This window comes from Coturnix japonica, chromosome 5, assembly GCF_054131305.1.
Source record: "Coturnix japonica strain WE chromosome 5, WE-NBRP24, whole genome shotgun sequence".
In the NCBI taxonomy this organism is placed as follows: domain Eukaryota; kingdom Metazoa; phylum Chordata; class Aves; order Galliformes; family Phasianidae; genus Coturnix; species Coturnix japonica.
Genome location: NC_140667.1, coordinates 42975981 through 43513965, shown reverse-complemented (window position 1 = coordinate 43513965; position 537985 = coordinate 42975981). Strand labels below are relative to the sequence as shown.

Genomic DNA, 537985 nt, shown 5'->3' with positions numbered 1-537985 from the left:
AACAAATGCACCAAATGTTTTACAGCATTCACTGCATGGTGGACCCCCTCTTGCTAACTCAAATATTCCCCTGACCCTGGTATATTTGTTATAAAAGCAAGAGAAAAAAGTATCAAAGCTTGTTGGGTGAACTTGCTTGTTTGGAGAAGCTGACAGAGCATAGCTGACCTTAGACATGTTGGGGAGGGTCAAGGAGCAGAACTTAATTTATTTTATGGTGTAATAAATGTTTCAGTGTATCACAGCCCTCTTGGTTGCCGCCTTGCATGGTGCTATAGGGGTCATAACAAATTTGCTGAAAAATACTGAGCTATAAAACAGTCTGGAGCCTCTTCTACTGCAACTCAAATTCTCTGATAAAGAAGTCACTCACAAAATGGAGGATGCACAAATTTGGAGATGTCATCCACATTACTCTGATGCAATCATGTGCCCCTGAGCCACTTCAGGGCGATTTCCACAGTTGCCTGGAAGGAGAGGAGACAAACACCCAAAACCTGGGGCCCAAAGATGTTTCTGTATGCTCTGAGAAAAGTCCTAAGTAAGGTCAGTGAGCTGCAGCTTGTCTAGGTAGCTTCTCAGGGTTGGCTCTATCCAGATGTTGTAGGGTTGTATAGAGCCAGGAATACTAACCAATCACAAAAATGGGAAGCAATGGGATCAGGATGCCCAGGGTGCTCATAACCACTCACAGCCTTTGCTTGCAGTGGTGGTGTGGTGGAGCCATCCAAGCTCACTGCATCTTCCTCATGCACAGCATCATTTCTGACCAATTTACAAGTTTGGAGTTTGCAGATCGAAGAGCTCCGTACAAGAGCTTTCAATTGTGTCAAGATCAGCATGGTAGAAATTGAACAGCTATTTTGTGAACCCCTTCAGCAACTTAACCATATCTTGGCCTAAATCAGTTCTCAAACAGACATCACAAAAACACTGCTGCAAAACCTGACAGCTACATGATGCAGTCCCGACTTACTGCTTCCAAGCATAGCTGTAGAGCTACAAGTATCCTTGTCTCTTGCCCTGTTGTCGACTATGGAAGCAAGTGCCCCTAGCTCACACCACAAAGCTACACAATTCAGCTTACCAATGACCTCCTGAAATAACTGCAATGATAATAATCATAATAATCATAATACTTAATAATGGTAAGTACTAACGTCTGTGGTACTAAACACTAATGAAATCTGCTCCCAGACGTTGTGTGTAATGCCAACTTGGACCAGACAGGTGCAGGGAGGGAGAGCTGAGATGAGTGGGGAAACTAAGAGTTCCTCTGGGACAAGGGGAATTTGTCTGGCTTAGTGTAAGTGAGAACATGTCCCAGGGTACCACTACTCTCTATAAATAAAGCAAGGGCATGGCACCAGAAAGAGGAGCCAGTTAAGCTAAACAGCAGAGTCGGCAGCAAAAGAAATAAAGGGCCATGAATCAATTAGAAGAAAGTTTCTAGTGAGAGAAGGGAGATCTTGGATAATAAATCACAGAATCATAGACTTCACTGAGTGTAATGGCAGCTGGAGCTAGGGATATGTGTGCCACCAACAGTCCCTTTGTGCACCATCATTGCAGGGTATACCCTCCTGAGTGTGCTCCAAAGTTGGAGGTGCCTACATCCGGCACCTCTGGTTTCTGATCTGGCTCAAGAGAAATTAAATTATGGATTTAAAAGGTGGATAAGGCACTGTGTTCAGGGAATTGGGTGAAGTGTTGCCAGATTATCTAATATCCTGGATAATCTTTTCAGCTTCCAGCAGATCACAAAGTCCCAAACAATTGACATGCCTACACTAGGAATGGAGCAAAGGGGGAGAGGCTCACCTGATGACTGTCCCCAGGGTGACTGCTGAACCCAACACTTTGTAGTACGGGTAAAGAAATAAGCTTCAGTCTGTGAAGGCTACAGTAGCAACTGGTCATGGTAAAATATGAAAGTCACTCATACTTATGTATTCAGAGTGTGTACCTGTGAGAAAGGAAGGCTAAAAGAGGACACCCAAGGCTAAACCAGGACCAAGCCCTAATACTGGAGCTCCTCTCCTAGATCAGAGTGGGAAAAGATGCTCACATGTTAGTGCTTGGCAGCCAGCTCTGTTCTCTGCAGGGACACAGCACCCTCTCTTCAATTTCTTTCCTCTTGGCAATGAGCTCTGCTGCGACACGATTGGCTTTGACCTCACTCTTTAGAAAAAGAGCCTTCTGGAACACATTTGTACTGCTTTGCTCACTGGGAGCCTACCAAGAAAACTGGCTTGCAAGTCAAAAAAGGCACACGGCAAATTTCCTTGGACTTGCAAAGAGCCAAGTTAGCATACAATAACTTTCTGTCTTAAAGCTGACCAAAATCTCAAGTTCTATCCCCTCACAGTACAGACATTCACTTACATGGTGACCCCAAACAAGAATAGAAGTGTGACAGTTTTAAGAGGTTCCCATTTAGTCAAATTAAACCATGAGACATCCTTGGGCCATGATAGAATCCACCATTACCCAGAGTCTCATCTTGCCACAGCCTTCAAGAATTATAAAGTGTGGAGAGACTCTTCAATTCAGCCAAAGACCATCATAACCAGTGGGGCTGTGGGACACTGCCACATGGGTGTAACCTGTTCTGAGAGTCTCTGACATCCTTGGAGCTGGCCAGCTTATGCTGGAAAGCATCCAAAACACATTCAGATCTCTTTCCAAACTTCTTTGTGGTGCAGTTGATGCACATTAACTGGAATGAACAGTGAGTTGTTACGTGCTGGCTTGCATAGGACAGACATGATGGATGCAGGCCTAATCTCCAGAAAGATCTACATTTATGTAGGGTTTTTAAAGCACACAGAGCATTCTGGTAAGCTCTAGATATTTAAAAGAGATGCCAGAATTACAAGCTTAACTTCAAAGCTGATGAATAAAAATAAATACCCCAAGATGTCGTTGAGGTCTACATAAGCTCTTTGCTGCCCACAGAGTTATCACTTCTCTCTCTCATCATTTAGGAAGTGCAAGGCAATAAGATCATGAAGTCAGTGCCTTTTCATGTGAGGAGAAGCAGGACAGGTGCCAAGGTGCATCCCACTTTCTGCACAAAGGAGGGAGTAACTGAGGTAGGACCAGAAATTTGCCACAGAACAAACAAGAGAGGTACATAACTGGTTATGTTACCTTTTGGAACTATGCATTAGTTCCTCAACACAGTGTATTTTTCTTCTTTGATTTTCTTACTAGTTTACTACCTTATTCTCACCATCAGTAACTGCTTTTGAGTCACTCTGTGTATAAAAACAATTTCTAAAAACAAAATATATTGATGTACAATTTTCTCAGAAGGAAGTCCCCAGATAGAAATAAGACTTGTTCCAAATTTGATCAGGCACTTTTAATCTACTGCATCCTTGGACTCCTGCCATACCTCCAATGTCAATACACCATGCTGAGGTAATTTTCCTGATGAACAGAATGACACACACTCACCTCCCCAGAGGCCTGAACATGGAGCCAAATAACAGACAAATAGCTGGGAACATCTGGGTGACCTTGGCCAACACACGTACCATACACTGAGAAGGCAGCATTTGATTTAAGAGTTATGAGCTGCTTTGATTTAAGGAGATAATGCAATTTACTGACATTCTCTGACATGAATGGGATGAAAGATTTATCCAACTTCATGGATGATGGGGATGTGAATGACATATTTGTCCTCTTCTTTCCTGGGAAAATACACAACAGTCAATCAAATCAACCGTAGCTTTATCCTGATCATTAATTTCTTACTCACTGTTTACTCACCTGTATATGGTGAAATGGCCTCTGCTTCAACAGGCATTTTGCCCTTAGGAAAGACTTCGTAACAGACCCTCTCTATACAGCTGATAAAGCATAGCTTCACCCAAGAGTATGCAGAAAAATCTGAACATCATGCAGGGCTGCCAGCCTTTCTGGCCTCATACCCCAGCACATGAGTGAGAAAAGGAAGACCTGTTCTTCTCTCCTTGGAGAATGCAGGCTGAGAGTGACCATTTCTCTTTCCTTTTCCTGAGGACCAGAGCAAGGGACTGAGCAGATGTTAATACTCTTGGTGTTATTACCCAACCATGCAGGGCACAACTGTAGGTAGCCTTGGTTTTATCTTCATTCCAGACTTGGACACTCTTTACTGGCATGAGACAAGATGCACCAACCAGAAGAAATTACTGAACTTAGATTTCTTTTTAAAAGAACTATGACCATTCACCTGCCATTAGAGACTGATCAGGCAATAGATTACATCAACTTTTGCTGGATAATATTTCCTGTCATTGAATTTCTGCTGGAATAAAATTATTTACTTCTTTGTCCAAGTCATAAAGTCAATGATGATGTAGATTAAAAGAGAACCCATTGTATTTGTTGCTGTTAACATAATTTAGAAGAGTTGAGAATAGGCTGCATCTCATTGTCTCCAATAGATTTGACACAAAGACTGTGCTCAGTGATGTTTTATAAACAGCTCATTTAAAAAAATATGAACTGCTGACAAATGAAGGTTAATATTGTGATTTTTATAATGCTTAGTTGGTTCCAAAAACAATGGCACTACTTGGGAAATTTCACTTTATGATGCAAGGTCATTTCAGTGGGTTTTTATATTCCAGCTTTCCTTTTAGATTTAAAATTAGGTTAAATGGAAATGCAAGAAAAAATCTGGTGTATTTTATTAGATTTTTTTTTTTTGGTCACTTTTGTGTTGTTGTTTTGGTTTTTTTTTAAGAAAGTTTATGCTGCATGTTCACAAACACATCAAGAATTTGCTCCTGGAATCAGACTTTAAGAAATAACAGCTAGCAGAGATGATTTTCCTAATACTTGGCTCAACTCTGGTAAGAGTAATTACACACCATGGCATGATAGTAGGAATGGGAAAAGGTTGCATAGAGGCAAAGAAAAGAGAATGCTTGGAGACTTTCAAGGCATGGCTGGATCAGGCCCCAGGAAACTTGTTCTAGCTGTGATGGCCCTATTTATTGCAGCAGAGTTGGTTGCATAGATAGCCTTCAGAGGTCCTTACCAACTCTAATGATTCTATAATTTTATGATTCTTTCAATGACAAATAGATTTTAGCCTTGATATATACAGAGATTACTGTACTTTGAATATAAAGATCTGTGCAACTTCTCAACAATTTGGTGCCAAGATTATGCATCAGTACTGTACAGTGGGGTCAGGAAGAAAACTAGTTGTATAACATTGCACAAGGAAGAAAGGCATTCAGGAGTTAGACTGGTATTCCAATAGGAAGCTTCAAACCACAAACTACCAGCAGGTCAACCTTTATGTAAGGCTTCTAAGTCTATAATCATTTTTTAAATCTGGCAACTTAAATTGTTATCAACCCAGAAGCATAAATAACGACAGCCAAGAATCATATATATTTACCAGTTTAATTCCATGTCTGATACTGTATTGAATCCTTCTCTGTTAGTGATACTAAGCAGCTCCTGAGAATTTTCTTCAGATGCAAGGGTTGCAAGAGAATGGTCTTGAATGCATAAAACTAATGTGCGTGTCTGATATACTCCTAATTCCTTTGAAGAGAGATTCTGTTGTAAGGAAATGTGTCCAAAACACTCTGGATTATTTATTTATTTATTGCCACTTTAAGAAATTCCACAAACAAGTCACCTAGATGTTATACCTGTTGGGCAAGTAGGTTCAGATGGTAATTCAGATCAAGCAGGTCAATGCATGTATGTGTTGGAGCCTGAATAATGTAAACAGCACAGTGGTGGGCATGTTACAGCTAAGGAGTGGATTAGGAGGACCTAATCACATGAGTATCAGCTGCACACACAGAGTTTCCCAGAGCTCTTCTAAGCTTTTCTGGGGCTAAATCAACCAGTTGTGTATCATATTATGCATGGGGTTGGTCTGTCCTTTTATTTATATTGACTCCATATTACCTGCTATAAATTATGAGTTTCAAATGATTAATCATCTCACTGCCTTCTGCAGTGTCCTTTCTCATGTTGCAAGACAGATGTAAATTCAGTCAACATGAGATATGCATAGAAATGTAACAAACACCTAATAAACAGTGGATGCCTACTGACATCATTCCAGTTTGGTTTTATTTTCTCAAATGCTACTCTACTCTGAAATGCACAGTGCTATGTTTACACAGGGAGTTTTTCCACATGTATATATATAGGAAAACTACTTCTCAGTCATTCCTCTTTGTCCTAAACTCTTCAGAAACACTTCTGATTCTGAGAATCCTCAGCTCATAAATCCCCCCAAGAAGATTCCTTCCAATTTCAGGGATATGTCAGGATTTGAAATGAAGACACCTACCTGTATTTACCCAATTGCATCAGCAAAACATTTCTTCTGCTGTTCTGCAGCTGCAGCAAATGCTTCGTGACAGACCGATTTTGACTCCCTGTTGTGTGCAAAGCACTGAGAGTGCAACAGGAACCTTTCCTGACTCATAGTGCTTTATGTATCAAGCTATGTGTATTTGGATAACTATTTATATTTCTCTTAATGAGAAGAGTTTGTAATGGCTTCTGCCTGTATCAACAGAAGCCAATCCACTCTGTTTTTAATTTCAACAAAATACAACTTGGTGCAATAGAAATTCAAGATGGAAGCAAATCTCCAGTTCAGTCTAACTGTGTGCATAATGCATACCTATGTTTTGTATTTCACTGATGCTCTCCTCAGATGGAGTTGTAAGCTCTATGTATAAGCATATCATCAGATCTGAGGAGAGTGGACAACACCCTCTGCAGCCCATCACAGAATCAAGGAGTGACTGAGTTCAGAAGGGACCTCAGGGTCCACATAGTCCAACCCCCAGCTCAAGTAGGGCCACTCAGAGCAGGCTGCCCAGGGCCACATCCATGGAGTTCAGGAAGTCTACATATGCACGTCAGCTACTGGGCAACTGCTGGGCATAAATCTTTGACTGGGCTGGACCAGCTTTGGCCTAGTGACCCAGGGAGCTGTTTGTATCCCACTTCTAATCCCTTGAAACTAAATCCTCTCCATGTTCAGCTCCCACATTCCCTGCTTGCTGGGCAGTAGTGCAAGCTGCCCTTGGCACTCCTAGTGCACATCAGTAAAGGTCATTTGTGGCCATCACCCATGGACAGCAATGCCTGCAACCCCAACACTTGGAAAAAAAACACCTTAACCTGCCATTATTGGTGGGGTGGGACTACATAAATGCCCAAGGACCAAAGCACAACAGCAGCTTAAGTGAAGAAAATGCATCCTACACGTCTTTACAGCTCTTATCAACAACAAGGCAACTTGGCTAAAATTCAGCTCCTTACTCCAGCCTTCATCTCTGCTGTCATGCTTGCTCTCATCTTATCTGAAAAGGTATTAAACTGATTTTCCACAGTTTATTTTTATCACATGATTGGGTTTTCCCTGGAGCTGTGATCTCAAACACAAGACAAGAACTGATCATGCTTAATTTGGAGATCTGGGTCTCCCTGCCTCATCTGTGCTGGGTGGCATTATCAACCCCTATTGTGTTTTGGGAGACTATGCACTAGGAAGACATTTCTTAATGGTGAAGGGATCTGTCCTCTTCTATGCTTAGGGTGGGAGTTTGAACTGACAGTTAACACTGCTCTTGAGGAATCAAAGACCTCTCACACTGGTGGGAAAAGAACTCCACAATTCCTCTGTAATTTATTTGCTCTCACCCTTCTTAAGATGACGTAGTCTGTAATAAGTGACTATGGGACAGTGAATACCGCTTGAAAAGAGAGCTAACACAGCAAAGGATTTTTTCTGTCTTCTTGCCTGTAGTGATGTCTCTTCCCTCAAAATACTGGTGACTTATTGCCCTGCCTGTTTACCACCTCAGCAGAGCCCAACAGCCTGCTGAATTAGGTAAGTATATAGTTATTTTTAACTGAACTGGATGCTACGTGTTTGGATGGCATGTTGCGCAAGAGCTATACACTGGTGTCATATGACATTCTGTCCAGACACTTGTCCTAAATTTAGCTCTAAATTTAACCTGAAAGAAGTAGGGCAAATAATTAAATGTCAGCCCTGCAAAACAAACCTGTTGCATTGTGATTTGAACTTAAAGGAAGCAGAAATCTCTCACGTGTGTGCAAAGCAGTCAGTGCAAGGCAGATAAATTATTTCAATGACAGTATAAAGGAGAGATAATTTTATCAGAGCTTTAAATACTGTAGTTATTGCATTTGAATTTGACCACGCTGCAAAAACAGCACTAGGTAAATAAAGATCATGGTGCAGTGTCCTTTAGCACAGTCTATTCTCGTCCTCCGGCTGCTCTCGTCTGCAAAGCAAGAAATGATTCCCTTGCTAGGTCAGCTTATGCAGGGGAGCAGGCCAAGTGTTACATGGCAGCAGTCAGTAGGGATGACATCTTGTCCCTTGCTTTGTGTTGCTGAACCTGATGGCAGTGGACACACTGCCATCATTTGTCCCAGTCCAAGCTGGAGCTCATCTTAAAGAACCAAAGCTACCCACTTCTCCTGCAGCTGTGCACTGTAGGGTCTCACTCTGCCTCCAGCCTGGTAGCCTGTCACATGAAAAGTCATAAATGAGTTCCTTGAACCTTACCATGCTAAAAGGTATGTATGTTTTGCAAGCTGCTGAATTTAGATAGGGCCATCTTCTGGTTTTCAAGGGCCTTTTATGTGTAAGAAAAGTAAAATAAATCCGGATCTGTATCTACCCTGTTCTCAGACCATTAGGAGCACAGGAGGAGATCACTACAGCAGGTCTTTTTGAATGCAGCAGTCACAGTGAAGCCATCAGTCTTCAAGGAATTAGACACTACTAGAAAAAATACATCAAAACCCATAACTGAGCAGAGGGAGACTTTGTTCTGAAATTAGTGTATGGGATAAAATAGAGAGGTAAGCTCCCATTGCATATTTCCAATTATTACTTTAAAAAAAAAAAAATGTAGAAAGCTAGTTTCTCATCAAAATCTCATTGACTCTTCCACCATTGCTGTTTCAGTCATTGTTGCTGCAGGACCTTGTTTGTGCTTCATGTTGCCATTCTTGTCCTCTTGTTGCTCTGCAAAAGCCACAGAGCAAAGGAGATGCAGCGACAAATCTGAATTTTATGGATTCTGTAAAGGTCAAGAGAAAGAGAATACTTTCATTAGGATTCTTACTAACATGCATTATAACATAAAATAAATGATATTTGCACAGCAAAGGTTAACTAAAAGATAATGTTTATGATTTCCCCCTTCCTACAAGGAACATGTTTTGTTGGTTTTTTTTTATGTAGTCTTCAGGTTGCATTCACGCTGTATTAGGATTTCAAGTTCTCTTCTGACTGATTGCTCTTTCAGTTTGAGTCAGCGGATGTGACCTTAGGATGACATTTGCAGAGAGGCAGTGACTGCGATGGCTGAGAGTTCCTCCAAAGCTCTCTGGCAGGGCAGTTTCTGGGCTGAGCCATCAAATATCTCAAATGGGGCTTGGGGCCCTAGTATGGCATGTTCCCCTTGGTGATCATATCATGTTTCTAAAGAATTGAAGGCTCTGTTTTTATTTTCTAAGACATTAAAGCTTTCTGTGAAAGGGCAGTTGTACACTGTGCAAAATTGCACCCTGATTTACAGGTGAGAGTCAGGAGCCATTGGAGTGGGTTAAATCCCTCCTGAAAAGACAGTTATGTTCTTAGTAGAGAACTCAATGCACCTAAATATTTGCATCAGTGAAATATTGAGGCAACAGAGTCAGCAAGAAATATTATATATTGTATTCCCTATTCCTGGGCATGTGTAGCACTCTGCACCTTTTCCCATACAAGTGCCTCTGGCTCCTTGTCTTTCTCAAGGTACTGTGGCCAAAGCAATCATTAGTTCTTGCAAAGGAAATTGAAATTGAAACTGTCTTCCCCTGTGGGAGTTTCTGTCTCCTTGTTATTTGAACACGGATTGTATAGCAGGAGGTATGGAGGAGCTGACTTTGCTTCTGGCATTTGCACTTAATCTTTCAGAGTTTCAAATGGAAGCACAGCATGGCAACACTGAATGAAAAACAAAGCTCTGCTTTCTGGAATATAATTGTGAAAGATATAGAAATGTGTATTCTAGGTCTGTAGTGACAATGAAATATACCCCCCAAAATACCTCACTGTCTTTCTATAGCGAAAAAGCTCAGACAAGTTATCAGGGACAAGGAAAAGTCTCAGAGTTCCTAGCACATGTATCAGTACGCTGTTCTTTATGCTGTTCTTTGGCAAGGTATTGTAGGGATTGCTTTGCTTTAAACACAAGAAAATAATGACAACAGGAACCTGATCAGGGAGCTGCTATGCAACTGTATAATGCAAGAGGTCTCCTTGGCTGGATCATATTGCACCTCATATCTGTACGTATTCCACAGTTACTACCACCACATGCTCAAGACTTTATGTATGAATGACAGGCAGAAACAAGATGGTTATCTGCTGGAACCATGCTCTCTGCCCAGGGGTTCTTACTGTCACAACTAGTCAATGTTTTCTTGATCTCCATGAGTCAAGTGTTTGAGAGCAGCAGAGTTGGTCACTGTTGGAAGTTACAGGCTAAGGATGAGAATGAGCGCTGATGTTCATTCTTACCTGCAATTTCCTCAGGCAATGCCAAAGATACTGCCAGCTTTGCACACAGAATGAGTCTGTAACAGGACTGTTCATCTCCTTGGATGGACAGATGAACTTTGCTTTTTCACCAACTTTAGTTGCTTTATTCAACTGTGTTCTAACACAAAGCAGCTCTTAGAAGAGCTGAATGGTTACTTAGGTCGACTAATGGAGGTGGGGGCTGTGCAAATATCCAAAAATATAACATATTAAATGTACTTTCCTAACCTGATTTCTGCTGTCTATTTTTAGGAAACACAAAGAATAAAGAGAACATTGTTGTTCATTTAGCCATTTTCTATTTTTAACTGGTTGTTCTTTTGTCTTCTCTCAGATTGGACTCTATTTTTTTTTATTGCTCCCTGTTTGTGAGACCCCAACTGACTCCCCCGTCAGCATGAGTTGGCTATTTCCACCATTTTCTATTTAAAGAGAAAGCAAACAGAACTATCGTGCAGTGTCTGAGTTTGAAATCTGTCCCAGAAAATGGCATGCTTTTATGTATTTATTTTTGCAGGTGATATTTTGTAATCTATTGGAATGTCTTGGGGTTAAGCTGAAAATGCAGATTCATAACCAAGTAAGTCCTAGTGGAAATATTAACAAATCTGATGCAATGCTAATAAATCATAATGATAGTCATTATTATGCCTTGGATGTGTTGTAATAAAGACACAGCGCTATTTTATTGGAAAAAATATCAACTCCCAAATGTATGATTTTGTGTCTGTATAGTACAGTAATATACTATAGACTGTATAGTAATATTTCTGTAACAATATTTCAAATTTCTATGAGGTCTTCCTCTGAGGATACCAAAGTATTTCACAGGTAGTGGTTAAATAAAGTCCTATTTGTCAATCTCTATCCATAGAAGTAGCCTCACTGGCTTCCTCTTTGTGAGAATTTCTGGACTCATCTCTGAAGTTAATGTGTTTGACTATTTCCACTCCAATAATGCAGATGAGACTCAGAGGACTTAAATGATTTACTAAAGACAAAACAGGGAGCTAATGGTACCTGAAAATAGAACTTCTGAAGCAGAGTCCTGTGATGTTATTGGAAAAGAGTCCAGCAGTATTCATAGGTGCTCCAAATACATCAAATCCCCATTGCCCACATTACTGCATTCCTCCAGCAATAGGCACTTTAATGCTGTCTGGTCTGTCCAGACTCACGCACTGAGTGAGACACGCATGAAAACAGTTCCTGCATGGTTGTTTCTCCATGCTGGAGCTTCTGTTTCACTTGTCAGCTAAATGTGGCTGTCCTTATCCATGACCTACCAGCCTGTGGCTTTTGGTTTGCTGAAACATGGAGTGGGGCTACAGTCCTGTTCCTTGCTGGGTAGGTACAAGAGATACCCAGCTGCAGCACTTGCCACTTCATGCTGTCTATCCTGTGTGTATCTCTGCACATACACAAATATCTGATGTGTCCCACAACTTGAAAGGTCTGATGTGGTTGAAGCTGAAGAAAAGCAAGTTGTGGACCACACTTTATGGTGACATAGTCATTGTTTCTTATTTGTTCCAGGACTCAGAGTATGTTTCACACAGATTCTGTAAGAGAAGAGTGCACTGGACATTACAAGTAAACCCAGGAGCATGAGAGAGGGAATTGCAGAGTGCTAGGTATGAATGGGGAACCACCTGCAGTACTCACAGCTGCTGAGACCTTGAGCCCAGTGTCTTTTTTCTAATCAAATGTCCCATACTGGAAGATTCAGGCACCCATACCTTTGCCAAGTGTGAATCTACAGTGAAGTATCAGCATTTTTCCTTGAGTTCAGTGAGTCATCACGCAGGCCACAGGGTGTGGATCTGATGAGAGCCTGCCCAAAGGCAAGCAGAAGGGTTAAATCTGGGAGATACACAATCTTGGTTTTAAGTCAAGACAATCTTAAAGTAATATCAGGTAAAAAAGTGCTATATTTTGTTTAAAAGATATAGAGGGCTGGCTGGCATGCTGTTTGGGTGTAGGAGTTTCACACACTCTTGCTGTCCTCATCCAGGACTACTTTGCCACAGTAACTGCTGGAGATGAGGGACAAACCATTTAGTGGGCAGAAGAGAGAAAGAGAATCTGTCTTGCGTCATCTTGTGCTGGAGTGTGTCAGATTAAGGATCAGCATGGAGAAGGAATGATGCTGGTCCTGAAAGGCCTTAAATGCAAATAAGAGTGGCTGGGAAGAGATCACATACGAGCAAATGGTCTTGCTAAACTGGTTTCCTTCCACATTGCTTTTGCTAAGCCTCAGGTGGGGTTGTTTACACAGTGGTGGGAAGAGTAATGCTGAGCTCAACAAGGGATTCTGAAAGGAAACAAAGCCTGTTGTGATCTAGGATTTCTTTTCTTTATATGCAATGTTTTGCCACAGGAATTAGTGAACTAGGAGATCAACTAAAAAGAATTGTTTTGATTCTGTATTCTACTGTGTTATACTTTATTCATAGTATTAGCCGGACAGATACAAAGTAACCATCCGAAATTGAGGATCATCCTCATATTTCAGCTAATCCAACAGTGTCAGCTCTCCTGTATGTGCCTGCCAGTTTCCTTGGGTTAAGGTTATCTCTTCCTTGGACAGTTTGCCTTATACAGAGCTGGGGACAATGGCTACCATTTCACAATTACAAACTCAAGCAGTCTGACAGAGGGATATCTTCCACCTTTAAATGTTTTGAGAGCAGTTCTATTCCAGTAACAAGCACTAATAAATATTTTTAGGAACAAGTTCACAGCTGCTTATGCCATCTCTGGAATTCTGAAGTATTGAATTTGTAACCTTAAAAATACATGAGCCACTGCATAACATAAGTAAATACTCACATACTGTTTGTCTCATTCATTTAACAAGTAGCAGCTAAAGTGAAAGTAAATTGAACTTCTTTTCCCCAAGTAAATAACATTCTACAGGACAACATATTTTACTTCACAATTATATGGAAATTTCTTTTATTTCTTTAGGTTCCAGAAACATGTCCATATATGGTCTACTTGTCAGGGACAATAAATAATGATGTAATAGTAAGGTCAACTTTGTGTCATTTAGCTACAGGATGCTTGATGAAGTGAAGTTCCTCGCATTAATGCAACAAAGAAGAACTTTATAATGGGTAAAAGTTTCTGCAGTGCATCTTCAAGCAGGAAATCTGAGATTCAGAACAACTTATATTTTGGCTTGTATTCGCTGATCATGGGGTGATCCAGAAATAAACTCCAGGCTTCAAAGCGAGAGTGTTTCAAAGCTGTCCTGCAGTTGATCGAAACATCCAGGCAAAGCAGGGAGATGAATACCAACAAGGATTTTCTGAATTAAGACTATATCAAGAAGATAACTCATTTCAACAAAATCGTAACTCTTTTATTTCAGAACTAAAAGGTAACACAGATATGCATGTTTTGAATTTATGTAGCATTTTCAATGTCAGTTTGCTATGTCTGTGCAAATACTTCTTCCTCTAGCAGTTCATACTGTTTGTAACTGAACACCCCAGCAAAGTCTTCCGAGTTTGTCATTTCCTTTTGTGGGTGATTTGTTGTTGCTGTTGCATTGATTTGGGTTTTTTTTTTCTCGTTCTTTCCACACAAGCTGTAAAACTCTCACTGGAGTTAAGCTGAACTGTGGCTCTGTCATTTCCTCATTTTATTTCTACTTATCAGTGGTGCTTTTATCTTTGTTACTTAGAAAACTTGCTCAGAAATGGTTGTTGTTGTTGTAATTATATTGTAAGGTATGATAGGATGCAAGGCACAGTGAAAAAAAGAAAGATGACGTAAGCAAATAATTTCTTTCAGTTATAAATTTCTGGTTGGTACAACACAAAGTTAATATTGCAGTGATTACTGCATGAATTAATGCTTTCTGAGAAGAAAAAAAAGCATGCAGGTGTATTCATTTCCAGTAAAGAATTTGCACATAGTCACAACTTCATGGCATCATAACACATGCCAGACTGATAGGTGACTTGTTTTGACAGCTGGGACCAAATGAGGGACTTGTTTGCTCAGAGGATTCCTTTGGGATGCCTGGCTTTGCTCTCCAGCACAGAGCTGTAACTTGACCGGTTTGCATAAGCTGTCGTTCAGAATGTTTTTGCCTGTTACCACAGCTGGACAGCATGAGGTGGGGTTCTTCTATTGCCCCAGCTCTGACAGATATGATGGGCACTGAAAATGTGTCTGTTTTTGAAACATCATTTGTCTTCTAGCAGTAGTTAACAAATGCACTTCAAAAATACCAGAGATTTGCTGGAAACTGTCCTGAAATGAAGCAAAAACATGAACACTTTAAATGCTGTAAACTGGTCTAGTTTCCATTGTCAGCAGAGGATCTGGCCTGAAAGATGGAGCAGTAAGGGCTGAAGTGTAGGCTTGGTTTTCTGGAAAGACTTCCAACTGTGTTTACCTTCCCTCCGTATCCTCCTGCTGCTTCCAGAAGTAAAGACAAACATAGGAGTGATACCCACAGAACGTGGGGCTCAATCGCACCTTTCTAAAGACAAAACAAGCAAACCACTCCTCTCATTTTTACAGCCTCTCAAAATCTTGCTTTTGTTTTTAGAGATGTAGTTTATCACACCCTATGCCATAAATGTTGATGTTCACTATAGAGTTACAAGTTGACTAGAGTAAATGAAGAGTGATGGTAGGCAGAGTCCCTGGCTCTGCTCCTTGATGAAGTTGTCACTCACCTGTTACCCTACTATGATGGCAAGAAGCAATTCTGATCATTCTACTGCCTGGGGTCTACTGAAGGTTTTAAGCCCAAGGAGGAAAGGTTTAGATTGGACATAAGGGAAAAGTTCTTCACAGAGAGAGTGGTGAGGTGCTGGAACAGGCTGCCCAGAGTGGCTTCATCCCTGGGGGTGTTCAAGACCTGATTGGATGGGGCCCTGGGCAACCTGGTCTAGCACCAGATCTGGAGGTTGGTGGCCCTGCATGTAGCAGGGTGGCTGGAACTTGATGATCCCTGGGGTCCCTTCCAACCCAAGGCGTTCTATGATCCTATGAAGAACAGGTAGCCTTGCTATGCTTTTCTTTAAGGAAATGCTGTCTATAGGGACCAGCTGTTCCAGGTGTTAATAGTGTCCAATAGTGTGGCCCTGCATATTCAAAGCCTGCTGTAAACCTCATTGTTTATTTATGTTGCATCAGGGATCAGAGGCCCATTCTCCCAAACACTGAATGTTGACAGAGCCTGCAGTACAAATATAACAGCACCCTAATTGTGTTTGTCTGTGGCTTTTACCACAAGGTGAGTGGCTTCAATAGTCACCCCACGAGCAGCACCTCTGGTTTCAGAGCCATGGCTGCCCAGCACCTCCTTGCTGAGCCCACTGCCCTTACCTGCACCTACTGTTGAAACTTGTATGAAACAAACCTGAGTGCTACACTTAATTAAACTCACTGAAGCCAGGAAAGCAAATTTACAAATCAGGTGGGGCTGTTGTTTGTGTTAGGAGAGCAGGGTCAGGTCCAAGGTGGAAATAATGATGAATTTAGATCCAGAAGGTCTTGTCAGACTGAGCTATTAAGTGGTTGCACAGGCAGTAATATCCTGTGATGTGTCTCTAACAAGGGAGATCACTAATGAGGCAATTCAGACCTGAAGGCAAAGTGTTAATTACTAACACAGGCTCTACAACCACAGCTTTAAAAATCAGGTTCTGCTCTTGAAGTACAAGTGATGCAATGTGCTACTCATGTGTGAAAACAGGCTCTTGGGCTGCCAGAGAAATGCAGGAGACAGCCTGACATGACACCCTCCTACAAAAAACTGGGATAGAGAAATGGTTAACCCAGCAATTAATTTCTAGATCCTTTTCCAATATTTCAAATCTGCCTTGACCATACCTTGTTTAACTGAATTGGTTCAGCCATTCATAGCAAGAAAGACTGATCTTTTTTCACACCTTTGGTAATACTGGTATTAAAGACCTGTAGCTCATTATTCTCATGTGCTTTTGTAAGGTGGTGGTTGGTAGTTCAAAGCTGTCCAAGTGGGCAGGACTGCACCAGGCGGCTGTGCCCATCCCAAGGGGAAAAGATGGTACATACATGGATGGCTGCCACAGCTCTCCTGGATCTCATCAGCTTCTAACAGAAATGAACTCACATCAGAACTCTGAGGTTTCACAGTCACCCACAAAAGCATCTCAACAGAGAATGGCTTCAAATCCAACTTGAACTGGTATGGATCAGTGTGGCCGAGGACATTCTTGGCTGTCTGTATGGGCCTGAAAGTTCCTGTGGCCCTTACATGTGACCCTGGCACTCACACCAGCTTGTGTCAGTCAGATGAGCAACACTGAAAGTTTTCTCTGTTTTGGGCCCCACAACATTCTGCCTACAGGATGAGTCAGTAGTGGGAGCTGCTGCCAGCACTGTTGTTTCCGCACTCCATAGGGCTTCTGTCAAAATATTTAGACTAGTGAGGATCACCAACACACAGGGGAGTTTCTCCCTTTCCTCTGCAAGTGGATGGGTCCCAGTTAACCTGTACAAAAGAGAGTGAAAAAGAAATGGCCCCCAAATTCAAAAATGTTCCTTTAATTTCACTGTGCCTCAGCAAGACAGGAAAGAGTAAGAGGGGGAGCAAGATGTCCAGAAATGTCCTTTATACCTAGAGCTGATGGGGTGTTAGAGGGTTACCTAATCCAGTCTGCTGCTGCTGTACATTCAGGACGCTGGTGGTGGGGCTGGAGAGGACACAGAAGAGGGATCTGCCCTAAGCTCCTCCAGTGCAGGTTCCCCTCAGAGAACAACACTTCAGCTCCTCTCTTGCCTCCTCCTAATAGTCATTGTGCACCACCTGCATTGGGAGCTTTGGATAAGGTCCTGCCCTCTTAAGTGACAGCTTAGTTGAAGTCTCTGAGTCACCATCTGGGCCAGGCCCCTACATCAGGGCACAGCAGCACTGAATGTTGCAAGCAAGCTCACTGATTCCAGCCCGTGGGTTTCACACAGCCGCAGAGCACCACTTACTAGGTAAGTATCTAGGCTGTGGGACTGTAAGCATGCTGCCCAGCATGGCAGGAGCTGAGCAAGCCAAGCAGCAGAAGAAGCTGCTGGAAAATAAGACTGTGTAATGGGTTTTGGCCAGCTGTGGGTTGGAGCATGGGCAAGGACAGGCACCAAAGCAGCTGGGGCATGGTGCAGCAGCAGCATCTGTATGGGAATTATCAGTAGTTTGATGCCTGGGCTCTGTTCCTTGGGACAGCAAGGAGTCAAAGCAGAGCTGAGATCCACTGGCAGTGGAGTAGCCTTGAGAAGTCTGGACAAAAATAAAACAAAAGGAGACAAAAATGAGTTGCAGTATTTATCTGAACTGAAAGTTCTATTTTGGCAGTTTTCATGACTGCAAAATAGATTCTTCCCTGCTGAGAGTCATAATGCTAATCCAAAATCTGCTAGGCTTCCCTTTCTTACTTCCTCTGGTGTACGCTTGGAGCCTGAGCAGTGAATGTGACAAACATCACTGTTTCTGAGGTGAAATGCTTAAATCTAAAGGTTGGACTTTCTTCTGTCTTGATTCAAGTTCTTCTAATACTTTAAACTTGGTATTTTTTTCTGTTTCTTTTTTTCTTATTTTTTAAATTTTGGTTAAAGAAATGAGTGTGAGTGTCCTCATGTACACAGCTGTGTCTGCTCCATATGGGGAGTTACCACTACCCCCAAGTATGAACTGTTATTCTTAAAGAGCCAATATTTTCCACCATGTGCCATGATATAAGCCCTAATCTCATGGGCACTGATGCCCAGAATGCTCTCAGGCATCTGAAGGAGATCCTACTACAACATCATAATGTATGCATTAACTGTGCACACTACATGGCATTAATAAATCCCTATTACTGCTGGAAAGTCAGTGGTAATTTGCCTTTTTTTGAGTCTGTTTGATGGTGAGGGTATGCAGTCATTCTGTGATTTCTGTGTGTGTTCCCTGGTGTTTTCCCCTTCTTTCCAGCTCTCAGCACCAGTTTTTAGAGGGTCTTACCGTAAGTCTTAAGACCGATGACCTTGAATTTTCCTCTGTGAACAGCAAAAAATCAGAAGTGAAACTGAGCATTGTCACACTGCGGTACTAGATGACTGAAACAGAGAAAATCACTTCAAAGAATAGCTTTGTATGTTGCTAAAGTGATCCCCAGGCAGGTTAAAAGAAATTACTGAGTTGCTTTACAGTGGCAGCAAACCTGCCCTTGCAGAAAACCTGCAGGCAGGCAAACTATGTCCCATAATTTTCTGTGATTAGAGCAAGAAGTAAAACAAAACAACAACAAAACATACACCAAAAAGATGCTCACTGGTGTTTCCCAAGATAAATTCACCTCAGAAATGTTTCTCCTTAATCTGATGAGGATTTCCTTTACCTATTTTTCTCTTGAACTGTGGTAACCAGGAGGAGTAGATAAGAACCTGCCTTGCAGCAGCTCCCTTCCCTTTTTAATCAACAAATGCATCAGGTGTTTGTACATGATAGAAAGGAGTTCTTTCACTAAGTTCATGTGCAGATTTGACTGACAGTATTCTCTACCTGGTGAAGGATCTCTGAAAGATTTATTGGTCTGTCCAATTAAGAGACAGAAATTAACAAGGAACAAGATGTTTGAATTTCTTTCATTTTCCATGTTTTGATCACCACAATTTCCTTTTACAGGACAGCAAAGAAAATACAAGACCAAAAATGGCTACAACAGCAGCAAATACCCAAAGACAAACAATAGGCTCTGAGGAATACAGTCTGTACAGCAGCCTGAGTGAGGACGAGCTGATCAACATGGCCATCCAGCAGAGCCTGGGGGAGGATCCAGTGGGCCAGGCAGCAGCCCAGGGCCACCCAAAGCCACTGGCAGGGGGTCCTGGCGAGACGGCTGCCCCCAGCAGTGCTAGCAGCCACAACCCTCCCTACTACCTCTACCCTTGGCAAAGGTGAGTGAGCAACAAATGTGCTGCCTGACAGCTTCCTCTGTCAAAACACGTGCCCTTCTAATTAGCTTTGCCAAGCAGCTCCGTGCGCTTGGTCTGAGAGTCTGTCATTAGTTTAAAAGTCAGAGCCTGCTATAAATCCAGTGAGGTCAACAATTTACACCCTCACAGTGAAATGAAAATCAGCCTGAAGCTGTCTGGTTTAAGCAATAAATTAAACAAGAAAGGGGCACTGCTGTGTGCTTCCCTGGAGTAAAGAAGCCCTTGCAGAAACCTGCAGCTCTCCTCTGCCATGCTGCTCTCCAGGCTGCAGCTTTGCCAGAGGGGGAGCACAGTGTCTGATATGGGAAAACATAGGAGAGAGGCCAAAAAACCAGTATATAAAACAGTGTGATCTGGCCACCTTTTAGATGCTGTGGAGGATGTGTTTTTTTCAAGTCCAGGTCTGGTTGCAGGCACACTGCCCCTGCCAAGCACTGCTCTAGGCATCCAGCCATGCAGGCACCATGTAGCTACATGGCTACTGTGGAAACCTGCTGCCAAAACAGGCATCCTTCTCCTTTTGTTTTTTAAAGGCTGATTGCTCAAGGGGAAGGAGGTTAGAAAAGAGAAGGAGGGCTAGAAGAGGGTAGAAAGTCTCCCCAAAATCAAGGCAGCTGCAAAAATATCCTTGTAAAGTATTTCTCTAATAAGCCTGAAGAAGATGCAGATTTGTTCCTCCTCCTTTCTTTCAACTCTGCTGTTCTTGCTCTGGGAAATGTAAGAAAATGTGAGAAGCTGAAAGTGTGCTAGCTGCAGAACGGGGATGCTTTACGGAGTGTCCTCCTGCTCCAACTGAAGTTTGTGGCTTCTCGGGGTCATTGTAGTGCATTTGCAATGATAGGTCTGCTGTGAGGACCTGGTGCTGTGCATAATAAGGACTTCCCTGGTTGTTTAATCCTGTCCTCTTCAGGAGTCCTTGCTTTTAGCACAAAACTTCATCTACTGCTCTCTGCATTCCCTGCCTTTGCCTCAGGCCAGCAGAATTTGACCTCCCAGCAGAGCCTTTGCAGCACTGTAGCTCCAGATTTGGAGTGATGCTGAGCCTTTCAGCCACTTGGGAGAGACATGTTCTCCTCTAGCACCTGCTCAGACCTACTTGCACGACACTTGGGGAGGTGATAAACGTTGTCTTGCTGCATGTCTGCTTCCTGTGTGGTGGCAGCAGGGTTAACCTCACTGTAGTCTTATATGGTCATTTGAATCCCCTGACGCTTCCTCAGAGGGCCAAAAATAATCTCAAGCTGAGAGAGCAGCTGAATCCAGCACAGAACAAGCTGTGGCCATCTGCTTTTATTCAAAGCCCCGACCGGCACGCTTTCTCTCTGTCTCTGTGGATGTGTGTCTCTGTTTCTGCTTCAACATGACCTGTTTCTCCTATTCAGAGTATTTCTCTTCATTTCATTCATGTCATCACCACTCCAGAATGGCATACAGAGGCCGTATTCAGCCACCCAACACAGGGGCAGCCTGGGCAGTCAGGCGAAGGTACGACGGCAGCCTCTGGAGCACAGCACAGCCCATGTAAGTGCCTCCCCTCCTTCCTCTGTCCCCCATCTCCCCTGCTCTCTTTTTTCCCTTCATACCTCTTCATCCCTCCAGTGAACACATCCTGGGGACTCTGGGTCATTTGGCAGCTCTGGGGAAAATTGTGAAAAACAACCATCTACCACAGTATATCAGTGAGATGAGAAAGTCCAGGCTCTCAAAGTGATGTTTTATAAATGCTGCTGAATGCTATGTCCATTTGCATGGGGGTGGCCCTATCTAGTGTCTGGGTATAGTGGAAGTGTCCAGACCATGACAGGATTATTACAGCCCTTTCCATGACAGAGTAGATACAGACACCTGCTGTACCAAAGACTTGCAGCAGCATTTCTCTGTGCCCTGAGGAGAACTCCTTCCTAACTTTTCTATCTCTCGGTTTGAAACCATTTATTCTATTAATCTTTCAAGATCCTCCATGGATGCATGTTTGCAATAACTACTGCTCTACCTGTCCTCTTCCTTCCATCTGTCTCCCCTCTCTATATTCTCCCCATCTTTCCTTTCTCTGTTGAAATTGCCCTCCCTGACACTTGTGAAAACCTCTCTGCTGGAACATGGGTGACCCCTTATCCTCATCACCTGTCACCCCACCTTGGCCCCACTAAAACTTCACCCTCTCATGAAGTGCTCTGCACTCCTGACATGCCTTATCATACTCTTCTGGGTGTGATGACTGGCAGGCTGATGCCTTCTCCTGAATCATACGATTCAACAGATCTTAATCCATAGCAAAGGTGGTACTACACTGATAAGCCATTCTTCCTCTGTGGGAGCTGGGAAGTCACAGGGGAGCATGCTGGCAAGGCAATTTTAGGGCCCTAATCTCAGAGGCAGGCAGAGCTCATAGCTGGCTTCACCTGGAGAGATGGTGCTCCTTCCTGCTGCCTGCACCTCATCAGGCTGCTGGTAAAAGGAGGAGCTTCCAAACCCTTCTGTGCTCCTCTGAACCTCTTCAGCACTCAGAACTGACCCTGCCATACATCTCTTCTGCAATGAGTATTTATGAGCTTGGCTGCTGGCCTTTGAAACTGCAGTAATTCTTTTGATTAGCCCATAAGGTTAAGATTTCATCAGAACTTCAGGCTCATTCTATCTTTTTTTTATTTTTTTTTTTTCTATTTCTGATGAAACCCAAGCAGCACAATGTGTTAGTTATTTGTTATAACTGCCAAACATGAGCCAGGCAGAAAACAAGAATTTCATATGAAGATTCATTAAACTTTCTGTACTGATCTGGAATTTGCTTGGCTACAGCATCCACAGCCTGGTCCAGCAAACCCCTCTTCTTACTTAGAAATCATTTAAGGTCAAGAATCTCAACAGAAATTTACTTCATTCAACATCTGAGGGATCAGGCAGAATAATAACTGATTCTTCACACATTTTAACCCTATCACCGATAAGAGGTGCTGTCTGCTTTCACTGAGGTCTCAGCTAATGTGACTCACCTTGCATTTGCTGTGTGCCAGCACCACCCAGGGGCTTCTGCCATACCCACCTGGCATGCAGTAACTCATTCAGAGCTGGTGAGTCCATTGTGTGCCCCAGTCACAAGGTCATGGTGAGCAACCCAGCATATGTAACATGAGCCTTTACATGGAACAACAGATGGTTTCAGCCTCCTTGTGCCAGAAATTGCTAAGGATTCCCATCTCCATTTCTCCCAGTCAAACACACCAATTGCTGATGTTGACTGACTGCAGCAAAGTGCTGGATTTCAAGCACCTGTATAAAAATTACTTATTCCTTAGAAACTAGCAATTTTAGTTGTAGTCCTCTGGCAATATGAAGATACGGCAGAGTTCCCAGGACATCAGCACTTCAGCTATCAAGAAATAAGTGGATTCCTTCTGGACAGCTGTGTCTAGGACAGCAGCTACATGCTCTAGCTATTATCTCAACAGGTACCATATTTGGTACCATCCCCCTATTCAAGTGTAGCTATTTTTGTGACTCTGCTGTCCTGAGATTGCTGCTTCCAGCTACAGAGAGAGAACAGTTAGCGCCAAGGTGTTTTTTAACCCAGGGAATGGAATCTTTCTCTATTCCTTGGCATGCTGCTCCTACAGCCTGCACTAAATGCAGAGATTGTACCAATGATGTGGTTTTTGGGGAACTCATGTGCATACTGAGCTGCCCATATTTTTCTGTCTCTGGTCTCATCCTACAATGGCATTCTAGATCTCCTGTCATAATCAAATTTTCTGGATGTTCCCACTATCTCTGTCCTTCACAACCTTCATTGTTTATTGTGTTCTGACCATGGCAGTGCTAATGCTCTTTCCGAGACACACACTTTCCACCCCAGACCACAGGCTCTCCTAGTTTTTCAGCATCCTTACATTCTCTCTCTCTGAAAATATAACCCATATAGATTTTTTTTTTAATTTTTTTTTTTTTTGCAAGTGCCCATTAGAACTGGAAGAATGCTTCTTCCCTTAGGTTATTTACAACACTGGATCTTGGTAATTTGCTGCCTCAGAATAAGGAAGCAGTGGCTGCATCCTCTTGGCACAGCAAGGCAGCCTGTTGGTTCTGGAAGGCACAGATCACCTCTGGGTCTGTGCACAATGCAAGGTGGCAAAGGAAAGGCTTGCCAGACAGAAGCCCAACTGCAGGGTGCTCATCATGCTTCACTTACATGCAGTATTCCATGCTTTTTCTAGGTTCTCACTTCTTGCTAAGTTCTCAAAAGGTTCAGAAATAGGTAACATCAAAAAAGATGTCTGTCTCAGCCAACTTCTGAAAACAGGGGAATGAGAAGTACTTCTACAACACAAGAGCAAGATTAACTAACAACTTCTTTAAGATTAAGCCACCTGCAAATCAAAACTAAAATTATCTTCAGTGATGGAAAGGGGCAATTCTCCTCTAAACTGAACTTGGTTTTGAGTTATGGTATGGAAAAGTCTTGCCACTTGGGACAGCAAATGGCATGGTGATGTAATTATCACAACCATGAACAATGTAGAGCTGGACTTACTCAGCTACAGATATCTGAAATAATAACATTTATGTCAGAGTTTAGCCACATCTTCCTTATATTCTATGGAAAGAGATTAGCACATCCAGACAGAGATTGTTCTGATCTGTTGTGAATAACCTAATTAGTGCAGATAGATAGATAAATTTCACCTCCAGAGGCCCTGTAGCTAGGTATAAATTCTTAGCGTTATATGCTGTAGGAGTTGATCGTTGTTCAAATGATAAAATGATATTACTGCAAAAGACCTCTCAGTAATGAAGGAAGTAGTAATCAGCTTTTAATGTTTTAAAGAGAACTTGACCCTGTGGTAGCAGCAATCAGGGATGGAGATGAAAAAGAGATCTGCAACATGATGAAATCAGGAAAAGACCTTTCTGAACCTAATAAGGATGGCTGGTTACCCCTCCATGAAGCTGCATACTATGGCCAAGTGGGTTGCCTACGCCTGTTGCAAAAAGGTCAGTGAAATTAAAACTAATTACAAAAGAAGGAAGAAGAATATGAGTAAGACACACAGAAGAATTAGTACCATAGCAGTTCTTGTCTGATACTATGTGTGAAGTATTATTCAGCTTCTGTGACTGCATATTAATTTCACTTTGTCTTTGAGGACAGGCTTCTAGAGGGAAGCCTCAAAAGTTAGGATATTCTAAGGTTATACAGATATTTATACAGTACTACACCATAATGTCTTTGGCTTATGATTTCTTCACAGCGTACCCTGGCACAATTGACCGGCGCACCCTCAATGAGGAGACAGCTCTCTTCCTGGCCACCAGCCGAGGCAACCTGGACTGCTTGCTTGCCCTGCTGCAGGCTGGGGCTGAACCTGACATCTCCAACAAGGCCAGAGAAACTCCCCTCTACAAAGGTGAGGTCCAGAGCTTCTAGGATAATGAGCTCCATGAGGAGAGAGCTCACAGTATTGGCCCCACCTCACTCACCTCAGGCATAGAATCATAGAATCATTCAGTTTGCAGAAAACCACTGTCCAACCATCAACCCATCACCAACTTACCACTAAACCACGTCACTCTGTGCCACATCCACACATTTCATGAACACCTTGAGGGAAGTTGGCCCTGCTGCCTCCCTGGGCAACAGCTACTATGGAACGTGCTGTCCTGCCTCTCTGTACATTGTACAACAAAAGCTAACTGTAAATGCAGCTGCTGATTTCAAGCGCATTTGATTTAGGGTGCCATATTGCTTGTGCTGTGTGAAAGGAATACCCAGAACACCCAGAATCTTTCCATAGCATGTACTATTCACTTCTCTTTTCTTCAAAACAGCCTGTGAGCGCAAGAATGCAGAGGCTGCAAGACTCCTGGTACAGTACAATGCTGATACCAACCACCGCTGCAATCGAGGATGGACTGCTCTCCATGAGGCTGTCTCCAGAAATGACCTGGAGATTATGGATATCCTAGTGAAAGGTGGTGCCAAAATTGAGTCTACAAATTCCTATGGCATCACTTCTTTATTTGTGGCAGCTGAGAGCGGGCAGTTAGAAGCTCTGAGATACCTGGCAAAATGTGGTGAGTAGACTCGTGCCATTGATACACCACTGCTTGTTTCATCCTTTATATTTCAAAGATCTCATTAGTTTTCCCTGGCTCAGCTTTTCTATCTTTGTAGATAAATATTAGCTTGTAGAGCTGCTGAAACACTCTTGGCTCCAGATGGCAGTTTGTGTAGAGTCTTTCAGAGAGAGCATGGTCTAGACACATGCACTTCTTTAGCATTTGTTTGAGGCCACCTACTTTGGGAAATAATATGGTGCTCTCTAATTGAATTGCCTTACAGCTTTCAAAACCCATATTCCTGTGCATGTGTAGTCTAAATCCATTCATAAAGGAAAACTGTAGGTGGTAAGAAATGGCAGAAGCTGAACGTTAGCCAGTTCCATCTGCTCACAAATGTGCCACTAATGGACAAGGTTAACTCTCCTCCTCTAATGAATACTGCTGAAAACAAAGTCCTATTGTATAGTTAATGGATTTACACCAAAGAGAAGCAATTTCAGATTCTCCCACGTGTATGTATTCAAACATATAGGCAGAGTGAATTTGATTCTTATTCATACTAGACCTAACTTTTACTGCTCCAGTCATGTAAATAAGGGTGCAGATTTTACTACCATTCTGTAGCACATTTTGTCCTTGCAGTGGACTAATACTTCAGTGTAGGTAAGAACTGGATCCTGCACTTGTGAAAGGAAAGCTAAATGGCAGTAAATATACAAAAAACTTACAAAGCAGCTTTTATGGTTAAGAAAGATATGAAAGACAGGGAACAACAACAACAAAAAACGTAATCTGCTGTTCAGCTAACATTGTCAAGTCCGTTCTGTATGACCATTTAGTCCATCAAATTGCCTACAATTTTAGAAATTACACAGGCACGTGATCTGTGTTTCAACTTAGGGAAATCATAATATCTGTCTAAAGTTCAATTTTGAGAAAAATACACAAGAGAAAATCCAATAAAACTGTTCAATCGTTTCAAGCCTTCTAAAACTCCTCTGAGAATACCAGAAATTATATCACTGCATTGTTTATGATGAACAGTGTTCATCATAAGAAGGGTTTCTTTTTCATTTCTTTTTCATTAAGAACATAGTCCCATGTTATGTTTCGTCACTGCAATTCTCTTGGTGCTTCCAGCTACAACATTTTCAAAGGGCCAAACACAACACAGATGTTTCATTTTGGGGTGAGAGCAAAAGGAAATATTCTCTTTGGCAGGGAGTTTTCATGATCTGATGGAAGACAGGTTCTTTTTTGGAGTTTGGAAGCAAAATTCCAGTGAACTGTCATACACATTTACATTAAGCAGCCTTTTTCAGGACAGCATAGTACATTGCATATTGCAATATATTGCAGTCAAAATCCAGTATTTCAGACCTAAAATACCTAGCACAGAAATAAAAAAGCAAGATTCCAGATTATGTGTGGTCAAAGAGTATTCTGGCTTGGTTTGCTTTTGCTTGTTTAAAAAACAAACTCCAAAAAAGCCTAGATATGTGCTAAAATTAAAATATAGTATAAATAATGTAAATTCACTTGTAGTTTGAATGTAGATATTATAAGCAATATTAATAAACCTAAATAAATATAAAATATAATCATAGTGTAAATATATAAGTACTTATGGAATTATTGTGTCTAAAGAAAAATACATGTTGAATAAAGAACAAGCCCATTTTAAAATGTTTGTCTATGAGATACAAATGAATGGAGACTGGATTCATGACTGGGAGCTGATGGCTGATACCCACTGTTTTACCCTGAAGGTATTTCTCCTTTTCTTGAGTGCATTATCACTTTATCATTTTATTTTCCCCAGCAATCTCACAGTGAGAAAATGATTGCCCATATAAACTCTCCCTCATAAAATCAACATTATGGTAAAACCCATTGGAGATTTATAAAATAACTGTATAACATTTTCATTTTGCTATGATCAGATTTTGTTCACATCATCTTTCTACATATGGTGTAGCTCTAGCATCATGGAGACTTACACGTTCATTCAGTGCATGTTGCCCCCATCTGATTCAACCCTTTGGTACTACAGCATTTTTTTCTTCCTTCCTAGGTGCTGATATAAATACTCAAGCCTGTGATAGTGCTTCTGCTCTTTATGAAGCCTGTAAAAATGGACACGTACATATTGTAGAGTTTCTTTTGTCCCAAGGAGCTGATGCTAACAAAGCCAATAAGGATGGCCTCCTACCTCTTCACATAGCAGCCAAAAAGGGAATATGCGAGTAAGTTTTAGTTTATTTTATAGTTTCACCTTTTAGGTAAAAATCTGAAGTCCTTATGGAAAGGAGAACTTCATGTCCTAGATCCAATTATGAGCACTACAAATGTGGAAGACTGCAATAAACCGAACTGAATGAGTTTGCAGGGTAGGATGAATAGGACGTGTGAGCAGAAATAAGGGGTAAAAGATCCCATTATCTTTGCCAAGATATCACCTACTACAGCTAAACAACCACACATATCTTGAAAGCGGGCTAAACAGAACTCCACAAAATATATGTGAGATGGAATGAAAAAAACATCTGTATATGAAGTTAGCACTCACTTTAAACCCCTTGCCACAGCCCACAGCTATTTTTGCAAAATATAATCATATCTCTAATTGCAGTCACTAAAGCTTTTGGTGACTATAGAGGACTCCATTACCACAATTTCTATCAAAACCCATCAAGAAATAGTTATCCAAATGCAAAGATTGTTTCTAGAAAGTCAATTTCTAGATAGTAAAGCTGTTTTTGCAAACTGCTATAAAAGATTCTCATATATTTCACAATGTCTGAGGAATTAAAACTTTTGCTGGCACTACACTTTCCTCTAGCATCTTTCATCCTAGCATTTGAGTCCATTTGGGAAGCCCAATTACACGTCTCAAATCACTTTGACAGACATAATGATATTTATTTTCTGTAATTGGAGGAGGTCTGCTTTGTGGAAGCTGTATTTTCAGGAGGTGGCTCAGTGTGAATTTATGTAAAAGGTTTATATACTTCTAGCACATAAATATCTTGCATAGACTAATATAAGCATGATTCAAATTTTTTCCCCAGGGTTTGACTTAGAAAGATGTTTTTTTTTTTAAAAAAAAAACAAACACATTCTAGATGAGAAATCTGCCAGAGACAAAACCCAGCTCCAATCGTTCACTTTCAAAAAAGTTAATCTGACAGTATAGTAAATTGATCTGCATCCAATCTGTAAATAGAACCAGTTCTCTGATTCTGTTCTTTCCCTCAGTAGATAGATAGCCCAATCTGAAAACAAATCTACATGGAAATTCAGCAATCTGAGTGCATCCCTACGTTACGACAGAACCAGCCAGCCTGATTTGGAGGTCACATCTATTATTGCCAACACTCAGCAGCATAAATGAGATGAGAATACAGCCCAAACTCTGAGTTTGTTTACTTGTAAAAGACAGAGAACTTTTTTTTCCCCAACTGCTGTGAACTGAAGTACAAGAGAAAGAAAAAAAAGAAGACTTTATCTTATAAATATTTATCTAAATGACAAAGCTATAGCCCAATTGGTTGATTATTCTTAATTCCACTGGTATTCAGTAAAATAACACCCTTCACGATGACCTCTCTTTGTATTCCTGAAGATTTAATACGTAATTCTGCTGGAATTCCACACTTCAACTTTTTGTCAGTGCACAAAGTCTCCCTGCCATCAAAAAGCCAAGAACGTGATCCCAAGGCTCAACTGTCAATTCTTGTTGCTTGGTGTTTGTTTATTTTAAACGACACCTTGTCAGTACTGACATGAAGTTCATAAAGGTCCTCTCATCAGCTTTAAGACAAGTGTAAGCTGTCATTTAACTCCTTCACCCTTGGAACTGGGGAGCTAGGAAGACTTTGTGAGGTGTAGGCAGATTTATTATGTAAATACAAGTCAATCATCTCTTAGCACATTCATATTAAGGATGCTCTGCCTCCTTCCTTTAATTTCCAACAAATAGAAATCACAAAAGCAGGTTTCAGGTGTAAGGAGAAACTCAGCAATATTGCAAAACTGCATATGAGTCTCAGCCCTGTGACAGACAACATCAGTGGCCTTGTTTGTCCAGTCTTGACTACCTTCACTTGATCTACATTCTTCCTCCCTCCAGGAAGGAAACTCTGTGGTGGTGGAGATGCCACGTTGCTGAACCAAATTGCTTTGAAGGATGAAGAAAACAGACAGATTAGACTCTGATAGAATTCCCAGCCTTTCCTCCCAGCAAAATCTGAGGAGCTGTACTGAGGTCTGGGACACTGCAAGATTTGAATATAAAGCCTCAGTGTGCCATCACTGAAGATAGGTTCAGGACCTCACCAACAGAAATGAGGCAGAACATCTTTAACTCAAACGTGAAGAGCTGACCGAGGCACATATCCTGGAGGGAAAGAACAAAACAGACTCTTAAATCTTCAAATAGTTGATCATGGGATGAGTAATGTTGGCACTTGGCATGATGTCCTCACAGTACTCTCCTCCCTTCTTACTATTTCAGCTCTTATAGAACATTTGATAATAATGGAAAGTTGCCTGCTCACAAGCACCCAACTCCTGCTCCCTGGTGAGTTGTAAGGTGCTTTAAGAGCAGTGATGCTGCTTAAAGAAAGAAAGAAAAAAAAGAGAAACAAACAAAAAAAACACTTATTTTCCTCAGACATTTGCACAATTACTTCATGCAAAAATATATATACTATATTTGTTTCAAAAATGAGAAGTACCTGAAAACATCAGCTGTCCACCATGCAAATGGGACCATAACCCTGTAAAGTGTGACACATTCAACTCTTCTTTCATCTCCTGGGAATGTCAAGACTCAGTCTTTCACGGGATCACTCAGCACATCACTGACAAAGGTTTTCTGAGGCTAGCTTACATTGTGCTTAGTTCATTATGTAAATCTAAGTTTTAGGGACATTGCAGTCAAGATGAAGATGTGCAGCATCTTAAAAGAGATGCATTCATTATGTGCTTTGCATGCTTACATGTTAGAAGAGCTCTTGTCTGCTAGATAGTCTTCTGCATAGGAGAAGTAGGAAGTGATGTGCTTAACTCACTGCTAAAGAATTGCTTTTACAGTTAGGCAGGAGGTGGATTCTGGCTTGACAGTTTTTAGTTTCATTCTATTTCTTAAGGTGCCTTATCTGTATTTTAGAATCAACCTAGTGCCTTAGCAAAAACATCTAACTCCATTAGCAGGAAATGAGAGTTTAACCTATGGGTTTGATTATGCATCTCCAGTGATGTCTATGGAGACATAAAAACACTTGTGGATTTATGATAGCTGGGGCCTTGTACATCATATATTTGAACTTCCGATTACGTAATGAGAGCAGCTCAATTTATGCTGCTGTGCTTAAGGCTGCATCACACTTTCCAATAGCAATCCCTCATTACTGGAACTTAGAACTTGGCTGGACTTTTTTTTTTTTTTTTCCTCTCCTTGGTCTAAAGTGTGGCAAACAGCCTGGGAAATATTTTTATTTCTTTTTCTCCCCTTTCCTAATTGTCATTCTGGCTCGATTTATCACTGTCAAAAGCTATGCAGAGGGACTTCAGCATGGGGCTCAACCCAGGGTAGAAAGCGAACTGTAAAATCTGACATGGGGATCTGGAAACCAAATATGTGATTTATCCCAGCTCAGTCTGAGAGGACTAGAGGCTTTTAGTCTTCTGTTCTCAAGCCTTTTGCTGTAGCTGTGACCTATGAGGCCCTTTACCACAGAGCAATCATGATGGATCCCCTGCTTTCTTATTCAGTTCCTCTGACCTGCACCAGTTCCTCCAATGCTGTCCACAGAATGATGGCAGAGGTGCAGAACACCTGGGAAATCCTGAATGGGATTCTGCCATCTGTGCTATTAATGAGTTAGAGCAGGATAGGCAAGGAGTAAGCACACTGTTTCTTCCACTGTAATTGCCCCTGTGGCTGGCATTACCTCAAACAAACGGGTGATAATTCCAAAAATCTTGCACCTCCATAAAGGAGGGGTAACACATCTCAAATTTTTGGCAGTGTAAAAGTCTTGGGAGTTGAAGATAGCTTTCAAGTTAACGCTGATTTTTCTCAGAGCAAGTCATTCCTATGCTCAAGTTAGTAGGCTCTTAAAGTTTCTACTATACAGCTAGGATTTGCAGTAAATCTGCTAGAACTCACCATTGCTTACTGACTCTCCACTCGACAGGATTGTCTCCATGCTGATTCCTGTGACTAGTCGCATCCGTGTCAAGCGCAGTGGCATCAGTCCCCTGCATTTAGCAGCTGAACGCAACAATGATGACATCTTGGAAGAGCTAATTGATGCTGGCTATGAGGTGAACACCACTCTCTCCAATGAACGGTCCTGCCTTTACGAGGACAGACGAACCACACCTCTCTATTTTGCTGTTTTTAACAACAACATCTATGCCACAGAGCTCCTGTTGCAAGCTGGAGCCAACCCCAACATTGACCTTATCAACCCACTGCTTATCTCCATACGCCACGGTTGCCTGACAACGATGAAACTGCTTCTTGACCATGGAGCAAACATTGATGCCTATATTTCAAGCCATCCTACCACATTTCCAGCTACAATCATGTTTTCAATGAAGTACCTTTCTGTGCTGAAGTATCTCCTGGATCTTGGCTGTGATGCTGTTTCCTGTTTTCAGTGTCAGTATGGCAACTGCCCACACCCTGCTTTAAATTATAGGCGGGACAGATTTAATGATCCTCAGCTGTCCAAAGAACCAACCATAACACAGGTAAGCACTCCTTAAACTATCTTTACTACTTTGGGGTACATCTCTCACACATGTATCTTGATAACTTTACATATTTCTTCTCCACCTTTCCTGCAAGAGAAGATGCCTTCTTTTTACTGAATTTATTTACATAAAATAAGGCTTTGTAAGATTCAGTGCATGTTCCAAATGCACATTCAGTGACAACATGGGCATAGGCAAAAGCTGCTGATGCCCAACCCTGAATTTCAGATGAATAATAGCCATCTTGACAGCTTTTGTTGTCAGATCCACAATACTCTTTTCCTCTGGACCTAAGGTGCCAGAACTGAAACATTTTCTTGTCAGGCAGTGTCAAATGGGCAGCAGAAACCTGTTTGTGTTATTTACCATTTAATGATTGTTTTATCTGATTATTTATCCACAAATTTAAGCTCTTAATTAAATTATAATTGTATAGTCCTTCACCTTATGAGGGTAAACTAGCAAATGTAAACATCCATTTCTAAATCTGGATAAGCAGCCCTGGAAAGAGTGCATAAATTATTACATTATCTATATGACTGTTCATAATATTAGAGGCTTTCAGAAGAGACCAGATTTAGATCCATGGTTTCATATTTTCAAAGCCAATTACACATTTTAGATGATCGTGTCTTGTGCATGTATATCTGCAGTCCATTCCAGAGCTCAGCTACTGCTTCCACTGGGCTGGAATTGGATTCTTAATTCCCTAAATGACTCTGCAGAATTGCAGGGTGCTTATTTTCTTGTGTTTTTTGTAATTTTTTTTTTTTTTTTGTGAGGGGGGTTGTGTGTGTGTGTGTGTGGGGGGGGGGGGGGGTCAATCTCTGCTTCTTGACTCCTCGAAAATATCATAAAGAAAATCTGACCTTCCAATCAAAATTTGCTGTCCTTCAACTTGCAGCAAAATGAAGACCTCAGCATGGCAGTTGTCTTTCTCTTTTGGAAAGCATTAAGGAAGCAATAAGTCAGCTCCTATTGAGCTGAGGTGTACTTTTGTTTGATTCAGAAGAAAATGTCGTTTAGACCAAATAAACAATCAGCATTAAATTGAATAACCTCTAATTATTGACACACAGTGCTGTTGGATATGGAGTAAAAGAGGGCTGAAAATCCAAGGCAAAGAGAGAGTATTTGTGTGTACCCTCTGTGATAATTCAGCCACACAAAAACAGGTATTCTTACTTAGCTAAATGCAATACTTCCCTCTGAGTCTCACGTAACCATATTTTTAATTACTAAAAAAATAGTGGATCACACACAAAACATAAGCATCACCTGAAAGGTCAGAGGCATAAGCAGCAGAAGCTTATATCTGTGCATAGAGAAACTGATGGGCCTCTATAAGTCTCTCATAGAGAGACTGTTTCTGCACAAAGAGTAGAAAAAGTGACATCTTCCCTCCAGTATTACTTTAAATTTGCTTCTTAGTGCTAGGTTTCTGGCTAACAAAAGTAAGGCTTGTCTGGGGTAGCTTCACGATATGGCTGTGGTATGGCTTGCATTCCAAGATATAAAATCATAGGAATCTTTAGCTTTTTCTACACATAAGACACACATTTTGTATTTCCCTGTATCAAATTACTTAAGGAAAATAAATCTTAGTCTCTATGCAGTAACACTATGAGCTACTGGAAGTTGGTTTGAAAAAGATACATAACTATAAATAACTACTGACTCTACTGAATTAGTGTTTCCTATGAAAGTGAATGTGGAAAAATGCTTGCTGTCTCATCACCCGGTTCCCGAATTGCGGAGCCAAAACCGTGAGCCGGGGAAATGAAGCATCTTTCTGCCACGAGAGGGCATTCAGGGGCCTGCCGAGACTTCAGGCAGCGCAGCCCTAAACCAGAGCCGCTCTGCTCCTGAGACTAACCCAAGGCCTGTTGTTACAGGGTTGCTGCCTTCTGCTTCATTTCGTTCTGTATCTTTTCCTGTAACATGTCTGAGAACATCTTTAGTCTGGAAAATATATTTTTAGATTGAGCTTTTGAACGAGGAAGAGACGGGGACTCCAGTTGGAGTCAAGAACAGTAAGATACAGTGCTTTATAACTCTGAAACTATAACAAAGTGGATTTCCTATTTGGAGGTGTAGTGCAGATCCCCAGTTTGCATGTTCTACATGCAACTGCATGGCAATGGCATAGGCACTGGAGAATGCCAGATATTTCAAACATTTCCTATGAACAATTCAGGTAGGAAACTGGATTTCCCACTGGATTTGGGGGTCCCCCCCCCCATGTAAAGTTGGAATAATAGAAGTGCATAGTTGTAATTACAGAGTAAACGGATAGCTAGAGAGTATCTAAGAAAAGACTCACCAGTGCTGAGGCTTTCAGTTGAGATGGATGCTTGCCAGTGTTGAGACTCACCACAAAAACTCCACAGAGGAGCAATCTCCAGAGGGAAATGCTACCTTAGTGGTGGTCAGCCCTTAAGTGGGTTCTGGGAGAAGTGGAGTCAAGCTGAATTACCTTCACCTGTGCTCCCACAGCTGACTCGTTGCTTGCCTCAGATGGTTAATCAGAGGTTCAGGCTGTGATCAACAGTTTCCCTTACACCCCAAAATGATTATATTTCTTTTTTCTGGGAATGCTCAAAGAAGCAAAGTCAAAGAGTAGTATGTGCTTCTGTGAATGCTTTGACCTTGAATGAAAAGACCCTACAATTTTCTGTAGTTTGATTCTTCCTAGATGTGATAATATTTTATTTCTGTATAAGAGTATCCATACAGGAGCTTAATTCATTATGAGTTAGGGCCCATACATATATGATCATATGTGATCTAATTTCATGAGCTTAAACTGAAAGAGATTCAAGCTGGTACATTATCTCTCCTGTTCAGGGTGGGCTTGGAAGGTGCCTGCAGACATTCTCAGTGACTAAGATGATATATTGTGTATTAGTGACCATCATTCAATTGTGTTTGGCCACGTGTCTGAGCTCTTATCTGCACAGAATGATTTAGTTCACCTTAACTTATCTAACTGCTCACATGTAGATAAATCCACAGGTATCTTCATCATGTGTATCGTCCTAATGGAGACAGATGAAGCTGCCTGGTATAACACATGTTTAGATTAAGTGGGAAGGCAAATCTTTTGAAATGAAGCTATGTAAAGTCAGATCATTGCTTGAGAATTTCCATAGCTCTCCATGCTAAAGCTCAGAGTGCTATGCAGCTTGCTTTGTGGGCAAGGGAGATTGTACCTGGTCCAGGCCCAGACATGGAAGATTAAACAGGGCTTTAGTAAAAAATTTTCTGAGGTGAGACTGGAAGTTGCCATTATAGTTGATAGAAGGACTACAAAAGGAGTTAGGGTTGTTGCTGTTATGATTTCTACAGGTGCATTCATCTTTCACTGACTGTTGTGAATTTGTTTTTTTCTTGAAGTTTTGTGATATGGTGTCTACTCCAGAGATAAGTCGCTGGGCTGGGCCAATTATTGATGTTCTCCTGGATTATGTGGGTAACGTCCAGCTCTGTTCCCGACTCAAGGAGCATATAGACAGCTATGAGGACTGGGCTGTCATTAAAGAAAAAGCAGGTATGGTTACTCAGAAAAGAATCTGGCACAAATATTCCCACTGTTGGATTCAAAATGTCAGTCACCATTTTGTCTTACAGTTTCCAATCTTTCTGTTGAAAACCCTGTAGGTTTTTAACCTGATCTCTGCAGAATCATGCAGTCAGTATCCATCCCCTAAACTCAGTAGGATTTTCCTGCTGAGATTGAATTACATTTTTCAGCCAGGTATTAGGCACTAGAATTTGCTGGGGTAAATACAACTTTATGATGTTGTATTTACCCCAGATGTAGAATCGCCCCCCCAAAAAAAAAACTCTTGCCAGAGCAGGAAGACTCATTTGTCTACACCTGTGATGCATGCAGATCAGTGCAAGTGGACAAGGTGACCACCTCCACAGCAGACCAGTAAGCACCAGTGGCCCTCCTGAAATATCCTCTCTCATAAGATCCAAAGACTTTCACAGATATTATCAGAATTAGTTGTCCAACATAAACTGGGAGTGTATTGCATTTATTTTCAGTGGTGAGGCTGAGTACTGTGAAGCATGTTGCTTAAATCTTCCTAGAGAGCTCACTGCTATGCTGTCATTGGATACAGCACTCTATCCTCCAGCCCCACTTCCTTCCCTATGTCATGCCTCAGAGTGAATGAGCAGACACATCACCTCACCACTGCAGACAAAGCCTCTGTTTTGACTACTCCTCCTCCCAGTCTCCTCTTACCACAGACATGGATATCCCTCCTGAGTTTAAACCCATTCAGTTTACATTTTTGACCTGCCTCTCTTTCAGAGCCTCCACGACCTCTTGCTCATCTTTGTCGTGTCAAAGTACGAAGCTTGATTGGAAGAAACCGCATTAAACTTATTGACACATTGCCTCTTCCATACAGACTGATTCGATACTTACAGCATGATTACACACAGTGACCTCAAGATTGGAAGACTTTCAGCAGCTTCCTAGAGTCATCAGCATGACAGTGGCACTCCACGAGGAATTGCTGCTGGCTTGGTCAAGTGCCTTCCAATGACTAATCAAGAAATATGCTTCTGAATTGAGAGTGAGAAGAAAAAGGAGTGAACATCTAAACATTAGGTTTTACAGGAGGAAGCACATGTGATCCACCTCAGAGCTTGGTCAGTAAAGAAAAAGAAGTGAAAGCCAAGGCTGAAAAATGAGTAGTGCTGAAGAAAGTGCCAGTAAAGGATTTTGGTGTGCCCTGGGGTCTGGTGGGGCTTAGCATCCTTGCTGTGATCACAATTCAGAAGCTGTTAGAGTCAACATATTTGGGAAAACAACCACATTTCATTCACTGACTGAGATTTTTATTTTAGTTTCTACTCTGTGTTTTGGGTTTCTGTTCAGTGTGCTGGTCTCTAATTTTCTGATAGTTTGATGCTGTCTTGCTAACAATTTTTTGGACCTTTCTCAGTTGGGTACTTGATTTCTGAACATTCAAAGCTCGGAACTTTTAACTATACTCAGATGTGCAGATTCCTTTAAAAGCTGAGGAAAGCTTTACTGAAGGAGGATGTAAGAACTGTATTTACACCTAGCAAATACAGTTCAAGTTGTATTACATAAGAAGGAAGTGAATTTGTGCTTGAGATAATTTTCTATATTTTCTGATTTTCTATTCTGGGGATTTGATAGCAACTCATATATATATATAAATATATTCTTCTCTGTAAATTAGAAGTAGTTGCACTGTACACAGTAGCTAAAGTCTGTCATGAAGCTGGTTTCTGAACAGAACAAAGCCCTAGGGGAGCATGGGCAGTGATGAGGAAGAAAGGCAAGATACATAGGGAACAGCAACACTGCTACACTAACTTTATCTATTGTTCCACTAGAGGATCTTGTCCCTATGAAACTCAGCCTCTCTTACTTCCTTGACTTCTGTGACTATAACAATACTATGACTGGAAAAAAAAAAAAAAAGAAAAAAAAAAAAGAAAAAGAAAAAGAAAAAGAAAAAGAAAAAGAAAAAGAAAAAGAAAAAGAAAAAAAAGAAAAGGTTAGTTCAAAATGATGAGACTTTGAGATTTATGAAAACCAATGCCCAGAATTTAGCCTCTAAATCTTTCTTCAGGTGCCCAAACAATGCCAAGATTCTTTTGCCAGGTGTAGTTACATTGAAAGCCAATGGGACAACTCTGGTGTAAGATTACTGAGGCAGCATAAGTCCTAGGATTTAGCCTCGAGTTTCTTGACTTTGGAAGTTAGAAGTATCTATTAGTTCTTTTGACATTGACAAAAGTTATTATCTCAGCTTCTTTGAAAATTAGGTCACCTATTTACAGCTCAGATACACAACTGATTTATGGCAGCTTAACGAGTTGCCATCTATCAGCTGAACCGCTATAATTGTCCGTGAAATTCTTTTATTGAAGTTTTTAACAAGTCACATTCCCTCACAGCTGGGGAGGCTGAGGAGCCCACGAATGGTTATTGGCAGTGACTACAGCTCACTTGACAGGTGTGACTTGCTGAACCACTGAAATTTAATGAATGCCTCAGTCCTGATCAGGCGCCTAAGTAAGGACGGAAGAGCCCAATTTTGGAATCATATATTGGCAGATCTTATTCTAGAAGCATACCCATTCTTACCTTAGGTGACAAAAGAACTGTGAAGTAGGGATTGTTTTGATTTCCCACCAGAGACCTGACAGATCTGTTTTTGTTTGTTGGCCTGCGTACTATGGAATGAGATAGAAATATAAGTAGGGAAAATGCACTGGACTGACTTTGTATGTGGTTCCACAACTTAGCATAGCACTAGAAGTGTGTTGCACACACACAGGCCTATCTGGGCACAGAAGTCCAGATTCTGTGATGGTTTTGTGTGAAATGCATTCAGCACTCATGGGATATGATGTGAGTGGAAGCAGAAATGGTCACAGCTAAGGGCACTCTGTCCATAGCTGTCCTCTTCCCAAATGCAAAAGCAGTTGAAAAAAACAACAGCTGCAGTTCTCACTGAACTGTGTTCTTCTTGCAAAGCTTTATAAAATAAGATGAAATTCCTACACTATTGAAACTCCATCACTATCAGGATCTGCCCCCTTGTCTTGCAGTGTGAACTCCACCATTCTTAAAGGAGGAATGAAGTCTCTGGAGGTACAGTGCCACCTGCCCAGTAGGGCCATTGAGCCTCTCCATGACACCAGTTAGGAGCTGGCTGACACTGCTGGTCATGTAGAGAAGAGCTGGCTAAGCAGTCCTCTGAAGAACTCCTCCAGCCTTTGTGAGTCTGTATTGCCAGTGAAGGACCTGTAATTATAATCATAGAATCACTGTATATCCCAAGTTGGACATGACTCACATGGATCAAGTCCAACTTCTAGCTCCACACAGAACCGCCCAAAAATTAGACTGTATTATTGCAAGCAATAGTTTGAGAAATGGAAAGTCATCTGTGGAATTATTGTATCCCTCCGCTTATGGGGCTGAGCAGTGAAGGTCTGGGTCTTGCTCATATTGATATAAATCAGAAGAAAAAATGTTGAAATTAAATAATTGTAATAGAACAGACTTGCAGGTGATAGATACTGTGCATGGCCTGGTGGAAACCATGCTAATGTAAGCATTCTTTTGGTGTGCAGTGTCAGCTCTGGAGACTGCTAGCTGACAGAAGGATTTGAAACCACCAACTGCAGGGATGGGATTTCATAAACCATCGCAAATAGGGAATTTACTCTGAACCAACACTGTTACATGCACCAAAGTCTCGTGAATAACAGCTTCTTTTTATATCCTTGGACAAGATGAAACTGGTTTTGGGTGGAGCAAATAGAGAAAGTCCATTTCTTCTTTCCACCAAAAGACCTTAATCTCTGCTGGAAGACTCACATCCTGGTTGCTCTCAGCTGTCTGTCCTGAGCAGCAGTCACTGACCTGATGTGAGCATACTGCAACTGAGGAGAGACGTATGTTAGAGGGAGAACCTCGTAGTTACATTATTATGCTCTTTCTGCTTGATCTTTACTGCAAACCTTCACACAGTCAGTTTACATTTATTTGCACTGAAATTGAGCCAGCTACCTCTCCTACACTCCAGTCACTGGCACAATGTTTAATGTGTGATGCTGAATCTGTACAAATCTGATGAGCATTTACTGCATCTGTCTAAAACTGTGATAAGATAAATACCCAACATCCCAAGCAAAACAGGCTTTGTAAGCAGATCAGTAGCTCCAGCTCCTTCGGAGACTATAACTTTTTGTGATATACTATAGGAATATTTCATGACCAGGTTACTGTACTTTATCCTACTGTAACATGTGCAATTCACTTTATGTTTGTGTGCACTATTTTGGTTTTTATCTTATTTTATACGAAAGATTTTCATTTACCTCTCCCTACCCATTATTTATGAAAGCTACTGTAGTTTTAAGAGTTTAAATTTGCACTGTTATAGTAAACAGCAGCTCTTGATTGTTATGTTTCCATCTTTCCAACAAAGTATGAATTAAACAATTAGATTCCAGAGGGTTATCAGCTGTCCTGAATAGCAAAATTAAACAACCAAACAGTAGAACAGACAGGAAAAGAATGAATTGATCCAAGCTTGCACAGTTAATAATTTTGATGGCAATCTCAGGGGTGAGAGAATAGTAAATATCGGTAGAGAGAGTTGTAGAGTTGTTATTCTTTGCATGCCTTTTGAAACGTCTAGAGCATCTGCATTCTATGATTTTGAATGTACTTAGCAACTGGCTTCTGATCATTCATGTTTTATTTCACTGTTGCTCCAGCTCAGAGCTCCAAGGGTCACCTCCTGCCCTGGGCTGGGGAAGGAAGCCCTATGTCACAGTGGAATGTAAGGATTTTAAAACATAATATTGGCCTGAATCAGAGGATAAATTGATAAATATAATGCTGGAGATCACTTGGGACAATCTGATTCTATTCTTTAGCTTAATTTAAAAGCAGGCTATGCTGCTACATCAAAAATGCAGCAACACATTCAAATAAACGCTTCAAAAGACTAAAAAAGCAACACAAAACGTTTAGTGCCTGAAAGGTAGAACCTTGAACTTAACTCTCTTTTCCTGAATATCTTCAGAAATAAAATTTCTCCAGAAGCTCTCCACTTTGCAAAATATTTTAATACTGATGAAATCCACAGTCTAGTGGAATCCACTTTCAGATTTCTCCCCTGGACTCCAGAAGGAACACTTGCCCACAGCAGTCTCTGCAATACCTGTTGTTCATTCCCTGAGCTTCTCTGGTCACCCACATGAAGAGCAATGCCAAGGAGGGTGCATTGCATTGGCAAGAATGAGAGAGATTCAGCATCTGGCTTCATCTGGATTACAACGGAGTTACACAGCTGCTTATGTGAGAAAATGCTTCTAATTACATGAAACATTTCCTTGCCTCCAGCTCTGCAATTTAAGGTCCATAATTCTTTGTTCACTAAAGTAAAAAAGGCTACCGTCTCCTCGTAGATTTGTTTTCCTAAAAAGACAAAAACGTGAGGACATCTTCACATCTGGATCAAAGGAAAATCTGATGCCTTGAATTCTTAGACCAGCTGTGTACCACTTTGCACCTTGCACAGAGTTGCAGGTACATGCTCTGTCTCCTTAGAAGAGCAGTCTACACATCCTCGATTGCATATATGAAGCAATGAAAGATTAACATACTACAGCCATTATTTCCATTGAAATAAACATCAGTGGGTTAAACTGAGAGGTCTGGAGAAAGAATAAACTACTTTCAGCCTGAGAGTAGTTTATATCCTAACTGCAGTTGCAGCCTGGTTACATAACAGCAAGCCCCATCAGAAGATCCAAAATTAAACTCTACGGTGGCTTAAGATGATAATTTTTTCATGACTGCAGTGTGCTTGAAAGAAGCATGGCCTGTTTTTCTCTTCATAGAGATAGTGTGATAGTGTGATAGAGCACTACACTAGTCAGGGGCCAACCAGATCAAGGCCACTTTTTGCTAAGTCCCAAGAGAAGCTCCCATTTGCTCCAGGGAGAGCAGGTTCAGGCCAAGAAAGGGCACAGATGCCCATTCTCTGTCCTCCCCCAGCTTCACAACCCCCCCCCCTCCCCCCCCCCAGCACATCTCTTGATCTCATTGATTTATTCCAGTATGAATATGCTCCAGAATATGAAGGCACACACTATTAAACCTTTCAGGTCTCACGTTCTGTGCCTTAGCAACACCTTGTCAATGGGTTTAAGACAAACTTAATTTGAACAATCACCTATTAGCTTTTACTGTACCACTTCACCAAAATAATTAAGAAAACAATAGGCAGATCATTTGTGTATTGTTCAGTCTTGTAACTGTATCTTAAAATCAGACATAAGAAAAGATCCCTGCTAAAGAGAAATGAGGGCAAGCTATTATAAACACTTCTCTATCATAATTTATGTCTTTAACATCCATTGATTTCCCAGCCTCAAAACTAAATCTGAATTACATCACCCTAAATAAGTAAAGGTTTCAGCCTTCATGTCAAACCAGCACCTGAAAATTAAACCTGCATCTACTCAGTGGGCAAAAGTAAAAACATTGCATTTGCAGAATCACCAGAATAAAATTACCTCCCTTCTTCCTTTATTTTTTCTTTCAATTCTTTTAGTATTTACACACCAGAAGAGCTTAAATCAATTCACAAATGTAGTTTCTACATTAAATACCGTCCTTCCAGTCTCTTGCACGCAAAAGGAAGTGACCTGAATATCTTGACTTCTCCGGAATTACTTAAAAGTACAAAAAACAGTTTCAGTGAGTTTAATTCATTTCATTTCAGTGCTGTGCCTGCAGGGCAACCCAGGAAGATGCTCCCACATGGACGAGGTCTCCGAGGTGTTACAATTGTGCCTGTAAATTGCCCAGAGACCTGCTTGCCATAGCTCCAACAATGTGCTTCCATAAAAGAGGTCTAATTTGCCCCACATGCCATGCCACCAGCTCCACAGGGCTTATTCCTGATTTTTACCTGCATAGGAAAAGAAGAATGGAGACTGTACAGTTACTAATTCACTCCAGCCTGTGCAGGGGACAGTGGTGTGGCCAACACCACCTCTTCCGCACACAACCTGCCCCTTGTGCCCATTGCCCAACCTGATGCTTCAACTCCCTTTAAGAGGTTATTTTGTCCAATGTCACACACTCTTTCCCTTTCCTCTGGCTAAAGGTAGCCAAAAACATTGAAAATCGGTGAGGGAATGGTGGGCTTGGTAGGGATGGGTTTCAAAACCACAGGTCTGTAGAGTTTCTGCCCTGTGCCCTCTGCCTCCTTACAGAAGGGCTGTGCCTCAGCTGGCAGCGTGGCAGTGCCCTTCCTCCACAGCCCCAGCCCTGGGAAAGGTGATGGAGGCAGCGTTCCTGGGGGCTGGTAGACAGCTGGTCCAGGGCAGGGGAAGGGGCAGCAGGTCCAGGCACCCACCCGGCCTGAGAGAACACCAGTGGGGTCTTTCTCCCCTGCATTAAGGGCAGGCTCATGGCTCTCAGGTCCAGTGGTGTCTTCACTCCTTTTGCTTTTCTTCCCCTCAAAGGGAGGAGGAGGTTCCCTGGGGACTGGTAGCCCTTCAGGGGCCGCGGGGAAGCCCCTGACTGGGAGGCTCTGTGGCGGCCGTGGCTCTTCCCAGAAGGATGCAGGAAGCTGTCGTTTTCTCATGGGCACCTGATCTGGCCTGTTGGCCTCAGGGTTTTGCTCTGGCACAGCTTGCTCCCCAGCCAGGCTCTCCTCCACCTCTGCTGCCTGCAGTACCTTCTCTGCAGCAGCCCCATTGTGGGGGCCAGGGTCAGGCACTTCAGGCTGGCAGCTGCGGGTCCTGTCCTCTGCTCCACGACGTGGGCCACATTCCGAAGGCTTGGTAGAGTGGCACCGTGGCACCCGCGAGTACTTCTGAGAAAAACGCTTCAGCTGCTTCTGCAAATATTTCCTGTGGTCCACCGACCGGCGGCAGGGAGCTGATTTATCCAGGGCTGCCTTGATGTCACTGGAGGCCAGGTTGACAAAGTTCAGCAGGGTTTTTACCTCGCTGTCCGATGCCATTTCACTGGACGTGCTGTGCAGAGTTTCCCATTAAATGTTTATAATCCGTTTCAGGCAAGCCTTGGCCAACCTGCAAGACACGGCAGGCAGACTCAGAGTGCGAAGCCTGCGTTCAAAAAGCATCAAGAACACTGCAGGAGGTGGAGAGAAGACATCAAACTTCTCAGCTAAGCACACAGGTTGTCTGTCAGCTCACCTCTGTGCAGGCAGGATGCCATGCACCTGCAGCCCCTCAGCACTGACCCGGAACAGGGATGCTCACTTAATCTCATTAGGTGAGGCATAGGTGGGGAGAAGGAGCCAAGACAGCTGCTCTCACGTCCCTGCAAGCAAGCGCGGACACTCACCCGGCGTGCTGGGGCTTTCCTGCTGGTGCTGGTAGAGAAGAGCCCCTTCGTGCTAATCTTGTTAGGCAGGTTACACACTGCCAGGCCCGACGGAGGCAGCCGGTGTGTGTGGAGGCAGTTGAGCGAGCACTTGAGCAAGCTGAATGAATATCGACTCTGCCGAGTTCGGGGCTCTCTCAGACCAATCAGGAGCCACTTTGCCAAATACAAAGCATCCCAATCAGGCATCAGCCTCCCCTTCTCACATTCTTTGCCATCACAAATTGTCACCATGGGGACAGCCACAGAAAGACAGCTAATAAATACAATCATTTCCCCGCGATTTCTACCATTCTCCCCTATCCTCTTCACCCCTACCAAGGCCTTTCTTTTTTAAAAGCACAGTCCAAAGGAAAAGCGCCGACGATGAGTTTGGAAAGTTTAGGCACCCTTTTCTCTGCGCTCCCCAAAGCTGTCTGGGGGCTGATACTGACCATGCTTCATTGGCACAGGACAATGTAATACGGGGGACCAGGCTAGCCTACTTTTAACCATTCTCCATCAGAGACTTTTTTTTTTTTAAGGGGAGGATGATGTCAGAAAAAGGTAGGAAAGGAACAAATCTCTAAAGAGATGTGCAGATATCCATGGAAAGGGAGCTTGAGCGCTCAAGAATCTTGTCTTTATGTTTGCCCCCTCAATTGAGTTACACAAAAGCTGAATTACCCATTCAAACTACCCGGACAAAAGGATGGAGTTGGATAGTACTCTTGCATCTGTAGTCAAACAGTTAGAGACTTAAATCGAGTCGTCATGATGGAGAAAGAGTTAGACAAAGCCCATAGAATTGCCATCAGCAAACATTTTCCTGTGTCATATTAGTGGGTCTCCATGACTCCCCCTGGCCTGGGGACAATAGCACAAGTTTGCACACTCGACTACTGTCACCCTGCCAACGCTGGCAAGGAGCAGAAACAGGACAATCCTTTAAGGGGAAAGCATGCCCGCTGCAGGGAAGGTAAGAAGAGAGGGAAGAAAAGGCGTGTGAAATGCTAATTGAGCTGCTTCCTTTACTGATCCACAGCTATGTGAGCCCTCCGCCTTCGTGCTGGCTTGTCCCTGAGGGGTGGCAATAACTTAATAGCACAGCAAAACTGGGAGCTGGGGGAATAGGAGAGCAGGAGGGCTGCCCTTGGTATACATGGGTGATGTGGATCTGGCTGCAGCCTGGGATCCACTGCCTCCCACAGGCAGCTCCTGCTTCCCTGCCTGCAGCACCCTGGGAACAGGAGGAGAGGGACAGTGGCAGGCTAAGCATGCCCACAGACAGGGAGAGGCTTCCAGCCCTGGAAAAGCAATCCCAGCTACCCCTCATTTTGCAAGCAAGATCTTCTTTGCTAACATAAGGCACCAAAGGTGTGAGTGCCAAGAGCTGAAAAATGCAACATTTTGCATTTTTAATCCAATTTTCTTTAGAGAAGGGCAAGATCTAGGCTGTACCACACGCTGGGCTGAGGTCTCAAGTGTTCCTATGCCAGTGTGCTCAGTGCTGCCACCCCTATTTTCATTCTATTTCTCCCAGTCCAACCCAAGCCATGTATTTTGGGGCCAGCACTCAGGTGCTGCAGATCTAGGGAGACCTTGGGCCAGGACACTGCCCAGCAAAGATGCCACAGAGCCTTTGCACTACCACATTGTGATAGCAAGGCAGAAAACCTTGAGGGCATCTCTGTGCTGTCTGTGATGGGATTATACTGGCAGAGGGAGGGGCAGCTTTGCCATTACTGCCTGAGGCACTGGGGATTCTCTCCTTCCAGTTTCTATTCCAAAAGCAGCTCCTCCTCAGGAGACCTAGTGCAGCTGACTCTCTATCATCTGCCTCGTATCATCTTGATGCATGACTATGCGCAATCTTCTCCAGTAAGATCTTCAGTGTTGGAAGTTTCCAGTCACCTGCTCAAGCATCTATTTTGGGATGCACTAGTTGGGACCTGGCCTCCCTGTGACTTGACACAGGTCTTTCTTCTGCAGCTGATGTTACAAAGGGAAGTGTTTTCTAGCACACTTAACAAGATGCACACCAAGGGTTCGCATCCCTGTTTGGAGGAACAAATTTCCTGTAGTGTTGTAACCCCTAGTGGCATGCCCAGGGGAGGAAGACGAAGGTAAACAGAGATGTGGGACAGGTGCCTGGTAGCAAAGGAGTTTCTGAGGACGTCAGTGAACCAGGTCCTCAGAGGCCTAAGAAACTCATGTCACGTACTGTAAGTCCAATATCCAATTATTGGGAATTTATAAGAAAGATATGGGATTTATGGCTAAGTGTATGGGAAACCCAGCACTCCTCCCACACCACTGAAGCTCTCTCCAAGTTCTCATCTACACCTGTGCCTTCCAGGAGGACCACTTGCCCAGGTCACAGCTCCTTGGTCACCACGTGGCAGCTTCCCATGCCCCACCACACTTGTTGCTCCAACATCCCATTCCCCTGCAGCTGGGTAACGGCCAGGAGCTGAAGAGGAATGAACCAGTGAGTGGGATTTAAGAACCAGAGCAACCCACCCTTTCAAGGTCAGACTCAGGTTGAGCTGCACAGGGTTTTCTCTAAGAGACCACCGGAGCCCTTTTGTTCCTCCCTGCTCTCTCCATGTTCATCCCAATGTACATGTGAAAGGAACAATTAACAATAGGGCACTCCTCTCTGAGGATCCAGTGCACTTTGAAGTGTCCACCAACCAAAGGCTCAAGAATGATACATCATTTTCCACTGTGAACATGTCAAACTAGTACAGCAATTGAAAAAACGTCTCCGCATGCCTTCCCAGCATGCAGACAGGGAACAGCTGGAGAGCCACTTCATATCTGACATGTCACCCCCTGACAGCTGTCTTCTTGGGAACTTTTGGCATGTGGAATTTTCTGACTCCTTTTTATAAGTGAAGCACAGGAATAAACCCATTCACTGAAAGGATGCAGTCAGACTTCTCCCAGACATGCAGAAACTGAGAATTATTTTTTCTTCCACAAAAATACCTGGGAAGTGTTTTAAAAACATTTCTCATTGTAACTGATGTCACAATTTAGCCAAATCTACCCTAAAGCCTTTTCCAGCTTATTTCTATACTCAGGGACTCATGCAACACAGATATTCCAACATCAGAATCATCCCAGGTCTGCATGAGCAGACACAGTAATGCAAACCACTAACAGGGGAGGCAATGAAGTAAGTGCATTGTTGAGATAACAGATACCCAAATCACTGCTACTACTGCAATGATCAGTAAAGCAAAGAGCAGTTCAGAGAACAACTGGGTAGCACAGAGGTGATGCAAAATCACCGTTTTGGCACTGGCTTACACAAAACTCATTTTTCTCTCCTAGTAGAGCACTTTTTCTCCATCTTAGCCTGAGTAATAAGCATTGTCACAAGGCTCATCCTGCTGTCAGTATAACTAGGCTGCATACTGCAATACCAGTATACTTCAGAGGCAGGGCTGGGTTGAAATGAGCTTCTTGCCCTCCCTGAATTGGGGCAAGTATCTGTTCGTCTGGAATATGTCTGTACACTAAGCGCTGCTCTCCTCATCTTTTTCTTATGCAAGTTAAAGCTAGGCAATCTCCATTTATACCAAAAAAAAAAAAAACCCCAAAAGTAGTAAATAGATTTTTACTTAAAAATAAGGCTTCTTCAAAATTGTCAACAAAAATTCTTTAGAAATTCACCAAAGGTTTAAATTTGTTGTGTTTCAGAGAGATGAGAAAAGGAGATGTGCTGTTAATCATATGCTAGTGGCATAAAAATGGGAGATGTTGTTGAACATCATACTGCAAGAATTGGGTGACCTTAGGAATTATTGCAATGGGAGAGAAAAGGATTTTAGGAATGCTGGGCCACACACCCCAGGGTCTGATAGCAGGAATTTCTGCTATGGGGAGAGAAATCACCATCTGCAAACGAGAAGGAAAAAACATGTGATAGGATGAAAATGAACCTCACTCCAGTCTGACCTTCCTGGACTGCAGGAGGGGTCCTGCAGCATACCAAGAGGGGACACTGACCGTATTCATGCCTCCAGCATGTTGCCCTCTGAACTCAGAGCCTGTCCCCAAATCCAAGTCCTCTAAGCTCAGCAAGTGAGGATATAGAATTTCTCCCCAGACTCAGCTGTTCTCTTTGCTTCTCACCATGTTGGAGCCAACACCTTTCCCCCAGGAGAACAGCAAATTGCTACTCCCACCAGCTTTGACTCTTCCCTCCCCAGTTTCTTCTCTTGACAACCTGCTTTGACCTGAGTGACATCCTCTCATTGCTCTCAACCCCTGATTTGCTGCACATGGGGACAGACTCTGAGCAGACCCTGAGCACTGGTGCAGGCGGGGGAGGGGGGGGGGGGGCTGTCACTGCCCCACAGCCACTGCCATTCAGGCAGATGGTGGTGGGGGCCGATGTGAATAGCTCCTGTCAGTCTCATAGAGTGAACTTTACAATTGTGCTACGTGTTGAACTGCATGTGATTAATGCCATTCTTCTTCAGGCTGCAAGCAGGACACAGCTTTTTCTTTAAGAAAATTTTCATTTTTCTGGGAAGGAAAAATAACACTATTGCAAGGTCATGGCAATAGCGTTATCTATGTGTTCTGTAATCAGATGTGATCAAAGATCACCCTGCTTTTCACTGCCACTCTTTCTGGTGAAACAGATAACGTGTAAAATTAGCCTGGTCTTGGTTTCATCCTTTTTGAGGTTTAAATCCTGCTTCCACATGCATCAAGTATGTACTGTGCAGCAACAGGGCCAAATATAGTTTCCTTTATGTAATTCTCAAATAATTACATTGATATCAGTGACAAGTTTGGTGCCAAATAATACACACAGCTTCAACAGCTTCTGTTGACAAGCACTACAAAATGATTAAAAAATACAGACATAAATATGAGCATGTGAATAGGTGAATCTCTTAAAAGCTGCAAAAAAGAAGTGCCCAGTCCTTCCTCCTTAAAGCATTAGGAATTTCAGACTGAAATGGGATCTGCAGTACATACTGCAGTGAAGAAATTGAATAACTCACAAAACTAATATTAAGTGAAGCTTCAGTGATCAGTCAGTCTCACTGGAGTTTGGGTGTTTGCTACAGCAGCTCTGGGCTCATTACTCTCACTGAAGCCAAATTCGAATTGTGCATGGATTTCTATGGGTGCTAAATTAGGTTCCCCCAGGAGTTTTCTGTTAAAAGCACAAGAGTTGGTTACTCGGAGCAGATTAGCACTCTGCTTGTCTGGAATATCACAATATTTCTGTTCATAGGGACCTGTATGTGAGTGTTGGTGGGTTGAAGCAGTTTGCTATGTGCCCTTTTTTGGGGGGCAATAGTTTACAGAAATACATTACTCTGCAGTGTTATGTGCAAAATACAGTGCTTGTTCCAGCACCCCAAGTTTAGAATGCAACATACTCAAAGCATCTTCCCAGTTATAATGGATAGAATTTAAGTTTGAGATACTGACAGAATCCCCAGGTATGAACTGGCAGAGGAATCATGCTTAGTCTAAAACCTTAACTCAGAGACACAGGACCCTTCCGCTGGGGACTGGTTTTTCTGGAAGATGGATAAGATTGTTATTTTCTGATAAATGAATCATTGTACCTCCACCATGCCCAGAGCTGGAGCTTTGATGGTGAGATTGTTAAGCCTCAGACAAAGCCACATCAAAGGTCCTCATCAGAAATTCATTTGGTAGTATGGAAGCACTGATAGGCTTTAGAAAACAGACCCTTCTGGATGAATTGACCATGAGAACGAGATGGCATGCAACCAAGTGTGCTGAAGGAGCTCAAATATGAAATTGCTGAGCTATCAACACAGAGTTCACACCAGCCTCCACCCCAAGGAACAAAGATAATTAATGGAAAAGGTAGTTGTGCAAATAACAGAATACAGTTTCCTCTGGACTGAAGACAGAATTACTTCAGAATTGCCCCAAGGACTTACACTGGCATTGATGCTGTTCACCTCCTCTGTATGTTGCATGTAAAAGAGAGTAAATAGGGGTGACGTTTGCAGATGATACAAAATCATTCATAATAATCAAAGCTAAAGCTAGCTGTTGCAGAAGGAGCTTGTAATACCAACTGACAGCAAAGTGCCAGATGAAATTCTGTATTGACAAGTGTAATGTAAGGTACTTAGGAAAAAAATAACTCTATTTATACATCTGCAGTGCTGGGCTGTGGATAGAAATACTCAAAAGATCTTGGGTAACTGAAACATAGGTATGAGCTCTCTGAAAACCTTATGCATTGCCCTGCAACAATCAGAAGATAAACTGAATAGCTGAAATTACTGAGTGACAGAACAGAGTAAAGCAGAACAGAAAACAGTAGTCAGATCACTGTTTATACTGCTTATGCACATTTGAATACAGTTGCAGTTTTGCTCTCCTTATTCAAAAGTTTATAACTTTGGAATTAGATAGGTATAAAAAAGTTAGTCATCATGGTCATAGGTCTGGAAGTGTTTTTATAATAGGAAATATTATATTAAACCTCTTCAGTTTAGAAAGAAAACAAACTGAGGGGGTATGAATTGAGTATATAAAGTCACCACTAGAATGGAGAAGGTAATGAAGAAAGGGTTAATTCCTCCAGTGCAAGAATTAGAGGTAACAAATCAAATTACCATGCACTAGGTCTAGACCATAAAGAAGGATTTTTCCATGTGATACATTAATCTGTGGGTCTTGCTGCCAAAGTATTAATTAGTTTAAAAAGGATTTAGGTAAAGTCATGCCATAGAGGACCATGATGAAGCTGAATAATTCACCTTCAACCTGTCGCTCAAGGATTTCTGATGCTGCTGATTGCCAAAAGAGAACATCAGATACAAATCAAATACAAATTCTTCCCCTGTCCTTGTGTCCTTCCCTTAATATCCACATAGGCTATCATCTGAGATGGATTAGAGAAACATTTGATTTCATTCATTAGAGCACATCTTACCATCAAGAATGGTAAAATATATTCTGGGTAAGGCTGTGAAGCATGAGGCACAGAAAGAGTACACTGGAATTGTGTGAAAAGCAAAGCCTCATTTCCTTCCACCTATTTACAAGTTTGCTTGGGGCTATTCTACATTCATAGCAATTATGTTTCAATGCTCACAAAAGAAAGTCTGAAATTCTGGAAGATTTACTTGTGATATATTTTTTAGAAGAACGATTAGGTTGCTCTAAGGGGAACTGGCGTAATTCAACGTGCCACTCGTCATGAAGACAGATGTTATCTTTTTGAGTAGATTTTGTGCTAGTTGCTGTATAATAGTTTTGGTTACTTCATCTTTTTCTCCGGCCTGACAAAATAACTACCACAGTCCAGTTCTGAGAACAGACACATGACTACTTAGCTCTGATGCCTCTCCCTATTGTGGCTGGAAATCAGTGCGGCCATTCATTTCAGTGCATATGTTTATGTGCAATTCATGCCCAAAGAGAAAAGCCAAGCCAGGGAGATACATAAATCATAGAATGATGGGTGGGAAGGGACTTTAAAGACCATCCAGTTCCCACTCCCTGACAGGGGCTTGCTGCCCCCCCACAAGACCAGGCTGCCCGGTGCCTCATCCAACCTGGTCCTGAATGCCTCGAGAGATGATGGAGCATCCACAGCTAACCTGGGCAGTGTTAGTGCCTCACCACCCTCTGAATAAAGAATTTCCTCCTAATAGCCAATCTGAATCACCCCTCTTTTAGTTAAAACCCCTTGTGCTATCACTATCAGAAAGTCAATCTCCTTCCTGTTTATAAGCTCCTTTTAGGTACTAGGTGACCATAATGAGGCCATAAAAACACAAGGAAAAAATTCTTTACTGTGAGGGGGACAGAGCACTGGGACAGGCTGCCCAGAGATATTGCAGTCTTCTCCTCTGGAGAAATTCATGAGCTACCTGGACACTCTCCTGTGCAACGTGCTGCAGGGAAACTTCTTTAGCAGGAGGTTGGACTAGATGATGCCCCAGAAGTCCCTTCCAACCCCACTACTCCATAATTCTATGATTCTGAGGTTTCTCTTAAGTCAGACAAACACCTTCCTCAGCCTCATGAGCCTTCAAATACTGCAGTGAAGTGTATGTTAGAAAAACCTTGCTTGCTTTCTGCTCCAAACAGCTCTGCTTTGATAAATGCAGCAGGATTGATCTGTGCTGTGCGTCCCTTAACTGAATTACGATGTATAATCCTCCCTGGAACAGAACATTTACATTCCCCTGACCTAGTTGAAAAAACTGCATTAATTTTAATTTATGCAAAATTCTTCCAATAGAAGAGTGAGAGGGCTGCTTGTAGCTAGAAGAGAAGGCCAACTTTTTAATCAGTATTTTTGAAGACTGCACTTCAGTGGGTGGTTTGTTCATGTAAATCCAGACAGCTTTACTACCTCCCATTTTAGCTCACAAGGGTCATGAATAAAACAAGCGGTACCTCTCCTCTTCTGATCCTTGGGTAGTGGGGCAGTGAGAGTCGTTTGGCTGTAGTGTCACTCCATTTTTCTGAAACAAACACCACAGAGGGTGGTTTATATTGCTTCAGCACTGAGAAATAGTTGGAAAGGTTTCTCATGCCAGAATTCCTTTTTAGTAAATATTGCCTGTGGGGTCTTTGGTCAGCAACATTGTTACTGCTCAATTCATCCAGCCCTGCTTTCATAGAAGGTTTTGATGAGAATTTTGAGAGTAAGGAAGTGATAGGAGTTAGCATGATATTTCCTTCCTTCAGGCTCTTTGGCTGACATCAACCTTACCAAGGCCTATAGGAAATCAAGCCAATTTGGGAGCTTTTTGTACCAGGAGAACAAAGATGTTCCAGTCATCTCTTATTTCCTCTACGAATTCCTGTACACAGGATAAACTTGTGGCAGTTCCTGTACACAGGATAAACTTGTGGCAGTTGAGCATAGGATCTCAGTGTTCATATCCAACATTTCTTACATATACCAGCAATTCAGCTGTGTCCTTGGGGACTCCTCCTTCTGCACCCGAGGCAGGACAACACCACAGGCATCTACAGGGAGCTGTATGTGACCTGAAATGCACTGACTTGAGGGGATGTTTGGATCCAGACTCTGCCAGGAGCCTGATTCCTGTAACAAAAATATTAACAGTGTTTCCAGGAGGCTGCTGCCCACCTCAAGTAATATTTTTTCTTACTTGCTGGTATCCTTAGCTTAGAGTAAAACACATTTCAGATGGAAATAACTGTAGATGTTTTGTTCATTACCAATGGAAATGCGATGGTGCATTCTCAGTAAGGCTGTGAATTTGCTTATCTGCAGCTCTTTAAGGACATGATATTGCTGGAACAGGGCAATCCCTACAGTAGGCAGCAGCTGCTCAGGGCAACATAGCATCACAAAATGCAAACTGTGACAGTAGAGAATTTGTTATTTTTTACTCAGCCAAAAATCAGCCATTTGGGACCCTACCTTATGAAACATGAAAAAGATATCATGGAAAGAAACCTTTCCTTGTTTCCTAATAAATGGATACCAGAAATATCAGGGGTGAAATATCAAGCAAATATAAATAATGACAAGCAAAGGAAACAGGAGTAATGTTGTCCAAAATAAGGCAGCACCCTATCAGCTCCCAGAACACTTGCAAAGATTTATTTGGAAGTGAAATAAGCAATATTCATTTCAAACATTAAAACCCAATCGGCAGCCTCTCAGCCTTCGATAACTCACATGCTGTCAGATCTGCTTCCAAACATAAGTACTGGTGTTTTTATGAGCTGAACTTTAGAAGATTTTCAAGACAAATGTTTCAAGAGAACTGGCTATGTAATTCTACAGCTTTCTCTAAAAATAGAAAAGAGAAATAAATAATGATAAACCAATGCACAACAATTTAACATTAGGAGGACTCTGTCAGGGGAACATTTATCAATTGTTCTCCTAGGTATGGAGGTGCTGAAAAGCATTCACCAGAGTCATTCACAAGCACAAGTAGTCAAGACTTGGTTAAAGCAGGCTTCAAATAGGAATTTTCTTCCAGCAGAATCTTTTGTTTTCTGGAGAACTTCCCATGATTTACTTATGATTGGTAGAGACTTGTTGCTAGTAACGTGTTGGTTTTTCTGTTCAACATAAATCTGTTGAATACTGTCATTCTACAATGTCACAAAGCAAAAAGGAAATGCATTCTGACAAGAGATTGTTCTGAGGTTTTGCACCCACCTGATACTTCGTGCACTCTAGTGGTGGTTGTATCCAGATACAATCTAAGAAAAGAGGCACAGATACCTGACTATTCCACACCAGATGGGACAGCTGTATGGCCACCTGTGCCACCCATAGGCCAGTTCCCTACACAGGGATTGTACCAGTGTAAACAACACACTGAACCAGGCTGAGGATTCTGCTGAATGTGCACTGAAGGAAGCTACAACAGATCTGTGAAAAGACCTATAAGCATGGCATGATCCCAAAGCATCTAGGAATAGAACAGTCCACAAAGAGTCTTTGTTGTTTAGCTTCAGGCTGGATATGAGGGAAAATTTCTTCTCAGAAAGAGTGGCAAGGCATTGGAACTGGCTGCCCAGAAAGGTAGTGGTATAATTGCCCCTGGATGCACAGAAATGTGTGGATGTAGAATGGAGGAATACAGTTAGCAGTATGGTGGGGATGGGTTGATGGTTGGACTAGGTGTTGTTAATCTTTTCCAACACTTATAATTCTATGTGCTACTATAACGCTTTAACAGGATAGAAAGTACAGTGGTAACAGCAGAGTAGCACAATCCTAGGCTGCAGCAAAGGAATACAAACACAACAACTGTGGACACAGAAACAAAGAAAGGAAGAAAAACTACCTACCTTTAGGAGACCTCAGGTGAGCTCCAGTAGTGAGCTCCAGTACCTGCTTCAGCACACCTTCACCTCCACTGCCAGCCCTTAAATGAGGTCTGAGAAGAAGTGGATCCTGGCTTCACCTCTTTTGGTCACTCAGCTGCACTGCATGTACTGAGCTCCCCTGGGCGGGCCCTGCTTTCCCACCAGGTGCTCAATCACTGGTTCAGGCCACGACTCAGCATTTCCACTGCAGCCACCTTTAGGACAAGATGTACTGAATAATACCACAGATTTCTCCACCATGTTGCAGATGAATTAGTATCTTCCTTTTTTTCTTGCTATTCTTTTAATTTATATTTATTCAAGCACACTGGTCAGAAATTCACTGGGATCAAATAAAGCTCTTTTTCCTTCTAAGAACTGTTCACTAATTATCCAGCTGTGATTTCCTGGACAGTTTTGATAGCCCAGGCTCCAATTCCTGGGTTAATTCATTTTGTGTCAGTTCGGCTGTGTCACACTGTGTCATCTTTGTTTGTTGATTGGGTGAACGAAACCTTTAAAGTGGGATGTAGCAAGTAATGAATACACTGATCATACAGTAGAGTAATTCTCAGTTTTGTGTGTGACTGACTATGCAAACAAGATTACATCCAGGCCAGTGCAGCTAGCCACCACAGCTGAATGTTGCATGCCAGCAGCACAGGCAATAAGCCGAGTTTGAAAGTATCCTTGCAGACCTATCCAAATGCTCTGAATGAAACAGTCTCTGTTTATGAAGCTTACCTCGGGAAATAAAAAGTTTAACTGCATTGTTATCTGTTTGGTTTTTATTGCTTTTAAAAGCCACTCAAATAATTTTCGAATTAACTAATATCACCAATGGAATTAGTCTAATTTTGTTATCTGAACTACTTTCCCATAAGCAACTGTTAGCAAAATAAAAAAGAGTAAAAATAAAGAAAAACAGAGGTAAAGTCTAAACAGTTGTTGTATTTTAATACATGAGCATGCCCAGCAACCACTCAGCTGCAGTACACAGAAACTTGAACATACCAGGACCTGTACAGGGTAAACTTCAGTCATGAACACCCATTTCTCCTTAATAGTAAAGGAGAAGGGAAAGTTTTCTAAAAATATCTGTAATAATCACTATTGTATGACTGAGGAACAGGGGTGAATCCAGCAGCATGTTTCACAAATATTTACTAACACTGTCTGTGACACACAGGCAGCGCTAATCACCACTACAAAAGCTGTATCTGCCTGGTGTTTAGAAACTGCAGTGAGCATTAGGGGGCTGAACACTTGTTGGCTCTGGAAAGATTGCTTGGTACTGGGAATGTTGGTTTCAGGAGGATGATTTAGATAATCCATTTCTAGGGAGGCTTGTCAGAAAAAAAGAAGTTCTTATTGCAGTGTAATTTACATGAGAGAACACCACACTTTGGTTGGATGTATCCACTTTTCCAGATAATCCCAGAATGGTCTGTGTTCAAAGGGACTTCGAAGATCAACTAGGACCAACCCCCTGCTGAGAGCAGGGTTGCCAACCACTAGATCAGAAAGTGAATAGTTTTTTTCCCTTAAGGACTACTAGACTTTACACTGTTCTTCAGATAGATAGAATCAAGGCAAAACATTGCAGAAATGTACTTTATCAGTGGAACTGATACAGACAGAAAAAGCAGGTAAGCTTTTGAACATGCAAATTGTTCTTTAGATCTAAAACAGGCATCACACTTCACACTGAATTTAATTTAGTTATATTTGATTAAACAACTGTGCTGACCAGTTAGGAGCAAAGGATGCCTGGTACCGGTGGAGAGGTGAATGGAGAGAGAGAAGACACCAGGAAGGCCTGAAGCATAGAGTAACAGCTATCACCTGAGGACATACATAATACCATTAAACTGATGTATTTTCTTTACTGGCAGTGCCTAGTGCTTAGTGGACCTGTGAATTTCTGAGGCAGATTATCTAACCTGTTGAGTGCTCAGCTGCTGGGGATGAGAAAAACAGAACAGATTCTTCACAGTGCTCTATCAAGAGGATTATATTATGTGCAGCTGGTCTATGAAGTATATCCGCGTTGTCTGACTTGTCTCTCAAACGCTGAGATTTTTATTAAAAACAAGACTGTGGGGCAGAACGAAAGACCACGTGGAATATGTGTATCCAGTATTGATTTAGCCAAGAGCTTTCTAGAAAGCTAAACACAAGCACCGAGGGAGTTCAGCTGTCTCCACAAGTCCCGGCCCCAGTACTGCTCTCCATTAGCAAGCCTCTTTTAGCTCAGCATGGAGTAATATAAAGCTTGAGCCTCTCTTTGTCAGGGCTGCTGGTCCCTCTTTCTGATCTCCCTCTGCTCTATTATACCAGGACTACTCTCTCTATGGGTCCTTCTTGTCTTCCTATTGTTATCTGCCGCAGATTGTTACAACACCTATCATCTACCACCACCTTGTTAACAGTGCCTATTTAGAGGCAGAGGGAAGTAGGATCTTTCACCCATGCGTTTATCTTGCTAATGGGAATGATCTGAAAATGAGCACAAGCAACACTCATTTAGCATGAAAAAAAAGCAACCTGGAAAGTGTCAGAGACACACAATGAATGAACTCCTCTTGCTAATGGCTGACTGGCCTTGTTATTAATAAAGATATAATGATGTTAAGCTTCTCTATTAACTCAGCAGACCGCGGCTATTGGTTACATTTCATTTCTAAGAAACAGGCTCATTTTTCAATTACGTTGTAATTCACAGTGTCTTTAAGTGCCTGGAAAATGCAAAGAGTCTGAGAGCGTCTTATACTGAGGATGCTTTAAAGTTATATTCAAACAAAAAATTCAGTACAGAAATACATTTGCTGGTTTGTGATTCAGTTCTTTCTTGTGCCAGATGAAGAGAAGGAAGATTGTATATCCTCGCACGTTGGAAAGCAAACAGACAGAACTCCTTTCCACACCCTTGTATTCATCCATTTCATTTCATGATGTTTTGATATCTGGGAGCTGGGTGTCCCAGAAGATGCTGCCTTCTCTCAGCTGGAAACCTCGTGCAAATTAGATGGTTAATGGCTGCCCAGAAGGGTGAAGCATGAAAGCAGCGAGAACAGTTGGCTCCAACTACAGCAACAAAGACAAATGTAACAGAGGTTGGCAGGACGAGAGGATTTCCCTTGCCAGCACCCTGCCTCTGTCAGTGGTCAGGGACATCAGACCACACATGATGCCTTGCTAGACCTCCTCAGCCCTCTGGGAGATGAACATACCAGGGCACTGAGGAATGCCCTCCTCTCACTGCTGCTGCTAGAGGAGGCTGCCACTGAGGCAGCTCAGCTCCTGTCAGCATGGTAGGGGCTGAGCATGGTACTGCTCAGCGTGGGTAGGGACAGAGCCTGAGGTTGGTCTCTTATACCCACCCCTCTTCGGCTTTCTTCTCCAGAGATCTGTGCCACACTACAGACATGAACAGGTCTTTCGCTGGTGTCCAGCTCATGGGATTTCTAATAGACCAGGCCCCATTTTGTGGTGTGCATGATGCCACTAAGCATCTGGACACCCACCAAAGCAAAGTGCTAGCTATGGAGAATAGCCTGTGACATTTTGTCTCCCTGATTAGCTAGAAGCAGCCTTTTGAATTTGAGTGACTGATATTCATGACCTTTTCCTCCTAGAAGTGAAGGACTGTCTTTAAAATGTATATCAGCTGCATCTGGGGATGTGCAATGAATTAAGCTGCTCTTAGAAACAGGATTTGAAAGGGCTTCTCAGGAACTTGGTCTGGGAAGAAGAATTTGTCCTGCAAAGTGGGAGAGGTTGTACACATTCAGTGTCAGAAATTATATGTGAAGGATCATGGGAAAGCAGTAGTGCTTTCCATTTTGCTTGGATGTGAGGAACAAGAATCATATCCGAGTGGTAGCACAACCTGCAGCCCAGGCTGGTGCTTGAAGAAAGAAGACTGGTTGGAGGAGATCAGCGGGGCACAAGCGTGGGTCCCACCACACTTCTGAAGCTTGAATATCTCTACCTCCATGGTCTTTCATGTTGTTTTTTGTACATTGGTGCATGGAGATAGCATATCTTCATCTAAGTTTTCAGCTATGATAAGGGAGCATACCCAACAAGATTGGGTTCTGATTCTAGTTCCTTGCCAAGATTGTTGCTGTCAGCCTTGTCAAAATCAGCAAGATAAAACTCTCTCTTAAATGATCCAAAAAACACATGCAGATACAAAAAGTAAAATAAAGCCAAGTAGTCAGACAAGATGATCATAGTAATCTAATGATCATGGTGTACCATTTAAGCTTCAAAATTATGCTCTGTAAAGTCCAATTTCCATGCAACATAAGAAAATCTGCTCATTGCTATAGCATTTTATTATTATAATCCTTATCACCAGTAAGCCCTATGCCATGGCATGTTTTTTTTTCCTATCTGTAGAGTGAATGGGAAGCCCTGAGAATTGCAGGCCCACAGCTGAGAGTTAAATTAGGTTAAGGATATTTTTACAGCTTTTGGTTTCTTTTAGCAAACCTCCTTTTTTCCTGGTTGCGTGTTACAAACTGGTGCTCTGCAGCTCTAAGTAGGCACTGTGCAAAATCTAGAGAAATTTTCTTAAGTACACGCATTAGAAACCAGTTCTGAGGCTCACCCGAGGCTGCAGTACCTACTTAGGCAGTGTTTGAAGAGCTTTCAGATCATAATGAATTCATGCATCCTCTTTCATTTAAATGCACAGAGAAATCATTTTTCTGTGCATAATCCTGAGCTCTCCTGTTTCATTTTGCACATCAGACAGGGAGGTGGCTGGGATCAGTCTGGCCCCACTCACCCTGCCTTTATGCAGGGCTCTCCCCACCAGCCCAACACCAGCTGGCATTGCAGCCCCAGCCCCAGCCCCATCCCAGCAGCAGGAGACTATGAGCTGCATCTAGGACTCTTTGCTCATCCATCCACCAACCTTATGCAAACTGAGATAAGAAGGATAGACAATTTTGCATAGATAATGACATGGCTCTTTTTCAGAAGATGGGGAAAAGCAATGACTTTTTCAAGCATGAAAGTTTGTGTGTATGCTGACAAATGCAAGTTGCCAAGATTCACTACACCTCCCCAACCACAGGGTGTTTGCCCTGCTTGCAGCACAGGGTACTCTGTAATACAGAGCTTGTCTCCCTGTTGCAGTCTGTAAATGCTGAATGGAGTTTCCCCATATGTCAGTGGCAGAATTTCACCATTACTTCTTCATATCTTATTCAGCACTCCAGCACACCTCAGCCCCTTCTTTCCAGGACCCCATCTCCAACACTCTAGCTCTGCTCCCACCTCAGTCAGTGCTTGCCAGCCACTGGCCTGGGAGCACAAGTTCCCTTTTGGGATGCTTCAGAAAAGAGAAAATGGTCTATGCAAGTTGTACTTGAGCAGGTCCAGCAGGGCTGATCAGAACCTCTGGCACTTCAACAGCTTTTTGTGACTTTGTGCAGCAGCTAATCCAGTGTAGATAACATTGCTGTGCTCTCTGCTGTGCTGGGGACATCATACTGGAAACTGACAGAAACATCACTAGAGCAGCATCAGCAGGATCTGCGCACACTGCTGTCAGCAAGGACATTTCCAGTCACATACAGCTTCCAGCTGTTTTGCTAGAGTAAGCACGATGGGTGAAACATGGAGCATGAGTCACAGAACATGCCTTCCTCCCTCATTTCATCAGCTGTAAATTGTGAGTGACAGCCAGGATTGCTAAGTGTTGAGTTTTGTGCAAGTCCACACCTGGGAGACTCTGGCTTCAGAGCATTTTGAGCAATCTAAGCCATGTTGTCTGTAGCTTGGTCTTTTTCCTTAACAACAATTATCTTCTGACAAAACCCCTTACTGGGGAGAATTTAAGCGGTTCTTCTTGAGCAAATACAAAGCTGCACGGAATAATTTCCAATGCAAAGTGCACAGAAATGACATGGGAAACAGCTATTTCATTGTTTAACTCTGCAAAATGATACATCAGGAACAGAAACAGGCGTAAAACCAGGAAAGGATTTCCCCAGACGAAAACCAAAACATATGTAGGTACTTTAGAATAAAATTGTGCAGGGGCCTGATTAATCCATAGGAGCAGTGGGACACTGACATTGCCACATTACAGATCTCAGAAGCACTGACTGAGAACAGCTTCAGTCTGTACATATTTTGTTCTGTAAAACAATGGAAAGCCACTTCACAAAAACAAGCAACCAATTTAAAGGATCGTCATTGCCTCCAGGACTGCCTGGTGTATACATTTTCAGAGAAACATGCCAGTTAAACAAGACTGCAAGGTGTTTAGGGCTGGCTTGCTCTGAACCCAGGTCAATTATTCCATTTTGGAAGCCCTGAAGCTGTACTGCAAACACTTGCTATGCGTCTCCACCCAGGACCTATTTGCATTCTCCATCTATGAGAAATTTAAACAAAACCAGTAGCAGTAGCCTTTCCAGGCCATACCCATTTCTCAAGCATGGACATTTGAAGCAAACAAAGTTAACTAATCTTCCATTCATACCGGAGAACCTGCTTCCAAAGAACTCAGGCATTTGTTTTCATTACATTCAGTAACATATTCTACCAGTGAAGGTTTTCTCCAAAGCAGTAAATTTTCATCAGATTTCTTGTTTTGAAGAAGCTGGGGGTTTTTGTTGTTTTTTTTTTTCCTTGTTAATAAACAAATAAATAAAGCAACATAGAAATAGCTATTAATCATTCAATGGAACAGCAATTACAATCTCAGTGCTGTCTTGTCCCAAGCCAACATTTGAACTAAGGTGGGGGATGCAGAGGAGAATAAATAATGAATAAATCAATTTGTTTAGCTCTGTGGCTCCACAGATTGCTGAACCTCTGGGTTCACAATGCTGCTTCAGCTCATTGCGAATATGCATTTAGCCCTGTTACTTTTCAGTGAAGCGATTGGGTGACTGAGATGAATTTTGTAACCATAGCAAATCAGCACATATTCCTGGTGACTAAAAAAGCCACAACAAGGTAAATCTGTTGTAGTCCAACATGTATTGCCTCTATTTGCTCTTGCAAGAAAGGAAAGCTCTGAACAAACTCTAAAATCCTTTTCACGGACCTGGAACTGCAGTCAGGCTGCAGCGTTACTTGAGACAAGTTAGCAAAGAACTATCAAAGCACACAAGATGAAGCACTAAGATAGCAGAGGGACCTGACATTTCAGGAGCATTCTGCTGATAATGTCTCAGTGCACACCATCAGCATGAATAAGCAGGAAAACCCCAATAACTTGTATCTTAAACCCATCCCAAGTTCAAATTGCAAGATTTATCTGTGATTTATCTGCATTTTATCAAACTATGGTAGTCAAAGACAGTATCTACCTCTAGGTATTGATTTTATGTTACCTTTTCTGCATGAATTATTATCCCTGGTATAGTAAAAGGGAGGATGAGCAGTATGAAGCAAACAACTCATCTTCAAAAACAAAAACTATGATTTTGTTTGCAGAAGCATTGTGTTATTCCTCAGCGCCTGAAGAAAATGGAATGTATTTCCCTTTGTGGAGAAGGTTTCCACTAGAATCATAGGAGAAAACTCCTAGGTTAGTCAGAGACTGCACATAAAACTGTACCTGGGCTCATATAGCATTGCAGCAGGGTTGGACAGCCCCTGGTCACTACCAGTTTCCTTTTACTTCTAATATTTTTAAGATAAGAAACCAAGATATGATATGTATGGCTGAGAGCCATTAATAAAATAAAAGAAGCCATAGAACATACAAATTTTTGTCAATCAAAAATGACGCCATCATACTGTGTAGTACCTTACCCCTCAAGAAAATCCACATAGTGGCCTCTGTAATTCACTCTAGAGGCTGATTCTCCTCTCATTCACACAGCCGTAAATCCAGATTGATTCTTATCAAGCCATAATAATTTCAGGAGTCAAAAACTCATGAAGTAACAGAAGAATTGGTCTCTGTCTGGATAGAGACTCCTCAGCTGGTCAGATCCTGCTCCTGTTGATTTAGTGGGTGTTTCCCATTAGCCAATGCAAATCACTAGTGATAAAATCTCATTAGGCCTCCAAGTGAAAGTTTGAGAGCTGACAGTCAGTTTGAAACATTAACTTGTACAATTAAAATGTAAAGTGTACTTAGAGGGATTGTTCAAGGGACAACTCTGGCCAGGCATAGAACAAAGTCAATAAAGAAGTGCCAGATGGGTACCACTCAGAAAAGGCTATTGGGCTTGTTATTAATGGAGTGTGTTGGTTCAGATACAGTAAAAAAAAAAAAAAAAAAAGACTGTCAAGAAGCCAGATAAAAATCTGAAGTTCTGAAGAAGAGTTATTGCAGGTGTCAAAGGGGTTTCTTGATTCCTCTAAGTGTCATAGCAATTTGTAAAATCTATCACCTTTAAATAGCGATTTTTTAAACAAACAAAAGAAGTATTTTTATTTCTTTAAAGATAATTAATCTTTTGTCTTTAAAGATCAACAGTTGATAGAAACCTCAGTGATCTTTTATAATTCTGAAATATGGTGAAGGTGCAGAGCTTAAATACAAAAACATGATTTATGGATGTGAAAATACTGAGTTTTGTTCTTCTGTGTGAATGCATGGCAGCAAATGACTTTATCTTGCTTTAACACACAACAGCCTTCAAGACATGGCCTTTTCCTCTCACCCTGCTATCTCCTGAGCACAGATAATAGAAGAAAAGATGCCTCTTCTGACATGACGTATTAAGATACTGGCAAAATGGGCAGAAAAAATAGGAACAGAACCAGACAGTGCGTCCAATTGGAGAGTTGGGTGACCTGACTACCATAAGGAAAGACCAACAAGAAGTCATCTGGTAAACTGAAACCCACAAAAGACATCATTTTCACCTGTGTTGAATCTTAGCAAACCAGCTCTTTTGCCAGTTTGAGGTTTTCTGTGTCTACAGAATAGTCTGGCCCTGCAGTCCGCAATTATTAATTGAGTGGTACTTCTGGACTAAATCCAGAAAGGAATGAGAAGGGCTTTTTTACCCAGTCCCTTCTGTACCTTTGAATGTCTGAAGGTTTATCCATAACTCACAGAAGTTAGGGAAGACACAGCTCTGCAGACCTCTTGTTCTTCCTCCTGTGCTAAACAATATACAAGACTGAAACGGGATCACAACCTAAAATCATAGGATCACTAAGGTTGGAAGAGACCACTAGGATTATCTAGTCCAACCATCCACCAACCACCATCATCCCACCACACACTGACTTAGAAGAGATAAGCCTTGATCATGCAAAACATGAAAGGCAGCTTTGCCTGACTATTGATTCCCTATGCTTTCTTTTCTAACATGGCTGACAGGTTTGTAGGACAGCAAGAATCTCAACTAACAGCAGCACTGCTTCAGTCAGTTGTTCTTAATAACCTTGCAAGGAAGAAAGATTTATAGACAGGCACTGAACAAGGCAAGAGGTTTCTGTCTTTTGTGTGCATGTGTGTGGTGGGGGATTGTTGCTTTTGTTTGTTTGTTTGTTTAACATAAGCATATTTCTCAGGGAAATTTACACATGTACTCCTGAGACCATTCTTTTCCACAGCATTGCAAGAATACAGTCTGTCTGGGAGTGTTTGTTGAGCATGAAGTGATAGATGCAGATGGAGTGAGAGAGGATATACATAGATCTTGCTGCTTTTCATGTTCCATTGCAGAGGAGCAGATGTACAATAGCTTGGGCTCTTAAATCATGACTTTGTAGACTGAGGACTAATCCACTCCCTTTTCAAGTTAATTATAAAACTCTTGTTCATCTACATAGGGGTTACATGTTCATTAGTGTCAAGGTTTGGTCTTCAGTGCGTTCTTGCTCCCCAAAGTCATCAGCCTGTTTCACTGTTATTAATCTATGGACATATTCTTCAAAATTACTAACCAGGTCTTTCCAAGCAACTTCTGGGCTTTGTTAAGTGTTTAAACTGTGACCTTCTGTTTCATCTACACTACAAAATCTGGCACAGTGCACTGGAAAATAAAAGGAATACAATAAAAATTGGAATTAAGGTGATAAGTCAGATGGTAGAATATATATCAAAGGAAAAAATAAGTCATGCTGAACATAGGATAGTGCTGATTTACTATTCTTTCAAACTGTACATTAAGTACTCTCTGCTTTCAGTAACACTGTGTAATTTTTTTACATCTTGACTTAATGTAGTCCCTTATATCCTTTATATGGACGCACCCTCTGTCCTCCAGAGAAATACAAATCAACACAGAGCACATCCAGGCTGATAGCTTGGATTTTACAAAGCTTTGCAGGAACTGTAAAGAAGACATCAAGACAAAATGGTCTGATATCCAAAACAGTGTCTGTACTTGAATGTGATGATGCCAAAAGACAGACATAGAGGCTTGTCAGGATTCGTCCATCAAAAAGAAACAGAGAGAAACATGAGCTCCTTTTGTTTTGTTCTTTTTCTTCTGTTATTGTTTGTTTTACAATTCACAGTAAAATGCATGGGTGATTTTGATCTCAGATATGCAACATACAGGACTTCTGAGGACCAAAACCCCCTCTCTTTGATTCTCTAGGGCATATATTCAACAGTGGATCATGTAGCCACCATCCTTAACATTAAAACATCCTGATCATCTTGTCAAAAACTTGTCCCCCTCTTGAATTCTGGAACTGCACTGAGTGGGGAGTGAACATCTACCTCTAAGACCATAAAGCATGCCCTATAACTTTAAGCACCAGCATAAAAAAAGCCTCTCAGAGACCCAGAACTGCATTAGGAGAACTTTATTATTAAGATGTTTCCAGGCTGAATTAGGCTGAAATACACTCACAAAATGTGTTGACAGGTTTCCTACAAGCAGGAACCAATTAAAAAGAAAGGCCATTTGTTTCTGTAAATGCAAATCTTATTTCTTGTTATTATTCTGTATATACAATATAGAAATTATCCTACTTTAAGAGATAGAGATGTATCCTAAATTGTGCCTGAACTTCACACTAATAAGCAACTATTTCTCCCTTTTTCTTACCTATAAGCCTTACACCGGTGTATTAAAAATAATAATACCTCTAAAATATTTGACTGTCACTTTCCTGAACAGTGATTTCTAGCAGACAGGCAGCAGACTCAAAGCATACGGCCCAGTAGTCTGGGTTTCACAAGGGCCAGCAGTGTTCAAGCTGAGAAGAATGTTTTATTTAGACTGTATCAGTACCTTTCCTGAGGAGGGGAATATAAGACAGAATGAACTGGTTCATAGGGATGCAGATGTTCCTGGACCAAGCAGTGCCCTAGAAGGCACAGGGTTCTCCAGAGGGTCATCAGGTCCCCAGTAACAACAGCAAGGAGGATCCATCCAGTGCCAGGACAAGGGTTTAATAGTATTGTACCCTGCGATGACAAAACTGGAGCACTTGAACCCACCCGCCTTCCATTAGGATGTTCTTTGCATCAGAGTCTTTTTCTGTCCTATTTTCAATTACTGCTTCATGAACAGTCATATACATACAAACATAAAACAGTGATATAGAGATTTTTCTCTAAATAAAGCTAAATTTTATATACATTTTACCAGAAGATGAAGTCCAACAATTTAGCTTCAGAGAGACAGAATGCTTAAGATAGAAGGTTGATGGAAAGTCAGGAAAGGGAAACACAACTGGAGCCTGTGAGGCTGGGAAGGGCCATAATGTCTTCTATTAATTTTCAAAGTAAAAAATATAAAAAATATATAATTGTAATAAAAGCTGGATATTTCTGTATGTATCTAACTGCAGCAGAAACAAATACGATGGCTGTGTGAAGGAGTCCTCACCAACTGTCCTTTGTGGGTAGACTTAATCTCTTTACAAAACAGAAGCAACTCAGAAAGGCCAGATCCAGGGATCTGACACCTGTTGGAAAAGAAATAATAATTAAAAATGATTTAAGTGAAGTTAAACACTTCTCTAGCACTTTCTCTATTTGCAGACTTCAAAGCACTTCACAAACCCTAACTTAAGGCAGTACCCAGAAGACCTAAACTGCTTTTCCTCTTCTCTCCACTTTACAGGTGAAAAAAAAAAAACCAAGGAGGTGAAATGTCACCCTCAGGATCACATAAAGCCTGCCTTGGAACTAGCAGCTTCTATTTTCCTGCTCATGCCAGCAGACTGGTTAACTACTGCCTAGTTAGTGTTAGTTCCACTGATTTTAGTATGACAATATTAAGAGTAACCTTTCTTTTTGCGCTGAAATGCATTTCCTGCCCCCCCCCCAATACCCATGTCTTTAATTTGTTATTTCCACCCCCTCCATAAAACACAAATACTTGTCTTTTACTTGTGTATTTTAAAGATCATGGAGAAACAGAGTCCTCTGTTCTTCAGCTAGTGATGGTCTTTAAAATCATTTTAAGGGCATAGCATGGAATGCTTCCTCTTTGTTTACGTATTTCTTCCAGAAGCAATGGAAATGCCAGCCCAGCATATTCAAAATGAAATGGGTTCAGGATTATTTCATGATGTGTCTGAACAGAGCCTGATTCAAAAGGTGCATTTCCAACACGATACATATTCCAGAGAATTGTGCGTACTTACACATGCACTATATCCACTTATATGTCAGGTGCTCTGAATGTGCCCATCTGCTCTCCACTGTGAAGGTCTCCCACCACCATTGAATGGAACTGAAATCCCTGATTCCAAATCCTGTCTTTGGCTGAAATGTGAGCTCAGGTATCCTGCCTCCTCCAGGTGTCAGCCTCCATCATTACTAGATCACCTCCCAAGTCACAGCTCCTCCTGCTCAGAAGAATCTGCACCATCTTCTGTGGGAGCTGAGGTTTTCCTTCTGCTGCAAATTCCTCCCAGTATTCTAACTGTTCTTCACTGTTGGATCTCTTTTTACAGCCTTTTTTCCTATGATTTATAATCATCACTCGCCTGGCAGGAGAGTGTACTCAAGACTTATGGAAAAAGCTGCTTTAGGACCACATGATAATAAATTCTCCTTAATTCCAAGTATGTATGAAACACAGAGCAGAGCCCACAACAAGTTTTATAGAGAGCATTAATGTCAGTAGTTTAAAGAGAATTAAAAGGAAAAAAAAAATAACACTCCATCCCTGAGAAAAAGATCCAAGTAATGCATAAGGCTAAAAGGAGCATTTCTGTTGGGAACTGCTTATGAAAGAGCTTCCAGTTCAATATAGGGAAATCACTAGGCACCACAGAAGGATTACATTGATCAAAAATAGCTTTCTGAAATATTAGGATATGATACAAGGTCTCAAGAAAGAATCACAAATGAAACAAGCCAGCAAGTTGAAATGCAGAAGAAAACCCCACATTTCATTTGCAGCAAAGATTGTTTGTGATCAAACTCTTGAATAAGGCAGATGCTACATATGGTTGTGAACATTTGGAAACTGGCTTATAGCTCTGACCCATAACAGAGTTAGATTTATTGACCACCTCCTGTGAAACCAGACAAATTCTTTTTTTCCTTTTTTTCCAGCAACATCTCCGCTTGCCTTTTGTGAAGTATCTTCTCTGTCCTTTCTGCAGTTTCCTAGATGCGATTAACCATGATGCCAGTGCTGCCCCATTGCTGCATGCAGTGCTAATAAGACGCCAGGTGAGACCACCAAGCTCCCACTGAGCTACTCAAAATAAAAATACTTAGAGAGATGCTTAATTACTCCATATGTTGTCACCTATAATTTATCATTTCAGCTCCACTTGCTCTGCTTTCTGCTCTGTTTTATTTTGAAGGGGGGCAGGGGAGGAGGGCGGGATTTCTCTCCCAGCTTTTACTGTAAGCACACAGATTTGGATGTATGATGCTTACCAGAGCACTTCAGTCCCTGTATTTTGCTATTTGTCGCATCTGGTAAAGCAGCAGACTTTTCTGCTGAGCACAGAGAGACTGAAATGATATATTCCTCAGATGTGCATGTACTGAGCAATGATATTACAGTATCCTCTTCTTCGCAAGCATTTTTCATGTCCATAAATACCCAAAAGATGAGAACGGATGCTGGGGTAAGCAGGGATTAAAATTAAACAACTATTTTCCACATAAAAGTATGTCACAATCAGTACAGACTGAAAAGCTCAAAAGCCAAATACACACACGAACACACAGCTAAGGGATGGAGCTGCTGTTCTAAATGGGCCTGAAGGCAGCACCAACTGGCCTCCCATGCTATTACCTGTCTTGTACATGCTTACTGCGCTTCTACAGAGCACAAATTAATCACAGGTAGAGATTATATGGGATTTCTTGAAGAGTTTGGGCAAATTTTAGGAGTTCATAGCAAACTATGGGACATTTTCTTTCAAAAATGATTCATCTTCTCTATTTGTCTGGAGCAATAAATGCTCATCAAATGAACACCATGCTCACAGACAATGAAACTGAGATTTCAACTATCAGAGACAACTATAAATTGAATGAAACTGAAATAGGGTAAAGCAGACTTGGAATCAGCATCTCCATCACAGGTGACACGGCCATTGGCAGAATACATTGCTGTTTCAGAATTTTGGAGTTTCTCTTTTTAATGTACATGAAATGCAGTACCTAATGTTTTCTTCTACCAGATATACTCCTTAGGACTCCTTTTCCAAAGGATATATCTCCATTTATCTTGCAGAACGTGCCTCCTAAGTCCTACAGATGATATACTCATTCCCTGTTACACACATGCACTTAGAAAGCCACTGCTATCAGATTTGCAGCACTCAGATATTGTGTTCCAAATCAGTTATGAGCAAGTTCCATTCCTGCAGTTCATTCATTTTTCTATTACAGCTAATCCAATTACCTCAGACTCTTATCTTCCTACCAGTGAGCACATGTCATCTTCCTCATGCAAGTCATCCTGTAGAAAAGTTAATGAGCATATTTATGTGAGAGAAGTCACGGACTGAAGCATTTATGGGCACAGAAGTTTATTACCTTTGTGGCATGCAAGGCAACAGATTGATGGACATGACAGACAAGTGCAATTTAAACAAAGGAAAAGGAAGCATGAATGAGTATCTGAAAAACACTAAACCCCACCCTCAGTCCACAGAGGAAATAGCACAAACAGAAACATTCTTGAAAGCAAATGGTCAGCACACTGGGGAAAGCCTTTGGGCACAAATAACCAAACCAAAGCTAAAACTTGCTTAGAAACCTGTTTTACTTAAAACCAGCTGTGAGGGAAATCAATTTTTTTTTCAACACTCAAGCTATCTGCAGAAATATGTCTGAACTGAGGCAGAGGGAGATGCTGGCAGAGGTGGGAGTGCCCACAACTTCTGCACACAGGTGCTTGCTGTAGGCTGTGCACCTCTAAAGTCTACCCAAGGAGTCTGACAGCTTTGAGCAAGGGGAAAAAATAGTCAGTTGCAGTTATTCTCTTTCTGCATCTGCACGGTGGCTAATTTTCCAATCTGGCAGCATGAGTTCAGCTACCAGATTCAAACAGTGAAATGGGATCCAATAATGGCTTGGAAAAGCTACTTGGGAAGGAGCCCGATAACTGAGTTACATTTGGGAAGATGAGGAGGGTGAGACTTGGATTAGCTGAGAGCTAATCCTGCTCCAGTGCTTCCAAAGCACACCAGAAACAGTGCAGGAGAAAATGCCCTGTGGCTCCAGAGTCACATCTCAATGGGTGCCTTGGCACTAAGCAGGGGGTTAACACACAGGAAGAAGAAAGAAGAAAAAAGTGGAAGAGAACCAGACCCAAAACAGCTCTTGGCAGCTGTAAATAGTTCTGTGTGGGATTGTCAGTGTAGCTGATGCTGGATTATTCCAGCAAAAATGAGCATTATAAGAATAAACCCTGGTGCGAAATAGGGATGGGGCAAACCAGCATCTGCTAGAACAGCTTTGTTTTGAGGCAATTCTTTTACTCAAATATAAACATTTGTTCTGTCAAGCAAGAAATCATTCAAACTGATATTCCCCACAACAGAAGGAACTGCAGGATATACCATCTTCAGGAGCCTGTTTTCTTTCTGTTAGGACACATTGCAAAGACCTTCTAAAGGACAGAGAACAGTGTTATGGAAAGCACATGACTTCTCTTGGCCAGCAAGGTTCCAAATGAAGAAGGCAATGAAGGTAGCAGGAACTTCACTGCTGTACAGTGTGTGGATCTGTATCCTGGATTTCCAGTTCACCAGACAGAGCTCTACAGCACACACACACACTGGTGCTTGCGTTTCTCACCCTTGCTGGGATTCTTTTGGGCTGCCACGCTCCCCTGACCAATTCATTTAGGGAAAACCAAACCACAGCAGCCAGGGAGCTGGGCAGATAAACAACATAATGTTTCCAAGAATTAAACTGTCCTTTGGAAAAGAAGATACTTCAAAGAAAGTGAATTGCTTATCACTTCTTCCTCAGCTCTTGCACCCTTTGATACCCTCTTGCCAGGTGCCTGCTCTGCTCCTTAAGCCCACATAAGAACACTAAGGCAGCACTGTCTGTCTTCCAGCATTTACCCATGCTCTCTTTAAGTGAAGCCCCAATATAAGCTCACCCCTCAGCAGTGCAGTAATAAGCACAAAGAAATAGTATTCAGATTAGACAGATACATAAATAGCTACTATAGCTTTGGGTAAAAGAAAGCAAAATGCTTGCACTTGTTCATAAACAGAAATGCTTCCTCTAATGACGGGTTTCCTCCCTGCTCATTACAGGCAATTGTCAACTGTTGCAGCCTACAGGTGTACCAAGCTTACTCATCACCAGCTTCACAGCAAGGTGATCCACAGCAGCTTCTGTAATTCAGGCTAAAAGTTATTAGAGCACCACAAGGCAGAAGGATTAAATGAGAATACATTGAGCACAAGAAAATATTATATGCAAATTGTGATTCATGACCGAGTCACAAAAAGTATGTATTCAAAATCTGTCATGATTTACAGTTTTAACAATACAATGCTTTGCATTTATGCAATGACTTTCATCAGAGGATCTCAAAATGCTTGAGAGGCACTGAAATGAATACAAAATAAGATGAGCCTAACAGAGGGGCTCTGGTTGTATTTCTTTCCAAACCAACAGCTGGTGGGTGGTGATACACTTTGGAGCTAAAGGACATGGGAAGTGTCATTAGAGGCATAACAGTAAAAGGAGACTGGACTTTTAAATAGGAAGAGAGAGAAATGGGGGTGGGGGGGAAAGGTGGAATAATCAACATGGGAAGTACCACATGTCAGTGTTTAATTATATCACAGGGCCTACAGGACAATACCAAACAAATACATTATTAACAGTAAAACATACTGAAAACTTCCTCACTAGTCAAATATCATTAGCGTCAGTGAAAACATCACAGGGCCTAACTGCCATCACAAAATGAAAGCCTCTCCCGCAAAAAGAGAACAGTAATCTTGCAGCGTTTTAGTTTATGCCTTTTGACAAAGGCTGAGCAGAGATGATGGAAAGCTGTGACTCTTGAAGGTAAAGGTGACTAGACTTTTATTGGACATGAACCCATGAACCATCTCTGGAGTTGAGTAAGAAAGAGCACATAAGTGTGCATGGAACAGAGTGCTGGCACCAATGTTAAGAGATTTGGCAGCAGGTGCCTTAAGTACCACCTTCCTGGAACATCCTGAGAGCTCCCAGTTTGGTGAAAGTCTGCAAGCAGACTCCGAAGTGGATATTCTCCAGCTGGAACTATGGACTACCAGAGAGCTTTTATCTTTTACCTAACACACACATTATTTGACTTAGGTTCTAACAGGGCAATAATTTGGAGTTATAGCAACACCTGTAATGTAAAAACTTACAGGCACTGTAATTTGCATTAGGCTTCATAAAGATATCCACAACAGAGGCTAAAAGTAAACTATTTCAATTAGTTTCTTTGCCTTAGAGTCACTATTTTCTAAATGCATATTTGCTCTTCCTTTATGTCTAGCTAAAAAACAAATAATAAAAAAAAAATCTATTTTTTAAGATTTTTTTAGACCTATTGTAATGGGATAATGTGATGGAAAACACAGCAATTACAACAGGGTAGCAGAGTTCCAAGCTGCAGCAAGTGAAGATAAGCCCAAGTGCAGAAACTACGGAAGCAGAAACAAAGAGAGGGAAAGAAAAAATTAAAAAAGCAAGCCACTTACCTTTGGAAGATCCCAAGTAGGCAGGGAGGGAGCTCCAGTGAGATACCCTAATGCACTCCCTTTCAACCTTTAAGTGAGGTGTGGGAGGAGGTGGATCCTGGCTTTATCCCTTCTGGTCACTCAGGCACACTTCATGCACCTGAGCTCCCCTGAGTTGTCCCTGCCTCCCCACCAGGTGTTCAGTCACTGCTTCAAGCAGTGACTTGGCATTTCTGCTACACCTGCTGCTGTGGTGGGCCTTGCTCCCAGAAAAATGTCTTCTCATATTAGAAAATAGCCGGAGTGGGCAATGGTAACCCACTGGCTACTGTCTGCCTTAGCAACACAAACATGGTTGGTGCTGAGGAAAGTAAAATGTTTTCTACTACCTTAGTTCCTAAAACCTTTTATAATGTAGGCTGATGAACTTCCATAGCAGTTTTCATCTGTGGTCTTCAAAGGCCAAGCTAGGATTTCTACAGTAGCTGGTTCTGAAAAACCTGTATGTTTGGTTCTCTTCTGTTCAAGGAAGGTGGCAAAGTTTCAGGCAATGCATGTGGGTGGACCTTTGATAGCCAGCCTGTGTCCCAAACAGCCATGTCCCCAGGCACTTCAGGACAGCACAGTCTAAGACATTATAACAACATCTCACCAGGCATGCAGGTAACCCGGCCCTGCGGACATAACAGATTTCAGTATATTTTATGCATTCCAGGATGTATTGGCACCAGCTTGGATGTCTTTTGGCTCTTTCTTTAGATAGATATGAACTACATAGGAACTAGGAAATGACAGCAGTGGCCAAACGTGCAGTCCTCATAGTGACTTCAGATACAAGATGTGAAAGACTTGCAGTGTCTTGCACCCATAAAAGCTTAGAAGCCACTGACAAACTGATGCATCTTCCTTCCCAGATGCAGAAAAAACTCACTGTTATTTTTCAGGAGAGAACTGATGTACTGGTTTTTAATTGATACCTGTACAAAGGCTGATATTACACACTAAACAGAGTCTGGGTGGGAGAAGTAGGAGCTGTTACCACTTCTGCTATTGGGACCTGACAGTGCTTGTCCCAAGGCAGAGGTTTGTTCTCAGCATGCAGATGCTGGAGAGAAACTCTCCTGTTAGCCCTAGTGCTATACAGCTGCAGCAGGTCTCAGTGGTGAGTTCTGATGCCAATGGTGTCTTTGTGATAGCCTGCTACCAGCAATGACTAATAACCTGATCAATAGCCATTGTTGTGAGACAGATGGGCCCATTACAATCAGAGACATTCAGTGTCTGGCTTTTAACTCCTAACCTTGGCCAGTATAAAATATTCACCAAAATTCTGTGTTAGACATTGGCACAACCCCATTTTTCTTTCCCTGACACTAACAAATGTCAGGCCGCAAGACTGTATACCACATCCATCTCATGACAATAGATGCCACATTTGCTGGATGTATTACTAAAGGAACAGCATAATTGATCTTTACAAAAATCCACCATGGATCTTATGGGTAATTGAAAGAAAAACAAAAATAATGGGATGTGCTTCTATCAGTGTTATGCTTCTGTCAGTGACCATCCACAGGCTGTTGCTCTTAGACCCCCCTGCACTACCAATTAATTTGCAGGTAAGGGAATGTTCCAGCACAATTGGCACAGGATTGTCACATTCAGGCTCCTCTCTGACAAGATATGGGCCTGGTGTAAAGTGGCAGGAGAGGAACTCTGGGAGGCAAAGCCCCAAGAACCATTTCCATCCTTTCCTTCACACAGCAACTTGTTGCTCAGCTCCCCACTGAATTCAGTTGCTCCCTCCCTCCATCTCATCACATTAACTGCTTCCTGGCCAAGTCATCTGCTTGGCTTCCCGTAGCAGATTTCTGTTCTTTCTACTCACTTCTAATGGAAGTAGCAATTGCCTGACAGAGTGTGAATCCTTCATATCCATGTCTCCCTACACAAATACAAGGAGAGGTGCTAAATCAAAATGGAAGGACCAATCCCACTGACCAAAATAATAAGCAGAAAGAAAACAGTGTTGAGAAACTATTTACAAATGCATTTTTCAGTTGAGTGTTGCTGATGACTTTTATGAATTATTAAATAATGTCATGCATTATTCAAGCTCTTTGTGCAGTTTATATTATCATGCAGACCCCTTAGGGCCTGGAATCAGCGAGCCAGCACGTTGTACTCTTGCTTTCTGTGTGAGCAGTATGCTCACAAATAGAGAGAACTGCTGGACTCCAGGGCTTTATTATACTCTATTGACTGCTAAGTCTCCTGCTGCCTTGTGTCTGGAGCAATCCTGCCCGAGAAGCTCTCCTTGGACTATTTCCAGATCTCACACAGCAGCACAATTAAAACGCAGCTGGTAGGAACCAGCTTTCCTCCACTGTCTTGCATCTCATCTGCTCTGAGGATTTTGTGCCGTGTTACTCAGCCTCTCATCTGAGTGCTCAGATCAAGGCATCCTCATAGTTTGGAGTCCAGACAAGAATCCAGATGGTTTGAGTGGCCACAGCCGCAAACGCTGGAAGAGACACATCTGAGACGTGAAAGCTCTTCAGAATCTGGTTCCCAATTCTTCAGACTGAGGATCATGTTTGTTAGAAATAGAGGTAAGAGGTGAGAGAGACAGGGAAGAAGGAAAAACAGTGCTCTGGGAAGTGGAACATCTTTCAAGCATTTTTAGATGAAACACCTCCAATGTACATAGAGATAATGATTTTAGTTACCAGAACAATTCAACCATACTTATAAGGTGAATAGAAACTCTTGGACTTGTAGTTTTGGGGAAAATTCTGGGGTTCACTTAAGAGACTGTCAAAAAAATACTTCAGTTTTATTTTAATTTGGTCAGTCAGAAATACTAATTAGGCAACAATAAAAGGATTAGAACAAAAGGTATGCACATTTCTACTAGCAGGGGGAATAAAAAGGAATCTGAGAGAGCTGATAGGACTTTTTTCCTTTCTTCAGCTGGAACTACTTATATTTTGTAAGCTCACTCGGTCTCATCCTTGTCCTCCATGCATTTTCACAACAGTCTATGCCATGATGGTTCTCATCTTATTTTATTCTTTATCCATAACTACCTCATGGATAGTCAAGAAATACATCTTTTGTACTAGCATGGAGTCTACAAAGAGGTACTTTGCAATGGGTTAGTAAGGTTTGGTGACTCCTTAACATCCAGCCAACCAGTTTCCAGGGGAGCAGCTACAGACCACAAAGTATTAGGGAACCACACTGGATTTCTGCAGTACAGTGGATGAGGGATTCCTCCTGGAAATGTCTAACAAATGCTGCCATTTACATTGGATCCACAAGGGAACCAAATGGAGTCCAAAGCTAAATAGGAAGGCAGTGCTTCCATGCTATCTTTTACACATTCAAATAATGACTATTTAATCTTCTGAAAAAAAGAAAAAAAGAAAAAAAAAAAAGAAAGAAAAAGAAAAAGAAAAAGAAAAAGAAAAAGAAAAAGAAAAAGAAAAAGAAAAAGAAAAAGAAAAAGAAAAAGAAAAAGAAAAAGAAAAGGAAAAAGAAAAAGAAAAAGAAAAAGAAAAAGAAAAAGAAAAAGAAAAAGAAAAAGAAAAAGAAAAAGAAAAAGAAAAAGAAAAAGAAAAAGAAAGAAGAAAAAAAAAAACAGATGAAACCTAAGCCGCAATGAATATTGAGTGCAAATCTGATATAGCACTTAAATGATTTCTGCAACCTGCAGTTCACTCAGGATGTAGGGATTTCATTATAATAGCCACAATGGACTAGCAATGTAATATCAGTAATAAGAAGTAATGGGATTGACATAGCTGGAAAAAGAACCAGTCACGTTCAGGAGCATACAAGCTCTTCCTCAATCTGAGATTTTCCTGGACACTTTTAATAACTTTTTGCATACATTTTACCTTTACATTAATTAACAAAGAACAGCGATGCTGTTAAACTCATTTTTTGGATGAAGAGAACAAACTGTGACCAGCCATCAAAAGTGAGGCAGCAGGAAGCCTGTTTAACACTGGATGTAGCATTTCACAGCTAAAAAACTGGGGGAAAAAAGCAGGCTTTCATGATGTATAGTCATAGCAGGGGGCATTTCTGGTCATGGACACAGTTCTGTGATATCCTATAATTTAAGGTGCAACAGCACAAGCTGAAGATCACTTGATGCTGTTTTCCATGTTGGCCCTACTCATCCCTCACTTAAACTGACATGGATCCATTGATTTTGTTGAAGATATTCCTGTACTACACCAACCTGTATTTTTCTAGGAAAAAAACATGACTTGAAAGTCTGATACCTTTAACTTTTAAAAACCACTTCTAGTATTCCATTAACCTTTAACTGTATATACATATAAAGAATCATCCGACTTAAAAACTGACTCTAGATGTGCTCCAATTTGGAAATCCTTTCTCACAAACAGGAATTACTGAACAACTGAAAGTTCTTCTGAAAATCAATTCTGCTATTTGTATGTGTAAATGCAATTAGAGGAGTTCTATTGCGTATGCTTTTTCCCTGTGTTCCTTAGAATGATTGAGATTATCAGGAACAACCCCCTCTGCTCCCAAAGGGTCAATGGCGGTATCTGGAGAACTGCAAATCCCTCCACTGTTTTCACTCTTGTGACCTTTCTTAATACGTGAACTCCTAAAAGCTTTTCAGTCAGTGGGGATTCCTATGTAGAGAATTAAAATCCACAAACAATACATTTGCTTTCCACTGCTGAAAGCGCTGCTTTAGATATACCCAGTGATAAAAATGTCTTTAAAAGAATAGAAACAAAAACATTTTTATTATGGTATAGCATTCAAAGTATATTGACGCTGTGCATTTAGTGGCCTGTTGATGGTATTCTAGACTGAAAACTAAGAATTAGTCAGAGAGTGCTTTCAGGCAGCAGGAGGCTCTGAAATACCAGTGCTGAAATATCTTCTGGTTATGTTCTTGCTAGTGTTTCCCCAGGTCTGAAACTCTTCTTGAATACATAGATTTGCATCCAGAAACGCCATCAGCAATTCTATTCAGCCTGACTGATCACAAAACACTTCCTTGAGAAGTGGTCCCCTTCACTTCCTCCTGGCTCCAGTAGAAATCCATCCCAACATATCTGAAGGCATAGGAACAAGTCCTACAGAACTCAGATAGGTGAATGTCTGTTGATTTCAGTGAAGTTTTGACTAATTAAAAGAGCCTTGTCCTGTGCCCTCTGAACACATGAATACATGTTGTAAACTCAATCTGTTCTGACAAAATAAACAGCCTCTTAGAGTCAATTATAACCATTACAGCTACTTAGATGAAAGGAGTGCTATAATGTGTTTGTACAGCTAATCAGTGTTGCAGCCCTTACTAATGTTTCCTGAGTAGTTACCGTATTGCAGTGTTAATCATGATTGTTCTGACAATCAGTGATTGTTCTTCAGAAAATAATAAAGCAAACAGGAGAACTACTTTGCTGTAACAACTGAACCAAAGCTGAAAGGACAAAATATAATGGCAATCATAGTGCCAACTTTTAACATTTGACTGAAATTTTTTGAGGCATTTGTCTGTATGGTCTTTTCCTGAAAACAAAATACTATATTAAAATAGCTTATGTCTGTATTTTGAGCCATGGCTCTAATAAGGTACCTTTCCTCTCCAGAGCACAGACCTGTGCTGATCCCACCAGCAAAGACCTGGCCTTGCTCTTAGATTTGTGCTGTGCGAGATCCTTGGAAGATCACATCCCATGCGAGATCCTTGGAAGATCACATCCCATTCCTGCCTCAGCCAGCAAACACTGCCTCCAAGCAGCTGGACTTGGATGTGCTGCTATAGCAGGCAGGGAACCTGGTGTAGATAATGTTAAAAATGTGTTTGAGGTAACAGCAGCTGTGGCTAGCAGTAGGATCACAACTCAAGAAACGCAGGTTCTGGTTCTGAGTTTGTACCCACAGCCAATACCCATCTCAACACTACAGCAGTGTGGCTGCTGCAGGCCAGTCACCATATTTTTCCTTGCACCAGACCCAGTGATACAAAACACTTGCTTATTAAGGAAAACATATTTCAAGCCTGTTGTTGATCCAAAGCCTGCAGTCTTGCAAGCACTGTGTCATTTATCTTCCTTCTAAGTGGGAAAATTCCTGGATGCTATTTTTTCTCCATAGAAACTACAGAATTGAAGTAAATGAAATTAATAAAAAGCACTAGTACTGAGTGAGCAAGAACAAGGCATGTACTCAGCTCTATCTTCAGGCATCCAGTCTAATGAGAAATATGTCAGGTGGTGTTTGCATGATGGGAGCCAAAGCTTGAACTTCATGTAATTTGGACCAGTAGTTTTGCTCAAGGAGCTGTTAACTACCAGCACAAAGAGGAAAGGTGCTGAGTACCTGGGCCAGAGATTGTTTCTGTGGGAACAAGCTCTGTGATGGCATCCACTTCTGTGCAAATGAGGGCAGAGCGTTGGCCCCATGTCCTCAGTCCCCTGAGTTGTCTATGGGCAGAGGGAACAACATTTAGGGCTGGGCACTTGGGCAATTGCTAAGGGCAGGAAAATCCACAGTTCTCTGACATTAAGGCATTGTAAACACTGAAAGAAAAGAAATCCGTGTTGTGTGTTTTTTTGGCATACAATGCCTAAAGCCTTATCTCTCATTCTGTCAGGAACCAAGGAGTATGTATACAGATGGTGCAATTTATTATGTTCTCTACTGTGACCAAGTGCTGAAATACCTTCAGGAAATCACCAGAAAGCCTGAAAAGCTTTGCTGCCTCTTGTGACTCCAGCTCAGTAAGACTATAATTGAATGAGCACAGTATATTAAGCACTGCATGTTACACAGTAGACTTACAGAAAAAGGATGCCATCTTTTTTCAGAATCATTACAGAAGATATATTTGCCGCACAGTTACTGCCTGCACCCAACATCATGATGTCAGTCTGGCTGTACTTGGCCTTTACAAACATATGAGAAAGGGATTTTCAAATAACTGGCCAGCCACGATGGACCAAGTTCAAGTCAGGTATCACTGTGTTGAATTCCACAGTGTTGTTCTCATTTGTAGGATGTTGCTGAGCCCAGACACTGAAAATGGTGTCTTTTGGGATTGAAATGAATGGAGATTAGGTGGCATGGAAAGAGACTTTTTTCCATGCATTGGCATATTTTCATTCCTGCTTTACTGAGCAGATTTTAATGAGTTTATGAAACCCAGTCCAGTGGGTGCAAGAAATAGAGAGAAAAAAGGTAAAATCCATATCCCAAATCCTGTTCATCTCCAAGTATGAAACATAAACCTTGAGCTCAGCACTTCATTTGAACCCACTTGTTTTAGTTCATTCAAAACACTGAAAATAGGACTGTCCCACCAGCTCAACAGCAGACACTTATGAACACCCTGGTGCATGCCCAACCAGCTGCCACGGCTACCAGTCACTGAGGTTTTAATTGCTTCAGCACAAGTAAAACCTTCTTCATCTGTCCTGCTTCCTCCCTGGAGAGCCATGATATCAGGGGGCTCCTTATCCACATCCTCGCAAGTGCTGTTATTTCCACATGCTGCATTATTGCACAGAAACACCAGCACAGGGAATCATACTCCTTGTGACATCCCACAGACACCAGGCTGGGGATACTGAGCTGACAACAGGATCACTCTAGGACGATAAAGAAATAAATTGAGAAATAAAGAAGAAATACTAATAATAATAAAAACAACAACAAAAAAGACAATTGTTTTACTTTTTTTTTTTTTTTAATTAGAGAGAAAAAAAATAAATAGATTAAAAAGCCCCACCACACACGGCTGCAGAGTGGGACCGAGGGCCGCACCACGCATTCCCCCCCACCCCGCAGCCCCGCGGTGCCCCGCGCAGCAGAGCCCGGCCGCCGACGGGAGAAGCGCTGGCGTGGAACAGCTCATCGGGCGCCGGGCGTGCAGGGACCGTTCCGTGGGATTGAAAAATCTCTGCAGCAGCAGCGCCGGCGGGCGCGGGGTCGGTGCCACCCCCGAGTCGCGCCGCTCCCCCGCCTCTCCCCGCCGGCTCCGGTCCCTTCCCCCTGCAAACTTTTCCCTCCCAACCGGGCTGAGATGTGAGCGGCGGCTCCGGAGCGCCCCGGTGGGGGGAGCCGGAGGGGCGGGCACGGAGCGGCGGGCGGGGAGGGCGGAGGCCTGGGGGAGCCGCGTCGGGCAGGGAGCTGGGTTTTCCCGACCACCCCCTTCCCCTCCCCACCCGCCCACCTCCTGCCTCCCTCCCTCTTTCCTTCCCTCCCTTTTTCCCTCCCTCTCCTCCAGAATTAAAGTTGGGACAGTCGCGCTCCGGGGATGGGTGCGAGCCAACGCCTGTGCCGCCGGCTCGCTCTGCTCCGTCCCCAGATCGCCCGGAGCCCGCTCCCCCGCCCGCCCAGGAGGGATGCTGCTCCGGGAGCTGCTGGGACTGCTCCGCTGCTGCTGGCCCTCCCTGCTGCTGCACTGTGCCCTCCACCCGCTCTGGGGCTCCGTCCAGGTAGGGCCTCCCTCAGGGGCCGGGGACGACGGGCAGAGCCCCGGGCGGCGCCGCGGAGGCGGCGGGCGGTGGTCTCCGGGCGGGGGAATCCGCGGCTCTGTTGGGCACGGCACGGCTCGGGCTGCGGGACCGAGGGGGTGAGGGAACGGCAGGGCCCGCCTCGAGCCCCGGGAGCGTCCAACTTGCTGTGGCCGGAGCGAGGCGAAGCGGAGTTTCTTGAGCGAGCGCGTTTCGGTGGCGACATGCACGGGAGGAAGATGCGGTGCTCCGGAGGGCTTATTTTTGGGAGTGTTTCGCCGTGGGGTTTTGGTGTTGGTTGCGATCTGAGGGCTCTTTGCTTAAGCCTCAAATCAAGGTTTTCCAACTCCGCCCCGGGTGTCGGTGGGTGACCTTGGTGGTGGTGTGGGGTGAGCTGGAAGGTGCCCGATGGGCAGGAGTGTGTCGGGAGGGAGAGCGCCCGTCCAGCTCGGGGAGCGGAGCAGCGGCACAGCTCGACTCAAATGCGTCACTTGGGTATTTTAAAGTTTATTTATAATATATGTCTTCAGCCGAATGACTGATGAGGCAGCTGAGTGCTGTTCAAGAACAGCACAATTGCAGTTTCTTGGTGAAAACACGGTGGAGACTCTGCATCTTTCACTCCTTGTTCTAAACTTAGTGACTCCCCGGAGATTAAACAGAGATGTTTCAGCATCTCGTGTCTGCCTGCGAGTGACAAAGAAGATCTGTGCACCTTACAGATTAAAATGAGCAGAAACACGGCAAAACCAACATCTTTCAAACTAATTCCTCCATCATAAAAATCTCAGCCAGCGCTACCCTGCTGCTGTCCTGTTCAGGTGTGCAGATTGCTGGCTGTAAGGCAAAGCTGTAGCTGCATTTTATAGGGGAAATGCAATTGTGCAAGAAGAGATGCCTCCCAAGATCCCTCTCCTGTAATCAGTCCATCAGTCAAGCAGACAAAAAAAATATATTGCATAAACATCTTAATGGTAAACTACTTAAGTGACTAGGGGCAATATTTCAATAGTACTCACATTTATAACAGTTGAAACAGTCTCTGAGAACTGCAGAAGCCAAGGGGTCCAGACTTCCCTTGCAAAGCTTTGTTGTCCAATTCTTCATCAGTGTTTGTCTATTGTCTGCTGCTCTGTGTAAGGGCAATCAGTAAGACTTCTGCTTTTTGCCCAGACACAGATGTATCCCAGGACACCCGGCAGGTACCAGAGAGAAGGATGGCGCAGAAAGCTCACCAGTGCACCAACGTGGTGGGATTGGATCTCACTCCTCTTTGAATCTCTCCCATGGTTCCCTTCCCCATGTTGAGCTGTAACCATTGCTCTTATCATCAGTCTTCCTTTGAGGATGATTGACCCAGGGATCCCAGTGTATCCCTCCTCTATCTATAGTAGCCATTGCAGTTTCTCGCTTCTCACAGCCCTTCTCTACCCATCAGCTGTGCTCTGACCTGTGTCCGTGCCTCTGGCTTCCTTCATCACGACTTGGTGCTCCTTCCTTGGGCCCTGCCTCTAGGCACTTAACGGAATCAGTCAGATACAAATCAGAAGAGCAGCATTATTACAATATGTATTCATGAATATGTATGTTTTTCTTAGCCTAATAGCCAACACGACAGGAAGGAAGGCACGATTCCGTCTGAAGTTTTAGACATAATTTAAAAAATGTATCAGTATGTGCAGTGATAAATGGTAGTGTCATGTCTTTTCTGGTTTTATAAACATGGATTTGGATTAGCTGTGATGTGAATTATGCAGAGCCTCTCTGGGATTTACATGGCGTTGTTGAGATCTCATCTCTCTAGACTGGTTCCAAGAGGCAAAGCTCTCACTACCTCAGCAGGATCTTAGAGTTCTCAGTGGCACTTCTCTTTTCAAGCTTTCCTCCCTTTTCCTGTTTCACAGTCACCAGAGGGTCACAGTCAGGATACTGTACTGATCCACTCTTCCTACCCCACTTTGTAGAGCATGCTCATGGACTGCTGCAGCCCTGCACGACTCTACTGGAGTACTGAGCTCCCCTGGCCACATGCAGATTGGATCTCCCACCCTGCACAAGGCAGGACTGGGCCCATTGCTTCTGCAGGAAGTCTTGGATTAAGCAGAAATGTGACAGATACGGACTTCCACTGAGAAACTACAAAAAGAAACCGATGTTTTCCACTTTTTGCTTGCTTTTCCCTGGGCATTTGTGGATCAGGTTTTCATTGCCATGAGTACTTAAAAACATTTGCATTTTTGCAAAGCATATTGATATCAAAGGTACCAAATGAGCTCAAGCTGACAAATAGCCAGACAAGCCACCAAGTGCCAAGGAGACATGTCCATGCTGCTTACAGCACCAGGGCTGGAGAGTGTGGCAGGAGAGTGGGGAGTGTGACCAGGGTCCAGATCCAAACTGTCTCCAGGGCTCCGAGTGGGTGCTCATTAGCAGGGCAGGCCAGAGAGGGATGGGGCTCTCTCAGTGGACCTGTTTTTCTCCTGCCAACTCCTGTAAAAGCAGCTTACTTTGAATTACAGACAGTGGTAAAGAAATATGGAGTAATTTATTTTGCCATCCTCCAGGAGGATGGAGTTTTCCCCCAAAGCTTATTTCCTAGTGATTTGTTCTGCTTACCTTTACAAGATACAGGTAATATTCTTCATTCCTTTCATAAGAAGGCTAATAGACATCAATACTGTGGGTTGTTGGTTTTTTTTTCTGGAGAACAAGCCAAATGTCTTCTTTTTTTTCCAAATCTATCTTGCTACTATTAGTTAATCTTCTTGCAGCAGTCCTTGAGCATTTCTCTGCTCCTCAAGGCCACAGCCTCAATTTATGTCTTTCCTTTTCCTGACAGATTTCAGCCAACTTACAATATTCTTGTTCTTTACTAACCCTTGAAAGCAAAATCTGTGCTCCAGTAGGTATCTTTCCATCAACTGGCCATTGTATCAAGTGAAAAGGGAAGAGAACCAAATAGGTGTCAAAGCCAATACTCTCAAATTTCGGTTCTTTCCCAAGCATTCAGAATCACTGAGGAATCTCAACAAATGATTCAGAGTGAGATATGTGGAGACGAAGCAACTCTTTTTTTCAGAAATATTATAAAAAAAAGCATACAGGAGCAGAGAGCGGTTGGACATGCATAGGGTTAATCTTGTCTGCCAAGTAATTGAGAAAAATACACACCAATTTCTGAGGACACTCTATTATCAGTCAAAGGTAGAAGAGCCTCCAGGAATTTAAAAGCAGTCAATAGTCTAAAAAAAGATTGAGCAAGCCTTTTGTTTCTGGTTGTTATTAAGTTAGGGCAATAATTCAGTGTATCTCTTCCATACCAGCACCATGTTCAGACTCATATACACAAAGCTACTTCTGGTCTGCGTATGAGGTTGGCTCCAAGACTGCTGAATGGTATTCTACCCTGGTTCTGTTCTCTTCTACTTTACTGGCTCCTGTGAGACAGTAGGGAGCCATAGGGTTTGTCAGCCAGAGAACCGAGGGAGTGATAATTGAAGCTGAGGGCTGACATTGCTGCCTGATCAGCAGTTGATGCTGGCAGAGTGATGCTGCCTTACCTACTGTGTGAGTGCTGCAGGTGCTGCCCCATGGGTCCCACCTTGGAGTGCCCAGGGTGCCCTTCCTCTGGGTGAGCAACTGGTACCCTGGTCCAGTGCACAGACAGCCCCACGGGAGCCAAAGTGGTGCAGCGAGAATAGTCTGCTGCCCGTGATCACTTATGTTAAAAATAAATGCACCTACTTAGCAGACAGATTTATTACCAGCTCTGAGGGATTATGAAGCCAAGTCACTTTGATTCATTAGAGCGTTCGGAGAGTTTGTGTAAGTTCCTGGAAGCTGTCTGGGATGGTCTCTAACCAGCCTTATACTGTTACCTGGCGGTGGAGGGAAAGTTGGAAAGCACTTGCGCTGAATTTGTCTCTCCCTATGTTTGGTAATAGATGTTGACATGCTGTTTAAACAACTGATCCTCCTGACTTGTCCCTCAGCAACGCGTAGCTCTTCCTATTCTTTTATTCTCTCTCTGTAATATTTAATCAACAAAGCCCTACCTCTATTTCCCTGAGGCCAGAGCAATGCATCTTTCTGCATTTAGAAACCTCCTACACATGTGAACATGTCCTTGGTGCAGTGATGTTGTTTTTATTGCCCACATCTCTTCTTTTGCCAGAAATACATGAAAGGCCTCTGTGCTTCACTGCACCACAAGATGGTTTCTGTCCCATAGCTGTCTGGGGAATTAAATTTTTATGTGGTTCTGTGAGTCCCAAGTGAACGTGAAGACAGGCAACAGGGCAGAAGGGGCTGTCTGAAACAGGCCAAAGAGGCTGGAGTGAGACGGTCTCCGTGTACTGCCCAACATGCCATGAAAGAGAGCTGAGTAAGAAGGGTAATATTAGGGAAAGACTATTAGGATTATAACCCTCCCAAGGCCAAGTTTACAAGGCAACAGCTGAATTTTCCTGTGATTTTCCTTAGCTTCAGTGAGTATACCATATTTTCCATCTGAGTTTGAAAAAAGTTGACTTAGAGACCCCTGAGGACCCTCCCCCTGTGGCAGAGGCTCCTTCAGTACCCCACATTCCCTTTTCAATACCCACATACTCCTTTTCATTTTGTAGCATTACATTAGGAATTTTACAGTAGCTGAATATATACCTATTTACAGTATAAATATTATTTCTGGTAAGAAAACTATGTATTAACATGTGCTCTTTGTCATGACTAGATCACAGTGCTGAATGTATGCATCCTGGCTAAATCATTGGCCAGTGCCAAGCAGTGCCTACATGTGGGTTCAGCAATGATTACACTTGGGTTCTGCAGTGCCTCTTCTTCAGCTTCATTGATAACCAATAGGAAGCTGCAAGGCACAGGCTGTGGCATTTCCATTTTGAACAAGTATTCCATGCAGTCTGTAGATGAGTAAATGGGGCTGCCTTGCCATGGTGGGAAGTGATGCATGTCTCCAAACATGAAAGGGAAGCTGGCAAAACAGGAGAGATCTCTGGCTCTTGGTTCTGCCATAAGGAAAATGAGAATAATACTGACCCTAAATGTCTTGCAATTTTTATTAGCTCTCTTTGGCTTGCAGCAACGACCCTGTGAATAATGCATGCTATTAGACGGCCATCCTAAGGAAAGAGGGCTTACGCAACCACATTGTCTGCCACTACCCGCCTGCACTCTACCCTATAATAATTCAGAAACCAGCCGGCTACAGTCAGAAGTAAAAAGGTCTTGAAGATACTATGTTAAGTAAAACATAAAGCTGAGACATTGTAGGGAAGCAACCTTGTGTCCTCGGTGAGGAACAGCAGTGGCAGGAGCTCAGTTCTCTCCAGGCGCTGAGGTGCCAGTTAGGAACTCAAGTTTGAGAAGCGTGTTGACGGAAAATCAGTTTTCCCTCTTTCTGCTGCTTGTGCCATGACTTGTTTCTCCACAGGTCACTCAGGGTGAGCCCCAGAAGTCATGCTCCAAGCCTGTAGTAGATGAAGTCCAGGAGAGCTGCCAGCAGATCTGCCAGTGCAGGCCTCCACCACCGCCACCACCGCCACCTCCTCCCCCACCACCCCCCAGGCTGCTGGTGGTGCCGGGTAAGTGGGCAGAGGGACAGGGATGCCTGGGCAGATGGGAGAGGGAAGGATGTGGGAGAGGGCACAGCGAGCTCGTTTGTCATTTTCTACTTAGCAAATGGAGGAAAAAAAATGTTCTCAGTGGAGGTGGAGATCTGGTTTCTGATCAATGAATAATACTTGGCTTCTGGAGGAAAGCCAGAGAAATTCCCTCCTTTCATTGTATTATAAATGATTCCCTGCTTTCAAATGGTTCACTAATGTCCTAGCCCTGACAAATTCTTTTCTATGCAGACTAAGCACTGTGCTTCTCCTGGATTTACATCACCTCCTGTTCTACCATATATGCAGCCTGGAGGTCTGCACAGTCCAAGACCCATTCATTTACAAGCAGGCAAAAATTCCAACATTCTGTCCAGACCAACTTGGGTGGAAAGGGTGGCACAGACAAATCCCCAAGCAGTGAGCTGACCCTGCTGGCACTGCCTGCTTCGACTCAGTGCCAAGACATGGGCTGAGCCGTGCACAGACACCTTTAGGTGCTTGCTATGTCAGCAGAACTCCTTAGCGCTGTGATATTTTTGCATATTTGTCTCTCCCTGAAAGGCTGCCTATTAATTCTTCTCCCTGCTTAGATAAAATCCCCTGGGAACAGTGTTGCAAAGTATATCTATTATCCTTCTCAGTGCTTCCCCTGAGGGAAAAGAAATCATTAGCAGCATCATTTGGCTGTTTGTCTCTATCAGCTCCATCCTCAGATGTGTGCAAGACATGAGGAAGGCTCGCGCATAGTTTTCAGCCTGGCAGAGGATGGGCAGAATTTTGCAGTGTTTTTTGCCAGCAGCAAGCTTCGTATCTGTGCCAGGCTGCAGAAATGTAAGGCGAAGGCAGAAAAAAAAGCAGTAATCTGAAACACTTGGGAAAGGAAAAACAAAGACAGCTTGAAAGGCAGGGATGAATGTTTTTAATAGCAGGAGAAATCTCTTTCAGTTTTCAGAAAAAAAACCATTGTGGATAGTAATAGTGAAAATTGCCTTTATCTTTGTCTCATAGTCATAAAATAATGTGTTTTATCCCTGTTTTCTTGCACCTGGGCTATTCATTGCCCTGAGGGCACCACTCTTACCCATATGCAGATCAGTGTCAGCATTGGTCCTGGGCATGGTGCTCAGCATTGTGGGAGGAGGGCTCTGCTCTGCTCTGCCTGGCAGGCAGCTGCTCTGCATGTATGGAACTGTCTGCTGTGAGTGGGAAGGAAATCATCCTAGGAAAAAAAAAAATCAGTCTGTCACATGCTGTAAAAAGAGGAAACAGAAATCAAACAGGCCTGCGACTGGGATAGCCTGATGCTTACTCAGGCTGGATTGCCAGGTGCTAGCCCAGCTCTAAAAATGAACTATATAAATCCAGATGACTAATATTTAAACAAGCTCTTTCATTTCAAATGCAATAAAAAAAAAAAGATTACGCATTCCTTTCACCAGCGAGCTTCAGAGTAGCAATCAAGTGCCTCATCTTGAAAGAGGCTTTAATTGTTATCTGCTGTCTAGGCGCTGTGATTTAGGCTATATGTACAGCAAGCCACATTCTTGTGAGGATGAGTGAGCCTTGTGGTTAAATATTGATGTTATGGACACCACTTTAAACAACATTTGGATAAAGCAGTAAAGGAACAAATCAAACCATTAAGTGTTGCTAGGCTTGCACTTTGTACTTTTTCAGTGATTCGAGTATTGGAAAGACCTCAGCAAAAAGCAGCAGCAGCCCAGGAGCCACAGGTTTGTTACTTTTACAAAATACAATGCCTGCACCATGAGGTAGTTTGAGAAGATTCTGCCATTGCCCTCAGAGCTTTGCCAGCCACAAAAGGCTGCAGTCTCCTATGCACAGCCCTTCACAGCTGTATTTTCAACTGCACTGAAAGTTGTTGGATGTTTACATCATCTCTACACATTGTGGTGTGAGTCTAATGATGAAAGCTAGCAAGTACATATCTCTTGCCCATCCCATTACTACACACATTGGCAGCCATCTTTGACATGTTCTTGTTGTTCTCCATCTGCTGTGGTGGAAAAACACAGAACACTCCTTCTGTATTCTCCATCAATCCCACGTCACAGCAAACACTACTTGGATGTGCAGGACAACATTATATGTGAGCAGCTGAATCTATCCCTAAAACTATTTTGCTGAGCTTGAGAACAGTTCAGGACTTTCAGGAGCAATTACATTGCATTTAGTATCTCTTTAGACATTTCAGTATTGACTGGTCCATCCAATGACAAATTCTTAACTCTGCCCCTTCCAGATATGTTTATACAAAATCTGTTAAATATTATGAGTTCCAGAATTCATGTATAATTGCTGATAAGTTCTGTGTTTATTCTGATGTATAATAAGCTAATTATTTTCACAGAAAATAAACAGAATTGCATACAACTTAGCAATCAGTCTAAATAAATGAGAAGTGGCAGAAACTTGCCAACTTGCTCGTATGGAATGTATGTGTTGTGTGTTGTTGTGCTCTGAGGAGACATATCATTCATGCAGCAGTATGAGTATGGGAATTAAATTAGATCATTTGGTCCATATATTTCCCAGCATGGATAACTGAATTACAGACTGGTGAATTTAGATAATGACTCTTCCAACCAGACTCCAGGTCCCAGGAAAGAAAACGCAAACTGGTTTTGTCTTCCTTCAGCCACAGTCAGGGGCTTCCTTTTCCCATGTTTCTAACACCTTCATACAAGACACTGACATCTCTGATGTCCCTTCCAAACCCTGTTCTTGCTTTCACTGTAGCTGCACTGCAGCTCTCATGGGACATTCTCCATGCCCTGCAGCAGCAGCATATCCATGTTAAGTAGAGGAATCCTGGTCTGCTACAGTGAATACTTTACAGTATCTAAATGAAGGCTGAGTTGGCCACACATCTCTCTGGATGCTGGTTCTTTCAGTATTGCTAGGCTGGGGTTCATTATCTCTTTCCTTACATTGGGACATACAGGTCTTCACCATGAGTTTTTCAGTTTTGAGTTTCCTAAGTTTCATCCTGGCTGCTGTTTATTGGTGTCCTGCTGAGATACTACTGCTTTGTTCAGTTTATATGAGTGTTTCTCCTTTAGAGTTTTTAAGCTGAGGATCCCTAGCCTATATTAGGAGTAGCTAGGATGCTGGGGGCTTTGCAAAAAACTAGTGAGAACTGTTGGAGAGTTGAGCCAATTATAGTTCCTCTAAGCAGTCCGGCATCCTTATGTTTCTGCAGTCTCTCTCCTTTCGCAAGTAGAAGCCTGCTTGTTAACCTATGCTTAGAAAACTGCTGGTTAATGAAGTGAAGGAAAAGCTCATGTATCTGTGAGGGGCCTAAGGCTAACAAAGATTCTCAGAACCTGGCTTTTAATTACCTGTTTCTTTTTCCCCCTCATCTGCTTTCCTCCTGGTTACCGGCTTTCAGTCAAGGCTAATGCAGGGTGGATGGAGTACTTGTTTAGGCAGAATTTCTAACTCAGCTTCGCAGACCCATGAGATGAAGCTAGTTCAAATGAAATTGACCCTTCAAAATCTCAAACACTGCAGATGTCAACCTTTAAATGCTTTGTGAGCACACGGGATTCTCCAGGGCCACTGCAAAGAAGAAAGGACTTCATTTGAAGTAGAAGCCAGGCTTTCAAAGGAGGGGAGGATTGATGGTAGACATCCAGGTAGAGACAGATACTGCAGTCAGTCTAAAGTTTAGACTGTGTAAGTTTTAAGGAAAAAAACAGTTCAGAAGTGGCTTATTAAACACGAACCAAGGAAAGGAAAAAAAGGCCAGCATGAACACATCACTTGTTGCTTGGTAACATTTGCTGTCTCTACCTATTTCCTTCATTGGGTGTGGTACTGCCATCCCCTTTCTGAGTGACAGAAGTACCAGACCAAATATTGCTTCAGTTGCAATTTAGTGGAGGAAACGTGAGCAGTACAACTGAGTCTGGATATGAACCAGTCTTTGACTAGCTGGATGTTCAAATACCTACACGGATACTGAACTTAGCAAAAGTCCTAAGCTCTCAATTGAGATAAAGCATAATCAAGCCACAGTGCAAAGCCAAAGTGAATTATATAATTGCAGAGGACTCTAATCTCCAAGCTGTAATTGTACAATTTGGTTTTTCAAGGTGAAATCTTTTATCCTGAAGATAATGTATCTAATTAATTAATTATTTGGACTGTTGAAAATGCCAAAACAAAAATGACTGACTGTAGTCAGAAAGCAACTTTTTGGCAACTGTACGAGCAGAAATATATAGCTTAATTTCAAAAAGTGTGCAGTATCCCTTCAGTGGGAGTAGGAAAGCCAAGGACGTTTGGATCTTTAAGGACAGATGATCACAATGTGTGTAGCAGGGAGGAGTCTGAAGGACAGGAACACTCTGGAACTTCTTAAACTCTGAGTAAGTTTTAAAGTAACTTATCTTAGAAGATGTCACTTGCTGGCCATGTTGCTAGAGGACTTTCATAGCAGGAACTTCTTGCAGAAATGAAATCCATATGCTTCTGGGTCATAAAAGAATAAGAAATGGCTTTACCTTAGGGTTTTCAATGATCTAAGGCTCCATATCCTGGTGATAGAGTGGGTAGAGTGACCCACAGTGGGTCAGAAAATGAGTTTAAAACTCAAACCAAGCGCTCTCTCCAAATGGGTGTTTTAAAAGGATAGCTCAAAGTAGTCCTGGTTCTTACTACATCACTTCTTATACTGCATGAGCACAGATGCAGACAGGCTTGTCTATGCAGTGCTGAAAGGACCTCTGGTCTTGGCAGACGTCTATGATTGTCTTTCAGGAGTTGAGGGGAGGTCATGATTGCAAAAGTTTCATTGAAATCCCTCTGGAGACCATGTCATGGCTTAAAACGAGGTGCTAAAGAATTTGCTGCAGGTATTTGGGTGCAGTTCTTGCATCCCGGAGAGCTCTGACTTGAGGTTTCCTTCCGTGTAGGCTTTTTGCCTCACAAGTGCTTTGCAATTTTGCAGAGAGCAGCTGTAAATATAATGGTGGCCAAAGAAATTTGTTTTCCTAACTGGAGTAAAATGCTATCCTCTATAATTCATACAACATACCTATTAGCAAAACTGAGCAATAATGGAAGAGGACTACAGTAACACCGAAAGTGCAGAGGTGCACAGACTCTTACATCAAAGAAATTATAGTAATGACAGCTACTGTGAGAGGACATTCTTCTAGTATATTGGTCTAGATTGGGATTTTAATCTGGAAGCACGGTGCTGAAACAGGGAAGCCCTTTCAGTTTTGGTAACACAGCTGTTATGCTGTGAATTACACTCCTGTGTGAGAGCTTTGTTTATAACTTACAATGCAAAACCAAATTCAGTTCTCGCCTTCTCCCAGATACACTGTCAGTTTACCAAAGGGTTGTGATTCTAAGAACTTGCAGTAGGATTTTGAGGCTTTCAAATCTGAATTGACATCCAGCCATGCAACCTGGAGACACAGATGATGGCATGTGTCAATTTGAATCCAGGTTAGCATGATGTTGACTTCACATTGCAGGTACTTCCTTCCCCAGAAGCACAGAGAACAAAATTATTAAGCTACTAAGGTAGAATTTAGTAGAATTCACCCACCTAAATCAGAAATATAATGCTTAGATTTCCTGCCGTTGAGGTTTAACACCATAATCAACTCAGTACCACACAGCCCCCCCCCCCCCCCCCCCCCCCCAATCAACCACACCAGTTTTATAGTTGATGCCGTATGATATGAAATATTCCTTTGGCCAGTTTAGGTCAGCTGTGCTGGCTCTGTCCTCTCCCAGCTCCATATGCCTCCCCCAGCCCCTTGCTTGCTGGCAGGACAGTATGAGAAGCCAGAATGTCCTTGGCTTTGTGCAGCACTGCTCAGCAACAACTAAAACATCAGTGTGTTATCAACCTTGTTCTTTTCCCAAAGCCAAAACATGATATCATACCACATACTGTGGAGAAAATCAACTCTGTCCCAGCTGAAACAAGGACACCTGCTTAGCAGTGCAGGTGCTGGTAATTCAAATACCAAAGACAGAAAGATTTCAGAATCCTGGTACCTTTTTGTATGTAGCTCAGTTATTTCTAGTGTAGGAGTAAAAACTAGAAGTTCTCATATCTGAGTCAAAACGAGAAAAACGTTCAGGGTGAGCAAATTTCTATAGCCGTAATGAAATACAATGTATGAAATAATATATATCCCAGATGCCCAGACTTAAGGCTGAAGTGACTAGGAAGCAGGTAAGACCAGAAAAGACTCATGCTAATACTTGATATGATTCTGCTGTCAATTCTGTATGTAAGGTCTCATATTGGGCTACTAACTCTCTGTATCTCCTTGTAAAATACTGATTGGATCACACTGTTATTTTCAGCTTCCATTGCCTTCCCAACTCAGAGTTTTTTCACCACAATAAATTCTGAAGTGCTTTGTCAAGGCTAATTTTTATTTAGGCAAGAGATGAATCTTCCTGCTGCTCTGGGACCTTGCAGATTTGTTTTGAATTTTTCATGCAGTAATAAATCCATGTTATGGAAAAATCCACTCTCTTGAAAACATACTCGTTCATACATTTTCCAGTATTTAAAAGTAAGAGCTTCAGGCCAGATTTTGCAGTGCAGAAATCAACGAGAGTTCTGTTATCTGTAGATTAAAAGTGTTGTCTAATTTAGAAACAAGAAACAATAGATATTAAACTCATTCTGCAGGAGAGCAATCCCTTCTGCTTTGAGATGAGTACTCCAGTAGCCTGATCCTTTATTTCTTTATTTTATTTTTTAAGCAAAAGGACTTGGCAAAACTGAAGACATTAATTCCTTGTGTGGATGGCAGTCCATTTGTACACGACTACCATTTCATTGATTAAGAAGATAACAAATATTCAGTGAAGTTACTGATGAGTCAGAGGCTGTTGAGATACAAATAATTGTAAGTTCCCATGCCCATGGCAGTCTGGAGTTGTGCCTCATCTTGACAAGCCAGAAGTAAACTCTTAATTGGCACAAGCTGTGCTGGCAGCAAAGCTAAGCAGCTGACCTTGGTAAAGCAGACCCACAGAAGAGTATGTTCTTGTAATGTTTTCATGCATTATCTTAGTTATCAATTTAGTAAATAAGTGTTGTGCTGCTTGTAAAATTACAACTTATGAGTAATCTTTCAGTCAGGATAGTAGATTGAGAAAGCAGCGGTCTGGATGTTTGAGTTCTTATCCTGAAGTGAGTAAATAGCGTCCATTAATGTAATAAAATTGTTAGTTAATAATTGATACCGCTGCCAAAAATTATCATTAATAATTGAGATAGTTTAGCACATGCAGTAATAAATTACGTCACATAAAATTCTAGCAAACTGTGATTACCTAATTGTTGTTAAAATGAATCAATTTTTCATTTTGAAGCATATCTTTTAAACAGGGCTGATATTTCATCAGTTCATTGGCAAAAAACGTTTTACTCAAAGGTCTGTTCTTTGGCAAATCAAACTGGACTTGTTGAAGATAGCCAGTGGGACAAATTCTACTGAATCATCACTGGACATTTCTGCTTCCTTCTGGATGCAGTATATAACCTATTTCACAGCCAGTATTGAAGGAAGTTACTATCAGTGGAGCAAAGGGAGGGTTTGATTTAACCCTCAGTTTGATTTAGCAAGCTGTAGGTGCATTGTTATGGAGTGACAGCCAATAGCATCTCTGCAAGAGTTTAGCTGTTCATGCAGGTCTAGATTTCTGTGTGAAGATAGAGGAAATTGCAAGCAATGACTGGTAACCAACCTGCTTTCGTTTGTGACTGTAGGCATGCCTGTCAGACATTTGGCATAGTGAAATGACCTGATCTGTTAACAAGCTGTAAATGCTATTTTAATTATTTTGAATTTTATCTGAGTGAGATGATAAGTGGAATTTATCTTATTGAGATTAAGTTTACCTCTGGTTTGGAAAGCACTTTACAGTTTAGTTACTTTTTCCTCTGATCAAGCAATCAGTTTTAGCTATATTTCACTTACGTGAAACCCAGAGGTGCTTTGGATAAGGAATCCAAGTGCACTAGGTGTGGAAATAACTGATCTCCTCAAAGAAAAATGTTAGGTGATAGTTGTAGCTCTGCCATTAATAACTGAGCCACAGAAGCGATAGAAGGAATTAACTGTTGTGTCTAACAGATCTACGTTTATATAAGTGGTGTACACTAACAGAAGTACATGCTACATAGTCAACCAGCTGTTCCCTGAAACTCAGACATAAGACTTGCAAAGTCTTTCTTTTTAAAGTGAACTCTTTAAAGCTATCTGTAGTCAAATCTCAAGTGCATGTCAATTATAGCCACTTTCCATATAGCATCTGAACACCCTACACACAAACCATTAATCTTTTAGAGATAGACATAAATCAGTGCCTTAGAAACTGCTACCACTAATATGTGAGGGAAATATCCCAAGTATTTCCTTATCTTCTACAATCTGTGCTAAGAAATTCAGCCTGCAGATGGCTGAATGTGGTTTTCTATCTGCCTTCCTTGAAGACACAAATGTTGAGATCACATCAGTTCCAAGGTGTGAGGTTTGCCCAATCTTTGCTACTGTGTGGGTTCCTGAGCTCTTTGAAAAGACAGTATCGATAAGATAATCACAACAGCAGCACTGAATTCTATTTGTATTTCACAGTCCTAGTGTCTTTGATGGCACTGCTCAAGTGAATACTGCTCAGCCTGAAGAACTTGTGCAGACCTTGTTCTTAATTAGGTCTATACATATAGAACATTATACAAAGAAAATCTGTCATTCTTGTGTGGGATTGAATCTGCCAGTCCTGAAGTATCTCATTAATCATTTTCTGGCAAAAGACTGGTCATCAGTGCAGGGGCTTAGACTTCTAAAATCATGTTTCAGCTGTTTTGATTTCAGTGTACATCATCCCTCCTTCAAAGGCCTGTTCACTGCAAGAGCTGAAAGATTAATAAGCTTTCAGAAGACTTCAGGGTGATATATCATGACCCCTGCAAAAGAGGTGTCTTGCCTCCCTGCAGGGAGCATCAACAAGAGAGTCCTGAGTGCTGCTTTCCCTCTGCCTCCAACATGCTGGTTGGATCTCAAGAAAGCATTAAACCTATCAAATACTGAGCTATCACACGTAGAACTTACTCCTGTAAACTGGATTTGAGATGGGTGTCAAGCACTGAAGATTGTTATTTTTAATGTCTATATGGCTGTTGAGCCCTGATGTGGAAATCTGCTAATATATTTTCAGGTATCAGAGCACTGAAATGGCAAAGGCAGACTCTGCACGATGAGTTTGTGTTTTCAGGCCTCTTTCCTGAATATGAGGGGATCCCACAGTTTGCTTAGGCAAGCAGCTGATCACAAGCACTGATTTTCCCTTCTGAAGGGTAGCTCATGCTCTCTGCACATCGCTTGCCACTGGAGAGCTGGGCTGTGTGTTTGTGCAATGAAGTGGATGGTACAGCACTTGCGTATGTCTGTGCCTCTCAGCAGTGCCTCTGTTCTAAAGAACTGAGAATCACTGTCTTCAGGTCATGGCTGTGCGGTTGTTGTTCTGCTCTAAACCACTGCCTCACTGATGTTTTTGCTTCACCAACAAGGTTGGTGAAGAGATCGAGGAAACGCAGCTGGTTGCTAGGGAAAAATTATTTATCCCATTACAGAATTGGGAAAGGAATAACTGTGCAAAGATAGAACTTTTTATTCCTATACCTTGGAACACTATAGAAACACTTGGGCTACTGTGACTAGAGGAGAATCTCAGGATAGGGTAAGGATCTTGCAAAATAAATAAGTAAATAAATAAATAATAATAATCACTGAACTAGGAAGGAAAGAGCTGAGGCTGAAGTCTTTAGAGGGATTTCAGTTCCCATGGGACAATATCTCAGAAAAGAGAGGTTGTATGTTAAAACACAGAAGGTTAAATCAAGTCTGGCATATCAGGCATCCAAATTAAAGCATCTAAGTGCTTAGAACCTGCAGAAATCAGGTCACCTTCTGAAATAAATTCCAGAGTACTAATTTAACACAAAACATTCAGGCGTTTGTGACCTGTTTCTTGGAGGCACTAGATACCCACAAATCTGATCAACTCCTGCATTTCAAAAATCAGACCACCAAGTACAGCAATATTTGCCTGAATGATGGCTGTCATGCAGTAGGACTTTATAGGGGTGTCATCTTGCTCTGTGCTACTCAGCTTGGTGCTTGTCCAGGTTATGGACAGCAGGGAAATGAGATGGTACCCATGAGGCTTTCCAGACTGTGCTGTTGCAAGGAGACTGCCATAGGCTTCAATTCTAATTTGCTTAGGTCAGAACTGGTAGCATGTGATTTATCAGGGTAAAAACAGTTCTGTCCTTTTGCTGAGGGAGAATCAGATGGAGAGGGAGAAGCAGCATCTCATCAGGAGACTGCTGGTTAGAAAAACATGTGACAGAGAGCAGTAGCTGACGTGTGCGCCCATTGTAAAGATAAATGCCAGAGCAGAGTGTTAACACAGAAAGTAGCTATGATGTAATCTCCTTAAAAGCTTTTTTTCCACAAGGCCTTTAAACGCAACTGCTTGTCCAGATCGTGCTTTAGAGAATAGACTCTTTCTGCATACTTGCTAACCCTATTCTCCTCCAAAGGACCTTGGCATCCGAAACCATGTTTAGCTCCTATTTGTGGGGTCACACCTCAGTTCTGGTGGGGCATGAGCCTTTCCTATTGGATGCTCTGCTGTCCACAGGTCTCTGCCACACAAAAGTTCTGGGCATAGCATTAATTTTGGGCAGAAATCTGCCTGCTTCCACTCTGATAATGCAGTTATAACTAAATCCAGTGTTTCCATCTGACTCCCAAGGAGGAGTCCAGAACGTAGGACTGGCCAGGAGTCAAAAGACATTCTGTTTTCTGGCTTTTTCAACAAGCTGTAGCTACTTTGGACAAGCTGCTTCATCTCAATGTGCTTCACTTATGCCTGAGCAACCAGTACATTTATCTGGTATTATATTTATTTTGGTACTAATGACAAATTCATTTTTCAAAGGATTCTTAAATCTGCCAGAGAAAAGCAGAGGACGTGAGACCAGTTAAGACAGCGTAACAACATGAGGATTTAGTGAAATCTACTAGAAAACCCAAATGCATCCATGTTCAATGACCTCTAAAGATCAGGTGTCAAGCACTGTACTTGGAAGTCCAACACAGCTTCTCTCTCTTTCCCTGCCTACATTCAGACTCAGCTTTTTTCCACCTGAGGTTACAGCCCTACTTCTTGCAATGAGCCATGTACCCCTCTATCACCCACGATCTCTATAAAGCTCCTGCAGAACTGCTTCTTCTATTTCTTGAGGTCCCATCCTGCAATCTATGCACAAAACTCAGCACGATTCTTGTTTTAGAGGGAAATTATTTTTAGAAAGGAGGAGAGAACTAAACAAAGAGGTGAACTGAGAGTACAGAGAAACAGCATCTGCAGTGTAAAAGCTGCAGGAAAGGGAATTTCTCCATCATTATCCCACACGTTTTTATTATAGCTGAAGTTCCCACTGCATAGTGATAACAGTATCCCCCTTAAAACTGTAGTAGGAACATATGCCCAGAGCAGCTGCGTGATATAAAGTTGTCTGCAACATAATGTGATAAACAGAAGAATCATCTGCTCCAGGAATAGCTGATTTCCACCAGTGTTATTTAACCTAACTACTTGAGGGAGGCAGTAAATCAGGACAGGCTTTCTGCTGAGCACACTACTATTGCCTAGTAGCAGCTGTTTACCCGACTAGTTCATAGCTCTCTGGAAACAGCCCTCAGTTTACAAGCAGCAGGAAAAGCACAAGCCTACAGTGAACTAAAAAAGTGGGGGGAAAATATTATGTGGAGTTTTTGTGTAGATCAAAATCCACAGCAAATTTAGGGGGATCTTATTTGGTTTAAGGCAGTCTATTCACATTTCATACAGTTGCAGCCACAATCCAGAGATGAGGATGGTGGGATAGGACATTGCTGGTGTAAAGGAGTTCTTCAGTTTTCCCTTGCTGGGCAGCATCTTCTTCTGGTGTTTGCTCTGAGGCAGCATTTCAGGAAACAGATACAACATAAAAGCTTTTTAGGTCAGTGTTTTTTGGGTGCTGACATAATCCAAACTCATTCTATGATGTTTAGGTTTATTGGAGACATACTTGTCCCAGGTTGACTTCATCTGTTATTAAAGCTGTCATCCATCTGCTGCGTTGGCCCAGTCTCTCAAAGTAATGATGGCTGCTAGCAGATCTGGCTTTCTGTGCTGACCATCCTGCACAAAGTTTACCTCTCCAGCTCTCCAAACAGCAGCACATCTCTAAGCTTGAAGAGAAAAGCCTTAAGATTCATGACTTTCTGGAAATGTTGTATTTTAGTGCATTTGCTGGATTTAATTCACTGTTTTAAGTACTGATTTAAGTACTTTAGCATAGTGCTCTTTTGGAGCTTGCTGTTTCTGCTTATGCAAGGGAAGTGAGTGAGAAGCAGTGGCAGAGCTGGAGCCACATCCTGAGTGTTGTGCCCATCAGCATCCACATTTAATATTTAAGAGTCCATGAACCATTTTGTTACCCTAAGATGGTCTGCTTGCAATATCTTCTCTGTGCCATTTCATTACATCTGTAAGACAGCTGCCTTAGCAGGGGATTGGACTAGATGTTCTCCAGAGGTCCCTTCCAGTCCATACAATGTTGTGACTCGGTGTTTTCTCCAGGGGACTGTAGCTGTCTTGAAGCATTGGGATGGGGAGGACAGACCATGGCCAAAGCCACCAGCTAGATGTGTTTGCTTATGAACATGAGGTAAAGGAGCAGCCTTATGGCTGATGGCCAAATCCAGGTTTGGATTTGGATCTGCTGAGCAGTCTGGAGGTAAAGCAGATGAGGCAATAGTTGTTTGCAGGCTGCCCCCAAAGCCACATCCAGCAACCTGCAGAGGGCCTGGCCCAGTTAGCAGGCCTGCACTGATCCCAACACTGCCACTGGCCAGTGGTTTGATGTGCTCTCTCACCTGCTCACCCTCTGGCAGCTCAGGCATTGCCTGTTAGCATTTGTAGGCAATAACTGTGAAGGGAGGTTGATGATGGGATTATATCTGGACCTGTCCAGACAGCAAAGCACATCCATTCACATCTTATAGCTTCTGTATCTTCAAAATGAACTATTTCAGACACGTGGTATCCCCAGTGCGAATGTTTGTCTTGATATATTCAGCTTGTACAAGGAATCGGAGTAACAACAGATGACCCACCACAATGCACAAACGCTTTTTGCTCTGGGAGGCAAGCACCAAGGCCCTCATCATCTGGTCAGAGTCATTTCTCTTATCCTCCTAGAAGTGTTCTCCCACAAATCCAGAAATTTCATTGGATAAAACCCAAAGAAGACAGAACCTATTCATGTTCCTGAAATCCATTTTAAAAATAACAGCTGAAGGGCTATATTTGTATCAAGGTCTAATAGTACTACAAATTTCATTAGATGGCTCTTTGTGAAAGATTTGTTTTCTCCACGCTGGCTGCCTCTCACTGTTAGCAGCCCTGGGTGCGCACAGCGTATTCCTATCACATGGGCTATCCAAACACATCTGTAACTGCTCCTACGTGACAAAATGCAGCAACCAAGCCAGGGACACTTGAGTTTACACTGACTCACAGATCTCTCCGCATTGCCCCGGGTTAGGTAACAAATCTTTCATCCAAAGAGCCCAGAGCTGCCAGAGATGCTCTGCATCCCAGTGCAATAATAGCTGTAGGAACTAGTAGCTTCACCTTGTCTAATAAATGGAGATGCCAAAGTGCAGATTAGTGAATTTATCAAAATAAGAAGGAAAATAACAGTGAAGTTGAGACTAGAACCTAATCCTGCCTAAACCAGCAGATCAGCAGGTCCCTAACATATGTGACATAACATATGGGTCAGCAGAAACATATTGCCTGCATCCACAGTTCCTTCCAATTTCCAACCAAGATTGATAAAACACTTGAAGCCCTTGGCATATGAGCCTGCCTTCAAAGCACAGTCCAGCGTGCTTCCAGGCCAGCAAAGTAGAAGAGCGTGGCTGATTCAGGCAGCCCTACAAGAGCAAGAGAAGCGCTGCAGGCATAGAGATGGCTGGGCCTAGCCTGTGGTGAATGTACAGTATTAAAAATGGGCAGATGTCTCATAAAAATGATTACACCAGCACTCTTGACCTTTCTGCAAGAACAGAAATAAAAGCAGGAGGAAAAACAATAAGCAGTTTTGATTTATCTTGAAAGCGCTCTTCCTTTTTTAGACATGAAGTCACTGTTGCTGTAGGGAGGTGAGGGGGTCACCGTCACTCTTCCACATCATGTCAGCATGCACTCACCAGCTGCCTGGGACTAAGCCTGTGGCAGGCTGACGCATTCAGACCCCAGCCAGAGACACTTCTCTAGGATGGCACGTGGGAGACGGGTCACTGCTCTCTTGTCTGTTTGTTGGCTCATCCCTGTTTTGTTCAGCTGGCTGGCAGTGATGGCCAGGGCAGGAGGGATGAGCGCTGTCTTCCTCCTCTCCCTCACTGATTCTGTGGAGGGCTGAGGGTCAGTATGGTCCCTGTGGTGGAAAGCAGCCCTTACTCCCTCTCAGCAGGCTCAGGGCTGATACTTTTTGATGCAACAGCGTTCCAATGCAAATAGCAATTAGTCTACAAGCAATACTGCAATGGAAAGTACTAACTCTCGTTAAAATAGTCAGTGGCATTTCCAAAATCTAAGCTTTATAAAGCATAACTATGAGCACTGGAGAAATCTGAGGACACATTCAAGGAGTCCAAGTCATGTTTCTATATTCTGTTGCAGACAGTACATATCATTTTTATATCATACACACAACCCCTTAACGGTGATCCAGAAAACATGACTAAAAACTGCTTCATCATTGGTTTTTGTTTGGTTGGTTTTATTTTGTTTTAAGCAGCTGAGGATAACTTTGAGAGTGACCCACTCTAAGATCTGCTAAAAAGAAAACAGATATTTCTTTATAATTTCATGGAAGTTTTTTGTTGTTGTTGTTGTTGTTGTCATTGTTTGTTTGTTTTTTTCCATTTTCCTCCTCTTATTTTTGTGTCTGGACATTCCAAGGAGCCCCTTGTAGCTGAGCTAATCTTTCCTGGTGTAATGCTATAACGCAATGGAAAGGACTGCAATAGGAGCAGGATGACAAAGCCTTCAGCTACAGCAATGAGAACAAGCCTAAATACAGCATAAGCAGAAATGAAGAAAAATAGTTGCTTACCTTCAGAAGGTCTCAGGTAGAGAGAAATCTCTAGCAAAAGATACCCTCGCTTCCACTGCCAATGCTTAAATGAGGTCTGGGAACGGGGGGGGGGGGGGGGGGGGGGGATCCTGGCTCTACCCCTTCCAGTCACTCAAATGCACTGCATGCACCTGAGCTCCCTGGGTTGGCCCTGCCTTTCCATCAGGTGCTCAATCACTGGTTCAGGCTGTGTAGCATTTCCACTACACCTGGTATGCCATTTCTGGCTAGACCTGTGTGTGTACAGATACTTCTTCACTTAGCATGAGAACTGAAGCTGCCTTAATGCTGAGACTTCAAAACAAATTTAGTCAAGGAAAGCAAGCGTGTGAGAGTTTTCTGATGCTTGAAGGGTTTGCAGGATGCCTTTACTCTCAGTGTACATTTTCATTAGTTTGTTATCTCAAAGTTGGTTCCAGCCACCCATAGTTGGTCTGAAATGGGTCTGTTGATTCATTGCGTTGATACTGTCTTTATTTAGTCTTTAGTCCTGTTTGGGATAAGGGAAAACACTGTCTGCCTAAGAGTAAACCTAACCCAATGTTTGTACTTCCTGACTTTTAAGGCCAGAAGGAAAAAAGGCATTGTGTTCATGTGGGCTTCTCAGAGGCAGAGCATTAACTTGATTTGCTTATTATTTTAAGTAAATCTTTACAGCTGGATTTGGAGTTCTTTGAGGAGAAATGAACAGTCTACCTTAAATTAAATTTTTCAGTGAAATATTTCACCAGAGTTGATAGAGTATTGTAATGTATAATTACCCTTAATGATAATAATTATCCTATTTCTAATCCAAATATATTTATCTCCATTTGTAGTGGAGTACGTTCCTGAATGGTTTACAAACTTTACCAATATCTATTCCAATATTTTGTGGGAAAGAAAGGAGTTGCTAGAAAACAAATTATCTCAGTAGCATATACAGTTAGATTTTGAGGCACACTAGACCCCTGGTTTTTAGCTCAATTCATATGTTCCATGCATACTGTATAGCTACATAGTTTCATAGCCCTAACATCAAATGCCATTCCAAACTCTAAGGTTATCATACCAGCTGTAATACATGTATTTACCAAACCAGTAATCTCTTCAGAAAATATCTGGCTAGTTTGACAAGATTTTCTTAAATCTTTGCTGTTGAGCATCAGTGACTTATTTTAATGCTTTATTAATTGAATGGAATATTCAATATTTTAGCAAGGCTTCTGTCAGGATGACAGCATGCAGATGCGTAGCTTAGGTTGCTTATCTTTAAAATGTCACAACTTTCCTACTACTTTCCACCCAGTGGTTTGTTCAGTGTGAAGAACAACACTTCAGGGTCTAGGAGAAAAAAAACATTTTCCTCACGTTGCTTTGCACTTTGAAAATCAGTTTCTCTGTTCAGCTGATCTTTAGACCAATGAAGAGAAGACAGGAATTAGTCAAATCGGATGGTGGTTATGCTCTGAGCAGCTGAAGATACTCATATGAGACCAGCACTAAATGCCAAGGAAGCAGATGTCAGCTCTTTGTAACCCCACAGTGATGATGCAGGGACTACCTTCACCTGGGGATATCCTCCTTTCCACCTGAAACAGTGCTGTGAATGACAGCAGTACATGATTCATTGTTTCTTTATCAGACAAGGGAAATGATATGATTTGGTTCTGGAAAAATATACCTTTTCTGTTTTATAATAGATTTAAAAGAGGATGCATAAAGATGGAGGCTGTCAGCGAGCAGGTCAGAGCCACTCCAGAGGTGGAGACATCAGTGCCTTCCTAATATTAACAGCCAAGTGTGGGCCTCTCCAAGGGGCACTTCTCTGTGCCTCACACCTGATATATGGGGCATCCAGGTGGGCCAAGCTCTGGTTTCTCTTACATTCAAGAGGATTAAAGCAGTTCTGCTCTTCCTCAGAGGATAATTGTGAGAAGAAATGCATTAAAGATGAATAAATGTCACAGTAATGAGGGCAGTATAAATACATACTGAGGAAGGTAGAAGCAACCACGCAACCAGAAGCTTATTGGCAAGACTGGACATTTCTAAGGAAAACAAGATTACTTAGCATTGCAATAATAAGCATAGAAATATAAAATAATTTTTAAAGCTGTATAAAACCACCAGCAACTAATAAACAGGCTTTGATGGCTTCCAGAGTTGTTTCTCATGTTTTTCTGAGTTACTGGTCTGGACCAGTGAGGAGGGGAATGGAGCTGGGTGAATTAAGGGTCATCTCCACAATGGCAGTTCTTATTTCCTGTCTTTAATAGCTACATGTAAGCTGTCAGGAGTAATTTTCACTATTCTGTTCCAAATGCATCTGTTTATTCTCCGTGTAAAAATGCTGTGATAAACCACCAAGGAGCACATGCTACTCAAACAGGTAACAGGTGTTGCTTTAGGCCATTTCTTTGCCATTTGTCACTCTCATTTGTCGTGCTGAAGAGCAACCCAACCTGGTCTCACTATCTTGTTTTACTCTATGACTAGTTTGGTTGGTCCTGCCTTGGAGGAAGAATAGGAACTAAGTATGAAGGACCCTACCAGTCCTGTTCTGTATGATTGTATCATACACATATATGCTGAATTTGATTTCAGTGGGACCATTTCAGTTTCTTGAGGCAATGTCAGGAGGGTAGAGTGATTTGGTTATTTCCTCTGCTTAACTGAAAATACAGATTCCCATTAACTGAATCATTGTTGAACTTTCTTTAGGGACACCCAGCATCTCATGATAGTTATGTGGTTGACTACACTGAGGAAAGGGTCTCTTCCCCCTCTGCAATAACCAGTGATGCTCATGGCATTGTCTACTGCTCACCATCCTTCAAGAAACAGATGGCCCAGAAAGTATGGGAAAAGGAATTTGGCCCTGGAGAAAAATATTTGAGCTAAACGCCACCGGTAGTACTTCTGATTCAAAACATTGCTTGTTTTGAGTAGCACTAAATACACAATTCTAGCCCTAAATTGAATCAGAATAATGTAATAACAATTGCTTGTTTTCATGAGTTAGCATTTCATAATGTAAACATTTCTTAACTATTGGGCAGCATAATAGGGAAGAAGCTTGACAGCCACAGTCCTTTAATAGCAATTAATAAATGCAATAAAATTCCTGTTCTTTTAAAACCTATTCCCCTTCCTTTCTCCAAGGTTACAATGATAGCAGATGTGATACTGATTGGTAGACACTGCTACTGCTCCCTTATAAACCTCTCCTAATGTGATTTGAAAGCCTGTCCTTATCAGCACGACGTCTGCTGCTGATGTACAGAAGATGACAATCTTGGAGGAGGGGAGAGGTTTCCTGCAGGTAGCAGAGCTGAGCCTTTCTCCTCTGTGCTGAACTCTGGGCCATGGACAGTATTGACACACAAGGACTTAGTCATCTGGAAACCATGACAGAAATATGTAGTACCAAACAGGGGGATTGACTGGGGGGAAAATATAAATTGTCCTAAATGTGAGGCAGCCTCTTCATATCAATCTGGGGCCCTGGCATTGTGCTGCTTTATGGGCGACTGAAATGGTTCTGACTATATTCTGCTTATATGAGAGAATTCATGTGTTTTTCCACACTCTTTATTACAGCTCCCAAGTCTACCTTCTGCCCCACTGAAGAGACCTGGTGGCCAGGCCTGGTTATTATCATTGCAGTATGCTGTGCCACACTAGTGTTCCTCTTTGTAGTTGTCATCATTTGCTACAAAGCCATAAAAAGGTAAGGCTACTGATGCTTTTAATGTGCTTAGGGCAATGTAATCCTGCAAAAGCTGATCCAAGGCTTGGCTTGGTTTGCTTCAAATGCATCCTAAGGGCAAAACACAGACTGAGGTACCCTATGGTCAGTGTGTGTTTTTATTGGAAAATTGCTTTATGTACTTTTTCCTGTCTGTGTAAAGGATGAAGTTCAATGCACAGCCACGGGCTTGAGGAGAAAAAATAGAAATGGGACAAAGTCACAATGTTTAGCTTAACATCAACTTCCCCAAAGTTGAAATGCTGCAGGATGCTGAATAATGTCAATAAGCTTTCAATTAAAAGTGCATATGTGGGATGCGAGATTTTTGGCCCAGACCCATTGCTAAGTGCAACATTTCAAATTGATGCAAGCTATTCTAACCTAAAGTGCAGGGTAATCTGTGTAATTTATCATTTGGAGACTCAACTTCTGACTTACTCTTGATTATTCTCTTATTTTTTACTCTTGTTTCAATTTACACAATCAAAATCAAAACTTCTTTTAATTTAAAAGCCCATGTGAAGCCTATGTACAATACTATGCCTAGTAACCATCTCAGCTCCTCTGCCACTGGCTTTGTGATAGATGTGTAGATGTGCTTGTTGAGAGCCCAAGCAGTTAGATAGCTTTAACGTCAGTTACACAGAGAAATGGGATGGGAGATCATCTCTCTACAAAAGGATTTCAACTTTCCAGTGGAAAAAAAAGTCAAAACTCAAAAGCTTCTATATGAAGACTCTGACTGTGAGTCCAATACGTGGATTTAGAAAAGAAAGTGCCTTGTGAGAAACTGTATTCCCATAATGGATGGAGTTTCTTTGAGGACACCCCACAACTGGGTTTTCATTGTGTTACTATTTCATACCGTAGGTATCTCAGGCAGGAACTGTACTGCAGCTGGGTCACTCGGCTCATCATAGAGAATACAATAATCTTAACTCCCATGAGATGCTACAGTGACATCTGAATCTCAGTCTGGAAAAGTGATATTTTTCCAGCTTTTGGATGTTTGAGGGATTTTTCTGAGGTGAGAAGAACGGGAAAAGAAAATAATTTTCATGAAAAAGTTATTTGTGTGCAAGGCAACTGCAAGATTTTTGATAAGCCCCAGCAGGGATATCACAGCGGTCACATTACATAGATATCACATTACACTTAAGGTTAGTCTGAAAAATGTACATGGGATTTGGAGGATAGTATATGCAAGAGCATCAAAAAAGGGAAAATTCAAACAAGAAAACAGAAATCTGTATCTACTACCTTATTAAGTTGCCATAAGTATCTTTGCTATTCTAGTACAGCTTAAATGAACAGTCAGTAGTTTTGAGGAGCTGGAAAGCTTTCACTGTGTCTACTGCACTTTAAAAAAAAATCATCCATGGAGGACTGAAACCAGAGTCCAATTGGATGGGTAACACAGCAAAATTTCTTGCTTGTAGTTCATAATCTACCCTGGTCTGTTCACAGGGGATTGGTCAAATTCCCAATGTAAAGTTGTATTTTTATTTTTTTTTTCAACAACAGCTATTGCGTTTGTCTGCTTAATGTCAGATTATGAATGATTTCTGCCAAGGCTGTAAAATATGCCGATGGGAGCAGTAACTCTTCAGGGCAACTTGAGCTTAGCAAAAAAAAAAAAAAAAAAAAAGCTCTTCAGATCTGCTCTCTGCTGCTGGTAGATGGAAAATACAGAAAAGAAATTTAATCAGACAAATCTAGAGCTGCCCGGAAAAGGCTATGGGAGTTCACATAACCAATTCTCTTGTGTCTCATGTCAGTGAAGGGTAATGCAGATGCTTGATGAAGACAACAGCTATTTGTCAGTGGTGAGAATATTAACATACAAGTCTGCAGCTTGAACTGGCAATAGGCTCAGAGAAAAGTGAAAATTCCTCTTTTATCTTACTGTTGTTATTCACAGTGTTGACAAATGTTAAGCTGAAAACTGCTCATCTGTGGGATGGATGGCTATAAAGGAAAATCTTATTAATTATATTTTTTACAGAGTAACTAGAGCATTGCTTTTTGTCAATGAGTCCTTTCTGAAACAACTGTTAAACAGATGCCTTGAAGTGCCTGGCAGCATCCTCAGTTGCTCAGGTTTCTTGATATATTGTAAAGGATATCTATTGATAAGCCCTGGGAAATAAGATAAGACACTTCACAAGGGAAGCATCTCTGCCTTCAACACAGAGTATTATCACATATTGTTGAGCAGAATTGGTTTTAGCTAGTGTGAGAAATCCTTCACTCTATTTTTTGCTGGGAGGTAGAGCTGGCTAAGGAAGGAAGGAGGATATTAATCTGAGTGACACTGAAGCAGAATTCCTCCAGTGTGCTTCTGGTCTCATGCTCTGTAGCTGTGCTCTGTCCCATCTGTTCTTACACCTCCACCACACCAGTTCTCCCCTTCAGTCCCTCCAAACCCTCATTTCTTTGCATCTCCTGGAAGCGCAATGTTTGTCATCTGACAGATCTGGCTCCCACCACCAGCGCAGCATGTTGTCTGATTGCTTATCATACTCTCATCCCCTTCAGACACTCCTCTTTCAACTGTATCTAGGTTGGGTTATAGACATGACATGGCATAACCTTTGTTGTCCATGGAAAGGTCCATGCAGTTTCTCTCTATGTAGAAATAAGAAACCAGTTGGAAGATCCCACCCCTGCCCATGCTGACTCTTTCTTAGCTCAGGATGAGGGTCACAAATGAACAGCATCACTTCCTTCTTTGTGCCAGATCAGGCATGTCTGGAGGTTACAAAGTTGACAAAGCATCATTTTCCATTTAGCTGATTGCTGATGGGGCAGCAAGGGGAACCAGGAGAGTGGCAAAGCTTGCTAAGAAGGAACTATTCACAATGTCCATCATGAACAGACTCTTGAAACCCTCTCCTGCTCAGTTTCCTCACTCTGAGACAGTTATCAAACCATTTGCCTAAATCTCACAGCTGTCATCTAGGGTCAACATTTGCTGTCTGACTAGCAGTGTAAATGCAAGAGTGGCAAGGATTATTATCTAAACACGTGCTCTGTAAAACCTTGTGTGTCACCTTCCAGAATTTCTAGACAGGAATTTTCTGCCTCTTCCTGGAAGAGCTGGGGATGGTCCACATCCTCACATTTGGAAACTCTCACTCTGATGAGAGCCTGGGGTGCAGCAGAAAATGAAAGCATCAGTAAGCATGAAAACTGGCTTGCCAGCAGCAGATGGTTCAATATCTTTTTTGGAGCCTACAGGAACTACATTTAAAATTCTCACAAGCCCATCAGCTAACAACAAAATAAACTGAAATAATAATACCAAGAAGATACTGAACACGAGCTGTTTGTGAAGTATATCTATCCATGGGCAAAACTCATACCATCAACCAACCTGAATTAAACTGTAATAAACATATGTGGTGTGTATCACCCAGTGACAAATCCTTAAGTATTATGGATTATGTATTGCAAGGAGCATAACTAGACTAACTTGATAGCTTGATTCTATATTTTTCTGCTTAATAGTCTTCCAAATGAAGTGGGATTTATTGCCTGGCCATCGACAGTATCTATATCCTACTTAGCCTAAAGCATGAGGCTCATCTTAATTAGTAGTATAGGCACTAAAGAAGTGCTGAAGAGTGAAATAATAACAATTATCTGATTGTAAGGTATAGCAAGTGTTAAATGTCTTAGCAGAAGAGTACAGGCAAGGCTTTATTTGCACAGAGCTAGAATCTGTTGTACTAATCCCTCACTTTCATAAGAATCAAATTTAAAGTGGAAAGAAAAAGTAGAAAAATGCTATTACGCTTAAGCTAAAATCTCCAGTTTCAAAGGGCCAGACCCAATTCAGCTCTCTTGTGTCTGCTTTTCTTCTAGAAGAAGACAGGGAGTACCTGTCCTTAAAGTATAATAACTCAGCTCTATTTTTATTTGATCTGTATAAAATATTTCACCTGAGTTTTCCTTTCTGTAAGATGAGCATTCAGCTTATCAAAAGTTTTTGTCACTAAGCCATTTTTTGTTATGAAGTGCAACCTTGTGAATTGCTGCTTCTTTGTATAAGATAACAAGTGAAACCAAGCCAGTCTGCTGTTATCTCCACACATCTCCCCTGGAAATATTAAATTCTCTCATATGAAATGCTCATAAGAAATGCTGAAATTCACTCCTGTGTTTTCTGATGCACAGGGGAACTAATACCAGAATACTTAAATCAGCTCTAATACTCAGAGCACTGCCAGACAAATTAAACTCTTCGGAAGATACCTACGGGGGCAGTTCTAAATTTCTGCATGTGATGCTGGTGGTCAGCATCTGCAAAGATCAGCTTTGTCAATCATTTGAAGAGATTGTGTTGTGCTACAGTGTAGCTGTACACCTGAAAACAGCAACCCGTTTTTCAGTAGAGGAACAGCTGTTCTCTTTGGTCACAATGACAGAAGGATATTTCCTCTTAATAATAATTATTATATATATATATGAATTTTCTCTTAAGAAACTCTCCCAAAGGACATTAGAAAAGAATCTAAGGGTTGGCTGGATGTGATGCACTTTGCTCAGTGTCTGTGACACCTTTTGTCTCCAGATTTCTAGAACAAGCATAACTGCAAGGCTGCCTCCTGAGCTTTTCTCAGCATACCCTTACCATGCAAGCATCTGAACCGTGGTAAGACATTAAGACTGGAGCGAAGTGGGGAGAAAAAACAGCAAAGTGGATTAATGAGAAATTTCTGATAAAACAGCTGAAATAGGGGAGAAAGGGATCAACATTTTGTAATCCTGTTTCTGCAGCTCATTTGTGTGTTGATACCTTACTATGAGAAGAGTAAGGCATTTATTTACAAGGGAAAAATAAATCTGATTGTCTATGTAAAATTAAGATATTGGAGCCATCCCTCCAGTCTCAAAGCAGAGAGCAAAGCTGAGCACCTGAGTCTCTGTGCTAGCTGATGCACAGGCTTTGCAACCAGGCAGGAGATGTTTAGGATGTTTTCCAATACATGAAAGGCCTGTATTTGGTTTCTCCAGAACATCCATATCATCTGAGATGGCCTGTGAGCCTCTCATTATGTCTAGGGTTGTGACTCATTGGTTAGGCAGCACTTTAGGACAGATCTGTCTGCTCAGCTGCACCACAGGTTTTGCTGACAAAGAGCCCTCTCGCTGTGTCAGCAAAGAAAGCAAGCTGATGATAGCAAAGTCTCACTTAACATACCTTCTACTCAATACTCTAACTTTGTCAAGCTTCAACAGGTTTGTATGTATCTTATAGCCTGAAAGTTATCATACAGGCCTAAATATGCAATTCCTTTAATAGGTAGTGAGTTCACCTTCAAACAATGATTAAACAGGAAAAAACATTGTGTTGAAATAAAATTACAGGTCATATTTATACTGTCTTAAAATTCATTGCTCAGGTGTTTTCTAAGGTACTCAACATTGACCTGTGATTTATGGACCCTGTGTACTGCAAGATCTAGTTTCGGTAGATAGAGCAGGCTTCAGGAGGTTAATTTGTTTAGAAAAATGAGACAGGTGCTTGCAAAGGATAAACATCGAGTATCCTGCAGAGACAGGAGCTATATTGAGCTATTGTGTGTGCCCTACTGGACAGACCATGGCCCTCTGTTTCTCATTTTGTACTGCTTGCACTCCCAAAAAGAAGTCCCCTTTTCTATAGCCATATGGCTATCTCTTATGAGAAGTACTGAGATAAAGCACAGCCTAGTCCAAAATCATCATTAATTGCAACAGAACAATGAGAAGACAGAAGAGTGGTCTAATCTACATGGTTGCTATAACATGGATATCTACAGCATGACTGATGACCTGCCATTTTTGTTTTCTGCTGCAGATTAGGCTAGCACATCAAATGGGCAGAAATCCTGCACTAGATAAAAGTATTTTACAGTTTCTGCCTCAGCACAACTCTGAGCTACAGATGAATTTCACCTGTGTGATGCTCACATTAATCTGGTTGCACTAGCTGAAATATTCCCAAAATGTATGTCAATGATACAGCAAATACTGGAGCTCTAAAGTGGAAGATTTGCCAATTTCAATGATTTTAAAATGACTTTTTATTACATGCTGGTTTTTTTTTGTTGTTGTTGTTTTTTTTTGAAGCTGTAGCTTCTGAAGTAATATGTATAAATATAAGATTAGGGTTTGAAATGGGTTTTTCATCTCTTCACCCACTCTTTTCACCTACTATTCTTAAAATGGACTTTAGACTCAAGACTCATACATATTCAAAACTCCACAAGGCAAAGAAATACATTTCTATTCCTTAGAAATTCATTTGACTTTTAAACTTCTGCAAGCTGACACTAAAGCTTTTGTGGTTGACCCTGCAGATTAAAAATCACAACTGTGTCTGAGACATATCTGGCACAGTGTGCTAGGACATCTATGGAAAGCTTTTGTCTGGGTTACCTGGAGTACCTGAAGGGTCTGTGTTTGTTACAGCCTGCAAAAACCCAGCAGCAGCAGCACACTGGGATGCCCAGAACAATCAGTTTTATGGAGCAGAGGAAATTGTACCCCTGGCGCTGGGATGGGAATCAGTTACTCCATCACTGTACCACGCAGAAATTCCCTCTACACTAAGTGAATCCCCTAAGAACCTGCTATGTGCTTTTATCATTCCCTGTCCCTGTCCACAGAGAATTTGCAGCACATCTGGAGTCACAGCAGTGGAGCCTGATTTCTCCATTGCTGGAACTGCTGCAGCTCCCTGTGGGCTCAGCAGACAGAGAGGATTTGCAGGCCTTCTAAAACCCAATGATTTAGGAAGAAAAAGCCAGAGAAGTATGGCCCTGATTCATCACTGTCACCCTATGTTTCTTTCCAGCTATTTCTACTGAATTTCAAGTCGTATCTAGCTGTCTCTAGCCAACTTCCTGGTTTCAGCCCTCACTGCTGGTATTTGCCCTCTTGCCACAGCGTGAAAAGAGCCAAAACAGCCAGGACTGAACCCAGCCACATGCATGAGTACCTTACCTCCAGCAGTTCCTCTGTGGGTCCAGTGCTGTCCCTGGTAGGCTCTGTCTGGACCTCATTTGCTCTGCACTGGGGCCACCACACGCTTGTCCTGCCCATGGAGCAGGAAAGCACCAGTTCTTCCCATCACTTTCATCAAAGCTGCTCACTCCCTTGGGGAAAACAGGCCTCACAGAAGGATCTGGATAAGTTACAGAGCTGGACAGTCACCAACCACATGAAGTTGAATCAACATAGAATTGCTCAGGTTGGAAAGGACCTTAAAGAACCATGACCTAATCATACCACCCTAACAACCCTTCACTGAATCATATCCCTGAGCACCACATCCAAACAGGCTTTTAGACACATCCAGGGATGGTGACTCAAACACCGCCCTGGGGAGCCCATTCCAGTGCTTAACAACCCTTCCTGTAAGGAGGTTTTTCCTGATATCCAACCTAAACTTACCCTGGTGAAACTTGAGGCTATACAAGAGGCCATACAACTTGAGGCATAACAAGAGTCACTGCCAGATTCTGCACTTACTCTGATTTCTGCTCAACCATCCTTCCTTGTCTGCACCCCAGTACTATGTATTTATAATGCTCCTGGGTTGCTAAGCAGCACTCAGCTCCCACTTTGGGAGAGCCTTGCTGCAAAGGCAAGATGCGCTGTAGGTCAGTGTGGGAGAATATAGTACTTGCTGGGTTGGTCCTGCCTGGCCACATGCTTGCCTTGTTCCTCAATTGTTTACTCAGTCAGCAGGTGCATTGTTACCCATTCCAATACCATCACGCTGGAGAACATGCTTCCAGATTGTCTGGCTTTGAGAGTTTGCTAAGTATCTATGTTGGAAGGCATTTTTGGAGATAGGAGCATCCCTGCATCTTTTACCCCAAGCTAAAGCCTGTTAGTGGAGTAAAGCACAGAGAGTCTGATCTCTTCTGTTTACAAGTCAAAAATAGGAAAATAAGGTTGTTCCTTTTCTTGCTGTTGCCTTAAAACAGTTTTGCAAAAGGGCCCCAGATAGAGGAATTGTGCAGTACCTTGTTCGGTGTCTTCGTTTGGAGGCAGTGGCACAAAACACTGTGAAAGACATTAATACACCCAAGCAGTGGTAACTGAGTGCTAATCTGGCTCTTCCCTTCAGTTGCTCTTAACCCCGAGAGCCCTGTGGTCTTCTGAATGTGGAGTCAGGCTGAACTGAATCCTTCCTTAGTTACAAATTAGCTGAATCTACTTAGCTTCTGAACTCCATAAATCGCAATCTTTGTGCATATGACTTGCTGCTTGCTCTGCCTCCATATGGACTTGCCCACTTACACATCTGGAACATGGGAAAGCTGGGGCCACTGTGTACAGTCACCTTATGGAGGGTATGTATTTTTCTCGCAAAGAGAAGGATTTGGCTTTGCAGACTTTCCTCTGTGACTGGATATATTCAGGAGCAGCTGCTTGGAAATCACTGGTTTTACTCTTAACTGGTAATAGAGGCAGATTGCCTCAAATGCGAAGTGATACAGAAAGCTGCAGGTATGTTTATTTTACAAATTTTAGCTTTCTTCCCAGCTCCTTGCATTTATTTGTCCTGTAGATAGTCTTCTATCAGAGACATTTCTGCACTAGAAAATAGGTAGAGAATTTTGTTTCACCTGCACAGAATGCACCTGTTTAAATAATTACGTGAAACTCTACCCAAATGATTATTTGAAATAGCAGTAGCCTTGCCCTTCTGTCTGGATGCTGCCTACATTTTCAAGGGATCAAATAGCAGGGTAACTATATGCAGTTAGCCATCTGCATTCAGCAAAAAATCTGGGCACAAAGTATCACAGATCAACTTTGTTTTGGGGTTGGAAAAGCCCAGTGCCTAGAATGGCAATATCTATAATTGCTTGGGTGGTAAGAGACATAACGTCCTTCAAAGACTGTGAGAGCACTGAAGAGCTTTTGCTCTCTCTTCCACCTTACAACTTCAACCCCTCATTTTTTTCCCCTGTTTATAGTCCAATTGGCTATTGGACCATACACCAACTACAAGCCAGTTTGCAGACATAGGATGCAGTTCCTGCAGCTTTCCCTCCTCCACTTCCCATATAAATACCCTTTTGTAAGGGCAACTTCTACCCAGGAGCTCAGCTAAGTAATAGCTCATAACTGATTTTACTGGCCAGCATACCTGATAAAGCAATTAGGCTGCTCTCATGTTTTGTTCAACATATATGTTTAGATGCCTTGACTATATAAAAAAAACAAGGTTTTAATCAGGATTGATATAGGGGGCATTTAAATAGCACATTTCTTCAGATTTTCTTAATGTTCGTTAAGCAATTTGAGGACAGAAAGTACACAACAGTGATAAATGTTGTTCAGTCTGTACCAGAAAGACTGGAGAGCGTTGGGAACTAAAAGAAGATCTCAAGTAACAATTTCTGTTTTGTTTCCAATTGTCTCCATTGGAGGGAGTGAACAGCTGCGTGGTGCTTAGCTGCCTGCCATGTTAAACCACAACCAATTCCTACCCATAGAGTAAAAAATAATTCAAGAATAGTAGTATATAGTGGAGATAATACAAGAATGGCAGTATAATAGATAGCCAGAGGTTATCTATAGGAGAAACTCACCAATTTGGAGGTCTTCAATCTAGATAGAAAATGCTGAGGCTGGTCACCCAAACTCCACAAAAGAGTGATCTCCAAAAGAGATACTGCTGTCATGGTGGTCAGCCCTTAAATGAAGTCTAGGAGAGATGGAGTCAGGCTCCACCACTTCTGGGAGCACAGCTGAATTACCTTCACCTGTGCTCCCACAGCTGACCTGACACTTGCCTCAGATGGTTAATCAGAGGTTCAGGCTGTGATTACCAGTTTCCTATGCACTACCGTACATGTATCAGTCTCCTTCTTGAACCTGTGTCACTTCCACTCACTCCTCCTTGTTTCCTCCTCCAGCAGTCCCAGTTCAAACCTCTGTTCTTCCGAGGACAGCAAACTTATCTGCATCTCCAGTTTAAATTTACCCCTGTCTGCTTCCTATTTCTCCTTTTAAACAGCCTTTTTCCTTTCTGTTATTCCCTGAAACCATTCCCATCCTCTTTTTTTTCATTAGATTAAATTGTTCAAGCAATTTTATTGTCTTCCATAAGAGGTTAGAACAGAAATTTGAGCTGGCTTCTCTCTTTAATTATAGACTTGCTAAGGCAAATCCTACCTAACACAACAGTTACCTACAATCTCAGTTAGGAGGACACTACATATGTACCAGCAATGCAAGACTGTTTCTGTGTTGCTTGGCTGTGGCCTTGGCCATACTTCAGATGTTTCTTGGCTTTGTTAAAAGTAAGGTGCCTTTATTTCATGCTTTAAATGTCTCTTCCTTTTTTTTTTTTTTTCTTTTTTTTTTTTCCATTTAGTGGCTTTTTGCCAAGCTGAAAGGTCAGCTGCATGAGCTCATTGTTTCACATTAGGCCCATTCATCTTATTTCCTTTTGTCATCAAAACACATCGATTATGTATTTCAGAGTGAGAATACCCAGTGGATAACGTCAGCTGTCATATCTCACTAGTCAATAAAACCTTTTAAAGATCATTATAATGAGTACAGAGGATGGGATGTAATACGAGGGGTCACTGAAAGTACTTTTATCAGTTACCTCAGTCAATTGTCCAGTAGTAAAGATGCTTCTTATGATAGGCTTTGTATGAGTGATAAGTAAGGAGCATAATTCTAAAGCTGGTTTAACTGAAGGCTGAGTATTAATCCAGTTGCATCACCATAGGCTCCCAGAGCCAGATCTTCCTTTGGAACATTAGAATAAATCCTGCTCAAGTCCACCAAAGCCTGTGGAATTACTCTGACTTTGCCCTGGTGAAAATAAATTAAGAGTGAACTCCACATCTTAAATTTCATGTGTGACTCGGCAATCTACTGCATTTACTTGAGGTCTGAAGAAGCCAAATTCTCCTATCAGATGCATTCCCACTGTCTACAGTAGGCTGGGGTAGGTGCATTTCTGCAGCAGGAGCCCTGCCCACTGCATTTTTATTTTTTTCCAAGAGCTCAGGGGGCCTCTAAGTGCTGATGAATGGCTGCAGAGCAGCTCCATATGGAAATATTTTTTGCTGTGAGAAGCACTCAGCAAAGACTAGACATTCAATCTCTGCACAGCAAGGGGGATTTGACTGTCACCCAAACACCCCAAAGTGGAAATTGCCCACATGCCTTCAGGTCCCGCTTAAGTATACTCCAGACATTGGTCAGCTAAATGTAGCTGTGAGGGAAAGTCATAAATTGCAGGCTTTAAAATTCTCATATGAACACTCAGAAAAGAAGAAATTTTGCTTAGGAGACATTATCTTAGGGCTAGATCAAAGCCTGTTGATGCAACATGATTTGCAGTGCTGTGAAAGAGATTCTTCCGTTTTGCACATCCGTTCTAGCAAATGCACTTGTACGGATCTTCTCTCCATCTCCATGTAGGAGATTAACTGAGTAACTTGTCCAGATGGAGCTGTTTTTCATTACAGTTGTAAATCATTTGCATTGTACCTGGAAAGTAATTGAGCCAGTAACATCTTCCTACAAGTAATAGTGTGCTGCTTGTTTTGTGGACAGACTGATGGTCCATGTATGTCTAATTGAATAGAGAAAATCTAAAGTTTCAAAGATTTTTCTTCTTTAGGACTTCTTTGGTTTCTACCTTTACAATGTCATATAAATAATATCCAGACTGAACTTTTCTGATCTCTCTGAGACAGTCAGAGGAAGTCAGAATATGACTCCCTTTCTATAGGCTTGAAAACCATCTCAGAGAAGTGACCTTCCTTTTTACTTCAAAGCATGAGCTGTGTGTATGTCTGGTCCATCGCACCAGGCTGGCCAGCCTAGATTGGTTGTGAGGCAGGGCTGCTGGTGAGCAGCTGCACACAAGCTTTCTAGATTTGACAGATGTCTCCCATAAATCAACTTTCTATAGTGCACTGAGCCTCTCTAACAGGGGTTCTGCTCACAAACCAGTCTTAGAAAGCAAGCTTGCTTCTCCCAGCTGTTGTTATTATGGGAACAGATTCATCTCTGGTGGCTGATGCCCAACATGAATCAAGCTGCTGTTTGATGAACACCTACAGTGCTGAGATGTAAACACCCTTCATTCACTTTCTTTGCATTCTTATAAAAATTCTGGTTATTGAGAGAGATGGTCCAGTAACTGAATAATACATTTTAACATTTGTTCTTCCATGTCCATGTCTGCTAAATGAGGATATTTCTGAAGAATGACTGTAGCCCACACATCATCTTCTCTTGGGTTCCAGCAGCAAAGTGTGTGAAAATACACGTATCAGATATCTACCCCATTTCTTGGAAAAATTTGTAACCCAGAAGGATACTGCTGCTATTGGATCACTGCATGTACCTAGACAGCATGGGTAATTCATTTGTACACTTGAGGATAGAGCAATCCTGTAAAGCAAATAAGTGTGTTGATGATATCGAATTTTACTGAAAAACATTCATTTTTCTGTGTTGATAGGTAATGAAATATTCATTCTTGTGGAGAGCAGCTTTGAAGCTGTAGCATGTACAAGCACAGGAAGGGCTCTGGAATCACTGTGGGGCTTGTGGTAGAACAGGTCTGCAGCTATTTATCTTTCTTTATTGTACATTTTAAGTACAATTTACAGTTTTGTACCACTGTTCAGAAAAGAGCAGACTTGCACTGTGGTCATCTGGGCACTGGGCATCTCCTCAAACAATGTACAGCAGGGAAGGCATAGTGCCTGACTGCATTTTTAAAGAGAAAACTGTTGCTCTATTCCCATTTTGTAGGAAGCAGAATAGACATTTCCTTCAGTAAATCCCAAGTGAAGGTAGGTATCTCCTGGCAGTGCTGAGCTGAGTATCAGAGCTCTGGCAGGATGTGAATTTATCAATGTTTTTAAAATGTTTTTATCAAAAAAGTCATATATATATATTTTTTTTATTGTTTAAGAATGAGCAAAAAAAATAAAGATAAACCCTCCCATGCTACTCTGCCACAAATACTGTATTACAAAAATAGACTTACATCTATGCTAAATTTACATCAGTAGTAAAAGCTGGCAGGAGGGTGTTATTCAAACATACCAGCTGAGTTTTGTGATTAGACATCATCAAGTGCCAAAAAATGTCTTCCTGTCCTGGTGTCAGCTGAGATAGTGTTCATTTTCTTTATAAAGGCTGGTATGTTTTGAATTTGTCTTTTGCATTTAGGATTTCAGTTGTAGTGAACATTGTTTACACAAAGTGAAGGATATTTCAGCTTCTCATGGAGCCCTGCCAGCAAAGGGGCTGCAGGAAGCACAAGGAGTTGAGAAGTGACAGAACTTGGGACAACTGGCCCAAGGGATATTCTATACTATATGGTGAAATACTGAACAGTAAGACAGGGAGGAGCTGGCCATGGCGAGATGGCTGCTGTTAAGCAGGGACTGGTCAGCAGTCAGCAGGTGGTGAGCAGTTGTGTTGTGCATCACATGTTCTCTATATTGTTATTACTGTTATCCCTTCCTTTTCTTTCCTACTAAACTGCATTTATCTCAGCCCGTAAGTTTTTACCTTTTCCCAGTTCTCTCTCCAGTCCCACTGAGGAGGATCTTTTCTAAAGTCAGAGCATACAAATCCTGTTTGAATGTGCATTGTTACGTTGAACTGTACACAGGACTGCAGAGAGCTGCCATAAGCCAATATGATTTTTTTTTCTTTTTCAAACAAAATGTATCATGTTATGTTACCAGAACCTCATCAGAAATTGAAGCTTAGCATGTGAAATGCTCTAGTAAATGGCTATTTGATGATTTCTTGATTTTAGGACTCTTGCAAATTAATGCATACATGGTGGAGAGGTCATTATGGACTCAGATGCATCATTTCAGGCGTGTATTACAGAGTTGAAGTTATCTTTCATTCACAGTTGTTTTGCATGAAGAGTGCAACGATTTGCTTGCTAAAGCAAATGTGTAGCAAATCACACTGCAAAGCAATGCAAAGCACTTAGCAAGCAGCCTGTTTCACCTGCCACCAAGTACGTATGTCAGGTATGAATAGTTCCCTGCTCTTTCCCTCACTAATTTGACTCATCTGTTCTTACCAGTGAAGAGCAACCCTGGAACAGAACTGGAAAAGTACAGGGCCACAGCATTTCAAATAAAAGGGATCTTGAAGTATTACATGTAGGAAGATCACGTATAACTTTACTTATCAGGCAGAAAATAGAGTAATAGGGTTCTCCTTGGCATGTAAAAGGAGAACTTATGTACTTGGATCTTGTGTACTTTTGGGGGAAAAAGAAATAGTGACACACAGAGTTAGACACAAAAAGAGCTAGTACCCTAATGCAAAAAGGTGGTTTAAAATTCACAATACACTAAAAAGTCTTTCATTATCTAAATGCATGAGTCAATTTTAATCAATGTGATAAATGCATAAAGCACTGTCAAGCCCATGATTTAAATAGCGTAACTGAGGCAAGTGGGACCCCAAATCTATATCTGTCATGCATTTGGAAATAAATTGAGGGAGTTAAGCAGAGCAGTCTGCAAGCCTGAACTTCAGTTCTGCCAAGAATAACTAAGTGACTCAAATTGCCATTTCATTGAGCCCCAAGGTAGTTGCTGTGTTTCACTCACACTAACCCTGAGCAGCTGGTAAGGCAGATGAGGATGTGGGAGCTGCAGAGAACCAGCAGAACCCTGATTAAAATCTGCATTCCACTGTTTTCAGGCTCTGAACAAATAATTTTGAGTGAATTCCATTGCAAGCAGTACAATATCAAGGGCAGCTTCTCCAGCAGGCTCTTCAGAGAGGTCTTGCTGTCAGAGGGGAGTCTCTGAATCACTCAGCTCCATGCTAGGGAAGTGAAAGAGCAAACAGCTGCTCCTGAGCAAGAAAAACAGAAGCTAGAAGAGGGCAGAAGGGGAAAAGGGCAGTTTCAGAAGGACTGAGGTGTCCATTCCTGAAATCACCTCTAGGAAAAAAAAAAAAGAAAAAAAAAAAGAAAAAAAAAAAGTAGATAAACGTGAAAGGAAGATATTTCCTGAAGAAAGAAGTCTAGATAGGGAAAGCAAGTAGAGCTGGAAGGGTACAGAAACACTTAAGACAATAAGATAAAGAAAGAAGGAGACAGAGCTGATAGTGGCCAAAATGCCTTCATTGTTTGAATGTTCATAAAGCCAACTGTCATGTTTGGAACAGGAAAATAAAATGAATTTTGAAAACAAAAGACAAGTTTAAAAAGAGCCACAGCATTTTGCTTGCCCATGAGGAAATGGGGGAAATGCTGCCATCAGATTCTCCTTTTCTCTGGAGTGTGATGGGGTGGAGGCTGCTTTACAATGGCATGATAAGTAGAGTCACAGGAGCTTTTTCCAAAACCAGTCAGGCACAGCATGCTAACAGTTGAAATGGAGCTCAACAAAGTTCTTAGGTTCCTCTTCCCTTCCATTTTCACTCTCTAACTGCTGGACTGATTGCTAATTTTAACAAGCCTTAACCCTCACCAGCTAAAGAGGGGAGTAAGACATCACAGTCAAATGTATTTTCTGCAAGATTACAAGAGAAACAAACTTATCTTCCTGTAATAATTCTCAATGTACCTTTCACTAATGCTTTTATCTGCTAAAATTAAATATTGTTAACTATTTTTTATCAATTGTTGTTTGCTTTGTTAAATGATGCTAAGAATAATAACAGGAAATGTTATATTTTATGTATCTCTCTTTTTGCCCTTACAAGCACCTTACACTCAAGGCACAAACGTGTGAAATATCTTTTTGGAAAGCACAAAGCTTTTGCCTCCTGCTGTGCATGAAGCTTTGGCTTTAAATAAAGGCTACACCATTTCTGAGCAAAGAAATGGTGAGGGAAACATTTACGTGAATTAACATTGTTACAGGACTTTTGCTCATGGTGCCAATGGTCACTAGCTTCAACATTTACATGGAGTTCTCTGAGACTGTAAACTAGGTTTCCTTCACAGGCAGTGCAGAGAAACAAGGACGCCCTGAGCATAATCTGGCTAATTTTGGGCATCCACTGCAGCTGATCTTAATCTTGTTTTAAAAGTACCTCTTTCTATTCACTGATGGTGAAGGAAGTCTCTGGGGTGATCACCACAGATGCACGTATCTACACCTACTCGCAGGAGTTCTCTTCTGAACTGCAGTTTTTATGATGACTGTTGAGTGGCTGAACTGGTGAGTGACCTGGGTCCTCTATGGACACAACTGGCCATCAGCACAGTTTTAATGGTGTAGCACTTGGAGGAGAAAGGCCAATGCAGAGCCTGTGCCTCCATTCCCAGGATGAAGGTAGTGAAGAGCTGGCAGGTTGCAATGAGGAGACAATCAGCCCTGTGTGTGGCTTAGGAACAGACCCCTCACCTTCCGGGTGAATCATCAGGCTTAACAAAATTTAACTGCTGATTTGACCTCTGTTCAGAAAGTGAAAATAGAAAGGAAAAAGTCAGCGTTTTAACACCCCTTTTAATGTCCTTGCTTTTCTGTATTGAAAAATAAGATGTTTATTTCTGTCCTTTCTTTTCCTCTCACCCTACCTACACATCACCGAATCTTGGATCACCTAAGGAAACCCATGAGGAAAGAAGAGAATGGAACCAGTCGGGCTGAATATGCAATGACCTCCTCCCAGAACAACAAAACAGTTGATAACAATGCCGTCGTATAATCCCTGAGATCCTACTGACTCTCAGGAGGTGGTAAACTTTTAAAGCACAGCATGGAATATGCAAGGTGGGTGAAATAAGGCAGCGAAAGGAGCTCTGTGGCCAAGGACTTCATTTCAGAAATAGCGCACGTATCAGTGATTCAGAAGAGAAAAGCAGACTGCTCTTCAGGCTTGCTGCTTCTCCAAGGGACGTAGATCCAAGCTGCCCAGAGAAAAGGCATCACAAAGCATTGCATGCTGCATCTTGTGAAAGCAACATCATGATGCCTCCTGTTTCTTCTTCCCCCAGTTCTTAGTCTGAATAGAGCACTCCCAAAAAGCTCCTTAAATAGGGTCATCAGAGGAAAAAGTGATCTGCTGGAGTGACAGCAGCTTATTTTAAATGAGCCTGAGGATCAACGGTGGAGCTGTCACCTACATACTTCTCCAGCCTGAGCTGTGTTTTCACCTAGGACCTCACAGCTTTGTACGCTTATACTTTGTTCATTCTTACCATTCTTATTATTTCATTTAAAAAAAAAAAGAAAAAAAAGAAAAAAAAAAAGAAGAAGAAGAAGATGAAGAAGAAGAAAAACAAAGGTAAAAAAATCTATTAAGCCATCAAGGAACCAAAAATTGCATGGAACTGTGACTTAAATTTGTCTGTGGTCTGGTGACTATGCAATTTCCATGGCTGAAGACTTTTCAGGCAAAAGAAAAAGCATTAATGTAGTCATTAGCTTTGCTAATGAGGGACAGGATCAATAGGTGCTTTGAAAATTATTACTTTGTAATCAGCTTCCGTTTTTTGCATCATGTTTCTTTTTTTAAAAAAAAACAAACAAAAAACTTCTTTTTTGGTGAAAGTCTACACATTTCTCTGTGTTTGTTTCATGCTGATTTGCCAGGGAAACCCCTACAGGAAAGTTTTTGTTTACATCCTGGAGTATTTGGGTGGGATTGTGTTGAAAGGATGAGCAGCCCCTTGAAGTCCTCTTCATTCATTGGTGAGTGTTGCTTCCTGAAAGCGTTGAGTATCCTGAACTGATCTGATCCACTGAGGATGTTGTAGGTCTGGCTTGGAGAACCATTTCTGAGGGCCTGGTAAGCTGGCTGTGTTCACATTAATTCAGTCTCCACCTATCCTGGCAGAGACTGCCAATTGTGCCAAATTCAGTGTAATAGCTTAATGTTGTACTTTCCATGGCATAGATTACTGACTACTTAAAGCAAAGCTGAATCCACCCAAATTCATTTCATGTATGACCTCAGGTTAGAATCAGTAAGCAACACTTGGGATAAAGGCAGTTGAGCTGCTGGTCTTTCTCTATCTCCTGAAGACTTTCCTTTGTGTCCCATCACCACACATATGGCATCATTTACCTCTGTGCTGAAAGTAACAACACGGTGATTCTATCCTGCTTCTTGTCTGGACCTCAAGCACCGACTCCATTTGGTTTCCATGTCTGCGAGTAACTCCTGGGCACCAACTCAGTCTTGCTCTGGGACATGTCTGTTCCCCAGCTGTCACTTCTGTCATTAATGCAACACACTTATATTTTCAGTTTGACATAGGATGTGCCTGAACTGCAGAAACCAGATTTTGAACACATTCCTGTTTGCGTCCAGTCTACCTCTAGGATGTAGTTTGGCCTAGAGGGAGACAAGGTTCTGAACACCTTCCCTGAATAACCTCCAGGGTGTTCAAATCAGCATTTTCAGATCACGCCCACCTCTAATATTCTATTACCTATTAACCAGTAGAGTATATGTAAATATAAGCATCTTTCTAATGATAAAATGAATTGCTGCTATATACCACCATTGAGGAATTTGTGGCGTTATTCATTTAGCTTTATGGCCTGTCACCACTACTTAAAGGTTTAGCTACATAAAATTATTTTCTAAAAGCTAGACTTTCTTGAGAAGTGAATGCAATTATAAAAGTTAAAGGGAATAAGTAACCCTTTGCCCAAGAGTACAATCACTACCTTCCATATTTACATTGTGTGCTTGCACAACATACAGCGATATGCTCTTACATCCAAAGTGAGATTAAAATGACAGAATTTGCATTTTGAGTCTAGTATCCTAAATGTTGATTGCCTAAAGCACTTAGCCCCTAAATACTATAATAAAAATATCACAAGTATATTTCTAGAATATTTTTTAAGCTATAACATTTATTTTGTTGTAGTTACCAATATTTGCCTTTTTTTACTCCAGTTCTTTCTGCCTAAATGTGATACAGTGTGAGACTGTTTGCAAGTTTAGCTGAGAGTAGAAGTGTAAATGCAGATGAGTTTAGCATGAAACAGGCTCAGGATTAGCACTTTCTCCTAAGGGTTCTTGATTTTTTTTGTTTCCTACTAAAGCTTTAAAGGCACGTTCTGTAAAGCCAAAATCACAAAAGGGATTTGTAGCTCATTATGTTCATCAAAATGTGTCTGTTTCTACAAGAACAAGTCTAAAGAGGTGATCAGTGGATACTGTCTTATTTTCAGTGATGTCAGTGGTAAAATGGCCTCGCTGACAGAAAATCCTGATGCATGAGCAATCAGGAGCAAACCTCTCACAGGCCCCGGAGGTCTTCTCAGTGGAACACAAATGTTCAAGCCTGGTGTGGAGCAGGGAGGCAGCACATTTCAAGGAGCCACACATGGGGACTGGCATCTATTTTCAACTCTGCCATTTATCTGCTGTTTACTAGCAAGTAATTTTGCCTCTCTGTGCCTCAATTTACCCATCTGTATAATTGAGATAAAATAGTTAACACCTCCGTGGCAGTATTTTGAGAGATGTGTATGTATCTTACTTGCACAGGCAGAGTTATAATGCTATTATATTTAACACGCTGGTATTAAATAAATGTGTTTGGGAATATCATTACATAATATTTGTACTGCCCAAAGCACTTCATAAATAAACATTCCTTCATGTGTTTTCTTAGTCTATTGGCCACAGAAGAGCAGTAGCAGACAAGCTGGGAGCTGCTTCTCCCTGCTTCTCTAGTCATTTGCTCTCAGCACTTACACACAGCTGCATGGCTGGGAGAAATAGAAAATTCCATATGGGACAGTTTTGCCTGTAGAGTCCTGAGCACCTAGATGCAGTTGACTACAATGCATCAAAGGTGATCTGAAGGTGATCTTCAGAAGGTCTCTTGGAAAAGTATGCTGGAATCAGATTTAAGTCTTCAGAAAAGACAAGCCAGAAAGGCAGCGTCTCTGGGGAATGAGTTTTAAAGTTTTCTTATGTGGTTTAAGGGTCTGTCTAATTTTCTACAGTCTATTTGGAAAGCTTTTCTGAAACTGCTTTCTATTCTTCCTTATTGAACCATCATTAAATACAAAAGGAAGTAAACGTCTGGATGGATAAGGACTCGACTAAGCAGAGACTCTGGATCTGGGGAACTGGCAGTTCAAAATACAGCTTCACAAGCACCGCAAGTTTACTTTTAGGTACAGAAAGGTCCTGCATAGCTCCATTCACAAAATAGGCAGATCCTCAGCAGTTACAAAGATGGCCTGTTTCTAGGCAAAAGCATAGTGCTCTACTCTGAACCCTCTGGCCACCAACAGATAGCCTTGCAAAATAGAAAACCACTTCGTTCAGTCTGAGGGAGAGAATTAACATTTCTTTTTAAGTACCAACACAAGCATAGACAGCACTTTAAGGGCCTGAGCTACAAAGCATTGAGTTTGCTCAGCACTCAGCAAGAAGGTGAAGCTGACATGTTCATGTTTTGCAGGAAGCCTCAGCCCTGCAGCCCTCCCTGGCTCATACCCACCACAGGGCTGTGACCAGGAATGCGTCTCCACCTTGCACAGATGTTGCAAAAACAGACATAGAAGGAAAGAGGAGAGTTCTACCAAGTTTAAGATATAAATATGTTGATATATATCTAGATAGAGACCTAATTGTCCAGTCTTGCATGCCATATGGTCATGCATAGCATGTGAAGCGAGCGTGGCCCTGCTTCTCCAACCAGGTAATGGCCATAGATGCTGCCAAGCAATGGAGAATCAGGCCTGTGGTAGATATGTATTTACAATGCTCCCTGCATCTGTACAAACAAAAATGTATTATTTTAAACTGCAAAATAGTGTGTTTGAATCAATGCATGAATGTAAATACTCTAAGATCTGCCTTCTTGACTGTGTACCACATGTACAGATGAAAACAAATATTATTTATAGGAAATCTGTATCGGTGGTTAAATAACTAAAGAGAAAAAAAAATAAATCAGAATTAATGTTGTCATGTTTCTCAAACAAGCCATTAATGTATATTTAGTATTTAAGGATATTGCTCAACAAGTATGTTCCGTACCAAAAACTGTGTTGCAAATACAGATTGTGCAGTACCCTATTTTAAAAAGGCACCATAATTAATTTTATTTTAAATAAAAATGTACTTGTAAAAAGTTTCCTGTGTCCTGTGGGTTGTGTAGCTGAGAGCTGGGACACGATGAAGAGAAATGCTGCAGGGAGAAATGACTGTGGTGCTTCTTTCGGCACTTCTTTTACTGCTGAATTTACCCTGTTCATTCAAACGTGCTCTCTGCTCTGGCTTCAGCACAGCTTGTGGCTGTTGACGTCTGGTTGGGTTCTGGTGCATCTCATCCAACCCTGAGTTTCAGTCCCAGTTCTGTGCACTGCTGCAAGATTTTAGCCTTGTCCATTTCTTACCCTCACCCCACACTGGGGTTCTTGCTTGTTCAAACAACAATAGTCCCTGAAATAACTCCCCAGGCACCTTCAAGTTCCTGAACAAGATCATCTGTATGCAGGCCTTCATGGGGTGATTTTTATTCCAAGCCTGGAGTCATCTTGGTTAGCTTTAATTCACTAGATGGGATTTCCTCATGGAACAAAGATTTGTCTGCCTAATTCCTAGAGATCAATAGATTTCACTGGTCCCTTTCACATCCCCGTTTACAGGATCTCTTGAACAAACCCCAAACCAACACAAATATAAAGAAGAGCAATAACCACTATGCTATGTACTGTAATATCTGGGAGACTTAATTATTAGCTGTGTTTTGTGAAAGAAGTCCCCCATATTAGAATTTCCATGTGACCACAGGAAAAGAAAATACCCCTAGAAGACATTTGTCTCTGCTTCAGACATCAAAGATGCCAGTTCAACATCCACACTTCCAGCCTGTAGCAGAGAAAGAAGCACCTCACTATGAAGAGGAGACTTCCACAACAAGGAGAGACTGCTTGGAGTCATTGGTAGAGCACAGACCTAGAGAAATTCAAGTGAGGACCCTCAAGTCCTAGTAACAATAAAAATATCAATGAAGAATCCACTGCCATTTGACTGTATACTTTAGTCCTGGTGAAATGGTTGTATAAACCAAACCATGAGCCCACTAAAAAACAATCAAAACACTGGTGCTCTTTGGTGAACTACCAGAGTATTTGGTGCAAATCTGATTAGACAGCAACAGTACATGAGAGCACCAAACCAAAAAAAAACTGAAGGTGTTCTGATCACTGCTGAAAATATTACTAAATAGGAGACACAGTGAGTAACTCGCCTTGCTGTGAAGCCTGGTGTTGTCTGGTGTGCTCTTCCTTCACTGCCCCATCACTGGGAACCAGCATTATGATACCAAGAGGGTAATTAAGTTACTAGGTTTTAATACTATTTGGAAAGGGAGCAAGAGAAGAATAATGAGGGAGATGCGGTGTATTATGTGATTTGGTAATATACAATCATTATCATTTCAATGATTTCATCTGATCACATGCATTGCCAAGGTCTACATCATTTTAATAGATGTTCAGTACAATTACTTTCAAATAACAACTTTCTTTGTTTCTGAAAGAGGCCCTGATTTGGCCATGTTTGATTAACATGGGTGTTGTCTTTGCCCACCAAAGCTACCAGATGTTTAAAAATCCTGATGTGTTGGTCTTGGGTTATTAATGTGTCAGCATTCTTTTTAGCTATTTGTTTTCCATCAAAAATACTCCCTCCAAGCTGATCTTCCATTAAATAAAGATTTTATGTAAGCTTCGCTATCCTTTCATGACTAATAGATCCTCAACCAGTCTTATAGCACAGAAACAATTATCTAATTGCAATCTTAGAGAGGAGTTGCCTTTGAAAATGACCTGAATCTAAATCTTTTTTTTAGCATTCAGGAAAAAAAAAAAAATAAAGTACTGGGAATATTAATACTGAGATTCCTGGCATATTCTGAACTTGTTTTATTTTTGCTCAGAATTAAAACAAAAGCACTCATTGCCACATTTAAACACTTGTCATGTTGCTCGTGCCTTGCATCATAGCACAATTTGGCATAACCGTGCAGATTAGCAATTCTTCCAATTACTTTGAGCATCTGAGTAGAGTTGTCATAGCATCCTCCTGCTTCAGTCCATCCTGCCAGGAGCATCTATACATTCTGTAAGCCCCAGCAAGCATTCCTTACTTGGACACAGAGCAAGGCAAAAATGCCTGGGTAAGGCATCCAACCCCCAAAGTGTTTTTCTAGGGAGAGGGAGGGATGGTTCAGCTATTGCGCACAGGATGCAGCACCAGCACCCCTTGGTTCTGCCACTACGGTCACTGAACAAGTTAAGGTATAGCAACACACAGCTGAGGTTAGGGGAGGTCCCCTCCCTCCTCACTGTATATCATAAAATGCCATAAGTGTATTACAGCCATGAAAGATGCAGTGTTGCACTGACCTGAGCTTGTGATCAGCCTCCCATGCTGCTGGAGAGGTGGCTGGACAGGATGAATGTAGTCCTTGGAGACCAGCTCTGCTTCCCTCAATGATTTACAAAAGAAAATCCTACACAGGCTTTAGTTTCTGTCTCACTGTATAGATGGCAAAGCTACAACAAGCTGATTTTATAATAAGCACTGGCTAGGTACATCAAGTCCTCTTTCTGGTCTGTTGGTTTCCTTAATCTATGAGCATCCATAAAAACATGTAAGCAGTATATATACTGGTCTCCCTGAAAGTACTTTCTATTGTATATCACAGTGGCTGAAAGGAAGTTTCTTTGTAAATAGCAGCTGGCTAGTTTTCCTTCCAATGCATTGATATAAATTTCTTGAACCGGGTTTTGTGAGGCACTAAAAGAACTTTGAGACAGAACATGAATAAATTTCCCACTAAGTTCAGCATCACTTCCCCCTGCACACGCACACAGAAATGCTTTCAGTATTTACAGTTTCATTTAACACAGCCATAGTCGGAAGCAGAAAAGAAAACATAAAGAAAAGCAGCAGTATGGCAGACACATCCAAGTGAGTGAGCCTGTGAGCCAGAGACAGCTTTCCTATTTTGATTTGTAATTTGAGGATAATTCAATTAGACATTTCAAGCAATTTAAACATTCATGCATTGTCCAGCACCAAAGCATGAACTGTTCAGCAGCAAACTAGACCTGACAACCTTAGCAAACCAAGTACAAATCTCAGCGTTTCAAATGAAAAGACCTCACCTAATTGATGCCTACCGGAAAATTAAAAAAAAAAACACAAAAAACGAGAGTGCAAGGAGGGTGTGGGGGGTGAGAAAACTACAAATGGCAGAATGAGGCATATATCCCGATCAGGGACTTCACACCTCATTAGCAGTCATTTGCTTAACAGAATATTTCAAGGCCTGTGCGTTCCTCTTAGAGAGAGATTAAAATCTGAATGCACCTGATCACCCATCTGCTCCTCTCCAAAGATGGTTTAACAACAGACAGTTAGGAGCAGAACGGAAGGGACCTGCAGCTGCTTATTGCAGCCCGAGCCCTCCTGCCAGTGTTTTGCCACACTATCAACCAACGCCAGCCTCCCAGCACTGTGCCCACACAGCAGGAGAAGCCCTACCTGGACAAGCTTGTGGACATGGAAGGAAAAAGTCAGACAGCAGGAGTCACTGTCCCTACATCTTTTTCTGCCCAGCACGTATTGCGCAGCAATTTCCACAGCACCACAAATGAAGCCTGCCCAAGGGCAGAGGCTGAGCCCATTACCTGTCACCCTGCCCTGATCTGCCCGCTGAGCATAAGCAGCTGAGTCCCTGCTGGAGGAAATGATGACTGAGTGATGTTAAAGCACGACGTATTTGAATTTTAGAGGGTGTTTAAAACAAGAATGATTCGAAGTCTTATTTGCTTAATGTGTTGTTCCTTATGACCTCTCATGTCAGGGGAAAGAAAGTTGTTTTTTCCAGAACAAACTGCACTGAAAGCGGCAGGTCACATTCGCCTATAGTCTGGCTGCCTGACAGGCTGACTGTTTTTGATGGACACAGATTTGGGCTGCCCAAAATCGCTCTTTTCATTAACAACATTTGGAGGCAGGCTAAGATAATAGCATGACTCATCAAGAAAAACTTCTCAGTCAGATACATGCCTTTGGTGTACTTTCAATGGCTTCTCAGACCATTTCCAAAGAAGAAAAAAAGCTTTTTGCAAAGGTATTGTGCCTCTTCCCTCTTCATTTTAATCACTGTGTATTCAAAGTATACTAAATAGTCTTGACAGACATTTACTCCTTAAAGAGAATAGAGGTCCTGCAGAGAGATCTTGACAAGATGCAGGGCTGGGCAGTTACCAGCAGCATGAAGAGCAGTATGAGTTGAGTTTCTACACGTGGAAGTGGAAAGCTGTGGATATACCTGCAGACTGGGGGAGACTTGAGAGCAACCCTGCAGGAAGGATCAGGATGTTCCAGCTGATGGTAAGTTGAACATGAGCCATCAGTGTGCCTTTGCAGCCACAGGGCCAAGTTATAACCCTTTGGAAACTCCTGCTTTCCATTCTCTACAGGGCATTTGAGCTGACTGGGTAAGTCTTCTGACAAGTCTGCCTGCAGTGAAGATGTCCCATCTGTGATACTCAGGCTAAAATTAGGGCACTGGGTTTCATTCATTTATTGTCTGAGAATAAATTAAGTGAATATCTTAAAACAAAATCAAGGACAGAATTGAACAAAACTAATTCGAATCACTTGTTCTAAAAACTTTTGTTTTGAGGGATCAAAACCATTTGCAAATTCAGTTCAAAATGATCAATAATTTTACTCTTAAAATTCTTGTGGTAGTTCAAATGGGAATGGGGAAGTGGATACTCTGAAATGGCAAAACATTTATTTTGGACATTAAATATGTCACAGACTCAGACCCAGCAGACAGACTGACAATTCCAACTCCAAGTTGCCTGTCCCTATCAGACAAATTTATCTCATTTCCAAAGCAGAGGCTGGATTTATTCTTCTCACCCTCTCCTCACTGTCTACTCTGTCTAAACAAATCACTGAATGTGATTTCTACCTCATTTCCTATTAATGCATATATCCAAAGAACTAGCCACCAGTAAAAAAATAAAATGTATTATTGCTGTGGTCTCCCTGTTTGGATATAGTCTTCCTGCACATTCAGACAAGAGTTGAGATGATGAATGCATCTTTTAAATCACTGTTGGTGCCAGCAGAATAAAATGCCAGCAGTGGTCAAAACCAGCTTGCAAAGCAAAACAGAGGTTTGCCCACAATGACTGTTCTATTCTGACTTTAAGAGACGGATAAGAACAGACCATAGCAGAATAAAGTGATCACTTAGCAGTAAAAGATGAGCTCTGCGGGAGAGTCTCTTGCTGAAGAATCTCCCTACCTGTTGCCTTAGGAACATGTTTGTCGTTTTTCCTAACTTCTAATGGTGCATGTCTGAAGTTAATGATAATATCTAACTTGTCTAGAATCTTATCACCGCTGGAGAAATACGGCACCACCAGATGGCAACCCAGAAATGAGCACCCAAGCTTGGAGGGCGGAACAGCCCCAGGCTGCCGGGGATGCAGGGACGACTGCTGCGATGCTAGACATGGCTCCCAGGGTCTAAATTTAACCAGGAGAGCAGACATTGCTGCATGATAGTATAACAGCAGGGGGTTATCAACAAATTGGAAGCTGTCAGGCATTCCCATCCTAGTGAAAAACAGTGCAAAATTAAGTAATAATAATAATCCACAATCAGAGCAGGGATATTACATTCAAAACTGAATACATCTGCACAAATGTCTAAAGTAAATCCCACCTCATTCTTGAAAATACAGTGGATTAATTAATTCCAAACATGACTTCAGAAAATTTGAAGAAAATTATCATGTGTATGTGCATGCATGTGTATGTGCGCACATGCGTGCAATGTAATTCATTCTGAGTAGACAAACGAAGGTTAATCTGAAATAATAGTTGCTAAGTAGACAATGCCTTTGAGGTCACTTGAGCAATTTGGCCAGGCACCCTTAGAATGGGACAACAGGAAAACCAGTGGCACATCCTACTCCTTCCCAGCTAGCACCAGCACATGCCTTGATGACAGCTACAGGACTGCTAGCATCTCAGCTTCACCCAAAAGGGGATCTCACAGGGGCCTGGAGAGTACACAGGAAAGGAACCCAGGGCTTTCTGGCAATATTTTCTCTCCAGTGTTGAAGAGAACCTGGAAATACAAGTAACAAACATATTAAGACAAGAACTCAGAAACAAAAGCAGATTTTCTTTTGAGGAGTGCTAAGGAAAGCTGCAGTGGTCATAGGACACTTCTTTCAAATCCACTTTTCCATCTGTTTTTGAGCAGTTTCTCATACCAAGACAAAACTCAAAAGCATTAGCGAGGAAGTGAATGCCCTTTGAACTGTCTCTCCCCTAAGGCTCAGCTTTGCATCATCTGTCTGGGCTGACAGGTCACACACCACCAAAAAGGACCAACTCATCCTTTTTGATGGCTACAGTCTGTCATTGTCCCTTGCATTCAGCACACATGGCAAAGACGTGCCCTTCTCTGAGGGAACCAAGCAGCTGAAAGGAACGTGACACTTCATCAGCTTGGGAAAGCTTGGAAACAACCAGCATTGCATTTATATTTGCGGGGTTTCAAGCATTTTCTGTCTGGATTTTCATTTAATCAGCAGAAGACAAAAATATAAATAATCCTTAAAAAGAATGTAGAATATATGAGCTATCAGCCCACCTTGGCCAAACTTTTCAAGCTCACAAGCCCCATTTACTCCAGGAAAATATGCCTTCATTCCAGGAGTGTTCCTGGTGATGTTATTTGTAGCATAAGCAGAATTTTATAGAAAAACTGTTGCTGAATTCTTTTTCAAACCTGGTCACTGCTCTTTTCACTACATGAACAACTGATCAAGGCCTGCTCCAGGCCAACTCAATCAAGCGTTATTATCTCTAAAGTTCTCCTGAAGAACTATTGTAATTTAAATCCCTTCTTTGGACTTTATTAATTTCCAACTGTAGCTGAATTAAGACAATCATCTGTAAATAATGTTTATGCACAATAAGACATCTTCACCTGAGGCTGAAAACCCTTGATGCTAGATTGGAGAGGGGGATTGCAACTAAAACAACATTGAAAGTACAAAACCCAGGGGGGTGATGCTGGCTGATAGCAATTAATGATCTGCTGCTGCTGACAGATCTAAAGAACTGAAGAGGAAAAGTGGTCTTACGTGGTTAATGCTTTTTATAGAGTGATGCACTACTTGCGCTGATTTAAGTGCCTGGACTCCCATGGACTTACACAGTGTAGGATCTGGCTGCTAGAGGGGTCATTTTCAAGTTTTCAAGAACAAAGAGAGTGTGGCTACATTTCACACCGAGTTCTGGGTTTTGAAGTAGTAGCTTAACAGTAGCTAAGAGGTGCTTGACAAAACCTAAGTAGAGAACATTTGTCTGCAAATTTATTTGCAGAAAAGGAACACATTTTGAAATTACACCAGAGATGAAAACAGCTATTCCATATTATGATTTGCACGCTTTATCCCATACTTAGTAGGGCAGGAGACAAACCGATGAGGTGCACAACTGATGAGATACTTATTTGCGGGAAGGGGGAGAAGAAAACCATTTTCCTGTGTGTCATATACTAGTGATGACCAAATATAAATTAGGCAAGATATTTTAATGTTCAGGGATAACCCACATTCTGCATTTGTTGTGATGATTCATAACAATGAACTTGACCCAAAAAATGCTGCAGAAGCTCTCAGTGTTATTAATAATAACCATTATTCAGAAATTTCCCAGATGGAATCCTTCACCTTCTTTTCTGCACCCATTCTTGTGTCCATTATTTAGCATGTGCATTTTATTCTCTTCAAATTAAATGCAATTTTGCAGAAGATGCCATTATTCATTCACATATTTGACTCAGCAGAGCTGAGCAGCAGGCATCCCTCTCAGAGCCAGAGCTCCAGCTCTATTGTGAAGCTCTATGCACTGAGCATGGCCAGCCGTAATGGAAGTCACAGCTCTTGTAATGAACTGAAGGGGAAAATAGTCAGGTTTCTATAGGACCCACAATGCAGATTATTTCTTGTCTGGATTTATAGTAAAGGATGAACACAAGGCCAACATAAGCATTCTTAGTACAGCTTTTAGGAAATCCATCTTACAAGCCTGATAAATGAAACAGGCAGTGGTTGAAACCTAGAAAATTCTGCAGCTTGTATCCCTAGCATAAGAAGGTTGTGGACTCAATAGAGCTGATCCAGAGATGAGTCACAAAGATGATCAGAAGGTTGGAGCACTTCTCTTACGATGAAAGACTGAGAGGGCTGGGATTGATCAGACTGGAAATGAGAACGCACTATATTAGATATAAGGAAGGTTACACTAGATACAAGGAAGACATTCTTTATTCTAGGGGTAGTGAGGCACTGAAACAGGTTGCCCAGAGAAGCTATGGATGTCCCATCCCTGGAAGTCTCCAAGGCCAGGTTGGATGGGGCAACCTGGTTCAGTGAGAGATGTGCCTTCCCATGGCAGGGAGTTGGATCAGATGATCTTTAAAACTCCCTTTCAGTCCAAACTATTCTATGATTCTATATTACCATGATGCATAGCACATTTTTTTATTTTTATTTTTTTAAAAACCAGAAATAAGATACTGGGAAGAAGGTCTGACATACTGGTAATTATAAAGTTCCAATAAAAAAAAGAGTCAGCCAAGAACAGAAACACTGTAGTCTTTCCCTACTTGTTGACTGTGTGTTGCAAACTGTCTCTCTTGTAGAATTACACTATTTCAGGCAAAATAGAGTGGCTACCAGAAACCTGCTCTGTTGTTAGCAATGAGGCGAGATCTCCACCTGGTAAATAGTCACATAGTCCCACTGGATTTGAAGAACTTCAGTTTTATCAAAAGCAAAGAAATATCCCTTTTCCTTCCTTTGCCAAGCAACCAGACAGAGGGTGGCCGCCCTGTGAGCCAACATTGTGCCTGGCTGCCTTCCCCACATGCGCTGGCTGTGGCTGCTTCTGCACAGCACTGCTAGATCTGCCTGAAGCTTGAGGATGGTTTCCAGCCTCCCTGAGCATTTCATTACCTTATCTCCATTATTTAGACAAATACAGAACACTTCTCCAGACAGGTTGAAGGGCGCCAGTTTATCTGCATTAATATAATAACAACCTTTATCCACAGTACCCAGCTTCTCCTTGAAACTCAGTCACTATCCAATGAATGCAGTAAATAGCAGGATTTGCATGCAACAGTACTAGATGCACTGCACTCCACATTTGATTCTGTTCTGCTTTGTTTCCATTCTTTGTTTTTTGTTTTGCTTTTCTGAGATCACCTTGCCATTTTCCATCTTAGCTTGTATTGTTAAATAACCAGTTTGAACAGCACTCATGAGCTAGTTAATGAGTTTTGTTCTACACACTCAGAGGTGTTAAACTTTAAAGCATTTACCTGGCTGAGCAGGGGGAAAACGGTAGTTGTGGTGTTTTGTGGCCATGTAACGTTAATAGCAACTATTACCTCTGTCCATGAAACACAGTCATGGTCTGGATATCTTAGGGGCTAAGCATGATACACTGTAACTATACTGAAGGAAAGAGAAACCTGTAACAGTTACTTTATGCTACAATTTATACCGAACTATGTTACAGGAAATCATTGAAGTGATAGAGAGTTTGGGGGACAAAGACTTATTTTACATGTTGGGCTTTTTTGTTTGTTTGTTTGTTTTTGTTTGTTTGTTTAAGGATCATTTATTAGTATTTCAAATGCCAGGTTCTTAAAAACATTTAGAGAAAAACGAAGCTTATTCTCAAGCTTTATATAATTAAAAAAAATAAATAAATAAGAAGACTTCTCAGAAACATAATCCTATAAATGTAGCTGTATGTGCAAATAGCATTTCAAATACCTTTTCTAGGGGCTCTGACTTGGATAAGAAATGTTTTTTACGCTATCTAGAATCCTTAGCAAGAGTAGTAAAAGGCAGGAAACTTACCTATAATAATGAGTCTTTATTTTCTTACTGGACTACTGGAAAAAAGATTTATTCAGGGTTTCCTTGTCCAAACCTGTTAGGACTGGAAGACTTTTGTTATTTTTTTCCTAGCTGGGGGGAAATTTCCTAAACCAGAAGGAACATGCCTCAGAGTAATATTTCAAACAGAAAATTATCTTCCCTGAAGATCTGGAATATGATTTTGCTATATTTATCAGTTTTATAACAGATAAAGGTCAAAATGTGAACTTATCCAGCAAATTCAGCAAAGCCTCTTATGCTTCATCTGGGAATAAAAGTAAACTTGCATCTACTGCTTTAATATTGGTGGGTCTTGCTTTTCTCTTTCGTATGAAAATACTCTGTGGAAGATTTGAAGTACCAAGACAAAACAGGGTCTGAAAAATCAGATTCAAATGAGCAGGTGATAAATGTAAAGTTCGAAAATTAAATTTAAAAAGAAATGGAAAAAAAAGGAAAAATTATGCAGAGGCACTTCTCTAGAGAGAGCCAAATCCATTAAGCTAATCCATTAAGCAGCTGACATTCTGACCCATCATTTCTTCTTCATTTAGGATCTTTCATCTTTCATCCTTTATGCAAGTGGATCTCTCATTACTTTTATCTAAACAAATCCAAGTACACTGGCATTCTTCTGCAAACAATTTGTGGATAAAAATTCTCTAAACAGTCACAGCCTTAAGTTTGAACAGTGTGACCCATGAGATAAATTCTGTTTTCTCTTTTCTTCTGAGCCATTGACCTAGACTTTATAAACAACTTCCTCGACTCTTCTTCCACAATTAATTTCCATCCAAAAGAATTTTCCTTTCTAAAATTTGATTTTGAAATAAAACAAGGAGGTGGATGGCAGGATACTTTGGTGCACATCCCTTTTCTGTCACGTACTTCTTGTAAGACATGAGAGAGGCAAAGCCAGATCCACAGAAAACCTCTGACATAGCCCGGACCTCAAAAAATGTGCCACCACTTCAGGGCCTGTCAGCCTCTTCCCTGTCTCAGAGAAGTTTCTGAGACTAAAAGCCTAAAAGTCTTCAAATTGTGACAGGAAAAGTGAATGCATTTCACAGGGTCCCAATAGTCTCCCTATGCCAGGATCAGACAAGTGGAGACCACTCACAGATAACCTGGAGCTTCCTCATGATCTCTGGCAAAGTTTCTGGGCCAGGTCTGCTGTCGCAGAAAAGGCTCTCAGCCCTCCAGGGGCTTTTGCAGGCAAAGCAGGAGCATGGTTCTTCGTGCCTCGAGGGGCTGCATTCTTACATATTTCCTACTCATTGAGCTCTTCAGAAAGCAAATGACCAAGCTCAGCTTTTAACAATTTAGTTTTCTGACTGTTTTTTTGGAATTGATGAAGAAGTTGTCTGTTTTGGACTGAGCGATTGTCTCTTAACTGTTACCCAAGAAATACACTTGCAAGTGTGGCTCCCTGTGACATTTTCGCTAAGCTAATCAGTTCCAGCTGGTAAAGCCTAATAAAAGTTACTCCTTTGCTATGCAGGGCCTGAGGTCTTTCTGCTAAGGAAAGGAAGGATGAAAATTGAATTTTGGAAGAAGTTTTCTGTAGGATCATAACTTAATTCAACCTTTAACCCTTGATATTTCATACATATTAAAAATAAGAACATGAACACCTCTACTTTTATTAACAATAATTGTAATTATTTAAAAAAAAAAAAAAAAAAAAGATTTACTTACATGTCTGGGGAAAAAAACAAACAAACACTTGGACTGCCACTACAGGAAAATTCTGCCATTCCTCATACCTTCAATGCATTCTGCTAACCCAGTACTTAGTGTTCTTTACCAATAAATGTAATCGTATAGCATTGGATTTTGGGAGCTTTTTTGGACATCCTTGGCACAGAAGCAAGAGCTTAACAGACTCTTCTTGCATCACAGGTAAGTATTCAGGATGTGATAAAAAAAAAAAAATAAGGATAATAGTGATAATAGTGATTTTATTACCACCTTTTTACCAGCAGTTTCCAGTTTTGGAAGTGCTAAAAGCCCTTGTTTAGTACAGCAACTCTGGCATCCTTAGAGAGGGGTCAGTGATGAATTTCCAAAGCAAGAAAAAACTTTATTAGCTCAACTGAGGTAGCAAAACTTAAGGACTAAAGTATTCATTTTCTCACTGCTACTTTGCACAGCTCCTTGCTCAGTCTTGTTTCAGAATTTTCTGCTCTGTGAACATATTTTCTAGGTGTACAAGGAGATACTTCAGGCACATGAATTCACTAAGGAGATGAGATACACACTACATAACTAGCGTGGTACACTAAAAACAATGTACCATTTAAATAGTACACTATACTGACAGGATTCAACTTTCAGAAACTTAAAAGTCATTTCTCTAGAGAAAATCTAAAGTATTCCAACAGCCTGTCAGGGTACTGCCCAACTCTTCCTCCTTCTGCCTTTTTATTGCCAGTCCCTTTCATTCCCAGTGTTTGTTTAAATTTAAGAACGTCTCTTTGCTTCTTAACAGGAAGAAGAATTTCATCTCAGAAATGTTTATTGGTCATTGCCAACAATGCATAATTTGTTTTTTGCTCATTAAGGACTTGCCAGCAAAACTTCACCTTTTTCCTGTATATTGCTTCAGTTCTTCCATTTGGCATTTTGGCAGCCTATTAACACTAGTGAAGTATAGTTATGAAAGCATATTAAGTTGCTCTTCTTAGACTACAATCAGTCTGATATGAAGTACTGTAAAGTCCAATCTGGACTTCCAGTTTACTTCTAAATATCAAAACATGACACAACCTATGAAAGTTCAATAAATTAAACTCTTTCTTTTTGGAAGTGAATGTAGTGTCAAAGTATATACATTTGCAAACATGACTCTCCACGATGGCAAGGAAGATCAGAGAATTTGAAGATAAATTAATTTAATTACGTAGACATTATGTATTTTATTCCAAATATTTTGTTCCTAAGCATTAGTTTAGAGGGGATTTTAACTTGGCTAATCCAATATAGAGCAGAAAGTTGGAATAAAAACAGCAACCATTACTGCAAGTCCTCTTGTGTCCCTTGCAGAAAGCAGCCTGTCCTATCATTAGCTTTTATGCTTTCAAAAACAACCTTTCCTTCTCATCCACTGCTGACATTTCCCAAATGAACCACCTCCATCAATAGCAATATTTTAGCAAACAATTGTTCTTCCCTGCTTATCCAGTGAACCTAATCAACCTGCTGGGGAGAGTTGAATTATTAGAGATATAAGACTGATTGAAATTAGTGATTCCCAACACTTGATCCCAGTGTGAGAAAACAAGCCTTTGCATATTTAAGTACTAAGTTATCTCAAGCAAGTATGCAACAATAATGACCCAACATATGCGTTGTTCTGTTAGTGACTCATGAATTACTGGAAGTTTTGGTAAATCAGTTGAATCACAGAATCATAGAATTACCCAGGTTGGAAAAGACCTTGAAGATCATCAAGTCCAACCGCAGCCTAACCATAGTACCCTAGAATGAATGCTGATCCCAAGTTTGTTTAAATTTGTTATCCCAAATCTCAGTATATCTCTGAGGTATATCTCAGTATATGAAACATGTCATAATGTTTGCAACTTCTCAGATTTTTTTAGGAAAGATTTCAAGGCTCTACCCCCAACCACCTGCATCCCACAGGAAGAAGTCTCAAATAAGCCTTTGCATATTTGGCCAAGATACATTTTGTAGGCCTTTGTTGCCACAGCAGATGCCTGGAGAAAAACTCTAAAAACACAAGCACCTCAGAGTCACCCTGTATCAGGAGTTTGTCATGGCAAAAGGAAAAGGATCATGGAAATTGAGAAAGATAGATGGCCTTCAGATCAAGCTCAGCACCACTATATCAGTCAGGGATGGAAGGAGCTCAAATTGTCCCAAAGAATGATTAGATCCATCAGACAAGGCTCCAGCAAAAGTACTGCAGACTATAAAGTTCTGCTGGAGCAGTACTAGAGCTACTGATTGCAGGTACTTTGATACAGATGTGCCCGCTATCCAAAAGCAGGCATGTGTACTTGTGATCATATCATTCTTGTTTAAAAACAAAAATAATTAAAAATAAAATCATGGATTCCTTGTTATTTCGCCATAGCTTCACTTTCTGGGAATACCCTTCCATATGGTTCCTCACTCCCACAGTGCAGATGGTGAAAATCTACTGCTGAGACATGAAAACAGTGGAGAACCATCTCCAATCACCCTAGTTTCTCCAAGCACTGCCTTAGTTCACCAGAGATTGTAATGAAGCCATTAGGCCTACCAAAGGAGAAAAGAGCTATTTAAAGTAGATCTAGCGCCAGAACTGGACTGAAATGGAATTTTCCACATTGTTTATATGAGAGATCAGGCTGAAACTGAGCCACGCTGCTGCAGAATTACCAAGGACCCAATTATGACTCTTCTCCCTTCAGTCCTGTAAAGCTTCATTTCTGATTATGCAGTCAGCAATAAAGAAGTGGATGTTTATCTAAAACTCTTTCAGTTCTTTCCATTCCCTTGTGCTCCTTGTCAGTTTGCTCTTGGACTGTAAGCCAATATATTGTGTAACCACCCTGGAAGCATATCCTGGACGTCAAAGGAAGACCTTCACACAACACAGATTCAGCCTTTATCTTTCAGAGCTATGATGCCACAAAAAAAGCGGCAAAGCATTGGTAAAATAACAAGAAGCAGCAACAAGGCTGTCAGCTCAGCACACTGCCTCTCCCTTTCCTGGGCTATCACAGTGCTTAAGCACTCTGAAGGTTACATCTCTGCCAGTTTTATATATTGACCTTGATGTCCTGTCCCTTACAATATTCTTTAAAATCCATCATCTCAAACTAAGTTAGGAAATCTAATTAGTAACAGAGACAACGAATAACAAGCTTAAGGGGAGGGAGGAGAGAACTTTCTTGCAGGTGGCCAGCTCTTAGCTGAATAATTCTCTGTGCAATGGTCATGCTTCAAAAATTTAATTCTCTGTAATTTCATTTAGGATGGGGAAAACAAAACAAAATGAGCAAAGTGATATAGGATTTCATTTATATTCTGACAGGTACGTTCATCTAAAGTTTACCTATAATAGCTGCAGTTACTGTACCTTTCTTCCAAAGAATTTAATGGTGTGAAACAAGTGGCAATAAAAAAAGAAAAACAGGACCTACTTGGCATTGTTATTTGCTATTTTTATACTGGATAAAAAGAAGCCTCTCTGCATCAGGCTGATTGTATTAATCTGAGATTCCTACAGTCCTTCAGACTTGATTGCTTTTTGATTTTTGCTTAGTGTAAGTGGTGATAAAAAGCTGAAATTATAATTCCTATTTAGAAGACAAAGAGGTTCCATGGTGTGTGGCACATTCTGGTGCTTTAATTAAAAAGTTGCACTGAAAAGCTTTGCTGCTTCTGCAGAACTCTGCTTGGAGCACAAAAAGGGCATTATTTGCAGGCAGATATTGGGGACTGGCCTTACAGCTGTTCTGAGCTACAGTCGTGTTGTTGCTTCACCATACTAAGGAGGAAAAGCAGATATCAAACTTGAAATATTCATTTTAACTAGAAAGCAAAAGTAAAAACCAGTCCTCTCAATGATAGAAATACATTTTCTTTTATGGAGTTCTTGAAATGTGATCATCTCCATTGAAGCTCCTTAAGAGAGATTTTCAACAAAAGAATACTCCTCAAAAACAAACAAAGAAACAAACAAAAACAACACCACCAACTTAAGCATCAAGCAATAATTGAAAGCCTTTAGCCCAGTACTACAATGATTTTCAAGTGCCATCTCCTTTTGAAATGACTGCTCAGAAACCTCTAGGCTCAAGGTTTTTATTCCCTGTGGGCAAGCATCACTGTACAAACACAAGCCACTATTCTTTTATAGAGACAGCAATAGCTGATGGATTAATATCGTATGCAATGCTCTGAGCTATCCATAGTCCCTTGGGATTCAATTTGGACGTAAAAAGAAATCAATAGTCATCACTGCTTCTTTCAATTTTTCATATGACCACAGCACTGAGAATTAATATTTTCCTGAGTTAAATAACTGTAAACTGAGGCTACAGGGGGCACACAAGATTTGGGTTCACTTGACTATCACGTGAGAGCTCAGGTAAGATGCTCAGGTAAGAAGATAAGAGCAGCTGAAGTGATTTCATTTACTCAAAGATAATTAACTAATGAGGGTTGTAATTGTGTTTCTAGAAGTTATGCCCTTAGGGCCAGGAAAAATCAGCATGCAGCATATGCAGGCCCCTCTTGACCAAAGTAAGTAATGCTTTCCAAAGGAGGGCTTCAGACTTGAAAGATTGTTCCTAAACCAGTGTGTAGCATGTGATCGACCCTGCCAGTACCTTTTGGAAGGAACCAGCCGCCCCCATCTTCTACTCAAGCACATGTGCTCCTGGCGCCCAGCGGTGCCTTCAGACATTTATTCTGCATTTGCAGGGCTGCCAGTGGTAGCCTACAGAAGTTTGAAGCAAAGCATCTTCAGCAGCCCTAATGTTTGGTTTCAGCTTTACTGCAGGTGTTTTGTGATTCAAAAAGAACAGACCAGTAACCCACTGCAGTTACTTCTGCATGTAGGTGGGTGAATCAGATGAATAACAGGACAATAAAGACCAGTTAAGACTAACTCAGTTAATAGAGCTGATTTGCTAATTAGATCACATTTTGTGAATCAGTTGCAATTCACATGTGGCAGAAATATTAACAAATATTAAATGTTTACAATGTAACATAGGATAATATTGCTGCTGAAGTGGTTCTGAAGAAGTTGGTTGCTACACAAAAGTGTTTCTCTTTAAGGACTGGAGATGTATATGTTTGAGTTTCATAAAATCCTTGGGGTGGGAAGCATATTTTCTTCCTGGCTTGTACAGCTTTCATCATCCTGACAACTCCCAGTGGAGCATAAATTCTCTCTGGAAATGAGCAGAGAGAACTTTCTCATTAGAATCCACATGTAGATTCAATTAGACTGAGGCATTGTGGGTCTGCTGCAATCAAGTCATAGAAACATAAGATTACCAAACATCTTGAGTTGGAAGGGACCCATAAGGATCACTGAGTTCAGTTTCTGGCCCCATGCAGGATCACCCAAAAATCTGACCCCTCTCAGGGCCTGGAAACGTATCTGAGCTATTTATATCAAGTGACATACACTTAAGGAAGATAAGCATCTGATATTTGAGCCAGCTCAGTGTAATCACAGTGGAGATTGCTATGCCAGTGCTATTATATTAAATGTTTTTGGAAGGCTTAAAATGCTTTGGTCAGGTATAATTAATATGATCTCCTGAACAAAAGTAGAGCTGCAGCTTATGGAATACCAGCTATCCCATGATGAGTTCTATTGTCTGTGTGATCAGAGCAAACTGAAGATGCAAGATGAACATGGGGGAACAAATATGCTGCTCCAGAAAAATAAAATAAAATAGAATAAAATAAAATAGAATAAAATAAAATAAAATAAAATAAAATAAAATAGTTGTTCACTTGGTTGTGCAATAATTGCAAAAAGTGGGGTTCAATATTTAATATTTATATTTATAGAGTTCAGAACATGGCTGCATTACTCTAGCACTTTCATTTGGCACCTCACTGGAACCAGCTAACACTGGAAACTTATGTCTTGTTTCTTCACAGTATCAGTCTGTTCCTTGTGAGCTTTAAATGCTCTTTTTGATCCTAAACAGGTATATTACCTCTCTCTGCAGATTCCAATGAACCTCGGGCAGTTTATACCTGCTTTGAATCTAACTAATTAACATAATTTGCACAGAGCCTTCTCAGTAGTGCAAAATGGGTAACTTTTTTAATGATTTATCTATGTATTTTTATATATTCTGTTTTACTGATGTTTCCCTGAATGGCAAGGATCCATGGGTTTAGAAGAGCTTTTGTAAAGAACTTTATTGCAATGAATCTTATTTCACATGAAAGCAAAGGAGCTGTCAGAAAAGCAAGCCTACCTAAAGAAAGGATTTCCTATAAACTTTGTATTGTGTGTGTTTAACTTCACAGTTGTGTTACTGCACCCTTTTAAAAGGATCTAAAACAGTGAAACAGCCCTAATAGTTCTGTTGCCCAGCTGCTGAATTATACATAGTGAAAACTGACCCAGCGTTGCATTATGTCTATCAAATGTGAAACCTCCCAGCTCACAGTCACGGCTTGTCAGGTTTGATGGAAACTGGTTAAATGCAGTGTCAGAGTGGGTTACCTGAGGCTGCTCACAGTAAGGATACTCCTCAGTAAGTTGGCAGTCTTGTAGTACCTATCAAGTCCTGCAAAATGCTGGAAAGTGACTGAGTATGTAGGCTTCTAGTTATTGAGTCCTGGCTTCTCTTTTCCCACGGTAATGCTGTGTAAACACAAACAAGAAACCAGTACCCTTCCCAAGTTGGCACCACTCTCAGTGTCCTGCTACAGAGCTGTGATGCACTGGCTGTAGACAGTGAGATCTAACAGCTGCCCCATTCCTGCTGCAGGACTGCACACCACTGCAGCTCACTGGGCACAGCAGGCCTGCACAAGGCCTTCAGTTGCCTGACCAAAGGCAATGGAGTATTTCAGAGTTACAAATCAGCACACTTCCTACATGATCATAGTAGTCTTTTCCAACCTGAATGACTCTACGATTCTAGATTTGCATCAAGACAAACAAATAGCATGTCAGCTTTAAGTCAACTGCACTGCTGTTGCCTTCACCTGCTATTAGATCTGAATGAAGTCTGTACCACTAACTGAATACTCATCGTGCACTTGAGATTCAGATCCCACAGAAAGAAGACACACTCTGGCCCTGCCAAAGAGCCACGTTAAAAAACAACAACAAAAGGTGTGAACAAAGCTCTCCTTGATCTGTGTGTACACAGCGAGCAGCAGAGGAATCTTTGCTTCAGAGTCTTTTCCCAGGACTCACTAACAAGGACAAAACAGCACTGGGCTCTGGCTTGAAAAAAGGCTGTGCAGATCAGAGGTCAGAGACATCTCTGGGCCCAGAACATTCATCAGACCTAGAGTACATTGAGTCCTATCGCATCAAGAGAAACCAAGCCAGAAAAGTGACTGTGTTTGTAGGGCCTCTGATCCTACTACAGTTCTAATACGAAGTCACAGAAATATTGCACACAAGATAAGGCATGTGTGTGGAATATCTAATTGATATATAACTTATCTAATTGATGAAGCTTTCTGTTTGCACAGTCCTGTGCGTACATCAGTGACTTCCTTAATGAGCTGCAGAGAGCCTGCCCAGCAGTGTGAGGCATTCAGTGCAGAAGTTAACCTCTCTTTCAGGACAGAGAGTTATGTAATTTACCCATACATTGCACCGCAGACTATGTGGGTTTTACCGCCATTTCATCCCAAGTGCCCTGTGTTGTTGAAACTTTCACAGTTCAATGAACAGTAAATTGATTCTTTTACTAGGTCAGCCCTGCTAACAGGCAGTGATTTAAGCTGCTTATCACAACATATGACTAAGTAGTGCTTCTAAACTACAGCTCTTCATGACAGAGGGAGGTTAGGCTCTGCTCCAATGGCCTGGCTCCTGGCCTCTGGTATTTGGTAGCATTTGTATGGAGCGCCAAATGTTATTTACTTCCTAATCTGCCTACAAAATACAAAGAAATGCTGCTCTGGGCTATTTCAGAGAGAGAATATGAATGACTCACTCGAGTTTTATCTTGGCCTCAAGTTCTGTCAATATATGTTTTATTGTTCTTTAGAAAACAATTAATGCAGATTTCTGTGTATCTTAAGAATTCTACAGCTCATTTAGTGATTTTCATGAGGTGTTAAACCACACACATCCAGCAAAGCCAAGTTATTTGTTGTTATTAGTCAGCATAATCCTTCATCAGAAACTCCTCCAGGCTATATTCTCTATGCTAGAGCAGTTGCTCAATTCATATTTACAGTCACATATGACAACAGCTCTGCAAGAACTGTATAAACCCCTAAATCCTATGCTCATCTATGGAAGTTGGTTCTGTGTCTAGATCTTTTCTCAAAAATCTGGGTTAAAACCAGACCTGAATTCCTACAGAGTCTGTACAAAATCTGTTATGGACCTTGATTCAGCATATCTGGCTTAGCTTGTGTTTAATTTAAGCATATATCCACCATTATATTTGTGTTCTTTCCATGTTTTGCCATTCTAAATACTAGACACTTAGAGACAGATTTTGCTATGCAGGGAGAACATTCATACCATGTTGCCTACATTAATTATCCATTGAGGTGCCTGTTTGTGGCATCTACTATCCAGAAGTGACTTTTGAAGATAAACTTCTTTACCACAAATGAAATGCTTTCATCCTTTAAGTCTCCACAAACCCACTGTGCCCACCCAATATAACATCCTTTCTCATACCCAGGGCCCTCATGTTCTCTCCCACACTTTGCTGTCTTTCAGATTCACCGGGCTACACAAGCAGTGCAGAAATCCCTCACCTGCACATCATACTTTCAGGGAACCAATCACATTTCCATTTCATTAATATCACACCAGAATCCACCACAGAAGAACTCAGGCCCTATTTGTGTGTTAGCCCAGCAAAGATATCTTCAATACTGTAAATGAGCAAGAACAAGATACAGTCCAGGAGAGGAAGGAGTCAAACGCATTGAAACCAAAATCCACAGCTCCATTTTGCCTGAAGGCCAAAGTTAACAACAGTAACTACAGGTGTGCCCCAGTGGTCAATACTCTCACAAGTCCTGTTTAACATCTTCATTAATGATCTTGCTTATGGGGCAAAGCTGCAAGGAATGGCTGATATGCCAGAGGGCTGTGATGCATCCAGAGAGACCTCAGTCAGGTAAGGGAAGTGGGCTGACAGGAACCTCATAAAGTTCAGCAAGGGGAAGTGCAAAATCCTGCACCCAGAGAGGAACAATTTTCTCCTCATGGCCAGTAAAAAGCTGGAGAAAAAACTGCTCTTTCCCTCACTGTTACAACTGTGAACATTTGGAAAGAAGTCTTTCCATATCAATGTACGCAAATCTGTGCAATCTCAATTCAGCATGACAAGAATCTACACCTAAAACATATGCATTTATTTTCTGGTGGATCGCTTAATAATCTTCAAATAAAGACAGAAATATTTTGAAATGCTCAAAACCTCTGCTTAGTCAGACGCAAGTCAAAAACAAGCAAAACTTGCTGCAACAAAACTGCTTACAATGAATCTACTCTACTTTATTCTGATAAACTCTACTGAAAACACTAGTAGGTATCTTTCGAGCAATCTAGCATATCCTTACAATCTTTTGTCTTGGTGGATTTCTCTTGTTTTGGTTTTGTTGGTTTATAAGTATAATGATCATTTAAAGACATATCTCCGTTTCTACTTCTGTCTTTCCTCAGCATCATTACAGAGGAAAGCTAGACTCTCCACAATAACTAAAACATATTCAGACAGTTCCTTACAAGTGTGCATCTCTACAAAATCTAGGAGGAAAAATCTTACTTCTTAGAGTGGTAATTAAGTCCAGGAATTTAATAGCACTCAAAAACACAATGTAAATGTGTGTTTGCTATTCTTCTTGTTGGAGCATTATTAGTAATAAATACAGAAAATACAACTCTGATTGCGCAGATTTAATTACAAGGAGTGGTAAATCATGATGCTCTTAAGATCTGAGGCAAAATTCACTGTATTTATTGAATCTTCTTAAATTTCAATAGGCTTTGGCTGAGTCTCTTTATGATATTAAAACCCACTTGTTATTAAACATTGTGTTCAACGCAACAGTATGCAAATGGTGCAATTTGTTAATATTGTTATGCAAATGTTCAGGTCCAACCATGCTCTTCTTGAAGTCTCGAAATACAATTTCCGTAGACATCAATCAGAATAAGTCTGAGTTATCCATTTTTAATTGCACCGTATACAAGTGTTACAGAATAATACAATACAGTATTCACAAAAATCAGAGGCTTATATGAAACCTACAAAGAGCAGCACAGCATCGATGAAGTAAAAGCAATATTCCAAAAAATATTAAATGAGGCTTGGCAGATTTGGAAAACAGCTTTAAAGAAAAGAAAAAGACAAATGAATTGGCATGGTTTAACAATCTAATTTCTAAGTGCACTTTTTAATAACTCTCCTTAAAAGCTGTTGTTTTCCCAGATGATGATGAAAAGCCTCATTAGAACAACACTGTTTTGTAGTGACAGGTTTTATTGCATTGCCAGCTGTGAATGTGAAAAAAAAAAGAAAAAAAAAGAGATCTCCCCAAATAATTATAAAGGTTCCTAAAAAGCCAGTTCTCCTTTTTATCATCAAAAAATAGCAACATAGCACTTCCATGTGTTTGTGAATACCCACGATTCTAGTTTTAAAAAAAATAGAAGTTAAAGAAAGGTGATTTTTGTATTAGCTTCAAAAATAACGTAAAGAAACATTTATTAACGAGATATTTCAGTGATCATAGAGATATGTACAATGAGATAGATTTGAGTCCAATCCTGCAAAATACACATTTGTGAATGCGGACTTGAATACCGATTGATCCTGCTCCTTTGAGTATAAATGATTAATATAACTAAGAACTGGCAGGATCAGATTTTTAGCTTCACATAAACTTTTCCACAATCTGTTCTAGGCTAAAAAGTATAGATACAGTATATACTCTGTATACTGATTTTTACAAAAGGTGTTCTACAGCTCTAACTCCATTATTGCTAGACTAAAAATTAACATTTGGATCAATTTATCTGAATCATAGAGGATAAAATTGAGATGCAGCTTCTGATGATTGAATTTCTACTTGAGCCATTTTAAACTGGGTACACTGCAACCATTTGCGGAGCACTGACGAGCTGTTGTTCATTTGTCCTGACCCCTGTAAGATCCTTAGGCTGTGATGGTTGACATTGCTCTGGATGGCTTGGAGGCGTAGCTGGAGTCCAGCAGACAAATGCTGTTGAAATAATGCAAAATACTTTGTTTATCACCTTCAATATATGCATTAGTACTGTACTTATTGTCATCAAGTGTTGCTGTTGGTCGGGGAAAGCTCCTGCACTACCCAATGACATGTTCCTTCTTCCACATCCTGCACTGCAGTGTTGCCATGAATGACAAATGTGCCTACAGATCACTAAGACTCCAAGTCCTGATCTGTTACAGGATTTGCAACCCCAGAACAAAAAAATCACAGCTTGGGGAACAACAACTTCATTAAAAAATAAAAGGCTAGGCTGCAGAACCCAATAAGAAGTATTTTAAAAGGGAAAGGGAGAGCAGGACTGAGCACAGGGCACGTATCTTAGCTGATGATGCTAAGATACCCAAGACCTTCTGAAGTGCTGAGCTATCCAGTGCACCTGGATGTGTCAAAATGACCTATTTTCAGAGAGTTTGGATACCAAGTCTAGTAACCCTTCTTCCAGAATTTAAAGAAATACACAAGATAAGAAGGACAAGTGATGAGAAACAACTTACCTTAAGATTTGACTGTATCATTGGTAACCACATTGGTATTAGCTGCAAGAAGAGACGTATTTTGTTATTATACAAGTGACTGGAGACATGCTGTAGTAACTGTGAGACAAAGAAAGGTACATCTAACTCAGTTTCCAAAATGGTTATTTTTCAGTGATGCATGTTTTGTCACAGATAACTCTCTGAGGTTAAGAAGGTTGTAGGTTTGTTTGTAGGTTGATGAAGGACTAGTAGCATCTATTGATGTCTTGTTTAGGGATTGCCTTAGACAATGACGAGAGTGCAAAATTAAAATAAAAAAATAAAAAGTTAATGGAAATCACTTTTCTTCCTGTGAGGGCATATCTGTATGTGTAGGTGAGCAAAAACAGAATGAATATAGTATGTATTCCACACTGTGAAGTATCCATCAAGAATTGAAAAAACAGGATGTTCCTATAAGGGGCAGATACTTAAATAGCAACCAGCACTTCATAAGCCACTAGGTCACTGTCACTGCTTCATCGTAGAATGTGACCTGTATGCTTGGAAGCACAGATATACTCTCCTAACTATGTAGAAATGTTGATATTTGTTTCAGTTTCCTGCTCCTCAGAGAACTCCTATTTCTGAGTAAATATAACATGACAATCTTCTAGAAGACAGAAAGGCCCTTCTAACAGAAGTATTTGTGTTTTCTAATATTAATTTAACCACCAAGATTATTGTTCTAAAATGTTCCTTCTTAATGGCATCCTAATTTGCAATGTACCAATTACACTACCAGGAGCTGCAAGTTAAACCTAATCACTATTGACAACATTAGATAAAGTGTTGTTTGCCTTGTGCAAGGGATGATAATTGTTTCAATTTCAGTGCTATTTTGCTGGAGAATCATATGCAGATCTGTCAGGACCAATTATTTAACCTACCAAATAAAGGACCTCAGCATTTACAGACAGATGAATGCCAAAACAGCTGGAAAGTAGCCAGATGCAGTAGGTGTGGGAATTCTCTATGTCATTCTGTGGACTCCCACACTAAATGAAGTGCCTAGTAACATCTAGTGCCCCCAAGTCCAGATGTGATTCTTGGAGAGGCGGGAACAGGAAACGTATAGTGAAAATCCATGTTCCGTGTCCTACTGCCATTAACAAATATAACTGAAATTTCACCCAGAATTAGTGACTTCACTGTGAAATTTGCCAGTAGAGACAGAATTGGTGTCAGAGGTATATCAAGCAAGGAAAGAAGGCAGGCAGAAAACACAGGGAAGGGAATTTTCCTCAGGGCCAAGGTACCTCCCTTTGCATCCAAACCAACCGACTGGTCATCTTTTAGAATCAGCTGAAAACAATAAGCACTTCTCATCACTGCTTTGGTACAAGATGAACTAGATATCTAAAATAGATAAAGATGAGTCATGGCCTAAAAATATGTATTTATATCCATTGACTAAAAAGGGTAGTCAAGGAAACTAGCTCATATTGATATTTATGCCATAGAAGTCTAAGGTTAGATAAGATTAATGTCATCCAGCACCACTTCCATCTTCCAGAATATGGACACATGGAGGAAAACTAACATTCTGCTTCAGACGCAAGAAAGTAAACCCTCCACTCCTACAGCTGCCACTTAGATAAATGAGAGAAGAAGAAATTTTTATTGAAGCACTTAAGCTTTATGACCTAATTCCCAGCCAGTCTTTTCTACACAAAGGAATAATACATAAAGCTGGCTAGAAAAAAACAGCTGGAAGAACAGACTGCTGTCACTGTCGATTTTTGGAATTGATATTTTCAACACATTGATTCCAGTGCAAGTTCTGACAGAAGCCAGGCTGGAGAGTAGATCAGTTACTGTGCTTTTCTGGCTCCTCAGCTCTGCCCATTTTGAAGGAAAAAAATAAACATAATGATTGAAATATTTTCACAGGAAATAAACTTTGTTTTCCTCACCAGATCAGTCAAAATGTTTAAAATCAAATCCAAAAACCATCCTCTAAGAAAACAGGAAATCACTTAAAGACCATAGAAAGCAATCAAAGATATGTCTCTGCTAAATTCAGAATGAGCTTAATGAGTTTAATAGCAGAGGTCAACACATCTGGAGGATGTATCTGGAAGAGGAATCCTCACTGAACCAATGCAAAGGAGGAGATAAAGGAATGCTTATAACCAGCAACAAAGACAGCACTTCTTTCAGTGAGAGAGAGATGAATTTTTCATGTCTTCCATTTATTTCTCAAATTTTAAGACAGATTTTCAGAAGATGTCCATTTAGGGCCTGTCATCATCCAAAACCTTCTCATTGTGATGCGTTGGAAATGTGTTGAATCACACATAATTACATAATGATTTCATTAGCAAGAAGTTTTTGCAGCACCTGGATTCTTCAGATGGAATAAAAGATGCTGCAGTAGACAAAGTGTGAATGACAAACTATCAGGATTGTGCTCAGTTCCAAGAGGAATTACTATATTTGCTGAAAGAATGTTGGGAAAAAACTAGGATAAATACTCACACAATTAATTAGTTCTGAAAAAGTTGGAAACAGGGGCTACAATCCTAACATACTATTATGTCTGTGTATGGTTTCTTCATGACTGCATTTTAGGATTAAGTAAATAGGATTTGGCCATCCAGACTCTTCCTTCCACCTCCCATCCACTGAGCATGAAAGAAAGCACATTAACTGGATTTCATAAGCTTATGAGCTTGATTTTGCAGTAACAAAACTTGATTTAACCTGATTTAGCATATTGTTGAAATGTAACCCTCTGTAAGTGTATATTTGAATTCTGAGGGGAATTTAGCCCCAAAAGCATCTCTTTTGACAGCTTTAAAGCTGTTCTTCCATTTTCTTTGAAGACATATCCTTGTCAAATTCTGGACATCCTAGACTGCCCCCAGCTCCTCTAGGGACAGTGACAATTACTTTGATGTCCCTACAGTGACGGAACTTTTGTGATGAATTGAGACATTACTGACAGTAAATCTGTATTTTCACAATGAATGTGAATATTTTCAGGTCAGTTAACATCAAATCCTTTCATTTTAGTTACTATATTTTCAATTCCTCCTTCACCATAAAAGATGGGAGTAAAACATTAGTGCTAAGTTTCCTTTATGGCAACTGAAGAACTACATTAACCAGCATATATCAGCCATGTTCAGAGTGCATCTAACGACTTGGTTTGTTATAATTTTTTGTTTGGGGGGGGGGGGGGGGGGAAACACCTTCAGAATAATGTGATGGCAAAACAGTGGGAAAAAACTAAAAAAAGGCTAGTATAGTTGATTCATGCTTGTGCAACTACCCCAAATGTTTTGCAAGCTATTCTGACCTGATCTGAATAGTTCAGAAAATGCTCAGGAGCCTGACTGCTGATTTCAAAAGTAGTTTTACATTAATGAAGCATGCCTCATTTGACTTCTTTAATCAAAAAAAGCCTGTGGCACATCCATTAGAAAGATTTACTATCAAACAATATTTGACTAAGAAAGACAACCAGGCTTTTAATACACTACTGTGGAATAAGGCTTTGTTATCAACCTTTAAGAATTTGAGAACTGATCAGTGAGGTGATCTCCAAAGGATCTGTGATTATTTAGGATTACAGAATTGCTGAAAATTCAGACAGAACCTAGAGGTTCTTGTAAGACCAGAGATACTAGTTGAGATCATTAGGTGAATAAGACCATTGCAACAACTGAAGGAGGAAGTAGATCACTAGTCAATTTCAAAATATCAGGTGAATATGGATTTTAAATTAGAGTCTGGTCTCACTGGAGATTATATTTTTTGTTATGCTCTACTAGATTTTATTTCTTCACTAATGTTCAAATTCTACTTTTGTTGCTGTTTTTAAGAGCTGCAGGTACCATTCTCTAGTAACCACAATTGATATACAACATCCTTGACTAAATGTGCATACTGTGGTATACCTACCTTTACAAAGATAGTAGAGTTGCATTCCTGCAAAGCCTCCATTAAACTAATCACATGCAGGCATACCATTTCCACCATCTTGCAAGAAAAGAAACAACAAAAAAAGAATTTAAGAATTAAAACAAATCAATAACCAGTATTGTACAATCATACACTGAACAAACGCTAAATAAACCTTCTTTGGTTTGCTTGGCAGTTATACTGAATCACTAGATGCGTATTTAGTAAATACACCTACGATAATATGTACATATAAGGCACACTTCTCCTTATTTAGTTTTCCCAATGCAGCAACATCTGTCAGATGTTTCAGACTTTGATGAATTTTAACTTCTATCACACATCAAAACAAGCTGTCTTCAGCTTTCTTCATTTCAGACAACATAAATCCTTTTACTTGCCTTTGCTGTGTAGTTCTCATCAATCAAGGTGTCAAAAATTGATATTTTTATTTACTAAATCCTTTGAAAATTAACATAGTCACATAAAACATTTTTTTTCTACTATCAGAAGACAATTTATTGTTCTGAACTGGCAGCTAATCCATAATTCTTCCATTTTGTATGATTAATTATGACAGATGAAGATATTATTTATTTGCTGGTAGACAACATTTCATGTTTTATATTATATAAATTCATAAGTTCAAGAAAAACACCTTGAGTCAACAGTATTTACAGTGCCTGCATAAACTACGTGTAAATTCCCCTGACAATAATAAACTAATGTAGTCTTTTTTATCTTCAAAGCGCTTTACACAAACATGAATTAACCTCACAACACCCACATGAGATGAGCAAGTATTGTTAACACATGTCACAGAGCAAGAGCCAAGGCAAATACTTTAATAATTGGCACTGAAGCCACACAATGAGACGCTTTGAGAATAAAGATTGGAACTTGAGGCTTCCAGGTCACATCCTTGTCCTAAAGTTTGACGTTTTCCCTTGTGTCTGACTAAACAACTGGCTAGTAAGTTGCACTATGTACAGCTCCCACTGAGTGGCTGGAGTATCATTTAAAGACAATTTCAGACGTCCCTTGCCTCTTGATATGGAGGAGACACAAGGAAAGAGTGCCAAAGACACTCCAAATACAACCTACGCTCCTATGCAATTACAAAGCTCCAAAGGTGGTGTGAAAGATTCCCTTCAAAGAGAAGGGGGAAATGCACTAAATAACCCCCCTTTTTAAGAAGGGGAGGAAAAAAAGCAGCAAAAGAAATAATAAAGAATGAAAACTCAGAGCATCTTGCATAGAGGATGAGGCCATCTATAAAGAATCTTTCTCACCTACTTACTAGTTATCTTCTCATTAAAGTCAGTCCATCATTAACATACAGTAATGGTACCACTCTCGTCATGTCTTTCTGGAAAGTGGCTAACAATACATCTTGCCCATCATAAACAAGCTCTCAACCCTAAACCTGCATGCGTAGAGAATCATCAGTCAGTGGGAAGGAGAGGTATGAATCGGTATGGGCTATGAATAGTGAAGCATCAGCACTGTGTTTTATTCACCATTGTCTGGTAAAAAACAAACAAACAAACAAACAAAAAAAACCTGAAAAGGATATTCACAGAATTATTCTAAAACACTCAGTTGCCTGTGTGAGGCAGAGAAAAATGAAGCAATAGGACCAGTGGGAAGAGCAGGGATATATAAAATGAGACTTGAAGCAGAGACCCCTCAACCCAACAAGCAGTGACTAGCCCTGGATCACCACACCTCTGTTTCAGGCTGATCTTGGCTATACCCTATCTCAGGCCCACCGCAAGGTTAAACCAATACTAACTAGCTTTCTCTTTAATTTCTCAAAGCATCAGTGTTGCTTTAAAAGTTATTCAGAGACTGTTGTATTCCACTGAAATGTGGAAACAAATCCAAGCCCCATCCAAGCTTAACCTATACAAATCTGTGCACAGCATCTGACTCACCACTTTGTTATGCGCCATCAGCTGTAGGATGCTAGGTGTCACTCGGCTCCAGAACTCCAGGGCTGTAAGGATTGCTGTAAAACTAAATTCATTCTGATTCTGGACGGTTGGAGCTACTGCTGTTTGTTCACAATACACTGTCCAGAGCTGAGCAAATATAAATGCATGGAAGAGGGAGCACATGTGCAGAACAGATGTCTGTAGAAATAGAAGACAATGCTTATAGAAAAAAAGTGTATTGGAGTATAATGCAGAGGCTTTCCCCAAAGTACCCCCTCTCATGCACTGCACTGTGCAGTCTTGCCCTTAACTTTCCTGAATGTTTCTCTTCAATTAGGAACTAATCATGTTGTAGTAATATCTATGGACTAACAACCGCATTTGCACAACCCCATTCAGTCTTAGTGTACAACATTAAGGTCAGTCCCTCTAAAGAAAAGGTTAGTTTTGCAGAACAGGTACTAAAGACTAGTACTGAGACTCTTGCTGTAAAATTCCTACCATCTATGGGAAGCCGGGAGCACCAATCACATACATCTATTAGTCTGACCTACAAGGAAGAGTATCACACAAAATACATCATCACACAACTGCTATCTATTTCTCTCTTGCTGGGACGCAGATGCTCACAGTCCAGGAAAGTAAGTTCTGTGAAGCTAACAGAGAATTCATCTTGTGGACTCAAACATGACTTTGCTAATAAATGTTATATATTGCAATGTATGAGGCTCCAGGAGTCCTGAACATTAACTACTCCCTTAAAAGAATGATGTTACTGGTCAGAAATGATTTCTCAGTTGTATAGTGCAACAGTGATCCATGCTTTCTGGCAGTATGACCACCTCAAATATTGCAGTGGTTGCTTGGTAACAGGAAAGAGGTAATTGACTGAAGAGAAAAGACAAGAAAAAAAAGGAAAAAGAAAAAAAAGCCAGGAGATATGAATGGGAAGCACCAGTGCATTGGCTGGGTGAGGGGAAACAAAGGGGGATTTTAAGTACTAGAAGTAAGCATAATCCTCCTGCTTCTGTAGTTAATAAAATCCTGGTTGGTATAAGTGTACTGTTATATCTGTATTTAGCTACTGTCACAAATTGCTTATGATTTGCAATAACTCTCTTGCCAATAGCTTCTTTAGAAACAAAAAGTTGTACTTGAACCATCACTGTTGGTAATTAATTTTTGATCACAGCAACATTAATAGGTTATACAATACAATCTTATGTACGCCTACATAAGAACTAGCAACTCTGCAGAGATTTGCTACAGAGATGTTTATTGCTAAAGATTCACTTTAGAATTGAGTTTGTCCTTCCCCTCTCTTGTACTGAGCTATTCTGAAAAAGTTAAAATCTCTTTAACTTATTTGTAATGATTTTATCACCAGTTTTCTATACATGAAGAGCTAAGTAAGCAAGAGAAACTGTTGAGATTTCTTTCCCTAGATGTCAGATTTTAATGTTTTAGACCTCCTTTTTACTTCAGAATAAATAAACATCGCTATGTTGGCCTGCTTTAATCCGGGGGAATCTTTTCTCTAATATAAAAAAGGCAGAGAGTTCTTAAACTTTCAAAATAGCATAATTGGATTACTTCAGAAATAGTCTGTGGGATTCTGTGCTGGAAGTACAAGTCATTTTAAATAGGATACTAGTTTACATTACATAGATTTGATAATATTTGTGGAATTTAAAATTTCATATCATGATCAAAATACAACTTAGTGATAAATATTTTCAAGAGTAAGGCCAGTATACACCACATCTCCTCTTAAAATGCAGAATCCCTTACCTTCGATTGCTCTGGAAACCCAATCAGAATAACAATAAGGTGGTCAGCAATTTGTGAACCTGCATCCAGTGGAATAGGCATGCAAGATGATGGAGAATTTGGACAGACAACATTGTGTGTCAGTGACCCCAGGAGTAGCCAGGACAGCAAACGAATATGTGAAACACATTCTATGAATTCTTTGGGCCTGTCAAGAAAGAGCGGATTTTATAATGCTGCAAAGTTTTCTACTTCTTCTCCAAAACAAAGAATCTCTTTAAACACTTTGCAGATGCAGTCTTAAGTGTTCTGGAGCCACAAATAATTGGTACAGCTTACAGGAAGTCTAGAACCACACAGAACTTAGTGGATTTGACATAACCTTGAACAAGTCCAACTGAGCATAACTGGAGTGGCCTAAGGAGTGGTCTCAATAAAAGTATAAAACATGCACTGATTCACCTGGTCCACACACAGTGATTATTTACACAGAAATCATCAGATGAGGATTGCCCAAATAGAAGTGCTTCCCCTTGTGTCCCAGGACAGCACACAGCTGACAAGGCCATGACAAGGTATTCTTCATTCCACAGCTAGCTCTGAGACACAGGTGCTCTGCCCTGCCTTACTTTTGCTGTGTTCCACTTCTCCATACATTAACTCCAAGTGGAGTTCATTTCTTTTTTTCCTTTGTCTCCCCCTGGACATTAGGACAGCATTCTTCTGTGGGCAGACTGTGCTTCTTCGTGACTTATTCATCCACCATCTAGAGAAAAGCTTAACTATGAAGCTCCGTGCTTAATCTAAGAAAGAATAGTATTTTCTGGAGTCATCTTGGCTATATCCCTCCTGTGAAACAGTCCAAACTACACACCCATTTGAACACATAGGCATGGGAAAATAAATATTTTAGATCAACAAATCACTACATTGTAGGCCACTCACTACTCTCACTCATTTATAAATTGAAGTCATTGTCAAGGACTCATAGAAACAAAGGTACATTCCATTAATGTACATTTTTGTTCAGGCTGATAAAATGTTCATCCTCAAATACATACAGGGTCTCACGGGAAGTCCACATCTTCAACTCAGAATATAAAATATATTTTTACAAATGAGAAACTGTAGCCCAGAGAGTTTCTTATTCTCCTTATTTAAAACCCGTGTATGTTCTATATGCAGGACTGGAGAGCAAACAGCTGAGTTCTTAGAAGCCCAGGCAGAACGCCTGAGACAAAGCTGGGACTGGGATATAGATTCATTAAAATACAGTCCAGTGAGCTACACTCAAAGCATCTCACTTGTTAGCATTGAAAGACAAAGGACAGCGCTTTGCTCTTCTTTATAAAGATAAGAAGTTGCACATCAGTATGATGAGCTTCTCAGATAAGGATCAGGGAGATACTGATGAGCATTTTCATTGATCCATGACCACCAGTCCCAACTATGCATCCTAACTATTCAACCTAACAACACAGAATTCTGTGGAGACTTCTAATTCATGTTGTGTTCCTTTTTGTGGAAAAGCATTCTCACCCTTGTTGCATTGCTGAAGGAGGATGGTAAAGCCAAGGCAAATATCGGATCACAGCTTTGTTGTCTCTGTGGTTTCCTCGTGTGATTTCCATAGCAGTGATTTGAGCTAAACCAACTTTCAGATGACCACCAAACGTGTCTTCATGCAGTGGCTGAGAACAAGTCTTCATATGACTCTGCAAAGCAAAGATCTTATTTCCTACCTGAAAAGAGTTTCAGGTTCCTGTTTCACTTCCCTTCATTCTTTCTTGAGGTCTCTGTCTTGTGTCTAAAACTACAGAATATAACTTAGAAATGAGATTTAAAATGTTCTCCAATCTCTGTATTAGTAAGAGTATTACGATGCAGCTTTCTTCAAGGAGGCCATGTTCTCAAGAGCCTATGCAAAAGGTTAATTGTACAAAATGTCTAAGCATCTGTTACACCAAAAACTCAAAGCTGGTAAGTGCAAACTAATAGTTGCACATCCAGACAATTTAACTAAATATAATAATCCGGCCATTCAAAAGAGTAGCATCCTGGGTAGGAAATGCCTTCTTTGCACAACAGAACTGTGCAATCCTGTTTCCATGTACAGAAATAAGCCTCCTCTCCTTCACCAATGATATGACCGTGCTGCTCAAGGAATTTGCTACTAATGCCTTTAAGCCCTGGAAGTACAAGGGCTAAACCTTTTACCAAGACACTGGCATATATTTCTTCCTGGAAGAATAACTTATTATGCTGTTTTGACAGCTGCAAGGAATGCTTCACTGGTGCTCCTCAAGATAATTCTTATTTTGAACTGAGCTAACTTTGCATTACCTACTGTCTCTGGACTAACAGAACACATGCAGAACATATGTGTATATATATGTTTTGCATAAGAAAAAAAGGCTATCAATAATTAAATTATTATAAAAGAATAAAAATCAGTGATCAATAATATTCTATAACAGGATCTTACTCCCAGCAACTTATACTCTCAGAATCAAAGACACTGGAAATTAATTAATAACACGAACTATTTGTTTGCTGAATTTTTATAGGATAGTATTTAATAATCTTTCCTCAATTTTAATTTTTTTCTTCTGAAAAACGTCACACAACAATTGAAACTTTGAAAGCTGAAAATTTGAAAAGTTGAGATGATTCAACTTTTGCTGCTGAAATTTTACTAGTCATATAAGTCCTATGATATTCACTATGGCAATTGGTTAGTCCAGATACGCTTGATAGTCATAGTACAATACACATTTGTAGTAAGAAACCGTACAGCTTGGTAGGAACACCAGTGTTAACAAATTCCAGGCAACAAAATTAATTATATTTAATCAGCTTAAAAGAGAGTAAATCAAGATGTCGTGAATTTGTTTAAAATTCTGACTATTTCTAACCTTGAAATATATGCAGTATTTACCCAACAATGCTGGAAGCACACAGTAAGTTACTAGAATTACTAGTACTAGAATTTGAAAGCGAAAAGCCCGACTTCTCAAATTCATTATGTTAAATAAGAACTGTATTTTAAAGACAGACAAAGTTTATTCTTCAAAATGAATAGAATTACTACCATTTTTGTCTCTGTTATGTTTTTGGTAGAGACCTGTATTACACGGACTCAGACAACATGGACTCAAACAAATGCAACATGAAGTTTTGATAAGTTGGTTCTGATTTCATTTTAAATGCCACAGCATACACATATGCTGTGGTTTAATAGAAAAATATATAAGTGACAAGGTGAGTAAAGTTTTAGTTCATGTCCCAGTTATATCTAGGAATAACAAATGCACTAAATAAATAGACCTACCAAGCATAAGAAATTATCAGCTCAGACTCAAACTTTGCAAAAGCACAAATGGAAAAAATCTTCCCACAGAAACTTTCTACACAGAAAAGAGGATAATCAGCAAGTATCTGCAAATGAATTTTTCCCATCCTATGTTTCCATGGAAGTGGCCAATAAGATGTATCACTTTCTCATTTATGATTTATTTGCCAATCTCTTTTGAAAGTAGTTCTGAACTGGAAGAGAAATGGGTGAATAATATTAAAGGATACAGTCAGAAGGCAATTCAATTCAGTTTAAAATGATTAATTATTTTGTACTTTGAAGTAAATTTCTACTCCAGCTACTGTACAAAAGGCTGCCTCTCCCACTGAAGATGTTCTTTTAAATCACTATGGGATTCAAGGCATAGGGCCAATGGGGTAAGAACATACAAAAAAAAGGTACTTTGTCCAGTAAAACAAGGTTACTGTGGGTTTCAAGAGATGGGATTTTCAATTTCACAGGAATTCTTACTCTTTTGTGGTATTATTATCCTGCAAAATATTGTCCCCTCCAGGGCACAGTGTATAGTGGAGAGGACAAAGGGAAAGTGAGCAAGTGAGCATGTGAGATAAATACAAATAAATTAAAACAAAAACAAAGAAAAAAACAAAACAAAACAAGCCAGTCTTCCTCAAAGGCCTACAATGGTTCCTTTCAGACAGGTTAATTATGGAGAGCATATTTATAACAACAAAAACTCCACATAAATTTTATATATGCCCATAACCAACCTTCAGTTTGGTTAAGGTATGCATGTCTGCAATGAAGTCCAGCACTTCCCCAACATACTGCCTCATGCACTCCATTGCTGCTGTTCCGCACTGGAACATAAAAGAAACAAGTTTAAGTACCAGCTTTAAAATAAGTCTGTGTTTTTGTCTTTGCTTCCTGTGCACCTCAACACAGGTTTGTTTTTGTCTATTTCAAATTCTTTACTTTTTAACTGAATTATTTTAATTAGAAATAGGCATTCTTTAATGTTTTTCTTCACTGTAATTTGTTCTCCTATCTGATGATATTATCAAAAGATAGCCCAGTCAGTGTAGCTTCTTTGTGCATCGTAAAATGCTCTTTATCTGTGGCAGCAATGAAAGATTAACTAATGAAACTTTCAATAATATCATTGCCATACAGCTCCTGAAATTTACAGTGGTCCAGAATCAAAGTCTGAAGAGTTTGATGAGAGTTTCACAGCTCAGTTCTTCAAGCAGCTGAGCACCTCTGCAAGTGAAACCAATCAGATGCAATTGCAGAAAACAAAATTCAGTCAGAGATACAGATGCTCTTATGTTCACATGAATCACAATGGAAAAACAGGGTAAACGATTGGCTTTGTTTATTTTCTCTGTAAGCATCATTGAAATGAACATCACTGAAATTTGTTAGGTTTTTTTTGTTTGTTGGGGTTGGTTTTTTTGTTTGTTGGTAGATTGGCTGGTTGGTTGGTTTTTTAACTAACCTGGGATATTCCCGTAGTAGTTATACAGCACTCCAGCTAGTTGTAATTTTGAAAGGAAGATGCAAGGGAGAGAAGTAATAAATCCAATTCCTATGAACTATTTCTATTTGACCATAAAGGTGTAAGCACTGAGAAGTAATCTGTGCTAGAGCAAGGAAAGCCCCAAAGGGAAAACAAAGGTATTCAACGTGGCACTGTATTCCCACATTATTATTCCCTGTATTCCCATATTGTATTCCCACAGCACAAAGTTTCGCAGTCCCTTACCCAGAACAATGAAAAATGCCAGTTTGGCCTTTGGCTAGTACAAGACATGCCCAAGATGTGCACAGTACTCAGTGTAACAAAGCTGTCAGATTAAATAAAGGTTTCCAAATCAGAGAACCCTGGAGAAAATCTTCCAGAAGATAATATGGCTGACCCACAAGGTATCATGTAATGTTCATACTTTAATCATCAAAGGTGAAGATGATTCTAGCTGAATTCCAGGGGAACTAGAAACATTCAACATTCCTCAAAATCACGTCTTTATAATTGCCTCAGTTTTAGGGTCCAAGTGACTTTAGAGGATATAAGGATGAAATCATTAAATTCAGTATCTTTCTTCTTACAGTAGCAAAGAAAACAAACAAACAAAAAAAAAACAACCTGTTGCACCCCACATCATTGGCTCAGGACAAAATACTGCAAAATGTTATAGAGGGGGGAAATATTGTTCTTTGACCTTTATTTAATCATCTGCACTTTGAAACACAGAAGCTGGATGCACAAATGAATAAGAATTAGTTTTGACCACAAATTTATTAAGCCATAATTGAACTTTAGTGACTGAAATTTGAAAAACACTTAGCATTCTATTTTTAAGCAATTCGTTCAGATGGTTCTCATTTTCCTAAGTTAATATCAAGCTACCTGATGTTGAATTATACCACTTTCTGTTTTTTCAAATGCTATGCCCATCAGTTCCCTTGACAGAATAACAAACAGTGAAGAGTGGTCTCTGTCAGCCCTGTCAGCATATCCTCCAACCAGTTTATGTGGAGCACTGAATAGCAGAATTATAAAAGATAAGAATTATAAAAGACCCAGACCTCTGAATAATAATGTTCCATTACAAAAAATTTCCCTCTGAGTTTCTGTTTCATTCAAGCAGTGAGCTACTTGGTTCTTTAAATTTTTTTTCTGAAGCTTTCACTTTCCTATCAGGCTTTTTTACAGTAATGTCAGTCTACTTACTTAAACGTAAATTAAGACATTCAATTAGGAGGAAAGGAAAGGCATTATTAAAGATCTACTTGAGCACAGGCTCCAGCTAAAGTTAGACATGTGACAGAAGATCACTAGCAAGAGCAAGGGAATCAGCATCATGTCCAAACTTTACAGCATTAACAAAAAGGAAGAAGCCTATGAGCTACTGAATGCAACACACCTTGCCAACCACAGAAGAAATGAAAAGGAAAGAACATTCAGATGAAGCGTAATGAGCTGATAAGACATAATTTTAACAACGAAAACTCAAAGATGGATTTTGATTCAGTACTTACTCCAGGCAGAGAGGCAATCATCTGTTTATGCAAGATTGTTGATTCAGCTAGTTTAGTTCCAGCATCTGCACAGACAAACTAAGAAAAAATTAAAGATGAGTTATTCTTGAATTATTTATGGAGGATCCTGAAGACTCCATAGCTTTATTAAGATCATTTTAGATCTCCTCTTGCTTATATTTGTTGTAATTTGCCTGTAGAGTTCTCTTCCTTTATAATCAATTTTGCTTGTTCACCATTATAAATGAATAATTTTAAAGGAAAAATCTAACTTTAATGTGCTTCATTAACACACACATGCCGGACAGAATCAATTTAAAGAATATTATATAATATCAAATCCCTCTTTATAATCATAAGGAGGTATCTTTGCCATTCCCTGGATACAGCTCCCTTTTTTCATCCCAGATTAAAACAAAATAGAGGAAAATAAGGCAGAATGCCACATTCTTTACTATGACACTACAGTGCTTTTACTGAAGTTCTACAATGATGAATTATATGAACAGTTTTCAAACTGAGAACACATTGGTACAACATATGATAACTTTTGCATAATAAAAGCAAAAAATACTCTCAAAAACAGGCTGTTTCTGAGACAAGACCAACATCATTCTGTTACATTAGACTATCTCTACTTGGCCGAATTATGCTTTTACTTCCCTTGCTTTCTTTTCTCTATTCTTTTTTTTTTTTTTTTTTAATTTCAAATCCCGTGCCCCAAAATCTTTTTTGTCTACACCACTCATACATTAGATCCACTAATATAGTTATTTAATCTTTATGCTTCAATAACACATTTGGCAACCTACAGATGATTTACTCTTGCCTAAAACTCTCATGCTAATCTCTACTTGCACTTGAGCAACTTTTGACTATTGTGATGCAAAAAGATAAGGAACGGACAAATAATTACCACATCTCTTCTTACCATTGTCTGATAAGGTACATATGGAGCATAGTGTTTAGGTGGGAATGTCTTCTGAATGAAGTGAATTAACTGTATAACATAATTATCTACATTGTACTACACTTATAATCAGAGCTACAAAAATATATATATTCCTAATAATGTATAATGTATTAGGTACATGACTGCTCCAGTCAGTAATTAGCAGACCAGATCTTCACATAAATTGGAATCACTAGAATTACAGTAGCTGAAGAACTGGACAGAAATATGAGTAACCTAAACAAAACAGGTCAAGTGTACTGAACTTTAGAGGATGACTGAACAAGCAAATTCTAATAAGACTAATATAATTCTAAGTCAATAGAAATCCTGAAGATATACACTGATGAAATGTGAGTAGGAGAAAGGTACTGGGAAACAAAACACTGCACGAAGAAGCAGTTCCTATGGAAACCCATGGAACTGCAGCATGTAGATGGTGGCTTTAATTTGCTAGGACAAATAGAGGAGACAAACTTTTTTGACCATTAGCAACCAGGATATCTATTTGGGATTGGGATACGCTGGTTAAAATTCTCATACTTTGTAAAATGGGATACAGTTGTGCTCATTTTTGCACAGATGTCAACAATTACACTGAAGACACCATATAATCTGGAATAAATGTGGGTGTCAAACATACATTCCTAGAAGCTCTTTTGTCAGACAGCCTACAAGTGATCTATCATTAAAATAAAACACTTTTAGTTCCTTTATTTTGAACATTTTACTTGAATCTCAGTGTTCTGTATGCACTGTCTGTATAGAACCTTGTATGAAGGCTAACAAGTTAATGGAGAAGGCACTATGTTGAAAATGGAAACCATTTTCATTTGGTTCTGTATTACCTTTGGTACAGTTTTAAGTCCACAAAACTATATGAATTAAATAAACATTGTGGCTTGTGAAGGGCTTGAAGAATATGCCCTATGAGGAGAGAATGAAGGAACTGGGGCTGTTTAGTCTGGGGAACAGGTGGCTGAGAGAAGACCTTACTGCTCTCTTCCAATACCTGAAAAGTACATACAGTGAGAGTGGGGTTGTATCTTCTCACTGGTGATGGGACAAGGGGAAATCGCCTCAAGTAGTTCCAGGGTAAGTTTAAGTTGGATATCAGGAAAAACTTCTTTACAGAAAAGGTTGTTGAGCACTGGAATGGACTCCCCACAGAGGTGGCTGAATCATCATCCCTGGATGTGTTTAAAAACTGTTTGGATGTGGTGCTCAGGGACATGATTTAGTGGAGGGTTGTTAGTTAAGGTAGTATGGTTAGGTCATAGTTGGACTTGATCTTTAAGGTCTTTTCCAACCTGAGCAATTCTATGATTCTACTCTGTCATCCTCCAAGACAGACAGCCACAGGACAAAGCTATATAGTGGAGCAGTGCAACAAAGACTGACTTCTTTTGTAATCTAGGAGAAGTCAGTCAAGTCAACAAACACTAATGCACACGGTATCGAGCTGCAATTCTGCACCACTAAGACAGAAAGCAGTTAGTGGTTAAGTTATTGGAATTGGTCTAGGTTGGGACTCAAAATAGAAGTCTGTGATTAACAATTAAAAAAGCAAACTGCCAGAGCCTGAAACGTATGTATTTCAAAAAAATGCTGACATTGCTGGTACTTTCAGTAACCATGTTGGACTTGTAAACTCTTTTTGCTGGATTTGGGCTGAGATAAAATCCAGATGAGAATAACATGAGGTAGATCTCCTGTACCTGGACCAACAGCAATAGATTCATGTCTGGTAATGGTGATTTTAACTTCAGTGCCTGCAGTAACTCCAATATGACGCTGCGCGTCAAGTAGAATTTGTCCCTTTCCTGCAAAAGAAGAACAAAGTACTATGAATGTTCTGAAATTCACTGGCACTCACCAGTAAACTAAAGCAATACTTTTCATCTAAATTCAAAAATATAAAAGCTATAGAAGTGTAGTTTTTGTTACTATCTTACAAAATTCCACATTTTTGAAATTCTAAAGTTCTTATCAATGAGAATAATTTTTGCTGTAGAAGAATTTAATATTTCATACATGACAGGTATTATAAGACAGTCAGATAGCAAAGGCAAGCAGGGTAGATATCACTGCTTACTTCCTTATAGACAGGAAAAGGCAAGTAGTAAGGATTGGCACAGCAAAACAAAACTGGCAATAGTCTTTAGCACCATTCTCTCACTAAACTTGCCAGAGGTATTCTAGATTTTATCATATATATTTTTGTTGTCATTGCCCATTAAAATAAGGTTGTATGCGGTAAGACAGTTTTAACACTGATTTTCATTCATTAGGCTAGCAGTACTTTTCCACTTACACAATAAATACCATTTTGGCTACAGCTGCTACAACAGAAACATTTTAAAACACATGGTGAAAAATCAGCCAATGGAAATTAGAACACAGAAGCCTAAGAATAGAGCAGTAGAGCTGAAACAGCAAGGCGGTTCAAGAGATAAGAGCAGTTTGTTGCGTATCTTACTTTGACATTCTCTTACTTCATAAGATAAGATAAAAATGTGAAACAAATCCATAGCCTATTAGTGACCTCCACAACTCAAAACCTTTGATCAGCAAAGAGACACTGAGCTCTCTTTCAAGTGGAATATAAAAAAATATAAAAATACTTTCTAATAAAGAGTGTTCCAAAATGTGTTTATGATTTTAAGTTTATTAGCTTTTGTCTTCTTTATCTCAAGCACCTGCCTGCTCACTTGAGTAAGTTAAACTTCTAACTTTTCATTTAGGAAGGGCCTCAGTTCCTCTGTGTCATTTGCAAAATGGAATAACACTCTTTTCTTCTTCAAGGAAAGATTGTAAGGTTTAGTATGTGAAGCTCATTTCCAGCTGCATGCAGTAGCAAATGCAAATTAAAATGAAAGGAGGTGGAGGATACGAGTAGCTGGACGACTGAGCTTTCATTAGTGCAGACCGAGAAGCCAGTCACCACTGTTCCTCAGAAAGATGATGTCACCACACTGTATTTGGATAATACAAAGCCAATCAAGTGCCTCCCACAGCATCCACATGTCTTTCAATGAAAACAGATTTTAAATATCAGCCTTTGATTTGGAAAAAGACACTAAAACAGCAGAACGGTATGCCTGTCATGGAGATTATGATGCCAGCCTGTGAATGAAAGACCTGACTTCAAGTTCCTGTATTGCCCTAAACAAGTAGAACTTTAATTTTCAACCTCAGTTCTTCCAAAATTTCAACAGTAAAACCTTACTGTGTACAGTTTAGTGGAATACTGCATTTACTTAAGAGTATATTAGTAACAACAGTATGTAACATTAAGTTTAGAATGAAGCTTCAGTAGCTGTGTGAGATAAGAAAGCCAAAAAGTATCCCTAAGAGACCTGAGAGGAAAACTGAAGATGAGATGATAACAATAAAAAAAGAGATACTACGCTCAACTGAGAGTTCCAAAAGCATTGGAAAAAAAACAAAACAAAACAAAAAACAAATTGCTGAGCTGGAACAGAATCTCAGACGAGAACATATATCAGACTGATGTGAGTCTTCAGACTCAAAGATACCGAGATATTTCTGCCATGATGTATTAGGAAACTGCTGATGATTAAGAAACAAAAAAGATCTGGACTGGTCAGGAGTATTGCTCTCTTCAAAGTACATGTTGAAGTGGTCTGCTACTAGAGGAGACTAAATTCCTTCATAGTACAGCTGGAAGTTGTTCTGTGAAGTTTTGTTTGAGTCGGTAAAAACTAACAATTAATTCTAAACAATTGTAATGCTCACAAATTATTTTCCTTCTGCAACTGGATTCTACATGGTACTTTATCACAAACAGCACTATTTGGTTACAGAACGTCCACTGCAGAGAAACAGAGAGTGCAACTAACTTGTTTTTTTCTAAAAATATTCATTAATTTGTTATTTCTAATGTAAAACCACGGCACGTTTTCACCAATAACTTGGATAATGTACCATGAGGTTCCACTAAATTAAGCATTCTGTGGACAAAACTTTCAGGAGAACATTCACTAATGATTCCACTTATGGGTCACCAGGTTGCATGAAACTAAATCAAGAAGGAGCTTTTACCAAGTGTTATAATCCTAGCTTACTGCATGCAATCAAGATACAATACAGTTATAGAATACTGAACCAGGGAGCATGCAAGAAAAACACTAGGTTGTTTAATATCATGTTTTAATAAAATTCTATTTAAATAACTGAAACTGCAGAGGCAGTGTGAGGGGAGTGAAACACTTCCTGTATTTCGCTGTTTGTTTTAGAAGGCATACATAAAATTGCCTCATCACATCTCAGACCTTTCTTTTCTACACAGCTTAGAGCTATGCACACCAAATGAGATAACTAATACAGAATAAAATAGGATCCTAATTGGTGGAGTCTTTTGCTTTAATAGCAGTCTGTTGCCTCCCCTCACAGCTTGGCTCTCAAGTGGTACTATCAGGAATGTTTTGCACAAAGCATGTGGCTAAATCTATGCACTAGGAAATATATGATTATACAGACTGTCATGCATGAATACCAAATGTCATCTCTAAGAGCTGAAAATTTTCAAATGCTATGAAATAACATCAAAACTTCTTTTCTGACCAATGCTTTCAGTTGGTTCCCTTTATCTATACTGGGAATGTGTAATTCAGTATTATTAATAGGCGCAGCATCATTATCGCTACTTGATTAGCCAAAGTACATTAAAACCTGTTGACATGTCTGAAACTTGACACTGATTTAATCTTCACTTACAAATATCCTACTTGATGGCAGCAGGGCTTTGTCTGTCCTATTTTCAGTGGTCTCTAATGGAAGATATAGTCTCATGGTTACCTTAGTGAAGGCTCGGTAGCACAAACCACACAGCTCCACCAGGTAGGCCAGAGTGAAGACAGCATTCTGAATGACAAAACTTAGTAACTTTGAAAAAGGCTCCAGGAGACTCTGCAATGACATGATTTAGGGCATTTAATAACTGGTTGCTCAGCAAAACAAAAAGCATTCCAGATCAGAAATATCTGAATGGAACACCATCATTACCATTAGTACAGAAATAATTTTGCTGTGATTTACACTGCTTCAGTCAAATGGCTGTTCTATCAACCAAATGACTTCATGCTTGTAAAAAAAGTCGGAAGAACAAGAATTTTAAAGTTTCTTCTCTAATACAGTGTTTATGAGACATTCTACAGTGTTTATGCAGGAAAACCTTGCTGATCTCAGAGGAACTGTACTAGTGAGAACTGCAGAATTGGCCTCTGAGGAAGTTCATTCCCATCTTTTTTTTTAGTGGAGACTATCAGATCTTTAAGATATACACTCACACCCACAAAGGAATGCAATCCCATCCAAACTTCATTGTAACTTGGATTCCAAAGCTCTTAGCATTCTCCACCGAGTATCAGATTGCACAATTTTATGCTTACGTACAATGTTTTCCTAGCTAGTTGATAAGAACACAATTGCAGAATAATACAGGTTGGTTGAACATGAGGCAACAGAGTGTTCTTGAAACTTACCCTGGTGGCACTAGTGGTGGGTATCTTCAGCAAGCAAATCATTATCCTTAAACTAGAATCTAAAGAACACTGTGGATATTTTGAAGGGGGAAAAAAATGTTAGTATCTTTCTGTATACATCTCTTAGTGGTGGCAGCTATTAATAAGCTACAAGTGAAGTCTGAAAAATGATCCCTGATCACTGATTTTTAGTTACTTTGCCTCAATTTACCTATTTATGAACATAGAATCATACTCCCTCAATGGTAACATACTACCTCGAGTCTCAAGAGAACTTCACAGAAGTGCTGGTTTTAGAAAGTTACATTTACCTTCTGTATTACAAAAATCTCCTTGAAATATATTACCATTGTAATGAAAATGGATTTAAAAGCAGAGTGAAGTAGCACCATCTACCTCAATTCTGTGATTGTCCTGGACTACGATGTTTTCCTGTACAATGAGATAGTGCTGCACCCCATGATATTAGAATAAGTTCTGGCAATAGCTGCTCCAGAGACCTCACTAAATATGTTCCCTAAGGTGTAACTGATTTTTCTTCTGTGTAAATCACACAGGTTGCAACAGCGAATGGGAATTTTGAAGATCTGTCTTTTGTCTCACCTTGTCCCAGGTGCAAACATCTAGAAGAACAAAGAGTCACATATGACCCTGGAGGAAGGAACAGGTGATTGTTTTACTTGTACCACTATTGATACTTCCCATGAATAAAGGGAAATCATAGTAAGCACACGATCTAAATGGACAGAACCAAGGAATTTAATGTTTCATATAGCTTGAGAGTGACACAATTTAAAAGATAAGTCACAAAGCTAGATGTTGGATCCTTCAGCTCACATTCATCAACATGACTTTGCACAGAAGAAATTATTTCTTGGTCCATTCATGCTGTGAGAAATTAAGTACACGGAAAGTGTAAAGGGAAAAAGTAACTAACAAAGAGTGAAAGAGTACTCTCTACTCAGAGTTGTTATTGTTTCTTGTAGAAGAAATATTATTAGATAGATTGGGAGCACAATAAATTTAGTCCTCTGTAAATGTTAGTTGCATCATTAGAAAATGTTCTCAACTCTGGTTCTCATCCATAGCTTTCTCACTGTTTCTGTACATCCGGACCAATGGTATTAAAGCTCATTTCAAATGTCGATATCATACCTTAAGTGGCAAAACACAAGGGAGTTTGGTAAGGAAGGTCTGAAACTGATTACTAATTGTAGTCCAAAGGTTGCTGGGAGAATCCATTGGCAAGGCTTCCATAAAGGTAGCAATATTTTCCAAACAGCGTAGCATCGCACCCCCTGCTGGTAAATTCTTTTTGTTATTTAAACCCTGGGAAACAAAATGACAACTATAAACAAATGGAAACACAAAAACATGTCTGCTTAAACAGTATTTGGAATTTCAAATTTAATTTTCAATTTTCATATTTACTTACATCTTGTATAGTACTAATGATAAAATGTTGTCTGAAGAATTTGACCTGAGTATGTTAAGTCAAGTTTGTCTCCTAAATTACTGACCAAGAGATTTCAAAAGCTTAAGACGCTGAACTTTGAGAGAAAATTTTATACACAAGGTCCTAACTCATATGCTGCTTATATTGTCATGGCAGGAAAGTATTAACCAGTAGCTTGTCCATATTTTCCTTTGGCTAATTTTAAAGAAGACATTAATATTCAGTAAGCAATGCTCAATTTTTTGGCTCATGTACTAAGGACAGGACTGGAAATATGTAAATTGTTTTAAAGTTCTGTCAGAATCTTTGTTTGAAGGAACCCCCCCCACACCCCCCCCCAATGTTCTTGAAACAGCAGGAGGAGAATGGGAGTGACTAGTACTAGTGGGATGCTAAAAGTTACAATAGAAACAAGCCAAGAGCACAGAAGGAAGTTGGTGAAAAGCAGGCAAAACATCTTTGGATTATTTAGTGAAAGTGTCATCAGACACAGATGGGAAGGCCAGTATAGGAGGATAAATATTTCTGAAAAACCAGAAATAGTGCTGGGAAAGAGATGGTCTAAGCTGCTAAGGAGTAAGACGGCTCCAAGAGCTGGTCTGTGGAAAAGAAAAACAAATAAAAGCTATCAGTGAGAATAAAACTCAGAAGAAACATGGTGAGGATCCTGCTTCCAGTAAAACAAACAATCAAACAAAAATTCACATTGCTTCTTGTGATACAAGTTTGAACTCCTAATCCATGAGGAGAGGAAGAGTTTGATAATGCCTAATAAAGCCAGCTATATTAATAGAGAGGAAAAGCCAACATACCTCTAATAGCTGACTCAGAGCAGCGATAGAACTCAGTTCACTGAAGTCCATAAGGGATGTGGCTAAGGTCCGTAAGAAACTTCCATCTGAAATTGAAATTATATTTTTTCACTGGATGTTCATAAGGGAGTAATTGTAGGGGTCAGAAACGTACTTTGGTGCTGTAGTTCACCTTTAATATTGCTCTGGAAGAGCTGGGGGAAGATGCCATTGGGAGCCAGCTGATGGAACACACAGCGGAGGAACTGCTTGGCCACACCTGCAGCATTTCCTGGGATCATCATGCTGAAACGAAAGGAAGGAACAGAAAGTAGAGAAGTAGTCTTGCAGATGAAACACTAGTTTAACCTGAAAACATAGTGATAATAAGACCCTATTTTTTAAATTACAAAAGTGTTTAGTTATGAGAAAGACATAAGCAGAACTTTCCTGACTCAAAACAATAATTAATTATACTTTAGTAACTCAGGCCAACTATTCAGAGATGGAATAGTTGTGTACACATCGCTAAAGTATTTGTCTCAAAAGTAACTGCATTTTTCCTTACTCTCCACATATTTTTGCTTGTCAGTTTGTCAGGATTTGGAATACAATCCTGCTCTCACCTTGTGGATTTCAGTGGCACAGATTCTTGGTTTTATCATAAAACACATGAGAAATAGGTAAACGTGCACATTACAATATTAATTTAACTCTGGCAGTATCCTTCAGGAGCTTAAATACTTCCTAATCTCTCACAAATTGGATGGTTTTGTTAAAAAAAAACCCAACATGTTATCTATTTATTCATAAACTGCACTTCTTAGCACTTTTTGCAGATTTTCAAAATGAATTTATCCTATTCAGCATCTTTTTTAAGTGATGAAACATCATTAGAAGGGGTTCTCTATGGCTGAGGATGATTCACTTCACCTCACTTCACTGAATACATAAAGACAGTTTATCAAGACAAATACTGAGCAAACACTGAACAAGCAAGAACAATCTGCACTGAAACCCTGGAAATCAAGAGGCATCTTTAAATGAATCTAATTAAATTCGAATCTGAATATTACTTTTGCTACATATGAACACAAGTTCCAGTTCATCTTCAGAAGACAAAAAATATTTGAATGAAATGAAAAGGATGAGTTTTTCCTCTTACTTAGAAACTTAAAAAGGAGAAGAGAGAGAGATGAGGGAGAGAGAGAGTGAGTAAGGAGAGACAGGAAAGACAGGAGGAGAGAGAGGAGTTAGAAAGGTTACATTTAATTGTTTTCATGGCCAGGGAGGACAATACTTTAAATTCATTGCTTGATTTTGGATAAAGTATCTTTTGCTACTATACCTTTCTGCTTGATTAGAGAAACTGGTACTTGATGCCAACCTGCAATAAAAATAACAGTAATTGAAGCTCATATGCTTTTATGCTTTTTTGTGCTCCATTTTGAATAAAGTCAGTAGATTATCTAGTTAAATAATAATAATAATGATAAAAGTTTTATAGAATATTTAAAATGCTATCAGAAATATCTCCTGAAGTGCTCTTAAATTCACACAAATCATTCTGGAACAACATCTAAACTCTAACCAGTTCTGCAATGTCACAAACACTTCCCAGACTTGAAGAAAATTCTACTTTCCTTCCTGTTCCAGAATGATGGTAATGAAGTGAAAACTGCTGTCACATACATATCTAGAACAATTACTAATCTAAAAGGATGTGGCAAAGAATAAACTTTGCCAGAAGCTGAGTACTGGTTGAATTGTTTCAGACTAACACAGCAGCATAGACTGAGCCAGACTTCTCCATGTAGCAATCTGAAGTGAGGCTTCCGGAATAAATGAAGCATCAGTTTACCTTAAAGTACACGCAGATTTCTGCAGAATTTGGTGGCACTACTCATATACCAATACACATCACAGCTATTCCCAAAAATCTACTGAATGTTCAAAAACAAAAGTATAACAGTTTTCCTCAGAAGGAAATCAAAGTCCTATGCAAAGTTTCTCCCCTCCACCTGAATACTATAATGCACGCATGTGGAAGAGGAGTGTTGTTTTTATTTGTTTGTTTTACAATAAACAAAACATTTAGATTCTAATTTCCAAATGGAAAAACATCATGAGACATGAACTACATTAAATACTTGGGAACATCTAAAGCTTTTTCAAAATTAACAGCTTGTGTGTGTTTATCACTACCACTCTAAATATTATTTGAACAAACTCTCATCACCATCTCACTTATTACCTCATTACTTACGTTCAATGCAATTCCTTTCTAGATAGCCACTTACTGCACTTAGAATTTGCCAGAAAAGGCAGCTAGTAGGAACAACATGGGACTTTTACCAAAAATACTCCATGCTGCATGCCATCTGCTGCTTTAAAAACTCAGCTTCCTCCAAAGATGCAGCATTCCTTCTTCAAAGCATAGAAAAAGTTAAACCACTCAGCCCTCATCCCTGTTAATTTATCTTCCAGTTGATTCACTGTCTACGGCTTCTTAATGAGTGTTAGCTCTGTATTTACAAGAATCACACAGAATGGAAATCATCTGCCTAGATTAGAAATTTTGCATTCACCGGAGTTCATTAGCAGTGATTAATGAAAATGAAGGGCTTAATAGTAGCTTTGTTCAAATGGAAGCAGGAGATGGGGAGGCAGGGCTGTAAAGAGCCATATGCTTGCATAAGTCAGTCAAGCAACTTCAGACACTGAAAGTAATGTGGAGAGGAGAGCCATGCCATTTCTGCATGCATAGTGCTGCTCAGAAGTTTGTTCTGAACCACGTAGAATGCATCACTCCCACATCTTAGGCAACAAGTTGTGGAAGCAGCTGATGCAGCAATGACAAGTGCTACAATATAATGGTGCACTTGAGTTATCCAGTGCATACTAGGTAAAAGTCACAACAGAAAAACAGCAGAGACACCAAACATTTAAGACATTATCAAAGATAACCTGATTGAGCAGCTGGTTAGGAAGCCAATGTGCAAATCTTTAGATTTAATAAGCAAACAAAATATGGTTGAGGAACCTGAAATGTTCTTCAAGTAGGCAGAACCAGATGCTATATATAGCTTCACATAATGAAGTTTACGTAACCTCAATTGCAGGCACAAAATTTTTTCAATCATATAGAAACGAGGTCAGTCCTGAATTTACCTTCCAACAGACTGCATGATGTCCAACAGTAGAGGAGCAGCCAAGTCTGGACTAAGGTGAATGAAGGTTGAGAGCACAACAATTGCAAGGCCTAGTGTTTCTTCATCATATTCTTCAAGAATTGCTCCACAATCATGGCATCTGCAAGGAACAGTAAAACAGACATTGAGAAATTCAAAACAATGCATGCAGACTTATTTATATCTTTTAAAAGTACTAAAATTTAGTACTTTCTTTTCAGAATTCCTTTAGTAAAAATGTAATTGTGATCTAAAATTTCCTTAAGTCCGTAGCTTTCAAATATTAATAAAGGTTTCCACTAGCTGCTCTGGCTGTTTCTACACTGACAAAGGAAGATCACAATGTAAGTCTAAGTTTTGAATCCTACATCCTCCAATGCTTAGCTACTTCTCTCACTCTGTATTGGACTGCTTCAGTTTGCTAGCTTATCTCAGCCCAGTAGGATTGTTTGCTCAGTTTGATCAATCAGTTGCTAATGACTCCAACAGATTGTGATACTTTAACCTAACTGAATCGTACAGGCAATTTTCTGGACTTTGTCACTAAACAGAAGGAAAATATGCCAACAAAGTAATGAAAATCAAGCTCGACTGGTCTACATGTTATTAGGTGTTGATGCTAGAGCTTTGGAGAATTGACCAAAGGATGTGTCAAATACAATCCTAACTCTGGGGATCCTTCACTGTGTCACACTGTAAGGTCTGCTTCCAGTCACAGCCTGCTCAGTGGCCTTAACCAGTGATCATCCAGGTAGATCTGTCTACTGGACTGATCACAGTCAGCAACTTACGGTTTTTATTCATAGTTTTTCAGTAATTCAGCACATAGCTTCCCCTTCATGTACATACAGCAGCCTGAACTGTAATCTCACCAGTGCAAGCTCACGGATAACCCACTGAGTCAGAAACACATCTTATGGGCAGCGTTTTGAAATTTTTTAACTTAGAGTAAAATACATTAATTAATTCAAAAAATATACCATACAGTTAAGAGACTGAAAGTAAACTTTATTTCTGTTACGTATATTTATATTTAATTTGATCTATATGAGGCTTAATATATATATTATAGTTTTTTGGAAGAAGCAGAAAATGAACTTACTTGTCAGTCATCACAGTGGGCTGGTCATCAGCAAATTCTTCTGGTGCAGGTACAAACATACTGACTATACTGGGCGCAGATAACAAGCTAGATTTTGTGGCACCTTTAGGCAATAAGGAACAATAAAAACAGAAAAGCAAAAGAAAATCACTAAGCAGAATCCCAAACAGCATTGAACTGACGATCAGGCTCGTAAGGAAGAGCCATACTGCGCACAGAAGAAATATGTATGTCAACAAAAGGATATAGCACGTTCCTCTAATTAACTATAACTATCAATTAAAAACAGATATATCCTTGAAAAAAAAGATAACAAAGAAAACAAATCCTGGGAAGTGCAGGTATTGGTGTAACTATTCATGTTCAGGAAGAGAGGATAATTCTACAGGTCGTATTAGACTGGAAGAAGATTTGCTTCCTTCCCTCATACTTTCAGGGAATCACCTTCTCACCATTCTTAATGACGCAAAGAAGTAAAAAAAGTTTGTATACCTGACCACCGTGCCATCAGCTTATTCACAACATCCCTAACAGAGGCATGAGGGAAAAATCAAACAAGGGACAGTTGGAAGAAATAATTTATAAGAACTTGAGAAACACTGAAAGCATTGGACAGCCGTTAATTAGAAATGCTTTCCACTGAAATTCTTCACAAGCATCTTCATTCTTCAAAACTTAGTTTTCCAGCTGGGAGCCTAGAGGTAGCATAACTTTGCCAATATATGAGGTTCCTTTAGCACTAGGGAAATTGTGCACAGCTGTTTTCAGACAGATGCTTACTTAAAATGAAAAGTTGTGTATAATGGAAAATTCAAACTTTTCTTGTTTACATTCTTTTTTCCAGAATTAGACCAGTACAAGGTAGCCTGAGAGTCTAACCAGTATGATAGTCTTCCCCCTCAATCCCTTTGTTTCCATTAAGCATTAATGATAAGCAGGAAAGAAAAAAGAAAAGAAAAAAAGCAGAGGTGGTAGGACTCCATCTACTCTAGTTGCAAAGAAAACCTCAGGATGGTGAATGCAATGTTAACAGGCACATGGATAAGCCATCAGAAACTTCTATCAAAGTTATGGTGATAAACAAGCCATATTATTTATCTTAGATGCACTTAAGGTGGTAATTTAAGTATTGTTGGTAGTTTTTCTCCAGGACACCAAGATAAAAAGATTTAATTCTTACAGAAAAATATCTTATGTTGTTGCTTTGTATAGCTGGCGTGATAAGAGACTGCATTACAACTGTTCCCATAAAGTTCAGCTCCATTAATGAATCCAGGGAACTCAGCTGACAGACACCATCACATCCTGTATAAGCTGCCCCAAAGGCATTTCGTTCCAAAGATCCATCTATGACAAACATACCTTTTAATCAACTTTTAGAAAAGTATCTATGCCGTTTTACTCTGAATTCAATCACGTGTTATTATACCATCTTTGTTTCTGGTTCCTTCAATCTGCAGATTTAAATTTAACATTAACATTAGCATGTTCTGACAATATTTAACTATGGAGGTGGCTTCTCCATGGATGCTAAGTTCAGAAAGAATTTCTGACAAGATAATCCCAGCTATTACAGGAAAATCAAATGTAATAGCACCTCTCTGGCAAAATAAGAAGCTCAGAAGCTTCCACAATATTTGAACTCAAAATATGAGTGTTGAGTTTTGGTTTCACAAGAAGATGACATTTTACTCAGAAAAAAATATTTCTTTACATACAGAATTCTCTACTTCATAATTGTTCCCTGAGACTTATTTGGATGAAAACAGACACTCCAGGAAGTCCAGAATACTCTCCATAAATGTAGGACATCATCCAGAACATAAGAAATAGAAGTAGATTTTCCATATATTTCTATCCTATTACTTTCCCCTTCACAAACAAATCAAGATCTCTTTACCATGACTTTGGAAGTTCATTGTCATCTTCTCCAGACAGAAGACCCATTGCAGCATGCAATAGCTGTCATAATGCAGGACAAGATATGCAAGACAGTTGAGGGCTTTAAGATAGTTGAATGGAACACAGAATTCACTGTTATTTGGTACTAATGAGTCTAGTCATCTTTGAAGAGAGATTAGGTCAACTGGACACTGAACTAACCTCTGATTCTTAGTGGTGGTCCCTCCAAGTCAGGGTTTAGGCAAACAGGAACATTGCATAGCCGCTTTCCATGCTGTATCTGCTCTGTGAATAAATACAGAACTTTAGTCTCCATCAGTATGAATCCAGTATGTCACCAGCACAACAAGATATAAAAAGTTAAACCAAGAGAAAGACAAATAAAACAGCTTGGGGGGGGGGAGGAAGGAAAAAAAAAAAAGTTAAGTTTTAAGCATACAAAGAGCAAAAGAAAAAGGGAGGAAGAGAGAAATAAAAGTCCACAAAGGAAAAATGACAGATTACAGAACACCAGTGAAGGCATTTTTGAGAAATCTGACTAAACAAGAAATTTAGAGCTAACTGTAAAGATTCAACAAGGTATAGAATATAAGAGCCACAATAAGAGAAAATTAATGTTTAGAAATACCATAGAGTAGAAATTCATGTATAGCTTATTCTGACAGATGCTAGGCATGCAATGATTTTAATGTACAGATAACAAGCTTGAAAAAGAAAGTTTTGAAATAAGAAATGAGAAGCATGGTACCTACCCGTGTTTAAAAAAATAGAAAGCATGCATGGACCAAGCTTGCATCAGATACTTTTGCATTATAACAGTTGTTACACTTGAGCGTAATGACTCGCAAAACTGTAGTGTGACACTGAAACGACTAACAGTCAAATGACCATTTGTCCTGAAAAAAAAATTAATCTGTCTAAATAGTATTTTTACTCTAAAGCTAGCAGTGGAAAAAGGAGACTGAGAGATGCAAAGGTTTCTGGAAGAAAACATTTTACTTAGTATTTCCATGACTGTAGGCCTTTAGTTATTATGAATATTCCACAGAAAAGTAGCAGATGTTATGAAGAAATCTATTGGACTTGGAACAAGGTTAACAAGATGGAGCTCCTATGTGGTTTTGAGTATCGACCTGTTCTTCTGAAACATAGGCTAAATACTTCTCACAGAAGGACAGTAATAACTTTTTAATCTCTAAAAACCTATCTGAAAATGGAAGTTATACCAACTAAGTCTCTTTAATAAACAAACTTTCTTGCTGATACAACCATTGCCATTGCTATTATTGACAAACTCTGAGCAAGCTACTCAACAGACTGGACTACCAGAAAGGGAAGACCTGAGGTATACGCTATACCTTTAGCCATGTTTCAGATACAAGATTTAGGTTGATGGAAGTGGAGGCTGAAGACTGAATATAAAGCAAAACCTCAAACACAACTGTCCAGAACTGGTAGACATTCATTCAACATGCCGGATTCCACAAGACATTTTAAGCATTCTTTTCTCTGGACACATATGGACCTGCTCATAAATTCCTAAGAAGCATAATTCCATAATGTCACTAACACCAAGATGGGCAATTAGTTATCAAGTCTCTAATACGAAATACAATTAATTCATTGTTTAGTGACATCTACTGCAAATCTGAGCACAATCTGAATCTGAAAAAAAAAAACAAAAAAAAAACCAAAAACTCTTCACATGAAAAATAAGGAAATAATGTGCATATTTCCATTTTCATTGTCTGCTTTATTTTCAACCTGGGTGGTGAAAAGGTCAGTAAATGGAAAAACAAACTTCGGGTGTTCAGCATGAGCTGGCAGAAACTTATTTACAGGGAAATGAAACTGGATAGTATAGCGTGCAAATCCTTAGTAATCCACTATAAACATATATGCAAATTAATGATTCCATGCACCAAGGATGAAATTCTATACTTAATGAAATCAACAGCAGTACTTCAAGATGGGTTTCCAGTATGCAAAATTATGGGGACACCACTGTACCAGAGAGGCTACATCCCAAATATCCCAAATCATATCAAGTGAGAATCTGCTATTATGCAGTTCCTCTTTAGACTTGAGACTGATTATTTACCTGCAGAGGCAGAATGAAAACACCTACTTTTCTATTGGATTCATACAGAAAGTAATTGGTTTAAGGAAATAAAAATAAGGAACAATAAACGCAGCTCACCAGTATCCCAAGTGCTGATATTGTGGGGAGCACTAGACTGGTGTTCCAGCTGCCTCTTCATTAGCTGGTTCATTGTCAGAGCTCCCAAAGAGCCTCTTTTCATTTGTCTGAACTGAGCTGCAAGTCAGAAATGCAAAAGGATTTCAAGGGCTCAAACAACATGTAAAACTACGCTTATTTCCTGAACTTACACGCCAGTATGAGGTAAATAGTGATAGGACACAAACTGCTCGCTCAAGGATCCTGCTTGAATCAATATGCACTTTTCACACAGGTACACAGGGTAAAATTATGGCCAAATGACACATCATAAATGACTTGGATGTAGGATCTTATCTAATGTGCCAATTATCAGTGCCTTTTTGTCACCAAATAACACAAGTTTTTCAAAATACTTGGTATCTCTGCAGCGTAAGATACCACCCCAAGTTCCCATGCAGATAGGTGATAAACTCACTGTGTACTGAGAAAGGAAACACAGTTCTCCTCTCAATAAAGTGTGGAGGACTACTGTATGTAAGCTCTCCGCTGGGGAAAAAGAAAACCTGCTCTGCTAACTACGTTCCACCAGCATTCTTCATGCAGAGGTTTCCTAAATACTTGTCACTCAGACATAATACTTGCACATTCTTCTGAAATGTGAAGCCAGCGTGCTTTTGAAAATGGGCCTATTTCATAACCACGCTTCCTTACAAGGAGCAAGAAGCCTTTGCCATTTCCTTATGTGACCATTTATAATACTTACTTAAATGAGTATTACTTCATTCTTACGTGGATTTGCCTCACTGGACAACACATCCAGAAATAATAATAATAATAATAATAATAATAATAATAATAATAATAATAATAATAATAATAATAATAATCCACACTTGTGGACATACTATTTAAGACTTTTCTGGTCATGTATCTTCTGAGTGCTTAAATGGAGGAAGAAATAAACGATATAATATTCCTGACTTTCTTACTTCCCTCCATTCATAAGAAAAATCACATGGAAGAACCATAATACTTCCATTCTGCCAGCTGAATGCAAGCAGTAAAGTATATTTCCAGCACTGAAATCAAATTCATCCTTCACAGTATGAAGACAGAGACTACGACTGAACAAACTAGGCCTACACACATCTCCATGCAGGAAAGCTTTACAAACATTGCTATAAGCATACGTTAAAATGCCTTCTTCAGGAAGGCTCAACAGCAATTGAAGGTAACAAGGCTCAACAACAATTCAAGATCTTCTAATGATTTTTTTTCATTTGTACCTGTGTTCCACGTTGTTTCAAAACAATGCTTTAAAAAACAGGATGTACCTTAAAAACAAAAACAAAAAACTAACTCCTGCCTTATGTGTTAATAAGAACAAAGATAACTTCAGTGGAAATTTGCAGGCAAAATATTTTACCAGGTAAAGTATTTTAAGCTTTACTTTTTACTTTTTATCCTTTCAATGTATCAGAGAGCTTTTAATTTGGTATTTCTGTTACAAGTACAGTCTCCTGCCGCACTGCTGCAAAGCAGCCCTTGTATAACTGCATTTCTGGAATGGAACCAGGGCAGGACATTATTATGTGTCTCCCTTTTTAAGTTATATTGCAGCTGTTTTTCAGAAAAGTATGAAAAAAAACCCATAATTTTCATCAGTTTCAGGGCAAGAATTTTAAGTAGTCGCTTTATCACTTTATCAAGTACAGAATTTCCTAATGAAAGAACAGCAATTAATGTTAGAACTGACAAGGCTGCTTGGAGTGCAGATGACTGCCAAATTTTAGAAAATTATCTCTCTGAATTTTCTTAACAGCTTTTGTAGTTAGAATTAAATGTTCGTGCACATTTCCCATCATCAGGCTGCTATTAAGCAGGTTTGGATTTCTACTTTTATTTACCTGATCTCTCATGTACAACAATGATTTCAATTATCAGGAATTAAAAAAGAAAATCCAAAAATGTAAAACCCAAGACTGTCAGCCTTTGAACCATGTTGGAGCCAGTCTGACTGCTGTGGACCAGCATGTGACATTTCCAGTCCATCACTGACTGGTGATACAGGGTGGGATTCATGATCAGGTGAAAACACAGGAAACCTGTGAATCATGAGGGCATAAATAACTTCCATATATATTATTTGCTGAGTCTTTCATCTGAAGACACATAGCTAGTGATCTGATCAATCGCTTTGCTGAGGAATTCTCTCCCCAAGAAGTCCAAAGGCAGTATCTTCCTATCGCAATTAATGACATGCTTTCTGTGACCTAACACTTGTTGAACAAGTAACATTATCTGTTTGTGTTACGATGTGCCCTGTGAGCACAATCCTGGTCAGCATTTGTTATGCGAAGCACTATAAAGGCACATAGTAAAAGGCCAAAAATACTTCAATTGAAATATACAAGGGACACAGTGGATGTACCCATGCTCCATTGTACAGCTGGAAGCTGAGGCAAACAGATAGAAGTAAATTGTTGAGAGTAGTTGAGCTATAACATCTACAAACTCCTTCAGTACATGAGAGTGAATTCTATCTGGCCTCATGGACTTAATAAGTTATGCTTAAATGTTGAGCTGATACAGCTGCTCCCTTACAATTCCTGTGACCAGAAATGGGAAAGTCAGTGCTCCCCTAATTATGTTTCTCCAATTCTGAGGTTCGGGCAGCTCAAGTTAAATACTGAAGTAATAAAAGGCATTAAGCCTCCACCCTTTACTTCTCCTTACTTTTTAGGTGCCCTCCTCCTGCTCTTTCAATGTGATACACTTGAAAAAGCCTTTTTTGTTGTCTGACACTACAGTAGACAGTATCAACTCAAACTGAGGTTTGGTATTTCACATTTTTTTCCTGCAGATGCAAACTACAGCTCTGTACTCTTTCTGTGAAGCAAGGCCTTTACAGTTTATTTCCAGGCAGAGTTCCCTGTTCAGTCAGGCCAGGCTTCTGCCCCACTTACTTGATTTTGCCATACAAAGGGATTGAGCACAAAGTATTGTGGTTCAAAAGTACACCCCCCCACCACCCCGGGCTCTCTCCAACCGCCCTCTCTTTTTTGCACCTGCTGCTGCTGCCTCTGTTGCTGCTGCAACTACCAGGGCATCCTGCAGCTTCCTGCCATTTTGAACTACTCAGTATGATACAGATACTACTCCACATTTCATGTATTGGAATTTACAGAAACACAGAGCACTCACTAAAACCAGACAGAGATAAGTCTTAATCGGTGGCTATTTAGCTGCTTTTCTGATTGACTTCTATGTCATTAGGTGGAAGACAAGTGTGCAGTTCTACAAAATGCTCATCACTCAAGATGCTTTTGGCAAAACCAGAGAGGAAACTGCTGTTCCAAGAGCTAATCCAGCATGCTACAATACCATCATCCTGTAATAAGGCTGATACTTTGATCTAGCAGCTCACTGGTACCAAAGCAGATCATCGTTTCCCCTCCCTTTTCTACTATCCATAGATGCTGTCCCATCAATCTTCAGATGTCTTAGTTAACATTACCTAGTTGGACACACCGTTCTGGATCTTGTTAGATTATTCCAAGATGCCTCCACCTTCCACTGTTAACTACACCTACCCTACTAAGCCATGTGACAAAAACTTTTTAAATCAACCTTGCTCACTTTCCCCTGAGATGAGTAAAGGACTCTCAAATGAGAACTTAATGCATTTCAGCTGAGTGGCTGTAAAAGCATTTTACAAAAATCGCAAGAGTTTTGTTGTGTGGTGGTTATTTTTTTCCCTAAGGTAAAACAGTAAATATGATGAAGACCACAGTAATAGTCCTGTGAAGCTCTAATACTCTGCTCTGTGCACAGAGAGTTGACAGTGTTTTTTCTCTCGCTGTAAAATAAGTATTAAGCTTCAGTGAAATTCTGCTTTTATCTGCTACCTCACTTATATCAGGAAAACCACATCTGACAAATTTGGCAGCTCACAACAGAAAATCTTGTGGTTACTCACTGCTAATGTCCTCAACATAGATTTAACCAATCTAATGATGTCCAGCACAGCCATGTTTCCAAAAATCAATAAAACTCAGAGGGAGGTATTTGCCATATATGATATTTATCTGATGTATAAATACAACAAAAATTCTTGAATCTTTTTGAACAACAAAAATTCTTGAATCGGGGATGCACTTACTTGATATGGAAGAGTGACTACTTGTCTCTGGGACACCTGCTTCAAGGGTTGGTGCAGAAGATGATTCTCTTGGCATTTCCAGAGTTGAAAGTCCTTTGGCAGCAGGATCTACATACAGAGATTGTACTTAAACTGTCAGTGTTTATAATTGATAAATATTTTCCATCTGCTTTCATGCTGGATGTCTTTTCCACATTTTTTCAATCATCCATTTACCATCTGGCATCCACAGCAGTTCTAAAAGGACTCAGCAGTAATGTTTATAGATGCACAGGGATCTATTACTTAAAATTGCTTTTTTAAGGAGATTTGTACCTACAGCCATTTAGAGCTCACAACAAGTGTGCATAGAGTTTGATTTTGATCCCACTTAAAAATTGATTAACAGGACCACCAACATGTAAACATTTATCTATGCTGTAATGAGGCTCAGGCAGGAAATTCTGTATCCTACAATTGTGTAGTTGAAGAAACAATCACCATTTGCACATTTAATTCAGATATCACTTTTGTCAGAAGCCCTTCTAACACATATGGATGTATAACAGGCTGACAGAGCTCAAATAAGGCTTTGAACTTACAATCACTGTATTATGATGGTGATACTAAGCCTACTTAAACTAATTACAACACATATGTTCTCAAATAAATTAATTAGTAAGGCTAAACAAAGGAAAACAGACGCATGAGACACATTAAACTACTCAAGTAACTAAATTACCTAGTTATGCAAACTGACTGTAACGTAAGTGAGCATTTAATGAGTCATTATGACTGGTTTATGCTCCCTTTGGATGACAAATGTAGATGCCTGCCATCAAATGACTATTGTATATGCTAAAATCCCAGCTTCCAGGTGGTATTTCAGAACGGGGACAGTCCTTTCAAGATGTTTCAAGGATGTTTTTTTTTTAGGGAATTCATGAAAACTTACTAGTGGTCATCACTATTAAATTAAAAAATATAAAATTGAATCTAAATGCTTTTAATGACCATTCTTCTCAGAGAACCTATGTGAAAGGTTCAAAAGCACTTGGCTCTCTTTTGTTTTTACAGAACTTCAGCTGTTCATCAGCTTATTGGTTCCACAAATGGAACATTCAGCCTCGAACAAAGGTAACAGCACAGTTACGATCACATTCAATGATTTCTCCTTGTAGAACTGGAATATCATAAATCATAATTGGAAATTATACCATGGTTCCCTCTGAAGTAACTGAGAAATAAGTGAGGTCAAGCATACACAAGTATTACTATTCTCTTCAAAGAACTGAGGCCTGGAGGAGTTTCTGATTTTATAATTAATTTATGTTTTTATAAAGACTGATAAAAATCCAATCACTTAAAAATCCTTAAAAGAAATAGCCACAGAAGAGGCAGCAGAATACATTTTTAACTCTGTTCTTGACACTTTTGGTTGAAATCCGAACAGTTTAATTGTACTTTCTCTCTACCTGAAGAACTTAGGAACAAAACCCTATACTGAAATGATCTGGAAAAAACTAAGGATGCATGGGAGTACTCCATAGTTTTCCACATGCTAGCACTTCAAATCTGTAATAACTGCAAGCCTTGTGAACTTTATGTATATTGAACTAGAGTATAAAAACAAAGCATGAATGTCTTTGGTACTGAATGCTATCTGTAGTTAATTCCATGTGCTCTTAGCTCTGCTAAGTTTTCCATTTTGCTTTCCACTGTCTTACATCTGCAGAAGAAATAAGAGACAAAAGTCACTCTATATAGAGAAGGATCAGCATAATATGGTCTAGATTAACAGGATAAAAGGCACAGAAGAATGACAATTTTACTGACTGCTCACATAAAGAAGTCATGGAGTTCCTCTCCCTATCTTTGATATGAGGGGCAGTGTTTTTGTCATTGAGCTCCAACTTCCTTTTCACATGGGCTCTCCCCTGGACATGGATGATACCCGCAGGGCTAGTACATTCCTTGTGAAAAACAAACACTGAGCTAGTTCAGATTGCACCAAATTAAATATCTCTGTATACCTATCTGTTGCAAAAACCTTCACAATACACACCATTAAGACAGCAGTTGACCTCACCTGCTTCCTTCTGCTCTCCCAGTTTGTCAAGGATGTTAAAGGAAATGTCCAGGTATTCTCTCTGAATAGCACTCACAGCAATCTTCCTCTGCTTCCTCTGACGGGGGACAATCTGAATCTTAAATTCTGATTCCTCAGTCTCCTCTTCTTGTTTTTGCTCTGTGTTTTGTTCAGTATCAGACTCCGGATTGTTACCAAGTTTATCACTTTCGGTTTGATTTTCAGAATCCTCGGGAACTTTAATGAGAACTGTTTTAACACTGGGACTTGGAATTGCTCCACTAGGCCTAATTTCCTCCACACTGAGTTCAGAGTTATCATCAAGGGACATTTCTGGAAGGGCAAATGACTTCTGCAGCAGGTCTCTTTTCTGTTTCAGTGTTAGGGAGTTCCCACAGGATACATCATGAAGTTCTTCAGGTTTACCTACATCCAAAGAGTTCTTCATATCTTTGGGAGAAGTAGAAAGGATGTCCTCTATTCCCGCTGAAGTGCTGTTGCTTGTATCCTTAGAACTGAAGTCTTTGGAACAATCTTCAATGCTGAACTGGACCAGAGGAGTTGTACTGAGGCTGAGCGCAGAAACGTTGATGGGTGTTGAGGGAGATGACACAGTGGTTTTGCCAGAGATCTCATCATTTAACTGGTTTGTTGTTTCTTCTTCATCACTCTCCACTATTCTTAGAGGAGGAAGTGGTTCAAATACTAAAGAGTCACTGTCTGAAGTGGAAAGAACTGAATGCTTTTCAGGACCTGATGTAGAGTCAGAGGACAAATCTATCAGATCTAAATCTTCTTTGGGACCAGTGGGTTTAACTGGAGAGTCCACCTTCACTTCAAAGGTTTCCATGCAGTTTAACCTAACTTCTGGTATGACAGGTCTTCTTGTTTCCTGGAAACTCTCTGCAGGAGGAGGATTTTCTTGTATTTCTATATTTTCAGCTTTAGTAGAAGAATTCTGCCGAGATCGTCCATAATCACTCTGCCTGTGTATCGCGTAAGCAGCAGGGACAGGTGGTTTTTCTAAGTCACATCGATCTATGCAGGACTTCCTGCGATGCTCATCTAATGTAAACAACAGGGAGTCTGCATTCCCTATATCAAGAGATTTTTGTTTTAGAGAGCGGAGTTTTTTTTTCTGAATGCTTTCTTCTCTCACACAGCGTAGAATACTGTCTTGTAAGGCCCCCGTCTCTCTATATTCAGCCAGCTCTATTTCACCTGATTAAAACAGAGAGAGCTAATACTACCTTAGTTGGAAACTTCTGCAAGATATCTTCATCTCACAATTCACTGGCATTTCAAATACAAAACCAGTATTCATCAAAACCCTCTAAAATTTGTTTTCACCTCAGAGACACATCGTATAGATTTTTACAAATTAAAAGAGATTAACAAAACAACTACCAAAAAAACCCCTACGTATAAATAAAAGAGTTTATCCACATTCTGTTTATCCTGGATAGGTGCAACCTGCAGGCAGACTGCTTTACCTTATGCATTGGATAGAAGATTACACAATCAAGGAATTTATAAGGGCATTTGGTATGGCTGTGTTAGTCATAAAAGGTAAAGGAAGAAATTAGCTACACAGACCATTTTGAAGAGGTTTCAAAAGAACTTTGGATTACAGCATTGTGGACATGCAGTGCAATAAAGACTGCAAAGAAAGGTGATAATTTGAAACTAAGAGTGGGAAATTGTATTTCTACATGAGTAAGATGAGAAAAAAATCATACTTCTCTGAGCATTCATCTCAACTGGTTGATATTTCACCATTTTGCTGCCACCAATTCTTTTCAGTCTTGCAAAGAACGTTTGAGATTCTTTATTGCAAGGTCCAGTTGGTGTATCATGAATGTCAGACTCATCAAAAACACTGTCTTCCTCTGCTGGACAAAGGAAAAATAATCTTAACAAAGTGTAATTCCTTGACTGAAAAGCTGTCAATGAGATAAAGCCTCAGCTAAGCTTTCAATTAAACTTGAAGAGTTATCTGAATTTTGGGGAAAAAAAGAAAGACCAAACACCTACAGAAAATAGCTAGAGCCTCCCCATTCTTGTTACATCATGAATTCAAGTTAAAAAGAACAGAGATAAATGGAAAATGGGTTACCTAATAACAGCACTGATCCATTAGATGAAAGAAAACAATAACTTTACACACTGACTTGAGTAAATAACTGTCCACACTGCTCAGTGAGAAACTGTAAACTACAGGAGATGGGAATTAGTACGACTGCAAGGTCTGTAATAAATAAATAGGAAAGTGAAAAAGAAAAAAGAACAATAATCTTGAATGGTGGGTAATAGTAATAGAATGAAATCTAAAAATATGAACTATGAAAATATTGATCTGAGTAGTAATAGTGAAACATTGTGGTTGAATATGAGAACCTGTGGTTGGAAATAGCAGACTCCAAGGGATGAACCAGTCTTCTGCCTTTAGACGTAAGTATCATACATGTTTGCATCTGAGCTTCTCAACTTTAGCCCCATTTACATGGAGGAAGAAAACAGACTTTGAGTTCACTTCCACTTTTAAACCTCTACTATTTGGTACTATACCATGTTATTATAAAGTAGTTTTAATACACGGTTTTTAACATTTGCTTTAAGATGAGATGTTACGCACTCCAGAAGGGGCTGCTTTTTATCTTATCCAACTGGATTCTTGATTCTAGACCACTAGAGCATGTATGTGTGTGTATATATATACATATGCTTGGTCAGATAAATTGTACTTTCTATATCTGAATATAGCAATAATGCAGTGAAGGGTGGATGCAACTCTTATATATGTGTACAATTAGTTAAAATGCTCGTTAAAAAAGCCAAAGACTACCTAGGTGTGGTGAGTGAACTACTCAGCCTAAGGCATCCTCTCTCCAAGATAAAAGTTAGACTGCTGCGCTATGCTTAGTCTATAAAGGAACAGTGAATTTATTTATGTTGCTATAGAGGGCTGTAGGGTGTCAGATAAATAAGACCTTGTACTTAATTCTGAGAATTATGCTCTACATTTTAGACCACATCTGCCCATTACTACAACATCTGTGATACTTCATGGATTAAACAAATGACTATCAAATAAATGGAAGTGTTTCAAGTACCTTTTTCCTTTTCACTGTATCGGCTTATGTTACTGTTGTCACTATACAAAGGACCAGCAGTTGCATGGGGCTTGCAGCTGTGATACTGAGCATTGAGGGTATTGACTGTGATATGGATTAGGTGAAGTACAATCTTGCTGATTTCACAGTCTCTGTAGGGGTACTGTTCAGTGAAAGAGAAAAACTTCAGCTTAAATCTCAACTTTTCTCCACGGATAAACATTTAGGCAGTAAAACAGAAAAATGACAAGAATATTGTGAAGCTTGGATGTACCATTCATTTTTAGTGTTTCCACTTCCTTGAGTGCTCTGTAAAGCTGCAAGAACTTTGTTAAGCATAACAAAAGTATTCACAACAACGTTTCAGTGTGTAAATATCCTATATTTTAACAACAATCAGAAAAAGCATCACTTAACTAAAGAATAAAAGCTAATAAGCTAACTGCCTATTTAAATTCTAAAAAAACCTAAATATTATATATGACCTTTCTAATTAGCTTTTCAGTCTGTACATAGCATTTTACAGTTTTCAAACCCATATTTTTCCTTCACAGTTAACTATGGGAAAGACAATACAGACAGCGGGAATAACAGGTCAGATAGCACAGTTGAAAGCCTAACTACTTTGGGCTCTGAAATTAAATACAAAGAGTAAGCAAATCAGAGGTGTTCTTTGCAATTCCTTTCGTTTGCAGTACAGTTAGGTGTTCCATGTAATAAATTTCACTTTTAAGCATGAATTCTAAGATAAACAGCACCTCTTTGGGACCACTCACCTTGTAGAGAATGACAAGTAAAGCCTTTAACCACATCTGCCGAATGTGAGGTTTGAGGGACCAGAGGGAGCAACGAGGAGGCTGCTGAAAGTAATGCCTTAGCTGAGGACAGGTGCAGTATTTCAACACCTGCACCACCAAAGGAAGAAGGTGTTTTCCCAGGTTGATGTTGTAGTCCATCACCTGAAAAGAATAACAACACAGGGGTTAACTCATCAAAATCAGCTTGTGGGACATTTCAGTATGGAGAAGAGAAGGCTGAGAGGGGATCTCATCGCTGTTTATATGTGTGCATATGCATGAAGTGCAGGAGTTGAGTTGATGGGGCCAGACTCTTTTTGGTGGTAAGCAACAGTAGAGCAAAGGGCAACAGTCACAAACTGTAACACAGGAAGTTCCACATTAACGCAAGGAAGAAATTCTTCTGTAGCAATGGAGCACTAGAACAGGCTGTCCAGAAAGGTTGTGGAGTCTCCTTCTCTGAAGATATTTGAAACCTGCCTGGATGCCTATCTGTGCGACCTGCTGTGTAATTTTTCTTTAAAGCTGTATGTCCAGAAATCAGTAGTTGAATTTCAAGGACCCACAAAATCCTTGTCTCTGACACTGACAAAGGATGGTCATTGTACCGGATGGTACAATGCAAACAAATCTGGCACATCCCCTAAGATCTTTCACCTTCCTGCAGTTTAAGTGGATTTGGTGCTTTAAGAGGGTGCTTGTCCATCTAAATAGACACAAATCTTTCTTCTACATCATCCATTTCCTTCAAGTCTTCATTTTTTGGTTTTGCTTTTATTACAAGAAAGGGATGGGCCCAATTTACTAACACAAACCTCAAATCTCAAGTTTCCACTTGAACAAGATGAATAAAGTTTAGTCCCTACAAAATTCTCTAGTTTGATGTGTAGCTGCCTCAAATTTTACTGTTACGTGCATGGACTTAAACAGATGAATACTACATCTATCTTTGTATGGTTACCCTGTAGAACAGATGACATATAATCACCAAATATGGTTCTTCCCTGCAGCGTGCCTTGTCCTCTCAGGATGACATACAATTATATAACACAGTTAGGAAAAAATCATCCATACAAGGAAGACAGAGCTCAGCCTTAACTCAGCACATAATGTAATGCAGATGTGTCTTAACTGAGCAGATCCATTTTTTAAGATGTCACAGGAAGGTCTGGAATAAATAACATTGCAAACACTGAGCAGAACTCAGCCTGGGATGCAGAGCCTGACACGGCATAGCTAGGCTCTACCTCTGCTGTAATTCCCCCCTGAACACAACTGTACAACATTGCCACCATGTGGGGCAATACTGAACTGGCTTCAAAAAACAACTCTGCTAGAGAGAGAAAGAGATACATGCTTTCAAGGATAAGACCGGAAAGCAGCCGTAGGGAACAAAAACAGTGATCTAACTTGCCACTGCCAGACATTCAGTAAATCACAGCAAGCCCGAAACTACTTTTACACACTCCAGCTTTAAAATGTACAGGTGAGGGATTATTCATTAACAATACACAGCAGCGATGCCCCAAGACAAGGGATCAGGATGCATTTGCTGCTACACAGTATGCATTAAAACCTTCTATTTTGCCTATGAAACACCATCTGATGATGCTTCACCACAAAGAATACTCTGAAAGCATGAAACATTTTTCATCCTAGGATCACAAACTGCTCTATCAGTAAGAATCAAACCTTAGAAGAGCATTGTGGGGTAAGAAATTATAGCTCTCTTTACTTTGAATATGAAGAAAGAAAGCATTATTTTGGTACAAATGCAGCTGTGCTACCACCATTTCAACAGCAGGCAAAGAGAAATAACAGAAAAAGACAGTAAGTGCCTTCACCTACTTGTGCTATTCCAGCAATAAAGGCATTAAAGCAGGTGGAAACACGCATTTTTTGTGGTGCAATCATGAAGCATCCTTCCTGCTGATCATAACCAAGCAGGACATACAGATGGCGCTTGACTGTGTTGAAAGCCTTAGCACTGCTAATGTCCGACTCAGCACTGCTTTCATCCTTTGCCATGAACTTCATTAGCACTGTGATCAGCTGGTGAACAGTCTGGTGATCGATCCCAGCATCTTCTGGCAGTAAGTCTTTTATTGTATTATCATTCTCTGGGGAGGGTTGTCCTATCAATAAAAGAGAATCATCTGTATCAGTTACTGCATAAAAGCTGCAAAAAGGGATATACAAAGTAGACCACAAATTTCTTCCAACGTTAATTGTTCCATTTCCACGTAGATGAGGTCACAAGAGAAAGGTGTGCATTTCTGAGGGCACTGCCACACTGCTGCCTCAGTATCATAGAAAAAATAGAACCACCAAGTTTGGAAATGATCACCAAGATCATCCAGTCCAACCACCAACAGCACAATAATACCTACCATGCACACCAAATTCCATTTCTCAGCTTTTCCATGTTTAACAGAGCTGTTTATCTTCCCATCATAGAATCACAGAATGACTTGGGTCAGAAGGGACCTTAAAGACTATCTAGTTCCCATTCCTGCCATGGGCGTGCTGGTCACCTACTAGATTAGATGGCCTGGGTTCCTTTTTGTGCCTCTCTGCCAAGCTGAGTATTATCATACCTTTTCATTGATGTTCATTAAGAGAGAATAAAATCCCATGGCCACCACATTCTCAGCACATTCTCTCTCACTATTTTTAGTTTGTTCTGTAAACACTGTTAACAACTAAAGTTTTTGCTGAAATGTATCAAATGTATTTTCTGAGTTGTGCTTAAAAGTCTAACAATGAATAATAGTGATAAAGAAGCTGGTAAGAAGCAGAATTAAAAGATAATCTATTTGTACTCATTTAATGAATAAATCCTGTCAATTATTGGAAATAGCCCTTATTGCAAGAACTGTTTAAATTGAAGCTTCTAGGACAGAACCGACAAGCAAGATTAACTCAAAGTATGATACCGTATTTGGAATATACAAAGATTAGTTCTAGATCTAGGGGGAAAAAAAGGATGGGTATAAAGACTAGTACATTCAAGTGGTATACAAAAAAATAAATGCTTTTCTATAACAGATGTACAGACTGTATTTAGGAGTTGATTCATTCCTCAGAAGATACGCTCAGTACTGCCAATGCAAAGTGTTAAAAACCATGAGTCAAACCTTCGAAAAACAAAATTAAGATTTCAGAGGATTTATGAACACCAGGCAGGAGCAGAGGGACGGCCATTTGTCTTCTAGTTTCAAAGGCATCTGTAATAAGCTTGAATTACATTATCAGATTTGTTTTTACTACCTACATGCAATGCTTTATATATACCTTTTGGTGAAAACCAAATTTGCAGCTCAGGTCAGGTGAGCCCGGGAATCAAAAGCTGAAAGTCTGGAATAACAAACCATATTTAACAAAATCACAACAGCTAACAGTACCTATTGTGAGAATGACACTTCTAATGCGACAAGTCTCTTTAAGCCCAGCCTATAGTAGGTAAATTGTATCATTAAATGAGCAACATATCTCTCCTCTACACCTGTGATTTCATTTGCCCCTTCTATGAGTCTGTGACAATCCACACACACATTCTGTAATGAACTGGTTGATTTCTAAGTCTCACTGGGCTAATAGTAGTACAACCAGTGCTAATTTTGAGATTCTCCCAGTCCATTACACAGCTCTTGGTCAGCAGCCACAGTGGCAAGATTCTCCTGTTTAACTGGTCACCCAACTGGTAAGGTGATCATTTCTGATTCTGAAGTGGTGTTGGTTGGAAAGATTGCAAGTTCTGAAGAATTAATGTGAAAGGATATAAATTTGCTTCCAATTGGTCAGTCAGAGCAAGAATTGCCAGTAAATCATAACTCTTTAAAGACTATTTACTTACTTGGACCCTGCTGAACTGACTATTCAGTGTGTGCCTGACAGAAGGGCAACATCTTCACAAAGAAGATATCAGTAAATATAATGGATTTACAATGTCTGTAAGTATACAGCAGAGAAAAGAGTAATAACTACAATCAAAAGCACTCTTCTGTCCTCTCTTTAAAATACAGAAGTCAAAGATCAGGCTGAACACACATAACCCATAGGGCCATCATACTAAAGATATACTTGTTTTCAGGGGCAATGAAACCAGAGTATGAGGCACTGGTGGCAACAGATGATTGCTTCTGAACAGCCTTCCTCCAGCCCTAGAGTACTGAGTGTGACAAAGGGCTGTTTTCGGTGCAAATCTAGAACAAAAGAAGAAATTACACCCTTTGGAAATACACTGTGCCTTTTAGATAGCTTACAACTTGCACGAGGTTTTCTCAGGAGCCAGCAAGAAAGCCAGCATTCATTTTCCTGTTTCATCAAAGCACTCATTTAAAACCCACCTGGTGTTTGCTCTGGTGTTCCGCCAAGTGCTGGAGCAGACTGCTCGTGTCTGGTCAAGCTCACAGCTTAAAAAGGTAACAAACAACAAACAAACAAACAACAACAACCAAAAAAAAACATAACAGTTAAGTAAGTAGTATTCATGTCTTAAGCTTCAGCATGCATTCAGTGTTAGCATATTTATGTTCATTTGCTCATGCAGTATTGGCAAGGCAATGAGTGTCGCCACTTGAAATGTTACTCCTGAGCTCAACAGATTTTGTACACCACGTTCTGTAACTCTAGTTCTCTCCATCATTCAGTTTTTCTGGTGGAAGTGTCATCACACAGGAACACCTGTGCAGGATCAGAAACCGGTCAAGAAGGATTACGTAAGAGTCCCAAAATACAGTGCTGCCTGGTTTGAAGAAAATAAAACACATAGCACTTCACTAACACCCAAGTTTGAACATTTTGTCTGTTCCTAATTATATGGGTATGAGCAATGCAGGAGGTCCAATCTGAATATAAGACAAATCCATCTTTGAAAATTCTCTAGAAGAGTATGTTCAAGCTTCAGTTTTGCTTGGAAAAATATCTGTACATTGCTTCATAGAGGCTTAAGATTTTCTATCACCTAGGCCCTCCTATGCAAGCTGGCTGGAAGAATGTGTTGCATGGATATGATTCTTTTATTTTATTCACAAAGGAATTCTGAAGGCATCTAATAGTATATTTGATTCATTGACAGTTGTTTTTAAAATTCCTGAGCATATGCTGCATACATTGATGGGCAATTACAATTAATAAATTAGTAACAACTGAGTTTTTCAATAAATGTATCCATTTTAGACAAAATCACTGTGTATTAACCACATCTGAAAATTAAGATGCATCCACAAACTAGTTTTGGAGCGTTATTTTTTCTGTTATCTTAAACAGAGCATAGATATAATGTTTGTCAATATTCCTCGTCAAACTCACTAATAATATCTGAATACTGCCCAAATTGATCAGAAACCTAGTTTTGCTATCCTATTTGGATAGATATTGACAACTCTGTTGTGTACCCAACAATAGGATACCACCCTAAGGGAGACGAAAACATAAACAGATACTCAACGAATTTTGGTGGTTAAGGTTTCTGGAAGGGAGAGCGCTCTCTTTGACTCCACTGGTCCCTTCACACTGTCCCTCAGGGAACGCACACTCTTCTGACGATTACGTGCGAAACGAGCCCTCTTGATCTTCCACATTGCTGCATCACTGAGGTTGGCGACATTTGTCCGGACAGCAGTGATAGCTTTGCAAATGCAATTGACCAAGTTAGGATTCATTCCACAGCATGGTGAGGCCCTAGTGCTGCCAAGTGCCAAATGCAACTGGGCCCCCAGTCCCACTGAAGTCAAGAAAGATTCATATGGGTTCAAGGGGTCCATCTGCAAGGAACTCATTTGCATGCTCTCATTCTGAAACCCATAAAACCCCAAAGAGTTTAACTGTGTTTAAAAGTAATTATGTCCCTTCTTTTTTCTTTCAGAGATTGGGAAAAGACTCTTGGACCAAAAATCTAAATTTCAGGCTAAAGGAATATGAGGAGCTCCCTATTTAAAATGGCAGAAATCTCCTAAGTATGGATCACATTTTAGTGCAGTCTTACCAAATGTGGTATACAGTTTTTCCTCAGACTAATCTCGTGTTCTGCCTACACCTATCATCCTGGATAGTTTCTCCAAAATTCCGTGAGGGTAATTATGCTCTTATAGTCTTATTATCAGCAGCACCATTGCATGTCTGAATGAAGTCACTAACTTTTCTATACTTACATCTATTGTGCATTCAAACACAGAGGTTTATTATGTAAGTGACTAAATCCAGTGACCCCATCTCTTGCACCACTTATGTCTTTCAGAAGACAGAGAGAGGCTCAAGAGAATCTTAAAAAAATATGTTTTAAGTCCACATCTGCAGCTAGAGAAGATAGAAACTAGTGCTGAGATTCTCTTCTCAGGCCTCAGCCTCCTACTTTGCATCAAGCTACTCACATACAAAGATAAAAAATACTTCTGCAATTCTACCTATGTTCATTACATGAATGCAGTAGCAGCACCGGGGCTTTTTTAGGCCTTCATGCAAGTGGAGGAGAAGGCATTAGGCTGTTAAGGGACACATGCTGTCCAAACAGCTGTTCCCAACCTCCTTCAGGCAAATCAGATGGAAAAAGACGTGCCTCACAGTCCACCACATGATTAAGGAAGTTTTCAATTATTCAACATACTAAACAGTAATGCATGAATTATTTTTAGCTCCCACCAGTGAATGGAGAGAGGCAAATAATGTATAGACAGGACAAATATTTACAAACAGTTGTGTTTATCAGTTCGCAAACAGCTAACCAAGCACTGTCTGAGAGTTCATGTACTTCCTGTGCTGTGCCTCAATGCATTATTTATTGTTAAGGACCATGCAACTCCTACAGCTATCCCTGTACAGACAATTAAAGAACAGTGTCAGGCATGACGTAGGCCTTTGAGATTAGCATGCTGTTAGCATAAAAACATGCACAGAAGAACTCAATGGGATAATGCAGTTTGCAGTTGAGTGGCCATAGAAACAGACCATGTTTAAAAAATTGCCAAGACTGGCAATCAAATCCTAGTGAGAATAAAATACGAATCCCAAAGGTACAATGAAATGTAGCCTTGGCTATATTGAGGCAGTCAAAAAGTGCTCACTTTGAATTATTCTCTTCTAGCCTAAAAGATTATTTAAGTTTCAGATAGCTTAGACAAGTGAGGCCCACACCTCTCTTAGACCCTTCCAAGTAGCTGAAATTCCAGAAGCTCATAAAAGCTGGTCAGATTGATTTGGACTCTGCTTACTTGTTGGGAAAGGGAATTCTTTGTTGCAGTCCAGATGAAGCTGTGCTTCCAGAGACAAGGTCTCAAAGCGATTCACAAAGAACTCCCAGCTCAAAGCTGGAATATCCGCTTTTAGAAAATGAAGTAGCAAAAGCTTACTGAGAATTGTGGGCCTGTCCTTGACAACTGTGTCAAACTGGAAATCAAGGCAGAGACAAAGACCCTAAGGAGGAAAAAAAACAACAACAACAAAACAGTACTGAGATGTGAAGACCATAAGCATATATATATATATATATTTTTATTTTTTTTTTTAAATTATTTTTAAAGCAATAGGAGGTCAAGACACTTTATTTCTGACAATTTGTATAGGATAAAGGCTTAGTTCCTTTTTTGCTACTCCTTTAAATGACAACTAATGTATCAACTTTCAATGGAAGTGTTAGGTAGGTATGGAGATAAACAAATTATATTTAGAAAGGAGAAGTTTCAAATGTTTTGAGGAATACAAAAACATGGGCAAATGTTCTGCCCTACTACACATTTGATTCAAAAACGCATGGTTTGTTTGAAGAAGTACAAGCAATGACTCTGACACTGTACACCTGAAGCACTCCGAACACTGGGTCAAAATCCAGATTTTGTTTGAATGCATTTTTCCATATAATGAAACTACCTGTAAAGCTGGTCTCTTGATGGTGTCAAGTAATAACCCAGCTCTTGTAGCTACTGCTGGATTGACATCTTCCACAGCAGTCAGGAAACAGCAGAATGCATGAGCCAAAGAATACTTCAGTAGGTGGTTTTTCGTCACAGAGTGGATATCCAAAAATCTGCACAATACTGCCACCTTCTCCACTGTAGCAGCCCCCAGAGAAAGAAAATAGGAATATTAACTTAGGCAATGGTTTCTTTATGTCTTTTGTGTTCTGATTAATACACCTGTCCTAGAAATAAGCACATTCTAGAAAGTTACAACAAAAAATAGCTGGGTTATTGTAATTTTGGTTTTGTTTTGATTTTCCTGAATGCCTTGTGTTCTCGCTTATTCTAGTGCCATTGTTTTGCACCAAACTATCTCCCAAGCTCTTCAAACCAGCAAAAAGATAATCTTCCATTACATGTCTCTTCAGTTAAAGCAGAAAAAGCTCTACCTCTTCAGGAAAGAAACAAAGATCAAACAGTATTTTTTCCAGGCATACCTGCTTCAAACCTCATCTTCCAATCTTTGCTGTTGAAATTGCTGTTTATAATTGTCCAGAAAATGTCAGCTCCATGAGGAAGTGAAAGTGCATGAAGAACAAGTGGGACTGCCAGGGAAGAAAGCTGAGAGAACTCAGACTTCACAACTCCCCATAAGCTGGAAAGTCCAAAAATATGAAGATTGTTTATAGGAGATTTCTCTTGACATCTTTTCTTTGAAATGTCCACACTGTATTGTTAGTGGGAATGCACTTTTCATTAGAATCTCTATAAGTTGTCATAGACCTTCATGTGAACTCTACTTATTGCTTATATGTGAATAGATCTGCTTGGAAGTCTTCAACATTTTTTCTTGAAAATCCAGGTCTAGATATTCCTTATGTTGAAATACCTGAGATTTAACAAAACTTTAACTTATTCAAGGCACAACAGCCAAGGAATGATCTTTGCTGTAAACCAGCAGGAACACATGAGCCATGTGAACTGTCCTGCCGTCATGAATCATGTGCGTCCACAAATAACTGAGCTGTAAAATTCTTTCTGCAAAAAATTATATTTTTTGATAAGGTTTTCCTTGTAAAAAGCCTTCTTGTGATAAAATAAAAAAAGAAATAACTCTGAAATTAAGTGAATTGTACACTCCATTTTAAATCAATTTGGGCCATCAGTATGAGAGTTGTAATACTTAGACTACACGCCCTGATTTCAACAGTGGGTTGGGTGGTCTCATATATGGTCCCTACACAACACTTCGTTCTCTTCTTGTTGAAATGTTTCACTACCACTTTTATAGTGTTGTTATGGCCTGAAGGAGGACTCAGACAACCACTGAAATTTGAATCCTTTCTCTCTTTAAGTATAGCATGTCAAACAGATAAAGTATAGTGAACTGAGCAACACCAGAACTTGCTTCCAAGCAGATGCAGGGCAATATGAAATGCTTACCAATGTTTTATTATATTCCAATACTTTCCCATTTCTCTTGGAGAAAATACAAACAAACAAAAAACCCACTTAAAATCAGTTTTCTTTGTCTTTTGCCCAGCTGCATGTTCACCTCTGATACAACTAAAGATATTCAAGTACATATGGAACTGGACAATGCAGGATATCTTGGTTCTACATGCAGTCTCATAAGGGCACATTAATAGAATATTTACACAGCTTCTTAATCTTTCCACAGTTCTCTAACACACTTCTTAAATTCTCCCTATTAAACCTGCGAATTCTTTACAGTCACAATGAATGTACATTTGGGAATCAAATAAGTATGAAGATAAAATGTGTGATAAAAGCCTACCTTGAAATCAACATGTGATCTTGAATATAAGCAAGAAATTGTGGATGGTCCTTTTTTGCTATATACAGGCATTCTCCATGAAGACAAAGAATCTTCAGACAGTTCAGCATGTTAAAAAGAATGTCTGGTTCTTCAAATCTTGACATTTCCTGTGTAAGCAGATGCACTACTCTCAACACAGCAAAACCACTTAAGTGAAAATTCAAGCTAAACAACAAGTAAATAATTTTACCTGCAGTATAGTGTATATGAGCTTCAAGGTAACGGGAAGTTGCTGATAACAAAATTTTCTTTCTGTATCATTCTTTATCACTGTTAAAAATGTAAGTTACATAAACTGTTGTTAAAGTACTCTCATTTTTGGATTCAAAGTGAAACTTAAGAATGTTAAAATAATCAGAAGCAAATTAATTCTTGCAATAGTAACACTGACATCAGTAAAGTTACAGCTGCACAGAATTTGGTCTCCACTGTTTCTGTTACTTGGTATTTTCACAAAGCCAAGATCTCTTCCAACAGTTTTTGAGTCAGAAACACCTACTACTAACACAATACAGTATTCTGTTGATATGCTGAAAGAATTAAATATATGAGAAGGAAAGTGACTATGTATTGTTGTTCCTGAAAAACTGCTTCAAAACCTTGTATTCTGTATGAACAAAATATTTCTTTCAAGGCCTAATGTAAATACTCAGTCTTCTCACCAAACCTACCAGTATTTTCCGTGGTCTCTGTGTGATTCCCTGGGTTTTCTCCATGTTTTGGTGCTGATTTGTCTTCCTCTTCTCCTTCAGTTCCTATAATAAACTCAGGTCTAGTATACAGAAGACTATCCTCAAGGTTATCTGTGGGCTCCTTTAAGAACATAATAAGTTAAATTCATTTCTTGATATTTCTTCTAAATACATTAGGCCATATCTTGCTGTTATTAACATTTTGTGTGGATAAGCTGAGCCCAAATGAGGCAGAAATTGTCTAGCTTACATATAAACTTGAGTATTCAAATTATCTGCACATCTAAAATCCTGCATCAGGAACTGCATTCTGACAATAAGATAATGTTTCAGACATGGATTTAAGTGATCACACTTAATGGCTGCATACTGGAGCTGAGGAGTATCCCCAGGCCTCTGGATCCACCAAATGTGTCTTCTATTCTGAGCATTTTCAACAATCAAGCAAGAATTAATCATTTGAAAGTATCTACTGTTAGCCTTTAAAGGAAGATGGAAAGTACTAAGTATTAATGTCTCCTATTTAATTTAAAACAGTATCATAGGAATGTACTTCCAAAGTGGGTAGCATTGACAAGGAGAAGAGTTCACACTGAAGGAATAGTGCATCTTCCCTGTGTCCTCTGAATAAATTCAACCTTAGGAGATTTTAAGTTCAGTGGCATTTTTGCTTTAACTTCCTGAATGTTCCACACCAAAGGTCAGTGCAGCTTTGATCCCTTATGCACAATGTAATGAGCATAACGAAGAAGAGTTTCAGCATACCCTCTTGTACTTACCACTAGCCTGATTTCTTCTTTAGGAGCAAGCTGTTCCAGCAGCTCAAAACCCAGCTGGTAACACAGAATGCTGGACTGACACAGACCACATTCAACTGCTTTTTCATCTTTCTGACATGTGTGAGAACCACCCCAGGGTGCCTGGAACACATTGTTTATGATGGATATTATATCTTTTGAAATGCTATTCTCTAAGCCCAGGGTGACACCATCATCCTGTAGTTCCATCTGAAAAAGTGACAAGAGTAAGGATTTAAAATTTCTTTAGAAACCGCAGCACTAAATGCTCTTTTGAAGGTAAATAACTCAGAACAGTTGGATCTGAATTCTCAATGTATAACTTTAGCTAACCAAAAATTATTCATCTAATCTAAGCGTGTCAACAAACTTCTTCCAGCCTGTAGAAAAAGCATATCTCCAAAGGAAAGCTCATTTTACTCATATGAGATATCCAACATAATGTCGATGTGTCTACCTTCTTTTCATTGACCATGAACCCTTACCTCTTATATGGGTAAAGGCACATGAAAGCTGTAGTAAAATTTATATGCCTTATATTTTGTCATAGTCCCTCATCAGAAAGAGTCTTGATACAGGATTAGAGAGAAAAAAAAGTAACTACAGAACTTCAGTGTCCCTTAATATGGATATTTTTCTTCCACGAGTACCTGCTTCAAGATGAGGTCGAACATCAAAATGAAGCAATTAAGATTCATTTCATCATCCTCACAGTCAAAGTCAATTGCCTTTCCACTAGGATGCCCAAAGTTCTTGAAGGGACTGTGAAAAGGACTACGTATAGGACTTCGAAATGGGCTCTGGAAGGGGCTTGGGAAAGGACTCAGCATGTTGTGCTGAACTCTGCGCCCAGGATCAGAAGCAACGCTTACCTGAAAACATATAAAGTAAACATGCTCACATGAATACTAAGCATTTAAACAATCTTATTCTAAATGAGACTGGGGAAAATGTCAAGAATTTTAACAGCATTACTATTCCTTTTGGTAGCTTTTATTTATTTTTTAACCTGCATCATCATAAACAAAACAGAAAATTGGTGCAAGTAATAAAGCAGCCATCACGTTACAATGGCCTGCCCCATGATTCAGGGATATCAGCTTCAATAGCAGGAAGCTAAGAGAGGATATCAAGACAACAGCATAACTATGGCAATACCAAGAATATGGGTAGCTGTAAATGAAATAGGCATAAGAACAGTAAGATGTGCATTTCTGTATGAACTTGTGTTCACAGCACCATAGGCCCCTTTCAACGATTTCCTTTACAGAAATTTCTACATTTCTTGGAGGGGGAAAAATACAGGCCAAAATATATATATACATATATGTTCTGTCATCCCCCCAAAACATCCTATCCCATCAAACTTATATGAGAATAAAAAAAAAATTCACTCTGGGTGACCAGCTGTCCATAGAAAACATTGGTAACAGACATTAAAACCAAATGGAAAGAAGGAAAACAGTTGGAAAAGATAGCATGACAAACTCTCAAAAAATATCTGAGTTCTCTGATGAAAAACTGCAGTTATTCCCTACCTGCATTATCTTTACACTGAACATGTGCCAGACAGGTATTAACTGAAGAAGTCACGTCAATTTTCTTTCACTCTCAAAATTTGTATTGGAGTTCCAAACAAATGTTGACATACTGAAAAATGGCTTTAACTCTTCACGTGTTCTATTAACATAACAGTTCTAAGCAGTAAGTAAATAAATAAATAAACCATGCAGGAGAAATAACCATTACCCTCCGAGCTGCAACATTTCCTGCCAGTTCACTGACTCTAGATTTTCTTTGATTTGCTAATTCCTTCACAGAATTAACTCCATCAGAAAACATGCTGATCAGTAACTGAAGAGGAACAACAATGTCAAGTTCAGATAACACCTGAGGAAAGACAATGAGTAAAAAAACAAAAAAAAAAAAAAAAAAAACACAACAACATAAGTTTCAAGATTGTTTCAAGATTGAACAAAAATACCAGCTACTCTATAAGCATATTTACCACATGATCCTCAAATCCGCAAGTTGCATGCATTTATTTTTGGAATACAGTGAAGTGAGCTGTGAATTTAGGTTTTTATTCAAATCAAGGCAAAACAAGTATATTCAAAAAAAATGCCAAAAAAAGTATGTTTTCAAAATATTTGATCACATGGCGCTTGGTGAACATTGAGATCAGTTTTATGCACAGAATGGTTATGTGAAGCTGTTCCACAAAATATTTCTGCGAAGCATAAATAGTAAATAGTTATTCATACAAGTATTTTTAATATCTTGATTATGACCTAAATTAGAATTCCTGTATTTATTCTAAGAATTCAGACACACTGCCTATAGATGCCAGTATACTGACAGAATTGGTTACCTGCATATCGCTGTGGGAATATCATCACCTACTTTGTCACCTAGTGTGAGTTCATCTGAACTTGTCATAACTGTTACTAGGAGGAAGACAAATCTACAAGAATCATACTTTACTTGAAAATTCTGGATACATGATTACTCAGGTAAAATGGCCTTTGCTGACTTATTAAAAGAAGACACTTACATGCAGCCAAAGCAATGCTTGCTCTTGCACAGAGGCTGGATACCCAGTGAATCGACAGCTGATGAAGCCAAACATCTCTTCCATGGAGAAAGGCAGAGGGCAAAGTTCAATGTCAAACATTTTGCTGAAATGTAGGACAAAAGTAGAGCATAACTGAGTTATTATGACATGTTGTCATGGCAAGGTATAACAGAAGACCAGTAAGGCAATCTCACAATTGGCACTTGTGATGCTTCTCGAATTTTACTGTCATCCTCATTCTCCAGGGGAGTTGAGCTACACTGCTGATGCCACCCATTCTGAATGAGTCTTATCATAGAATAATTGACCACGTAGTTCTAACTCCCCTGTTGTGGGTAGGTTTGCCACCCTCTACACTAGGATCAGGCTGCCTGTGGCCCCATCCAGCCTGGCCTTGAACACCTCCATAACTTCTTTGGGCATGCTGTTCTAGTGCCTCAGCACAGTGAATTTAGTGATGCACTTTAAGAATCTGCATCATATATTATGACCAGTTTGATTTCACTATTCAGTGCATAGAAAAATTTCTCATCTCAACACTCCACCATTTCCTATTCTCACTAAACATGTTTCATCAGTTTGTACAAATATAAATAATATTAATATACTAATAAAGTTAGTGTCAGAGCCAGACAATGTGAAATTTTGCTGTCAATGGCATACAGCTAATATACAATTACGACTCCAACAGTCACCATTCTTATTCTGGTACTTTCTTTGTTCAACAGCAGTAGATAGCAGTTAAATCAACATAAATCAAATATTTTTCAGTGCCAGCTTTACTAATCCTCAACCAGGAGGAAAATGAAGCTTTTTCCACCATGCTATAGGAAGTCACTGAAAGTGTGCTTTGCTCAACAAAGCTGATTCAAGGATACAAAGAGCAATAAAACGAAACTTTCCCAAAGGTTAAGTGCTCTTGACTAAATATAATTCATGAAAAATTCAGAAGTATTCACTCACTACTGTCTACTGCACAAAGGAAAGCAGGCTGAAAGACTTCTTCATTCATTTCCAACATTTTATTTCACTGATATCCCTCAACAATCAACATATCTAATAATAAAATGGTTTCTACAAATGTCTACATACCTTAATACTTCCCGGAATTCTTTCAATTGATTATCAGGCACTTCTGTCCTTATAGCTTCCAACCACTCTGGCATTATACATTCCCACACTGCCTGGTTTATTACATTGTATGGAATCAAGCAAAGGATTCGATTCAGGCCTTCTTTTAACTGGGTCACAGCACTACACGATTTGTCCCAGTATCCACCAACCTGTGGGTATTTTCAGGAATTATACTGATGACCATTACTTCTAGTCCCATATAACTCCATTATATTGGTCCAGCACAAGCACCAATCTGCTCAGTGTATTGGAGCCAAGAAATCATGAGAGATATTCATGAGCATCCATCAGCCCCAACTTAGAATTCAGCCATGGTGACTGAATTGCTTTTTTCTCACTCATTTGAGCCATAGTTTCTGTCTCTCAAGGACTGTCCAAGATTTAGAATAATTGTGCTCACTTCCAGTTCAGGCACAGAATATCCCACTGATTACATTTCTCAATGAAGAACATATTTGTTTGCTCAAACTTATATCTTCAATTACTTGCTCTGGGCCACCAGCTACAGTGCAGAATCTTTATTTTGGAAATCTTGGTCTAAACCAGATCTTTGGCTCTTTAGATTTTTATTTACTTGTTTTGCTTTTATTTATTTGACTGAAACTTCTGTGTTATGGGAGGCAAAAGCATACATCCAAGTAAATAAATAATTTGTCTATGGAAACTAATTATTCTAACTGACCTCAGCTCACAACTGCTGTTCCTTAATTGTCCTAGAGATGCCTGCTGTTTTGGCAGCAACTAATGGTACTCTCAGCCAGCAAAATATTTTTAACTCTATCATCACAGCTAATTTCATGGCTGTTTTTTCTTATTGTTCTAGTGAACCCTTGCAACTCTGTTAAGCTGCTAAACTCTTTCTCAGCATTGCAGTGGGGTTTACAGAAGTTTGAAAAGAGCTGGACCCAAGACAAGGTCCAAGAAGATCCAAGAAAAAAGTCCACAACAGACTACAGCATAAGGTTCAACCCTTCCTTTCCTCTTTAACCTCAAAGCCCAGATCTCTTCATTTCTAACACCCAGTAAATTCATTCACCTCTCACATTCCCTCAGCTGCCCTCCAATCCTCTCACAGTCAAGGTCTACCTTCAAAGAGATGGTTCATAGTTATATACAAGGTGGTGTGCACATGTATAGCAAATTCTAAATATAAGGTTATGAAAAATCCACAGATGCACGTCATACCTGATGGTATAGTGTATCAAGTCCAGATGACACTTCCTACACTAACCACTAAATTGTAGGAATTAAAATGAACTCATCCATCTGACGTTATACATAGGAAGATCATAAAATAAAAGTCATCTCCAAAGTTTACAAAAGAATGAGTACAGCCAGCAGTGATAAATGCAGAAAAAGTCTGCCTTACACCCCTCACAAACATAAAATTCCTATTTTAATCCTGATGTTTCATTTTCTATAGATGAATATTCATGTGTCTAATTTTGATGCCTGCCTTCAACTACTCATTAAGGCAAGTTCTGTTTCATAATTAAAGGGCAGAAAGTGAGGAAGGCTCCTTCAGGGAGTTATTCAAGCAAGGGGTCTCACTGATGCCCCCCTAGTGACCTTGCAGATAAGTCTCTCTCTAGCCATTAACAATAATGCAAACCATGGCAGATGAGTCTCCTGAGTCAAGTGAGAAACGTAACAGCAAAGCAGACTAGTAAAGAAGGTCGTACCTGAAAGCTGGCAAGTGACACCTTATTTCTGTAATGTATGCTTTAACACATAATGAAGACATGCAGCTATTGAAAATGCACAGTATCTTTCAATCTCTATAATATTCTTTCACTTTGTCCTCATATTGCTGTAAATTATTCCCCATTTCTGGCAAAGTAGAACTTGAAAAGGAAGAGGAAAAAATCCTGAACTCTACTAGTCCTTTAACAATGGGATTTCTTCTTTTCTGATAGGGTTGAATGGGAAATAGTCTTTATCCAGTTTACTTTAATGTCTGTGGCAACTAAATAAACCTTCAGATGAATTATTCTTACCCTGGCAAACTCCATTGGTTTAGGAAGGAGGCACATAACCATGACATCAAACCGGACGTCACAAACTGTCTTCAACCACTTGGTAACAAACTGGGGTTTGAGCTTTTCAACCAGGCTACCAACTTCATCATCCATCATGTAAGCTGTAGAGTGAAACCACTGGAATACCATGCTAACCAGCCTTGCTAAACTCTCTGTGGGTGTATTCTCACTGGGAGTGCAAAGGCTCACCTGCAAGATAGAAATACAAAGTTTATCACCTTTCATTGTAGAAATGAAAGTATTTGTCTACTGTATTTTGCATATTCTCAGAGATAAATGGATGCAGAATAAATATAAGGCAACCCAGATGATCAGTTTTGAATTTGGCACAGGTTATATTTCCACAACCAGAAAATAACAATAAGAGAAAAAGAGTAAGCATTTTTTTTCTCTTTTTTAACACTGAAAAGAATCAAAACAATGCTGTGACAAACTGAAACATTCTGTTTTGAGCATTAAAATCATTTCTCTTTTCGAAAGGTAATCTAATGTCCAATAAAATATATGACTCAAATGTAAATATATAGAACATAGAAATTAAAAAGATTAAACCAAACCAAGAGGGTTTTTTTTCCCTCTAAACTTTCTTTTATTTTATAAACAATGTTTGCACTGTAAGCCTACGCCTTCAGAAATAAAAGAACAAGAACTTCTTACCAAGAACCAGATACCAAATTGGCTTAGGAGGCGTTGATCGTGTTTGTCATCATCTTTATTATCAAAGTCTGTGTTGTCCAGGGAGTGATGGGAAGAGGAAAGACCCATCTGCCTCCTGCGGTTGAGTTCATGCTCCCTCTGCTCAGCATGGAACTCCGCTTCTTTCAGCAAGCTATAAAACAAGTTTGCAAGCAGTGAAGACAGCTTTCCTGCACTGGATACAGATATCTGATAAACAGTGATTAGAGATTAAGGCATCTGATGTCAACATTTTCCCAGAGACAGTAATAAAATAAAATTTAGTTCTAGGATTCAAGGCTGAGTTCTTCTGTGAGGACAACACTCACAGTTGATTGGTACTGAACCAAAGCAACAGGAGTTCAGTACCCATGAGTTATGCAGGCAGTGTTTACACAAAAGCTTGATCCTGCTTTATATATAGATGCTGTATAAGTACAATATTACCTGATCACAGCTTCTACAGTACACACAAGCTCCTCTGCCCCACACTCCCGTGTATTGATAGGGGGTGGTGAGGTCTGGTAAAGATGGGTTTCTGCTGCTGCCCCAACTTCACTGCTGTGATGATTTGAATGGCATCTTTTGCAATAGCGCACTGGCCTGTTGCCATGGCGACCACAGCATCCCGCTGAGAAGCATGTAACCACAGCTCTTCTGACATGTGAACTACAGTTCTGGAAGATAAAAAGAATCTTATTAGGCCATAAGTATAAGGCAGCGGAACTGAAAACTGTGATGAGAGTCCATACTGGAGAGCTGGCTCAAGTGTTGGTTGTTTGCCAATTTCTATGCACAAGAACAGACATGTACAAACTCCTGATGCCAAGTGTTACTGTGCTTTCAAGAACATGAGCTCAGGTCTGGACTTAAATGTCACAGTTGCTCTTCTTTTGGAGCAGGACAAACCAACATTTAAGTCATCAGCTTGGAGAAATCTCTAAAACTTACAGTAGTTCTCTTAACCCTTGTTTATACTTCAAAACATCCCTTCAAGATTTACATGTAGCAAACTAACACATTCTTAGGTATGTAATCGATGATGCCACATCAGTTTCTCTATGCGTGAATCTGGCTTATCATATGTAGTTGTCCAAACCCCTGAGGTGTGCACTACCTTCATTTTTGCACTCTGGTAATCCAGCCAAGAGAAAAGCTTTATTTATCACGCAAGATCTAGCATATGTTATATATTTTATCCTTCATTACTAAACTGTTATTAAAACACACTAGCTGGTAGGTTTTGCAAGCAGATTCTTTTTGTCAGCAATTTTTTAGACCACTGAATACTATCAGTCCATATATTTAAATCAATTCACTTTTTACAGGTCCAATTTAAGATTAATCTGGAACTTCTGGAAAACAAGAAGATATAAAACACTCAAGATAAGAAATAATAATAATATTTGCCTTTATTTACTTCATAAGCAGATATAGAATAAAAAATCCACTCAATTGCATAATGAGATTGCCTTGCCCATTACATCTTGAATAAAAGCCTACAACTCCAGTCAAATATCAACTGTTCAAACAAAAAGAAATCTTGCTTCTAAATCATTCCCATCTCCAACAGATGCATTCATGGACAAACTGTGAAAACTTGGAATGGTACCAAAAAGGATGCACCACACACTAATGGAATGACATTACATACAACACCAAATCATGCCTCATCACAGAAATGACTTCATCTTACCTTCTTCTGACATATAGCAGAAATTTCAGCTGTAAGGGGAAGGCATACAAAACATCAACACAGAATGATGATTCTTCTGATATAATATGGCAACCATGGGAAAATGGAATAGCTGCAAGGAACTCTCTGAGGCTAAACTTGTGCTTCCAGATACTACTTGAATCTCTAAGTCTGTCGGATTTGTGGAGGTAGGACACTGAATACATGTGTTTACTAGCTGTTTCTACACGGAAGTGAAATAATAGAGTGCTGCACTCCTATCCACTTTGCCTCATAGGAGGATTTGCAACAGAAGGCCTGTTGGTATACTAATGCAACTGGTACACTATGGGAGGCTGGGCTCATACAATTACATTGTCTGCAAAAGCTGGTAGTATTAGTGAATTTGGATTAGCAGTGTAGATGCAGCCTCTATATCCACGATCCCTAACTCCACAGAGAAATATTTGCAGATTCAACCTGTAAGCAGAACCTTTCAGTCTTTCACCCCGTTATCTGATTCAGAGGCTTCTGAATCCCTGACTCCCTTCAAATAAACAAACAAAAAAATAAACAATCTCTTAAAATAAATGATACATTTTGTCACCTGTGTTAGATTGTAACTGTAAGGAAACAGCAAGAAAAATATCCACAGGCAAAGAATTTCCAATCTGCTGGACAAAGGGAAAGGGAATTTTGTCCTTGAAACAGTATTTTAGAGGATATGCGATTGTCCTTGTAAACTCAGGAAAGTTTACGCAGTCCACCAATAAGCTTAGCCTGCTTTCTGGGTGATAGTAGAATACCACACGTATTCTTTGACCAACAGACCACAACTGGATTGATGAACAGATCATTGAAAAATATGTCCATTTCTGAAGTTCTTTACAGCTTCCTGTTCCTGAATAGATTTTCAGAAGCTTTTAAAGCTTTAAAATCAGAGCCAGGTTATCAGAAGAACGAGCTCCTCTTCTTGGCCAAAATACATTTTAAAAACTTGGCTTCAATAATATATGCTTAGAGAATTTAAAATCTGTTCAATTACCTCTGTTTCCTCACAAATAAAGAGCTGCATATAATTTCAAGTATTAAGTAGTTAATGCTCTATAGTACTTGAAAGACATTTAGCAGCATGAAGTACAAGCTACTTTAAAATCCTACAATACTTTTTAAAAATAGAAGGCAGCACTTTAAGTAACACAGTATGCAGAAAAAAATAAACATAGGGTTGTACAATTATAACTAGTTTGTACCTACCCTTAAAATGCCTCTTACCTTGTGGTAGAAGAACATCAATCAACCATTCACTGTGATCCCTATAAAAATTGTATATCTAATTAGATTTCCATTTCTTTATGTATGTATGCATTTATTTTTGCACTGAGAAAAGTTATCTAAATTAATGTGGAAGCATTGACATTAGTCTGAAGCAGTGTTTTTACAAGTACAGTTTCTTAAACGGCAGGCTGCTTGATTTTGCCTCTCTTTGCTGTCCCTGACTTACTGCAAATCACTGCTCTGATAATGGTACATCATGTTCAAAGCTTTCAAAAAATTACTTATAAGTCACTGATTTATCAAATGAAAAAAGTGTGTGCTCTGGAAGTCTGAAGGCTAAGACGTGACAGCAAGATAAGAGCGACAGGCAGATATGGAAAAACATTGTACTAGCACCGCTTACTGTGAGTCTCCTCAGAAGCTATGGGTCTACGAAATCAAATTATTTTGACCTGAAGCTTTAAATCAATGCCTTAAAAACTGAGATGGCTTCTACAAGATTTAATTGCTTTTTCTGGCAGCTGGTGTGATATAAAGTGGCTGTTAAACTGAGAACAAAACAAAAACATGGAGCTTCTGAACTAACTGTAACTTTGTCTGTTTGAAGTAACGATTGGAAGTCATTAATAGATAAAGCACCAAAAAAACAATTTAAAAATCAATTTTAAAAAACTGAGGCGAATGAGGTTAATTCCTCTCAAGATATATTCTTTTAATGTACTGGACAAACCTGGATGAGTTTCAATTTCAAACCTTGCTGCTTCTCAGTACATATTAGAGAACAATCTGAAATATATGCTACTCTGCAAAAGATCTTTCATTGTAATATCCTGCTTTAATAACATTCAGAGGATGAGGAGAAAAAAAAGTTTCCTAAGAAAAAGCTTGTAAGTTAGTAAGGTTCCCCAGCCACAGTCAATATATACCACGCTCTAGTCATTCAATGATCTTAACTTCAAAACTCACTACTGACCCATTTAAATGCAAGTGCAAATCATTTGGGTAAGTTTCTGTAATCCTTGTTCACTGTGTTGCATTGTGCTCTCTATACTTCAAGAGATAACTATACGAATTATATGCTAATCATACAGGAAAAGAAAAAGCATAACAGTCTTCTATAACAGATTCTTCTGAACTATGGAGTTTAACTGACCATGCCTGATCATTTTCCATCTCTCAGTATACCTACCCTGCAATTCTCTGGCTGCATTCTTCACAAAGATATAGGGGAGGTGGTTTATCACCCAAAGCCACAGACAAGGATGGGTCAATGCACATCTGAAACACGGGGAAGGAAAATAATTAACTCATCTGTCCACGAAAGTTCACTGAGAAAATGTTCAATGTGTTAATGCAGAGACAACCTGTACAGCACAGCCTTGATAACTGTTGAGAACTTTAAGTATTCCCAAAGATGGTACTAAGGATCTGGCAGTCAAAGATCTTAAAGTATTTCTAACAAAGACAGGAACGTATCTGAAAATGAGAGTCTATGGGAAAAGAACAATTTGTGTTCCAATATGAGAATTTTCATTCTCTGAAAGACAGGTACATTTTGTGTTACACATTCACATTCATTAACTTTGCATAGTCACAACAGACTTTTTGTTTCTTCCAAACAGTCACTGAGAGAATTGCTTAGGACAAGGTAATGTAAAAGTTTATTTACACAAACACATATGTTCAGGAAAATATTTATAAGCCAGCTTAGAATTTGATGCAGTGCTTTGTAACTATTCTAATGTTACTTGTTAAGACTTGTCTGACAGTTATTGGAGGAAATATTCCATCTTGCTTTAGGCATTCTGACATAACATTCACAAAGCTCTAAATCCTTCAGTCTTGAAAGGTTTTTCTATTCTCTTAGCTACCCAGCGGCTCTTAGTCACCTAAACATCACCACGCCCTATAGCTGGGGCAAAGTGCAACCTCCCCCACCTCCAGATAGTCAGGTTTGACCTCTGACAAAATAGCAGTACCTTCACAGCTGGTTTGTTAATTGCATTGTGGCATTCAATATGCTGGCAGTGAATAGGATTCCAGGCTGCAAAACCAAAATACACCAGATTAATAAACAGACAGAAGTTATTTATTTTCTTTGTGTCTAGTGATATCAATAAAATCCAAGATCCTCTTGGATAAGTACTATATAAATATGAAAGAAGTGATTCCTCAGGTAGACTAATGACTACAATAAATGACCTATGAAGAAAAGGAAAAAGAAAGACATGGATGTTCCCTTTGTAGATCCTTCCCATTTTCACTAGGTTTTGAATTAATTAATAATTCTTCCCCCTCCCCCCCAGTACATTCAAAAAACATTCATAAGCTAAATGAAAACATTGCTGTAACACTGGAGAAACACTCTAGCCACAGAAGGAGCCTTAGTTTTGCAATGACAAGAAGTAAACAAAAGGTGGGTTCAAGCAATATCAGTTGGATGCTTTATGGAATGCCTTCATGTCAAAGTACCATGCAACTGAAGAAGATGCACAGCTCACTGTGGGATACAGTAACAGAAAAGTTACATAGAAAAAAAACCACTCCAGTCTGCCCCATGTTAGTAAGAAGTCAGATTGAATACTGTGCTGCATTTTTAAATCTGGTTGCATAAGAGAAGTGATACAGAGGAGTACAATAAGAATTCTTAAAAAAAAAAAAAAACAAAAACACAAAAAACAAGGCAAATGTTTAAAAGAATCTCACAAATAACTGTAAGAAACTTTGAATATGAACTTGAGTTGGTCTAGATGGTTTTCTATCCTTCATTTTTATTATGTAAATTGTTGCATTTTGTCATACGCTCCTGTATGACAAGGATTATTTTCACTCCACTGTCAACCTTGAGCACTTACCCATTATACTGACCACACCAGACACCACCAAGCTTTTTTGACAATAACAACCAGATAAACAACCTTAGCAAAAGCAGTATTGATAGCAGCTGGTACATCAAAGCAACCAAAGCAGTAATTGAAAGAAACGTAAGCCAGAAGCACTGTGAGGCCAAGAAAGCAGTTTCACAGACCATTTGAAATGCTGTACTTATTTCTCTTCCTGTTCCCTTTAGTTAGTATTTGGAGTAACACCACATAATCACTAGCCATGATAATTATTTTTTTTAATTTTTCATAAGATCTTTTCCAAATGCAGACATTGTGATATTGTATATACCAATGAAAGCACCAACTCACCAAACAAAAGGATTTCAAAATACATCTTAGAACTGCAAACATGCAATGAACACACTGCTGACTATTCACTTCATTTTGGCTTACACAAAAATAGCTGCACTGACCTGTGTACTGCAGTCCTCTGTACTCACTGATTGCCCCAGGGGGTTTTAAATTAGGCCAATAGTGAAATAACATTTGTACTGCTGGAGGTTTAACTTGAGATGGTCCATAGGCTATGACATATAGCAAATCCTAAGGAAAGAAATATATATTGAGCAAGATAAAAAATACAATTTCACATTTACTATTCGTTTTCACAAATACACTTGAACACATAAAATATGTACATTTAATGCCCTGCCAATTATTTTCTTTGATCTCTTACAAGTAGATTAGATAACTTAAAAAATATGCCTAGAGCTGGCTTCTGAGTTTGGTCAGATTATCCAACAGCTGTGATCCCTCCCAAATGGCATACTAACACACAGCAAATGAAGCCTTTGTCTATTCTTGTGGCAAAGAGGTGTCATATAGCTAAATAACTGGATCCAGATCAAATTTGAGCTAAGATGATATTTACAGAGTCCTTGGAAGAGTTAACTACTACAGAAACTGATAAGATCAGTAGTACTCCACAGAGTATATAACATCACAAACTTACTTTCCATACTTCTTGTTTATATTTCATGAGGCATTCCAGTAACTGACAGTGATACACTGAGAGAGAAAAGACAGTATAGATGTAAAACAAAAATGGAAACTTATGTTACAGAAGTGATATAATTAACCGATTTCTTTTGCCTTTTCTACATTTAATTTAATTGTCTTTTATTTTAAAAGCCTCGCCAAAGGATTATTGCCCTGAAAGTTATCATAAAATAACAGACTTTAAATATTACTAGCTTTTTTCTGTGAAGCAATGCAGTAAGATAATGAGCCCTATGAGGGTACTCATGGAGATCATTTTTTAAGACATCTTGCTTAGGAATACCTGTTAATTCACTTAAAGTTTGTTTCTCTGGCACTATATAAAGCTGTAAATGGGTGTTTTGTCATTTACTGTGAGACAGAAACAACACATGACAGCACATAATTCCTTTGTATACCAAAGAGCATAGAAACCATATTAAACACAAAGCCAAAGGAACCCCTTAACATTTGTCAGACTTCCCCAAAACCGCAGAGGCAATTTTTTTTCTAATGGATAGAACATGAACTCACATGCAGAACTGTAACACTTTAGCAAAAAAGTTGCACAAGTTTACTGTTTTTATTCACCACTCAGCTGCATTAGTGTGATGCAACAATTCTTATGTGCAGTGTGAAGTTCCTCCTCACATACACCACCTTGCCAGTTAAGTGTATGTACAAAACAGGAGATAGATAGGTTATTAGCATGAAATATGACAGCTTTCTCAGGTAAAATTTTGTTTTGGTTGTGTGACTGTACTGAATTAACTGGGGCTGTGTCACAGTGAGAGAGAATTGTATTTAAGCTTAGATACTTCCAATTACAACTGAATAAGAGCTCTGTTCTGTGCCTGTAGCCATCATTATCTGTCTACTTTAAGAAATAGTATCAGTTGTCATCTTGGATGGATACAAATCATAACAAAAACCAAACTTTATTATAAAATACAATACTATAAATTAACACTGTTTCCTGATGTCAAGCTAAAGTAGAACAGTCTCTCATCCCAGACCCAAACCTATTTCTTCATCACATTGAGATCTCGTATCTGCATGATGGTGACTTGAAGCATGATGCTCAGAAATGCCAGTTTTGACTAAAATTGCTAATTTTTCATCCTGTATTGGATAGTAAGATAGATTTTTTTTTCTATCACCTGAGCTTCTTTGTTCACACTTGAGACAGAATTTCATGACTCACATACCAAGTTGCACATTTACACATACCTGGGTTTGACGTGTATTGCATTGCAATCATTAACATTGATGATGCAGATAGATTGACATGAGCTGGAACACCTTCCCTTTTTGAGGAGCCCACTTAAAAAAAAAAAAAAAAAGGATTAAAAAAAAAAAAGGATTAAAAAAAATCAGCATATAACAAGGAAATTAGCATATTATTCTGATTTCAACTCATACAAATAATATAAATAAAAGTAAAAAACCCTAAGGTATCACATCATTAAAAAAAACAAAAAACAAAAAACATTTTATATTAGTGGGGGTTAATCCCCTGGAAGAGAGAGATGACTCTCTAAATAAATATTTTTAAAAGAATCTCACAAATAACTGTAAGAAACTTTCAATATGAACTTGAGTTGAGTTGAGAAATATAGAATCATTTCACAGAGCATGTATCTGTCCTCCTAGATCAGTAATATTTCTTTCTCAGAGCTGCAATGACCAAAGACAGTGATCTTCTCAGGCATTCTCCTTCAGAATCCACAGACTGATCAGAACAGAGTCAGTCCTATGGTCACACACACCTGGGACTCAGGTTGTAGGTAAGGCAAGGATGAAGTAGAAAGCAAGGAATCAAGGAGAATGGAAAGCTTACTTTTGGTATGCAATGGCAAAGCTGTGAGATTGGTGGAGGCTGACTGGTGGTATATGGCACAACGTACTTCTCAGGGACTACACAACATGATTATGGCTATATACCACAGTGTGATCTATGGTAAAGACAAACGGTAGCAATGCAGTGAAGCCAAGGTGATGTAATTTTGACCTCACATATGAAGTAGCTAGAGTTCCTTCTAATCTCCTGCTGTACATTCACTATCAGATAGTAGACTTGGAATAACTGCAGAGTGAAGGTGCTCATTTGCAGAACTACATCATGGCAATATATCTTCTAAGGCACCCACCTACACAACAGGAGATGTGCATTTTCTCTGTTCATGTTCTACAGTTCATTTCCAAGCCTGTTTGTCAGGACCAAGACACTAAGTATTTGGGATAGAACCTAATCATTGTTCTGTGAGATACTTTCATCCCTCCCATCTGGCTCTTCAGCTGCTCGTGCCATCTCTTGTACCCTCCCTTTCAGTTTGACTCAGAGCTGAGGACCAGGAAAAAGAAAGGTTCTATGCTTGCCTTGCAAAGGAACAGATCACTCCCAGTGGAGAAAGCCTAGGACACTACTTTGAAGAGCACATAACTGGTAAAGGAAGGGAAAACAGAATAATGTGCTATCTCCCCATATGCCCCAACATTAATGTGCAACAGAGAGCTAAAACATTCCTTTTTGAATGTCATCCGCACAGAGTACAGAATTGCATATATGCAAGAAAGCCAAGGGTTTGGCTCCATCAGTTCTTTTGGAGAACAGTTTTAGAGATTTGAAGACAGGGTGGGATATGTTACCTAAGTACATCAGCTGTTCATTAACAGATAACATCAGTAGAGGAAATAAAAGTTTAATATAACATTCTGCTCTTAACCCAAAGAGGAAATTTTTTCCAAGAGCACTGACTGAAAATAGTTAGGCGTAAATTTCAACAAAATCTGTACTGTACTTCTTTCCTTGTTCTAAGAGGAATTTTCACACTTGTCACTGACATCAGTGTAGATCTTTATACAAATAATAATAATAATAATAATACTAATAATAATAATAATAATAATAATAATAATAATAATAATAATAATAATAATTTAAAAGAAAAAAGTCCTGCTTTTTCCATAAAGGCCTGCAACACAAATAAGGGAGAGATATTCTCAGAATCACAGGATGGTTGATTTTGGACAAGATGATCCACAGAGGTTCTTTCCAACTCCTGCTCAAATAAAGGTCAGCTAGAGCAGGTACTCAGGATGTTGTCCAGTTGTGTTTTGAGAATCTGGTCAACTCCACAGGGAAACAACTGCTGGTTAAAACTGATTTTTAACATTAAACCTAATATTTTTGTTTGCAGAAAATGGTTAAAATTCTCTCTAAATCAAGGTTTTAGGTACAAAGACAAGTACACAATTCAGAACTCAAGGACTCACAACCTACAGGAATTCTGAAATTAGGTAATCATGTCATACCTTCAGGGGAGAAAATGAAACTCCACACTCCCCATCCCATCTGCCCCCCAAAAAAGGCAGCCATTATCAAATTCTGACTTAAAACTTAGAGATAGAAGACATTATGTGTGCAGCTCTTTAGTACAGTAATTAAAATGACAGGAAGAGATGGAGGGAGAAAACTGGAAATTCTTCATGGTATCATTACATTGAAAAGATTCATTACTGTACATCCACGTTCAGTGCAGATTCAAAAATCATATACGCATATTGATATTGCATACATCATTTAGCAGCATTCTGCCTGTTAACTGTAATCAAGAAAATAATCAATAATAAAATTATAGAATTATTTTCATCTATGAGCAGTCTTTTTATATACATACAGTATTGCATAACAATTCTATGGCATAACTGGCTCTCACAGACTGATATTGTATCAGTGTACTATTTTCTGAACCATAACAATACCAGAATAAATTCTACTTACAGATAGCCATAGGCAGAAAAGATGTGCTGAGATATTCTATAATATCCTTGTGCAGAAATGGTGGAAAGGTAGCTAATGTTGAAATCATTGTATAAGGTAAAGTACTCAAAATATCATCATTGAGAAAAGGAAGCAAGCATGTAGTAGTGTAAAAAATTGATTGCCCAAGATCTGTTGAATAAAATGAAATAAATACAGAATCATTACGTTGGAAAATAATTACAACTTACTTAATTACTTCTTGATTTATGAATCCGTCTAAAGTTTGCATTTCAAACTTTAATTCAAGTTTTTTCCCTTTAAGTATTTCATAATTAATTACTTAATTATCATGGTCACAAATAATCACTCATAATTGAAGCCCCTCCTAAAACAGAAGAAAACAGCTGTTCAGCTGTATCCAGAACAGTTTGGAGGGAATACAAATACAGTAAAACTAACACGCCTACATAAAGCGGCCTGCATTTAAGCAGAAGTGTTATTTCAGATTTGATAGGTACTTAGGTTTGAAAAAGCCCCCTTTTGCAAAAAGCTTCTCAAATTATCTGCCAACAAAATCAGACTTTGATCTTAATTATCTTTATGACAACTGCAAATTGCTTCCCACACAAAGGCTCAGGGGAGCATCACTGCATTTTGCAAACAATATGTGATTAAACAGAGAGTCTTGTTTCCATTGGAAGCCATTGAGACCAAGAACACCCAAGGCTTCAGAAGAATAAGATAATTATAAATTTATGAGTTTCCAGACTAATTCTAATTAATACAATGTTTTGGAAGATATACTTAAGAAATTGCAACATTTCAAGATCTAAACAGAGGAGATATGTTATTGTATATGTGGGAACTGTGACATCTTCCAAATGAGGAACTGACCAGTAACCCTCCAAGAATCCAATGAACTCCAGGTCTGAACCTGTGTGGTCACTACAAAATATCATAAGGCATTATCTCTGCAGGAAAGGGATTTCTTCTGTTACTGACTCCATTAACCTTAATTGTATTACACAGATCTCTAAACTCATCTGTACTCCTAGGATGATTTGAGTGCTCAGAGAAGTCTGCACTTCATTTTTGTGTATGCAGTAAGCCTTCTGTGGAAAGCCTAGACTTGTAATGGTAGAGCACGTTTTGCTCTTGCAATACATATTTACATATTGACAGTTTGCTATTGTCTGACATGATCACATCTGAGGACCATCTAATGTACCTGTTGTACTTACCCAACCAGCATGGATTGTTCAGAGTTAAAAAACAAAAAAGCACATTTCTTTTTGACAAATGCTATGTTGAGGGAAAAAAATAATTAAGTTCTATCACAAAAATTTGATTCTCAATACACAGAAGCACAGGAAATAATAGGTGAAGTCCCCTTGCCTCACAGAAGTCAACCATATTATTTCTGGCACATGTTTATCTAATTTGGCTTTAGTAATGTCAGGACATTTTCACTCCCTCATCTGTCAATTCTTCTTAGTGTTTAACCATACACATAACGAAAAGGTGTTGGATTTCTGTTTTGTTTTTGAAATTTCTTCTGCTGGAATATAAGCCAAATACTTCTAATCCTTCTCCCAGGTAACCATAAATACAGTTTATTTCTCCTTGCAGCAATCTTTAAACAATCTTTACATGTTTATAATCACAATTCCCCTCCATTTTCTTTAAGCCAAAAATATTTTGGTTTTTCCTTTCTGTCCACACTTTCTAGACTTCACATTATTCTTGTTTCTTTTTCCTGGAGAATCTTCCCGAATAGTTTGTGCATTTCTTAGGACCAGATGAATAAATCTGAAAATTTTACTCCAGCTGCTACCTTGCTAGAGATATTAGAATGAAAAATTAAATAAAATGCTTTGGATGTCTAATAAAAGGTGTTTACACATTGCCAGTATTAGTATATTAATGAGTCAGTCAGCGTCTGATCTGCTGTAACACTTTGTGCAGTATGACTTTCAAGCCAATATTTCTCATTTGATTTCTCATATGCAAATATAGTATTTTACTTTTGACTTTGAAGAGGTTTCAAAACAAACTGCAATTTACCAAGATTATTTTGAATTAGAAATTGTTCACATAAGGGACACTACTTTTACTACCTTGATATCCCCTGTAAATCAAAATGCTTTTTCATTGCTGTCAGCCCAGTAAAATTAAAATATTTAAAAACACTACACGCAACACAGGCTCCTGTAAGGTTCACACTTGGTGTATCCAAAGCACTCCCTCTCCTGGTGTGCTTTTCCTCATTCAAGTGACAACTATATGTCCCAGACTGCCCATGTCAAGTAACACAGCAGTGACAGTCTGAATAAGGACAGAAAACTTCACCAGAAGAACCATTGTGCCATCATAAAACAAAATCATGTTTGTTTGTTCTTTAGAAGACTCCATTGGTTTTTAATTATCACCATGTTATCTACTTAGAAAAATACTGTTTTGATAATTAACTTCAATTTCTGGAAAAATGGTAAAGTCATCAAGCCTATAATTTGCTAATAGTCCCCTTTTTCCAAGATCCCAGTGCAGTAATCATTGAATCAAGACATGCTGCTGCCAACTCAGAAGTAATTTAGCATTTAGCAGAAGCAGCTTTCCTGCTAAAGAGTTTAGCAGTGAATCAGACTGATGACAGTACTCCCTGTACTGAACTACATAAGTTCATCATGATATAATACACCCTGGTACCATGGTGAAAATTAATTTCTGGCTTGTGCAACATAAGGAAAATGCTGGGTTCCAAAACCACATTATGGGAAGCCACAGATTAGCAAGACAGATATGCAGTACTTGAGGGAAAAAGAAAAAAGAAAAAAGAAAAAGAAACAATAAAAATACACCACAGTCACAAAACCCTTGAGATGAAGTAGTTCAAAACCTAAGAAAACACCGCTTTTCAGTAAGTCAGATGGAAATATTGGCATCTTTTTAATCTGGAATATTTTAAAGCCATCTCCATTGTCATCGTTTTTCTTCAATCAAATGTATACTATGTTCTGTGCAGAGATGGACTTTCACCAAAACACTAAATCTGCATATTCCTCCACTTCAAAAAGAGAAGCCTGAAGACATCCCTACAGATTCATATTCAGGTTCCAGATATTTTTAGACACATTTGTATTACTTTAGTTCCATACTACCAGCATTTCACTGAAAACCAGACAAGTTCAGAATTCAAACCCAAATCCATGGTTCACGAAACAAAATATCTTTTATTTCAGAAAGCAAACCAAACACTTTGATATAAGTACATCCCAGTAGATATGACATCCAGATCCAGATCAGTTTAGGCCCATCTCTTCTATTGCATATAAGCATCATTCATGGATTCACGGCACTGAAGTTAAGTGTACTGGAAGGGTTCAAGGGCCTGCTTACCATGTTGACCATGTTGTAGCAATGGAACTAGATCCAGCAGTGTCACCAGTGTCACGTAAAGTCCTTGATAGTCCAAAGATGGGTAGTCTGATAACTGAGCATCACGACTTTGCTGGCCACGTTCTGATGGAGCATCTCGCAGGACGCTGTAAAGGAGGGAGCGAGTAACAGTAGGGTTGATGGAACTGACCTGTGGTCTTAGAGATGGGGTGAGTGGGAATGGCACAGGAAAAAGACACATGGTCATGGGCACTGTCAAATTGGAGGCATCTTGATTCTCCTTCTTCCCTGTGCGGGACAAAATGCTGTTGGGGGGACAAAGAAAAAAAAGAGACAACAAAGACACAAAGAACAGCACATTACATTGAAATGACACTATAAAACAAATAATAAAACACCAGATACATCCCACATAAGATGCAATTGCTCCCAAAACCAGTTTATCTACAAATCTAGTAACCATTGATTTTCATGCTCCAAGACACAAGAATTAAAATTGACAGCTACGAACATTTTCATTGCATCTCATGTGTTATCTGGTTCATAAGGAGCAAAAATATAAAAATGCATGTTTCAGTGCCCTACCCATGTTTCACAGTTAAGAAAAATTCTAGGTATTAATAATGTTTGCTATGGAAAAATAGCTGTGTCAAAACAGATCGGTATTTTACTCCAAGATTTTGAGAGGTTATTGGATTTTACTCCCCTCTAGGAAATCATTTGAAACAACTGACTGAAAACATGTAAAATATAGGTGTGGCACTTGCAGAAACATGTTTTAGCAAAGAATAAACATGTGTGTTTGTTAAGACAGTCTTAAAAATCACATGTTTATTGCATTAAAATAATGTCTATGTATTTTATGATACTGTTTCATGACCACTCAGTCAGTATCATTTGAGATAATGAAGTTTAAACAGGCACATGGATTTAGAAATAATATAATATTTCTAAAATGTTAACTAAACTACATTTGGAAAAGTTATAAAATAATATATAGTAGATGGTCTTTAGCATATGTTGCGAGCTAATGATAATGGTTGTTCATGTTTTCTTAACTTTGATCATGTTTAAGGAGGAAACATTTTACTTTACGAATACAAATGTTCCTTGGGTAAATAGTTACCTTCAAAATCTAAGTGCTAAGCAAGCAAGACCAATAATGTAACTGCAGATCAGACAGTATGTTACCATACATTCCTCCTGCTACTTACGTTATTTATTCAACAAAACTCACTATAAACTAAAGGAGAGATAATTTCAAGAAAATAAAAAAGGATTTAGTGGGAATCAAAATAGAAGCTATATGTCAACCACCTCATTGATGTAGTTTTACGAATGTTGTAAACATGTTAACCTAATTTTCTAAAAAGAAAGATAAAAAGCTACTTTAGATATAAATTGTCACTTAAGCAGTGCTACATTTTAGTTCTCAGGCAATGATAGGGCTATCTCAGTCTTTGTATGTGCCTAGAAAATATAATACACCTTTTAAATATATTGAACCACACACAGTTTTTGATGTTTTGCTGATTTCTTTAGGCATATTTTGCACCTCTCAGCAATCAGGATTCCCAAAAACAATTCCTGATGGTTTAACTCCACCTCCAAAGTCAGCATTAAAACTTAACTTATAAAAGACAAGAGAGTAGCATCAAAATTCCCACTGACTTATGAAGAGCAGAATTACGCCAAGAGGGAGACTTCTGAAAGTCTCCATTATCTTTAACAGAAGAGACATCCCTACCATATAACCACCTTAGCACAGATGCATCTGTGTCAATGTAAAAACTCACACAAATAAGCTGAACTCATGCAAAGGTGCTTATAAGAAGAGATGCCATTCATTCGCTATATATGTAAAACACTTCCACAGTTACAGTTGTATGCCAAGTGGCTACTACCAGGCAGGTCTCACACCACACTTGCAGCCAGACATCGCAGGCATATTGTCTATTTTAATAAACTACTTTTTTACTACTATGCCCTATATATTTGTTAGATTAATTTGATTTCTGTTACCCAATGTCCAGTACAAGAAAAGTATTGACTGCCATGAAAATGTTTATAAAATTGTATCAGAAAAATCACTAGGATCTAGTATGACTTCAAAAACAAATTATTAAGAGTGCTGGTTCCTTATTTCCTATTGACTTTTAATTTTCTTGGTGCTTATTTGCTGTATTCTACAGCTCTCGTTTATAGACATGAAGGTACTAAATTATACTCTACCTCTGTCTACTAGAAGATGATACCAATTTTCCATCCCTGAACTTGTCAACACATCACTTCAATCACAGTTGCTTCCAGAAAGTGTAGTACTCTATTACTTCATCCTTGCTTTGAAAAGTGTAAGGCAGTGATGGAGAGTTTGCACTACAGACTTCTTTTTTTTTTTTGATGTGAAGCTATGGCCAACTGACTGGAAACCAAGACGCACAGTCTTATATATTGACTGGGTCATCATTCTGTTAACTCCAGGAACAGAAATTAGATCATATATGAAAAATAGATCTAATCATGTCAAATTTAGGTGGGGGGAAAAAAACACAAAACACCCGAAACTATCAGATCCAGATTTGTGCCTGATGAGAATGTTACAATGGCAATAAATCAGAGTCAAAAATGAAAATCTGTGAAGTCTTCTAAGACTAAGATAGAATTGTTGCAGTTTGTTCCTGTTTCTGCTCATAGCACATACTGAGAACAGGGACTGCCAGCAGATCATAACTCCATACTGAACCTGCTCCATGACATGCAAGGAAACTGTCAGGCTTCCTTCAAGAAGGATGAGGATTTGTACACCTCTGCTGCAAATCTAGCTCAAAATTATTGTCTTTCAGGAAACATTTCCTAAGATGTCTGAGGGATTTGCATCTCACCAAGGCAGCAAAACAAGTGTGATTATTAATTAGCCACTAGGCATTTGTAACTATTCCTTATGAAATACATTTTACTTAGAAACATGCACGGAGACTTTTCTCCGAGAAAATGTGGAAGAGTAAGTTGATCTGCAAGATGTTTAAACCTTAAGATCATTCCTCAAATGAGAGTTAAAATACTGAAAATGAGCAGGGCATGAAACAAATTCATGCGGTAATGTAAGGAAATGCTTTTGTCCAAAGAGGAAAATTAAGGAAGAACTAAATGAATCAATATGCTATGCATTGTGTATGGTGACTTTATGTGATGTTTGTTCATAGAAAAAAGGAATTGAATTTTTTTAGCCATTCCACATCTGCTCCCCCCACCCCTGAGCTTGTGCTATATTGAAGCTATATACAGCGCAAAGGAGCAAACTAATCCCTTGTGCAATAACTAGCAGAATGACACCAGATATGAATGTGATCCAAAACAGTAGGCATACCCCCACTGAAAGCACATTCAATGTGCCCATACTATGGGAAGGTAAAAAATATAAGTAGTAAAAACTACACTTGTAAAACACAATCATAATACGGAATTTCTGTGACTAAGCACCTTTCCTTCTTGATTCCTTTGACTACATGTTTATCAATAAAAGTTTGTCCTGAAAATCAGCTGCAGAAAGAATACACATCAAAGTAGAAAATATTTTTAAAGTTCTTTTTAAAATAGATGACCCCAACCAATTTGCTCCGCAAGACAAAACAAATCTCCAGAAACCAGTGGACATTTCTGCTGTTTGATCAGTACTCTTTCTGCAGCGTGAATTCATTTCATATGTTCCATCTCAAGCTAAAAAGGTTATTCTCCATCACATATTTCTAACACTGAAGTTAAACCTTACACAAGGGAGTAACAGTGTAGGAGACAGAAAGGAGACTCGGCACACAGAGAAATTTTTGATCAGACTGTTCAGAAAGACAAGTTCTTAACCAGTCTGTTTAGTTTCAGGATAAATCTTAGAGATCTGCATACAGTGGGTGGGAGTTTCCTCCTTTCCATCTGCCACACTAAACACAGGGTATGTTCTGTTTTGCTTCTTTAGCCAGCTTTTATCTTAGAATAAGCAAGCATATACACTTATACCAGTTCAACCACAGCACACAGGTTCTCACCACAGTTCAGATTTCCCAGTTATAAGGATTTGACCAGACTGAGCATCAGAATTCAGGCTACTTAATAAATTTATATCCAAGTCCTGGCTGAAATTTCTGGCATCCCTCTACCTCTGAGGTTGATCAGATCCAGCATTGGTAAGGACAAAGCCATTTGGGAATAATGTAGATCTATGTTTTTCATATCAGTTTCACTTCTGCCTCATGAGGTAAGCATCAACAACAGGATTTTGGTTCAGTCCCATTCCAAGCACAAAATAAAGAAATAGAGTTGCTCAGTTGTGCTGTTGCTATTCTAATTCTAAACTATTCCCATAACTGGTAATTGTAAAGCTTCTTCAGTAAGCCCAGAAACCTCCCTGCCCATGGAGTACAAAGCATTTGTTGCAGAGGACATGCAGTTGTACTGCTCAGGAAGATTAAGACAGCAGGTGGTATATTTTCTCTAAGAAGAAGTTTTTAAATTCATTCTGTTCCAGAACTTTTGCCCCAGAAAGAAATGGATCTCACTGTAGCACTTGGTAGTTACAGCTGAGAAACAAGATATAAAACATTCAGAGTAAAGCTGTTAAAGCAAGAGATTTAGACTTGAAGGCTCACAGCATTTAAGTAGAGGCACTATAGTTAAGAGCCTTCTTCAAACATGACCTAAATGTGTTTGTTGTGTGAAACAAACCGTCAAAACATTCTGATGTTGGAACAAAGTCCTATTTCAGAGGTATTCTCAATGACTTTTTGAATCTTTTTTATTTTTTATTATTATTTTGTTACTGCTGCTGTGTTATAAGACAAAATTCCCTTACTGATCTTTTAAAAAGCCCTACTGGTTGCCTCACTTCTTTTTTCAGCACTTTAAATGCTGAGGGAAACACATTTCACAGCGGTTAAACAATTCCAGTCTTGAGATTTTCAGCTAACAGAAGGGCTGGGTTTCTTTGTTTCTGTTTGGTGGTTTTGTTGCTGCTTTTTTGTTTGTTTTTAAAGAGTGAAATACGTGTTCCGCTGATAAGAAGTAATTCTGTCTACGTATCTTTCCTTCTCATAGGTTTACAATCAGGGTCATGAATCCTGTTATGTTCCATGGGTTTTGAATGACTGTTAGAATAAACTAATATTCTTTCAAGTTAAATTCATGCTTCTCCACTTATTTGCATCATCTGGTTATGTGTACAAATATGCAGTTAACTGTAATAAATGACTGTTTCCTCAGGACATAAGACAAATGGCTGTATTTTCAGACTAGTTTCTGACAGCAAGGAGAAACATCCCAGGTACAAATTCAGGAAGCTATACACTAACATTATTTTATTTATATATGAAAACTAATGCCAATCAAAACCTGGGCAGATAAAAATCCAATCCTCACCATCAAATGCCATTTTAAATCGATTTGAAAATATGGAACCACTAGGTAGCACCATGGAATCAAGCAGGATATGCATGTCATTCCTGATTAAGCCCTACAACTTTTTACATCTTTTTAAAAAGATAAGAGGTAATGTTTCCTATTCAAAATGCATTCTGTATTTGTATGGTATTTTGCACCACATATTGTCACTAAATGGTGAATCAAACTAGATCAAACTAACAGGTCAGAGTAATCCTGATCTCTTGCTGCTGACATCCAAATCCAGATCTGTATACCAACTTCACAGCAATTCATAATGTTATGAGGGACTGAACCAGAACCCAATCTGAACTATGTCACAGACTCTAGTCCTGTTTGCCTGGCTCATTGCTCTACCATCCCAAAGCACCAGGGTTGTCAAGTAGGTCATGAGCGTCCACTTCTAAAGCTCTGCAGGTCACTAGATCCTTTCTTCATGGGTTCAGTATGTTTGCACATTCACCTAAGACTTAGAAGGGCCAAGTAAATGTGTAAACAACCAAGTTTATTTTAGAATCAGCCACTCAATAAGCAGCTTAACTGGGCAAATTGGGCAACAGCCACTGAAGAGATTAATTTATACCATCCTTTTCTTAAATTATGCTCTGACTCTTTCTGGTAGAGCACCAACCCATTAAATCCCACAAACAATTCAAAGTCAGTGAATACCCCCTACAATACTTCAGCAATTATTTTTTACTTCTTCAAGAGCACTAGTTAAAACTTACCTCAATAACGTCTGAGAAAAGTACTTCAGAGTATTTGCAATGTCAGTCCCAGAGGGCACAGGGTAAATGTTGTGGAGAACCCGGTTGTGGTATTCTTGAAGGTAACGGATTTTGGAAGCAACTACATAAAAGACAAAAAACAGACACAGAAAGTTTCATTCAGCTTTTTGCAGATGTTGAGGAAATCGCCTCTGCTCCTACCACAACTGATTTTTATATTTTTTTTTTGTCATTAATTTAAGAATTAAGCCATTAAAAAGGTTTTTTTCACTCTTTTTACTGAATAAATTGAACATTACCATGCATGAGCGCTAAGGGGAAGACAAGAAAGGCAGCGAGTCTGCTCCTGCTTCATATTGCCTTTGTGCTAGCAAATGGGGGGGGTAATTGAAAAAGAGCAGTTATCTGTGTCTTCAAAAAATCTCAGGATTCATTTATAATAAATGAGACACTGGATAACAGGAGGTTTATGTGAGGTGACATTTCTATAGCCAAAAGGAGAAATACAAGCTAATACAGAGAGCTGGTATTATTTACTTAATGTTACAAATATACGCTATGCAATGAACTACAGATACTAAAAGAGCTGTGCTGTTTCTTTAAGTGTCTTAAGAAATTTGATCAAGCAGATGAGAGCATTTCAAAGAGTAGAAGAAGCTCTACACCTTCTTTGAGATTGGTTGTTTTAGAAATAGCGCTCTTAGTATCTAACCAAGCTCCATGTTCAGTATTGGAAGAAAAATGATCCACTATAGCTACCGAGTTGCGCACTGCCTATGTGAGGCCAGCCTCATGCAGGTATAATCAAGGATGGTCTGGGCACGTTTTGCTCTATTCAGTCTGACCATCTCTACAGAGGAACCCAGTCTGCCAACCCTCAATTGCCCAAACCATAGAATTCTCAGAGTTGGAAGGGACCTTTAAAGGTCATCTAGTCCAACTCCGCAGCAATGAACAGGGACATCCACATGTAGAACAAGCTGTGTAGAGCCTGGTCCAGCCTGACCTTGAATGTGGCTGCCATGGCTTTCAAGCTACTGCAGGGGAGATCCAGGCTGGACATTAGGAGGTATTACTTCTCAGAAAGGGTGGTCAGGCACTGGAATGGACTGACCAGGGAGGTGGTGGAGTCATCAACCCTGGGGGTGTTCAAGGAAAGACTGGATGTTGTGTTGAGGGACACGGTTTAGTGGGAGCTATTGGTAATAGGTGAACAGTTGGACTGGATGATCTTTTAGGTCTTTTCCAACCTTGGTGATTCTATGATTCTATGATTCAGATATCTGTAAATGAAATTAATTAATGAAATGCCAAAAATTATGGAACATCTTCCGACAATTACTTCCTTTCAGTAGCGGGTATATATATTTTTTCTATTAATCAGCGCAGTCTTGCAATTATATAAGCTGAAATAACAGAACACTTTATTTAGATTTTCTAAATACTTAACATAGCTCTAGACTCAAGGTTTTGGCCTCACCTCACAGAGCTGCCCAGAACGCTGACCATTTCAGTACAGCATCCCAGAACACTGACACCCTTCTAAAAGAAAGTCCCAGAGCAAAGGTTTATAAGCCCTGAAGATAGTGAAATGTGTGAATTACCTGAGCGTCCAGAGATACAATTCAAAATATGATGTCACTCTGTGGAAATACTTTCTTTGCCCCTCTCATGGGGTCATCATATAAAACAAATTCAAAGTAAAAATGGAAAGGAAATATTTCATGGTATTTTGCTGGGTATCTCTTTATTATCTGCACCAACCTAACTAAACTTCCTAGCTTCCTCATAAGCACTTACTGAATTGAGTGAAACTATTAAGAGCTTTTAAATATGGTTTTGGTTGTTCCACTACCCTGGAAAATACTGTGAGAATCAGGCTTTCCCGGGACATTACTTACCACAACTAAATGCCAGTTAGTGTAACTCAAGGTGAAAAAGAACCAACTCTTTTTTGATACAAAAGCATACCTTGGGCATGCTGTGGTGGTGGGTCAAGTAATGAAACCCACTGTCAGTATCCCCTCGTATGAGATATGAAATGCAAGCGGTCACAAAAAGAGAAGCTTCTCAAGATGATTTCCCAGATTGCCACCATTTTACCTGCTTTCCATACAACCTGCCAAAGTGCTGAGGGGGTGGCCATGCATTCATGTTTAGACCAGTGCCTTGTTGCTCTTTCCAACTGGTCACTCCGTTTCCACATTTGTTGGGTTTTTTTTTCCCGTTGTTTCTTGGTAAATTCAGATTCAGTATAACTCCTCCTTGAGACATTCTGGTTCTCACTTGTCTGTCCATGAGGGCAGAAGCAACAGCAGCCACAGTTGGAGTCTGAAGGTTTGCCTGATAATTACGCATGCACATCAATATAATCCTTGTCAGACACCATCACCATTGGTCAAAAATTGCAGGTGAGTGGATCTTTAAGTTATGTAGAGAAAAAGACATTTGGTAATGCCATAATAACTAAACAGGGGAGCAGCCTTTGTAAACAAGATACATCCAGTAAGTCGGAATGCACAGGATATGTCTGCTAACTGAACAGAGTGCGCTGATGTGCCGTGAAAAAGTGTCAGGAAGAGGAAATATCTGCAAACTGGAGCCCAAGTAAATCTTTAAAGAAAAATAACATGGACACAGTAGAGCAGTCTCCCAAATTGTACAGGGGATGAAAAGGAAAGACAGATAAGGAAAAAATATATATATGGAAGAGAAGCTCAAGCAGAGAAGACCAAAAAGAATTAGGAATGGGGAAACTGAGGAGGCAAAACAGAAAAGAGGGAAAATGCTGAAGACAGTGGCAGGATAAGGAACAGCAGACATTCTTCTACAGGCCAGTGTGAAGGACAGTGTATGAGAAGGAAACTTGGGTGGGAGGAAGGCAGAAAGAACAGAGCAGCATGGATCTGAGCACTGCACACTCAAGGCCTGAGGTATGGTCAGAGCATTGCCTTTCTATACACAAGGCCAGAAACACAGCCCCACAGTAATAAATTTGCATCCACATAATATTTTAATAGGGGCATCATCCATTACTGTGAATAAGCGGCAAACCCTAAAGGAAAAGTTACAAGTAATCACTTCCCTAAAGTAGTTCAGCATAGGCTTATCAGAACAAGGACTCTTGCCAGTGACCTGAGAAGCCAACAGGATGCAGAGGACAGCAATGAACCTCTGAGCCATTAGATCGCATCGCGTAGTTATGGCAGTCATCAATCCAGCCTGCTGCTCTAACACCGGCAGAGAAGGTAGCCTTGATGCGGGTGACCATCCCGACAGCGCTGCTGTTTTTCCCTCCGCCTCTCGCAGCGCTCCGGCAGAACAGCAGCTGCCGTCAGCATCCACACACTCGCGGCCCAGCTGCAGCCGTCCCAGCCACCATGTCACCTGGCAGCTCCCCGCACACAGCCATCATGGTGGCTGGCACATCACCGGCTGCCACGAGAAGCTGCGGGCAGAGCTGACGGCAGCCGAGGGTCCTGCAGGGCGTGGAGGAACGCGGCAAGGCAGCGATGCCGCCGTACCTTCAGCCCAAAGGTGCGTGCCACCAGCAAAAGCGGCACCGTGCTTCCATCACACAGCGACGGCAGCATCACGGCAGCAAAGCCAGGAGCACCAACCGGGCGGCACGGCGCCGGGATCGATGCCGGAGAGGCCCGATGCCCGCTCCATCCCTTCCACCCCAGCGCCCAGCGAGGACGGACGCGTTGCGTCCCCAGGAAGGCCGCCTCGCCATCAGTACCACCGCAACGGCGGAGGCAGAAAGAGCCAGAAAGGAGGCGGCCCCCCTCCATAGACCACCCCTCCCGCTGCCCGTTGCCGGGATGCCCTACAACGCGGGGTGAGCGCTGCCCCGCCGGGATGCCCCGCAGCGAGAAGACAGCCCCCGGGACCCCGCTCCCATCGGACTGCACCCGGCCGCGCCGCCCGGCCCCGCCACTCACACTGCTCCGCCTTGGTGGACATGCTGCCGGCGGGGCGGCCCCAAGCGCCCACCCCAGCAGCGGGGACGGCGCAACGCCCCGTCTCGGCGCGACACCACGCTGGGGATGGAGCCGCTGCCGCAGGGATGCGGGCCGGGAGCGGCGGCGGCGGGCGGAGACGGGGCGGGAACGGAGAGAGCTCTTAAAGGGAACCTGCCTGGAACCGCCTCGCTGTCCGGCTCCGGGGGGATGCACCGAGGTCCTGGAGGCCCCAAGAAGGTGGTGGTGCTCCCCAGTGGGGCTCTGGGGGTGTTTGGGGGCTGCCTTGGGGCCACAGGCAGCAGCTGCTCATCATCAGAGTGTCATAGAGCCCTTGAGGTCAGAAAGACCACCAAGATCATTTAGCCCAACCATCACACTGACCCATGCTGTGACCACTCTAAACCATGTCCCTCAGTACCACATATGTACCTTTCTTGAACTCCATCACCTCCCTGGGCAGCCTGTGCCGATACCTTACCATTCTTTCAGAGAAGAAAGGCTTCTCTGTATCCAGCCTGACCCTCCCCAGGCGCAACCTAATGCCTCTCACCTTATCTCTGTTGCCTGGGAGAAGAGTCTGACCCCCACATGCTAAATAAACGAGCTGCACTGCAGACACATCTGTATTTTCTAACCAAATCCTGTTCCACAGTCCTTCCAGATTCACAGTGCATTTTTTCTTCTTATTTCTTATTAGCAATGCCTGTAGGTTCCTGCCATGGGAAAATATGGAATGGCTTGGGTTGGAAGAGACCTTAAAGATCATCCAATTCCAACCCCTGCTGCGGGCAGGGACATCATAACATCATAATTAAAGTAGCACTTACAGAAGTGGAGAAGGAAACAAATACATATTTATCATTTTCCAGGAAAATAAAAATAATAATTAAATAAATGAGGGTATTTGAAATAATAATTACCATTTTTCAGGGTGAGAAATACACATAATTCAGTGGGCACACAAATTCATGGATGTGTGTTCATCCAACTCCAGTTTAAACAGCTGAGGGTGGTAAACAGATCAAGAACCCTGCAGTCCCTGGCTGTATCCAGTAGTTTAGTTTCAGAAGATTGCTTGGCACAGGGGACCTGTGTTTTGCAGGAGTCTGCAGGTACCATAAGGCAGGCGTCTGGATCCTGACAAGTAATACTGTTTCAATATAATCTCCCCAAAGGGCTGAGCTGGATGAGGTGGCGTACAGCAGCCAAAGAGAGCAGTGCCAGGTAGCTGGAGGAGTATAGGTGCATGTTCTGGTTCATCATTCAAGCAGTGCATCCCGGTTCCTGCTGCCCAGATTGGAGAGTGATGCACATCCTGTGACAGGAAGGGTGGCAAAGGGACAGATGCTGTTCCCTGATATTTAACAGGTTGGCTTTTCTTTTTTCTTTTTTTTTTTCCTCATTGATCTTCTAAAAATACTGAATGTGCAAGTTTTTTTCCAACACTGCTCAGAGCTCTTAATGCCTTTTCTTGAGGCCATCTCAGCCTTCATGTAGTCCTTCCCACATTCCTGTTATTGCAAGCCCCCAAGAGAGAGAAGCCAATTTTAACCACTACCTGTGGCTGCTATGGACATATAGTAGAACTGGATGGCAGCTGAAGGACGTGAGTTAATTGGGAAAGGATGGCTCTGGCTGCTTGAGTGGTACTTCACCAAAGCAAAAAGTTCTGTTCTTCTCCCACATGTGCTTTGCTCTTTCCTCCTGCTGAGCTCACTGCAAGATCTGTATGTTGCTACCTGGGCAGCAGAGGTGAGGCAGAGATTGCTTACACTTCATTCTTTCATTAGACACTGATGTGTGATATCAGATCCTGCTGAAGTCAATGAGACTTTTTCCATTTATTTATTGTAATGAAGTGCCTGAGGAGGTCACATGGAACTGCAAGCCTCCCTTCCCCAAGTCTTAACCTCGCCAAACAAAACATCAGTGAGGAAAATGGAGGCTTTCAGAATATAGGCTTTCAGACCTCACAGAAATAGGCTGTTGAAGTCAGACTTCATCTTTATCTTGAATTTCTGTCTGTTGTTGCAACAGATCATGCTAAAGTGTTCTACCACTCATTACAGAACAATAGGGATCTCTTCACTGAGAGGAACTGAGCTCCCATGGGTATCCCTTAAAATATACCGAGTGTTCACATACCAGCGATGAGCCTCCTGAAACATTCAGCTTGATAAAGCAGGAGTACACTGAGAAAATATGAATTCCATTCTTCATATAAAATATTTCTTTGACTTAAGTGCCTGAATATTGGAGGCTTGCCTGCATTTACTCAGCAAGACCCTATACAGTCCAGCATGTATCTCGGGTATATGAGAACAGGTTTATTGCTCATGAGTCCTTGTACATGCCTAAGCCATGCCTAAGCTCCGTAGTGTATTTGGTTTTCCAGGATTGTTTGCCCGTTATTTTTCCAAGGACCAAGGTAAGGCTGTAGCCCTACGATTTCCTAGATACTTGTGTTTGCCCTTCTTGAATTAGGAGTGACATTTGCTTTCTTCCACTTCCACTTCCACTTCTCAGGGCTCTCCCCCAGTTCCCTTGTACTTTTAAAGACAATCAAAAGCAGTCTCACAATGACAGCGGCCACTCTCAGCACTTGGGCATGCATTCCTTTAGTCCTCATGGTCTTATGTATGTCTGACTTGTTTAAATCTTGTCTGACTTGTTCCCTAATCTGATTCCCTCCATCTTACGAGTGAGTCCTTTGTTCTAGAATTTCTGGCCTCACGTCCCTGGATTCCCTATCAGAAAAGGCTAAAGTGAAGAAGATACTGAGTATTTCAGCCTTTTTCACATCCTTCATCACCAGATTCCCCTACCCCATTTTTCTTAGCCTTCTTTTTACCAAATCCCTCTGATTGTCCTTTATTTTCCCTCTCCAGATTCAGATTCAGCTCCTGGTAAGCTCTACTTTTCCTAACTCCATCCATCTCTTCACACTCAGACATTCCTGCACACTGTTTCTCTATTCCTTACAGGTCTTATTCCTTACCCCTGCTCTCACCTCTTATACACTTCCTTTTTACATTTGGCTTTTGTCAGAAACACGTCTTTCATCCACACAAGCCTCCACTGACCTACGTTTGACTTCACTTTAGGAGGGACTGTTTTTGAGCGTGAAGGAGGTAATTGCTGAAAATCAGCCATCTGGATGTCTGGATATTAAGGTGACACAGTATATTTGAGAGAGCTACAAAATACGCCTACCTCTTACAGAGGAAATAGGTATAATCCACTAACCTAGGAGGCTTAATCTTCATGTTTCCTTCTACTGTGCCTTTTGTAGGGTAAGGCAGGTAAGATTTGGGATAGATCCCCATCCATTAATTACTGCTTTTGTGGATTTTGCTGGTTTTGTGACTTTGTTTTCCATAACAGCGTGAATTGCAATGGCAATGTAATTCAGGAAAAAAATAGTGTGTAATGTTTAAAATAATGCAAAATAAAATACCATATGAAGTCTTCCAGACATGAACTGCCTCTGAACAAAGACCTAAAGTCTTTTGGTTTTAACCACTGAGGTTAAACAATCTATTATTGAAAAGGTAATCCTTGTGAAAAATATGAAACTGTAAGCTCTCCTACCATCAACTGCATGCAGAAAATTTCTTAAGTTGTTCATAAATTAGAGTAGATGAATACATATATAAAAATACATCTATTTATGCATCTATCTATGTGTATGTTTATATACATTTACATGTTTGTAAACAGATACGATCACTGTTACCATCTGTTAATACATTCCCATGATGTTTTCCTTAAAGGCTCGGGGTCTTGAGTCCAGGAATTACATCAATCTCCATTTGAATTCTAAGCAAGAAGTAGTTCTCACCTATCACATTTAGAAACTCGGAGTATAAGCATTGTTCAAAACAAATGAGCATTTAAAATTGAAGGGAAGAATTATAATGTTTCACAAGCTTTATCAAACAACACAAAACAAAACAAAACTTTCAGTTTAATTTATTGAAAGCCAGTATCCCAATTTTTGGGTGTTTGCTCACCAGTTCTGACATGGGGTCATCATGAACTGCATTGTGATGGGGTTATTAAGGCCCACAGGGAAAAGCAGGGGATGTCTCAGTCTCTTGCTTTAATCACTACAGGCCACTGAATTGAAGTCTCTGTCATGAAATGGAGGAGAGGAGGGAGAAGAATCTGACTGATAAGCCAGTAGCAATCCCAATAACAGAAGCAAAACGTAACAACTTCACTGGAGCAGAGACAGGAGAGGATGAGCTTCTTTGGCCTTAAGGGCTTTTCAACACCATGCATGCTGCTCTCTGTTTCCAGCACTACCCCCAGGTTAACCCAGCCCAGATGCCAGGTGCTGGTATGGAACAGGAGGCCCTGAAAAGGTTCTCCCCCCATCAGATTCAAACAGCAGATGGAGTCCCTCAGGCTCAGACATGTGCATTTGACAGCAAGAGTTAGACCACATTAAATTTAATTTGTCCCTAAATCTTTGCTCTCTGTAAGCATTAATCTTCATGAATGATGGTAAAACAGATAATCGCTAGAGGAAAAAGTCTATCTGGGATTAAACTGAACCATTAGGCTCAAGTTAGACATGCTACATTACGTATGCCGGTTGACGGAGGATGATTTCTGGAGCTGTTCCTCAAGGCTCAGACACCTGGGCTAGCTGACATCAGCCAGAACACAGTAAATGGGACAGGCACCTCTTCTCCTTCACAGAAAATCATGTCTATGAACAAAAGCAAGAGGGTTTGTGCATCACCTCTGAATTCAGTCTTATTGACAGCTTGTCTTGTGCTCCTTCGATGTTGAGAACTGATTTCTTCCTAGGAGAAGAATATCCAGCCCTAGCCTCTGTGCTTAGACTTAAGAATACAAGGAAAACTGCCTATCTTTTTTGCAGTGTTACTGACATAGGAAATATTCAACCAGAGCTCCTGCTGCGGTAGAGCAGGAATGTAGCTGCTCCAAGGAGGAAGCTGTAGAGTAGAAGGAAAGAAAACAGCAGTAGGATAGAAATTAGGATAGGACAGGATAGGATAATAGATGTTGGCAGCCATGGCAGAAGTGACTGTGATGTGTTCAGAGGCTTGGGTGAAGCCACCAACACGTATCAGTTATGCCATCTGGCATGTGACAAGCGCATTTCAGTCATCACTGACTTGGGCTGATTTAAAGTGAGAGTAGTAAAGAGCTCTGGGCTTCACTATTTCCACTGTGATCCCAACAGGGTAGCCAGCTTGTGATGCTAATGTTTGTTCTTTCCCTCCCAAGTACAGAATAATTATTACTTTAGGGGGAAAATTATCATTAAGAAATACAGTGGTTGGTTGGTTGGTTGGTTGTTTTAAAGCATATTTAATTTTCTTCTTATTCTGAGAATTACTTCAATTAACTATATGGATGTTAGATTAGTCTGTATCTGTCACTGTAAAAACAATCTAATAAATGTCCTCAATTTCTCTTCTAGAGTAATCTCATTAGCCTCTAAATGAACAAAATACTTAATTTGTTGCCATAGCAGTGAAATTTAGAGAAATAAGTGGTGAACTGCATGGAGAACCAGAACAAACCTGATAAGCACCTACCAGGACTACTTAAAAGAATTAGAGATTGTCTTTACTAACTTTAAGAAGCAAGGTGAAATTTGTACCACCCTGGTTGAACTAAATGTTTCTCCAAAGGGAGGATGGTTGGACTAGATGATCTTATAGGTCCTTTCCAACCTTGTGATTCTATGATCTGCAATCCCACACTAGTGCAGAATTATCTACATTAACTACCTGCATGGCTAAAGTGAAAATACATTGTAGTGTTAGGAATTAGAAAGACAAGCATCAAAAAATCACCTTAAACCTATCAAGGCATCCTGGTCCAAAGGATAAGACAACAACATGGAAGACAAGGAACTTAGAGCACAGTTTTTATTTTGCTTTGGTATTTCTGAACTTAGGTAAAAACTTTTGGGAAAAGGCTCTGCTGTGCAAAGCCAGTGATAAATAACTGAAAATAATAATAATAATAATAATAATAATAATAATAATAATAATAATAATAATAATAATAATAATAATAATAATAATAATAAAAAATGGTGTGAGGTTTTCCAGGAAGAAAATGAAGGAAAAATACGTGATATTGAACACTACTGTGATCACTGTCATTTTGCTGCTTTGGGTCCCTCTGTATCACGTTTGTGATCCATGCCATAGTGCAAGTCTTAGCCCAGTGACAACTAGTGTTGACTTACCTTGCCTATGTCCATAAAGGCTGGCTTCCCAGCCAGTTTCAAGTCAGCTCGGTAGCGTCTCCTCCAGATGATGATGCCAAATTGGCTTGTTCCAAAAAGGACCCCAGAAGTTACATACAGTGAACTGAAGGGAGGATTAACAGAGGCAGGAGCCTTGATGTGAAACAAGAATTTAACTAAATTGACATATTAGGGGCACCCTTAGAGCAGCCTTTAAGAAAGCTGCTGCACTTTAGATAGGAATGTCTATATTTTTTAAATCTGTAGGCCCTTAAAATACTCAAGTGGACATGCTGTGCAATCTATGAAGCATGTTAACATCTACTGACTGTTGGATAATATACTCTAGCTACTTTTTGCAGACCCAGTGAGTCTGAATACCACCAATTCTCTTAATAGTGAGTTCATGCAGAGTATCCATTCCTGAGAAGAGGCAATATGGTGGCTGAGAAGCATCATGGTCACTCCTCTTTCTACTTATTCAGATCTATAATGAGTGTTTGAAATAAATATGTAATGTGACATATAACTATTACCGTGAGCCAAATATTCCAAAGTTTAATTCAATACAAACCCATTTGTCTTAGTAGAAATTACCTTTGTTATGCTCCTATGGAAGGACAGGTTTCAGTGGCTGATTTATTTGCATGTATGCATTACCTATGTGCCTACTTGTAGCAAGTTGAAAGCTAACATTGGTACCACTGTAAGAAATGCAAGCCCTTGTTGTAGATACATGATGAGAAACAAAGCAGGGACTCTTCCTCCAACAGACTGCTTGCACCTACACCCAGCCTCCTGCACCAACCTAACCTCCTCCATTAGGGACAACATGATCTTGGACAAGCACTTTATGCTTGGTACTCTCCATTGGTATTATTACAGGAGTGTGACTCTGGCCTTTCTTTACATAGCTCTCTGCTTATGCCTGCTTACAAAGCACAGCACCATTGGCAGAGGCCTGAGTTAGCAGGGAGTCCCAGCACTGTGATTTGAAATCCATCAGCATTTGAAGCCCATTAGTGAAGAAACATGCATCAAATAAGCATTATTTTTAAATACCTCTAAAATATATTTTAAAATAGCATATATACATAAAATATATTTTAAAATATATGCCACATTGCTTTTAGGGAAAAATGCTTGAAATGGACTGAAATTCTGGGAAGAAAAAAATAAGTATTTACTAAGAATATTTATATTTCAAGCAGTTCTGCAGGTAAGGAGCTTCTAAAAATCATTCCTGCTTCAGTATAAATATTCCTACGTACTTATACTGCCAGATGTGATACGCTGGATGACCTTTTTATCACATCTCATCTAGTGCAATTCTCCATGCGTCACACACACTCATTACTCATTACAACCAAGCAAACTCACTATTCATTACCATAATAAAAAGAGACAAGTACAGCAGCTGAAAGATGATGTGTCTTACTGATTTATTTAGCTATTACCAGGTGAGACATGGATGACAAAATTGGGTGCAGGACAAGCAGGCACACTGAAATGTTCAGAATGCTTTCTTACAAAAGGTTCTGCAGAACAGCCTAATTGATGTCAGTGGATATATTCACAGCATGCAAGAGCAGTGTTTCACAGAGCATCTCTCCCAGCTTCACTTCAGTTACTGGCATGGATCTTTCTCTGGATAGGCCCCTATCCAAAACTCATTAAAATCTGTAGGAAAGTTTCCAAATGCATAACTGGGCCTCAGATCAAGATGCTGGAATCACAAAGCTACAGGTTTGGATGGGGGGGGAGGAAAGACACCACTTTCATATTCTGTTATACTTCAGGCATTGCAAAAGATTAACATCATACATTCTTTTTTGCAAAGCAGGCACGAAACCATTATTCCTTTATAATACAACATGACATAACAGATACTATTTATTATGCTTATTTGAAACATGGTCTAGATTTCCAAGTATTTATCATTTTAATCATTTTAAACAGCAAACATGGCAAAATCTTTCAAATATCAGAAATTTAAATGAACAGTTCAAAAATATATCCCTGCTTTTGACAATTGTTACTAACAGAATAATCTTTATCCTGGCAGCAAATTAAATTGGGTAGAGGACACCAAAAGAATGCATCTAAAGGGCAGAGGTTCAATAAAATTGTCGTAAACTCTTAAAGCTTTTGTTTCAGATGAGTCTAAATGAAAGTTCTATAAACATCATTCCTTTGTATTTTCTCTCATCTGTTCAGCAGAAGAATGGACCCACCACTACTTTGTCTCAGGGCACCTTTTACATCAGGATTAACATCTACAACATCTGCAACTTGAACTCATTTTTCAGTCAATTTGTTTAAAACTGGCCCTCAAGTCCCCGTATGCTTCTCTTCAAGAGATTCCAAGTCAGGTGTATTACGGCTTACCGCAGCTTCTAGATCTTAATTTTTCCCTGAAAAAAAGGGATGCTTTTTGTTCCATCCTATAGCTTGGAAGGTGGCACAGAATCCATCCAGCTGGTCCGAGAACTGCCAGTGAGAATGCTGAGAATCCAATGATTGTCTCCTAAATGAAAGTGAATACAGTAAAATAATGCTAAACAAACGGGAGTTTTTCCAGGGTAAGCATCCCATTGCCAACCAAATTATGGGATACTGTTGAACTTCTGCATCTACATTTCCACAAATGTGATGACTGCAGTGGAAAAATAATCCACAGGGGATTATTTTGCATGTTTGAACTAGAAGCTTAATAATCCATGTCAGCTGAAAAAAAAACAAGTTTTAGTCCACGCCATGCACAAGCACACATACACAAGGCACATTTGAAAGCACTCAAATGAGGTGGCAGATCTCCCATTTTCCTACAGAGTTGGTGCATTTTGTGCCTACTTATTGGGCTTTTAATGCAGATAGTCTTGATAACTATGCTTGATAGTTCCTGTAGCATAGCTTCCTACCAGTCATGTATAAGAGCTCTGGGCACCTACTAACATGGGAAGATTATATAGTAGAGCAGAGAGTTGCTGCTGAAGATTTAGTAATTAATTAAATGTCTTCTATAGTCTCAGGGTACTGCTGGAGAGTATAATCAAGGCTCATAAAGAGAATCATAGTTTTGGTTGGAAGGGACCTTAAAGGTCATCTAGTCCAAATCCACTGCAATGAGTAGGAACACCTGCAGCTAGAGAGCTGTATATGAGCTCTCCACAGAGATGGGATTTTGCCATATGTCTATCTGTAGAATGCTGTGAGAGCATCCCTGTTCTCCCAGAATGGACCGTGCTGTCCAGGAGGTGGTGAGAGGAGATATTCTGTGAGTGCAGAGAAGTCCCTGGGAAGATTCTGGGTTTCTAGTAAGGGTGTGGGGCAGGTCTGAAGAAACCTTTGTTGTATACATAGAAAAGAGCAGCAAGAGGAAGTTCTTTGGAAAAGACTGAGCCTTAGCTCAAGCTATGCATGAAGAAAGAAGTGAGGGCACAAGGAACTTACCACCAGTCCCACTTTCCCCTCCGGTGGAGAGCTATGGATGCTGCGGCCACTCCAGCGTGCAGGCCTGAGGCGGAAGAGCAGGGATGTGTGGTACATTGCCCGGACCATTGCTTTATCCCAGAAAGCAGTGTGAGGAATCCTGGGCAGGAAGCAACTAGTGATGTGAGAAGTTTCACAGTCCTTTCCTATTTTCTACTGCTCAAAGCCTGTTGGATGCTGAGTAGTGTTCAGTCCTGCTTGACAGTCAAGCCCGTTTATTTTTAAGTTGGATGCATAAAGCACCAACATAAGCCAGACTACAGCAGGCAGCAGCTGCCCTGGGGTCAGCAGTAGCAGTGTGTGTGTGCTGCTGAGTGGGAGGGAAACACTCCGGATCATGCAGGCACCTCCTACAGCTCAGTGATGGGGAGGTGTCTGCCTGCTGCTACACAAAATGGGGAGAAATGTTGGTCCTCATATCCATCGTCCCTTTCCCCATAGTCACCGAGATTAACTGCACATCAAGCCATATGCTCTGAAATTCCCATGTGCCCACACTTGTCATTCGTTTACCACCTTCAGTCTGACCAACAAAGACTGCTCCCTGTCCCTACTACAGAGCACATTATCTTCCTCCACATCCTACCCAAAATGCTGCTGATCCAGGTGCACTGAGCAGCCAAGCAGCCTGCTAGGCTACCAGGATTCTATAGCAGGGAAACATCACCTGCTTGCATGAAGCCACCTGCCCAGGCCTGACACCAAGGCAGTGTGTGTGACAGTGGGAAGTAGCAGAGAAGCAGTGCCACCAGCATTACTCACAGGGGCTGCTTGAGAAGTGGCTGTGCAGATACATGCCCGCTCTGTGCTCAGTCATGGTTGTGGCAAGCTGAGCTGTCAGCCAGAACCAGATCTGTACTAATTTGGCAACTCAGCTTGCAGCTGGAGCTGGTGTATAACTGGTCAGCTTTCACCAGCAGCAATCAGGCATTCAGCAGTCTAAGCACATCTGTGTAAAATGTGTTTCTTTTACACACAGAGGCTGAGAGGCACGAAAGCAAATAACTCTCCTCTCTGCTACAGTGGACCATTTGTATTCCAACTATTTTTTATAGATGAAATCTGTCTCCTGCATGCAGACAGGAAAATTTTCATTCAGTTTAATAAAGATGCAGTGCATTAGATTCTCTATTCATTTGACTAAATACGTTTTATTAATTTCTCCTGTTCTTCCTCTTGCCTTCAGTTTTCCTGGAGCATCTCCCCTATGAGGAGAAACTAAGCAGACTGGGTCTGTTTAGCCTTGAGAAAAGAAGGCTGAGAGGGGATTTGATCCAGGTTTATAAATACCCGAGGTGTGGGGGCCATAGTGGCAAGGCTGGTCTCTTTTCAGTAGTGCATGGGGACAGGACTAGGGGTAATGGGATGAAAGTACAGCATAGGAAGTTCCGCATGAATGTGCGGAAGAACTTCTTTACAGTGAGGGTGATGGAGCATTGGAACAGGCTGCCCATGGGGGTGGTGGAGTCTCCTTCTCTGGAGATATTCAAGACCCGCCTGGACGCCTACCTGTGTGACATGGTGTAGGGAGCCTGCTTTGGCAGGGGGGTTGGACTCAATGATCTCTAGAGGTCCCTTCCAACCCCTACAATTCTGTGATTCTGTGATTCCAAAGCTTGCAGCAGACAACTGTCATCCTTCGCCAGGTTTTCACCATAATATATCCTCCAAGCTCACTTCCAAGGCAGCCAGAAGCGCGGTGGTGGTGGTGAAAGCCTCAGCTTGAGTTTTTTGACAACATGCAGAATGTGTTAGGAAGGTGTGAAGAGCAAAGAGTTGTCAGTCTACACAAACAAACAACACTGGCTCCCTGATTGAGCAGACATGGCTGGTGTGAATATTATCAGTTCTGGGGTTTTGTTATCTAGGTACATTTTCTTGTTCAAGTTTTATGGAGGAAGAGACAAAAGGTTTTATTCCTGTTAATCCTGCCCATTCACTAAGTGTCTTTCCTGAGCAAAACAAGTAGAGAATTTTCTATAAATAAATATCTGAGAGGCATGTGTAAAGTAGTTAGGGAGCAAAAGACCAAGTCAACAGCCGTGGCAATATCAGACAAACATGCAATAAATAGCCCAAATCAATCAAAACTCCTAAGACATTTCCTCTAACATGAAGAGGTTGTGCTAGGTATACACTCTCAACTTTTTTTAAATAGCAGTTGTCAGGTTCTTCTGCTTGCTTGGGGTTCATATTTTCTACATGGAAAGTGCACTCCTCTCTAGCTGTGATAAGAATCTATATAAACTGAGATTCTCCTTTCATCTTCCAGCTATCTACCTGCACAAACCTCACCAGAATTACTTGACCCTACCAAACTTGGCAATTGTCTTCCAGATCTCTGCAGGTTTGCTAGAAGATGAGACATCCTATTTTTCTATCTAACCTTCAGACTGCTCAGCTGTAGAGTCCAAGCCAATCTTGCCACTATCATAGACCTCTGTGCACCATAGCACCGCATCCTGGCAGTTACAGCCAGCCTGTATGTTTTTACATAACAGTGAATAGCATTTATCAGGCTTTCCCTAAAAAATACTCAGCTGTTCTTGTCTCAGCACTGACCTTTCTCCTTTTCATCTAGGTCTCATTGGCTGCATACTGCTCCAGGCTCACTGTAATCCTGCTTGCATTGCCAGAGCTCCATATAGCATATACATGCAGCTTCTGAACTCTAGTTTGTAAAGCTTTTTGCCATTCTTAAGTTTGTTATTTCTACCTTCAGGAGCAGAAGGACTTCCAGGCTCTTCTGACTGGCTCAGATTACTCAGCAGCCCTCTTCTTCTCTACAACCTTAAAAAATCCCTATTATTCTGGTCCCACAGGACAGCTCCTTGCTCCTTCCATATTTTAAAAATATTTGCTCTTTAGACTGCAACCATCGGGATCATTCAATTTGGAGTTAATGAGGTTCCTTCTTTCATGTTCACTAACCAGGATCATTTCCTGACATGTAGCTGGGAGGTCAAAGCACAGGTGGTACTATCCCCATCAGTGTGCCACAAAAGTGCTTCCCCACAAGACACCCACAGTACAGCACTAACACTCTGGTGCTGTAGTTCATTTTCTCCCTCCTCTGCTACTGGGAAAGCTACAGATAACTGCATAAAGCTGTTTGAACAGTTTTACGTCAGTGTGAAGCCCTGTGTTTATTTTATTGAAAAAACTGAAGCAGGTGTGCAGGATGTTAATGCTTATTTGTATTTTCCACTGCACTCAGTTTCAGAATATCATTTGAGGGAAGAAAACCTGCTGCACAGAGAATTTATAACTGCCTTGCACACTGAAACTGAAATCCTTATTTTAAAGAGAATGAAGATTTATTATTGCTTGCAGGAAATCATGACACAATCGGATCAGATAGATTCCCCAACCTTGGAGGTGAACCCTATGAAAGAGGCAGAAAATGGATCATTCTGAGCTAAAATCAGCACCACTGCCTCCCAGTCTGTCCCTTCTCCCTGCCCTGCTACATTGCATGGGCAATCACATCACTGTAGCATGCAATCACAACATGTTGCTACCCCTTTCAACAGGTAAAGTGCCTTATTAGACTGGGTGCAGAATTACAACCCATGTTGAAATTTAACTGGAAAAGTAGTCTTCAGGACTTCTTATCACCAATCGGCAGGACAGCAGGTTTGTCACTCCTTGCAAAATATAATGAGGAATGACCTCATTGGAGAGAGATTTCTTAATATCCATTATAGTTTTAGGTTGGTTTTTGTTTATTTTTGGTTTATCTATCTTTAGTAAGATTCTCCCAAATAAAATCCCTCCTACTGTATTTGAAAGCCTATTTCTGTCTTAGCTGTTTCACAGATGAAAACATTTCAATTGCTCTGAACTAGTTCCTGAACTACTGCTGTGACAATATATTAAAGATGCTTCAAAAAACCAATGAATTCAAAATAGGTGTTTTACAGCAACGTAGATTTAGAACAGTTGTACTCATGGTGAGTTTTCATCAGTAAAAACTGATTAAATGATGAAACTTAAAACATCCAATTTTAAATAGAAGGAATCGTAATTATGTTGGTGGGATTTTTGGTGTTTTTTGTTTGCTTGCTTTAATTTGATTAAATGAGAAAAATTACAGCAGGGCTGAATTCTAAAGCTGCAGCTTTCTTACTGCGAGATTTGTAAGTGGAACAAAATCAATCCTATTTCTACCACTAAGTCACATCATAACATCTGACCTCGATAAAATCTAATTCATCTGATACTTATAAATGTGTCTGCTGCCAACAATATTCTATTTTTTCCATAAACTGCAGATCAGTAAAAATAAGAATAAAAATATAGAGGAGCGGGTGTTGATTTTCCTCTTAGTTACTTCTTCAAATACAGAACAACAAATGCTCCAGTTTGCAAATAGGAACTATTCTGAAGTTTATTTCTAGGCAAGATTCAACCTAGATGCATTTTTTCATGAATTCATGATCTTTTCATTCCGAGATTCACTGAAACTCGTGTTTAATCTACAGAGGCTCTTAGAAGGATGTCTGGGAAAAATGCTGGAAGTGTTTTTAGGAATGCAGCAATGTTACTTGGCCACACTGACTGCCAAACTACCTAAGCATAGAATCATAGAAAGATAGACTCATCAAGGTTGGAAAAGTCCTCTAAGGTTATCCAGTCCAACCATCAGCTTATCACCAGTATTTCTCACTGAATCATGTCCTTCAGTACAGCATCTACATGTTTCTTGAGCACCCCCAGCGTCTGTGACTCCACCACCTCCCTGGGCAGCCCATTCCAGCACCTGATTGCTCTTTCAGAGAAGTATTTCCTAACATCCAACCTAAATCTCCCCTGTTGCAACTTGAGGGCATAATGTCACTGCACATGGATCACCTGGATCTCTTTGAGCCACAACCTGGGCTTTTCAGTACTGATACTGCCACCTGGGGTCTGCAGAGCCAAGGCTCATTCCAGATTTTAACTAGAAGAGCTCATTAAATTTGGTTGTTCCCTGCAGTTCATTAAATTTGGTTGTTCTCTGCAGTTCTGTTTTGAATTTTTGACAAAACAGTGTTGATGATATACCAGTATTTCAGTTGTTGCTGAGCAGTGCTTACACAGGATCAAGGCCTACAGAGTCCCATCAGGAAATCATGTCCCTTGGTGCCTCATCCACTCATCCCTTGAATACCTTCAGGCACAGCAACTGCACCACTTTCATGGGCACACTGCTCCAATGCTTCATCATCACCATCATCATCATTAGCTTTTCATACTGTCTTTGTTTAATAATCCTAAGGTAATTTTTTGCTTACACAGCTTTGCTTTCCTTGCAACTTAAACCCCTGATGATTTTTGGTCTTCAAGACACATTTCCCACTGTAGATGGCACTAAATCATTGCACAGCAAAAAGCAGACTCATGCTTACCTAAATCTGTTTTGTTATATGTTTTTCCCTCCCTAGTAAGTAGCATGAAAAGCAACATAAACCTTCCTGCAACCAGGGACGGAAATACTCTCTGCCATGCTTTTTCTGACATACAGTACACAACATGTTTGTTCCGGGAGGTCAAATCATACAGTCATCTGAAGGAAAAGCTGGAATGCAAAGATCTCTTGATGTCTGGTATTCCTCCCACTGCCTTGGCACACCCGAATGCCAGCAAAATCCCAGTTCAAAGTCTGATCCTAGGAATGATCTGGTGCAGTAAGTCTGCTCTCAGAGGCACTGAAGAACTGGCAGGCAGTTTCACAGGCAGGAGTGTGAATGTGGCTTCTGGGTCAGCACAGAGGTAATTACAGCAAATGCTGCTCTGTTTCTGGCTGTAGCTTTTTCATTAAAAGAAACTACTTTTGAAGAAGGCTGAAAATTCAGTAAGCTCTTCCACCAGATATTCCTGTACACACTAAGGACCCAAACTGTCTGCTACCTCTCTTTATTATCACAAAGTTATCCAATATATTGCTAAAACTGGGAGAAACAATTCTTCAAAAGCATTGAAATTCCGCTGGAAAAATATTCTACTTTTAATAAAGGACCTTCATTTCAATCAGGGCATTTATCATATATCTACCAGTCAGTGACTACATTCCATCTTTTTCAGAGGAACAAAAGCAGTTTTTCATCACCAAAATTTCAAGATTTTATATATATTGCATTTAGCTTTTATCTCCTATTTAAATGGAGATGAGACTCCTCCACTTTTCTGTAGGGAGCTGTAAGAGAGCTAAGTGCTATTTATATTTTTTCCCTTGGAATCTGATGAATAAGCAGATGATGGTCTGGAGCCTCAGCCGGTATGAGCTGACATCGTACAACTGAAGACAGTGGCACTGGGCCAACACAGACAGAGGGAGGAGACAGCCAATTGGTATGACTGCTCAACAAACTGTATTTTGGACAAGAGAATCCCTATGGCTGGTAGTCATTAGTCAGAGGCATTTTTTCAAAAGTAAGCAAGGCTTAATACTCTTATTTGTCCAATTTGGATAAAAGTGCTCTTCTTGCTTTTAAAATATTGCACTTACTGTTTCTTTTTTTCCATCAGATCCCCCACAACACATAACTTTTTGGCTTATTCTTCTGTTGCAAATAGGCATCACAAAGTAATTACCACACTCAATTCTGGGGATTGATGCTATTCTAAGACCCAGCACAGAGCCAGGTCACCAATTTTTCTAGGTGATCTTTAGCATTTTTGTCTTCTTCCTGCAATGCTCATTTTAATGTCCAAAGTTTGGTCACTAAGAATTACAGACTGAAGGTGAATTCTGCCCATAGGAATGTAATGACACAGCCCCAATCCCTGCTAACCACCTACAACACGCCTCCTTTGTGCAGCAAAGAAATGCAATGCCTAACCCTAGACCGATCTCCCCAGGTTTAATTCAGCAGGGTCTGAACCACCAAGAGATATTATGTCACATTAAATACTATCTATACATATATCATATACATATATCTATACTAATAAAATAATGCTTTGGAAAGTGAAGAGACAATCAGACACCAGAAAAACTACCAGAAACTGACATCAGTTCCTTTCTGTTCTTCAGTAAATGGTGGAGCCACTGTCCCAAGAGAACCTGAGAGGCCTATCAATATCTATCCCAAAACACCACTTGCAACAGCTGCTTGAAGAAAAGATTAGCTCTAAGCAAAGCCAGTCTCATCATCTGGTGCATCAGGATCCCTTTTTTGTTTGTTCATTTTTCTTTAGAACAAGAAAGGCTGAGGCAATAATAAATGTACCTGTGATAGGAAAAATGAAGAGGAATGAGGAAACTGACACATGCAGCACAGAAAGCAATACCAGCATACCATGGCTGATATATAACAAAGGTCAGTTTTAAGGAGGGATTTGAAAATAGTCATTTGCACGGATCTCCTCCCATGTACATAGGATGGCTTAAGGCAGAGGATGAAAGTGTTTGAGAGAAAACAAAGATCAGCATGCACTGAATGTTAACTTCAAAGGCAAAAGTGAGGTGGAGTCAAAAGCTTGAAACATTAGCAGAACCAGATTTTCAAGAAATTATTAATTTAAACAACAGTGAGGTTCTATCAATTTAAGTTTGCTGCATTCAGGGTAGACTTTATCTGTTAGATCTGTACTTATACCATATATCCAAAAGAACTTGAATTCTTTCAGTCAACATAGAACTACATCTGACACAACTTAGAACTATTTAAAAGGGGCTTCCAAGGCAGAAACCTCATTAAGTAATTGCTGTAGCTCCCGCTAACCTGAATGGTTTGCATAGGACATACGCATACCCCATATTCTATGTACACAGGCATGCCAGTAGAGCAAATTCTAATCCATGGCTGTGGCAACCTGGTGGTACAGTTTCTCATAGCCAGGATTCATCCTATGAAGACAATAGGACATTGCTACAGCAAAAAAAAAGTACATAACCTTCTCAGATCTCATCTTTATATTGAAAAATGGCAACAGATTGAAAAGTGCCAATATTTGTGTGGTATTCTATTTATTTTTTCCCCTTTTTCTCTCCCAAGAGGAAACTTTGCTCCCACTTTTGATGTTAGCTTGGGTCTCACAGTAGGAGTCATCAGTCTTCATGAGCTATTAATTGTTAATGAAAACCTGTTAATAACATTTTGTCTATTCTTACATGGCTCAGTGGAATTATAGATCTCTCTAGCAACATCAGCATCACTACTGTCCTATAACAAAACACTGGCCAGTAGCAGCTGTGGGACAATCACAGTCAGAGGTCTTCTGAAGCAAAAATCCTCATCCAATGTCTCATAGCTTTCTTGCATAGTTTTGGAGTACCTCAGGACAGGAATTCCTAATTAATTTATTTTCCTTCTCAAATTCTCCTTCAAAAAGGCAGCATAATGAGGAAAGCAGGCCAGCTGCAGTTGCGTGCAGAAGCATCATCAGCTGGGGTGAGTTAGCCACTCTTCTAAGATGCCAGATGCTTTTGAGTTTGGAGAACTAGGTTCTAGGCAGCAAGCAAGGATTTAGCACTGATGGTGAAGGAAGGATAACTGCAATCCTCAAAAGATGACAGACACACAACAACCAGGGAGGAAACAAAAAGTGGTAGTGACTTCTCCTCCACTGGTCAGACCCACACTGTCCTGTTGTGTCCCAGTCTCCCAAGAGAAGTGCTTTCAAACTCTTGGAAAGAGAAGGCAGATCCTTGCCAGTTCACTGGTTGTTTCCTCATGCTCTTCAACCATGAGTGCCGAGGGTAGTGCTAGGAGAAAGTCTGAATGGATAGATACAATTGCAAAGTGCAAAGAGCAAGGGTGAGGCAGCAGAGGATTCAGCTCATAGTCATTTTTCTTTTTCCAGTTATGAATTCAGGTCAAGGAAGTGAGAGATACATCTTGGATGTGTATTCATCTGTGTAAATTGTAGCTGCAGAGGGACTTTGGTTCTCTAAGAACTGGAACAATTTTCTACAAGCTATTGGATAAGTGTTCTGTTAATCTTGGACAGAATGGGAGACAGTGCCTTTGCTTTGGTTAAAGTATCAGAAGGAGGATGGTCCAGTGAGTTAATTCCCTTAACACTCCAAATATTCATACATTAATGCAAGAGGTGGAGGAAATAAATGATAAACCGTAGGAATCTTAAATACAATAATTGACTTACAGCTCAATTAGCACAGCTGAGAGTTACTGTGTTACCAGAATGCTAATATACAGGCAATGATCAAGAAGGAAAAATGGACAAGAGTGGTGTCACAGGGACACTAAGCAGGAAAGATTGTGGTAACAAAGCTTCTTGAGAGCAACTACCAGAATTGCCAAAGCTCCACATTTGGAAATAACAGAGACTTTGCCATCTGTACATATAGTAGACAAAAAAGATACTGAACAGATTGTCCAGCTAAGTCTTGGAATGCACTAGTGATGTGTTTATTGAGAATACAGCTAGAAGGGAGCTCATTCTTCCATTTAATTCCAGGAAACAGGAAGGAACCAGTTGAGAATGTAGAGGGGAAAGGTGGATGAGGCTATGAAATAAGTGTTCCTGTTTTTCACGAAGGAAAGGAAGAACAGTAAAATGAAGTTAATTAATTCTGCTTTCCCAAAGTCCAACCAACTCAGGGATCCCATGGAAAATATGCCTAAGAGGAAAAGGAATCTCAGAAAATTGGTACCTTTTCAGAGGAACAGTATGAATGGCACAGTAGCAAAATAGAGCAAGACAGGGAGATACATGTAACAAGAAGGCAACTTGCCTCAGCCACAGGCAATTCAGCATAAAGAAGAAGAAATACAAACAAATAGCAAAGGACAGAAGACAGTGTGAGAGATGCAGTAAACAAAAAGTAATGATGGCCAATATTACACTGCTGGAGAAAAATGTGTTGAGATTTAAACACAAATGCATCGTCTGTAAAGTACTTGAAGGAATCACCACCAGTACATGGTAATGGTAACACTTGTGCTACAGTGCGGCTTTCAGTTCGGGAATCTACTTGAAGAATGGTGTGAACTAAACAGGAAGACAACAAAAATATGTGAGGAGAATGATCAAGAACTAAAGAACACATCCACAGTGAATGAATCCATCATCAACACTGAAGAAATCAGGATTGTTTCACATAAAAAAAGAACTGAGGCAGAAGGTGACTGTCTTCCAAGACTCACCCCATGAAAGGTGGTGCAGAGACTGAGGGAATAATCCGTCCCCCTGTGCTCTCTGCTGACAGAACAATGAGTAGTAAATCTAAATTACAGAAAGGGAGATTTAGACGTGGCACTAGGAAAATTCTGCTGTTTGTGAGCAATCCTTCAGAGTGTGCTACTCTCCTTAGGAAGGACTGGAGTTCTCCATCACAGTGACTGCTTCTTTCAGGGCTGTCTCTCCTGAGCACTAACTACTTTTCCTGTTGATCTCACTTGATATGCCAAAGCCTTCCAGCATCTGAAGGTGTTGTTAGTGCTGCCTTTTCACCGATGATGACAGATTGTTTCAGTTTGTTTCTAACAGTACATTTTTTTTCATAAACCAGACTCTCTGTCTTGTCCAGACAAAGCACAGCTTGACGCTACCTTCACAATCCAGGTTTTGTTGCTAAGGCAGTAGAAAAAGCAGTAATAATAACTTTGCAACATTGGTCCATCATTGATCAAACAAGATCTCAGGAGGGCTATATCAACTGGAATCCAAAGAACAGACTTTACATACATGTCATCATTTCTTCCATATTGTATGATGTATTCTCAGTGCTCATCTAATATCATCCTTACAAGCATGAACTTCCTTCAATTAGTTTACCAATATGTTAAGCACAGATTCCAGCCTGTGCTATATATTCAGCTGATGCTGTATAACTTCAAAAGCTGCACCTAGATTCCCATGATTATTTATTTTTAACATAGGCAACCACATTATATGCCATCCAGATCCAACTGGGTCATTGCAGGGTCCAACCAGATTTATAGGCTTATAGGAGAGACCTGTTCTGGGTATAAGTCAGGGCTGTACATAAGAAAAAAAGTGTTGTCCACATGTTGACTTTTGCTCAGCACATTGCAGAACTTGGAAGCTGCAGGTGGCACAAGGCATCATCTGCAGCCAAAGCAAGCAATTGAGTTCATCTGCAGTGGGTTAGGTTTGGCATCTTTCTCTCCACTGACAAACTGCAAAGAGCATTATCACACGAACACAGGAGTCTGATGTCATGTCTTCTCCTCGTGTCTCTTCAGAGCCCTGTGCTATACCCTTATTTTCTGCCACCTGCCCCAGAGAGGCCCTATTTACCACCTCTGTCACAATGATAGTTTGGATGCCACTATTTCACCTCATCAAACTCACCAGGCTTCTTAGAAGTGCAGGGTGGCTCTGTACCCCCTAGCAAATCTTTTATGAGAGAGGCTGTAGGATGATATATCATGAGCAATGTGTGTGAGTATGGTGAATACCCTACTAGCAAATTTTAAAGTAGGTATTGATGAATGTTCAGATAGTAAGAAGGAAAACAGAAAAAGAATAAAATTAAAGAGCTAGTAATAATCCACATCTATATATTTGTAGAATCTCATCATTCATCACTGACAAAAAGGAAGCTTGCTTAGCATAATAAGCATCAATTTCCAATCTATTCTTCAGCCCTTGAGGATGTAGTTACAGTGAATTATACAGCAATAAACAGATAGCAGTAAAATTATTGTAACCTTTTCTTTAGCTTTGATTTACTGCCCTGAGCACCATAAAATTGAAATTGGTGTAGAAACACTGGAAAAAGTAATGATAAATTGGACCTTAAGGACTTGATCTGTAAAACTCAGTAGTTACACTTCAGATGGTCGTGAATAAAAAGGTGTTGCTTTCAGAAAAACAAAATTGCATTCTCAAATAACACAGCTGGCAATTCTCTGTTAGGCAATCAGCTATAACTTCTGCAGTGTGGGGTGTGACCCCAGCTATCACTGAACATTATGCACATCCAGTTCTCTCAGTGGTTTGCAAGAGCATTTCTGTACACTGTACAATGATACCTTACAGTTCATTTGCAAACTCTCTAGAGCATGTACTGGAACTTGAGTTTGGCTTGCCATTCAGCTTTGTGGGACCCTAGATTTGATTAGGGCATCCACACAACACAGCAATACAAATACATCATTAATAATGATAATCAGTAGACATGCACATTTGGAATGAAAAGAGAATGAAGCATCCAAAAGTCTAAGAAATGAACCACGGACGAGAAATGAATCAGTGGAAATGAACTATTTTTTTTGCCAACTGTTTCCTCTTCAGTAAACTCTGACAAATATCCAGGGGGTATTTCAAAGCTTGAGCTTCTCCTAGTGCAAATGAAGAGTAAATGAACCACAACAGACATTTGGGTTGCTTTTATTTTTAACAAGTGGTGGCATATAATCAATTTTTCCAACCAACATACTTGATTTTGGAGATAAAATGTAATGTGCACATACAGTGATTTCCATCACCAACTATTTCACAGAAGACCTTGCAAAAGAATGAATAAAGCATTACATCATCTAAAATGAGCGGAGGGACTGAGAACCGTTGCGTAGCTCAGACAGTACCTAAATCTCTGCTTTGTTTGTTTAAAGAGAAGATGCCATTTCACAATATCTAAGGCATGCATGAGGCTTTGCTTATTAGGACATTAAGAAATTATATTAAATCAGACAAAATGAACATCTCTCAGTCACAAAGAAAACTGAAGATCAATTTACTTCTGAAAGCACTGTATGAAGATTACAATTATGTGATCGGGGAGGTGATGTGTGTTCAATATGCACATGCTCTGGGGGTGTATGTCAGGTGGTGTGAAACTCTTACGCTCTCATCTCAGAAAACATATTTACCTGCAAATAAAACCAGTTAGCTTCCATTTCCCACTCTTCCACAGCAAGATTTTGATCTCAGTGTTTTACAGTCTGACTCCAAGATCCCACATGGCAGAGGGATCTGATCAGCTTACTTTTGGCCTGCTTCACAGCTGCCTACTGCACGAGACCACATAGTCCTCCAGAGACAGACACTGCACTGCAGGCAAGGGGTGACCTCAGTGCTTTAAAAAGTCTGGAGCAAAAGCAGGAGGTGGCCTTCCTCACTTCCAACCTGCCAGATGTCACCCCAACCTGTTAACCAACACACCATTTGTTGCTGAGATATAAGCAAAGAAGCTTACTTTAGCAAGGATAATCACTGCAGAGCAAGGTCTTGGCACTCTAATCTAACAAGCCATTTTGACTACATTCTGCTGTTTTGGGTTTTGGTTTGTTTGTTTGTTTTTATATATTAGAATAATAAAAAATGCCAACAAAGCAAGCATTCAGCCTGCAAGTTTTCTTTTCCTTCCCTTCTCATTTTCACTGTTTGTAAGATTATGTGCCAGGCTTGCTATAAGGAAAAATGGATTCTTGTTTTTATCTAGTTATAGATCTAATAGTCCATATCACCTGAAAACCAAGCTGGTATATTGCTGAGGGTATATTCTCTCAGTCTAAAGGCTTTGTGACCTGAATTTTACTATCCTAACTTCCATTAGTTCTTACTTCTGTTCTGATCTCAGTAAAACCCTGTGAAAGTTGTAACAAAGATATTATAAATAATGGATAATTTTGAGAAGCATTGTCTCACAGATGGAAGTTAGCAATTCCACATGTCCTAAAACTACTGCAGTTTAGTTTCATATAGATCTGTGTCTCTCAGTTGTTTTCTTTGAAGGTTAAAACAAATGAAGACTTTTCTGTAGTTGTAGCATTTATAAGGACCCAAATGAGAAATTGATCAACAAGCACTAAAACTATATATATGCACAGAAAAGCATACGATCATATGCCACATTTCTACAGGAATCCAACCAGTGCAGAATAGAGCTACATTAAGCACTGAGTAATGTGGTATTCAGTACTGTGGTACCAAACAGCAGGAAATGGGAAAGTGGGTTAGGGCAGGCTTAAGAAAAAGAATTGAAGAGGAGAAGGCTGTAGCAGGCAATAGCTGGAAGAAACTGAGCCCTGCCTGCCAGTGAATCTGATTAGCTCTTCAGACAACAATGGCAACCACAGACAAGTTGGCTTTTAATGTACTGGATATAGTCTCCTCTGAACATCTACAAGCATAACATTCAGAGTGTGAATTTTATCAAATTGGTACTCTAAAAAATCCCCAGCTCCCTCCAGTACTGTGAATATAGAGAAGCCAAAAGCTGTGTATCTCAGATGCTAGTGTATCAGATAACATATAATTAACTAAGATGGTTAAACAACCAAGGAAAGCAAGATAATAACCACTGGCCCAACTAACTGTTTCTCCTCCACTTTTGGAATGGAATCCAGTCAGAGAACAGTCTACAGAATGGCCAAATGTATCAGAAGTTGTTTTTTTATTTAGTTTCTTGGTAAGCCATTTGGTAGCCTGGAATGTTATGCAAAGTGGTAGTTAGAGAGGTCTGCTGCATTTAGGAAAGCTAATTACAGAGTGGTTGGAGGACAGAGAGATGCCAACTGGGAGGAAGGTTCCACTTCAAAAATGGAAGACCAGTAAAGGCAGGAGGGCATGTAATCAGTCAGAGCTCGCTCTTATCAACCAAGAATGATCATAGATGTAGCTTCCAGCTTGCTGCATGTTATCAGCCATGAGAATCAATCACATTTTTTACCTGTACGTGAAATTGTTATCTCAGACCCTCTCGTATACAGATGTATGGTACTGAGTAGATCTAGAGAACAAAAGTGGTTCGATTTACTCGAGCGGTTTCTTTGGCATTTATTACTAGTCACTTTCTCTGATTCAGAAAACAGTGATCTTACAGGAAGAGTGGTTGGTATGTTTTGAACACAATGGTCCACATGCACCTTTATATCAATCAAGTGTAGCAATAGTAGCATTACTGCCTGTGGTGGAGAAAAGCTACAAACCCTTTCACTACTAACACTTAGTGTCACTCGGGTGTGTAAAATGCTAATTCACAATGCTGGAAGGAAGAAGGAAGAGGGTTGGAGCTTCATGGTCCTTGAGGTCCCCTCCAACACAGGCCATTCAGTGATTCTGTGAAGAGGGAAAACAGTGCACGCTTATTTCTGGGTTATTATAAGCTTAAGCATGAAAAATCAAGCTGGAATCTGTGGCCTGCCTGCCCTTAATGAGCTCCCAGCAGTTTGGAAGCACGAGGAGCAAAGCTCACACTTGATATAAGCAGCTTAAGGAAGGCTTGAGGACAAAGAACGTGTGCTGATAAAGCACCCGCACTGGTGTACCTGCGTACAACCATGAAACCTGCCACACAATCCAAGCTACACCTGTACGCATGCCCCAGACGTACCATCCCCATCAGCAGACAGTACCACGGGCCATCATTGCTCTCCCTTTCACACCACAGCTAAACTCAACACCCTCCGCCATCACAGCTCCACCCACTTGCTCCCACCCCTACCGCGGACCACGTGACCCGGACTCCGCAGCGCTGCCGCGCATGCGCCGTTCCCGCTCCCCCTGCCCGGCCGAGGCAGGGGCTGTGAATCAAAATGGCGGCGGCCGGAGCGGGGCCGGGAGGGAGCGGGTGGCGCTGAGCGGGGAGGATGGCGGCCGCCAACGGCTGCCGGAGGTGAGGTGTAAGGCGGGCAGGGAGGAGGGCCGAGCTCGGTGTCACGGTGCGTGAAGGGAGGGGGGTGAGATCGCCGAGCACCCTCCGCCGGGGCTCACGGGGCTCCCGGGGCCGGGACGTAGCGCCGCGCTCCGGCCACGGTCTGTGTACCCCTGGGGCTGCTCGTCGCGCTGTGCGGGCCCGGGGGGTCCCCGCCGTGCGGGGAGCGGCCCTGCCCGTAGCTGGGAGAGCGGGGCGGGCTCGGCCCGGGGGTAGCACTGGGCTGGAGCGCGAGGGTCCGGCCCTAAGGCCGCTCCTGAGCTGCTCTGCTGTCGCCGTGGGGGTGCGGAGCTGGGTCGGGCAGCAGCCGTGCCACAGCGGACCCCAGACTGTGCCGGAGTTTCCCTAGTGCTGCTCCCGGCTCAGCTCGTCGCTCACGGGCAGGTTTGGGGAGCGCACCGCGTCCCTCTGTTGTTTCTGAGGGAACTTGCAGGGCTCTGTATGCTGTGCCTCTGGAATATTCCTGCTGCGAGTGGGATACGGTCCTGTGTCGGTTCGTGCTTCTGCTTGCTCGCCTGCAATATCCCTTCGGAGGCCACCCGGTGAAAGAGGACACACAAGTGAAGTGTTAGCGTGAAATACAGCGGAAAGGTCACGGAGTGTTCATTCAGGCCATGATTTATGCGTTTACTTCGTGTGAGAATTTAGCCCCAGTGTTGTATGAGGTTCTGCTCCAAACTGGTGTAACATAATACACACATCTGATGTGTTTGGCGGATGCACTGTTGAGATGCGGTCACCTCAGGTTTTACCACATACTGCATGCTGTGCTTTCTTGTAGAATTGGGGAGAATAAAAATAGAATCTTGGATGTAGAAACTTCAGTGCTTGTAACTTTGTTGAGGCTCTGAGCAGCTCAATGACTTAAAGCTTCACCTGCACTGTCTGAAAGATATAGAGGAGGACTGTTCTTCTGAGTCTTCTATGTTGCTTCATATGTAAACCTTAGCCTACCTTCTCCATTTCTCTGTCATTATGCTGCTTTTTGTGAGGAGGGGGATTCCTGTTTAGATCCCTCTCTACTTGAGCCTTTTGATTTTAAGAAAGCAGGACAAATGTTTTCCTTCTTCCTGCTCTCCTCTTGGGTGCAGAACCAAGTGTTTCTCATTTAGTAGCATGCAGGCTCTGTTGACTGTATAGTTTAAAATGAAGATAACGTACTGTGAAGGTATGGCTTGTGATGTTCTCCCCATTCACAGAATAACTTCATGTTGTCTTCGTTGATCAACCACAATGTAAGTGACCCATGTAAGAACTTGTTACTTTGCTGCACCAAGTTACTTTGTATAAACTTTGTATCAGTTCGTGCTTACATGTTAATCTTGGTGAATAAGGCTTGTGTCTTCAGTTACGGTATTAAGCTGCCAGTTGCTGCCTGTTTTTGTTCAGATTAGTTAGACTTCCACAGCTGAACTGCATTCAGGTGATCACAGAAATAGAGGTGGATGTTTCACATCAGATGTACAGCTGGTATTTGTTTCTCTTTGTAGGTTCAGGGGGAAGAAAGTATTGAATCCTTTGTGTTCTGGCTCAGCTGCACTAACCATTGTTTTTCTTGCTTTCAGCCTTAGCCAGTGTATGAATGGGGTTGATTCTCTGATCTAATTTTGTGTGTTTAAGCATAAAAGGAGCACAGACACGAGTCATCTTGATTAGCTTTTTGTGGCATTATTGTAACTGCTGGTTTCTTAATCCTTTTCTCCTAATAACGTGAGGGGAGTTTTCTTCATAGTTCTAGATCACTTGCTGAGTCACAGATACAGTAGTGTTGTAATGCTTATAGTTGGCATTGACTTACTTACAAAGAGTCATACATGAAAGAATTATTTTTATAAGTGCTCCTGGAAGACTTGTATGGACTTGCAATTTCTTTTTTTACTTTTTTTTCCCCTTCGTTTTTTAAGCTTGTCTGGGATGCTCAGAACTTTTCATTATGGAGGCGAGTTTCTCGTTCTTTAAGTATAATAGAATATGCTGTCTTTGCAGCCAACTGTTTGAATACAATGCAGTGGAACTGTCAGAGCTTGATGAATGGACTAACAAAATAGGGAGCTTGGCTTTGAAAGAGGCTTTTCAAGTTGCTGCATAGCTGGTATCAGGTTTACACCTGTCACTGTTGGTAACTAACCCAGTAGCTTGGACAATGTCTTCCTCTGTCCTCCTTTGCTGTTTGCAGTGGTCACTTGTACGTGGTCCTGTGTGTGGCTGTAGCAGGATAAGCAATGCTAGCTAACCTTGCTGCTGTAGTAGCCTGTGGTCTTGATATACTGGACCACATATAAGGAAAAGCAGATGTGCTCTGATAGCCTCACAGTGATGACAGAGGTAATTGTGGCTGCCTTGCGGAATCAAAAAGACATAACATCCAGCATGGAATAATGTGAACTGCATGCAGTCCATCTTCCGAAGAAGAATTAAGTGTTCTTACTACTAATCAAAATCTGAGTGCTCTTGTGGCAAATCCTGATAGCAAACTGCTAGGTTCAGTCTTAATTGTTCTTTTTGCATTTCTGAGCACATTTACATTAATTTTTATATCTGTTACTAGATCACTGACTTGTAACACTTTCTCAAACAACAGGACTGGGAAACCTGTTATACAGATTTCTAGTGCAGGCTGGGAATCCTTGTTCAGATCTAAGTTTCCAGTGAGTCATATAATTACTATATCTGTGTTTCATTACCGAAGCTCTTTCAAGAATGAGGCTTATCAGTGTATCTTTGCATAGAAGCAACTATGGATTTTTAGAGCACTATCTCCTTTATTGCTACCAATGTGCTTAAACTATAGTATGAATGGACTGCAGATGCAGAGTTCGGTGATCTTAAGTTATTGTGCCTCTTCAATCTGTCCTGCACGTCTCCCAAGCAGGATGCCAATTGTGATGATGCCTTCTGCATAATGAACGAGTGCTAGAGGATCTGAAGTGTGTTTTATGTAGACCATGTCAGCCTTGTCTTGGTGTGAGTAGAAATGGGCAAGAAGAAAAATGGATAGGAAGGAGTTGAATGCCAGTGGTGGGATGTACAAGATATTTTGTAGCTTACTGCCTGAAGTTCCATGCAGCTTTAGCACCATTTTCAACATGTTATTTCCCGTCTTTTGGTCTGTTGTTTCTGCTTCTTGTTTATTTCCAGTGTTCCAGCATGAGGTGGTCATGTCAGAGATTTTACCTGCAGCCAAAGTGATCTGAATGCTCTCAATTTCTTGGGACTAGAGCAGAACACTCTCTTGCTTTATTGGGGTACATGTGAGGTTCTCAATGCATGTTTAGTTCAAACACTTGCCCACAGCTGCTTTTTCCTTTTGCCTTCAGTCTCTTCAGCTGCATTGGTGAAGCTGTTTGCATTGCTTCATTCTGAAACTAATATCTGAAGAATAAATGACTAAAACACAAAACAGCTTTAGATAAGGCCCTAGGTCTGGGGCATCATATTTCTGTGGAAATGTGCTGTGCTTCCATGTAATAGAGGCAAGGCCAGGTAGTTAACATGGCAGTGAGTCGGTGCCTCAAGCATGTTGGGTTGAAGTACGTGTGTAACTAGATAGTTAGGTTTCAATCCAATTTGATTACTTCATTGTGTGCAACTGCTGTAGAGCGTTACGCCAAGCTGTACTAACTGTTACTTTAACAACTTGTAGAACTTGTGAGCTTTCTGATCACTTTTCAGCCTGCTGAAGTTTTTCTGATGTCTGTAGATTTAAATTATTTCTCTAAATGGAAAACAGGAATTACTATGTTTTACCAGAGTGGTACAACATCCAAGGTATTTTAACAGCGGTCAATCCTGATTAGGTAGAAACAGCTTTTAGTACAATGAGTGTGGAGGGGGAAATTGGATGGGTAGCAGTCAAGGGTAATGTTTTTACAGATTGGTTTCTTAAGTTTCAGAAGTATCTTCAGGAGATCTTGTTTTGTTTTTCAAATGTGACGTTCAAACACTAGCTGTTATCCGTGTGCCTGTTTGGTTGTGAAGTCCTGTTTGATCCTTGTGCACAGATTTTGTCTGGGTTCTCCCTTTATTTTCTGCGTAGTGTTCAAACTTCACTGTTCAGTTGTTCCTGTATATGAAGGATTGGATATTTTATCTTCCGTTCTTTGCTTTTCTTAGCTGTAGTGGACTGATAACACTGTATGATATTATGAACAGTAGAATATATTTTTTAATCTCTCGAGAATCTCTTTCTAGTGCTGCTGGTAGTACCAGATCTTTAACTGCCCTGTTTTATATGGGCTTACTTGAGGATACTGACTTGAGGCTTTTAAGATGAATCTCCCCTTCCTGATGTTCTTCATCATTTCAAGTCTTAATCATCTTCCATTGGGAAGTGCTTTAGGCACAGATCAAGCTGCTTAAGAACATGTGAGATCCCTCTCTAACTTGGAAGCCTTGTCCAAAGTCTGTTAAAACTGTTGTGCTGTAAAGCCATTTCATGCTTCTACTGATGGGAACTGCGACAAAAGTGAAAAGGTTTACTTGAAACAATTTAATGACTATTGCTTGATGTTTTAGTTACGCTTTTTGTGAGAGGACTCCTTTTTTACAGTCCAGTGCTGAGATTTGAATTCAAGTTTGGAATACAGGGACCAAGAGTATCTGTGTCTTGTGAAAGCATCATAGCATAGTTAAGTTGCACCTCTTTAAGTACGGGTCAGTCTTTTATGAGTGACTTGGTAGATTGCTTTGCAATAGGAAAAAATTGGAATGCTGCTTTGCTTATCATTTGCTACCCAAAGTGTCTGTACTGTTGTGAAATATGTAAAATGCTTCAGCAATGGGTAGGTTATTCTAATTGCTTTAACAATAATCAGTATAATTGATTAAAGTTTCTTTTCATATTATTTTCCTGACACTAAAATTGAGAGCTGCCTGGGGGCTGAAGTAAAAGCCTTTTAAATTAATAGATCTGATCAGAAACCAGTTAGCACAAGCCCAGAAAATATCACCTACCTGATTCTTCATACCCTTTTGATTCTCTCCTTCTTTTTGTTTTTCTTGATGATTCTTGATGTGGATAGGTGATAAAACTGGTTCCTTGACTGCTGGAACTAAAGAACTAGGCTTACTGTCGCTTTCATGCTCTTTGACTTTGTTGAAGAAGATGCAAGCCCTCTTTGAAGCCTTCCTGCTGCTGTGATTATAGTGCTGATCTGTGTAGATTCTGTAGTGTTTAATAGGAGTCTGTGCTGAAGCTTTTTATACAACTGGAGGCGTTTAGAGGATTTCTCATCTACCCAGATATTTGCTTTCTTAAAATATGTAGAAGGCTGACTACTTCAGGACATGCTTGTGATATTTAGCTGAATGACCAGGGCATTTATATATATATATATATAAATATATATATATATATGGTTTAGGGGTTTCCTGTAGGTATGGTGAAGGGGAGGACGGTTGGACTAGATGATCTTATAGGTCCTTTCCAACCTTGTGATTCTATGATTCTATGATTTCACTGGAACAGGTTGCCCAAGGAGGTTGTGGATGCCCCATCCTTGGGGGCATTCAAGGCCAGGCTGGATGTGGCTCTGGGCAGCCTGGTCTGGTGGTTGGCGACCCTGCACGTAGCAGAGGCATATAAACTGAATGATCTTTGAGGTCCTTTTCAACCCAGGCCATTCTATGATTTCCTCTTGAAGAAGGGAGGGATGTGGACATACACAAAGTGAGATTTTCTATTTTTCATTAAGAAAAAAAAGGCTAATCACATACAGAGTTGTGTTAAAGGTTGATGTCTTGTACCTTAGTCTACCCTGTAATCTCAGTTTCAGATGTCTGAAGAGGTGAAATAAATACCCCTCTGCCCACATTCTAGAGATTCTTCAAATTTATAGATCAGTGGATTTTTTTTTTAAGTCATAGTAGTGGCTGCAGTTGAAAGAAATCAATTTCCTTGCACTTTCATTTTAAGTTGAAGATGCCTTTTTCAGTTTGTTATAAGCTATTTGTAGGAAGATTTTTAAAATGGGTTTATTGTGCTTCAGGCACTGGCTTGACAGAAAAACGGCGAGTTGACAAAATGTACATTGAAGGTTTGTGTTATTCAGTGTAATTATGGCCATGATATTGAACGAGGAGGAATCTAAGCTGTGTTAGTATTCCTTACCTCTTGAAAGGCTATAGTTGGTACTGGTGAACTGAATGAATTTACCACAGTGTCTACAAATGAGTTGTTGAGTGCTACGGCAAGGCTTTCCCCCTTCTGTTCCCCCCAAGCCCATGTGTAATAAATAACTCTGTCCCTTCTGTAGTTTATTTGTGCATGATTTGAGTATTTAGCTTATCTCAGTTTTGGGTAGGAATGCATTTGTTGCCTTAGCAGAGCTGGGATGTGAGATTCTAACTTTTTAAAATCAAATGGGAAGTTAAAGAGACAATTTTATCTCTTTTGGAAACATAACATGGTTTGGATCAGGCGGTGTACCTGCTGCTTCCTGATCGTTAAATCTCTCTATGTTTTAGTCCTTTATTGAATGCTTTTGGAAACATGCATTTGGACTTGAAATACCAAAATAACTTCTTAGTATACTAGGGCTGTTGTACGGTACAAGATTATCCTGTCTGTAATGGTGCTTTGTAGCTGAGGATGCGATTTTGGAGGCTTAGTAATTCATAGTGAAGTGACTCAGATATGTTTCTGCACTGGATCAAAACAGCTGCTTCTTTAAGTAATTGAATCTAAACTTAAAAAAAGAAAATTAAATTCTTGCTGTAACTTGGGCTCCTTATTAAGTTGCTTTTCAGGCTTAAACTACAAGGTTTCTGTAAACAGTAATACTCAGAAGTATAGCCCTAAATCAGGCTTTCCAAAAGACATGTCTGTACTGCTTAGGGCTTTTCCACTTAAAGGAAAGTGCTGATTGTTTTGCCTTGCTGCATGTTTATCAAGATTGTTTCGTTTCTTTGAGAATATCCAAAGTAATTCTGTTACTGTGTAAGTTACTTATTTCATTATTGGCTCAAAAGTTACCAGTCTAGAGTAACAGGCTTGTGATGATGTACTTCTCCATCACCATTAGGGATCTTTCCATTTTTGCTCAGCTTTCTTCCTCCTCTCATTCTGATTTACTTCAGCTCCCAACTTTATTTTTCTGAAGAGCTAACTTAGCAGATAGCACCTTATGACTAGGTTTTATCTTCATCAAGGCTGAACTGTATTAAGCCCTTGGTGATTCTCAGCAGTCTTGAGAACAATTATTTAAACAGCTTGTGAATTTGCTTTTCATCTGTGTTTTAGTTTTGGAAGAAAATGTAACTTGCTTTTTCTTCCCCTCTCTATATAGGTCTATCTGTATATATGTGTGTGTGTGTGCGCAAGATACGTATGTTGATGGTTAGAATGGTCTTACTTGGAAGTAAGACTGCTTTTTTTCCCTCTGGGATTATTGAAGATTTTCATATACCGATGAAGTCTTCAAATATGGGAAGAATTGAAGAAGGTTTGAGAAGTGTAACATGCACTGGCAAAGGCACTTCTTCCTGTACTTCTTACTCTGAATCTGCCGGAATAGTAGCATCAAGGAAAGATGAATGAACATTCTCATAAAGTGAGATGAAGAATAAAAGGTTGTTTTAATGAAATACTTCCTCTAATGAGTGCAAACCAGCAGTTTTGCTTTTACTCTATAATTTCTAATTGATGCTTTAGGAGGATCTTACTTTTGTGATCTCTTAAGGCAGCTGAAAAGTTTAATTTTTATGAAAGGAGAGAGAAAAGTTAAGGCATATCAACAGTGTGCTCAAAGGGCAACCTTCTATAACTGCCATCTTAATGTCTGTACCTGTGAGGCACGTGTAGCTACTGCTGTATTCATTCAATAAAACTGAGTAAATGAATGGTGCATCGCTCCTTTAGACTCTTCTGTAGAACCTGAATGTTCATGTCACAAGATAAAAAGCAAATGCTTTAGAAATGCAGAGAGAGCTTCTCCTTTTTGCCAAGAGGAAAATGTGAAGAAAGATCCAGCTTAATTGCGGCTTAACTGCTAGATTGGTTTTCTGGCCAAGCCTTTCCTTCTTTAATTGATGGCTTTTACAATAGTGAAAGTTGCATTTGAAATATGTTATTGTATCTGATGAGAACAAACATCAGATTTTGAAGGTATTTAGTTCTGGCTGTGGTGGTGTAGAATTGAAGTGTATGTACTAACGGGGTGATGTAACTCTTTTTTTGAGGATTTTGATAGTTTCTGGTCATACCTGATGTTTTTTGAGGAGAGGTGCTGTAGTGCTACTGTCTGTCTTGCCCTGTGCGCTCTTATGTTTATGTACTGGATGTCTGTTTTCAAACAGACCTTTGAAGTGTTTGGTATCAGTTGTTATTATATAAATGTTATGTGTTGAAGTCAGTGTGGCTTTTAAATTTGCCCTTGATAGAAAAGCCCAACCAAAATCTTTCAAGCATGTAAGTTTTTCAATAACTGCTTAAAGTCTTACATATAGTGATAACTGATTTGTACAAATAAGTGTGACATCACCACTTAAGTTGTGTTTTGGTACTTCAAAAATATATATCTAGGGAGGGGAAAAAAGAAAGGAAAATAACTTGTGGGTTTGACTTGGAATATCAGACTTCCTCAAAGCATCATTGATCTATAAGCAGCTGACAAGCTCTCGGATGAACTGTACACAGTATTTATATAGTAATTAACTCATCTTTATATTGCTGCCTGCTTCATTGTGTAGCCTAGACCTGGAAGAGGCAGCCATGTGTTGTTAAGAAATGGGAGTAGAGGTAGCATGTAACACCAAAACCTGAGCCTTGGGAACAGTAGGGGAGAGTTCTGACCCTGCAGCGGGGTCAGGTGAGTCACTTGTAGCTGCTGAGCCTTAGGTCAGAGAATTAAATCAATGGCTGTGAGGACAGAGCTTTGCATAGCTGTGAGGCAGCATAATAGCAATTGTCTGCTCCTTCTGTATTGATAGCCACGTCTTGTTACAGTTGTGGTTGACTATCAGACAGACCTGTAGAACCTTTATTTATTTATTTTTCATTACCTGAAATAGTTGTGTGACGGATCAGCCATCTGAAATAACTTGTTCTGGGATCAGGTAAGCCCCATTTGAAGGGAAGCAGGAAAACTGCTTGACTGGAGCAGAAAGATGAAGGGAAGTATGGCTCCTTGTTGCTTGACTTTGGTGGCAATGCTGGATCATGTAGGTGTCAAGATCTGGTGGGCAGGGGGACCTTGAAAAATAGCTGCCCTGTCTTCCTCAATGGGACATCTTCAGTGATGGTTGCTACCTTGAAGGGCTATTAAGCACAGCCTAGCTGAGAAGAACAAAGTACAGATCAAAGGAGAGGTGGTGGTTCAACCTGGCTTGATGATCAACATTTTATAAGTGAAGCACTTCCATGGTGAGTCTTGGCAGTAGTCAGCACTGCATACCTCACTGTTTTCTGCTAGCTCTGCCCTCGGTTTGCAGACAACTTGAGGGAAATCTTTTCTCCTTCTAATTTCTTAAGAGCTATGTAGCTTAAAAAAAGAAAAAAGTGTTCTTGTAAGTGCTTTCATTAAGATGTTTAAATTTAGAGTGGCAGATGACTGAATGGGGACAAGTGGCAGAGCTGTACTTGAAGGGCAGAGCTACTTGCAGCTGCAGCAGAGGATCACAAACAAACATGGTCCTGACAGATCCCTGCTGTGGGTTATGTTGCTTTAAAAACGTTTGCCTGGATGAGAAGGAGACAGCTCTGCTGTAGGAGTGAGTGCATGGGACTGGGAATGCTTATTTTTGATGGTTGTGCCAATGGACTGTTAGTCAAACTGTATGTTGTGTTTGGCTATGGGAAGCAGGAAGCCTTCTGATTACTTCTTGCTCTGCTCACCTCCTGTGATGGCATTTGGATCGTTCAGGAAACTGTTACAGGGAACTAGCCATGCTGGGGAGGAGAACCCTGTAGGAGAGATTTCTCTTATTTAGTTGTTGACAAAATGGAGCTTCATGAAGATGGCAATAGTAGCTGAGGTGAGCGCTGCTGAAGAAATGTGTGGGGAACCACAGTGTCAGTGAACCACCTTATTTTTGTGTGTATCATCTTGTGTGTTTTATATGGAGAATGAGGCTGTTTTGGCCAAATCTGATACCTGTGACTTACTGTAGAAACTCTACTTAAGCTGCAGTTGAAGTGGCAGTTTTACAACCTTGCTTTAATTCTTTCCTGAACAAGGAAAAATCAGCACTTTTTAAATAAAGCACCTTATGCATGCCATCAAATGGACTAGACTCAATTACTTCTTGAGTTGTTTACCAGGTTCTTGCGTTCCACCTTTCAGCTTTTGTATTGTAAATAAGTGAATCCATTAGTCCCTAAAAGCATAAGGAATGGTGTTAGCAATTGGTGCTACAAGCCTCTGTTATATCATAAAGCAAAAGCTGCACAGGGGAAGCGTGCTGCTGTGTAAGAACAAAAATATACGCAGGAAGGATGGCTTTCTAAGCAAAGTAATGAGTATATATTAAGACAAATGTAGGGGAAATTGTTTTGAATACACAGCAATATTGTCAGTGGCTTTTTTGGTCACAGGAGAAAAACTGCAGTGGAAGTGCTTGAGATTCAGTCACCAAATATCTCCTAAAGGCATGTGCAGAAAGGAGTATGAAAATGCAGGAACACTGAAGTAGTGAGGAATGATGTTGTTAATGGTTATAAGCAGCAGAAATAGCACAAGAAGAAACTGTAACTGGTACAGTGGCTGGTCAATAGGATCATGTGTTGATTGCAGCCAAAATAAGACTATAGAGGCAGTCTGTGAACTGACTTAGGAATGGAGTCTGCTCACATTGAAAGGACAACTGGTATGTGGGTCCAGGATTTTCAGTCTCTTTTGTGATGCTGGAGTTATTGTTTGGCAAACCCCAGGTAGTGTCATTGCTGGAGGCTTCTGTTTCTGGTAATGCTGTGGGATTTAATGAGGGAACTTAGGCTGTGATCAAAAGAATGCTGGTTTTGAATGCAAAATGAAAATGACAAATTGTAAAAAAGACAGGTGCTGCTTGCTTGTTTTACCAAAGCAGATTGAAGCAAAGCATAGTGTTTCAGATGGCCTTGTTAGTAACCTTGTTGTACTCTCAGAGGAATTGTACTGATTGTGAACTGTGAGTTGGATTTACAGGCAATGTTGTGTACAGGAAGCTCCCAGATGCTCATTCAGAGTGAATGACTCTGTGAAATAACTGGGCTTGGAAAAGAGGGAAAACATCTTCAGTAGGAGGAGACTGTAAGGTATATCCCGCTGAGATGGTACTAGATGTGAGGCAGCAGTGCTAAAATCTGGAGCCGGATCTTCCATATGGTTGGAATTCGAGCCAAGATTTCCCTGTCTTAGTAGACTTGCTAATTTAAAACAGCATCTTGTGTTCTAAGTGGGTCACAGCTCGAGCAAGAGGAGAAATGAATGGAGCAAGGATCTTTATGGGGAAGTCTCAAAGAACAATAGAATAGAACCAGGTAAATTGTGAGAACTGTACAGGTTACCTGCTGTTCCTCAACAATCCTGTCGACAGATGGGCTACTTGAATAAAAACAGTTCTCAGTACAGTGCCTAAAGACTTTTACCTTTGTTCTGCTGCTGCCTTTTCTGTGGAGGAAGAAGTCTCTCCCAAAGTAGGTGACTGAGGATACCTTTCATGTGTGCTGCTGCTCTAAAGGATGGGCAGCTGGAAGTTGCTGCCTGGCAAGGTAACTGAATGCTGTTTAGAACTTGGCTAGATGCAGTAAAGCTTAGTCTGTTTACTTCTCTTTAAAAAATAAAACAGTTGTTCACAATACGTATTTTGAAAGTCTCTTAGATTCCTCAAAATGTAACATGATGTTATGTCAAAGTAACATGCAATTATTTGAGATGGGGCTAAAATGAATTCTTCTAATTTTCTCTGTAAATAGGCATGTTTTTATCTAATTACTCTGTTCAGTGATATTGATAAAGATCCTTTGAATGGGATCTTTGATTTTTATCTTTATTCTGGTCTGAATTGCGCTAATGTGCCTTTCAAGTGAATTTCTAGAAGAAGGAAGTCTTTTTAAGAATACAAACAGTTCTTTTACTTCAAGAGACTGTAAGCAAGTTCTTGCTGATTTTGCTAAAAGAAGTGTTTTGAATTGAACTTCTGGAATGTCAGGGGAGCCTGCAGTGAGAGCATCATCAGTCAGAACAGGCTTCCAGCCAACTGGTAGGTGCTTGTAACCGACTGGAAGGACCAGTGATGTATAGAGATCATAAATATAACAAATATTTCAGTTGCTCAGGAGGAATTTCCTGTTACATGTGGTTTCCTACTACTGTGATCTGGCTAGTCTGTTGATGTTGTTTCAAGTGCTGGAACATCTTTGATATCCCTTTGAATGCATTGTGTTGATGTCCAATATCTCTTTGGGTCTGTTCATGGTCTGAACTGTTGCTACCTGTAGGTGATGTAACTTAATTGCTTCTGGGATGTGCCTCTGAATAGCTTTGCTGATCGTAAAAAGTCTACTTTGAACACTGTAAAGATAAGCCATCTGTTCAGTACTTTTTTTCTGTATTTGCGACTGCTAACATGCTTCTCAGTTTTCTTTGTTTTCTAAGATGTGCACATCTCCAAGGCTACATGCCTTTAAATTTTATTTGGATATAATTATTTTATCTTGTGCTCCCATTCCCCAGAAGACATGCTGAAAAGTAGCACAGGTTATATTATTTTTTTTTCTAAAGCTCAACAATATGAGTCTGAATATGTCAAGAAATAAAAGGCTAGGACTCTAGGACTGCTTCTCCTTAATGGACATGCATAGTCCATAACAAGTGCTTTATAGTTCATGCTCAGCTTTAATAAAGGGCTCTTTGTGGTAGCTGGAACACATGATTTGATACAGAGAGCATCCAATGCAGTTGCTTTTGCAATCTAGTTATATTTGCTTTTTCTTGCCCAGCAAGAAATCTTAACACAGCAGAATCTTTCAGATGTGTTATCTGCATCTCACTGTTATCTGTATGTTTTGTGTAACGGTAAAGGTTGATTGCTTGACTAGTTTGAAAATAAATATCAAATAGGATTCTGTATGGATTTTCATGTGCGTCAGACTATGGACAACTAGTCCTTCAGCAGCTCAATTGGTCAAAATTACTGTTGACTGCTTTTTCAGCAGTTAAGGAGGTGGAAGGCAGTAGTGAGAATAAGCTGTGATCACTTTGGAGCCATAGTGCACAATATGCTTCTAAGTTGGATTTGTTTGAGTCCAAGATACAAAATACTGTAGGGAAGAATTCCACCATCCAGGTGTCTCTGTGCAGGACATGATTAGATTTGAAAGGAGGCACAAGAAATTTCAGCTTATGTGAATTAGTGGAATGACTGACAGTAGTGCCTATTTTGCTGAAATGCATTGCTTTCCTTCACTGAAACCCAGTATGTTTGGTTTTTCTTCTTACTTACAAATTTATGATGTACATATTTATCATGTGTATATGTGTGTTTTTACATTTACACAGCTTCATCGCTATTTTTACATCATCCTATATTTTATAAAATTAAGTTGTGTATTTTAAGTTTAGTGGGTTGAATTCATTCTGTATGACATATTCCTGGGTGTACTGTGTGACAGTGCTCTTGTGATAAGCCTTTACATAAAATTGCTTTATGTACTGGATATTTTAGGAGCTGGTGTTGTAAACTCAGGCACTGGATGTCTAACAGTATCAGACTGTTCTATTTCTTGATTGTGATCATTGTCCGTCTTTTGCGTAGAGTTAGTAGAAGAAGATATAAGGTATTAACTTCAAACCTGAGACTTATTTGCATATATTGAATGTTTGGCAGTCAAAACAAAACCTTTTTTCCTTTATGTTCAACTCCTCGACTCTTTACCATGCTAGGAAGAAAATGTTAACTTTTTTTTCGTCCATCTAATGGATGAGTTATCACACCACAGCTGAACACTGAAGCAGGAAATAGAATGGCAGTGGCATTGTTCCAGGACTCCATCCGAATGAACCAGGTCCAATTTTAGCTGAGAAAAGGGAAGCTGTTGAGCTATATACCCAGCATACCCAGGATACCGGCCCTTATTTGTAACAGTTGCAATTGGAACTGAAAGGTTACTCTTAAATCCACAAGGATTGTACTAAATACTACTAATTCCACATAGAAATGACTGTAAATCGTACACAACATAATCTGTGTGGGTATATAAATCAGCTGGGGGAGTTGCTGCTCTGATGAAGTCATTTTCTGTGTGGTTTTCCTTAAATCAGTGGGAATTTTCGTTTACAGAGAAGAGGTCTGCATCTGAATGAGCATCAGCGTTCTAGAATAACTGGCTTATTTCTGTACAGGAGGGAGGAGAGAAATGTTGACTGAGACTGAAGCGATCCTGCAGCTTGTGTTTGCAAAGATTTGCTGATGTGTTGTTGTCCATTTTGTGTATGTTCTGGTGCCAACTTCACACTGAGCAATCTTACTATGCCAGAAAGGCATTTTTATTTTTCTCGACACGTGAACTGAATCTGCTTAGAGACAAAGTCAAAAGTACCAAGTTGTACGCAATTGGCACCTAAGTAGATACTTTCTGCTTTGGCAAGCCTGTGGTTGGTCTGCAGTTGTCAATAAACAATGCTGGTAGAACTGCTGTATTGCTGGGATTGTCTTCTGCCTTTATGAAATTCAGATAGCACTAAAGGGCTAGAACTTTGTGTGGCAGACCTGGACTATAAGCCCTTTCACAGTAGGGATTCTGCCCATACCTCATGTCTAGTGCGAGGCATTGTGGTTCTGTTTTGAAAGTACCTGCTGACCACAGAAATACCATGTGGCCTGCTCCTGGGAATGTCAATCTTAGGCAGCAGGTAGTTGGAAATAGTCTACCCTCTTGTACTTGATAATACATCACTCCAATGTCAGTATCTCATCCAAAACTTTCCTCTTTGTGTAAACAAACCTGAAGTCCCATGGTGCTTGTTTTGAGCCCACCCCATGCTTACAGCAATCTACAACCTCTCCTGGCCTGTCACTTTCTGCTCCTCACAATCTTTTCTGCATACTGCATCTGTCTGAGATGCCAGGTGGGCTTCTATCTAGCATCATATCTCACCTCTCCAGCAGAATGAAAACTTCCACTTCTGAGCTCGTGCCAGGTATAAATGAATTATTAAGGAAGGGAGAGGAGATGAGATGCAACTTCCTTGAAACACTGCTCTTGCGTGGAGTGTGGCTTTGTGGTTTGGCAAACTGGAGGTGCATGGAGAAAACTAGTAGTGTACGGGAGGTGTGGCTATACCTATATGTATATATCCAGTTGATTGAAAGGTGCTTTTCAGTGATAGTTTTTACTTCTATAGTTATCAGTGTTTTATCACAGTTAATATAAGAAATTAGAAAGTGCTTGTTTGTATGTGTGACGCAAGTCCGTGCTCAAGTTACTTCAGCATTGACTTCCTACAATGCTTTGAATTGCCTAATAAAAGAATAGTTGAAATCTAGATAATGGGTAAATGATTACTTTTACTATTATATACCTATTTCTTAGGCACAAGTTCTGACCAGAAAAGTAGAACTGAAAGAAATATATGTGGCCAGTGTGCACAAAATGTCTATCTTGGCATAGTTCAAGGAGCTAGCTCAGTCTAGACTATCTCCTGCTTTGAAATCTCGTTAGCTGAAAGCTTGATAGCAATCCTGCTCTTAGTTGTGTTCTATCACACTGAATTGTCAGTCATTTGGAAATTACAGAATTCAGGAGAAGCATATCTTTGAATTCAGCTTTTTGTTGGAAGGATTAAATAATCATTAAAATAAAGCCACGTTTTGGATGTGCTGGAGGCTGAGTTTGTTTCATCTCGAATGTGTAATATTAAAACAAACTTCTTGGTTTTGTTTTTCAGAAATAAAGGAACAAAATGCTGGATCTGGGTCTGAAGACTTATAAAGGATTATGGGATTATACACTGAAGAGCCAGCAGGCGGAATGCCTGAGTGACTGAAGAAAATGGGTGCTAATGCATCTAACTACCCTCACTCATGTTCCCCAAGGGTAGGGGGAAATTCACAGGCACAACAGACATTCATAGGTAACTTCTCAGTTATCTTGTTGCTTATCTAAATGGATTGCTGGGCTGTATATGTACTGTATTTGAATTTCTTGCAGTGATACTATGCTGTTCTTATTTTCTAGGTCATCAGCTTGTATCTGCTGAAGCTCATTAGTGCATGAAATTTGGTACTGTCCAATATCTGTTTGACCTACGTAGGCAATAAGTTGATCTGCCCGTTGCTAGTAAACAGGTGTCAGATTATTTATAAATAAGTGCTTATAGATAATTCAGTCATAGAGGGAAGACTAACAAGTTCAGAGAGCAATTGCTGTCTGTAATCGTTTCCTGTGATTTTGCATTCTTACTCAGATGTTCTATACAATGTTCTCTAAGCACAGAGTGGTCCTGATCCTCAGTACTCACTGTAGTATTGGTAATGTTTGTGGGGAGAGAGGAGATGCCTTGTTACCAGAAAGGTTCCTCTAGTAATAAACCTGCTAAAATAACTGGCAATCTTGAAGACAGCTTTTTCTCCCCTTCTCCTGTTTGTGGAAGTTGGGGTGAGCAGAGGAGTGTTGCTTATTTTCCTGGCTGCCTTATTTACAAGGAAGGGTGTTCTGCTTAACTGGAATGTTCTCAAAGTGTGCACTTAAGAAATTGGTTACTAATTCCAGTCATAACTGGGGCAGGTACCGGCTTTATATGCTGTTTGGTCTAGCACAAAAAGACTTCAGAGTAGATCTAAGTATTGTCATGATATAAATAATAAATAGTTATATAGTGCCTTCTTTTAGATTCATCACATCAGAAGACATAATCTTTTTTTTAAAAAAAGAAAACAAAAACCCATCCTGACAGCCTGAAGAATGATCTGTAAATAACATAAATACTTTATAAACCCTTTTCTCCTTTATGCCTTGCCTTGCAACAGTGAATCAGTTCTTAATAATATGCAGTGACTCTTCTTAATCGCTACTTGAAGGAACAGTGACATCCTTAGCAGAGAGAAATTTACTTTGTAGTTTTCGTTTTGTTTTATCATCTCTGCCTTTGTGTCACTACTAACTTTTAGAGATTTGAGTAGAGGACAGAACACAAACTATTTTATTTCATATGAAAACTTCTGCTCTGGGCAAAAAACTGCCGATGTGTACTGGTGCTGTGTCAAGGAAGGACTTAAGGCTTTATGTATCTTTGGTGTATCGTAACTGAGAGTAGTAAAATATTTGTCCCAGTTTGTACATACATTATATCTAAAATCACAGCCAAGTCTATAGTCGAAGTTTTGATCTGCCTTTATATTGAAGATCTGCAGGTCTAAGCAGCTCTTAAGAGGGGAAAGTTCCAAAGGCTTTGTTAAATTTCATAGCAAATTTGTCCGTTTGTACATGGGAGCTTTGGTAATGCTTCTCAGTATTAAACCCCAGGTAGAAACCTATTATTTAGTATTTTACAAATGAATTTCTCAGTAAGTAACAGATCTATAGGACTTAAGCCTTTTTTTTTTAATAAAGGTTTAAGTGCATGTCATTGTTTCCTCTTAAGCAGTAACAAATGAGGGTTCTGATTTATTGAAATAATAAAACAAAAATTCTTCATGGAAATCTTCTGATGTTACGGTGGCATTTCTGCACATGTACTAGCAGAGTAACTGCTCTTTGTGTAACATTGGCAAGTATTCCATTGCCCTGCTTTGTGGTCATTGGCTTTTTCTTGAATCTTGTTTGAATAGCTGGTTTGCTGTAGCTCTCAATAGAAAATATTTTTGTCCTGAAATTCATGGCTGAGATTTTAATCACTTGTGAGAATAACCATGCTTTTTCTCTACATGAACTTTTTCAAATTCTTCTCTATGTAGAAAGCACTAGATCTGCTTACTGCCCAAAAGCAGAACTGGAAATACAAGAATTGGTTTTGTAAGAGCTCCATAAAGTGCATTAATTAGTTGCCTTAGAATCACAGATTCATATACTCAACAAGTTTGGAAAAGGCCTCCAAGATCATCCAGTTCAACCATTCACTTATCACCCACTAAGCCATGTCCTTCAGCACAGCATTTAAATGTTTATTGAACACATCCAGGGATGGTGACACCACCACCTCCCTGGGCAGCGTATTCCAGCATCTGACTACTCTCTCGGAGAAGTATTTCCTAACATCCAACTGAATCTCCCCTGGCACAACTTTAAGCCATAATTATTTCTGGGAACTCTACTTAGACCTGTGGGTTTGTTTTAGTTATGCTGCTTCACCATTAAAGTTGTACCATGCTGCAATATAAATGTAGGATGAACACTGAAAGCATGGAACTGATCTGACAGAACATGGTATTTTGACTTCCTAAGTTCATCAAATGACTGCTAAATTTGGTTGCTGACTATTAAGAGGAGATGAATCAAAAATAATGAAGTGTTCATAATGAAAAAGTATTTTAGTTTTAGCAAAAGCTTACTAGTTAATCTCTTGCTGTTTGTCTACAGCTTTCGGATTTCACACCATTTTCTAGGGCAGTACATCTGTTCAAGATGTTAAAAACTAATTATAGAGCTGTATTTAAAAATAAATGTGTTGGCATGTGAAGGATTAGGCAAATCCTGTTATTCATTGTCAAATGCCCAGTAAGTTTCTTTGCGAGTCATCTGTTTCTTATAAGTATTATCTGTTCAATACTAAGCATTTAATATATTGCTACCTTCTATTATAGTAGTGGGGAGTAAATTTTTACTTCCTAATTCAAATCCTGCCTTCTGAAGGAATACAGGTAGGCCAAGAAGATTCACAGCTTTCTTTGAGTGATACTGAATCACCAGCTATTGAAGTACTGGAAGGACTGTGCTGATGCATCTCTTCTTTGGCTTCTGTCAGAAAGCAGCTGTGCGACAGCTGTATTAGCAGAGGTGCTTTTTCTAATTGTAGGGGTTAGTAGTGCTGTTTGCAGTAATTCTGAAGTGAAATCCTGAGTGTATCCTGGAGTATGCGAAAGTTTGGTACTGTAGCATCTTGTGGTGATTCAAGTATAAGTAATACTTGATGACAGCCTTCATGGAGGAGAAATTGAGACTTCTGGTGTCCTAGTTCTTGTTCAGAACGTAAGGGAATATTGTATGTGCTCAGATTCACCGTTGAAATCTAAAATACTTCATAATGAGACATTTCTCAGAACGGGATCATTACAGAATGTTCAAAGTATAGTTACATTTCTATTATGAAATGTAATCCATATTTATTTATTTTTTTTCAGTGGAGCAGAAATTCTAGGCTCATCTCAACAGGAAACTGATTCTCCTCATTTCTATTGTAATATTTAGTATATCATTTGGGGGGAGTTTTTATGGTGGATTTTGCAGTATGATCTTCATCAAAGTAGTACCAAGTTACGGGTATAGTCATTTCAATTGATTTGAATGTCTTGAAATGTCAGTATTTAATGACATTTTGTTTAATTGAGCAAAACTTAATGTAGCATGACTAAAATGGTCTTTCCTCAGAGGCACAAAAGCTTCTTTCCCAAACTTTCACTAATAAATGAATTGTAAATCTATTGCATTGGGATGATCTTGGGGAGTTTTTCTTAAATTGGTTTAAAAGCCAGTGTAGCTTACTTGAAGTTGTTGAGGCTTAAGTAAAAAGACGATCTACAGAAATCTTAAATTGCTAGATTTTCCATGTTCTCAAATACAACTTTGAATTGCTCCTGTTTTATTCTGACTTCGTGAAATCATCTGAAATAATGTGGTAACTAAGAGCATCGTATATACTTTAACAGACTGACCCGTATTATCACTGAAGGTAGCATCATATCGGGGTCTGACTGAAACAAATGGATCGGAGAGAAGTGGCTGGAAGATTCAGAAAACCACACAAACTGTGTGGTGCTTGGATGTTCTTTAATCTTAAAAACTTGAAAAAGTGAACAAATTGTTCACGTTTATTAGAAGAAAGCAAAACAAAAACTATTGACTGTTCCCAACAGAACATTTGACAAATATATTTCCAATCAGAAGCAATTACGGTGTTGTTTATACCATTTGCAAATTCTTGTTTTCTTACATTGTCTGGAATTTGGTTTGTTCTTTTTTTATCCCTGTAAAGTCTGAGTCTTCCACCATCTGGTTCAAGAGAAAATTCTGGAAATTAAAGGAGCAAATGGCCCTTTAATGAGTCACGCTTCTGTTTAAACTGCAGATTTTTAACTACTTTAAAAATTCACTTTTAGTAACATGCTGTTGTATGTGCTGCCAGCATTGAAGCATCAGCAAAGGTTCTTCTAGTAGAACAGATCAGATGTGTGATGCAGATAATATTGGGGGGAATCTATTTTTCTTTACATGTTTGGTTCACAACATAATTTACTCATAAATGAGCACTGAGGAAGAATTTAAGAGCTTTTTTTTAATCACGTAATGCTTCATTCAAAGCAAATCTTTGATAAAGTTTAAGTGTTCCATATTGTCTTAAATGGAGCTCAAATGCAAACTGGCACAAACTGACAACTGTTCTGTAAAAGGAGCCCATTTTATGTTTTAACTTTCAGCATTACTTGATGATACACAGGATTTCTATTTATTTGTTAAAATTTGGGCTTTACAAACTTTGTAATATTATGAGCACAGTTCTTTCTTCCTACTTTGAGAAGTGTGTGTGTGCCACATAACTGTATTAGTTGGCTTTTCTAATTGAGAAAATCATAACAGAAGTTTTAATAATAGCTTGCTTGGTAACTTCAATAATAAACATCAACTTTTTGATCATAAAAATAAACTCAGGCTTTAAAATAAAATTGTTCGAACCATCTGATGTGAGGAGAAGGAAAAAACTGCATAACTTTCAGAGACCCTGATGAACTGTTTGGGTACGACAGACCTTTCTTTTAAATTCAAAGATTAAATGTGTTTTATTTTCCTCTTTTTCTTTCAGGAACATCATCCTATTCTCATCAAGGTTATGGCTGTGAATCAAAGCTCTATAGCCTTGACCATAGCCATGAGAAACCTCAAGACAAGAAAAAGAAAACCTCTGGCCTTGCCACCCTCAAAAAGAAATTCATTAAGCGTCGAAAATCCAGCCGATCTGCTGATCATGCCAAGCAGATGAGAGAGCTCCTCTCAGGCTGGGATGTCAGAGATGTTAATGCGTTAGTAGAAGAATATGAAGGGACATCTGCCTTAAAGGAACTGTACCTACAAGCTAATTTGGCAAGACCTGAAGCCAGGACGCTACAGAAAGACATGGCTGAACTTTATCAGTACAAATATTGTACCGACGTGGACTTAATATTTCAAGAAACTTGTTTTCCTGTGCATCGTGCGATATTAGCAGCAAGATGTCCGTTTTTCAAGACGCTCCTTTCTTCCTCGCCAGAATATGGGGCAGAAATAATAATGGACATTAACACAGCTGGCATAGATATGCCCATGTTTTCAGCTTTGTTACACTACCTTTATACAGGAGAGTTTGGCATGGAGGATTCAAGATTCCAGAACGTCGATATTCTTGTGCAGCTTAGTGAAGAGTTTGGAACGCCTAATTCATTAGATGTTGACATGCGTGCGCTGTTTGATTACATGTGCTATTACGATGTGGTTCTTAGCTTTTCCTCCAACTCTGACTTAGTTGAAACTTTTGGTGGAAGTCAGAACTGCCTGGAAGAAGAGCTCAGAGCTCACAAAGCTATTATTTCATCACGATCGCCGTTTTTTCGTCACTTGCTGCAGAGGAGGATACGGACTGGTGAAGAAATCACAGACCGAACTCTACGAACTCCAACTAGAATTATATTGGATGAATCTATCATACCAAAAAAATACGCTAAGGTCATCTTGAACTGTATGTATACAGATGTGGTGGACCTCTCAGTTTTGCACTCAAGCCCTTCAGTGGGCAGCTTAAGTGAAGTTCAGGCTCTTGTTGCAGGAAAACTAAACATGACTAGGGCTGAAGAAGCTATGGAGCTTTACCACATAGCACTGTTTTTGGAGTTTAACATGCTTGCACAAGGTAGGTAGTACTATCCTTTCTATAGAATAACTGATGCTATTAAGAGCAATTTTTATCTTACAGTTCACAGAATCGTACACTGGTCTGGATTGGAAGGGACCTTAATAATCATCTAGTTCCAGCTCACTTGCTAAGGGCAAAGATGCTGTAGTCTTCTTTAATTAACATTTAAATAAGGAAGTATAAATAGAAGCCAACTGTGGGATCCAGGGGTGTTTCTGACCTGAGTGCAAATGCACCTCTATTAACGTGTTGCTTCCATGCTGGAATTCTACACGTTTGATAGCTTTATTGTAGAATGTGGAGAAGGGAGGGGTGCTGTTGCTGCAGGGTGGGAAAAGCTGGATTTCTTTTGAGCATCTCAATTAGCAGAATTAGTGATGCCTGTTCTTGTTGAATGGTTCAAACGCTCTTCCTCCAGTAGCTTACCCTGCCACCTGATCAGCAGTAGCTGTCATCTGTGGTGTTTGTCTTCACAAAGAATTAAGAAGGCTTGAACACAGTGTGTAAAATGCTGACGTCTTAATCTGCAGTTATTCAGTCTTTCACAGTGTGTGTATTCCTTTCTGAAGATAAGACCCTTTACTGTATTTGTGGTTTAAAAAAAATACAGAATCATCAGTTTTCTTTTTGAAAGCAATTAGTTTAAGTCTTGCATTCTAACTAATTTGCCTTGTAAGTATGCATAATGAGTCTCACTGCCAATGGCTGGCAACATAGTTGAAGAAAAGAAAATCTTCCCATCTGTAAGTTGGAAATAATACATCTGTATTTTTCAGGGACAGAAGAAATGCAGTGTGAGGACTTTTAACTATATTGAATGTCATTATTGAAGTATGATATTTATTTCAAATATATACAGCAAGTCTTGACATTTCTGATCTTTATCAGCTGTTATTTACAGTTCCTTTTCTGAGGCTAAATGAGATGTGAGGCAGAGGATACAAGAGATCCTTGTTAAGGAAAGGAATTTTTTAGCATTGATACCAAGTGATCTTGCGTATTGGCAAGCTGTAAATTTAAATTATTACTAATGTAAATTTTGTCAAAGGAGATACACCAAGCCTGCAGTCTTGCTGATTGAAGGTGATGTTGTAAGATTTAACTACTACTACTGCAGCTCTTGATAAGTTGATTTCTGCATGTAAGGGCTGATTGAGTCATAGAGGCTGCAAAGCACTGGCTGGTGAGCTGTTGCATCCTGTGGTGGCAGGAGCTTTGCTCTTTCACCTGTTGGTATTCAGACAACTTAACAGATATAATATATGTAATGGGATGCTGCAGTTGCTTCTGACTTCCCTTGGTGGTAGGGAATGATAGTTTTACGTCTGAGGTGAGAAACTGAGAATGGAATTCACTGAGATAACAGTGGGATTTGCTTGAGCTAGTTTAAGGAAATAACTTCTTACAGTAGATGTGTAAATCTGTAACTTTTAGCTGTTGAATACTGCAAACTATCAAACAGGCTTCAGTAAAAGAAAAAGCTTAAGGAGGAGATAAACAGAAAACAGCAGGTATTAACACTGCGGAAATGGATGAGACTCTGTTACTTCAGCCTATCAATGGGTTTTCCTAAGAGCTTTATCAAACTGAATTATAGAAGATGTGGGAAGCTAATCAGTAACTGTTGTGTATTCCCTACAGGCTGGTGTTAGGAAACTAATTTTCATATGATGCTGCAACTTGAAATAATCCTACTGAAATAAAACTGTCAGGAAACAGAGGAGATTTGTTCTGAGGTATCCTGCCACAGGAATGAGAATGAGGAGTTTTTAAACTCAATCTTTGTTGTTGTTTGCCTAGAAACTTAGTATTTAAGTCAAGTGCAGAAGTGTTAAACGGTTTTACTCTAGTGGAAATAATGTTAGATCCATTCCTATACAATATATGAGTTCATACTACTTGAGAGGAGGGTAATTCATAGATCAACTGAAAGCAAGAAAGAAAAGTGAGTTGAAATGGAATGTGTTATAAATGTACGGTTTCTCAGTATCTGATTATTTTGGTGCATGCACTTATGCAAGTGCTAAAAGGATTATTGTGCTGACAGAATGCTGATGAGAGAATTAAACTGAATGAAACCTACACTGAGACTCTGAGTAGTTACGCAGTGTTTCGTAAGTGAACAGTGTGTAATTCTCTCCCTCAGACTGGAAATCTAAAGTGGAGCAACTGAGAAATTGGAAAGTGTTCTGAACAAGCAGCTTAACTTCTCTCAAAACATCAGTGTGTCTTAAGTCAGTACTCTTCATTAAAGCATGATAGGTCGCTGCTGCTTTAAAATACATTGTATGAGTCAGTGCTTACAAGGTGTTCACTTTTTCTAGCTGAAAGGCTTTTCCTCACCCTAAGGGATGCTGGTGCAGCTGCATTAGCACCCACCGGTAGTTGGATCTTGGTAAGTGTATGACAGTAGGGAGTGGGAGACTTGTCCATTGGGGAAGAAGTGCAGTAAAAGTGGGGAAGGATCAAAACTTACTATATTACACAACAGTAGGAAATTTGGGCCATTTTCCCTGCCCATCCACCCCTGCAGTCACTGCAGTTCCATTTGTTAACTTGAACTAATTAGAATGTTACAGGTGAGTGCTGTGTTAGCTAGGTGCAAGAAAAGGCAGAGAACAGTTTGTAGGAAATCTGTATATGTTAGTGAAGTCGATTTCCGGTAGTTTCGTACTTCATTTGCTGTGATCATTGATATTGAAAAGTAAAGAACTGCTATTATAGTCTTGTAATAAAAATTTAAAGGAAGCTTATTTGATCGGGAAAAACTGAATGCCTGCACTTGGCTAGCAAGTCACTGATAGCAATTTTAAGCGGTCCCTCCTTTCTTATTTCAGTATATATTCTAGCATCTTGTTCTCCTTTAATGGTTGTAATACTTAATGTGAGCTAGATGAATCTTCAGTAGTGTCCCTTTTATTCCCAGGTTTGATAGCTAGCATACTTGGTGCTAGAAGCTGTAACTCAGATGTATGACTTCTAGAAGAGGCGAAATTGTTGTAGTTAGTGAGCAGGCAGTTCTCATGAAATCTTATCTTGGTTCTCTGGTAGTGCTTTTCTACTCTATGCTTCAGGCATCCAGTTTGACCCAAGGTCTGTCACCAGTCTGATTGGTTGGCTTTTGCAGTAGCTAATTTAATAAAAAGTCTTTAGTTTCTTTAGATTTCTACATGCTCTCTAGCTCAAATTTTTGATTTGGCTCACTCAAGCCAGCCAATTCCAAATGTGCTAAAGCTTGTCTCCCTGGTTTCCTGGAAAATATTTAGGTCTCAATATACGCAAGTCTGGATGCTCTTTACAGCTCACTTTACTCACTTTGACCCAGTTTTGGCTGAAAGCTTGTAGTTGAGTATTAGGTGTAGTTGATGTATTTTAAACTTCTGATCAACTATTTTTTTTAAGTGATTTTAGATTAATTTGTCTGCAGAGTAACTTTGTAAGTTATCTAAATGTCATTTTTCATCAGTTTTAGCATACGATTCAACTTTGACTCTACGTGAAATCTTCTTGCTCCTAACAGCAATAAAGCTGCATTTTAATAGTTTCCCTGTGATTAAGTCAGTGACAATTTGGTTATGTGCTAAGAATCTTCACTGTCCAAGCAAAGCAAGATTGTTTAAAATTTGCTTTGGCTTCAACTTGACGTAATGATGAGTTTAAACAAGTCATTTATCTTGCAGAAGAAAGTGGAAATGAACTGATGTGAATAGATGAACTAATCAGCAAGGATATTTCATTTATAGATCTGATCTTAGCAAAATCCATTTGTACCCAGTAACCCAGAAACTGTTACTAAAGGTTCTGTAGTGTTTAACTATAAAAAAGCAGAGCTCTTTACTGCTTTTGTGTGGAGGCTGTGAGCATTAAAGCCTTTTCCAGGATGCTCAATCACATCCCTCAGGAGAACGTTGCTGTTCTGCCTGTTTTATTTCTTCTTTTCTCTCTTCTTGCTACCTTGCTGCTCTCAGAGACTGTACTGGTGATTGTTCCAATGCACTGCCGCACAAGACCAAGTGTAAAATCACTTATCCCTTCCTCTTCAGTAGCGCCATATTAAAACTTGATCAGTTCCCTAATTCTGTTTGCTGTGCATTGTGAGAACAATCTCCCCTTCTGCCTTTACTGTGCTGCCACATCAATTGCAGATTCAGGGAAGTTTGACTCAAGTATCTTAATCTGTACTGAACGTATGCATCTTGGCCCTGTTGCTTACTGTCATGGCTAAGTCCTGTTGAGGTGGTGGCACAGTATGGCTTTTTTGTTGCAGATTCTTGTAGCAGTAGTCTTGCCTGGGAAATGGGAGAAAATTCCAGAAAGTTTTTTAAATTAAAACAAAGTAAAAAAAATAACATGAATCCAGGCTTTTAACTATGCATTTCCTTCCTTTTATTTTTAGATATTTTCTTTATCCTTGACAGGAGTGAGAATAAACTTTAAAATAAAGTCATATTCAGTAGCGCATGGTCTTTGATCTAGAGGCAGATATCATCTGACATCAAAAGTACCCTTGATCTCAGCAGGACTGAAATCCTGGAGCACCAGGAAGCCCACAGTAACAGTATTAAATACACACAAATGTATTGTGGGAAGATTAGAGCAAGCGTGTCAGTTATCATGGTGCAATATGAATTCTCAAAGGGTCTAGTCTGGCACTTTAAACTATAAAAGAAATTGGGTGTAATTAAGTATATATTAACATAAATCTGACCTATTACTTCCTTAACATGATTTACTTGTGCTCAAGTCTGAAATTACTACTTGGGTTTTGTGTTAAGAAAATGAAGATGGGAGAGATCAGGAAGTGGAAACAGTCCTTCTTACAGTGTCATGTGCTAGGGCTATATGTAAAGATAAGGAATTTTACGCAGTAGTGCAGTCAGTTGCAGTTGGGCATGTAATTGTCACGTTGCAAACAATTTTGTGCAGAGAAACAGGTTTGATCACCTGTTTCCCATCTTTTGTTTCAGTCACCTGTTTTCTGGGAAGTATGCAGCTGAAACACTGACTGTTAATGGCTGGTAGCAGCCCTGCTGAACATCAGCTCTTTCTTCCCCTGCCATTCATTGTTCCCATGTTAAGTTTCTCTCTCCACTTTATTGGCTGAGTTGGCAGCTTTTGCTTCTGTCCCACGATTATTTTCTGCTTAAGCTGGTCTAGCTAAGCTGCCCACTGCTGAATGTGCTGCTTAAGGAATGCTGACGCTGAGTCCAGGGCCATTATCCACTGATGACTGCCAAAGATGTAAATGCAGATTTCGAGCTTCCTAAATCCGTGTGTTGTGCTTATGGTAGAAGCAGGAGAGGGGATTTATTTGCACTGTTTGGGAGAGAAAACATTAGAAAGCATTTTGCTCTGAATTTTAAATGCCTTAAATGCATAGGAAACATCTTAAATTTCTGGCTGAGCTTATAACTTCAGAAACCCTTTTGTTGATGTCTCAGATGACTTGACAGCCACATAGTTCAACAGCAACGTTAGAAAATATTTTGAAGTTACACAAGTAGCATTATTCTCATCTGCTGTAGAATTTATTTCAAACAGCTGTGTCACGGGTTACTTAGATTTACCTATGCCCGTGACAGGGGAAGCCACCCCGTGGGCCCCCCTCCCGGGGCCCGGAAAGGAGGGGGAAAAAGGGAGTGGGATAAAACAGCGACAATCTAAGGAGGAAAAACTTATTTTACTAAATATGATACCAAAATACAAGATAACACAATATAATATAATTGAGGCTAACAAATTGAACGAAACAGAGAGAGAGAGTCCCCGAAAACCGAGAGGCCTACTGTGAACTCTAGGCGACACGGCTGGAACGCTTCCCACTCTCCGAGAAGTTCGAGAGAAGAAGGAGGGCACTCCAGCCTGGGAACGAGATTATACAGCGTCCTGGTCCCGTGACTTATCATTAACCCTGTTGTTCTCTGGGATATGTAGTCTTCTTCTGTGGACTGCACATTCAATAGAAGTATCCATACTTTACATGATGTTATGATGTGGAATACTGATACTGATAGCAAAATTACAAAACCATGACATTCCACCCCTTATTCTACATTATTACATCATGGTAAATATATATATACATATATATACACGTATGTAAAATTATGATAGCTAAACAGTAGAATTACATGTAACATAACTAAATGTACAACTATAATAACTAAAATACACTACACATGCAAACATATATACATATAAATACATAAAATTATTGACTGCACTCCCCCAGCATCAAATTCCCTTGTGGCACACATTGAACATCCCCATCCTTCTGCATTACCCACCAAGTGCACCCAGGTCCCTGGGCAAAGACAGTTCCACGGATAGGTTTGCCCTTTCCAGAAGCTGGAAGGACCCAAACAGCTTTTCCCAACATGTTCTTTACATGTACAACAGGGACCTTATCTCCTTCTACAGTGTGTAGGGGGCTAGATTGACTAGGACCATCACGATTGACAGATCCTCTAGTATTCACCAACCAAGTGGCTTCTGCCAGATTCTTCTCCCAGTGTTTAAATGTTCCGCCACCCATTGCTTTCAACATAGTTTTCAACAACCCATTATATCGTTCAATTTTACCAGAAGCTGGTGCATGGTAGGGAATATGATAAATCCACTCAATGCCATGATCTTTGGCCCAAGTATTTATAAGGGAATTTTTAAAATGTGTCCCATTATCAGATTCAATTCTTTCTGGGGTGCCATGTCGCCACAGGACTTGTTTCTCAAGACCTAATATGGTGTTTCGAGCAGTAGCATGGGGTACTGCGTATGTTTCAAGCCACCCAGTGGTTGCCTCTACCATGGTGAGTACATAACACTTACCACTGCGAGATCGTGGCAAGGTGATATAATCAACCTGCCACGCCTCCCCATATTTATACTTTTGCCACCGCCCTTCCTCCCAGAGAGGTTTCATCCTTTTGGCTTGTTTAATTATGGCACATGTTTCACAATCATGAATAATCTGCGCAATAGCGTCCATGGTTAAGTCCACCCCTCGGTCTCTGGCCCACTTATATGTCGCGTCTCTTCCTTGATGACCTGAGGTCTCATGAGCCCATCGAGCTAGAAATAATTCACCCTTATTCTGCCAGTCCAAGTCAATTTGAGCCACCTCAATTTTGGCAGCTTTATCTACCTGATGGTTGTTTTGTTGTTCTTCAGTAGCCCGACTTTTGGGCACATGTGCATCCACATGACGCACCTTTACAACCATATTCTTTGTTCGGGCAGCAATGTCCTTCCATAATTCAGCGGCCCAAACAGATTTACCCTTCCGTTGCCAGTTGTTTTGTTCCCACCTCTGTAACCACCCCCATAAGGCATTTGCCACCATCCATGAGTCAGTATAAAGATACAGCATTGGCCACCTCTCCCGTTCAGCAACATCTAAGGCCAGCTGGACAGCTTTTACCTCTGCAAACTGACTTGATTCTCCCTTACCTTCGGTGGCCTCTGCAACCTGTCGTGTGGGGCTCCACACAGCAGCTTTCCATTTGCGATGCTTCCCTACAATGCGACATGATCCGTCTGTGAATAGGGCATATTTCTTTTCATTTTCTGGTAATTCGTTGTATGGTGGGGCCTCTTTAGCACGTGATACCTCTTCTGCTGGTGATGTTCCAAACCTTTTATCTTCAGGCCAGTCCATGATTACCTCTAGGATTCCTGGACGATTGAGGTTTCCCATTCGCGCTCGCTGTGTAATCAGCGTAATCCACTTGCTCCAGGTGACATCGGTAGCATGATGAGTGGAGGGAACCTGTCCTTTGAACATCCAGTTCAGCACTGGCAGTCGAGGTGCCAAAAGGAGCTGTGTTTCAGTCCCGACTACTTCGGAAGCAGCCCGAACCCCCTCATACGCGGCTAAGATCTCCTTCTCAGTTGGAGTGTAGCACTCTTCAGACCCCTTATATGATCGACTCCAGAATCCCAGGGGTCGGCCTCGGGTCTCTCCTGAGGCTCTTTGCCACAAACTCCAAGTGGGGCCTTTCTCTCCAGCAGCAGTATAGAGGATGTTCTTTACATCCTGTCCAGTCCGTACTGGCCCCAGAGCTACAGCTCGGGCTATCTCTTGTTTAATCTGTTCAAAAGCCTGCTGCTGCTCAGGGCCCCATGCAAAATCGTTCTTCTTCCGCGTCACCTGATAAAGGGGGCTTACAATGAGGCTGTAGTTTGGAATGTGCATCCTCCAAAAGCCCACTGCACCCAGGAAAGATTGTGTCTCTTTCTTGCTAGTTGGTGGAGACATGGCAGTGATTTTGTCGATCACATCTGTTGGGATGTGACGACGTCCATCCTGCCACTTTATACCTAAGAACTGAATTTCCTGGGCAGGTCCTTTTACTTTGCTTCGCTTAATAGCAAAGCCAGCTTGTAGAAGAATTTGGATGATCTGCTCTCCTTTTGTGAAAACCTCTTCTGCTGTATCACCCCACACAACAATGTCATCAATGTACTGCAGGTGTTCAGGAGCACCACCTTGTTCCAGTACAGTTTGGACCAACCCATGGCAAATGGTTGGGCTGTGTTTCCACCCCTGGGGCAAACGGTTCCAAGTATACTGAATGCCCCTCCAGGTGAAGGCAAACTGTGGCTTACATTCTGCAGCCAAAGGAATAGAGAAGAAGGCATTGGCAATGTCAATGGTGGCATACCATTTGGCTGCTTTTGACTCCAGCTCGTACTGGAGTTCCAACATGTCCGGCACAGCAGCGCTCAATGGGGGTGTGACCTCATTCAGGCCACGGTAGTCTACTGTCAGCCTCCATTCTCCACTGGCTTTACGCACTGGCCATATGGGACTGTTAAAAGGTGAGTGAGTTTTACTGATCACTCCCTGATTCTCCAACTGGCGAATCAAATCATGAATGGGGAGCAAGGAATCCCTGTTGGTGCGATACTGCCGTCTGTGCACTGTCTTTGTAGCAATCGGTACCTGCTGCTCTTTTACTCGTAGCAGCCCCACAACAGACGGGTCCTCTGACAGGCCAGGCAAAACAGACAGCTGCTTAATGTTGTCCATATCTACAGCAGCTATCCCAAAGGCCCATCGATACCCCTTAGGATCCTTGAAATGCCCCCTTCTGAGGTAATCAATACCCAGTATACATGGAGCCCCTGGGCCAGTCACAATAGGATGTTTTTGCCAGTCTTTGCCAGTGAGGCTTATTTCAGCCTCCAGCACAGTCAATTCTTGAGAGCCCCCAGTCACTCCAGAAATATGGATTGATTCTGTCCCTTCATGACTAGAGGGCATTAGGGTGCACTGTGCACCGGTATCCACCAGGGCCTTATATTCCTGTGGTTCTGATGTGCCAGGCCATCGAATCCACACAGTCCAATAAACTCTATTATCCCTTTCCCTCCCCTGACTGAGGGCAGGGCCCCTCTATTGGTTACCTGTGATGACTGGAGCAACTCCACTGGTGGTTGGTATGTCTAGCAGTTCTTTCACCCGTGCTCGTAGTGCAGAAGTGGGCTGATCATGCCACTTCCTCATGTCTTCTCCACGGTCACGTAGGTAGCGCCACATGGAAACACGCGGTGCAATCGTACTGTTGTTCTTTGCTCGAGCTGGGAAGCGTGTGCGTTTAACAGCTGAGACTTTTGATGATGCAGGTGGGGAGTAGGACTGGACTAGTTTGATCAGATCCTTCATTAGACCTGGTGGCCCGTACGAGGATTGACCTTCATCAGTTGTTTCTGATACTATTACGGGATCATCATTACGATTAGTTGATGGAAACAATTTCTTGCACATTTCATCTACTCGGTTTTCTAGCCGTGAGATGGCAGAAACTGCGGCATGCAGTTGGGGGAGCTGCTGATCGGTGGTTCGAAGCATTATAATCAGCTCAACAACTCGGGGCCATCTGTCCACGAATCCTTTAGATCCTGATACCAATGACTGTGCAATTCTCTCTGGTGCTGTACTTGTGATTTTCTGCCACATGTCAGGATCGGCCCTCACTCTCTCAGGGTCAAGTTCGCTTGGATCAGGGCTGTACAACATTTTCGCCATGGCCAATTCCCTCAGGCGCTGAATACCTTTTTGGACGGTATTCCAACTATCAAATTTAGGCTTCAAAGCATCCTTATAGGGGTACCTTTCTCTCACGGCTTCTAACAGCCGCAACCAGAGAGTGGCAGCTCCATCCGAACATCTGCTAATCCCTCTGTCGATACCTGCATCTTGGGCAATGCTTCCTAGTTGGCGAGCTTCATTACCATCTAGAGACAAGCTGTTGGCCCCGTTGTCCCAGCAGCGAAGCAACCAAGCAAGGATACCTTCATCTTGACGCCGTGTGAACTCCTTTCTTGAGCCTTGGATTTCAGTCAGCTTCAGAGGTCGACAATAGGTGATTTCCTCCTCATCATCAGTCTCTTCTTCATGCCTCTTGGTTTTTGCCTTTGCTTTTTTCGGTACTGCTCCATGCCCGGCACCTGGGTCTTCTGCAGCCCCCCCCTGTGCTTCTCCTTCTTTTCGTTCTAGACGCGTGGACACCCGTTTCCATTTCTTGCCTTCCACAGGGGCAACTGATATTGCTACTGATGCCTCCTGTGACTGATCAGAATTAACTTGGGCTTGAATCTCAGATCGGAAACTCTCTCTCTCCAGAATAGTATGATACAAAGCACGGTATGCATAAGCCAAACCCCACATAAGGTTTACCTCCTTAGATCTCTGACCCAAATACTCACTTAATTTCTTAGGGTCCCTTAGGTGTTCAAGAGTGAAATCCCATGACACTGCGGGTCCCCATGCTTCTAAGACTTTTCCTAAACCTTTCCATATTCCCTGCCAGTCATCATTCTCTGGTTCTGGAGGAGACTTCCGCATAGAACGAATGCATAGGAACATATATGCATTCATTAATAGTGATAACATGGATGCAAGTATGAACCCTATCTCAGTTATTGAAAGGCGTGTGGAAATCTGAGAGTACAACCTAAATAAAAAGGGTTTTTTTAGCCTGTACAATGAATTAAACATGGTGGTGTTTGTAAAATTGCCTGTTCCATCTGGAATGCAAGTACTTGTAAGATTCGCAATTCCATCTGGGATGCAAGTGTTTGTAAGATTCACAATTCCATCTGGGATGTAGGTGCCAAAATTCTGACCATACCACATCTCATAAAAGTACCAGGCAGGTGTCTCCATCAGTATCCACCTTATTAGGCTATATACCTGCACAATTCCACAACACCAAATTATGGTGTTAATAGTTGACCAATACTTTAAGAAGATCATAATTGCTTTCAATCCCTTAAACAGAGCAACTGGGATGAAGAGTGGATTCATAGCTGGCAGGCTCTGTAAAAGTCAGAGCTAGCTAGCTTTGCTCTAAGGGAGAAAGAAATCCCTTTGTTTTCTACACAAAAGTTAGATAGCAGTGCTGAGAATGTACAGCAGCCCTTAATGTTGACAATTTGTCTGGTATTTCAAGGTCACGTTCTCAGTGAGCAGCTACGAAAAGATAACACTCCCCTAACGAAGCTCTTTAAGAGTAAAGAGAGAGTTGTTCTAAAAGCTAAAAAGCTCTATGCCCGCATCCTCCACCAAAAAATCTGTCACGGGTTACTTAGATTTACCTATGCCCGTGACAGGGGAAGCCACCCCGTGGGCCCCCCTCCCGGGGCCCGGAAAGGAGGGGGAAAAAGGGAGTGGGATAAAACAGCGACAATCTAAGGAGGAAAAACTTATTTTACTAAATATGATACCAAAATACAAGATAACACAATATAATATAATTGAGGCTAACAAATTGAACGAAACAGAGAGAGAGAGTCCCCGAAAACCGAGAGGCCTACTGTGAACTCTAGGCGACACGGCTGGAACGCTTCCCACTCTCCGAGAAGTTCGAGAGAAGAAGGAGGGCACTCCAGCCTGGGAACGAGATTATACAGCGTCCTGGTCCCGTGACTTATCATTAACCCTGTTGTTCTCTGGGATATGTAGTCTTCTTCTGTGGACTGCACATTCAATAGAAGTATCCATACTTTACATGATGTTATGATGTGGAATACTGATACTGATAGCAAAATTACAAAACCATGACAAGCTGACAATATGCTATATTAAAATTTACACAATTTATTGAATTTTCATAGAGCAAAGATGGGTATCATGGCACAAAATGCTGCCTAACTCCATTTGTGTTTTGTTACTGCTTTAATGATCTGAAGTGATTTGAAGTCCTGTCGGCTCTGTAATGAACTCAGCAAATAACAATGCTGTGTGCATTAGCGGATCTGTAATAGGTGTATTTTGAATTCAGCTTCCCAAAGATGGAACGTGCAAATGTTTTAAATTATTTTGTGTTTAGAAAAATCAGTGGAAGGATTTAAGTAGTTTGAAAGAGGTGCTGAGTATACTTCAGAATTGTTCGACTGCTTGTGTCCTTAGACTCCTTGATGTCCAGTGTTGCTTCAGTTTTCTCTCCTGCACAACACTTTTTTCACCTCTGAGAAGCTGAAACTTACTTGTGTCAGTGTCTGAAAGTGAGAGGGGATAAAATGCACCTGCAAGGCTTGGCATTGGGTAATATTCTTACCATATGCTTTTGAAGGAGGGCTAGAGGTTTCTAGCTGCTCTGAGTTTTAGTGCTCTGCTTCAAACTGAAAAATCTAAAATGAGTTGAAAGTAATCAACTGGCAAAGGCAACCTGCTGAAACTATCTTGTTTTGTAACTACTAGACTAAACAATGGGTCCACAGTGCAATTATGGTTAAGTGCAGGTTGTTACACTGCTGCTTATGTGGGATAATAGTAAGGGCAGGAAACTACAAGTTTTTAACCTATCTAACTTTGCACCAGAAACTTGGTTAGAACTGCAAGGATGGTTGTGGATGAAAAATGCTTCTCTGCAGCTCTTAAATATGTGGTTGTCCAGACTAGTTGTATATCGTGACTTTAAACTGTTTTCTGCATGCTAGCAGATTCAAAAGCACAGATCCCTGGTGCCAGCATAGTCTCTTCTAATGTGACAAAACTGAGAAACTATTTAATAGTCTCTAGACCCTCTTTCATTATCAAGATGAATTCTTATATCTATTTTTCATGGTGTGGTATGCATGAGTTTAAGGGGAAAGGTCTCCACCACAAAATGACTTACAAAACTGTTAGCTTTAATTAGTAATTCTTTGTTTAATCCTGCTTTTGCGAACTGCTGAGGGCACTCAATTTGTTTTTTTCAGTGGGTTTGTCAACTGCCTTGGCAAGATCCAGGCTACTGGTTAATATTGTGAACGTGGGCTCGAGCTGTTTCTGTTTGCAAGGGCTGTAGAACATATGAGAGGGAACTGGAGAAACGGGACTTGTTTGCAGGCAGGACCTAAAGCTATTGGCATCCAGCATAAAGAGGGTGCGAAAGAGACTCAATTGTCCAAAATGTGATAAAGTCATCTTTCATTGCTCCAGACTGCCAGCAGGATCTTTGAAATGTGCTGATGGTCAGAAAAGCTTGTGGTAGAGCACTTGGGGACATTGCTGATAGATCTTGGAACAGCAGTTCCTGCCTGAAAGTTATAAAACAGTGCTCATAGGAAAAAAATACTCTATTCCGCTATAGGGAACAGTACTGTGACTATTAGTTGGCTTTTTTGCCAAGTGACTGAATCTTAAAGCAAGAAAGCCTTTAGCCAAGGAAAAAGAGATTGTATTCCTTCCATAGCCAAAATTGAGTTGTCCTAATTTATTTAGATGTGCAGAAAAACACTTTTCTATTACCTCATGTGTGCTTCAGAAGAAATACTTATATCCACTGTTCTAACATGTTGATAGAAGTACTTAGTACTGTTCCATTTACTAGCTATCCTAAATGAGCTTTTCATCTGATGTCGTTCTGCTGGTAGTTATACAGTAAGACTTCTCATAAGAACAGGTTCTATAAATCAGTAGAACTTAGATCTTCAGAGCTGCCTTTCCATGGATACGTAGCTTTCTCTCTTTGCAACAGGAACAGCTGTCCTAAAATAAACACTGGATAAACAAATGACATGAAAGACCTTGGGATAAGGCTCTCTGTGCTTACAGTTTGTATTTTCTTGTCTGTTTTCAGTGAATTAATCTACATAGTGCCTTTGGAATGGAATGATCCTTAGATGTAATAATCAGAATTCAGGGGATGTAATCAGCTGCTGAAAGCAGGTTGTATGCAAGCAGAATAATTGGAATGAGCAAGAAGTTGGGATGGGATTTTAGCAGGTCGAGGCACAACAAGTGGCCTTTCAAACAACTCTGTGTTTCTTATTTAGGGAAGGTAGCTTCTATTTGCAGCATACTGTAACTGATGGTAAGGGCTAATTCTGCATTATTTCAGTAACTGTGTTTCATTTTATGTCCTTTGGAGTGGGGGGAAAAGACAAATGGAGAGTCTAATGTGGAATTAATAGCACAATGCTACTTTTAATACGTCTTCTGCAAGCATATATGCTTCTGTTAAAGGATTTCTTGGTGGCTCCATTGATGCACATGGTCTTATCTAAGGCATATTAGGCGCATAGAAGTACAGATCATTCAAATGCTTGTTGAGGAAAGCTTTTTGGTTATAAACTTGGCTAAATTATATTACTGTTGGGGGATAGCGTTGTCATAAATGTACTTGGGAAATAAATAAAAACTGCAAGTAGTTCAAAATCTGTAGCACCAAGAGTGTCTGTTTGGTCTTTGTGTTGACAACTGTTAATGTTGCTACACTAAATGCTTTCTTCATCCAAATCCTTGGTAAGGAGATACAGTTCTGTAAACAAATCAGTTTTTTGGTGTTTTTTTTTTCCTGTCTGCTACAGGTATATTAAAAATGATAGCATATAAGAAGTAAAATGTGAGCATTCTGCTGTTAGCCATGCAGGGACCTCTTGTGGGCATGAGTACAGCTATAATTTTGTGTCTGTAGTGGATAGAGACTGGAATGTCTAATTGTACAGTAGAACTTTTCTCAAATTGCATCTTTATAGTGCAAATACAACTCACATTGTATGAGTATGCAAGCCAGATGTAGAAATGAAATCAGCACTGCGGTAAAGTCTGTGAGCAGGGTAATCCCAGCTCCCTGTGTTTTCAGCCCTCTTGCAGTGTCTCCTCTTAGTCCTTCTGAATCTATTCCACCTTTTTTCAGAATGGAAAATACCTTGTCCTTTTCTTCAGAAGACACGTGCTCTGCAAAAGAATATAAATTCTAATGCAGAGCACCTGCACCTCTCACACTTTCTCTCTTGTTCCATATCTGAAGAGATGTTCTCTGTCCTGGCACCCTTCTGGCTTTGCAGGCTGGGACGATGGCCTAGAGCAGTTGCTCTCTGCTTCCTGACTCTGCTGCTAGTCAGAAAACTACGCTTTGCTGCCCTCGTGCTGTGCTGAAGAGCTGAGTATAAACAGTGCCTCACAGCTCTTGCTTCTGATCCTCTGCACCATCTATCTCAGAGTCCACATGAAAAGTGACATGAGCTAAAATCCCACCTGTGTTAGGGCTTTTGTGCCTTTTGTGAATATGCTGTAAATATGCTGAATTTTGGCACTTCAGGATCTAAGTGTCTCAATAACTGCTATATTGATTTGTATTGTTTTGCTTTTGTTTCCTAGGCTGTGAAGATATTATTGCTGAGAGCATCTCTCTAGACACCTTAATTGCCATTTTGAAGTGGAGTTCTCAGCCATACGGTTCGAAGTGGGTTCATCGTCAAGCACTGCATTTCCTCTGTGAGGAGTTTACCCAGGTCATGACTTCAGATGTCTTCTATGAACTAAGCAAGGACCACCTGCTTACAGCTATTCAGTCTGACTATTTACAGGTAACCTGCAGCTCAGAATATAGCTAGTTCTGCTTGAAGCAGGATATGTTGTGCTACTGCCAGAAGCACTTGTGGGTAGCCTGTCTTAGAATGTAGTCAAAAGCTTGTATGTAAGCACTACTTTTAAAGAGGTAAAAAAAATAAAATCAAAGTAGTGAATAAGAAACCTATTTTATTCTTGGCTTGTAATGCAACCCAAGCTGATGGTATGTGCTGTTACTTAAAGGCTTAGTAATAGCTTAGAAACAGATGCATATTATCTTAAATAAACCTTTTGTAAACTTAACATTTGCTTGTATTTTCAAGTGTTTTATAAAAAAAAAAACAAACAGTAATTATGTAGTGGTAATGCTTATACTGCTGCAGTGCATATCCTAGCTAGAGGCAGTGTAAGCTGTTGAATTCAGAAGGTTTTAATTTTTTTAGTGGAGAGACAAAAATATCTTATCTGACAGGCATTGTGGAATCAATTTATGTTTGTTCTTTTTGCTTTGTGACGTTCCCTCAGTGAGTGTGGGTTTAGGGAGGGGGAACCATACTGACTAATTGAAACCTTGTGGGTTTTTTTGCTGCCACCTCTTTGGTGAGTGTATCTTTAATGATGACTACCAAATATAGCATAAACAATATTGGGCTCTTTAAGTTCTATCTGTCCCAGTGTTGCTTTTTAAGGTACAAAGTGTTGTTTAAAATGATTTGTTAGGAAACTTAAATTTTTGTCTGTATATGAGTTTTTCCCCCTACAGTTGTTCTTTGACTAGTATGTGCTTGAGGTCATCATGTAGTTGATGTAGTTACTGTAACTTCTCAGGCTGTGCAGGTACTGAGTTTGTAACATTAAACGAAAGATCTGAACAATGCCTGGTGTTGGAATTGCCCCTTTAATTCTATCATTTGGATGTAATACTTACTTTTCTTCTTCTAGGATTCAGTAAGTAACCTAAATGTAGAATCAGGCTGGTGATATATCAGTAGTGCTCCTTAAAATATTTGGAGCGAGCAATATTAGCAGACATAAAATAAAACGCTTATTTTGCTGCAGTTGTTTCTTTTTAGCTGTTAAAGGTTTGTGTATGTGTGTCATTTTAAATTAATCACATGCAGATTGCTGACTTTCTTTTTTCTACCAGGCAAGTGAACAAGATATTCTAAAATATCTAATTAAATGGGGAGAACACCAGTTGATGAAGAGAATAGCAGATCGAGGTGAGGATACTTTTTAGCCATGTGCTGTCTAACCAAATAAGCCATAATGTTTCAAAGACCTTCATCTGGGTAATCTGTGATCTAAGACTTTGAATCTAAGGAATCTTCGCTGCTCATACTGTGGTTAAAACTAGATGAGAACTAGAATCTTTAGGAGAGGGAAAAATGGCTATCCTCTAGAGCAAATAAGCATAGATGTTCTGTAGGAGCTTAAGTTGTTTAGACTCAAGAAGAAAGGGCTTAGGGTAAATCTTAGCAATGTCTAGAATGCCTGAATACAGTAAGAAAATGCAGTCAAGCTCGTTTCTTTGCCTCTTATCCTTTCAGTGGGTACCATGAGGCATTAATTCTGTTTGATTGTTTGTGTTGTTTTTTTTTTATGGCACACAGTCGTATGATGCAGCGAGTTGCCCAGAGAAGTTACAGGGTCTCTGTCCTTGGAGATAATAAAAACCTGACAGGTTATAAGCAATCTGTCCTACCCAACCTGAGAAGGAATGGGGAATAAAATGGTTGCGACTTAATGATTTTTGAAATCTACTGTTACTGCTTGCAGTACAACTGTTTTGTCAAGGTTGCTCGTTTGGAGTAGTTGTGCAGCTTCCTGATCTGTGATGATCGTTAATAGCTCGTTCTGTTTCCTGGGGTCATTGGATAATGTGATGTACAAAAGCAGAAATAAAAGTTCTGCCAAATTCTGTCAGACAGGGCCCAAATTTAGTCCCGTAGTTTTGTCTGAGTGTAAGGTACTTGAAACAGTGAATATGGTTTTATCAGTCAAATATTGGAAAGCACTAAAAATGCAGCCTGGACTTGAGCTCCCTGTACTGAATGGGGAACGTTTGACAAGTTTCCTCACAGGCTGAAGTTAGTCAAGTTCAGGTTGGGCACAATACTTAATATACAGGTGAAAGTAAGTAGTTACTTAGGGAAGGAAGATCCCAGAATGTCATATGGTGTTATTATGCTGTCTTCAGGAAGATATACCACTCCTGGTGTATGAGCTTGAGAGCAATTTGAGAGGTTGTGATGTAGCAGTTAATAGTGTTTTTCCTTTGAGGCTTGAGTAATTTATCCCAGCAGTCTCTTCAGGCCTTAATTTGTAGAAAATTGGTTTTTGAAACCTGGTGGGGAAGAAGAAAGGTGATGCAGAAGAGAGTCACTGGAGGGAACTGCAGCAAGGCATAAACATTTTTATAGCATAGCTCTAGGTAAAGCTTTATGAACTTGCAACAGACACTACTCCTGTGTTCCTTCCTGGCTTATGCTTTGAACGTGACAGCTGTACAAATGGCCAGTGGTCATATAACCTGATCTTGAACCTGCTGATGCTTTGTATCGAATTTTTATGTGTAAACTACTTTTGGGGAACAATACTGAGAAATGCTGTGTTTTCTGAATTTTCTGTATCTTCCTATGAGCCACATAATTTATGATTTTTTTTTATGTAAATGTATTTTTCCTATAAAATAACTAATTTTTTATTCTTTTCATACAGAGCCTAATTTACTGAGTGGTACTGCTCACAGTGTGAACAAAAGAGGTGTGAAAAGGAGAGATCTTGACATTGAGGAGCTGAGAGAGATCCTATCTCCACTTTTACCTTTTGTCCGCATAGAGCACATCTTACCCATGAGTAGTGAAGTACTGAGCGATGCAGTAAGTCAGTCATCTCGTACAAGTGTTATCTCTGATTTCTTTGTGTTTTGGATTCTACAGGGATCTGTGCAAGGTTACATGGCTTTTAAAGAATTTTTTGTACTTCAAATCTGTCAGGAAACTGAAAAACAAAATGGTGTAGGGGGTCAGTGTAAGAAATACATTGCTTTCAATTTCTTCCCATATATACTTAGTATTTAATCAAACGTTAAATTTTGTCTTCGTTCTTCAAGATGAAGAGAGGCCTGATTAGTACTCCTCCTTCAGACATGCTACCAACATCAGAAGGTGGAAAGTCAAATGCCTGGCTGCGACAAAAAAATGCTGGAATTTATGTGCGGCCGAGACTGTTCTCACCGTATGTGGAGGAGGCCAAGGTAATAACCATTAACATTTGGCTATTGTTACACTGAAGTCATCAGGGGGTTCTGTAAACAGGGAAAAAGGAATGGTGTGTTTTGTCTCTCTTTGCATGTACTGGCCTAAAGTACTAACATTTTCAATTTAACAAGACTTACAAGTTTGATCATCAGGCTCAAGTCTCTAGAACTGATCAGAAAAATTTCAACAAAATTTTTTTTTGTCGAAATTGAAATGTTTGCGAGACAGATCTTGATGAAATTCCACCGGAAACAAAGCAACGTTCTGAGGGAAACCTCCCTGGTTTCCAGCCAGTTTGCCGGCCCAGCTCCTCGGCAGCCCACCTGGCAGGCGGATGGCAAGGTGAGAGCCTGAGAGTCCCAGTCTGCAGCTATTCAGCAACCTTGGTGCCAGGTCTTTCAGGCTCCCCAGCTCCCACTAGAGCTGGGTGGAGAACCTCTGTTCCACTGGGCACAGGACTCCAATAATTTGTCATTTGAATCAGAATTCTTTCAGTCCTGTACAAAGTGGAATAAATATCCTGTGTCCAACTTGACTACAGTCCTTTGTGTCTCATTCACGCAGTAGTTTCCTTATTCAGTATCTTATATGAGGACTGTAAAACTGAAGAGCCCATGCCATATCCTGTTTGACAGAATGGGACCCTTATGGATGTCTAGCTAATTATTTGAAGCAATTCCATCTTGGGTCATGAGCTTATGAGTCCCAGCTCTGCAGGTGACTGCCAGACAATAGGGTAGCTGTGCACATCCGTATTGCCTAGAAACTCTGAACACTGCTCTCTAATTCAGATCTTTCACCCTGTGTTTAAGACAGAAAATACCTTCTAAAGTCTGAGTGGTGACATCCTCTTTGAGGCGAGAAAGAACTATTTTGCATTTTGAGCACAGATGAGAGAGCACCGGGTGACACTAAGGGAATAGGGGATAAATAGCCAGTTAAAAACTTAGCTTTGTACCTTGGATTGTTAAAACTAACAAAAATGTGTTTAAAAGTGTATAATAAACATTGACGCTCAGCTTTCAAGTGTGTGTAATGGGAATGCTTTAGCAATAATCTTAAAGCTTTTTCTACGTGGTTTATTTTTTTTGGTCAGGAGTCCAACTTGTTTCTGTTAGTATTGTGCTGTGCTGTTATTTTTAATAGAAGCAAAATTAGTTGTTTAACCTTCGAGGAATAATTCTTGTTTACTACCTGGTAACTATTCTTATTCGTTTTGATTATTGGGAGGTGCAAAAGCTGCAGATAAGTGACTTCTAAATTATTTCCTTCTGCTGGCCTTATTTTTGAAGAATGAGAAAGTTAAATAAAAGTCTTAATCAAAGATGTGCATAAATCCCTTTTGTCTTGTTTAAAATATGAGGGAAACACATCTCATTTTCAAGGTACTGTCTTTCAGTGGTATGGAGCTGAGAACCGTAACTGTTTGAGCATCTAGATTTGCCACGAGAAGAATACTTTCATTCTGACAAATTCAAATTAAACAAAGCAATTTTCCCCAACATTATTTGCCTGTTAGCTTTGAAAGGCCAATGCTAATAATGACTGGAAACTAGAGTAGAAAATGGCATGGATGTGTTGCATACTATTTTGGACCTGCTTTAGGTGTGGCCTTGGAGCTGTGCTTGCAACAGCTCTAGGTGGCCTTGAGGCAGTGCTTACGGAAGGTCCTGGTGGATGTGTACAATGCCTTCATGAGGGCTCTGATGGCTGTCGTTGCAGTCAGTACTGGATGAGATGATGGTGGAACAGACCGATCTCGTTCGTTTGCGGATGGTCCGAATGTCCAATGTGCCAGATACCCTTTACATGGTAAACAACGCAGTGCCGCAGTGCTGTCATATGATTACCCACCAGCAAGTTAGTACTAACCAGTCCAGTCCTCCTTCAGTCATAGCCAATGAAATCCCAGGTAAGAATGCTAGATCACTGATGACTCTGCTTGATCTCCTGTGAGTGGTTGGGGGCTTTGGAGCAGGGGAAAATGAATGTGTGAATACTGCAATCTCCCCAGGGAGGAGTACTTCGTAGTTTGTTTCTTCCTACCCAGCAATAGTGTGTTCTGCTTTGATCTACTCTGAGACTATTTATTATGCCATCCATCTACAATTTGTAAGAAGATGAGTTACTGGAAGGAGTAGTACTTTAACCTGCTGTAACTGAGTGCTTTGAAAAACCTTGGACTAGTTAAATTTACTGTAGAATCTTTGCTGGACCCTGGCTCTCTGCTCTCAGAGTGGTTAGTTATTAGATTTGTACCAATCCTCCAAGATGGGTAAGATCCAGAAGGGTGGGAAATGGAAAAATATATTCTAAATATCTTCTACAAATCAGAAAGGTAGATGGGCCATAGCTTGTAGAACAGTCAACTTGACTCAGTTATCCAGGAAAAATATTGAAGTAGCTGCTCAGAACGCATTTTCTGTTGGTTTACCGAATCTACTTGAAAGCTTGAGTCAAATCAATGTAATTCATTCTGCAACAGAGTACATTTCTTAGGTGGAAGTAGGTACTTTAGTTTGCTTGGTGTTGATGCTCACAGCGTAGCCAGAGTCAGTGTGACGTACAGTCGTTTATGTATTTGGTCTTTTGGTGTCAAACTAAAAGAGTTTATCAAGTGAGATTGCCTAAGTATATTTCTGTGTGTGGTTAGTAACTTAAAATGCATTTTCAACTGTGACCCACCAGTTGAATGGGAAGATGTGATTTGGACAAGGTTTTGCTGGATCTTGGTTTCTGGAGAAACTGACAAAGGAAATGGGATCTCAAAGGTCTCCAGTATTTTGCAGAAGTTCTCGTGGTTGGAAAAAATCTGACTCTTGGGGGGAGTGATGCATCTTGGCCAATTGGAAACTCCACTGCAGCTTGATTCTATACAATGTAATACTTAGGATTTATTGTCAACCCTTAGAGTATAGATGTAAGCTATGAGCCCAGCCAGAAGCTGGAGCACTGATATTGTCACGTAACTGCCTGCTTTACTTTGTTCTGTAATTATGTGAAAGATTTGATTATTTTGCCAGTTCTTTGAGGCAGAAAGGATAGATGAGAGCCAGTTTGAGGAGATTAAGGCATGTCCCAGACCCTTAACTTGTACAGGAGTCTGTCCTTGAAGCACAGATACTGCACAGGAGCTCTTGAAGGGAGAACCAGGCGTCATCAGCTCTGTCTCAAATGCTGCTTAGACTGGGTTCTGGGAACATGAGCTGCTTTGCAGTTTAGGTATTCTCAGTCTGTTGCTTGCATCTTGCTTGTGCTGTCGCTGATTGACTTTATTTGCCTAAAAGACACTGATAGCTTGTCTTGGTACTTCTGTTGCAATGCTACTCTGAGTTCAATCTCTGCTGAAGGTTGAACAGGTTCTACATGTAATTGCCATTTTCAGCTTGAATTAGGAATCCTACACCCAAGTTATATTTTTGTGTATATATATAACATTCCTTCTATATGTTTCACATGAATAATAGTGAAAAAAACAAAACAAAAACACAATAAACCACCACTAATAATAACAAAAAAAGCATAAACAAAACCTCCTGGGTTATCATTTTTAATGATAAACGTAAATGATTTTTATGCTCAGTAATATGGAGAACTAATTAAACTTCTCTACAATCCTTATTAATTTGTTTTTCAGTGTTTGTAAATGTTGGGTGTAACTAACATCTGATTGCCAAGCTGGGATTTTTAAGAACAATTAAGGTGTATGGAGCATAATGTAAAAGATATATTTGTGAGCCATGAAGACTAGATAGAATCGATGCCATTTTCCTAGTACAGGAACTCAGTTTGGAAGAGAAAAAGTAAAGTTGCACTGCTTAGATTTGTTTCATGCACAATGTGAAATTGGGAACAGTTGTAGTTCTGCAGTGTTGAGTTTTTTCCTTCTGTGTAGCACAGATGTCTTTTCACACTGTTCTTGCTGCCTCGTCTGCTTAGTTTTTGAGTTTTCACTATGGACATGTGGTCATGGTACTACATAACCCCTGTAAAGCTGGTGACAGGTCAGATGCCAGGACTTATATATTCAGAGGTTTGGACTTGTTCTTTCCTGATAGGCACATTTTTTTTTCCGAAGGACAGCAAGACCACAAAGAAATACAGTTTGTCATCAAACAGCAGTGAAGAGTGGCATGAGAAACTTTTGCAACAGCATAAATTCCCCCCAAATTATATATGATTTCCTTTTGGAAAGGTTTTGTTTAATGATTTCAATATGGCTGCATAAAGCAACACCATCTAATGGGTTTATGTTGGCATTGTTTATGTAATTACTTTTTTCAGACACTCTTTCTGTAGTTGCATACTGATATTATGGTCTTGTGATTACAGAATTCCACTAGAAGTATAAAGTGTGTGCCAAAAAAAATCAATGAATTCTTGGCCTGTAGTATTCATGAGGGAGCAGTCAGTTGTTATTTAAGATATCCTGCCCCTACTCAAATCATAACATTCCTGCATCATAAGGGTAAAAAGAAGGCTATATTTGTGGTTCACCCTAGCAGAAGCTGGAAAAATGATGTACGTTTTGTGTGATGTATGCCTATTCAGTAATGGTGTTCCAAGGAGTGTGTGAGTTGAGCTGTGGTTGGAGGAATGTTTTTCTTTAAAAAGGAAAAGAAAAAAAAAGGAAAAAAAAGACAAGCTTAGTCATCCTAGCGTTAGATTTTCCTTCACAATTAAACTTAACCATCGTAATTAACTTGGTGTCTCACAGTTTTAAAAGTAATCTGTTATCCCCAATTCTATTCTCCGCTGTCCCACCAGTTCCCAATTTGCTTGTTGTAAAAGAGATGATCAAACGGCTGCAGGAGCTTCGTCACACTGAGCAGGTGCAGAGAGCGTACGCTCTCAATTGCGGAGAGGGTGCCACAGTCAGCTATGAGATTCAGATTCGTGTGCTGCGGGAATTTGGACTTTCTGATGCTGCTGCTGAACTTCTGCAGGTATGGAAAGTTGCCGTGGTAAGATCAGAAATTGTTGGATTCAGGTTTTCTTCTGACTGAGTTGACTTGAATGTGTAATCTGCAGTAAGAGCTGATTCGTGTGTGTGGACAACATCTTGATGCTTTAAAATGAGTCCAACTTTAGAGCCACCCAGGTGCAAATTACAGTGAGACTGTAATGTGAGACAGTGAGATTTCATACATGTATAGATGAAATCTATTAATATTTTTTTCAAACGTTGTTGCCATTCAGACTGTTCCTACTGCCACAGATACTGAAAGCAAAGTCAAATCTCATATTTAAAGTAGATTAAGATTAAAGGGTTGTTTTTAAGTAGGGTAAAGCAGTGTTAACATACACTGCCTAGGCCTTCAAGGAAGCACCAAGAGTACTTGGCTTGTTTATGTCTTTTTAACTGAAGGCTCTGAAAAGCTATTTTCTAGGGAAAGACTGGCTTGGCATTCTTCTCCTTGTTTGGAACTAGGTGATGAAACATTACAAACTTTTGGTTTATTGCTCTGCTTCCAGATACTTGGCAAACAGTTTATGATAGCTTTAGCACACAAGTGGTGATGTTCACATGCGAGTGGCTTGCTGCTCCTTCCTGAGCTTTTGTATTTGTCTTTTGTCCTTTGTTTTTATAAACTTGAATCATTAAGGTGTGAATAAAATAACTTTCTAAAAAGAATGGTGTGATTTATCTGTGTAAATAGTGTATAATCAGAGTGAACGATATGAACAGCTTACATTCAAGAGGCAGTTCTTGAGGCTAGTCAGAGCATGACTAGTGGATTAGATTGATCTCTTCTGGAATCAGAGAAAACAGCTTAAGTGATTCAGTAGATCTGCATAGACTGTGTCAGAAGTGGGGAAATGAAAGTGCTGCTTATTTTTGTTGCTGTTAAGCAAGTTGCAGCTGTTAGTCAGCTTTTTCATGTAGCAAATCTGATGCCACTTGCCTTTCCTAACGATAATAATCCATGGTAACTTTAATTGCCTTGAGCTGTGAGGTTTCCTGTTGCAAAATACTTGGTACAGCACTAGTAGATTGAGTTGCTGTTTTCTGGATGGCTTCCCGCTTCTGTCACTGATGTTTTTCTTCCTTTGCAGAATCCTCACAAATTCTTTCCTGATGAGCGGTTTGGGGACGAAAGCCCTCTCCTGACTATGAGACAGTCCGGACGATGTCGTGTGAACAGTACTCCCACTGCAGAAACCCTGTTTACAGAACTGGACTCTTTTGTGGCCTTCCATCCACCATTGCCCCCTCCTCCACCTCCATACCACCCACCAGCAACTCCTATTCACAACCAGTTCAAAGTGGGCTGGAAACAAAGGGTGCCAAGTCAACATCCCTCCCGGTCCTTTTCTTACCCATGTAACCATTCACTGTTCCATTCCCGAACAGCTCCCAAAGCTGCACCTCCTGTCTACTTGCCCAGTGTGAAAGCAGCTCCCCCTGATTGCACTAACACTACAGGCCTGGGGAGACAAACTGTGGCTGCAGCAGCAGCAGTGATGGCAGCTGAGAAACAAGTAGTAAGTATTATATTTTCTCCTCCCTGTCTCTGGTAGTTGTAAGTAGTAGTTCAAAGTAGCTTGTTGAGAGGAGGTGGAAAGAATTCGTATGGTGTTGTCACTTGGCTTAGTCAAAACAGCAGCATCTCTGGTGGTGAGGAGACTTCTCTGTCAAAACCAGTTTAAGTCTTCTGCATCCAAAGGGTATGGTGGCATCTGTGGAAGACTGAATGCTCCAAGGGCAGGGAGTGATTTTTGGAGGGTCGAATAGGACTCGTAAAGTTTCTGAAATAACAGTTTGCTCCATGTGAACTTCTGTAGAGGACTGTGTGTTGTAATTCAGTGGTAGAAATAGCGAGAACGTTTTGGCTATTCACAGGTAAGCAGCCCCAAACTAAACAGGTGCGTATAAAGGAAATCTGTGGAGATTGTGAAGGATTTGCATACATAGAAAGCATTTTTAAAATGAGCAGGCAAGCAGAAATTGGTAACTGTGGACATGGAGAAGTTCTGTTAGAGCATAACTAAACTAAATACTATAATACTGTAATACTATATTTCTGCTGCTACCTTTTTGTGAACCATTTTCTTTTTCTTTTCCAGTGCACTCAGCCCTTGCTAAACGAACTGATGCCAGATATTGCAATGGGGGTGTCAGCCATGTCTTTAAAAGACAGAAGACTGCCAGAGCTTACTGTTGATACAGAGTTAAGCCAGACAGTTACAGAGGTAGGGCCTGGTCCACCCCAGCACATTTCATGTATTCAGAGCAGACACATGCCTACGTCACGAAAGAAACATGCAATAGAGCAAAAAATTGATGCTCGAGAAAATCAGCAGGAATATCCTGACTTCTATGACTTCTCTAATGCTGCATGCAGACCTTCCACTCCAGCACCAAACAGGCACAGTCCTTTGCCTTCACAAGGCATGTATTATGGCCCAGATTTGTATAGCCACAATAAGGCATCACCAAGTGGCTTAAAGCCAGCTTATCTACCTTCCCAGATATCTCCTAAAAAGCAAGAGGATTCTAGGAGGGAATACCTGATCTCCCAGGATGGGCATCAACACAGACAAAAGAATGAGCCAATACACCTCGATGTCTTAGAGCAACCTCCCCAGCGACTGGACTTGGCGTTGGCTACCCAGGAAAGTGCTGGTAATGGCCCAGTTCACATCAGGGGAAGAACAAAAATGGAAACTGATTTAACCTATGGGCTAACCTCCAACAGACCTTCTCACTCTGCATACGCCTCTGAAATGCAAGAAGAGAGAGTCAATAGGAGAATGGCAGATGATGAGCCATTGGAGCACGGGACACAGAGAAGTGCAGATTTGGAAAGGGAAGATGCAGTAAGCAGAGGAAGGAGGTCTCCAAACAAACCAGACTTCCTGTATAAAAAATCTGCCCTATGAAAGCAACCTCCACTATTTCTCTGTGCCTAAGAGTTGTAAACTTCCCATTCTTTGCAACTTTTGGCCTGACTTCTGTCAGACAAATTCATTCATGCCAGCAGATGAATTCAGTCTCATCCTTTTATTTTGTACATACATTGCTTTATTAGAGATGGCATGCTATCAGATTTTAATGCTGCTTCTGGTTTTATTTTGTGGGAAACCTTCTTTTGTTTTTTTCTTAGCACATTTAATTAAGCCTTTAAAAAAAACAACAACAACTGGTACCTTTTTCTACAACCTGGTAGCCTTTTGCACCTGTACATCTATTTTAGTGTATTAGTTTTGTACTAATCTGTTAAACTTTGTCACATTTAAAGGACTGTATTTTCATACTTTTTGCATTTTCCCTTTCACCTGCCACTTCCCTATGTGCACCGAGTTGCACATTATGAAATGTATTTTCTTATGAGATAGCAACAACGTGTTTATTTTTTAATTATAGGAATTCCAAAGAACAGCACATGGAAACACTACGTTTTTAGTTAGATTGTTTTTTGTTTTTTTTCTCTTTAGATCTGAAATCTTCCTGATTTTTATGACTACAGCAAGAATCCAGTTTTGTTTGAAAGGTTCTGGCAGCTGGTCTTACCGTATAGCTGATCAATACGTGAGACTTCAGGTATCCAAGGGGATATTTAGGAGTCTAAATTCCAGTAAAATTCACCAGGATCTGTCTGATTCTGTTTGCTTAATTGCAGAGAATTCAGTGATCACCCAAAAGCACTTATTATCCAGACTAGAGTTGTTCATTTGACCATGTGGAAGTGAATCTAGAAATACTGTAAAAGGGAGAGTAATAACTTTTTCTTCCAGCTGCTCCCTACCTGTGAGTGAGGAGAGGAGTTGAGGATTCACACTAAATCCTGGTGTGTCAGTAAGTCAAGGCTTAGAATCCTGTGCTGTTGCCTGAATAGTAACTCTCCAGTTAAGAGGGTTCTGTGTCCACTGGAGGTGCTGAGGTGACTGCTCATTGCCTTGCTTTCTCCTGCCTATGATTTTAAACAAGGGCTTCACTCTTAGAGACATCGTTCAGAGTTCCTTATCTGATTTGAAGTATTGCTGACTTGTAATCACCACTGTTCTGCTGGGAAAAAGAAATCAAAGTGAAGAGTAACTGCTCCAGCATTAAGTGTGTGAAGTTTTAGCACTCTTAAGTTATATTTCTCATCCCCCTTACCTTGCTTTTTTAAAGAACAGAAATGAGATTCATCTCATGCCATCATATAAAGAAGGAGGGATTTGGGGCTGGCTCCCTACTACTGGGTTGAGATTCACCACTGCAACTGTGTGACAGTTGTAGTTAAGTGTATTCTCCTTAGTAGTTACTGTTTAGTTCTTACCACAGCTTCATTGCGTGTAGGGTAGGGATCTGATGCCACTGCAGTGTAGTGATTACTGGTAATGGCCTGATTGGTGTGAGGTTTATTATTTTATCTTATTTTTTTTAATGCATCTTCTATGACGAGGAATTTCCCATTAGCTGAAAACTTCCCAAGTTATGACCTAATAACTACATCAAGGTTAATCAAGGTTAGGCTGTTTCCTGCTAATGAGCTCAAAATGCTTAATACTATTCAGAGAAATCTTGTTGCAGATTTACTTTTAGATGATGGCAGGTTTTCTCACACATCTTGTTTTATTACAGCTTGAGAGGCTTTCCAGCCACAAAACAGTTTTATACATTGAATACCACATTCCAGAATTACCAGATAGCTTCTAGAGAAATGAAGATGTGGGGTTTTGAGCCAATAAATCCTAATGCCTCCTCTATATTATACCTTCTGCTTCTATGGAAGCTCTGCAGATGCTCTTTCTGAGGCACAGCCCTGAAAGGCACAGCGTAGGGTTGGAGGAGAAACAAAACTGAACTGTGTGGATCGTGTAAGTGTTTTGTGGGTGAGGGGAGATGGTTTTTTTCCTCCATTAGCCTCTTTTAAACCATTTTTAACCACAGTAGAAATGAGTCCTGACCTCAACACCAGTGCATATTACCTCTGTGGGGCTGCCATGTAGAATGCTGTTAAATGTCAAAGGTGCTGGGGGGAGCAGTGCTCCCGTGCTTAAGGACTGAGGTTCATGGGATTGATTCAGAAGACTGAGCACAGCACTGTCTTACTTTGTAGCTCTAACCAGGCACTTTGCTCTCGTGCTCCTGAGCGTTAGAAGCATTAACTTTCATCACATAAGAGAACCTGAAACTCACTGCATGTGCATCATATGTATGTTGGTAGCTTGACTGCTAAAACATCACAGTAAGCTTTCTGAGGACAGCTGTCCCGAATAGCTTATTTTTACCTAGAATTCTTTTGAAAGAAACTACTTCAATCCATAGCAGTTTGTGGCACTGTGTGTCTGGGCTGAGGAGAGGCTGAAATCTAGACTTAGCTCCTGAGCTTGAAATCAGTGGGTGCATGGCTGATACAGACTGAGAAGTTTTAAGGATATGATGTGATGGAAGTAATAGATTAGTTTGGCTTTGGAATCAGCTGTGAGAAATGCCTTTCTGGAGTGGAGGACAGGTCTGCATTTTAGAATACAAAACTGCTTCTGAAGTCTCAGAAGCTTAGCAGTGTTAAGGATAGAATAAAGTATTTAAAAGCAGGTGCAGAAAAAAAGGCAAGTCCTTTGGAGGCCAAAAAGACAATCAGGCCAAAAAAGACAATCTGTTTTCATTTGTATATTTTGAGTTAGGAAGATGGTTGCAGCTAATGGTGGCTGCTCTTCAGATGAAAAGGATTTGTCCAATGACTGGAATTGTTTTTTGTAGTCCAGGGTGGGATTTCCTGCCTAGTTGGTTGTGGGGGAAGGGGAGCAGACCATCTTAGTTCTTCATGGAAGCACCAATCAGAAGCTCATTTTCCTGTACTTTGCTCACAGAACACACACATACCTATGCTACCTGCTACTCGTTGTTCTCTTTCTACTGAAACTTTGGTGCAAAAGCTCCTTGTTTACATGAAGCACTTTCTGATTAGGCTGGAAATTAACGTGTTTTCCTCCTACAAATCTGGTGGAGATTGTGGATTAGTGACTACATGTTGCTTTAGGATAGAGGTGTGAACGTTAAGCTTTCTTAGATGAGGATGATTTGTGTTCCTTATTCTGCTAAACAGAGAGCTCAGACTTTCATGTAGTGAGCAACATGCAAAAACTTTTTTCCCCCTTTCCTCGACTCCCTTCTTGTTTTCCTTAATATATGGACAAATAACTTAATTCCTGAAACAGATTCTTCCTTTGAAATGTTTTATTGTTACTGTAGTTGCGTGTTAATAACTGCTATGTTGATAGGCAGTTTCTTGTTGTATTTTTCATTTCTGAAAGCGAAGGTTGTGGGCCACCTTTACTTGTAAGCCTCAGTTTTGGGTCCCAGAACGTCCCAAACATTTGTCTTCATGCGTTTCTTTGGTTTGGGGTTTCCTGAAAGCATACACGTGCTGTTTGAGGCACTGTTGTTTCTTCTAATAATTATATGCTTCTATGGTAGAGGTGGTGCTGAGCTCTGCTAAAAGCAGGGGAACAGCTGAGATAAAACTGTAAAACCATATTTGGGTTTTCTGTGATTCTCTGTATTCTGGGGGCAGCCTTTGCCTTCTGCAGCCTCACAGTTCTGTTGTCCTCGTGTTGTTACTGGTATAAAGTCAAGTGCCTTCAATGCTAAAGGCTCAGAAAAACTTTCTTAAACTGACTTCATGTCCTATGCAAGTGTTTTTTTCTACAACCTGCATAACCAGTACTTTGTAAAACTTGTTTACGCTTCAATTGTACATAGTGTTTTTTAAGGAAAAAAAAAATAGTATTTTTATTTAGGTACCTCCGAACTTGAATTCTAGTCTTGTGTGATACATTGTAAAACAATACATTTCTCTTTTGAGTACCATTACAGTTGTAAAAAGGTTTTCACTGGTTCTATTTTTCTACTGTTGCTGAGAAGCATGTAACACTGACTTTATCCTACGTATAGTTGGCATTTCAAATAAATGGCTTGTATAGAACGTGCCTGTGTGGCTTCTTAATGTTGGGCACCGCTTTGGCAGGACGCTGCTGAGTGGTAGGTAGCTGGACTTAAACCTTGTTTTAGAAGATGTTTGTTTTCTCGGAGCCAGAGACTAATTAAATACACAGCATTCTTTCCTTGAACTGCAGTTATCCCATGTCGGCTGGATCTTCATTGAATCTGTTTCTCAGGAACAACTGTCACTGCTTCAAAGAGATGACAAGTTTTAGCAGCGTGTCATCCAGCAGGTGAAAACACTGACTACACTCTCTTTGATGTACAACGGTGACATACTTTGGGTTAAGTCCTGCCATAAGAGGAATAAGGGGGTAAGACAGGAGGTGGAGGCAGGGAGGAAAAGTACTGTGTGATCTCTGATACTAATTGACATCTTCCTCCCCCTCCTCAGCCATGAAGATGAGTTTTAGGAGCAACTTCCTAAACTTGCATTTCATCATTGCAGGCTTTTATGTTCACAACAGCAGCTCAGCTTCACAGCAGACCTCAAGGACAGCATTTTGGAAGGACATGCACCTGGATTAAGAGTCTGAAAGTGGAATTGTCTGCACCCAAGTAGCTGATGAGCATTTCAGGTACCCTATGCTAACTTAGTGTAGGCTGATGCCAAAAACAGGCAACACATGGCTTCAATCTTGAGCTTGTGTGAAACTAGAGCTGTAGTATCTCATTGTTCTGGAACTCAGAAAGTTCAGGAGCTGAACTTGCTTTAATTTCTTGAGCACAGTAGATGTTGGGACTGTGTTATGCTGTAGTACTACCTGGGCTGTGGTAGCTGTTGCTGTGTTTTGCTTTGAAATATATATGCTAGAGGGAGAATTGCAAATGGTTCTAAATGCAGGGTTTCAGTTCAGGGTGATCTGAACTCATGAGATGAAACCGAGGACAGCACTTGCCTCTGTCCTTCTGCCCCTACTGCTGTTTAACAGATGACATGTAAAAAAGCAGCAGACAGTCTCACTGCTGCTTTCTCCTGCTTAGAAACATGTGGCCCCACACAGAGAGCTGGGTCAGAACTGGAAGCAAAGCTCTAAGAGCATCAAGTTTGGCTTGGCCCAAGCTGACTCAGCCTCCCACAGTGGTCTCGGCCATATGGTTGACACAACCATCCTAGTGGTGTTTGGGTTGTGGGTGAACGTGGAACACGAGAGCTGTGTTTCAAAAAACAAGCCCATGCAGACAGAAGAGTTAGTTAATTTTTCCATACTTTAATGAGATACGCAGTTACAAGTCCTGTAACAGCTGCTACAAAAAAAAAAAGCACATACAATACTCAGGGTTAAATTTAAAAGCAACTATCATTTCGCATGAAAACAAACTCATTAACTGAGCCTTTGTTAGAACTCTAGCTTATGTAAATGAAATGGTCAAAAACAATAGGGCAAATGGTAAATGTCTGATCTTCTTCTAAAAAGTCTCATTACCGAGGAAGCAGAATAGTACCCCAAACAAGTCTCCCAACTGCAGAAAGCGAGTTAAAAATGAGAGCTCTCCTAAAGCAGGATTTTGGTTTCGTGAGTACAGAAAAGCCCTATGGCAGCCTCAAAATAAGTTATGAAAAAGCAAAACTTAATTGCAGTCAACTAAATCCTTAAAAAGTCAGCAAAGCATCTCCTGTTCCTTGATTATCACAGTGATTACAGAAAGATCATCCCCCTTACGCTGTACAAAACACCCGGATGCCGCTGTGTCTCCAGGAGCAATTGAATGTAGCGGAATTCTTAAAATCAAAGCTCTTTAGAAGTGCTCTGACAACATCCCCCCCCTCCCAACTTATTCTGCCATCTAGTACCTCTTCCTCAATAGTTTATATTTTAGTGAGCGGATAAAATCTGTGACACATCATTGTGTGTAAAACATCACTGTACAATATTAGAACAAGATTCTGAGTTTATAAAAATGGATACAACGTTCTGCTGCATCAAGACTGACTCATGATTCCTCACTTCTCCCCGGCTTAAGGAGTACCTCCACAGCACTCAGTGTGTAGAAGTACAGTGCTGCTTAATTCACATGATCTGAACCAAGTTCTAGAATGCAGTTTCACCAACCATGATCAAAACCAATAGACATCATAACTCAGGCATGTTTTACTTTATAAGGAGACATGGCCTCCCCGTGTGTAGTAAACAGAGCTTATTTTGTGCAGGGAGCATCTGCTAGAATCACCACAATCAGAAGAGATAATACCGGGCCTTTCAGAGCAGGAAAGCAATGCCCTTCAGTCTTGAACAACACAGAGTGCATACGATGCCCACGTTCTAGGATGCTGTCGAGCTATAGGCGCTAAAAGAAAAATACGTCAAAGGAGAAGAGGAATAAACAGCGGCACAACGTTCTTTCACCACACGATCCTCCTTGAGATGAGGCCAGCTTTCAAAGAACATCAATGATGAAATCCATATAAATGCAGTGTACCTGTTAAGAACACATTATGTGCTACAAAGAAAGGAAATGAGACAAAATGAAGGTGGAGGCAGTTACTTGATTGGTTGGATTTTGATGAGAAGCCAAGTACTAAAAATGTCTCTTCTGTCACATTGTTTTCCCAGTCGTCCTTTCAGCCTCAAAGCTTCTAACTGCAGTAGTACTGCATCCTGTCAGTCCGTCGTCTTTTCCGTGACTGAAATTCCTCGAAGAAGTGCTGAATGTCTTCTCTTTTCACAACCTTGGGGATACAACAGGAAACCCAAGTTGTGGTTCAGTATTTCAATTAAACAATCCTTTTTCTTACAAGCATTCCATTAGGTAATGATCAAAGCTTTTAGAAATCCCTGATACGGCTGTAGTGAAACAGCTTTCTTGTCTTACCCAATGGAAATGATTAATGCCCAAATTCTACTTTAAGAGAAGACAAAGAGGGAAGTGAGGTTTCCCAGATGTAAAAAGCACAAATGTATAACAACTTGCTCAAGAAAAGGAACCTGCAAGGTTATTGTAAGACTCCTATTATTGTCAGCAATGTTTAAAAAAATAAGATAGTTAAGTTCTAATTGAATCAGGACTGTCCGGTCTCTACTGCGTTAACCAGCAACTGCATGAAACAGAAGGAAACCACTACAGTGTAGCACAGCAGTATCTCAAATCTTTCAATGCCATTTTAGAGCACCATTTCTGGCACACAGTTCTTCAAGTTCTGCAAGCTGCAGCTTACCGTTCCCTCATCTGCAAATCTCCTGAGATAGTCAGTCAGTTCTGTCTTTAGGTCATTGTATTCTGGGTGGAGAAGGGAACAAAACAAGATACACAGAGTTAGTTCACGGCTGGTTCAGTGTGTGGCAGCCTGCTGCACTTCCTCTGTCATTAGATTTACTTGTGAAATCTAGACTTGAACTGGGCTATAAATTATAGCAATCATCAAAGAATGAAACAAGTTTGGGTAAACAAGAGCTGCCTGATTACTGATCTGTTCAGGTGGCCTTCAGAGAAATGGGCTGGAATTCAGCATACTGTGTAGAACAGACCCTGAGAACCAGCCTTCACCCCAGCTTCACAGTGATGGGCACCAAGACATGGCCAAAACAACAGAATAAGTAAGGGAAATGAAGCCAGAAAGCAGAATTATGAACATCTAAAAATTAGATCATGTCAGAAGACATCATCACTACCCTACCGAAGATATTTAACAGTGAAGTTTCCATGCCATCTAATTCCTTAATGTCAGTTATAACCACGACCCGGATAGGACAGACTTTTCTATAGCTACACTGAGGTTTGCAATCTGTCATAGTCTTCTACGTGTTGATTTCAGACTACTTTTAAAGTAAACTGCAAGTTCTGATACCACCTAAAATGCTAAAGCAGGTGATAAAAATGAATACTTTTATATTTACCACAGATGAGTTCTACTTGCTGGACTCTGTTCATGCTGTTAAGGGTGTCCATTAAAGGGTCTCTTTTGTCTGTTTCCTGATCGCTGGTGCCTTTGTTTTCATAAGCCAAGACAGTGTCACATTCATCTGTCAGGAACTGGACTTCGAGCTCTGAATACATTTTCTGGAGAATAATGTCAAATTGGATTTTTACATTACAAAACTTCTCATACATTGATGCTCCCCCCTACACCTTTTTTATTCAGTATCACAAATAACACTGATAAGAATAAAAACTAAGTTCCGTATCATGCATTTTGGCCATTTCCCCATGCTGACTTCCAAAACAAGACTGCCTTGGGGTTGCAAAGGAAGTACAGATGTTTAGAAGCTTATCCACACTGCATTAGTTCCACAGGGTCTGGTGTGTTTATGACATGGGCAGGGATTTTGTGTTTATAATACAGTGTAAGGACACTCAGTCTTCTATCTACAAGCTTCTTTTCAAAGCCACTTCCTGCCTCTCCCAACTTCGGTGATTACAATGAAAGCAGAATACGTACCAAGCAGTCTTCACAAGTGCATAATTTGCTTCTCCAGTTTGATGGCCAAAAGGTGGCGGTATCTTTTTTTGAAACCCCCTTGCTTTGGAGCTCTTTCAGCTTGCAGCCTGATTCTTCACTCTTAACACCTACCTGAATTGAAAAAGATTACTCAGTGCTCTGCGATTTCAAACACACACCGTTCTGTTCTTTCCAATACACCATTTTCCTTGTACCAGACTTTTGGTTTTGACACAATTTTGTCCATGCAAGGGCTATGATGTAGGTTAGAAGTTTCCCCCTGGACGTACAACTGTTCTTCAGAACCTTAAAGCATTAGCCAGAGGAGTTAAGGAAATCTGAGCTGGATTGTCATGGAAATACAATTACAATGCATAACACTGCTGTACTGTAGCAAACTCAGAAGATGCCTCGTAGTAAAGGCAAAAAGGCTGAGCGGATCAGATGCATCTACCCTAAAAGCAAAAAAATCTTGCACCCTAATCTCACCTACTTTTACAGGCAAGTTCTGTAGCCTGGGCTGTGACCCACTGAGACTACGGCTGTAGTGTCAGGAGCTAAAGGGGAACATAGCAATTAGATAGAAAACATTCACCTATTCACTGATCCTCTAAAGGAAGAGGTGAGTTTTGCTTCATGTACCACGAGTATGAAGACATACAGGACAGAAAAGGCAGCACAATTTACCTCTGGACAAGCAGACCCAGAACTAGTGGATGGTTCATTAATCTGCTCCGTTTGCTTTTCCTCCTTTATTTCTTGGTGTTCTGCTCTACTTTCTTTTTTTATTTCTTTCTTCTGCTCCTCAGTTTCCTCAACATTCAGGACAACCCCTTCATCTTCAAGTGAATTCGCTTTGGTCAAAGCAGGAACTAGAAGATAAACAAGCACAGAGGTGAAAATAATAGTAGTGACTTTCTGTTATGATATTTCAGATAGGTCTGCACTGAAATGTTTCTCCTTCTCCTTAAATGTTGTCACACATAAAAAATAGAAAAACAGAAACTCAGGTAAGCTTGCCTGGAGTCCTTAAAATTTCCATTGAAATTCCCAGAAAGATGAGTTCCTCGATATAAATATTAACATTCGTCTGTATATATGCTAGCAAATCTTTGAGGGAATAAATAAAATAGTGAACCCTCCAGACCCTCCTACCCTCATTGGACCCGTCCAAAGAATAGCACTTCTCCAAGCCCTTAAATAGCGTAATGTCATTAATCAACAAAGCAGAAGAAAGACTCATCAAATATCGTCTCAATGCTCTTAATTTTCTTCACCTGCGTACTGTGCAGCATAGGCCCACAGGAAATGGCAGTGCTTCATGCAGGCTTGACAAACCATTTCATGGAAGTCTCCGCTGTCCGGGGGTACCGCACCGAGGTGCTGTTGAAAAGAAACAAACGTGCAGCAGTTGAATGTTCAATGCAAAGTAAAAGATTCAGCTTTAGATGAAGTAAAACAACAACTGCCAACACGTTTTCAGCACAAGCATACACTGTCCCAGTAATTCTGCAACAAGCGTCAACGTAACAAAGACTGGAAAGAGCTTATCAAACGTCAGGAGAAAAAAAAATACACCATTCTATCTTTGCTTATGTGCCTCTGCTGACAGTCCCGTGTGCCTACGTTCTAAATGGAGCTTAACAAGATGCCTACCACACACTTTAAGCACCTGAGTGCTTCCCTGTATGTCTTCTAAGTCTTCCTGTCATTCACACAGTGGAATTGAGAAGAATGACATCCCAAACCTCTCCATAAACCACCAAGAAATGGTTAAGCCATTAAAAGCACCACCTGCCTTCTTCTGAAAAGCATCCCTACAAAGCTCCCAGCATGCAGCATAATATTCTTAATAGGCACATCTATAAAAAAGAATGCCATGGTTTAACATCTACAGGAACTTTAATTGAAGCCAATCATCCTTTTTTATTTCCCCCTTTGATCCCGTAACTTCAAAGGTTTTACTTTCTAACAACCCAGTATGGAATTTCACTTATGCCCCTGAAGGGAGAAGAGGCTGAAGGAAGCCCCGATGCTCACACATGAAGTGGGACACTCAGCCAAGCGCTTCGCTGCTGCTGACAGACCTTCCTGAAGCTTGTAATCAGGACCCAACAGCGCCATTTGTTCCTTGCTATTTCAAGTAGCTACGGTTTAAAAGCGTTCTTCTGACTGACCTACTCAGGCAGGTGATGGAATGTCTCAGCAAGAACCGTCTTATCACTGATTCTAATGATTAGAACTTTCTAATTAAGGAGAATGATAGAGAAATCACTGTTTTATTCTAAAGGAGGAACCCTGAAATCAGCAGTGCTCTTGCTAATGTTTTCAGACTGGAGGGAAGGGCAGTGCAAGATTTAATATCCCCCTACATTAAATGAAACACCCCAGAATATACATAATAATCTTCTAAGAATTACAGCAAAACATCCCAAGTAAAAATTAACATATGGACTTACCTGACGCTAATTTATTTCTATGCAAATGGCAATTCTGCTACTTATAGTTTCCTTACCCTTCCATGGAACCAGTCTTCACACACGATGCACTGGATCATTTCATCTTGGATCTGGATGGACAGTCACTTTATTAGCATTAACATCAACCTTCAGAATCTTCCCCAAGCCTCACACTACAGCCCTGTGCACAACAAACTGCGTTTCCATCCTCACCCACCCACAGTGAGCCGCCATTAATGAGCAGTTATAGTCGGTTCACTTCCCTCAAGTTAAACAGCGTGTGTAATTTGTCACACTGACAAGCCGATGGAATTCCTAGTTACTATTACAGAACTCGTTTTCCCAGTAGAGCAAGGCATTCTCACACAAAAGAGCTGAAAGAAGTTAACACAGTGAGTGTTGGTATCTTTCTTCCAGCGAGTAGAAATGCATGAGCAGGCATGACAGGTGACATCTGATTTGCGTAAGAAATCCACAATCCTGGCTTAATCATCCACAATACAGTGTAATACAAACCAATTTGTTACAGAACGGTTATTAATGACTTCTTTAAAGACACTTCTACACTTAGGAAAGATGAGTTTATATTATCCTTTTTCCTACTTAAAAAGACATATGTCTTCCTTACTCCCTGACTTCTCTGAGTGCCAACAGAAGTGTGTGTATGTAAACCCAGTTCTGTATTCACGCTGAAGGCCAATGCTGCTGTCATGGGAGACTCCTCAGGGCAGAGCCCTGTCACAGTGCTGCTGCAGGCAGGAGGGAGCAGAGTCTGCTCTCCCTTAACACATCTGTTTGTTCCACGCCTCGAGTGGTTCTCAAGATAATGAGAAACACATCCTCCATAGGAGCTGTGCAGCTTTATAAGGAGGAAGCAGATAGCTGCAACGGCATTCCATCCCAGTGCTGGTTTGCCTTCCTCGTCCGTCTTTAAGGTATAAACATATTCTACCACTAGAAAACCACGAGAATGGAATCACTTTATACCACACATCACAACCAAAATTGATACAGGACAGAAAGGTTCATAAAGTGGGATCATCCCCCTGGTGCATCTCAAGGACCGCCCCGTGCACATTCTGCTTGAATGGCAGCTATGTAGGCTCACTGCTGGAGTTTGTATTCCATACCTCATCTTCAGGATCAGGGTAAGGTCTTTTGCAAATACAGTACAAGCCATAGAAATTGTCGTTGTACTTATTTCCTGAATTCACTTTGCCCTTTTCCTAGAAGGAAAGGAAACACTGTTTCAGTATACAATGCAGTGAAAAACCAGACAGAACAGCTGCACAGCCTGGAATAATCCCCATTCCTCTTCAGCTTTACTTCCTAAAATCAATCATCACGCACACAGCTTGAACATCTAAACATCACCCAGACACCTGTGCCGTGCAGTGAGCAGAACACAGAGCACATAAGGAATGCAAGAGATTGCTCTGAGTCAGACAGGCTGGTGGGTCTCACTGCCAGGTAAGCCCATCTCAAAACAGCTGATATGTGGCCAGGGGACCTCAGAACTGCACAGAGTTGCAGCCTAACGCTGCCATATGATGTTACTGCCAATGTTTTGTGCCACAACTCTGAGAAGGAAAGAGGAGACAATGTGAACACCCACCCTCCACAATGTCAGCTGCGTTCTCATATGGATGTTGATGGATTCTAAAATGCTACAACTGATTTTGGACTGATTTCACACCAAGTAAGGAAGGAAGAGCCACACAACCCACTTCATTCACTCAGAGTAACAGTGACACCTCAGGACTGTCACAGGTCTCTGTAGAAATCACCTGCTGTCAGCCCTTGGCTTACAAGCTATGGCTCTGCCCCATTTCCACCAGACCAAACAGGGCATACAAACCCACTGCTGCTTCTATGTTGTGTGTTATTGCCCTGGAAGCAACAGCACTTCTCTCTCACTGCCTCCCTGAAAGGTCACCAACTGCTGGACTACCTGAAGGCAGCACTATGGACGCACAGAGTTCTTCACAGCCAGCCTAGACCCAGTCAGACTCACAGCTGCAGGCTCACATTTGTGGCCTCATGCTGGCTGCAGGCACAGGCAGAGGGCAGGGAGATGTCCCTGCTGCTCTCTGCACAGTGTTCGGCCCCGGGGTCTTCCAGCAGCACTGCAGCTCTCCCACTCACCCAACGTGCTGCCATGTGCCAGCACCACGGCTGGAAGGAGGGCACTGACCAACTCCAAACTCACCGGGAGCAACTTGCACTGCAGGTTCTTGAACTTGCTGTTCCCGCAGTCACAGCGGAAGTTCCTGAAAACAACACAGCGTCACAGAACGGTTTGGGTTGGAAGGAACATCAAACCCCCCCAGTTCCCACCCCATGCCATGGGCTGGCTGCCCCCAGCAGGTCAGAGCCCAGCATCCCATCCAACCAACCCTGAGCGCCTCCAGGGATGTGGCACCCACAGCTCTCTGTGCCTCAGCGCCCTCTGAGTGAAGAATTCCTGCCGAACACCTTAATCTACATCTCCCCTTTGAGTTTAGCGCCACTCCCCTTTGTCCTCTCACTATCACACCGCGCAAAGAGTCGCTCCCCAACCCCAACCCCCCCCCAATCCGTTCGCATATCGCCCCGCAGCCCCGGCCGGTACCTCTTGGTGTAGAGCTCGAGGAGGCTGTGTGAGCTGTGGCACTCGTAGCTGCACGCCAGGCAGATGCCGGCGGGCTCAGCTCCGGGCGGCGTGCAGGTGCTGCAGGCGTACAGAGCCTGGCGCTTCACCGCACCCTGCGGGGACACCGAGCGGTAACGAGCGGCCGGCACCGGAGTAACCGGCACCGGGACGGGCTGTGAGGGAAAGAAGGGGGTCCGAGGGAAGGGGGTGTGAGGGAAGGGGGTCCCGCTCCCGGCCCCGCCCGCACCTGTGAGTAGCTGCACCGCTCGTGGTCGCTGCCGCCCAGCACGGCCCGCGCCTCCTTCTCCAGCTCCTCGTTCTCGGCCAGCACCTCCGCCAGGGACACCACGGGCTCCTCAGCCGCCCCCACGCCGCCGCCGCCCCCCGGCCCGGCTCCCTCCTCCTCCTCCGCCGCCGCCGCCATGGCCGCGGTCAGACGCCGAGGCGGGAAGCGCCGGGCGGCGCCACCACGACGGAAGCGGAACCGGGCGGCGGGAGCGCGCGTCACAAGGCCGAGGCGCGTGCCCGCGGCGCGTCCCTCGCTGCCGCCATGGAGCTGGTGGCGGAGCTGCGCTCGGGCGGCAGCACGCGGGCGGTGCGGGTGCGGTGCACGGCGGAGGCGGGCGGGGAGCTGAGGGCGTTGCGGCGCGGGCTGGGGGAGCTGCAGGAGCGCGTGGCCGAGCTGCTCGCTCCGCTCGTGCTGGAGCAGCAGCGGCGCGGAGCCACGGGCGGAGATACGGGAACCGGTGAGTGGAGGCGGCCGGGGGCGGCGGAGAGCGGGGATGGAGGCACGAGCTGAGCGCTGCGTGTCGTGTCCGCAGGTGACGGCCTGGAGGAGGGAGAGGAGGAGGAGGAGGAGGAGGATGACAACGACGAAGAAGACGACGAGGAGGAGAACGGCGTGACCGCGGGGCAGGACGAGATCCCCCCAACGAAGCGGACCAGGGTGCAGCCGCCGTGAGCGCAGCGCGTGGGTCCGCGTTACGCCGCGCCGGGCGCTGTGCGGGATCACGGCGCGGAATAAAGCGGGGAGGCCAACGGCGGGGTCCGGCACTGCCGCTGTCCGACATATTGCCGCTGTCGGTCATTGCTGCTGTCCGTCAGTCATTGCCGTGTCGGTCACTGCCGCTGTCCGGCGCTCCCGGCCGTGAGAGCGTTTCCTGCACGCGTTCGGTGCTTCTTCGAACAGGCTGAGATGGTGGTGACACCCAGCTGTTCTCTGCTGTTAGAGCTCGGTGGTTCAAACAGCTCTAAATCCACTTTAGAGTGTAAATCTTCTATGTTTAAAAAAAAGCTTAAGGTCGTAACCGTGGTATTTATTAGGCATGTGGGTGGTTTTGTGAGGGAACAAAGGAAAAGCTCACAGTTCTGTTTTGCTGCCAGGAGAAACATTCTCTGTAAGAAATATGTTTTACTGCAGCTCACTTGAAGGGCTGCAGCCGTACTATATGCCCTCCACTGGGGCTGCTCTCCCACAAGAAGAGGTGATGTGGCCCAGCAGCAGTTACAGAGCACGGCAGAGGTTTGACTGTGATGTGAAGGTGCTCAGGAGAAGGCAAGGCAGGTAGGGATGCTGCCAGCCAGGCTGCCCAGGAGCAGAGCTCAAGCAGTGTGAATAGGCTTCATCTTGTGACACGGACACAATAAAAGTGTGCAGAACAAGTGGAACACTGCCTGTTTTCACAGCTTCTACATGAGAAAGCAGAAGTCTGAGCCAAATCTTCTTGATTAAAGAAGTGCTTTTCCACCTCTAAGTGAAGTTGTGGCAATTCATCTTCTCTGTCCGCTCAGTGATAAGGCTGGTATGAAAAGTTCTGCTATAAGCAAGTCTCACATCTTTTAGTAACGCTGCTGCTACAGATTTGTGCTGTCATTCACAATTAGGAACTAATTCAGAGGCGGTTATGACACTATCTAAAAATCTTCACTGTAATCAGCTTTAGTTTTACTATCTCTTTTACATGTATAAACAACCTAATCAAACTTCCTTCCTTCCCCATCGGCTGCTATCCCTATGCACTAATAGGTTATACCTTACACTAATAGGTTATACCCTACACTAACAGGTTATAGCCTTAAGAGTTGACTGCTCCTTCCCACCTTAAGCTCAAATCCCTACAGATGCAGCGTTGGCTTGCACTGGTTCCCACGTCTTTCTGCCATTAGCTGTACAGCTCATGCATTCAGGCAGCTATAAACACAAACCACCATCTGTAAGACCACCACAGGCAGCACGTGCTCCATATCCAGGCCACATGGTTCTCACTTCTTCCATTTTCCATGGTGCTTCCTCTTATATTGTTCTCCTCCAAATGATGACATTATAGCAATTTCTCAGCTGAAAAACAGCATTGAATAAAAAAAAATCCAGCCAGACATCACAGAAGCAGAGAAAGGACAAAGGAATTGGAGTCATCCAACCAGCCCAACCAAGGAGTCGGGACACAGAGAACATAAAGATGACACAATCAGCTGCATCCACACTGTAAGGGATGGACAGGACAGCAATGAGCAGTAGCCAGTGGCTGCCAGCGCTGCTATTAAAGAACAAAGGTACACAATAAAACACCATTATAATATCTCTGTGTTATCAGACTTCTGTTTATAAACATTGAAAAGTTTTTTATTTCATAGATAAATAAGACGGTGATCTTTAGAGTTAAGAAACAACACAACTTAAAAGCTCTGACTCCAAAAGATAGGAGCAGTCAGAGTTTATACTTTATTCTTACTCCAGCATATTGAGATGGCAGCTTCCCCCTTTTCATATTGCACTTTGAACTTAAAACCCTCTTGTAAAGGCTACATCGTGTTTTTAGGTCCTAGCACCCCTGCTGGCAGCTGAGCCCACAGTCTACAAGTATCTCCAAATGCAACCAAAGTTTAAGGTGCTGTAACTACCACCCTTGAACACAGCAACACATTCTTTCCAAAGCAGGAAACAGGTGATATGTCTGAGATTCCCTTACAGCTGTCAGAACTGGATTAAGCATTTGTGATGGTCAGGTACTGACAATTACGTACAATCAAATAAAAAACGACAATTGAGAAGTTCAGTGCATAACTGTTCTGGGCCTGCAGAAGTCCATATAATGCAATGTTTTCACAATCAGAAGGTTACCTCCATCATGGCTCAAAAATACAGTTAGTCTAAGAAGAAACAGACACACAAAAGAAGAGATTTGGCATCATTGAAAACACACAGTCCCAGTAGTCAGAAATAAAGGCTTCACTGAAATAGCACTGAAAAACAAGGTGAAATTATGGTAAGAAATGGCAATGGAATTTCGGCATGATTGAAGCAAATCACGTTTCTTTCAAGAACAAGACGAGTGATCTTACTCAGAATCCTGGAAGAAAGATACTATTTGTCCTACGTGAGGCTTAGAGCATTCCCCAGCTTGGTGATAGGAAACTATCACAAACGTAAAGTCTTCGTAGCACATCAGTACTCACTGAATATGTTTTTGCATGTCTGGACAGACATTAGAACAGTAGAAAAATTCCCATCGTTTGTAATGTTACCAAAGGAGATTTCTAAAGGAAGAAGGAAACACAAAGTTTTGCGCCTCTTATAATATCCCAACACCGGCACAAGCTGCTTTGGACACTGCAGGGAAGAAGCTTAAAGCACCGCCAGGTCTGTGCCCCTCCTCACTGCTACAATGTGATTCTATGACGTGCTATTCTGGCCAATGGAGAAAAAAAATACCTCAGAGAAGAAAAACAGATATCTATTTTTTTCTCTTCAGTGATTTGCACATGCTTTATTCTTCACTTCCTGCATTTCCTACATGTGTTATAAAAAATCATTAAAAACCAGCACTGATGTAGATATGAATTACTTCTTGAAAAGCAAAAGCAAAAACCTGTTCTGAGTGCAACTTCTATCGTCACCTTCTGACCTTCTTCCTTTATCACAGAAGCATTAATTCTCTTGTCATTGATTTTACTCCAGGAAAAACAAAAGGACGTTGTTGCTTTTTTTTCCCCTTCCTCTTTTTGCACAGAGGAGCAAAGTCACACAGTAGGAACTTTTTTCCCCAAGAATGTGTCGGGTGGAGTGAAGCAGTTTTGCATCATTAAGGCAAAATGAGGAATACTTCCATCACGTGTCACATAGGACTCCCCAACTCAAGTCATTCTGATAGACCAAGACTTTAAAAACCTCTGGAATTACTTTTTGTTGGGTTTTTTTAATAGAAAACAGTCACTGTTCATTGCTTAACAGTTGGAAAGAAAAGGTTCTTTCCAACCTTCGCTCAGAACTTCAGTCTTGTGATTAAATCAGACATATCGATCGCTTCAAAGCAGCTACGGAAACTAGAAATGGAGTTAAGTGTCAATCAGCTGTAATCTACTGATCTGATTAGAGGCCTTCACAAATGTTTGATGACGATTGCAAATGACAGCCAAGCAGATAGGAATGATGCAATAGCCAACAGTTTTGGGGTCGGCTCTCGTACAGGAATAGAGGAACAAGAACATCTGTAAATACGGTATTAAAAAGATGATAGTCCACAGCCAAAAAGGCAAGGAGAGCAGTCGTGCTTTTAAGGAGTGCGTCCATGTGGTTCCTTCCTGTGGTTCCTTGGGGTGCTGCTGAATGTGCTCCAGTGCCAGTTTATTGTAAGTCTCATTGATTTCAAAGACGTAATAAAAAGCTGCAGCGCTTGCTAGCAAGTACAGCCCCACTCCAATCCAGCCCATCCTCTGGCGGAAGTTCATCATTCTCCATGCTCTGCACCTGTAACAGAACGAAAAGCAGAAATTCAGTACGGTTTGGAGACCGCACAGTTCTGACTAATTTAGGTTCTAAGAGGCTCAACTCAAGCAATGGGTTAACAAAACCCATGTCATGAATAGGGGAAGTCACTTACCCCATCTGCTCTCGGTGCCTTTAGCCACAGGGTGAGACAATCATAGAATCATAGAATTACCCGGGTTGGAAAAGACCTTGAAGATCATCAAGTCCAACCGCAGCCTAACCAGACCCCTAACTCTAACAACCCTCCACTAAATCATATCCCTGAGCACCACATCCAAACGGCTCTCTATGAGTTCAGACACATCAGAGAACTTAAGAAGATCCTAGCACAAATACCCATGCATCCAACTAGTGACACCAACAATGCTGCTTGTTTGCACTGCTCCAACACCACTGACTTCCCAAGGGTATCCTCAGTCCTGACGTGCCAGAACCTGAACAGGGCAGCAATGGAGAAATCCTCCTGTCCCTGACGCTGCTACACATAAGGAGCAGCCAAACAGGCAGTCAAACACCAGAGATAACCACTGTGTCTGTAGCATTATATAGCTGTACCTGCAGCATTTATTGTCTAAATCATATTCGCTATACACCATGCTATACACCGCTCCGGTGCCACAACCACGGAGCTACGGGACCCCCCCAGCTCTCGTTCCTCCCCGTGGCTGTGAACAGACCAGGCCTCCTCCAAGGGGGGCGGGCAGGCCCGGCCACAGCCCACAACCTCCCCCACACAGCGGCGGGGCGACGGTACCCTCAGCACGCCGCTCGCCGTCCTTCCCCGCCGAGTCCCGCCGTCCCGGAGCCAAAGCGCCCCCCTACCTTCCTCCAGCGGAGAAGAAGGGAGTGGGAGAAGAAAAAGGCTGGCGGCAGGCGGCCCGCTCCCTTCAGCCCGCCCCGCCGCGCCGTGAGGCGGAAGGACCCGCCGATCCGCGCCGCCGCCGCCGGCCCGATGCCATCGCCACCCGGAACGGCGACACTTCCGGCATGAAGGAACCGATTCCGGTTCTGTCCCGACTGCATCCGGGACGTGGATGGCGGAGCGTGCCCCTGGGCGGCCGTTGGCTGGCGGCCATCTTGGCGGGAGCCCGTGGCCCTGTGTGGTGTGATTGACCTCGCCCAAAATGGCGGCTTGGGCTCATGGTGGCCCCTCAGTTACCTCATGTGCTCCGAGCACCTCTTAGCCGCGTTAGCCAGGAGCGCTGCACCAAAGAAAGTACCGATGGAGATAACTGTAGTGCAGAACAATCTAGTGCCATACATGGATGTGACTATACAGTGTGTCTATACACAAAACCCGCTGCTTGTGGGTTACTGTTGTATTAAATCACTCGAAAAATGCCACAGGAAAAATATCTTCGACAATCTGAGATTGCAAATAGCTACTGTGTGTGTTGGTAACAGCACAGCCTTTCCCTCTGTGTTTTGAGGAAAATGGATCCTTTTCTGCCTTTTTTTTTTGGCATGCCCCGTGGTATCTCTCATAGGAATGGAAGTTTATCCTCCGTGTCTTGCCTAACAAAGACAGAAAATCATCTAAACCAGCCCCTAAATCATTGGGCCAGGTCTGCGTGGTGCAATGATTTCCATCACAGCACTGTTTGGAAGGTCTGTGCAGGACATTGCAGCTTTGAATTCACTAACACTTAGCACACATTTCCTATGCTGGGACTGGGGTCTGAGGAAGTGCTTGTGAGGCTGCATATAAAGCTACTGGAAAATGAAGTTTATTGTGGTTTGTCATGCTATTCTTGGTGTTAAAATGCTGGAAACTCGGCTCTATTCAGAATAGCTGGCGACTAAATGCACAGTGTTGCAGCTGCCATTGCAACAACAACAACAAAATACATCTGAGAACCCTCAGCAATTAAGAGAAGTTCTCAGGCACGTTCTTCGCTGCTTATTTAACGGGAGGCTCCGAGTCTCTAGGCTCGCTCCGAGGGCCACTAGATGGCGTGACATCACAGATAAAAGCGGCTTCTCACTCAGTTTTGTACGCACGTTTAGTTAAGTGAGGATTTTCTACTTTTTTTTTCCATAATTTTTAAAGTTATAAACTGTAATTTTAGTTCTGATTAATAACGTTGTAGACATGAGCAACTACATACCATTGGGACGCTGTTTTTCATTAACTTTCTTACAGGTAGCGACATCCCTGCTGATCCACAATGAAAGAGTTTTCCAGGTGGCTCTGACCTTCTCTGTATGTATGGCTTTCTTCCTGGTGTTACAGGCAGTGACGGAGAACTGAACAGCTATGGCATCCTCTTTCCTTAAAAGTGCTGGTGGTGAAGAGAACAATTCATATTCTCCATATCAAAATGATACGTGCATAGTGAGACTCACGTGGTTGATATTCAGGCTGTAAACAAGAGGAGAAGCTATAGAGGCCTGCTGAATCAAAAGGAATTAACTTTTAATGGTCAAGCCTGGAAGTAGAAAGTTTGTTTTTAAACAGTATTTAATTATACATTAAAAATAATAATAATAAAATCTCAGTTTTTACAGTCTTGATAATAACTCTCATGCTAAAACAGGTATAGAAAAACTAAGTTTATTGAAGGTAAATAAAAAAGCATCGGGAAGCATCAAGGACTGGCTGATTCATAAAAGTCAGGAGCCAAATGTATAACAAAGCCAATACATCAGGGCCTTGCTGCCAGAGTACCTCAGTGAAGCAAGCAGGGCAGGCTGGGTTCAGCCAAGGGTCTGGGTCACCCAGCAAGCAATGAAGTGGGTCTGAGGTTAAGCTGGGAAGGCAGCCACTGGTTAGCCTCAGGTCCACTGAGGATAACTGCAGTGAAACATAGTGATTACCAGGCAGATCACTACTGATTTAAAAAAAAAAAATGAGGTTAAGTTTGAAGGTTAGGCTGTGGGTCAAGACTGAGATGAAGAGGGCCTAGGTCTAGGCACAGCCAGGGCTAAGCTAGAGACTGATACTCCTACAACTTATCTTATATATAGATTAAAGGCCAAGGGCTCAGCTTAAATAGGGCTCCTGAGCTCTTAACTTGGGTCAGTGAGGCTTGTTGGGGGCTGTTAAAGCCTGTTAGTTCACTCAGGACTCTGACAAATTATTTAGGACAAATGAGGACTGATGGAAAGAAAACAGAAGAGTTGGTTATAATATTTGCATCCAAATGGGCTTTCATACTTAAACTGAGGCCTTCACTGGGCTTTCATAGGTAGGGTCACATTAGTGACAAGAAATACTTTTTTCTCAAGAAGTCATCTACCTTTTACTTTGTGGGACACTGATTTTTGATTCATTAAAACGAAGTCTAAGCCAAACTTTTCATTAGAGATCTGTGATCCCTGTGGAACCCAGTTATGTTGGGTGTTTAAAGAGAAAACTGGTGTGAGCCTACGTGCTGGTCTTTGGAGATCCTGCATAACCTTAGCCAAGTAGGCAAGGCTAGTTTTAGAGTAGGTCTAAGCTGCTGAAAGTGAGGGATAAAGCGCAGAACTCCTTCGAAATACACACTTTTATGTAACAAAAAGAGTTAGTGCTGTGTTTGTAAATACAGAATTAAAGGTTTTTATAGCGAATTTTGGGTAATGTACACATACACACACAAAATAAGGCTGCATCCTGGTAAAAGAGAACACTTTCAGGTTTTTCTAATTCTCAAAGCAGTATTTACTGTACTCATATGAAGTTCTGTCTGTGAGTGAATGAATGCCAAGTGCTTTTGCAGTTTGTAGAGTATTTGTTGTCTATTATGTGTAGCTGTATTGGATTTCAAAGCATCCCGTTGTGTTGCAGTAACTTGTTTTGATCAGTTACGCTGTCGTTTGTTCAGAGACAGAAATCGACTTATCTCAGTTTCAGTATTATGTGGCTTATTTCATGTTTTATGAACCTTTATTTTTTAGTTTATGGCTTTTATATCTTTTGCAAGTATGACAGTCTTCCGATTATTATTATTCTTGAGTGGTTATTTTGCCTTTATTGTAGTCTTTCTTTGAACTTCTCTGTTGGAAACATCTGTTTTCATACCGGGTGTAGCACATTTTGGAAGCATGTAAGACTTGTGGATAAGCTGCCATTTTTGTATTTTATTCTCATTTTGAAGTCAAATATTATATTTGCTTGTTTTGGCTACATTGTTCATATCAAGCACAGATCTTCAGTGAACTGTATATAATCCACAGTGATCCTTCCCCGCTTCAAATTTCTTCCTATACTTTGAAATGCTGGGACCTTCATTCTCTGTCCCTGAAATTCTTTGTTTGCAGCAGACACATCTAAGTAAAGCTTCAGGCAATCCTATTGTCCAGGTTCTCTGGAATACCAGACATACTTCATTCTTGGTTTTCCTACAGTTATTCTACAAATACTTACCACTGAACTCTGAAGGTCTGATATTTGCAAGTAGAAGACCAGTATCATTTTCCCAGTCATCCACAGAAAACATTAATCAAATGCATTAGAGACTATTACCCCTTGTCAGAATGTCTCTAAAGAATTGTGCCTTTTGTGAAGAAGTGCCTTCGCCTTTTAGAACTTTTAGACTTGATTATAGTGATAATCTCTGATACGATGTTTGCTTTTACCTTCTATTTTCTGCTGTTATGAAGCGTCTTGAAAGTTTAGCAAGAACTGACAAAACATAGGAAAATAATACCTATCAGAGGCAGCTGGTGACTGAGTATTTATCTCTATGGCAGTTATTCAAGCAGAGGACAAATGCAGTTCACACAGAAGCAATGCAGGTATAGGTCTTACAGCTGTGTTGGTATGATCTGGCCTTGTATTGATTTAGTAGGAATGAGAGGTAACCTGCAGAATTTTGGTCAGAACAGTTCTCGGTTAGAAACTACATTTCAGCAAAAGCATTATTCATTGCAGCCTATTGATGTTAATTACATCTCCACAAATATTACTCTATAAAAATTCACTTCCAAGACTGCTATTAAACTGCTGAGAAATCAGAATCAGCCCGTCAGTGATTTCAGCAAGGGTCTGCTCATGCTGCCAGGAGGGAACGGTTATTGAATTCCCATGCTGAGTTTGCTGCTGCCAACAGGTTTGTTCATGTAAACAAGTTAACTGAAAATTCACCCATGTTAGGAAGAAAAACAGATTTGAAACCAGGAGTCTGGCAGACTAAAAATGCCAGTCTCTGCATTTGGCCTAAAAGAGTCACTTCTCAACTATAATTGGGAAAAATACAAGTTGAAAAAAATAATCATTTCCTCTAAAGGTCACTTCTTGAAAGCGTGCACCATCCTTCCTCCTTTTTTCATGCACACATTCAAAGGTAAACATCTGACCACTTGAGGGAGTGACAGCACTATCCTCGTTAAAAGAGGTTGCAATTACACTCTTCCCCCCAATACTTCTAGTAATTATGCTTATTATCCTTCTCCCCCCCCCCCCCCCTTTTTCTTCTGTTGTGCTTTAGTGCAGGGTATCAGTAATATAGCATGAGTTTGATGAGATTTGTCTTCTCTGAGATTCCCAGTTCCCAGGCTGTGCCTGTCCTGCTTAGACTGGACTATAGACAGCAGGAAGTATCTATACTTAGATTCTTGTGAAGCATAACTTTTGTCACTAAACTAACATTAGGCCGCATTAGTCCTTTTCCCACATTCAAATTTTGTTCACAAGAATCCCAGCTTTTTTGCATAGATCAAGATATAAGTTTGGGGGGTTGTTGGGAGGATATTCTTTGAGACTTATTGAATCTAAGCTTTCATTTAAAAAAATAACAGTTTAGGTTGTTTGGGTATTGTTACAATAGGAACGATTAACGCAGTGGAAGTGTGATACAAGAGTGAAACAGCAAATGGAGCAGCATGGATGGAATAGTATTTCAATGGAAAATGAAAGGTGTTCACCTGTCTCCAAAGATACAGGCTCATTAAAAAAACTGCACAAAGGAGGGATCTCCAAGCAGAGATCCTTCCCTAGTGGCAGTCAGCCCTTACATGGGGTGTAGGAGAGGTTCAGCCTGGCTGCATCCCTTCCAGTCACACAGCTGAATTGCCTTCACCTGTGCTCCTAGGGCTGACCAGGTCCTTTCCCCAGGTGCTCAATCAGTGGTTCAGGCCATGACTCAACGGTTCCCATGCTGGCATAAATAATAGAAAGTATTGTGTTGGGCACCTGAGAGTGACTGGTGCTTCAAAATGTTATAGTCTGGTTTATTAATGCTGTTTATTTAGTCTATCCCAAAGTGATAGCTCTTTCGGTAAGAAATTCTATGTGTCAGCTGCCTGTTCAGCTCTGCCTGAGAAGAGCAATTTCCTTTACAGTTCCTCTGTGATTTGGTTCCTTCAGTATTCCGTCATAGCCTTAAGAGGAAAAAAAATCTTGACCTGGATGAATAACAGATTTGTCCAAGGAAACAGAAAGTGTCAGAGGGAGGCTGAATGACAAACGTTACCTCACGGTTAGTTGTACTGCTGGACCTGCAGAGCACCTCATTACTCATTCTAGTGCACACTGACAGCAGGCAGCCCAGCTGAAAGGCGATGCCCTGCCAGCATCTGGAAGGGCTTTTATATAAATTTAATCAGCTGCAAGTAAACTGAGGGCTGCTGTTGTTGTGGACTTCTGCAGAGGATAAATGCCAGTTCACTGTAGTTGAGCAGATCCTTATGTAAGACAGCCTTTAAGTACTTACCTTGGCGTTTAACTGAATTTGTCATTTTGTGAAGCACATGCGAGAGGCCTGCAACAGAAATCCTGAGTCAGGCACACGATGCCAATTGAATGGAGGTGTCAGCAACAATAGGCAATTACTCTAAAGGGAGAATTTCATTAATGTATTCGTTAGTTAATGTGTGTATTTCATGTAACAAAAACATTCAGCAGTATTTGAAAATCTTTAAAACAAAAAGGTATGATGTATTTGTTTTTATTTTCCTTATTTTGCAGAGTTTGTAAGCTGCTGTTCCTATACTTATTTGAAATCAAATTTCAGACTGCAGTGTCTACATCAGCTTCATCATAAAGCTCCGGGTGAATATTTAAATATGTCTGCACACGAATTACAACATTTATGGGCATTCTTACAGAGGTAATATATCTGTTTTTCCTCACAAATATGTGTTCTGTTTGCCTTATATCAAAAGAACATAAACACAACTGGGACAACATGAAGGTAATTACAAGATAAAGTAATATGCTTGCAAGAGACATTAATATGTCTAACTGCAACCAAAGCAACACCTTCTCCACATTAAGAAGTATTTAGCTTAAATTAATTATCTCACTGAATGTGTGTTTCTTCACTGCTTTGTGTAATAGAATGCACAATGCCTACCTTGGAAAGGATGCCTCTAAATAGTGCAGAGCTTGTTTGTGTTATGTTCATAGTGTTCTGAGTAATTGTTCCCAGCCAAAGGGTTTCACCAGCAAATTGCTGTAATGCAGCACAGTGCAATAATTATGTTGTTTCAGTGCACTGTGATACAAACTAAAACCTATTCTAAATTGCATGTTGGAAGAGAGTGCTTCCAATCTTGAGGTTTTTTACCTTTCATTCTTTTACTGTCTCTCACTTACCAGTCAGCCAGTGAAGTTGTTTTGCTTTCATACATGTTTTCAGAGTGTTCCTGATGATATTTCTGGAAAAGCAGTCCCATATACAGCAGATAACAGTCTGATAACCGCCATGATAACGTGTAGAGGTGGAAGATGAGAATAAAGTCAAACAGCCTGATATTTCAGAGGCTTCACATGTTGAAAATGCTTAGAAACTTGCTCAAGAAACACTGTGCTAGTGGAAGAGGACAGCCATGCTAAGCTGGGATGATTAAAAAGGACAGAAGAGCATAATGTATTGATGACACTTCTTTGGAAATCTGCACAGGTGTGACTCCAAAGCACAGACATTAGCCAAAGACAAGAGCTTTGTCACTGTAGGAATGTCTGATACCTAGAATCTCTGTTCTCCAGATATGTGAACTGATGAAAAATCAGTCCTTTGAGACTGTTGTCACCAAAGCAGAAATTAATAACAAACAAGAGTTCAGCTTTAAACTCTTGTGAAACTGAGTATTTAGGATCCATTGATGGGATCTAAATGCTTACCATAGCATTCATCAAGCATCATTCTCTTCTGCTTCATCCAGATGTTGGGTTCATCATCTATAGAAGAGGTTATGGTTATACAAATCATTGTCAGTCCATCTGGCAGCTCCACAAACTTTATTGCAGAGTAGCCAAAAATTAACCTGAAACCACAATCAGTTTTACTCTGAAGAGATCTTAGTTAACTTCAGTATCCTAAATTATGAAATTGTTTTTTAGAGAGAACTCTTAAGCCCATGTAGCTGTAAAATGACTCTAGCATGTGATTGTGAAATTGTGAAAATATGGGAAAGCATTTTAGTGAAGGCTGAGGAAGAGAATACTCTTCGTGTAAAGAAGAAGCCAAAGAAGGGGACGACTGTCAGAGCAAAACAGGTACCACTCCTGCCTCCAGTGCAGATTAAGTAGGAAGTGAATCAGCACACCACTGGTTCTGGAGGATGATAGTTGTGATCTGAAGAACTTGTAGGCATCCAAAGGAAGCCACTTTGGGTTAAATCTGATGCTGTTTTTAAAGCATTTCCGAATCTTGCTGATAAAGACTGAGTTTGCTCCATGAGGGCCTTGCAGGCAAAAATGAGGGTTGTCTTTCCATGACATTGTCATATGATGGAGATACTACGAAATGGATTTGTTTTGTCTGGTTTTGTTTGTTTGTTTTTCAAATATACTCCCTTTAATTAACTTTGGACTGGTATTGACATGAGCTTTGGAAATGTTTTTCTGTATCATTTTTGCACTAGTAAGCCTACACATTCTGGTCACTTCTGAAAATACAAAAATCGCTGCTCTGTTCATATCTCCTGATGGAAACATGCAGAATCAGAAAGCACAATGGTTCTGTGGGACTTACGGCCTCTGAACTTTTAGTGAACTGTAAGGAAGCACTTAAACAAAACAGGAAAAGTTTCCTCAATCTTTGAAGGCCTGAGGATAAGATTTAAGTGCAAGTGATGGTGTGGTTCTGCAGGCAACATCAGGCTTTATCTTTCCTGTATTCTCTGTTATAGCAGCTTAAAAGGTTCAACCATACTCAGAAATGACTTGTGGAAGTGGAGGACCACTGGCATGAGAATATGTATTTTAGATCATCTGAACCAATGTGTTATTAACCCGAGAAAAGGACAGAAACATATGGAATAATAGTGGTAGGACACATGTACGTTGAGATCCCTCTATACTTAGGAGTTCTATATCCTACACAGTCAGCATTTATTGTTTTGTTGGAAAGACAAGCCAAACCAAGACCTATAACTCTGGCAGAGAAAACCCCAGTACAGCCTAAACTGTATCTAAGCCGCATTCCATATTTAAGGTACTGTCAAGAAGATATCCAAATCCTTCAGAGAACAGTCTCATGGATTAATTACACACACAGTTTGAATGATTTTGAGTATCAGTTGAGTAAATCTTTCCATGTATTTGTAGCTGAAGAGTGAAAGAGTTTGCATAGGCATTATTTCCATAAAACTCTCGCATGTCAGAAGACAAAAGGGCTTCAGCAATATATGACGGTGCAGTCTGTACCCACACTTGGGATTTGACTAACAAACATAATTCAGTTCAAAAAGGCTACTCCAGCTGACATAATTACAGTGGTACAGGATTGCTTCATCTTTTGCATCTTGGCTGCATGCTTTTGTGGTCTCACATTCTTTATTTACTGATGCTATGCTTTCCCTAACTTGTGATGTCAAATATGTTTGTTGCATGCAAAGTGTTACAAGGGAAGAGACCAGCCTTGGCAGCCAGACCTTGTCTGACTTCCCTTCAGATTGCACATTCATCGCTGCTTAAATTAGCCAAACTCTTGAGCTGGACATAAAGCAAGAGATATTGCTTGTAATGGTGGTTTTATTGCAGTTTCAAAACAAAACAAAAATAAGACCCCAACCCAAACACCAGTTGTTCTTTTTTCTTTACTGGAACAGAAGAGCTTGCTGGGCTACCACTGTAACAGGTAGGAACCTCAGCAAGCAGCATTCTGCTCAGGCTGCTCAGGCATCTCTGAATGGTATCGCATTGGCCCTCACAGATAGATAGGCCAACTCCCAGGCAACCTTTTAGTGCCTGTTTTCAGAATGTTTCTGAGATCTTGTGGCTGAATTCCCTCTTCTTTCTACAAGATGCCAGAAACAGCCATGAATCTCAGTCAGTTTTCCTTCTTTTCTTGATGAAATTGAAGTACTGCAGTATAAACTGCACAGGTTGATTGGGGAATAAGGGACTAATTGTGGGTGAGCACTGGGACTTTCACCATCCTCTGCTTCTTCAGTAAGATGGACTGCTGTCATTCAAGGCAACTGTGTGCTTTCTCTTCCTGGCCTCCTTTCAGCCCCTTTGCTGCCTTTTGCCACTATAAACAGGTAGGAAGCAGAACTAGATGGGGGAATCTGTTTATTTTGGATTAAGGTCAAAATATTTTTGTCTACTTTTTGAGTTTGCTCTAATCTAATCAGTTCCCAGCTCCCTGCTCCCCTCTGTCGTAAAGGAGGGAATGGTAGAAGGTGAGAACAAATGGTTCTTTCTGGAGGGACTGATTCTCTCAACAGCAACACCTGATTTAGTTGGCTGTAAATGACAGTTTGATTTCCAGCTAGCACAGCTCAACCTGCGCTATCACTGCACACAATGGGCCATTCAGAGAACAGGAGCTGGGCTCTAACAGCCACTAGAGGGGCCTCACTTCTCTGGCCGGCTGAAAAGGAACTCGGCATAGTCTGAAGTTTTGTGTTGATGGGAGTTAGCTTATGTGGCTTGAATACAAAAACCAGAAGTGAGCTTTTATCCCTCATTACTGACTTCGACTTGTTTGTCCTTTAAAAGCTGCTGGTCCAAAGTACTTCGGAGGTTTCCAGACAACAGCTGAGCTTCTATAGTGTTTTACCCCAAGTCAGGCAAAAGATCAACCAGGAACAGGAGAAGCTTTGCTTCCCTCTACTGAATCCCTGGATGAGAAGTCATATCTGGCCCTTTTGTGAGTCTTGTGATACATGTGGCAAAGACCTGAGGAAATGGCATTTCACCAGGTTTTCATTCATTTCTCTCCAGCTCTGCTGATGAATAGTCCCAGTGCTGAGCAGCACCAGGGCCATCTCAAAGCCAGAGAAGCTGCAGCACAGTGTGTATAGGGGATTTTCATGCTCCCTTCTGCCTGCAGCCACATTCCAACAATGCCATGTTAGCACACTTATTCCAAATTGAACACCCATGGAATTTCAGTATCTTATACCATGTGGCAATTGCATCTGGGTCCCTGAATTTGTTGGAAATAATAGGAGACAACGTATTAGAGGTTCCACCTCAACAAGGTTAACAGACCTGCTTTGACCTGCAGCGGGAGATGAGATGAAGATAGTTGTGACTGCTGGAGGGCTTGAGATCTCAATCAGCCCTCACCCCTTTAATTAGCATGAAGCTGCTCAGGAGTTGCAGCTTAAAGCATTGGGCCATAGAAAGTCACAGGAATAATCAGCCTGCAACTGATCAGGAATTGGGTAAACGCTGCCCTGGGGGCTTTGGGTGATCGCAGATTTGGCACTGCCTAAACTGGCTCTGCAGCATAAGCAGAAAATTATAAGGTATTTGGCAACATCAGGCAGCAAGATGCAGTACAGCGTCTCACCAAGCTGAAATGTATTTCTCACACGTGAGATTGTTAAAGGGTTAAATTGAAAGAATAAAAAACAAAACAACAAAACAACATCTCTTAAAAGGAGGGAGCTGACAGTTCTCTTTGCCCGGTGTTCCGGAGCCGCCCCGTCCGCACAGCTCCGGGCACATCACCCACAGCGCTGCCCTGCATCTCAGCTCGGGGCTGCGGGCACGGCAGGGCCGCTGGGAGGGGATCGGATCAACGCTACCCCAGAGAGGGAGAGGCGAAGCGACAGAGCCCCGGGGCTGTGTGTTATGCCGGAGTGAGAAACAAAGACGGGAAAACGGTACTTGTGCGGTGAGCCCCTCAGTGGTGCAGGCGGGGATGTGCTTCACCCGAGCCCAAGCGAAGGAGCTGCAGAGCCCCGAGAAGGGAACGTAGGGCGCTGCTGCCGGCTGCTCCCTTCGGCAATCAGCAGGAACACACAGCTGCTGTCGAAACTAAGGAGTGAGTTCTTACAGACACTTCCAAGCGCTGATAAAGGCAGTCGCTTGGTTTTGCCGTGAAAACTTCTATTTACCGGAACTTTCCCCCCCCCCCCCCTCCCCGCAAGAGATGTTCACCTTTCTCCCGAACAACCATTGCAGGAGCTTTAAGAGAACTCTCTTTTCCGGAACGCAACAGCACCATCAGCACGGCCTCTACCGTGCCCCGACTCAGGCAGCTCTGCCCGCAGCCGTAGCGCCCGGCAGCCGCACCCCGCACGGAGCCGGGATCAGACGCTGCGCCTTTACGGCGGCGGCGCGGCCCATGCGGGAGGTGGAGGCAGAGCTGCGGGCGGGGCGGCCGCTGCGGGTGTGTCCTGCGCTCGCCCACCCCTGTGCCGTGGGCTGGGCGGACGGGGAGGAGGGGACGGGCCGGAGGAGGAGGAGGAAGCGGAGGCGGCCGCGGGTAGCGGGCAAATGGGGAGCTGAGCGGCTGCAGCAGGACCGCGCAGCAGCAGCAGCAGCAGCGGCAGCGGGAGCAGCAGGAGCAGCCGGCGGCGGGTCCGTGCTGCTGGGGGTGCGCCGGGAGCGGGCGCGGGGCGCGCAGCGGGAGAGCGGAGCGGGCTGGGCTGGGGCTGCGGGGCTGGCAGCGGGCTGCGCTGGGGCTGCGCTGGGGCTGCGGCTCCCCGTGCAGCACCGCGCTGCACCCCGTGAGGCCGGGCCTGCCGGGCTGCGGCCGGCTCAGCGCGGCGCGGATCGCCGTCTGATTTCTTTCCTTTCTATGTTTCGTTTTTAAAGCCGTTGCTCCGCAGACGCCGAGCGCCAACAGCGGCCGGGCTGCCCCGGGCCGATCCGCCCCGCGAGCGGGCGCCCGCCGCCTCCCGGAGAGGCACCATGCAGACCTTCCTCAAGGGGAAGCGGGTGGGCTACTGGCTGAGCGAGAAGAAGATCAGGAAGCTCAATTTCCAGGCCTTCGCCGAGCTGTGCCGGTAAGGAGGCGGCGTGGCCTGCGCCCGCCCCGGCGTTCCGTGCGGGGTCCCCGCAGCCCGGCGGGCGGGGCCGGTGCCCGCGCGAGGCTCGTCCGGCCGTACCGGGGCTCACCTGGGCGGCGGGCGGGGTGCGCGGCGCCGCTGGGCGCCTGCAGAGCGCGGCGAGACTCGAGGCTGGTCGGGAATAACTTGCCTTCGTGTCGTGTTCGGTTACGTAAAGCAGCGTCTGAACCCAGAACGGGAACCCGGACTCGGAGGTGATGATGGAGCCGTGTCCGTGTTCTTTGCTCCCGAGGCGGTTTGATAGGCTGCCATTAGGTGTTATCGGGGTAGTTTAGAGATTGTAAATGCACTGTATCGCACAGTCAACTTTATTGTTTAATTGTGAATGTAAACTTTATATAAGTCCAGGGTCTCATGACACATGCAGGAGACTGAGTAACAGCTCCTTATTTCTTGCAATTACCACTATTATGTTTAGGATACAGAATAAACTTTGATAGTGTTTGAACTTCGAAAGTACTGTACGTAATCCTTGTTCCTATAGTTCCTGCAGAGCCTGTTGAAGCCTTGCAGAACACATTTTATGAAACTTTACGTATGCTTTATTGAAGTACGTCACGCTGAAACCAGCAATCCCAGTGTACCAGTATCACTGCTGGCAGCACTGGCTGTAAGGAGGAAGGAGGCAGGGAAAAAAAAGGACAGAAAACTATTTAGAGAAAGCAGCAAGAAGCCCTTACATCAGCTGGAGTTCTTGACATTCTCTATTTGTGCTGTCAAACTTCAGCAGGACTACCACCATCTTTCAAAGTATAGAAACAGCCACGAGCTCTGCTTTAATTTCTGTTAAGATTTCACAGGCTTCTCAAGCAAAATACCTCCAGGTGAACGATGATGAGTTTTGTCTGTCTAAGAGATACTTCTGTTTATTTGTTTTGTGTAGCTCAAAACAAAATACACTTTAATAACTGCAAGGCACGTGTCGTATTCAGGGCTGATGTTTGGAGTAGTTTGGTTCTCGTTTCTGTTATTTGCCTCATTTTTCACTAGTTCACAAATGCCTCGCACTTGTCTTTCGTAACATAGATAAACAATTTCTCTGTGTACTGTATATACTTATGAGCTGTTCTTAATCCAGGTAGTACTATGAAAATAGAGTTTTCTCTCTTGCTCTTCCATAATTTTGTAATGAAGATTAGGCTGCCTGCCTCCCCCTGTGCAAGTGAAGTTTGCTTTGAATAGCGTCAGCAGAGGTTGGATGGATACATCCATTCAGTCATGCCTTGATTATTTGTTCTTAGAAGACATATAGTGCTGGCCTATTTGTAGAAGTGAGGTTTAAATATCAGTGCAGCTGCTGAAGGCAGTTGCTTGCAAGTCTTGGAGGCTCTGTTTTCCATCCTGGTAACTTTTATTGATACTGGTGGTAGGCTACGTTTGTTTAGGCAAAGACTCCAAGTGTTTAATGCATAATATCTATTAGATTGCCTGTGTACTTCTATGATTCTGTTGCTGCAAGAAAAGTAGTGCCAAGCTCAACATACATCCTACCAGGAATATTGTGTACGGTAGGAAATAAGGCAGGCATACTCATTCCTGCACGGTGATTCATGTGTTAGAGTGGACTATGTGTCTGTCTGTCCACCTTATGTATTTTATGGTGGCTGTTACTTGGAATTTATTTCCCTGTTGCCTAGGGATATACTTTCTGGATGTCTAAAAAGTTCAGTTTTGTTTGTATGGTTTTGCAGCGAAGCCGTTATGTAACCCAGGAAAGTAACAGAAGACGCCTAATGAACTGAAGCGTGCTGGTTTTAGACCTGGAGTATTGTTTGGATAAGAAAAATCTTAAATTCCTCGCTGCCTGCCAGTGCAGCCAGTACCGGTGTAAGGCATCGGTCCCATAGAGGGATCAGAGACAGGCATTGCCTGAGTCTTGCATTCACAAAATGTATCAAAGACTTTAAAGCTCCCTTGCACTGTGGTCCCCTCCCTGTGGCACAATGCAGTCCTGCCTTCAGGGATCACAGCAGCTTCTCAGCTGTAGACCAAGGAGGTGAGAACAGTGGCTGTGTGTATCTGCCTCCACATTCATAGCACAGACAGCTGTTCTCAAATTATGTTCCACTGGAACTCTGATGCTTCCACAGCCCCAGGGCTGTGCTCTGAGAGTGGCTGGATGGAGGACGTAGCCTTGCCTGTGAGAGGCCTGGTGGGGTCATGCCTTTGGTTCTGGTTTCTGCTTCCCACGTCAGTTTTCGGTTCCACCTGCTAACTGCTTTCTTCATGCCCATGCAGAAAGGATCCTATGTTCCATTGTGCACAGTGGTGTTGTTTCAGCAGGGAGCACTGTGCCCCTGTTGGCCTTGTCAGTATGAGGATGTTCCCTTAAGAGCTACAGCATAGTACTGAGCTCCTGTATGTGGAGAAGAGCACTTAGTGCAGGCTTCTTATTGCCTCCTCCAATTTGTTACTCAGGAGATTATATTAAAGAAGCTGCGGTCAAGCTGACTTATACTTTTGTGTGAGCGCTGTTGGGTCACCATGCCTTGTATTGAGGTCAGCATCACCTGCGTGCTAGTGTATGTGCTGCATCTGTATGGCCAGGGCCTGCAGTGTGTGCTTTCCTTGGGGTCATGGTGTTGAGCTCCCTCAAGGTGTGGCTCAGGTACAGAGCTTTAGGTAACCACTACTGGTAAAATATCAGTATTTGCTAAACATCTGTGATCCTGCTAAAGAGTCAGATAGGGTTTCTAGGAACTGCTAACTGATAAGAGAATAAGACTATTTTCTGCCTGTAAAATATGCGTAGATGTACTTCCAGGCCTCTTTGGTGTTATGAGTCTCGTTCATGTAGTATACAGAAGGGCAGCAGTACAGAAAAGTGCCTCTATCAGCTCAAAAAATGAGTTGAGTGTGTTAGGCACCAGCTCAGATTAGCGAGGTGTGGCTGTTTACAAGTGGCTGTTGTCTCTCTAAAAGCCAATTCTAAATGCTGTTTCCTTGATGGTAGTTCTGCATGTCATCAGTTAATATTGCCTCTTTGGGAGTCATGAAGATACGAGGCAATAAGGTTATGGTTGTGTGAGTAAGTTACAATGATAAAAGGTGAAATACCCTAGAGGGAATAATTCAAAGTCATCCCATTATTCATAATCTCCTTCTCGGTTATAGTGGGTAAAAAACCATTAGCTAGTGCAACTCATAAGTTCGCATGGTAGTGTGGTAGCTTTTCCATGTAACTGTTTAGAAACTGTGTCATTTTATCCTTTTTATAGCATGCAGAAAGTGTTGAGCAAAGGAATTGAAAAGTTGCCTGAGGCTGTAATTTGTCACGATGCATTCTGCAGTTTGACAGACAGCAAAACTATGCTTGTTCATCTTAATGTCCACTTTATTTACGGTCAGATTTTATTGCACTGTGTTTTTCCCACATGAGATTGGAAGCCCAAGAGCAACAATTTCTCAAGGAATCCTAGAAATTCTGAGAAGCAGATTCTGCCTATCAAAGGGAGTAATGCAAGCAAAATAGTACAGAATGTCTTATGGTGAACATTTGTTGCCTTGGTCTTGAGTGAGCAAATCCAGTTATCATCCTTCCTTAAGAAATTGTCCATGATTGCATTCATTAACGCACATGAATATAAGGCTGCTTGATCTGGTTTTAGTTCCTAGGTATTACCTGCTGCTGAAATCTGCTCTGGAACTTGAGCACGACTTCTTGAGCCACTGTCTGCATCAGCTCAGTGGTTCCTGGTGTGCTTGTCTTTGTGCATGTATCTCCTGTTAGGGCATGTGCCACCTATGCTGAAGGCTGTGTGGCTATGACAAGTCAAACTTCGATCAGTACTGTAAGTCTCCATGGCTCACTTGTTCTCCTCTAGACTCTGTAATTTAGTCCCTTGTTTCTTGTGGTCTGTTCACAAGAACCTAAGCGTGAGTTTTAAGGTACATTTAAGAATAATGCTGGTCTGGAGACTTTAATCTGTTTCTTTATTGACACTGAAGTATATGTCTATATACATATATATGTATGTGTGTGTATATATATATATATATATATACACGTATGTAGAATTTGGGGGATTTCATTTAATCCCAGTTTGCCACAACCATCTAAATATAGCTTCTGTTGAATATCTGGCTTGTGCCAGTTAACTTTTACATTTTATTTTACGGCTTTTAAGTCTGTGTGTGCATTGGTCAATAGCTCCCATTGTTGGTTGTGTTAGTCTGAAATGCTATATAATGAGAAGTAACTGGGGCAGACTGGATCAGAAGTTTCCTTTGACATGAGCTCTAACAAAAAATTGCAACTATTGAAATGGTAGAAATGATAACAAGCCCTGAAAATGTGTTGAAGACAGTGGCAAAAAAGTTTTGAATTCCTTAGAGGAAAAGCTGCTCTATTTCTGAGCTGCTGCTCCTTCTTCCTATACCCTGTATATGTGCACACTTCGTATTCCAGAAGCAGGTGCACGTGTGTTTTCTTGATCTCCAGAAGCAATGTCTGACATGCATCCTTCTCATAAAAGCATCCCGTGTTATGTGTGCAGAATTGTGCCATGGGAACATGGAGCCTGGCCATGCAGAAGCAACTGCAACAATCACCACTTTCATGGTGACTGTTCCCTGATCTGACAATCATTTACCTTGCGTTAAGGAAGTCTGTGTCTTCCCTGCAGTACATCCCTGTACCACCGCCTGTTAGAGCTGGTAGGCAGCAAGGAACAGTACCAGCCTTGGTCAAGTGGCAGCTCTTTAGAGAAAGATCTGGATTCTGCTGCCCATCACAGACTGAATGCAAACTGACACTGCTGCCAAAAATGAAAGTCATGTTGGGGTACATAAGCTGTAAGGTGGCCTGCCAGGCACGTAGCGTATCCACTCTGTGCCGTGCAGATAAGGCTGCTGCTCACTCTGCTTTTGGTCAGGAGCTCTGTGTTTCAGGGGAGAGGCAGGTCAGCTGGTATGTGACCAAAGGAAAGCAGTGGGAGGCAGCGGAGGTCTTGAAAATAGTGTTATTCAACATGAGGAACTGGATAAATCTTTGAATGCTTTAAGAAGCTGTTGTAGGAAAAAAAACCAAAACAGTAGTTCTGTGATTGTCTAGATAGGGAGTGGATTTTGTTGCTCAAAGCTTCTAAGAATGGTTAGGCAGACGTGCCAGGAATGACATGGGGCTGTGGTCCCATTTGAAGGCAGAGTTGCTGACCTCTCCTGATATCAGTGCTGCTTTGTTCAATCTGTAGTAATTCAGAAAGTTCTGTGTGTTCATTAAATAGTCCGCAGTCCCTTTAATGCTTCAGGAGTCGTGTCTTGGGACGCCTAGGCAATGTCTAAACACAAGCAGCTTTTTCAGATATGGGGACTCAATATGCGGGGGGTTTCAGAGCTGCCTGCTGGAAGTGTTTGCTCTGCCTCAGAGTACTGCATTTGTGAAGCATCCATGATACTGGCCAGATAATGCGTTAATTATCTCAACATTTGACACCTTTTCATGAGGTGACATTCCTGAATATGTTCCAAGGAAACAGGGCATGTGAAAGACACTAAAATGAGTGTGATAATAGGTAATGTAAGCACCTGCACTGGGCATGTCTCTGCTGTAGTGTGTGGAACAAATGCTCTCCTGTATGGTTATCTTTGTTTTTTTTCTTCTCATTTCTGAATTCAGTGTTCAGTCCTTGAAACAATGGTTTGTTTTGTACTGATGGAATTCAGCTCTCTTCAGAAGGAGTTGTGCTCTTTATGTGATCAAGGAGGAAACTGCTGATGTTCCCATGCTGTTCTAACACTGCATAAATGCTAGCTAGCGTTCTGTTCCCTCTGCAGACAGAAATCACCACTGGAGGACAGCTGCATATTTTAAGAATGCCTTTCAAAATGATTGACTTTCATCTGAGGCAATCGTTTAGTTCCAAGTGAAACTTCTTTAGTTGTCCTTTTTCCTCCTAACTAGAGTGCTTGGGCTGGCTATCTTACCTGCGGTGTGATTGCCTCTGCTAAAAATGGTCACAGGATTCCTAGGAAGTCTGCTCCTTCCTGTAGTCAGGTTGTGGTGAATGACTGTGAGTTTACTGAGGTCACTCCAAGGGACCTGCTCTGTCCCAAGGGAGAAGTTCATGTTTCTGGATTTAACTGTGCTTTTAGGAAAGCAATTAGCAGAACCAGGCACTGGACTTGGAAGCAAGCTGAGTGCATGTTGAGCTGTTTAATGTCATCTTCTTGGATGCTGGTTGGCAAAGGTTTATAATGCGTCTTGTTTTGTTGTGTCACTCACTGCTGAGTCATGCTTGCTTACTTGGAAGGGCTTGAAGTCTGTCCTTCCTCAAAAAGAACAGAATAATTTTCTTTCTTCATTGCACTTCTCACAGGCTTTTTTTCCCCCTCCCTGCCAACAAGCCATTTTCAGCCTTTTTGCTCTGTAATGCCTCTGTTCTATGTATTCAGTTTGCGTCTCCGGGCATTGCCTTGTGAAACTGGTTTCTTCAGAGCGCAGCACACAAAATACTTGAAGGAGACATGTCTGTAGCAGAAGACAAAATGACAAACCTTGACCTTTGAAGCTGGGATGCTCCTGGCAGTTTTTCTGAAGGCTCATGTTTGCCCTGTTGTACTGCTTTTCTGCATGCTCTTTGACGGAATCTTTTCTGAATACTGGTTCTTGGAGAGACCTGGATTGCACTCTGCTTTAGCTGTGAGCAACACTGTTCTCCTTTTCTTTGGCTTCCTGTAATTCCTCCCTTCGATGTTAGGTATGGATAGCACGCACGCAGGAGGAAATAGTTCACAGGGTTCTATAGGAACAAGGTGTCCCATGTTGTATGGTGTGGTGCTTAGTAAAGACTTTTGCTGCCTAGCCTTGATAAAGTTATCTGCGTATTGGGGTAACTGGTTAATAGCTGATAGAACAAATGATGGCTGGGGTGATTAATGGTGCTGGAAGGAAGTGATATCATACAGGTCCATTTGCGATGTGCCACTCCTTCCCCATCTGTGCTGGTGTGGCCTTCATTTCTCCCCGCCACTCCTAAATTACTTTAGTGGTTACGAGAACTGAGGTAATGACTAGGCTTATTTTTATCTTGTCAGCTAAGTTTCATTACAAGGGCGGAAAGTGTCATCATTTCATAGAATGCCTTGGGTTAGAAGGGACCTTAAAGCCCGCTCACTTTCAACTGTGCACTGTGGGCTGGCTGCCACCCACCAGACCAGGCTGCCCAGAGCCCCATCCCATCTAGTCCTGAACATCTCCAGGGATGGGGCATCTGCAGCTGAGCATAGGGGGCCAATCCTCTTCCTTTCCCTGCAGCCACTTGGACTTTTGGGTTGCAAGCACACACTGCTGGCTCATGTTATATTCTTGGTACCCAGCACCGTAGATCCTTCTCCTCCTTTCTGCTCTCAATCCACTCCTCACTCAGCCTGTATGTGTGCTCAGGATGGCCCTGACCAGGTGCAGGACCTTTCACTTGGACTTGAACTTCATGCGGTATAGGTGGGCTGTGAAGCATTGACTCTTTTAGCATTACACTGTGTTCTAATGAGTCAAGTAGTGACCACCTAAATCCAATGGTATGTTAATTATTACACCTGTATTATGATGAAAATCTTGTAACTTCCTTGTAGTTTAAAAAAGCAAACATACAGCAGAACACCACAAAAATTAAATACAACTAAGCGTTGGCCTTTTGCTCCATCTGTGCCTTGTACAGCTGAATGTAGATATGGCATTCAGGTCTGACCTCAGCTATTCCATCATGTGACAAACCCTGTCTCATATCGAGGGCCTTGTCCCTCTGCCTGCCCTCACAGTGCCTGGCACCGCAGCCTGAAGCACTGGGGTTAGCAGAGGGTAATAGCATTGCAGCTCTGGTGTGGGCTGGTCCCTATCTTGTGATGTTTCCATCGCATATGACTTTGCCACTGGTGTCCTTTGTGAAACGGGCTGGGTGAACCACGTCATCAGAGACCCTCTGGTGTGACAGAGCTGTATGAAGCCTGGCATTTAGATGTGCTTGCTAGATGGAGGGTAGGAAGAGGAGGACAGAGGGAGCTTGTTTCTGAGGCTGCCTGTGGTGCAGCTCTTGTATTGCCAAGAAAGAGAGAGCTTAATTCACATGAGTTGTCAATCTGGTGGTTTTCAAGTGCTGAAAGAAAACTTGGTTAAAAGTGCACATAAGTGTATGGGTGGGAGGAAAGCAAAAGAGAAACTAAGAAGGTCTGCTATTTTAATGAAAGGATGGTGGCCAAAAAAACCCCAATAGTACTTGTAGTTGTTGACCTGCCCTGTATCTGTCAGGAGAGGGGAGAAGTATTATTGTCAGCATGAAGGGCTGGAGCATCAGGCACCGTGCAAAGAGTCTGTGGTGAAAAAGTATAAAACAGAGCAGCACCTTTTGTCACTCACAAAGTTTTTCTGATTCACAACTTCTGCTACCATTTAAAGTTGGTGGAGAGACAGAGTCTTTTGCTTCACCTTCAGCAGATCCTGGTTGTTTGGCCCGCAAGTAGGTGCTGAGACTGCTGAAGGAAAACAGATGTGTTTGCAAGTGCATAGGTACTGGGTGGGGTTGTATTCTGATGTTAGGGTTTGACATCTTGCTGTTACTTTTCCTTCTATTCAAAGGAATGGATCAAAGTGTACGTTGCAGTGAATTTGAAGAGAATGGGGTTTTTTGATGTTTTCCTTGGCCTCCATAGGACCAAAAATCTAGCATGCTTTGAAGGATAGAAAGTACAGACTTGTTGATAGTCAGAAGGTTCCATTTTCTTTTCCTTTCTTTTTCTGGTACTGCTTTAGGCCCTCGGTTCTCAGAAGCTGAGATAATTTGTTCTTAATTTATATATATATATATTTTCAGTTGAGTAGAGAGAATTTTTGGTCACAGACTTATCACCAAGCTTGAATTGGTTTTGTTTGTGGCTGTGTTTCAAGAGCTCTAGCTAGTTCACCTTCTGCTTCCTTTGGTAATGCAGCATGATCATAGCTCTGCTCTTCATGTATGCTCTGAGGCAGCGATCTTCCACACTCTTTGTTTCTAAGCAATGGACCAACTTGCTTGCAAATGTCACTTTACCTCAAGATAGAAGTGAATCAGAATTTTCCTTTGTGCATTAGTAACAATGGGTCTTACTGTTGTCTGGTCAGCTGCTGTGCTTTAACTGTGAAACTTGTTGAGATGGGATGCGAGTGGTCCTGTGAGTCGGCGAAGAGTCTGCTCTTGGAAGTCCAAACTGATGCTGGAAGGAGCCAGGAGTGTTTGAATGGAAGAACAGAAGGCTGTTTGGGGAGTTTGTCTCTTTTGCTGAACTAAAATAAACTCGGGTGTGCAGTAGAGAATTTCTGGGTGCAGCTGTCACTTCTCCATGTACTGTGCAAACCACCAGCTTTTCTATAGTGAAACCTTTTTTCTCATTATTGCACTGTTGTGCTACTGTGTTGGGCAGTTTCCTGATCAGCACAGTACTGCATCTTAGCTCACAGTAGGTATTATCTGGGAGGGGGCTGGCACAGCATGTTTGTAATGTGATATGATCTCTTTGTTTTGAGTAATCTGTTAATATGTAATGCTTAATCCCATTCCTTTTTGTCAGCTTTTCCCTCCAGTATTGTCACAATAGTGATAATAGAGCTGTAGCTCTAGTTATAAGAGGTGACTGAAGAAAACCAATGTTTCGGGATGTTTCTTTTATGTCTCTGGCTATAAAGCACAGAAGCTCTGACCACGTTGAAGGCAGGAGTCTGGGCAGGTTGGACATGAGTCTGATGGTCTTTGGCTGTTTGTATGTTAATAGAGAGTTCTGGGATTATCCTTTGCTCCTTGAGTTTCTCTTATTTTTCCTTCAGAGGATAAAAATGTCTGAAGAACCAGACAGCAAAGTTTTCTTCTTAAAAAATGGAATATAAATTGTTTCTAAAAGCACTGAACGTGGTTAGAGCATTTGCTACACTTGATGTGTATTTTTCGAAACCATTCCTTTGTCTATCAGCTTTTGTACCAGTGGTCCGTGGCAAAGTGTGCTTCTTCCCTACCCCCTACTTCAAGTTACAGGAACTGCCATCAGCAGACTTAATTAAAATGCTTCTTTAGGCTGATATGCCCAAAAGCTCCTATTCCAGTTCTCCTGATCCCAGTGAGAGCTGAAGGAGTTTGCAGATCTTGGCCTAATCCAGCATCTCCTGAATCTCAGTAGTTGAATTCCCTGGGGACTGGATATACCTGCTGTTTCATTTCTTTTAAATTGAAAAGTGGGGAGTTAGGAACTAAAACAAGTTCTTACCGGTGGCACAAGTTCAGTGTGAAACCTGCAGTCAACAGCATGCGGACCTCTGCTGGTTTGTTCTTCCTTTGTTGCAGGAGAAATACTGAGAGCAGGTGCTTAAGGGTTGTAATGGCTCGATAATGGTAATTGAAGACCAATAATCTGAATTAGTTAGGTAGTAATTAAAACGTACTACTGTAGTGTTATTGGAAGTGTTTTGAATGCCTCCCTGACTCACAAATATCTCCTAGAATAATTTGAAAAGGTTTTGTAGGACCCTTTCTTGTAGCGACTGATAATTGGGTGTTAAAGCTCCCCCATAAGAACAGATTTTTAGTGTGCTTGTTGCTAATGGTGTAGTGAAAGCTTAACATGAAATGTTTATTTGTGCAAAATGCATGAAGTCCTTGTAAAATCTCCTTGTTCCATCTCATCTCCCTCTAAATCAAAGTAGATTCCTAATTTCCGGATACTAATTCAAACAAGGTGGAGCAGACTAGCAGCACTGCTGACATTACAGTGAAGGAAGGTCTGGGCTGGAAAATATTTTTAGTAAATATTATTTACTCTTTAAAGCAGTAATGTTTGTGTTGGAGTGTTTTCAGCAGCCAGTTTGGCTTCAAGGAAATAATTGTTGGAGCTGTCCTTAAGAAAACAGGGATGAGAGTTCGTCTTTGGACCTCCTTTTGAAGAAATAAGAACTATTATAGGGTTAACCCCTCCACCCCCATCTTCTGTATGTCTTCAAATGCAAAAATTCTTTCCCTGGCTTTTTTCCTTCCTCCCAACAGCTTCAGGAAATGAAATTGTTTATTCAAACCGTCTCATGTCTGTGCTGGATGGCTACCTTAGCTCAGGAGCTCACAGACATTCCTGTGAGGCAAATCCCCACAACCTGAGAGGTGGCTCTTTTCCTGCTGTACTGTATGTGTATGGTTTGACTGCCAGAGGGCTTTGAAACATGCCGCCCAGACAGCTTTGAAATATGAAGTCTGACTTTACATAGATGAGCTGCAAGCAATTGAAATATTTGAATTCACTCAAATCCAAGAGAGACAAGAGAAGAGTCTCTTGAACTGAGCATTGGTCTTGCAATCACCATAGGGTTTATCTCTGAACTACACTTAATTGTATCTCAGGCTAGTAAGAGGTTTTCCTCATATGTACTTTTTCCACCTGTCAAATGAAGTTATAGTAAAAACCTATCACAGCGTTGATGTGTGGATGAACCGGTAGCAATTTGCTATGGAATTGTTAGGTCTCAAAGGAGATTTAAAGTATTTCTTCCTTTGTCTTGATATTTACTAGCAGCTCTTCATTTGTTTCTATCTGCTCCAAAGCACCATTTGAAATAAAAAAAAAAACACCTGAGGCATTAACATTTGACAATTCTCATTGATGACTTTTATAGAAGCAGCCTTGCACATAGTTATTAGGGATTCCATCATGCTTTTCAAATTTTAGCTCTTAATTTTTCTTATGTCTCAAACCTTTTTAACTAGTAAATGCTTGTAGTTCACCATTTACATGTTCAGTGATCACCTGGATTTTGCCAAGTCAGGCTTTAGTCATCTTGCACCAACTTTCCTAACCAAGTCACTTTAGTATATGGTGAAAATGAAGCACTTTGAAAGCATAGAGGAGTTGTGAGGCCACATATCAATCCTTTTCCCCAGACAGTAGGAGTGCTGAGGGCTGTTCTCATGCTGGACTTGTTCTACCTGGATAAAAGAAGGTTCTGGAGGGGGCCTCATTACAGCCTTCCAGTCCTTGAGGGGAGATTATAAGGAGGATGGAAAACGTGCTTTCACTGTTAGACCACGGAAGAAGTCAAAGGGGAATAGCTTTAAACTAAAAGAGAGATTTAAGATGAGATGCTGCAGGGAAAGTTTTCCCTTAGAGGGGAGGGTAGTGGGGCACTGGCATAGCTGCCCAGAGGAGCTGTGGTGCCCCATCCCTGGAAGCACTCAAGGCCACGTTGGATGGGGCCCTGGGCAGCCTGAGTTCATGGAGGGGGGAACCAACCCACAGCAGGGGGTGGGAACTGGGTGGGCTTTGATATCCTTTCCAACCCAAAGCCATTTTCCCTTGTGGGGGTACCCGAGTTTCTAGAAGGTCTCCTTAACCCTGTGAATGCAGCATGCGGCTGCTGTTTTCCAAGCATTCACAGCAGCTCATGAGACACAGGAAGAAATGAAAGCTCTGACAGCTATGAGTGATTGTGAGCCCAACACTAAATCTGCTCAAGCTAACAGGAGTTAATTTACATGACAAAATGATTATCAAACACAGGAAGTTTGGGGGGAAGAAAAGCCCTCTCATAAAGTATGAGTCTTTAATAGCACTTTATCTTAAAAAGGTGTTGTGTAACTTATTCATCTCACTGCAATCTGGAAAAAAAAAAAAAATGCTTCTCAGAAGTGATTCATTTTCTTTCACATCTCCAGGGTTGTTTTCAGTGGCTCATTCTTCAGGAAGTTTCTTCTTCTTTGTGTTTATTATACACAGTTTTACTTGAAATAAACATCTGAAAGACTGGAATGATTGGCTGAAGCTTTTATTGGATGGTAGCAGCCTGGTTTTGTGCTTATTTCAAAATGAAAAGATGAGGTGCCTGGCAGCCTTTTTTTCTAGAGGAACTACTGTTCAGCATTGTACCGAGAAACTATTTTTTTTCCCATCTAAACGAAGCTCAGAATCTCCTAGGAGATTTGAAGACTGCATATTTATTGTTTCAGAAATAGAATAGTTTGTTACATCTTCAAAAGTGGTGCCTGAGCAGTAAGATGGCGTCTCTGGGAAGGGACTGGCAGGCAGCACCAGGAGCAGGCCAGAGCTGGCAGGGACCTATGAGTGTCCCAGCTGGATGCTCCCAGGTGGAAGCAAGGGAGGCTATGCATTTGCTTTAGGTATAGCTTGGTATTTTAATGTGGGCTCAGCTTTACACGTGCTACCTCATCTACAGGACTGAAACCAGTTTCCAGACGGACAGTCGTCTGCTTTAGAACAGGGCTCTGTAGCTTCTGTTGTTTGGTAGTGTCGGTTCTTAGGAAATCTGTTAAGCTAGTTAGTCAAAAATACCTTAGAAAACCTTTGTGTGGTATCACTACTGGAAAGTACCTGTCATCTGTGGCATGTTTATGTAAGGTGGTGTGTGGCAAGTGGAAGAGTCGATAGATATAATACCACTGCTACTAAGATTTTAATGTGTGTGTGGGAGGAGCAGTTTCCTAGCAGGCTCTTTTCCAGGCAACTCTGGTTAATCTCTCTGTACAGGTATTAGATGATTTGCAGTTATTTTGCTTTCATTGTCATGGAATCAACAACAGAGAAAGATTGCCCTTATCCCAGAATAAAGCAGCACTGCACTGGCATGGCTCTGCTTGACTGGCTGTTCTGATAAGGAACTCCAGTGAGAGATGGCAAAAATCAGAGGATTTAGCATTTAGTTCTGCCTCATGGAAGCTGTTTGCTTCCTGTGGAATCCAAGCCTGCAGTGTTAATCCTAAAGCTGCAGACCTGTGCCATACATCTCAGGATAGCGCCCTAAGGAAGAGCTTACACAGCAACTCTGCAAAACCAGAGTGAGAAACAGTAGCACTGAGTGAGGTGTCTGTAAAACATCATCCATGACTTCTGTTGCCTGTGTTCTCCTAGCACGTTCACCATCAGTGCGGGGGTCTGGTGCTTGGCAGTGTCTGTTCCATACCTGCTGCTAGAGAAGAGCCAGGGCTGGGTATAAGGCACAGCACGAGGGTTGTATTGCTGCAGATGGGTAAAGGCACTAGATAATGCTTTGAGGAAATCCTAGTGCCCAGCCAGTGGAGGGAGAAAAAGAAGTAAGAAGAAATTTGTTCTCTAATATTGTACTCTCTGTGTAGTTCTGTCTCTTGTGCAAAGGTAGTTGTAATGGCAAGCTGAGCACACACGTTGTGTTCAGAAGCGCCTGTGTGTAGTTTGTTGGGGCAGGGTGCAAGGCTGTGTGAGTTACAGCCTTAGTTACAGTGAAACACTTTGCTGACAAATGTTTGGAGGAGAAAAATAATAATCTGTTTTTAACGCTATCAAAGCCTTGGGTGGGTTTGTTTGTTTGTTTACGTAAGGTTTTATTCAGTCCTTCTCAGTCATAGCCTTAAATGGCCAAAAATACAGCTCTAGGCTTTTCTTTCATTTCCCAATTGTTTGTGTTCAGGCTCTTTTTTTTTTCTTGGGCAAGAGAGAGAAGTAATTACTCACCAGAAAAAGTCTGTTTGAAAAATCCTGGTCATGATCCTGGCGTTTTTAGAGGGGGAGCATCACAGTGAAAAAACAGTGCAAGAAAGTCACGAAGAAATGGACTGTTCAGTTTTTGTTGCTGTTAACTGTGATGACTTCTTTTTTTGAGGACGGAGAAGGTTTTGAAGAGGAACCTTTCTTTTGAAAGAGAATAATTTCTGCTTTTCAGATTGGGCCTATACACCTTGCAGCTTTCTGTGGCGTCTTGGCATTGTGCTGGCTGAGTACAAAGCCATGCAGGTCCAAGGGGCAGAGAGCATCAGCCCCACACCCTTGTGCTGTCAGCAGGCAAACTGAGCATTAAGTGAAGCTGAGTGTGGAGTGACTTTGTCCTTGTGAAACACAGCTGGCTGGAGGGCTGACATACAAGGAGTCATGATAGTGTGCTGGCTGGGAAAAAGGCTGCTACAGGTAGATGTGCTGGTGGGGTATAAGAGCAGACAGCCAAGCGGGGATTTTCTTTTGCCTTCAAAAACAGGAATTCTTGAAAACACTCTGACCAAATGATGTTTTTATTTGCTAAGAGATTGAGAGGTACATGTATGCATTTTTCTCTGTAAAGAAGTCCTAATCTTATGTGGCTCAGTTGTACTCTCTAGCTGTTACTTGATTTATCTGAAGTGAGAGCAAATGGGATGAATGAAAATCACTTTGCTCAGTGGGTGTAGTTCTTCAAGGACCTACCAAAGACATTTTCAACATTGCCTGAAGATACTGTGTGACGTGAACTTTATTTTCTATATAATGGTTCTTCAAGTCCTTGTGCACATTTCAGAATCACAGCAATTTGAGACCTTTCCACTAGTTCCTTTCTTCTGTGCTGACTGTATCTCCAGTTAACCTGTGAAGTACTTCTGGAGATCTGTGAGCTGGATCCTGTGTCAAACATCCAGGCCCTAATAAGAGAAGCTGGGCAGTTAGCTGTGTGTACATGATGATGACATGTAGAAACCAACCAGCAGGAGGAGGGTGAACATTGCTTTCTCCTTGCCTTGTGTTGCACAGTCACCTCTTGTCTTGAAATCTCACTGTGTGGTATAGCATAATTGTTGGAGTTCCTTATCTTTCATGTCTACAAGCAAAAGAAGTGAGCAACAGAAAATGAATACGCTTGTCCAAGGGAAATTTGTTCTGTGATCCTATTTAATCAAACATGTAATCAACATTTAATCAGCAACTTGCATTTTTCCTTCTAATTAGTTGCTGCCATTTGTTGGGATTGAAGAGTGAGTTTCAGGGCGGAGCTGGACAGAAATAACCCAAAGGAAAACAACTGGCTGTTCTGTGCCTTTGTGTCTGCCTGTGCAGCTCCTGCTCAGAGGCTGCATCAGCTGTTGGTGTCTGCCTCCTTTGCAATGAGAAGGACAATAGTAATTTGGTGGATTAGAATAGAAATTTATATATATGTATGTATATATATAAAATTATTATTTTTGAAAGAGATTTTGATTCTTAAACTCATTGGCATGTTGTAATGGCACCAGCATTGCAATGGCAGATACTGGGGAGCCCAGATAATTCCATAGAGGGAAACATATGTGAAAGATGCCATTGAACTGCTGGCCTCAGGCTGTTCTTCTGAAAGAGTAAATGAGAGTGTGAGTTACAGAGCTCCTGCAGGGTTTTGCTTGTTGGGGCAGCTTCTGGAAAACCTGGGGAGGCCCAAGGCATTGCCTTACTCTCAGCTGTGCAGGGCTCCCAACAGGGCCAGGTCTGGGCTGCAGTGAAGTCCAACTGGAACAGGTAATAGCATTCTGGAGGTTAAAAAACATATATATATATAAAACAAACAAACAAACAAAAAACCTCAACAAGGGCACGATTAATTAAAGTTCTGTATGTATGTTTTGTGTGGGACAGATCAACAGCAAGAAGTTCTATGGAAAGAGAGAGGTGTGGGGATGTGTGGTATGAGCAATGTGTCTAAGCCCAAGGAATGGTGCTGAAGGTCACCTGCTGGTAGAGGGGCTGAAGCTGGCTGAGAGGAATGGCTTGGTTCAGCAAGAAGAATGCTCTAAATTTCTTGAAAGCAAGCAGGATTTCTGTTGAAGAACTTCCTTACTCTATAATGCATTTTTGCATGGTGGGTGGATATGCATTTTGTCTAACAGCTTGCATTGCAAACAGGTAGTAGCTGTTCTTTGAGACTGAAGCAAATGAGAAAATGGGTGTTCTGGCAGAACTCTGCATATGCTGCTGCTCAAAGCAAGAAGCCCGTGGACTGAAAGAAATAGGGAGAACTTTAATCTTACTATAGCAACAAAGTTCAGTGTAATCTAAAGTAGATAAAATGTCTGACAAAATAGATGCATATGCAGTATCCACACAGATGTGCATTTCTGAAGTGGTTCAGACACCGCGATGGAATTTTCTCCAGCTGGGGTGGAGGTTTCTTGGAGATCCTGTTCTGTCTTTTTCAGGTGCAGAAACTATCTTGAGTGATGGAGGCTTTGTTTTAATGTCTCATCTCTGCTCCAGCCTCAGATTTACTCTCTCTGACTTAAACTGTTCTGTACAGAAGGATCCTATATCCCTCACTGCACAAAGCTTGTGGTATATTTCTGTGAATCCTCCTGATTAGACTGCCTTGATACTAAAACATTGAGGGCAGTATGTTGTTCCATATGTTGGATTTCTTTCTGCTGTCTAGCAATACTAGCAGAAAACTATTTTTCCCTCCTGAGGGAAAAAGCTATTTATTCCCACATCAGCCATTAGTAGTACTATATATGCAATATAATTAAAATAATTCCTTAACTATCTCTCAGTTTAGATCTTTTTTCCTTATGAGAAGCATCATACTCAATTACTGCATGTTGCTCACATTTTGATTTCCAGAATCATGTGTAATTTGTGTAGAGCACCAAGATGATTTTCTGCAGCGCTGTCAAATGCTCCATCCTCTTTCTTCTCAGGGAATTTGGCTGCATGTCAATAAACAGAATGTTTTAAACAGTGTGGTCATCACTTCTTGGAAGCCAAACTTTCGTTTTATTGCAGGCCTTCCTAATGAAGCTTCCAAATACAGTAAAATCATTTCTGTGATCTATGTTGATGTAAACTATCAGAGGAGTACGTTGCAGGGGAAGGAAATTCCATGTATTGGTACTGGCATCTGAATATGTTGAAGTGAAGAAAAGCAATCCAATTTGCTTTTAATTTGTACCATGGGCTTTCTGCTGAACACCTTTTTCTTCTCATAAAGGGAACTAGACAGCAGGATTGCACTTTCCGCATTCCAGTTGGATTTCTGTCTGCTGATGACATGGTTCCTACAGTATTCAGAGGGTGCAGGTTGGGGGATGGTGCACAGCAAATAAGGGTGAACCCCGGTTTCATATAATACTGAACTTGTGGAACTGTTTTTTAGCCAGTTATTAATTTTTTGCTTAAATGCTTCTCTTTAAAATAGTAGCTGCTTTCAGAAATAGCCCAAACAGAAGGCTCAAGTATGAAATGCATGTCAAAGGCAGCAAGCAAACCAGGAACTGAATGGGTGAGTTATTTGAGTCTAAACAGGTGCTGAGCTAAGAGTGGAAAGACTTCTAGGAACATTTCTTGCATTCATCATTTTCTGTAGGCCCTCTCCCTTGATATCCAGATGTTCATCAGGTGAGAAGCCAGTTTGGTATCAGTGACGGTAACTTCTGGGTGGAGAGTCCTCTCGTCAGCTATAGCTGAGTCAATGCCTATCTCTGGTTCCATACGTGAAGAAGAAAGGTGGTCACTTGGTGAACGTAGGAGATGAGGAATCACAAGTACTCTCAGAGCTAATGGCGCTTGAGGAAGATGTGATATCTGGCTTGCAGTGTGCTAAAACATTGGGGCCATCCGTTGTGCAAAAACAAAAAGAAGTTGCAATCAGGATTCTGTGGTGAGCAGACGTGCTAACTTAACTGTCATGTTTGTATGACAAAGTTTTGCATGCAGGAAAAAGCCCCAGGCACCTATATATCTTACTTGAAGCCTTGCTGGAAATGAATAAACGTATTTTTGCATGGCAGGTTGCTGATTTTAAATAAATCTCTAATATCTGCCAAAAATACCCAGTCTCTTTCAGAGATCCGAGTGGAAAAAAGCTTGCATTACACCTTTCTCATGTATGTCTCAGTGCATGTCTGGTCTCTGTAAAACTGCAGAAGGTTTATTCAGGGCTGTTTGCCAATGTCTTCAGAAGCTGCAGTGGAAGTTCAGCGTTGGATTTCAGGATTAATGGAATAAAAGCTGTTTCAGTATGAAAGCTTGCCTGGCAGAGACGTGTCCATTGCTCAGTGCCCTGTGTTCGTAGCAGGGTGGGGATGCATTTGTTCTCCCATGTGGTATGTAGGGCCAGCCGGGTCTGGTCTTGCTATCCGTGCTGACTGTATGGAGAGCATGGGAAGCTGCTTGGAATGCAAGCTCCAGGCCCAAATTTCCGGAAGGCTAACAGGCTGCTTTTGTTCGGGTAGGAGTTAAGAATCCAGATAAGACTTGTGGAAGCAAGCAGGTAGCAGTAGTTTGCTGGAGAGGTGGAGAATGGAATAGAAAGAGCTGTGTGGAAGCAGCCCCTGATTTACGTCTGCTCTAAGTACCTTCTTTTTTACCTTGTTTTTTAAGAAACTCAGCAGTTCTTTGCCTTGATTAGTGTGTGAGAATTTAACAGACATTCTTGTATGGGGTTTTTAAGTTTGGTTTGCTGTGTATTACATTTTTTGTAGACAGGCATTGTAAGAAGGAGATTTCCACACCTCACACCTGGATGCTCTTAATTCAGAGGATTATGGCAAAAATTCATCTTCAAGTGCTGCACTATTAGAAAAAGTGCCTCCAACTGATGTTAATAGGCTGAGCATCAACTCTGTGGGAGAGCCATAAGCTCTCTGCAAACCTTTCAGGGGCTCAATTGAGAGACACTGTGGTTGTGGATGGGCTTTGCTGTTGGGGCTGATTGGTGTAACAGTAGTAGCTCTCTGGGTTGATAGAGTTGGATGCTTTTCAGATGTGCTGCCCAGGGGGATTCTGCTCTAGGTAAGATAAACTGTGGATAATGGTTCTAGTAAATGAGTGTTCCTAATGCAGTTTGTTTTCCTGGATGTGTTTGCTAGGTAGCTGTGTGCAGGCTCCCATGGTAAGGTTGTTAAAGATGACTGCAGTAGATGCCTAGAACTGAGAGAAGCCCTGCGAGGGTCAGACTCCTGGCAGACAATTAGCAGATGCTTTCAGAAAGTCAGGGGAAAGACAGATGGGGCAGTCAGAATTATTATGTGACAATGGTGCATAAGTTGAAAACTGTTAATGAAACAACTTTGTGGGTGTCTTCATGTGTGTTATGATTGTGTAGTGTCCATATGCAAGGAAGAGTGCATGCTGTCTCTATTTAAACCTTATCTTGCCTTATAAAAGCCTCGGAAGCCTTCAGTGTATTTGTTAACCAAAACATGGAAGACAACTGTTTTAATAAAGAGACGTTGACAGCTGTTAAAATTCTCAGAGAAAGCTGCTTATAAAATATGTATGCAGGTTTTACCAGCCTTGGTGTACACGAGTTAAAAATTAAAAACTATATTGAAAAGAAAGTCATTTTATGTTGCGTCACACTGAATAGTGAGGCAGAAGCCTTAAGGAAGGTGTCTGAGCATAAAGTTAGAAAGAATAGAAAGAACCATGCAAATATAGGAATTCTAGCTATCACTGGTGGCAGGATTGCTGACTTTCTATAAATTTAGTGCTCTTTGTTTCACTTTACAGTTTGTGACTGACCATCCTACCTTGTTCACTTTCTTAGAACGGCATTGTTCTGTCAATCCTTTTAAATCTCATTTTACACAGTGGTGTAGAGGTACATTGTGCTTTTCCAGCACATCGTGTGTGCTTTTACTTGCAAGGAAAAATGTGATGGAACAAGTTTCTCAGAGTGGCCAGTGAGGGAGCATTTTAATGATCTGTGTTGTTTGGGATATATAGACCCATTGCTTTGAGTGCTGGCGAGGCCTTGGTGAAGTTAAATGTAGAAGGTGAACTCCTGTCATTTGAAAAACTGAAAAATCACCTGTGTATTGGATCCTCAGCTGCTGCAAATGAGAAATGGCAGGACCAGTTACCATTAGCTTTCAGTCTAGAGCAGTTCTAGCAGTGTTACCCTGACTCGACACTGATGAAGCCTTCATCAGGTTGATGCGAGTCTTCCTTTTGGTTTTAGTGAAGGTGTCTTTTCCTGGCGAGCCTTTTAGAATGGTTTTAGTTACTTCTGTTGTACTAGGAAAGTTGAGGAGACACTAATGGCTGTCTTCCTACTCCAGTATAATAGCTGTTAAGGAGCTTGAAATAGCTTTTCCTGCATTTTGACAGTATCTGGAAATTCAGATGTAAACAAATCACCTTTCGGCTAATGCACCTTTTTGCCCTTGGAAAAATGGAAGATAAATACTATGTCTGTACTCGGTAGCAATATTGTCTTCTGCCTTGGGATTCTATCTACTCTTTCCGTGGCTCTTTCAGTCATCACAGGTGCCTTGTGATCTTAGAAAGACTATTGAAAGGGATGGGTCAAGTGTTTGCTTTTTGCAGAGGGTCACATTAACACTAGGGTGACTGGGATCATGGGGAGACAAAGGGAGCCTGGCACAGGGAGGGCATAGTGCTTTTTGCAGCACTTAAAGAGGCAGGCAGTTTATTGAAGCCAAAGGGTGGTGCTGGAACAACTTAGTGTGCAAATCTGAAGGACTGTGACCTTTGGGGAACTATATCTTGTAATGGAAGATACAGTGCCAAGGCAGCTTGGTTTGAAGATGATTTTTAATAAGTTTATGAGAGAGCATGTGGTGTGGCTGCTTGCCATGGGTGGAAACTCAATCTGATAAGGTCTGAAGGTCTCACTGATGTTGTGTGCCTATGGTTGAAAGCTAAACCCTGCGTAATTGCTCATAATTGCCACCAGGTACTAAATATGCCTTTGAATGTCTGGTAGGATGAATAGGTCATTGTCTTAAGTCATTTTTCTGCGCAGCTGTTAATCGTTCCTTCTTCCCGTGATTGCGCCTCTTTCTTTTTTTTTTTCCCTCTTTATTACTGTGGTTTTGTGCCCCTCCTGGGAAAACAGTGAGTATGGACTCAAGGAACCTGAGATCACTAAGTTCCAAGAACGTCGTGTAGAGATCAGCACCACTGGAGTGTCTCAAATGTCTAGTTTAAAAAGATGATAGAAGAAAACAGATCCTTTTGAGTTTGTATTACTGGAATATAGGCTTAACATTTAGTGACTTCAGGTAGTTTATTCCCTTTCACACCTTTCAGAGTGTCTGGTTTCTTTCTTTTGTGGCTTTCTCCTCCTTGCAGTTTCAGTCATTGAAGTCTTGATGTTGGATACTTCAGTTTGTCATTGGTCTGGCAGGATGGCAGGTTAGAGGGCTTCTAGCTGGCTCTTTTCTGGGAGGTGCCTTTGTTGTGGTGGGAATTAAGGTGTGTGGAAGCATTCTGGTGCCTCAGGTAATGCCAGAGTGATGTTGCTGCCTGTCCTGCCAGAAAGCTCTTATTTTCTTATCCATTTCCCGGTACCTTGTTCTGGTACGGTGCTCAAAGGAGTAGTTTTATAGCTATAGTGGGGATGATATAATGCTTTGAAGATGTGGAGCAGATTAGATGGCTCTCCCAGCTGTCATGTGGGATGGCTGCATGAAAATTGCTTGCCGTGTTGTAGTGTCCAATGTACAAGGTCTGTTCCCCATTCGATGTGATTCTATGTGGTTATAAAAAGAAGGATGAAATGCACATACGTGGCTTTCCCCCAGAGGTCTCATTTCTTCAGCTTATCTGAAGAGCACTTAAAGCATACAGCACTATCTGTGACTACCTATTTATAAGGATATACCTGATTGCCCTTCTTTGAATCTATAATGCTTCACAGAGATACAGAATGCCAAGGATTCCTCCCATCCCAAATATCAACTTCTGACTAATTCCCGTCCTAAATCTTTCAAAAATACTGATGGAAGAAGAGAAAAACCTTTCTAAAAGGAAAAGCTGGATTTCTATTAGCAAAATTACCTCTGATTCATTCCCTGCTTAATAGATTGGGTGCAAAGCAAAACCAGAATTCTTATGTTACTTCCAAATCTTGTAGCTCTTCAGGTGCCTTCAGCTAACTTCAGTGTGACCCATGACTGTAAGCCTGTGTGTCCCAGCAGCATGTACTCCTGTGCAGCTGCTGTCTGGTTGCTTCTCTTATAGGCAGTAATGTACATCCATCAGTGAGGGAAGGTAATAAAAGCATGGAACCTCAAAATATTCCCTGGCAGAAATGCAGGGTGCCCTGCTGATGGAAAAACTCGTGCAAATTAGCTGAGCTCGCCTTTGTGCTTGGAAGAGAAAAACAGGATGTCTGTGAGGCTGCGGGTGGCCGGTGTTTGCTGATTTTTGCACTTTGCTTTGGTATTTTTTGTAGGGTGCCATCCTCAGGGCCTGATAATTTCAGGTGGAAAATCTGACTGGATGCTGTTTTTACTCTGGTTCATTAATATTTATGCAAATCCCTTGGAAAGCAAAAAATGCTTTTATGTTTTATGTCAAAACAATATGTTATTATTTGCTACTTTTCTAAGTGGGACCTTCTGGGGGTGAAACATCCTCGTATCTGAGAAAATGAACTTCACTGCATGCATTAATAACTGCTTGGGCTATTAAAGCAGGTATCATGATTGCTTTTTTGTTCTCAAATTGTAAATTGCTTGCCATTTTTCAATCTGTCACTCAGACCAGACAGCAGAAAATACGCTACTAAATTTAACCCTGGCTGTAATGTTTGACATTATATATAGTAATTTTTTTAACTGTCATTCTCTATGGTATTTTAGTCCAAGATGTTAAATTGGGGGTGAATTAGTTCAAACTGTTCACTTTGAATGTTAAAGGAAGCAAACAACCAAAACTGTTCCACTTAGTCTGAGTGTATGGTAGAAGATCAGTTCTAAAACTCCACTGCCCTTCCTCAGGCAGGATCTGACTTCTGTGGTTTCTTGTCTCCTGGGTTTAAGTGTCAGTAGTTCTAATATTTCAGATAACCGAAGGGGAAAGTCCCCCATTGAGAAATGGAAGAGCCAGCGCTGCAAGCCAACCTTGCTGATCTCTTCCTCCTTCCCATAGCCATTAAGTGTGTGACAGGGTCTTCAGCACCAGATGCTTGTCGCTGTTTGTGTGTTAAACAAAAGTTGTAGGCTGGCTTCTACCTTCTGCTGATGCAGTACAGTCACTTTCTGTAAATCCCAGTAAATATGCAGAGTCCATTTTGGGGGTCATTCTAGAAAACCTTTAGGCCAATTCCTTCTCCAGTAGCTTTGGCAACCAGCTTTCAAGCATTTTTCTTCTTTAAAGTGGGACAAAACTTATTCATTGTGTGTAGGCATGGCAAAAAATGCAGCCTTTTCCATCAGAGGCCGTCCTTCAAGGAGCTCTGGAGTAGTCCTTGCTGAAACCTGGTGTATTTTTATGGCAGTTTTAAGTTGCTCTGTTTTACTCCAGAGCAGACACAGCAAAAATGTAACTGGTTTGGTTATTTTAAGTCTTAGCTTACAGTACTTGGAATGTACGAGTGGGCTGCAGCGCTCATTTACACATACACACAAAAAGCACACAACACTTCCTACCTTGTATTTCGTGTTTATCTCCCTGAGCTGTGTGAAGTTATTGTTTCAGCAATTTGGCTATTAACTCTTTCTCTACAAGAGTCTTTTTCTTCCCAGAGCATAATTGGAATGCATCTGGCTGGCCTCAGGTGCCATTCTGCAGCAATGCTTCCCGCACTCTAATGGCAACACATCAATCACCCACCATTTACAGGCAACTGTTATTTGCAAGAGGGCTTTGAAATTCTCTGTAAGAGGTGCTTGGTTTCATTTTCTTTTTAATTTCCTTGCTGAGCAACGATGAGCTCTGTTGTGACTGTGCAGTGCACGCAGGCTGCTTTTCAGCCAGAGAAACTCCAGGCATGTGAAGGGAAAAATTTATGTCATAGATGCTGATGGATTGCCTGTCCCTTTGGGCATCTTTGTAATGGCCTTCCAAAAGAAAGACTTACTGTATTGGGGATAAAACTGGAAGAGCCATTGTGCATTCAGCAGTAGCCAACAGTTGTGACTGTGTGCAGCAATATAGGTACTCATAGATAGGAGGGTGCTGGGACAGTCAGGCAGCACTGCTCTGTGACCTCTCCAGCAAGGGTCTTTAATTTTCATGTATGAGGTTAGTGGGAGTGAGAAAAAGAGATTCCAGTTGTGTTCTTGATGAGGCTTTTGATTCTTAAACTAAATTCCTTATGTCCTCAAAGTGAGGAGAGGTTCATAATGTATTTAAATAGCCCTCATGTAGTGGGAAAGTGGCATGGAATAGGAATGACTGGGCTTTGTGCCAGATACTTAGTTCTGCTCTCCAGACTAAAGCAGAAATGGTTTGTTTTCCTTGATAACTTGTCAAATGCAGTGACTGAACATTGCTGGGCTGCGTGTACCTGAATCTCAATTCTTACACTAGTGGAGTGGATTGGACTGAACTGGCTTTGCTAGTTTTAGTTCTGAGCTTTTTGATGTATGATGGGAATTGAGGTGCTCTCTCCCTTGCATCACCTGCTTCCCACCTCTGCCCACAGGGCAGCTGTATGGGGCCCAGCAGGAGACCTGCTCAGTGCATGTCCCATGTCCATGCTGAGGCCACGGTTTAGAAACTGCCAAAGTGCTTCGTAGGCAGAATAGAACTGAACAGATGCTTTACTGAGTGTCAGTTAGCAAATTCAGGTTTTTAGCATTTGCGTTCTAGTACGAAGCAACCTTATACCATCAATGTTTGCTGTGTGTTTTTCCCACATTCAAACAATAACCTTTTTGTTTTGTTTTTTTCTTTTTCAGGAAAAGAGGAGTGGAAGTTGTACAGGTGAGTGAAAACTACTCAGTTACTTTTCTTTTTTTCTTCACTTCTCTGCTATCAATACTGGTTGTGGGAAAAGAAGTGGGTCCCATTTGGCCAACTATGTATCAAGCCCATCTAGTACAGGTGTCAAAGTGAAAGTGCAGACAAGGTTGGCTTTTTCCTGTCTCTATTAAATAATAAGATTTGATTAGGTGATATTAGTCTGTGCTTACATTATTTAAAGATGGTCAGATTTAGCAGATACAGGAGCTGGCCTTTGAAACAGTTATGGTAGTAGTGTTTTTACAGCCAAGGGAGCAGAGAAGCAGTACTGAAGAGTTCAACTGTCAACCTATCATCACCATGCCCACTAATCCATGTCTCTTAATGCCACATCTCTGCATTTCTTGAGCACCTACAGGGATGGTGACTGCACCTCCTGGGAACACAACCTGTTCCAATGCCTCACTATTCTTTTTGAGATTAATTTTTTCCTAACATAACAAACTGAATGTCCCCTGGTGCAACTTGAGACCATTCCCTCTTGTCCTGTTATTTCTTATGTCCTAGTTGCAGCAACAAACCTGCCTCAGTAGAGGAAAAGTGGGTATTATTAACTGATAATTGATGCTGCTCTTATGTCCTTGTGACTCAACACCAACAAGGAGTAGGAACTCTTCAAAAGAAGAAAAAATAAATCCATATGATTCTAAATCTTGTCAATAAAGGCTTTTAAAAAATTACAAGTTAGCCTTGGAGAATGTCTTTCTAGTAGGTCTGGTTATCTGTGAACTGCATGGTATTATGAGCAAAGAAGGCACGTATTTTAGTGGCTGAATTTAGACTTAATTCTAGTACCCTTTCACCACTACAGCAGCATCTTCCTTGCTTGTGCCTCCTATTGCTCAGAGCTAAGAAGCAGCTTCTTTTATAAGTTCTGTTAGAGTATCTCTGGATTGATAAGTACAACCAACGTATACAGAGTACATCCTCAACAAGCAGCACAAGAAGAAAGCTAGCTTGTATTTGTGTCATTCTTTGGTTTACAATCCACTGTCTGCATTTGTTGTACGTGCCTAGTTCCTGCTGTGTGCACTTAAGCTGTGACTGTATGAAATGAATTAAATGATCCTATGATTAGATAAACAGAGAACAGATTCTGTTTTACCTTTTGGGCTAAAGTTGCTGTCTTTCAACGTGTTACTTGAGTCTTTGATGTATCAATGCATGCAGGATGCACAAATGCATTTAGATATTTAGGTTGTTTTGCTGATGTTTATGTAACTCAATGGCTAGTCATTAGATATTCACAAAATAATTGGAAAGAATTTGTTTATTTAAAGAGCATTTGGGAAACATTTAGACAGAACTAGGCAGGACTTCGCAGAGTTACTTAAATGGTTTCAAATTCTACAGCATTGTCAAGATGCCACAATAACCTGTATTGGGAATCTGTGCCCCAGGGGCGTACCTGGAATATTGATGCCTGATGCTCTGCTAGAGCTGGATGGATGGCCATGTGTTATCACTGCTGGCCTGCATGTTGCCTTGTACATGCTAATGCATGTACTTGTAGTAGCAGGGGATATCTCAGACATCTGCTCTTTGCTTGCTTGTTATTCCTAGAAAGCTTGGCTTTTGTCACCTTGCACTGCCTGTTCCTCTAGCCCTGCTTTTAGGTAGAGAATATCTTGGTACTGATCTGCCGGACAAAGTTTATCTGACAGGGAATGTTGTTTGCCTGTGTTGAGCAGCAGGGTTTCTTTCACTTGCTTCTCCTTTAAAGAACCTGCTCTGGTGTGAGCAGTCTCAAGAGAAACCAGCTCTACGCATGGTAAAAGACAAGCAACTTGAAACCCAAAATACTGATTATGTTTTTCTCTTTTCATAAATTCCTTTTTTTTTTTTTTTTCCTGAATGCATACATGCTTTCCAGTTAAAAGTAGCAAGTCGGAAGGTAAGGTTGTTCCATTTTTAAGATGGGAACTGAAAAACAAACAAAACAAAAAAGGACTGAAGGCCGTATGCAAGCTCTACAGGAATGCTGTTGCTCTTCCAGCCCCAGTTGGCAGCTGTGCTGACAGGGCTGCATGGAACAGGGCACAGCTCAGATGTCTGAGGAGGAGGTGTGGGTGCTCAGACCCTGAATTATTCCCTGTCATCCTGATTTGTTTTTTTCTTATCAGCTCCCCCAGCCTCTTGCAGTAACAGCCACTTGAGGAGGTAGTCAGCTGTGATGATGCCTTGCATGGTAACATGTACCCAGAGCCTCAGTAGTACCATGGCCTGTAGGCCACTGGGCAGGCAGCAGCTTGGCGCTGGCTACTAGGCTGCCAGGGCACTAAGTGCTTCTACAAAAGCCTTTCTTAACTTCTGTCATCACTGTTTCAGGGGGAAAACTTACCTAGTTATGCAATGATTGGCTAATTAGGCATTAACCATAGTAAATAAATCTTTTCTATTAATGGAATCTAGCAAATATGGGTTTTGAACAGTTTCTGAAACATAAACCCGTTTCTGAACTTTTTTTTTTTAAAGCTTGGTTTTGTTCAGTTTCACCCCTCAAAATTATTATAGTGCCAAATTTAGATTTGCATACTGTCAGCTTTTCTTCAGCCAGTAGAGTATTCTATTCCTTATGACTGTGCATTGGTGAGGAAAAGAAAGAACTTCTCCATATACCTTATTTTTTCAGGAAAAAATCTGTTTGGCTTAGTTTGAAGAATGTAAGATTGAAAACATGTGCAGTGAAGTGGAAATCATCACAAGTACCTCTGATGGGGACATGCATTTATTTTTGTTTCACAAGCTATGCAAATCCAGGATAATTAGCCACAGCCCTTTGGCTTCTGACAAATTGCCAGTTCCGTCTTTGTGTGACAGAGTTTGGAGCCTTCATATTTCTCGGGACTTCAAAGCCCTTTTGAGCACATCCACGCCCAGGCTTTCCTAGAGCTCTAGCTCACTTTTTTTTTCTTTCAGATTTTATAATAGTTAAGATTTCCTATTTTCCGTGTGTATTTTTGGTTCTGACGAGCACTAATGCTCTCCTTTATCTTGGAGAGATGTTCTAGTTGGTTGGCTATAAAAGTGGGATTAGTCATTGTATCTCAAGCTGCACATTTTTTAATAGCAGTGGGATACGGAGGACAACATGTTTTTCAGTGTGGAACAGCTGATTGTAGTAGTTACAATGGTCTAGTCTGCTGTTTTGTTTTTCCTCTTTTTCCCTTCAGCCCTCTGGGAATTGAGATATTTGAAATCTTTTACTTTTGAGAAAACAAAACTGTCCTTTGGGCTGTGGGTTTTACTGATGACAGCAAAGGAGAATTGAGGGTTCCTTCCCCCCTTCCTAAATCTTCAATCAAAGTGAAATACCAATGGCAAGAGTTTCCACTAATTGTTGCCAGGGAACAGTTGTTTTCTTGAAATGCAGAGAGGTTTATTTTCACATGAAGTATTAATGGAATCAGCTCGGAACAGCAGCATTCTAACAAGAAGAGAGCTTATAAAGTATATATCCAACAGCATATACAGAAAGATGTGACTGGAAAGGTTCCAAAGCAAGCAGGTTTATTGAGATGTTGGAGAGCTGGCCCTGTAGCACAGGGAGATGAAAGTTTTATTTTTACATGCATGCCAGCCCCTCGTTGCAGTGCATGTTCCCCTCAGTATGGCAGTCAGCTTTGTCTGTATTGCATTTTTGGAAACGATGCTGTGAAAACCCTCCAACCCTGCTTAGTCTGGATTGTCTGGGTGCTTTGTGTGCTCTGGGAGGTGAGGGCAGCTGGGTAAAGTCTTGAGAAGATTAGAACAGAAGCACACAGTGATACTACTTAGCATTTCGAAAGCCTCAAAGTCTTTAAAAAATAAGAAGATTCAATAATAAGCAAAAGTTGTAGCTTTGTACCCCAGGAATAGTGGGACTGTGGAAAAACAAATGCCAGGCCTCTGATTCTTCTCAGAAAGGGAGATCCTACTACTGGAGACCATCTTGGTACCTAAAGAGCCTCTGTGTCCAGCAGAAATGGAGCACAGGTTCCAGAACAGAGGGATGGCTTTGGCACGTTGGTACCTATTGCATCAGCAGTTGGTCAGGGAGGTACAGCGTGGCCCTTTCTGGTCCAGTGGGGAAGAAGAATAAATATATATGTGGTGGGGCAGGGAAGGGAGAGAAAGCAACAGAACGTTTCCATCATGTGGATTGAACAGATTAAATAAATAAGCACTTACTTTGTCTAATTTTTAAGAATTAAGTCAATAAAAATACTGTTAGATCTTTATTCTTTGGGGGTGAATGTGAGATCTGAGAGAAGGTGTTTGTGGCTCAGAGATGCACAGTCTCTTACAGACTGCTTGAATTGCTTTCTTTTGACTTTGATTCCCACCAACTTTGGGTGAGGTGTGGACTCTGAAGTTACTTGCCAGGATTTCTTGTGTCAGTGAAAACATTAGTAAGATTTAGAAGTCTGTAGTGAGTAGCCTCTAAGTGTGAGCTTGTGCTGCTTTGGCCTGTGAAGCCTTCTCTGCTAAACTCCATCTCCTGGATATGTCATTATGAAGTGGTGATGCCTACCAGTGCTGAAGGCTGGGAGCTGGGATGCTTTGGTTGGAAGTCTAGTCGCTCTGGAAGCTCTGCAAAAGGTTTCTCTGACTATAATGGGACTGAGATTTCAGTGGGGAGATACCCTGCTTATTGCAGGTACTTTGAGCACTCTTAAAAAGTCTATCTCTGCTTTCTAGTGAAGATATCTTTCCATTTACTGGAATGCCACTTAAGTTGCTTTGAGATACCTGAATTGAGCAGATGTAGAGTAAAATGAGTGTGTAAAGGAGAATAATCATGGGTACTGGCACAGCAGCAGTTTCACAGGAAGAATACAATCAAAACAGTGAAGTGTGGGGAAGTCTTTTACTATTGGCGCTTCCTTTCTTCAGCTTCTGCAAAAACTACTTCTTTGATCTTAGCTGTGATCTGAGATGTTTGCATCTGAAGATCCATTTTATTGCATGCTTGTTCTGTCTTGTAGTGCTTCACAGTTAAATAAGATTGAATGATGAGTCAATGGAACATGGTATTTAAAGACAGCAAGCCTAAAGTTTCTTAACTTTTGCTGTGTGCTGGCATATTAATGGAAAGCTCTTGTATATTTCTTGGTAAGTTATTTTTAATCACTGTCTTCATAGATTTTGAGAGGGTTTGCTACTGATCAAAAGCAGTGCAGTTAATTGCTTAGGGTGGGAGTTCCTGAGACTGATGAGGAGGGAAGAGAACCAATAGAAATACAGATGATTATAAACATAATTTCTCTAAAATGAAGTGGAAGTGTGTAATCCAAAATGTTTCTTCTTAACATGATGTCACATCTATAGAAAATTTGAGAGGATCTTTCTGTTTGTTTGCATCTCTCTTATCTCACATTGCTTGTCAAATAGGAGATGGCTGCTTCAGTTTCCTAAATGAGATGAGTGGTGTTCTCTGTTGGCTATTGCAGGAGCAAGGGTGGTCCAGCAATTATTAATAAATGGATTGAAATATTCATTGGATATCTCAGGAGGGATGATCAGTCCTAAGTGGTCCCATTAGTAAGTGGTGTAAATAGGGCCCTTCTTTTTGAACAGCTCTTTCTGAAGACAGGATTCAGGTCTGGAGTTAACTTTCCTTTCAGTGACTCTGGAGGGAGCTTGGAGACAGAAGCCTCCTTCTCATATCAGGTTTGCAGGAATTTGTATCTATTGCTCAGTTTCACATCAGGGATGATACTGTTAGAATATCTGAAGATGTGCTGCTGACAAAGTACGGGGTCTACACTACTCCTGCTAACTCTTCCATAAAGTTGTATTGTTTTGTTCCTAGGAGGCTTAGTTTCCAGGTGCCTTCTGATTCCAGTTGTGCTTTTAAGCAGAATGAACCCAAGCCTGTGTTCAGTCTGTAGAATACATCCAGGACTTGTCCTGTTCCCTTGGCTGTTATTTTAGGATCTGAGCCACCTCACTCAGTTTCACTGATCACAACCTTTCAACGTAAGGTTGCTTCAGTAATTTAGAGTATTCTCATTTAGTTTCCCAAGAGGTATGATTCCCTGAATCAGAGGGCTTTTGTATCTAAGTTGCTATATGCATTACGTGGATCTCATGTCCTTGTTAGATGAGTATTTGCTCTAACGTGGGCAATTACTTCAGTAGTTAGTGAAGAATTTTTATTTTAAATAAAACTTCCTTGCCCAAATGCATACTAGTTATTTACAGTGTTTTGACAGAGTCATCTGAAAATGGGAATGGAAAAGATGCCATTAGGGCTGAGCTAAGAGACTGAGATGTAAGGGAAACAACTGTTGCAGAGGAGTTTCTGCCTGAATTTGCAAACAGAGAAAAGCTTTTCAGATTTGTTTTCATAGTAAATTGTTGATTGGAGCCAAAAGCTTCCTTTACTCAAAGGTCTAAGTGCATCTGAAAATGTTTTCTTGCACAAGAATCTTCATTGCTCAACACTGCTGTCTTGTAGCCTTAGCAGCATGGAATTCCTGTGTTAGGGTTGCTCACTGCCTTTATGATCTCAAAGATTGGAGGGTGAGCTAACTGCTGTTCATAGAGAATTTATGTTGATTGCAGAGGGATCGTTTTACTTTAGGCGAGCTTGGAAAATGTTCGTTCTTATGACCTAGTTGAGCTTATCTTGTAATATCCCTTCCTTTATGGAAATGTCCTTAAGTGGTTAAAAAAAGAGCAGCAGCTATAAAGGGGAAAGCAGAAGTTTTTCTTTTGAAGCTGAAAAGAAGTTTTTCTTTTGAACTGTGGGTACAAAGCAGTTTGAAACAGAGGCGAAGCAGATTAGATGTTCTGAAGCCTGCTGCGGTGAATTCGTGCCATTCAAGCCCTTAATGGCTGACTTAGTGAACTAAGTGACCAAAAAGCAGCTAGAGAGAGCATTGGCTCCTTTCTGGTAGCAGGTCCATCCTCAGGCTCCTGCTGTCTCACTTGCAGCCAAAAGGGCAGACTGGAGCTCCAGCAGGTCCCAGCAGCAATGCTCCTGTGCCAGCTGCAGTCTCCTGGTATCTCTGTCCTATGTGGCTTCCAGTGCCTGCAGGGGTAGGAGACCAGCCTCAGCTCTGGGTCTTTCCCAGCAGATGTGCTTAGTGCCCAGGTTCTCTTCTGCTTGTTTTTGCTAGATGCTGCAACTGCTTATCCTAGATATTATTGGCAGCTAGGTTTCTTCTAAACTAATTTAGGCTGCTCATACGATTAGGTCAGTGCATCTTTTTGAATGAGTCTATAGCAGTGCTGAATATTCCCAATTTTTGAGGATTGCTTTTTATGACCACAGTCAAATATTCTTATGAAGTCTTAACTCTTTTTACGGAGTATATGTGTTGCAAGTGTGCTGACGGTTTTGCTTTGTGTAAGGAATTGCAGTGTAAATGTATGTGTATGCAAATAGTCTGTCCATGGAGATGCTGTCTTGAAGATGTCCTTTATTAATGCCCTGACATATCTGTCTGTAGCCAAGTTTTAATGCAGTATTACCATCACATTAATATTTAAAAGAAGAGCTATTAGAGCGTTCACTTCAGTTCCAGTGGATAAGCTTACAAAGTATTATTGGCGGTGATTGTGAATTTGAATTTCTTCTGAATTTTCGTAAGGTTGATGTGGTGCAACTTTATTCATTGAATCTATTAGGGTTGTTTACTCTTTTGCCTGAAGAATTTTGTGTGTTTGCAGAGGATCACTTAGCAACAGCCTATGGCATGGTGAAGTTGCCTCTGGCATGCTCGTGTTAGTATGGTGAGCCTTAAAACAATACGGGAACACCCAGAAACAACAAGTAAATAGAAGTTTACAGCAAAACAAAGCAGGTTGCGTACTGAAGAGCTCCATGTTTCCATGGGGCAGTGTCTGTAAAGTTCTTTACTTTTTGGTCTTTGTTTACATTGCTGTCATCCTGATGCAATGATGGGTCTCTGCTTCCACAGATGTTCATGTCAGTTCTGCAGATGTTGTAATGGAGCATCTCCTGAGTATTTACAAAGGAAGCTACTCTTTGATATTAAAGTAGCTCAAACTTTAATCTGTTAAATATTAACTAGTCCTTCACCTACTTATAGCTGAGGAATAGAAGTTCCCAAGTCTTGGATTTCTGCACATATCAGGTCATTTATTACTGTGAATTGGTACAAACAAGTTGCTTGACGTAAATGATGTAGCTTGCTTTACTTCCCAGTAAATGACTGGGAGATGAAAGCTGAATGCAAGCAGAAAACACTTTTTCAGAAACTGTTCCCAGGCTCTGAGGTGTGGACACAATACAAAGTAAATGCCCCACATCTGTGTTTGTCAGGAAACAGTAACTTGACAGGAATATAGCTGACATTGTGTTTATGGACCTTGGTTTGAGTGGCCTGTAGCATGTGAGAGAAATGCTGAGTGTTAAAAGACATGCTTTTATATACCTATGTGTGTATCTATCTGTATGAACATAGACATGTTTTCCTTCTGATGTGAATTTAGGCTGAAGAAATTCTACCATTTCTTGCCTTGTTGAAGAGTAATTTATACTGAAGAGTTTACATTTATGTCTAGTGATCCCTGAGTTGTTTTTTTTTTAAGAGTTTGGGTATGAACATAAGCTTTGATAGAGAAGGTGAGTTTTGGGTGGAATTCAGTTTGTTGATCATCACATTCCTGCAGTCCCTCTAGTTCTTTGCCCTGTGACCTCAAATTCAGCCTTTTCAAGGCAGAGAAAAAGGCAGGGTACATTACTGTTTTCTTTGGAAAACAGTCTTATGAAATTTGCTTTTGTAGCACGGAAGGTATGAAGACACGGTACTGAGAATGAGCAGTGATGTTCTTAGCTAAAAAGGGAGGTAAACTTAACAAAGGATATCATCTTTCATCGACTGCTAACTCATTCTGCTTAAGGTAACTTTGTGAGTTGGGAATGTGCAGCAAGAGAGTTGAATCCTCTGTCAATCTGCAAAATGAAAACAGTTTCTGTAACGTATTTTAAGCCTTGGGAATCTGAGGTCTGTGGGTGTAGCATACTTTGCTGTTTTGAAGGTTGTAATGCTACTCACTCTGTTCATAACGCTACAGGTGTTGAAAATCGTACTTCACTGGTCTGTCAAGGTCATGGGTTTATCTAAGATAAACCAGCCATAAGGAGCTGGGGCAAGCTATGCCTTTACACATGCCGGCTGTTTTGGGCAAGGTTATCGCACAGTTTGTTTAACCTGGCAGCGGAGGTTAAACAAAACCTGTCTTGGTTGTGTTGTTCTGTGCACTGCAGAAAGGGACTATCTAAAGTTGTGCTGACCTTTCTGCAGGTCTTTGCAGCAGCCGGTGATTTGAAGAACCTGTGTTTGATGGAAATGACAAGCTATGAACTAAGTGGTTGTGGTTAGAGCTTTCACTTAAGTGCTCTTATTGCACTTGTTTACATATAGAAACAAATAGCATGTGTTCCTGCTATTTCAGTCTAGTTTTTGGAGCTCTGTAGCAGACTTACCTCTCCTGTCTGACTTCTGTGTTGATCAGTGAACCACTGTATACTTGAATATCTAATGTCTCGTGTGTTTATCCTTTCACCTATTTCAAAAGCTATGCATTTGATTAAGAAAGGTGTGTAAAAGGATAGATGCTATACCAGCTAACTCTAAAACGAAAGACCATTAAAATCATCTTTGTGTATATGCTCTGTTAAGACTAACACTGAAAACACCAGATGATACTTTTTAATGTGTTATAGTTCTGGAATAAGATACTCAAAACATAGCAATAGCATGTCTACAAAAATGTTTGAGTTTCTTAATCTCCATATTGGAAGCATGTATTTATGTCAAGGATATTTACGACTCGCTACTCATTGCTTGCATGTAATCTCTTTTTGAATTTTGCTGGCTTATTTAAGTTTTGAATGTGGGACTTGACTTCCTTTTGACTGAGTGCTTCTGCAGCGCACAGAAGCAGGGTAAGCCCAAAGGACAGATTCTGAAGGGTAAATTTCAAACTTGAAGCCACTCTTCACACTGGCTCCGCATTCGTCTTTGTTTCCCTTCACGGATGTCTCTGCTGGGGTGTTCAGAACAGGCTGTACAGAAGGACATGTCTTTGGGGCCTGCCCTGTGCTTGTTCTTGCTGGAGGCAAGCCAGCTCTTCATTTTGAGGTTGCAAAACCGTGGTGGTGTTGCAGGGGACAGGCTTTGTTTCTCAGCTGGACTTAACAACAAGGTTCCTGAGCTCCGTGCCATGCTGGAAAGCCGCAGCATCCCTGGGAGAGCCAGGTTACAACTGTGTTACTACAGGTCAGGCATATCACTGCCTGTATGTGACCACAAACCTACTCAAAAGCTGCTAATTCATGCAGGTGTCGTTGTTGAATTGGGAACAATCCTCCAGCATGTAGGGATTGTCCTCTCCTGCTCCTTGCTGGATGGGTTTTAGCTCATTCTGCTGTGTTTCTGCAGAACCTTGTTTCCTGGGGTAGGCAGACAGAGAGCTCAGCACCCCGTTTGTTACCTGGGCTGGAAGCTGGAGTACTTGGTGGTAACAGACAGTGGAAGAGCATGCTAATGTTTGTTGTAGCATTGCAGCCATCAGTCTTCTTACAGAATGTCGAATGCGAGGCCACTACTGAGTATCAGACCTAAGCAGGATGGGGACCAGCTGCAGTGTCTGCCAGCCCCAGATTTTCATGATGTTTCCGTAGATTCTGGATATGGCTTAGAGGGAATGGCTGAGCTATAACATTTGTCAGCAATGCAGTGGAAATGATAGATTCTGATCAGGGGAAAATAGTCATTTAGAATTATTCCTTTACCTCAGGTTAGCTTCCCAGTTAGCTGAAGCTAATCAACATGGAATTATTTTTCTTATTTTTATTATTTCTGCAAAGTTAAGTGTTTTGACAGGTCACCGGTTATGCTGGAGCTCTTGGTGAGGGGAGGTTCTGTGGTTTGTGCCATAGGACAGGTCAGATGTTGTACTGGACCGTTATCTAATCTGAAAGTCTGGGAGTTAAATTGCAAAATAACAAGCCTGTATTTTGAAGGTGCCGACTGCTGCCATTAAGGTGCATGGAAAATGCCGAATGGTCTGGCTGTTTCCTTTGGGTGTAAATATGAATGCAGAATGCAGACGGCCTTTCTGAACAATCTTATGTGGGAGTCCTGTCATTTGTCTCATCACCCCTAAATGTTCGCTGGAAATCTTTCTGAATGAATTCCAAATGCCAGCAAGTTTTCTGACTGTCATGAAGTTCACTGCTTCTATTGGGATTTCTCTATTCGTTAATGATATGAGCAGGGATGGGAGACTCCTGCTCAGGCACCTCTCAGATCCTTGTACTGACGCTATCTCCTGGTGTCTTTTGTGAAGTCAGGTTTAACATTTTCACTCACCAATGGTGGGTTGTTGCTTAGTTTAGTATTGCCAGCAGTGATTGGGCCAGTGGTGTGAGCAAGGCTGAAATGTTAATTCCAAGCAAGACCTATGTAGATCAGCCTGTCCGCATGTTCTGTGCTGGAAGAGGCAGCTTTATGCAGGACCTGGGGTAGTGCCTATGTGGGATAGCTGGAAAAGCAGTGTTATCTCTTAGGGGTGTTAACAGTAGCATCTTTTCCACCCAAACTGGTAAATATGAAGAGCATAAGATACATAATTATAGTGTTGATCTGGACTTAAGTCAGTGTCACTCTGTCCTTTTTGCTGCTGTTAATTTCCCTAGGAAGATCAAGGCTGACGTTAAGTGTGTCTGCAGTGCGTGACTGTGTGTAGTAGACAGAGCAGCTCCAGCCATGGCTTTGAGAATACCATGCATTTTCTCCAAAACTCTGAGAACTTTCTGATTCTGAAATAGCAGCCTAAAGTCACAAGCTTGGTATGTGTAACATAAAGAAAGACTGGGAAAGAAAAGTTTTATTACCAGGAAAACAGAGGCCACCCCTCCTGCAGGCACAGGATGAAGCAGAGAAACTTTTATGTTCCCTGGTTAAAAATAAATAATTGCTACTGTGCTGTCATCACCTTTGTGTAGTTGGTTGTTAACTTATGTGTAGTTCTCATAGGTCAATTAGAGATTGAAGTAAAGAAATGTAATTTATAGGATGAGCTGGAAATGAATTGCTGTTGGGTCTTCATTTTTCCCATCATGTTAGCTGGGAACATCTCCCTAGAAGGAGACAGCTTAAAGGCACCAGTGTTTCATAACCTATTTTTAATACTTGAAAGTTACTTGAAGCACTTATTTAAGACATTTATTTTAGGCAGAAAAGAAAACAACTAAGTTCTCCTGTATATATTCTTAATATTTGCTGGGTGAATCTTCATTTTTGCTCCTTGACAGGCTCTGTATTTCTGTCTTCTGTTCATCTCGTGATGAGGGAGGACTTGGAAACTTTACCAGGAAGACAAGGCAGAATGTGCTGTCACCTCCTTTCCTGCAGTTCTTGCCTTTTAATCTCTATCATAAAGCTATTATCAAACAGGAGGGCATTAGGACAAATTGTCTATTATAAGCTTTAATTTATCATTCTGCAAATGCAAGGCTGGGAATGGAAGTGCACCTTGCAGTGCTTTGCTTCCAGGTAGAGTGAAGTGAAGAGCTCTGGAGGAAGCATGTGCTGGGAAAGCCAGGCCCTCAATATGGTGAAGAGATGGAGAAGTTTCCTTGAGGTATCTGTCTGCCTGGTTTATCTGTGGGTCCTGCTGTTCTCACTGAAGGCAGCAAGCAACTGGCTAAGGGAAGCAAAGCAAAACCAGGTGTTTAAGTTAGTTTGTGGTGGGTGTTCTGAGCAGTTATACTTGTTCCTGTTCCCAAGTGGGAAGCTTTGGATAACTTGCATAATTTCTGTGGGCCTTACTTTGGCCAACAGGCGGTGTTGTTCTGGGCTTCATCGGGGATTTAGGAGACTGGAACTGATCAAAAGGGTTTTAAGGTCCTTGGTGTTGTAGGGAAGCACTTCTCCCAACAGAACTAATGCATAGTTGTATTGTTTGTGTTCTGTAGCTTGCAGCGTCCCTTTGCATGGTAAGAGCTTGTTTTCCCTGGTTGTTTAGTCATTTTGCCCTATTGCTTTGGTGAGGATAGGGGTGTGAGCACCATGGGGCTGCTGTGGCAGTGACCACGGGACACCTTGGATTCATTGGAGGTGACCAAAAGGGGCTGCAGAAGAGGAGGAAGAGGAAGGTGATGTGCTGTGGAGAGTAAACTACAGTGATGTGGTTTTCTTTTGTGTTTGTGTTTTTGTTGTTGTCATCGCCGTTTTTCTTGGCATAGAAAAGACAGTGAGATATCTTACATGGATACATATATTTTGTTGAGTTTAATCATAGAAGAAATTCCTGCTGTATATCACTTGACAAATATAGTCATACTCAGCATATTTCATCTGTTCCTCAACTTTGCTTATGCAGGCAGTAAAGCATTTAAAATTGCCACCGTTGGCAGGAAGGCCAAAGGTTGACCCTACCCACGGTGCAGTGCTCATTACCAGTGCACTTTGGAGATGACTGGGCTGGGTGCTTTTCTGGGGTTATCCTGGGTTATGGGATGTGTAGAGGAGGGCAGGGCAGTAAAGATTAGAGGTTTCAATGATGCTGTTGAGCCTTAAAGTCTGATTGTCATTTACTGATTGTGGTAATAAATATGACAGAGCATCCCATTCACAACCTACCTTTGTCTCTTGTAGCATCTTTATGAGGTGTGGATGCCAGTGGTGTAGAAATGCAACACTGAATGTGCTATGGAAGCGTACATTCTTTACCTTGCTGCCTGCTGAGCCAGTGTGCCCTGTATGTTCTTATCAGGCAGCAAAGAACATGGGCTGTATTTGCACAGGGCGTTCCTGCCTGCACTGGGAGCCTGGTTGGAGTCGAAGTGCACATGCCATAGAGACTAGGAACATGCCAGGAATCAGGTGGTACTTTATGTTTCTGGACTGAAGGGAGCAGCTCTGTTCCTTTCATGAAATGGACTGGACTTCTGAAAAAAAAAATCCTTGTTGTTGGTAGTTGATACAAGGAAGTGCCTGGAACCACGGCATACATCACAACACACAGCACTTCACCAAGATAAGTTTCATTTGGTATGTCCCTTTGTAAATAGCTGTAGGTCACAGCTAACACAGCAGTTGCTCAGCAGTATGTTGCTGCAGGGCAGCTGCTGCTCTGATCTCAAGCTGTTGCTGTATGTTGCTGTATTCAAATGTGCTGCTTTTGTTTGTGCTGAGTTTTGGAAGTGCTTGTTACACCTCAGAGCAGGTGGAATGTTCCAGTTGCAGCTTGAGTGACACATCTGTATTAAGCTATGCGTATCAGTATCCCAAGACACTGTCTGGGCTCCTACCTTGCTTGTGGACGTGGCAGTCTCTACAGAATGGATTAAATCATTTTCAGAGCAGGAGAGGACCCAGTTGTGAAAAGGCCCACGTAGAGCTTTGCCACTTAGTTGAACTGGGGTGGGAGTTCTATAGGTGCTGAGAAACCAGCACTACATTTCCCCATAGTGCAGGATTCTCTCCTGTAATTTTTTTTTTCCTATTGTTCAGTGTATGGGCTTTTTTTTGGTTGTTCTTTTAAAGTTCCTAAGATCAATCTTTCTTCAGTTCCTATGGGGGCTTACTCCAGAATCTAAATGCTTTGCTGCCAAGAAGTCTTCTTGATAATCAGCTTATATGTTTCCTTTCTCCTTTTCATCACATAAGTCCTAATTAATCCTTCTTGGATACTTCTCATCTCAGGCATTCTCTCTTTCTAGGGCATGGCACCTTTCAGATGTCAGGGCTTCTTTACGTATCACAAGCTTATTGTGGGTGGAAGTTTGGTTACTCTGCAGCTAGCTGGCCTCAGCATTGTTGATGAGCTGTAAATCCACGGACTTTATCTTATGGTAACTTGATTTATTGTTGTAAGCTTACAGTTTTAAACTAACCACCCAGGAGACTGATAGCGTTTAGCTGTGACTTGGGAACCTAGAGTTGTATGTTGCCTTGGGTCTTTCAGCTGTTTAGCTTTTCTTTTGTGGGAATTGAACCTGGTTTTTGTTGCTGGTTGCCATGTGCCTTCCAGCGTTGTGCTCTTTTCCTGGCAGTATTGAAAAGCACAGAAGACATTGTTTCCATTCCATGTCATTAGGGTGATATCATGTATTGATTTAATGGTGCTTTAGGGACTATAATTTACTTTATATTAAGCCTGTTTTAATACAGAAGTTTTTTTCTCCCTTCCCTCCCATTTGCACTTTGAGAAGCCTTTTCTAGTTGAGCTCCCACAACTTGTAGCCAAAGAGCTTCCTGTAATGCTGCTCCTTGCATGTTTGCACAGAGGTCTGTTTTTAAGACACATGTGCTTCTGCTCTCACTTAGTATATTCGTATTGAAACACTCACCTGCTGAGCGAACAGTGGTTAAAAAAAAGAAAAGCAACAGTTTTTGGCTTTATGGAGCATTTGTGCTTTGCAGGTTCAGTGCTGAAAAGAATTGTGTGTTTTTATTCTGGTCTTATACTGTGATACCTTTCTCTAAAACGCAGATTTTGCTGCAGAGTAGGTTTACAGGTATTATAAGAAAATTAGTTTTAGAGCAGGAATTGGGACAAAATAAAATAAGAAAAGCCTCTAGGTGGGTTTTTTCTTTTTTTTCTTTTTTTTTTTTTTCTTTTTTTTTTTTTCCTGCTATGCTATGTAATGCTTGAGACAGTATTTGAAATTCTCATTCCGGTGTGTGAAATTGCCCTGCAGACTCTTAGAAGCATTTCAAAGGGTACACAGTTAGTCCTAGGAAAATACTCATTTCCACAAAATACCTTTTTGGCGACTCTCTTGTTCTGGGTTCTGCCCTCAGGGGGTTTCTTTGTGGGTTTTCCATGCTTATTCAGACGAAGCCTTTTCCATGTCAATTCATTTGCACTCTCAAGTAAATTTTGGAGAACTGTGTTGGCAGATTTTTTTTGGCATCCTTAATTTTACTGCTCCTCCTAAAGAATGCTTAGCCCACTCTGAAAAGGTTCTCAAATGGCATTAATCTTTTATTCTTATGTACTACGTTTCCCCTGGGAGTCATCCTCAAACTGTGGCATAGTGCCGCTTTATCCCCTGAGTGGCATCCCCAGTTGCTGCTTGCCTTTGGCAAAGAAGACAAATGTTTGTTGTATTTTGGAACCCAGACAGGTCTTCTGTATCTCTGCTAGGTCAGTATTGTTGTGTTTTATGTACGATATAGTAGAGTTGGAGTAACACTTTCTTTTTAAGTCTTTCTATCTCCCATCTCCTCCCACTGATCTGTTGTTGAAGGAGTGGTCTTGCTAAAGAGAGACAGACCAGTGTGCAGGTTGGAGGCCTGAGGATGACATACTTGGAGCTGTTTTTCCTTCTCCACATTTGACATTTTATAGTTATTAAGAGGACAATGTCTAAGCTTATGTACTGATTTCTGAAATGACTTCTGTCTTCAGCTAAACTACTGCTATCAGAAGAGAAAGTTTATTGACTTCAAATCGTTGCGCTCAAATTTCACTTAGAATTTAGAGAATTCTAGTCTTCCGTATTACATCCCTTTGATATTTGCTTCAAATCACACACCTTATTAAAATCAATTGCTTCTCTGGTTTTTCTGTTCACCTTTAACCCATGTCTGCAACGCTGGCATCAGCTGTGTGAGTGCAAAGGTCTGTCCTCCTCCCTGCAAAAGTCTCACCATCCCACACACACCTGACATCTCCTTCCTTGCAGGGGTTGTTATGCCAGGTGCCAAGGGCCATGTGAGCAAAGGGATTGCTGCCTTGGATCTCCTTAGTCAGCCCTCATTCAGCAGTGTGTGAGAAACAACATGGCTGAGCTAGGGTATGATTAGCAGATAGCCAACACGTTTTCTTAGGGAACTGGGAATGCCCGTTGGCCATCTTCTTTGCCATACATTAGTGGTTTTTCTGTGTTGGAGCTTGAAAAGGCACATTCGGTCAGTGTAATTTGAATGTTACTTGGAGGATGTGAAAACTTGAGCAGTTGAAATAACTGGAGGAAAATATGTAATAAGGAAAAAATGGAATGTCAAAACTCGAGATCAATCAATATTGAAATGAGTTTCCTTTTTAAATTACACAACTGAAAATGTCATGTTGCCATAAATATGCAAAATGTAGTTATAAGTAAGTCTGTAGTTGCTATGTCTTTCCAGCTCAGAAGAATGACTGCAGGTGACTGCATAGAGATAGGAAGGGGACTTTTAAAAAGCACTCTGGTTACCTAAACAATAGGAATAACTGCCTCTACCAGCCTGATCTTTTAGAATGCATTTTTCACTTCTGAGTTGCCCTTATAGCATTAATTTAAATCTGTGCTTTCACAATAGCTTGAACTCAGATTTGGAAGACGGTCTGTACACCCATGGGAGGACTGACCCCTGCCAGCCCTAAAGCCCCCTTGTCTCCTCCTTTCCCCAAGTTGCTTGCTTGCTTGCTCCCCCCAGCAGGAGAGGAAGGAGAATCAAAAAGGCAAAAGTGAAGAAAGAAATCTCATGGGTAGTTTACTGAGTGAGGGAGAAAAGGATTCAAAAAGATGCATAAAGATGTGAAAGGAATTGTGCATCACCAGCAGAGCAATGCCCAGCCTCTCTCTGAGCAATTTTGGAACAACTTTCCCCCATTTTATCACATACCAGGACTTTAAATGGCAAGCAGCATCCCCTCTGCAGTAGCTAGAGTATCAGTGTGGTACCAGAGCTGCTTTGGTCACCAGTGTAATGCATTAATATGCAGGCTGTTGTAGAGAAGTCTGACTCTGCCCCAGCCAAACCCACAACAGTCAGTCCCAAACAGTCATGTCTTTCACAAATCAGTTCCCACTGTTGTGCTTAAGTAGTGATGTTTGGTGGACTCTGGAATCTCAGAGCTGAAGGATGCTCCCAGTGCCTACAGCCACGGCTTGGAGAACACCTCCATTGTTCCTGGTTTGTGTGTTTTCCTGAGGACTCGGCTTGGAGTTCAGCAATTCAACACACGCATGTGGATCCGGCAGCACTTCCTGTTTTGTGGCAGCATGATTTTCATTGCATTGAAGGTCTCATACTCATTAAAGCTTGCTCACCACCGCGGTTGTGCATCAAGTGACAAAGGCAGGAGGAAAGTCTACCTCTGCTGTGTAGGTCTCAGCCTTGAATTGAAGAGGTACAATAACTCGGGATGCAATAAGTGTAAATTACTATTTTTGCTTGTTTTCCCAGCACGGTCCATTAAAATCCTCATTAAGTGCATTTTCCCTGATGTTTTATGAAGCATACCCCTATGTAAATCTTGCCATAAATGAAAATAGAAAGCTTGTTCACTTCTTTATTTTTAATAAGTAAAGTGTTTATTCATTTGGAAATTTAAATTTGGCCTGGGAGTTTCACATACACTTGTGCCCAAAGGGTTTCAGGATATTTTGCTTAGATGAACATTGGAGACCAGACAAACAGTCCTTCAGGAAACACATTTCTTATGACAGGCTCTTTTTCAGTTAGACATGAAGGTGTCTGGGTGTACAAGTGGTGTTATCTGTGAAATGTGTGGTCTCAGTTTTTCCTGCTCAGACAACTAGGAGGTAACAGCTTGTGCCATTGTGCTTGGCTCTTGTGCATGGGAAAGGAACAGGAGGAGCTGGTGTTGGTGTTTTGGGCAAAAGGGCCAGTGTCTGTGAGCGATTCTGAGTATGAAGCTGTGTCTGTTAGCTGCACTATAAGGGTTCCAGCATCCCTTACCTCCCCAAAGTGTAGGCACTTCCTCCAGGCACTGAGGGACTGCACAGGTGGGAATAGGGCAGGGGGAAATGCATGAAGCCCAGCTCGAGTTTTGAGTATCAGAAGTTGGCTTGGAGTGGCAATGTGTGGAGACTTCTTTGGCGTATCATAAGACATATCATATGTTAACTAGTTCATAGGGAAGAAGAGAAAGAAAACATGTATGAATATGTGAAATACGTTTATGCATGTTTTTTTACTATGAACAATGTCGTAATCTCTAACTTCAGGTGAGATGCCATTCTGCTCACCTAGCTCCTGTTAATCTTACTCTGCCTGTAGCAGTTTAGGCTCTTTGATGACCATCTGGAAGCCGTGTAGCCACATCAATATAGGTTCAGTGTTGCACCAGTGTGTATTTCTCTGTGGGATTAATTAACCTTATTCTGAATATAAGGAGAGCAGCAAGCATGGAAGTACATAGAAGGCTTTAATTTAGCCAGGAGTTAATATGTGCAGAGGAACAACAGTTTGTCTCTTTATGTTGCCTGCATGGAATCAGTACTTGGTATATCCAGAGCTCAGGGGCTTTGCTGCCATTGCTGATGGTCTTGGGATCTGAATGCTTATCTATGGTGGGTCCAGCAGATGGAGTCAGGCAGCCCTCTGGATAAATGGCAGGGGAACGCAGGCTTGTGGGACCCAGTGGTTCAAAGCCCTTGTTGTGCTTTGGCAGCCAGTCTGGTGGGCACCTCACAAATATGACAAGGGGAAAAAGCATCCCTGCAGAATTTGCTTGGTGAGACAAGGGACAGCAGATAGGTTATGGAGGGTAAGGAAGCAGTACAGGATAGTCTTGGTTATCATCATGGACCTTTTATTTTGTCTGTTTCTGAAATAGGGACTTTATGCAACTTCAGCAGAAGTTTTGTAGTCAGCATGGCGAAGCAGGAAGCGGAAGAAAGAATATGAAGTCTAATAATGATAGAGTTCTGTGAATGCCTATAAAGAACTTCTCAGAAGTGGAAGTGAATGAGAGGTGGGAGACGATAAGCTTGAGAGTATTGAAAGTGAGAACAGGAGGGCTTCCCTTTGATCTAGGAGAGATAAGACACAAAAGAAATCTGCAAGATCTGGATTGCAAAAGAGCCTGAGAAAACGGATGTCTTCTGAATTGTGGTTCTGGCAACTGGGTGGTAATATTTAGAGAACAACTAAAGGTGGGAACTTGGAGAGAGCTGGAACAGGAGTAAAAGTATAAGTGAGCCAGAAGTAGAAAGCAGAAACTATTATTATGAGCTTAAGGTTCAACTACAATGAAAAACAGGGCTGAGGTAAGAAAAAACATATCAGCAGAGATGGGGGGTGTCTGAGAGTGAGAGGCCAGGGGGGAATGGGAGTGAGGCTGAGCCCTGCCTGTTGGCTGCAGAATGGATCCTGCCTGGGGGAAAGTACTGGAGAAGAGATGCCAGAATGATATCAGTAGGGGAAGAAAGTGAAAACCAGTGAAACATCATCAGTTCTGATTGACTAGAGGAAGGTAGGAATTTGTTAGGGTGGCTTGACAGACACTTGGTTTTGACCATCAAGATAAGTGGCTTAGGATGAGAGCATGCATGCAGACGTGTTTTGATAGCTAAGTTATCACAAGAGACCTTTAATAATTTTATCTGGTATCCTCTGTCATGAGACAGAGACATAAGCTATACACATGGGCCTTTCATGCTCTAGCACTGTTATTATATTTTTACTATTCTCTTCCCATATTTGTCTGTTAAAAATGCTAGAGCTTGGATTTAGCATCTATTGAAGGGATGCCAGCAATTAATAGAATTTTCTGAGGATGATTTACCTTTTGCTGTGACATAAACATCTGAGACTCCTGTAAAAACAGTTGAGTGAAGAATAAGAAGTACAAATTCAGATGTTCTTTTTTAGCCCATTTAATTACCACCACATTCACTATCTTCCCTGAATAGGAAGTCATTTTCCTGTTCATCTGAGCCTTTCAAACAGTGAAAGGGAAAAAGAAAATGAATAGTAGGGGGCGGGCAGTGTCATTTTAAAGCTTTGACAATTGGATTGGCACCTGAAACTGTCATTAACTAATTAAAATTAAACTGTGACCTAATTTCATGTGGTTGATTTACCTTTAAGTCAAAGCACCCGTTGTAAGGAGGAAAAAAACAAAACCTGCTGCGTCCTTGTAGAAGTCTAGTGGGGCCTTCTCCATCTGCTGGGGAAGACTTCAAGATGTGTGTGGAGAGAACTTGGGATTATGGAGGGTGCCAGTCTTCTTTTATGGCTAGATGAAAAAGTGCCTCTTCACCTCCTTCCCCTGAATGATGGTTTCTGATGGTCTTTTTTTTTCTCTTGCTCATTTGTAATGGAAGTGAAATGTGAGGCTGAGTGAATAATTTGAAGCTTGAGGCTTCTCCATTTGATCTCCAGTTCTGCACCTCTTTCTCCTTTTGTTCCTAGAAGAATCTTTATGGCGCTCCTGGACCATATGTGTTCCTGGGTAGCAGATGTGTCATATTGCGTGCCCCAGAACACAAACTCAGATAATAAAGTGCATCAGCATTTAAGTACAGGAGTACTGTTTATGTTTGGTAAGCATTTTCTTACCAGAAAGTGAGTAACACTCTAAGAATCTGCATTAGCCTGAGTACTCCTACGCAGTTATAAGTCCTGTGACCATGGGAAAAAGTGTGGAAGAGAGTTTCTAGACTCTTGAGATGAGTTCTCCCCTCCCCAGCCCCCAAGAGATAAGTATTATACACACGCATATGTATTTTAATGCTTGGTTGAATTCTCAAGCAGTTAGTTTCATTTTCAGTTTTTATGTCTGGACACAAATGACCTTTTCTGTGTGCAGTTGTTCCATTTGGGGTCTCAGTAACACCTTGTATTTTAACTTACCTTTTACAAAGCTCATCCAGTGTACACACTTCTGATCTTGGTAGAATTGTATTTATCTTTGCCACTGACCTATGTCAGCAATGATGCTCACATCTTGCCCTGAGAAAAGGGCAGATTGTTTGTTTGTTTTAATCATTAGCCCAACTACGTGCAGCTTTTCATTCTGCATTTAGTCCTGTTGTACCATTTGTCCTTTTTTTTTGTTTAATTCACCTTTCTGCATTATGCTTCTCTCTGAGTGTTGGTGTCACTTACACTTCTGGGTAATTATTAAGGTCTGTCAGTAATCTACTTATTGTGCTTAAGGCCACTAATGAAGGTATTAAATAAAATGGTCACAAGACCAGCGCCCAAAGAATGCCAAGGGTGCATGCTTTCAGCGTGCAAGCAGTTTTCATCTTGTATTTAGCTCCCCTTTCACCTTCCTGTTCTTCTGTTTGTCCTTATCTTTCCCTAGCTTGCCTAATGGGATTCTTCACTGTAGTCTGAGAGATGAGCTTTGCTGAATTTTCTGTCTACGGGATTGGTGGTCATACAGCGAGGGATCCCTGAACTATCTTTTGTAGATCTGTGTCATGTTTCACCATGTTTGTTTCCTTAATTTTATTTATTTACCTCTGAAGATGTGATTATTTTCTGACATCTTCTCATGTGTTGAGAAGCTTATGTAGTACTAGGTCAGCTGCCTAGTCCATAACAGTCATTTTTCCCCTCCTCCTCTTTCCCAAATATTTAACAGTTGGGAAGCATTCTGTAATGGATACAGTTATTTGGAACCCTTCTATTGCCATCCTGTGATTTCATATGCCATGCTTCAGTTAATTGGATTTTGTTTTCTAGAGTGTTGCTTTTTATTATTATTTGTAAGCATCCAATTATAGAAGAGATGCCTTCCCCTGACCTCAGCATGTTGTGCTCTTCAGAGGCAGCTGACATCTGTGCCATTCAGCCAGGCTTCTCTGGTCAGACATATTTCAGGCACGATTCCTCATCCTAGAATAGGAATCTAAAGCAAGCTAGGTGAATTTTAAACCTCAAGGTATTTGACCACTTTTAGAAGCTTAAAATATAGTTATTGACTCTTTAAACTTAGGTGAGATGATCTCACTCCCTGACTTCTGGTTTTGATAGGTGGTACCCATTGGTATCTCAACCAGTCTTTGCTGCTGCCTTTGCTCCCAGTTAGCGTCGTTATTCTTGCTGAAAATGGAAGTAAAATATCAATAAAATTTGGTGCTATTCCTGTTTCTAATGTAAACCTTCGCTTACTGAACAGGGGTTCTGTAATTTTGTTACTTTCTTAATGTATTTCCTAAACTTTACTATTTCATATGTATGTAGGAAACGTTAAGCCTCTTTTACGTTCACATCCTTGAGCTTTTCACAGCTCAGCTGTCTTTGCTAATTACTTCCTTTAGTTTATCAATTTGTCATGCTGAGATCATGAAAAATGCTGGGCTATACACCCTTTTTATCCTGTAATTTAAGCTTACCCAGCTGGATTGAGTATTTCTATTAGTTATTCCTGCTCAGGAATACCCTCGCAACTAGTGTTTGTACTCCTGAGTCTTGTGAGCAAATGTCTCCTGGTTATACAGTTTTGTTTCCTATTTAATATCTGGCTGTGGCTAAATAATACTATGAGACTGTCAAACCTTCTCAGCAGTGGTGCAGCAGTACTTGTTGTCAAGTACTTAATGGAAATTTGCCCCCAAATGTTCTGTGCGTGTTGGTGGTTCTCCATACATTGTGCATACTCAGTTTGAAAACTCTGAGGCTGCTTTATCTTTGTTAACATATGATTATGTTCATTTCAAAATGCAGTTAAATTCTTCATTAGAAGGAACAGTTCCATCATGTTGTCTCACTGGGAGCCATGGTCTCAAGCTGAAGTAATGGTTTGTAATTGAAAAGCAACTTCATTCTCCCATAAATAATATTCTCTAGAACAGGATGAATGGGAATATTGCAATTTCTTCCTGGTCTCTCTTCTGATTTCTGCTCCTGAAGCTTAGTATATGATGAAGATCTCTCCTTATTTAAACATAGCCTTACCTATTTTTATTTTCCCTTCAGACACTCTCTTAAAGCTGCTTTTTATCCCTGTTGTATTTCAGTGTACTTTCTCCACCTTTGTTTTGTGCTGTTGTGTTAACATTTTCTAAGCACACAGTACTCATAAGCAATGTTCCAGAGTGTGTTTGGATGAAGGAGCACACTTTGACAGTAATGTGTTTCAATTTTGTTTCATTTATTTCCAGAACAGATCCTAATTTCCTTGGGCAGGGGGCAATAACAAGCATGAGGACTTTCTACCCTGCCTGTTAATGCTCTCACCGCATGTGGTTAAACTCTTTAAACACAACAGAAACACAAATAAGTTCAGTGATATGATGAGGTGGCTGGATTAAGCGTGTGCTGGTTGATCCCTGTGTTCACCTTCAACTCTGCATCATCCAGAGCCTTTTTAGGGTGGAAAATGCCCCCAGAAAACCAGATGCTTTAGTGCTCATTATCCACAGAAGAGGCTGACAGAAGCCTGGCTGTGTGTCATGCTTACCAGCTGGGAGCTTTGTTTAGAGGAAGATCACAGCAGACACTGGTGATCTCCCAGAGATGCAGCTCTGCACCCAGGAGCACCTTCTGTTGGTGCTGGAATTGTCCTGAAGCTGAGCCTGAGCTGTGTGGTATGAGTCCAGATCTGGGTTTCTTCAGCCCTAAGGGTAAGGGATGGTAGCCATGCTTCCTGGTGTATGTTTCTATGCGGATCAGCTTTTCTACTTAATAATCTCACTGCCAAAAGGAGGGAAGTTATGCAGTGCTTGTTTACATGGGTCCAAGAGAAACATTCAGAAGTACGCTTTTCCTTCGTTTTAACTTTGTATCCAGTAGTTACTAAAAAAGTAAAATAAATATTTGCAGTGATGTCCAATCTTGATGTTTTGAATGTTTATCCAGCGCTATAATTAAGCACTAAAAGCTTCAGAGAGCTGCCCCCGCAGCCCTCCCCTTGCTTATTCAGGCTGTGCTGCCTGCGGGGCTGCAGTATTTTCTGTGTTCTGGGTTAACTTGGGCATTCACTGAGGATGGCATTTCCCTTCCATTCCTTCTGCAGTGCCTGCTCTCCCACATGATTGATTAATAGAGCTGTCAGCTCAGTAATGGGACTAGAGCTGACCCAGTTCACTGAAGGAAACATTAAAAACCTTCCTTGTGATGTCTTTCTGGATGTCATTTACCATTTCAGAAGTTTTAAGTTTAGGAAGGAAACTCAATGTTTTCTGAATCACTTTATAACTTTCCCATACCTTCTTCTTCCATCGGGATCTCCTATAGAGTCTTTTAATCAGCTCTATGTGAACAACATTTTTTTTTTTTACAGCTATAGAAAAAGAAGCAAACCAGTCCTAACAGCAGGTTATACCTACTGTGAATTCTACTCAGGATCTTGGTTTTTTATAACTTACTTTTCTTCTTGGAGCACTAATCCCCCTGTGTCACACATTTTCTGTTCAACTTTTCTCCTCTGCTAATCTCTGGATTTGTTCTGCTGCCCTTCCTAATCCACAAGGGTATTTATGACCTCAGAAGAAACCCTTGGCAAGAGGCTTTTTCTCTTTTTTTTTGGATTTGAGTAACATTGATTATTCTTCCTGCAGTGCTGAAAATCAACAGTTGCCTTTCAGACCATCCGTGGACAGTGCTGAGCTGCTTAACCACTTGCTGTCTAAAGTCTGCCTACTGTAGCTCTGTCCTAATGGGACATGAGCTTGCAGTGTAGTATTGTGCTCAGAAGCAGCTCTTTCTGCATCTTTGCAAGTTCACTTTCTGCAAGTGCCAAAATATCGTATCTAAAAGGAGGAGAATAAGCCAAGCCAAGGTTTATTTTCCTTTCTTGATATATTATTTTTTTTCTTTGCAGGGCTCCAAATAAAATCCAATATAGTTACAAAGATACATACTTGGTTAAAAACAAAATGGAAAAAAAAATACACTTTTCTGGAAAGCAAACTTGTACTGGGAAGAGCTTTATCCATAGACCAAGCGTGGTATTTCTTCTTCTGCTAGATGCTGAAGGGATGAACACTGGTGCTAATAGGGACAAACATTGGTGCTAATAGGAGAGTATTGCTCAGCTGAGGTTCATAGAGCAGGGTCAGAGCATTGAGGAGGGAGAAAGGATTCACTTTTCCCAGTGTTCTGCAGGCTGAGGAGGAGCCATGACTCTGTCACTTGTATTGTACAGCCCAGGGCAGCACTTGCTGGCCACTTGCCCCTGTGTGAAGGATGCCAAGGAATCTGCAGTGAGGAGATGCTGTTATCCTGGTGAGCTGAGTGACTGCCTTGAATCACAGAATCATAGGATGCCTTGGGTTGAAAGAGACCTTAAAGACCGTTCAGTTCCAACCCTCTAGCATGGTCAGAGACATCTTGTGCTAGATCAGGCTACCCAGGGTCCCAGCCAGGCTGGCTTTGGATGTGTTAGTATTGTTGATTTGATCTAGAATGCAGCTTCTTTTTTCCTAGTCTTCCCTGAGCCCATACCTGTCTCCAGGGCAGCGGCAGTGTCTGTCTCCTGGAAACATGCCGAGTGCTTGCACCTCCTCTCTGGCAACTTGTTCCAAACAGAATGCAAAGGAACCAGTTCTGGCATCAGTGACAGAAAATGCAGAGAAACCATCTGTTAAACCTGGAATCTTCTCCTTTGGTATTAGCATTTTAGTATCTGAGAAAATGAGAACCCAGCAGGGTTTGTAGCTTACTCTACACTGCTCCTCACCTTCAGGTGCATCCTGCTGCTTGGGATGGAGCTGGCAGCTGGGGCTGTGAACAGCATGTCTCAATGTGGGGGCCGCTGCCCTTTCCTTTTGGGGTACTCTTAGCTGGGTTGAGTAGCTGCAGGCAGCCTGCAGAGTTAACATTCTAAGGTGTTGGAAAGGTAAGCTCTGCAACGGGTCTTCAGCTTCCTTGGTTCTGAGAAGACTAACAAAAAGGTGTGGTATTTTCAAACTAAGTTTCCTTCCTGCTTATGAAAGTTCCTCTCTGCTGTGGCAGCTGCTGTTGGTGCTGTTGACAGCTCTGCTGTCAGAGTGAGAGGCAGCAGGAGAGCTGGGGAAGTTCCTCACTGCAGCATTTCCTGTCCAAGATTGCCACTGTAGCATGGTGCTCAGGTTCACAGCACTGGAGAAAGATGGTGAGGAACAGAGAAAACAGATCCTGCTAGAGAGCTTTTGGCTTGTTCTCTGCAGCCTTTGATAGCTGGGATTGCGTTTGTCCTGTGCACTGGGCAGGAGCTGGCGGTTCTGCCTTAGAGGTTTGTGCTCGCTGTTCTCTGGCCCCAGATGCAGCAGTAAGCACTGTGCAGGGACAGCAGAGGTCATTTCCTTGTTTGGCCAGAGAGAGGAGGAGGAACTCTTAAATATTTAAAAGTTTTAATATTTATTTAGTTTGGATATGTAAATATTTGTGGAGGTGCAGAAAGCCTGTATATCGGTGGCAATACCTGTTCTTCATCTTCCAGATAACACAACAAACATCTTTCCTCATCATGATGTTTGTGCTTTGTCACCTTCCATGGGCTTTGGTGTGGAGTCCCACAGACCAGCTGTCCCTGTGTTGCCACACAGCCTGTGAGAGTGACATCATGGCAGAAATGCACAGACATGTCCCTGATTTCTAGCCCAGCGCCTTTCAAAACAGAAGCACTTTATCTCCTGTAATCAGACCATCCTATGTATTCTCATTGCTTTAACTTCTCACAAGGAAAAACAGTGAACTTGACACTACTGATTTTTTGTTTCCTCCTTTCCCTCTCCAAAATTCTTATGATATTTTTAGAGGCTTTCATCTTTGAGATTTTGGGGGAGAGAACAGCAGACTGATAGATCAGCTGTCAGTTTTCAACTTCCTGAAGTCTTGGCTTTCCAACTCATGACAGTTTTTCAGCCTGACTTGTGCATCACTAGTGTGCAGGAAAAGGAAAGAATGGGTTTGAAGGCTTTGTTGTACAAGTGTTCTGATGTACATTATGATAATACATGGAGTAGAAAGTTACCTCAGCAGAAGAAGGTGATCACTAGCCTCAAGGTGTACATTTGGTGGAGTTTAAGAGGCTGAATTAAGTTTGAAATAAATGCTACATGTTTTGGGAACAGTGCAGTGTTAGCAGAATATCTGAATATCAGGCTACAGAAGATGGTATAGAAAACTCCATCTACAGCCCAGGAGTCAGGAAGCGGAGAGGTCACGTCAGGCTGGTGCAGTATATCTGGTTCACAGCAGAATTCAGTGCCAGGAAATGGCTAGATAACCACACAGAGACTTTTGAACTCTGGTTTCTGAAAGTGTCTTGCAGAACATTGATAGATCTCTGTGAGAAGGGGGAGAAAATTCAATGATTTTTTTGCCTTTTGTTGCATTTAATTAAACTTTCTTGTACTTGGAATAAAGTCATGATTTGGTCTTCTGTGCCTACTGAGAAGGCTCAAAACAAACCTAATATCTCTAGTGATTTCTCCTTATCTTCATTCACCTTCTTCAAGTGAAATTTCCATGAGTTTATTTTCCCCTCTGCAACAAATCAGGTTGCTGCAGAGGAATACCTGTAGCTTTTCCAAGCAGGATGTCAAATAAAAACCAAACCAAAGCCAGAACTTAGTGCAGCATTCTGGTGAGTTTGTTTGCCATTTGGAGTCTGGGAACATAATGCTTAAATAAGATACTTTATTTTTGAATAGAAATATACTAAAAGAAAAGATGAAGTTAAGTGGAAATGGAGAAATGTGTTGTAAATTCCCCAGGGATGCAGCAGGGGACACATCTTGTTTTCAGTTTGGAGAGCAGGACGGTATTAAGTCTTCATTTCATTCGAATGATAATGAAAAAGTTATTCTTACAAAAGAGCTTTTAAAAAGTTATCCTGTGAACCAGATCCCGAAATACAGTTGATAGTGGCATGGACTGGAAATTCTGAGTCAAATAAAGGGTACTTGCTTCTTTTTAATCATTTAGATTAATGTTTCGGTTTCATGTTTTGTTTTTGTTGAACCCGATGTTTGCAGTTAGTTTGTTTGTTTGACAATGAGGGAATGCAGTCCGCTTTTTTTCACTTGGACCTAGTTTTATTTTTAAATTCTACTTCTGCAAGTGCATGTTTGCTGGACTGCACTTAGGACCACTGGAGATCAGTGGCGTGCTGTCAGGCATCCATCCCATCCCCATAGTATAAATGGCCTGCCACGGTTCCAGAGAAAAACAACCCCAAAACTTTAAACAAACTGTGCTTAATGGAAATAAACTTTTTTTTTTCTGTTTTTCTTTTTTTGCTGTACTGTGTAATGATTTAGGAAAATGGCTGTGTGCTTGGAGTGGGAAGAGAGGAGCAGAGATGGAACTGTGTGTGCATAACTTGCTTGTTGGTGGATGCTTTGGGGAGACTATGGGGGGGAACTATAAAGTTTCTGTAGCACAGAGTGCTTGTTAGCTCCCAGCCAGCCTTTCAGTTGGAAGGTGAGCAGACTAATGATGAGGACATATATCTTGTGGTTGCTTTCTTCCCTATATGGATTTGTAAGATCTGGAAAGTAGCATGCCTTGTATCTGCTATTTTCCAGCGATAACTTTGATATAGTTTTGATACTGTCTTTCATATCTTTCACCTGATCTCTGCTGGGTTTTGGTGGTAAGTAACAATGGCACAAAACCAATACTCAGCCCAAGTTTTTTCCTAATTCTGTTTTATGAAAAAGCAGAGTAGGTAATACAGACCATAGTGTACTTTGCAGAAGAAAGCGCACCATGGGCATAGTTTCTGTTTCTATTTTTTCATAGTGGTGCAGATAAATCTTTGCTCTCACTTCTGTTGCTATGGCGTTAGTTCTGTTCGAAAACAAACCTTTGGGTAATCATGTCAAATGCAAAGATGTTTGGAGAGAGAGAGATGCTGAAAGAGAGGGGAAGTAGGAGGGCTCAAATTCCAGCTGATGACGAACAATGAATCAGTGTTTGTCTCAGCAGAGGGCCAGCAGAAATTTTGCACTCTACTTTCACTGACTTGTGATTGGGTCCAATACTCCACTTGAAAAGGCCCCTTTTTTTCCCTTCCAAGGTTGGTTTGTTTTTTGTTTTATTTTGTGTTGTTTTTTTTCCTTCCCTTTTTCTTTAACTTCTTTATCCTTGGTATATAAAAGGAAGGTGGAATGCTTCCAAATTCTGCGCGGCTCAGAAATATTTGCTTTCCACAGAGCAGCCCAGAACACAGAGAACTTGTTCTTACAAACAGTTTGATCCTCCAATCCACAAAATGCTGGATCAAATTTTGAAGGTTTGCGTGGCTGAAATGTACCTGCTGCCCTTGCTGAGCCACTTAAGCATTCATTGAACGGCCCAGGAGCAGCTGCTCAAGCGTGCTGCCATTCCTGGATTGTTTTATTCACAAAGCAGGAGGCAGAGAGCTGTTATGGGGCCCTTTTAAACACTTTCTGGTTTGCCTGTGCAAATCTTGATAGGTGTATTTTGTTTATGCGCTCAGAATAATGTGCCCATTGGTTTTAGCTGGCACAATCGTTGCAAGGAAGTTATCTTGCCCAGATGTCTCGTGTTTCTGGGAAACACTGTGCTGAAAATGCCTGCATGTGCCTTGAAGGCTGCTTCTATTCCCGGGTCAAGGCTGAAAGAGAGGACTGTTTTCTTGTATTTTAATGTTTTTTTGCAGATTGAGCTGCAACTGCCATAAGAACGTGGTGGGGTAACCAAACTTCAATGCTTAACTCGCTTCTCACTGTTTTTCAAAGTGGAAGTCTTGAAAATGGATTAATTCATTTCTTTTTTTTTAATTTATTTTTTTTTTTAGTCTTGGCAACTGGGAACCTTCTGACCCAGTTAAATGGATCCATTGTTTCACCGTGTCCTTCCAGATGTGATAGATGAAAAATAAAAGCTCAGGAAAAGTAGTTGGGTCATCTGACATTTCTTTTAAGGCTATTATCTAATTTTCTGGGACTGTTCTTGCAATAGATCCTCTCCTTCCCCATCCTTAGCTAAGCTGCATTTCACTTCATTTTGTCTTGATTCTGCAGACACTTCTGTCTGCATTCAGTTGTCTTTCTGCACTACTCAGTGGAATTGAAATACAGGTTCAGCACAGCCACCCTCTTGCAGGCTGCTCACCCTCAGCTCATGGCCCACTAAGCATCCCCATTGGCTCTGTTTGTCCTTGCCTGTATGTCACCTTTGCATATGGGGAGCCTCTGCTGCTCACATGAAAGAGGAGGCTGTTGCTCTCCTCTGAAGATGTGCCTTATTTTCTAGTTGCATTAGGATCTATGTGAGTACTTCAAAGATGGTACCAGAGTCTCAGCCTGTAGCTGGCAGCAGTAGCAGATTGTATTATGCAAGCAGAAATGGGCTGTGTTGGAAAGAACAGTTGTCATGTCCCAGTTTGACTCCATTTATTTTGCTCAAGCCTAGCCCCGGTCAGAGTGCCTGTAGAGGAAAACCAGTACAACTGTACAGGGGTCAGTGAGATTAGCAACTAGCTTATAATTATAAGGCTACAAAGTTTCTATTGCTTTCGTTTTACTTGTGGTTGTACTCTGTCCATCCTGTCTCGTTGCCTTCCTCAAATCATGGTATGGGAAAGCATGTAAGGCAAAGTCCAAGGCAATGAGGTGGTGAAGACCAAGCTCAGTGCTCCTCAAACACTGTCTTGGTTCTGGGGACCCAGCCCTGTGACACACTGCCACTAATGTTGTGTCAGCCACGCTGTCTGGAGCTGAGTTTCTGCTGACCCCATCCTCAGTGTGTTTCCCCTACCAGCATTTATTTTCCTTTTATTACTGGTGATAATTTTTGTTGGGTTAATATTTTTGCATTGCATATACATGTAAGTACAGGGAGGACAGCAAAGAAGGAAATACTGTCTCAAGGAGGAGAAGAAGCACAGAAAGACATTTGGAGGAGGGGTGCTTGGCAACAATTTCACTGCCTTATCATGGAATTAGGTGTACACTGCTGAGAAATAGATATCTGAGTAAAGCTTCCTGGCAGCCAATGAAATGTCAGTTTTCAGGGATTTGGATAACATGTCAAAATAAAGGTAGTGTGTTAAGCAAATGCCTGGTGTGATGGCAGCACCTTGGGCAGTGAGCCCCACATCCTCCATATACTAAGAATACATCTTCCATATACAGATACATATACTGGTACTGAGAAGTTTTCTCTTGTTTTTTTTTCCAGCTTGATCTCACCAAACCCATTGAAGACCAGGGCCCCTTGGACGTGATCATACATAAACTGACAGATGTCATCCTTGAAGCAGACCAGAATGACAGCCAGTCACTGGAGTTGGTACAGAGGTTCCAGGTATGTGGTTCTTCCGTAGCCCTTCTGCATTTCAAGCAAGAGGATGGTCTTGATGCAGCAACTTCAATCTGTTCTCTGTGCGGTTGGTGATGTTTGGTGAAAAGAGGTCTCTGGCACACTGCTGCCCAGCACTAGAGTACAGAAAAGACCATTTTGTCAGTCTAAAATGAACTTTCACCTCTGTTTGTATTCTGCATGATAAGTTTAATAACAACTGGTTTCCCACCAAATGTTCAAATATTATTTCAAGAACACTAGTGTAGTCAACAAAGAACAGGTGCTTCCTTTATATCTCTGTCTCTCTATGACAGAAGGTACTAAAATAATTTGACCCAATCCTGTCCATTCTTCCCGCTTATTGGAATGCTAAATTCTGTAACATCAAGGCTAGTTTCTGTATTTTCATCCTCTGATAGCATCCTGATTTGCTTTTTTTTCCTTATTTTTTTCTTCCAAGTTAACATTTTTAAGTCAGAAATCTGCAGGGCACAGTGGGACAGAGGACTGTTTTCCCAGTTAATTCATGTCATAGTTTGAATGATGCTGCGTTTATCATTTTAAAAGGTGATGTTTCTGATGGATAGTTTTGATCAAAGCCGCCACGTTCTTTTTCACAGAGAAGTTGAGTAAGATATTTCCTGAAATTTATGAAACGTGCCTATGTCAGGTGGAAAAAACAATTCAGACAAATTCTGCAGTTTTCACAACTTTGCTGTCTTGAGAAATCACATGCTGTTCTTAATGGAGAAAATATTCTCTTTGTTTAGTTAGAAAACAACTCTGCTTCCTCCCACCTGTCTGTTTTTCAGCCTCACACAGGAGATACAGTTTGACTTTGTGAGTCTGGCCCTCTGATAACAGCTCTCTGAGGAATATATGACTATTCATCACTGAGTACTTAGGGCACCCACATCCCTCAGCACTTGAAATTTCAAATGCCCAAAGTAGGATATGAAGAGGTGAACTTCAGGGACCTTCTGCTAAAGCTCACAGTCTTTCCCTCTTTCCTACATTAACTAATTTGCCTTCATAATAGGCACATTGTGTTGATGGGGAAAAATATTGCCCAAAGAGGGAAAAGGACTCGTGTATTGAGTTGCTCACAGCTGTGTAAAACTTGAGATTCCTGATTCCCGATCCTTACTTTGTTGGTTGCATTCCTGAAGGTCTCAGTTTGAGCAGGGCTCAGAGAGCTCATCTCTGTGTAATGCTGTGCTGCCTCCTTTGTCCCCTGCAGAACATGTTGAGAGGGAATTCATGAAAGCATTTGAGAACTGAGTGTAGCAATACAATTAGTATCTGAAACACGTTTCTTTTATTACTGAGCAAGAAATCATCAGTGGTTATTGAATATTTTTATAAGAATTTTATCTAGTCAATTTACTGTATTTAATTACTGAAGGTCATAAAATGTTCCTTTTTCAAATATCTAAGTGGGGTATTAAGAAGCACTGCGAAGTATGGAGGACATATTTTCCTAAAGCTGCAGTTAACCACCCATGTGAAGTTCAGTATGAAATGGGGCAGAGCACTTCACAACAGGAGCCTTGGCTGAGAACTTAGTGGGTTCTTTTTGGTGTGGCAGCTGCTGCACGAATGGAATGCTATTAGAGGTAAAATGACCCACTAAAGCCAAATGCCTTGTCCTGAGAAATTTCTTAAAGTAATCACAATGTACCTTGGTGTTATTCTGTGTATCTTTTTTAGTACTTAAATTAGTCTGTTATTTTTGTGTAGGTTAAGTATTGAAGCCTTGTTTTTAAACCTGCTTCAGTTAGAAAATCTCAGTGAAAATGTTTTTTTAATCTAATGAGTCTGTGGGATAGATTCTGAGATTGGTGAGAGATAAGTGCTATATATTTATGTTTATTCTTTGGTTCAGAGACTTATTGCATCTTTTTTGATGTGATAAGTACCCTGTGGATAGAGAGTATTGTCTTGTACCAGTCTCCTCTACAGGTGATTTGTGTTCATGCATTAAGGGCTCCTCTAACCTTTCATCTTCATTTCATATCACTGGTGATGATGATGTTAGTCTCTTTTGGACACTTTGCCTAATTCCAATTTAGCATTGCTGTGCTTGCAATGGCAAGTTTTGGCTAAGCATGCTCTAGAATGGCTGCTGGCTGCTGCAGGGTTGCAGTAAGAAACTAGCATTGTTCTTACAAACTGCTTGGATACAGCTGGCCTTCAAGGGCTTCAAAGTTAGCAATATTAAATTTAACCACAAATGACAATAATAAAAAAGCCAAGAATGTTAGAGCAGAACTTGATGTTCTTTCTTCTGTTTCTGTCATTAGTCCTTGGTTGTTCAGTAAACAGTTATCTAGTGTATTTATTTTTTGAGAATGCCATCTTCCTGCAAAGAAGAATAATGTAATACCTGGAGAATTAGAAAGGAATTCTGGGATGTATGTTCAGTCCACAGTTTCATTGTGTGATCTAGATCATCTCATTAGCTTCCCTAAGTTATAAATTAAAGAAAATGTTATTAACTCCTTCTTGAGATTAATGAAGAGCTGATAGTGCGAATAATGTGTTCCCTTATTGCTGAACTTGATCTGACTAAATCAATCTAAAATTCGATATGCTAATTATCCTGCTATGGAACATAAATTTAACATTGAGATGAAACCTGGCATTTGGCTTATTAGTGGCTCTGTGAAGCGGTCTTTCAGGAAGTGGAAAGCAAGAGCTCCTTGACCACAGAAGGAGGAGCAGTCTGCCAGGCTGCATTTCTGACCTTTGGATGAATAAATTGTTTCAGAGCTGTACTGTAGAAGCCTTGACCATCTCTTCTGCAAAAGCTTAGGAGGAAGCTGGGTCTGTGTGCCTGCTCTCTGTGGGCTGTGACAGACACTTGCAGTCTGGTGCTGAATGCTAGCAGACTGGGAAGCCTCTTTGCATGCCAGTTTTATCTGCTGTTTAATAACTGTTCTCAATTGCATCGTAAAAAATTATTGTTACAGCAGACTCTCAAAATGGTGAGGAGGAGTTGTCTGCTGCTTATAATGGTCTTTTAACTGGAGAAGACCTTTTGGACTGAGCCTTCTGAGGTCTTTGTGCTATTTGGATGTGGTCTGGACTACAGCTCCTCCTGAGAGCATTGGCAGCTGCTTAGTGATCTCCTCTAAAGCCAAAATGAAGACCATGTGCAGCACCTAGTGATTTGTGTGAAGGACCAACAGAGAAATTTTTCCATTTGCTTCTCAAGATACATCAGCCCTTACTTTAGAGAATGTGGAGTCTCCTTTCCTACCCGCAACAACACTGGGCTGAGCTGATTGGATATGATTTATTTGTCATATAATAAAAAAAAACCAAACAAACAAAAAAATCACAAAGCATCATAACATTTAAGTCCATGGCATTTCCTTCTTGACCAGAGGAACATGAGAGAGAAGTCAGGTGTGAAGGGTACCCAAGGCACCCTTTCACTTGCTGCTGTTCTAGTTCCTGTCATCCTGGTAAGAAAGAGAAGCAAGCAAATCCAATTCCTGCTCCCTAAATACAGCTTAAGGCTTTGAAAGTCAAATATGTTTGGCTGGTATAAGCCACTGCTGACTAGGAAAGTTTGTTAAGCTCTGATTTTAGCAAAATACACTCTGAATAGCTAGCTGCCTGTCATAGCTATACAGGGGCTTGTGTACCTTTATTCATTGCAGCTCCTTCTGTCTGTTCCATTCAAATTGATGGCCTTAAGTGATGGGAAATCAATAGAATTGTTAATTTGTCTTTCAGAGCTTTTTTGAGCAGTTTCTCTTTGCATCAGCCTTCTTGAAAAGATGCCACAAATAGTTTTATTCCTAGGCCTGTGCAGTCAGGTTGATGAAAATTGAAAACGTTCCTTATTCTGCACTTCATCCTCCCCACCCCCACCTATGTTTAACTTATGGATCTCCTACTCTGAAGCTGTCTAGGAAGAGTTCTGCTGGCTCTTCTCGGCTTGGGACTGGGATGAAGGGAAATAAGGGAAATGTTTTGGAAGGTGAAAAATTAGGCTTTGTTCATGCTGCACTGATTGCTTTCATCAGATTTCTCACTTTCAGAAAGGTGATTTGGGTCCATATTCATGGAGATGAGGAGGTGATGCTGTGGGTTTCTTTGTGTTTTTTGGTATATTTTTTTCTTCTTAACATACTGTCCCATTCTGTTCCTAATTACCAGCTTTATACTCTGAAAATACGTACAAGTTTAAAATTTCTTTTTACACTTTCTGCTGAAAAGGGCAAGTAAAAGATCAAAGGAAATATTCAAAGCTCAGTAGTTTTTTCCTTACTGGTGGGACAGGATAAGACACAATAGTTAAAATAATCTATTTGCACGTGAATTCACAGGCCAGTGCCTGTGTTCTTCCCGTTTGAAAAGCGGTCTCTCTTATACTGGTGTTGGAAGAGCCTTATAATAAGGCAAAATTAACTAAAAATCTCTCATCCAAGAGCCGACTGGAGTGGGAAAGCTTCCTGAGGATAGGTATTTGCAAGATAAAGCTGTGGGGAATTCTTGATGGAGAACCAGGAATGCTGAGAGCTCAGAAATTTGCCTTCAGTTGTAGCACAAATAGAAGAAGAACAGATGAAGTGTCTGCCCACTGCTCAGCGCTGCCACCAGCATCCTTCCCAACCACTGCAGGGATCTCATAGGTTTAAAAAGACAGACACTTTTGGGATCGGTATTTGCTGAAGCTCTACCTTGCCTATATCTTTCCTTCTGGAAGGTGTCCATGCACAGAGGGCACCACAGCCCAAGACAACAGAAAGGGCTTTTATATTTTAAGTCTGAATCTGATTCAAGGTCATTAGATGAATTATGTTTCTGTCTCTACATGTTTTCCTCTTGGAAAAAAATCCATTTGTTGTTATAAGCAGTTATCTCCATGTTTCTATACACAGGAAAACACAAATCCAAACACTATCACTGTTTCATTTGCTGACATTTTTATATGCAGGTTTTGTTTAACATTAAACAAAGGGTCATTGAAGTTTTATTACTTAGTAATAAAGTCAAGTCAATGAGTCAGTGAGTATTTCTTATCATCTGATGACCTAATATTTGCAGTAGATACTGTATCAACTTTCTGTTAAAATATTAAAATTCTTTTTAGGAGTTACCTTTTTGGGTAAAATGACAATCTGTTGTATTCTGGTCTGTGTGTTTGCTTCTCAAGAAGGGCTTTTAAATAGCTGGTTATATCAAGAGCTATTTAATAGGAACATGAAATACTTTGTGTCCCTTTGATTTCAAGTTTCACTGCTGGCCTTCTGCCAGTAGCAGTGCTGGTATAGGGCATTACTGAATACCAAGCCTGGAATACAAACAAAGGAAGATCTGCTAAAAGTCCTGTTTTTTTCTTGTTTGCATTTATTGTATCAAAGATTAGAAAGAGGAAAACATAAACATTGTCTGGGTCAAGCTGAACTGCAGCGCAGGGACGGAGACTTTTAAAAGTACTGCAGGAAAGTCTAAATATCCAACAGATTGGTGTCTGGGTTGTTGAAGTCTGAAGTTGGATACCAGTCGTTGGTAAATCCGACAAAGGAAAGCATGGAATTGTTTTGTTGGAATGACAAAGGAGAATTGAATGGTGAAGGTTGGTAGGTTGTGCTCTCCTGAAGGCTGTCTTTTGGATTCAGGCATCCTCCTTTTGTAGCTGTTCCATTTTCAAGTTCATATTTGTAATAGCTCATCCATTTTTTTTTCTCAGTAAGGGAAGGTTGTATTCAGTCTCCTGTGTGCATTTGAAGGGGTTGTCTTCTTAACACTCTAAAGTCCCACAGGCTCTAAATGGCTTCTGGGAAACCCCCCGTGCTTGGTGGTTATTTTGTGTTTGCCTTGCAAAGCTCTTGGAGTCTCAATGAGGCAGCAAGATGAGCAGTCAGTCACTGGAAAGTCAGCTGAGATGCTTATTGCTATTGAAGCCTTGCCTGGTGTAGAATTGCCTCAGGATCAGACCTTCGTTCCTGTTATACTTCATTATGCTGAGTCAAGCTTAGTTCTTGGATCATCTTCTAATATGATTTAGAGCTATTATCGTTATAAATGAAGTGCCTTGGAGTTCCTTATGGAAAGCATTGAAAAAACAGAGCTCCTTCTAGAAATACATTGACTAATTTGAGCCAAACTAGTGCGGACTGTACCTGAGTGCAGAACAGTAAGAGTAGTCATTAACAGCAAGAGACCATCAGGTAGATTTGGAAGCTGCACAAGGAATGGAGAGAGCCAAAAATAATTTCCTCCTTGTAGGGCAGTGAAGGAGGTGGAAGCCAAAGGGAGGAGGAATGTATGTGTGTGGTGAGTGATCAGTACATACAGAGTGGGCCTAGATGGACATATGCTCAACATGGAACTAGCATGGTCAGGGTGGAGGGGCTGTCACCACGTTACTTAAGGAAGAACTGATGCACCATGAGAAGCAGTGGATGTGTGGTACTTGCAGGAGCACTTACCATGTGCTGATATGAACAAATTTAAATAAGTGAATGGAAATGTGAAATGGCTTTTGGAAGTTGGATTAAAGACAGGCAGATGCTACTTTGGAGGTGTTTGTCCTAGTTTGAATGAAGACAGATTCTTGTTTACCCATTTACTTTAATTCCAGCCCTTATCAACCAGCTCTCAACACAGCATTCAGAACAGCTAGAGGACAGTTTTAATAGCAGCATTAGGGATCCCAAATGTAGTTCTGAGCTTAGCTCAGGCAGTTGTGATGTTCATGTGTAGTAATTCAGTGCAGGACTGACCCCAAGATAGCAGTGTGTCATCTTTCTTCTTCTAATTGCTTTTCTCTGCCCTGCTCACAGCTGTTACTGTGGCACTTTGCCACGGGCTCATTTCTGAGCTGATGGGGCTGCAGCACAGGTTTCACCACTGATGGTGAGTCCACAGGAGGAATGTGCCATCCTGAAGCAGTTAGCTGTCACATTTATTTCTGTTTCAAATGTCAGCATCAGTCTGTCTCGTCACATTGCCAGTATCTGTCTGCCTCCTGTAAAAGAAAGGTTGGATGTTGACTGAGGTTTTAAACTTTGTTCTCTTTCCCATCTCACTATTTTCCACGCTCTTCAGCCAACCTAATGCCTTTTTTTTTTATTTCTTCATATTTGTTTTGCAGGAGTATATTGATGCTCATCCAGAAACCATTATCCTGGACCCGCTTCCAGCTATTCGTACACTTCTGGACCGATCCAAGTCTTATGAGCTCATTCGACAAATAGAGGCATACATGCAAGGTAGGCCAGTCACCTGCTGTCCCAGAAGGCTTTCTGTTGTGATGTGTAGGGAAGGAAGCAGCTGGCTTCTGGAGACTGGCTGTGAGGTTTCCAGTAGAGGCTTTGGGCCCGTCTTAATTCACTCTCTCCGTGGGAGCACAAACACTGAAGGATTGTGGTGGCATGGCATTGCACTCTGGACCCCAATGCTCATCTCTTTCAAAGCATGTGAAGGAGGTTTTCCGTCTGGTTAAAAATATGATATGGGCTTAAAGGGGACTGTTTTTACTACAGTGCTCACAGAAATCTTCAGAAAAATGTTTTCTTTCTGTGTGTGTTGGTAAGTTGAGATGTCTCTACAAACTTAACAGCCTGACATAAGAATCCCGAGGCTTGAACTGGGAGATTTGTGGAAGAAGAAAAACATGTTTTTAAAGAACTGAAAAAAATTAAGTTGTTAATAGAGCTAAAATGCTTGAGAAATGCTGGAAGCGTGTTGCACAGATTAATTGCTAGGAAGAAGCATAAATGCCCTGCTGGTGTTGGCTTGCTACCTGACATACAGTTGCCTTTAATTGGACTGGATTGGATTGAATTCCTGTATTTGGAAGTCCTGCTTCTTAAATTTGAATAATTCTAATATCTTTCTGTGTTAACTGTTTCGTTCCCTTTTTACTTCTTTTATTGCCATTTTCTTGGCTTTTCTGAGTAGTTTTTGAGAAGCTTTAGAAGTAAAGCTGTTCCTTACATTAGCTGACTACATTGCAGGGAAATCGCATTTTTGAACTATGTCCTAATGTGGCATTATTGCAGTTTTCTTTATGATTGTGTTATTACTATTTCATGGGCGTAAAGAAACTCATCAAGTTGCATTATTATAATTTGGGGTTTTATTGACATAATGTTTGCATCTGACCTACCTGGCCCCATCAGAAGTGTCTATAGGAGCCTCACAAATATATAAAATGTAGACTAATAGAAGCTGTCTCCAGTATGCTTTACAAGAAAATGTTCAATTAGTTTAAAAGGATTTTGGTTTGAAGTGATTATTGTTGTATGTTAATGGGAATGAGTTACTGAGGGAAATCTGTGCTATGAAGATGCGGTTGTTTTTTGTTTTTCTTTTTTCCTAGCAGAGAGATTCAGGGTGGTTTTGTTGCTTATTTGTTTTTTTCCTTAAATTGTTATCAATATTATTGTTCTTCTTTTCTCTATGGTAATATCATGCTCAGGAGAGCATTCTGTTTCAGCAAGGAGTTTGTACGTATTTCAGCCTCCACTGGTCAAACTGAGAGAGGAAAAAGAAAAGAGAGGGAAAACTACAAAGGAAGAAGAAGGAAAAAAGTCGATTTTTATTCGGTTAAAAATGACAGCTTCCAAGAGAAGCTGTTAATAAAATTGAGGAATGAGGCAGGAAAAAGCCTCACCTGTTTTCACAGGCTGTTCTAGTGTTAGGTGAGCTGTGCCCCCAGATCTCCCAGATACAGCTCAGCTTATTTCTTTCTCATCAACAGAAAGATTATGGTACAGACCTTGAACCACCTTTGTGTTTAGCAGGGAAAAATCTCAAAAGAGCTGAATAACTGGCTGACTTCTTGTTCTGGCCCAAGCAGACCAGCTTCTGTATTCCCACATGTAATCATTTGCAGTAAGGGAGACCAAAATAGCTGCATCCCTCTAGACAATGTGGTGGGATTTTTCCCCTCCTAATTTTCACCTGCTAAACTGTGTTTTCTGCTCTGCAGCTGTCATGAAATATCCCAAGGCAGTGAGCACTTAGGAAGCTCAAACAAGAAGTAATACATCTGTAAATAGCATGAGGTCTTTAAAGTCAACCTCTTTAAACAGAGGTTTACACCAGTTAAAGGGAGGATGAACACATGTTCTGGTCACTTGCCTGCATCTTCAGAGATGTCGGATGTTGCTGAGGTGACCATGTTCTGTAGCAGTAGGGCCTGGTATTAGAATAAACAGCTTGATTGTGTAGGTAATTATCATTCAGATATCCAGGTTAATGCCTTTTAATGGTGAATTCTCCATATGGCATGATAAAAGGAATCGCTCTATGAAGTGCCTAAAACTGGCACCTGGACATTGTTAAGCTTTCTGATAGTCCTGCAGGATGCTCTTTATGAAGCCAACCATGAGTTAAACATGAACTTCCAGAGCTGACAGTGTAAGCACTCAGTCCTTACAGGAATATGGGGTTCACAGAGTCATGAAGGTTGGAAAGGACTTTTGAAAATTGCCTAATCCATCCCCCTGCTCAGAGCAGGATCCTCAGGTTCCTTCTGAGCATCCTTCTGCATGCTGTGTATTTGCACAGATGGAGGCTGCATGGCCCTTCTGGGCGACCTACTCCAGGATTACCTTGAACCAAGCACACTAGCATGTAGCTAACAGGGGGTAAAGTGACTTGCAGAAATCCCTTTTTTTTTTTTTCAGTTCAGATAGTAGTATCTCCTTTGGAAGGAAATGGAGCACTCTTCTAAAAATACGCATTCATTTGTGTACAGCTATTTTAGCATTAGTTTTCGTGGTTTCTTTTTTGGAAGAAATAGCCTGATCAGGGCTGAGACTTCCTCCTTTTTTCCTGTTCTCTCTTATTTTGAGTGCAGGGTCAGAGAGAGTCATTCTGAAACCTTCACTTCTAAGTCCTTTGAAAAAAGTTTGCATTCTCTCCTTGTGTCCTACATAGCTGGCAGGTCTATCTTGAAATAAATCACTGAAGAGACTTTTGGTATGGCAGCTGAGTTCTCTTGGCAGTTACATTGCTTTGTTTACTTATCTGTGAAGAATGGCTTCTGATATCAAAGTGCTCCAGAACAGATTCTGTAATGTCTGGTGAAAGATTAGGGACGTTATTTAACAGAAATTTCACTTTTGCAGGGTAGCATGTGGTGGGAGCTGGGTCAGCCTTTTTGAAGCTTCTGTCTCATGAAAGATAACTAGATTCTCTGATGTGGTGTTGAAAAGCTGTAGTCTTACAGCCTCAGAGTTCAAGATCTGACTTTTTAAATCACACTTATAGGTGATAGCAGATAATCACTGTGAGTTGGCTTGGCAACGAAGCCTTTTTATTTTGAAGATGAAAAGCTTTTAACATTCCTGATACATATTACACATAATAATCTAAACAAAAGGCATTAAGATCAAAACTGTGACCCATGTGCTACACTAGGTGTTCTGTCTAGTGCCACGATCTGGGACTCCAGGTTTTCTGCTGGCATGATCTGGGGACCCTTGTGCATCTCCTCCTGACCACATCTGCCTATCTTTTCCCTATCAGTGTCATGTTTTTCTATGCAGAAACCTCTTTTCCAAATATACATGCATATGACTCTTCCATACTTAGTCTGTGATGCCAAGCAACATGTGATGTGTGTTATCCAAAATCATGGGCTGTTGATGAGGAGAAAACTGGGTTCTTGTAGGTCAGCAGCAAAGCAAGTAGAAAGCAACTTTCCATTTTGGAAGTCATGGGGGATGAATACATCTGGAGTGGTGCATACTCAGAACTTCTCAAAATTAGGCCACCCAGTTAAAGTGCCTGAAAATAGCTTTATGTACATAGTTCTGTGTGTTCACCTTTGGAAACTCTGGTCACTGTAGTCTGTGGCCTACTTTAGTTAGTAATTTTGGTTGGACAGGAGGGAGTTAGAATATTCACGTAGGTCAACTTCAGGAACTTTCCTCTATATTTGAAGCTCATAGTAAGTTGAAATGGAATATCTGTTTTTAATCCAGAGGTGCTAAATCACCCACCTGAAACTCACTTGTTTGTTTGGAAACATCACTGAAGCCTCTGAGTTGAGGGCTGATGTTAGCTACTGCGATAACCATGTTCAGGAAGCAAAAATCTTCCTTGTTGATTTTCTCCCAAGAGCACGTGCAAACTGATGTTCATCACCTCACTCCGAGGGTGGTACGTGTTCATGCACTGTGTTTTAATTTGTCTGAAAATTAGAGTACAAGTGTGGAGGGAAGTAATTGGAATGAAATTAATATTCTCTGAAAGAACCTTTTCCAAAGAGCCTCAGCGCACAGCAGCAACGTGTGTGACAGCACTGTGTACTCTGGCTGTCAGCACTTTTGTTACATCTCAGCCCTGCTGCACCAAACTGGAAAGACACTGGGACTTTTGACCCAAGGAGGTGTCAGCTGACATCTTTCTCATAAAAGCTCATTCTTTCATGTCGGAGGTGGTTGACAGGGACAGGGGCATGTTGGTGTTAAAATAAACAAGGCCTGACTTTGAAATTTAAAGTGGACAGCTGCTTCCAAAGAATTAATCCTATCCTGAGATGTAGCAGGAAGAGAAAGGGAAGCGAGAAAGGGAAGCCACAAAGGGAACCTGAAATCTCATCTCTTGTACGGTTGCTTGCTGTTGCTGAGGTAGAAAGAGCAAGAACAAGAGTCAGAAGGAAGAGTGGTAGTGTTAGAAGAGGTTGTTGCATCCTGTTGTAGCCTGTTTGCTGGGCAGGGTACACTTAGAGTATGTCTTAGAACCAGTGATGTTTGTAAAGATATAAGCAACATGTTCAATTGAAGCTCTGTACACCAGGAATGAACCACTGATTCTTAAATCAGAGTGAAATAGACAGAATAGTAGAAATTGTACATATCCCAAATGACATGGGTTGGCCAAGTTGCTCTGGCTGCCTTCAAGTCTTCTGGTCTGCTGGAGTCCTTTGAAGTTGTCAGCTGAAGTTTGGTGAGGTGGATTCTGCATTTAGACAACTTTCCATTAAAAAAATCACTCCTTTGAGAGCTGACATTAAGTAAACTGAAACAAGTGCAACACGGAGACCAAAGACAGAGAGATAAACAAACTGCTTCCAGTGTGGCAAGCCAAATGTCCCATACCAGCGCTGTTCCAGGGCATTTATTAACCAGTCTGCAAAAGGCAGATGAACACAGGGTTGAAAATTTTTCAGATAAATCCAAATTGCTTAATTTTTTCCAAGAAGTGGGAGACGAGAATATCAAATGGGTCTAACAAAAGTTAAGTGGAGAGTCAGTGTGATGATAGATCAAATTTATTGCAGTCTCTTGGGCCCATAAAGAAATAATATGAACTGTCACACATTGTTAACTTCTAAATTGACTCGCTGCTCAGGAAAGACCTCAGCATCAAAGTGGATACTCACTGGAAACTTCTGCCCCCCTCTGCTTCAGTGGTCAAAGAGAACACGCCAGCAGAACCAAACAAAAATCTTACGGTGGACAAAAATAGCATTAAAGATACTGAGCATACAGTTATGGAAACAAAGTACTTTATCAACACAAAAGTCTGTTTTCAGTTCTCCTTCCTTGAATACAAAAATATGTGTTGGAAATAATACAAATGCTGGGGAAAGAGGCGTGGTCAGGGCCAAGAGATAGCCATGCAAGGGGAGACAGAGATGAAGCCGGGGCTGTCAAAGATGGAATAGAACCTGAGCAAACAAACTATGAATAAATAAAAAAGGAGAAATGTTCTCCTTTTTCCTACCATGTCATGATTCGGTTCCACAGAATATCTGTGCAAAACATTAACTGTGAGTATAGCTGGATTGAAAATGATGGGAAATGTTCACAGTTGTGTTTAGAAGACTTACGAACCATTGTGCTTTGAACTGCATGGTAATGACTGGTAGGTGCTAGGGAGTAATTCAATTTATAAACTCTGAATTCCACAACTTGAGATATATTCAGAGCCAATATATTCACACATTTCCTCTGGTCTGAAGCCCACTGCTGAAGAGCAGAAACTGAGATTACATGGTGTCAGCTTGACCTGTGGTCTCATGTGGTTTGATAATTCCTGTCTTCTGCTTCTTGCCTCCCATAAAGTAAGAGTGCCTGAAACCATGCTGATGATTAAAAACATTTCTTAGTTCGACATATATTTTAAACCTAGTACAAGCAGTAGTATTTTAACACTCTTACTGCCTTGTGAATAAAGTCTGAGGATTTCTGTTACTTAGTCTTGGGATTTTAAATGGAAAATTCAGTTACAGCCTTATCTGCTAAATTGTTATTTCTTCAGAAAAACAGCTTGATGATGTTTTCATGATTGTTTTTCCTTCTGTAGTCCACACTAAGCTCTGTGGAGTGTGGCAGAATGTGTGCAGAGGCAGAACTGTGGCACAGCTGAGAAGACACTCATAATATACACCAGGAACTCAACATCACTGAACACCCTTGAAGGAGTTTGTAGATTACTTCTTTTCTACTGGGGGATCAAAGAGATCTTCCTCCAGGTCACAGCTGTGCTTTGCCTGGGACAGGTCATTGCTTACAATGCTGGGACCTTTCAATGACTTTCAAAACATCTCGTTTAATTTTTTCCCTAGCACAATCATGAAGAAAATTGAGAAGCTGCAAAATGCACCTCCCATGTAAGCATGAGAATGAACAAACAGGTAGCACTCCACAAGTCTCACCCTCCTAGTTGCCTTAAGAAGCCTGGTCCAACATCAGAATAGCTGCTGCTTTTTGCCCACGCTGCGGCACAGCTGCCAGCTTATTTCACGTCTCCTGTGCTAAGGAGGGAAGTGAGATTTCAGCTGTTACTGAGCTTGTTAGCTTCAGATGCGGCATTGGGATTCCTGTGTGGGGGAGTGTTCATGTTCCAGCTCCTTCTTTACCAGCTTGAGGATGCTATGGGGGTGTTTGCTCTGTCAGACTGAGTCTCATTGAGCCACCAGCAGTGAAATCCACCCTGCAGAGATGCCAAATGTCAGCAGCACAGACATCTACCCACCTCTAATGAAGCTTACTGATGAATAGTTAGCTTTGTGACAGCCTGTGTGCAGCGTTGTCATCAAGGCACGTATTAAGGGAATCTCTGAACCTGCATGGCAATTTTGGGAATTGTAAGCGAGTGCATGAAGTTTTGTTGCAGCCAAATCTGTGAGATACCTGAGTTGTTAGAATAGTCCTGTTTGACTCACCCAGTTCGATGCTTCTGAAGAAATGCCATAAATAGAGCCCTGGGGCCTGGAGCCAGCTGTTCTTGATCTCTGCTATTGAGATCCAGGGCTTTGTGTGCAATCCTACTTACTCTTGATGCCTAAGATGCCAAACTTCCTTGTTTGCCAAGGAGCACCTTCTGAGAGTTAGTCAGCACTTGGGAAGCCTTTCAGCGCACTATTTGAACACGGGGAGGAGAAGGTAAGCACGATAAGGGTTTTGGTCACTGGACTGCTGTAGCACTCAGACAGACTAGTGGAGGAGTTGCGATTTGGGATGCTGTGAGGGAGCTGTAGTCTGTCTGCACCTGTTCGTGTGGGCATGGTGCAGCAGGAGCAAATATTTCTTCCCTGGCAGAGAAATCTGTGGAATGAGTTTGTCACTTGCTTCACAAGGGCGAGGCAGTTGAGTGATGCATTCCTGAATCAGCAGGTTCCTTTTGCCCTGTGGCATTAGTTAGGCAACCGCATATTAAATCTACAGCTATAAATTGTATAATTTGCATAAGATATTAGGCAGAGCAGCACAATGGGAGAGATGCTAATTGCTGATTTGGGAATCCTTACAAGAATTTGCTAGGAGATGAACTGCAGTTACTTCAGAATCAGGCAGTTAGTGCTGGTCTTCTAGAAGGAGAAAAGTGTATCTTATGAACTGATTTCTTGTCCTGCGTAGTTCACTGATGCAATTGCTGTTCCTGGGGGCAATGCTTTTGCTCCCATGCAAGAAACTATTTTTTAAAAACCCAAAACTACACATACAAACAACAACAAAGCATTTGATTTTGGTAGAAAACAGATACAGTTCAGGAGATGCACTTCCAGTAAGCAAGCTAACCAGTTCAAGTGCAATTTCCTTGTGTTTTTCTGCAGGGAAATGAGTTGTTCTATTATAAACTCCTTGCACTGTGTGGGTTTGGTCTAGGTTATCTTGCAGTTAAGCTAGATAGCAGTTGGGTTTTTGTTTGGGTGTTTTTTGCTGCCTTTGCAGCATGATTAGAAAATTTAATTGTTGAAATAATGAATTTTGACTAAGAATTTTCTAATCAGTCTTTAGGCTCCCACTTAGTTAAACTGTTAAATCTTAAAAAATGTGTTTATCTGGGTAGTAGAAGAGTTTAGGGGCTACAGAATGCTGCATTAGCTGGTTTTGCATTGAGTGTTGTGTCTTCCAACACCTTCCACAATGTTTGTATGCATTCCTGTTTTAAGAATTATTTATGAAATACTGGCAGTTCTGCAAACTTGGTGTTTCCTCTCAAGGTCTTGTACTGTGGGAAAGTGACTATCTTAGGTACCAGAGCTGATGGTGAGTGCTTCTGTTTTTCAGCATTTTGAAATGAAATAATTTTAGAAGAAAGCATATCTATTTCATTTGCGCTGAAAAAAAATACTCATTTATGGTTAAGCTAGAAGTAGTGATGGAAGGGGTCAGCATTTTCGAGATTCTAGAGTTTGGAGAAGAAAAAAAGAAAGGAAAATCTCCTCTCTTTCCCTTTCCTTCCTCATTCTGTAATCTTAGCCCAAGAGTCCTTGGGAGAAAGGTGATGTGTTTTGAACACCTTTGAGGAGAGGGCAAAGGAGCTTTGCTTTATGTTTCATGGCAAAGCATCTTGCTTCAGACCTATGATGGAAGTGTGGGCCCTATTGTAAGCATTTTGACATGTCCTTTGCTTTGAACTTAGCCATTAAAGACCTACTATAGCAGTAATCTAGTTATATAGTTAGATTTTTGTCCAAATCACATTTAAAATGGTTTTGGCTACATTAGGTGTGTTGCATTTCGATCCTATCAGCAAAAGACAGCTCTAATGTGGATGTTCTTACATAACTTCCTGTGTGGGAAGAAGGATAAACTGTACTAGAATAAAGCACCTTTCCAATCTGTATAACTACATCAGTGCAGGTGTTGGTGCAGAGTAACCTTTCCAGGTGGTAATTGCACCTCTGGCAGCAGTTTCTCTACAAGTGCATGCTTGCCTGGAGCCAAGATCATGCAGTGCTTCGCCTCTTTACTCCTGTCTTCTCTTCAGGCTGATTATTTTCAGAGGTATTTTGTGAATTAAAGACTCTGTGAAACAGGCTGAAGACATGTAGCCATCGAGTGGTTGGAGAAGCTTTTAAAATTGTTACCTATTAAATATCTAACCAAATAGCTGAAACAATAGCATTGCCTATGCCAAAATGGCATATTTTGCTCCTTGCAGGCAACTGGGTGGAGAATCTTAGGTGGCTGATTTGTGAAGTTTTGTTTACCTGGACTGGCTTTGTGACCAGCTGCAGCAGCTACGTATGCTATTTTTGCAGCTCTGGTTTACCTGTGTTCTTACCCAGTGATATGCCACCAGTTCACACGAGCCAACACAGGCAGTTGTTGGGCCAAGCAGTGGGTTGGATTGGGCAATTAATCCATTTTTTGTAACCTGCCCATGTCTCCTCGGTCATTATTTTATTTTTACTCTGGGTTGGTTCCCTGGTGTGTTTTCCATCATGGCCTCACAAATAGGTGTTCCATTACAGCACAGTGGCAATATGTCAGGGCTTGAAAGCAAAAGCAAGCAAGTGGGGGGTCTGTGTTTGTGGAGTCTCAGTGAATGCAAGAGTAAATACAAGCAGAATTGCTGCTGAGCCCTTCTTAATGGTCAAGCTGGGAGAAGTCGCAGAAAGACAAGGGGAGCTGAGGGAAAAGAGTACAGAGGTAAATGAAACAGCTTACACAAGTGGTACATATGTGCTGAGGAGGCTTCTTCCTTCCCCATAAATTACAAAGAAGGAAGAACAAGACAGATTATACATACCAAAGTGTCCCTTTTTTAATTCTTCCTGTAAGGAAATTTGACGTTCTAGATTAGCTCAGTATCCTTGCTTATTAACAAATGCAACATATCCAGACTTACCAAGTCCTGTCCTGCAACTTGGGGGTGCTTCATCAGGCAGTTCATTTTGAAAACATTAAGGTGAACCAGTGCAAAGAGCAAACAGGTTCCCCTTCAACCTTATTTCACTTGCAGGGTGGCTCAAGAGTCCGAATAGTGAAATAGTTAAGAACCCCTTAACCTCCAGATTGATTCACAGTCAGTTTCACATACAAGAGAAGTATCATCTTAAGAGCATAAAGTTTATCTTCACTGGCTATTTTACCTTTTGTTGGAGCCTTGAATTTTAGCAGAAAAAAAGTGAAACAGCTGATAGAGGCAGAGCTGGGGTTCAAAGTACATCAGGTAATTACTGGATGGCAGTAACATCTAAATAAGCACACACATCTCTGAATCTGGAGCTGTTGTCTTATCTTCACAATTTAACCTTTAATTTACCAGAAGAATTTTATCTTTAGAAAAAGAAGTTCATTGTTCATTGTTAACCTTAATCCCAAAATCATGTTTACTGTTTACTTCAATTTTAGGAATTTGAACGAGTTCTAAGAGAAGATATACCCCTTAAACCTGAATATACCTATTTATCTTTGTATTTCTTAACCAATTCTTAGTAAATCGCATCAAATCATTAGTGCTTGTTTAGTTACAATGAAAGTAAAAGATTGACTGAAAACTGAAGAGTTCAACTGCGTTTCATGTTGAATTTAATGTGTTTAGTCATATGCAGCTGGTTTTGATCCATTTTCCTTCTGCACTGTCATGCACACTTTCTTTTTGTGCAAGGATAATTTATTTTAATAACTTTCCATACCTGGTACAAGAAGATTCATTTTACCTTTTGGAAAATTCACATGCACTGAATGTGTTTTGGGCTTTCTTTTTAATTTGAAGCCTAAACATTAAATGAACTTTCTCTTCTTGTGTTTTTTGACTGTTTTTTTCATGTTGTTTTTGTTGTTTTAAAACAACAAACAATAGAACAAAATATTTACAAGGTGTTTTCTGATTTAAGCACATTGGTTTTGTGCTCCAGTGTCATGTGGCTTTTACACTGTGTGTGCAATGCATTGCAAGTGCAAGGTTTTGATGCAGGCTGGAGGGCACGTGGTGTGAATCTAGGAATTTCACCATCATTGGTTCCATTAGAGCAAGGGCAACACGTCAGGTAGGAAGGTTGTTAAAGATAAATCCATAGAAGAATTATACTGTTCTGGGACTTGCAAAGCTGGATCCTGTTCCAGGCTTTTCCAACAGCGTCTAAGTAGATTTTCATCCCTCCAGTTCTTTCTTTCTTGGTTTCACACCTCTACCCTTCAGTGGTCCCATTTGTTTAGCTTGAGGCTTTTTCAGGGCAGGTACTGCCTCTTGTCATGGATTTAGTGCAGTCCTCAAAATATCAGCTTCCTACTGCAATGCAAATAATCCTGTCAAGTTAGAAGATGATAGGAAACCTTCCACAATGTCCGTGTAGCTTTTAATTATTCCTATGTACAGAAGAGACACTTTGCAACAGCCATCGTTGAAAACTGAATTCTGCACTATGATCTGGTTTCTTTAAACATTCAGGTTTTGTCATTATTTTGAAGCCTGTGGTATCTGATGCTAAAAATACACTGTGCTGAGCTTCCCACGTGTAGGTAGTTACATAAATCTTGCCATAAATAATGCTTGTTCACCGGATTGTTATAGAAATGTCTCGACATGTAGTTCATAAGGGATTTGCTCAGAACAAACCAAAATTGAGTAGAAAAACACAGATTAGAATATGAGCGTTCCAAGACCTATTTATATCCTTCTCTCTTTTATAGCATCATTTCAGTCATTTTGCAGTCTGTTTTTGCCCTTTCTCCAGTATACGGGCAAATCTAAAGAGGGCTATGGAGAGTCCTCCTTAGTTCTTCAGTCGGCTGTGAAATGCTTATGGGCTACTGGTGCACCTTTAATATTGTTCGCCTAAGCTAAATATCTTAATTGTTCTGTTAGCACAAGCATAGAGTTGAGTGCTTTAATCCTTCATGGTTTGGTTTTCACTGCGATGATTGTGTAAGTTTTGGGGAAAAAAATGTAACTAGGAGGGGAAAAGTAGATGGTTATAAGGTGGAATTCCTTGGGGAATTCCAAAGTCTGTGCTGCATGTAATCTTTTGAATTGAGGTATCTTGACTAAAACATAGCAATATTGAGGTCACAGGTCCATGTGCATTTGAGCTTTAAAAAAACACACAGAGAAAGTAAAAGATTTGTGCAGGAGGGGGATTTCTCTGGACACCGGGTAATTATGAACAATAATTACTAGAATATGAAATCTTCTGTTTAGGTATTATTGCTTCAAAGCACAGATGCAGAGCTCACAGCAGTTAAGAAAACTGCAGTGCATAGAACAGCAGTGCTGGAGTGCAGCTGGGGGCAGGGGGAGAACCATCTCCCATGTATGGTGGTGGGATTTAGTGTTTTTTAGTCCTTCTGTCCCCAAAAAGGCCAGCCAGTCTGCTTTCTGAGGCCCTTGTGCAGCCCTAGTTATGCTGGAGCACTGGAATGAGAAGGAATTTTTAGAAGCAGAGTAACTGCGATGTTAATTTTAAAGGTTTCCCTTTTTGTTGGTGGATCCTCAGTCTCACTTCTGCATTACCTGTGAGGTGAGAACTGTGGCGCGTAGCTCAGCTTTGGACTACTAAAAGAGGTACTTTACTGTATTACAAAATAGCAAATGAGAGATGAATGGAGTTATTCAGAGCATCCTGTTTCACCCTCAGCAGTTCTCATGCAGCTGATTTGATCTTAAGTAACATTTGTGGGTCAGCTCTGAGAGTTCATTGCTTTTAATTGTAGAATGATGTTGCAGAAGGATTTCAGTTTTCTGACCTTTTGTTCTTTCTCTGACAGTTGCCTGCATTTTTTTTTTCATTCTGGGTGCATCATTATGAAAGTGAGATTAAAAGGATTTCGGGATGATACTCATGGATTCCCTCCAAAAGGAAGTGGGGAACATGAGGGAATGAAGGCAGATTTGTAGTAATAGGAAACTCAGGATGCATAATGGAGGTTGCATTAATAATGAGAATAGATTGCTGGTCATAGGATCATCAAGGTTGGAACAGTCATAGCACTCAGTTTCTCTGTCTGTATAAAATACCAGAACGATGAAGGAAGACACTAAGAGCAAATGAGCAGCTTTTGATTGTTTACTCTCAGGTATCAGCACTGCAGGAGGCAGCTCTTCTCATACTGCAGCTCTCTTCTCACCCTGGTAAGAAGGAAAACATAATTACAGAACTTCTGCCCTCATTCAATGAAGACGAGCATCAAGCAAGGTTATTTGTTAGAGAATCTGAAGCCACCTGATTCCAGGTCATACACGTGTATCAGACTAGGGCATGAGTTCCACTGGAGAGTGCTTATGATTAGAAAAAAACCCACAAACATGAAGTGTATTACGTGAGTGCAAGTACTTTATGCATATGACAGATCTGGGGGCAGAGCTTGACAGACACTGTTTGTCTTCTGAGTGTGTGGAAATCTGTGTACGTTCATGTCACAAGTGAGCCTGAGTTCCTGACTGTCATCACTTTTCCTTTTGAGCTGGGGAGGAGGAAGTCAATGCAGTTTATGTTCTTTTAAGAGAAGCTCTTTCTGTGAAGATGAATGAGGGTGTGTAGATGACAGTGGGACTGCTTCTCTGGGCTCTTTTGAGCATTCAGGCATCATCCACACTAGGTGCTATGGCCATCACCACGTGAGGTTTTCTGACAGATTTCTGTGTTGTCGCCTAGATTCCAAGTAGACTCTGAGTAACCACAGTGTTCATATCCTTCTGTGTAGCAGTAGGTCTGTAGTAGTCTGTTATGCACAGCGTGTAATGCTTAGTGTGCTGATTCTTTGGCTGTTCATATAGTGATGTTTGTCTCACCATTTCAGAACACTTAACAATCACAGGCAAGAGCAAGGATAGGAGGTACTATTTGGGTTTCAGCAGTGTTTTGTTTTCCCTTCTTCATTCATCAGTATCTCCAGACTTCTCGTGTCCTGTTTTGGTCTCTAGGGAACTTCCTATGCAGTTAGCCTGAAGCTAGATGAAAAACTAGAGTGTTTTAAGGGGTGTAAATGCCATAGGAGACCTGATGGGACTGCAGCTACCGCTCTGCCTCCACATCTGTTTCTTCAGTGTTAAATTAAGGCCAGTGTCAGTGCAGGGTTTTGTTGACTGTTGACAGAGGAGGGGTGGTGGATGCTCAGTATGGGTTGCCATTCGAGCTATATTAGATTATATTTATATTAAATTTAATAAACAAGCTGGGTTGTGAGTGTGAGGAAATTCGCACAGTGAACCACTTCTCTTGCTCTCACTCTCCTTTTCTGCCTCACTAGCTAATCCTTCTAAGTATGTACTTGTTGGCTTTCAAGTTTGATCAGATTGTGAGAAGCAGCCTCTTGGAAGAAGGGATCAGAGGAAGATTAACAGTGCTGCAGACTTGGTGTTTGCCACTCCAGCCATGCGGTTTAACTTTCTCCTTTATAATGATTGTTATTGGGGTTAAATAAATGTTACAGTTTTGAAAAACGATCCAGGAGAAGAGAGAATGCTTTGTAGTCTGAAACAAAACATGTCTTCAGGACTGGTCAACATATCAAGAATTTTAGATAGCATGATAATTAAAATTAATGAGAATTTAATGTAATAATCTTTACGCTGTAGGAAAAATTGTTTGCACAGAATGAAATGCTTCGTATGTTCAAGTCAAAGTCTGATGGCTGAGTTGACCAGAGAACTGATACTTCTGACATACGATTTATCTGTTAATTTTCTATTTCATTTACCCCTTGAGACCTCTGTGGCTGATGGCTGGCTGAGATGATATTGGGACAGATGTGCCATTTGTTGTAAGATTTACTCAAGTCTTTTTGACCTTTAATGGTGCAGAGTAATGATGCTTTTAGTGAAGGATTTTCTGTAGTGGGGAAATGTCCATCTACCAAATTCCCACCATCACCCTGCAATTTTAATGAGGTTGGAGAAATCAGCTTGCTTTGATCTTCGGCTTCCTGAAACATTACTCTTAGACGGAGCAGGCAAAGCCTAAAGCAGCAGCAGCCGCCCTCAGTTTCCAGGATGCAGAGCGTGCTGTGTGTCACATTGCAGGGGCAGGTTATTTCTGTGTCATGGTTAAATCTAGCCTTGAGCATTGCACATTGCAGGAGAAACATAATTTTCTTCCAGGCCTTATCTTTTTCTTGGTAATGAGGTAGCTCTCATTGCCAGGCACGTGTTAGCTCACAGTCATAACAGCCTCTGAATTTACAGCTGCTTTTCAAGGTAAAAGAAGGAAGATAAGTTATGGAAGTGATTTAAGCAGATCTGGTTCATTTCACAGTGCAGTGGGCTGGAGATGCCTGTGTAATCAGCTGAGCACATCTCCACTGGGAGAGGGGGGAGAAGGTGAAAGAAGGCTGCGTGGAGTTGCTCTAGGATTCAAAACCAGCATCTGAGCAGCCTCCTGAGCCTCAAACCAAATGGATCTGCAAAGCCAACCAACAACAATCTAGCTACAGAATCCGGTTCTTAATTTAAAATTTAACTTAAATTGTATCTTACTTCTAGTTATATATTATTTCCAATATTCCTAATTGGAATTTATGAGCAGAATATGTATGACATGGTGTTTTCCTCCTTTCTTTATATGAACCAAGTGTTGTTTTTGTTTATTTGTTTTGGGGTGGGGGAGGTGCAAGGTGCATTTAGGGGTGGGATAGGTTAAACTGATTCCTTGCATGTATTGCACTTAAATGTTGTTCCCTGCATACAACTCTTTGAGAATTGGTATCTAGGTACAGTTGTGGATGAGTGTCAGTCTGACCAGCACTGCCAGATGGAGCAGGGCCTGCAGTAGTTTTTGGGAGAATGAATCTTCTCCCTCCTTCGAAAACGAGGGAGGATTTACAATCTGAGTTAACAGTGTAGGTGTTACAGAACACCTCTTTGATGGCGACTTCTGACCAATTTTCTAAATTGCACAGATGGAATGTAGTGTGTTTAATGCACTGTAACTGTGTAAACACAGCTTCTCTTCTTAGTTAAAACTGCTGAAATGTGTTTCCTCCTGAACTAAGCAAACTTCGGTAGAGAGGTAACATCTGAGTGTTTCATAATCTTTTTAGATTGATTTTTAGTTCATAGTGACTAGGCTTGTTGTCTTACTGTACTTCCATAATAAAGGTAGGGACTCTGTTCAGAGGTAGAGACTGCGTTCAAAATCTGATCTTCATCTGTGAGTATAGTATTTTCTTCTATGACTTTTTAAAACCAAGTATGTTTTTGTTTTCTTTCATACCATGGCTGTTCTAGCCTTGTAAGGGCTATATAATAGCCTGAGATATTAGAACAACAGAACTAGCTTGCCGGAGATCCCAAAGCTTAGAAAAGTGTGGTTTTTTTCCCCAATCTTGTGCAATAAATACAAAATCAATCTGGATGTTTTTGTTGCTCTGTCTCTCCTAAGGAGTCATAAATCTTTGCAAGCAAAGTCAAAAGTTTCCTGAGAGAAACACGTGCTGTGTTAATGTGCACAATAGTGGCCAGACCTTTTCTTTTCTACTCTCAGTACAGTAGCTTCACTGGGCAAAGGATTTGATTGAACTGAAAAAGAGAGCTCCAAACTTGTTGAAGCAGCTGAGAGGAGGATACAGTGCAGGCCTGTATGAAAGCAGAATGTCGATGATGAGTGGGAACAGCAGTATGTTGCTTCTTATCGTAAATGTGAAATCAGTAGGTGGTAAACTTAAAAAGTAAAATAAAATAATCCGATACCACATAGCTAAATGCAAACTTGGTGCCACAGGATGCTGTGAATGTCGATTTTTGTGGGTTCAGAACAACAATTAGATTAGCAGCAGAAAAACAGTGAGCAGATAAACTGTTTAATTTCTTAAAGTCTCTAAATGACAGCTGTGATGTTTTGGAAAACATCACTGTAAGCTTTCTGTGTTTTTATGCCATTCCCTAGATGTTTTCCACTAGCTTTTGTCTCTGCAAATGTGTCCTGTGACAGTGAAGCATCATAGAATGGTTTGGTTTGTAAGGGACCTTAAAGATCATCTAGGGCCATCGCCCTGCCCTGCGCAGGGTTGCCCAGTCTAGTGGTTGGCGATCCTGTCTGTGGCAGTGGGGTTGAAACTGGGTGATCATTGTGGTCCTTTTCAACCCGGGCCATTCTGTGATTCTATGATGATTCCTTCTGCTTGGTTATACTTTAGTCAAATGGGTATCGAAATAAAAAGCTGACATATCTTAAGATTTCTCTGATGAGTATCTGAAACAAAATGCAGGTGAAGTTGTTTCAAAGGTATGGGTACCTCCAGGCTGAAGCTGCTGGCTGAGCTCTGTGGGATTCTGCCCATGAAGCTTTGGTGTGGAAGACCCCACCATGTGCTGAGAAGCAGCTTTGAACTGCTCCTGAGCCTAAAGAGGTCTGAAATTTGGCTGACTGCATTTTAACCCCAGATTTTGGCAGCCTTATATAACACAGAACATGATGAACAGACTCATGCCACAGAATGCGAGCACTTTTGAAAGCAGACGCGAGGGTTAAAAATAAAATGAAATTACAGTTTTCAGTGTTTGGGTTTTTTTTGCTTTTTTTGAAGGAAGGTGAATTAAAATGAACAGAGAGCCTCATGTATGTGATCATGACCTGTAAAAATGAAAATCCTTTAAAAATACTGAGTTGGTTATTAGAAAAATACATTATTAAATGTGGGCACCGAGGCTTCTCTGGGATTTTCTGCTTAGTAGGAGAAACAGAAAGTGGAGAGCAAAGGGTAGGAGCTTCATTCACATCTAACTGCAAACTGCTGCAAGTGAAGAAAAGAAAATCGCCTATTGGCAATGATGTCTCTGGAATGCCTTATATTTCAATCTGCTGCGTGAACATCTATCCCACTATCTTTCTCTCACATAGAAAATGAATCTATTCTTGTCTGTGGGAGACTCACAAAGTATTTGTGGGGGTAGAGCTTTAAAAATACACCAGTATTACAGAAAATAGCATCAGTGTGTTGGCCAGCTGACAGGAATATATTTACAGAATATTCTGTTACTCAGGCAGGCTTAAGAAACAGGCATTGAGGGGAGAACATTCATTTCAATAAGGGAACTTACTATTGGCAGAAGAAACATAATTTCTGTTTCATGGTATAGAGAGTAGGGGTCATCCTGCAGATTTAAAAGCAGTCAGTTAGCAGCTAGTTCAGCCTCAGGAAGAAAGACCATGAGTGGAGTATAACACATGGAGTAGAGGAGGAGGTTGCATTTCAAAAGATAGTGAGCATGGCTCTCAGCCATTATCAGCCTGGCATAGAGGTGCCCTCAGCTTTATGTTCACCAGCACTAGCCGCAGCAGTAGCATCATTCTCAGGATTGCACTTTCCTCCTATGGTGCAGGTAAGTAAGATTCAGTCCCCACAATGTAGGAGGATTGATCACCTGGTACCTTCAGTGATGGAGCTGCCTTGGCTTCCCAAGCTGGTTTCCCCAGTGGAATGTTCATGTCCCGTCATGGATAACCTACAGTTGAAGTAAGTGTGAATATCCCAGGTGTCCTGTCTTGTCCTGAAGCATCAGTAGATGCTTGCTGTCTTCCCCAGCCTCATATCAGCTCCATAAAATGGTGGGTGGATGGGGAAGGCTTGTTGGAAAGGAGGGGGTCTCTCTGTTCAGGGGATTTCTTCATTGATGAGTCTTGGAGCCAATGCTTACTTTCCCTTAGTCCCCAGGAAAGGCAAGCCTGTGTCTTTGTACTCCAAGTAGGACTACAGAGGGAAATTAGAGTTCAGATCTACAGGTTGTATTCAGTTGCTGCTGCCTTCAGTAATGATGGCAATCAGTGCTCTACACTGAGTGGCACCTCTGTGAACTCTCATGTAGAGGGAGCAGCGGTGGGAGTCCTGTTAAACTTCATCTCTGCTCATACCTGCCTGCTCCCACCTGGGAGCTGAGCTGTTGCTTTCTGATGGATGAAGTACACAGGGTGTCTGCTCTGCGCAGTGCAGCGAAAACAGCCTGTGAAAGTAAATGTCATGAATGTGTGAAATGAAGTTGCAGCAGTGACAGATCTTTTGTGTGAGTGAGGCAGGCTTACAGCTGCGTGCTCTTTGTTGAAGCCCCAATTCAGTGTTGCCTCAGTCATGGCTGTGTGGCATTTTCAGAAGCAGTGACAGAGCCTACGCACAGCCAGCATCTCGGTCGTGTCCTTTGCAGCATTACCAAACCCACAATCTTCTTTTGTTTACAAGAAGCTTGGCACGTTCTCCGCATTGAGTAAAATGCTGAATCTCCTGACAGTTTCCTGCCTTGTACTCCCCTATAGGCTGTGCAGACAATCCTCAGTAACCTAAAGAGACTACTATTAAGAGCTTGACGAAAAAGACTGAAATGTTGATGTTCCGTTCTCGAAGACAGGAAAATATTGGCATCTGCTGTGATTCTCTCTTTCTGTGCTCTGATTTGTTTCTACTTTCTCAGTTCAGCAGTGCAGTCAGTTTCTCTTCCTACGCAGATGCCATGAGGAAGGCTCGTTGCATTTCCTCCTGTTGTTGTGCTGGGACTCTGGGCTTCCCAAGTACAAGCGCCTTGTCAGGCTGCTGCTTCATATGCTCCCGCCTGGTGCCAAGTTTTATGTCTCCTCTGACTCCTATTACGTGTTGGAAACAGAATATTCCCCCTGCTCTTGGAGGGAGAATCCCCCTCGAGCTGACTGTACGTTGTCATTTGGCACAGTGTGAATGAGTTTCTGGAATTGTCTGTACAAGTCTCATGTGTCCAACTACAGTGTTTGGCTGCTGTGGTCAGGGCATAAATGTGACTAATAGTCAGGCTGTCTGGAACAGAGCAGAGACTGGTACTGCCCGGGTTTGTGCCCCTGTAGGGTGCTAATGTATGCTTGTTTAGAATACATAGAATTCCTTTCCTAGTGTTTTTCCATTTGTTCTGAGCTGAATTTAGCAGCACTGAAAAGCAGCAGCATCCTCTATGTTAAATCCTAGAGAGAAGATTCTGATGTCACGTTTCAAAGGCTGTTCCTTGTGAGGTAGAAATGCATTGGTGCTGCTTTTTAGTGCGCCATTGGCTTGTACGGCATCCTGACTGCATCAGCCTGATAGTTTCACATGCCCTTTTCCACAGTAATGGGAAGAAATAGAAATTACCCAGAAAAGCTGTATACGCTTGGTTTTGCTGTTTCCCACATGGCACATGGGTTTTTGCTAATGAATGGCGCCAGTGCTGGCCTCAGGGAAGAGGAAGAAAAGCTGAAATGGTCTTGTCAGGGCAAATCCGTGGTCTCAGAAGTCTGGTGTTTGCATAATCTCATCTTCACAAATACGAACTGAAGTCAAAGAGCAGCCTTCCTGCTCCAGAAGTGATGTTTTGTACAGTACGTGTCAGGCTTGTTTCCGAAGTGCTCTGAGCATGGATGTGCAGATCCTTGTATCTGAGAATGCAAGAGCTGAGCGTGTTTGTATGCCCACATCGTGCTGGTGACAGTTACAATTACGTAAATCATCTGCTGGCACAAAGACCAAAAAGCCACTGTATGGTAATCACAGCAGTTCAAGAACATGAAGTGAAAACCTAACAAATGAGCATGGCTTGAGCTTCCAGAAACAGAAAGAAATCTTACATAAGGCATACAGCATTGATTCTTTGTTGTGCATCTTCGTACTTCTTAGTATTACTCAGGATCACATTCTGCATTTTTTAATGAACTAACATTCGTTACCTAAACTACTTATTCAATGTGCTGGTCGTGGCTTTATTAACATCTCCACTGCACTTTTTTTTTTTACTTCAATATTTGTTTCCATCCTCTGTATTTAACTGCCTCAACAAACACTGTTCAGCTGTTGCACAGTGAGTGGCCTAGGACTGGGAAGCTCTTGGTTCAGATGGCAGTCACACACAAAAGATGAGTTCCATCCCTGTCTTGGAATCTTCTGTAGGGGAATCCTCTCAGCATTTTGTCTCTTATTTTGTGCCTGTAGAATGGAGTGGTGATGAGCAGCGCCTTTGTAAAAAGGGGGGAATCTCCAAATGAGAGGCGCTGTGTGAAAACTTGGTAGAAATGCTGTTACATTCTGATCCTGACCTGGTTCTGAATCCTTTTGTTACTCCGCTCTACTTAATGAAGGTCCGCTTCAGTATCCCTAACAGTAACATGGAAGTCCTGTTGGGTAGTCCAGGGATGTTGAGAGAGTCTTTGATGTATGTGAAACTTTTCCTGTGTTTTGAAGCTTATACAAATGAAACGTATATAGAAGAAGATAGAAGCCTGCATTTTCTATGAGCATTCTTTCATGTGCATTTTAGCTGGCTGAAATGTTTCATCTTAGTATTTATTTACTGTAATTGCCATCTGAAAAAAAAGGTGTGTATATATATATATATGTATATGTATATATATATATATATATATAAAATCATTGTAAATACAAGCTAACTCTTTTCATTTGATCGGAGTCAGATTAGCAAAGTCTTGAATGAAAGACATGATTGCATCTCTCAGAAATCTACTAATTGCCATGGAAGTATTTAGCTTTCCCAGAGCTACAGACACGTTCGGCATTTTGGAAATGCTGTTGCCATGAATGTCTCTCTTATCACTCCGACTTTGTTCTCACATTCTCAGTCTGTCAGAAAGAAAATGACTTCCCAGATTCCTGAAGCCTGGAAAATGGTCATTAAATACATGAGACAAAAAGGAAATAGCATGTCTACTAAATCAAAGATGTTTTATACAAATCATGATGGGTCATGCTGAGAGATGTCTACTTTGTTGAGCTTAGCAATGGTTTCCCTCCTTGAAAATTAGCCAAGAATTTAGCTCTTTCCATAACTTTCTAATCCACCTACACAGCAGAGTTGAGATCCTGTAACTGGCATGTTGTAGAAATCCAGTATTTTTCAGACCGGATAGTCCTTAATGCTTCTCTGATTACAATATAATGAAGAGTAGAGTTTAGCTTGTGATTTTACTTATCCTGTTAGTAACTCATAAATTCTTTTGTGCAGGATGTGTTCTGTGTAGAGCGCAGAATTTCAGCACGCTTTTCTTGCCACCTACGAAAATGTAGGTGGGAAGACAGTCGAGTGTGAATTAATTCTTTGCTTCTCAATGAAGTGCATTCCCTGAAGACAAGGGATATTTCTTTTCCTTTGGAAGAGAATCTGGTGAAAACTGGGAGTTGACACTGAAAAGAAATGCAACTTTCCTCTTCACTGATCAATGCTGCACAGTACGGTGGTGTTTCCTAAATGAATGTCAGTGTGGCTCAAGACATCTTCTGTTGGGTCCTTCTCTAGATCACTATCGTGCATCCTGACAGTGGGTGTTATGGAAGGGGAAACCTTTGCCTGTTCATTATAAACTCTTAGTGGTTCCAGCCCCCTTTGTAAGGATTAGTTAATCATAGAATAGCTTGAGTTTGAAAGGACCTCAAAGGTCATCCAGTTCCACCCCCCAGCCACTGGCATGATTGCCAATCACTAGATCAAGTACTAGATCAGGCTGCCCAGGGCCTCATCCATCCTGGCCTTGAACACTTCCAGTAACAGGGTATCCACAGCCTCTATGAGCAGCCTGTTAATGGATGGATATGAGATAGGTTGTCCTTTTAGGAGTCTGTGTCCCCCTTATTTATCAATGTAGGTGTAGGACTTCTAGGGAATAATGGGTAGTTAGCCACGAGATGAAAAGCTTCGCACACTCACTCAGCGTTCTTCAGTGTTTTACCATTTTACACTGACTGTTTTTTAGCTCAGTTTTCTTTGATTCCTTCCTGATACTTAAGGCTTCTTCCTCTTGAGGTATTATCAGTCTTTTTTGTATATACTTATTTGAGAAGGCTTATATACTTTAGACATTTCCTTACATCTTTCAAATTGTTTGATTGAAGAGGAGAAATGTGAAAGAGATCCAGCAATCCAGGGAAGGGGAAGAAAGTGAATTTGTAAGCTTGAGTTCTGGCAGAGCTGGCTTGAGGAAAGGCCTGGTTTTAGAGCAAACTCTGAAAGAGTTTATCCTTAAGAAAGTGATTAAAAAAGGTGGCAGTGTAGATAGGTAGGGGAAGGTTAGGAATGGCAAAGGGTGTGAGCCGTCAGTCAGAAGAGCAGATGAGGCACTGGAGTGAAGTGTCCTGAGACTGTGGGAAAGAGGGAACAGGCTGAAGGTCCCCTGTGAGGTCAGATAAGCACAGTATGAGGAGAGTTTTTTACCAGAAGGACCCCTGGGTTGAGAGATGTTGAATTCTTTGCTGCATTCCTAACAACAAGGAGAACTGGAGGATGATAGTGAAGAAGAGGCAATTATATGTAGAAAACAGTAGTTTTTCAATAGTATTGTAATCTGTAAAGTAAGAGTACTTCCCATAAGCCTTGAATTCTGGCTTGAATTTGATTTTATGCGTCACAGAGATAGCTCTTATATCAAGCCTTAAATGGATAAACCAGTTTCAAATGTGTGTATGCTTCAGTATGTTTGGTCCTTATGTCAGCAGATGGGAACTACTTGCCGAAGCTGGTACAACTCCTCCACCCTAATGCTGTACAAAGATACATAGAAAAAAGTCCATACAAATCAGTTATGCAGGAGGTGGAATGCAGGATTAATATGTTATAAGCAAAAAATTCATTAAGCAGCAGCAAGCCTGTGCCGAGGAGCCCAAGATGAAACTGCAGAGACATACTTACACTCAGATGGAATGGGGCAATATTTTCATTCTCTTTTAAACAAGTAAGATTGAACTAATAAGATTATTTGTAGTTAATCATTGCTGAAGTGGAGGATGTGATTCAGGAGACTGTTTGTCCTGACTAGCATTGCTGGATATAAACTGAGCAAATCAGCCACAAGCTCGTTGTCATTCCTGGGCTTTATTTCAGGGTGTTTTTGCATAAGGATATCTCCTCCACTCTTGCTGTTGTGATTCTTTGATGGAAGGTGATGGCAGGTTCATGAATTTTGGCTTCATTTAGTAACTGAGACCAGAGAAGAGTATATGTTTCTTTGTGTATTCAGAGTATACAGGGCAGCATAGTTTAGTAAAAGGCAGAAATACACGTTTCAGTGTCTGCATTCTTCTGCTGTCACTGGCTTAGCTAGATGTGACTGTGATTAGTCTCAAATTATTGAACACATAAGGTAAATAATGGCCCATGAAAACAAAATGGCTCCTGGGGTAGCTACAAGAAGAACTTCGATCTTTGCCTTCCAATAGCTTCACTTAGTTGCACAGTGTTTTGGTCATCTGTGATGCAGTGCATGAATGCTGCAGTGTCTACCCAGAGCATTTTGCAGTTACTTAGAAAAAGAAGAGTGCAAGGCCATCTGAGGACTTCTTAAAGGAAGAAATTAACACAGTGTAAACAGAGTGGTGTGTGTTCATTCTTCTGCTATATAGTTATACTAACATAATTATAACAGAAAAACATGCACCAACAAAACTTTCCCATGTAGAGAAGTCTTTGCTTTTTTTTTTTTTCTTTCTGGTGTTAAATAAAAATAGCTGTAGCTTGTTTGTTTAAAGTTATTTCTTCTTGGTGGGTTCAAAGTGGGCCCTGTCCACTCCACTTAGGAGAAGCCATCAAGTCGCAGCTGTGCCTAACAGCCTTTGGATGTGAGCCATGTTCCAGCTGTGCCCATGGCAGGCAAGTGCAGAACTGGACCTTCTGAGATGAAAACCAGCGTTCTGTTAGGAAGATTATGTTGTTTTTTTTAAGCGGCTCAGAATTGCCTACAGCCTCTTCTTCAAATGTTATAGATTCAAAAATGCAGAATATTGATTTGGTTGTTCCTTCCACCCCACAAAGTGAACCATGAGCATTGTAGGAGATCAACATTCATCATGTTTGCTAATCTGAACAAAGACACTGTGAGAACAGGAAGTTACCTTTTGGTCTCATGTAGATTTAGGGTTTGAGTCATTTGCGTATGTTGTTGATTTACTTGGGTTTCTCCATCCTTGTTTAAAGATATATTTGTCTCAGACTAAACAGTTATTTCGCATGTTGTTACTGAAATACTACATTGTTTTCCTTCATTTAATGATGCAGTGAGGAAACCATCACTAGCACGCACTTTTGTTCTGGGAAGCTGCTTTGCATAATGAAATACAAGTGAAAACAGTGGTCACTATGTCTCTGAAAAATCCTTTTGGCCTCACAGCCCCGAGGTGGCCCCAGGTTGTTAGGTTTGAGCTAGATCTGCAAAATGACTGGTGATGCTCTGCTCAGTTGCTGTCAGCCTTGCTCACTAATACAGTGATAGTGATATGCTTCTCCAATTGGTGTTATCTCAACATCTTGTTGTGTTCTATAGATGTGCATATAAGCTCTTGCACTGCATGGTGTGCTCATACACACGTGAGATGGTGAGGCAGTAAGGACTAAGTAGTTGTTCACATTTTCACCTTAGATTTCTGAGTGTGACTAGCATCCTGCTGCTGCTCTGCTGTGAACTGAATTTCTTACACACGTCAATTGACTGTGAGGTTCCTTGCTGCCGCTACCTGCTCAGACACATGAGGGCCCTTGTTCTAATGCCTTTCCTTCAAGTTCCAAGGTGTACTGTGTAACAAAGTATGTGCATAAAATCTGATGCTCCCTGGCCATGTTCAAGCAGTGTGTGGTTATACTGGTGAGTGCAGACCGCCATCTGCTGCTCTCACCCACCATCTAGGTGAGTGGTTTACAGACCAGTATCCCACCAGCTCCTGTCCTGGATGTATGTAGTTTGAGGATGGGAATTTGGGTTGGAAATGGTTTTGTACTATTCTTAAGTTTCTTGGCTCAGTATTTGGGTGGAGGAAGCTTGAAATAAGCTGCACTGAACCATCAGTGCAAGTGGTATTTCTTGTAATTGGACACTGGCTCTTAGTTCTGAGACACATTTATCATTCCACATACTAAAGTAGTACGTGTTGGAAAGAGTGCTAAATTCAGAGACTTTTCTTGCTTCAGAATGGCAGTCAGTACTGTAACTAGGCTATTTGGGTAAGTATGTGAAACACAACAAATAGACATCACTGCTTAGAGACAGTTGAGTGGCCTTCAAATGGGGTTCAGGCGTTCACGTAGAACCTTATATTTTCATTTTGAAATAGAGCAGGCTTACGGTGTGGATTTGCCTTGTCTGTCTTCAGGAAATCCCTTTAGGGTTTCACAGATATCAGTATTCCAAAGCTGGGGTTCTGAGCAGGATATTATTGGGATAAAAATGCAGATTAATTCTTCTTTGAGCTTGCCAAATAATCCAGTTCATTTTCTTTTTCTTGTTGAGGAAAATGGCTTACATTCTTCCCATATCACTAGAAACATTCCAGCCTGTAAAATGATCTCCTGACTTTTTGGTACAGCTTCATCACTATACAGAATAAATCTTAACAGTTTCAGCGTAGGTGGTTCTAGCAGGTTTTCTCTAAACTTTGTTATGATTTTTGGTTAAGATTGTTCTTTACACAGCACCTTAGAAGCACCAGGAGGTTATATCCTTCTTCTGGAAAGTGGGTCCATTTATCCCGTTTTTGTGTAGCCACGTGTGCCCAAGTGAATTCATGAGAGCCTCTGCATGTGCTGCTACTGAGAAACCTGAAAAGCAGGAGGAGGAGGAAGCCTGTAGGTAGTCCACTTGTGGTTAATCCTCCTACTTTGCTGGAAAAAGGCTTTAATTCTGGGGTACAGTAAGAATGTAGTATAGCCAAAGTGCTGAATTTTACAAGCACCTGAAATAATGTATTTTAAAAATAGAGGGGAGAGAGGGGAAGCATAGAAGAGTTGTGCTGTCTCAGTTCAAATGCAAAGCTTTCTGTCCCTTGTGTTTGCATGGTGGTGGGTAACTGCTCTTACCCACTGAAATATTAGGTAATTTGGTGATCAACACACATCTCCCAGTTGTTCCTCTGATCTGTCTCCTTAATGGGATGAGATAATTTTTCACCTCTGAACTTGTTGCATTTCCGTGAGCTCACACTGCTGGCAGTGCCAGTGAGTGAGTTTCACAATACGTCTGTTTTAACTTAAGGCAAGTCTGTAGCTGCACTGGTGTGCTTCCAAATACCCTTGAGGCTTAATCACAATGAGTAAGCTGAATGTTTGCAAATTGCTTATTTCAACCTAACTGCCCAAGAAAGGCGAATTCCTTTCTTGGAAATCAGAAAGGACCACCCTTTTTAGTGAGGAAACTGGGCATAAGATGAAAATCTAGATTTAAAAGATTGGAGAGAACACCATGCAGATCATAGCTTTGCGAAATGGTTATCTGTGAAGAAGGGCTCAGCAGGGGAACCTGGGGGAACATCCATCAGATTGCCTTTACTTTGACTTTCTCCTTTATATAAACTTCTGTCGTTGCTCTCTAATGTAAGCCAAATTCATTATTTTCAAAAGCTGTAACTAGAACTCCTAAACTGCATGTGAATGGCAGGTTCCTTGGGAGTCTTTGAATACTTGTTTATATTCAGTTATGAGATTTCCTCACTTGGCCCAAATGCTTCAAAATCACCAGTTTATTAGACATGAAGACTGTTGCTTCTGCATATGTTCCATTTACCATAGTCAGTGCACAATTCCTTGTATTTAAAGCACTGGCAAAGTTAGCATCATGCCCCCAAAGGTAATTTTGCTCTGCCCTCTTGTGTCTTTGGAATATGCTGCTAAGAACACTCCGGATACAGCTGTTTCATTATAAGAATTGGAATTTTCCCCCTCCAGACTTAAAATCACAGAATGACCCGGGTTGGAAGGGACCTCAAGGATTATGTAAAAGTAAAAGGCTTAATCCCATGATTATCTGGCTATAATTTGATTCTTCAGTGACACTTATGAATCAATGTATATTTGAGCTAAATCTGCTCTGCCAATATTTCACATAAACATAAATTTCTGACGGGAGGCAAAAACAACTATTTATTTTTATAGAAGCTTAAGCATCTTCAAGTCACAGAACCAACTGTTCTATTAGAGATTGTCTTTTCACACTAAAATGGGAAGTTCCGAATTTGATAAGGTCTGCTGTAGATCTTTTAAATAGCGTAAAGCTTAACATTTGCTCTTTGAGCATTTGGTGGTAATTGATCTAAGCCATTCCTGTTTTTGACACAGGTGTTGTCCTAGTTATCTTAATGAGCATTTACAGCAGAGACCAGCACTTTTCAAGAGCAGTTTTGTCATTTTTCTGTAGGAAGTTATGTGTGATGTGGAGATTGTGCCCCTCATTTCTTCAGGAAACAACTGATCGCCTTTCCAGCCTCAGAGAGAAATTCAAGAGTGCTCTATTTGTAGTTTCATAGTTTCATAGTTTCATAGTTTTGTGCGGGTTGGAAGGGACCTTAGAGATCATCGAGTCCAACCCCCCGGGATTCGAGCCTCTGTGTAGCAGAGCGGCACTTCTACCACTTGCACCACAGGGGATTCGAACCCAGGGCCTCTGGTGTTGCAAAGTGGCGTCTTTAACCACTGCGCCACCGGAGGCACACCGGTTCCTAAACAGAATTAGGGGTCACACTTTTCCAGTATCTCTCTCAGGATTTTGGTTGCTGATGTTCAAACTGAAGCTTTAAACAGTTAGTTTGTTCAGCAGGTGTAATGGCCTTGGCATCAAAAGTTCTTTTCCTTTAAACTCACCTTAATGTAACTTCTTAAGTCATCCCAGCCCCACAGAGAGGCAAAACCTTCTTCCTCTTTGCAAATAGGAACTCTGAGATAAGATGTGGCTGGTGGTCATGGTCTCATGGCATAGGATTTCTGGTGTTGACTGTAAGTATCTATTCTTCAGTGTGTGTCCCTGCATTAGGTAGATGATGAATTTTACTAGGCTGAGAAAATTACAACGTAGGAACATGTGTTGAGACTGTGAATCTGAAGTTTAATAGGTAATGGCACCCTCAAGGTTCACTTCTAGCCACGGGTTTTGAGCTATTCTTGCAGACAATCTGTGAGCCTGAACTGTTCTTTTTTAAAATCCTTTTCTTGGGGAAAGGAAATGCGCTTTTTAATTCATGAATGCATAACAATCGACCTTCAGTTCATTTTTTGTTGTTTTAGGTCTCCAAAGTTGCAAATACCACAGAAATCTGAATAGGAAAATATTTAATGGTTTGTCTTGTTCTTATAGTTTAGGCTTTTTTTGCAGCTGCCTATGTGTCAGTACTTCATAACCATTTATAGTACAAGGACCATTGATCCTCATTGAATACCATCCAGGGTCTGCCTTGTATGGTGCTGTCACGGTGGTTTCCATTTGTTATCACATAAGGTTTGGTTAAACTGAGAACATTACTCTTATTGGCCCTTTATTTGATTTATCTACTTGCTGCATGGCAGTGTGTATTCAGCGCTGGACTTCTCATACCTTCAGAAATGGCAGTTAATAAAGTTTAACATAGAGAAGAAATGGGGATGGGATGGGGAAGAAATGTAGAAAGTTCAAAAGAAAGAAGGGAGGAAGCCATCTGAGATCATGTAATCACAAAGAGAGAAGAGTATAAGGAATATGTAGAAAGCAGAACACTACAAACTATGTACCAAGTCGTACCATAAATTTAAGGACAAACATAGCAGGAGGGATACAGTGATATTTTGACCTTACATTTAAATACGATGTGTTGTTTCTAACAACAAAAAAAAAACGCTACAGATGTTTTTGGTATTTGTCTGAAGCAAGAGCTGAACTGTGCCAAGTCTGAGCAGCCCTTCCTCATTGCTGTCAGGTTGGTAGCTGTGAGTTGACATGGCCTACCTGTAGGGCCAAGTTTCCAAGGGTAGGTCTCTGACAGACCACCGGGTACTTGGAGAAAATGAAGAAATATAACTTTGTAACCGTGCCCTACAAAAGTATGTAGCCTCTTTTATCACTGCACTCCTCTAACACGTGGAGATTTTCCTTTCTGATATCTTTGTTCACTAAAGGCCGTGTGAAGATGGGGCTGATAACGATAGTTATCTGCTGGTTGTGTGACTCGAAGCATGCACCCACTGTGAGGAGGAAGTTCCTGAGTTTTGCTTTCCAATCTGAACTGGAGAGTATAGAAATCGTGTTTGTAACAGTCTCCTGAGAACTAAGGGCACTTGTGCATCACCAAAGATGGAAGACGCGGTAGCCTTTTCCAAAGAGTCCAGGTCAACACAGAGTTGGTGGTATGGCCAGACTTTCGTCTTTCATTCTCACCTCTAGACTGTTGTGCTCATTTGTTTGTATGTTTATTGTTTCCTTTTTAACAATGGTTCCCTATGGTGACTGGTCACTACTGGCTTGGGAAGAGGCAACAGCAGCATCTTGCACCCAACTTGTGCTCTGTAGGATTTTGCTGTAGCTGCTGTCTGCTGTGAGAGGTGAAGGGAAAGTTATATGTGCCTGTGGCTATTTGCTGCATCACATGGAGCGTATGGTGTAATTTTGTGCTGGTTAAACCCAGTTTTGAGATTGAGCCTCAGACGTAGAATTGTATGCCTATCCTGAACCTCAGGGCAGAAAAGGTGTAGTGAGACTGTGCTCACTTTGATAGTAGGAGCTCAGTGATGTAAGAAAGCTTCAGAGTTTGTTTGCCACCTTTGGAAGGAAGTAAGGATCATCACTGACTGATGGAGAACTTCTATAAACTGACAGCCACCTTCAGAACTGCAGTTAAACTCAGAGCGGCACTTCTAGCTGTAGGCTGTATTGAAATCTTGGGTTGGTGTTGTTTGTCCTCAGGTCTAGCTGTGAATTAATGGTTTGTTCTAGCAGCTTTAGTGAGATAGAATTGCCTTCTTGGTGGAGAAAATGCCATTGCTGTGCAAATTCTGCAGGAGCACTTTGAGATGCTAAGAGTCTTCTCTGATAATTTTTGTTGAGCCAGGTGGTCTTTTCTAAGTGCAGTGTCAAAGAGATTACTGTTTGTCCCTTCCTTCATCTCCCCATGCAAGTGTCATGTAATCGGCAGGAGCACTGAAACCTCCCTGTCTCCGATTGCTGTTTGCAGGGGAGAGCAATGGAGGGAGGTGAGATGAAACCATACGTCCCTCTTCGTTTACGCTCCGAAGGCAAAGTTATTTGTGAGCCGTAAGCATATGGGTGGGAGAGCTGCCAAGGCAAAGTTGCTCCCAAGTATCTGTAAACTAAATCTGATTCCTTAAATTCATCCAACTAAGGAACTTTATTTCACTCTGGCAAAGGCTTGTAAATATTGCAGTACCTGTCACTTTTGGATGCTGCTTTCTGTTTTCATAGCAGCAAACTGAAAACTTTGAAGTCTGGGATGTTTTGTTTAAGTTTCTAAAGGTTGACCTCAAAGCATCGATGTTTCTGCTCCTTTCAGGATGTATGAAAATAGTCTTTTCAGAGAAAAATTCTCGTGGCAACAGTATTGCTAATGGCTAGAGTTCTCATATGTTCTCAGAGCACTGAAGCAGCTATTGAGATCTGTATATCAAAGTATAAAAAGTTCTGCATCTCTTTTATTTTCAGTGTTGCTGTTTCCCCTTCTGTATGAGAGAAAATACATAAATGTATACTTAAAATGAAATGAAAAGCATTAATCCTGACAGCGCTTATTAAGTAGCTTCTAAATATGCAGTACTCTGAGAGTATATAGTTGATTTTAGCTGGGATTTTAATTTACATCTACTTCCTAAATTCTGCATAGCATAGCCTCCACCTGTTTGGGTTCTCTGTGCTCACTGGGATTGATGTTGATGTTAGTAGGGCATGTTTTTGCTTATTTTCAAGAAAAAATGCTGGCCAATACAAACGTGTGACTTGAGTTTGCTGGGTATAGTTGTTTCCATCAGGTATAAAGGTTTCACATGGTGTCCCTTGAAATAAGTCCTATAAATGAGTTTTGGCAAGCCCATTCTAAACTGTGGTTCCATATTATCAGCTGGCTTGAGTTATGACTCATTTGTGACTCCAAAGTCAATCTGTCCATAGTTAAAACTCAGTGGACACAGTATTTTAAGACTGTCCCTTTTGAGGAGCTAATTTAGGTGGTTCCTCTTGTCATGCATTGCTTTCATGACAGAGATGTCTCAATCAACAGTGAGATGTATTGCATGTCTCTCACCTTGCCTGAAATACATCCACACTGGAATCTGCTGCGTGAGTGGCACTCCAGTAATCCCTGCTTTGAGAGACTGCCTGCTCCCACCACGCTTGCTAACCATACAGGCTTCTGTAAAATGCTAAAAGCTAACATCCGTATGTCTTTTTACTTCATTGGCTACAGCTTGTGCAGTCATGTATTTCTGAGTGAGTAATGGTTTTTGCCTACCTACTAGAGAAAATGTAGGCCTTATATATTTCCATCTTAGTGTGTCCAAAAATTGGCCTTGTATCTTCTGAAATGTTTCTAGAATTGCAAATTCATGTTTGGCTGGTAGTCATTCTGATGCTTTAATATCAACTGGTAAAGCGTAGCTGTCTATCAAGAGCCTGTAAATACGCAGCTGAGAAGCTAAAGCCCTGGTGTTAATTTGGGCTCTTTTTGTCTTGCAGATGAGAGAATCTGTTCACCACCCTTTATGGAGCTGACAAGTGCCTGTGGAGAAGATACCTTGCAGCTTATAGAGAAGAATGGATTGGCATTCCCATTCAGTATGTATATGGATTTTTAGTTGGTGCTTAAGTTAGGTTTGGAATATTGCACAGGCTCCCCAAGAACATCGTGGCCAACGTTGCAGGAGAGTGTTTCATTGCCAGGGTGTACAGGCTGTTGAAACCTTCAGATGCTCTAAAGCAGTTTTCCACCACTCCTCCCTTTCCATGGTTCAAGCTGCAAATTATAATTTTGGGGAGTGGAAGAAAGAGTATGAAATGTATACCACAAGCTCCAAGGGCCTACAGTCTCAAATAGCTGCTGTGATCTTGTGCTTTTTAGCAGGTTTTGTTGTAGGGCTTGTGCTTTAATTTATTCCTTAATTTGATTGTTTCTGGTATTAAGTGAGCTGAATTGGTTAGTTGATGTTTGTTCCCTTGGTGTTTGCCTCATTTGTTAGGTTCAGAGGTAAAGTTGTGTGGAAAAAACATCTTTTGCCCTCGCTGCCATTGCTCTCCTAAAGGAGATAGGTCTCTTGAAATTAAACTGGAAAGCGGGAATTTAGAGCCCACTGAATGGCTTTGACACCCCTTCCTCACCCCATGTACACTGTCTTCTCTATACAGGCTGGCTAGTGATGGTCCTGTATTGTATCAAGCAGCATAACCTGTGTACACGCAGAGGGTGGTGACGCACCAGAACAGGTTGCCCAGAGATGTGGATGCCCCATCCCTGAAGGCATTCGAGGCCAGACTGGATGTGGCTCTGGGCAGCCTGGTCTGGTGGCTGGCAACCCTGCCCATGGCAGGGAGGTTGAAACTGGATGATCATTATGGTCCTTTTCAACCCAGGCCATTCTATGATTCTTTGTATTCAGAAGGCCTGAGTCAGTCCCTGTAAGTGATGATAAAATAAAAAAAAAATAAAGAAATAATGAGTGACATCGTGGGAATGCTTTTTCCAGATTCTTTTATTTAATTTCTTTTCCTAAATTATGCTGCTTTCCTGAGTGTGTGTCTGTAAGACATCATGCACCACTTTCCAAAATGTCCAATTATAACTTATTTTGGACTCTAGTGCGGGTCATCTACTTTTCATATCTGCCTGTTCTCTTGCCTGGAAGGTTTATTCTTCCAGCAGCCCCCAAAGAAGTCTTGTCCCATCCATCTCCTCACTACATGCAAGTTTTATCTCCTCTGACTAGCATAAAATCATCTTTGCACATCATGTGGCTCCCAGGATCTTCAGCTCTTTCCTGGTTTCATAGCAGCAGGAGCAGATAAGGAATATGGAAAAGAAACTGCTGAGCTCTCTCTGCTTCTTGGTCTCCCTCCATGATTTCCTGTGAAAAAATATGCTGTGTCTTTGTTTGGTTCAGACCATTTTGTCTCCAGCCCTTCCCCAGGAAGAGGGAAGCAAGAAAAGCAGTTGGTTTCCAATGTAACCCAGCTCCCTTGTTTTCAGGACAGCGGGTTTTTTGTGCTACATGTAAATTTTTACAGCCTCAGGCAAAACTACAAATGTTGGTAAAGTCAATGTAAAGTAGCCCTCTGAGTGGGCAGGGTGGCAGTTCCAATGGCGGCACTAACTCTTGAGCTTTCCACCTCTGTCTCACCCTACAAATGACCAATGTTTGCACCTCAGTTCCAGGAGGTGGGTGAGAGAGCAGAGGTTGGAGCAAGCAAAGCTTTGCAGTGACTGAGGATGCTGTTCAAGCAGTGGCTGTCAGTGTTATCTGGTACAGTCAATGCCTCCAGTGACTGTAAGTGTGGGTGGGTATGGATCTGTAAGGGTTTTGTGTGTCCTGTCTCAGTGGTGCTTTTTTCTTCTTTTTAATTTAGTTTGTAAAACCAGAGTGGCCCATGGAACCAACTCTCATGAGGTGAGTTAAAAACTCTTGTAGCTCTGCTTCCACTCCCCTTGCTGTTTGGTGCTTTCTGATTCCTTAGGAGGGCAGAATGAGGGCTATGCCCAAACCACTCACCTTCCCACACATCTTATTGGGTTTAGTAACACCAGTATTTTTTATGTGTATCTGACAGACAGCCAAATCTGTTTTCAACCTCCTGACATAAAAGCTTGTTATAGCAGTTTCAAGCTACACCCATCCTACAGCCCATTTAAGGGCTGACTACCACTGGGGAAGGATCTCTTTCTGGAGATCCCTCCTTTTTGGAGTTTTCTACCTAGATCCTCAGATACAGGTAAACATTTCTTCCTTGATTGTTTCTTTTTCACCATGATAATCTTTCTGACTATAACACCCATAAAGTACTGTCCTAACTGTTCTGCTTGTCCAACTGTGCACTTGCTTCCAACAGTTTGTAGTCAGACTCTGTCTGCAAGGCATCTCCTTTGTCAGCCTCTCATCTGGCTGGAGGTTACACAACGATGTGGGGGTTTCTGCCCTACTATGCTTCCCCTCCAAAACATACATAATACTGGTGAGAAATGGTTTTGTGCTGCAGATGAAGCAGAGAGGTGAATAAAGGCTGGCCGTTTCCTATTGGAACTACAGGAATAGCAAATAGTGTCTGTTTCCAGGCATGTTCAGTTGAAATAATGTGGTTGAAGCTGTGGGAAGAACAGAACTGGTACCATTATCTGCTTTTCCACATTCCCGTAAGGCAATTGCAGTTAAAACGGTTCTGTATTCCTGGAAGGAGTGCATTCTCTGTGAGCTTAGCTTCCTCTAAATTTAGGCAAGTTGAGTCCTGATTTAATTCTTTTCCATTTGTGCTTCTTGCCTTCCTGCATACCACAGCTCAGTTTTGAGAATCCTGTCCTCCCTGCTGGCTCCAAGAACGCCTGGCTTCCTTTGTTAGCAACATGGTCACGGTTCCAGGTTTCCCAGCTGCTCCTTAAATGTGCAGTATGTTGCTGCAGCATCTCTGGGAAGTGAAGGCCTTAAAGTAAAATGCCAGTCTAGATGAACAGAGTGCCTACAGCTGAACTTTTGAATAGACAAGGCTTTTAAAAACGTAGCTAGATTTTTCATTAAAGCTTAGTTTGGATCATTTTACAGGCATGGCAGGCAGATCTGTTAGTTTGCTGGAGCAGCTGCTATAAATTTTTGCTGTCATTCTTGAGAGCACTTGGGACTGGATCATTAATGAATTTAAGACTCAGTTCTCTGTTGGTTTTTCTGTGTAGAGTTCCTCTGCAAGTGCAACCTGGAACGTACGAAGCTTTCAGGGCCTGTCCAATTAGGCTTTGACTTGTGCTTCCCAGGTGAATATTTCCTTTATACAGTGCAGGCATACCATTGCCTCTGCCAGAATTACATTTTCTGAGCAAAAATTAGGCTGAAATATAAGCTGTGTTTTATCACATGAACTTATGGTTAGAGCCAAAAAAGGTCCCCTGGAAAGAAGCCTGAAGTCCAGCATGGCATTTTACATATTTAGTAGTGGTAGTCACTTTTGAAATTGTTGTGTTCTCAGGAGTGATCCAAAAGTATATTTATAATCAGAGAGGAGCTATCTTGTAAATGTTATTTTATGGGCAGTAATGGCAACAGAAGTGTAGGATAAATAGTCTGTTTACGATACAGCCTGTCTAGAAGATAGTAGGTATAGAAGAAATAAATTGTTACATGTTTTATTAATGGCTCCTCCTTTGGCTTTTGGTAATTTACTTAATTTGCTATAGAGATATTCCCACTGCAAAATTGACACTGAAACTAGGATGCAATCTGGCCAGAAATCTGCTTTTCTTCATAAGATGACTATTCAGAAAGATCAAGTATTGGCTAACAGGGACAGCTGAAGGTACAGGCTTGAATCTGGGCTTGGTGCCAGCCCTGTCTGGCAAGACTTCACATTTTGCTGTGAAAACACAAACTAGTTAGGTCAGGTGCTGTTAGTATTCATGTCCCACAGTTCCACATGGCTTCTGTACTGCAAATTGCATCAGCCAGCTCAGCACTGGAACCCCACTTCACCAGTACTACTTCTGTTAGAAACTGAACAGAGATGATGCCTAAAGGTTCTCCTTCCCAGCTGCTGGTAGGTCAGAACATAACTGTCCTTTGGTAAAGCTGCTGTAAGACATCAGAGAAAAGAACCATGGTTCTTGCCACCAGTGAAAGGCAAATGATGACAGTGCTGTGAATCATCTTGATGGACAGTGCTGCTGGTTAGGATAGGTTTTTTGCAGGTTATCACCAGTCATAAGTTCAGTCTGTGTGTCAACCAGCTGGCATCTGGTGTAATAGAGACAGCGTAAGAGTATCATCTGCACGTAGGCATTGAATGCTTAGAAAATGTTAATCTCCTGAGTCATTGTGCTTATATACAGACGGTTCTGTGATCCTGTGGTCTACCAGATCAGGAGCAAAGCAGAATATTAAATGGGTAAAGACAAAAAAAAATCTCAGACTTTTAACTATAAAAAGTGTAGTCATTACATCACTTACCATGCCTGTGTTTTTGATTAATAAAACCTATTAAATTACTATTTTTAATACAGGAACAGAGGTGTTATTAAGAATTCTGTATGTCAGTACAGTGTGCAGAAGTGAGTAGCTGATCACGTATAATATAAAGTAGAAGTGAAAGAGCATAAAGCAGAAAAGTTTCTTTGTAAAATCCTTCCAATTACTATGACTTCAGTAAGATACAGCTAGTGTCAGAAGGTACAAAAACTGACTGGAAGCATATGGTGAGATAACTCATTTACACCATGCTGAGGCAAGAAGCTCCAGTATTATTCTGTACCTTTCTGTGGACTTGTTGTGGGACCCACAGGAAGTCTCTTAACCTCTCTGGGCTGTTTTACATACCAAGTAAATGATTAGGCCGAAAGAGGACAGGGAGAAAACATGATGAAAAGCTCAATTTTTAGAATTTAGAATAATGGATCAAAACTGAAAATCATTGGCCCCAAATTCTCTGACAGTAAGAGATACTGGGTGCTGGAGAAAGTTATCTGATGATGTGGGTGAAACTCCATTGCTTATGACAATGCAACTGTACTGACCCAAACCACAGGAAATACAGCTGCAGAGTAAAACTTGTATTGTTATTACACAGGCCTACGCCTTTACGCTTCTATTATTCTCATGATAGAAGCTTGTGTTTGTATGGACTTTGTTGGCTGTAATGGTCAAATATTTTATCTCTTTTTTTTTCTTCTAAAGCCTTGTGATTCCAGTAGCATGTGTAATAGAAGTGAATGAATGAAATTGTGAGGAGCTGAGAATAAAATTTTCAGTGAAAACTGAAAGCTGTGCTGCCAGCTGTGTCTGAAGAGTTGTGTGTCAGTGAGATGGAATGAAGTAGGACTAGCTGCTGAGAAGGGAACAATCCACACTTAGTGAATGGATACCCACCAGTAGATGTTCCCCCTCAACACTTGTTGGTGAATATAAAGTTATTGAAAGACTTGTGCACAACTCTGTGTTTTCAGATGGCGATCATCTTCAACCAGGAGGGTCTGAAAGCTGTCCGCCCCCCTTGCGTCATCCAGAGCTTCATCAACCACAACGCTGTGCTGTATAAAGTGTTTGTAGTTGGGGAATCCTACACAGTGGTGAAAAGACCATCTTTAAAGAATTTCTCTGCTGGAATCTCAGGTATATAATGCTCTTTTACAAGGAAGTGATCGTTCTTAGAGCCTTAGCAACAAACAGCTCAAAGGAAGCTCAAAAAAATCTTCGAGAAAGTTGATTAAATGAAGACATCTGTTTCTTATATGTTATTTCTTCTGTATTATTTCAGTAAGAAGGAGGATAACTCAAATGCTCTGGAATATATATGAATGACATTTATATAGTAAATATTTATGCAACAATAAGCAGTGTCTTACCTGTTAGAAACAGTGTTTTGTGTAGTGTGCAAGCGTGGAGACAGAGAAATTCTCTGTTTTCCTAGTAAGGTCACATCATTTGTTCCGGAGTTTGTTTATAAATGTGCTTTGGAGAGGATTTCCTGGATTACATGGCTTCAGAACTTCCTTTCCCTATTTTTACCTCGATTATATATGTGTGTTTAAATTAAAAATCACTTGTGCTTACCCCGAAATATGAGGCCCATTGTTGTAAAACCCTGGTGCAAGTGTCCTTTGTTTTGTGGATACCGGCTGTTGGAGAACAGGAAGAATGGTCTTGTCAATAAGAACAGTGATCCTCCTCTAAGTCACTAGAGAGCAGTCACGTGAAAGGTTCTCATTAGAAGATTCTAAAACTTTCTGTATGGAAAAAAAATTCCTTCCTCTTGTTGGGCCTGAGATCTCCATTCTGTGGGGCATCAGAAGCAAGAAGGAATTAGCAAGGCATGGATCTCTCTATCAGCGAGCAGAAGGATGAACACAGACAGGGTCCTTTTAGGCAAAGATGTGTCTTTTTCGGGCTGTGCCACACTAAGTGTACACAGGGTGTGAAGGTGCTTGGTGCTCCCTGGAGCTCATGGTGGATGGAGTCCTGCAAACAGAAAAATCCAGCAGGTAGCAGGAGTGAAAGGGATCAAGCTGAAGGAAATGGACAAACAAGTGCCAATTTCCTGTGACTTTTTGTGATTTCTGCTGATCTTAATGTATCAATGTGTGCTCACCATTGTTTCTACACACAAGGACATTGTTAGTTGATGTGGAGTTCAGTAGTATCCTGGTAAAAGACCTTGTCTGTAGGTATGTATGGCAGTAGGTCAGATGTATTTACTTTTGGGTGTGCTGTGTGTCCTGATCAAATGAAACAGGCTGTGTTCATATAAAATACTGTGACTGGCTGTGGTTTTGCTGGAAGATAGTATGTTAAGGCATCTTTTTTAAACTGCTTTTGCTAATATCTCATCCATTAGTGTAAAACCCTGAAGTTGTCTGGAAGCTTATATAAAATAAGTTGGGTGGGCAGGTTAGGATAGGTGTCTGGCCTTCTTTCCACTATCAGTAGAATTCCAAGGGGGCCAGGCTACAAGTACCTACCTAACAGGTCTGACGGTTGCGAGGCACTCCCTGGAACTGACTGTCTGAAAGTACAGGATCTTTCTGAATGGGAGGAAGAGCAAGGAAGAGTACATAGTGGTCTCAGACTTTAGAGTGGATTTAAGTTTGCTTTTCACAGTTCTCCCATCTTTATCATGCACGGCCCTGTGGCTGCTCTTAAATGTCATGTCAGAGGCCAGCATGCCTTCTGATTTGAGCAGTCACACTGAATGTATCAAAGTGATAGAAATTAACTTCATTATTAATTGATTCTGTTTGATATATGAATCAAAGCTAGTTTTATTAACGTCTCATAGTTTTGTTTAACTGAGGGCTGAAGTCTGGAAACCACAGTTGTCCTGGGCCATGTTTTGTTGCCTGTGCTCATGTCCAAGCTGTGGGCAGGAGCACTCTTCAGGGCAGATGGTGCAGGGAACTACCTAGAATTGATCAAGAGTGGATTCCCTGGGCTGCAGTGCCATCTGCTGTTCCTTGCACTCATCCTTTGGAAATTAAAATCCTCTGTACAGTTATTTATAACCTTCTTTTAATTCCAGACAGAGAATCGATATTCTTCAATAGCCACAATGTCTCAAAGCCAGAATCATCATCTGTCTTAACAGCGGTAAGTATACTTGTTCTTTTTCCTCTAGCATAACTGGAAAATTGTCCAGTCCTTTCATATTAAAGTGCTGGTAGCTAGCAGCTCTCCTTAAGTTGTCTGCTTCCATGTTGCTGGCTGAGGTCTGTTCAGTATAATGAACCAGCATGGCTGTGTGTCCCTCTGGTATTCCTTACTAAGCTCTGGTGAGGAAGCACTGATCAGCAGGTCTGTCTGCTACACACCAGGCCTGAACTCCCCAAAGCCAGTGTAGACAAAGGGAAGAAGAGACTTCTGAATACAAATATCTGCCCCTTCCCTGTCTGGAGAGTTTCATAAGCATAAATCCTCCTCAGTTCTGTGAGGAGAGACAAACGGTGACAATTCAGACAAATTGCATTGGACGGAGTCATAGAGGATTATTAGCTGGCTGCGGTGCAGGTTTGGCTGAGCTGCAACCAAAGGGCCATTTCTGGGTGTCTTCTGAATCCATGTCTGGGGGTCTTCTGAGTCCAGTCATGCAAGCAGCTGGCACAGATTAATGCTTACATTACCAGACCTTTTAATAAGCTTTATACATATGAATCCAAATAAAGCTTCAGGTACTCACCTGCTGTGAAAGTCACTTTGCGGGACTGAGTCCTTTAAATCTGCGTCTTCAGGTTCTTTTCCATTTCTTGAGCTCTATTTGGGAACAGTTCTGTAGTCAGCAGTGTTTAATTTAAATTGTGTGCAAGACTGATGCACGTGTAAAATTTTAAAGCTGTAACTGTGCTAGTCATAAATCCCTTTGTGGGTAAATTTAAGTTTATGTAGAGAATATGCTCTTGTGAATTACCTGCCACCTCTCTCATACATATACATATTCCATGCACGCTTCTGCAAGCATACCAGTGTGCTTCTGCTGCATAACCTCTGGTTTAAAACGTGAAAAAATTACATCTTCCAGTCATAAATAATCTAAATTATTCTTGATAATACACGTCTGTAGAATAACTTACAGATGAAAATTCATGTGAAAGCTACCCCCTTTGAATTAGCTGCTGCCTTGAAGATACCAGCAGTCGTGCTGTATAGTTCAGATGAAACTAGCAGGTACAAGTCTGTCTTATCAGCCCCTCAACACAGGCAGGCCATAATCTACGCTGTTATAACAGAAGTATATCCAGAACAGCTGCAGCACAGGGTTAAATTGGCTGAATTTATTTTTCTAAGGTAAAGATTTAGTACTTAAAATTTATTCCTACACTGTTGTGTATTTTAAGGAACTACACCAACATGAAACAAAGAACCAGGTGCCTTAGAGTAGGTGAACTTCTGCTGTGTGTGGGATCCTGAATAAGAAGCTCCTGTTGTTTCTCTTTCATGCTACCAGTTCTCTGCAGTTTGGTGGATATGAGTCCTGGAAATGAAATTTAATGTTTGCACTTAAAAGACTGTTTCAGACTGTTAGTAATGTGTCCTTTTCCTCTATAGCTGGATAAAATCGAAGGAGTGTTTGAGCGGCCAGATGATGATGTCATCCGGGAAATCTCCAAGGCACTGCGGCAAGCTCTGGGAGTTTCCCTCTTTGGAATCGATATCATCATTAACAATCAGACCGGGCAGCATGCAGTCATTGATATAAATGCATTCCCAGGTGAGAAAGTCCTTTCCAGTCATGCTGTGCAGAAGCCATGAAGTGTGTACTTAGTGTGAAGTTTTGCTGCCGACGTCTCATATAATTATTTCTCAGGTGGGGAAAGGGAGAGCGACATGCAGAATTGTACTGAAATCAGAAAGTGTTTAATCTAGCAAGGACAAAACCCTAATGTAGATATGGAATGTGCTACTGAAGCAGTAGCTTTTAGGAGATAGAGTCAAAATTTAGTGGCTGGTGTAATGTGGCTTTCATGGTGTTGCTCAGGAACTGAAGCACAGGGCTGTGTGCTGGGGCTTGAACTTCCTGGGTCTGTCTTTCATTCTGAAAATGAAGAGAGAAATAATAAATTCTATTTTAAGAGATCCTCCAAGATTATTTTTTTCCAGACTCTGTACCATTAGAAGTGTTAAGGGGGCGGAAGGAGCAAACTGTTCCCTTGAAAATCTCTTCCTGTGCAGATTGATTCCCCCATGGAAAGGTGTCTTGGGCACAAAAGCAACAACAGCAAGAATCTAAGGAAGATAATAAGATCACATTTGTGGAGGAGTTGCTATAAAGTTTTAAATATCCTTGAAGGCTATCATAAATGGATCGTGGATAAGGAATACAGCAATAGAATGCAAGTGTGAAAATCTGTCCACCTCTTTAGTGCACCATATGCCTTGGAAGCAGCCAGACAAAATCCTCAACCACTGAAATTGTCAGGAGTTACAAGTGTGTGTAACAGGAGACAGTAATGCTCTGTCACCCGTGCTAGATTTAGTAACCTAACATAGGAAAGGATTAAATAATCTCTGAAACTGTTTTACATGCAGTTTTTCTCTTTGGAAATATTGTATCATTACCTGAATAGTCTTGTCTTTTTTCAGAGACATTGCCAGGCTGTTACATAGTTTGTTTAGCCTATGGTTGAATTTTCAGTGTGACTGAGGTATCTTTACAACTAGAAGCTTTGCCCTAAGTCACCAATCTTCTTAATCTTTCTGTCCAAATCCTCAATCCCGGTGCTGCCCAGTTGTGCCTCACCTGTCTGTGACGGCTTCCTCTTAAACCACCAGGCCTGCTATTCACAGGTCGCTTTGTTGCTTGGTTCTACCATATGGTGTTGATTCATTCTGCAAATCCATGATAACTGTCTTCTGCCAAGAGCAGTGAAACAACCTAAATCAGATGTCAGAGCAAAGTAAGTTTTATGAACAGGTTCATATTTCAGACACTGGATGTTGAAATCAGTGGTTCAAGACATCTCTTTGCAATCCTGCATTTTGCACTGTTTTTCATTCTGTACTTTTCGGTGACTTTTTTATTTGCAGGTATTGTTTCAAATTTGACGCTTTGTACAGACCAAACTACTTAATTTCTTGAAACATTGGGAAGTCCAGACAGGGCAACAGCTTGTGGCAAATTTAGCAACTTAAAGAGACATGAAATCTCCTTGTAGTGGCATCACCTTGCAGAACTTGCCTGCAGTTTTGTGCTCTGCTTTATGTCTATCCTAAGGCAACAGTTTCTGATATTCAGAGCAAGTCCTGCATTTCAGTCTGCACAGTAATTGGTCTTTGAATAGGCATCAACTGAATAATCTTTTCAAGATGCTTGAGAGCACAGGAAAGCTTCTTGCGCACAGTTGAACATTTTATCACACATGGGATTTTTTTTGGATAATGACCATGTGAGTAGTGAACATAGTTACCAGCTTTATCACCGTGGTGTTGAAAACTACTTGGATAAAGTTTAGAGGACAACAGCAGAGACCAAACATACAGAAGAGAGAAGGCTGGAGGTAAACGAGGCAATATTCAAACCTGTAAAAGACAGCAGTACTGAGAGAGATGAGCTGATCTTAAAGCTGCTGAGATCATAGGAGAAGTAATGGGGTAACATTCAACAGAAGAAAATTTACGTCTCGTCCCTGTTGCTCAAAAGCACATTCAGTCCAGGCAGATGCATTTCCCTCCATGGGCCAATTTGATTCAAAGATGAGCAGCTGCAAGGGTATCAGTGGAGCCAACTCTATGCTAACAAGAAGCTGAAATCCAGCACTGCTCAAAGGAGTCCCTGACGGGCTGTGTCAGCAGTGGGTTCAAACCACTCAATTCCTGGATGGGGTTTTCCCTCACTTCTTTTCCTCTAGTTGTCCTGTCCTGGAAGGATTGCAGTAGAGCCAAATGGAAGCCAAATTAGACACTTTGGGGACCTGAAGTACTGCTGCTTAGTGGGAAGGGATAGGAAGAGGTGTCTTTTCAGTGGTATTTACTCTTTCATGGAGCTCAAGCTGCACCTTGGGGCCAGGCCTGACCAAAGTCCTGTCCAGCTGCCCAAAGGCTTGGCTTCTTTGTCCATTTGTCTTTCATGTCTACCCAGCTTGGAGCTCACTTGACCTTGCCACTCCATGGTTATCATGTTGAGATTAATTTAACATTAGGATTTAGAGCAGATGTACCTGGAGGAGGAGGCTATTTGTTATCTGCTTCATTTAGCATTAGCGGCACTTTGGAAAGATGTTAAAGATAAATGTCTAGAAGCCCTATTGTGTCTCCTGTTATATAGAAAACTGTCTGGGCTATATTTAGCTGTGGTTACCAGCTGAGATATTTAACTGTAGGTCTGTCACGTAGCATGTGGGTTTTATGTTTGTCTGACCTCAGGTAACAGAAAAGAGGCTCCATGCAGCCTGCTGTTGCATCACAGCAGCTGATCTCAGCAAGCCTGAGCAGCAGCCTTTCAGCAGGTTGTGTGAGCTCTTATGTGGTAACTGGGAGGTAAGGCACTGGGTCTGGGCACATGGTTTGTGTGTGTGAGCACATTGCCACAGATACAGGCTGTGGACAATCCAGTTCTCTTTCCTCTGGTGAAGATGAAGAAAACCAGAGTATGCGCCAGCTGAAGGAAAGTTTGCTAAAAATCTGGAGGGTAACATCAGTAATGCTGGCTTAAATGTGCTTGTGGGCACTTAGTGGCTCTGCAAAGCTCAAGGAGACAGGGTGATTGTTTTCTGTGGATTTCCTGGGTGAATTTCTTGGGTCTTCTGACTGCTTGCCTGTGTAACGTAAGCCCTGACTTTGTTACCATTGATTTCTGAAGCTACAATTTAGGTTACCCTTCTTGATGCCTTGTTGTCACAATAGTGATGATGTCCCACAGTTGTCTTTTAGAAAGATGTTCAGCAGCAGCCAGGGAACAGGAAGAGCCAATATTGACACTTTGCAGCCATCCCCATCTTGTGGATCAGGACCTGAGACACGCTGGTCCTCTTCCTCCCTTCCCTGTATTTTTTAATACATACTTTTTTTTGCTGTATGAACTTTATTCTCAATGACCAAGCAGAATTATTTGGGCATTTCCATGCAGTGTGCAGTGGGCTGGCACAGAGAGAAGGTTATCTGAAATGTATAGCTTCCTTACACTGTAACATCTGCTGATTTCAGGATTCTGTAACTGGCCATTTTATTCCTATTAAATATTTAAAGCAACTTACTTTGTGAGTTTACCATGTGCCTTCAGACAAGGCTGGTTTGTTTTCAGCAAGCAGACATAAAACCATCTAGGGTCTATGGGTCTCCTCTCGAATATTAAAGCTGTTACTATGGAGATGGCTTATTCCCAGGGAGCCAGGAGGACTCTGAGTAGATTTGAAGGCTAATCCCATGTCTTTTACATAAGCAAGAAAGCATAACAGGCACCTCTATCAGAGAGGTGGAGATCTTGTTCTGGCTCCCATGGCCGACTGCAAGAGCCTCAGTTGTCCCTGGCTGATGGGGGGTATAATGTGGGTGACTGGCCACTGGAAGGTTTTAAATAGCTGATTTGTTCGGTGAATTTGTGTAAGGGTCTTAGAGACAGGAAAACTGGGAGCTGTTTGTTGTCACTCAAACCAGTAGAGATATGAGACCTGTTTGGGAGTACCCAAGAGAATTGTGAGCGAGTGCAGTAAAATCCAAAGCAGTGTGGCAGCCTACATAAGAGTTAGCTAATGTGTGGGTTATAAATACCCCACAAAACCACCACATTTATCTCAAGGTTGAACTGTCCTCTTACCCTGTGTTTTTCAGGAAGCTGGTTTCTTATTGCCAAAGAAATTTGGCTTTCACAGGAGAAGGGAGATTCAAATGGAGTTATTTATGGTTCTTCTGGCCTTCTGTCATGTCATTAAAAGTGTTCTAAAATGTGCATTTATTTGTGGTCTGCAGTTCTGCTCTTGTGCTGATCTGTGTGAATGTGTGCTATTCATGTGGAACTTCTAAACTGCCATTTATTGCTTTAGTCCCCTGTATTAATATTAGGTCACCTTTAAATACTTTTATAGGTATTCAGAAACAATCAGCCTAGCACATTTAATACATTGAATGTCACATCACCTCCAAATACTAAATCAAATTGATACCAATTTCAGCTATTGCAGTAGTAGCTAAGTTCCATTTCAAGACCTTATATAGATGTGTCGCGTCTGATTCAATTTTAAAATGAATATAATAATAAAATTGTGTCTATACCAGAGTGTTTAAAATAAACCAAGAACTCTGTACACCTGCTGCCACAAAAGTATGTAGTATCTCCTGGACTGTCTGTTTTAGCCAAGACATTTGTTGTTAAACTCTGCAGTACGGATTGTCTGGAATCTCTTAACAGAACTATGCAGAAAGGTGGTTTTAGTGCTGACCCCAAATCCCACTGTTTCTACCTAATGCTGTATCATTTAAATATATTTAGTCTCCTTGGCTTTGTTTTTAGGCGTTGTTCATAGCAGGGAACACATTTTGGGTGCTAAGTTAGGTTAGATTAGACAAGCACCACACTGCTTCTTCCAGTCAGACTCTGCCTTTCTGTAGGGGGCAGGGCCTGCTGTGCTCTTCTCTGGGGTCCCCCTAACTGAAAGGTTGCTGGGAAATTGTAGAGGGTACAGACCCTCAAGGAATCTGTGCTTTAGAGCAAGTGTCTGTAGTAAGTCCTAGCAATGGAATGCAGAAAATTGATGCTAGAATACAGCTTGTAACTTAGGAGAAAGGCTGGACTTGGAAGCAAATGATAGGGTATACCTAAAATTATAAGTATACATATGTATGTGGGAGGAAAAGGAAGCAGAAAATCTGAGAAGTGATCTAGTGCCTCTTATTGAACTATTTGGACAGAAGTATTTTAGCAGCAAGGGTCTCTGTTCCCTTTTATGCTATCCTGCTTGTGCTTTCAGTCACAGTGGCATCATGGAAAAAAGCTTTTTATTGTCAATGGCAGGGTGAGGACAGACTACGAAATAAAGTAGAAGAACCATTCAAAGAACATTTCGAAACTACTCAGCTACATTTTCTTCCTCTTTCTTTGTTTTTCCCCTTTTCAGGTTATGAGGGCGTTTCCGAGTTTTTCACAGATCTCCTGAACCACATCGCCGCTGTCCTGCAGGGTCAGGCACCTGAAGTGACCCAGCTAAACCGCAGCAAGCTCCTGGCTGAGCAGACCGGCGGGATCATGGACGAGCGGATATGCTGCGCGAGTACGGGCTGTCGCAGCGTCATGGGAAAAGACTCCTCCTGGATTGTGGACAGCGAGACCAACAGCTCAGTAAAACTGCAACACCAGAGACTAGGCTGCAACTCAGCAGTGTCCCCCAGCTTCCAGCAGCACTGCGTCGCCACGTTGGCCACAAAAGCTTCCTCCCAGTAACTTACCAATGCCATGGACTGAGGAAAAAGCAGCAGGGATACAAATTGTGGTCCCAGAAGCAGATCAGGCTGTAATAGTACAATTATAAAAACAAAACAAACAAACAAAAAAAAAAAAAAAGAAAGAAAGAAAGAAAAGAAAAGAAAAAAAAACAAAAAACCACAATACAAAAAAAAAAAGCAAAATAACCATTTAAAAACAAAACACCTTCCATTTGATTTAACCTGATTTGCTGATGAAATGGTCCGAAAAGAGGAGGGTGAGAAAGTGATTCAGCTCCACTTCATCAGATTCCAATTGTAAATCTATAGTGAGTTTACACACACGCGTGGGATTTAACACTAGACCTTTCATTGTGGGAGGGTTGCTCTTTTGTTTCTATTGTTCTTTGTAATCACTGGTGACCAGCATTTTAAAGTCGGACCTCGTGGTATCAAGGAGATAATAATGTTGAAATGGAATGTATGAATGTAACAGTGCTAGAGATTTTTGCCTAAAATCCTCCCATTCCTTTTTCCAGGTAGGCCATTGCAAAAGACAACTTCAGTATCGCTAAACCAAATCTCTTGTAGCATTGTCAGGGTGTTGACAGAGAGCTTATTGTGAGCCGCAGCTCTTTGATGGGACCGAGCATGCTGGTTGTTAAGGGCTCAGTACCAAGCAGCCACCCCAGTTCCTGCTTCACAGCTTTACCCCAGGCCTCCTTGCTTTAGTCACCAGCAGCTTCTGGCTACACTTGCCGACAGCAAAATGCATCTGATCCAGGCAGACTAGAGGCTGAAAAAGGGGTACAGGTTGTTAAGTTGAGTGATTTAGTTGATGAAATAACATTCTTTCCATCATCTTCTAGAAGAGCAGCTCATCTCTGAGCAGAGAAATTAATTCTCCTTACCTTGCACTTGTGAGGATTCTGGGACAGCTCTGCTGAAAGGCTGCCAACCAGAGCCGGGCATCCTGCTTACAGCAGTACACCTGGTCTAGGTGTAACGCAGTTGCTGCCTTCCACAGATCCACGGTGCTGCACTTTCTTTTTTCCTTTGCAAATGATATGTAAGCAGAATGAGTACCTTTGTGTGACAGCGGCGTGCGGCAGTTCTGTCTAGCGTATCTTACTGTGAGCTGCCAGGTGGGCAGGTGAGGTTGTTTGCAGTGGTGCTTCATACTATTTGTAAGTGAGCGCAGCCATGTTCTGTCTCTTGAGATGTGCAGTAAACCTGCAGTGTTCACCTGCTGCTGCATCTTCTAGCATGGCAGCATCTTCTGCTGTTGAGCATTCCTGCAGCTTTTGCCAATTCTGAACACTAAACTGGAAGTACCCAAGTCTATCAGTGCTGAGAACATAGACACTATTATGGTTCACTGAGTGGCCTTCTCTTTCCCTAAAATATATTTAAGAGGCATGGAGGTAAGAAAATGTCCTTAGTTCAGCTCCTAGCTTGCAGGTATGGTAGTCTTTCTATGGTGGGTATTCAAAAAGCAGCCATCACTGCAGTATTTAATGCCATTTTATTAGTATCCTGCATTAGATTGAGAGGAAATGCATTACCACTTAAAAAGAAATGATCTAGAGCTTAAAGCTTGGGCACACCATGGAGAGAGCAGTAAACTGTAGAAAGTGCCACCATCCTGACCTGATGGTAGCAGTCCTGGAGGAGAGGGCATTGTGTTGCAGTTGTTCTGTGCAAGCTCATTTTTCTCTGGGAGAGATTGGGTTTGTTTGCCAAGTGCCATCGTAGAGAAATTTCTGTAGCTGGGTTTGCGTTTCTGAGGACAGTCTGCAATGAGAGAGGAGGACCTTGTGAGCGTGGTAGAATTCCAGGGCACATCAATACAGCCAGCTTCCTATCCTGTTGCAGACCAGCCCCAAGCTGGGCTCTCTTTGCAATCCCTGTATGCTTCAAGGCTGCTGATCCCCACATTGAGTGCAGCTTGCAGGTCTGGGTCATAGTGGTGTGAGTGAGTCAGATGTACATAGGTGTGGGTTTATACGAGTATTCAAGATAGACCAAACCTTTCATAAAGCCGTGACTGAAATAAAATTGACATCTACAGTTTGGGATTTGTATTTGTTTGTTGAAAATAAAAAGTGTTTTTATGTTATGTGTGTAACAAAAGATACCCTCAGGAAGGAATTTGCCAGTGCTTATTTTTGTATGGTACTTTCGTGTAACCAACTGGTGGAGTGTTTGTAGACTTTTGCCTTTTGCTCCCTTTATTATGGCTTGGGGTTGTTTTGTTTTGATTTGTTTTGCTTTAATTTGGTGGTGGGATAGAAGCGATGATGTTAAAGCTGAGTTAGTAACTGAAGACCTTTCAAACGAAGTATGTTTACATGAATCTGAGTGTCGGATCCAATTGAAATGTCTGTATGCTGTTTCCTAGTTAGAACATCAAATGAGAGTTTTATTTTCCTGGCTGCCTTCTGAATTTTGGTTGGCCTATTTTGCACTGCTTTATTTCTCCAAAATAAACTACTGAAATATAATTGTGCATTTTAAACTTGTTTACAAATGATTGTTAAAAGTTTATTTTGTAATTCTCTGAAGGCTTACAGAAATGCTATATTTAAATATTACTCCAGACCTTGGCTGTAACTAAAGAAGAAGTTTAGGTCGTTGGTGTGATCAGCGACGTTTTTTCCCATAGTCTGTAATTTATTTCTTATTTATCAAATGTATCTGTATCACTTTAATTTACCAGGTGCAGATATGCAAGTACCTGTTTGTGATGTGGCATTACAATAGAGTTCTCTCATAAATTACCACGCGATTGCTGTATTGCTATATTTCCTTGCAGAAATTATTGTTGTGGCTCATATATTAGAGTGCCGCCCAATCTCACAGGCCATTTAGGAGACCGGTTTTTGAAAGCCAAACCTGTAAATTACCAAGTGTCCAGACATACAGTTACATTGGAGCACACATATGTTATTAAGCCTGTGCTAAAGTGCTTTTCTGAATTGCTGCCTCATTTGGTAAGTCTAGGATAGCTTTGATTTATGATAAGCTTCACAGTAATTTAGTTCTTGTTCTGTAGTCTTTTCCTTTTATTTTTCTTGTGTGTTTTAAAGTAAGGAAATGCAGTAATATTAGACCATACCATAATACCCTTGCTCTTAAAATTGCGGACAATCTGGGGGAGATTTTCCATAATGTCTTGTTTGAATTCTGTTATTGTGGGTTAGAAAATTATTGCTATGTTTTCAGAGGCACAGCTATTGCTGCTGTGTTGATTGGAGCAATTAAGTTAAAATGACGTGGTCACCAGTTTGCTTCTTACGGATCTGCTTCTGTTCTGCTTCACTGTTTTCAGTCCATAAGAACACCATTAGCTTGGCTGGAATCTCCTGCAGGTTTTGTGTCAGCGTGATGGAGGAGATTTGACTGTGATTTCTGCTATAATTATGTAGCTGACTTCAGTAGATGAAGATTATCCCCTGTTGAAGAGAACTTGAATGGTATTAGTAGTGCACTTAATGCAAAACCATCCCCATCATCCTCTCCCTTTTACTGACGTTGCCATGTTACATTGGGTTTGCAGTGACTGCATCAGGACATTTGGGTCATACAGAAAACCCAGTGTAGAAGTGCAGCCTGACCACATGTGCCAGCACTGACACTCTTAGCCTGCAGCTCTTCTGCCTTTGGTAAGCACGTGTCTGGCTCTTCCAGACCTGTTCAGACCATTGGAATGAGACATTTGCTGAGAGATCTTCATTTGGAACACATCAGTGTTTGTGCAGAGGAGTCTGCAACAAGTCAAATAAGAACCATCAGCTTCATTTGCTGTCCTCATAGATGGGTACAAACCAAGAGCCGGGCCCTGGGACAGGAGGGAAGTACAGTGGATGGCTCAAGCTGAGGCTGATGTTCCTCAGCCAGCTGTGGGCTGTGCCCAGTCAAGGAGCGACTGCATGGAGCAGTGCATGGATCGGAGTGGCAGGGCACAAACACTGACTGCAGGTGGCCAAAGGTGCTTGAATTGACTGACCAAAAAAAAAAGAACAAAACAAAGGAAAAAGGAAACTCCTGTTTCCATCCAACAAAAAGAAACCCCAGGCTTAGCAGCAGTTCAGCTAACGTGGGTTCCCCAAAGTCTTGGTGTGGCAGCAGTGACCACGGGTCAGGCTTTTTCACACTCGCTTGCAGCCTTACCTTCCAGAGTGGTGCAGAGAATCTTAGGATTGGGTTTGTTAGTGAATAGAATCCGTTTTGAGTTTGTAGCCATCTCCCCATGTGCGTACTGCAGGAGTTCATTTGCATTACTTTGCTAATTTTCTTTTCCTCCCTCCTTCTGGTCAGAGATGTATTGATTTCTGTACTCAGTATACAATTACTTTATGGTGTTGCAGCTGTGTGTTTCGTAATAGCAGGATGTGAAAATGCTTTGTGTAGATTAAGATATTTCCTTTAATATAATCTCCTCCCGCTTTCATGTGTGACACGCGTTGCTGATTTTATTTGTAATATTGCTTTAATACCTATCTCAGAGGAATGTAACCTCCAGAAAAGTACTTTCCACATCTTCACTACCTTTCCTTTCCTTTCCTTTCCCTATTCACTCTGTGTGGACCCAAGCCATCAAAAGTTGAGCTTTTGACGGAGTGGGTTTCACGTCCTCTGTGGATGCTGTTATGTTTACATGGCCACACTAATTGCTAAAGTCTGTCGAAGTTTGAGAGGATCTGGGTGCAGATGAAAGTGTTAGGATAGTAAATCCTCGGGAACACAGGCATGATAGCATCTGTAGCAAGCACAGGCTCCAGGTGTTCTTGCTTTGTGTACAGGGAACTCTTGGAGACTGGTTCATCCCTAGTGGTAGTGCAGTTTCCCTGTGGAAGAAAAAAATCACCATAAGAAAATATACTCTGATGAAGAAGAGGGATGAGAAGAGGTAGGTGAGGATTGGGGATAAAGTCGTGGTCAGGGGCCACTGTGATACCATTGGGCCAGGAGTTGGCTCTGTTATTTTTTTATAGCAATCTTGGGAGACGTTCTCTCCCTGCATTTCTCACCCTGAATCCACTGGGGCTGATGCCAGCAGTTGTCTGTGAGCCATGAGCTCAGTAGGCAGTGGCCTTGTCCAGCGTGCCTGGAGTTTGCAGGGGGCTCCTGAGCATTATAAGTTGATTGATGGCCTGGAAATCTCTCAACACTCTAGAAATAGCTGGAACAGTGAATGGAGTTGGTGAAATTCAGGTCTTCCTCTTCCATCCTTTTTAAAGAAACCCACTTTTTATTTCCTCCTTCATTCTTTACACAATAGTTTTTAGATATAAATTATTTTAACATTTTTTTGTGTGTGTGTGAAAAAAGTCATATATACATATATAAAGTTATTAAAAGGCTGAGTATATGTTGAGTATAAAATAGTGACTTCTTTGTTTCAGGTGTTAGCAGCCCCTAAACATGAGTTGTTTATCCTCTTGTAAAGTCAGTGCTGTAAAAAATAAATAAATAAAAGCTGTATTAGGTGTATCCTTTATTATTTATTTCTCAATGCAGTACATGATACGGCTTGTGTATACCTTTGTGAGAGCCATCTACTGAGATGCAGTCATTCTTAAAATCAAGTAACAGTAGTTCCTTGGGATCCCAGCAGTTCTGAGACAAGTGGCCCTTCACGTGTGGGTCATGTTGGATATTGTCCTTTCACATGCCAGCTGTGCTCCCCACTTCAGCATGGCTGAGGCCCGGGGACCATTCATTGTGCCAGGTTTAAGTCTGTCAATATGTGTGTTCAGATCCGACTGTGCAGTGTTGACACGTGCATCTTGTGATTTGCTTCAGCCCTCTTCACTATGATTTCTGAAACGGGATTCCCATTTTGTACTTAAATTTGTCTAGAATGATTTAAAAAAAAAAAACACCTTAAAAAGTCATGGTTTACTGTAAACAACAACAACAACAACAAAAAAAAAAACAAATATTTGCTATTTGGCATCTTCAGTTGCATGACTGATCGGATCTGACAATGGAGATGGTGCTTTCATCTAACAGCAGTGATTTCAATGGTAATATATTGTTTTTCTTTCTTTTGCCAAGCACCTGTGATGGACAATGTTTTGGTTTCAACAGTAAAGCAATATGCAGTAGGTATTGTGGCATTCTCTCTGTACTTGTTTTGAAGACGGAGCTGTCCCTTTCCAACACATAATGAAAATAAATGCCTTATAACAAATTTTACTTTGCCTTCTCTTTATGAGTGGGTAGGGCAGTGATGGGAGTAGCTCACTGTGGGAAGCTTCCTCAGTGTCATTGTTACTTTGGACTTTATTGAACCAGCTCTGCTAGTGAACATGGCTGGTGTAGAATCATAGAATGGCTTAGGTTGAAGGGGACCTTAAAAATCATCTAGTCCCCACCACTTGCCACCAGCTCAGGCAGCGCTGGCCTTGTACACCTCCCAAGATGGGGCACCCACAGCTCTCTGGGCAGTCTATGGCAGCACTTCACTGCCCTCCGAGTAAAGAATTTATTTCTAACATTTAACCTATATCTCCCCTCTTGTAGTTTAAAGCCATTCCCCTTTTCCTATCAAGGTTCAGTTGGTTTGGCTTTAATTTGTAAGACTACTGGGAAGTTGGCTGTTTATATAATGACTGCATAGCACATCTAGGTATCACTGGGATTCAGGCTGTTGCTGTGCTTAGGGATTTATTCCTAGTGCTGCCTTCTGGACTGATCCTGATGGCAAAATGTTGATTACTCAAAACCTAGTAGGGTTTTTAACCAGGACTGTGTTTTGTCTAGTGCAAGAGATGGTAGATGTCTCACCCAGCAGTATTAAGTTTTGCTAAGCAACAGGCAGGTTCAGCCTGTGTTCATGTAAACACCGCCTGCGGAGCAGTGCTCTGTGTCATCTCCAAGGACAGAGCTGCTGCTGGTTGGCAGCTAGTATCTACCAGCTGATCAGGTGCCCTGCTCAGCCCTGAACTCTGTCCTTCCCTTTGAAGAAAGTCTATGGTTCCCAAGCATTTCCTGAGCAGACATTTAGGAGCCAACCAGCTTGCCCAGCCCTCCAGCTGATACCCTGCCTAAGGACATGGCTACTCCTGCAGCAGTGCCTGAGGGGATGGAAGGGGCAGGATGGTGCTTCCAGGCCGCACCTCCTGATTCTCCCCATGACTCCCATTTATGAACTTCTTACTGAAACCCACTCGCAGTGCCTGAATAACTTGACATTCTCATGTGTTCACCCATCATCGAGGCTCCTCAGCCCCCTCCTCAGGTGCATGGAGCCATTCAAGTGCAGTGGTGAGGATGGGAGGGCCACTGGGGTGTGTGGTGGTGAGGGGACGCAGCCCACTGACACCGAAGCTGGCAAAGAAAGCAAGGAGCCCACCATGGTTTTATTTTTCCTTAGATAATTTTTTTATATAGAATATATTACAGTCAGAGCTCTCAGCTTTTAATCAAAAGGTAACAAGTTATTGCAGTTTTACCCAGTGAATCTACCGGTGGGAAGAGAACCTCCTAGAGAGCTCTCCTGTCTTAAAAAACAGAAAGGGGTGCTGGGGAAGCTGGGAGGGTGGAAATAAAAATAAAGAAAAGAGAGAAAATACAGGTGTAGGTCACACTTCTTGGCTACAGTGGCCCAATGGGGCACGTGGACACCCGTAGGGGACAGAGTTGCGTGGGGGCAAGAAGCGGTGATGGGCACAACACTACTGCGAGGGAGGCGGGCCTGGCACCCATGGGGCCAGCGTCCAAGGCGCGGTGCTTCTGCTCATCGTACTTGGCGTGAGACCAGGAAAGGAGACCATGGTGGAGAGCAGCTGTGGCAGCCTTCAGCCCCGTCTCAGCTCATGCAGCTTGTGGGCCACACGCTCCAGCTCTGCCTCGATGGCGGCCAGGCTCTCCAGCTCCTGGTCCTGCAATGAGAGCAGAAGTGAGGCAACAGGGAGCAGATAGAGGTGGGAAGTGTGGCTGGAGCCATGCCACCTGCCTGCTGCAATGGGGAGATGTGGGAGTGTTGCCTCCGTCCCTGCCAGCACATATGGAGATGTTTGTCCCAGAGCACTGTAGTGCCCATTCCCAGCCCCTGTGTTCAGCCCTCTGTGGCTCATATTAACAGGAGCTGGGCTTCAACATCAAAGAAACAAAAACAGTTGCTCCTGTCTTCCAGGGGACATGCTGAGCTGTTGCATAACATCACATGAGGCACGAGGGAATGAAGCATTTTCAGACAGCCTCACATCCCTTGCAGACATTTCTACTCTTAACACCTGCTTTCCCACCACTGTTGTCCCTGGTTTGCCTCCCCAGGAGGTGCAATGCTGCTCATCCTACACCTGAGCTTGGGACAGACTTGACTATGCTGTGTCTTGAAGGGGATTAGAGACACAAAACACACAGCAAGGCTAGTCACTGTATCCAGCACAGGCCAGCACAATCCTCTTGTCACATTTTTAAAGCTCTCTAAGGGCAAGGAATATTTTTGCATTAATTACTAAATCTAGGAAAGACAGCATAGATGAGTGGAAACCTCAATAATACCTAGGTCTGGAAAACAGGAAGATCACCAAACTCCTTATCTTAACTCACAGAGAACCAATACAGACTGCATAACACTAAGGCATCATCCTCATCTCCCTTTAGCACAGTTTGGATTCCCAAGCAATAATCAGACAGGACTTATTCTTAAGCCTATGTACACCAACCTCTGTTCTCCTGTTAGCACTGCCTTCCTCATCCTTCTTTTCTTCAGGCATGGGAGCAAGCGGAAATCCTTCACTGCTCTCCTCCTTTGAGTGATGCTTCCATGACCTTCTCACATCTTCCTCTGGGCTACTGAAGTCATACTTGTGGGACCTGAATGTCATTTTCATGGATCTGTCTGGGTCTTCTCCGCTATCATTTTCTTCCATGCGCTTCTTTGATGTCAGCTGCTTGGCCAGCTCATCCATTTTGTTCCACCTCTTGGAGTCTTCCCACTCCCTGGAGGACTCGTCCTCCATTTCCTCACTTTTGGCATCCCTGGACTGGAAGGTGTCATCCTCTGCCTGCATTCCCTCATCCTCCAGGCGATGCCTTCCTCGTCTCAGTACACGCGGCTGCTCTTCCTCCTCTTCAGAGCTCTGCTCATCTTTGCCAAATCCCAAAGCATCGTCATTACCTGAAAGAGCATAACACACAAAAGTGAGCATGAGTTTTAACCTGGCTGGGCTCCACCTTTGAACCAAGACTTCAGAGGAGATGCGAGGTGACATAGTCCCCCTATTCCCAGGATTCTGGGATACCCACTCTCAAGTCACTGTCTCAGTAATGAGGACTGGAGACAGCAGTCAAAATCACAGAGGATGTTCAAGGAAAGGCAAGGAATTGTCTCCTGGTGACAAGTGAGCAGCACACAGCAAGGCAGCTGCAGTGTCTGTGCTACTGCCATGCATATCCCGTGGGTCAGGTGCTTAGGGGTTCTGGGTGACTGTCACTGGGGGTATTTCTGTAAACCTGGTAAACACCTGCCTGAACTTTTTAGGGTCTAAAGCCTCTTATCAGCTTGTCTCAGCACTCTCATCTCACTCTGGATAGGTAACAGCACAATCATCCAAGATACATACCATCATCTTCCTGCATCTCCTCAGCCTCTCCGTCCTCCTCAGCCAAATCAAGTAACCTCTCTGCTTCAGTAGGGTCCTCTTCTCCAGGAGCATCTTCTCCATCGTCCTCCTGCTCCACATGCTCCTCTGCTGTCTCCTCATTGCTCTGCCCCTGCCTGGATGACTGCTCTCTCTCCTCGAGCTCCAGGCTGTTCCTGGGGCCTCTGCGCTGCTCCTCTCCTTCCCCTCGCTGCTGTTGCTCATCCTCACCCAGATCTTTGTCAACATGGTTGTCCAAAGCTTCTTCTCCCTGGGCATCCTCTGCATCTTTGATCTCGTTACTCTCTGCTTCATCCTGGTCATCCTTCTCACCATCCTGCAGCCTGGACTCCCTCACCTCCAGGCTATTTTTTCCTTCTTCTCTCACATCTTCCTTTTGCTGGCTTTTCTGTGCTGCCAGCTCAGCCAGGGATGCTGTGGGCTGCTCCTCCTCAGAGCGCTGTTGTGCCACATCTGCAGAGAGGAATGAGAAGCAACATCTCTTGAGAGGTCATCTCACAAACAGGGGAGTCTGGGTGAAAAACCATCACACCCCTCATAGGCATCTCCTCCTCCCAATACAATAGCTTCTTCCTGTGGCTCTGCATGCCTCCAAATGAGCCAAATGTAGCCTGTTCAGGACTATAGTATTATGTGGACTGTCTGTCCACATCTTGAGCTCAAATTTCACTGCAGGGACCATAACCTAATGTCATTCAAAGAAGGCTGTAAAACAGACCCACCTTGCTATTGCATCTCTTTCATGACAGAGTTTCCCTGACCATAACTCATCCTAAGCACTAAGTATGGAGGGGATCACTATCAGGTTGGTAGCCTGAACATCTGTCATGGTTTTGTAATGTTGTACATGATGTTATGATGTGGAATATTGACAGCAGCATTACAAAACCATGACAACATCACTAGTTACTACAGCTCAGAAGCGCCACATTGTTTCATCTGGTAAATCAGACCAAAGCAAACACAGTGTTGCTGGTGCATGTGACACCCAAGGAGACGGGCCTGGATGAGGAGCAGATGGACACACCAAGGCTGTCAGAAAGAACATCCTTGTTTACAGCCTGCCTGGATTCCCCAGCAGGAGGCTGACACTGACCTCTTTGCTTGTTCTCATCATTCTGACTTTCAAGGACTTCAGAAAGTTCATCTTCAAAGCCGCTGTTTTTCTTTTGCTGCTGAGTTCTCTCACTGGCACCTGCATTGGGTAACAAAAAAGTAGCAAAAAGCAGCACCTTCTGTACTTTCAGCAAGTACAGACAGCAAAATAGCCGTGCTCTTTACAGTTCTATGTGTATTTTCTGCAATGGGCATATCTGCCAAAGGGGAGCTGTAAGATGGGGGATGCATGAACCAACTGTGATAATGAAGCCATCATCAAAAACATTAACTGCAGGAACAAAAAGGTCTCTGTGAAAACAGAGAGGCAATGTTGCTAGGAAATCAGAAATATTGATGGAGAACTAGGGAATAAAAGATGCTGAGGTGCAGCACACTGAGGCCAACAAAATACTTAAGCATTGGAGTAATGAAGGATAATAACTGCCTTCTTCCAGATGCTGCCCACACACCTGAGGTGAGCACTGGGAGTCCCTGTGCCCTCTCACCTGATGATGGGATCCTCCTCTATCAGTGCTGGCTTCACAAAGGCATCTGAAGACAGTTTTGAGTTGAAAGACAGAGTGTGGGACCACTATGCAGTTGTCCTGGCAAGCAGTGCTTCCCTGGCAGCCACATTCTACTGGAATCTGCATACTCAGCAAGCCATGAATAGCCCAGCTCACAGCCTGCTTCTACAACTCAACTCAAAAGTCAGAGGCACCAGTGCTAGCTCAGGTATCTCCAGTCTTATAGGAGGCAGGGCTGCAGGGTGTGGGCTCTTCAGACTGATTAGGAACAGCTGAAGCTAGCACAGAGGAGAGCAAGGAAGGAACCTTAGTTTTTCCCCTCAGGTTTCCACTCTCAGTCACTGATCTCTTGGTGAGGTGTAAGGTGGAATAATACAAAGAAGATAACAGATATTCAAAAGGTTATTTATGAGGAAAAGCTCACCGATATGGATGCCTTCGCTGGGAAATTCTGAGGTGATCTCCACCAAGGAGCAGTCTCCAAGAGATGCTGCCTTAGTGGTGGTCAGCCCTTAAATGAGGTCTAGAAGAGGTGGAGTCAGGCTCCACACCTTCTGGGAGCACAGCTAAATTACTCTCACCTGTGCTCCCACAGCTGACCTGACACTTGCCTCAGCTGATTAATCAGATGTTCAGGCTGTGATTACCTGCTTCCCATACATGAGGTATCATTACAAAATGGTGTGAGGGGTTCAAGTCAAGGAAAGAGCAGAACAAGCTGGAGCTCCATGGTGTTGCATAGTGTGGATGGCAATTGAGCACACTCTGCACAACCTGGTCTGCCTGAACAGCAATGCAGTGCACAGAAGAGGGTCAGATTTCTTTCTTCTGGATCATCAGAGCACCTCTGGAGCCCAACTGGGTCACTATCTGCTGTCCCCACACAACAGGATTTAGGCAAGGACCAAATAAATCATTGCTTTGGGAGCTGCACGGAGCTCTCTCCTAACCCTGACATGCATTTTCCCTCTCATTACTCCCTGCTGCCTCTGTGGCTTCCCTACTCTCTAGGCAATCTGGTGGTAGTGTCTCCCAGCCATCTCTGGCTGCTGTGCTACCAGGGAGTAGGGCACAAGGATGCCCTGGCAAGGCAGGTCTGCCAGCTGGGTAACCTATGCAGAAGGAGAAGGCAGGCAAGCAGCTGCAGCCTCAGCTGGACAACCTGGCTGGGAACCCCAGCGGCTTTGAATGTGCCTCACCTGTAGCCTGCAATCCTGTGCTGGGGACATGTGAATAGTTTTTCTCCCACCCCAAAATGTATATGCTGTATAGGAAAACTGTATGTAGCCACTAACTTACACTGCAGGTTATTTAAGTCATCAGATACATAATAGAGTTATTGTAAGAAAAGTTTCCCTACACTTGCAGCATTCACTGGAAATCCTGGAGCTCTGTTCCTTATGACACATTTTTATGCTGTTAAATTTATGTCAAATAAAACTACAAGAACCCTGCAAGGAGCTACAACTGATGAAATACATCTTCCCAAACAACTGTAGTAAAACTGTACCTTGAGCAGCAATTTCCTGAAGTTCCTTCAGTAAATTTTGGTGGCGAAGGATAGAAATGATTCGTTCATCTGCAATAGGAGAGACTTGGTACAGAATGTGGTCAAAGACAACTTTCCACCACCCTTAGAAAATACAAAAGTACTCCAAATTCCATCATTCTCCTCATTTGCTCTTTCCTGTCCCCTGGCCTGATTTGCTGCCTCATCTCTCTGCTCTGTGCCTGGCAGGAAGGAGGCTCAGTGGGGTGGCCATGGGGAAGGTGAAATTGCTGGGGACCACTTGACAGGTGCCAGAGCATGTCAGACTGGGCCATGGGGAGCAAGACCCTGCTACTCTCTGTTCCTAATCCCCTCTTGCTGATACCCAGAACTAAATTAACATCTGTACCTCCTCTGAGTGTCTCTAGGCATTCCTCACTGATCGGCAGTGGGTCTGGCTTTGATAAAGTATCCGAGATGACCTCCACAATGCACTTCATCACCTAGAAAGGGACAAAATAGGAACAAAATCACTGCTTCTTTGATTTTATTTTTTCTTAAATCAATCTGTTATCTAGGCTGAAATGCAGCAGATGATGGCACAGATACTTTCTGCCTTTCTGATGGAGACAGAACGGAATGTTCAGTTCCTGTTTCACCTAACACAAGAACAGAAGGTACTGCCCTAAACTGAGAAATGAGCGAATGACACATGGCAATTGGAAGAGCTACTTTGACACAGCTGAGGATCTCATGACTTCAGCCCACCCCATAGGTTGCACACAAGGGTTGATTAAAAAGATACTCAATAGATGCATACTGAACTCAATATCATCATTTTTAAAGTCAGTGTGCCAGTTTGTACCTCATAAAAGGACTCAGTGGGAGGCCATAGAGGGCAACAAGTGTCCATTACTCTTATTCAAGCCCTGAGGAGGCCATTCTGCTTAGACTGCAGCCAGGCACAGTGGGTGAGGAAAGTCAAATCATACTCTCAGATGCAGTTGAAAAATACTGCTCTAAAGGTCTAGAGAAGGGCAACCCACTCTGGAGGAGTTCTTGACTTCCTGGATGAACTCATCTATTATAGACTGGAAGAGCTGAACATGGAGTCAGGTCATCTAAAGGCAAGGAAGTTTCCATACATTTGCTACTGCCTGAGGCAGCTTTCCAGACTGGACAAACACTGGGTCTGCCCTCTGCAGAACCCTTTTCTGAGGGTATAATTAGAAGGCATCATTCTCATCACCTCTACTCAGCCCTCGCTCTTCACACAAGCAGCCACCTAATGGCTGGGGTAGCTGATAGTTTATGCAGGCGACCCTAAGGGCCTTCACCTCCCTCACAAGGTGCCATTCTCAGAAGAGCAGAGCTCTGTAGCTGCAGTAATTAGACACCAGCCAGCAATTCCCAGTCAGCTACAATGTCACTCATTCAAGCAATTGGATATATTTATTGACCAGCTGGAATGGGCAAATTTTCACCCTGTGTAAGGAGAGAATTCTGCTTTCACAGGATACAGACAGGAAATCTTGAACTCTTTATCTATTTGTACTTTTTGAGGGGATTTATTGCTGAATTTACAGTGCTGCAGGAAAGACAGAACAAAAAGAAAGAAGAGAAATTTCTCTGGTATCATTCTCTGATACCACAAGGAGGCCATTAATATTGATTTTAGATGACCTAGTGACAATTCAATCCACCATTAAATAGAAGGAAAAAAAAAACCCAACAGATTCTGATACTTCCTTTCTGCATTTCTCAACATTTGGGGCCTTTTTTTTCCTTTTTTTTTCTCTTTCTCTCTCTCTTTTTTTTTCCCCCCTCTTTTTTTTTCAGTATTTGATGCAGCTCCTGAAGTGGGCAGTTTCTCATCATTACCTATCAGAACCTGGTCCAATGAAACACCCTGTACGAGCTTCCTGAAGATTTCTCAAATGACTTCAGGTCATCATCAGAGCACAAAGAAAAGTAACAACCACCACGGAAATAATGCAACAATGAAATGGAGAATGCAGTTATCCCAGCACTTCCCAGAACTTTCTGTAAGATCAAATCTTGCAGAGTAAGGTTTCAAAAGGTCACGGTAGAACAACCTACAACAGGAAATGAAGGGAAGCCTTTCCAAAATCAAGGAATGGCTTAGGCTGGAGGGGATCTTAAAGATCATCCAGCTCTCACTCCCTGCCATGGGCTGGCTGCCCCCTACCAAATACGGTTGCCTAGGGCCCTATCCAACCTGGCTTTCAATGCTTCCAGGGATGTAGCACCATAACTTCTCTGGGCAGCCAGTGCCAGGGCCTCACCACCCTTTGAGTAAAGAATTTCCACCTAACATCTAACCTACATCTCCTGTCTTTTAGTTTAAAGCAATTCCCCTTGTCTCATCTCTATCTGACCAAGTAGAAACAAAACAAAACAAACAAAACCAGTCCTCCCTCTCGCTTGTAAGCTCACTTAAAATTTAAAAGATTTAACTAATCCAGCACAGAAATTCAGACTAAAATTTTCCCATAGTTGTCCTCTAGCTGTGAGCATGTAACTAAATCCTTAAGACTTTGTCACACTGTCCCTGCACAGAAATTTTCATAGGAACACAGCCTTACTAGGAAAGACCTCACCACATTTAAACTATGCACAGGCCCTTTCTGAAATATATGCTTACAGGTGAGAAATACTGCCTTCTGAATGTAAGGGTAGGCATACATCTACACAGAGATATGGTAACTGCTGTGGTCATGTGCAGTTCCCTTTGGTGCAAGGAAAGCCTATCTATTCTCTGAGTTTTCTCTCAGCTCAAACTCGTTTCAGTGCAGTACCCAAATTGAGGACAGGCTTGGGAGATAATTCTTCCTTGGGGGAAGATTTCCATGGAGTTGTGTTAGTTTTTGCAAAAAGTAAATGTAGCTTACTAGGACTTGCCAGGTTTTACAGATAAAGCATATTGTGGAATGGATCTCTCAAGGAAAATTGTGGAATTAATAGATTTTCCCCATGGAATGCCCAATGAGCATCCTGCTCTGGCCCATCGCACTTTAAGGGGCAAGCATCTGCCTGAGCCTCCTTTCTCAGTGTACAGCCTGAAGCAGGCACCCAATGGCTCAGCCCCAGGAAGGGCTAAGCAGGCTAAAGGACTTAGCTGAGCAACAGCTCTTCATGCCCAGGTGCATCTGACAGGAGATGAGGAGGAGTTTCTCATGGCACTCACTCTGTAAATAACAGTGACCGGAGACCATACTATAGAATATGTGTCTGAGAGTGACACAAGTGTGCTCTCTACTATTGCTGCCTGGGGAAAATCCCTGTGCAGATTGAAGATTTCAGGAAACAAAGAGGTTCAGGAAGCAGAGGGGAAAGGGTTGGTGTTTGCTTTTTGTATTTTGATTCCAGTAGAAGTCTTAATTTGGGCAGTAAAGAAATCAACTCATCTGAAAAAATACAGGTATTGTAACATCAGGAAGGAGATGGGAGGATTTTGCTGCAGATCAACACAGGCAAACACAGATATCCAAACTTCCAGCTGCCAAAAGCCAGTTGTGAGTGCACATACGTGTGAAGTACATCAGAGAGATGCATGGAGGTAGGCACAAGGGCCTATAAAAGAAGGCTGAAAAGGTCAGTCAAGTCACACACAGCTTGTATCCATCCTGACAGAATGAGAAGTAGCTGAGGACAGATTAGCACTCAGAGAGTATCCAGTTGCCTATTTTTCAGGCACATAGAGAAGTAACACACCACATGCGTACAAAGGCAGACAGATGTATACACGCCCCCAAACACACACAGTCCCATTCCTGAATCATATCTCCCCCCTACTCTCCCCTGAGTCACCTCCTGTTGGAAGCTTTGAAAAGCTGAAAGTAGGAGGACCAGAAAGGGTCATACCCAACCTCCATGCCCAACCTCATTGTGCCCGAGTACCCAAAAGTGGAATTGCAAAGGGTAAATACTGAAAGGGAGGCAGACGGGGAGGACAGATCCTGATATGGGGATTTCTCATGCATATCTCCCCAGCTGTCACTACCTACAGGGTGTTTCAGTAGGAGCAGCCAAGAATAAGCCAGGTAAGTGGATGTTAAATATCACATCCTTCAGCTTTGATCCCCTTTTCCACTACAGGTTTATTCTTACCTTAGTGTCCCCTTTATTCATTTCATTTGTCACAGGAAGGGAGATAGCTGCAAAATGAGGAGAGAGCAAAAAGAAAGAGCTTGTTATTCTCTGCCTCTGGTAGACAAGCATAGAAATCCTATCCTGCTAAAAACTGGAGTGCAGGAGGTGGGAATCTGGCCCTCGTTGAAGTGGTCCCTAGGTGTGCATGCTGTGCCTCCCCCCCCACACATGATGGAAGGGAAGGGAAGGGAAGGGAAGGGAAGGGAAGGGAAGGGAAGGGAAGGGAAGGGAAGGGAAGGGAAGGGAAGGGAAGGGAAGGGAAGGGAGCCTGGTGGCTCTAGACTGGGGACTAGCCGGGCACGGCGCGGCCCCCGGGCAGTGACCTTGCGGCAGCCGCTGTCCGCGGTGCTGAAGCGGCCTCAGCCGTCGCTGTCCGAGGTGCTCCAGGAGCGCGGTAGGGACGCAGCCGGGGTGGGGGCGGCTCTGCCCGCAGTGCTGCGGGATCCCGGAACGGGGGAGGGGTCGAGGAGCTCGCTCAGCCCCACTTACCTGGCACAGCCAGCAGCAGGACGGCGAGAAGTCTCGGGCTCATGGTGCTGGCGGGGTGCGGGGAAGGAGATCGGCAAAGCTTTAGTCTGGCCCTGGTTTGGGGGATTCGGTGAGGTCCTGGAGGGAGATCAGCACTGTGCGTGTCTGCGCCAGTGTCCTGGCTGAAGATCCTAGACGGAGCACTGCAGCAACCGGCTCATTTATATATGTCAGCCCCTCGGAAATGGCGTCAGGAGGAAGCCACCTCCCCCTCTTTCCCTCCTCCCCTCTCACATAGCCTGCCCACCAACACCTACCACCTGCCGAGTACGGAAGGAAGAGCCACACTCCAGGACCCGAAACAGCCACCCTGATTCCTCCGGCTACCTGGGAAAAATGTTCCAGCAGCAAGATGTCAAGTTCGAGTTGCTCCATCTTCTTTACACACAGCAGGAGCAGGATGATTATGAATATATACCAGTAGCCCCAAGTAAGAAAGCCACTTTTTATATCCCAGCCAGCATAGCAATCTGTAGGTGGATTTGCCCACTAGGGGTGCTCTTGCCTTCCACTGACCTCAGAGAAAGCCTAGACGAATAGCTTAGAATAGATGTTGATATTTTTATGTGGCTGATAGACACCTCCGCAAAAGGTAGGAGTACCCATGAGACTGGTCAGTAGCCAGAGAACTGGTCACCATAAAGCCATTTTGCCAATGGAGATGACAGGCCCCAGCTATCTGATGAAAGATTCATTAAGAAGCAGGATAACAATGCGGTAAATAGCAAAAGTTGTTGAGGTTGTCGTTCAGCTACTGTAATTCTGCAAGCAAAATTTTAATATGCTGATATCATTTGTTTAGTAGTTCACAACAAACTATAACATCACACTATACCCTCACTGCTGAGCACTGCAAAGTTGGAATAACCAATATTACTTGACCACAGGACAAAGGAGGCAGAGGAAGTAAAGAACTGGACAATCTGATAGTCACAAGCATTACCATGTCCTTGACAAAATGGCTGTTTATTCTTTGGATGTGATATCTATCAGAGCTGCCCTCTGAATCTCTTTTGAAAGTATCTGCAATGTTTCTTTAGGTCAGAGGTTTATCCCCACACATGTGCACCGCTGACACTCAGTGTCACTGTTATGCAAGGGGATTATTATCCCTACAGCAATTTCAGAGGCCACAAAAGTCCAAGACTTATATTAGAAAATCAAATTCAGAAAAGTGCACTGCTCTGTTACACTCACTGGAGAGTCCTTATACTCAAAGAGGAGGTGAGAACGTACTTGTTCTAAGATGTCGAAAGCTCTTCTATGAGACCAGAGAGTATACGGATTTCCAGTATGCCATAGAGATGTGTTCCCAATTGTACGCTTAAATGTCCACTAATGTCCTCTAATATCTGATCTATGCCTCAAAAGACAGATTTGGATTAAAAAAACCCACTCACATGTTTTCAAAGTTCTCCTTGACTGTTGCATTTTCTACTTAACAGCAGAGAAAAGCTGTCAATAAATCAATCTTCTGAACAAAATTTAGTGGGTGATGTTGATTGACGGTTATATGTTTATAAGACCATGAATGAACATCCATGACAGTTCTTGTTGTATGGGGAACCTGAATCCTCCAGGAACAACAGACATCCTTTCTGTGTGTGTGAGTGTTTATTTGTATGCTTGGATTTATCAATTTATTTATTATTTATTGTCTTATTTAATGACCTGTTACTCCTTCAGGCATTTTAGTCTCTTATTATAAAATACTGAACATTATTAAGCTTGTTCATTCCTATGTATTTCTAACAGAGAAACAGATTGATCTGTTTATCAGGCTATATTTACCTAGTCAATATTTACTTCTCTTTACACATAAACGTTGATCTTATTAGGATGATAAATGATCTCAGTTCTAACTCAGTTGCTTATACAAAGCCTTTTTTTCCCCAAGGCCCTGTTTTTGAGAAATATAGTAGAACATGCAGTGTTTGTGACTATATGTATTTTTCTCTCTCCAGCTTTGATCTTGCATCCTTTAAGTCCATTTTAATGGAGAAACTAAATATTTTCCAGGTATGGCATGAGTTCTTCCACTGTAGTAGCATGCTGGATATTAATTTTTCTATTTATTGCCCCCAGGTAATGGATATGAAACTGTTAATCCAGCAATCAGTACTTCTGCTATTGGAATTTGTCTCATTAGGCACAGCTATATTAGGAACAGTCAAAGTAAAACATGTCAGGGAAAGATTTATGTCAAAGAGCAAATGTGATCAAATAAAAAATTGGAAGGTATTCTGCCACTCAGAGAAAGGCAATGCCAGATACAGACTTCAAGAGAAGAGCAAGTCTGAATGTCTGAAATAGTTTGTTTTTCAGTATATGGAGAAAAGGAGTAGGTCCTTAGTGGATGACAGTGATGATGGTAGGCATTTCTGGCCAATTGCTGTCTCATAAAAAGAGCTGTTTAAGTCTGTAGAGAGAAAATAAGCTATTTTCCCTGTAGCTGTCTGATTTCTAGTGCATGATGTGTGTTGAGAATATGGCGAGCTATATGCCATTAGCTTCCTACAGTCACAATGTAATATGTGCAGTTAGGCCAGGTGATGAGTTCTTGTGGTAGAAAAAGGATGTTTACTTTACTTACCTGAAAGCTGATTTGAGAAGGCAATGCCTGAATGAAGGAAGTAGACAACCAGTGCTACTGAATAACCCATGCTATGGGCTGAGCAAACATCAGGGCAATCCAAAAAGCCATATTGTTGTATGAACACCTCCATATGAAAAATATCATTTGGCTCAAACACTATTCTCAGTCAACACATAAAGCAACCTATTTCCCCCATAATTTAGGAAATAAAGCCAAAGGATCTGGATTATGGCTCTGAGCTACTTTGAAAGCTTAATTCTCCAATTTCTTGGCTGAAACTGGAATAAGAATTCACCCTTCTCTGGTAGTGGAAGTACTGACACCACATTTCAGGCTGCCGTGATTTTACAAATCTGGAAACTGAGGCAGGGAAAGAGTAAAAGTTTTGTTTTCGCAAAGATATCAAAGATAACTTTTTAGTTTGAAGCCAAGGCACAGCTTTTACCTGCACTGGTACCAAACAGGCCACTAAGCAAAAAATTAAAAATTACATTTTTGCATATGAAATCAGTTGACAACAGACTAAAAACATGAATGTAATCTCACTAACAAAGTAGGAGCAAGGCCTATTCAAAACTCCAAATCTCACCTTCTGCTTTACATTAGTCAACTATACTCACCCCTCATTTTCCTGACACAAACCACTCTTGTCTGCCTGTAAATAGAAACAAGCTTCAAAGCTCAGACTGCTGTAGAGAATATCCATCTACACTGGTAAAAAATACTCCTCTCCTCTTTTCCAGGTCAGAGGCAAACTGATGTTGATTTATTTTGATTTTCTTCATCTAGACTTTGACTGCACCAACCTCAACTTAATTGATTTTCCTCTTCAGAGTTTGACTTGCACACAATCAGCAAAGCCCAACGATGTGCTCAAAGCCGACAGTGCTCTGCCTATCTGTTTCCATCTTTGCCTGGCATGCACAGCTTTCACTGGGGCAGATGAATTATGTTCCATATTGGGAGAAGAGACTTCTCCATAGAAATCAGAGAATACCATCTGGGCACCCTTACAAAGAGCTTATATTTCAATATAGTTTTTCTTAACACCATTCAAACACCAGCCTGGAAAAAGTCATACTCCCCCAGTGCTTTGGTCAGTGTATCCAACACTTACAGCAAGACCTTGCTTATTCCTGTAAGCCCAACCAAATCAGTAAGAAAAGCTGCAAATGGGGGTTCTCCCCAGGCAAAATAATCTCCAACAGCCTCCTCAGGAAATTACCAATTATTCCATGGATATGATTTTATTTGACTTGTGACAATGAAATCTTTGTCATGCTAATGTAAATATTAAGTAACCCCAAACAATTTTTCTAGTTCTAGAATGGTCTTTAACAGTTTTATGAGAAGGCCACTGATATTACTCAATGTTTACCTATCCCCAGAGTAAGAGACAGATAGTCCTATTTATTGCCCTCAGGCACTGACAGAGTTTATGAGAGTTAGTGATGCCAAAAAGGCACCACTAATTAATTAAGGGGCTTGATTTTCTATTTATTTGTTTGTTTACTTAAAATAAAAGGGAAAAACTATTCTTTAAATGGAAAATATGGAATTACAGGCTTGGAAATGAAAAAATTACATAGATAGACTTAGCAATTTTTTCCTCATTTTTAACCATAAAATCATATGAAAAGAAAAATAAAAAACACCAACAACAAACCACAGTGATTCAAGACTTTGTACCTGCACTGCTCTCCAGGGAGTCCACAAACTGACCATATTGCCCCCATAGTACCTTCAGCTCCCAGCCAACACATGGACCCACAGTCAGCACTGGCATCATCCTAGATTATGTACATTAAAAGACTATCTGGTGTATTTTTCATGTATTTCATGTATTAATCATGTTTCACTTTCTGCCTTTAAACATCTTTTCCTTTGTTCGTGAAGTTTCCCAAGGCTTTCATGGGCATCTACAAACTTCTCTTGCTCATCTCCTTTCCAAGAGAAACAATCTCTGTATTCTGATTCTTCACACAGCTCCTTCAAATTGGGCTACCATCCAGTGAGTCCTACATACAAACTACCTACAGCATGGGTAGCGTAGAGAAGAGATGCAGCTGTGTCCTGCTTTCCTGGGCATTTTCAGTCTTTACTCACTTTTGTCACAGAAACTCTGAAGGGGATACCTGAAAGACTTGTTTTCATTTCAGCACTCACTGTACACAGGTGCCTCATGAGTCTATATGCCTTCAAGATAGATTTATTCCCTTGTATAAAGGCATCATGGAGTGATCAAGGAGGGATTCTGGCACTCAGACATGGCAACAGTAGGGCAGTAGCACAGCATAGTCTCAGCATACATAACGAAAGCCTGCATGTGGCAAGGAAAAGCTCCTACTGTTGCTCCATTCTCCTTGCTGGCCCCTTTTACCCTTTTCTCCCTCTCTTCATTCTGCTCAGCCTGAGCAGGGCTGTGATCACCCTTTGCATCACAGATGGCTCTTCCCTCAGATGTTCTGCTGATAAGGCAGTTTTTGAACACCAAATTGCAAGTTAACACCAGATAATGAATGTTCTTTCTACAGGCAAAGCAAACCTTTTCCTGCTGTACTAAACAGAGAACAGGAGGAGGTAACCCTTTAGGTATTAAATTGCCTGAAAGCATCAGCACAGAGCTTGAGGAACAGACAGAGAATCTTAAATTGCTGCTACTGCTTTTCCTCACCACTCAGGAGCTCTGGTTTCCTTCCTCACCAGCACTTTGGCTTCCTGGGGGAACAAGGCTGCAGTGCCTGTCCTTGGGGGAGCAGTGACTGTCTGTCATGTAACAATGGACAACCACGTGCTGGGTTTGGGATTCTGTCACTGCCCTCCTGTAGATCCCCTCTCCCTTTGTGCTAAGCTGAGTTCAGACTCAGTTTCTGCCTCTAACTGCTGATGGGAAGGTTTCAGGTCAAACCACACTTTCTGCTTCACTGGGAAGTAAAAGCAGGGGAGGGAAAGAAGGGAGGGAAGGAAGGAAGGCAAAGAAAGAAAGAAAAGCCTGGCCATGCTATTCTCTCTGATTTTAGTGTTTTATTTTGCTTTGGTTTGCTGAAACAATGTCTGCTGAATCTCAATAGCTTTTTGTTTCATGGAGGCAGCTAGATAACCACAAACACTGCATAATCTTTGTATGTGTTTCATGCTGTGTAAGAAGCAATAGCTGCTGTGCAACCTCACCAGAGCAGAAATGGAAGGCAGAGAAGATAAATGAGCACACTCACTTTACATTTAAACCTGCAGTGAGTACATGACTTTCTGCACTGAGGGGAATGTTGCAGCTGTGTTCATGCAGTGAACCACTGGGTATATAAGGAACACATTCATTAACTACATTTCTAAACAGATCATTAATTTAAAACCGGAATCCAAACATACACAGGTCAATAGGAACACTCCTCCACATTTCAGTGAGTTGGGGCTGAGTCCTGCACCTAGCACTGGGGCTACTGCCGCGTGTAGGCAGTGCTGGCCTCACCACTGAACATCTGAAGGTGTCAGGCAGCCTGAGATTCTGCAAGGAGAGGAGTTTGGGGAGCATGTCCCAGACACAGGTTTGATTAAAGAGCACAGCGTGACCTCCCAGAGCTTTCAGGCCATGTCCCCACATATTTGCCTTTGGGAGACTGATAACAAAGGATTACATGCATCAGTTATCAACAAATGAGATTTCTTATTAATGAATACTGCTGCTATACCCACCTGGGTGTGGGAGGATCATTTTCTCCTGTGTTCTCCCTTCACTTTTGGTGTATAGCCCTTCTGTCACCAGTTTTCTTCTTGCAGCAGGGAATATCTCAGCAGTTTTCATGAGAAAGGCAATTTCCTTCCATTGTTTTCTTTTGTGATAAGGACATTCCTGCAATAATATAAATCTAAACTATAATTTACAACAGCTACAATTTTCTCCATCTATGGCAGATGTAAAAGCAGGACACCCTGAGGGACCTGAGTGTCTGTCACAGAGGTGCCATTACTCACTTCTGCTCTGCTGCATACAGAGGTAGCATCTGCTGTAGCTCATGGTCTCTTAAAAAAGCCTAAACAAGAATCTCCTTCTTCATGACAGGAAACATAGCAAACCAGCAAAGGCTTGTTAAGGTGCTTACAGTGAGAGCGGGGTTGGTCTCTTCTCACTGGTGACAGGACGAGGGGAAACGGCCTCAAGTTGTGCCAGGGTAAGTTTAAGATGGATATCAGGAAAAACTTCTTTAAAGAAAGGGTTGTTAAGCACTGGAATGGGCTCACCAGGGATGTGGTTGAGTCACCATCCTTGGATGTGTTTAAGAACCATTTGGATGTAGAGCTCAGGGACATGATTTAGCAGAGGGCTGTTAGTTAGGGTAGTATGGTTACACTGTGGTTGGACTTGATGATCTTTAAGGTCTTTTCCAACCTGAGTGATTCTATGAAAGCACATCTGTCTAGGAATGCTTCCATGATATTGCAGATTTATTTTGGCTTACCGCCACTGTCCATGTCTGTGTTCCCTTTCCCCTGCTACTAGTGATGGGGATGATGTTTGTTGTCCACCACAGAGACTTTGGAGCACTGAAATACCCATCAGCTGATGCTAATAACTGATATTTTAGAAGTCAGAGCAGGGGCACAACAATATACATAAACAGGATCTGACTTGCTTTGAATTTCTTACAAAGTGTGCAGAAATAACCACAAGCCTAACTTGGACAAAGGATCAGAGGGTCTGCAGGATCCCATCTCCCAAGAGAAACTCTGCTCTCTCCTCGAGAAGACACTGTCAGTCCATTTTACAGGATGTTTGATCTATGCAAATTATTTATGTCATTTTTTTTGTGATATTTTTAACAGATAGCAGGATTGGAATGGAGCACTTCCTAAACTTAATATGCATAAGAATGCATATTTCAAACTCTTTGATCTGAAAACAACTTTGGTTGTTCTGCTTTGCAGAACTGTTTTTCCATATTTCAATCAGCTCTATTTATAACTGCCCTGAAGTCCATTTCTACCACCATCAACCAGTATGTTTATAGCCACCTGCACCACAGGCTACTCATGTTTTTAACATGCTTATTGCATCTATTGATGGTTCATTAGCTCTTTATAAAGAGCAGGTACAGAGCCACAACAACAGCCAGAGAAAGAAAACAGGTGTTCAGCCTTGACCTTCCCACCCTTGCTCACACACTCCTGATTATAACAAGACCTTTATTTTACTATTTCTTTTCATTTCACTTATAACTTTTACATCTAAGTGTTTCAAATCATCAACATTCTGGGGTTTATTCCTTGACAGAGAAATCATTTTTAATATCCCAGGAGCATTTTCATTGATTGGAACTGTAGAGGGGTCCCTTGGAAATCCTTACTATAAAAGGGGAACCGAGGCACAGAACTGCCTGCTCTGCTCATGAGATACAATCAGAAAAACCAGAAGCCCTGATTGCCCTTGCACTGGGCCCCAAGCACAGTGCAATTAGAACAGCTGCTTGCATTCTGTGGTTAAGGAAAGCTCCCAGGGGCCAGAATATTGCTGTTTGATTGGAAGAGCACTCAATTGCCTAATGAAGCTGTTATCTTCTATTTAGCCAGAGATGAGAAAAGGAAATCTTTATGTATCACTCCTATGCATCAAAAAAAAAGCTAATCAGAGAAGTCAGACCCTCAAGGGTACAATAAAACCACCATGGAACAAGGCAGTGGAGCAGTATAAGTGAGCAAGAGCCTCAGCTCAGCTATACCAGCTGCTGGGTTTGCCCAGCCCAGAGGCAGCCCCTCCTCCATGTCCCTCTCTGCCTATTCCTCAAGAGAAGGTACTTCCCCACTTGAAGGGTCTTGTTTTGTAATTTTCATCACCCATATTGAAAGTATTGCCTTACCTCCAGAAATGACCTGCTAATGCACTTACCACTGTTGACAAGATAATAAATAACCAGATGCTTTATGTTCTACTTAATTTTCTTTCTTGTGAGACTCTCTGTGAGGACCTCACATTCACTTCTGAATTCCACAGGACTCACATCTACTTTGGGATCACCTGGGCACAAACTCTTCACTCTGGCAGGACCAATGGTCTTGGCTTCACAACCTTCAGATACATCACAGAATCACAGACATGCTTATGCTGGAAGGGATCTTAAAGAGCACCCAGTTCCACCTCCCTGCTGTGTGCAGGGTTGCTGACCACCAGATCAGGCTGCCTAGGGCCCCATCCAACCTGGTCTTAAACACATGAGGTGTTTCTTCAAGAACAAACAGGGCTGGTTCCTTCCCACTAGGATGACCTTGCACAGAGTTCCTGTTCTTACTGACGTCCTGAGGTGACACGGCCATTTTTCCTGTATGGATTAGTCTGAAACTTTCCTCTGGATCATTAGAGCTGAATGATGAGTTTGTACTCACAGGAAAGTTCATTCTGCTGTCGATGAGTGCTTGCAGTTTACAGTACCTGAGACAGTGATAAATGGATGCTTAAAATAAAGAACTTCCCAAGACAGCCACTCTTCCAGCAGCAAAGCCTCCATTTTACAGAAACTAAGTTTTATGAAGTATTTTTTAAATTCCCCAGTATCACTCTCATTGTGCTTATCTTAATTTTATACCTTCAATATATAATAATGTTTTAGCTTTGAACTGGAATTGAGGAGGGACAATGTTTCATAGGAGAAGACTGTTGAAATAGACAATAAGGAGGACTGGCTGATGTTTCCCCTTGGGCACCCACACACGGCGATGCTGGGTAGAACCACTCAAACCTCTCTGTTCCTTTCGGTAATGCCCATTGCCTATGCCTTTTTTTCTCCACTCCAAAATATCCCAGCTGGCATCTTTATTTGCCTCATCCCTGCTATCCATCCGCTTTTCTTTAAAACCACTGACCCAATTCTTTAATTTTAATTCCAGAGGGCTTAATTGCATCCTGCATTTACCCTGCACACCATTTCTCCACAGCACTTTGCCAATATCAGAAAAGATTCACCTGGTGTAAAGTGCAGCTTGGGTGTGCAGCTTTACCCACCTGTTTGCTCCAGGTATCTTTTCTCATCTACAGACAGGTGAGTACAGTGACCCAACCTGGCTCATCCAGGCCTTTGTAAGGGATTTGTATGAAACAGGGACACAGATGAGGATTTCTTGAGCTCACAATTATTAGTCCTCTCCAGGAGGCACCCCTGAACTCTGTCTGTCATCCATTCTGACAAACAGCCACCCCTGCTTAGTATGTCATAGAATCACAGGATCATTAAGGTCAGGAAAGACCTTAAAGACCACTAGCTATCACCTAGATCATTCTCCTATGCCTTCCTGCTGAGCAGTTTGCAGTGAACCAAGGCCAGAGAGTAGGGCATATCTATGATTTCTATGATCTTCCTGATGTTGGTCCTTATCATCATGAAGATTTCACACTGGAAATTTTTGCCAGATACATTCCAGATGTTCCCCATCTCCCACACTGATCACGAGGCCCAATTCATTTTATGCAATTTAGTCTGTATTTGCCTCTGGTTACATTGCTTGAATTGCAAATTTTAAAGAAACCTTGCAGTCAGTCTGCTGTCCTAGTTCCCTCTACAGCCTTTGCAATAGCTACTAGTATCACTGGAGCTGTGCAGCACAACAGAACAAAAGCTCTTTTCCCCTAGTGACAGCCAGGGATGGGGAGGACCTACTAAACTCATCTTGCCATTGTGAGAAAATTGGCTTTGATTTCCTACTGAACCACAGTGCTCATTTTCCCCTTCCAGAAGGCACTTGCCAGAAGAGGTACTGGGCTGCAGCAGGAGAAAATCCATGTGCAGGGATCAGACAGCACGTTGCACAGTTTGGCTCAAACCAGCACTAACTGCTGGCTGCAGGTCAGATAACGCATGTGCCAAAATGGGAAAGGCATTTCAGCTTGTGATAAAACATTAGGGACCTGAATCCTACACTCAGCTTTGCTATTTCTTTTCATATCTAACAGTTCGGATTATTCCTTGGAATAAATGCTGCTGGTATACCCATGTCATTGGGGGTTGTTCTGGGATGCAAGCCCCAAGTAAGCATTGATTATTCATATTCCACAATCTAGTTTAAATGGATTCATCATACTGTGTTTTGGAAAAGAGAGCATGCAAACACCTGAACAGCTTCAGTGGTGATTTTGGCACAATGAGCAATTGAGGGAACACACTTCAGCCAGGCAGGCTTGGTGCATGCCAACATCCCTCTGCAATCAGAGGAGCTTTTCCTGCTAGGAACCAGCAGGAGCCAGCTCCCGTGGAGAAGAGAGAGGAATGCCTAAAATTTTAACTAACTGCTCCATCTCCTGCTGCTTGTGCAGCCTCACTGATCTAAGCAAAGCTCCTCACTACAGCAGAACTCCAGCTCTGCTTGTGAAACAGAAGCTCTGCGTGCCCTGGAAAGGATCCTGAGCTGCAGTAGACAGCAAAGCACCCCTGGGGCACAAGCAGCTCTGCTAGGGGACTGTAGGTGAGAATGCAGCCCTCCAGCTCCCAGACATGAGGATAGAGGCAGCACAAAGGGAGCTTGGAGCACATCAGTACCTCACAGCTTTGCCACCACAGCCAGCCATCTGCTCTGGGTTTATTAAAAGTGATGTGCTCTGCTGGGAGGATCAGGAAGCATCTGCTGGTGCATTTACATTTAAATCCTCACAGCAATCTCATCCTTTTTTAATTAATCAAGCCCACTTTTTTTTTTTTTTTTTTTTTTTTGGTGAAGCCACACAGATAAACATTTCTTCTGTAAATGTAAATGCTAATGCCACTAAATAGCTAATACACAGAAAAACAATTTAGCTCAAGTAGCAGCATCTATCTCAGGATTTAAGAGAGCTGTTCTGACAGAGATCATGCCTGTTTAAATGGATCACCGTCTAAACCTGGCTTACGCTGCATCGCAGTTTCGCTGCTGCAGAATTGCTAATCAGTGGCTCAGAGGCAAGAGGGAGCCTGAAGCAAGGAGCTGTTGTGCTGTGGGTGCACAGCTGTGAGGGCTGGAGGGTGGGGGGAGGACCCAAGATCCCCCCCAGCAGAGTGTCTGGATGATACAGAGTGAGCATTAGTCCTGTTTGGTTGGCAGGAGATCCACAAGTCACTGCTGTTTTATATGGCAGGTGGTGATCACAGACCCCCTCTGCAGATGGAGCTCCAGCTTTTCCCAGAGGACAGTGTGTGTCCAGCTCTTCACTAGTAGATACAGCCCCCATGGTATGGGGGGGGACACAGCCAAGCTCCAGTCTGTGGTTCAAGGGGCCAACCCATACTGCTGCCCTGTTTCTCCCATAACACTTACTTCTTTCCAGGCTGAGATCCATGGTACTGACAATTAGTCCACAGCTAAGAACTTGTCTGCAGCCAGTATTCATAACGTCTCCCCAGCCAGGCCATGCAAGCAATCTAGGAGGTTTGCTGTGCAGCAAGAGGGATCGACCTTCCCCACAGCCCTACAAAAGGGATCAATAATGTCAATGGCAATACTGAAGGCACTGAAAAAGCAGGGGGGCTCAACAGCTAGAAGAGCCTTGGGGCTGTGGGAGTGAATTGGTGCTCCCAACAAACTTCTTTTCAAAACATGCAAATATATGATTGGGACACATATAGAATGAGGGGAGACAACACAAATTTCCTCTGCAATGAATAGGGACACCTACAGCTCAGTCAGGTTGCTCAGAGCCCAGACCAGCCTGACCTTGAACGTGACTAAGGACAAAGCATTGCCCACTTCTCTTGGCAACCCATTCCACTACTTCACTACTCCTATCATAAGAAAACATTTGCCTTATATCCAATCTAATTCTTGCCTGGAGTCAGGCTGTACATATAGAACTCAGCCCTTGTCCTCCATCAGCACCTGGTGCAGTTACCTGAGCCAGTCTGCTGCAGGCCCACAAGGGAGCCACATCTTGCTTTTTTTCTTCCTGTTATTGAGGATGGCTATTTCTGTAGTTACATTCTTTAATTGTGAACATCCTTAACTAAACTGCAAGGCTGCAGACCAGAGACTGAGCAAACAGCATCTGGGGAACTGGTGGCTGTTGGCCTGATGAGGACTTCAGAGAAATAAATTTGTGCATGAAGCAATGTTCAGCAATTACAGGGCTGGAAACAGAGTTAGTGGCAGAGATAGTGTTTTAATGAGCAACAGGTCCTGCCGGGTGCAGACCAGACAACAGAGATTTGCAGATAAGAATAACCATCACACCGTGTCCTTCATGCCTCTCTAGAAGGGACTCACTGCACACACCACATTTGGGTTGAACAAATTGTGCTGTGAGCAGCAGGGTCAACAAACCTGAGGTCTAACAGACCCCTCCAACAGCCCTATCTCAGTGTCCCAAACTTGCTAGTGATTGGCCCCAGTGTTTCTACCACTGCAAAGCCAAGCAGCAGCAGCAGCACAGCTCAGCCCTAACCTGTCCCCTGCAGCCTGTGTCCAAAATGCTCAGAAAGACCCAGAGTGGTGTTCGTGTGTTGAGGACCTACCCAAAGGAGTTTTCTAGAATTGCTTTCTGTGGTACTTGTGTCTGCAGTGTCACAGTGTGCAGGGGGAAGCCCTCTTGGCACATCAAACCCATATCTCCTTGGTAAGACAACTCATAGCACTGGGAAACACACAGCCTGCTATACTCCTGCTTTTATTACCTCGTCTCTTTCATAATCCCCTTCTTGTGGTCATGCTTATTCTCACTTTATTTAATAAACATAGGTTTCCTTAAGTCAATATTATTTATTTGAGTTTATCCAGCAGTGTGTATTTAAAGTCATTTATGTATCAAAATAAGGTGGTAAGGATGGATTGCTTTTTGATCAAAGGGATTTGGCTTTGAGCTTCTTTGTAAATTCAGCAGAGGATGGAATCATTCAATAGTTATATTAAGCAAAAGCACTATAGGGCTAAATCCCTTGTTTGGAGGAAACTTCAGAGCAGATGTCTGGATTCCTTCTGTCTCCCTGATGATCCCTTCCTGAGGACTCTTTCCATGCTGATTCCCATCACAATAAGCAAAAGAGCTGTGTGAAGTGAATGGGGCACCAGAAATCATGTTTTCTCAGAAGGAAGCAGTTGGTAAGAGCAGAAGTGCCTGAGAAATGCCACACTGGTTAACCAGACTGCCTGTCTCCACCAGGGAGGTCAGACTTCAGGGGCCATACTCACTCCTCAAAGCCTCTCAGGATGCATTATGGACATACACAGATTCATTGCTCTCCTGCCCTTTACCCAGCCTGCAGGTGACTATTAAACCATTTTTATTTTTACAAACCCTGACAGTTATTAAAGAAGAAGCAAAAATCCACCTGTGTTTGCGCCGGTAGCTGCAGTGCCTGTGTGTGGACAATGCTGACAAGCCCATTTGGGTTCACCTGTGAAGGTGCTGGGCATTTGCTTGAGCATTTTTACCCTCATGACATACAGGTAAGAAAAGGCAGGAGAAGTATCCTCAGCTCATTGTGGCTATTGAACATACCTTGGATTAAAAGGCAGAGACCTTCCATTTCTTCCTAACAAATGACATCTGCAGGAACCGGCACCTTCCTTCAAAGGATGGGAGGAGATTAAGTGCTGTGGAATAAAAAGAAGATACAATCTTTGTGTAACAGGGACATTCTTGTAGTATCACGGAGTTCAAAGCTGAGGGACAGCGCTGGCTTCACCTTCCAATTAATGACCTCTGAATAATTAGCAGAATAATCTTTTCAGAAATGCTCCAATGGCAGTGCCTCTGATTGTCAGATAAGCAGAGTCCTGGAGAGGGAAAGTTGGCAGTGATGAACAGTGGGCTGAGAGAGCAGCAAGGGCACGGGCAGTCATTAAGCCTGAGAACATTCATCAGCCCATTCAAAGCTCCAGCAAGTCAGAGCTGTATCACAGTACAGGCTAATTGAAGAAAATAATTTATTAGGAGAGTGAGCAGAGATCATTAAACACTGCAGTTTTACTCTTGCAAATGGTGAAACAACGGTTTTCCCTTGACAGTTTTTCTACTGTTAAATCCTGGGTTCCTTCTCCTTTCCCCAAGCTTTGACCTCTGTGTGGGAATTCATCCTCCCATAGTGATGATGTGCCCTCTCCCTCACACCCAACCTCTTTTACCTGTCATTCCAGCGCTGGTTCTTACTCTTCAAAAAGAATTTATTTCAGGACTGGTAACTGAAGAGATACTTGGAGGTACCAGGCAGGACTGAGTTTAATGGAATTTTGAATGTAGTCACCAAGACATAATTTCTTTAAGCTATGCCTAAAAGCAAATGATGAAAGTATCACCACATCACTGTGGTCAGAGGCTGCAGGCATATGGGATTTTTACTGCCTTTGCAGCCTGGTGTGTAAGCAAATCTTGAGGAAAAAACACCCAGTACAGCTGTGGGGATCAGAGGAAGGTGAAAGACTCACCTTTAAGCTGACCTTTAAGCTCTCCCATTGACACCATCATGCACTCAGGTTAATAGCACACAGCTGCAGCCTGCTTTTAGTACAGCTGACTCAAAGAAGCACCAGGCTGAAGGGATCTCCTGAAGATCATGGAACCTGCCTGTGGTTTCAGGGTGGATCAGGAACAGTGGGGTCTTCCTGCTGGAAGAATGTTCCTGCTGCCCCTGGCAACCACACGGCTACTGGACAGGTGAAAGTCCCCTTGTAGGACCCTAAATTCAAAGGACCTTGTCTGAAAGCTTAGCTATCCTTGTGCTGCGAAAGATGCAGCTTTCTCCCAACATCCATTTCATTTTCTTCAGCTGAGGATGTCTGGCAGTGAATATAGAGAACAGCTGATAACAACCTGCTCCCCAGTTTATTTGTTTTTTTCCACAGTAAATAAACTGAATGTCTCCTTAAACTCATGTTTTCTTTCCCCACCTTTTTCTCCTTCAAGTTGCTGTGTACCAGATCACTTTCCATCTCTCCTATCTTCTACAAAGCGGGCTCCTAAGACTGAACACAGCAACTCCAGGTGAAGCCTCACAATATCAGCATAGCTGCCACTATACCTTACAGAGAATCAAATGGAAGACATCAGCAAAGAAGCTCCCAGCTCAGCCAGCCTGGCAGCCTGCAACCACCCCTAGGTCCCTGCCTTAAGCTTCCCATTTTCATCCTGAACTCAGTAAGGACTTCCTGACATTTGCACATCTGTTGGAAAGACATTTCAAAATTTCATCCTATGATACAGGCATTCTTCTAGTTTCCTAGTGTTCTTATGGGTAGTTTATAACTTTTTTGAATGATTAGACTGTCTTGAAAATGTCTTGCAAGCCCTGTTAGCTTGGCTTACTACAGATATCTCATAACTGCTCTTCCTTCTCCATCATCCAAGCTGTTCTTTCACAGCCTGGGCAGATGTGGGCTGAGCGCACTTCCCCTTGGTCTCACCACTCAGGCTCATCTTTCACTATTCCAACTCAGCAGGTAGCTGGGCTCTGCTCTCATGGCAAAACCCAGAACATCTCCCTGGTGCACAATTGAGTACATTTTGTAGGAAACTGCCCAAAGTCTTCCTAGAATTAAGTCTGTGTCCACTGGGCCAAATAATTAAAATTGGAATGGACCGACATGATTTGCTCTTGACAAAATCCTGCAGTGTGTTTCATATCAGCTGACTAATATGTGGCCAACTATAGATTGATGTCTTAATGATTTGTTCCAGAGATCTTTCCAGGAATCAGAGTTAGGCATATTGATTTAAATTCCTTGGCTTTCCCTGCAGGACAGGTAATAAGTGTTCCTCTGTTATTTCCCTCCTGCCCCTCTTCTTCCATAGCTACCCAAAAGCAATAACAGCTCAGGAATGGCTTTGGATGGGTTCTTAAGACCTTACAGGTGAATTTTGTTTGATTCTGCAGGCTGGAACATGTCAGAACTATCTAAATATTCCTTAAGCTCTCCTTTCCTTATTCCGCTCCAGGTCTTCAATCCCCTTGTTATGTTTCAATTGTGTTTAACATCTGGTTATAATTATCCTTTCTGGGAAGTCTGAAGCAGAAAATGACAGCAAATGTTTCAGCCTCTGCTGGATCATTCTCTCTCCAGCATACAACCTTCTCCTCTGGGGTATTTTCTTTTTCTTAACAGACCATGTAACCACTAACCCCTTCCCCACAGCCTCCTCATATCTCCTGTCAGGACTTAGGAAAGGTGAGATGTTAATGTTGTTCATTAGAAATCCCATTATTGTATAAATCTGACAAATTCAGGAAAAAACCAAAAAGGTCTGAGGGTCCCCCCCTGCTAATGCACCTCATTTCCATGTCCATAGTCTCAGAGATGTATATAAATATTTTTTAGGCAAGGTGGGAAGCAGACAAGACAATGTGACTTGAGCTACATTCATGCACACTATGCCATTTACTTGTACGCCATGCAAGGGCCATCTAGAGCACCAACAGCAATCTGGAATGTGGGAGTGGAGGTAAGTAGAATGAATAAGTCACTGGACTTAGAAAATGTTGACACTTAGAAGCCTGCATGGCATATTAATTGTGCAATATCTCTTTTATCTGGACCATGTACCTCTGATCACAAAGTGTGGTGTGTGTGCCTGAGGTTAAAAGCAGTCATTCCAGGGAGCTGGGCAGGTGTGCGAGCAATCTTCCTGAAACAGGCGTGTACCAGAAATCTTTTTCAGTACACATCTACTTTAATTATTTTGCTCACTGTATACACAGTAATACCAGCAAACTAAACGGACTATGTAATTAAATCTTCTGTTTTATGAGCATCTCTGTAATTAATTGGGGTGCGAAAAGATAGATAGGAACTTCATTGGTTTTCAGAACAGAGTCACTTGAATTAAGCCACCTTTTGCAGCTTGCACAGGGCATGTTAGCCCAATAAGCCTTTCAAATCCAATAGCTACTGTATGCTTACAGTCAAGCAAACACAAAAAGAATAATTTTGAGAAACTAGGGCAAAGCTGTAACTACAGTTTGATGTGCACATCCCAGCCATATCCAATCACACTCTACCACAGCCAAAGCCAACTACAGCAGCAGCTGCAATGTGTTTTCTGCCTCCTGGTTGACATGAGGTGGCATTCCTGCTTGAGGAAGTCATCACCAGTCTAGGTGTTTCAGCACTAAAACTATGCTCTAGGAGACAAACTGTGTTCCTTCTTGTGCCTTTCAGAGGAGAGGTTAAAATAGGGATACCCACAATTAAGACAGTTGGGCAATCAGAGCTGCCACCAGCTCCTGTGGCACACTGCATTGACCTCCATGTTCTTATGCAAGATTCGCTGTGAGTGAGCAGCCAGAGCTACCACTGCCACACCAAATCTCCCACCAACACCGAGTGCCCGCTCTGCAGAGGACACTCACACTTTGTTCTCCAGAAGACGTTCTGTAACTATATCTGGCTACAGCCCTCCCTGAGCCACACTGCGTGTTGCTGGTGATACAGCAGCAAGAAGGAATAAGGTGTTTCAAAAAGCATATCCTAATTAATATTTTAATGCTCCTTTTCCCTAGCACCAGCCTCATTAGATCTTGTGTGCGTGAGATATTTGTTCAGGCAGGTATTGTGCTGCTAATCATGAAGACGGGCTTGTTGCCTGGATACTTCACTCAAGACACAATGTCACGACTACAAACGCAGAACTGAAAATCAAGTCACTCCTTAATCTTCCAGATTATCTCAGGGTGCTGATCCCTGCACTGCAGGGAACTGTATTTCTTGAGCAACACAGAAGGGTTTGCTACACGTGATGTATCTGAATGAGAGATTCAGGTCATATTTTAGATTTATCATTCTGAAATTGCCTTTCCTAATTTCTCTGAAGTTTGAAATGTGTCTATTTGTCTCCTTGCTACCTTCTGAAATGGAAAAAGTTCTCCTGTAGAGGTGGCATAATGAAGTTGTGTTCAGGCAGTTACCATGGCTTTGCACACAACTAGGCAGCTTGCACAAGTTCCCCATGAAAGGAAGACTCTATGCCCCAACCCCTGTCCTGCAGCGGTGGAAACTAAGAGAGGTTTCCATCCAAACTGGGCCTCCATTGATCCTATTTATACATCCAGACCCACCGGTTTTTAGGTATTATAGGGGCTAAATGTGAATGGAATTAAAATATGTGGGCTCAACAAGGAAAACCTCAGACTACACTGTACCTTCACAGTTAGGCCTTTAGAGGACAGACCCCTCTCCACCTGCTCAGTGCTGTTATTTAGCGAGATGCTTTTCCTAAAAAGGTTGTTCAGCTCCCACAATCCATAGGACAAGGAGAAGTTGCCAGCAAACCATTTAAATAGCCTTGGTAGACTAGCTAGTACTTTTCTATAAAGTCCTGCCATTTCCTTTTACAGATGTATGAAACCTCGCTGAAGCCATTACCCCTGTAATGGACTTAGTGCTTACAGCTGCTATAGTCATTTCTCCATAATTAAATGCTATGGACAGTGATGACCTTCATCTCCCTCAGGGAATGTTCCACGAATACGCACTTGAGTGCCCAGGGGAGGTGAGATCACCACCCGGGTTGCTGTTTAGGAAGAGTCAGCCAGTGGATAATATGGCACTAATAAGCAGCAAACTTCAAATCAGAGTATGTTGCTCCAGAAAGTGGTTCAGGACAACATTAAGGGCAAATTTTCTTGTGTAATTTTGGATTGGGCCAGACACAGGGGAGATTTTCTTGCTAAAACATAGACGCGCTCTGGAAGGGGAAGGGCAGTGGCCATCCTTTGGGATTTGGGAAGCTCAGTCTTTGATGTCTGCCTGACTCTTTGGCACTTTGGAAGAGCAGACACTAAAAAAACAAGCATCTCGGGAAAGGCACTTATAAATTATGCCCACAGACTGACCTTTGGATGGGGCCTCTCAGCTTCTCCATGTAGCCAACAGGGAATAACATCTCAGCTCTTCTCCTGACTCAGCTGCCAATTTGCAGAATGAGGCTGGGCAAGTAACTTAATTTCCTTTTATTTGTACCTGTATCTAGCACCCTCCTGTGCCTATGAATAAATGGATATGTCAATACACAGACATATGTCCCCTGCATTTCAATATAATGCAGTTTAATATTTGATTTTTTAAACATAATAGGATTCAATTTTTAGAATGAATAAAATGCAGGGTGGTATCTGTGCTTGGTGTCCTTGCAGAACACTGGTGTCCTAATGCTTAATTCATGTTTGCAGAATAAAACAAAAGGCAGAGGCTGAAAAATGAAAACTTCCAACCAATGAAGACTTGTGCTGAAGAGGCTCTGTAGTGGCCATGCTCTACTGGGACAGCTCAGCTGTTACATCAGCAGATACATCCTGGTATTGCTTCAGAGGACTCCCCTGTGCCAGCAGGAAGGGAAGAATCTGCATCCAGCCCCAGAGAGCCACAAACCTCAGGGGCAGCACTGGCCAAGACTGAGCATTTGTCAGAAGACAAAAGATCAACCCCATTGCTGGGTGACCCCAGACCACTACATGGGGTCTTGTCCCTGCAGGGATTAAGCTGATTCAGGCTTGATTTCAACAAGGTAAAGCCAACACCCTTCTGATGAAACCTGGCTGCACATGGAATTAGCAGCAGCCCTGGAGCAACATTAGAAGGACAGAGCAAATGGGAGTGTGCTTAATTAAAGTTGACAGCCATAATGGCACTGCCTGTAATAGTATCAGGAGATTATCATTTACAGGACAGTGCTACAGGCTCTGTGATATCCCTGCCAGGGCGTCACCCTTATGCCAGCTCTGTCAGGACAGATCTTAATTTCTGCTTATTAATGTTGCTCATCACATGTTTACAGAGAAGTGAAAACAACTTTTTCCTTCCTGGTCTCCAACTCCAGTTGCACATTGTACTGTGCAAACAGCAGTTATCAAGAGATCCAAGTTATGGTTTATATGCTTGTTCTTTAATAACAAATGAATGAATGAAGGTTAGAGGAAAGAGCTTAGCAGGGAGGTCAGGGAACGTCTCCTCCCCTCTTCTGATTTTTAGATTGCATTATTTAATTGAGTGGTGGTTTGCAGCAGCTCAGCTTAGAAAATGAAAGAAAACCCAGTGCTCATTAGAAAGTCTCCCTGTGAGACAACACTTCCAGACTTCAGCTTCTCCTCACTGGGCTTCCCCCTGAAGTCAGCGCTTCTGTTGACCTCTCTGGATCTGGCTCCATAATTTTCTTGCTAGGGATCAGTGATGTGTGCAGCATCACTCACCTGGCTTGACAGGAAAATCAAACGGAGCTGCTGCTGTTTTACAGGAGCTGAGAGCAGCTCTCCTTCATTTTGTTACGTTTCTCCTCCTTTTCTAAAAAAGCCCTGGGATCTTAATTACGGCAACATTTCCTGCTGTAATTAGAGCACTCTGATTGAGTAGGGTAATGATGTGCATGAATTAACACTGACATGGACTTACAATGCCAGTCAATATCCTGACATCCCTTGAAGTAAGTATATTTTAAAGCTGGTCCCAGCAGAATTCAGTATATGTGTACTGCAGCCAGATGGGTCCAAAACCTGCCCCTGCAGCATGGAGAATTTGAATGAGAAAAAGGAAATTCAAGAGATTCTCAGAAGAAGAAGTTAATAACCATCAAACTGGGCTTGGCACTTCCATGGAAATGCAAACACGAGGAGCTTCTTCTTTCTTAGGTGATGTTGTGGTTTCCCAAAATAAATGACTTATGACACTGTGAGAAAAATCTAGACAGTCCCAATGATCAGAGCTAACAGAAAAGCCTCGGTAGCAACCTCTGTCTGCTGGAGGCAAATAACAAGTGTCACCCTAATAAAGGGCAGAGGACTGGATTGGAGAAAGTGGCTCTACCTCACCTCAGACTGTGCCTAAATGCATATATCCACATCTGTGCATCCAGGAAACACTAACAAGAGCCCAGGAACAAACTGCAGAGAAGTCAAAATCCTTGTAGGGAAAAAAATGTGAATATCAGAGCGCTATGTTAAAGAACAGAACTGGTAAAAGTGACCTGATTTTAACCAGGATCAAAATATCAGGATAAAATCCTTCCTGTCACAGTGAGTAAACCTGTTTGAGATGGAATCATACCCACAAGAAATGGGGGACATCGGCTGTTTGTATGAATGCATTGATAATATCTCAAAAGTATCCAAAGCATCAGTTGGTCTGTGGGATTCAAGAGACCCTTAAAACTTACATCACCTTTTTGTAACCCGATCCAGACACAAGCAATGCAACTGTCTCTGACGTTATCAGTGGGTTTGGAAAGACAAGCTGTGAGCACCGCAGGCTGCTGCATTCAGCTTGTGCAGCAGTAGTGACAACACCTGCAGTGCTGCAGCTGAGCTCGTTACTGCAGCCTCAGCAAAGAGAAGTCAGGAAGGCTTTGTAGGATCAGGCAGGAAGGAGGTCCCTGGGTGGAGGGCTTCTTAGAAGGTGGCTGGGACCCTTCTGCTGGAGAAACTCCTGTCCTGTGCTTTGGACACACTGATGCTGTGGGGGGCAGGACCTGTGCACAGTGGCAAAGCCACAGGATGTGTTATAGAGACACCCAGTTCTGTCCTTAGCTCCTTCCTTAATAGATCAATACAGTGTTTAAAAAGCTTTTTCCTTTTATTTGAGGAATTGCAGCTGGGATCTGTGACATCATTTGCCCGCAGGGACCACAATCCTTTCTGAAATCCGCTTCAGTGATGTTAATATTGCCCGGAGCCCATGTTTTTAACAGGCAGCCTTGATCCTGGGTACCTCCCTTTCTGGACACTGTGTCCAGGAACTGTTAGGTACAAAGAGGAGTCACCAGGCCAGAGAAGGTGAGCAGGGAACTTGCGCTGCTCAATAGCAGTAATACGTTGTGCACTTTATCTGGGCAAATTAGCAAATTAACTTTGATTTATGTGTTTTCCCCAACAACATGGGCAATGAGACTCTTCACTCTTGTCTTGTGCATGTGGAAGGAATTTCATTAGGGTGTTCTTCTTACCAGAGCTCCTGCATCTAAGATGTGAAAAGTCACTTCAGATAGTCTGAAGTACCCACAGAAGGGCTGAACCCCACACCACCATTCACAAGCAGACCTCAGACTGCTGCAGGGCTACTGTTAGTGCAGTGCTATTAGGAGGAACTGCTGAACCCATGCCCACTGAGACCCACATTTTTAATCCCTTTGGCAGACGTGTTAACTCAGTGAGGGACCTGCTGCAAGGCAGAGTGCTGGTCTGTGTGGGGATATGCAGCGATTCTGGTGGGCTGCTGGTCACTCAGGTTCTGTCAGAGCTGTGCTGGGGTCACTGCCCTCTGTCCTATTTGTGGCTGAGCTATTAGCTCACTAATGAGATCATGCCTATGACAGTGGGTTTTCTTCTTTGCTTTAGCATTCCAGTTCTTGCTTCTGAAGATCAAAAGTGGATCCCCAGCCATATAAAGCCATGCATTAGTGCTGCGGTCCCCTGATAGCACAGCTGTATCCTTTGCCCTCACCCTTCCACCACTTCCACTCCTGGGGCCCTCTGGCTTTGTTCATCTACAGGATTGTCTACAAAATGTTGCCAGTCCTGCAGGCATCTGTTACACAGGCTCTCAACTCAGTAAGGAGGAAGTTTGGAAAAGAAAATGTGCTTTCAACTTTCCTACGTTCCTGTATGAGCTCCAATGAACCCAGAAGTTGCCTGAGAGCCAGTGGGATGGTAGGAGGTAAAGGATTAAAAGTTCAGCCTTAAATGAGACTGTTAAATGTGTCTCAGAGAAGCAGCTCTTCAAAAAATTATGTAGCTCCCCACATTGGCTTGGGCAAACCATCCTTATTCAGTTCAAAGCACCTGCCAGATTAAATGGAGCGCTTTAGAATTAATTTCAAGCCAGAATAGATAGCAGCAATCAGCAGTAACAAGTGCTTGACAGTCCTTCAGGATATTAAAACTCAGATTCTCAGGAAAGCAGTGCTCCAGAACACCAGCTGCCATCGCTGCACCTTCAGAGGAGGCAAAAGAGAAGGTCTGATCTCTGTAAATGCATAATAACCTCATGATGATCAAGTACACAAAGAAAGAAACATCTTCTTACCGGGGAATTTTGCATCAAAGCACAGAAAGTCACGTCCCTTCTCTGCCTCATTTGTACTGCCAAACCTCAGGTTAGACATAGCTTCCTTTTAAGAGGCCACACATTAGGGGCCAGGGTTAACTGTAACAAGGGGATTAGAAAGCCCTGTTGTCCTGGCACCAAGACAGCTCATGGATAATGCTAAAACAGAGCCAGGACATGGGGTGAGTAGTCCAGGAGTAATCCTTCCTGTAAGCTCTGGGTAAATATATTGGTAAATAGAAGCATCCTGGTTTTATTAGCTTTGTGAAATTACTGCTCTATAGAACTGCCCTTGGGATGGTGTGGGAAATCAGCAACACGTCTGCTGTGGTTGCTTGTGTTCTATCAATACACAGACACATAACCAAGGTGTTCATTTATAAAGAAATGACCTTAAAGAGGCTCTGCAAAGGCTAAACCAACAGGGGATGATTTGATTATTTACTATTTTATCTTATTATTGTGTTTTTTATTTCTACAAACTTGCAGACCCCAGGAAAACCTGAAAGGACCATTCAGCTTTCTGGCCATCACTGGGTCAGGTCACTCTGCTCTTCCTGGGCAGCCAGCCAGCCCTATCTAGCACCACTATATTCCTTTCCTCTTTCTAATATTGAAATACAGAATTAATTTACCTGACTCCGAACACTTAGTGTTGAAGCTGAGCAGGAGGAGCTCAGATGAGGCAGCACTTCAGGATGTGGAAGGGGCCGCAATCAGAAACCTGGGTTTGTGGTCAGCACAGCAGAGGAGGTGGAAGGAACTGCAAACTGCTCAGAGCTGGCAGGCACTGGAGATTGATGTCCAGCTTGGGCCAAAGTTTCAAAGCAAAACAGTACAGTACAAATGGTACCTATGGATGGGTGCCTATGGATGACTTTGGCTAGAGCTGAATCACCATGCTACAGGTGAGACACCCTCCTAACTCTTTCCCCTTATCCCTCCACAACGAGCATAATTTTCTTTGCTGATAACTCATTGTCCTCCCAAAGAATCTGTAATGCCAAGGCAATTTTGACTGTTTTATTAGTCACTATATTCAAAGAAACAGTCTGTTCTAAGGCACTAAACTGTCAAGAAGGCAGAAAAATTCAACAAAACAGTAGCAGTTGGTAATGCAAGCACCTAAATTTCCTGTCTGTGTCTTGACAAAGCCACTGATTGAGTCATGTTTCCTGACATATTAATAAAATGGTTCAGCGCGTGGGAAAGGGGGAGCTGCTGGTGTTTGTTCCTGCAGAGGAAAAACAGAGAAGAACCTTGGAGTCCACAGAATTTTCCAAGCCCGTTCCTCTTTGCTTATTTAAGGGCTTTGTTTTTATAAATAAAGGGGAGTTTACAGAGATAGGAAGACAATAAAAGCCACTGCCATTTCCTTGCTTGTTAGCTCTGTATAAAGGTGACGGGCTAAACAAAATCATCCATGTCCTCATAATATTCCCAGTTCGATTGCTTGCAAATAAAGCAGTTTAATAAAGGCTCAGATATACAAACGCCACATGGCCATATTGACAGGAGCGAGGGAAAGAAGAACACAGTAATCATGTTAGCTCTATCCCTCAGATTAATTAGCTAGATAAAACGCGCATTTACCTCATTCTAGACAGAAAAATATCAATTACCTACCAGCAATTTAGACAGGCATGCTACTCCTAAAAGCCAGACCCAGCTGATCCTAATTCACCAGGAAAGATGAACCCTGCAGCCTTGCAAAGGACAAGCTCCTCCTTCTCCACAACACCGGGTCACCTTTGTTCATCTCCAGAACACAGGGAGCTGGTTCAGGAGGCAATGGATCCCTGTTACTGCCCCTCACAGACCCAAGTATTTTTGCAGAGAACTCAGCATACCCACAGTTAAGAAAGCCATATAGTCATAGTCATATATAACTGATACAAGAGATCACACAGCTCTGCTGCCTTTCTGAAGTAAAGGCTGATTTAGTTCCTGTTTGAGCAGCTTCTGGCCATCTGAATGTCATAAAGTTCAAAATCATGTCCCACCAAGTCAGCAGGGCCCAGAGGTTTAGGAGGTACTACTTGGGAAAGCCTCAGTCTGCACATCCATCTCACAGAAACTGATACGCAGTTTAAGCTAAGCTGGCTTTGCTGTACCAGGAGATTTTGAACATCAGATTGAACAGCTGGGAAAATACTCAGCTCTGCTGTTGGCTGTTGGTTTCATCTGCTGCATCTGTGGAAGTAGGGAGAGGAGGGGAAGGAAAAAGCGTGCAGAGCTGCGGCAGTAGGAGGGAAACATGAGGGATGCTGCCAGGAGATGGCATGCTGACAGACAGGGGTCTCTGGCAGCACCCACATACTGCTGTATTTCATAATTAGAAAATAGAGTATGTTTTCTAATTACAAATTAAACATTAATTGGGAACTGTTATGCTTTCTTGCCACTAAAGATATGAAAACAAATGCTTTCAAAAAGCTTCTTAATTTAGTAAATATAGTAATTCAGGATTTAATTACTGCTTGAATTTGCATACAAATAATCTATATTCCATATTTCTGTAAGACACTGGTGTTGAGTTGATAACTTTCTTATAAGCTCTTGAGAAAACAAGTGCATTAGCATAAAAGCGGAGAAGGTGCTGTCTGTGATGAGGTTCCTCTTCAGCATGAGTCCTAAACCAGATTCCTTTACCTCATGAAAACAAACCAAACCAAGCCATAAAACCAACATTCATTCTAACTCAGTCCTATGAACACATATTTTTTCTTTATCATGTCAAATATTTTGCTGCAATTGATCAGTCACAGCATTGGTGCCTATAGGAAAAGAGAACCTTTGCTCACCTTTCTCAAGCATACCTGCTTGGCTTTGCAGAACAGCTGGTGCCCATCACCTGCTGTAGCAGAGTTCAGATTCCTGCTTGCTTGTGTATAGACTCCTGCTTCCTTTTGCATAGGAAGTTCTGCACAAATGTGCACAAGAACTTCTTCATGGTGAGGGTGACGGAGCACTGGAACAGGCTGCCCAGGGGGGTTGTGGAGTCTCCTTCTATGGAGATATTCAAGACCCACCTGGACACCTACCTGTGCGACCTGGTGTAGGGAACCTGCTTTGGCAGGGGGGTATCTGTGCTCCCAGCCTGAGATTTTTCCTCACTTTCATTCATTTATGCTGACCAGAAATGAGTAAATTAGTGACTGTGCAAGTCTGATTCCCCCCTTGTTACCTACAGTCAGTAAAGTCCCTTCCTTTCTGCAGGGTCTCAGTAACACATGTGCGACCTAAGACAGCAATCCAAGGCAGGGATCAGGTCTACGCAGTCATGGTGGGTTAAGCGCACCGTAACATGATAGCCCCCCTAAGTAAGACTCGGTGCTTGGGATATCCTTCCATCACTTAAGACGTAGGCTAACGGAAGCTCCTTGCTCATGCCAAAGCCATCTGTTAGTGCAGGCAGCCTCCTGACACCATTAGGAGCAGCTGCTGGCTGCCAGCCTTACATCACCTCTGACCCAGTGCCCCAGCGTGCTCAGCACAGCCAGCAGGTGACACTGGGGACAGGCTTTAATCCCAGGCAGGAATTGCATCTTACCCTTTGACTTAAAATCTGACGTTTATATACAGGTAGGTTCCATGACAGGATCTTGTATGTTCTTATACTGCACCACACGCAGCTCATTAAAATGAATTATAGGGGAAATATCAGCAAATATCACAGGGGGTAGGGACACCTTCTGAAAATTCTCTGTTTTATTAATCCATCAAAACACTCCAGTTTCTCTGCAGGACCTGAATCAGGCATTTTTCCTCTGTAACATTTCCATAGGAGACACTATGACAGGCTCTATGTACAGGACCAAGGCTCAAGTCATGTGAGAGCTGTACTGTCCTCACCAGTACATCATGACCTTGTACTGTGGTACTACTATAGCAAGAATGGATAGTTAAGGATGCCACTGCCTAATGATGGAACTATTACAGTAGGTTTGGATTGAGCTTATGGGTTTTATAATATAGATTTGATGAGGTGTGTTCATTATCACATTGGAAATGTTTAGACATGAGAATTGTTTGATATTATACAAAAAAAAAAAAAAATCACAGAAATAGTTTAATTAAGTATCTAAAGTTACAGAAAATAAATATTTCAGTGAATATAAGATCTGATTAAGACATATAGCAATAAGAGGTATACAAGAAAATGTAGTTAAAATACATACATCCCAAGTGGGAAAGGAAACACCATTTTTCCTGAAGGGTTTGAACCTTCTGTCTTCAACTCACCGCTTGTCTCTCTCTGATAAAGCTCCATTACCAACATTCAAAAAGGCAGCCCCACCAACCAGCTGATAGGAAAACATCTGTTGCACTAAAAGTACAAAGCTAAGAAGAATCTATACTACTTTATTTTCCAATGTATTTACAAAAAGATATTGCACCGATCCAGGCATCTTTTTTGTTCAGTTTAACAAGTGAAGGAAAAGCCTATTTACAAAGTTAGAAACAGAAGTGCAAAGTAAGACCGAAAGAAAAGCAGAAAGAATGAAGTTTATTTAATTGCTAAGTACAGTCTGCTACCTGACCATAGCCCACGGCCTGCATTACCTGAAGTACTTGTACCTTGTTTATCTGTAACTTCAGAAAGCCTTGCATTTCTCTATAGATGCCAGATAATCTTTTACACTAACCATGAGAAGGTTTATGTAAAATGTAAAGGCTAAACTTAGCTTACCTTAATATCTTTATTTCACCAGCAAAGGGATGCTCGTTTAGGTAAATTGGTAAAGCTACATAGTATTACATGTGTATTTAAAAAGTAGTGATAAATCAGGCATGATGGTTTTCATTCTTTGTAAACACCTTGAGGAAGTCTGTCAGTATATCTGGACTGATTATCCTAAATACACCTCCAGTCCAAATTACACGAGCACAGCACAAAGTCGTGTCTCAGTCTATCTGCCACTGGGGCTATCGTGATGCATTTCTGGGGTATAAGTAAGGAGAACAATCATGACCCAAAGATGAAGCAATGCCTGGAAAAAGAGAATTAAGAGTTAACTTAGCACACGCAATTGTTGTTTATGGCAATGCAAGCATGTCAATGTAAGTGGGAAAGAAATATGTATGAAAAATACTTAAGCAAAACAGTTCTACTGTTTTTACTTCTAATAACTAATTCTTATATGCTTAAAGAAATGCTGAGGCAGACTCTGAACAAGCCATTCACAGAATGCTAAATTAGATTTCACACAAACAGCAAAACTAATTGTACAGAATCCAGGCTTCTTTATGCCCTCTACCTTTTTTCACCTGTGCATGCCCTGCAAAAACTTCAGCTGTTCCTCCTGGTACACAGCCCAGCCCAGCCCACGGACACCACATTACATGACCTGTCCAGTCAGATAAGCTGATACTCCTGTGCCTGTGCCACCTGGCTGACATAAGACAGAGTAAAACTCAGAGTTCTACTTTCCTTCTCCCTACCACATACACAGTATAGTGACATTTTATAAACACCACAGAAATGTTAATCATCATTCAAACTTCACTGAAATTACACAGTTAGAATACATTGTGTAACAAGAGAGATAACTAACAATACCTATGGCACATATCCTTGAAAAATAAGAACCAAAACCTAAACATTAAAATTACAGCCCTTGTAACCAAGATTCCAGTTTTACAAAGGCCCAACATACGGCTCCTGTGCAACCATTACTGAGTAGCTCAGGCAGTAAAATTCTTCAGTACCTCAGTACAAAGCATTTCATTCACAGATTCTGAAGTCTAAGTCATGAGTAGGAAGAAAGAGAGAAGTCAGTAATTAAACTGCCCTGTTCCTTCCAGTACTTAATAGGCTGGAAGAAGAAATCGCAGGGGAAACTTGTCATTACCTTTATTTACATGCATCTCTCTGCCTTACTGAAATAGTGACAGCTGTTCTTAGAGACGCTGTTCAGAAAATTCCTTGTGTGTTCTCAAGCAACTCATCCTGTTTCATTTCAAAGACTTTATAAACATTTTTAGTCAGGGCAGACTGAGCATCTACTTTGCTACAGTTCATTTCAACTAACAGACATCCACCCTCTAGTGGTAAAGAAAGGGATCTCATTTTCATAATTGTTTTGTTTTCTCAATTTTTATCACCCACTGTGGTAGGTTTCTATTATTTGAATTTTAGCTAAAATAAATCATTTTTTCAGCTACTACAGTAGCACAATCGTGAATCACTGAACAAAAGTGGAGGGCCAAATATTAAGAACATCCATAAAAGAAGTCAACTTTCCAACATCGGTGCACACAGGTCATGATATTATTTTCAATTCTCACTCCACTTTCAATGCTCTTTTAAAAGGTAGTTACATCCCTGTCCTTAAGAGTTCCATAGTAGGAATTCACGAGAAAAAATTATTCCAGAATGTTGTTCTGAAAACACTATTTAGTCTACTAAAAAACCCCAAGTTGTTAATTACACAGTACATTTAAGATATGCTTCATAAACTGGCAACAGAAATCTTGAATTATAATCTTAAAGAAATCTTGCTTACCATATAAATTATGACAAAGATTCTGGCTATAGGATACCGCCTTAGAAAGATTCCCAGACGAATGCTACACAAGAGAAAAACAAAATGCACAAGTCAACAATAAGCAGTAAGTTCTTCTTCCTCTCATTCTAATTAATCACAAACTCAAACTCTACGCTTGTTTCTGACCTGAATTTTACTTTGTATTATAGAATCACTCAGGATGGAAAAGATCTCAAAGATCATCAAGTCCAACTGCAGCCTAACCATGTAACCATATAACCATATATTCATGAGTGAGAAAATTCAGAACGCAGACTATTAAAACTCTTCTCCTAAACCAGAAAATGCATTTTCTTGTCACGTTCTTACCTAAATTGATCTATGCTACTAGCAGCTTTGCGAACTCTCCCATACATTCCTGCTATGTTGGTATCCACATCACTGAAAAGGACAGGAACATTACGCATACGAGCACCTGTTTGAAGGGAAGAAACAACACCAAAAGAAAAAGTCATTAGTGTAAAACCACTTGGAGTTGCCGAGTTACCCAAAAAGAGAGATTTATTTCCACCTGTGACAAGATTTGTAAATAAGACTGTTCCAATAGTGCCACAATATTAAGAATTAAACTGGCTTCATTAAGGTTACTTATCATTCACAAAGAAGAGTTTTTATTCAACTGTTTTTTATATAGATTGCTACTGAAAAAGTCTCTGCTATAAGCACCAGATTTTCACACTTCTCTTTTACCTCTATGAACTCAGATCTTCAGAGAAAAGCATTAGAAAATACAGAAACCTGCACTGCAGAAAGGAGATCTTTTAATGTTATCATTCCTTATTTACCTTCAGTGCCATCGATTCCTGTCATGTTAATGGAAGGCCCATTAGAACTACTGCCTTGGAAAGCCTTCAGCTGATGCTCGAGCCGTTCCAGTTGATAGACAAGTGAGTTTTTCTCTGTGCTCAGGCTCTCTAACATGGTCTGCTTCTGAATGAGTGTTTCTGTCAGCTGATGAAGGCGATTCTCTAATTCAGTTTGACTACTACTACTAAGAGCTTTGTTTGTGAGCTAGAAGACAAAGCAAAGGAAAAAATGAGAACATGTTCAAAATCTGACCAACGTGACATGTTACAAAAGTGGTATGCTCCCAAAATCTAAGCCCCCAAGAACATGTTATCACATTCACAGGACTTCTATGGGATAATAATATCCAAACCATCACTGGTGAGTCCAATGAAGGAGAAAATCAATTTCAAGGGTTGTTAAAACAAGACTTTTCATGGGGGGAATAAAAAGCTGTTTAAAAATGTATTTGTATGTTTTCCACTTCTAATGTTATGAACATTTCCATGTGAACATAAGTTCCAGCATTGTTTTCATAAGTGAATGTAATGCCTAATTTCATACAAATACAGTACCTGATTTCTGAGCTTCTGAATTTCTTCCTCTCTGTCTTTTATTCTGCTTTGCAAAGTATTCTTTGTTCGATATAATTCTTCCTCAGTATAACGGAGTTCCTATGAAACACATCATAATCAAAGATCTCATTTTCATATTTAAGTAAATACTTCCAAAGACATTCTCTTATCTAAAATTACAGATAAGAACAAGTATGTCTACTCCTATTTAAAGACCCATCATACTTATCTTTTAAATTACAACTGCCTCCAAATCACTGCACCACTTCAGCTATCAGCTGCTACAGAAGACAGCTGATCGTACTTTTCCTTTAAGCCATCAGATATACACCAGATATACAATAAATAACCTCTACTTATTTTCCAACATCAGCCTCACAAACTTTTCAGCAAGTTAGAGCAATTCTCCAATAGAACAGACCACTGCTGCATTAAGTAGCAATACAAACAATTACTTTAAAAGCACCCATATACATGTCATCAAAAGGAATATCATTTTCTATAGCAACCAGCTTCACCCCACTTCTTCTATACATAGCATTAAATTAAAATATACCCATCAGAAGGGCAGGAGTAACGTGATATAATCTACCATCTGCTTTCATATAACCATCAACTATCTATCAAAAGCAGACATCAACTTCTGCCTTTTAATTATTTCAAGCTGCTAGCATCTCATTCAAATGTAACTTTTGAAAGGACAGTTAATCCTACAAGATAAACTGTTCCTAGCAAATACAGCACACTCACCTGCTTTCCTCATTAATACTCTTTACATGAACTTTTTTATTTTTAAAGGACATATTAATAGGCTGCAAAACATTGGTCTGATCTACATAATATTTTGTTTGTTAACACAAAACACAAGAGTGAGGGTTTTTTCCTCTCTTCCTAGCACAGAACAGTGTAAAAAGATGATACAACCTGACTAAATTCACTAGTACTATTTCATTAACAATTTGCCTTACACAGTAGTTTGGAATCCTACATAGAATTTGATCACAGCAAATACAATTGTAACCTTTATAATTAAGTTCCTTGACATAAATCCAAGTTACTACCACATCCCTGTTGCTGGGTTGTCCCCCTGCTCAATAAAATTTAAGATCATTATCAATTTTGGTCGCTCTCTAGAGTCTTGTTTATTCTTTAAAAAAAGCTGAGATCTCTATTTAATCAGGATTACTGCTTAGTACTGGTTGCACTTCTGCCTTACGGCATTCACTAGGATTCGGGAAATTTCCCTGGAGTACTAGAAGAAAAAAACCCTCAAATACCATGTAAGCCACTCTCTCATTAAGTCAAATGCTTTACTGAAGACAACAAATAGGCCCAAAACAAGACCCATCAGCTTTCAAGCATTCTTTACCTGCTTCTGCCGTTCTAGTTCAGCTTCTGCCTCCTGCTTGGCCATTTTATGTGCTGCTATTTGCTCTTGTAGGTCTTGAAGCTGTTCTCTCACTGACTCAGCTTCACTTACCTGCTGAGTCTCCATATCCTGAAATGAACAGAAATGTTACCATTTCACTAACATTCAAACAATACTGCAATCTGTCATCAGTGAGCGCAGAAAGTGTTGCTTCTCCAAATTCGATTTCAAGAAAAAAGAAAATGAGAGTAAATTAAAGACATCTGCTCATTTGATATAAAATATTATTATAATATCAATAAGATATATGCATTTAGTAAACACGAGAAGACTTCAAGTGATCTCTTTTTCACTTCTGCTGTTTAGATGCTAAAATTGTGTAAAGCAGGCTTGTGCACAGCTGCTGGGTTGAGCCAATTATGCCACAGCTGATTCAGATTTCAGTTGCTTCAAGGATTAGTAGCAGCTCTTGCAGAAGATATAGGTGAAATCTACAGACATAACCAGGCTTGTTTAGAAAGAATTACTTATTTCAAAACAAGTACATAATAGAGTGGGAAAAGAAATTGGTATCGATAATACTCCTCCCACTACCAGGACAGAGAATATGAGAAGAAAATGGTTATCTATAAGCATTTACCCCACAGCTGAGAAAAAGCTGGCTTGGTTTTAATACTTGTTCAAATGAACATTAGAAGTGACAGCCCTAAAGCACACACAGAAAACAGTCTTTTGTGCATGGCTAACTACATGTAGGTGTGCACATAACCATAGCTACCTGCAGCTCTGTTCTCATCTGCTGTATTTGTCCCATTAGCTTTTGTATTTCTTCTCTTTGAGTGTCACGCTCGTGCCTCAGTTCCTCCAGTTCCATTGTGCTTGCAGTCTGGCTATCCAGACCTTCAATACCAGAGCCTTCTTTTAGGCTGTTTATCAGCTTTTCTTTAGACTGAAATAATAAATCAAAATGTTATTGCCAGTACTATTTCACAAGTGCTCACATAAAACACATCAAGAAATTGCTCTAAATTTCCTATGCAGATTTACTGTAAATAACTGCATTATCTGTTCTTTCAGACAAGTCAAAAATAACTCTACAAAATGGAAAATGCTTCCCCAATAATAATTTCTCAAATTTTCCGTACGTCATGAGACGGGATGTACTGAAAGTCTGTGTTATCAGAGGACGAGTAAAGCTTTACTCTTTAGAATTGTGTGGAATGTTAAACATGTCAAAGATAAAAATTCTGCCTTTCCAGTTAATGTAATAGAATACAGACACTGAAGACTAAGATTTAGTCCAGCCTTTCTCCTGTCAACAAAGGCAAATAAAAGCCCAAATCAGCAAAATCTTTTCTGGGAAACAGAATAAACACACACAACTTATTAGAACACATAAAAACACCTTCTTTGGTGTTTTTACACAAGTATCCGCTATACTTCAGACTCAAGCAGAATAAAGCAATTTTCTTGACACAAGAACACTGGGTGCAGACAAACTATAGATTACATTTGTATTCATCTGCCTAAGATCAGACTCAGGGACTGGTGACACAGCAACAGATGTTATAAAATAAGCGCAGTGGTTCACTTGGATTTTTAAGTTCAGGACCTTAATAGTGATGCTGTTCTAAATCAGCATCACTATTGATTCACCCCAAAACATATTACAGATAAAATGGAAAAAAAAAACAAACAGATTAAATTACTTGAAGAATAACATCCTGAAAAAATAAAATAAAATAAAATAAAATAAAATAAAATAAAATAAAATAAAATAAAATAAAATAAAATAAAGCATACAAATCAAACTGAATTCCTTTCAACAAATACTTACTTGGAGTATGCGAGTAGCTTTTTGTTTATAGTCCGCCAGTTCCTGTTTTGCAGATTCTAGCTGGTTTTTAGTTACTTTGACTTGGTGCTGAAGCTCATCAGCTCGCTTTTTCTCATCTAAATACCTTCTTTCTGCAACCGTTACCCCTTCTGCCAAATTCTGACGTTCTGCTTCCATTTTACTCAGACGTGCCGCAAACTCATTCTATTAGCAATAAAAAAAAAACAATATTTGGTGTTTAAACACAATCACAACTTTAACCTAGAAATAAGAAAGAGAATTTAAAAGCAACTACATTTGAAGTATCACTTCATACCGACTGTGTCCAACTTGTACATGCATGAGTGCTGTGTGGAAAGAAATTCTGCTAGCCTGAGAAAGTACTATATGAGCACACAGTAAAAATATGCATTTCTTTGCCACCAGAAGTAGATCTTACCATTTACACATATTTGGTAAACAAAAAGCAAGCTATCCCTCAGCAAAAATAAATAAATCAATCATAAAGATATTTTTGTTTTGAAGAGAAACGAGAAAAGAAAAAGAGTAAGGATTTTCACAGATGTTAGTACACATAATAAAGGCCAAGCTAAATGAGGAATGTATCAAGTCTCTAGCAATATATGCTTCCACATTCACATCACAGAAGGGACCACCCAGTAAAACATTCTTAAGATTACATATTAAAATTGTAGGGGCAGGCAGTGAACAATATGGCATGGAAAATCAAATTGACTGCTAATTTAAAGTACGTTTTCACATAAAAGAAATAGTGAAAAAAAACAAACAAACAAAAAAACAAAAAAACAAAAAAAACCCCACCTTCCTCTTCAGAATCAATTCTCAAAAAAATTTAATCATAAAGCTTTCAAAATAGCACATAAGAAGTAAACTAGTATCACAAGGATACTCAGTGGAGCAGAAGGCACATCTTTCCACGCTTAGTACCCTGAACAGGAACTAGTCAAGGGGAAGACAGAGCAGTTAGAACCTCACAGATTTGATCTCACAAGCAGCCAAACTCCTCCATAGTCTTCCCATCTAACCTGCATTTGTTTGTAACTTTCTTGCTCTCGCTTCAGCGTGGAGTCTGCATCACGCAGCCTATCCTGAAGGGTTTGAAGGGCTTGATTTTGCAAACTGCTCCCTTCACTGTGGTCTTGTATTATTCTGAAAGAGTGATATACATATTAATTGAAATAAAAAATCCAGTATGATTTTAAGGCACAAATATGACTACCATTAGCAACAGCCTTGAAAATGTACCCAGTGAATTAGTGAACCTGGCTGCCTAATAATTCATCCAGTCCCAGTCTGGAATATTCAATATCAGATTCATGTTACCAGCAAAAAGACAAAGAAGCCTCTACATCTGAGGATAAGCAAATGTAATTTTCAAGACAGAATCACTTCTTCAGATCTTAAGCTTCAAGCCTCTGACAAAAACATAAATATACTGTATGCAATTGTTTCAATAATCAGGTGATAATCGCTCTTATTCATTTGCCCAGTTTCTACTTCCAGCTGTGATATAACGAGCTCAGAGCAAACTTCAACGTTCATATTTTAAATTTTGATAACATCTCCCCACATTAGTTCATTCAATTTTACCATTAAAGAGACTAAACTACACAGAGTTTTCCAGCTTACTGCTATTTGCAAAGTAGTGAAGTCTGAAATTAAGGAAGTACCGTGATTTTTCACTCTGCAATGCTTCCAAAGCTTCTGTCCGAGAACTTAAGAGCTGATCAGCTTCTTGCAATCGTACTTTGAGCACAGCCAGCTGGGAGTCCTTGGCACCAACAGCTTCTGTCAGATCATCAACTTGAGCTCGAAGTTCTCTGACTATCCTGTCATTCTTTGAATGGTCAACATTCCACTTCTCTACTCTTTCCCGGGATTTGTTCAGTTCTACAAAGTAAAATGTTTATTTGAAGTTTTTAAAAACAGATCATGACCAGGTTTTTTAAATGCTCAGGATGTGCACGCCACATTTCCTAAAGGAAGAGATCAAATACAACCAAGTTGAAGCAATTCTGAAACTTTAGGATGTTACTTTTTGGTACAATACCAGACTTTGGCTGTCAGATCATGAATGACTAAAAAAACAATGATCTCAGAACACGTTTTCATTCTGTCTTGCAGCTGACAATCTGTCTTAATCCTTGCAGTGAACTACTGCTGAATAGCCCTGTCTGAGCAAACCTTTGGCAACCTCCATAGAAAGCATCTGATTCAACACTACATGACAATAAGATCAACCTAAATAAAAGCAGACAATTACTATGTTAAAATGTTGCCTAAATATTTACTGAGACCTTGTTTTTAATCAAAGTTCACATGCCAAACTTCAATGGAGAATAAATTCTGCAGCTTATAGAGTTACTTTAAAAAAAAATAACAAAAAAGCAGTCCCTCAGTTATGTGCCTAACTGAGGTCCTTTGCCAGGTATTTTATTGTTTGGTTTTATATTCACACCTGCTATATGTCATTTCGTGTAGCCTTGAATAAAAAGCTACTGTAGACATACAAAAATACTCAATCTGAAATTTTTACCAGCCATCAGCTACAGACAGAAAGCAGCCAGGTTTCAAGCTCTTAAAGGCATTTATTCGTAACTATTTTGCAAGGAACTTTAGAAGGCAGAAAAAAAATAATTTCACACTTAATATTTGCTAGTATTAAGATCTAAGTGTCGGAACTAACTCAACTACATCACTTTCATCAACATGTGTGTTATTTTTGTAGTTGAAAAAGACTTCCCATTTCTCTCAGCTCATTATTTTGAAAACCAAGAATCATTTTGCCTAAGTCACACATGCAGATTTATCTAGGAAGTTTTTATTATAAATATACACTAACACAGTAATAGCATTGCTTCCCAGTTTACCAGTATTTTCACAGTATGTTACCAGTTTAGGTTCCGAACTACGATACCTTCCTGTGTTTCTTTGGATCTCTGAATTAATGAAGCCATTTCTTGATTTAAAGATTGCACTTCATTCCGCAACAGCTGATTCTCTAGACGAAGGTTGGACAGCTCATGTGATTTTACATCATCATTAGCTGAAAGGCCAGGATTAGTTACTGCACTTAGTGATGAATCCTTCGTGCCATCCACTTGTGTTCCCAGTCCAGAATCTGAGCTGTCTGGAGTTTCTGTACAGAGAAATACAAGTTAGAACTGATCTAACCATTTGTAGGTCTGTATCAGTGGTTGAATGCACTTAATCTAATTTTTAAAAGTCAAAATAGCTTATATATATATTAGCTTATATATATTTATATATATTATTATATATAATAGCTTATATATATTAGAATATAGCATATTTTTGTGTCAAACCTAAATAAGTTATTTGGCCACAGAGCTGTATGTTTTAGCTACCTTTATGTAAAAGAGTGTTTCAGGAACCTTCAGTTGAAGCATCATCTTACTGATGATTCTGCATCAGTAACAATTCTCTCAAAACATGCTTTTAATATTCACTTTTAAAAAGCAATATAGGAATTTCTGATGAAGTCTGAACAGAAGTCACTTGAAGGGGGAAACCTACAGCCCTTCCTCAGCACACACATTGTACTGGATTAGTGTTCTGAAATTAATGCAGCCACTCTAGCAGTGTTGATTGCTATGTGCAGGCAGCTGGAGGATTTGTACCAGTATTAACAGAAAGCAACACAGCACACAGTGAACAACCAAGCAAGCAATGCAAAAACATTCCTTCTGAATTCACTGTGCCCCAGATCGACAACTGTTGAAAATCCACAGGGACAGACTACAGCAAATTCAATGCCAGACCGCAGTTTAGCTGTCACAACACCATTTTCTTCGCTCTGTGATTATCAATCCACTCCACCTTCCTAGCTGCCACTGCAACAGGTTTCATGAGCCACAGCTCATCAAGGAGATGGGGCAGAGTGGGAATTCCTCACAGCATACAACAAGTTATCACAGTGATTGAAAAACGTATTCCATGTTTTCTCCAGTCCCTTTCCTATTGAAACATTTTTAAGAAGTATTCCTTCCTTCCTTTTAATTCATTTACATACTTTTGAAATTATCAATCTATCTTCATTCCTTTGTCTGGAAAACTTGAGAGTCTAATGAAGCTAATAAAGCAAAAAATATCAACTTATAGCAGATTGTATCCAATGTAACATAATACTATAACATTCATTACTTTTGTCTGTAACTAATGGACTATAATCTGTTTCAACAGTTGTTATGCAGGACATAGGCATGACTGATAATACAACTGACTTTGAAACTAGTGTGCTCAAACTCTACACGTTAATCATGTGCTTCCTCACTTAGCAGCTCCAAGATGCAAACTCCACTGAAAAATAAAACGTACCACACTGAGCAAAATAACTGTTCCCCAGGCATCAGCTATCAAGGTACAACATACTATATACCAAGCTCTGAACCACTTGATCTAGCTGTGGATGTCTCTGTTCATTGCAGGTGAGTTGGACTAGATGACCTTTAAAGGTCCCTTCCAACTCTGAGGATTCTACAAGTCAAAAACTGGCACAGTGCTCTACATGCAAACAATACTCTAGCTACACTATTAGAAATACAACTATTTGCTTCAATTTTATAGACAAAACAATAGTAAAGACTGGAGAGCCAGACAGAGAATAAAAGTTTCTAACAGTTTCATTCTCCTTAGCAGACACTTGAGTTTTTAACCACTTGGCCTGGAAACTATTTCAGGTATCTGCAGCAATGCACTACTTCTGGCAAAAACTGAACTCTGCCTATCTCACTTTCTCATGCCTGCAGCTCAAGAGAAGCATATCCATCTTCCTACCATCCAAGCCAAAAAAGTTTGACAGCTCTCCCATCTTTGACAGCACAGCAGAGAGAAGCTCACACTGTACCAGGCAGGGCATTGGGTAACAGCTAGAACCATTTACCAGCTGTAACAAAAGTCACTTGCTCCCATATGTGACATCATAACAGGCAACAACCCCAGGCAAGGGAACAAATGCAGCAGTGCCAGAACCAACACTTCCAAGTGGGGATGCATGGGTGCTGATGCAGCATCAGACCACGACTAAGGCGGGATGAGTTGAGCAGTAGCAGTGAAGCAGATAAAGAACACAAAGGATATAAATATCAAGTGATATAACCTGCCAAATTACTGTAGTATCTAACATTATTCTAGTGATGAAAAATACTTCACACATGCGATATACTGCTGCCACCAGATCTTTCATGAAGTGCCAAAAAATCCTTTACCTAGCCTTACACTAGACATACAGGGGTGTAAAATATCTCTAGATTCAATATTATTAAACTACCATTGCTTTTGCTCCTGACAGAATTATCTTCAGTAGCCACTGCACTCTGTGTACCAGTAGATATAGAACTAATGCTTGAAGTCCGAGAGTGATTTTGAACAGGTGTCTTGCTCTTCTCTCTTTTAGAGTCCATCCTTGCATTAGGCTCTTTCTCAGAACTGTTGAGAAAATCAAACAGCAACTCATCATCGGGTTCAGACTTTTTTCTCCTCACAAAATGTGAGGAAGCTCTGGACGTGGAAACACTTTCTACTGAAGAAGCAACTTCTGAATTTGTTCTACGCGCTGGTTTTACATTTGCTGTTCCTGCTAAGATTGTAGCTTTTTGGTTTTTAATGTTATCAGCTGCTGAGGAGATGTAGGCTGCTTTGGATGATGTCTGATATTTCAGTTCTCTGGCATGCGGGGACAATTCAGAATATTCACTGGCAGAGTCCAAGTTCTTGCTATCAAAAACTGCATTGCTTGCTGTGTCTTTTTTGTTCAGAGCCGATGCAGCTCCTTGATCAACTCTGTTGAGAAGATCCTCTGCCTTTCCAGCCAGATCAGCAAGCCAAGACATGATAAACGTCTGCTGATGAGCTCTACATCAAAATTTCAGGAACATATGCTGCAAAAGAGAATAATTTCAAGTCAGACAGGCATTGAGAAGGCAAGAAGTGTGGGTTACTGAAAAACTGCTGCATTCATCTATTATTGCCGTAACTATGTTAACACTTTTTTCCTACCAGCTTTGTATTTTGTTCTTTTTATGACGGATGGATATAAACCAATTTAGTTTCTTAAGATAATATACAAAAGCACATGGCTTTGCCATTAAACCATGTCTGTTCCTAGCAGGTGCTGATGCAACCCGTAAGCCGACCTGCAGCGGTAATAGAAGATAAAGTCTATTTGCAACTGACAACAATCACAGTGGAGGAGGAAAACGTGTCAACCAACATATTACAGGAATAGATGGATGTGCGATCTCTCATATGCCTGACCTGCAGCTTCCATCAGGTAGGTCAGAGGAAGGATCTTCCCTCAGAACTAACTGCTGCCCTGAGGTGCCGCTATGACAGCACAGGGGGACGAGGAGCACCTCCCCGGCACTCATAGCCCACGACAGGGCCCCTTCACCCAGAGCCGGCCTGCGGAGGGCCCAACCCGGATCCAGAACGGCGCAGCGGCCGTGAGATCCCGCCCAGGCCCCCACTCCCACCCGGCAGCCTTCAGGAGCTGCGGAGGCCTCAGCACAGCCCGGCCTCACCTCCTCCCAGCGCCAGGAACCCCCCAGCCCGAGCAGAGCGGCAGCCGGAGCCCACTTCACAACACACGGCAAAGCCCGGCCCGGCACTGCCCGGCACTGCGCACCTTCCGGTAGACGTGGCCGCCTTCCGGGCCGCTCCGCACGCATGCCCGCTATGGGGGTAGGGCCGGGCCGGGATTGCAACGGGCGGGGATTGCAACGTGTTTCTGCGCTGTGCTGGCAGGGGGAGCTGCAGCCCCGCTGTGCGAGCGGTCAGGCTGTTACATGCAGCCAGGTGTCCTCTAGCTTTCCTTGGCCAAGTTGATGCTGTGTAGGAGAGCGCTTGACTGGTGGCATCACCTGATTCTCGAAGGCAGCTTAAAACACCAAAGAACGCGGAACCAGTAGGATATAAACCCCCCCGCTCTGCCAGCACAATAAATGCAAATAACTGTGTTCTTCCATCCTCCTGATCGCACAAAACTCTTCCCAGAAGCCTCATGCCCAGACCCACCCTCGTCCCCCTGCAGCAGCCTTTCCCGTATCCTCTTGCAGTAGTCTTTCCCACGTTTATCCTGTGTGATAACACCCATATGACCCCGTTTCTGCTGAGCTTCCTTGAAAGATGCTGTGCAAGCAGTGCTGGCTCTTATTTGGATAACAGACATAAGGTTGTCTCAATTATTTTCTTTGAAGATAAAGTTTACACTGGGTATTGTGACTAAGCTTAGAGGGGACAAGAGGTGAGGTCAGCTCAAGGGCTTCCCTTCTCCTTGTTCAGATGTATAAGAGAATCTTAGGGCTCCCACTGGTAAAGAAATAACCTAAGCACTAAGTCCTTGTAATTTCCCAGTCTTCAGCTTCCTTTTCATTGGGAGACTTTTCTATGGTTTCTGTGTCTGGCATTGAAGTAATTTTTAGATAGTTTCAGTTTTTATTATTGGGTAAGTAGAAAAGTACACGTAACCCACAGGGTTGTTTCATTCATCTGTAACTTATTGCATTCATTAGCTAAAAGGGGAAGTGAAGCCCAAGGCATCTGTTTTGAGTGTTTAGCATGTGATGGTGTGTGAAGAAAACAAAAACTGATGATGATGATGATGATGATGATGATGATGATTATTATTATTATTTTGTGGAAAGCCAGATAACTGGTAGGTCAGTTAAGGCAAACATTAGAGAAGCCTATCTCAAGAATAGAGCTCATGTCACATTCAGAAGAGTAAGAATAGATTTTCCTTCACAATTGCTCCAGTCCTGTGTATAATACGGCAAATTCCTTAAACATGATGAGTTTACATTTATTTACGTTTAACAAGTAGGTTAAGGTTTTAATAAGTAAGTTATGCTCTAAGGGACAGTTTTTACAGTAATTGTCTATCATTTCAAGGTGAAACCGTTTGGTGGAGGTCAGATTTACACACAAGATCCTTCATGTTCTTTTCCATATACATATCAGATGGGGAGATAGTTTGATCAATTCCCATAAGTCACATTGCCCATTGGAGTAGTTGGGGACTAAAACAAAGGCATCTGGCCCTAAAAGTAGTTTTTATTTTTCCCATCTTTTCTTCTTGACAGGATAGTGCAAGGCCTTGGAAAAACATACTTAAGCTGCACTTACAGCTCCTGCTGTTTCAGATTCCTCTCTGTTGAAGACTTGTTCTTGTCCTGAGGTTCAGGAATATCCTCTGTTTTACAGAAGATTCCCTACATTTTATCATGATAATCTTTCCATATGGAATCCACAAGGTGTGGGAAGGTTATGTAGAGTTACATAGGACAAAGGTTCCAAAATGTTCATCGGCAGATATGAATTATCAATTTTCATTAAGCTTCATTAGGATATAAACTGAAGGAGGAGATTATCTGCCCTGCTGCCTATTCAGAATGTACAGAGCTCAGTTTTGAGAGTTAATAGAAAATCCATCCTGCCTCATGACAGATTAAGCAACACTGTGGAAGCAATAAACCAAATCAGTTCACAACCTTTAAGTTCTACATCATGTGACTCAGTATGCTGGATATAATCACTGTTTCCATTTAATGTGCATTTATTACCTCTTCAGATACTACTTAGAAAAAAGGATTTCAGGCCCCAGCAGAAGGCATGTTATCCTAAAGTAGGAGGGAATAAAAAACTGTAAAGTATCTTCTGTTCACATTCTATTTAAAACTCTGTCAAACAAATGCCTTGTTTTTCAGTGTCAACAACTGATTCTAAGCATCCTGTGCCTGCTAGGCTGAGTGATGAGATTGAGTGTTTAATTGTCACAGTGTCCTGTTACATTATTAGACAACTATCTATCTGGCACAGAGCCTTTGTTTCATCCAGGATATAGAAAATATACCAAATATCAAAGATTGGGGGAAAAAATTGATAATCACTGCATGAGTTGCCATTCAGCCTTTCATTAATTCTCAAAGTGGCCTCATGTCATTGTCCACTTAAAGGCATCTTTGAATAAAATGGGATGAGCGCTCTCATAAGTCTATGTATCAGTCATCTGTGGATTTCCACGACTGTATGGGCAGAGAAATCAAAAACTGCAGGAAGAGCTAAGGTGGAAAGTCACTGCTCCTTACTGGAAAAACATGCTGAATCCCTTCCTGCAGTGTTCGCACTACCTTATTTCCTTTTTCTCCATATGCAAATAACAGGGGTAATTTATTATTCTTCAAATGAGGAACAAAGCCAGCCCTCTAGACAGACACTGAGAGAATCATCAGAGTTAGAAGACCAAAAGTCATTTAAAAAGCAGAAGCTTTTAGAATATGAAGTCTGGAGAGTTTGAGGATTTTGGAGGTTTATTTACATTCAGCCTTTCTTAATTCGAGTTCATTATTTGTTGAAAAGAACCCAGAATACTCATAACTCTGCTAGGTTGGTACTCAACTTTCCCTACCAAGAGCATGAAAATCAACATAGAGAATGAAAAATCAGTAACAGTTCTCTTAATACTTTTTTTGACAAATGAAAATACACACAAACATTCCACAATACAAACATTCAAAGGAATGTAACCCTGTCTACCTCTATTACATCTGGCTTTTCTCACAGTTACTAATTCAATATTGAAGACATTTCTCCTTTTTCTTTCTCTGTCTCAGTAAAGATATATTTTCCACTTTTGACAGTAAAACAGTGGAGGACAAGTTTGAAAGGTCTTATTTGTCCTGGAGATGTCCAACTTAGCATGGAGCTTGTCTCTAGGAAGTTTTTTACTGAGAAATCTTTATCTTCTGTGTGCATACTGTCGCTCCTGAGGATGTAAACTCAGCAACTTTGGTGCAGTATAATGTCCTTAGATCTTCATAACAACTTGTGACTGAAATGGCAATGAGAAGTTTTGTAAAGGCTTGAAGAGGTGAGCCTGACATCAAATTCAGCAGGCTGCCAGCACAAAAGGCAAGTGCATGTGATGGTGTGAGCACTGAGTGGAAGGTCTTCAGTGGGCCAGTTTGGCAATTCCCTGTCTACAGGATGAAGTACATGGAGAAATCTTGCAGCTGCAGATGTGTAGATCAATTAGGCCAGGCTGGATCTGATACAGTGGAAAAGGTATTTTAACCAGCAGAGAGAGAAAAGGGCATTTGTCCTGAACAAGGCAATAGTCAAATGTTTGGAATCTGAGTGCAGATGTCCATAATGATACTGCAAACACATCACATAATTAGACATTACTGGTACATGGGAAAAAAAAAAACATTATCAAGGAGATGCATGCACTGATGTTTAGGAAGTCAGATACAAGGATTCCCACGGCTGCCTGAGATGAAGACAGAAGACAATATAGGTCAAGCTTAGAGAACCCTATTTTGGGTAAATAGACTTCATCACTGACATTTGTTTACGCAGATGTCAGTGGATATTTTATAGGTATGAAAATGCCAGAATTAGGACAAAGTACTCGCAGTAAGTAATAGCATTAAGCTTATAGCTGGTCATTCCACAGTTTTTAAATCAGCACTGTTTCTCTGAAAGCCTGCTGTCAGCAAAGATATGTTAGCAACCTTTTAACCTCTAGTCTTTCCTTTTTCCCTCCCCCATGTTTGTTTTCTCTGGTACGCACTGTTCTTCTTTTGAATTTCCTGGTCATGAGGCTAGCACCTCAAACCTACTTTATTTTATCCTAAATGCTTGTTTTTGGTGGTTTTTCAGTCCCCAGAGCAATCCACTTAAAACATGGCTGCAGAGGTAGAAAGGTAAACCAGCTGCAGAAGAGATGCATAAAGGGATATAATTAGTTTTTGTGTTTTCTGTAGGATATAAGTTCTGCTTATCACAAGAAACTGTTTTCCACTCTCTAATCTACACATACCTGTTGCATTTTAAGACTACTATTTCTTATTGTCTCCTGGAGATGTGAAAATATTATCTTCCTCTTGTTACGCATCAGAAACATGTTAGAGTGGCTCTCCTGGACCTATGCTTGTCTATACTAAGTTGCCTCAGGTCTTTCATTGTTTTCTCCTAAGTGATCCTTCTGAAACCTCTTTTTGCTCTCCTCCACACAACAGTGCACTTAATTATTTATTGACACAATATCCACAAAACCTCACCAGGATCCACTCAGGGCCGTGTTCACTGTTTTTCTGTGATGCTGTCTCAAGTCTTTCCCCTCTACCTGGCAATCTATTTCCAAAGAAAATACAGGGGAACAGTACCTTGAGCACTGACAAGTTTATTTAAATCTGTCACAGTCATTGAAGGAAGCAAGTGTGAAGCTATAGGGATAAGGCTTCCTCTCAATCCCTTTCAAAATGCTTATGTATATATTCCCACAGTGATGTCAGTGAAATAAACTGCTGAATCCCTCTGGCTCCTTGACATGCTTAATCTTGGTTTATCTCCACGATACACACTTGCCATAATCTATCTTTCTTTCAGAACTAAGATCGCTTCGTGTAAGTCTCTTAGAATGTACCTCCCAAAACGAAGACAACATCTGTTTGTTTTTGTCTTGACAGCTAAGATTGCCTCCGTGTAAATCTACTGGTTTTGCTAAAATGCAACTAAATTTTCTCTCTTTTCAAACATCTGGGTTAACCATGATGTTTGCTTTTACAAGTCAGCTAATCATGCGCCACTGCCAGTCTGCCAAATCTAATCTGATTGTTGGAGAAGATTTTGAAAGACTGGGCTCAGTGCATTGTTTCCTTAACCGTAAATGTCTCTCACTCCTTGTCTTACATAATGGCTATTTTTTTCCTGATTTTTTTTTCCCTGCCAACAGTGAGTTAATGCAACTACAAAGAATGAGCAATTTGTAAAATATCCTCAAAATATCATCACTTTCTCCCCTTTATTTCCCAGATTCTCCCATATAGGATTCATTCAAAAATTTCTGGTGTTGATTTTCCCAAGAAATAAAAAAAATTCCTTAGAAAATTCCAGAAAGAGTTTATGAAATGTAATTGTTCAGGCATATTCTGGTTCATTAGTTGTTATTTAAGAATCACGTGCTCACATTCACTTACTGGTTTGCACCCTGTGCATCTGGCTCACTGCTTCATGACCTACATACGTGTGCTCCATTCACCGGTGCAGTCCATTTCCTCCCAGCTAAAACTGTCTTAATTATTCATTCAAAAATACAGTCTTGCTGTATTCAGATTCTGTTAAATGAGAAATAACAGACACAGGCCAGAATGGTTTCCTGCACCACAGTTTTATAAATGTATTTTGCAGTGGATTAAAAGCAAAACCAATGATAGTTCAGTCCTGCTTTTGTCAGCTGCAATACTAGTGGCACCATCAATGCACGAGTTTGCACATCTCCAGACTTTTGGCAGAAATCTGGAAAACTTCTTCTGGGGAAAGCTGTGCTTTCCAGGCACTACTATTACCATGCCAGCTATTTAACCAGCCTATTTAATGCAGGCTGTAGGAAAAAAATCCCATCAGAGCACTCCTAGCAAAACAGAATCAGAGCTGAACTAGACTCAGTGACTGTGCAGCAGCCTTGTGGTCTGTAGGACTTTCCACCCGTGGTTGGTTAAAATCTCAAAGTTAAGAAAGCAGCCGCCTTATCTGCAGTTGTTTAAGTTTCACGTGTGGGATTATGTTGCTCTCACTTGGTCAACACTTTCAGAATTCGCTAGCGTCTCAGTTCTCATTTGTGTTGTGTGGCTTTGGTGGGTTGGTGGGAATACATGCAAGATAGTCGCAGTCTTGTTAATAGGTGAAGGCTACTTTTGCTTTCTAGAGCTGTCAGAGCAAGAGGTAAAAAGTTTCATAAATACATTATGTTTTTACCTATGTACATGCTTTTCTCTTTCAAAAATTTTGATGTATGTTCATTCATATAGCAATAAAATGTTTGTGTGACCAAAAATTTCTTTCTTTCTCTTCCTTCTTTCCTTCCTTCTTTTCCTTCTTTCCTCCCTCTATTCCTCTCTCTGTTCCTCCCTCCATTACTCCCGCGTGCTCACCTCGCACCCAGCTGTGACAAACAACTTGAAAGCAAACACCTTTGCACTCAGCTATGGGCCAGCAATGCTTTTAACTGATGCAGACAGCTCTTAGGACCAGAGGATGACACTCCAAGCACAACCATGTTGTTACTAAACTCAAATTAGACAGAGGGGAAAGAGAAGTTTAGGGATGCTGGATACACATCAGGGTGGGCTTTGTCAGTTCAGAGGCCACATCAGAGCCATCCAAAACCATAAAGCCACATCTCTGGGACACGCTTCTAGACACATAACGATGATTTAACAGCACTGATCTTTCACATTTATTATCATAAATAATCGTTTATTATCGTAAATAATCATTTATTATCACAAATAATCATTTATTATCATTTATTATCACAAATAATCGTTTATTATCATTTATTATCATAAGCAGAGCTGAGATATGCAGATGAAGGCAGACTCAGAATCCCGTGTAGTGCAGTCCATCTTTCACCCAACACTCGGGATTGATGCTGATCCATCAGTTTCTCGCTCAATTTCCCGCTGACCTTTAGACGCGCTCCTTCCCTCCCTAAGGCCCCCGCTCCTCGTCCCTCCCCGAAGCAAACGGCGGACTACAATTCCCACCGTGCTTTGCGCGCAACGCATCGCTACCTTTAGAGCGCGGCGGTGCGCGGTGCACGCCGGGACACGTAGTGCAGCGTGGTGCCACTTCGGCCGCTCCTCCTCGGGGCCGCGATTGGACGGGCCCGGTCCCTGCCCGCAGTGACCCGCGGCCGTCTCGGCCCGCACGGAGCTCGGCTCAATCACAGGCTCCGGGGCAGCGCGGTAAGGTGGGCCGGGGTCGCGTTGTCGCCGTGCGGGTGGGGAGGCGGCCGGGAGGGGAGCGGCTGAGTGCTCCGAACGATTCCATGTTTGCTGGGCAGGAATGTTCACTCTCATCTGCGTGATTCCTCCCCGCCCCACTCCACATTACCACGCAGTGTGATAAATAGCGAACATTGGGGCGTCGTCTCAGCGCTGTTTGTTTCTGACTGCAAAATGTGACTCCTTCGGGATGTGCCAAGGCTTTACTTTAGTCAGATGTGCAAGAGAGTGGCAGAGGCTGTTTCACTCAGGCCTTCAGATCTGCCGAATTAGCATCTGGTATTTCCGAAGTGCCTAAAAAATACCCTACGAGGGGTCCGGGAGGCTGTCTCCATCCTGGGAGGCTTAAGGGCTCCCTTGAGCTGGCTGTGCTGCTGGGAATGATGAACCCGCGATGGATTCTGACTTACTTCTCAATACCTCGATATGGCATTTAAAAGTGTTTAACATAGTTCTGAGTGAATGTAATGATGAATTTGTGCTTTCTCACCAGCACTGACTTCCACATCTCCTGGAGATATGCTAAGTTATTTCACTGCAAGCATCAGTTCTTATCAAATGAAGCTGTTTCGTAAAGTATTTACTCGTGACCCTTGTAAACAGCTGTATTGTGACAAAGCCCCTTATCTCTATCTCCTTCAGAATGTGGCTTATCAGAGGCTGTGGTCGCAAGGACTTCTGCTTTTTGCTGTAGAGGTGTATACAGAAAAGCAGACCCGTTCTGCAGGGCTTGGCCACGGCTGTGGTGCTGTACCAGGCAGCAGTTGCAGGGGTTGCTATAATCTCCAGTGGAAAATGCTTTCCTCAACGCAGACTTCTTTCCTTAGCATGACCTGGGATCTGAGATTTTTCGTTCAGTTTTCCTAAGGAAATGAAGGGCAGACACGGGGAGCAGGCTGCTGGCTGGAGGAGTGGCTCTGGCAGATGTGCTGTAAGCTCCTGTCTCTCAACAGGTCGGAGGTGTGCAGTGGGAAATGGTTACAGGAGCTTGGGAAGAGAATGCAGGAGCTGGGAGTTGGGCAGATTGCTCTGGCAAGGGCTGCCTGGCCTGTCCTGGCTCCTTACAGGGGCTGAGCAAACTGTGTGCTGTGGTTCTGTGAGTGCAGGGTCGTGTGTTGTATCTGTGAGGTGCCTTTTTCCTGACGTGGTCTCCAAAGCAAAGTTAGTTCTTCTGCTAGAAAAAAACAGGAAGGGCTGATGAAATCATCCCCTGTTGTGTGGGGGTCAGCCAGAGCTCTACAATGATTTTGTGCGTGCGCTGGGGGATGGCACGTGATGTGTTTTATTCCTTGCACTCAGAAAAAGCTGTTTACGCATCTATGGTAAGCTGGTCAGCTGGTTCCTAAATGTGACCTGAAGACATGACATGTGATGGGAGCTTTCTCTGCTAGACTCTGGGTCAAGCACTCTTACAACACCCCAGAATGCCACCTTTCAAGTTGCTGCCTGAGCAATCAAAGGCTTTCTTTAAAACAAAAAGAAATATGTACTTATTTTATTCTGGTGTTTGGAAACAAGCAATGAAAGACTTGTTCCTGCTGCTCGTGTGTTTAATGGTTAAGCCAATTGTAAAAGCTGCTCAGGGAACCTTGGGGAACTGAGCTTTTATTAATTGTGGCTAATTAGGGCACCAAGGTTTTCCTTTCTGATGTTACTTGGATTTAATTATAGTAGAGGAAAAAGATAAGTGGGATTATATGTCATCAGAGAATATGAAAGGTGAATTTTATCAAATCTGAATAACCTGTACCAAAACATGTGGCTTTCTAATAACATAGTGCAAACCTTTCTTGGCTTCTTTTTTCCTTCACTTCTGTGTCATTCCTGACTTAATCTCAGCAGAGATGAGAAATTGTAGGGTCCAAATGTCCCTGTACCACATGGAGGGACAGCCTGAAGGTCTTGCTAACTTGGCCTTCATTCGTTCCTGCTCGGACCCTATAGCTCCTGTGCCATGGCAGTGGCTTTTCCATGTGCTTGATGAGCTGTGCCCTGAGTTAGCTGTCCTGCTGTGCTGCCCAGGGAGCAGCTGGCAGCAGCACAGCTTCTATTGATACATAATGAATTGGAGTTAATGATTTAAGAACTTAGAAGCATCATGTGAAAGGATCTCCAATAATTATAGAATCACAAGGTTGGAAAGGACCTACAAGGAGTGTTATTCCATGGCATATGGGAGCACTTCATGTTTGGTTCTGTCTTTCCCTCTGTTCTGGAGTTCACTGGTGTGGTAATAACTCTTCCTGCAGAAAGCAGTGTGCTAACATGACTTCCTTCACTTTGTGCTAGCTTCACTAAAAAGGGGAAAAGAAAGAAAGCCCAAAAACCTCTTTCAAAAACATTTACAATCTTTCTTTCCTGTAACTGCCTGCATGACCTAGCCTTGATGCCAAGATCTAGTCTTAGAAATAGCCATACCGTGTAGTGCTATGAGTACTCACCATACATGACCTAGTCGCAAGTCGGTTATGTCTGTTTCAGTCTAAGTTAAGAGCATGGATGTTTCTGGCCGTGTGGAACTGAGACCAACTTAGATGCTTGATAGCTCTTTGGCATAGTGGCAGCTGTGACATTTTACCTTCTGATCGTGCAGTGTGCTTTGGGAGTTTCCAATTTTGTTCCAGACGAAGCTATGCTAAATAGACTGCTTCACTCTTAGTGTACCTCTTATATATGTATCAATGGAGATTAGCCTCCAAAATGTTTTAACTGGTAAAATCCCCCTCTTAAGAGCATGCAGCTCTTCTCTGGCTCTGTTTTTCTGAATTCGTGTTCGCAGTCTCAGATCTAATTCTGTTTCTATGCAACTTGTGCAAACACTTAACCATAGTGCAAAATAGATGAAAGTACCTCTCTTTCATGTGGTACTGGTTTGCACTCCGCCAGCATAGGCTGCACAAATAAATAGCACAAGGTACTCACAGCCTGTTTCCTACCAGCCCCAGCTGTGTCGCATGCAGATCAGCAGCACGCTGGGCTTTTCCCCTTGCTGGTCCTGTGGGTATAGAGAGCTCTTGTGGTGCTGTGACCTTGCAGCTCCTGAGCAATGCCCTGCATCTGTACATCTTTGTGCTTGCATCACCAGGGGTTAAACTTGATGGTAACGGGCTCATTGCCAGCAAGTGGAACCAGAGGGCTACACGAGCAGAAACCAAGAGAACAGTGTTACTCTGAAAAAGTTTAGTGTGAAATATTTGACAATGATGCTTGTTCTCTATTTGAAAACTTATTCACTGCCAGCTACTACAGAACAAAATAACCAGAGGGAGCTGAAAGACTTGGTTGTCCTGCTCAGAACTGCTTTCAGTTACATTTGAAAGCTGACAGAAAAGTATTGTAACTAGTGGCAGCTTGGTGCTAAGGGAAGATATGACCAGAAATTGTACAAAAATTAGAATACACAAACAGTCCACAAGCAAGAAGGGCTTCTAGTTGTGATGCTGCTGGTGGTTACTTTTGTTTTGGTTTACTTTTCTTTGGCTTATGTCCTCTGATCTGCTTCTCTCAAACCTCTTCATTTGGGATTTTTTCTCTGTCCCATCTGCAGAATAAATAAAGAGGAAAGATGATACTGGAAGCAGCTGTGCTGCTGAGCTGCACTCTGGGCATCAGTACATTCCCCCTGGAAGAGCCTGAAGATGGAGGCAAGCACTGGGTGGTGATCGTTGCAGGTTCCAATGGCTGGTACAACTATCGCCACCAGGTAAGGACCCACATGCTGACACCACTCTCCACAAAATGCCTGCTCTGGGACTGGCAGGGAGATGGCAGCTGCCTAGACTAGTACAAATGGGTCAAATGGGCAAGTGCTTCTGCTTCTGGGCTTCCAGGAGCATGTGGAGTGTTGTAAAAGAATAGCAACAAGGCAGCCTGGCCTTGTCTTGTTATTCTCACCCAATAATTACCCTTCATAGTTCTTCTTATTGATTTTTTTTTGTTTACAGCTTCATCCAGTCTTTCATCCTTTCAAAAGCTGTCATTAGCATTAGGAGCTGTGTTCTGTCTCTAGTCACACTTGTGTATTTTGAGAGACCTGTATCATTTAGGCTAGATAGCTTATTGCCACACTAGAAAGTCTGACTCCAACTTAAAGATGAGTAAGTGACGTCTAGAACCTTATTTTTGAGAGACGTGCATCTTTATGTCTGTTTTTCTTCTAAGCTTGCTTGAAATTTCCTTTCTCCTCTGTGACTGAAGAACTCAGCTAAAGCTGTATATACACAATATGTTTTCTGGGTTTTATAGAATGGAGGACAAGGGTTCTTTTAAGCTTTTTGCTGGCTGTATTCTGCATGGTCTCAGACTTGTGCTGCTACAAGAAGAATACAGTGCTCTGGGGTGCAGGGCTGAAAGAGTAGAAAAGGAAACAGGAACTCCAGTGCTGTCACCACTGGCGTGAGGGCGAGTGTCAGAACAGATGGGACAGTGACTTAACTCTGATTAAATTCAGGACTTTTGTAATTAGTGGTCAGGAGACTGCAGCATTTTTTCCCTTTGGGGAATTCTTGGGCAATCCCTTAAACAGATTCATCATCATTTAAACACAGTCCTTGCTCAAACCTCGGAATGTTTTCTCGCTTCTCTGGAGAACACAGTCCATTTTATTCTGACCTGGGTATTTGTATGTATTTAACTGTTAGAAAAATCTTTTACTAGACTGTTACCGGTTTTGACACACTAGAGTACAAAACCAGCATTTTAGAATATAGGCTGCATTAAATAGATGGGGTACATCTATCAAATTGACTTTCTGAACTCAAAACCTGTTGGTGCTAATCATTTTTAATGCAGCTGCCTGTACAAGCTAGATAGACCTTATCTTACCTATTTGTTGCAACTGGGAAAGAAACAAGTCTGTGTGTTGCGTGCACTGGGCTTCGTGTTTATGCCTCTCTTCCCCTTCAGCTTGCAATCAGTTCGCTGCGTTCAGTGCAGTGATGAGATTAAAGTTAAGTGAACCAGCCCGACAACGTTGTTGCATTTGAGGAAGAACCTGTTGGAGACAAATGCTGGCTTACAGCTTGGACAGACTGGTTTTGGGGGTTGTGCCAGCTTGTTGCACTGTAACAATCATTTGATAACTGGAGGTGGAATTTAGTGTGAAGGGATGAGATTTTTAAGAGTTGAAATTTAGACAGAAAACGATTACAAAAATACAAGCGTTGTATTTGATCACTATGCTTCCTTGGCATGTCTAAGTGTAAAATTATTCCAGAGTTGGGCTTTGGTTGCTGGTATTGCTGTGTAACTGTTCTCTCTGGCTCTCTTCCACTAAGAGAAATTAATACCGCAACATTCAGTATTTAAATAAAATTTCTTTTTCAACCTGCAGTTTGTGATAATTCCTTTTCTACTGTTGATCAGGCATAGAGCTTTTAACCTTTCTGTTGGTAGGTCTTCAGTAGTAAGTTTATCTACCGGGTATAAGGGACCAATGAGGAACACAAGATGCCCACCAAGTTTTGTGTCTGATGATAAGTCGGAATTTCACATTTACATTTCAGGTGTGGTCGCACTTAGCAGACAGTTAAGTACCTTTTCGAGATACTTAACTGTCTGCTAAGTAACCCTTCCAATGTTGCTAAGAGCGGTTTTTCTTTTTCAAACTCCTTCAATTTGAAGAGAATGCCAACTAACAGCAAAGCATCTGCAGTGTCAGATACTGCTTTTAAATCCTAGAAACCTGTATTTTAACCTCTCCTGGCTTTCAGAGTAGAACCAGCATTTGGGAAAAAAGAAATGTTAGCAATCCTGTCAAAGTTATGAAATCGATATTATAAGTCTGTGTGCAGGATCCTTCAGAAAGAGATTGCGCTTTCGCTTATCTGTTCTGAGTGAGACAGTATACCTTTAGTCTGTTAGAAAAGATTTAATTCCCACAGGATCCAGGCTGTCAGAAGCCTCTACTGTCTTGTTTAGCTGCCTCTCGGGGCGCACCTCCATGGAGGAAAGATGAATACTGGGACACCCAGTAGCTAACTCGTGGAAAATGCAGCATGTACATGCTGCTAAGTGTAATTCGACAAGGGGGTGCCTCAAGTATCAGTCATTTAAGAAAGCTTAATTCCAGCAAAGCTATCTGAACAATAGACTGATTTCTAGGAGAGTTGTAAAGAGGAGGTAGGGCACTAACAGACTTCAGGAGTCATTACAGACTTCTAGAAATGTTATGCTGCCTGACTGCCATACTTTGCAGATGTTAGTGCTCCCTTATTTCCAATTGTGGATGCAGAAGTGCTGCGCTAAGTGGCTTGCTCATCAGGTGCAGTGGAACATCAATAGGACTTAAACTTCCAGCTCTGTGCTTCATCCATCATGGAAATTGTTCCATGGTGAACATACAATTTTCAGTAGAATAATATCTATAATAATAACAGAAACTAAGCAGTGCTACGGGATTTAATTCTTCGTTATTCTTCTTTCCAAAGGAGAAATTGCAGAAGAAAATCAATTGCAATTCTGTGCACTTCCCTGCCACTGTCCCTTTTCTTCCTCAGAACCTCTCTGATCGAGCTTGTGTAAAAATAAACTTGCAGATGTGAATCTTCCTGCGGGTCATTACTCAACGTGCCATTTGCTCATTAACATTCAGGGTGCTATTTCCTAAGTGCCCCTTGTGATAACCCTTTGTAACCTGAGACCAGGCAGACACATTGCCTGGGTTTTGGTTGCCCAATTCAGCTCTTTGGGGTACAGGTAATAAATAAGGCCACGTATTTGTATTACGCCTAATGTTTTTGTTGCTTTGTATTCTGTCCATACACAGAACAGCCTGTCTGCTCTCTGTTGCCTTCCACAGTTGGTATCAGAAGTTGTTCCTTTGACTATGCAAACATAAAAGGAAGGAGCAAAGATCACATCCTCAAACATATCCCTAATGTCACTCCTGAAAGCCTGTAGAGAAATTAGTCTGTCATTGTACACTGTACAGATCATCAGTATCAAGTTTGTAAAGACTGTGCAGACTCTGTGAACTGAAGTTTGCACCTGTAACCTCAATGAATCTGAAACTCCTAAGACTTCAGCTATCAGTGGTCGGGATCCACATTAAGAAGTGAAAACCTCAAATGTAGGCAAATAAAGGAGAAAAACCCATTGTTTGCATTTATCTGCACTTGAGATTCAGACATTGCAGGCACTTGTTTTCTGTCTGATGCCTAAAGTGAGATGGTTACCAAATTAAGATGATCAAAACTTTTCTCTTTCAGCTATCTAATCAAGCTCCTAAAAAATGTTAAGTGTTTTGAATAATACTCAGCCCAATGTGATGGGCTTACTGATATTGCAATACTAACCTACATATCTCCTTGTGCTTGGTGCCTCTCAATTCTTGAGCAGTTTTACTGATATCTTAGTATTTCTTATTAGAGTTGCTTGCTCACACTATCCGTGTACACTATCTTCTCTGCTCCTCAACAGTTATTCTGACTTCTGCAACTGTGCCAGCAACTCCAACCTAAAGCTGGTTTCACAGGCAGATCAAGAAAACAGGCCATTACTCTCTGAATACTCCAAAAGCCATAAACGAACATTACTGATACTGTACAATGTTGAGTCTTAGTAAAGGTGAAACATATACCAGAGAAGAAAAATAACTTTTAAAAAACCTGACAATATGAAAATGCTGAAAATTAAAACATTTAAATCTGTGTGCATGGGTCTGTTTGCAGTCATTGTTTTCAGTCTTACAGTTAGTGAGCTTTATAGGCCAGGTATTAAACATTTCCTAAGTTCTTAATAAAGTTGTATTTTTTGACTGAATGACTGCTGCACGCTTCAGAAAGGGAATGAAACATGGCTGACATTTCAGACATAGTCTTCTGCCATGCTTATGTATTAGAGTTCATTATTATTTTGGCCATAAAATTTCTGTATACCTTTGGCAGAAGCAGTGCCATTTTGCAGAGGCTGACACTTTGTTACACATGCTTTTTAGCCATGGGGCTGGCAGTCATGAGACTAGAAGTATCTCATTGCACAGAAGTTGGTGGTTTTTTGTTTTTTTTTCATTTAGGAAATATTTATGTATGTACATACCACAAAACAACTTGGTTTTTCCATAAAGAAAAAAAAAGCAGGCTACGTGAAAGCTGTGTCAACTCAGATGTTTAAACAGCCCTGCTGGCATTTCTTGTTTTCATCCAAGGAAAGGAAGGAGATTCCACCTGACTGGCATGCTTTCAAAATACAGGAGTTAATTATTAAAGTGGATTTGAGCTCAGATATTCCTTAGGAATTTGCTGATGTAACAGCAGGCTTGGACTTAACGTGGGGATACAAAGTCTGAACTGTTCCATTAACAGTTTCCATTACAGCTGGCACCTGTGCGCTGTTGAGCAGTAGCAGCTATATAATAGGACTTTCTCATCTTTGCCTTTCAGGACAGAGCCACTCCTAGCCACACCAAATCATGATCACAAAAGGCATGACTTGCTTTAAGTGAAGATTTTATGCAGAAAATGTGCATAGAGCTCATATCATGTACTGAATCAACAAGAATGATACCAACAGGGGACCTGGAACAATATTAGCTCTTTTAGAGTAGTTTACGTGTTTAGCTACGCTACAGAAATATTTCTGTGAGAAGCAAAGCTCTAGCTATGATACTTATATACACTTACTGATAACAGGAAGTACTGTAGATTCACAAATGCTCCCTATTCTAGCAGCAGGCTGTTTCTATTCTGGTTTTATAGAGGTTGTTTTTCAGTAAATGAGAGGGGAGAAGAAGAGCATGTGATCAGCATCAAAGGTGGCCGGTCTGGTTAGGTAACTACACATACAAAAAAACATTTCCTCAAAGCTATTCTACTTAAGATAAGGGAATTTTAGCAGCAAAACATGTTTTTGCTACAATACTCTATGTTGGTAATATCACTGTACTACCAGCAGACACACCTTCTCATAGCAAAAGTCTTAAAAGGTGAGGCCAAAATCCAAACAGGCATAAATTAAGGTTGATGGGAATTGATCAAATTGGTCTGTTTCCACCTACACTGAATACTTTGATGCATTTAAATGTGCCATCAAGATCTGTGTAAGACAAGATACATTGAGCAAACAGTCAATCAATACAATGAAGAGCAGACAAAAAAGAAAGCTGATAGCATGCAATTACAAAGCTGAACTAATTTGAGGTACCTTGGTATTGACTCAAAGCACCTCAGAAAGTCTCTGCAGGCCAACTACATTGCCTACAGACACTTGTTGGTTGAATGTGTTGATACTCTATCACTGTAACATGCCTGAGCATTTCCTTGTGTTGCTTGACTGTAGCTGTGTCTATCAGCCTAGCAGAAGACATGTACTGTGTCTTAAGGGTGAGACCTATGACCCATCTGCTCATGAGTTCACATAGAGATGCCTGATAGGTGTTTTCTACTACTTTTGCCTGGGTTGCTTCTGAAAACCAAATACCTATTTAGCCCAGTCTGCACTCAGCTGTTTTGCATTGTGTGCAGTACCACTTATAACTTTGGTTATAAATGCAGCAGCTCCCGTAATTCTGTACAAGGAAATGGAGAACTGTAAACAGTGGAGGGAGCTTGAGACGGGAGGGAGAGAGCCTACCCTGACTTGTGTTGTAGGAAGTAAAACTGCCTTAGTAAGGATAGTTTAACACTCAGAGTTAGTCATGTAGGAAGATTTTCCCCTGGGAGGGAGAGTTCATTGGTACTGAATTTGCCTCACCCTTTATAGTCTTGCACAACTACCCTGTTTTCAGCCACATAAGATGGAAGTGGCAGGATTTTACAGAGTCCTTTAAATTAAACTAGTGGAAGTCAGTAATGCATCTAAGTAAACTAAACTTCTGGAGGTCCACTTAAGTTGCTTTAGTTGGGTGTGTAAATTAGTAAATGAGTTAGCAGAAGTAAGTTTTAAATCTTATTTCAAACTTTGCATGTGAAGTTTGAAATTGTTTTTAGGTGAAATTTTTCCTGTTAAATCTGCACATTTTTTCATGCATCTGATATAGTTGTGGAGTTAAAGCGTAGTTGTTAATAACTCATTCAGTCATTTACAGACTGCAAGTCTAAAAGAAAAGAATGATTATGTGCTTTCATACTTTACTGTAATATTGCTTCAATATTATATGTAACAACAGTATTATATGCAATAGTGTTGTTATTTCTCTGCCATCAGAAGGCGGTTCTGTAAAGAAAATCTGCTTATTCATATCCTGCATGTGTCTGGAAAATAGCTTGAATAGAAATTCTGTAATTCAGGTTCCTATGGAAATCCGTTTCCTTGCACTGAATATACTTTAGTGCTACTCTACAAGAAACATACAATTAAGGCGGCATTATTATTTAATCAAAATTCTCATGTAGTAAAACAAAATAAATTAAAAAAAAGTCCTTGCAGAGTTGATATTAGTAAGCTGTACTTGTTTCAGCCAAGGGTATTTTTTGCTGCTTAGTCATGCAGGCTTGTTGCAGAACTAATTGGAATTGGTGGAAATCCAACTCTTTGTTCCTCTGCTTAGCGCACTTTGGATCTGTCTGTGGGCAAGTTTTTCACTTACATTTCCTTGCACAACACAGAACATTGTTGGGGACCTTTTGTTAAACTTTGTTATCTTTATTAATTTGCAAATAACTTCTAGATTGTGTTTGAATAGAAATGTTAAAGAGATTTTAATTCTAATCTTAATTATTACTGCAACTGCTCCTAGTAAGAGAAAGTCAATTCTGGATTACATCTGTGCATTTCAGTCTTCTAGCAACCCTCAATCTCTTTACATTTGAAATGAAAATACTAGGATGGAGCTTCTTTTGAAAAACAGTGTGGTCTTACGTCCACAAAGCTATTTTTCTTGTTCTCAAGCGTGAAGTCTCCATTAAAGCTAATAATGAAAACCTACATTATTACAGGCAGATGTGTGCCACGCATACCAGATTGTACACCGAAATGGAATTCCAGATGAACAGATAATCGTCATGATGTATGATGACATTGCTGACAATGATGAGTAAGTAGTGAATGTGCACTGGTAACAAACTATGTTTTCTACAAATACGCCATAGTCAATAATATATTTTGAGTTTGTAGTAGTTTTGTAAGAGCTTTTAAGATCGCCTGAGATACGTAGAGAAGTTTTATCCATTGGCACTGTAAGTCTGCTTTGGGATATGCACATGAGCTTTTCTAAGCATTGCTCCATATCTCAAATCTGTTACAACACTGAGGACTTCAGAGCTCCTTGTCAGTTCATCACGGTTAGAAAAGCAAGGCCCTTACCTCCCAGACATAACAGTTTACAGCAGATAACCCAGAAACACAAATGTAGGGAATCTCAACATCATTTCAAAAAAAGCCTATGAATCACATATCAAATGGATTAATTTCCAGAAAGTGCACTGAACAGAGAAATGTACCTGACCCATCCTTGATCACTGCTTGTATAGCATAGCATTCTTTTCTATGTGAAACTGTTCACTTTTACAGCCTGTAATTCTGAGACAACTTCAGCAGAAGTCAGCAGACACGACATGCGTAGCATCGGTGGGAGCAGAGAGTAAAAGGAATTAAAGGAAGGAGTGAAAGAAGAGAGATAATAGTATAACAGACAACCTACCTATATGCTCAGGGTAATCTACATGATCTGTGGTAGGATACTCTGAGTGTAAGGGCACCTAAGCTGAACACATGAAGTGACTGAAATGTAAAGGCCTTTGTATTCTGTGATCACTTAAGAATACATGGTACTACTGTTCGTACTCTCTCAAAGGCAGGGTGGCCAGTCAGGACATTTTAAATTGTTTCCTAGTTGTTCTGTGGTTGTTGTATGGTACAAATCTAATTCTTTGTATTTGTATTGCTTTCAACTTTCAGAAATCCAACAAAAGGCATTGTCATCAATAGACCTAATGGAACAGATGTGTACGCTGGAGTGCCCAAGGACTATACAAAAGAGGTAGGAATGAAATGCAACTTCAGGGAAACTAAGTTTCAGTTTTAACCAGTGTTGTGGATAAATACTTCTAATCTGTACTTTACACATGCAGATGCACATAGTACAAAGCTGCCAGCTTATTCACCTGCATGGTTTAGCACAAAGCTCATTGTTCATAAGGTGAATGTAAACACTAGATGCTTAGAGGTGAAGTAGTGGTTATAAAAGTAAATCCTCACGCTGTCTTGCATACAAAAATGTTTTAGCTCAATCTGAAGAACAGCTGTGCAAGTCTGTTTCATTAAATCAGAACTGTAATGCAATCACTTAGTGATTTCATGATTTGGTATCTGAGTGAGTCATCAGTGGCTAATATGGTCTACACATGCATCCTTACAGTTGCACTGTTAGGTTCAAGACTGGAAACCATCCTTGAAGCTAAAATTAACAGTAGATGATTTCTTTGGGGATTTTTTAAAATTCCAGATGATACCAATATATAGTTTAACAGTTAGATACAGAAATAATTTTGTAATGCAATGGCAAGGACCTGGCTATATGGCTGAAGAGATGGGTGAAAGTTGGCAAAGGCAGGGGTTTTTAATTTGGCTTCACCTCCAAAGCATAAATCTCAAGAAACTATAACCATTCAGTTCCATAGTAGCAGTAAGACTACTTTATCCCTGGAAATCTAAGTAGGAACAAAGATAGTGAATTCCAATGATAACTATACAGAATAAGTCCTCATTCTAATATAAGAATATAACATTATGAATTTGGCTTGCATTCTTCTTTTGAACTGCTGAAGTATCAGAAAACAAATTGCTTTCAGAATATGAACAATACAGGAAACTGAGGAAATGTTGTTCTTGAATATCAGTGGCCAGCTAAACTTGCCACCCATAAATGAGTTATGGTTTTCAGGAGCCATCTTAATAAATATATATATTACAATATATGATATATATTATATATGTGTGTATATATATATATACATATATATATATATATATAATTTTTTACTTAAATCCTTTTAAATTTTTAGGATGTTACTCCAAAGAATTTCCTTGCTGTCCTCAGAGGGGATGCAGAAGCAGTGAAGGGGGTGGGATCAGGGAAAGTATTGAAAAGGTAAGAGAAATCTCATTTAGAAAATAATTGCATGTATTGCAGAGCCATAGTAAGGACTGGAGGGAGGAAAGGAGCAATGTTCTTTTCATCATCCCTGTTTTTGTTTCACATAGGTAGGACTTGCTTTCTACTGCACTAGAAAGTACAGTGTACTACTGTACATCAGTACTGATTTCAAAGGAGAAGAGAGTAAACTAGAGCTGATATTTTACTGATAGTGAGTCAAGATGAGACAAATTCTTGAAAACAGCGTCAATTGTATTAAGGCATATGTCAATTAAACTCTTAGTTGTTATTGTCTTTTTTTTGGAAGTAGATGTATAAAAAGAGAATTCCATTAACGTTTGGAGACCTTTGAAGAGAGTTTGCTAGGACTTGGTTTGACATACGCAAACAGTTTTATCAATGAAGTGGTAAGAGATGGCAGTCAGCAGCAGTGGGGTAGAGATAGGTTCAGCAGCTCATCAGCTGAAAGAATTGCATGCTTAATCACATCCTTGGCAGATGCAGTGAAACAAAAGTCTTTCTCCAGCATTGGGAAAAATAAAACCCATGAAGGAGAAGGACAATATTTGAATAATCTACTGCTCTTAGTTGTTTATATTTCCTCCTAAAGAAGCAAGATAGAAAATAATATATGCAGGTCATATAGGCAAAAGTTAATAAATTACTGTACAGGTGCTAGATTGTTCTTTTCTAGTAGCTGGAATGAGCCAAGCAATGAATATAAAGCATTCTTTAGCCTATTGAAAAAGTGTACTTCAGAACACACCTTACTTGTAAAATCTTGACATTATAAGTCACATAAAGGAGTGGTTATGCAGAGGGCCAAAGGCACTTAACTACTGAGGAGGACAGCTTGAACCCTAATAAAAAAAGAAAGCGGCCAAGAGTAGCAGACAAATATGTCCTAGCCTCTTTCATTAGGCTTTGTTGTGTGAATTTCAGTCAGTGCCCTCACTTTTGCTCTTGGGTGGGACAAGAACTCAATTATTTTTCTGCTCAAAAGTCTTTTAGATTGTCTTCTAAGTTGTTACCTAACCTATTGGCCAGACAGAAACCTTGCCTTGGAATTCCTTCCAGTCTGTTCATATATTTTATTTGAAATTGTCCCTGAACAGATTAAAAGCAAAATCCCTTTGGAGATCTGGCTGTTAGAGCAACACCTTAGTATCAGCCAAACATTATCTATTAGATAAGAGAGCAATAAAAATCTGCTGCAAACTTCAGGGAGTTAGCACTTATGAGCATACAATGCTCAACCAACTGTGGAGCCATGTAGTAGAAACAACTTACCTAGCATAAGGAGTTTTTATATAGATCACGTCTTCATGAGACATGGGCTGGTACCGATTTGGCTATGTACAGCTATACAGATCACAACAAGGTAGTACGTAAACATACAAAGGATCTTATTTAAAAAAGAAAAATGCTGTGGTTTATCACATATTACTGGTGCCTCACTATAACGTAGTTACAAAAGGAATCCGTTTTTACCAGAACACTACAAATCTCCCCACAGTATAACAGATTTCTTAGACAGGCAAAACAGCTGTACTCCTATCAACTACCACACCCAGCCTAAACAGCAATTGTCCCCATGCTTGAAGGACTAGCCATATATACCTGATCTTATTTCTCTTCCAAATGCTCATCTCTTCTCAAAAGCACTCAAAGTAGTATGCTAGAAAGATTACTACCAAGAGCATGAGGTGTTTCAGATGCTTTATTTTCACATGTTGGAGTGCCTTGGTATTGTGCTTCAGATGATGTTTGTTGTAGTGAAGATTAGGTTGGAGTGATTAAAAATAATGACTTTAAATTTTCTCTTTACAGTGGTCCCAAGGATCATGTATTTGTTTATTTCACTGACCATGGAGCTCCAGGACTTCTAGCTTTTCCTGACGATGATGTAAGCAATTGGGGGGATTACTTTAGTGTTTTTCATTAAAAAAACCCTATCTTTTTAGTGACATGCTAAACTATTAAATAATACATCCAAAACTCTAAAGTATTCGCTGCATTGCGGTATTAAGGACTGGAGGGAGAAAACAAGCAACGTTCTCTTCATCATCAGTGTTTTTGTTTCACGTAGTTAAGACTTGCTTTCTAGTGCACTACATGAATCATGTATCATTTAGCATCATTAGCCGTCTTTTCCAATGGTAAATACTAGAACATTGTGTTTCAGATGTGTTTCCAAGACACTGGATATATTAAAGGTGAAGTGATACACATATTCATAAGTTAGTAGTTGTTCCTAATAAACAAGTTGCATGTCTTTTGAACATCAGTGATTTTAACAGAAGCCTTCTTATTTTACAGCTTCATGTGAAGGACTTGAACAAGACCATTTGGTACATGTATCATCACAAAAAGTACCAGAAGGTAAACAAGTATGTTAGAAACTGTATGATTAAAAGAACAGCTGCTATGGAAGATAAGTTAATTGCATCTTTCCATTGTGATTGTTTAACCTTTTAGTTTAGTTTTCGTTTAGATTCCTCCCCCCTGCCAAAAAAAAAAAAAAAAAATCTATTTCCTTTTTTTGTTTCATTTTGTAGTGTTACAAATCGGTTTTGTTTCAGGGTTATCAGTTCAGTTTAACTACAGCTGAAAAGTACCAATGGACTTTTCTCAGTTTCCCTGTGGAATTTATTGAAGTCTGATTTATTTTATAGATGGTGTTTTACATTGAAGCATGCGAGTCTGGATCTATGATGAATCATCTGGCTGATAATATCAATGGTGAGCAATCAGTTAACTTAATGGACTTAGATTTCTCAACCTGACATAGGTAAGACCTAAACAGATACTGTGTAAGGGACAGATTCAAGTACCATGTGCATCCCTAGAAAGGATTAGAGAAAGTAACATTTTCCATTTATGGAAAGTTCCATTAAAAACATTTCCAGAATCCTATAAAAAGCATGTAGGCTTTTGGTTTCTTGCAAATGAGAAGTTGAAAAACTTTTCTTCACACCACTTAGAAGTAAATGATAGCCGAAATCCTTAGGTAGATATATCACATGAAGCAAAGTACTCAGTCATGGAGTAAACGGGGTGTTAAACACAAAAACACCACCACTACCACCACAACAACAACAAAAAAGACTTTCCCTTTGTCTTACAGTTTATGCAACAACTGCTGCCAACCCCAGGGAGTCATCTTATGCCTGTTACTATGATGATGAAAGGCAGACTTATCTTGGTGACTGGTACAGTGTGAATTGGATGGAAGATTCAGATATGGTGGGTTACTAGATAAGACTGCTTACATTTCTATGCATGAATATCACTAAGTTGATGAAAGTATTTAACTGCTATTCAGAACCTCATAATCTTTGGGCAACTGAATTTATTTCAGAAACGTATCTTTTTTATTAGTGAGATTAGAAACCAACCAGTTTCTAGTTTCAAGGTCACATCACCTTAGTTTACTATCTGAGACAACGTATCTGAATTTGTTAAATCTGTCAGCTCAAGAGGTTTCATCTGTGCATCAGATATCCTTGAACACTGAACCATGTTCAAAACCATGACATGTGGTTAACCCGTTCATTAGCATAATGCAAAATGGTAATAGTGAAACAAGTCTGGATTCTTACGCTAGTCTCCTCCCTGCTTGCCCATTTGCTGGGGATTAAGACGTCACTAAAAACAATTTGGGAATATCCTGGCAAATCTTCATTTCCATTTTTTACTTCTGTGGGTTTCAAAGGTTTCATAGCTCCTAACCTCTACTTCCTTCTACAAACTGGTAGCCACAGCCTTTTCCAGGTTTCAACCTATTTTTATAGTAGCTGAGTTTAAGCAGCTGTGATTACATGGAAGTTTCGTTATGCAGGAGGATCTGAGAAAAGAAACGCTGCACAAGCAGTTTCAGCTGGTGAAGAAGCGCACCAACACCAGCCATGTGATGCAGTATGGAAACAAAGTAGGTATTTGAGTGGGCTTCCTGGTCAGATATATCTTAAAACCTTTTCTTCCCTATCCATTGTTTCCCTTTAAAACAAACAGGAGTCAGGTAAAGTTCATTTAAAAGTGAAACTGTTCATCATAACACAAAAAAACTCCATGACATCAATCAAGTATAATACAAATAGTTACCACTTCTAGGCACGTGAATATTGACCTAATGTTATGGAAGTGCATTGTTCCCTTGAATGAGAGGGGCTAAGAGATGACGTGTCATTTATAATAGTCCTGTTATTCAATGTGTTGATAGGAACACCTTGACTAATTGTTATAAAAAGAATAGGTATTTTAACCTTATAGACCTTTCTACCTCTGATATTTGGAAATAGAAGTTCCAAGATGTTTGGCAGCTTTGATCTTATAAATAGATAATCAGAAACAAAAGTATTTACAAACCTATGAACTCCTTTTCTACTAGAGTGACTTTAGAGAATTGGATTTGCACAGCAAAGCATTCAACTGGAAGTGCTTGACGGCTTATTTATTTACTTTCTAACTTTCAGAGCATCTCCTCTATGAAAGTGATGCAGTTTCAGGGCACGGGGAAGAAAGCTGTCCCTATTTCTCTGCCACCTGTAGAACGCCACGACCTGACTCCTAGTCCTGATGTGCCTCTCGCTATCATGAAACGAAAGCTGATGGCTACCAATGATATGTATGAGGCTAAGAAGATTGCTGCAGAGATGAAAGCACACCTGGAGGTATACAAAACAAAATACAAACAAACCCAACCAACAATAAAACCACACTATATGTCAGGTCAGATTGCTGTGCATAGTAAGAAGTCACGCTCCTGAACCAATGGGATTGTTACCAGATTTTACAGATTTTAACAAAATTAGTCTACAGACTGCTAGCTGATGGCTTAATGTTCCTTTAAAACTTAGAGATTTACTTCCAGAGGCATTTAAAGTAGTGATTATAAAGATAGAGGTAAGCAAATGCAAAAATCAGCATCACACCTTTTCCCACATCAAGTAGCTTCTACAGTAGTAGAATAATAACCACTCTTCTGGCAGAACACCAGAGGGAAAACAAGTTATTTTGTGCACCAGGAGTCTCTTCCTAGTTTTCATTTGAGTCTTAAAGTCTAAAATACTGTACCAAAAATAGGAAGCAAAACTGGTTCCCTTAAAGATTTCAAGAGCTGAGGGCCAAGAGAGATTTAAAGAAAAATTCCATTAAAAGTCTTTAAATTAACATTAAGAAAAAAGCATATTTTAAAGCTTTGTTTTATGTGCAGGCTAAAGAATATATCCAGGAATCCATGCGGAAGATCATCACCTTAATAACAGGATCAACAGAACTGACTAACCAGATTCTGTCAGACAGGCTGACCATCAGCAATTACGACTGCTATCAGGCAGCGGCGAACCACTTCAAAACTCATTGTTTCAACTGGCACTCTCCCTTGGTAAGATAAGCATTAGATATAATCTGATACATGTACCAGTAGCACCACAAGCTCAGAGTCACTGTCAAAATCAGCTTTTATAAGAAAGCTAGTGGCTGTGGATGTCCTGCCTCCCTGGAGGTGTTTAAGGCCAGGCTGGATGGGGCTGTGAACAGCCTGGTCCTGAGGGAGATACCCTTGCCTATAGCAGGGGGGTCAGAACTAAGTGAACTTAAATGTCCCTTCCAACCAAAGTCTACGATTCTGTGAACATTTATTGATTTTAACAGAAGTCAATGGAATTATCTGCCAGTTAGACAAGATATAAGCACTATTAGCAAATCAAAAGCAGAGGTGCTCTTTCAACTGGAGCTTGATAAGTGAACCTTGCCTATGGGCTAGTGTGCAGCAACTGCTGAATTTACCAAATGAACTTCTAAGAACAAAGTACACAGAAGGAAGATCCATTTAGCCTAGCATTAGATTATTCAGACCAGCAAATAAGTGCCTTGAATAATAATATGTTAAGAACATATTTGAAGTATTGCCACAACTTAGTTTGCATTAAAAAAATACCTGCTATTCATCCTTGAAATTATTAAAAATGTTTATTTCAGTATGAGTATGCGCTGAGACAACTGTATGCTTTGGTCAATGTCTGTGAAGGAAGCTACTCCATTGACAGGTAAGGAGGTTCCCACATACTCTACATAGTTTTGTCTGTGGCTAAAATACAACAAAAGGGGAGCTAGTAGGACGATGAAGCCTAATACTACAAGCATCTCAGTTGTTCTCCTGTGTTGACCATTTTGTTAAGTAAAGTTCCAACTCTAAGGCTATACATGCAAATTCTAGAAAACACATCCTGTTTAGTCTCTCCCACTCATAAGAATCCAGTTCTCCAAGTCCTTAATTTACTTGTTGGTAAAATTAAAGCCTGACAGAGGATCCCACTGCACAGCATAGCTTCAAAACAGCACGACACATCGGTGTTACAGGACAGACATGTTGTTCTGTAACTTCTGTATAACGTCACACTGAAGCAAAGTTAGGAATTGCTTTGTTTTCTCCTCTGTGCCCTCAGCTGCTGACTCAGACCACAGCACTTCTGTGTTCTCATCCATAAGCACGCGGCAGGAAAACAGGGAAACAAGAGTCCAGGCTGAAGTGTGGTCAGGGCAAGGAAGTGTTGCTTTGGAATTCTGGCTTATGAGGGTGTAGCTCGTGGGAGAGGGTGGGATCAAACCTTGTGAGACACACAAGCAGAAGGGCAAGAAAGGACTAACTAGTAGCTTAGGCAGAGTAAACATGCAACTCAGATGGTGAATAGCTGCTTTGCGTACTTCTTGCGGCATCCACTACAGTCAGTTTGGAAAACCTTTTGAGAAGAACAAACCTGAACATTTTCTTACTGTTCTCTATTGCAGAATATTCTTGGCCATGGATCAAGTGTGCCGTGGGTATTGATGGAAACAGTAGTCTACTGTAACCCGTACTGCAAGTGATAATTTTTCTTAACTGAAATAATCCAGACTTGATGTGCATGCAACATGAACAGTCAACCACTGTACTGAAGCTGTGCTAGGAGCTGCAGCACCCGCCCTGCAGCCTTACATCACTTGCCAGCGCTGCCCCCCATTCCCACCTGCCAACAGCCCAATGGTTTGACAGAACCATTTCATCAGACCACATGGAGCTTTCAAGATGGGAGTCTCTGGGTGAACACTACATACCATCAACAGTGATTCTAAATCTATGCTAAATTTAAACATTGACTCAAATTCTGGAAAAGAAAAATTATAGCATTGCTAACCATTACTTTTTTCTTTTTTTTTAAACGATAATGAATGCTACTGCAGTGACTAACTTGCAGATTGGTTGAAGAGTAAAGAAACCAAAGTTTGTTTTTTAAGCTTTAACTCCTTAACAGTTTAAAGAAGCAAGTTGTTGTGTTCAAGTAATATCAGAAGTTAACAGCACAGTTCAAGTGTGAACAGTAAAAACCTTTTTGGGTAGAAAACACTGTTTTCCAAAGAAAAAAAAATACAAGTATCTACTGCTATAAATTTAGCACCAGTATCCTATAATCAAACAATTGTGTACACACAAATGTGTGGGAAGTCACAGAGTTCAGGAATTATCTGTGAATAAAGTTGATAGTTTCATCAACATACTGGGCAACATGGTGTCTCATTTCTTGAAATGAATTGAGAGCAAATTCCTTTATGACAGTGCGTCAAGTTGTTGTTTAACCTCCATAAAGCTTTTATAAAACAGCCTGTATCAAACAATACCAACAACAAAAAAGAAATGCAAAACTCCCACGTCACATTTAAAGGCACATTCCTTAGAGGCAATTCAATAAACAACAAGCAGGGAAGCAAATTAGA

The 537985-nt window shown here is 41.1% G+C and overlaps 12 protein-coding genes and 2 long non-coding RNA genes across 39 annotated transcripts; 7 read left to right on the top strand and 7 right to left on the bottom strand.

Annotated features, from left to right (window-relative positions):
* The first annotated feature begins 13659 nt into the window (after positions 1 to 13659).
* On the top strand, positions 13660 to 40839 carry ASB2 (ankyrin repeat and SOCS box containing 2). Of its 2 annotated transcripts, XM_015865390.3 has the most exons (10): positions 13660 to 14000; positions 19281 to 19552; positions 21014 to 21112; positions 24414 to 24580; positions 24838 to 24993; positions 25415 to 25660; positions 27723 to 27894; positions 31852 to 32413; positions 35813 to 35966; positions 36741 to 40839. In XM_015865390.3, the coding sequence occupies exons 2-10, from the start codon at positions 19308 to 19310 to the stop codon at positions 36875 to 36877; spliced, it is 1938 nt and encodes a 645-aa protein (XP_015720876.2). In that variant the 5' UTR covers positions 13660 to 14000; positions 19281 to 19307; the 3' UTR covers positions 36878 to 40839. The 2 variants fall into 2 exon arrangements, with proteins under 2 accessions (XP_015720876.2, XP_015720877.2); XM_015865391.3 differs by lacking the exon at positions 21014 to 21112 and having other exon boundaries at positions 13866 to 14000.
* Positions 40840 to 42505: 1666 nt separating this feature from the next.
* FAM181A (family with sequence similarity 181 member A) lies at positions 42506 to 44479 on the bottom strand. Of its 2 annotated transcripts, none has more exons than XM_032445011.2 (2): positions 44171 to 44479; positions 42506 to 44044 (listed from the first exon to the last, which is right to left on the bottom strand). In XM_032445011.2, the coding sequence occupies exon 2, from the start codon at positions 43972 to 43974 to the stop codon at positions 43105 to 43107; it is 870 nt and encodes a 289-aa protein (XP_032300902.1). In that variant the 5' UTR covers positions 43975 to 44044; positions 44171 to 44479; the 3' UTR covers positions 42506 to 43104. The 2 variants fall into 2 exon arrangements, with proteins under 2 accessions (XP_032300902.1, XP_015720879.1); XM_015865393.3 differs by having other exon boundaries at positions 44322 to 44479.
* Positions 44480 to 81375: 36896 nt separating this feature from the next.
* Positions 81376 to 127491, top strand: PRIMA1 (proline rich membrane anchor 1). 6 transcript variants are annotated; one of them, XR_004307368.2, is made up of 5 exons: positions 81530 to 81742; positions 87210 to 87360; positions 106241 to 106370; positions 120214 to 120439; positions 122987 to 127491. XR_004307368.2 is itself a non-coding variant. In XM_015865352.3 (4 exons), the coding sequence occupies exons 1-4, from the start codon at positions 81650 to 81652 to the stop codon at positions 123084 to 123086; spliced, it is 474 nt and encodes a 157-aa protein (XP_015720838.1). In that variant the 5' UTR covers positions 81530 to 81649; the 3' UTR covers positions 123087 to 127491. The 6 variants fall into 6 exon arrangements, 2 of the variants coding, with proteins under 2 accessions (XP_085405528.1, XP_015720838.1); XR_004307371.2 differs by having other exon boundaries at positions 120316 to 120426; positions 122987 to 123642; XR_004307370.2 differs by having other exon boundaries at positions 120316 to 120439; positions 122987 to 123642.
* Positions 127492 to 149014: 21523 nt separating this feature from the next.
* Positions 149015 to 233929, bottom strand: UNC79 (unc-79 subunit of NALCN channel complex). 13 transcript variants are annotated; one of them, XM_015865404.3, is made up of 52 exons: positions 233771 to 233929; positions 229827 to 229947; positions 223672 to 223817; positions 220294 to 220464; positions 217740 to 217832; positions 216484 to 216539; positions 215945 to 216074; positions 214626 to 214690; positions 213836 to 213924; positions 212644 to 212684; positions 211390 to 211418; positions 210141 to 210370; positions 209676 to 209847; positions 208977 to 209207; positions 206938 to 207128; positions 205825 to 205948; positions 205020 to 205160; positions 203921 to 204142; positions 203253 to 203480; positions 202453 to 202594; positions 201972 to 202051; positions 201740 to 201888; positions 200439 to 200596; positions 199913 to 200094; positions 199258 to 199459; positions 197499 to 197678; positions 196396 to 196461; positions 193895 to 194181; positions 192026 to 192208; positions 191250 to 191412; positions 189876 to 190028; positions 188137 to 189357; positions 186069 to 186176; positions 181925 to 182041; positions 179926 to 180009; positions 177823 to 177925; positions 176701 to 176841; positions 174878 to 174916; positions 173723 to 173835; positions 173551 to 173636; positions 172438 to 172611; positions 171283 to 171351; positions 170597 to 170707; positions 167494 to 167598; positions 164824 to 164901; positions 162552 to 162641; positions 160005 to 160180; positions 158487 to 158673; positions 156696 to 156893; positions 154759 to 154836; positions 150829 to 150870; positions 149015 to 150304 (listed from the first exon to the last, which is right to left on the bottom strand). In XM_015865404.3, exons 1-52 carry the CDS (start codon positions 233790 to 233792, stop codon positions 150104 to 150106), a joined length of 7968 nt encoding a protein of 2655 aa, XP_015720890.2. In that variant the 5' UTR covers positions 233793 to 233929; the 3' UTR covers positions 149015 to 150103. The 13 variants fall into 13 exon arrangements, with proteins under 13 accessions (XP_015720890.2, XP_015720885.2, XP_015720889.2 ...); XM_015865399.3 differs by having other exon boundaries at positions 223672 to 223976; positions 233771 to 233927; XM_015865403.3 differs by having other exon boundaries at positions 188137 to 189231; positions 223672 to 223976; positions 233771 to 233927.
* A 24996-nt stretch (positions 233930 to 258925) lies between these two features.
* BTBD7 (BTB domain containing 7) lies at positions 258926 to 312076 on the top strand. 2 transcript variants are annotated; one of them, XM_015865241.3, is made up of 12 exons: positions 258926 to 259059; positions 274962 to 275147; positions 280029 to 281108; positions 296704 to 296912; positions 298043 to 298118; positions 299617 to 299777; positions 300011 to 300154; positions 300387 to 300500; positions 301881 to 302070; positions 304926 to 305104; positions 306216 to 306644; positions 307227 to 312076. In XM_015865241.3, the coding sequence occupies exons 2-12, from the start codon at positions 275066 to 275068 to the stop codon at positions 308040 to 308042; spliced, it is 3480 nt and encodes a 1159-aa protein (XP_015720727.1). In that variant the 5' UTR covers positions 258926 to 259059; positions 274962 to 275065; the 3' UTR covers positions 308043 to 312076. The 2 variants fall into 2 exon arrangements, with proteins under 2 accessions (XP_015720727.1, XP_015720728.1); XM_015865242.3 differs by lacking the exon at positions 300387 to 300500.
* A 1208-nt stretch (positions 312077 to 313284) lies between these two features.
* On the bottom strand, positions 313285 to 322042 carry UBR7 (ubiquitin protein ligase E3 component n-recognin 7). The gene is made up of 11 exons (XM_015865244.2): positions 321810 to 322042; positions 321542 to 321675; positions 321140 to 321200; positions 320061 to 320156; positions 318987 to 319040; positions 317749 to 317854; positions 317159 to 317343; positions 316472 to 316603; positions 315930 to 316092; positions 315251 to 315312; positions 313285 to 314764 (listed from the first exon to the last, which is right to left on the bottom strand). The coding sequence occupies exons 1-11, from the start codon at positions 321984 to 321986 to the stop codon at positions 314672 to 314674; spliced, it is 1263 nt and encodes a 420-aa protein (XP_015720730.2). The 5' UTR covers positions 321987 to 322042; the 3' UTR covers positions 313285 to 314671.
* Positions 322043 to 322061: 19 nt separating this feature from the next.
* Positions 322062 to 323316, top strand: GON7 (GON7 subunit of KEOPS complex). Its single transcript, XM_015865247.3, has 2 exons — positions 322062 to 322308; positions 322384 to 323316. The coding sequence occupies exons 1-2, from the start codon at positions 322113 to 322115 to the stop codon at positions 322521 to 322523; spliced, it is 336 nt and encodes a 111-aa protein (XP_015720733.2). The 5' UTR covers positions 322062 to 322112; the 3' UTR covers positions 322524 to 323316.
* Positions 323317 to 324163: 847 nt separating this feature from the next.
* Positions 324164 to 327305, bottom strand: LYSET (lysosomal enzyme trafficking factor). Its single transcript, XM_015865246.3, has 2 exons — positions 327153 to 327305; positions 324164 to 326309 (listed from the first exon to the last, which is right to left on the bottom strand). The coding sequence occupies exon 2, from the start codon at positions 326291 to 326293 to the stop codon at positions 325898 to 325900; it is 396 nt and encodes a 131-aa protein (XP_015720732.2). The 5' UTR covers positions 326294 to 326309; positions 327153 to 327305; the 3' UTR covers positions 324164 to 325897.
* Positions 327306 to 330979: 3674 nt separating this feature from the next.
* LOC146760782 (uncharacterized) lies at positions 330980 to 338734 on the bottom strand. The gene is made up of 3 exons (XR_014946778.1): positions 338596 to 338734; positions 332966 to 333013; positions 330980 to 331116 (listed from the first exon to the last, which is right to left on the bottom strand). It is a non-coding gene; the product is annotated as an uncharacterized LOC146760782 (long non-coding RNA).
* Positions 333220 to 335072, top strand: LOC116653474 (uncharacterized). Its single transcript, XR_004307358.2, has 2 exons — positions 333220 to 333361; positions 333893 to 335072. It is a non-coding gene; the product is annotated as an uncharacterized LOC116653474 (long non-coding RNA).
* Positions 338735 to 338891: 157 nt separating the features above from the next.
* ITPK1 (inositol-tetrakisphosphate 1-kinase) lies at positions 338892 to 456736 on the top strand. Of its 3 annotated transcripts, none has more exons than XM_015865245.2 (11): positions 338892 to 339018; positions 339256 to 339446; positions 364865 to 364889; positions 396731 to 396856; positions 403968 to 404085; positions 436407 to 436505; positions 438288 to 438328; positions 441856 to 442021; positions 443925 to 443992; positions 445445 to 445607; positions 450946 to 456736. In XM_015865245.2, exons 2-11 carry the CDS (start codon positions 339352 to 339354, stop codon positions 451266 to 451268), a joined length of 1224 nt encoding a protein of 407 aa, XP_015720731.1. In that variant the 5' UTR covers positions 338892 to 339018; positions 339256 to 339351; the 3' UTR covers positions 451269 to 456736. The 3 variants fall into 3 exon arrangements, with proteins under 3 accessions (XP_015720731.1, XP_085405519.1, XP_085405520.1); XM_085549393.1 differs by having other exon boundaries at positions 338892 to 339034; XM_085549394.1 differs by lacking the exon at positions 364865 to 364889.
* A 1881-nt stretch (positions 456737 to 458617) lies between these two features.
* Positions 458618 to 468821, bottom strand: CHGA (chromogranin A). Its single transcript, XM_015865243.3, has 8 exons — positions 468646 to 468821; positions 468115 to 468161; positions 464393 to 464486; positions 464005 to 464073; positions 461966 to 462064; positions 460831 to 461322; positions 459931 to 460385; positions 458618 to 459141 (listed from the first exon to the last, which is right to left on the bottom strand). Exons 1-8 carry the CDS (start codon positions 468686 to 468688, stop codon positions 459058 to 459060), a joined length of 1383 nt encoding a protein of 460 aa, XP_015720729.2. The 5' UTR covers positions 468689 to 468821; the 3' UTR covers positions 458618 to 459057.
* Positions 468822 to 495940: 27119 nt separating this feature from the next.
* Positions 495941 to 510146, bottom strand: GOLGA5 (golgin A5). 3 transcript variants are annotated; one of them, XM_015865397.3, is made up of 13 exons: positions 510033 to 510146; positions 508677 to 509286; positions 506304 to 506525; positions 505057 to 505276; positions 504412 to 504535; positions 503366 to 503569; positions 502307 to 502477; positions 501529 to 501657; positions 500160 to 500258; positions 499584 to 499809; positions 499108 to 499213; positions 498757 to 498820; positions 495941 to 497241 (listed from the first exon to the last, which is right to left on the bottom strand). In XM_015865397.3, exons 2-13 carry the CDS (start codon positions 509236 to 509238, stop codon positions 497161 to 497163), a joined length of 2208 nt encoding a protein of 735 aa, XP_015720883.2. In that variant the 5' UTR covers positions 509239 to 509286; positions 510033 to 510146; the 3' UTR covers positions 495941 to 497160. The 3 variants fall into 3 exon arrangements, with proteins under 3 accessions (XP_015720883.2, XP_015720882.2, XP_015720880.2); XM_015865396.3 differs by having other exon boundaries at positions 509663 to 510050; XM_015865394.2 differs by having other exon boundaries at positions 509929 to 510050.
* A 6948-nt stretch (positions 510147 to 517094) lies between these two features.
* Positions 517095 to 537764, top strand: LGMN (legumain). 2 transcript variants are annotated; one of them, XM_015865313.3, is made up of 14 exons: positions 517095 to 517158; positions 520745 to 520900; positions 528072 to 528169; positions 529033 to 529114; positions 530139 to 530224; positions 532061 to 532136; positions 532550 to 532612; positions 532906 to 532972; positions 533358 to 533476; positions 534072 to 534161; positions 534706 to 534903; positions 535446 to 535616; positions 536213 to 536280; positions 537023 to 537764. In XM_015865313.3, the coding sequence occupies exons 2-14, from the start codon at positions 520763 to 520765 to the stop codon at positions 537060 to 537062; spliced, it is 1296 nt and encodes a 431-aa protein (XP_015720799.2). In that variant the 5' UTR covers positions 517095 to 517158; positions 520745 to 520762; the 3' UTR covers positions 537063 to 537764. The 2 variants fall into 2 exon arrangements, with proteins under 2 accessions (XP_015720799.2, XP_015720800.2); XM_015865314.2 differs by having other exon boundaries at positions 517095 to 517163.
* Positions 537765 to 537985: the final 221 nt, after the last annotated feature.

Coding starts and splice junctions, on each gene's coding strand:
- ASB2 (XM_015865390.3), top strand. CDS start 19,308: ATGGCTACAACAGCAGCAAATACCCAAAGACAAACAATAGGCTCTGAG. Junction 25,661..27,722: donor GAGATACCTGGCAAAATGTG/GTGAGTAGACTC, acceptor CTTCCTTCCTAG/GTGCTGATATAAATACTCAA. Junction 35,967..36,740: donor TGTCATTAAAGAAAAAGCAG/GTATGGTTACTC, acceptor CCTCTCTTTCAG/AGCCTCCACGACCTCTTGCT.
- FAM181A (XM_032445011.2), bottom strand. CDS start 43,974: ATGGCATCGGACAGCGAGGTAAAAACCCTGCTGAACTTTGTCAACCTG.
- PRIMA1 (XM_015865352.3), top strand. CDS start 81,650: ATGCTGCTCCGGGAGCTGCTGGGACTGCTCCGCTGCTGCTGGCCCTCC. Junction 87,361..106,240: donor CAGGCTGCTGGTGGTGCCGG/GTAAGTGGGCAG, acceptor TCTTTATTACAG/CTCCCAAGTCTACCTTCTGC. Junction 106,371..122,986: donor TGCTACAAAGCCATAAAAAG/GTAAGGCTACTG, acceptor GGATCACCTAAG/GAAACCCATGAGGAAAGAAG.
- UNC79 (XM_015865399.3), bottom strand. CDS start 233,792: ATGTCCACCAAGGCGGAGCAGT. Junction 223,977..229,826: donor TTTTCTCAGACGTTATTGAG/GTAAGTTTTAAC, acceptor TCCCCCCAACAG/CATTTTGTCCCGCACAGGGA. Junction 190,029..191,249: donor ATACAGTGAAAAGGAAAAAG/GTACTTGAAACA, acceptor TCCTTTGTCCAG/CAGAGGAAGACAGTGTTTTT.
- BTBD7 (XM_015865241.3), top strand. CDS start 275,066: ATGGGTGCTAATGCATCTAACTACCCTCACTCATGTTCCCCAAGGGTA. Junction 275,148..280,028: donor GGCACAACAGACATTCATAG/GTAACTTCTCAG, acceptor TTTTTCTTTCAG/GAACATCATCCTATTCTCAT. Junction 296,913..298,042: donor TTCAGTCTGACTATTTACAG/GTAACCTGCAGC, acceptor TTTTTCTACCAG/GCAAGTGAACAAGATATTCT.
- UBR7 (XM_015865244.2), bottom strand. CDS start 321,986: ATGGCGGCGGCGGCGGAGGAGGAGGAGGGAGCCGGGCCGGGGGGCGGC. Junction 317,344..317,748: donor CTATGCTGCACAGTACGCAG/GTGAAGAAAATT, acceptor TTTATCTTCTAG/TTCCTGCTTTGACCAAAGCG. Junction 315,313..315,929: donor GCAAGTAGAACTCATCTGTG/GTAAATATAAAA, acceptor TTCTCCACCCAG/AATACAATGACCTAAAGACA.
- GON7 (XM_015865247.3), top strand. CDS start 322,113: ATGGAGCTGGTGGCGGAGCTGCGCTCGGGCGGCAGCACGCGGGCGGTG. Junction 322,309..322,383: donor GGGCGGAGATACGGGAACCG/GTGAGTGGAGGC, acceptor TCGTGTCCGCAG/GTGACGGCCTGGAGGAGGGA.
- LYSET (XM_015865246.3), bottom strand. CDS start 326,293: ATGATGAACTTCCGCCAGAGGATGGGCTGGATTGGAGTGGGGCTGTAC.
- ITPK1 (XM_015865245.2), top strand. CDS start 339,352: ATGCAGACCTTCCTCAAGGGGAAGCGGGTGGGCTACTGGCTGAGCGAG. Junction 404,086..436,406: donor AATAGAGGCATACATGCAAG/GTAGGCCAGTCA, acceptor TTTGTCTTGCAG/ATGAGAGAATCTGTTCACCA. Junction 442,022..443,924: donor TTTCTCTGCTGGAATCTCAG/GTATATAATGCT, acceptor TTTTAATTCCAG/ACAGAGAATCGATATTCTTC.
- CHGA (XM_015865243.3), bottom strand. CDS start 468,688: ATGAGCCCGAGACTTCTCGCCGTCCTGCTGCTGGCTGTGCCAG. Junction 464,074..464,392: donor CCTAGAGACACTCAGAGGAG/GTACAGATGTTA, acceptor CTCCTATTGCAG/ATGAACGAATCATTTCTATC. Junction 460,386..460,830: donor GGAGATGCAGGAAGATGATG/GTATGTATCTTG, acceptor ATGCTCTTTCAG/GTAATGACGATGCTTTGGGA.
- GOLGA5 (XM_015865397.3), bottom strand. CDS start 509,238: ATGTCTTGGCTTGCTGATCTGGCTGGAAAGGCAGAGGATCTTCTCAAC. Junction 502,478..503,365: donor AAGCTACTCGCATACTCCAA/GTAAGTATTTGT, acceptor TTATTATTTCAG/TCTAAAGAAAAGCTGATAAA. Junction 498,821..499,107: donor AGTAGCATAGATCAATTTAG/GTAAGAACGTGA, acceptor TCTCTTGTGTAG/CATTCGTCTGGGAATCTTTC.
- LGMN (XM_015865313.3), top strand. CDS start 520,763: ATGATACTGGAAGCAGCTGTGCTGCTGAGCTGCACTCTGGGCATCAGT. Junction 530,225..532,060: donor TCAGGGAAAGTATTGAAAAG/GTAAGAGAAATC, acceptor TTCTCTTTACAG/TGGTCCCAAGGATCATGTAT. Junction 534,162..534,705: donor TGATGCAGTATGGAAACAAA/GTAGGTATTTGA, acceptor TCTAACTTTCAG/AGCATCTCCTCTATGAAAGT.